Source organism: Balaenoptera musculus, chromosome 10 (genome assembly GCF_009873245.2).
Source record: "Balaenoptera musculus isolate JJ_BM4_2016_0621 chromosome 10, mBalMus1.pri.v3, whole genome shotgun sequence".
In the NCBI taxonomy this organism is placed as follows: domain Eukaryota; kingdom Metazoa; phylum Chordata; class Mammalia; order Artiodactyla; family Balaenopteridae; genus Balaenoptera; species Balaenoptera musculus.
The window spans coordinates 3,146,734-3,692,046 of record NC_045794.1 but is presented as its reverse complement, the minus strand read 5'-3'; the positions used below and the strand labels follow the sequence as shown (position 1 = coordinate 3,692,046).

Genomic DNA, 545,313 nt, shown 5'->3' with positions numbered 1-545,313 from the left:
GTACAACTGTAATTCTCTTGTAATTTTATTTACTATGTATAATTTATTTGTTTTCTTGGTGGTTGCCCTGGGGGTCACCATTAATATCTCAATTTACAACAGTTTGGATTAATAATGACTTAATTCCAATAGTATAAAAAATTTGTTCCTGTATAGTTTCCATTCCCCCCTCCCTGTTATTATTATAAATTACATCTTTATACATTTTATGCCCATCAACATAGATTTGAATTTATTGCTTTATGCAGTTGTCTTTTAAGTCAGTAGAAAGGAGTTACAAACAAAAATACATTTATATCATCTTAATTTATTTATGTAATTACTTTTACCAGTGCTCTTTATTTTTTTCATGTTGATTGAAGTTGCTATTTAGTGTCCTTTTATTTCAGTAGTATTTCTTGTAGGGCAGGTCTGCTAGAGACAAACTGTCTCAATTTTGTTTATCTGGAAATGTCTTAATTTATCCTTTAGTTTTGAAAGATAGTTTTGCCAGATATAGAAGTTTTGATTGACAGGGTTTCTTCCCTTGGTCAGTACTTTGACTTTACCATCCCACTGTTTCTGGCCTCCATGGTTTCTAATGAGAAATCAGCTGTTCATCTTATTGAGGAGCCTTTGTATGTGATGAGTTGCTTCTTTCTTGCTGCTTTCAAAGTTCTTTGTCTTGGTCTTTCAGTGGTTTGATTTTGATGTGTCTAACAATAGATCCCTTTGAGTTTATCCTACTTGCAGTTCACTGAGCTTCTTGGGTGTATAAATTAATGGCTTTCATCAAATTTGGGGGGTTTTTGGTTATTATTTCTTTAAATATTATTTTTGTTCCGCTCTCCCTTTCCCTTCCTTATAGAACCTGCTTGTGCATACGTTGGCATGCTTGATGGTGTCCCACAGGTTTCTGAGGCTCTGTTCATTTTTCTTTCTTTCTTTCTTTTTTATTTGTGTTCCTCAGACTGGATAATCTCAATTGCCTTATTGTCAAGCTCACTAATTCTTTCTTCTGCCTGCTCAGATATGCTGTTGGGATCCTCTAGTGAATTTTTCATTGTACTTCTAGTGAATTTTATTATTGTACTTATCAACTCCACAATTTCTGTTTGATTCTTTTTGATAATTTCTGTCTCTTTATTGACATTCTCTACGGTGAGACATTGTTCTCACACTTTCCTTTAGTTATTTAGTCATGGTTTCCTTTAGGTCTTTGAACATATTTTAAATAGCTGGATTTAAAGTTTCAAAGACCTCACACTGGCAGCCATCTGCCCTGTGCACAAATCAAGCTCTGCTTGCCATCCCTGCTTTCTTTCTCCCACTTCACACAGTGTAGCCAGGACTCTGGTCTCATTCCTTAGCCCCATCCCAAACCTCCTCCCCAAAGTCTTTCTTCTCTTCTAGACTGGAGGAGGGACCTTAAAATCAGAAGTTGTTTAGGTCTGAGAAACCCTCCCCTCCACCTTGAGCTTTTGGCTGCCCTGCTGGAGATGAGCTCTCAAGGAGGTGTCCAGTTCCCTGGGGAAGTGAAGGGAGGCCAGCAATCCTCAGGCAGTGTTCCCCCTCCTGCCAGGAATCCAGACATTCCACAAAGCTTCACTCACAAGGGATAGGTGTGGGAAGACTGCAAATCAGAAGCTTACTTAAAAAGCAGTTTAATTACTTCAAAATAATGAAATCACAGCATATAAGCATACAAAAACCAAGACTTAGCTGTCCTGTTGCTGACTGGCCTTAGGTTTCCTGCTATTTCTCCTCCTATCATTCTGGGGAACAGAAAGTGGTTCTACAAATTCCAACCAATTCAGTCAAAATCCGTAGTCATTAGTTATTCCCTCCCTCCTTATCCTGGGGTGTGTGTTGGTGGGGTGAGGATGGAGATGGTTGGCAGGATACAGGAGCTTTCTAAACCTCCCCACTTCCTAACTATTAACGTTTCTATTAATAGACACGCTAATTATCAGCAGCAGCAGTAACAAAGAACATCATAACTCTACCCTTCACACAAATAGGGCACATAATCGAAGTGCCCTGTTTAGGAAGGACCCTGCTAGAAGTGATGGGGGTTGGGAAGCCGAATGGTGCTTGGCAGAGGACCTGAGATCAATGTGGAAACTGAGGAGTGCTCGTGAGGCTGGGCCATTTATCATCCTTGGGCAGGACTGGGTCAGGTCCAGGGACTGATCCCCTCCAAGGGCTGGGGCTTTATCAGGGCTTGGGCTCTGATCCAGAAGTGGTAATTGCAGGCCCTTGTCACAGCACCAGGAGATTCCACTCCCCAAAAATAAGGACTCCTAGGTCCAGTGAGGCCTGTGCTATCATAATGATTATGACTGCACCCATCTGACCTATAAAAATAAATACTACACATAAAAACACTGCGCTACTAAGCAAAAATGCCCAAAGAACATGGAGAGAGAGGATGGAATCTTTTTTGACTCAAAAAGAAGAATTAAAACATGTGGTGCTCAAGGGGCATAAGAATGAGTTTGGGTCATGTGACTATGGAAGTGGGGTTCAATGAGCAGGTGTAGAACTAGGTCATGGGCAGAGGGTTGGGGTGATCCAACATCCAGTCCATGGGTTGCCGGGCCGTCCTGTAAAGTTTGGGTGTGGAGCTTATTTATACACAGTGTCCACGGACCGATCCCCTGAGGGCACGAACATTCACCTCTGTCACCTCATTTTGGGCACAGTGTCTGGCCAGCAGTGTTTGCCTAAAGATCCAGTTAAGAGCAGAGCATCGTGTCTCGAGAGCAAGGCCCACCACTTGGTGGGTCACTCCGCTGGACACCTGGACCCCTGTGGCCTAGTAGACCCATGGGGTTTGCCCGCTGGCTCCAGTGTGGAGCTGCTTCCGGCTTTAACACGAAGTGCTGAGGACCGTTCCAGCTGCTGCGGTTTGATTGCCTTTCAGACAGTGTGAGGCCCATCAAAGTCTCTGTCTCATCACCCTGCAGCCGCCCCGGCTCCCGCCGGCAGCTCGACAGCTCAATCTGACTTGGGCTCCATGCCTCTGAGCATTAAAAGATACTTCCCTGCCCGGCCCTCTTCTTTCCTGGTGTGGAACCAGCCACCTTCACCCAGGCGGTGCCTCTCCCAAAGGCTTTCTCTAGCCCCTAAAGACCTGTGCAGAGGGAGAACCTACACACAAGTTTGCGGCATTGGGCAGAACCTGGACCTGCCTGATGCTCTGAGCCCCAGCTTCCCAGGCTGTAAAAGAGTTCTCTCTGCCCGACTACCCTCACCAGGCATGTGTAGGTCAAATGAGAACCCTGGGGACAGGGCTTAGTCAACTGAAAAGCTCTAGGCAAACTAGTTATCACATCTGTCTCCCGTGAAGAGACCAGAGCCAAAACACAATAGGCAAGAGAGAAAATCCCTCAAGTCTTGGTACTGGGAAAAGCTGGGGTCTCAGGCAAGAGCATTTCCCATTTCCCTAGGCTAATAAAACAAGGAAAACCTGCATTCCTCCAAGCTAGACACTTGGTCTAAGAATGCTCTGTGTCTTCCCCCTCTGCGTTGAAGGTGGACGGGGGCCCAGCATCCAGACTGCAGGCTCCCCCTGGCAGGGTTCAGGTCTCATTCACTTTTGTATTTACTAGGGCCTGGCACGTAACAGACACCGGACGGGTGGATGGGCGGATTTAAGACTTTAGCTACCAGACTCCTAATCGGACCATCTTTACCCGCGTGGTTTATGAAACACTTTCACTTTGTGATGAGGCACAAGTTCTGGCCTTGGAGGGCAGTGAGTGATGGCTGCACACACTGTTGTGAATGTACTTAATGCCTCTGAATTGTACATTTTAAAATGGTTAAAACTGTAAATGTATGCTATGTCTATTTTCCCACAATACATTTTTTGAACAACCTCTTTCACAAGCGTTTATGTTCCATGAATGAGTGAAGGATGGATCCTCTTCAATGCCACCACTGAGGCTCTAAAACACCCGCTGTTTGTCTTGGGCTGTGTCAGGAGATGAGGGAGCAGGAAAGGAAGACCAGCTTGCTGACAGCCCTTGAGCTTCAGGGCACTGAGGGGAGGAAACACCTAGAAACCCACAACTATACACTGACGCATCATAAAAACACCGTCACAACGACCCCAGGCTCCCCCCCCCGCAGGGCCCCGAGCCAGCTCCCCCAGCCCACTCTGCCGGCCTTGCTGCCCCTGCCCACCTGTGCACACCTGTCTCTTTAGGAGCTTGGCGCCTCTCCCGGGAGACAAGCTCCTGGGGATGAGGGGACCTCCATACACCGAAGGCCAACGGTAAGCGTAGCCTGGTCCCAGAGCAGGGGCCAGAGTGGGTTGAATGACAACAAAATTGAATGACAGAGTCTTTTGTCGTTCCTGGAATTTTGTTGCATTGGAAAACATGCATTCCTACAACAGGAAATATGTTAGTTTAGCACCCAGAAATGTTTTGGTTTTGCAGAGATTTATGGGGTAAGTTTATGGGAAGGAGACTAGGCACTGGTACAGAAGCACCGGGCTGGGGGAGGGAGCTGAGTAGCGTCTTCAGGGGTAAGGGGCTGACTTTGGCATCATGCCAGGAGGACAAGAGAAGAACTAGTCAACGCAGAGGATGGGGCTTTCGCGTCCTCCCAGGGAAGTTTACCCAGTGACTGCTCTCCAGCAATGGTGCAGGCTGCCACGTGAGGTACTGAGCTCTCCGACACGAGAGGCATTCAAGCAGGTGTTGAGGTTCTGCTTTAAGGAATGCAGGTGAGAAACTAGATACCATGAGTTGCCAGGCCCTCACCTCCAGCCCATGAACCCCAAGAGTCTAGGATTCTTCTGAGCTGAGATCGAAGTGAGAGTATGTAGTATAAGTGTGTGACAGGGAGTCAGGATGGGTTAAACCAGGAGGTTCCCCTGGACCAGGAGAATGTTGGGCCAGTTCACATCTCGAGTTCAGTTTCCCACTACCCCTCTCCCCTCCCCCCGAGCCTGTGTCGCCCTCCCCCAGTCAGCGGGGAAAGCACCTGCCTGAAAGCGCCCCAGAGAGCCGTGCTCCTACAGCTTCCCTGGCGCGGGGAGAGGCGCTGGATCCTCGCCAGTGTCCTGCCAGCTCCTCCACCGTGGCAAGTGAAATTACCAGCTTCATGCTGCAGATCTATTTAAATCAGCCTTTCACGTCTGATGGATTTAAAAATATGCTAGAACTCAGCATCTTGAATACAAGAAACACAAACAAGCAGATGAGGCTGCGTTTTCCTTCCTCTGTGCCAGCCCCGCCCTCCTTCCTCCCTCCCCCTCTCCTGCGCCCTCCCAGAGCAGTTTTCATTCATGAGGCCCATTTCCCCCCTCCCCACCCCTCCCCTTCTCTCAATGGCATGGAAGTCTGCAGCCTGAGCGGTGTCTGGGCGCCCCTGGGGTCTGGGTTCCCTCCTCAGCTCATAGGAGACAAGGGAGACCACCCCACGGGCATGCGGGGCGCCCTCACTCCCAGCTCAATCCCTGCCTGGCCAGGGGGTCATCTGCATTGGCCGTTGTGTGCAAATGCAGTGCCAGGCTGACCCCAGAGCTGGGTTCACCAAGCCCCCTCCTGTCCCAGATGAGGAGACTGCAGCCCACTTCCCTGGCGGTCACGGCCAGCCTTCCCAAATGTCCGCATTCTGTTTTCCAGGAAGGCTGTTTGCTCTCTCCAGAGCCCCACAGCTCCCGATAAGCCACCTGTGAACACCTCACAGGCTGCTGTCACAGCAGGGGTCACAGTCTGTGCCCAGATATTCCGGAGCCTCGGCCCACTTTGGTTGATCTAACCCAATTTTCTCCTGCTGTAATTTAAGCCATATTCCCTCTAATCTCTGAGCGTCATCGCTTTGAGGCTCGATGAGCAGACCCCGCAGCACGTCCTCCATCTACAGGTAGGCGGCCAGGATTGCAGGGATTACAGTGGTAGCATCTGGAGAGCTGCTTTCCCGGAAACGACCCACCTACCGCTCCGCCCCAGTTGCACAAGGAAGGTGAGGCTTCCAACTTGAGGTTCTCAGCTTTGGATGCCCATTGAATCACCTGGGGAGTTTTTCTTTATTTTTACTATTTATTTATTTTTGTTTATTCTCCTTTTACTTGTTTTATTTATTTTGTTATTTTAAAAAGTAATTTTAAAATAATAATTTTTTTAAAAGATAATAATATTGTGTTTCTTTTTGGGGGGTTATTGTTTGGTGTCTGTTTAGTGTTTGAAAGTGTTCCTTTAATTTTGTTATTTTACCGATAATACACTGGTGGATTATTTCTTTCAACACACTTGGTTGGTAAGTACTAAGAAAAAAAATAATACCAATCCTTGTATTATTGGACTCCCCCCACAAGAAATTCTTATTTAATTAGAAGTTAAAAGACCTTTTAAAAAATTGTTTACTATTACCAATATTAACAAGGGCATGGAGTAATAGAAAGTGAACAACCCACCTGTGTGTGAACTTGTCCTCAGATCTGCTCTCTCGTGCCTCTGTGTCTCCACCCACAATCTTCCCTCTGTCTGGATTCCTTAAGAGCATTTCAAAGGTTTGCCTCCGTCCACAGAGCTGGTCATGAGCGAAGCAGATGGCCTAACAGGGTTCTGAGACCTCCTCAGTACTGCAGACCCTCTAATTACCAGGCCTGGACAGCAGTCAGTGTAGGTGATCCCTGCACTCAGGGGGAGCGTTGGGGCTCAGGTGCTGCACCCCAGCATCCTATGTCTGTTGGTCCACAGCACGTACCCGAGCGCGCGTGCACACACACACTAACACACGAATCCACGCGCTCCACCTATTCCAGTTTCATCCCTGACTCCCTTCCCAATCGTCCTACTATTACCGACCAGGGTTCTTGGCCTCCTTAATCAATCGAAATTGACCAGAGGCCAGACAGGAAGTTCAGGCAAGGCTCTCTTGGGGCCCCTGCTGCAGCAGGGAGAGTGAGAACAAACAACAGGTTCCCTTGCTGACTCTCTCCCCAAGGTGGGGGGCAAGCTTGTTTCTTATATGGGATGCGGGTAGGGGTGTGTCCAGGGGTCAGGCCGGAGGGGCGGCTTAGGTGTTTTGCCCAGCCCTTAGGTGGTGTTGTGTGCAGGGGGCATGCCCAGTACCCTGCTTTTGCTCCAGGCTCTTCAAAAGTGGCAGTTGGGTTTTTTGGTCTCTTTGTATCTTTTGGTCCAGAATTTGCCCCAACTGAGCATGCACTGGTTATTTTTAGTCCCGTACAGTTTCTTTGTATTTTGTTGCTTGAGGAGAGATATGTCCAGGTGCAAGCGTTGCAGCAAAGGGTACAAGGTCCCAGCAAAGGGTCCCAGGTCCCAGCCTGTCTCACTACCATGATGGTGTGTACAAAGAATGTCAGCTGCCACCTCAGTGAACAAAGGATGTTGCGGCCGTAAAGCTATCAGCCACTGCAGCCCAACGGAGGGGATCTCAGGATGGAGGAAAACAGGACACTGGCCTTAGATAGTTAACTAACATATCAAAGGAATGACTTCAATGAGCCCAGACTCTTGCATCTTCCCATACATAGAAAAGCACTAAGTTCATTAACTTGAGATGTCTGGTTTTGTTTTGTCTGCTTTTTTTTTAGTTAGCAGTAATCTTTTGATGTTCCAGTACCTGTTTTGGGGGTTTGTTTTATAAAAATTCTTATATATCCTAGCTTCTCCCTTACCTCTTTGGAGTGGTCCCTCAGAGCCATCTGAGAGGCTGTCTCCTGGGCTTCAGTCCTTAGTAAGTCTGCCGAATAAAACATAATTCTCAACTTTTAGGTTGTGCTTTTTTTTTTTTTTTTTTTCAGTTGACAATGTCTTGAACTACTTTCCATGAAGCTTTGCATACGTGCCATCCTGCCAAGCAATACGCTACCCAGGGGCTCAGAGCCAGTGAAGGAGCTACTAGCAAAGAGAGGGCTGGAAGTGAGAGAGTCTGTGCAGACGCTGGCGGAGGGGAGAGGTGAGCAGGGTGAAGCTGCCCGTGGGTTTGCAGGGGGAGGATGGGTAGAGGCAGCCGGGTTTTAACACAGGATTTAATCAGGGTCTGAGAACCGAAGGATAAGGGGAAGCCCTGAGGCAAAGGTGGGAGGGGAGGAGCCCCAACTGTCAGGAAGAGGAAGCCGTTTGGGGTCCAGCAGGGCTGCTGCGAGGCTCATGGGCTGGAGCAGAGCGAGGGAGGAGGACTCTGGGGTGGGGGACGTAAGCAGGAGAGGCCGGAACTTAAGAGCCTCCCTGGACCAGAGGCTTTTACATATCACCCGCCGGTGACAAGGAGCCATTGGAGGGTTTCAGCGGGGGAGTGGCGCTCAGATTTGCCATTGTGCTCGAAGAGGGGGCAGTGGAAGGATGAGGGCAAGACTGGAGGCCGGAAGACACGTTAGCATCTGTCACCCTGGTCCCGGAACACGGCAGTGAGAGAGGCCAGGTGTGGTGAGGAGAGGGGCGGAAGGAAAACCTCAGAACCAACCAAGCTCAGCTCTCGCCGTGGTCCGCACGTGTCCACTAGCCGCCGTGCCGTCAGCCTTGGCCTTCCCAAGGTCCGTGTGCATCCGCGCTCCCCAGTACCTCCCCGCCCCGTACTTTAAGTCATTAAATCTCCAACTTAGTTGAATTTTTACTTGACGTTTTTCCAACTAAATCCAGAGAGCCTTAGCAAAGGGGATTTCTCAGAATGAAGTTGGGGCTTGGGGATTATACACTGCAGACCTCAAGCCAGAAAAATTAAATTTTGTATCATCCACTGCTTGGAATTGCCCAGGCCACAGTTCCCTCCACGATCAGGAGTAATCAGACCTAGCTGTGGTCTGTGGGTTGGAAGAGAGTAACAGAAAACCCCCGAGTACCTGGCACTTCGGAGTTGACTAGTCTCTTCTGTGACACCCTCCGTGGACCATTTTCTCTCTGTGGAAGCATGAAGAGCTCCTCCAGAGCACAGCTGGGACTCATCCAACCCAGGACCTCAAGTCCGGGGCCAGATCGCTGCTTAGATGTGATCGCATCTACTGGTCATCTCTCCCAGGCCTCCCCTGATCCCCGACGCCTGCCCAGCACTACTTGCCCCTCTGGTCCCCTCACCTTCTGCAGAAGCCCACCTCTCCAAAGGCGCACTCGTTAGGAACACACTGTAGGAGTGATGCTTGAAGGGAATCTAATCAGAGATAATCAATAGGCAATATTAGCAGAGCTGAATTAACACCCCGCTGGATGAGCGTCACCCAGCCCTGGCCAGCTGGCAGCCGTATCCTTAATTCCATCTCCGCTCAGTTATTAAAATGATTTTCCAAGAGACAGTCCCAGCTCAGCAGAGTCACAGACTAATAATGGAGCCGAGAGCCTGGAGGGACCTGGCAGCCTGGTCCCCACCGCCCACTCTGCTGCACGTTGGCAAAGTCGCCGTGATGTCATGCTGCAGTCCTGGCGGGAACTTGTTTCCCCCTCGAGCCTTTATGTCTCGCCCTGACCCCTGATGGCCCAGCAGCCATTCTACTTTTCCCACTAAAATGTCTGGGGCAGGATCTCCTTGGAAAACTCTGAGTCCAGGGTCACAAAATAAGCGGCATAGAGTCGCAGAAGCAGGAAATCACAGCTTCTTCAGCTGGGTGGCTCTAGGCTAGCACCTTCCTTTCATAGGTGAGAACAAACACGGAGGCCTAGCAGGGATTGTGCTGACCATAAGCCGTCATCGGCTCATTTGGTAAATATTCCCCAACACCTAGAAGACCTATGATGGGCGGGGTCTGTACTCGACACAATGCAAACACAAGTGAGATACAAACCTGCCCTCCAGGAGATCACCATCGAGGGAGGCACAAAAACAGACGCTGACAATACAGCAGGGTACCACGCCTGGGCACACATCCGCCCAGAGACGCAGGGAGCCAGGCGGGGCTCCACGGGGTTGTGTGTCCCAGGCCTGGAGGGGCTCAAGTGGACCCAGGTCAGAGCCACAGCTGCAACCACAGTCATGACAGCAAACCCATGCCAGCTCCCCTCGTCCCGGGCACGGGTCCCACTTAGCTCCACCACCGTCCTCTGAGGAAAGCGACAGGTTACCGCCAGTGTGCAGGTAGAGAAAACTGGGGTGGAGAGGCTGCAGGTCACGCAGCCGGGAGGTTATGGGAGAATCGGGGTTTGAATGCGGGCCTCCAGCCCGGAGCGTGCACTCCACTGTGCCTCAGGCTCCTCCCACGTGAGGGGACCGCGGGTCCTCCGTGACGACACCACGGGAGCCTACCACCACGGGCAGGTGTGCGCTCTGGCTCCAACTGCACCACGTGGCGGGTGGCGTGAGTCCCATTTAACAGCCTGAGGTCCCCCAAGCCCTGGCCCTGCTCTGACTTGCCAACCCGTCTCTAATCCGGGCATCCTCAAGCTTCCTTCAGAATCTTTTCCAGGCAACGGCGGATCGTGTGCCCTTGGCCCCAGGAAGCAAGCACTCTGACCCACTGTGGGCAGAGGCTTTGCCTGGAGGGGCTTCTCCCTCCCAGGGGCGCCTGCACATTCCTGCCTGGGACCCTCAGCTCTGAGAGCAGGGAGCTACCGTCTCACCGCGCAGGATGCGTTCCCGGCCGTCGAGTACTATCTCATCTAACCCTCGCAACAGCCTGGGACAGAGGCGTGGTCATGATGCCATCTAACAGGGAAGGTTCCACACGGGAACGAGCAGTTCCAGCACCTCGCTGCGGGTCTCAGCCACTGGCTGCAGGAGCCGGCTACAGCCCCAGGTCTGTTCAGGCTGGCTGGAGTTCAAGGTGTCATCCATGACTGTGAAGCTGAGTGGGAGCCTGAGAAGCCTGTGTCTTTGGCTTCAAGCTCCGTCCAACCGAGCTAACCAACCGTGGCCAGAAAGCAATTGTCATAACATCAGAAACCCATTACGACCCATGGAGACTCTGAAAGATGCTTCAGGAATACGCTCTGTGAGTGGAAAGTGATGCCACGCATCACGGTCCCCTGGAAACAGCCGCCTGGGGCTTGAAGGCAGCTGAACTATCCCGGCCCACACGTCGGCCTGGTGTGGACCCTACGCGCCCTCCTGCCTCCCAGACAATTACATCCCCCGAGCCGTCCTTGTGGGAAGAACAGTACGACCCGACACCAGAAAGGAAGATGCAAACCATCTCAGAGCCGCACAGACTACCCCTTTGCGCCTCCCTGTTGGGGAGAGGCAGTCCTACAAGGCAGCCGTCTGAACTCCGGCCATTTTCCGCACCAGCATCCGGAGACGCCTCCTCTCCATCCTCCACCCGGGGCTCCTAGGGGTTCTGCCGGGTGTACTTTGCATGTACATCTTCTGTGGCTGATTTTCTGAAATAGGCAATAAGTTAAGTCTATTGCCATTTTCCAGGGGAAGCGACTGCCAAATTGAGTTCACTAGCTTGAGAGCACGTGTGGCCTGCAAACCTCGTCCTGTCACTTTCCTGATTAAAGCTCCAGTGTCTTCTCAGTGACCGAGGAAAAAGTCTCCTTGACATGGCCACAGGCTCTCGACCGCGGACCCCGGCTGCCTCCCAGGCCTCCCTTCTCCCCATTCCCCCAGCCCCGGCCTTTTCCTTTGCTCTGCTCTTCTTTTCACACGTGCCTCCCTGTGTGGACTCCTTTGGGCGGGGCCTTCACACCTGCCGTTTCTGCCTACGCATCCCCTACCTCTCTCTCCCTTACTCTCCCCTCCTCTTCTGCTTTTTCAAGTTTCCGTTTAAAGTCGTATCTTCAGAGAGGCTCTCTTGATCTCCTAACAGTCCCTCGTAATATGTATCACTCTTGTGGAGCGTCTGTTCCTGGCGTCTGCTTTGTTCTCTGCTCTATTCCCAGGGCCTGGCATAGTGTCTGCTACCCAGCAGGTACCGAGACAAGTTTATGGAATGAGGAAACTGGAAGAGGCTCCTCACGTAGCTCTCCTGGGTCCAACTGGGACCAGAACCGGAGCCACTGTGTTGAGGATGGCTTGGCACCCACGCCTAAGCTGGGAGCCACCTCCAGGTAACAGGTGGGAGTGTGTCTCCTTCCCCTGCCAGGTGGGTCTTCCACGTTTGGTGATCACACAGGATTCCTAGACCACACCTTCCTTCCCGCATAGCTCTTCTCCTGGGAGACGCACTCCTGGCCCTGAGCACAGAGAAGGACCCTCTTGTTCTGTTCTTCTCCCGACTCACCACGCCGTAGTGGCACATGCCTCTGTCACAGTAATGACGATTTGTGACAGTGGAGTGTTGGCCGGTTATTTCCTGTTCAGTGTAGCCAGACAGCTCTGGAGCATTTCTGTGGCTGTTACTGCAGTCAAGATGGGTTTGACTGGTCTTACTGGTCCCCGCCTCCTCTCTCTTGCTGGTTCCCAGAATGTACTTCTGAGTCTCTCACTCTAGCCATCAAAGAGAATAGGTGTCCCCATTATAGGAACTGAATATGTTATTGACCCAAACCAAATATGACTTTTCCTGGGAAAAGCAGCGTGAGTTGAATTCCAAGGTGAAGTGAATGCTGCAGATTCCTACTGTGCTTCTCCAGGATGCAGCTGAGGCCCTAGGCCAGCTGGGTCTCAAGGTCACCAGGAGGTTCTTAGAAATGCAGGTAGAGACAGCCACAAGGGAAGGCCCTGTCCGGAGCACCCCAGGTGGGGCTGTGGCATCTCAGTAATTGAGGAGCTTTTAGTTCTAATGGAAGGCCACATGTGTCTTGGTGCCAGGCGGTCGCTGCCTGCCAAAGGGCTGGGTGACAAACATCAAGACCACAGCAAGCCACGTGGGAAGCCTTTAACGAGCTAATGAGCAGAGCCACAAAGCAGGCCGCTCCTGCCCAAGGCTTTTGGCAAAACACTACACGTGTGTCGCCTGCAGTGCTGTCCCCGAACCCTGGGCCTCAGCCTGCAGCCCCAGGGCCTAGCCAGCTGCTGAGCGTGGGTGGCGGTGCCTGCTGCTTCCCCAGGACCTTCAGAGGCCCACGGGCCTCAGGCACTGGCACCCAGCCGTGCTTCTCAATGACAGGGTTGGAATGCAGGCAGAAACGTTATTACTATAGTAACCATAACTGGAATTTCCATTGTACTTTCCATTTCCAAACGTGTTTTCTAGTTCTTTCATTTCATCCGTGTTACCTCCTTTCAGTCTTACCTGGCCCAGACTCACGTGGTTAGTTAAGCGCCAGTGCTGGGGTTCGACCGGGTCCTTTGGCTCCAAACCTCCGTCATCTGTCAGAGTCATCCAGGGATGGACGCTTGCCTTAGGAGGTGGGGACCGCAGGGGCCTGGGTCCTTGACCCAGCACCCTAGGGGTTTCCTCTGCCCCGTGTGCCCTGGCTTCTCTTGAGGCCGAGTCATTGGCTACAGCCTAGAGGTTGGTAAAGACCCTTTTCACTTCTGCGGTGAGAGATGACCTATCGCTAGGGTACAGGAAAGGCTCCGGGCCTTCTCTGAAAGCGACAGGCAGGGCCGCCGTGGGCACTTTGCGGAGAGCAGGGAAATTCAGCAGGGTCGCTCTCTAGAGCAGATCAGGCCCCCCACCACCACCTGGACACAGCTTGTGTCCCCTGCTGAGGGGGCCAAGACTGCAGGGGACGGGGGAGAGGTGGGGTGGTCAGGGAGGACGGCTGAGGGACCCCGCTTCTCAGTTCTGGGGCAAGCGCAGGCCCCGCCCACCCAGAGACTGACCAGCCCGCAGTGCGTACCTGGAGCCCCAAGGGCAGGCACGGTGCCGCAGACTCTGCTCTGTTACCAGTGCCTGGAGCCCATGCCGTTTCCAATACACGTTTGTTGGCTCAATTTCTGCTCACTGAGCAGGCTGTGTCTGAGGCTCAGCTGAACATGGGCTGTTTCCAACAGGACCGGGGCAGAGCGGCCTCGGAGGCTCTGGACGTGAGCCGGGCACATCCAGTGTGGTCAGACAGGTGTGAGGTGATCTCCCATCCCCAGGAAGCCAGACTCCTCCCAGCGGTCACAGGACCACAGGCCAAGGGTCTGGGCCCCACACGCCCAAGCGTGTAAGGTAGGATGCGTCACAGGTGGGGGTGCGCTCAGAAACCAGGCCTGCAGGGAGGCGCCGTTCAAGATGCCAGGCAGGGGGCGGGGATCCAGAAGAAACTGTCTTTAGGAAGAGGACTCCAGAAACCAGGCTGGGGACCCTCCAGGTAGTCGAGAGGGGGGTTTGTGAAAACAAGACGGGGCTCCTGTCCTATGTGGGACCTGGGACTTCAAGACGGGAGACGAGGCGGGGCAGAAGCCCAAGGATCTGAGCTGGCCAGTAGGCCAGGGACAGGCGCTTGACCAGGTGACCGCCCGAGGCATGGGGATGGGCTGAGAGGTCTGGCTTAATTTCGTTCCGTTACTGAGGTCTGGAACCAGGCTGGGCCTATCGGTGCAGTACCAGGTGTGGTGCCCAGAGGAGAGGAAGGCTGCCAAGAGGGGACCAGGTGGGGCCTGGCAAAGGGGAGACGGGCATCCCCCGAGGGGCACAGATCGCAGGGACAGGAGCCTAGGGGTCCTTGAGTAGTTCCAGGGCACATTCCACCGGAGTCAAGCTGGTCCACTGTTGCCTTGTTCCTCCCACCTGCACCCCCATTCTGTCCAGGGGAAACTCCGGCAGAAAGAGGCAGATCTCTGCCCTTGGAGCTTGTGGTCCAGCGGGGAAGTCCACGCCTGCAGGGGACCTCAGAGCAAGCGCAGAGGGGCCCATGAACAATCCAGGCCAAATAAGACCACGAAAGGGGCACCGCGGCTGCAGGCCTGGGGAGAAGTGGGGTGGGACGGAAGGGAGAAATTCCCCAGAGAGGGAAGAGAGGGACACGGAGAAAGTCACTACTGAGTCGGGTACAGTCAAGGAAGGAAGGAAGGAAAAAAGAAAGAGGCAGAGTCAGGGAAAAACAGTCTTCACGAGTGAAGTGGTCTCCGCAGCACCCTGTTGTTGAGCTGAGCCCTCATGCCGTCCCGAACGTGCTCAGAGCAGACACTGCTTATTTCCCACGGAATCAGGGGAGATGACAGTCCCACTGCGGCGCTCCCACGGGCAGGAGGGAGGGGGCCGTGGTGCTCTTCCACACCCTCCGGACGTCACTCCTGCAGCCCAGGAGGAGAGCAAGGCGCCAGGGTGGCAGGTGCTGAAGACCCGGGGCCCGGGAGAGGCCGCGGGGGTGCCCGCTCCTCGTCTGGTGACTGGAGGGGCCCGAAATACTGCTGGGCCTTTGCCCAGCCTGGGCCTCCCCGCCCGGCCCCCAGGGGTGTCAGGAACGCCTGCAGCTCCCAAATGCCCAGAGCTCCCGGAAGGTCATCAACCTTGCTGGCTCTTGGTGGCCATGTGGATTTGGCCCTGTGGACCATGGATGGAATTCTCCAAAGCTGGATGGGCTCCCTGCCCAGGGATGGGCAGAATCCAGGGGCTCCCCGACTCCCACTAAAGGGTTCCCCTCGCGTGCCCTCTGGGGGACCCCCCGTTCTTCCTCAACCCCTTCCTTCTTTAAATGCACTCACTGTTCTCCCCGATGAAGTTTCTCTATTTTTCTTGTCCAAAACATGTGGACAAAAGCCTTCCACGGTTTGCACTGTGTTTGTCTCTAGCGACAAAGAGAGGCCTCCCCAGCCGGGGACGCAGAGGGCTAAGCAGGGCAGCACAGGACGTGTGAGCAGGTGTGGAGACGGGGCCCAGCTCCCCCAGGACCCCACTCCTCCTCCCCCCGGGCCCAGAGGCTCAGCTACCACTGTGGGCAGGGCCTCCGTGCCCAACTCCCAGGGCTTCGGGGAAGCCAACACGTATGCAGATGCCAGAGGGCAATGAAAGGGCAGGGGCCACTGCCACTGGAGTCGGTTGTCATTTTCCCGGGCACTGCCATTCCCAGGACACCCACCTACAGGCCAGCCGAGGCCTCCTCTGCATCTCCCTGTTGTGGGCTCTGTCAGCTACATCCACCGCCTCTAAATGGGCCCCCTGTCTTCCCAGCACCTGAGCGTCTCTCCCAGGGAACATGACACAGGTGAGACTGCCTGTCTTGGAAGCTAAAGAATAACCAGAAAGCAAACCAAACCAAACACTTCGCATTTCCATCCTACAGAGATTCTGTTACCACGCTTGGACCAAGCCTAGGAGTTTCCCCCCGACAGGTCTCTAAAGGAAAAGCATGATTGGCTCAGAACTGAAACTCAGGACAGCCTTACACCAGCTGGAGGGAAACAAACAAGGGCTCTGCGGGCTCCCCACAGCTCCTCCCAGGGCCTCTGTGCACCGTTATGCAGTTTGTACACTGCACAGGAGCACGGGGCCATGGGGCCGGTGGGGACTGAAACCCACTTTGCCTGCCAAGCGGGGCGTCCTCAGAGCTAGGAGCTGCCTTGTAAAATCCAGACCAAGCCTCCATGGCTTCCCACAGAGCCTGTCCCCTTTCTGAGTGATGACAGGTCCAGGGAGAATATTCGGAGCTGATGGGGCAGGAGATAAAGATGCAAGCAAGGGGAAATATTGTTCTGGGGCAAGAGGTGCGCATCCAGCCGAGACCCAAAGGCTGCTTTGGGGCCGAAGAAAGCCCTTTGGGTGAAACTGCACAGGGCTGGTGGGTAGGGGAGAAGAGCAGAGAGAGACCCCAGGGGATGGCTGACCTCAGGGCGTCAGGGCCAGCTGGACTGAGGGTCGCCTGCGTGAGCCATTTTCTAAGGTCCTTGGTTTGGTCTCGGTTCCTTTTCATTTCTTTATTTTATCTTTATTTTTAGTAATATATAAAAACAGAGAAGGGAAGAATTGTTCTTTTGGTGAATCTGGGGAGGGGGACCAGAGCCCTGCCCACCGACCCTGGTACGGCCCACAGGCCCCAGGGCTCCGGGGACACAGTGTGGAGAGCACTCACTGGGGCCACAGAGCACGGGAGGCAGAGCCGGGCCTGGACGCCCACGGCCTGGGCCGGCCTGGCTCGCTCCTTCCCACACCAAAGACGCAGCCCTCAGGCCCCTCGGCAACTGAATCCTCAAGGCAGCTTGGTCTGGTCCCTGCGCATGGGTGAGGCCCCATCTTTTCATCGCGTGATCATCCCAACCACAGAGGTCTCATTCCTGCCGCGGCTGAGCCCTGGAGCAGCAAGGGGGGAACGGGGACGGGTGAAGAACTCCAGAGGCCCTGCCTGGTCCAGGGCACACCTGCCCCTCGGAGCCGGATGGCAAATGCAATCACAGTGTGTGACCTGCAGACAATGGGATGAGGCACCCCTGCTGGAGGACCAGCTCTGCCTGCCCAGGGCTCTCTCCAGCCCGGGACGGCATCAGGGGTCACCAGGCACCTCCCTGAGGCCCCTGCAGTAGCTCAAAGCTTCTGCTCCTTCTCAAGGAGGGAACATTCTGGGCCTTCGAAGAATCCCAGGCCTCTGCTGACCCGGCAGGCCCCCATCTGGCTCTGCCCTCTCCACGATGGGACCAGAGTCTAAAGGGGTAGAGGTGGCAGGGCAGAAATTGTTTTGGGAACTGGAGATTTAGCAACCACTCTGGGGAAGGGAGCTTCCGTAGAACCTAGGAGGATGTCACCTCCAGGACCCAAGTTCTTTCACTTGGGCTCCGTGGGTGCTCTATTCAAGACGTGGGGGGGCGTCCCATTGATGGGGAGGGTGCAGGCCAGGGCAGACACCCACCTAGGCAGCCAGTAATGGGGAGAGGGAGCAGGAACGAGACTGTCCACCACCACGCCCTGGACCGTCCCTCCACCGGCCTTGCCCTCAGACCCTGCCCTAGTCTCACACTAGCAGCCCAGGACCGTGAGCTCAGCTACCATCTCCTGCTTCCTCTGGACCCTCCCAGCCTTTCCCGCCCCGACCTTGGCCTCTCTCCAGGCTACACGTTGCCTCCCATTCTGGAGCACTCGAGGTTCACTCATGTCCCCCCACCCCAGCTGCAGGACTCTCCTCCCACCCCTGAGGGTCACAAGGGAGAAGCCCTTGGACTGGTCCTAGCTTCAAGGCTCCCTTCACCAAGGAGCTACCTTCCTTTTGGGAGCAGCACGATTGGATCTTCTGTTCCACGATGGCCTCTGACCTCCTCCCGCCCCCCTGCCCAGAGCGCCGAGAACACAGCCGCCCCATCGCTTCGCTCTCATGTGCATTTATTGAGCGCCCACGGAGTGCATGGTCCTATGTCCAGGGTTCGGAGCCACAGTCTAGTCAAAAGGAGACCGGAGCTAGTACAGAGGACATTTCATAGCTGGGAAGGGGTGGGGAAGGGGGAGAACTAATCACAAAACAGATTCCTATTCGAAAGCAACAGAATCTCCTCTGAGAGTAATATATATTCTACACACACACGCGCACGCACACACGCACACAGCCCTGGATGAACACAGACGTTGCCGCTTGGCTGTATCTGCAAGCGCATACCAGCGTGCCGGGTAAAGGAACTAATAGGTATGCTGTCCGCGCACGCGCACCGCCGCGCGCACAGAGTCTGCCTTATACTATCAAAGACGCTAGTCTCCAGGGTCTAGTGAAGCGATCTGTCCTAGATGCCTGCAGCATGCAAAACTTGAAGGTCCGAGAGTCACGGTTAAGGAGGACGATGGGGACACGCGTGGACTCCTCCATCGGGGCCCGGCTGCCGCGCTGGCCGTGGCTCTCTGTCGGGACGACAGAGCCTCTGAGAAGGGCCCCCAGAGCAGAGCCGAGGAGCTGGAGGCCCTCTGTCCAGTGGCAGGGCCCTCAGGAGGCCGGCTGAGTGCACCAATCTCAAGGGCAGAGTGTCAGACTCCGGTTTGGAGCGTGTAGTCCTGCAAACAGGGTCCCTTGTGGCGGCGCCTCAGATGGAGGTGAGTTTCCGTGCTCGCTCGCTCTCTGCAGCCTCCCACGTGTGCTAACGCATTTTGTAGTAATTAGATACAGATGTTTCGCACAGCTGTCCCTTAAAATCCAAGTCTACTGTGAAATCGAGGTCTCGCTGCAAGGAAGGAGGAGCCAGGGCATCAGCGCGGAAGGAGGCGGGGACCGCCCCCCTCCCCGCAGGCAGAGGGCCGGGCGCCTCTAAGCCGCTAGGGTTTTCCAGCTCAGGACGCCCCTCCCCACCACCAGTCCTCGGGAGCCTCTTCCGGTGCCTCGTTACCCTCACGGGAAGGCCTTTGATTTCTAACCTAAGTCCTTCCTGTTAGAATACACAGATGTTCCCTCTGGTTTCATCCCGGGAGAAGTGGGGCGGTTGAGTCTCCCTCGGCGGAAGCCACGGAGCACCCTCGGCGCCTGCCCGGCACGTGCCCGCACCCCAGGGGGCTCAGAAAGACTCACACGGCCTCCAGCCCCCCAGGCCAGCCTGAGGAATGCGAACCTGGTCTTCCAAGCCACCACACACTGTTCTTTCCTGGCTCAGCTGGTCCTAAATGAGGCAAAGTCCATGGCCACAGCCTCTGTTCTCAAAACACCTCCCACCAAGGGCGGGAAGCTGTCCTCACGGCTGGGAGGGTCCCCAGGGTGTCCTACAGAAAGGCTCCAGTTCCCCAGTCTTAAGGGGTCCAGGTGGGAATCCTTGAAGGAGGCCATCCCATCCAAACCCGCCTTCCTACCGCTCCCCCTGTCACTTTTCTGGTTGTGCCCAAGGCAGCCAGGCACCCGGGCGAGTGAGTGGGTCCTGGCAGCTCCCTGGAAGCCGGCCCCCGGGGTCCCTCCTCCTCTCTGACCCCGGCCTCACAGAGGCTGCCTCAGCACTCACCACGTTTTTGGCATTTGGCTTCATGGATATGGTCCCGTAGATCTCCTCCCCCCTCCGGACAGTGAGGTAGTCTTCCAAGTAGAAGACAGTCTGCTTCCAGTGGGTGTAGGGGGCGTCAGGGGCTGAAGGATGACAAGGAGGAGGAGTTAGAGGAGACGTCTCCAGAGGGGCCGGGACCCCGCCCAGACGCTGCTGAACACCCCAGCTAGCACTCTCGCTGGGTCGGGCACCCAGCCCCTCGCCTGCTCCTAGCCCGCAGGACGCCCCGCTCAGCCCAGGGACTCCTCCCGGGGTCAAGCCCCCCCCCGCCTCGGGACTGCGGGTCTTCGCTGGGGACCAGAAGAGAAGCAAGCTGATATTACAGAGTCATACAAGGGGCGGCATTAACACACGCATCTCACAGTGCCGCTGCTTTTTATTAGTTCAACAGAGTGAAGACTTTCAGACATTGTAGGGGAGAGATTTGGAGGGTGGTGCATCCTGTCTCCCCTTAAATGACACCGTTCATGCCAACTCCACGGCTAAGCCAGTTTCGCCAATTCCACTGATACCCCAATCCTACAAATAGCTTTCCCTGCCTGCCTCTCTGTCCTAAAACCAATCCTAGTTCCCTTGGCCCAGGCCTGCCCTGGGATTTCAGCCGTGCCTTCCTACCTGGATGAATAGAAATTGGGGATGATTCTCATTCCACGGACCCACATCTCATGCATGATCCAAAGCCACACTGAGGCTTGCACCTCCCCTCCCCTGTATTTGCCATGAAATCCCATCCATCCCTCTGGGCACACTACAAATTCTACAACTAGATGAGGGGTCCTGTCTTATGGGCCCCCTTCCTCAGCAGCAGCAGCCGTCCTTGGGACACTCTTCCCTCCCTCATCACCAGCCCTTCCTCATTCTTCAAGGTCACATCCTTGGGCAAGCCTTGCCTGACCCAGCTGGATTAAGGGCACCCTGGGCTTATGTTACCACGGCGGCTGTCATGCCCCTGCATAACCGTCTCTGTCTCTTTTTACGTGTTTGTGTCCTCCACAAGACTGCAATCTCCGTGAGGGCCGGGGTCTGCTTACTGCTCTATCCTCAGAGCCCGTCACCACCCTTGCTAGGTCTGTGAGTACCGAATAAATGAACGACGGTAAAAAGCCCCAGAGGGGGCGTGTTGTGACGCTTCAAGTTACCCAGAGGTGTTCGGTGACATTGCGGCTTTGGAGCCTAAGGGTTGTACAAGAACCCGTCTTACAGTCAGTTCCTCTTGCCCTTCAGGCTCTTACCGCCCTCCACCAGGATGCAGGACTCCTTAACACTGATTCCCTCTTTGCTTAGGACCAGAGCTAAAGGTGGGAAGACTTAGGGAGGATGTAATAAGTGCCTTTCAAATACTTCAAAGGCTGTCACATGGAAAGACTTATATGTGGCCTTAGAGATGGCTCTGGAACAAAGGCTAGGCCCTGAGAATCACTAGAAGGCAGAGTTTGAATCACAGGAAGGATTGGGGCTGTCCCACGACCGTATGCACACCTGCAGTCCAGCCCGGAGGAGTTCACACAAAACCTGACTGGGGATTTATCCTATACCCAGTCAGACCAAGATCGTTCAAACCCCAAGATCTATTTTAATGGTGATGAAGAGTCTGTCTGTCTGTGTCCTTTGCAATGAACTAGCTTGATCAAATGTCAGTGGTTTGGATACTCGAGTAGCCTTCGATGTGTGCATTTAGGAAATCGATGCAAACTCAAGGTCTAGTGGAGGGGAGGATCTGGAAGGGCTTGAAGGAGGGTCATGAACATAGAGCCTGTGCCACCCGGATCCTGGATCCCCAAACACACCCGGCCTTCCTGGCCTCCAAGGCGTACTGTGGTTCACAGGCGAAGCCCACCTGCTCCCAGCACCTTCCCTTCCAACGACATCTAAACGAATCGTCAAAAGATCATCTCCGGGGTGCATGGAGAATGGCAGCATGTGACTGACAGCACTCTCACCCCCGCTGCCACCCACGCCAAGCCAGACAGGTGTCTCTCCTGTTCTTAAAGACCTTCAGGCAAGGAGATTCCAGCAGCTTCCTTCTGCCTCCTAATCAGATGCCTGTGAGACTCCCAGAGACTTCCCTGGCTCAGCTCTGCCAGACAGCGAGCCCAGAAGTCCACCTCTGATGTTGGTTCCCCAAAAGACACCAGCCTTGGGTTGGAGGAGAGTGATATTTCCCCTTGACATCAACATCAAAAGGTTAAGAACTTCCCCAAACATCTCATTTCCATGATGGGTCCACGGACTCATTGCTAAAGCAGTTTTCTCAATGCAGGTTCTCCATCAAGGTGTCCAGGAGAAGTTGATGACAATTCAGATGTTCTGACTCTAGTCTAGAGATTTGAATTCAGTAATTCTGGGGTGTGAGGTGGGGGCAGGCTTGCCGAGACGTAAAAGTCTCCCCCCAGGTCTTGCAGATACACAGCCAGTTGCTGTGCAGACTCAATCATTTACATCTAATACATCTCTTGGGTGGGTTATCAGTGGAAGGGACATTTAATTAGGCAACAGTAGGCCCAGTGTCCAGTTTCCACTTTGCCATGCATTTGCACTGTGACCCTGGGGCTCATTTTCTGCCTCTGCAGAAAGTTTATCCCCCAAGGGACTGTGAGGATAGGTGATGGGAAGGGGAAAGGATACACTAAGCGTGACCAGCCTCCTGCTGTGCCCAGGACCGTTTTCCTCTCCCTTTCACTCTCAAAGTGTCCTCATTTGAAAGATGAATTATATGGTCCCCTTATCTGTAACATAGCAGGCCCAGGTTAGGGTATTGCTAAGCCATTGCATTAGGTGGTTATTTAATCACTGTGGAAAGTGGTATATCATTTCATTTATCCATCAACTATGGCTCTGGCCTGTAAAGCGGTGCTGCCTCATTGCCGTGGTCTGGAATGTTCTAGGGATTCTCCAGAAAGTTGCTGTGCACAAGGGTGAGCGTTCAGTATCACTGTGGACCACGACATCCAGAGTTCTGGTTAGTGGACAAGACTTTCCCTCCCTCTCTGCCCCAACTACAACCTTCAAGATAGTGTAAGTGGCTTTCAGGCTTCCTTGTTATGACCGTACTGTCATTCACACACTCATTCAGGCATTCATTCATTCACTCATTCATACATTCACTCACGCATGCATTCACTCATTCAGGCATTCATTCATTCACTCATTCATACATTCACTCATGCATGCACTCATTCAATCATTCATTCACTCAGCAGACATCCACTCAGGATGCCTGCCATGTGCCTGATGTGGTCCTAAATGTGGGGAAAAACAGCCAATACAGCCCTGCCCCCTGAGATCCTGCAGCCTAAGTGAGAAGACACTCAGGTAGCTGGCCATAAAGTCCGGTGGGAGTTGTGACCGAGGATGGGGGTGGGGTGCACAGGGGGCTGTGGAACAAATGGCTGGGACCTCTCACAGGAAGCGTTTTCCTGGTGCTTCTGGAGAGCGAGTGGAATCCTGCTTCCTCTTTCTCTTCCCAGTGGCTAAGTGGCTGGTAGTTCTTTCTGGAATTTAATACTTTTTCTAGCTGTAAATTTGTAATTCTGTTCCCCGGGGGTTCACAGGCTTTTTGGAGAATTAAAGACTATGCATGAGGAAGCTTCTCTGACCTGAGAAAATGGCTCAGTGTCACAGGGTGGCAAAGCTGGGAAGGCGCTGCCAGGCAGTCGAGGTCCAACCACGTCATTTCACTCATAATGAGCCCCAGGCCCGGAAAGGAGCTCACTTAAGACCACCTCCACGGCCTGATCGCCCTGCCTTGCGGCTTCCTGGAAAAACTAGGACTTAGCGCAGGCCTGCTTCTACTCTGGGTACTGCCCTTCCAGCCGCTACACGGTAGCCCCAGGGGGCCCAGTTCCCATTTCCTACCCCGCCCTCCGAGGCTGTGTCCAAGGGGCGGGGCAGCTGTGCTGGCACCGCCTGGAACCCTGGGTGCTTGTGCCCGTTTGCAGCGGCTTGTGCCCGGAGCCGCAGCAGGCAGACAACAGCGCCATTCACGGGGACCGTTTTCAAGCTGCACAATCCGTGACGTGCTTTCGCGTGGGTCTCTCGGAGCAGCTGCAAACCTTGGGGGCCGATGGGGAGGGGCCGCTTACAGCCGGCTGCACTTCGCCTGAAGTTCAAAGCCAGCTGAGACCAAACGATACCTTGTTTAGGCCTACACATACGCGTGATAAAACTTTTTTACAATAGCAGGGGATAAGGAACTGAACATTCAGGATAATGTTCATTTAGAGGCGATGTGGCGGGAGGGGATAAGATGGGACCATCCAGGTAGCCGCAAAGCTATTGGTAGTATTTAAGTCCTTGAGTTAGATGGTGAGCTCACAGGGATTTATTATGTGACTCTGAATTACTTTACTTGCATTTATTAATTATAAGCATAATCATATTATATTTATTCATAATGTATTTCTGGTTAATATTTACATTCTAATTAACAATAGTTTATCTCTTGATATTAACTAATGTATTTACATTCTAATTATAATTAGAATTATTACCTTCTAGTTAATAATGCATTCTAGTTACTATTACATTCTAATTAATAACACTTTATTTACAATCTAGTTACTGAGTTAGGTGGCAAGTTCACAGGTGTCCCTTGTATTAATTAAAAAATAAGCCAAAAGTGAACTGTGCATGATCCCACGATGGTAGTATGTCATGAACCACGAATTAGGATTAATCTAATTCTGCGCACCTGAGGTCCTTAAAAACAAAGCAGAAATATTCTTTCCTTGCTGGTCAGAGTGCAGAGGGTCTGCGTAAAGCCCACTGCCAAAGCCATGCCAGCTGGTAAAGATGGCCAAGATGGTAAAGACGTCTGCTACATGCTGGACCAAAACCACACTGTCATCCACCGGAAACAGATCATCTCAGGGAAAGAAAAACGCAGCCTGGAGCTACGGGGCTGGAGCCCAGGCTTTAGAGACACAGAACTCTTTCCAGAGTACCCTTGCCGCCTGACTTTCCCATCACCTGCAGCCGGGCGGGCCCTGGGGGAGGCATCACCCAGGGATGGAGGAAGCAGAGCCAGCCACCGCGGCTCCATCCCTGGCCTCCAGTCACAGGCACCGTCCTCAAGCGGGCTCTTCCTCAGCCCTCACTGCCCCGATCCTCCCCATTGCAAAGCTGAGTCTCACCCATCCTTCAAGGTCCAGGTAAAATACCCCTTCCCCCTGCTGGCTGTTCCTGCGCACCCACCGAGAAGATAAGCTCGTCTGCTGCTCCCGTAGGGAGGGTAGCAGCTGACAGTGACCCGGATCGGGGCCCTCTGGTCTTCCCCAGGATGAGGAGGCACCAGCGCTGGCCTGGCTGATGGAGACCAGAAGACCCTGGTCTTGATGGTCAGGAGACACCAACTCTGGAAAAAGCCCTTCTGTGAGGGATTAGGTGAAGTCTCTTGTCCGTTCTTTCCCACAAGAAAATTCCAGGCTCAGGTGCCTTCACTAAGGAATTCCAGCAAGCATTTAAAAAAGAAATATCACTGATCCTTCAAAAACTCTTCCAGCAGATAAAGGAGGAGGAAACACTCCCCAACTTATTCTATGAGTTCAGAATTACTCTGCTGGCAAAGTCAGAGAGAGAGAGATCACAAGAAAACAAATCTACAGACCCAGTATCATTCATCTGTATAGATGTAAAATACATCAACAAGGTTATCAAAAAACTGGGCAACATAGACGAAGGATTAAACAACATGATCAAGTGGGATCACTGTCACCACATGAAAGAGGACCACTGGCACTATGGCTTCAGGAAGTGAATCATCATATCTTCAAATTCTGGTAGAACTCACCTATCCCCGCCACGTGCACGCTCACTCAGCCCCGGCAACAAGCTCCCAATTCCCAGGAAGACCTCCCATGAGTGGTCAGGATGAACACATGCCCAGGGCAGGAATCCTAGCTTCATAAATGCATTGAACAGAGACTTGTTTAGAAATCTCTGAGCCACACCCCGCTGGGAGGAGCTAGGAAGGCAGAGATTAATGAGATGTGAGCCCAGCGGTGGGGAGACCCAGGTCTGCAGAAAACGATGGAAATGTTCAGTGAATAATGGCACAGCCTACATTGGAATCCCGGGTAGTTGTTTAAAAAAAGAGATTGGATATATCTCCGTGTGGCTATGGCGGCATCTCCAAGACACATGGTTAAATAAAGACAGGGAGCAGAGGGCAGTGTGTATGGTGCGAGCCGACCTGTGTTTCCAAGAAAAGTGTAGCTGGATGTCGTACTCCTGTCATGGAAGATGCCACCAGCGGAGGCAGCTGGGTCTACGGTTCACAGAAATCTACGTACTATTTTTGCAACTTCTTGTGAGTCTATAATTATTTCAAATAAAAAGAAAAAAAAGTGTATATAGGTATGTCGTTGCTTGTGCACCACTGAAATTTTTTGGAAGGCTACGAAATAAATCGTTAACAAATATGCCTCTCAGGCATGGGATCGGGATGGATGGGGGAGAGGTCTTTTTCCTTAACTCTTTATGCCCCTTTTTATACCCTTTTGTTATCTTTTTGTTAGACTGCACCCGTATCACTTTAAGCGTGGCCATGACAGACGTAAGCACAGGATGTTAGGGAGCCCCGAGAAGGAGGCCTAACCTTGACCCTAGAGGGAAGGAGAGGATCATAATACCTGAGCTGAGAGGTGCAGCCTGAGCCGGAGGTGGCGAGGTGAGGAGAGGGATGGGGGAGTTGCCATAGGCTGAATCGTCTCCCCCCAGAATTCATGTGCTGGAGCCCTGACCCCCAGGACCTCAGAATATGAACGTATTTGGAGAGAATGTCTTTAGTTAAAACGAGGCCCTTAGTGTGGGCCCTCATCCAGTCTGGCTGGCGCCCTCGTAGAGCAAGGAGATTAGGACACTCACAGAGACACCAGGGATGAGGACAGAGGAAGGACCATTGAAGACACGGCGAGAAGGCGGCCGTTGGCAAGCCAAGGAGAGAGGCCTCAGGAGAAGACTCCAGAGGCCTCCAGAACCACGAGGAACACTTGGTTACAGTGGCCCCAGCAGACAAATACAGGCGGGAAGGAGACAAATCTGACAGAAGACCCTCCTGCCCCCTGGATGGACGAGGGGTTGGGGCACGCAGAGGCCACGGCCGAGGGACTGAAGACGCCTGGGTGCAGAGAGCTGCAGGGCCAGCGCGTGCTGGGCTGCGTGAGCAGCAGCGAAGGGGTGGGGTGCTGAGAGATGAGGCTGGGGAAGTGGGATGGGGCCGGGCAGGGCACCAACCCCCTGCCATTTACCAGGCGGAGCAAGCTGGGCTTATCTGCTACAGGCAATGAGGCACCTCTGAAGGGGTTTGGAGCACGTCAGGGACTTAATGAAGATGGGCAGAAGCTGGGAAGACAGGAGGGAGACGTAGAGACAGGTTGCAGCCTAGGGGAGCAGACGCTGAACCTGTCATGAGGCGTGGCAGCGGACAGAGAGAGATCTTGTTCCCCTCCGTATCCTCCACCCACACAGAAGGTGCTCGGGAAACACTAAGTGAACAAACGTGCATTTGAAAGGTGGCCTCCACGCCTGCCTCTCCCCACCCGACACTTGCTCTCAGCTCTGCTCACTCCAGCCACAAGTGTTGTACCTTCTCCTCGGGCAGCCAAAACCCTGGGGACGTGCGATTCCTCCACGGCTGGAGAGGCTTAGGAGGTGCCGAGTGAGGGCCCCTGGCTGATGCCCCCGGCCCTTGCCCCACATCCAGGCCGGGGAGGTCACGTCCCACAGAGCCTTGGCACGAGGCCAGGAGGGTCTGGAAGGCCAGCGGAAGGCTCACCTGTGGAAAACCCCATTTTTTTGTGGCACTTGGTAAATTCGATATTGAAATAGGTGACCAGGGCGTGGACGTAGTCATTGCGCTGTATCTGCAGGCAGAAGGCGGATGTGAAGGACAGCTCCTCCGTCTTCACCGTGTAGATGTCCACCTCCTGCGGCCCAGAGAAGAGAGAGCGCGGACCCTTAGTGCCTCCACCGGGTCTGGGCCGTCCTCAGCTTCATTCCCCGGGGAGACTATGGATGGCAGGCTCCCCAGGGCGTCATGGCTCTTGGGGGGACTTCCCAGGCCCACCCACCCCCCCCTCCCCATGACCTCCTCCATCCTTTCTAGGGTGGGGTCCGCTAAGGCAATGCTGCAAACAGATTTGAGTCAGAGCCTGAGGACAGCAGAATTAGGAAGGTAAATCTGCCGGGGATGAGTGCTGATGTGGGGGAGGGGAGGGGAGAGGAGGGCGAATGAGAGCAGCCGTAAACCCAACCCAGATATCCTCAGAGCCGTCCACCTCGGCATCACTGGTGCGTCTAGCTGTTCTCACGGTGTGGTCCCTGGAGGACAGCATCAGCATCGCGGGGGTGGGGCAAGTTCCAAGGGGTGGGGAGGGGAGGGCATCCCAGACCCACTGAATCAAAGCAGCAGCGTGTGCTCTGTCAAGCCCTCCCAGATTCCGGCAGACCTGACTACTCCTTTCCCAGCAATACGAGGTACGGAGTATTATCTCAGGGGTGAGGACCGAGCCCGTACAGTCACGGACTGAGCCTGGGGAAGTCGGCTGACCATTTATCACAAGCCCGGACAGTTAAAAAATATAAAAGGGGGAAATAAGAGGTGAGAATTTTTCAGTTCTAGCTAGGAATGGACAACACAAGGAACTAATAATTCTAACAGTTTCAGCTGGGAAGTGGCTGAAAATCAATCTTGCGTGGGAGCAGGAGTAATGAACAATGGTTTGCAACGTGCTGTTCTTTCTGCGTGAAGGATGCTGGCCTGTCATTGGCCGCCTCCAGAGAGACCGAGCAAACCTTCCAAGGCCCGGGAGGCATCCAGACCGCCTTCAGTGAGCTCTAAGGAAGAACCTCCCACTGCCAGGCTGTATGGCAGAGACCTCTGTCCTGAAAGCTCTGTACGGGCCAGACAGACACCTGTGTGCCTGGAACGGTTCCCGGGGGCGCCCCTGAGACCCGGATGATGCAAGATGTTGGGAATGACCAGGAGAGAGGGGTCTCCGGGTGGGGAAGCAAGAGCAGCGAAGAGACAGAGACTTTTATCTCCACACGTTTCTAGGATGAATAAAGGAAAACCTGATGCAAAGCATCCTGGGGGCTTCAAAGCCAAGTCCTGTCCCCACAGGAGGGCAGTGAGCAGAGGCGCAGGCGAGGTGAAGGCAGCCAGCCAGCCCAGAGCCTTGTCACGGTGCGGGCTGGCAGCTGTGACAGCCTCTGACCTGTCGGTTGGGAAGAGGGTGGGGCTGCAGGTGCAGGGGACTGTGGGAGCCCTCGAAGTCGGTGACATCACTTCAGATGCAAGCCCAAGGACGGGGAACAGGACTAAAGGTCCCTGTGAGCCCAAGGACGGGGAACAGGACTAAAGGTCCCTGTGAGCCCAAGGACGGGGAACAGGACTAAAGGTCCCTGTGAGCCCGGTTCAGGCGTGCAGAATTCGATGGGGTTAGAAAGCCAGTCCCCTTTTGCCCCGAGAATGCAAGAACCCTGGGGAGCGTGCCCAGGTAGTGGCCACTGTGGGCTCCTGCACTCCGCCTGGGAGGACGCACTCACCGCCTTCCAGGCGGCCAATCCTTCCCCATGTCTCCAGTCAGTAGGTCCTGCTTCAGAACTAGCGAGCAGGGCCCACACCAGCCTCTGTAACTTCCACCCACGGAACAAGCCAACGCCCGTTCCTGCTCACGTGGGTCCCCTAAACCTTTTCTTCTCCAGCATAAACTGCCTCTCCTGAGTCATGACGTCTGACGCCTTCACCCTCCTGGTTTGGGACCCACTTCTAGCAGCCTCTGACCTCAAAGCGCACTCTGCCGGCTCCCCCTGGCCAAGCCCCTCCCCACAACATCCCTCGCATAATCCTTTTTTCTGGGACCCGAGTGCAGGGGGGAGGGTCCTTCATTACACGTCACCCTGTTAGTTTGGGCCATTGCCCCCGTTGGGGAAATCTTTTTAGCCCCAGTACCTGTCAGCTTATGACGTTTGCCATCCCTCTCAGCCACGTGTCTGCAGGTCCCTCCAGCCCCAAAACTCTTAGAGCAGCTGTGCTTAACTGTGATTTTGTTAAGGGCTTCGGCAGGGTCCACTGGGCTGGGCTCACGCTGTCTACACTCACTGACGTTTCCTCTCCTTCTCCACTGGGGCCAGCCCGCCAGGCTCCAGGCTCCTTCCAAGGTCCCTGTCCCTTTCTCTCAGGCGCCCTCTGCCACGGGCCTTGCCAGGTCTTTCCACCCTGCTTCTGGCTCATTTCAGGGGTCTCACCACCTCTGCCCCTGTCCCCACCATTAGACTGGAACCCTTTAGACGCGGGGTCTGGACATTATGGTCTGTGCGCCCTCAGTGAGCGATGTAACCCCTGACACTCATCACTCTTCTCCTAAAACTGTCTCCCTGCCTGAGGACTCTCCTTTCCATCCCCTCCCCAGGCCTCTCCTTCAGACCAACCAACTAATCTCTCTGAGACGCATTCACACTATGCCACTCCCTGGATCTAAAGCCTTCCAAGACTTTCTATGGTTTACCTAAAAATATTCAAGCCTCTTGGCCTGGACTCAGAGAGAGACCTGGGAAGTAGACCCCGTGACTCCTCTGGACCTGGTTCCTTTCTCCTCTGTCCTCTGCTCGCTTCTTCACCACTCTCAGCGTGCACAAGAGCAATGGTACGCCTGCACACGCGCACACACACACAGAAACACCCCCTCTATCAGGGACTCCATCTCTATAGGGTCTCAGATACCAATGTCAGCCCCCAATGCCCTGACAGCGTTCTCTAGGTCCTACGGACATTTGCATCTTAATAGGGGCCTCTGAAGGAACAAAAACCGTCCAGGCTGGAAGTATGATCTGCATTAGAATGGGCGCGAGGGAGGAGACTGCTGGTCTCTGGGGTGGGGACAGGCAGCCTGTGCGGGTGAGTCAGCTGTGGCTGGGCCTCAGAGACACAGAGGCCTCTGGTCAGGGCCCTCCCTCCTCTCAGGCCCAAAGTGTCCAGAGGCAGACGCATTATCCTGACCCCCAGAGCCCTGATCCCTTTGCCAGAAAGCTTTCTCTTTCAGCAGCCGCCGCAGCCTCTCTGAGACCCCAGCGAGACCCCTGGCTCGGCCTCAGGCCGCCCCACCAGGCGCAGGGCTCCGCAGGCATCGGTGACTCAGAGGAGCCCCGGCCGATGCTGTCCCCATCACTGCATCATGTTACAAACGGATGTCTCAGAGCAGAAGTCTGGTCAAAACAGAGTCTTAATTATAATAAAGTGTCACAAGCCGCAACGTTAATAGCGATGAAAATAGCAATTAAGTGTGTAAAGAAGGGCAAGTCTTTTCCCCAGGAAGATGGTGCTGAGCACATTAGCGAGAGCTGACGGACGGCTCTCCTGGTGGCAGAAGCAAACACAGCCGTCCTTGCCCTTCTCAGAGCTCAGGAAGAAAGGTGACAGGCATGAAGGGCCCAGAGCTCCAGCACCCCCCATACCCGCAGTCCCAGGCTGCACTCAGGTGTAACCAAGGAGAGACCCTTGCCTGTTCCTGGCTGGAGGGGGAGAGGAAGGAGGGGGGGACAGAGCAGGCCAGTCTGGGACCAGCCATGGACGTGCACAAGTGCCGTGGCCACACCTGCAGGGCAGGGGCAGAGAGCGTCCCAGGGCCCAAGCACATTGAAGGAATCTTATCCCCACGCCACCATGGGCAGACGCCTATCGGTTCCATACAGCTGCCATGCGTCATTTTGGCAGTCAGTTGCACCAGGAGATTTCTACTCATACTACAATATTGGCAGCAATGTTTTGCACTATGGGTGAGTTATTTGGGGTGTACTTTACTGGATCTTGTTTGGGAAGCCAGAGAGAGAGGCTTCGGGGACAGAGGGGCTGGTGGGAAGAAATAAAAGGACGTTTGCTCCTCATCAACCCTGCCTGGACTCAGAAAGGGCCGAGTTAAGAAGCAGCAAAACCCTTCGGTGCGAGGCCAAGGCTTAGACTTGGAGCCAGAATCCTCAGGCAGGATGTTCCAAAAGGGAGGCGGTGTCTATCTGATGGGACCTGTACGAGGTACATCTAGTTTTATCTGTCCTCTGAGGTCCCTTTTAAATGCCATGGTGACAAGGCTTGCGTTTCTTCTCAGGAAGACTGTGACCAGGGACGAGGGACCGTTCTCACCTGGACAAAGCAGCCGTTTGCATCAGTCCTGCAGAAACCTCCCCTCACCCCTGGGCTCTTCCCCGTCGCGTCCCCCCAGCGTTCCCGAAAAAGCAGTGATGTGCACAGGACCAGGGCAGGCAGGTGTGCCTCAGCAAGATGAGAGCTGGGAGGGCTGACGACAGCTGACACAGTGAACCCAGATTCTTCGATTAAAACATTAACTTGAAGCCTATGAGACTCATGTCTTTCTAGACTTTAGAAAAAGCAGTGAAATATCAAGAGTGTTCCATCGTTGGACAGGATAGATTAGCATATGTAAATGAAGATAAATTAGCATATGTAAATGCAGATACTTAGAAAAAGGGTTGGAAAGATCAGCTCCTCCTGTGGACAGCGGTTGCCTCTAGGAGTGTGGGGCTGGAAGGGAGGGGAGGTCTCCGGGGGCTTTGATCTGTACCCTGGCAAGTTCGGCACGTCTGGATAGTTAGCGATAAGAACGCACTGGGTAAGGACTGGTCTGCGGAGGATGCCGGGAAACTGTTCTCCGTCTGCGCTGAAGAAAGCCTCGGAGGACAAGCCGTGAGGGCCCGTACCAGCAAGGGCACTCAGGAGGAGGGGAGCCTCGCGCGGCCGGGTCAGCGGTGTGCTTAGAGGGGCGGGCGTGAGGCTGCTTACACAGCGGGTTGAGGTGTGGGACTTCGTGCCTGAGAGGCCGGCCCCCTCGGAATGGAGGGGCTTCCCCCGACCTGAGCCTCCAGGATGTCCTCCCTCTGATGCTCCTCCAAGCCCACCCGACACCCCTCCCCCCCTCACAGCACCAAGCGACATGCACCGACCACCCCCCACCTGTGCCACGTGGAGTCCAGTGGCTCTCTCGCCCCAGCTCTGCTCAGTGACAGTGCCGGCTTTGACGGGTCACCATGGGCTGCCAGAGGCTCTGGCCAAGGTGACCTTGCCTCACAGCTTGGGGCCCTGCAGGAGCTGGCGTGGCCTTTACTCTAGGCCCAAGCATCCAGGTGGCACAGCAAGGTCCCCGCACACCCAGGCCCGAGCAAGAAGCGTCTGCAGACCTTTATTAAACAGGCATTGGTCACCACTTGCTTTGGGTCCACGATGTCCACCAGGGGCTCCTTCATGGCAACGTCCCGGATGCAGGTCATGTCAAAGCCATAGACATTCTCCCACCCTGTGGGAACAGAGCGAGGAGTGAGGGCTGGCAGCGGGACCCCCAGAAGTCTCCCGACCCTCCTGAGTCCTAGAGGGTGGGGGGCAGCTTGTGTTCCCCTGCCTGAGGACAGGAGAGTTGCTTGCCTGGTGGAGACCTTTGCAATGTGCCAGACGCTCATTCACACCATCTCGTTTGTACAGGTCCCGCTTTAGGGTTAGGAAAAGTAAAGCTCAGAGAGGCTGAGAAACTTCTCCAAGGTCACACAGCCAGACTCCCACAGGGTCAGGACTAGAACCCAAATTCCTGATTCTCCTGTACCTGCTCTCCTGCCCCCTCTCTGAGCCTCAGAGTCCCCTACGAACTCTCTCCTCTGCCGTCCACATTTCTACCCCGGAGCCTTTGTTCCATTCGTTCTCCACACCTACAAGGCCCATCTCTTTCCCTCCTCCCATCCCCGCCAGCTGAACCTCTCAAGCGGCAGAAAGAAACATGGGCTTTCAGTGAAACAGGCTGCAGTTTGAATGCCAGCACCACCACCGACTGGCCAGGCCCTTGTGCAAATTTCCTAACCTCTCTGAACCTCCATTTTCTCAGCTGAAAAAATGAGGGGCAGGGGCAGTGGCAGGGCTGGTCCAGGAGAGGCCTTGACTTTCTCACTCGCCATGATGTTCTCACTAAGGATCCATCTCATAAGACATATCCCCCCGTTGGGGCACAAAGCACCCCCACAGTGCTCCTTGGCCCCTTGGGGCTGTTCATAAGATGCTTTAAGCAGGGGACGTATTCAGGATGCAGGGTTGGAGAGTAAATGAATGCTGGTCTGGTGGTCCAAGATCACCCTTAAATGATGGTAATCATTGATTGATCACCTAGCCCTGGCCAGACCCTTCACTGAATCTCCCCAGCAACCCCGTGAGGATACCTCCATACGACAGGTGAGAAAACAGGGGCTTCCAGAAGCTGGCATCCGGCTCACAGGCAGTATCTGGCCCAATATCCCACAGCAGGGAAACCGTGGAGCTGGGGCTCAAACCCGGCTTGGGTCCTAATCCTTCAGCTGCACTGACTCAGTCGTGAGAGCAACCAGGAAAGCCATTTGCTCTCCCCACAGCTCAGAGCGTGCCTGAGCGGAGTCTTTAGTTACTGGCCAGCTGAAATCTCACTTGTCCGTTTATTCAGAGGGGTTTAGAAATACACTGCAGTAGAGACGCTTTTCTCTAAAATCTTACAGGATTAAATTTTTTTAAATGTTCACCAAACAAATGGTACCTTAGGGAACACATGAGCCTGCATGTATTTAGGAGAGGGGGGTGGGAGGAGGGAGGTGTGAATGATCAGGGAAAGCTGTGCTCCTTTTACTCAGATTCTTTTCAAGGGCACACAAAGACCTTCCTCGGGGAGAAGAGGCCGAGAAAATAACCATCTCCCAGAGGGTGAGCACTTGTGAAATTCTGGCTTGAGGATAAGATGCCAGTCAGATCCCATTATATACACGAGGCTGGTGCCAAAGTCCCAGCTGAACCTACCTATGTTTGGGGAAGTGTGTCAACAGCACATGCTTCAGAGAAGACCTCCTTCTAGAATCTGGAAATAGCTGTCCATGCTCACCCAGATAGAACATGCACACCAAAACACACCGCCTTTGTTTAAAACCCCTTCTCAAGAGACCTGCAGCCATGTACCTCCTCCTTCCCTCTCCCGGCCCTGCTTTAAGTTAAGGTTCAGTGAAAAAGTTAGGCAGATAGCTAACAGTCTATGTGGGTAAATGGTTAAAGTCCTGGGCTTTGGGCTTCAAATCTGGGCTCTGCTGGGCTCTGCCTGTGCAACTCTAGGCAGGAATTTAACCTCCCAAAGAGTTGGTTTCTTCTTTAAAATGGAGATGACGATCATGATAGTTACTCTATAGAGTTGTTAAGAGGAATAAATGTGATAATTTATGTAAAGTACATAAGACAGTGCCTGGCCCATAGAAAGCCCTTGATACACAATTGTTGCTGTCGTTATGTGGTTTGCGCTCTGGCTTTGCCACCATCCAAGCTGTGTGACCGTGGCAGATCAGTCCCCTTATCTCTGGCTTGTTTTGTAAAGTGAGGAGTTTGGTTCAGTGGTTCTGTGTTCCAGAATCATCTGGGACACTCTTTAAAATACAGATTCCTGGACCACAACCAGACCTGCTGAATCAGAATCTCCAGATTTGCGCCCCAGTGAGCTGGAATTTTCACGTCTACATAGGCAATTCCAACCAGTTAGAAATCCTTGGGCTAAATGATTTTCGAAGTCCCTTCCAGTCCAATTTTCAAATGGACTTGAAGTCTCAAATGGCCATTGTGACACCTTCCCCAACGACTCGCAACCATGGGCCCTCTCCTCCTGTATCCTCAGCACCTACAGCAGAGCATCTGGCACAGTAGAGGTCCACGGATAACGCTTTTTTAATTGGAATGTATTCCCAAACTTTTAAGCCTGCCCTGCTTCACAATGCCTCGTGTTTTAGTTATCTTCTTAGGGGTTAATTCGTGTCTTATCTCCCCAGCCAGACTGCCCCACTTGCAGTTATTCAATGACCGATCAGCCAGGACATTAGATTTTTTTCTCTCCTTTCTGCTGACTATTCATTTCCCATTAGCTTCTTTACCATATGCGAGGCAGGGATGGGAGAGGATAGACATCAAGCACATTAATCTTTTGTTGTAATTCTGTCTTGTCTATTGAATGAGTGAATGGCGGGGTGAGGGTCATCAACCACCAGGAAATATTGTAATTAATTTTCTGGGGATTAAAAAAAATAACATCAGAAGGACCTGTGAAATTTAGTTTATGTATTAAAACAAACTTGAAAAGGACCATGCTATGGTGCAATGAATGTAACTAAAGCAGCAACAAAGCCCAGACCTACCATAACTACAGACCAGATAGACTAAAATTCCCACTTTAATGGCCTGGAAGAGGAAAAGGCATGCTCTTCTCTGGGCATAAATTATGCATCTGTCTCTACTGTCCAGCATTACTCACAAGGTCCAGCATTAATAAAAATTACAAGACACATGGAAAAGAAAGAAAAATATGACCTATCACCAAAAGAAAAAATAGTCAATAGAAACAGACTCAGAGATCAGGTGTTGGGATTATCTAACAGAGACGTTCAAGTACCTGTAATAAATATTTTAAAGAATCTAATGGAGGGACTTCCCTGGTGGCGCAGTGGTTAAGAATCAGCCTGCCAGTGCAGGGGACACGGGTTTGATCCCAGGTCCGGGAAGATCCCACATGCCACGGAGCGACTAAGCCCATGCACCACAACTACTGAGCCTGTGCTCTAGAGCCCGCGAGCCACAACTACTGAGCCCATGCACTGCAACTACTGAGTCCGAGTGCTGCAACTACTGAAGCCCATGCACCTAGAGCCTGTGCTCCACAACAAGAGAAGCCACCTCAATGAGAAGCCCGCGCACCGCAACGAAGAGTAGCCCCCGCTCGCCGCAACTAGAGAAAGCCCGCGCACAGCAACGAAGACCCAATGCAGCCAAAAAATAAATAATAAATTTTTTTAAAAAAAGAATGTAACCTGTAGAGAGAGACTGCCTATTTTTTTTTTTTTTAAAGAATCTAATGGAAAAAACATGCATGAACAGATGAAGAATTTCATCCGTGAGATGGGAACTATAAAAAAGAGCCAATGGAAATGCTGGAAGTGAAAATCACAGTATCAGAGATGAAGAATTCTTCCAATGGGCTTATGAGCGGAATGGATATATCAGAGGACATAATAAGCCTGAAAACAAAGACAGGAATATGAAAGACCAGAAAACAAATTTCACTCTTCATTGGAGAGACCTGTAGCTACATAATCCCTACCTTCCCTGGCCCAAGTAATTTGAGCTTCCCTGCTAGGGCAAATGGGACTGCCTCAGAGAAAATCAGAGCAAGTGCCACCAGGTGCCACTTACAGCTTCTCCTCTAGACAGAAAGGAAGGTGGGTATAATAGTTTAATACACTTTAGGCTCTTAGATCAAAGTCAGCTCCTTGCGTAAAATAGGCTAGAAATAGAACTCTGGATGTCGGGGTGGTGGTGGAAGGGAAACCCATGGAGAGCATCTGAGCCCTCCAAGAGGTTCTGCCCTTCAACCCTTCAGCTACAGGCACCACCGAATCTACACGAGGGGTTCCTTGTCATCTTCTCGTCGGTGGGGAAGCTGGTGCCCATCCTCTGACCCTCAGCAGGTTCTAGATTCATGTACTGGGCAAAAAAATCAAATAGAATATCTACCAAATTTCCTTCCAATTCTGAGATTCTAGAAATCCCCAGAGTAAAAAAAAATTTTAATGATTGCTCCTCTCTCAGGGTTAAACCGTCCACCTTGCACATCTGTCTGCTGGTTTACTTCTATTCCTTCATTTACTTTCTCATTCATTCGCTCAACAAAATATGTGCTGTGAGCCTCGTACATGACAATCATGTCTCTCTTTCTGTGTGTTCTCTAGTAGTCGGTGAGCAAATTGAGGGCAGGTTCTGTATTTCACTCATGCTTGTGTTCCCGCGTTGCACGTGGTTGAGAAAGGAGGGGAGGGGAGGAGAAGGGGGGAGGGAAGGGGAGAAACTGTTTTCTTAATTTCCTTTCTGCAAGGGACTGGGCGTGTCTCCCTCTCCTGCCCCACTTGAAGATTTTTCCTTTTTAGCTGGTTCTTGAGCCAACTGGAATTTGCTTACAATTGTTCCCTTGGCAATCATTAACCTTTATGCTTTCACTCTTGATTAAGAGCTCAGGGCAATCAAAATCCCTGTTTATTTAAAACAGATTTCTAAATGGGCTTGCTTCCTTCACTAAAAACAGAAACAGGGCATTAAAAAAGAAAACGTTTAAATAGAAAACTTGAGAATATGTTAAATAAAATTTAAAGGTGTGTTTGATTTTTCGTTTTGGGGGGAGTGGTGTTGACAGACTACAGAGATTCCACAAGAAAAAATGGGGCTGACTTTTAATTTTCTTTTCTTTTTCAGAAGGTATGAACATTGCAATGGGCAGGACAAGACTCCACCCCATGGTCTCCAGTCCTGGGCTGGTACCTGAGTAGCGGCCAGTGCCCCAGCGCCTGCCGGGACTGGTCCAGTCCTCACTGAAAGATGCGTGAGCCCAAGGTCCATGATCCAGGCGAGGAGGAGGGTGAGGTATGTTTGCTTTTAAACCATGAGGAAGTTCCTTAAAGAGCTGTGTCGAGGGTCGGAGCTCAATCAGTATTTAGTGCACGTGAGAACAAAGAATGCACCTGAATGTTCTCCCCCAAACGCGATTTATACAGTTACGGCAAGAACTCCAAAAACAGCATTACCACGCAGCTCCAGGGCAAAATATGTCCTATTTATATATGCATTTGATCAACATTCACTGTTGAGCTCTTTCTGAAACTTATCAGGAGGGCACATCTGTCCTAGATGCTGAGCCACTGGAGGCCAACAAGCTTGGCAGTGAGGCCCGGGGGCCAGAGCCATGAGCAGGAAGGGGTCTAGTGATACACTCGGAGACCAGGCTGGTGCATGCAGCACCAAGAACCCTCACGTCCCTTAATGTATATCACCTCACTTAATCCTCATGGCAAGTCTACAGGATTGGGGATTTCATCTCGACCGAGTCTCGGAGATGTTAGGTAATTTGCTCACGGTCACCCATAGGATGTGAAGCCAGGGCTGGCCAACTTCACAGCAGGATGATCTAACCTCAGCCCCCCTACCTCTCATTGTTTATCGAATGTTGGAAATGATGCCAGAAGGGCTGTAGGCATAGGGCACAGAGCCTCAGACAATCGTCCCATTTCTGTCTTCTCCTGAACCCGTCTCTGAACTTCATGCTCTGAGTTTATATTTCCAGAAGGGTGTGAACACACACGCAGATGCACTCATGCTGTAGCACAGCCCAGCTGTGGTATCGCCAGCAGCACAAACAATGATTAGATGGCACAAGACTTTGTTGAACTCTGGAGGCCTAGCCTCTGGGGGCAGGAGGCCCATCTGTTCCGTCTGGGAACCCCTCCACTGTAGGTAGTCTTGCCAAGGGGGTTTAGCACTGCAGGGGCCGGAGCCCAGATCTGCAGAGCCCATTAGACCGTTTGGAATTTCTGCTCGTGCTTTGGTTGCATCGCACGCATGCCCGCTTGTGTGTGGGGGGTCTTTGCCCCTTGGTCGTTTTAGTTCTGGCTGAGGACACACAGCTGTCTCTAAACCTTATGAAAACATAATCCGTTTAATCTCGCGGAGGTTTGGGTCACGGAGAATGGTTACCCTTTAAATGAAATAGAACACAACAACCCTTTGGGGACCAGATAAAACGTTGGAGGGTCTGGGGCGCTTTTTTCTAAGAGAACACGTTTTCAGCTGATGAGACATAATGAACACAGGTGCGGATAAGTCCCCTGCCTGCCCCCGACACCTACATGCCCAGCCCCCATCTCTCCCCATATTTTACTTAATGTGAAGCAGAATCAATATTATGCTGAAAAGTTTGAAGGGTACAAAAGCAGGGTTCAAAAATGACTGGCCTGGCTGGAGACCCCGCAGTCCCTGCCCCTGCGTGGACGCTGGGGATAAATGACCCTTAAGAGCTTCCAGACCCCCGGAAAGCTCTGCAAAACCTCGGCTTCTGCTCCTTGGTTCATTTTCCATTCGCACTGTGTTCATTCTCTCCCCGCTTTATCTCCCACCAGCCACGCTGCTTGTTTCCTCTCTGTAGAACCCCACTCTTGGGACCAGGGGAAAACATCCAGAGAGAAGAATCCAGAAAGCGTCACAGGTAAACTCCAGAGGCACAGCAGGTGTGTCCGCGAGAGCAGCCGCACATCCTCGGCCCTCTGAAGCGCTTTCCACCCCAAACGCGCAAAAATAAGTAAATAAAAAAGCCCAACAGCCAATCAGAAGGTGACTTACAGTGGATTTTGAAGTCCTTGTATTGTCTGTCCTCAATTGCTACCACGTACAATGCTGCCCGGTCTGGAAACATAAGCCCTCCAGGTTTCTGTTGATGAATTGTGGAGAAATGGGTCTCGTAATCTATTCACCTGACAAAGACATCACATTTTTGAACTGCACATCGAGTCACCAGACAGGCACCCCCTTGCCAGGATTTCTCACTCAGCAGACTGTCTGTCACCTTGGCCGGGACTAGGGTTGGGCAGGGAAGCTCACTTTTGACTTTGGTACATGGGAAAACTCAAGGGGCCGAGGTGGAGTCAATGGGACACATGGGGAGGGGCAAAGGTATGTCCAGTGAGGGACGGTGGAAGATGTTTTAACTTTTGAGCCTGGAGAAGCCAAGGTCAAAAGCACACTGGGCTCTCCGGCAGCCATGCAAGTCCCTAGCACTTGTTGACCGGCACAGACTTTGAACAGCAAAGAATGGGTGTCAATTATACCAAAAGAGGCCAAGGTTAGACCTAAGAAAGCTCATTCTGGCCCCAGAAGCAAATCTAGCTTAAAGAGAGGGGCCTGGAAGCGGTGGCTGTGTTCTTCCTAGGCTGCAGGCGGTAGGGCAGAGCAGCACGGCGGCCGGCAGAGCAGCGGAGGGGCGGCACGCGGCAGGCTCACCAGCCACTTGTCCCTGGCGAAGATGACGGTGTTGAGCATCGATTCATAGAACAGACAGTAGCCCATCCACTCGCTGATGATGATGTCCACCTTCTCCACGGGCAGCTCCACCTCCTCCACCTTCCCCTTGAATATGGTGATGACTGGAAAATAAGAACCCCACGGCCACGCTTTTCGGGCACCCTGACCGGGAGCCGTGAACACCCCACATCAGGACCCCATCCATCTACAGGTGTCAGCGCTGTTCTGACTCTCCTTCTAGGAGGTGGCATATCTCCCCCTTCACCAAGCTAGTTTACCCTAAGAGGACTGAAAACTCTTTGCATGTTCCCCCTAAAACGTATTGCGCAGTTGCTATGTGCCTGGCACTGTGCTAAGCCCAAGACAGGCACCTGTCCTGTCATCGTCCAATGAGTCTTTGAAGTAAACACTCTATTCTTATTCTCCTCTATAAGGAAACTGAGGCTTAGAGGGGTTAAATGATGACCGTGCAAACAGAGCTCGGGTCCGATAAACAGCGACTCTCACACTCATCGGCGTCCCCACCCCATGTCAGGCTACCGCGATGATTCAAACCCATAGCAGGAAGAGAGGCTGCCTCTCCTACCCTTGTATGTGTTCACAGCCCGGGCTCAGCCCCAGGGGGTGCCCATCTAGAGCTGGAGAGGAAGGAAGTTTGGTGTTTTGACAAGAGCATGGGCTTCGCACTCAGGAAACCTGGGTTTAAGTGCTGGATCTTCTCATTACTAGCTGTATGACTTTCCGCAAGTTACTTGACCCAACCGAACTCCAGTTCCCCAGAGAACAACCAGGGGAAGTGATATCTACATAGTGGGAGGTTGTACTGATGTAATGAAATGTCACAGGTGAAGTGAAGGCTCGCAGTTGGGGCTCTAGAGAAGGCAAGCATTATCTGGCACCGTCTCCTTGGTGACCGGCTGATGGAGAGGTAAAGGGGGTAAGATCAGGACAAAGGCCCTTCTCTAAACGGCCTCTGCTCCTGAGTCCCTTCCAAGACCCATCCCTCTGTGGCAGGAGAAACTTCTCAGTTGAGTTTTTGATCATTTGACGTAGACATACACAGAGTTTTGGAATCTCGTTTTGCATTCAGAGCAAAAGCTATCTTAGATGCCATGGGCTGTGCAATTGACACAGGGTGATGTATTGGTTGGCTGGTCCCATCAGAACCTTTCCTCTGGAAGGAAACTGTCTGCACCATCCTCTGAAAAAACCACCCCATGCCTGAGCTTTTCTGGGAAAACTAAACAATGGCCTGTACTCAGGAGTAAAAAACAAAGGAAAACACCACCTCTGTCCTGAATCTGAGTTTCCTGAAAATTAATGTGGATGACAGACTCCTAGACGGCAAAGGGCACTTAGGTCACCGGCTTTACTCCCCGCCCTCACAGTGGATGGTGCTGGGGTGCCCATCAGTAGTGTCTAATGATGATTTGCTCTCCAGGGCGTGGTGTTTAATCAAAGCTTAATCAGATAAGGCCCCTCTGGAAGGAGTAGTAGTCAGGCACTTTGGGCACAAAGTGGGGTTCTCTTTTTTTTTCTTTTTGCTGCAGATAACTTTAATAAGGCACGGGCTGACGGTTGGTTTGTGGAACTAAAGGTCGAAGAGGGAGGGCATCACATCTGGCTGGCTCGTGCACTGTTGGATACTTTCCAGCCGAGTGGCGGCCAAGGCGCGGGCCTCCTCTGCAAAGCGGCGGTGCACCTCGTCGGTCAACTTCCAGAGGCAGGATCGGGGCCGTGTGCTGGTCCCACCCTGCATGCCGGCCGGCACTTTCTCAAAGCTGTCTCGGAAGCAGAGATCGTGACGCCCAGTATTCTTCCAGCCTTCAGGAGCCATCCAGAAAAAGGGGAAATGTTGTCGAGTGAAACTGTAGATCTGTTGCACGTTGAGGCCACAGGGGGAACCGTTTCTTAATGCCAGTGCAATTAGGTGGAAGTAATTGAGAGGGGGCCGGGACCAGGGCCTCCCCTCCTGGCTGTTGGCTTGCCGAAGCCTCCGACTCTGGAGCGGGGCCCTTTTGTGAGGGGACGGGAGAGCCACCGCGGAGCTGTCATCCTGTTCCTCAGCCTCCTCCTCCTCTGTGAGCTCCCAGTTGCTGGGGGAAGAGGCAAACCGCTTCCGAGGGGGATACTGGTCTCCAGAAAGTGATGGCGACTCCACCACTGTGGCCTCTGGGCATTTGGCAGAGTCTTCTTCTTTTGGGGGTGGCTGAGGGCACACTGGCCCTGATCACCCCCCGGCTTGCGTGGTCCTCCTGCTTCCTGCGCACAAGCCCTGCCCCTGGGAAGCAAGAGTAGGAAGGGCTAGTCTTCACCAAAAGGCTCGGAAGGGGAGGGGGCTGTCAAAGCTCTGCTCCTCGGGGGCTGGAGACCCAAGGGCAGGAACGCAAGCTAGAGCAGGACCCAGGATGCAGAAGGATCATCCACAAGGGGACAAAGCACGGGATTTTTGAAAATGCAAATAGAGTACCTAACTTAGTTCTTATTCCGAAAAAGCACTGGCAGATATATGCCGGATCCACCTGCCTAATCATTTGCACGCAAAGCCTGGTTTGTCTTATTTTTGTAAACATTTGAAAGTGTTTTCTTTCTCTTTGCACATCTCTTGAAGGCTCTTCCGTAATGTCTGCACGTGACTGTGGGGCTATGGGTCGGTCCCTCCTCCTGCATTAATCACGACCTCCCTGAGGCCCAGGAAGATGTTTTCTCCTGCCTCTGGTGCCCCATGGCCTCCACTCTGGGTGCCTAGGACAAGGCTCGCCCGTGATTCCATAGACAGGACTCCATAGACCGTGGGAAGCAGAGGTGGACAAGAACTTCTAACCCAGCCCAACAGACAGGAATGTACAGAATATTCCTCGGGTGCCCCCCAGCGAGGGTGCAGGCTGTTCCTGCACTAGCCCTGCTACCCATTAGCTGCTTACCCTGATCAATATGGATACAACAGATGACAGGTAGATGGTAGGTAGATAGATAGATATAGATGATAGATAGATAGATGTAGATGATAGATAGATGTAGATGATAGATAGATAGATATAGATGATAGATGTAGATGATAGATATAGATGATAGATGTAGATGATAGATATAGATGATAGATAGATGTAGATGATAGATATAGATGATAGATGTAGATAATAGATAGATAGATATAGATGATAGATAGATGTAGATGATAGATGATAGATATAGATGATAGATACAGATGATAGATGTAGATGATAGATAGATAGATATAGATGATAGATAGATAGATAGATAGATAGATAGATAGATAGATAGATAGATAGATAGATAGAAGATAGATCATAGGTGCAGTGGATCACAGAACAGCAAAAATCACAGTTTCTGCCTATCAAAGGCAGAAGGAATCAATTAACTCCCTACAATGCTGAACAGCCTGGACCTCTGTCCACTTATCACCCTTCTGCATCCAAATATTTCTGGGAGCAGGCATGACCCCCGCCCCCAACTTGGCTTGTTGAGTAGATGGGCCCTTTGTGAAAGGAAAAATGCACACCTCCCTTCAGTCCAGCTGTGGCCTGGATTCCAGACCCATTTCATCCCCTTGTCCAGGTGCTTTTGTGCAGTGCCCAACCTTCACAACTTTACGCTTGGGTCCTGGAGGCAGAAGACTTATATTCTCGTTCCATCTGACAAGTAACCTCCATCAAATAGTTCCTCCCCTCTTTTCCTCAATTTCCTTATCAGGGTAAAAAGGGAGAGAGATTGAACCTAGAAATCCCTAAGATACTTTGCAGCTCCAACATGCTCTGAGTCTTCAAATATGTATTGAGCATGTGTAAGGCATTCTGCGAAGTTTGCCAGTGGAGACGGCTGACGTCAATGAAGAAGCAGTGCCTTCATGTCCAGTCTGACTCTAAATTGCAGCAGTTCCTCAATCCTGATTTTTGAAAAAGAGGCTACATTGTCCCTATGGACCCAAATACAATCGCCCCCCTGAATCATCAGGGATATTCTTCCTGTTTTCCATAGTCGCCACTAGCAACCACTGAAACTCCCCAATGTAAGTTTCCAATCTGCAGAATGCTGCGTTTGTGGTGGGGCTGATGGCAACCAAGTGAGGGCATTGGGTTGTCTCTGAGGCCTGTGTGGGCACATGCAGCCCCGGGCATCTCGTCTCCATGGCAAACCTTTTCAAGGGGGATCTTAGCCACTGATATTTAGGCTCTGATTAGCTACCGGCTGCAGAACCCCACTCCCAATCTGGATCCCACATCATTAAGACTGTGTCACTTCTCGGGATGGCACTGAGGTCACCCTCTGGAGCCTTGTTTCTGTTCCATAAGGATGATGAAATTTTGTTCAACCAGCTGTGACAGGACCCTGGCTGGTAAGTTTTAGAAGGATGTGTCATACGTACGTGTACAACGGGGACCCATGAACTCTAACCTGGGAGATTTTCCCCTGTAACTTCAAGTTCTCAAATTAGACACCCAGATATTTTGGGGGGTTGTTTTCAGTGGGATCTTTTTTCTTTTTGTCTTGAGTGATTATTACAGAAATGTAGTCACTCTGATTCCTGGTCACTCGTTTGACTTTAAAAAAAAAAAATCAGGGCTTCCCTGGTGGCGCAGTGGTTGAGAATCTGCCTGCCAATGCAGGGGACGCGGGTTCGAGCCCTGATCTGGGAGGATCCCACATGCCGCGGAGCAACTGGGCCCGTGAGCCACAACTACTGAGCCTACGCGTCTGGAGCCTGTGCTCCGCAACAAGAGAGGCCGCGATAGTGAGAGGCCCGCGCACCGCGATGAAGAGTGGCCCCCGCTTGCCGCAACTAGAGAAAGCCCTCGCACAGAAACGAAGACCCAACACAGCCAAGAATAAATAAATAAATAAATAAGTTTAAAAAAAAAAAATCAGCCCAGACCCATCTCCTTTGGGCCCCTACTGTGTTCATCAGAGTCAGCTGACCCCACAGAGCCCGAAGTTCATGGTGTCCCCGTTGCAGGCCCCTCCCTGGCTCGCAGAGCAGACCCTGTGCCACAGAAGAGTGGGCATGAGGGTCATGAGCGTGAGGGCAGGGAGCGAGTTACTGGGCCGTGGCGCCGCCCCGATGCCGCCACCCCCCGCCCCCGTGGCACCAAAGCCACGTGACCCACACGCCTATCTGGGCGACACAGAGCCGGCTGCACACCCCTCCTGAGGGCCTGACCCACCTCCAGCCTCTGATCCCCTCCTCTCCGTTGTCTACTTCAGCTTCCTAGTTCCAGGACGGAGCAGAGCCCTTGACTCCTCACTGAAATCCTTACCGAGTGGATGGATGGATGAATAAGCAATTTTCAAAACAGGGTACTGGCTTCAGAGGCAAAAGATCTTCAAACTAGTCCTAATTCTGAGAGTAAAACACCAGTAGCGTTTGACTAGCAGCTGGCAGAGTGATTTCACATATGTTACCTGGATCATCTTCACGGGAACGTGTGTGGTTGGTTTTATTGTTCCATTTGTCTGATGAGAGGAGCAGAGTTTGGGACGTCAAAAGGGGAGCCAAAACCTAGGCCTGTCGTGCAGTCTGGTACACGTCACCAAGCTCCCTGAGACCCCTGTCCTGCATCTGCGAGCGGATAGAATCACGACCCGGTTACCCACCGCAGTCAGCAGTGTAAACGCTCCCACCGCACCCAATTCCGGCTCACCCGTGACGTCACCGGCAGCAGGGCTGGGAGAGAACCTCTCGCCGGGCGGTGTGAGTCCGGTCCGGCATGCCTGGGCGAGCACCCCACCCAAAGCAGAACCCCCAGTTTTCTCCACTCCTCCATCCTGTCCTTCCAAAGCGCCATCACTGTTTGTAATTCTATCGTGATGTTGTGTGTCCACTTGCTTTTGTGCCTGTCCCCTCCCTGAGACAGAAAGCATCACGAGAGCAAAGACCTGGTCTGTGTCGTCCTCTGCCAACTCCGCAGCACCTGGAGCAGGGCCCGGAGGGCGGCTGACGACTCCCCCCGTCCCCCGGAGTGGTGCACAAAACCCACTCCTCAGATTACTCACGGGCTGCTTCTGATCAGTTAGGAAAGAAGCCATTGCCAGGAGCCACTAGTACAGGTTCATTAAAAACAATTATATCTGATTAATCTCATGCCTTCTTTGGACAGGGCTATTAGTCAAGTTAATGAATGAAATAATCATAACAATAGCTAACATTTATTAGCTGCTAACTGCACGTCGTACACTGTTGTGTTTTACGAAGGGCTGTGCTGAGAGACACTTAACCATTGGGCTCTCTAGGAAAGAAGCCCTGATTTGTAGCATCTGCTGATTTCTCTGTGTAAATACTCCCACTGTGACCAATTTCAAGCCACCAAAATGCCTGCATCCGTTCTGCAAATTCACTGAAAATTTAACTACGGGCCCCAGCGCACCGTGATTTTACATACGGTAACTATGTACGGCTCACGATGACCCTCTGTGGTCCGTACTGCTATTATTCCCATTTCACAGAGCCGGAAACGGAGGCTCAGGTCAGGTATCCAAGATCACAAGCTGATCTGCCGGAGCTGAGTGTGAACCGGCCAGAGCTCTTAACCACCGTGCCAGCCTTCCACAGGGGTCTGACAAGGCACCCCCTCCACGGCCTCAGGGCGGGGAAGCTGACCAATGATTGTGTGGATTCACAGCTGCTCCCCGACTGTATTCAAAGGTGCTGATTCAGAGCTGAACCGGACCAGCCCATGGGAGCTGCCCCACTCCCCCAGGGCTCCTCTCAGTGTGTAGACGACACCACGCAGAGAACAGTGACCCCCAAAGAGTAAGGCTCTGGGGAGTCCAAGTAGTTTGTAAGGAAGGACCAAATCTAACAACACGAGGTTTGATGTGAATATAAAGTGTGATTCTCAGTTTGGATGCAAAGCGTCCACAGACCGGACACAGGTTAGGAGCTGCTGCTCGCAGCCACGTGAGGGTAGATTGCAGATCGTGGCTGATGCCAGCTCAGCGCCAGTGTGGCACGGTGTTCCCCACAGCTGCTAAGCAAGCCGGAGATGTTAGCAGGGCCCCTCCAGCCGCCTGGCTGGGTCCTTGGGCGGGGTGAGAGGGACACTAAAGCATGGCCAGAGGAGAAGGGGGCTGAAACCAAAGCAAAGTGTGAGGGAACTGGGGGTGTGTCTCCTGGATCTGTGGGAGAAGGGCTGCCAGGTGAAGGGGTGCCCCCCCCATTCTCTGTGGTCCCCAAGCGACGACACAGAGCATCGGTCAGGCTGCAGGAAGGCAGGTTCCACCTCAGTGGAAGGAAGTGCTTCGAACGGTCACAGCTGCAGGCGGCTGGTAGTGGGGTCCCCATCAGGGGAATCATCCCAGGACTGGACGGCTGCAAGCATGGAGGGATGTCACAGGAACGGAGAATTCAAGCATCGTCTGTAAGAGGCTTGGGGCGAGTGGCCAGGAATGAGCAAAGTGCAGAACTGTAGGTCTTTCCTACATAAAGGTCCTTCCTTTATGTAAGAAGGACCTACAGTTAATGCCTGTGGTACGAGGCACCTCACATGCATTATATCTAATCCCCCAGGAGCCCTGCAAGCTGGGCATGGAGGTGTCTCCTCCACGGGGAGCCACCTGACGAAGCCCTTCCTCCTACCGCCTCTCTGTGCATCGTGTTCTTCTCAGGCCTCTCCATCTATGGCACTGATGCCCCAGGGCAGAAGAAGAGAAAGGAGGCATCAACTATTCCCTTTACTTTTCTGAAGAGTAAATGGATTATAATGTTTTCTCTAGAACTAAAAAATTGTCTCAATCCCTGAGCTCCTCTGTCACCTTTCACAAATGAACCCGCCTTCCTAAGCATCCCGGCAGCCCACTGGTCTCCTGGGCAGGGAAAGAGAGGAAATGGGAGCTGTCGGTGCTGAAGTGCAAGAGGGTAGTCTGAGCACATGTGCGGGCCTCTCGGCGGCAGGAGCCACGTGAAGGCGGCACGTCTGCAGGTGGCTGCGTGGAGGTGTGCGTCTGCCTGGGAACAAACCCATCCCGGGAGCCGTACGGAGGTGGAGAGGGAGGGAGATTGATTGATTCTGGGTAGCAGGTATTTTATGTCCTGGGTTGTTATTTATGTCTCTACACCTACGCTCCCGAGACCCACACAACTGGCTGTTGCAGCGTTTCAAAAGCATTTCCATGGAAGCCAAGCTGTCCTCTTTCTAGTACACGTGCCAAGGCAGAGCGAGCTAGGGCCGAGGACAGGGCCCCGGGGGCCTCGCCAGCTCCACCCATCTGTTGATCCCCCCGGGGAAGAAGAAATAGAGGCGGCTTTGCCTTGAAAAGGCCCCCAGGACGGTGTGAGGAGTAGGACCCGCACGGGGCACGGGGGTGGCTATTCGCCTGGGACAACACTTTGTCCCTCCTGGGCCGTCACCTCCTTAGCACAGAATCAAGTGTGAGCCATCAAAATACAGAGCAGGGAATGATTCCCTCCAGAGTCATGAGGCGGGTTGAGCAAACCAGATGCCACTAGCACACGACAGGCCAGCGGGGATCTGAGGCCCCTTGGAGGACCCGGCTGGGGGGGCCTGTGTGCCGAGGCAGCCTGACTCCACCCACCGGAGCCTGAGCCCAGAGACGAGGTGGTCATGCGGGGGGCTGCCCGGCATGGGGGTCGGAGCCCAGCACAGGGTGGCAGGTGCGTGGGCAGGAGGTGGTGACAGTGGGCGACTGTTTACATACGGGGACTGACCCAGTACGTAAACATATTAAGAAGGATGAGAGCCAGGGTTTCACTGTCAGAGGACAGAATCACATGGAAAAGGGGGAAAGATGAGAGGAAACCCCGAGGTGCTGAATTAGAAGCAGGGGTATCACATGAAGGCGTCCTGGACAATGTGCATAGATGCGGAAACATGCATTACGTCAACGCGTGTCCACATACGTGACACCACGGACGTGAGCGTATGTGAGCACACACACAAATTTTTCCCACGGAGACAGTCTGGGAGCCTCGACACCCTAAAATCAATGGGCACACCTAGCCCCATGTCCTCATTTCTAAAAGCCATTGTCCACTAAAAGGATTCAAGACTCCGCAGGGAAATGGCTGATTCTAGAACAGAGACGTGGAAAGTGCGAGATGAGCCTGGGACATTTGTGCCAGAAGATAAGAAAGCTCACGCAAAGTGAAGGGGGTACATGGGCAGGACATAGCGGCAGCTCGAAGGTGCTCCCAGGGACCAAGTCAGGGAGAATTTGAGCATCAGAGTTAAGTACTGACACTAACAGTTATAACCGATCGAATAAGAGAGGAAATTAACGGGGAGGAAGGAAATATTTCCAAGGTTCAAAGTACCTCTCCCAGAAAACCTTACTAATCACTAATGAAGGGGGAGAAGGCTGGCGGACATAACCCAGGCCAGGGATCAAGGCAAACGCCGTCGCAACAGGACACACCTACACTGTGAGGACGCCACCCAGCATGCCATGAGGATGCAGCATCATGTCCGAGGCATCCCTGCAGGACGGGTGACCTGAATCCAGCCGTGAGGCGGTGTCCCACGTCCCCAGACTGAGTGACATCCCACAGAACACTGGCCTGTGGTTGTCAAGCATCAAGGCCACGAAGGTTAAGGGGCGTCTGACGGTTCCGGCTTGAAGGAAACCAGGACAGGACAACAAAGTGCAGTGGGCGGGTCAGAACCAAGTCCTCTTGCCGAGAAGGCCATGCTATTGCATCGAAAGCCCGCCTCAGCTGCAGCCTGAGCACGAGACCTCGGCGGCGGTGCAAGCTGGCCTCCCGATTTGGGTGGTTGCGTGTGGCTACGTAGGAAGTGCCCTTGTTTGTAGGAAACACGCACTAACATGTTTAGGGATGACAGGGCACCGTGTCAACAGCCTGCTCCCAGACTCAGAGGAAAAAACAGCTGTATTTGCCCCTTTCCTGTAAACTGGGATATTCCAAAGGTTAAAAGAAAGAAGAGGAAAAGGAGGAAAGAGAAAAAGGAAGGGGAATAAAAAAATTACAAGAGTTGGAGGCAGGGGAGGGGAGGAGGGATCTCGAGCTGTGAGCCAGAGGGGCCTCTGAGGGTGCTGCCCCCTCCCCTCCCGGAGGTCAGGGATTCCTCCCGTTTGGGCGCCCGTCCCCACTCGGCTGTGGCTGCAGGGCCATCACCCTCTGCAGAGGACCGAGATGAGCCAGGGAGGCTGGCCCACCAGACCCCAATCCTGGAAGCGAGAGAGACAGATACAGGGTAAGGGGGCTGGACAGACCCCCGGGGGAAGGAATCACTGGGCAGTGAAACCAGGGCAGAGGCAGGGGAGGATCCAAATATTCTCTGGAGGCTCCTGAGGGCCCCCAGGGTAGAGACTCAGTAATTCTGAGAGGAATCTGATCCCACAGGTATTTGCACACACCCTCCCCTCCTAAGAGGTTTGAACTTTCACTTTCAGGATTGGCAGGCACTCCCGGTGCATCCTTGTCAAACTAAACACACTTTGGGAAAGAGCACAGGAACGGCAGCCGAGAGCAGAGGCTCTGCCCCACGTCTCCTAACCTCAGTCTCCACATCTCTCAAGTGGGCAGAAGCACCTGCCGTATTTCTCAGAGTTGGGGGAGGGAGGTCAGATGAAAACACGAGGACGCCAGGCTCCGTCTCCCTTGTAGAGAAAGAATTGGCCGGTTTTCTTTCTCCATCTTTAGTAGGCAAGTCGAGAGGTACCCTCTCTGTCCCTTCTGCCCGGGTCAAGGACTTTCCCAACGAGTGTGCAGAGACATCTTGCTCCCCCAAACCAAGGGAGATGGGACGCCAAGCCGGAGGTCGGGGCGGGGGGATGTGAGCCACGTTTCCCCTACCCAGGCTGGAAGGATGCCTGGACTCTGCCCACGGCCCCCTCCACGCTGCCCCTTCCCCGCTATCACTTGCCCACCACCGCCCCTCACTCCCTCATTCTCTCCTCCCCCAGCTTAGACTCCATGGTCCATTACTGAGATCAACCACTGGCTCCTCCCTCCCTCCCTCCACTGTGGCCCCAGCGGCGCCCAGATCCAGCTGGCCCTCCCCTCCGCTCCGACCGGAGCCGCTGAACGTGGTCGGGAGCAACCACACACCAGGGAGGACGGGGCCCCTGCAGGTCTGTGTCCAGCCATCTCCAGTGGGCGCTGACCCTCCCCCGCACCAGCCCTCCCTCCCTCCCTCTGCAAGGCCATCCCATCACTTCTCATCTCCCTCCAAAACCCTCACACCCTCCCCTCCCTGTCTCCCGCGCCAACGACGATGGCCTCTTTCTTCCTTGAGAAAATGGAAGCAACAAATCGGGGCTTCCCTCCAGCAGCCCACCTCCATCGGACCCCCACTCCCCACGTCCCCTCTGTTACCGTGGCTAAGCTGTCCCTTCTCCAAGAAGAAGACCCACTCCTCCACTGTGCTCTGGATCCCACCCCCTCTTACCTTCTCAAAGTCCTCGCTTCTGAATTTACTTTTTCCCAAATCTGCAATTTTTTCTGTCTATCTACAGGACAGTGGAATCGTACACATGTTTTCATATCTGCTATCTTTAAAAACCAACTCCCTTCCTTGGCCTCACCTCTCCCTGTCGCTACAGTTCCGTTTTCCTGTTTCCCCATCACAGCAAAAGGAGTTATTTAATAGCCCTTCCTTCACAGTCTCTCCTTAACCAACTTTACCTGGACTTCCATCCCCACCCTCCATCCAGTCTGTGCCTGTTAAGAACCCCAGTATCCTCCATGGTCACAATCATTCAACGGTCAGGTCTCTGTTCTTATCTTACTGGATCCCTTGGCATCCTCGTCCTTTACTCCTCTTTCCGGAAGGTCCATTGACCTCACTGACTGTATCTTCTCTGCCTCTTGCTGGTCTCTCCTCTGCTTGACCTTCAAATGTTGAAATGCGCTGGAGCTCCATCTTTGGCCCATTTCTCTCCTGTAGCTCTACATTATCCTTGAGGGAACTTGTTCTGGGGCTTTAAATAACATCTATACGCTGAAGACCCCCAACCACAGAGCCTGACCCTCCCTGGAACTCCAGGTTCACTCTACACGTCCACCTGCATCTCCCCAGGGATCGCAAACCTGACCCACGCCAAGGAGAACCCTTGATTTCTTCCTCCTCCTGTCACTCAACATTCCACCATCCACTCTTACTCAAGGCAAAAAGCCAGCCCTGCTCCTGTCTTGTTTCTCTTGCCCCAGGCAGTCCGTCAGCGGGTCCTCTGGCCTCTATTTCCCAGCATCGCCCAAGAGGTCACTTCTTCCCACCTCCACGGCTGCCACCCTGGCCACACCACAGGCCTAACCTCCCCCCAGGGCTATGAAATAGTCTCTACCTGCACTCTGATGCCTACAGCCTATCCCAACCCATTCACCATAGAGAATGCTCCTCCCTTGCTTACAATCCTTCAAAAAGTCTTCATCATCCTTAGGAAAAAAGTCCAACCTTGTTTTCCTAGTTTATAAACGCTGCGTGATCTGGCCCCGCTCAGCACAGGGCCTGGGGACTAAATCTCATCCCGCTGACTGATGGGAGATACAGAAATTCTTCTGATCGGGGACCCTCGCGGGGGTGCGTGTGTTCAAGACGGGTCCCAGAGGGAGGGGCCAGGGATGTCACGAACACGTGGGAAAGGAGTGAGGAGAAGAAAGGAAGGGAACGCACACATCTTTATACTCAGACTCCAGCTGCAAGAAGGTCCCGCTCCCAAGGGCAACCTACTTGCCAAGACAGCCCCATCAGCAGCAGGGCCTGTGGCGTGAGAGGACCGCAGTTCTCCAAAGGAAGAGCCTGGGGTCTGGGGGGGATGCCACGGGGTGGGTGTCAAGAGAAGTAGGGCTAGGGTTCGTGGAGAGGGAAGAGGTGGAGGAATGGCTGCCATTTTGCAAAACTCAACAGATGCCTACAGCTGGGGCCAGGCAGAGGGCTTGGAAATGAAGGATTTAGCCTCAGGCTGGGCTCACTGGAGGCTGAGCTGGGACAGACGTGCCCTTGGCTGACCTGGCAGGGATTGGGACCCTCAGAGCCCCGTGGGCACAGTCCTGCTAACAGGGCCTCGGCTGGCCTCCACGTTTCCAAGGCCAAGCGCTCTTATGTCAGTCTCTGCCACCCAGACAACAAAGTACAAGCCCCCTCACCCCCTTCCATCCACGGGAAAGCACGCAGAGGTAAGTCTTACTGTTGTCCAAGTGGTTGGCCTTAATGATCTTCTCTGAGTAGTCAGAAATACTGGAGCATTCAATCTGGAAAGGACACAGAGCAAAGGAGCAAGAATCACCGTATGTCCAGGGCCAGTTTAACAGATGGAGGGGCAGCGGTCTGGAGGGGTGCGGTGACCTGCCCACAGCTGCACGGCTACTTCGTGGCAGATGAAAACCTAACCCGCAGCCCTCCCGACGCACGGGCCAGTGGCTCTTCCGCTGGTCCGCCTTTGCCCCACCATGGAGGGCCCAGTCTCTGAGCTGGGAGATCTGGGAGGGGCTGGCAGGCCTCACTCTCCTGGCACAGTCACTGCCCTCCCGGGAGAGGAGGTGGGAGGCAGAGACCCCCAGAGTGGCTGTGAGCCTCCCTGAGGTCATCCACCCACCCCCAGCCCTCCCTGGTTAAACGGCACGGTCCACAAGAAGGACCATCTGAAAATGGCAAGTCAGGGCCTCAGGGCATCTTAAGATCCTTCCCCACCCCATGGGCAGACGCCTGTTAACTCTCATTCCTTCCGCAGTCTCCACCTTTGAAAGAATTGTTTCTTTTGAATCTAATAAGTCTTTCTAGAAGCCTTTCCAGTCTTTCCCAAATCTCCTAAGCAAAGGGCCAAGGTATTTGAGAGATTCGCTGACCATCCGCTGAGAGCAGGACCTTGTGGGAACAGCAGACCAAGCCCCAGCCTGGGGGTAGGAGGTCTGGGCCAGGCGGGGAGGCCAGGTTGCTGGCAACAGAGGGACAGCTGCCAAGACCTACGGCTGGAGCCCCACACCTGGAAGAGAAGGACGGGCAGCCCTGCCTTGCCCGGCTCAGCCCTGGGCTCCTGTCCGATCCCGGAGCTGAGCTGGGGCCTCAGAGACACCCTGGGAGGGAGGGTGGGGCGTTACAGGGGGTGCACGTCCTGCCCTGAGGCTCTGTGAGCGCCTTGGAAGGGGAGTCGGTCCCTTGGCCAGAAGTCCCCATCCTGGAGGGGAGGCCCTGTGAAGGAAGGAAGGCTGGCCGGTGGGAAGGGGCAGTACCGTGAAGAGTGCAGGACTTGACCTTGGGCGTCCAGGCTGGCCCCGTACCCTCAACACGCACGTCAGGTGAGTACATCATAGCTTTCCCAGTCAAGGCTACAACAGAGGTGTCTTGAGACAGCTCAGGTGTCCCAGAGACCCCCTCCAGCCAAGGCCCCGGTACCTTCGGGTCAGGCATGGAGGGGGATGTCGTTCCTGCCAGGGGCTTAGGGACAGGCACTGATGGGGGACACGGGGACTTGCAGGGCTCTAGTCAACCGGGAGCCAGGGGGTCTCAGGGCAGGCTGCAGGATGACCGAGCTAATGAAGCCCCACTGAAAGCTCCCCGCCGCCTCTGCGCTGGGCTGTCCTGTGCACGTGCTGTGTGTTTGACTGACTGCAGTGTGCCTTCAATTTTGATCAAGATGAATTCCCATTTTCCAGCCCTAGACCCACTGCATTTTTCAAATGTCAGTCGGAACCTCAGAGCTCTTCTTTTTCAGTTTCTTCCCAGCTCCAGACCCTCCCAGCCCCCCGTCCTCAGGCTGTGTGCAGCTGCATTGTGGGAGCATTCCCAGAAGGTCCACCACCACCACCTCTAGCTGGAGAGGCGGCAGTAGCGAGAACAGCAGAATTAAATCTACCAACTTGCCTTTAAAGAACAGAGAAAGAAGACCGTCTTGTTATCACCTAGGGCCCCAACTATACTAGTAAATACTGAGCATTTGACTTACGCCAGGAGCCATTCTAAGCACTTGACTTACGTATTAAAATCACTCACTCCTCATAGTCACCCCGTGGGCAAGGTACTGTAATTATGCCCATTTTATAGATGGGGAAACCGAGGTACAGAAGAGAAGTGAATTGTCCAGATCACACTTCTCGGGAGTGGAAGAGTGGAGATTCCAACCAGAGCTCTCAGGCGTAGCCACCCTGCCCCGCCACCACAGCCCACAGTAGGGCTAAGGACTCTAAGGTAATGATGACACCAAAATGGTTTCAGAAAAGTCAAAAGTCCTCCACAAATGTCAGCTATTCCAGGACAAGGCCAGGAGCGATGCCCAGGTGACAGGGAGCCAGGGAGCTTGCCCACCTCCTGAGAGCTATGTCTGACTTCCTCCTGGAGGGTGTGACCCCAGCAAGGAGGGGGACCTGGAAGGGCCAGCGCCCCCGCAGGGGCCAGTGGAGGGAGTGGCATGCTCACCCCGAACACCTTCTTGGCCCCTGCTTTGGCAGCAAACATGGAGAGGATCCCAGTGCCGCTCCCCACGTCCAGCACGACCTTGTCCTTGAACACGTGCTTGTTGTGATACATGGAATTCCGGTAAGTGAGCGTCCGCACCTCGTCCTTCAGCATCTCCTGTATGGAAGGAAAGGTAGAGCTGACGTATTCAGGGCACCTGGGCCCACACCTGCCAGGTCATGGGCCCAGGGCTGTCCCGACAAATTCCTCAGGGACCTCAGTTCTGTCATGAGGCAGAGCCACGGAAGAGTACAGCTGCGCCAGGGGCTCCCTGCATCAGTACACACAACGCCCTAAAACTCTGCCCCTTACAAGGCGAAAGATCGCCTTGTACCATTAAAGGAGAAACTCACATCCAGACCTGGAAAAGCTCCAACTTATCAAAAACCCAAAGAAAGGAGCGATACAAACACAGCATGAGAGATTTAAGTTAGACCTGAAGCAGAACTTTCTGCCATCATGAGAGAATTGTCGTGAAACAGGTTATTAAAAGAGGCTGTGTGTGTGTGTGTACTTTTTCTATTTGCTTGTTTTTAAGAATAGAAAACATGTTTTTTTATCCACTATTATTTAAGTGCTTTGTAATAAGAGAGGAACTAGATTACCCTTTACTACTGTCTCCAACCCAAGGAGAACATGATTTATCTGTGTATGGTGGTGAGGCAGGGATCTTCGTCCATTAAAGATATCAGCCAAGGGCTTCCCTGGTGGCGCAGTGGTTGAGAATCTGCCTGCTAATGCAGGGGACACGGGTTCGAGCCCTGGTCTGGGAAGATCCCACATGCCGCGGAGCAACTAGGCCCGTGAGCCACAACTACTGAGCCTGCGCGTCTGGAGCCTGTGCTCCGCAACGGGAGAGGCCGTGACAGTGAGAGGCCCGCGCACCGCGATGAAGAGTGGCCCCCACTTGCCGCAACTAGAGAAAGCCCTCGCACAGAAATGAAGACCTAACACAGCCAAAAATAAATATAAAAATAAATAAATAAATAGAACTTATTTAAAAAAAAAAAGATATCAGCCAACACTCTGACTAATCAATAATAATCAATAGTATTGGGATTTTTAGTACAATTTTTAATGTAACTTGCATACAATAAAAAGCACAGATTTTAAATATATGGCTAACCGTACACCTGTGTAACCACCACCATAATCAAGACATAGAACATTTCCATCATTCCAGACCTTTCATGCCCATGTGCAGGTAATCCTCTCCCCCATTCCAGACAACCAAAGATCTAATTTCTGTCTCAAAGATTCCTTCTGCCAGTTCCAGAATTTCATATAAACAGAATCATACAGTATGTACACTTTTGTGTCCAACTTTCTCTACTCAAAATTTCTGAGATTTCATTCATTTTATTGCATGTATCCAAGGTTGCTGTTGTTGTTGACTAGTATTCCACTGTATGGACATATCGCATGTTCACATCCATTCACGTGATGATGGATATTTGGATTGCTGTGAATAAAGCTGTTACGAACATTCTTGTTTAAGTAGTTTTGAGAATACAGACATCCCCGACTTACAGTGGTTTTTCATGAGATATTCAATACTTCATTATAAAGTAGGCTTTGTGTTAGATGATTTTGCCCAAGTGTAGGCTGATGTAAGTGTTCTGAGCACACTTAAGGTAGGCGAGGCTTAGCTGTGATGCTCAGTAAGTCAGGTGTATTTAATGCATTTTCAACTTAACATATTTTCAACTTACGATGGGTTTATGAGGGCGTAACCCCACTGTAAGTTGAGGAAGATTTGTATATCTTTTCATTTCTCTTGGGTAAACACCTAGAAGTGGGTTTGCTGGGTCTTAGGGGAGGTGTTTAATTTCATCAGAAATTGCCAAACAGTTTTACAAAATAGTTGTCTTTTTATGATCCAGAGTTCAAGTTTCTTCATATGCTGGCCACTTAGTCTTATTAATTTTTTAACATTTCAGTCATTCTAATGGATATGCACTGCTACTGCACTGCAACTTTAATTTCATTTCCCTGATGGCTATTGATGCAGATAATTTTTTCATGATTTTATTGACTATTCATATATATCTTTTGTAAATTATCTGTTTTGTCCTTTTTTTTTCTTTTGAGCTGTTTATCTTTTCCTTACTGAATTGTAGGAGTTTCTATATTCTGGAAGCAAATCCTTTGTTAGATATACATGTTATGAATATCTTCTCCCAATCCGTGATTTGCCTTTTCATTTTCTCAATCTTGTCTTTTGAAATGTAGTTTTTAATTTTGATAAAGACCAGTATTTTGGTTTTTTTCTTTTATGATTAGAATTTTGTCTGTCCTGCCTAATCTTTGCCTACCCCAAGGTCACAAAGATATCCTCCTATGTTTTCTTCTAGAAGTTTTATAGTTGTACCTTTTAGTTTTAGGTCTTTGATTCACATCAAATTAATTTTTATATATGGTATAAGTATATATGTATATACATATGTATATGGTATAAGGTGTGTGAGTTCATTTTTTTCATACAAATAGATGGTTCAAGCACCATTTGCTGAATAGACTATCATTTTCCCCACTGAATTAACTTGCCACCTTTGTCAGAAAACCAATTCACTATATATGGGTGGCCTTTTTGATCTGTTCCATTAATATATCAATTTAACTGTCACTTAACTACAGTAGCTTTGTATTAACTTTGAAACAAAGTACTGTATGTAAATCCTCCAACTTAGTTCTCTTTTTACAAGATGATTTTGGCTTTTCTGCATCCTTTGCATTTCCATACACATTTTAGAACCAACTTGTTAATTCATACAGAACAGCCTCCTGGAGTTGATTGGAATTGCGTTGAATCTATAGATCTATTTGGGGAGAATTAACCCCTTAGCAATACTGAGTCTTACAACCCAAAACACTAAAATAGCTCTCCCTTTAGTTAGGTTTTGTTTAATTTCTCTCTGCAATGTTTTATAGATTTCAGTATAGAGGCCTTGTATTTCTTTCATTAGATTTATTCTTAACTATTTTACTTTATGATACCTTATAGTATTGTAAAAGATATGTTTAAAATTTCATTTTCCAATTGTTTTATGTTAGTATATACCTTGACCTTATATGTTGCAGCCTTACTCACTTCGCATATTAATTCTAGTAGGATTTATCTGTAGATTCCTGTTTTTCTCCTTTCTTTCTTTTCTGGCCACACTTCATGGCTTGAGGCATCTTAGTTCCCCAACCTGGGATTGAACCCGGGGCCTCGGCAGTGAAAGTGCCGGGTCCCAACCACTGGACCACCAGGGAATGCCCTAGATTCCTTTATTTTTCTTTGTTAAAAATATTATCACTTGTGAATGAAGACAACTTTATTTCTTTTTTTCCTACTTTATATGTTTCTTACTTCTTGTTCTTTCTTCTTGCTTTATTGCACTTGCAAAGGTTACCATGCAGTAAAACGCTGAACAGAACACACACCCCCTTCTTTTGTTCCAATGATATATAAATATCACCATTGAGTATGATTTTGGCTGTGAGCTTTCCATAAATGTCTTTTATCAGATTGGAAAAGTTTTCTTGTATTTCTAATCTGCTGAGAACTTTTTATCATGAATTGGTGTTGAATTCTGTCACATGATTTTTATACATTTCTTGAAATTGTATATGACTTTTCTCCTTTGTTCTTTAATATGTTGAACTCCATAGATTGGTTTCATATGTTGAACCAACATTTTGTCATGACGTATTATCCTTTATAATATTGCTTGATTTTATTTATACATATTTTGTTGCAGATTTTTGTATCTATATTTGTGAGGGACATTGACCTGTAATTTTCTGTTACCTTCTCTGGCAAAGTTCTGCTGGGTTCATCACACAAATTAGGAAGTGTTCTCTCCTCATTTATTTTCTGAGAAAGTTAGCATGAGATTGATATTTTTCTTCAATGTCTAATAAAATTCACCAGTAAAACCATCTGGGTCTGGAGTTCTTTTTGTGGGAAAATTTTAAAGTATGAATTTCATCTATTTAATAGAGTGCTATTTTTGTTTTCTATGCATACTTACATCAGGTTTAACAAGGTATATTTCCAAGGAATTTATCCATTTCGGTTGAGTTGTCAAATTTATGGGTATAACGTTGTCATAATATTCTCTAGTCACCTGTTAAATGTCTATATGATCTGTAATGATGTCCTTGCCTTCATTTATGATATTATAATTTTTGTTTTTTCTTTCTTGATCAGTCTAGCTAAATGTTATCAAATTAATTAGTCTTTTCAAAGCCAACTTTTGGCTTTGTTGGTTTTCTCTAATGTTTGATTTCTACTTCATTGATTTCTGCTCTCATCTTTATTATTTCCTTCCTTCAACTTAGGCTTTATTTGCTCTTCTTTCTCTACCTTTGTAAGGTGGAAGCTCTGATCATTAGTTTTGTACATTTCTTTTTGTCTAATGGAAGCACTTAAAGCTATAAATTTCCGGGGCTTCCCTGATGGCGCAGTGGTTAAGAATCCGCCTGCCAATGCAGGGGACACGGGTTCGAGCCCTGGTCCGGGAAGATCCGACATGCCGCGAAGCAACTAGGCCCGTGCACCACAACTACTGAGCCTATGCTCTAGAGCCCGCAAGCCACAACTACTGAGCCCACTCGCCACAACTACTGAAGCCTGCACGCCTAGAGCCCGTGCTCTGCAACAAGAAAAGCCACTGCAATGAGAAGCCCGCACACCGCAATGAAGAGTAGCCCCCACTCGCCGCAACTAGAGAAAGCCCGCACGTAGCAACGAAGATCCAATGCAGCCAAAAATAAATAAATAAATAAGTAAATAAAAATTTTTTTAAAAGCTATAAATTTCCCTCTAAAGATTGCTTTAACTGCATTCCACAAATTCTCATATGTTGTATGTCTTAGTTACTTCAGTTGCTATAACAAATTACCATAGAGTGGGTGACTTAAACATTTATGCATCACAGTTCTGGAGAATGGGAAGTCCAAGATCAAGGTGCCAGCAGATCCAGTGTCTGGTGAGGACTTACTTCCTGGTTTGCCTTCTCCTTGTATCCTCACATGATGGAGAGCAGACCGAGGAAGCAAGGCCTCTTTTAAGGGCATTAATGCCATTCACGAAGGCTCCACCCTCATGACCTCATTACCTCCCCAAAGCCTCACCTTCTAACACCATCACATGGGGAGTTAGGGTTTCAACACATGAGTTTTGGGGCGGGAGGGACACACAAACATCAGATCCATAGCACTGTGCTTTCACTATCATTCAGTTGAGAATATTTTCTAATTTCTCTTGTGATTTCTTCTCTGACCCTGTTCTCAGTTGCTGCCTAATTTCCAAATATTTGGAGATTTTCTAGATAATTTACTGTTTACTGGTTTCTAAATGAATTCCATTATGACCAAAAAAGCATACTCTACATGATTTCAGTCTTTTGAAACTTAATTGAGATGTGTTTATGGGCCAGCATATGATCTATATTAGTGAATGTTTCAATGTGCACTTAAAAAGAATGTATATTCTGTACTCTGGGGATGCAATGTTGTATAAATGCCTACTACGTTGGGTTGTTTGATGGTGTTGTTCAGATTTTCTACATCCTTACTGTTTTTTTTGTGTGTATCTGTTCTATCAATTACCAAGAAAGAAGTGTTCAAAAATCTTCAACAGTGGGATGTATTTTTCTCCCTCTAGCTCTGGACATGTTGCTTCATGTTTTTGAAGCTCTGTGCACACATGTGTGATGGCTTTGTAATCAGTCACCTTACCAGGTGGAGCTATATTTCCCAGAATTGTCTTTCTATTATGTCTCCAGTCAAGGTGGTTCATGAGGGAGATTCCCACGAGATTCAGAAGATACAAAGGAAGCAGGAAGCATTTTGTAGTTCACATTTGTCACTGCTGATGGGTTGATCCACCTTGTTGGCATGAAGCAGCAGCTGGGCTTACAATTGCTCTACCTTTGCCTTCAGCTTCTCTGACTCCTGAGCCAGGTGTGTGTGTGTTTAGTTCCAAGGTGAAACACTCCAGGCTCTATAGGATATGGTCCCCACCAAGGTCAAAGGCAATAGAATGGATGTGTGTTTCAGCCTGTCCTCATAGTGTTCAAGTTTGTGCTTATGAGTTGTAGCTACTCCTGATCTCCCCTTATTTTGCATTCATAGTCCTTTCCTGGTTACCTACCCTGTACTTCAAGCTTCAGCATCAGACATGGAGACAACAACCTTACACAATTGCATGAGCCAATTCCCTGCAATCCTGAACTGAATTTATACATATGCTTCCATGTTTGAGCCCTGACCGATACAAAATTTCGTACCAAGAATAGCTCCTAAGGAGCAGAATCTAAGAATGGGTTCTCTGAATTGGTTCTGAGTTTTCTGGAATTGGTTTTCTGATCTGATTAGATTTAAAGGCACTAAGAAATCTATTGCCATTGGTGAAGAGGGCACTGGTGAAATGGCAAAAGAGTTACTCAAATTTTAGCCTTAGACACCAGTGACAAAGTTCCTACAGAAGACAAGACTCCGGATGACCAAGTATTTGCTACCTTAGAACATTTTAGTCAAAGTAAGGAATGTAATGGGGTGGATTTGTTGGTTGGTTACTGCTAATTGTGCTAGAAAACTTAGAAAAAGAAAATGATGAGCTCAGGGATTTAAATTCCCAGTTCAAGGTCTTCATATAGCACCTGAAAACTTCTATGACTTCGGGGGAAAAAAAGAAAAGAAAAGGAAGAAAATAAAAGAAAGGAACAAAAACCTTATTTTCTTGCAGGGTCAAGATTTCTGAAAACCAAAGCCAAAGTCTAATCCTGCCTGAATTACAAGACAAATTGAATTCCCATCCTTTCAAGGCCTCTTTTGTTAAAGTTGAGTCATCTGTTGGGAAAGAATGGGGTCCTGAAAATTGGAACGGGAACGTACAGGCAGATTCTGATGAAGCTGGGACCTCAAGTCCCTAAACTACCGTCTTCTCTGCCAGTAGAAACACCTTCTACCCCTGCCCAAGAAAGTTTGTTTTCCTTTTCCTGAAGAGTCGTACTGGTGTCCTTTGAGGTAGTTGCTTGTCAGGTAATGTTAATACTCCTCAGGACCCATCCCCACCAACCCTATAACTGGATTTGACTCCACGCAGACCCCGAAGAACGAGGCACAAAGAGTGACCCATGAGGAGGTGTGATACACATCAAAAGAACTGCATGATACTTCTAACATATAGATTAAAATATAGAGAATAGATGTGGGGATGTATAGTAAGGGTGAGGGATCAAGACGGAGGGAACATAAAGTTGGATTGAGCCAAGTCTATTGACATAGGTCCACTAAGCAAAGACTGTGGATTCACTGTTTTACCTCCAGTGGCTTGGAATGCCTCTAACAATTGGTATGGTTGATTGACTGAAACATGGACCAAAAGTTAGTCTACACTAAATGAAGTGGAAATGCCAGAACTTCCTTGATCTGCTGAAGAGGAAGGTATCCAAAGACTTCAGGAGACTGGAATGTTAAAATGCATCTGTCACATGAGACTCGCTCACCAACGCCAGAGAACAGACCTCTAACCACAGCTGTGAGGAAGATGTTTATGAGGGAAGTCCAGTAGCCTTGAAGAGCTCTGTGTGCCCTTCTCTACAGATCAGAGATTACACTGGGAACTGAGATTCCTAATTGCCATGGGAACAATATCCAACTAGGATCCTGGGCTATCGGGGGCCAAACTGTAGTGTGTAATCGCCAAAGATGAGGTGGGCACGGTTACTGTAAAGGACAGGAGAGCCAAAGCAGTATTCAGGAGAGTCTGGCTCATCAAGACCTATGGCCAGTTCATTAAAGTACCTCTAGAAAATAAACAGTGGAAAACACACTAAATTCTTACTTGATCTGCTTAAGCAGAAAAGTTATAGGTCTCGTGAATGGAAGTCACGCTTGAATCACCAAAAGAGGGAGTCATGGCCCCTCAGTGGATTCCCAGACTTGAGCCAATTTACAGACGGAGGAGCCCTTAAATGAAGGGGAGGCCATGTCACATGAGGAGTTCACATTATGTTGAGTTCTGTTATGTTGACAGAAATGTGTACTGTTAATCTTTCTCCAAGTCTTCCCCAAGATGACCTGCAGGCATTTACCAGCATGTGTGCATTGGAGAAAGGAAAATAAACAGATTTTTGAGGCTTACTGGACACTGGCTCTGAACTATTGGAACACTAGCTCCATGAGATCCATTAATCCAGGAGACTAATTCCAGGAAACCCACATCTGCATCCAATTTGCCGATTTGGCCTGTGCAGAAGAGAGATGGAGCTTGGAGAATGGCTACGGGTCATCATAAATGTAATCAGGTGGTGACTACAGTTGCAGAGGTTGTTTCAGATGTGGATTCATTGTTTGAGCAAATCAATCCAGAGAGTTGCTGGGGGTTTTGTTTTTGGGTTGTTTTTTTTTTTTTTTAATCAATTTTAGACATTTATCCATCTATATTTCTTCAAACATTTTTTTCTGTCCCATTCTTTCTCTTCTCCTCTGGAATTCCAATTACTCACATGTTTTACCACTTAATTCTGTCCCAAAAGTCACTGAGGCTCTGTTCACTTGCCAATTTTTTTCTCTCTATTCTTCAGTTTCAATGATTTCTCTTTCCCTGTCCTCGTGGTCATAGATATTTTCTTTTATGTATCCTATCTGTTATTAATCCCATCCAGCGAATATTTGGTTTAGCTATTGTATTTTTTGGTTGTAGGATTTCAATTTCACCTAATGTATCCATCTCCTCCTGGAAATTTTTTAAAATCGTATTTATTATAGTTATTTACAAATTTTTATTTAATCATTCCAACACCTGGGCTGTCTATAGATCTGTTTCTATTGATGATTTTTCTCTTGACTATGAACCAAATTCTCTTGTTTCTTCACAGGTCTAATCATTTTTATTTTATGCCATAGATGGTGTCTAAGGATCAATAGTAGCTGAAGTTAGTTTGTTGTTGTTGTTTTTCCAGGAGGGAATAGCCTTTCTTTTGTTAGGCAGCTAGAATGATGGGCTGGTCAGTTCAATCCAATCGGGGGTTGAGCAGGTTTAGGAGTTGAGTAGGATTGGGATGCGGGACTTTAATTCCTGTAACAGGGCCTGGGGCCCCACAGGGGCTAAAAACATTTGTGTTTGCTTTTCAGCCCAGCACTACCTCCTGTGTTGCCCCAAGGCTTATATCTTTGGTTATATTAGAAACTGAATAAGGTGAGGGTTTGGTTAAATTGGGTTCATGTCTGATTCTTAACTACTTCGAAAGTGAGCTCAAGCCTCTCTCTCCAGAAGCTCTCTGGAACGAAACACTGCAAGACCTCTCAACATCAAAAGGACAAGGCCTCAGAACTGTGAGACCACAAGACTGTAAGTTAAGACGGTATCCCTAGAACCAGGCACGGGGCACGGTGTGAAATTGGTGCTCTATAAGGACGGAGCCCAACTCCTGCACACGAATCATAGCTCCGAAGTTTCTGAGCTCTCCGGCCAGCCCAGAACATCATTCAGCATTCCATGTCTCAATCTCCTCACCTGGAGAATGGGGTAAAAATAGCCGCTATTGCGTAGGGCTGTTGTCATGACTAAATAGGCAGAGTTAATGTTGCCAAAGTGCTAGCTCTTGCTCTTTGTGAAAACTGTGACCTTTTCATCTCTGTGAAGGAATTGTTGAGGGTGAGTAAGGAACGGAGGCAGAATAATGACAAAGGTTCAGAAATCTCTCAATCATACTCGTAGTTCAAAGTTCTCACTGCCTTTCCTGATGGAATTAGGTTGGCCCAGTATCTCTGCAGGTCCTGTTGTTGCTAAAAGGGATCCCCCCAAGGGCCCCCCTTTAATTCATTGTCTTTCATCACTTCTTCGGCCCCCCCTTTCCCTTCCTTAAGGCTCCAGACCACAGGAGTTCATTCCGAAGGCACAAGTTCTGGGGGCGGGGGAGAAGTTGTAAGTTCCCCTACTCACCCTGTTCAAAGAAACAGCTGTCTCTCCCCACCCTTCCCGTACCCCTGCTTTAATCACCCCTGAAGGAGAACAGCCCAAAGACGTCTCCAGACATTCAGCCAGGAGCATGCCACTCTTCAGTGAAAACAATTCCCACCCCCAGCTGTGGGTGACTTTATCTCCTTCCCACTGAACACATGGCAGCACATTGACTAATTGCTGGGAAATGAGGCCCTGAAGAATCTATTTCAAAAAACCCTGCAGTAAGATTGTGAAAAGAAGAGAGCTGGCCAGGAGTGGGCTCAGCGCCCAGGGCTGGGGGGCTGGGAACAGGGCCCCACTGGGGTTGATTCTTCTGGCAGCTGAGGCCCCATAAAGATGCTGAGAATTCAGAGCTAGGATCTCAGAGGTCATGGGGCTGGGCCCCTCCCCTCTGTGCACAAGGACACATCTGTCGCATCTGCTCCTGTTCAGGACTCCTTTCTTTTCACGGAGGCCCTGGTTCGGAATGTACAGGCCTGCTCTCCCTGGCCCCGACCTCCGGAGGCTGAGCATGGGGTCATCTCAGGAGAGGCCATGGGATGCAAGAAGAAAAGTGTCCAGAAGCACCTCCTGCTGTGCTCTCCAGCTCCCAGTAGCGTCCCCCTGCCACTCGGCGCTTCTTGTTTGTATTTATAGACTAAACCACCCCTATCCAGCCTGCACCATGTTTCCCAAACACTCACTGATCACTATTAATCAGCGAGCTGGCAGTGCCTCTGCCCGCCCGTGTGAGCATCTTGTTAATGACGGGAAAAGGCTGCCAAATGGCCAGCTCGGCTCCGGATGGGATGGCGAGACGTGGGTCTTGTCCAGACCGAGGAGGCAAAGGCATCGCCATGAGCCGTCTGGCACGGAAAGGAGATCCCTTGTGTTTGACAACGAGAAATGCACAGGCCCTGTCTGCAGACAGCAACGGTAGGAGGCCATCTACTTGCCCTCACTTCCTTTTACAGCAGATGATCATGGAGACCAAACAGGCCGGAGGGGAAGCTCAGGGCTGAAGGGAGGCCAGCTAAGCTGCCCCAGCGTGAAAGACCTATGCATTTCCCCAGGAGCCAGGATCTAGGCCTGGCCCCCAGCAGCAGCAAGAAGGATTTAAGCTGGGTGATCGGAAGCACTTCCCACTGCGAAGGGCTGCTAAAACTATTCTAGGACAGGTTACTAAGGAGAGAAATGAGATGGTGACCTGCAGATCCTTTACTCCAAGTTCATTAGCTCAGTCTGCACTGTGTTTGTATATGTGCAGGAACAGGTCTGATTTTTCTAGCCATACATGAAATGGAGGGAGCCTGGTACATACTATATGTACCTGGTGACCCTGGGTGTCTTCTCCCAGTGGAGATCAGACCCTCCGGATGCCCGGCCTTCGTGGGGACCAGGCAGCGCCTGAGTGATGAGATTAGCTGCTGTTTCATCAAACCTAGACAAATCAGACAATGTGCGGAGTGCCGGCGAACCCCGCCCTGAAGGAATCACAGAGATACACCGGCACCGGAGGGCACATCCCGGGTGCCTACGTGTGTTGCAGGGAGGGGTGGGGGGAATCAATTGGAGGAGGCTCTGCGGGGCTGGGGCCTGAGGACGGGAGGGCGGATGGGAGGGGCACGCCGCCTTCGGCTGGTCCCTAATGGGGGTCCAGGCAGGCCCAAGGGGGGCATTTTAGGATCCCTGGGACTGCTGTCTCTTCCCAGCAATCTGCTCTGAGACAGGTGCCCAAGGACACAGGACTGTCCTTTAATTAGAGGCAGGGTCTTGAGGAGGGAAGCTCTTGAAAGCATCCTTCCTGCCCCCCAGACCTTCTCACCTCTCAGGCCTAGGACCGGGCTCCGTGCACCGTCGCGACCCCACCCCAGTGGGGGCCACCAAAAGCTGCAGGCTCAGCTGCCCAGGCCCCCCTGGGCCAGGCCCCCAGAACTAAACCCAGGGCCCAGCCCCACCCCTGCAGGCCCCAGGCCTAATTAATGCTCTGATGGGGAGAGCAGTCCTCAGGGGCCAAACCCCTCCACCCTCTACCTCCATGGGAAATTGCAAAAGGACCAGCAGGAACAAAGCCAAAGTTTCCAGAAAGAAAGAAAGGCTGTATGGCCTGGAAATCAGGAAATGAAGCCCCGGGCTCCCCAAACGTGAAGGTTTCATTTCTAGCTCTGCGTGTTATCAGCTCGTGACCTTGCACGGAAAGGAACCAGCAAAGATGAAGGAAGGTTGATAAGATTCTTAAGGTCTTATATCCTCATCTGTGAAATGGGGACAAATAATAATACCAACCTCACAGGGCTGACCTCAGGAATAAATGAGCCAGTAACATAAAATGCTGGGAGCAATACCCAGTGTGGGGCAGGCACTCAAAAACATGTCGCCTATTACTTGTTAAACACGCTTCTGGCAACGCAGCATCATTGTTTGGATACAGGAAGGGTTTACAGAAGCATCTAATTGAAAGGGGAGCTTTGAGACTTATTTTCAAAAAGCATTTGCATAGCAAGCAAGCCTTTGTTCCTTTCTCGATATGTCTTCACACTGTAAGGGGATAATAGAAATACCTTCTTCATAGAGTTCTTGGGAATTCAATGAAATGACACGTATAACGTACTCAGAAGAGTGGCCAGCCGTGAGCAAGCACTCGGCTCATGTCAGTTGTTTATTTGGGGTGAGAAAGTGCTGGAGATGGTGGGGAGGGGTGTTAAAATACTGTTGTGGCCCCCGCTGCAGCCAGGAAGCCTCTAGTTGGGAAACTCTGTTCTGTTCTACAGCTAACATCAATCTACCCTGCTACGGAAGAAGACAGCATTTAGACATAAGAATTTCCTGAGAATCAATCAGGGTGTCAGACAGAGCCAGGTTTCCAAGGAAGCTTGCTGATTCTTCCCTGAAAGTGCTCATTGGTCCAGGATGAACCTGAGGGCTCGTGCCTGACTGAGGACTGGACATCATGAAGCCAAAAGGTCCTTGTGGCCTTGGGACGCTAGCTGCAAAGCACTCGAGCTCCTGTAGCAAGGACCAAGGACGTCCAGTCCTCCTGGACCTCCCAGGCTCAGGGTCAGGAAGAGACGAGGGTGCTGGACCGTAAAACAAGGACCACGGAAGCACCCCTTGCTCTCGGCTGAGGAACAGCCAAACATATGTTTTCACTTGCTCACCTGCTCCAGGCCTGGCCCTGACCCCCTGCCTGTGGGTCCCCCGGGATGGAGACAGGGCCAGGGCTCTCGAGCGACGGGGAGAACTCCCTTAATGACAGCAGAGAGCTGCACACATGATGCTGTCCAAGGAAACAGCGCAGCCACAGCAGAACCGAGGTTGCCCCGCTCGGCCACCAACTCAGGATGCTTTACCTCGTGGATCCCAAAGTGGGCATAGGAGTCGAAGTAATAGTCCCGCGAGGTCATCTCCTCTGGGTTCAGCAGCTTGGACATCTTGCCCCGTCCCGGGCAGCTGGGCTGAGTGGACACATGGTGGACACACTGCACAGGCTTGGCTGGGACGACGGGCTGCGGGGGCTGAGAGGGTGGGCTGCTCACCTGCGGGGAAGAGAAGGGGCAGGTGTGAACAGCACCCATGAGGTCCTGCCCTCTGAGACTCCGCCCTCCCTCCTTCCCCCTCCCGCCCCGCCCCAAGCCGGCTCCAATCAGCCACAGCAGTCACAGCGAAGGGGCGATGGTGTCCCCAAGCTGTTGGCTGTGCTGTGTGGGATGGTGGTGTGCTACCCAGGAGCCCAACCAACCTGAATTTAACCCAGTTCCATCTCCTACTAGTGGGTGACCTGAGCCGATCTGGGCCTCAGTTTGCCTATCTGTTAAATGGGGACAATAATACCATCCCTTAGAGGCGAATAAAGGGAAAGATGTAATGGCATCACATAGCATCCCAGAGCAGAGTGGCTGGAGTATGGATTCCAGAGCCAGCCCCCCGAAACGTGAATCCCAGCCCTGCCACTCGCAGCTACACAACCTTGGACAGAGTTATTCATCTCTTGGTGCCTCAGTTTCCCCAACTCTAAAATGGGAATAAAATGGTCCGCATGTCCTAGAGTCATCCTGAGGATTAGACAAGTTGGTATCTGGAAAGTGCTTAGAAAAGGGCCCAGCGCATCGTGAGTTTGAGTTCTTAAAATGAGTCCCACCTGCGTCCTTAGGCAGATCAAGCCCCTGGACTTCTCTCCACCCCGCAAGCAGCACCTGGCCCCCAAAATGCAGGTTTCTTAGGTTCTGGTTTCTCACACCTGTTGTCTTGCCGCTCCACCCACCCCCAGTTTCTGACTCACAGTTTTACTCTGAACTTCAGCGGAAGTTTCCTCTGAAATGCAAGCGCCCACACCGACAGCCAGCCTCCTGCCAGCGCACTGCCCTTTCCTGGGTTCCCCGACCCTGACAGCCAGCTCAGCTCCACACCCCACAGCTGCTGCCCGGCACTGACCAGCCCTTCGTCCTCCATGGGCTAACGGGAGGACAGAGGAGGAGATGGAAGCCCAGAGGTTCAGAGTTCACTGCAGAAGCATCGTTCTGCCAGGAGAAGAAACACCTTTCCCTGAAGTGTAGGAAATCCAGATGTGCACGGCACAGCAAAGGCCTCAAAAGGGGCAGAATTCTGAAAAATCTATTTTCAGTGATGAGTTAATATTTGTAAAGAGTTTAGAACAGTTTCTGGCATATAGTAAGTGCTCTATTACTGTTATTCTCATTACTAGTAGCAGCAGTACTCAGAGTACATTAACATCTCCCTATTCTATGCCTCAGTTTTCTCATCTGTAAGCTGGGTCAATGCAGACTTACTATCTCCTTTCTAACAAGGGAAACAGGGAGGTCCTAGAGCAAGATCAAGAAATCCGAGTCCATCCCCTCCATCGTGCTTCGGGGCACAGCCCCAAGACTGCCCAGAGTCCCAGGCTGGAGGGGAGCGAGCTGGGGAGGGTGGGGTGATGGTCCTGTTTTCCTGGTGTATCTAGGCTACAGCCTCTGGGAAATAGGCAGACTTCCCAGTTTAGCAACATCAGGTTTCAGGTCGGCACGATCCCGGGCTGTCTGGCAGCAGAGGCAACGGGCTGTCTCATTAGAATGCAGCAGGTGTGCCCACCCTCCACTTGGGATGTTGGTCACGGTCTCCAGGAGGCTAAAAATAGACTGTCAATTGCACACTCCCGTGCTGGCTGCAGTCACCTCTAAAGCTGGAGGAGGCTCTGTGCATGAAGCTCACCCCAATCATGACTCCATTTAAATATATTAAGGAGACAGAAGGTCCCAGTTGGACAAGGCTCTTGCATGGTCAAGGTCACAGGGGCCTCCTGCACCCCTGAGCTCCATTCAACTCTGAGTTCAAGGTCCCTTTCACGGGGTCCCCTGAGATTCTTTCGCCGGTGCCAACTTACAAAGTGCCCACCACGCACCACACACCACGCATCACGCATCACGCATTGCATCACGAGGCAAAGGATGGATGGATTCAGGGTCTGTTCACCTCAATAACCACCGGTCATGGGGACAAAGAGGTGACTGTGACCCAGGCCCTGGGGCCGGAGGCTGTCAGCCCAGTTCGGTCTCCTGCAGAGGGGACTTGCGCTCTGCCCATCGGCTAACGGGGTGCCCTGTCCCAGGAGGCCGGGCCTGGGGTGGGGAACAGCAGTGGAGCCTGATCTCCAGGCATCACCACCCGGGCTGGTGCTTTTTATTCCACAAACACCCACTGAACGTCGGCGGCTGTGAATGCTGTATGGTCCCGTGGAAGAAACAGACGTGCGGGAACCGTGCCCTCAAAGGACGCTGTCTAGTGGAAGCGGAAGACCCCTGGGGCTCCACTGGATGATGGAGAAAGATTTGTTTTACAAGAGAAGGTCCAGCAGATCGCTCTGGGGGTTCAAAGGAGAGAGAAGTCCCTTCAGTGAGAGAGTCAGAGAGGCCCGGGATCACTGGGAGCTTTCTCCGCAGATTTTGGTGGGGGGGCGACAGTGGGGGGGAGTTCTTGGAGGGTGTGGCTTCAGCAACCAGGAAAAGCGTGGAACAGCAGTGAGTGTGTCTGGGGAACTTGGCCCGGATAGTGGGAGATTCGGCTCGCAGAGATTACAGCCAGGCTAAGAGGTTGTATTTTAATACGAGATGACGGGGAGCTGTTGGCAGTTTGTAACCAGGGATTTCTAGGTTTGAGCTCTAGTTGGGGAAAACTGATGCGCTGGCAGCCTGCAGGAGGGGCAAGGGGGAAGGAAGAGGTGGGCACTCGGGCTGGGGAGGCAAGGTATGACCTCTGAGGCTGGTTCCAAAGTCCAGTCAAGAGATAACGAGCCGCTGTGGTGTCAGAAGGGCTGCCTGCGAGAGAAATAGCAGAAATAGAACCCACAGGAGTTGGCAACTGGCGGAACGGAGGGGAGAAGAGAGAAGCTGGAATCAGAGATGACTTCAACATTTCAAGCCTGGGTGACTAGGAAAGTGGTGGTGACATTAACAGAAATGAGTGAGTCAGCAGGAAGAGCCGTGTGGGGCGGGGGGAAATAATGAACTTCGATTTGGCTCTGGGAAGTTGGACGTGTCATTGCATCATATAAGGAAAGACGTCTGGCAGGCAGGCAGTGATGCCGTCCCAGGCGGTAAAAACCATAAACACAGCCGAAAGGTCAATGGTAAACTGAGAAGCACGTCTCTAACATACATGGCAGACAAAGGTTAATAACCTTAATATGGAGAGAGCCCTGACAAGCCAGCCAGAACGAGAGGAACATCTCCAATTTAACACTGGACAGAGGATCTTACAGTCGATTCACATGAGGCTAAACACAAACGGCAAATTGACGTGCTGCAAAAATATTAACCTCTCTAGAAATCGGGTAACTTCAAGTGAACACAAAAAGTTATAACTTTTAAATACCAAATAAGCTCAAACCTCCCCCTTCCAAAAAGACTAAAACTGCATTTGTAATGGTTGCAGAAAAATAGGTGCTTACATATACCTTTAGTGAGGCTTTTGGGAAACTAGTTTGACAAAATGCCCTGAAAAGCACAAATCCTTTAACCCAGCCATTCCATTTTTGGGAATTTATCCTAAAGAAAGGATCGTGGATAATCGAGCACGTAGCTGTAAGAATTTTGTGACAACACTGTTTGTCATGGCAGAAAATAAAGAGTCAACCTGGGGGTTCCATGAAACAGAACCGATTGTACAAACTATGGTGCGTCCACACTGGAGGCTACACAGCCACTTCAAATGTCGCAGAAGAGTGTTTAATGACAGAAACGCGATCGTGACAAACTGTGGGTTGAGGAGAACCAGTGGGAGATGAGTAGACAGGGTGATCGCATTTTTAGAATTAAAACGTTTACATGCCTGTGACTGAGGAGGGAAAGGCACTGGGATCGGCCACAATTGTCACGGTGCTTGTTCACAGGCTGTGAACAGTGCATGCTTTCCTTCCTTGTGCTTGTTATATATATTTTTTAAATGTATGCCACTAACAAGTACTACATTTGTAAACAGCCAAAAGTAGAAATTTGGAAATGTGATCCCAGACCTCAGATGGGAAACTGAGGCTGGCTCTCTGGATTTGGAAAGCAACTGCAGAGCGGAGCTGAGGGGTTCACTTGGGAGAGACCGCCAGGGAGGGGGTAGAGGGAGTGAGGATGGGGCAGGGAGAGAAGCAGGAAGCATCCTTCTCGGAGGACCTTGGAGGCACCAGGGGAGCCGGGGGAGGGAGGCTTGGGAGGACGTGTCCTCATGCCTCCAGTTCTGTGACTGCCCCTCCTCTAAAGATGTGTGACCCAGAGACCAGACAAGGGCACTAAAACAAAGCCAACCTCTGTCTAGCCTCACGTGTCCAGAGGATGCTGTGTTCAGGAAGTTGTGCAGTCGCCTCTAAAGCTGGAGGAGGCTCTGTGCATGAAGCTCACCCCAGTCTCGACTCCATTTAAATACATGAAAGAGAGAAAAAGTCCCAGCTGGACCAGGCTGTTGCACGGTCAAGGTCACAGGGGCCTCCTGCACCCCTGAGCTCCATTCAACTCTGAGTCCAAGGTCCCTTCCACGGGGTCCCCTGAGACTCTTTGTCTGGTTCTGGTAACGTATCCACATGGTGGCCTCCAGCCTTGGCCCGCCCTGCCCTGCTCTCCCCCTCCCTCCCCAGGGCCCAGGGCTCAGGGCGCCGCTCGGGTGGAAAACCTCCCGCTGCTGCCTGCTCCCAGTCTGCTCAGGGTCACCTTCCACTGAGAGGATTTGTGACTTTGTCTTCTATTCTTAGCACCAACTGCTGATCGGGACTCTTCAGATGCTGTGTCCTGCCCCCAGGCCTGGCCTTTCCCAGGGCATCTTCAGCACAGTGTTTCTCCCCAGTACTTCACCTGCGATCTCCCTGGTCCACCCCATCCCACTGCAGCGAACAGGCCCAGGCTCCTAAATGCTGAGATAGGATAAAAGGCTATGGAAACACCAAAGCTGGAGACTGGAGGATGGCTCCCTGCCGAAGAGGTGTCCAGCTGGTCCTCAAAGGGTGGGGGGGATTTCCATGGGCAGGGCTGGGGATTCAGGGACAGAATTTTTTTACCTAACCCCACTTGCACCTAAAAATGAGGGTAGATGATAACGATGATGATGATGATATTAATGGTGATGATGATGGTGGTGATGATGGTGATGATGGTGATGGTGATGATGGTGGTGGTGGTGGTGGTGGTGATAGTGATGACGATAAAGATGATGGTGATGATGGTGATGCTGATAGTGATGATGATAAAGATGATGGTGATGATGATGGTGGTGATGATGGTGATGGTGATGATGATGGTGGTGATGATGGTGATGATGGTGGTGGTGGTGGTGGTGATGATGGTGATGATGGTGGTGGTGGTGGTGGTGATGGTGACGATGGTGGTGGTGATGGTGGTGGTGATGATGGTGGTGGCGATGGTGATGATCCCTAACAGTGACTGAGGGCCCCCTGAGTGCCAGGCACTGTGCTAAACACTTCACAAATATTATCTCATAAAAGCCTAATAATAAGTGAGGTACTGAAATTTACAGGCGGAGAAACTGAAGCTCAAAAATTCAGTCAATTGCTAAGCCCAGAGCTAGCAAGTAACAGAGCCAAGATGTGAACCATTTATTATCTGTCTGACAGCAAAGCTGTGCTCTTGACCCTGATACCGTGGTTGGGCCAGTTCAGTCCCACCAAGCTTGACAGCTCCTGCTGGGAGCCAGGCCCTGTGCTCAGAAGTGGGTGGCAAAGCAAGCCCAGGCAGGAAGCCCGGCCCTGGGAGGGGAGAATGAAGGTCAAAGGCAATGTGGAAACAGAGGACAATGCCTCGGTGGAGGGTGGCACAGGTAGGCACCTCGCCAAGGTGACTGAGTTCCAAAGGGAGCGGACAGTGGGCTCCAGTTTGTAGGAGAAGCTGAGGTCCACGTGAGGAAGGGAAGGTGTCTGGGGTCACATGCGCAAATCTAGAACTGGGACCTCTAAGAAAATAGGGGAGGGGACGGGGCGAGGAAGGAGAGGCTTTAAGGAGGGAGAGGAGTGGGGGAGACCCGAGGCGAAGGCAGACGGCGGGGGGCGGAGAGCAGCCAGTGCTCTCTGCACCGGGCAGCCGAAGCCCCCCCAAGCCCATTGGGCTACAAACGGCAGTCACTGGCACTGGCCCAAGCTGTACAAGTGATTTTCCCGAGAACAAAAGGCGCCCCTGGAGGAGCCAAATCCTGCTCTGTCTCCAAATGTCAAGACAGCTTTTTCTAACCTTAGTCTGTCCTCAGCATCGGCCTGCCATGCTGAGGTCCCGCGGAGGGACAGAAAGGGGTCCGCAGGGGGTAGGGGGGGTGGTGCAGGGGGAGCAGAGAAGGGCGTGGGAGCAGGGGGGCTCCTGGCCCCGGTCTCACTGCATGTTCCTTCCCAGCTGCTTTCATCGTCTCCCCACCCAGCCTGGGATCACCCTTTTCTCCCCCCGTGTTTACTCACAAGACTGCCATCTTGACCGTGGTCCATGCGGTCGGTAGTGACCCGGAGCTAGATCTTCTAGCACCATCTGTCTGCCTCTAGGTAGGGGCCAGAGCTCAGCTGAAGGGGGAACATTTTAAGGGTGGGTGTCGGGCAGCAGAGAGGCAGGCATGGCTGTGTCGGGCACCTGGGGCTCCCCGGTCCCCCACGACCACACCACAGATACAAAGCTTTCATGCCTGCCTTTGGCCAGAGATGGGCCTGGTTCCACCCTCCCGTCCACTCCCCTGCACCCGTGTTTCCTATCACCTGGGCTGAGAGAGGGGGTTTCAGCAAAGCAATCCTGCAGCCAGCCTCCCCAGGAGGAAGCACGGTGCTGGAGCAGATGCCAGGACCTGGCTCACCGCTCCTCCCCCTGGGGCTCAGAAGCCTGCACGACTCGGGGATGGGGAGAAGGGTCTAGACACCGCTGGGCCTACAAGCTGGAGTTGTCTCCCTGTGCATCGCTCCCAGGCTTGCTCATTTGTCAACTGTCACCCTCATGCGCCCCTCTAGCGTTGGCTTTTTAAAGGCACAGACTCTCTCTAGAGCCCCCTGCGGTGAGGCCAGACACTGATGCCTGTCACAGAGCGTCAGCTGCTGTCACCAGCTGGCATCTCTCTATTATACTGTGTCCCTGACGCTAACTCTGGCGTCTCAGCAGAGCCCACCCTCACGTGCTTTTTCATCACTTCAGACTCAAGCCCCTTCCAAGGCTGTGCTCCCTGGAATCCTCTTCCCCCCGGGGTCCTGCCACGCACCCTCTGGTCTCACCCTCCCTCCCCTCTCCCTAGGGCTCACAGAGGGGCCTCGTGCCGTGGCTCGTGGTCCCCGCACCGCTGGCGTCAGCGTGACCTGGGGGCTTGTAAGAAATGCACGTTCCCGGGCCTTGCTGGCAACACTAAATCAGACTCTCTGGGGTGGAGCCCAGCAATCTATTCCAACACAGGCCCGCACACGTGATTCCGCTGCATCCCAGAGACTGAGAACGGCTTGTCTGGAGTTGCATTTTTCCACACTGTTTCCCACAGAACAGACACTCCTGGAACAAGGGGTTCTGTGGTCAAGTGAGTTTGGGCCAAAAAAAAAAAAAGCTAAAGAGATTTCTTTTCCTTTCCAGCTTCCTTGAGATAAAATTGACATATATCATTGTGTAAGTTGAAGGCACACAGTGTAATGATTTGATATATGTGTATGCTACAAAATATAAAGAGATTTCTTAATTGCAATCCTTTTAAGGCTTTAATTTGCTAAAATGAATCGTGAATCTCCCAGAGGGAATGAGGGTGTCTAGTGCTACCAATGTAATAGCGGCGGCATTCTTTTTCCCTGAGAGAGCTATGAACATCTCTAGAAATTAATGTTCTGCGGGAAGCCGTCTGAGGCCTCTGACTAGGGCAGCGTTTCTCTCTTACAGTCTGTGTCAGTCACCTTGGGTGGGTGTCAGGCCCCACCCCAGACCAGCAGAATCCGTTCCTGTGAGGGTGAGGCCTGCCAGCCTGCACTTTAACAAGCCCTCCCGGGGCTCCCTGTGAAGCCCTGGTCCAGGCAAGGTTGGGGACAGCTTCTTGCCTTCTGCATTCCTCTGTGACCCCTGGCGCAGCCCTCAGAGGCCAGCCTGCCTCTGCCTCGGTGCTACTGAGGTTCCCGGACAATGTCAGAGCTGGGCCAAGGTCACCTGAAGGAGAGGCGGCCACGGGCTACGGAAAGCACCTTGGCTCTCACAGCAAAAGGACCGGGATTGGGTGAGGGCTCTGCCACCTGCAGGCTGGGTGGCCTGGGCCGGTCCCTATCCTGCTGTCACGGCCAGGGTCACGGTGTGGCTCACCTCCAAGGGCAGCCCTTGGCAGCCGTGGACGGTGTCCCGGTGCTTCCCGGCGCTTCCCGGCAGCCCCTCTGGCAGTCTGCTTGTGGCACAACGGCCATGCCTGCTTCACATCAGGACGGCGTTGCAGCCGCACGGCACCTGCTCTGTCTCCCAGATCTGGAACTGCTGGGAAGGAATCTACTGGAGTTGTTGCGCCTGACCTGTTTTTTTAAATAAACTGGGGCTGTTTTCCAGCTATTAGTCACTTTTCCCCCAAGCCTCCACATATTGAATTCTCTTCTTATATCCTCAGATATTTTGGCTGCAAGAGATGTCAGGTTAATTGGATGCTTGGCTGCTGGCTCTTCCTCCTTAATGGGCTTACAAAGCAGACTTGCCATGCGTCCCCTCCCCTCCCTCCCTCTCCCCTCCCCAAGCCAACACGGGCCTCTCTCTCCTTTGACTTGAAGGACGTCACCAAGCACCCTCTCTGCTTCCTTTATGGACAGATGTGCAGAAAGATACAGCCAATCTCTTTCCCCACCCTCATCTTGCCTGGAGTTGGACGAAGCCTTCGTCCCAGATATGGGTCACATCATCCCTGTGGGACCTGAGCTGCGCAGGTGACTCTACGCTCGGCCGGGGTCACCGTGGAGGCAGAGGGTGTCAGACGGAGGTCACACATTTGGGGCACCTGTGGATTCTGGTCTTGGTTCTCTCCCTATTCAGGTTATGATGCAAAATCCATTTAACCTTTCCGACCTTCAGTTTCTTCCTCTGTCAAATGGCAATAATTATGTGTCCTGCCTCTTCCATGGGCTTCTGTGATGACTAAAGTTGCTGTGTGTGTAAATATTCAGAGGCAATTCCGAAGTGTGATAGAGGAGAACAAGACTGGCATCTCTGGCCAACTGACTCTCTGCCCTGGTGTTATTTGGGAATGCTGCCTGGGCCCTCCTCTGGCACTGGACACAGTGGCTTTGGCTGCCCTTAGCGCTCTGTTCCTCTGGCTGCCTGATCCCTTGTCCTCACCCTCCACACCGTCTACTGCCTGGGCTCTGCTCTACCCCTCTTCCCCAGAGCTGCCTGAGAATTATGCAGTTGCTGTCTTCAAGAACATGACCCTCATGGAAACTCAGTCATTTTCTCCAGACGCTGACACCTGGTCTCTCCGGCTCCTATTCTGGGTTCCTGTGGCATCTGTTGGTCCAAAGCTACTGGTTACGTTCTGTCCTTTTTTATTGGCAAACAGTCTCATGCAAATTGTCTCACAATTGTAGGTGTGGCTTCTACAGCCAAGAAGGAAATTCCCTCAGACTGGTACCCAGATCTTTGTGTCACTGTTTCCCCCTTAATGCTTGGCACAGAGCTGGGGCTCAATAAAGATGTGATGATTAAAGTATCCTTACACCTCTACCAGGTCAATGTTGCCCTTCATAAATATATTATGCAAGGTTCCTTCCCACCATGCAACCAGAGACCTTTCTTTCCCCTTGCGAGGGCAGGGAGGTGGTAGCAAGGAAGACAAAACTGAGAAGAATAATCATAAGAATCCGAATAATACTCAGCACTCTTTGGAGGGTTCAGTGGTGCTCCAAATGTCTTTACCGAGAACTGTCTTATCTCCCAGGATTTCTAGGAGACGGAAATATCTTGCAAATACAGAATGTATTTACTAACCCCCATATTTCCATCCCTGTAGACTACAAGTGGCTTCAAGTACAGATTCAAGTGTGTTTGTAGACGCTTTTCCAACAATCTCTTCACAGCGAAGTGTTGCAAGACCAGAATTGCAGGGAATGGTGCTGAGTTTCAGAGAAACTGACTGGACGATTTAGTCCCCACAGTGGGGCTGTTCAGGACCCAAGAACTGGCCCTTCACAGAGTCTCTGGCCCCATCATCTGTCCAATAAGCCAATGGCTGGAGAAAAACGAGCTACAGAGCCACAAATCAGAAAGAAAATCACAAGTTGTAGGCCAAGACCAAAGCCACATCAGCTTAATCCAGATTCCCATCTGGTTTCCAAGGACTCCTCCGGACACTTTCCATCCAGTTCTAGGAAACCCATTTGCTCGAAATAAATATCTTTCCACCCAGATTCTTAGCAGAAGTGACTAACTCCTTTAATCAGAGGTTCCAGTGTATTTACTGAAAATACTGATGTTCCAGCTAGAAAAGGAACAATGTCAGCCACCCAGTAATATCCAGATCTACTCCAAAGGTGGCCTCAAATTAGCCAACGACAGATCCCAGGAATCTGGATTTTTCAAAGCACTCCCAGGCAATTCTGACGGTCAGTTTAAAAGCTGAACAAAACATGTGAAATAACAGTTTTCAAGACACTGAACATCAGGCAATGAAAAACTGTACCTTTGAAAGATGACAAACAAACAAGGCAAACCCTATGATGGCTCAGCTTATTGCCTGGTATATCTGAGCTGGGTTGTAGGAAGTGGAAACCCAGGCAGAGTGAGGCATCTTCCTTGGTGGAAGAGACAGTGGTGGGAATCAGGAAAGCAAGACAGCTAGAGTTTGAAAGGCAGAGTGCTGAAGGGTAGAAGACTCTACAGAGAGGGGGCTTTGGAGATCTGGAGTGAGTGCCCCTCAAGTCTTCAGCTGAGACTGACCAAATTATGCACGTGAAGAAACTACCTGAGACCAGGAAAATAACAACAAAGAAGATAAAGGGACGACTTTACGGTACTCACACAGGGCCAGAAAGGGTCCTTGTCTCCCCAAGCCAGAGTGGAAAAACCTCATAATTCATGAATACTCAGAAGAGTTTTTCCCCCCTCAGTGGTGGAAAATTAGCCCTAGGTTAAAGATTGCTCTGATTCCACCTAACAAAGCTTAAAGCAAGACCTGAAAGGGTTAAACTCTCCAAGTGATTTAACTGCATCCCAGAACTAAGCTTAGAAATACAAAATATCCAAAAAGTATCCAGCTCCCAACAAGGTGTGGATTCCACAATGTCTAGCATTCAGTCAAAAATTATCAGGCTTGCCAAAGACGTGGGAAAATACTACCTATAATGAGGAGAAAAATCAATCTCTCCAGATCAACCTAGAAAGGACAAAGATGATGAATTTAGTAGACAAAGTCTTTAAAATTATTATTGTAACTGTATTTCACATGTCCAAGAAACTAGAGGAAAGATTAAGTGTGTCATGTGGTGACATAGAAGGTAGAAAATGAACTTCTAGAGATAAAAACTATATGTGATTTAAAAACATACACCGGATTAGATTAATAGCAGATTACATGTCACAGAAGAAAAGATTGACACAGGCAATAAAAACTACCCAAAATAAAACACAGAGAGAAAAAGATTGAAAAAAAAAGCTAAACAGAGCATCAGTGAGGTGCGGAAGAACTTCAAGTGACTTAGTACACATGTGACTGTGGCAACCAAAGGAAGGGGAAACAGAAAAATACTTAATGAAACATTGAAATGGTGGCTGAAATTTTCCAAATTGACCAAAACCATAAACTTATAGATCCAAAAAGCTCAGCAAACCCTGAGGAAAAGAAATTAGAGGGAAAAAACCACACCAAACTATATCACAATCAAATTGCTTAAACCATTGATAAATAGAAAATCTTAAAAGCATCCAGGGGCGGGGGATAAAGATATGTTACATACAGAGGAACTAATATAGGAATGACAGCCAACTTCTTATAAGAAACAACACAGGAAGACAGGACAGCACCACCTTTAAAATACAGAAAGGAAAAAAAAACCTCTCAACTTGGAATTTTATACCCAGTGAAAATATCTTTCAAAAATAAAGGCAAAGGGCTTCCCTGGTGGCGCAGTGGTTGAGAATCTGCCTGCTAATGCAGGGGACACGGGTTCGAGCCCTGGTCTGGGAGGATCCCACATGCCGCGGAGCAACTGGGTCCGTGAGCCACAACTACTGAGCCTGCGCGTCTGGAGCCCGTGCTCCATACCAAGAGAGGCCGCGATAGAGAAGAGGCCCACGCACCGTGATGAAGAGTGGCCCCCGCTTGCCGCAACTAGAGGAAGCCCTCGCACAGAAACGAAGACCCAACACAGCCAAAAATAAATATTAAATAAATAAATAAATAAAGATTACTATTAAAAAAATAATAAATAAAAAAATAAAGGGAAAGTACAGATTTGTATAGACATACAGAGGTGAAAGATTTCATTATCCACAGGTCTACATTATAAGAAATGTTAAAGGGCATCCTTTGGGCAGAAGGAAAATGATACCAGATGGAAATCTGGATCCACACCAAGAATGAAGTGCTCTGGAAAAGTAACTTTTATGGATAACCATAAAAGACCTTTTCCTTATTATTTAAATCTCTTTAAATGATTATTAAAAAATTAAAAAATAATAACAATGTCTTCTAGGATTTATAACATAGGTAGGAATAAAATGTATGATAGCAATAGCACAAAGGCCAGAAGGGAAGGAATGGAAGTATACTGTTGTATGATTCTTATAGTACATGTGAGGTGCTGTAATATTACTTGAAGAGAGACTATGATAAGTTCAATATACTTACTACAAACTCTAGGCAGCCACTTTACAAAAGCACAAAAAGTTATACATAATAAGCCAGCAAAGAAGATTAAATGGAATCTTAAGAAATACCCAAGTATCGTCCCCCAAAAAAGGCTTAAAAAAGAGCGCAAGTGTAACAAAGAACAGATAAGTAATATAGAAACAAATAGCAAGATGGTAGGTTTAAACCCTACAGGATCAATATAATATTTATAATTACATTAACTATAAACAGTCTGAACACCTCAATTAAAAAACAGAGGTTATCATATTAGATTTTCAAAACAACCATATGCCTCCCTGTTTGAAACTTACTTCTAACACAAAAACAGTTTTTAAAAAAGGATGAAAAACGGTATATCATGTTAACTCGAATAAAAGGAAAGCTGGAGTAGCTATAAGACTATCAGAGAACGTAGATTTCACAGCAAATAATATCAGGAAAACGAGGATCTCTTCATAATGATAAAGTGGTCAATTCATCGAGTAGACACAGCAATTTCAAATGTTTATTCATCTAATAAAAGAGATGCAAAATATATGAAGCAAAAACTGATAGAACCAATCATTAGGGAAATGCAAATTGAAACCACAAGGAGACACCACCTCACACCCATTAGGATGGCTAATAATTAAAGAAAACAAAAAAACGGGAAAATAAGTGTTGGCAAGGATGTGGAGAAATTGGAAACCTTTTGCACCGAGAATGTAAAATGCTGCAGCCACCATGGAAAACAGTTTGGCACTTCTTCAAAAAATTAAAACTAGAATTACCATATGATCCAGTAATTCCATTTCTTGGTATATGCCCGAAGTAAGTGAAAGCAGGGTCTTGAAGAGATATTTGTGCACCCATGTTCATAGAAGCATTATTCATAATAGCTAAAATGTGGAAGCAACCCAAGTGTCTATTAATGGAAGAATGGACAAGCAAAATGTGGTCTATACATACAATGGACTGTCATTCAGCCTGAAAAAGGAGGGAAATTCTGACACAGGCTACAACATGGATGAACTCTGAGGACATTATGCTAAGTGAAATGAGCCAGACACAAAAAGACAAATACTGTATGCTTCCCCCTACATGAGGCACTTAGATTAGTCATATCCATAGAGACAAGTAGAATGGTGGTGGCCAGAGGGTGGAGGGGAGAACGGGAGTTATTGTTTAATGGGCACAGAAGTTCAAATTTGCAAGACGAAAAGAGTTCTGGAGATGGATGGTGGTGATGGTTGCACAACAATGTGAATGTACTTCATACCATTGAGCTGTACCCTTAAAAATGATTAGGACAGTTAAGTTTTATATTATGCGTATTTGACCACAATGAAAAAAATGGATAGAAGCAGAAGGAAAAATAGACAAAACCTGATTATTCTGGTGCCTTGAAAACCATTAAAATAAGCAATCCTTGGATTTAAAGCCTATGAAATCTGGATGCAGCATTTCCCATTTTATCTTTTCTATCCCTTTCAAAATTCCTGAATCAAGAGACTTGGCTGGGAGTGGTGGTGAATACAACACATTAAACGTTTACTTGTCAAATGAGCACTTCAGTGCAAATTCACTCACAAGGTCCCTTCACTCCTGAGAGGAGGAAGAAAGTATATTGTTATAATGATGGGAAAGAGGATGCAGACAAGCCCAAGAGGCCATTTTCCCAGGGCATACCTGTGGCTCAGAGACAACAAGTCACTGGTTCAAGGTCATAGAGTCAGAAACTGGTGGAACGTGGAGTCAGACTCAGGAGGGGCAGAGCTCCGAGGCCGAGACTCTGAGGGGCAGGAAACCAGTAATGGCAGCCCTGCCTCCACAAAAACACTTTCCCGGCAAAGTCATCCCACTCAGGTCCCACCCTGCAGCGCTCTGGACCCTCTTAAGCACCTGGTCATTTTCCCCATTGGACACAAACATCTGTCCCTCTCGTGAATCACCCCACCCTGGACCCCATCTCCAACAAACTGGCGAGGGCCCGCCTTTATGTAGGTTCGTAAAAGATCTTGAAGAGGCAAGTGTCTGACTGGGCAGACGGTGAAGGTTCAGCGACCCTCAGCCCCAGAGCAAGGACCATGTGATGAGCGAAGGCCACGCTGGGACCTGGGAGCTCTTTCTCCAGCCCCGGCTTTGCCCCTGCCTCGCTGGGCATCCTTGACCAACCTTTACCCTCTCTGGCCTTGGATTCCCATCTGCGGAAAGTGGCGGCACCGGTTTCGAGACTGTGGATCAAGCAGGCATGTATGCGGAGACCGCGTGGGCCGCGTGGAGAAGCGGGGCGGGGGTGGATGCGGACACCCCTGTGGGAGCAGGAACCGGGAGGCCAAATGAAACATCTGTGCAGGGAGGTCTGGCCCATGTCCCCCTGTTACTTCTCAGCATTGTGCTCACACCTGGGGCACTGAAGCCCAGAGAAAGGAGAAGATCCGTGGAAGACGAGCCCAGAAAAATAGGAGCACAGCCCTGAGAAGCCAGCTGGGAGGAGAGCCTGGGCTGGTCACAGTCACCAAACACAGAAAACAGAAACCACCGGAGCCCAGGGCAGTGCCCGGCGCTGACGGAGCCTGTTCCCCAGAGCAGGCCGGAGGAGGACCCAGCCACGCCAGTCCAGCCACGCCAGTCCAGCCACGCAAGGCTAGGGGAAAGGGACGGCGGCTGAGGTAGCCGGGGTCAGTGAGAGCAGTGGTCCTCAAACCCCGGGGGACATCCCACTCCTGGAGAGGGGACTGCGGGCCCCACCCCCCAGCCTCGGAGCCGGTCAGTCTGGGGCGGGGCTGAGAATCTGCATTTCTCTCAAGTTCCCAGATGAGGCGGGCGTGGCTGGTCCAGGGATCCCACCAGTAACCAGCAGGCGCTTGGGTCCTGGGACATGGCTGCTCGTGTTTGGAACCAGCATCCGCCACTTCCTTGCTCTGTGACTCGGGGACATTCACTGCATCTTTCTGAGTCGCAGTTCTCTCTCTCGCAAGCCAGGGACATTATTAGCATCTACTCTCAGGATTATTTAAGAATGAAATTAGATTATCTATGGAAAGAGATTGGGAAGATGCTTGGGGCAGAGTAAGTGCTGGGTGAACACCATCAAGTATTTCTGTTCGTACGAGCAGCTTCGCGGAAGCCCCCGGTGCTGGTAAGATGACCCCACGGTGACCTCTATGTGTCAGGGGTCAAGAAGAGAGAAGTTACTGGAGCCCAGAGGTGGTGAGGGCTGCGTGAGAGGCTACGTGGAAGCCTCGGTTTAGGGGAAGAGTGGACGGTGGACCCTACGGGGAAGGAGCTGGAGGAATAGCTGTTCTGAGCTCACGCCCCTCCCTGCTCTGATCTGCGGATGCTCCCGTTGGCGGCCCCCCAGCTCACAGCAGCCCACCGTGGAACCCTGCCCGCCAGCAGCCTGGGGGAGCTGGGGTGGGACGGGAGCCTGTTGATCCAGTCCACGCCGTTCAGCTTTCTGGGGCTGAGAGCAGGCTGGAGAAGGATGGAGAGCACATGAGGGGAGCAGAGGTAAGACCCCAGCACGCTTGCACATCGTTTCATGCATACCCCTCCCCCTGGGGCAGGGTGACCCCCGAATCCAGCCATGTTGGGCATCCCCAGTGAAAGAGCTGGGGGAATCGGAAAGGCTCCAAGGCTCTGGGTGAGCAACTCCTCTCCAAACCACATCCTGCGGCCAGAAATACCAGCCATACCCCAGCACGGATCTGGTCCCCGGCACGGGATCCCAGCAAGGTGAGCGGGAGGGTCCTGGTTCCAGCCCCGGCCAGGGCTCTGGCACGGAGCCATCCAGGCACCTACCTCGAAGGAAACTGAGCTCTTTGGCTTTCTGTGGGGGGACAAGAGACCACCTTGCAGGAAGCAGAGGAGAGAGGATGGATTTAGCCGAGACTGGGAAATAGACACAGCAACCTGCCACATGGGACAGTCAGGGCTCAGAGCCCAGCTTTGGCCCTGAAGTCAACTCTCTGACCTTGACAGCGGACCTCTCCTCGGAGCCCCCCTCTCCAAAGGACAGTCGCTATCACTCCTGCCTGCTTCTCTGCCCAGCCCCTCCTTGTCCTTCAGGATTTGGGGCCTAGAAAAGGATTCCCAGATGTGTTAAGTCACACTAGGCTCCTTGGATGAAATCACTAGAGCCGTATCTAGCCACAGTCATGGATATGACTGTGACTATTCATTATCTAAAATTGGACGGGATAAAGTACTGCAAAATAATACGCTGTAGGGAATGGTTCTGCCGAGGCAACGGACTGAATTAAAACCGTCGCTATTAAACATTTCCCACTGGTGACTTGTGGTGTTCTCTTTACTCATATGCTGGGTACCACACACTTCCCTGATACTGACGGGAAAGTGACGCGCAAGAGGCAAGTGGCCGGCTTTCCAAAAAGGTCCAGGCACAGTGAGGTGTAGACAGACACTGTGACAGGGAGATTACCTTGGAGAGAGAAGAGGGTATGCACCCTGTCACGGGCACAATTCATGCGCTGAACACTGCGACGGGAAGAGCAGAGTCCGCGCCGGAAACCTGAAGGGTATCTCAGTGACTCACTGGTCCTGTCCCCTGGCTTCAGGTAAGATGTGATCAACCAGCCCAAAGGGTCCAAGGGACTCCCTGGGGGTCACTCAGCCAGCCCCTCAACCTGAATACAATATCCCCACTCACCCCAAAACATAAGGAAACTTAAATAAGAATTATCTGCTCAATAGGCACTTGCCCTATTTGGGTTAGTAAATCAGAGCTCTGCAGAGAGGCTTCTGGAACCCCCAAGACCCAGCCCATTTTGTCACGACGGCAAGGGGAAGAAGGACAGCCTGGAAGCCCCCCATTAGCACTTTCTGGGAGTGTGGGGTGATGCCGGGTGGATTGAACGACGTTTCACATAAGGAACGACCAGAGCACCTCTCCTTACGGATTCAGCCACCTCTCCAGGTTCACGCCCTGTCATAATCTTTGTCCTTCTTCCTCCTAAAGGATAAGGCTCCTTGGTAAAAACGCACAGCAGCCGAGAACCTCAAGCTCCCTGATTTTGATTTTTGCTGTGCTCTCAGGGTCAAAGACAGCTCAGAAAAGACATGTCCCCTAGTAAGCAAGCTGCAGAGTTTGGACTGTCACCCAGGTCTCCTGAACCCCATGAGCTCAAACGTAAAGCTCTTTAATACCCAAGCATCTCCACCAGGGCCAGAAGAGAAGGAGAACGGTGACCCTGACGTTAACTCACAACGTCCAGCAGCTGCAGAACAAACACCCGCCTTTGCTCCTCTGAGCAAAGCGTCTCTACCCATAACTCATGCACTCGCTCAGCCGGCATCCACTGAGGCCACCTGGAGTGCAGGCATCACGCTGTCACGAAGAGGACGACCTGGCAAGGGCAGGGACAGAAGCGGGGCAGCGGCTGCCGTGATCCAGACAAAGGATAATGATGGTCTGATTGGAGGCAGCGGGATAAGGAGAAAGAGATGCAAGTAAAGGATGCGAAGAAGGTAGATTTGGCAGGATTCTCTTGCAAATTCTCTGGGGTTGGGGGCGGGAAAGTGAGTGTAGGGAGGCCCCTGGTATGACTGCTGACTAGTGCCCTTCAAGGAGGCAGGAGCCCGGGGCAGGAACAGATGCACAAGCTCGGAGGAAAGGTAGGGAGCTCGGTTTGGGTCGGGGTGGACTTGAAGTGCCTGCCGCACACTGAGGAAGAGAAACCCAGCCAGGAGTGCAGGTCTGGACGTCACAAGACGTGCAGGAGGATGAGGTCATCCAGGGACGGGAAGCCGGGGTCAGCGTCACTACGGGGGGGAAGGGAGAAGGGTCCACGGGAGGGCTGGAGAGAGAACAGTCACAGGTGCGGGAGAGATGGGAGGAAGGAGGACGCAGGACCCCAAAGAGGAGAGGGAATCGGGAAAAACAAAACACAAACAGCGTCTGATGCCGTCGATTGACCAGGTGAGATTAGAGGCCGTTGCAGTCAGTAACAAGGGGGCTCCAAGGCCTGGGGCGAGAAGATGTCAGAGGACGGTGATTGCAGGGGTGGCCGTGGCATCACCCCTCCTCTGGGTCCCTGGCATGGCGCTCGGCTGCTGGCACCAGCCATGGTACCAAAGGAATACAACATCCTGGCTCGGCCTGGATCCTGGGAGACATGCCAGGTCCCAGTACTTTAGAAATAATAGTCCAGCAGCGCACACTGGGGAAGACAAGGAAGTATGGCGCTAACAGGTTTGAAACTCAAACCTTCCTTTTCATTCCCTCTACCCCGTACACGTTCGGAACAGGCGAGACCCATGGCACATCAAGTGTCTGGTCATGCGGGGGTTAAAGGAACCACTGCCCAAGACGGGAGCCTCTCCCAGATGCAGGGCCCTAGAGCCCGGAGCCAAGAAGCTGAGGCTGCCTGCCCCGCCAGCTGAACGGCGAGCCCTGCACGGCTCTCCTGCCTGAAAAGGAAAGAGCCATCACTCTCAGCAGCACAGAGGGCCCAGCCTGGGGAAGGGAGAGCCCGAGCCAGCAGGCAGGCGGAGAGCAGAAGCGCAGGCAGAGGTTTCTGGAGGGAGGTTCGTTCTCCCGGACAAACACCTGCCTGCCAGCTTCCTCCCCTTCCGCCCTTGTTCAAGTCAGGACCCTAGAAGAGGTCAGCTCCCCGCCAAACCCAGACTGACGGCACCTCTTTGCTTTTCCCCAAACCTCCACTTTCTACACCATTTGCCACCTCGAGGGGAAAGCATCTCGCGTGCTCAACAGCACAAGTTTAGCACACGTGGGCAAGGCTGGAAGGGGAAGCCATGGGGAGGATGGTGATAGCTGTCTCCATCCCCGCTGGCAGCTCGATAAGGGGAAACAGGCACAAGGTTGGCCTGGAAGGCACCTGCAGCAAGCAGCAGGGGAGTCACAGCAAAGCTTAAGACTTGCACAAAGCCTCCCCGCTTTCCAAAGGTCCTCATGCCCTGGCCTCCGTCTAGTTCAGGGCCGCCCTATCAGGTGGGATAGACAAGGACCGACTCAGGCGTTTCTCACACGGGTGACTGAGAGGCAGGGGGCAGACGGCAACAGAGTCCGGGCCGCGGGTTCTGCCTCAAGCTTCTCGGCTCTTCCCAGGCTACCTGGCATCCGCCGAGGGCCCGAGGAACCAGAGTGAATAATCCAGGGAGGCCGAGGCCGAGCCGCCTTGGTGCTCAGGATGGAACCCGGCTGCCTTGACTAGGGCGTGTGCAGTACCCTCCGGGGCGGGGGCGGGGCTGAGATCTCTGGTCTCTGATGCTGACGCAGAGCTGGAAGAAGAAGGGGAGGTGGGCACAGGCTTGGCCGAGCTTCAGTGACGCCTCCAGGAAAAGCCACCAGAGCTGGCCGTGTGGACAGAATCCCAGGGCCCTGCTGTACCGGCAGCCCAAGCCGCTGGTTTGCTTTTCTCTCCCTCCTGGAATATGGAGCATCTTATTTTTAACTTTATAAATAGAAGAGTGAATGACAGTGCCGGCCTAAGACAGCCGTGAATAAAGAACGCTCAGGAGCAGCTGGGCCCGAAGTCGCATCCTCCTGCAGAGCGCGGGCCCCGGCGCAGGAGCCTGGGGCCCCCGAGAGCCTGCAGCTAGGAGCCGGAGCCTCAGGGCTGTTCAGACCCCTTGTCTGGACATATCTGCCTCCCCCACCCCACCATGGCCCCTGCTCACATCAGCCGATGATGAAGCATCAGGCCTAGTGGGAAGAAAATACATTGTCTGATACAAACCCCGAGACTGCCCTGCTTCGAGTGAGGTTTTGCAGGGCTATCTCCACGGTCTCTCTGCCCCCTCTTCCCACCGCAGAAGTGCAGGGAATTCCCCCCACGGCCCAGGCATAGCCCTGACCGCCCCCTTCCGCCCTTTCTGAGACTTAAGGCTTGCCTGTTCAGGAGGGTACGAAACGTATGTCCTTGTTTGTCTGAAAATCTCCTCTTACCCCGTTTGCACTGAGTGTCACCATTCTCTCTGCAGTCCTGCCCTTGTCACGCAGCGGTGAACATCTGTCTGGGGCAGCTTACCTGCAGCCTTGCTTTGGGTTGGCAGATGATGGCTGTGACCTCAGAGACTTCCTCTTTAGGGGACGCTGGGTGACTGACAGTCCCAACCAGCGTAGAAGGAAGGGAGCCATAGATAAAGATTTACACGCCAGCATCCACAGAACACTTTCAGTGCAGGAAAGGTATATGTCACAATGGTCACTCGTAGAACAAAAGGTTTTTAACCTCTAACAGGTACCAGGCGCTGTGCTAGGTGCTGGGATCCGATGGTGAACAGCACGGACGGAGCCCCTTCCCTCACAGAGTTTACAGTGGACTTGTAGACAAGGAAGTCAGCCAGTGGGTACAAAGCGACGCGCACCATGACAGAGGATGCACAGGTACTGTAGGACCACATGGCGGGAGAGCTAAGCCTGACTTAGATGAGGGGGGTGGAGCCAGGGAAGGCTTCCTGGAAGAGGTGACATCTAAGCTGAGACCTGAAGGAAGAGTAGGAGGTGATGAGGGGAGGGAAGGAGGTGAGTGTAGCTGGAGCGGAAGGGAAGGACTTCAGAGAACAGCATTCAGGGGCATGAGCTTGCAGAGCCAGCTAAGCCACGGCAAGGAGGTGGGTCCTTCTCCGATGATAACGGAAAAGCCACTGAACGCGTCTGAGGAGGGGAGAAGCACAGTCAGGTCGCCACTTCAGAAGGCATGTTCGTGCTGCTGTGAGGACAGACCAGAGCCAGGCGCGGCTGTGTGGGGGGCATCCAGGAGGTGATGCAGAGATCCAGGCAAGGGATGGGGGGGCGTGTCCAGGACGGCCAAAGTGGGACCCGAAAGAGGAGGACAAACTCAGGGCAAAGGACAAGCCGATGAGATGCAGAATCACCAGAACAGCCATGGAGACGGGGCAGAGGAGCCGGGGCCTGTGCCTTAGGTAACTTCACACTCAGCAAGATGAGGACCAGCAGGAGGGGGCAGAGGTGGGGGAAAGCAGTGACACCAGGAGGGGCCTTGAGGAGTCTGAGGTCCCTGTGTGGCCCCTGAGCGGAGGTGTCCTGCGGGCAGCCAGACATACAGTCCAAGCTCGGGGGCCGGGTCTGGGCTTCGGCTGGGAATCATCAGCACATCAGAGAGGAGGCGTGAGATGGCCTGGGGAGAGCGTGTAACGCCAGAGAGGGTGGCCACCCAGCCCCCACCCGAGGAAAACAGCACCCGAGCTACGTAACAAAGGTTGTACATCAGCTGCAAAGCCAGGGCTGCTACCCTTCCTGACCCTGACCCTCAGATCCGCTCTACAAAATTCCCACCCAGGGCCTCACTCCCTGCCCCCCCGCCCCCAGGTGCCCCCCCATACAACACACCCCACCACACTGAGTCATCAGTCCCTGGGTCAACCCCAGAGGTCCAGGCTAGTGGTTAAATGTGCACCTCATTGTGTGTTACCTGCTGTGAACTGCAAACCACGCGTGACAAGTACATAAGCGCGTGAGCACGTGCTTCTGCGTGACGGCCCCGCAGACTCACGTGCGTGTCCACACCTCCACGCATAAACACACCTGCCGCCCCGCAGCCTGCATGAGGTCGTCTACATCCACCCGCGCTGAAATCCGAAAGGACTCTTCCCACTTTGCACTGCAAATTTTCCCCCAAAAGCAAAACAAAAGCTAAGCAAATAAACGCAAAGTTACAACAGGAGGAAAAAGGTGAAAACATGTGTCGAGTTTCTTTTTTTCTGTCTTCTCCTGTGATTGTATTTAATCTTCATGGATTATAAAAATGGGTGTTAATCCCAGAGGGATGAGGATGAGACTCAAACTCAGGTCTGCCTCCAAATCCCTCCCCGACTGTACACTGGGAACCGCAGCTTTCACTCTGGAGAGCTGGGAGTAGACAGACTCTGTAACAAAAGGAAGTTGGCTGGTGTACGTGTGATGTGCAAGTTTGTTTCCTTTATCCATTCAATAAATATTCATCACTCCCCTGCTAGGTACCTGAAGGCAAGAATTGCACTGATGCACGTTAATAGAGAACATCCCACTGATGCACGTTAATAGAGAACATCCCTTAATTAGGATCCCATTTACCCTTGTGATGGGCTGCAATCATTTTTGTGGGATTCTCTGATTGCGTCTCCTTAGAGAAGTGCTGTCATAACTGCCTGTCAGGGCGAGACGAAGCCCTTGGATGTAATGCGTCTGGGGGAATTGCAGCCTCTCATTTTCTGGCAGCCCCAGCTGTTAAAGGCCACCCCTTTCCTTCCCTTCAGCTAACAACAGATGATCCTTCACAATAGAGCTACAGATGGGGACCTGAAGGAGGGATTTGCTAATCGCCGTTCCCTTTATAGTGGTTTGGTCTCAGCTGTACCACCCTCTGGTTGGGCCTCACCCCCGGTGAATGTCCTTTACTGGATTCATGGCCAAGAGGACAGGGTGTTTAACTCGGTAATTAACACCCGATTTGCGGCGCCTGCCTGGGCGACACTTCTGCCCTCCTCCCCTCCCGCCAGGACTTGTTCTCCCGCCGTGGGAACGTGGGGAACATCAATCCAGTTATCGAGCAGTAGGAGTGGCTCTTGTCCCAGCAGCAGGGCTTGGGGGCGCCCGGAGAAGGCCAAGAGGTCTGAAGCGGTGGGTGCCCATCTGCCACTTCTCTCCATCCCTAGGGGCTCTGTGAGGTTTTGTTTTCCTGCTGTGGACACTGTGAACACCGGAGCCCTGGAGCCCAACACTGAGTGTGCGTGTGGAGTGGGGCAGGCCAGCCCGCGGGGCGTGGAAAACCCTGTCCCTCCTGAGAACGTGTGGATCAGTGAGTCCATCACGTCACCAGTGGAGGCCCTTTATCCATCTGTGCGCCCCCGCGCCCCTTTGAGACACCACCGGCTAAGCCCGGATGATAAATCATAGCTCATCTTGAGCATCTGCCATGTACCTATGTGAGCTTCACACGAAGTCGCTCATTTAACCCTCATAATAGCTCCGCGGGATAAGGTGCTACCACCACGACACAGATGATGAAACCGGGCACAGATGATGGTGTAACGCGTGCACGCCAGGACCCAGCCCGGCTGAGGTCTGCACCCAGGCACGAGCCCCAGGGCCTGCGCCCCGAACCTCTGCACAAAACTGCCTCAGGCCCAGAAGCCAGTGACCCACGTGGCTTAACTGGAAGGTGCCGAGAAAGTCCTTACCGCTCCCGTCCTCCAGAATAGCCCTCCACGGAAGCTAGGAATGGGCTCCCAATGCTACCACTACAATAATTCTCTGGCAACGATGGAAAGCAAATCCCCCGGGAGGACAAGGGGATTGAACACACGGAGCCGGGTACAGGCTGGCAGGCTCCTGGCAGGCTCCAGACAGCTCCACCCTCTCCCACACGGAGACGTTTACCAGTTCCTTCCAGCCCCCAAGAGGCTCTCAGTGGGCGGGACCTGGCGTGGGCAAAAGCGAGGACGAGCTTCCCGCTGGGGATGTGAATAAAAGAGGGGGAAGAGGCCCCGGTCGGCAGCAGGACTGTAGTATGGGACTACGTACTGGTCCTATAATCTTCATCAAGACAACCAACCACTGTGAGTTTCCACTTCTTCAACTACAAAATGGGAATAAGAAGAGTTGCTTTGTAATGTTGCGTAAATTAAATAAGGCAATGCCTACGAAGCACTGAACAGCGGGCCCAACACAAAACAGGGACATGAAAATGGCAGCTCTTGTTATAATTTTGCTGCAACTCAAGGAAAGGGGGCCTGACCAAGGTTCTGCGGAAACAGTGGGCAAGGTGGACACTGGGCGAGCTGCAGGAGAGAGACTTAAAGGAGAGAGACAGGGCTTCCCTGGTGGCGCAGTGGTTGAGAATCTGCCTGCCAGTGCAGGGGACACGGGTTCGAGCCCTGGTCTGGGAAGATCCCACATGCCGCGGAGCAGCTGGGCCCGTGAGCCACAACTACTGAGCCTGCGCGTCTGGAGCCCGTGCTCCGCAACAAGAGAGGCCGCGATAGTGAGAGGCCCGCGCACCGCGAGGAAGAGTGGCCCCCACTCGCCGCAACTAGAGAAAGCCCTCGCACAGAAACGAAGACCCAACACAGCCATAAATAAATAAATAAATAAATAAAAATTTAAAAAATAAAAAAAGGAGAGAGACAACCTTCACTGACTCTGCAACTATTCTGAGCCCTCTTTACAGATTTGTTGCCATCTGCCAGCCACTCTCTACTCTCTACTACGTGTGGGCACCATGTTGGGTGACGTTATGAGTTGAATCAAGTCCCCCCAAAAGATGTATTGAAGCCCTAACCCCTGTTACCTGTGAATTTGACCTCATTTGTAAACAAGGGCCTCGCTGATGTAATCAGATTAAGATGAGGCCATACTGGACAGAGTGGGCACTGATTCAATACGACTAGTGTCCTTAGAAGAAGAAGAGATACAGACACACGTAGGAGAAAAGGCCACGTGAAGACGGAGGCAGAGAGGCAGTGCTGTCTCTACCAGCCAGAGCATAGCTGACAAGCACCAGAAGCAGGGAAAGAGTCAGGGAACAGATTTCCCCCTAAGAACCTCCAGCAGGAGCCCACCCTGCTGACGTCTGGATTCAGACATCTGGCCTTCAGAACTGTGAGAGAATAAATGTCAGTTATTTAAGCCCCCAGTTTGTGGTACTTTGTTGCACGAGCCCTAGACAATGAAATAAAACTACAAAGATAAATTTAAAAAACCAAGTTCCTGTCCTGAAGTCTCTGCTATTCATTTCATCCCACGCAAGAAGCTGGATGAGAGTTCATGGTGGCCTCGGTCCAGCTTCCAAAAAGGTACAATTTGTTAGTCAAGAGTTTTGCCTGGCCCACCAGCTAGGACTCCCGGACCCAGGGACATCCGGGAGGAACGAAGACTGTCCTGGCCACAAGTTATACTGGGTCCCCGCCACCCACGGGGCATAGCAGTGAGAACTGAAAGCAGGAGAGGAAAGCCGGGGCTGGTGTCTTTTCCTCGGTTTCTTCCCAATCCACCATTCTTTGTTTCTCCTGTTAATTTCTCCATTCTTTCTCTTTGTATTTTAAGTGTCTACTCTGTTCCTTCTGCTGTCTTCACAGCCTGGCGGACTGGGAAAAGCAGAGGTCTCAGTGGCTAGAAAACCAGACTTTGAGTTCCATCATTTACTAGCTGTGGGATCTTGGGCAAGTAACACTAACTTTCCGTGCTTTGGTTTCTTCATCTGTACGATGGCAATAGTATGTAACTTGCCATGTTATGTATGGTGTACAGGATGTAACATATGTGTGTATGTATGAAATGTATGATGGCACCCATTAAACAAGACGATATATGCCGAAGCATTTTATGTGTTGTACGAAAAGGAGAGAGATCTTGCTATGCACAATTCCTAGATCTTACGTAGGGAAACACTGGTTTTCGATATTACATATCAGGATATACCAGAAAATTAGCACCAAATGTAAAAACAGTCAAGCCAGTGCTAAAGGAGGTAGAAATGGCATTGACCTAAGAGGAAACATGGACCCGACACCAACACCGAAGCACTCTGATATTGGGAATGTTTTCCCGTCTCTTAATTTGAATGATCTGAAGTTCCCATCCGGCTCTAAGATTCTATGACTTTATGAAAATGTATACATCGAGCTGTTTGCTCTTATAAAATTATACTTTAAAAAGAGATCTTTGCTTATGGGTCACCCACTACAAATCTGGAGAAAGCCGTGATGCCTGAGGGACTTCTAATAACAAGTGAAGGAGAAAAGCCATTTGATGTGTGAAATATCCAGCGGGCCGGGGACCACCGGAGGGGCATGTCTTCCCAAACACGCCTCTCCTGGCTAATCCAGAATTTCAGAGGAAGGGGTTGGAATCACTCCGAACAGAGGCTGGTAAAGAGGGTGAGACATCCCTCCTGCAGCCCAAAATGCAAAGGCAGCCAGACGATTTTTAATCTCCTTTTAGAATAACATAAACCAAGGTGACTCCAATTGCAATGGAAGAGATGGAGCTCAGACCTAAGGCAGAACTAACTTCCTGACTCTTGAGATGCACAAGGGGTTTGGGGAAGTTGCCTCCTGTGAAGCTCTGTAACAAGCAACCAAGGGGCCAATTGCATCGTGCGTGCAGGAAGTGGGCTCAGGGCTGGAAGCGCGGACAGAGTGACCTTCCGGAGGGCCCTTCCCGCCGGCGCTTCCCCTCCTCTCGCCAAGTCGGTGCGCGATGGGACAACACGCCTGTCACATAACAACACGATCCCACTTCCAGTTACCTTGGCAGCTCACATCTCGCCACATTGCCCATTTTCTCGTGCTGGCACCGTAGACTCCAAGGTGTAAATGCTGTTTTTACAGATTTTTGCATGTTCCACGCTGGAATGTGATCATCACTTCACATCGCAGTTTGCGCCGAGGAGGAAATGAAACCCACTCCCGAGTCAGAGACGGGAGTGTGGTTTCACCCTCTTTGACAGCCAAAAGCCAACGGAGGGCTCTCTGAAGAGCCAAGTCTCTCGGGGGCGGGGGGGGGGGAGGGCGCGCAAAAGACACGTGGGCATCTTCTTAATTCTCCTGAGCTCAGCTCAGGGCTGAAATCCGTGTTTGCTGAGGGATGTAGACTGTGGTTTGGCGATCGCTTCAGCTGGAGAAATAAGGAAGTAGGAGAGTTCATCCAGCTGGCACTTTTCTGGCGTGACTCCTAAAAGCTGACAGGTTGACGATCCTGCAGGCCTTGGGAGCTCACCATGCTCTAAACCCTTTGCACGAATTAATTCATTCAATCATCGCAACAGCCGTACAAGGCCCAGAGGGGTTCGGGGACTTGTTCATCATAACAACACGTCCACTGAGTTCAGTGTAAAGCCAGGCAGTCTGGCTCCAGAGCCCCACGCACGTCGGAAAGAGACACGATGCAGACCCCAGAGAAGTGGGCCTGGGTCCAGCCTCCTCTTGCCCTCTTTCCTCTCCTCCCCTCACCTTTGTGCTATAGGACCACACGCTTGAGCCGAAAACCCTGAGAAGAGGGAACCATGAGCCAAAACCACCAATGTACACCACGTCGGAATTCAGCCCAGCTCTCCCCATAACTCACAAGGCAGCACCCATTGGTACCCTAACCCCACTGTCCTATTGCAGGAATTTTCCCAGCCCATAATTATTCTCTCTCCCCAGGCCAGTAAGTCAATAGCACATTCAAAAACCAGTCTCCAAAATGACTCCTTTGCTAAAACTGTTTTCTCACCCCTGGGGGTTCTCCTTTGAGGTGCGAAAACCCCAATCAGGGAGTCGCACCGTACATAATGCATCAGGCTTTCACCAAGAACCAGTAAAGCAAGCAGAAGCTCAGAAGGGTCCATCATCCCCCAGGGTTCATAATTGGACATTGTGATTAATCCATTTATCTGCTATTCAGACAAACACCCCACGGGAAGAGTCAGTAATAACAGACTATTAAGCACGTACACAGGTAACCAAAGTGTACCCATGCTTTGAGCTTTGCAGCACCTCGATTCCCAGAAACTCTACTCATTTTTTGAGTTTTCAGGGTCCACAGTAACCTAAGCACAGGAGTGGGAGATGGGAAGCCCAATTTTCAGAAAGCCGTGAGTGATTAACACCCAGAAGGCTCACAAGCTTGTTCATAATCCCCTGAATCAGTCAACACTTGTTAGCATTTTTCATTTACTCTGTGTCAGGCACAGTGTTAAGACCAGGGTAGACACCCTCCCCCAAAAAAGTTCATTATCCAACTGAAGAAATAGACATATAAAAAGCCAATGGGAGATCAGCTCGGTGCTTTGTGACCACTTAGAGGGGTGGGATAGGGAGGGTGGGAAGGAGATGCAAGAGGGAGGGGATATGGGGATATATGTATACGTATAGCTGATTCACTTTGTTATAAAGCAGAAACTAACACACCACTGTAAAGCAATTATACTTCAATAAAGATGTTTAAAAAAAAAGCCAATTATCGTGTAATAGGAAAAGTGAGAGACAGGTGTTAGGAGCACAGAAGAAGGAGAAGGAAAACTCACTCACCATGGGATGGAGGATAAATGGCCGATCTGGGAAGGGTGCTCAGAGGAAGAGACCTTTGAACTGGGTCTTGCTGGTTGAGGAAGATCTTTTGTTTCCAGAGAGGCGGGGTGGGGTGGGGGGTCGGTGTAGAGTAGCCCAGGTAGAGGAACCAGGAAGCACAAAGGCATTCAGACATGAAGTCAGTGTTTGCAGAGAACTGCACGGGGCAGGTACTGAAGGGCTAAGGAAATGGGCTTTATCCTGTGTCTTAAAGGCAACAGGGCGACATGGTAAGTTTTGAAAGCAATGTCTGATCATGAGCAGGTTTGTGCTTCTGAAAGCCCATCGAGGGCTGGATTAGAGAAGAGGACGACAGGAGAGAGGCTGTTGCCTTAGTGAGGGCAGAGTGAGGGCGGTGGCCTCTGCAGACAGCGGGCTGGGAAGGAGACCAGACAGTAGAAGGTTTCTAATGACACATGCGGAGCAGGGGATGATGCCCTCGGCTGAGGAGGAGAAGCGCATCTGAGGGACAGAGCCAGAAAAAGCGGACACGGAACTCACCATGCCCACCCAGCCTGCACTCTGGATGCTCCCTGCCTCAGCTCCAAACTTCACTGGTCAAGGGAGGCTCTGCTCACAAGCAGGTAGTTTTGTTCCCCACTTTCTCCTTCCTGCCTAAGGATTAGAACATCTCTCCCTAAAAACCTCGTGAGAAGTCACCTTCTCCCTGTCACCCTTGCCTGTCCCAACACCGCATCTCTCCCTTCCCAAACATCCTCTCTCCCTATCCCTCTGTCCTGCTGCCATCCAAACGTGGCATCTTTTTAGAAGTCACGTAGGGACCTCCCTGGCGGTCCAGTGGGTAAGAATCATTGCGTCCACTGCAGGGGGAATGGGTTCGATCCCTGGTCGGGGAACTAAGATACCACATGCTGCACAGTGTGGCCAAAATAATAATAATAATAATAATAGAATAGAAGTAGCAATGTAGGGCAAAGGGCAGTGAATCAGAAGTGGGGGCAGTCTGTGCTCCAAGGCTGTCTGTCCTAGCTGACCAGCTAACTTTCAGAACTTGCCGGACCTCTCAGCCTCGGCATCCTCACCTGTAAAATGGGGCTAAGAAATGAAAACTAATCTTTGCTTATCTCACAGGATTATGGTGAGGATGAAATGAGATAAAGTGCTTGTAAACCACACCAAGGAAAGGCAGGAAAAGGTGCTACCGAACTACCTGGATCATCCGGCACTACAGTCCACCAGACTGTGAGTTCCTTGAGGGCAGGGGCCTGGTGTCTTCATCTTTGGATCTCGAGAGCCTAATCATTCCTGGCACAGAGTCAGTGTTCGATAAAGATGTGTTGAATTAAAAAACAAGGAGCGCTACCACCATAGACACAACACACACACACACACACACACACACACACACACACACACACATACACACACACACACATACACACACACACCCCACAGAGGCATCCTTGCCTCCCTCTCTCTCACCATAAATGCAGGCAGACCCACAACACCTCACTTTTGGAAGTACTGCTCTAGTCCTGGCTCATTCCAAAAACAGCCAGTTCCTGGAAGAAAACCAAGTGATTGTCACGCTGCCTGGATGCCTCCAGTGGGCACGTTTGACCAAGTCTGAATTCTTCCCCTTCTCAGGGGAAGCTGTGAAGAACTGAACCCCAGACTCACTCCCCTTCCCGGAGCCCCAGCTGGATCTGCCCCTCCCCCTTTGTGCCAGGCGTTCGACGTGGGGTTTTTTTTGTGTTTTCCTCTTTTTTTCTTTTTTTGCTCTCAGGAGCTCGGCCGCCTATACTGCTGTTTTCATTGATGCCTTGAGCAGAGCTGGCATGTGCAACTGCCGAGAAGGGGGAGCGCGGAGCTGCGGGGGCTGCATGTAAAAATAGCCTGGCGCGCGTCGTTCTGCCTGCTCCGGACTCCTTGAACCCGGGCCGAGGTGGGGAAGCTCACATCGCCGTGCACACTGCGGAACCTGGCCGGGGTCTGCACCCAGACTCGGCGCAACAACCGGAGTACCGGGGGGCTAGAGACCTGGGAAAACTTTTTTTTTTTTTAGAAGCCGAGCGGTAGGGGGATGGGCAGAGAGAAGCTGTTTCTTGCTTCTAGCGCTCCAGCCACACGGCTGCAGGGACTGCTACGTGCCCGCTGGTCCAACAGATTACAGAAGTGCAGCCTGGACTCTGGGCTAGTTTTAGAAACCCATTCTGCAGGTGGGCGATGGGAGGGAGGAGGGCGAGGGGATTGGTAAGTCTAGCTCTCTGCCTTGCACTACACATCATTCTGAGTGTCTGCTCGCCTGGGCGGGGGGGCGGGGGGGGGGGAAGAGGAAGTGGCGAGGGGACAGCAGGCGCGCATGCTTTGCCCTAACTCAAGGCGACAGCATTAGCTCCCGAACACCCCACTGTTCTCCCCCAGAGAGTGTTTGTTTCGAAATCGACAGTTGCCAGATGCATGCTGCTTCTAGTTTCTCAGAGAACTGGGATTTTAAAAGCTTTGCTGCCTACGCGGTGGGGTTAGGGGGTAGCTGCAGTTCAGAACTCGAGGGAAGAAGATCGGGAAGGGTCTCTGCCCCTTTCTGCAACCCAGCAAGACAGAGGGACAATCCCCGTGCCACACCTCCATCCCGCCCCACGCTGCATATGGGTAACCATATGTGAAGTGCACGGCAGCCCCACCAGACACCCGGCTATTAATAGAGCCCGGGAATTTGCTCTCTGCCTTTTTCCTGCCACCGAGTAAGGGATGATCTTCACACACATACCCCACTCCGCCCCCCCCCTCGGCGCACCGTTCCTCCACGAAGGTAAGGGGGCTGCCCACGCGGATCCCCTTCGTGACTACAGGTGCCCAGAGCCTACGGGCTAACCCAGTTGTAATGACAGCAGGGTCAGAGCGAGGCCAAGGAACGCAGCCTCCAGTCGCCGGACGCAAATCCCAGCAGGGCTCTTTGCGGCTCCGAGCCAACTCCAGAGTACAGAAAGGGCAGCCGCTGGGCTGCCGGAGGCGGGGGACGAGAGCGCAATTTGCGGAGCTAGAGCGACCTCCTGGGAACTGCTGCGGGACGAGCGGCTGCGGACCCATTTCCCGCTGCAGCGCGGCGCGCAGGCCCCACGGCCCGCGTGGGCTCGGCTGCGGCAGGCGCGGGCGCTGTCCCTGGTCCTTAAGGTGGACGCGGCCCGAGCTCCCTCCCCGGGGTTAGCGTCCCAGAGGCGGCTCGTAGGTGCTGGAGGGCAGACCTCTCCCCGGCCCGTGTCTGGGCGCGAGGGTCTGGTGGTGGTGCCCAAGTGCCATCCCGGCGCGGCGCGGCGGGGCCCCCTTCCCCGACCCCCATCCCCGCGGCCAGGAGCTCTCCGCGGTGCTGCGGGGACCGAGAGCTCGAGCTTGAAGGCTAACGCCAAGGCAGCGGCCGGCCGGAGACGGTCAAGGCGCCGCAGGGAGCAGACCTGGCCCCCGGATCACCCATCCCGATCCGGCAGAAACCGGCACTCTGGAGCCCTAACGGAGCCCAGAGGGGAGGGCAGGGGAGCGCGGCCGCCCAGGGTTTGGGACTTGGTTGGGGTGGTGGTGGTGGAAAGCGAGCAGCGGGGGGCAGGAGAGGGAGCTGGGGTGAGAGCGACTCTTTTGCATTTTCAAGAGGGAGGGGGCCTGAGACAGGCACTGTCTTTCCCGCACCCAGCGCGCACACACACAGACACACACACACACACGCACACACGCGCACACGGCCGGCAGAAGCAAGCGGGATGGAGCTGGGAAAGTTTGGCACCAGGTGCGGAGCGGCGGCGGCGGCGGCGGCGGCGGCGGCGCGCGGCGCGGGGGTCCCGGCGGGCTGCGGGGTCTCCGAGCCCGGCCTCTCGCCTCCTTACCTCGGTGTTCTCGGCCGCGTTCTCCGCCATTTTCCTCCTTAGGAGCAGGCAGCGGGAGGAGTGTTTCATGCCCATAAGAGCCAGCAAGGGTTTGGTGATACAGAGATAGTGCAGAAAGAGAGAGCTGGTGTAGCTTTAAAAGAGAGAGAGAAAGAGAAAATGGGAGGAAAAATAAAATAAAATAAAAGCCCAACCCAGCCCCTCTGCTGGAGCATCAGCCGGTACCATCAACCACGGTGGAGTCTTTCCTGCAGTCTCCACTTTGTTTTATTTTCCTCCCTTCTCATCGGCTTCGGATTCCTTCACACAGTTTCGAGTTCCTGTCGCGCCCGCGACCCCCTCCCCGCCTCTCTCCACCCGCGCTGCGGGCCAGGCAGGAGGGAGGGAGCCCCGAAGGCTCCGCGGAGGCGGCGGCGGCGGCGGCGGCGGCTCCTCGCCGGCTGCTCGCAAAGTCCGGCCGGCCGAGGCAGCCGACAACTCCTCTCAACTTCTGCCGATCAGCGGGCGAAGCAACACGCTTCCTGCGCGTCCCTCCCGGGGGCTGAGCCGGTGAGTGGGGGCGGGGAGGAGGTTGGGCCGGGCGGGAGGCTGCTGCTGGGCGCAGACCGAGGGCCCCCGCGCCCCGGGCCGCCCCCTCGCCCGGGCTCCGGGGGTCTCTGGGCCGCCTCCACTCCCGGGCGCCGTGGACAACTTGCTGGGGGGGGGGGTGGTGGTGGCGGGGAGGCGGGGGGCGAGGGCTGCGCGGACGCAGCCGGGCCACGCGTGAGGCTCAGAGAAGGCAGGCGCCGGGGCTGGGCTCCGGCAGGTCCTCGGACCCGGTGTGCGTCCTCCCACCGAGGACGGGCCCTGAGCAAGGCTGGGCCACGGTCACCTCGCCCCCATCCCAGCCCTCCCCCCCACCCAGCTCTCCCGCTCCGCTGCCAATTCCTGCATCCTCCCTCCGCGTTTGGGGTTTGGGGAGCCAAGGGGTGGATGCCTGGATGAGGGAGGGTCCTCAACTCCTTCAACTCTAGGGCTACGTGTGGCATCATGACCCCTTTTTTCTCCCACTCTCCCTCTCCGACGGCCTGGGGCTCCAAGCCTCGCCCAGGCCGAGAGGGTGGGACCAAGGTTCAGCCAGAGGTAGCCTGGGAAAGAGGGTGGGAGAAAGTCAGATGCGTGAGCCTTCCGCCGCGCTCCCCCTGCCCCGGTCTTCCCTGGCAGCCCCCTGCCCACACATCTCTCTTCTCCCTCCTCACCCCTCCCCCAGCATCACCAGATTTTGAAGTCCCTTTTATGGGAGAGAAGGAGGATGTCACGTACCCATTAGGATTCTCTTGATCCTTTTTTAAGGGAGTTTGGGCGGCAGCAGGGGGTGTGAATTTTTATACAATGCATTCCTGTCTTCACTTTGAGAGCTTCTTTTTCTCAGTCTTACTGGCCATCTGTCAGGCGGGTGGGGAATAAAACGGGGGGGGCGCTCTGTGTCCTCCATTACAACAGGCCTCTGGGGCTGACTCCTTCGAAGACAGCTGCACTTTCAAGCTTTCAGTTCACAAGTCAAGGGCAGGGACCTAAAAGGGGCTCCTTGGGCATCCTGGCTCTCTTCACTTCACCCCTGTGCTTACCTAGGCAGAGCAGTCCTGCATGCATGCCCTATTTGTTATTTAACGTCACCTTTGACAGCCAGGAGGTGTGAGCCTGATTGTCCTCAACTAACCCCAGAGTCCATTGACGAAATGGGCCAGGATCTAAAGACATTTCCATCACCTGGTCCTCGGGAAAGAGAGGATACGTTGCAATAAGTGGAGGAGGGAGAGGAGAGGAGGGGATGGAGAGTGGGCAAGAGGCTTGAGTTAATGTGTGAGTGTGTATGTGAGTGTGTGTGTGAGTGTGTGAGTGTGTGTGTGTGTGTGTGAGTGTGTGTGTTGAGGAAGGAGTACATTTAAATGAAAGAATGACCTTAACCTCCTTAACCTTTTCCTCTCTCAGACCACAAACCTGGATGCGTGTTCAGGGTGAGCGAGCAGAGTCTGGCAACACTTGGTCATTCTCCTTCCCTTTCACATCCTGCCAACGCGCAGAAGGTGGTGGGGGGCAAATGAGCTGAATCTAAGGAGTGACCTTTACCCTCTTGAACCCCATTTTCTCTAAGCATCCTTCTCAGAGACAAAAGATCTTGAGACATCTGATCTCCTACCAAGAGAGGCTCAGTACTTGTACAATCAACGGAAACCAGAAAGGATCTTCCCAGTTCTTCAGTCCTATCCTCTCATTTGACGGAGAAGGACCCCGAGATCAGAGAGAGGACACGTGTCTGTGATCCATCAGCTAGCTGACGGAGCATCTCAGAGCAGCTCCCCAGCCCCCTGGCTTCCAGCCCAGCGCTCTCCCCCCACCCTACCCCACCTCACACTGCTGCAGCCTGTGCGGTGCATCCATTCTGTGACTAACCGGGGCGGGGAGGGAAGCTCAGACAAGCTCCCACCGAAATAGGCTGCTGCCTGTGCGTGATTATGTTGCTATGAGAACCTCAGTGGGTGTGTTTCCTCCATTCTCTGTTGAAATCTTTTGCTTGGCTTGGCTTCTCCCCAAGCACGGCTCCCCTTGGAATGGGGAGTGGAGAGGCTGAGATGGAGAGCTGTATTCTCATAGCAAAGAGTTTTGTAGTCCAACCCATCCAAACCCGAGCCAGCCCGGGGCTGTGCCTGAGGAGGCTGGGCCACCAGGGTGGCTCCAGGGTGGCTGGAGGACAAGCCTGAGCAGTCCTGAAAGGGGACACTCCTGTCCTCTGCAGAGCTACCTTGGAGCAGGGAGGAGTTGCCCCTTCTACGCTCCCACCTCTTTATAAATTCCCAAGCAAAATAACTGTTACTTTTAAGAGACTAAGTTTGGGGGTAATTTGCTACACAGCAAAAGATTACCTGGATACCCATCTCCTGGAGTTGTGAAAATTCATGATGCATAAAAAGTGCCTAGCACATAGTGGGCATTTTGCGGTAGCATTTTCTCACCATCCCCACTGTTCACAAGAATTCGGTCTTTCTCCTTCTCTTTTGCATAGGTATGTCACATAGTCTTTTGCAAGATTTAGTCATTCCACGAAGAACTTACTGGGCATCACTTATATATCTAGCTCATGAATAGGCCCTGGGCTTAGCAATAGGCAACAAAAGATACTGGAATGACCATTGAACAGGTCTTAATTTAATCACCCTGGAGGCTTTGACATAGAGAGAACTTTTGTAGAAGAGCTTTGGAAAGGACTCTGCTGGGAGGCAAAAGGACGTATGACAAGGAGTACAGGAAGTTCTCCAGGATGTTAGTTAAATGAGTCGTTTGGACAGTAGGTCCTACTGGGTAAAGAGGTCCCGAAGACACATTTTGCTTATGTCATTTTTCTTACGCTAGATCTTCAGTGCAACAAAATGTATTGAATAGTACATGTAAAATGCTTAAAACAATGCCTGGCTTATGGTCAGACCACACGGACATTGTGCTAACATTTGCTAGGCACTGTGCTAGGCTCTGAGTTAAACTTGATAGGGCCCTTATGTGCTGGAGACTTTCCCAGATGTGTCCTCATGAAGTTCTTTCGACAACTCTTTGAGGTGGAGAGATGCTGTCACTGTCCTCATGTCATAACAGATGACACAAAAACACAGAGAACTGCCCCAGTGGTAGAGTCGACAGGCGAATCCAGGATGCCGGCATGATCTTCAAGAGGTTACCCAGGTTCCAGGAACAAGGGAGTGGCTCTCAACCTTGTTGAGAATCATCTGGGGACTTTTAGAAATGCCAGTGCTCTGGTTCCACCCCCAGAGACTACGATCTAGTGAGGGCTAGGCATCCGGATTTTTTTTTTTAAGTCCCTGGGTGATGCTAACAGGTAGTCATGGTTGAGGATAGTTGGATAAGGATATTTGGAGGAGATAAAAAGACCCGCAGAGAAAGATCCCCAAGTCAGAGGCAAGTCCCCCCAAAACTACAACAACCCCCACGTTATCCAGCCCTCACACGGAGGTTCTTGAGGAGCAGGAGGTGCTTGAGAGCGTGAAGCTGTGCGGTGGTTGGTTGAGCATGCAGAGGTTGTTACGAAACCTTGGCGGAGGGCTATAACTGGACAAGTTATCCCGCTGTATGAGATGCCGCAGAGAAATTTAGTCTCCTGTCACTAGAAGGTTTCAGTTGGACTAATGATTTGGTGTAGCTGTTGTAGCAGAGCTGCAAACCCTGGAAGGTTGAGCAAGGCCTCTGAAGTTCCATCCACCCCAAGCTGCAACACCATAATCATCTCCTCCCAGGCCTCCGGAAGGTGAAGACTGTGTGTAGTAGCTCTACTCCAGAAGCCAACCAACCGTTCCTCTGCTGCCTCCCAGAATCCAGTGCCTGGGGGCCAGGATGCCGTTTCTCCGACCTGCAGACCATACTGCCTGGGAAAGCCCAGATTCTAGCTTGTTCAAGTGTGGTTGCTTCAATAAAAGGGGCTGTGTAAGAAATATCGTGTGTCTTCCCCCTCTTCCTCCTCAGGGAACCTCACACGTGGCCAGGGCTCACATATGGCCGAGACACGCTGCAGTGAATCCATGGCTCCTCAAGAATCAGGCCACAGCCGTTATCCATCACCACCTCCCAGCAGCGAACCCAGCGGTGTGCTTCGTGTCTTCTGGGAGATGGGAGACAAGCCAAGGCTGCAGCAGCCGACTACCTGGCTGAGGCTCCAGACAGCCCCACACCTGGGAAGTTCTCCTGCACAAGAGCCTCTGCAGTCCTAATCCTCCCCAGCCCAAGGCTGAATTATTTCTTAAATTGTGTTCTGAAAAACAACTTGTAAGAGTGCCACCAACGCCTGCAAAGTAATTTGGGTTTCTTCCCTTTTTTTTTTTTTTTTCTTGCCATTAAAACCAGAATGTTATTTCTTCCTTGCTCGGATAATGTCTGACTGAATCAACTCATTGTGGTTTTGTGCTGGATGTGATACTGTTTGGTTTGACTATTTATTCTCACTATATTTGGGAGGCATTTTCTTAGTAGTTCTGCATTCAGAGCTTAATCCTTGGTGTTTTAGGCCCCGGAAAAGCTAGACTATTTTTACCTGCCTTTCTCTCAGGGTGAAAAGGACTCAAAAGACATCCAGACATTTTCTCAGTGGCCTACGATGGAACCCAAACTTCTCTGGAGAAAGCAGAAGAGGGACACAGTAGCAGAGCCCTTAAAGATACTAAAATATTCTTTCTAAAATGCTATCACAACAAAAATCAGCTTTTTCTTCTTGGTGGAAGTTGTACACCGCCACTCCTTTCCTCTTTTTCAAGTCTTTCATAAAGGCTTGCCTTTTTCTGGAAAATCTCTCCTGAGTCCCCCCAAAGCCAGCTAGAAATCAACTCAGTCTATCTGGTGCAGTAACTTAACACACATTTTCTTCCATTAGCCCTTATACAACAACTACTACAGTAGCCAAGCACTGTGCCAGGCATTCTGGACTAAAAGATGAAAAGACAGCCCTACCCTGATGACCTATCTTCCAGGAGGAGTTGGTTATGGATTCAGGTACTATCAGAGGTCATATGGATTGGTTCTTATAGGTTAAATACAGCTATAATAAATGGCTTATAATCAGGATGGCCCTGCAAGAGCTATCTATTGATACGGACAGGGAGACCCTGGAGGCTTTAAGGCCTGGACCAGAAGCATAGTAGCCTCCATTCAGGTAAGGCTGGGGACACCTTCTTTATCAAGATACCAAAGTTCTTGTGTGCTTCCAAAACTTGTATGGATGGGAAGTTTCGCAGCCTTGGCCCCCCAAAAGCATTAAGTACTGGTGCCTCTTGGGGCATATAACACACTGTGACCTGCCCTAGTGCAGGGCTGATCTCTGGAGTTTCAGGGGTGGCCCTACCTGAAGGTGCACAGAGAATGGAGGCGGCAAAGAAAGCTGTGCTTGATTCCACCTGTTTCCTTTCTGGACCACTTAACCACCCTGATCTATTTCTTCCATTCCCAAAGGGTTTTTTCTTTAATATAAACCTCTGCTAGATTTTTTTAAAATGTAAAATATTACCCCTCTACGGTGATACTAACATTTTGCTGTGTATCCTCCATTCGTTTCTCATGCAAACGTATGAATAGATCTTCCCTGACTGACAATGGGGTTACCTCCTGATAAAACCCTCCCAGATGGAAAATATCGTAAGTCGAAAATGTGCTTAATACACTTAACCCTCCCAAACATCACAGCTTAGCTCGGCCTACCTTGAACATGCTCAGAACACTTACATTAGCCTACGGTTGGGCAAAATCATCTCACCCAAGGCCTATTTTATAATAAAGTGTCAAATACACCATGTAATGTATTGCATACTGAACTGAAAGTGAAACACAGAACGGCTGTCTGAGTACAGAACGGTTATAAGTATGTCGGTTGTTTACTGTGATCTCGGGGCTGACGGGGAGACCTGGTCGCTGCCACTGCCCAGCATCATGAGGGAGGGTTTCCCTGCCTATCGCTAGCCCGGGAAAGGATCAAAACTCAACATTCAAAGTATGGTTCCTACTGAATGCGCATCACTTTCATACCACGGTGAAGTCGTAAAATCATAAATTGAAAGTCTGTATATGTGTTGTATAGACGTGGAGTAATAGGCGTGGCTCAGCAACTTGGTTTCTTTGTTACACAGTGTATGATAGACTCCTTTCCATGTTGTTACATGTAAATCCAAGTTATTATTGTTAAAAGCTGTAAAATGTCTCACCGTGTGGATAAGCCATGCTGTCGTAAACCAGCACCCTACTGATGGATTTTCAAGTCATTCTAAGTATCTTGAATGTCACTCTAAGCAATTTTGCAATAAATGTTCTTTTACATACACCCTTATGAACAGGAGATTTGCTTCCATACGATAGTTTCCCAAAAGTGATATCATTTTAATATATATTGCCAGATCCTTTCCAAAATTTGATTCCTCAGAGTGTAGCCTGAACCCTTGGAAGGTGCACATCCAGCCTTCCTTCCCCTCTGCTATTCCAATGTCAAGTACAAAAATATTTACTGCATTCAAAGCCCTGGATTAAGCACTTGAGGGGGAAGATCCATGAGATAAAAGACACGATCCTTGTTTAAAAGGCATTTCTACACCAAGAGCTCTACAGCCTGGCAAAGTGTTCACGAGATGGGCTGAGACATGGGGTATTTTTCCCTAGAGGGAAACCAGATTCCAAGTCTAGGCAGCCGGGCATGAATTGGATGTTACCAAGAGGCTCTATAGTCTGAAAAATAATAAAGACAAAAAAAAAAAAAGTAGGCATCAATTACCTGCCACGTGGGTGCAATGGCCACAGAAGATACTCAGGCCTTCGGGGCCACCTTCATTTCCTGTTCCTTCCAGAAGGCTGTGCCAGAAGGAGAGCCTGGCTTGGAGGCAGGATGCCACTGCCACTTTTCAGGGGGCCTGACAGAAACCCGCCACCTGGAAAACCACAACCTCCACTTCCCAGAGGAGTCCTGTTTGGTCCCTTTTGAGATAACATTTGTCGTGTTCAGACTTGCCCATAAGATGTGACCCACCCGTGACCCCTTAACCCAAGGAAACCTTACACCACTTAAAACCTCCCATTTCAGGCTATCAGAGGATGCCTGAAAGTGTGAGAGAGGCCAAGGGAAGAAGAAGCAAAAGGAAGAAGAGACCTTTGGCCAGAGCCTGGGAGAAAGGGCCTGGGCTTTGTGGTCTTACAGACCAGTAGGTAGCCTCTCCCTCGGTGTAAAAGTGGCTTCCTGGTGATGGCTCTCTGGCAGATGCATTGGGAGAATAAAATGAACCAATGTAGATAAAGCATTAAGCACATTTCCTAGGAAATAGCGTTCTAAGAAAAGTGAGTTTCCTTCCCAGCATCTCTGCAGAGAAGACCATGTCTGTCCACGTGGGACAGTAACGGCGTGATGCGGAGGAAAAGCATCACTGCCGGGGGCCATCGGATCTGTGCTCTCGTCCCAGCTCTGTCGTTTCAATAGCTGGGTGGCTTTGAGGAAGTCACTTTCCCTCTCTGAGCCCCCTGCCTCTTCTTTAAAAGAAGGGATTTGCATGAGACAAGCCCCACATCCCCTTTCTGCTTTGTCCTTTTCATGTCTGGCATGAATTATGCTTCTAACCACACCCACATAACAACGAAGGCCGGTCACATGCATCTCAAACCAAAACTCAACTCTGATGACCAAAACAAAGGCTGAGGAGTGGGACACCCTCTCCCCCGACGTGTCAGAGTGATCAAATGGAAGGTCTATTCCTGTCCAGTCGGAGATTTACAAAGGGGGCCTGCAGCTAATGTTCATTACAATGGTCACTCCAGCACTGGGCCAGGATTAGGGCTTTCCAGAGATCAAAGGGCAGATTCCACTTTTTTAAACCGTCCTGTTTGACTTTAGCGGTCTCAAAGTCATCACCAAGCAGTCATTATAATCAGTCATCACTTGATTTCCCAGACGCTTACCAAGGAGCAGAGCTCAATGGGAAAACCAGTGAATTTCTTGACAGCCCAGGCTGCGGCGCTCTGGTCAATTACAACCCTGTCAGGTCTCAGTGATCCGTATCAATGCATGAATCGTGCAAATTGGCAGATTACCCAAAAATCGCTTGTCTGCCTCATTTTATGTTTCCAGGTACGTGCAAATAGAATTTATACCTGTCTCATGAGTCTTGGCTTCAAAATTTATTCAGATTAATGTGTTGTCCCCAGCACACAACGTTGGCCATGGGCGATGGTCCAGACAGCGGCCAGCTGGGCTGCTGGCGAGGCCGGCCAGAGTTCTCATCCTATCAGGGGCGGTCCACTCTGGGGCTGATTCGCCTGTGGGGAAAACAAAAATCAGTTATCATTCTCACATATCTCTCAGGGTTATTCCATGGGAAAAACTGCATAAAGGTTGGGTGACATTTAAAAATCACACAGCAAGGAAAGAGTGGCTTCGGTTCCATGGACCGTCCAGGTATCCGTTTAATTCAAATGCAGCTGTGGCTTCCGGAGGGAAGGGCTTCCCTCTCCTGCGATGGAAATATGCTGGAAAAGCTAAGGGCCTCTCCCGTGGACATGCCGCTTCTCTCCTAGGGCCTCACGGGAGGAGGGGGAGCCTGGGGACCTCAGAGCAGTGACTGCAGGCCAAGCAGTGCCAGGCCAGGCACTGAGTCCACACCAAGCCCAGAGGCGAGCACGCTCCTAGTGGGGGGACTGAACACAGCCTAGAGCCCATGCCTCCCCACAACTCCACCAGGAGGAAGAGCACAGACCTGGTTTTACATCCAGATTCTGATACTTTCCTCTGTGACTTTGGGCACATCGCTCCACTTCTCTGAGCCCCGAAATCCCCACCTGCAAAAAGAGGTGGGCCGAATCGGCACATGAAAAGATGCTCAGCGCCACTAATTATTAGAGAAACGTAAATCAAAACTACAGTGAGGTAGCACCTCATGCCGGTCAGAATGGCCATCGTTTAAAAGTCTGCAAATAACAAATGCTGGAGAGGGTGTGGAGGAAAGGGAACGCTCCTACACTGGTGGTGGGAATGTAAGTTGGTGCAGCCTCTATGGAGAACATCATGGAGGTTCCTCCGAAAACTAAAAATAGAATTAGCATATGACCCAGCAATCCCACTACTGGGCATATACCCTGAGAAAACCATAATTCAAAAAGACACATGCACCCCAATATTCATTGCGGCACTATTTACAATAGCTAAGACACGGAAGCAACCTAAATGTCCATCAACAGATGAACGGATAAAGAAGATGTGGTACATATATACAATGGAATACTACTCAGCCATAAAAAAAGAATGAAATAATGCCATTTGCAGCAACATGGACGGATTTAGAGATGATCATACTAAGTGAAGAAAGTCAGACAGAAAGACAAATACCATATGATATCACTTATATGTAGAATCTAAAATATGACCCAAATGAACCTACCTAAAAAACAGAAATAGACTCACAGACATAGAGAACAGACCTGTTGTTGCCAAGGGGGAGGGGGAGGAGGGCAGGACGGAGTGGGAAGTTGGGATTAGCAGATGAAAACCATTACATATAAAGTAGATAAACAACAAGGTCTTACTGTAGAGCACAGGGAACTATATTTAATATCCTGTGATAAACCATAATGAAAAGAATTTTAAAAAGAAAAAATATATACACAACTGAATCACTTTGCTATAGAGCAGAAATTAACACAACATTGTAAATCAACTCTACTTCAATTAAAAAAAAACTAACGTGGGTCAGGTTGGTGCAGCGGGCCTGACCCAGAGCCAGGCTCGTCGCACACCTCAGTAAACGGGTGCGACGGTGTGCTGGGTGTGGATGTGACCAACTTCACTCTGTAAAACTGCATCCGCTGTTCTGTTCGACTCTCCGAACAGAACACCCCCAGAGGCCCAGTATCTGTCAACCGGGCAATGGCTCGAGACAGGGCCACTCCATCTAAATGGCGCCTATCAAACCGTATTCTTGCTGCAGCTCTTTCTGTCACATCTGCTTAGTAACTGCTCTGAGTGGTGTCACCCTGGGTCACATACCATACTGGCAGGTATGGAGGACATTGCCCTTTTCCCTTAACTTCTGGAAAACTCAGCTTATGCAAGTGGCCAAATCTGCCACTCAACAGCTTCAGGACTCAGTGAATGCATCCTGAACAAACCAGGATTAATCACAGGCAGGAAGGAAGGAGTCGGCACTTTGGCAGGTGGATGGCGGAGGAAGAGGGGGAGAATGACATCAGAACAACTTTGCTTATACACCCTGACTCTTCTGCAGCCTGCGAAGATGGCCTTTTCTTTTTGAAACAAATCTCCACCTGTATCTTTCCCCGCTGTCCCATAAACCAGCCCTGGAAGGTTCAGGTCACGGTTTCCGGCTGGGAGGCTCTGAGCAAATCTCATCCCCCTCCTTCCGCCTCATTTTACCCTCAAGTTCATAAGACAAGGATAGGCTTCCCCCTTTCTTCTCCTGATTGGATAATGCAGTCCCTGAAAACTCTGCCCTTTCCCAAGCCGAGTTTGGGACAAAGTTTCCAGTCCTGTAGAATCATGGCCTTGACTTGGGTGGGGAAGAAGGAGATTGCACCCATGAACTACTGGACTTTGTCTAAGCAAGACCAAGGGCTCCTTTCCTGTCCTGGGATCAGAGGCATTTTTGTCTATCAGCATCTCAGGCAGGGTTCGGCTGGTGTAAGAGGAACTCCAGTATAACCAGGCCACTCCACCCTGTGTCACAACTAAGCAACAATGGTCCAAAGTTCCTCTTCTTGAAACTTCATGTGACAGAGAATCCCTTATAGTGCCCTAACCCCCCGAAGACCCTACTAGGAGTCTCTAGGAGACCCTGCAGGACCACACTGCACGCACTCACACTGAGTCTTCTTCGTCTCTGCTCCCCTTGGTCAACGTCCAGTAACCTTGAACTTGCTTCCCGGAGCCTTGCCGTGGCCCACGTTGTCAATGTCCCTCAGGAGGATGCTGATGGCCGTGGAGGCTGCTGTCTCCCTGTGCACCTGGCAATTCCCGATGTCGTGCAGAAGCTGGGGCAGATCTGCCGAGCCCCCAAGCTCACGTCTCGTGCTCTGAGTCTCACTGAGCCTTCTGGGGAAACGGCCCTTTCCATTTCTGACCCTAACCCTTCCATTCATCTGCCAGGACACAAGGCCCCGTGCCAGGGTGGAACACAGATCACACACACCATCCCCTCTGCTGCCTCGGTCTCTTCGCCTGTCTTCCAATCACAAAATAACAGCACAAGCACCTCTGTTCTTCAGCCATGGATGAAAGCGCCCATGCTGGTCAATCCATGCAAACGATAGCCTGGGGGAGCAGAGGGGACCTGCCCCAGTGTCGATCGCTCGGGCTGGGCGTACTCAGAGGGCAGGTGGGTGGGCAGCCCTGTCTTTCCCTTTCAGTTTCCAAACATTTGCTCATGCCTCGGTGACAAGAATTTCCCACCAGTGTATCTGGTCATGTTCTGTCCTACATGTAGTGGGCAGGTGGGTGGTAGCATGTATGGAAAGTCCACAACAGGGAGGACCCGTTCTCACACCAGCCCCAGCTCTGTCCTCCTGCTTCAGCGAGTTTCATATCTTTCTGCCCCGCCTTCGCCTCCACCCCTACCACCATCAGCTATCACCTCTCCTGGAGAAACAGCCCAAGAGGGTTGCTAGCTGTCAGCCATGGGTGGCCTTCCCAGGGGTACGTAAATTTCAGGAGGAGACTCTGGAAGCCGGCCTCACCTCCAAGTGACAAAGGAATGAATCTCTAATGGTGGAAGGTCAAGCATCAGTTCCATGCTGACGGGAGCATTGTTCTGGGGTGGAAGTTCACCCCGCACTCTTCCCAGCCAGCTTACACCGGGGTTTCATTCTCCTGCCTGATGGTATAAGCTGTGCCCTGGCCGGCAGGCTGCAGACAAAGCATGGAGCTCTGGGGAGGGGGGTTGGGAAAAAGCACTGAACTGAAATCAGGAGTCTCAAACTGTAATCCCAGCTCTGCCACAAGTTGCTGAAGACCCTGGGGAGGGAGTTATCAAGAGAGAAGTGGGAGGGGGTTATCAAGAGAGAAGTGGGAGGGGGTGACTAAGGTCTGTCCCAGCCCTTCGAGTCCCTGGTGCTCCTGGTCACCCTTCTTCCTCTGTAGAGTTTCGACGAGCTGAATCCGTGGGTCACGCTCAACTCTCCATTCTGTTGTTGGGAACCCGTGGTGGCATCCAGAGGAGAGATGCTTCCCCAGCTCCAAACAAATGAGGAAGGGAAAGAAAAAGTACCGGGAAAGCTTGTGCTCCAAGGGCTCCAGCACGTGGGCCACAAGAACACCCAACCCTACCTATCTGCAAAGTGGTTTTTCTGTTTAAAAAAAAAAGAAAGCTTAAATGCCACCTCTTCCCCCTGAGGATCTCAAATGCTCATGGTCTCCTGGTAGGAATCATCTGTTCTAAAATACTGCATCCAAGTGAGGCTTGCAGAGAGGGTCTCTCTAGCTGGGAATTTATGGAGAAATATGCCAGCCAGGGTTCCGCATTCTCCGTGCCCACGCAAAGCATCCGCGGACTGGGACCGCCGGGCGTCTATTTGCAAGGCAGCCACAAACGACTTCCTGTTCCTCTCCCATCTTCTCCACCACCACTGCCTCTTCCTCTCTGCCCTCACTTCCACAGTGTCCTCCACTTCCCTTGAGATGCTTTTAAATGAGTGGATAGTGCCTGAAGCATGAATAAAGAAACTGGAGGGCCGAACCCGACACTAACAGGTAACATGTAAAAACATGTAATATGTAGCATACACAGCAGGTTCAAGAACCAAGATGCCTCCTCATTCCGGGGCAAAGATGGCACGAGGCCATGTGTGTCCAGCGTTCCTCGGGGGTGGGGAGAGCCCTCAGGCTGGTCCTTCCCCTGAGCCCAGTGGGCTTGCACAGGAGTGATTTAACCTTTCTTGGCCATCAGCAAGTGAAAAGCAGGAAAGCCTTTTCAAGAGATGTCAGGTAGCTGTGTCTTTGGAGGTTTTTTTTTTTTTTTAAACAATGAAGACAGTTATCTAAGGAAAACGGTTTAAATCTAGTGATGCCTGGAGCCAGGGGGCAGGACATAGGGCTTCAAGGGCCCCCCACTAGATTGCACAGTCTAGGACTATAATAAAAACACTAGCCGAGTTCCTGGGGCCCTTCTGAAGACAGCCGATTGGGCACGGCTGGTTCCCAGCCTCCCCCAACCTGGAGAGCCAAGGAGAACCCGGGCCAAGGCCCATGTGGGTGAAGGAGGCTTGGGACCAGCTCTGGCCCACAGGGAACCAGGCCCAGCCACGAACAGCGGCCACCAGGGAAGCACAAACTCACGCCTGGAACATTAACCCCGCTTGGTTTTCTCAGACACAATTATGCAGAGGAGAGAAATTGGAGGGAGAAGTTTACTTTAATAGCATGAATTTTTAAAGAGCTTCCGAGCCTTTCTCTGTGGAGAGGCCTGCCAGGGGATCCAGACCACTTACCAGCCAGGACCGGCTCTGCCAGCTCAGACTCCGGGGACCTTGGGGCAGCCCCTCACGCCTCCTCTCCCACCCGCCAGGTGTCCTAAAGCAGCACCCTGTGACTTCGCCTGGACCTCTAGTACCTGTAACCTCCTACAACAGTTTTTATTTCCTTCCTTTGTTCCTCCCCAAAGACATCAGGGCCACTTCCTGATGGATCTTCACCCTCCATCCAGCACAGTTGTCAGTCTCTCAAACTGGCCAGGCCACTGGGCAGACCTCCCAGTCAGGCATATGCCTGATGTTCTTAGCAACCTAAGTCTGTCATCGCACTGCTTCCAATGGGTAAAGGTCACACAGGTGTGTCTACTGCCACCCAGAGCATCAGGCTGGGAGAGAGAGACTCTCCCAGCCTCATCCCCTCTGAACACTCATGGGATGGATTTGAGAATTAAGAGACAGCAAACACTTCATGGGATGCTGGCAGCCCCAGCCAGGTAGCCATGCCTCTTTAGGCTCCAGAGACAAAAGCAAGGGCTCTGATGGGGGTTGAGAGGAGATCGCCAGCATTAGGTCCACTGCACACTTTACCAGGGTGACCGCGCAAAGGCAGCCAAAGACCTTCTATAGTGGCAGTTGCTTCTGTTCAGCCAGCTGTCCTGGGGAGATGATGGGTGAGTCCACTCATCCCCAGCCAGGAGCAAACTGACTGTCTCTTTCTGAGACAGAAGTGTGTGCAGTTGGCCAAAAGGAGGTTCTTCACTCCCACTTTTATCCTGCCTTTTGTGATCAGTTTTAATTTTTTTAGAGGGAGACAGTGGATGGTAAACTCTTTGAATCCCTAATGTCCAAAACGACTCTTTTCCCCTACACACTTGAAGGAGAGTTTTACTGGGGACAGATTCCTGGCTCACTGTCTTCCCCACCCCTGAGGGTTCATGCCCGTGGTTCCACTGCCTTTTTGCCTCTAGTGTAGCCAGTGAGAGGTCTGTTGTCCTCTTCATCTTTCTTCTGTTTAGATCATCTTTTTTTCCCCCCCTCTTTCTCTCTGGAAGTTGTTAAGTTTTTGTTTCTGTTTTTTCTAGTAGTCTTCCTCTGACTTTGTGGTTGTGCTGTAACTAGTTATAGGTGTTTGTCATTCTCCCTACTTGGCACTTGGTCATCCTATTTAATCTTGGGCTTTTGTCTTAAATGGTTTCTTTTCTATCTCCTGGTAGATTTTCTAGCAGTGTTTCTTTTCTATTTTATTCTTTCCATTCCAGCCTTTCCTTCCTTTGGAAACTTCTTGTGGACAGAATGTGCCCTCCGCATCTCAGTGTTTCTTTCCGTAGCTCCATCTCGTGGTCCTTTAGACCACATGCTGCAGAGAACTCCTTCAGTGCACGAATTTCTCTTCAGTTACATCCACTCTGCTGGTCCAGCCCATTTGTTGATTTTTACATGTGTCGTTGTGAACACTTTTAGTTTCCAAGGTCTCTGGCTGACTTTTTACAGATCCGATAGCTGTACTTATTCCAAAGGCTCTGGAAAAGTCCTATTCTGCTTACACGGTCAGCATTTCCTTGAGTGTGAACTTTTGTTTGCTGCAATCCGTACCTTTTGCACATCTTTTTGGCGAATCCTGGAGGCACGCTCATTTTTTTGTATCAGAAAGTCCATGTGGGCCTGGTCAGCAGAGGGAAGGACCTGGATATATGGTGGGGCAGGTTTTACCCCAGCCTTTCCAACATAAGCAAGGGAAAGTGCCTGTTCCTGGGAGAGTGAGTGAGCAGGGAGTGTAGAAGTGGACATCTTCTTCCTGGGTTGTGTCAGCCACCCAGAACACTGCTCTGCCTCTCTAACCCAAGCATCCAAGCAAGCTCTATTGCCCACAGCCTGCCCCATGGGGATCAGATATGGAGGTGTGGAGGGATTCACCTGCCCGCCTGATCCTCCTGGTAACCCCAGCTGCTCACCCTCTCACGTACGCTTGCCTTCCCTCTGCCCTACGTCTGCCACTTCCAGCCCCAGAGCCCATTTCTTAGTAATCCTTCTGTAGGGACATTTGGAGCCGTGAGTTCCTTCATCAATCTGATCTTGACTACTTTCCATCCTTCAGGAATTCGTCCATTTCTGATGTACCAGGGACATCCTTTTATGATTTCTGGTACTGCTTATATTTTTTTAAAGTATATATTCTGTCATTTCAGGGAGTTTGGGATGGAAGGGTGAGGTTGCCAATTTCGCTGAAACCTCATCTTTTTTTTTTTTTTTTAAGTTCTTTTTAAATTTCTTTATTTATTTTTGGCTGTGTTGGGTCTTCGTTTCTGTGCGAGGGCTTTCTCTAGTTGCGGCGAGCGGGGGTCACTCTTCATCGCGGTGCGCGGGCCTCTCACTATTGCAGCCTCTCTTGTTGCGGAGCACAGGCTCCAGACGTGCAGGCTCAGTAGTTGTGGCTCACGGGCCCAGTTGCTCTGCGGCACGTGGGATCTTCCCAGACCAGGGCTCGAACCCGTGTCCCCTGCATTGGCAGGCAGATTCTCAACCACTGCGCCACCAGGGAAGCCCTGAAACCCTCATCTTGAACCAAAGAAGTGATATGCTCTCAATAAAGGGTGGTTAGATGAATGAATGGATTCTAATGCCTCACTCTACATTTTATTTTAAATTTTCCTGCGTTTGAAAAATAGTTGTTGATTCATTGACAGTGACTGATTTCAACAAGCTCCCCCTCCCATTTTAAGTGGATGGACAACCGGCCATCTGTTGGAAGGGTCTTAGGCCCAGTTGAATGGTTGTTGTTTTTTTGTTTTGTTTTTTTTGCTTTTGCCTATTATTCTGGATTTCCCAAGGATTTATACATTGAAAAAAGACCCTCACGTTTTTCGTTAATAACAGGTGCGCACATGAGCTAATACCCACTGGTGGCTCCTGATTTCAAGTGCAACTTTGTCATCCTTCTGAAACATTAGGGAAAGTTGGATTCTAGAGAAGGGGATGGGCCTTTGACAGCACAAGGAGATGAAACCAGCCCTCTTCCTCCTCTGCCTTTGAAGCACACATGGAAGCTCAGTGATGCTGTCCCATTTTTTGTCATTGGAGTCAAAGCCGGGGGAACAAGTTTCCGTCCTGTGATTCACACTCACAATCCAGGCAGCACCCATGGCCAGCAAATGTGCCACTGGTTCCTGTGGAACGCGGAGGGGCCCAGGTTCTATAGGATAAATTCCTGCGTGGGCTGCGGGGTGGAGGATGTGGCATCACACAGAGCCTCATGAAGAGTTATGTGTACATATCATGAAGATGTCCTGGTTCCATTGGAGAGTTCAGTCTACCCCTTCTCAATAATGTGGCCGCCTCCCCTCGACTCACAAAGGCCCCGTTCCATTCCCAAGGTCTAGCTAACTTTCCGTTCCATAAAACGTTTCCTGTGGCCTCCCAGCCCCAGGGGAATCTTTTTTTTTTTCTTTAAACTCTCAGAGTATTATACACCATGTCACTCACCTGGACACAGCATCTTACAGAGTTTTGTCCTACTTTAGTCAAAAGTTACATCCAGTCACTGTGAGTCTGCAGAACACAGCTTAAGGCAAGGAAAACGCTCTCAGAAGAGTACAAGAACAGTCATCGCACTGTCCCTGCAACACCCCAATCACCAAGCCAAAGCTGATTACCCTCAGGTTGAATACGAGGCTCAGCTTGCTCATTAAACAAAATCGATTCTGTCCTTCCTCCAGTCGGTCCTCGATTGGTAAGGGTTACGGCCGATTAGGGTACCGCAGCGGCAAAGCAAGAACAGGCTGGGGGACAGTCAAGGGAAGGGAAGGTTAGGACCAAACCATTAAAAAGAGATGAAGTTGTGTTCCATGGGTTCTGTTTCCTAAGGCAGAGGGTGGTGTCCTTTTAAAGATCTCCATCAAAAGTGCTCAGATGGGCTTCCCTGGTGGCACAGTGGTTGAGAATCTGCCTGCCAATGCAGGGGACACGGGTTCGAGCCCTGGTCTGGGGAGATCCCACGTGCCACGGAGCAACTAGGCCCGTGAACCACAACTACTGAGCCTGCGCGTCTGGAGCCTGTGCTCCGCAACAAGAGAGGCCGCGACAGTGAGAGGCCCGCGCACCACGATGAAGAGTGACCCCCGCTCGCCACAACTAAAGAAAGCCCTCGCACAGAAACAAAGACCCAACACAGCCAAAAATAAATAAATAAATTAATTAAAAAAAAAAAAAAGCCTGAGGTTTAAAAAAAAAGTGCTCAGATGAAATGTTTCCAAACTCAAAGGCCATAGGAATATCCACCACAGGGAAATCCAGGTACCCGGGGCACCCCACGTCCCCCCTCTCCAGTCCAAGATGAACAAAGTGCAGCCACCTCCCAGTCTCGTGCTGCACGGGGGCTCCGCCGCGTCCTGGCCATGCCTCTTGTTTTCCCCATTGTGAGCCCCAAGGGCACGGAGCCAGACCTGCTGTGTGTCTCCCTCTCCGTGCCTGGCCCCGCTCTCTGCTGAGCACACAGAAGGTGCTTATGCACACTAGCTGAATGAATGAATGAGTGAGTGAGTGAATGAATCAATGGACACATCCCGGTTCTCAGCCTTTCCCCGTAACCCTTATTTTCAGGCTCACTGCCTTTCATTTTTCTGGAGCAAGATTAGGAAGCAGATTTTTAAAAATAATTTTTGTACAACCAGGTAGCCTTGTAAATAGACCCCTGCAGCCCCACAGCCCTCGCGACCCCCTTTCCCCATCCTCCTCACATCCAGCACCACCGGAGGAAAATTGGTTCCCACCGACAGCCAATCACACTCCAGGCGGACCCTACAAATGCAAGTTCCTGCAAATATACATACACATACAGGATGCTGATTCGCTCAAGATGCTGCCTGTTTTCTCCAAGACACGGGCCTGGCCAGCCCAGTTCCTGAGGGCCCCTCCTCCCTCCACCGTCCACAAATGACCAGATTCCAAGCCCTGGCCCTATTCGGCTCACAGCCCTGCTGCATGCTTGGATGCTCACGTCCAGAACCTGCAAACAGCTGCAGACCTTCTGTCAGGCAGAAAAGAGAAAGAGGGTAAGAGGTGGCCTTCAGAGCTCTAGGGCGACCGTCCTGACGAACCCAGCCGGGAGGGCTCCACCGGAGAAGGCTGTTTTGCAGGGACTCATCCAATCTGCTTCTTCTCCTGACCTGTCTGCACAGCCCTGAGCAAGAAGCCTGCCCCAAGAGAGAGAGGGGAGAGGGAGGGAGAACACATGTCTGCGGCCGAACCAGGGCTGGGGCTCGACGGGAGTCCTCCAGGGCCTGTAAATGCAGACGCGCTCGCCGGCGCTCGCCTGTTCACTGTTTATATACCTGCCAATAGCAGAACCTCTTTCATGCGGAGAATCAGACTTGAAAGAAGACGTCTGCCTGAGACCAGCTGCCTTAATTTCCCCCCCCCCCCCCACCTCACCTGACAGGCTCACGTTTCTGTCACTGCACGTGGAGGAGGGCTTGTCCCCTTCCAAAGACTTCTGGAGGCGAGGCCACAGGCTCCCTCATTCCTAGACACCCAGCTCCTAGCAAGAAGGGCTGCTGTGTGCCTGGCCTGACCCACCCCCACTGCCGGCTGAAGCTCCCCTCAAAGTTGCTTGGCTCCCAACGGGGCCAGAAAACATTTGGGCCTCTGCTCTGGAAACTCCAGTCTTGGGAGGGCAGATAAAGGAATTTTTATTAAAATCGGTCTTAGAACCAGTGACCCAGATGAGGTCTTCCCGCTACCAACATGCCTAGATTTTTAGTAGACAAAGCGCATGACTCCTGAAGCTCGGCTGAGTACCCAGCCCAGCCCCATTTTTGGCAAATTATCAGAAAACCACCTTTAAAAGCTCTGACGTGGGAAAATATGTCTAAAACACAGAACTAGAGGCACGAAGTTCATCACCCTTCAGAGCCCCGTCCTCCACGCACACCGCACACCCACAGGACAGGGAAGAGGGCGATCGTAACAAACAAGAGTGTTCCGGGGCACGGGGCTCTCCCAGGACTTGCGCACAGCAGCTGCCTGTGCCTCCCCACCCCAGGATCAGCCTCCTGGGACCCCAGCGCTGGGACCCCTGGCCAGGGGGAAGAGGCAAGCTCATCTTCCCAGGGAGGCCGGGGGGGACAGCTGCTGCTCGCTGTGGCAGGACCACACTTAGGGAGGTCTGTGCAGAGTGCCTGCCCGCATTCCACCTCCACCTCTGCTAGAGACCAGAGCACTGCGTACCCCAGGAGTGTAACAACTCGGGAGGCGGTGGCAGGTTGCAGAGCCAAGGAGGACCTGGCGGGCAGGGGGCTGGCAGCTCAGCCCAGGTCATCAGGCGGAAGAAACCCCCAGGGATCCCTCGCAACACAAACAGGCAAGTCACTCGTTCAGCTGGTGGCAAGTGACATTCAGAGATGCTCTGACCGGCCTGAAGCTGATTTTAAAACAAAAGCTGAAACCGTTTGGGTGGGAAAGGTCAGTCCTTGGCTGACGGTCCCCGGGTCCAATGTCCGGCGCCCTCCCAGGCAACCAGGCCTTGGCTCTGCACACCCCCCAAATGTGCTCGGTCCCATACCACCACTGCCACCTCTCATGAGCCGGTGCCTCGGGGACAGCCCTGGACCCTCCACGCCACTGCGTTTGCGCTGCACAAAGTGGGAGAAGGACCCAGTCTCCCCACGTGACATTTCCCACCTCTCCGAGGCCGGCAGTCGGCAGTACTGATGAGGGTCACCTGTGTGCTGACTGCACCACTCAGACAGCGACCCTGCCCTTAGGGAGCTTACAATCTGATGGACTGACAGCCCCCACTCCCCGGAGGAGCAGAAACAAACAAGAAGGGGAGCATTATAAACAGATAAATAATGAAAGTGAGGATTCCAATACCGCCCGGAGACAATTCCAAGTTTAAGCTGTCCATGCAACAAAGGTTTACGGACAGCCCGAGGTGCCAGGCTGGGCACTAGGGATATAAAGATAAGTAAGACATGATTCCTACCCTCCGGGGCTGCCTCGCTGAGCCAAGAGCCCTCGAGAGAGACGGGAGGTGAGGGCCTCGACGGGACGATGGAAAGACTCTGTGGAAACATTTGGGAGCAGCAACTAGTCTAGGTGTGTGCAGGAGAAATTTCGAGCCGGTGCTTCCCGAGAAGAACCCTAAACAGTGGTGAGGAGTTAAGCAAATAGAAGTGGAAGGCGCCGGGCCCCGGCGGGGGCTGCAGACAGTGGCAGTGGCGTGGAAACAAGGACAGGATTGGATAGGGGCAGCTTCTGGGGAGGACACAGCTCAGGAGCCAGCGCTGGGGCACCGGGCGACTGTCGGGGGGATAAGCTGATGGGCCAGAGACAGAGCAGGCGCTGGTCCAGGGCAGGAAACAGTGGGCCCCACTGGCTGCACACTTGCCCTAAGACAGAAGTCAGTAGACAGGTACAGAAACAGACTCAGCCCCCAAAGAGCAGGTGTCGCCTGCCCCGCCGCCAACAGCTGGACACAGAAGAACACAGAGGCTCATAGAGGTTAAGTAACTTACTCAAAGTCACACAGCAAAAGTGCTGCCGGGACTTGAGCACCAGTCTCCGGGTCCCACTCGCCACGCTCATCAAGACCACGGGACGTGGGGGGCCTTGGACACCCTGCTAAGGAGTTTGGACTTTATCCCGAAGGCACTGGGGAAGCCGTGAAGAATTTTAAGTGGGAGGACGCAGTGTCGCATTTGTAGACGCTCATCCTGGCAGCTGCGTGGAGAATGAATGGGAGGGGGCACGGGCGGGGGACGGAGGCTGCAGAAACCCCAGCAAGAGATGTCAGGGGTCTGGAGGACACCGTGGCAGCCGAGATGAAGGATGAACTCCACCGACAGGGTGAGGGCTGGGTTTGGGTGCAGAGCGGAAGGAACCACCGCGCAGAGCAGGCACCCGGGTGGGCTGAGCCACAGCTGGGTCTCGTGCAGTGGTTGATCTGGCCAGCGGGTGGCTGGAGACAACATTTACCCAGATAGGGAACCAAGGAGGAGCAGGCTGGGCCTAAGGGAGGGAATTCAGTTTGGGGGTAGCTAGGAGGAGGTCCCGTTGACAGGAGGTCCTCAGGAAAGACCTCTGGCCGGGCACCCACGCCAGGTGGCAGTCATCAGCGCTACGATAACATCCGAACTGAAGCAGAACGTGATAGTTGGGAACGGCAGAAGGGCAGACACGGAATTCTGGAAGACCCCGATCTTTAAGTGGGGTGAGCGGAGGAAGAGGATCTCAGCAAGGAGACTGAGAAAGACGGGCTCGAGAGACAGAAGGAAGACCAGGAGACAGCACAGTCAGGGAAGTCAGGGCAGGAGGGCATCTCGGGGGAGGCGAGGTCAACGGCAACCCTCGGAGGAGCCTTGGAGGTATGGGGGACCTGGGAGGGGTGTCCACTGGGCTTTATAATCGGAGGTCAGCAGTGATTTCAGCTGAGTGGTCGCACAGCATCTTCGAGAGTGGAGGTGGGCAGTCTATGACAGCCGGATGGTGAGGGTTGGCAGGTGAACAGGAGGGGATGCCGGTAGAGACAGTAAACGCAGACGGTACTTTCAAGCACGTTGAACTGTCAAGAGAAGCGGCGGCAGGGCCCTAGTTTCAGAGGGACCTGGGGTTGAAAGAGGGTTTTGTCGTAAATTGTATTGAAAGAGCCAGGAGCGAGTTCAAACACCAAGGGAAAGGAGCTGGCGGTGAGGAAAAGATTCAGGCAGGGAGAGAACCACCAGACACGGAATAAGCCCCCCAGGCAACAGGGAGGGGATGGGACTCAGAGCCGAGGCGCGGGGAGCAAGCGCCCTCCACCAGTGCAGTGGGACGAGGGGCTGCCAGGAGGAGTGGGCAGAAGGGTCCTCCCACGTACTGAACTTCACTTTCACCTTGAAGTACGAGGTGAGGTTGCCGGGAGCTGGGGCTGGGGAGGGGAAGTTAGCAGGAAACAGAGCTCAGGGAGACAGCTGAGGGTTTGGGATGGCACTTGCGGGGACCAGGGATGAGGGTGTGCGGGACCTTGGGGCCTCAGCAGGGACTGAGCACAGCTGGGAAGCCCCGTGCTGGCCTGAAGCCGGGAGCGCGTGTGACCTTCAGCCGCTCGCAGCCAGCCCGAGCAGGAGCAGAGCAGCCACCCAGCAAGACTGAGCCCAGGTGGCCCCCACAGCGGTGGCTCAACTGGGCAGAGGAGGAGGCCGAGGAGGTGACATACTTATCGCGGGAGTGGTTGACACGGTGGGTCATGGAGAAGCACTTGACGACGCGGGGGACTTACTAGGGGTCTTGGGAGGAAGACTCCCAGGCCCTTGATGCTGGGGGACCGAGGGATGAGAAGTCGGGTTGCAAGAGGCGCGGGCAGGTGGGCCCGTGACGGAGGAGACCCGCTGGGTCGGGGGCGGGGAACGGTGACGGGGAGACAGCTTGCCTCCACCAATGCACGAGCGCACCGCGGCACCGGCAGCGAGGGGTCCCCGCTGGGGCTTCGCTGGGCACCTAGTGCCTTTCCCCGCCCAGACCCTCCCCTCCCCTCTCTCCGGTCCGCACTGCATCACAGACTCAGACTGTAAGAGCCTGCTTGGCATCAGGCTGGCGCTCGGCGGACTGAAGGGGCAGACAAAAAGGAGGCGCTCCCGGCCTCTGATCAGAGGTCACCCTCCCGGCAGCCGGTGTCTCCCCCCAGCCCCCAGCCCCGGGGCTTCCTGTTCTCTGATCCTGCTGGCTCTCGGCTTTTCGATTTGCCCACCCCCCCCCCCACATTGACCCATGGCAATGGGTCTCTGGCCTCTAAGCCTTCATGGACCCCATGGCACCAGTGGTGGTGTCACCCCTACGTTGGATCCTGCTCTTGCCTGGCTGGGACACGGCCCGCCTGCCACACTGCTAGCCTAGCCCTGGTTGGAAGTGGACCGCAGTCCTGGCAGCCTTACTAACTCCCTGGGGGTGAGGAGGGTTCAAGCGGCTTGGGACTGGGCCTGGCCTTCCCTCCCCGTCCACAGACACGGTCGGGCGGCTGATTTCCTGGTGGGCTCGCGCCCCTGCCCGCCAGCCCCCTGGAGCCAGCCTGGTCATTGCACTTCTCAGAACACGAGCACCTCGCCTCGGGCCCTGTGCTGGGAACTCTATGGTCACGGCGGTGCCCCAAGCGCTTAGCCGTGGGCATAATCCTCACCTTACAGGTGAGGAAAGGCAGGCTCAGAGAACTTAAGTAATCTGTCCCGACGTCACATAGCCGGCAAGGGGCAGAGCCAGGATTCAAAGCGAGGCCTTTCTTCAACCAAAGTCGGACGCCTCAACTCCCTCCCAGCCAGCCCTCTTCGAGGGGCTGATGGCTTTCATTCATTCGTCCATTCATTCATTTACCAAACATTTAAGGACTCACTAGGCTCCAAATACTACTTTGGAATTCAGAAACGTTCAGTTTGGCGTAAAAAGGAACAGGTTCGGATGGGCTGAGGTGTCAGGTAAGCAGGGGCAGAGTGAAGCCCGTTCCTTAGGGCAATCAGAATTATCTCCTGTAGCCAGAAAGAGCTCTGCAAACCTTCCAGTCGCCTCTTCTTGTTCTCACTTACAGGACCCAAAAAAGGGAGAGAGAGAGAGTTGGGAACGAGACGGCACTTCCCAGCCTCGCTCGGGGAGACCTGACTCTGGGAGAAAGAGCTCTGCGGGCAGGGCTGTCTCCCGTGTGCACTAGCTTCGTATTTTTTATTGCTGGAACAAAGTTCAGACAGGCCAAGTCTTAGGAGACCCGCTACTCCCTCATTCGACACGCCCCGCACACACACCCATCCCACCACCAACACAAACAGTCTGCATCCACCTAGGACACCCGGCTGTCAGCTGCGACTCTGTCATCCAAGCTACAGCCGACGGGACCGGTGGACATCTCACTTCACGATGGCCTGTGTATCATTCCCGGAGGTGGCCTCCCGTGGAAGTGGCGACTGACAGGGGCCACGGTGACAATGGTCTAATCGAACTCTTTCCAGAGATTTGAGTTCGAGAGAAAAGGCAGCTGGTAGTGTGACTAGAGCTAAAAGGCCCAGAGAGAGAAGCGCAAGTGAGCTTCTCGGGGCCGAGAATAAGCAGAAGCACAGCTGGCTGACAGCAGCAGGGTCGGGGCCGGGGGCCCGAGCACCAGGGGGCGTGGTCCTGGGGTTCCATCTTGCCGGAAAGCCCGGATAAGCAAGATCCCTGGAGCTGCTCGAGATCCAGAATCCTGTTCCAAACTCCTGGAAGCCAATCCGCCCTCAGTGTTTATGGAATCTTTCCAATTTCCAGAAATATCCTTACAATAAATCCCCATTACTGAAGGTCACCCCAGAGGGCCTCTGTGCCCCTGAGAGAGTCTGACTGACCCCCGAGCTCCTTAAACCTGGGGGGGGGGTCACGGGGAGAGGACGGAAGAGGGCTGGGGGCTTGGGTGAGTCTCCACACTCAGACTCCTGCTGCCTTTCACCCCATCCTGCCCTCCCGACTCCTGCCCAAAGCCCAGCAAGCGGCAGGAGCCCAGGTGAAGCCCCGGGCCTCCACGCAATCTCCGACGGTCAGTCACTGAAACCCTCCCCAGGCACCTCCACGGCCACTACTTCCTTCTCTGTGAAGAAACCACCTTTCCTTCTGCCCCCCAGCTCAGCTTGGTTCTAGTCCCCCAAGACATGGGTCCCCAGCTCGTGGTTTTTCAGCCCCTGGACTCCATCAAGTGTGGAAAGCCTCGACGTCAAAGCCAGGGCGGGGTCGGCCGGGGGGAGTCTTCCCTTTAAACGTATCGTTTCCAGGGGCAGGTTTGAGCTCAAGGCTTTGAAAACTCCTAAATGTTTATTTGGAAAAGCAAGCCCTGTGTCCCAAAGCCTGTGGCAAAGTCAGAAGCTAGGGTCCCTGGCAGTGGCCTGAGTACCGAAATGACGATTTCGAGCAAAGGACCCCCATGTCCCAGGCTGATGTTTTGCCGAAAGAGGCCTCCACTCCCCTCTCCCTCTGCCTCCACGGTCCCCTCTTAAGCCACCCTGGCCGCAGCTGTCCGCCTGAGGCAGTGATTTACAGCAGTGCGTGGTCCTTCCTTCTGAGAGATACCAGTCCCAGGTGGGCCCTCACGTTGCACCTCCCCCTGGAAAACCCTGGAGGTAAAGGCACACACGGATCTCCACTCGCTGAGCAAAACTGATGACGTAGAGCCTGGAGAACGGGGTGGGGGGGAGTTTAATCAGGCCTCCCCTGAGCGGCCCCCCAAACACAGCCCCCCATTTCCTGGGTCCCCTTTCCCTCCACTACAGCTTTCTGTGTTCTTGGCCCTCTGAGTGAGAGGCACACAGAGACTTTTGGCAAAATAACGAAAGTTAGTACAACAGGGGCAGCCGTTGTGAGATCCCAGACGCAGGAGGCTGGCGGATTCGCAATACACGGGAATCACCCGCTGTCCGGGGTTACAGAGGTCTGTGGGGACGTCTGCCTTTCCGCAGACACAGCGAGCATCCCGCTTCTCTGGGAAACGAGCCATTCCTCATGCCTTATCTTTCTAGCTCACTGACGTTGGACGCCAGAAGTTTTCATATTTCTTGAAAAGGCTGCTGGTTTTGAAAGAAATTATTTTTTTACAAATTTATTACCGATGACCTGCTCCTCTGCCTTCTTAAACTAAACATTTTGGAAATAAGGCAACTTTCTCTTGAGGGGGTCATCAGTATGGATGCCCACTGCTGTGTGTGAGGTGTCACCCCTCCAGAGCACAGGGACCATGTCTTAGTCATCTTTCTATCCCCTGGCGCCCAGGTCCACACGTGACCAACAGGGACATGGTGTCCATTTGTGGGGTGGCCTTGGTGAAGCCGGCAGAGGCTGCAGGCAGAGCTTGGGGCTCTAGGTGGCTCTGCCTTCTGAGTAAAGATCTCCTTCGTGTCTGAATCCTCTCTTGCTATCACGTTACCAGGCTGCCAGATCTTCTTCATTATAACATTTTTTTTTAATTGAAATATAGATTACCTATCACAAAATGCACCCTTTTAAGGCGGTTTTTAGTATATTCACAAAGTTGCGCAACCATCATCACTATCTAATTCCAAATATTTTCTTTCCCCCATGCCAAAGAAATCCCATACCCATTTAATTGTCATTCCCCATTTCCCTCCCCTCAGCCCTGGAAACCGTTACTCTCCCTTCTGTCCTTCTGGATTTGCCTCTTCTGGACATTTCTGTAGAAATGCAGTCCTGAGTATCTGGCTTCTTTCATCAGCATTATGTCTTCAGGGCCTACCCACGTCTGACCGTTCCCGTCCCTACCCCCTTGCATTTCTAACCTACTGTGAGCATGATAACGAAACTAGTTAGAATGTGTGCCAGACAGAACAGATCGATTTTGCGTAAAACCCTGTGCTCCTGTAAAAATGCGGGGCGTTGGGGGACTTATTTCAGGTGCTCAGAAGCATGGCCGGCTTGCTTCCAATCTCTTGGCTATTTTCTCAGTGGCCAAGGCTTCTGCGTAAGCGACTCCCAGATAAGGAAAGTATCAACGTAAGAATTGTTCATTTCCCTCATGCTGTTTATTTTTACACATCCTTCCGCAGTCCTCTGTTTTGAGTCTCCCAGCCATACTGAAGAATTGGTCTCTGTGACAAAGAGAAACGCAGCCCCAGACCTTCAGGAACTGCCCTGTTGCCCACAGCTCGGCCTCGGTTTGTCAGGAGTAGGGGCGGGCGCTGGACCAGGGTGTTCTGTTGGACATAATCTCCCAGGACACCAACGTCAGACACAGTCACCGACCACAAGGAAGACAAAAAACAAGACTACTTCATGATCTGGTCTAAGCAGACGCACAAAGGTCAGGCGGTCAGGCGTCTCCCCATCCTAGGTATATGTCCAAGCGTCTCAACTTCTAGGTGACAATTATTAAGATCCACAGTCAGAACCTCCCACCTGCTTCCTGATTAATATTCAACCCAGAGAGAGACTCCGCCATCCTGAACTACACCCTCCCCAGAATCACCCAACACAAGCCCAAACCCCAAAGTTTCTTCTGACACCCCCTCCACAGGTGAGCGTTCTTCCTTCTTGTAACAAGTCAAAAAAACCCATTTTTGTTCAACTGCAGGCATGTTCTGGGTGGGTTTTGACTGGAGGCAATTGGCAGAAACGGAGGGTCCCCTGCCGCGTGAGCTTAGTCACAGCCTAGAAGCCTCGTTTCCTGGAACCCAGAGACTCTGTTCTCTGCTGTGGACCTCACATCCGACGCCTCCAGGCCTCCCACCAGCTGGCCCATGGCTGGAGGGGAGCTCAGCCCAAACTGAGTTCCAGGATCACCTTGAGGCCCTTTGGCTCTGAGCTCATTCTGTTCTCCTAGGAATGAGATGCTGTGCGAATTCTTGGTTGTCTGGTCAGACTTGGGTTGCTCCCTGGGGAAACTGTTGTCTAGCATTCTAACTGCTGCTCCTATGTCTGTCTGTCTGTCTAATGTCTTAAGTGCTGTTTGTGGAAAAGCCGACAGGAAGAGCACAGACACGGTATCAAGTAGTCTGTCCTGGCACTGGTCTCTGGGATGCAGGAGTTCAGGAGATCTCCTCAGACTGGCATCCTTTGGGACCAACTTTACCCCAGGTCACCGTTTCGAAAGCTTACAAAGGCCCCTTCCCCAATCTTGTCTTTGTGTTGTTCTGGGGAGCTGCCTTCTTTAAAGTTCCATCTGCCTGGAACCTGGAGGATTTGGGTCAGCCCCTGACCGCTGACGACCAGCCGTTGGCCTCTGACCATGGTCCCAAGACACACAGCCTTGTTCCTGAGTCTTCTGGTTTTCTCGGGGTCTTTCTTCTCAACCTAAAATGACACTCTTCTTGGCCTCACACCTGCTGCTTTCACGTTCTCTGTTGTCTTAACCCATTTCTCAGTTCTCTAACACAACGTGAGAGACAATTTGGAATTGCAATGGCCACTTGGGGGAATTTTGGCAAGAACAAGATGGTTCATTTGAGAGGAAACTGCATGAAGATCTGTCTTGTCTAAGACAGAGATTATTTCATTTAATACAGGAGACACAACCCCCCACCTTGGTTTCCATACTTTGGGGATAAATAAGTGCTGGCTTTTTACCATACAGCTCGATACAACTGTCAAGGGCCCATGCTATTGTCTAAAACAGTGTGAAGCCACTCTTTCGAGTGCATATGTCAAATTCTGCTTTTCTATATCTAACCTTCCTTAGCTCTCCATGCAGAATAGACTTTGTTAGCCTTATAATGATAATTTCATATTATTGGAAAACAGTTTCCTCTAATTTTTTGGTCTCCTTCCCACTATTTTTCCCTCTCTTGGAAAACTAAAGATAACTGATCAAAAATATCCATCAGTAGTTGTGTGTACATTCCAGGAATATCTAGAGCCCAGATGAACAGTCAAAAATGTCTGAAAGGGAAGTTATTCAATTGTGTTTCTTTGCGTGGACACTGAAAAGTATACTTACATAATAGTCTTTTTATTTTTACTACATTGTTGAGATACTTAGAAAAGGCTTTAGCTCCGAGGTAGTCTTGGGCTTGATTCAGGTTCCTCAAAAATAAGTTGCCCTATACAAATAATGTCAGCACAATATTTTGCTTTCAAATTCTCATGATTCAACCTTCCTAAGTTTTCTATACTGGTTTCATGATGTAAGTAAGTTCTGCCATTTCCATAACTTGTTTAAAAAGAAAAATTGTATATATGCACATATTATATTCAACTAAATAGAATAGTGATAATGGCTCATGTAGGGGGTGTGCAAAGCCCTTGAGATGCTCTTTCATGTGCGTGTCATCTACTGCTTATCCCTGTGCTTTGCTCTCTTTTCTCAGCACGAGCTCCCTTACCTTCCTCCTCCTGCTATTTGACTCCCTATGTTCTTCTGCCACTTGGGAAAAACCAAAACTCTTGTGTTTTTCTTCAAACTTAGCTCTTGCTCTGAATTTAACTGATTTTTGACAAACTCCAATAACACTTCTTTAAACACTTAAGAAGGTGGATTTCCTTCTGTGGGCCCTTCTGGCTCTTAAGTTTCTCTCACATTATTAATTCCAAACTTGAGTCTTTAAAAATTGAAATTTGCCTGCACTTCAACAAGATGTTTCTGCTGAGGTTATTACAACCCTATTGGCAAAACCTAGCCCACCAGGAAGGGGAACTAATACTGCGGCTCTTCCAGCTACAAGAGTCCATCTGTTCTTGCTTTGCAGGAACTATTTGAATCCACTCAAGGAATCTGTCCACCTTGAGGGACAAAGAGTTGACTCACCCCTATGGTGCTAAACAATATTCTCCTAGTACAGTATGTGCCCCACAAGGGGATTACTTCTCCTGTGGACATCATGCTTACACCCACCTGCCAACACACTAACGTACTCTATCTCTTCAGGATAGCTAGTGGAGACTTTCAGGTGCTTCAAATTACCAGCCCTCCAAGTTTCCCTGAAGAGTATACTCAGAGACCTCCAAAAGAGGCAAGCACAGAGCACATCACGGGCTCTGAGAGCCACAGTTCCCACGGGAGGGATTAACACGACTGAGAAAGGTGGTCCAAACTTGTCTCTGACCCTAACAGACATCATAAAAAACAGCGCCCTCTGCCCTAGAAATCCAGCAGGTCAGTTCAAACGTCATTAGCCAGAGTTAGCTCATGCTGGATAATCACAGACCTCTCAGTTTCTTCTTAGGTAGTCAAAGAGAAACCGATGTTACAGCAAACAGGTCTTGCTATCCCTATATGTCAATACGTCAGGACAAGCAGGATGGTATCTGACCAGGTACAAGAAAAAGCCACCTGGCTCTCTAAAGCAGACCCAGATGGATTCTGGGACATGTTTTCATTGTCTGAGTTTTATCTAGGCCCCCTGGCTTTGAGACCGGTCACAAGAGCTAAACATCCTTTTGTTTCCAATGGTCGCCTGTGTTGCAGTTGGTTGATATATTCTGTCCAGGATCTTTGATGCTATTCTGCAGCCATTAGCAAGTCACAGGAGCCAACAACTCACCTTGCAGCAAAGGAACCAGAAGAAGATTGACCCCCTAGGCCAACTATACACACTTTGGTCTCTGGACCCCCTCCTGATCTTGACCAGCAAAAATTCAGCAATGGGCAAGATCTGGATGTCAGAGATGAATGTCATACAGCTTGGCTCTATCTCCTTTGGCCAAAAGGAAGAGTCTTTGGCTGGAGGACATGGATACATGAATTTACCCATTTTTTTAGAAAAGGAAACAGAGATCAAGTGACTTGCCCAAGTTCACACTGCTGACAGATAGCAAGGCCAGAACTTGAACTCAGGTTGTAAGACCTGGCCGGGGATCTGGGGGAAAGCACACCCTGCTGAGTTGTCTTCCTCAGCACCAAAGAGGGGGAAGAGACACTTGGGGACCACATGCCATGCCAGAGGGACCGCAGCCTCGCTCAGTTCCATGACCCACAGAATGTCAGAGCTCAAAGGAACTTTAGAGACCATCCAGTCTAACCTCTCAGTTTACAGATGAGGAGACTCAGGCCCAGAGAAGAAAAGCAACTTGTTCAAGGTCACACAGCAGATTAGTGGCAACGCTCAGACTTGAGCCGAGATCACCAGAGCTTGGCGCCCCCAGCATCCCTCCCCTCCCTCATCAACATGCATTCATCCTGGTCACCAGAGCCTGTTATCATGTCTGGCTTCTGTGCCCCCCCTCTTAGGAAGAGACATCTCCCGCCTGGGGTAACCAGTTCCTCCCATTCAGCATTTCAGACACGTCCTCTAGGTTTCTCAATTGTCTATCTCGGCCACAGAGTGAATTACAAAAGAATCCAGCTCTCCTTGGTACACGTGCCTAGTTCTCCATGCCAAATAAACAGAAGCAGCAAGTATGACATTAGTGGGCGGGCAACCCCAAACTGCTGTTCCCTTTCAAACATTCTCAAGTCACCTTAAATCCACCCGTGCAATTATCTTCTAGGTTCATTCTCAAAATTGAGATTCCAAATTTCAGGTTCTATTTATAGCCAGACCATCCTGCTACTCCCCTACTCAAAAAATTTGTTACACCCTGTGCCTTAAACATTAAGTCACAAAGCCTTAACCCATCATCCAAGGCCACCTGTGATCTGGTTTAAGCCTACCTCTAGTGCTAATGCCCACTATCTCCCCATCAGGCACTCAATCTACCCCTAGAAGCTCAGATATACTAGAAATAACTGCTCCTCTTTCTGACCCCCAAACCTCTTACCTCTCTCTTGACAAATCAAAGAGAGATGTTAGGGTGTATGTCTTTTCTTCCCGAAGGGCAGGGTTTAGTTTATTTTTGTTAATCCCCACCTAGGAGAGAGCTCGGGAGGTGACAGGTCTTAATAGTGAGTAAATGAATGAGTGTGTTCTTAGAAAAATTACATTTATCCTCCCCCTCCACGCCTGGGAAAAATCAACTGCTACTTTAGAGAAAACATATAATGTCTTGAGATTTTCTCAACAGAATATAAACAGAAAGCTCAAATGAGATAGCAAGTTGGAGAAAGTGTGACGCTGCTTTATTTTCAGGGTATTTTTTTCTTTCTTAAAGAAGTACACGGAAGAAACACATTGCATTAGGAGTTGAGGAGACGGTATCGGCTATCTTTGTGGTTTGTGTGCACTTTTTAACCAGAATTCATGGCTGGGGAAACAAAAGAGCCTCTTTGCCTGTGTAATTGCGCTCCCTTCCTTTATTGCTTTAAATAGGCAAGATGTGGTTTGCATTCTTTCACCGCTAATGTTTGCTTTGTGTTCCTGAACAAAAATAACTTGCCTGTTCAGATGGCTCTCAAAGGCTGTTAACTATCCCCTCCCCCTTGTACATGCCACTCATTTGTAACCAAGGTCTTGAGTATTGCTAATGGAGGCTTTCCCAGCCCCACGTCTTCTGGGATAAAGCAGTAGGTGGTAGGGCCCGGTGTGTTAAACCCCAGGTAACAGCAGCATACTTTAACCTGACTATGAGAATCGTCAAGCTGGAAGGATCATCTTGCACGTACAACTGCTCTAGGCGAGAACGTGCGCCAACATCCCAGGGGTATAAAGATCATCACCATCACCACTGTAAGGTGATGACAGCTCTTTACAGTTTACATATCTTTTTCCTGGTTGTACTCCCTCTTGATCGTTAACAGCATCCTGCAAGATAGCTGTTACTCTCTAGAACACTGCCAAAAATGGTAAATGGCTTGTCCTAGAGCACACAGCTTGGCAGGGGCAAGATTCAAATTTAAATCCAGTGCTTTTCCCTCTATGCAGCTGCAAACCTCCACTAGAGTTTATGAAAGTCCAACTTCTTGGAGACAAGGAGAAAAAGCAACTATAACCTTCCTTGATATTCTAACCTAGCTAACAATCTTCAGCCAGAGAAAACCTTCCAAAAGTCCAAGACAGATAGGTACACGTGTATACCTGTAGGTGTATACATTCACCCACCAGCCATAATCTTACATCTGAAACCAGAAACTAGAAATTCTCAGGATAACATTGTTTCAGTCATAAATCTCACATTCAAGGCCAGTTATGATTCGGGTTTCTAGCTCCATCCTTCCAGATGTCTCTGATTTTACCATAAGCAAACCCTGAATCCTAGGGCCTTTCTTCTGCTAATTTCACTCCTTCTACACACACTCCTGTGACCTCCACCACTCACCACTCTCCAATAGGTACTGACCCCTACACTCATGCAGTGATGCATGCTTTGCATGTCTTTTCCATCTGCCTGTATCTATGCTACAAGATCTCAGGGGAAAGGACCAGTCAGATCTTTCTAACAGATACATTTCTGTGACCTCACTGGCTTCGACCAGTTCAGCCCAAAGTGACCATGCTTTTTGATGTTGATTGCAGTCAAGGGACCGCTGACCCTCCTCAAGCACTTTAATTCCCTGGCACACCTTCTCCTTGGCTTGTCTTTGGCCCTGCCAGCAGTTCTCCCTAGGACCAGTCCTGACACTCATATGTGAGCACAAAATGGGCTTCGTCGTGAGGATAAATAAGAGGCCCAATTCCCTTCTCTGTCGGCAACGTGGACTGCACGTGAGAGCACTTCCTGCTCCAAGACAGGAGGGAGGCTGTCTCAGAAGAAAGAGAAACTCATGTCCGCTGAGGACGTGATTCTGTCCAGTGAGGTCAGGGCAGGGCTGCTGGCAGCTTCCGTTAATTCCGTTGGGGCAGGTGAGTGGCAGCCGGCAGTTAGTTCTGAGGTTGCGCTGAGGATGCTGGGATGGATTTTTAAGTGAACAGTTGGCCCTTATAATCAGGAGCCTAGCTTAAGCGCCCAAGGAAGTGGAATAGCAGGGAGAAGGGATATTCACAAATAATGCCAAAGCCTCTTGTTAGCCTTTGGCTTCCATATCTTTCCCAAAACCTTGAGCTCAGGCGCTAAGCAGGTCAACATCTCCATCTCTTCCCCCTTCCTTCACCGTAGAGGGTCCTGCTGGTGAAGCACTGGCTGAGAAGTGGGAAGTATAAAAGGGTTATAAAAAATTGCCCTGGAGAATCTACAGAAAGCTTTGCTGGAATTAGCTTATGAATTTCTGAATCTGAGCTAGGTTTGTCGGTCAGTGACTTTGCTAATTTATTGGCTCAAGAATTGACAGGAGGTGTTTAACGAATGCTTGTTGGATGGATAAATAAACAGCTAAATGAATTTTTATCTGAGCCTGAAAAGTGCTTTTACCAGTGCAAACGTAAAGCCCCAGCATCCTCAGGCCATACTTGCTGGAAAAATTGCGGTCTATCAGCCCCAGGAAAAAGTGGGCAAGAAGAAGCAAGTCCTGAGCATGGCGAATCCAGGGAATTTCTGTCCTCCTTTTCCTGCCCTCACTTCCACTGTGGTCCTAAAAATCCCACCAAGACCAGTCATCAAAACAGCAAGAGCAGGATATAAAAGAAACATTCTTTGCTCTGGCCGTTGAGAAGTTTCCTGGAAAGCTGGTTTTCTCCCTCCACCATGGCCCCATAAACATGGTGGGGACAAGCTTGAGCTCTGAAATCAGGAAGCCCCAAATCTGAGTCATGGCTCCTCTTACTTACTAGATGTGAGACTTTGGGCAACTTACTTAACCTCTCTAAACCTCTATTTCCTCCATCTGTAAAATGGGGATAATATTGGGTAAAGCACTAAGCATAACGTCAGGAATATAGTTAGTGCTCAATAAATGTTTATTTTCATTACTCCTGCACCCCATTCTGCCATTTCCTTCTTTATCTTCCTCTCCATAACTTCTAACTACATCATTGCCTAGAAGCAGCCAGAAAGTAGAGTGATCAGGAAAAGTAGGTCGCTTTGGAAAGCCCAGAAATTATTGGCAAGTCTAAGAAAAACCATGGCAGCCCGACCTACTGCTTGGTCTTTGGAAAAGCACAATTAGAAGCTGGTGATGTCCACAGCCCATGAAGACTCCAAAGAGTGACAGAGGTGTGTCTTCATTCGTAAAGTTAACTGTTGACCCTTTAAAAGAAGTCAAGTATTTTTTGTCCCCAGGATATCTCAAATGGTCCCTGGATTGCCAAGAGCCTGCTGTTCAATCATTAATGTCACCCAGAGAGGTGTATGAGTGGCAGATTAAGAGTCTAGGTCTGTGAACAGAGGTAAAGCCCTTTACTTGTGTCTTAGTCCTCTCGTGTGTCAAACAAAGGGGCCGCACCAGATATTCACTGAAGTGCCTGCAAGTTTTAAGACTTACAGTTTAAATGGTTTTCTGGTAGTCAGTAGGGGTCCTGGAAAAGTAAAATACCCAAAGCTTAACCTCCCAGAGGGGCAACAGAAATGTTTTCATTGGAAGTTAACTATAAAGCAGTAGAGATGAATGTAAATGTAATGGCATGGGGAGGTCGGAGGGCTCCGGCCCTCTCTAACGCTTTCTCAGCACCAGATGTGGCACCTGGAACTGTCCCAGGAGAGGCCTACAGATTCTGTCCCCATCCGGCTCTGAAGACACCACCATTAGTGAGAAAGAGACAGGGAGCCCCCAGCTCTGTCCACCCCTTCACTGGCCAACCCCCCCCCCCCGAGTTGCAAGGCAGTTGAGGAGGAGACCCCAAGGTCTCCCATTGCTCCTGTGCCCCCAGCCGCCAACAGTGCCACGCTAGGTGTTAGGTGCCAGCTGCACTCCACGTGCAAAAGGTTTTCCTTTGGCAGTGTTTGTCACAAACTTCTGCATGTTGTTTGCATACATTTGCAGGTAGGGTTCAAGAGGTCCCGGTTCCAGTTATGCAAGAGAAAACACAATGACTGCGTCTGCAGTCAAACAAGGCTTTCAGGAGAGCACAGCTGGTTTGCCACGGGGGAAGGGAGAGGCGACCGCCACTGTGTTAGACTGGGATGCCCATATAGTAGCTCCCACGTCCGCCCTCCCCATACACTGGGTCCACAGAATGCGAACTCTTTCAACGTTGGCTTGAAGTCATGCCTAAGAGGGGGAAAAAAAAAACAAAAAAAAAAACTTTGCCCAGACATGTGGGAAGAATGGGGAGGGGGAGAGGTGGGCGGGCCCATCTATTCCATCAAAGAGGAAGTACTGAAGGGCCCCCGAGAACCCCAGTCCAGAGCTGGTCGCCAAAGAGTGAATATTCGGTAACTGCACCCAGAAGTTCTTGTATTTCTAGTCAATCAAATCAGGCTCTGATTTCCAAAACAAGTGTCCCCAGAAGAGTTGAGGAACTAAAAGGTATCTGACCGAAAGGTGAAAGTTGGAATAGTGGCCCCTGCCGTCAGGTCCTCGGGCCACCTTGACACACATAAACTATCACGCCCCTACATCCTCTACACACACATAACTGAAGAAAAGAAAACTTCCCACCTAGAAAAGCAAGTGGGTGAGGAGCAACCCAATGGGGCCAATCATTTTCGAGCGGAGGCCCTCTGAGCAAGTTGGCAAATAAACCAGGCCTTGACCTTCTCCCCGGAGACTCGGCAAAACCTCCCCCGCCCCGTGATGAGCGCACACAAAGAGGGATGCAGGTGACAACCTCGAGAGGGAGTAGCTAGCCACTGACTGCAGACGTGAGTGGCGTGAGACCCAGAGAACGGGAAAACTCCACAAAGGCCACCCAAGCCGTGGAAAGCAGACACGGAGTTTATTACTTGACAAACAAGGGGAGGGTCCCATCGCGTTAAGAAAGGTCAGGAAGGCCCTACAAATGGAAGGGGCATGGGACAGAGAGAGTGTGCACCAGAGGAAGTGTTGTCCAAATTTCTGATTGGCTCAAAAAGCAAATTGTAAACTCTGTCTTGGGGATTGACTGCTGTTCCGACTTTGTGTCACGGAGGCCAGGGCACGGGTCCGGACGGATCCCAGATGGATCTGTGGTGCCTGGTCCTAGCAGGCTGGTGTGGATGTACCTGCTCTCAAGTCAGGGAACACGTACTTTCGTGAAGAGTTAGGAGCCCCAAGCTTCCCTCACTCGGCTGCTGCGCGGCTTTAAAAGAGGCCGTTACTCCAACTGTCTTTATCTTCGCTGCCCGTAATGATGGGCACGCCTCTCGCCTGGCCAAACAGATGTGATCACAACGGCAAAGCAGTTGGCTAATTTTGTTAGCAGGTAGCTATATTTTCTAGACAGGAAATCTGAGACACAGGGCCCCAGCCCCAGCAAGCTGGCGACTCTGTGATTTAAATTCTGCTGAATTGGGGTGGGGTGGGGTGAGGCCGACGGGAAAGATCTAATCAAAGGTCAACAAGTGCTCAGATCTGGGTGGTGGGATTGCAGGTGATTTTTCTTTTCTTCTTTTCTGTATTGGTTTTCTATATTATTCTTGCCTGTATTGGTGCTCTATATTCTCCAAATTTTCTACTATGTATGGTTTTCAGATCATGTTTTTTGGAAAAAAAAACACGTTGATGCAGTAAGGATGAACTCAAGGTCAAGGTGGCTGTGGAGTCAATGGTGTGCGTGCTCAGCATGGCGGGGAGGCTCCCCCCGACCCCCACCACCCCGCACAGGAGTTGAGAATACAGAACCTGCGGCTGACTCTGGCGCCCCAATGCCGGCCAGAGCCTGGGGCCTCAGGGAAGCCAGAGAGGGCTGTCTGCGCTTCCCCACAGACAGGGTGGCTGCGTGAGTCTGGGCTCCAGCCCTTGCGGACCTCACTCGGATCCTGGTGGAGCAGAAACTCCAAAGAGCATCTCGTCCTTATGAGACGCCTTCTCTGCAAAAGATGGACAGAGCCTCCGGCAGGGGGCCCCTTGGTGCTCTCTGAACCACCGTGGCACCGTCCCCCCGGGGCGCTATTTCTCTGGCCTTAGTGTCTCCACGGCTGGGATAGTCAGCGCGCCAGGCCCCCCAGTCCTGGCCGCACCAAGAATCCTTTGAGTTAAGAGAGCTCACAGCTTCTGTTCTGTTGTTCACCTACTTTCCCTGCTAGAGGGTTTCAATTCTTTCTGTCTGGTAACATTCCCCTCCCCTCCCTGGCCTTTTTTTTTTTTCCTCTCTTGTTCAATCCTTAGTCAAGAGGGAAGAGATGGTGGCCACCACCAGTGTTTCAGCCCCTTGTCCTTTGGTCCTCACTGCTATGTGTCCTCCAGGCACAAACGACTCAATCCTGGACGGCTCCCCCTCCAGGGTCACCTTCCTGATCACCCACGCTCACTCCTTGACTTCTTATTCCTACCCCATTGGGTAGATTCGGAAGGATGGTCCTGGCCACTTCACAAGGAAAAGACTGCGAACTGGGGGACAGTTGGGCCACACAGCAAGTCACTCACAATGCTCAATTTATGCTCATGTGTCTTGGCTTTCCATCTGGCAAAAGAGTTTTGCAGGTGGCTACGGAGATTCTGGGAGTCCCCTGAAATTCTATAGAAAATGGTGTGGGTGGATGTGTGGGTATTGGGGTTTTTCCCCCACCCCCTTGGGAGGGGAATCCATAGCTTTCATTAGATTCTCAAAGAGGTCTGTGATCCAGAAAAATGTCGAGAACATTTCATCTAATGGCCCTGTCCCCCAGGTTGGACAGAGAGTCATCGTCCCAGCAAATACTGTCGCTTGGGCCGCAGCGGATGGTGAATCAGCAAGGAGGTGGCCATCTTCTGGGGGTGGCGTGGTGTGGCTGCCCTAGGATACTTTGATGTGGCTGCCAGGACTTGTGGTTCCGAGAAGGAAGGGAGGCGACCTTTATGGAGCACGTGGTCATGGCCGGGAGCTGGGCTAAACAGTTCATGGACGCGTCCTTGCTTGATCCCCACATTTCCTCAGCGAGGTGGGACGTATTATCCTCATTTCACAGATGAGGAACTAGGCTCAGAGAAGTTAAGGAACCTCCCCTGTGTCACACAGCTAGCAAGAGGCAGAACTGGATGTAAAGCCGGGACTGCATGCTCATGGTCAGCGCTCTTTTCACTGCATTCTGCAGCCCTGTCCCCTCTCTGTGTCCCTGATGGGGTGGGGGGAGGACAGAGACATGTCACCTGACCTCCTGGGCATTCAGGCTCTCATTTCTGCAAAATGGCCTTCCGCTCCCCACCTGTCTGGCCGTCTGTGGAAGGGAGGTGGGAGGACTTAGCCAGCCATCTTTAGTTTAACAGGTTCAACTCCACCGTCCCTCCCCCGGCCTCCGCCACCAGCGGCGGGGTTGGAGGTCAAGGCCATTGGCCGGATGTGCCCTCAGCCAGGGCAGAGCCCAGAGAGCGGGCTCTGTCTCTGCGTCCTGTCTGTCGCCTGGGGTGGCAGTTCAGACACGATTGAGGAGAGAACCCCTGGTGGCCAGGTGGGGCTGCTGCCCGAAACCCCCCACCGAGCAGCTCCCACCTGGCGCGCATGGAAGCACCCACACCTCAGTGAATGGCCCTGTCTTTGTTGGGGGTGCGGGAGGATTTGGTCCAATTTCGGGAGGGGGCACAGAAGCAGAAGTAAGGGCGGCGCCCCACCCCTCCTCCAGCTCCCCCACTCCCCCGTCCCGTCTCAGGGTCCTGGTCCTCCCGCTCTACGCCTCCACCCCCAGGCTCGGAGACCCCTGCCCACCCCCACCCCGGCTCTCCCCTGCCAACCTGCCGGCGGCAAAGGCAAAGGCGAGTGGGTGAATCATGGTCGGGTTTGGGTGAGGGACTGGGACCCAGCTTTCCCTGGCCCTGGCCTACGCCTCCTCGGATGCTAAGCCGTGAACGACTTCCTTTGCAGTGGCTTCCCTTCCTTTCCAGCCCCCATCACCCCTCCTCTAAAGAGCTTTCGCATAATGTGGTCTTTCATCAAGATTGGTGATTCACTTCCCATCAAACTGTAAATACTCCCCTCGAAAATGAGTAATCCTGGCTCTGAAAGGAGCAGCCTGGTCCCTATCTGGTTCCTGCTGCCGCCTGCCTTTCCCATATAAGGCCCGGGGGGGCAGGTGGGAGACGCCTTGGTGCCCGGGGAGGGGAGGGGCCTGAGGCAGGCGGGGGTCCAGGAGACTCAGCACCTGAGCTGGAGGCGAGGCGGCTGCTGCACTGGGGCCCCCGACAGTCCTTTCCCATCCCACCTCTTAGGGGTCTATGAAGGGCCTTTGGTGGGCACGTATGAGGACCTCTAATAACGTGGGGAAGTGTCCCTGAGGCTCTACCCGCGCTGCCCGGGGTCTTTGACCCCAGCTCGCAGCTCTCTCCTCACCCCAGGCCCCGCCACGGGCTCCCCTCAAGCATGTGCCCAGATCTCAAGAGGGCATCCATAAGCCACACCTTGCATGTGGGTCACCATGCTTTGTACCCTGTGACACCACCACCCCGGCCGCAAATGTTGGACGTGGGATTAGTGCCGGAGCCAACAGCGGCCACCTTGAGGCCAACCAGCGGCCCAGGACGTGGGCTTGCTGGACCTTGAGGCCAACCAGCGGCCCAGGACGTGGGCTTGCTGGGGCCCCAGCCCCGAGAGCCCAGCCATGTCCTCCCTCTTAAGGACGTAGAGGAAACTTAAGGAGAAACTGACAGAAGGACAGAGAAGCCAGAGCCTCCGGGGGGCAGGCGGTGGCCGCAGGAGCTGAGAGAGATGCAAATGAAATGCCGGAAGCAGGAAGCCGTCTCCAGGCGAGATCGGGTGCTGGGCCCCCGTCACCGTCCAGGGCTCCACGCGGCTGAGAGCCAGAGGTCGCCCGCCTTGGCCATGTCCTCATGTAGCCTTACAATAAGCCCCCATTACCTGAAGTGACCTGAGCCTATCACTGCTTCTTGAAACCTGAAAGAGCCCGTCGTAAACTTTCCGCGAGAGTCACGGGCGACCCCGTCGTCCCAGCCCTGAAGACCGTCGTGCTCCACCAGAGGCCGGAGGCCCCTCCCCACCAGGAGCCAGGCTTGGGGGCTGGGCCTGAGAAGGGGGTTTCAATGAACGAGAGCACCAGGGTACCACCCGAGCTGAGCCACATCAGGACCTGGTCACGGGGGGCCTGATGTGAGCCAGCCGGGGGCTGGAGGCCTGACCTCAGGACTGGGTGCAGCGCCCTCGGGGTGGGCTGCTTTAGGCCGGTCCTCTCCAGCTGTGCAGGGAGCTCGCTTCTAAGGATGCCCCCTGACTTTGTGCCCCCCGCCCCCAGTCGTTGAGCCAGACACATCACCCCCAGGCCCACCTCGAGGTCACCTCGGCGTGGAGAGTGTAGCCTCTGGCCTTTCGCAACAGAAAGCAAGGTTTCTGAAGTCAGGGGCCACGTCCTGCGCCGCACCTGTTGATCGTCACCCAAGAACACGTGCCGACCACCACCCTCAGGACGCAGCACCAGGCCTGTGGTCCCGCCCGCTGAGGCCTGAGGCCCCAGGAGTCCTGGAGGGGCTCTCTGATCACAGGAAAACATGACCCCATCCAGTTCTTACTTGTCTCCCCGATCAGGTTGTAAGCTCTGGACAGGCTGGAATGTCTTTTGTTTGATTTTTTTCTCTTGAAATGCCAACCAAGCTGCGCTCTGCCCACTGATACATAGGGCTTGCCGAGCAGTCCTCTGATTGGCCCCTCTTGTACCCTCCTCGTGCCCCACCACGTCTTAGAGATTCTTACCTCTCGGGTCTTCAGATGTTTCTACGTCAGCCTTTGGCCGGGGGGCCAGCCTTCCCACAGTAACCGGGGCTGTGGCTTGAAAGTTCCTCGGCCCTCAGGGGCCCCAAGACGAACCAGTCTTGCAATCCAGGGCTCCTCCACCTTGGGAGGCCTGACCCCAGAATCCCACCCTAGGGAGGCAGATGTCCTGGGAAGAGGCCCAACAGACAGCAAGCCCCGTTCCTAAGCCTGGGGGTGCGGGCAGGCTGCAACTGGCTTGTCTGCGAAACAAGGGGCTTCCGGGCCACACAGCTGCCCTTCTGGTACATCCTTGGATGTGGGCCCTCAGTTACAAGTAAGGAACTGCAGGAAGGAACCAGAAGAGGCCGCCTAGCCCAGCCTCCAGCCCTGGACAGGGGGACCCCAGCCCAGGGCAGCTTCTGAGGAGACCACTCAGGACATTAGCTCTTAGAGCTATCTGGTGGGGAAAAAACAAGAAACGCATGGCTGGAAATAATTTTCAAGTTCCATTTCAGATTATTCTGCTAAAGTTTCCTGTGCTCTGGCATTTGGCCAGAGGGAATGTATGCATCCTCTCTCCGTGGTGTTTGAATGAAGCCAAGAGGAAGGGGGGCCCCCATTTTCTCAGCTCAGCCGCCTGAAGGCCAAGCAGGCCTGGCACTTTCTTCCTAAAGAAAATTGCAGGTCACCGGGACGATGTTCTCATCTTCACCGTCATCAATAATTTTGACTCAGCGTCCTGCAGCTTACTTATGGGGAGAAGCCACATCTACCTTCCCTACTCCCCACCCGCTGGACAGAGAAAAATGGCTGCAGTTTTGTCGTGAAATGCCCCGAGGCACAGTAGATCAAAGTGATGGCTGGGATCAAGGAAATGAGCAAGGTCAAGGCGAAGGAGTTAGGGCAGCTCCCCCTGGAAAATGTTCCAGAGGCTTCTTTTAAGTGAGTCAAGGTGCAAGGTGGAGTCCTTAAGTAATCATATCGTGATGTGACCTAATGGAGCAGAAAAAATCCACAGGGTTCTCTTGGCTAATCAGCTCTGAAGGGGGCCTGACTGTCAGAGCACGGAGGCGTCACTAAGCCCCCTGTCCACCTGGTAGCCAGGTGGAGTCATGGTAGTCCAAGCAACTGCAGATAACTTGCAGCCTCCCAAATGCTGCTGGGCAAAAGCAAACTTACAAAGGGACAGTCCGTATGCAAGTATCAGGAAGTACGGTCACCCCACATTTCGCAAGCATCCTTTTGCTGGTGGACGTGTGTCAGAGGCCCCACGAGTGCTTGAGAACCAAGGCGTGTGGTAGAAAGAGCACTGGACTGGGACTCAGAAGACCTGGGTTCTAGGCCTGGTTCTGCCACAAGTAGCTGTGAGATTCCGGGTCAGTTACTTCCCCTCTCTGGGCCTCAGTATGCTCATGTGTAACCCGAAGGGGCTGGATCAGATCACCTCCACGGGCCCTTCTTTGGCACTTCCCCAGCACGTCACATGAACAGCTCCTGTTCGCTCAAGACGGACTCCTGCAGTGGTTTCACTTCACCATCAAAGCAGAACAAGGCTGGTGCAGACCAGAAGGCATCCACTGGTCACCCCTGGCATCCCCCAAACCCCTTCAGGGCTCAGCGGGATCAAAACTATTTTCACGGGGCTTCCCTGCTGGCGCAGTGGTTGAGAATCCGCCTGCCAATGCAGGGGACACGGGTTCGAGCCCTGGTATGGGAGGATCCCACATGCCGTGGAGCAACTGGGCCCGTGAGCCACGACTACTGAGCCTGCGCGTCTGGAGCCTGTGCTCCGCAACAAGAGAGGCCGCGACGGTGAAAGGTCCGCGCACCGCGATGAAGAGTGGCCCCCGCTCGCTGCAACTAGAGAAAGCCCTCGCACAGAGACGAAGACCCAACACAGCCAAAAATAAATAAATAAATTTTTTTAAAAAAACTATTTTCATGGTAAATCTAAGCTGTTGTTTACCTTTGCCAATGTGTTGATACTTGCACTGATGGTGCAGAGTGTACGGTGGGTGCATTGCTGGGCCCCAGGGCCAGTCAAGGCAGGGCTGGTCATTGTGGTCGTCACGGGGGGCTGAAGGTGGGGGAATGGCAGAAGAAAAAAAGCTAGTTTCCCTTAGGAATGCCCTTGATGAAGCAGTAAACGTGAATTTTATTGCATCTCGACTCCTGATACACTTTGTACAATATTCTCTGGGATGCTGAAGGAGGTACCCAGAAAGCACTTGGGCTGCACATCAGGACGAGGTGGGGTGTCAGGAGGAAAAGCCCACATGCCGGTGAGTCGTGGGCTGAAGCAGCCGTTTTCTACATGGAACAGTATTTTCACTCAGAAGAACAATTTATACTACAATTATGTAGACTCTGGTACTTGACAGCCATTTTTTTCAAAAATCAGTGAGCCGGTCACTTCAAGGAGAACAGTTCACAGTATTTTTTTGGCCAGTGACAAAATTGGATCTTTCCAGAGGAAACTAGAATTTTGGAAAATTCGGATCTGTCGCTGTGACCTTGACAGCTGCCCAGTACTTAAAAACTTTTCTAATAAGATTAATATGAACACATACAATTTCTTTTATAATGAGATGTGTCAACCTGGAAAAGACCTGCACAAACATTTTCCAAAGTGTAATGTGTGATGTTCCAAAAATCTCACATGGGTAAAAAAGCCAAAGGTTAAGATAAACGGACATATTTGAATATAACAGAGTAGGAAAAGTTCATTAACTGGTTTCAGATTCCACATTACGACTAAGCTTTAAGAAACCACCACTCGTTGAGTTTTGGGGTAGCACCAAAGAAGACTATGCACAATTATTTTGAAAGCTATTAAAATATTACTCCCTTTTCCAACTATGTGTCTGTGGAAGGCTGTAATTTCATTACATACTTCAACCAAAACAACATATCACAACAGAGTGATCGCAGAAGCAGGTATAAGAATCCAGCTGTCTTCCGTAAATCAAGACATCAAAAAGATTTGCAAATGTAGCACAGTGGTTCTCAACCAGGGAGAGGTTGTCCCCCCTGCTCCCCGGGGACATTCGGTTGTCATAACTGAGAGGAGAGGTGCCCCTAAAATCTAGTGGGCAGAGGCCAGGGATGCTGTACAATGCACAGGCCAGCCCCCCAATACCAAGAATTATCTGGTCCAAGATTTCAAGAGGCCATGGTTGAGAAACCCTGATATAAAAATAACACTACCCCCTCACTCAAGTTTTTTGTTTCACAAATATTTATGTGAGCATGTAATGCGCATATTATTGTTATGTTTAAGTTAATAGCTTTTTTTTAATTTCACAGTTTTAATTTGTAATACAGGCGCCATCAATAGATGTAACCCATCTAAACAAAAGCTCTTTGGTGTCCGTAGTGACTTTCAAGATTATAAAGGGAGGCTTCCCTGGTGGCACAGTGGTTGAGAATCTGCCTGCTAATGCAGGGGACATGCGTTCGCGCCCTGGTCTGGGAAGATCCCACATGCCACGGAGCAACTGGGCCCGTGAGCCACAACTACTGAGCTTGCGCGTCTGGAGCCTGTGCTCCGCAACAGGAGAGGCCGCGACAGTGACAGGCCCGCGCACCGCGATGAAGAGTGGTCCCCGCTTGCCGCAACTAGAGAAAGCCCTCGCACAGAAACGAAGACCCAACATAGCAATCAATCAATCAATCAATCAATCAATCTAAAAAAAAAAAGAAAGAAAATGGAGCCAACTGAAAGGTCATATTAAAAAAAAAAAAGATTATAAAGGAGTTCTGAGGCCAAAACGTTTGAGAACTCTCGAGACAGGCAGGAGAGGGTACAGATTACAAAACGAAATTTGCTGAGCAGGTCTACACGTTGGCCACCATAAAAATAAGAACCCTTCATGGCAGGTGTGGCCACAGGCATGTCGTTTCTTCTCGAGAAAGGACGGTGTCTAGAGCGAGGCCAGGTGAAGAGGCGAGTGCAGGGGGAAGGGTACCAACATCAGGGTACCCTGTGATGTGTCAGGGTTTGGAATCACTGCGAGGGAAGCAGCAAGGACTGAAATGCATTCACTGTTCCCAAAAAGCTTACTGTCTAGAAGGGAAGAGAGACACGTGAACTGCAATTGTAATTAACATATGGGTAGGAAGAAGGGAAATATATGCATGGGGTTAGTGAGATCAGCGGGCAGGAGCCTATGGTTAGGGGTTGGCGTCGGAGCGGGGGCGGTGGGGAGATAAAGGAGACAGGGACGGCTCCCCCTGAGAAAGTGATGTCTGAGTTGAGTCTTGAAGGATGAGGAGGAATCTGGTCACGGGGCGTGGGAGGGGGCAGTGGAGCAGGAGAAGGTGGCGTTCCAGGCACTGGGAACAAGCAAAGGCACACAGGTATGAAACGGCACAGGAGATCTGGAGAAGGTACGAAAGGATGAGGAGAAAACGAAAACTGGACTAGATGTGCCCCCCAAACAAAACAAATGCAATGCCACCAATAAAACTAACATTTGTAAATCAAGAAAGAACAGCTCTGATAATATCAAATATCTATTTTTAGAAGAGAATCAGTGGGTTCATCATTTAGGTATTCTGATACAAAGTACCTATCTGGGAAAACAAAAATGAGACCTTGCTCTCTTGTCTAGACACAGCATAAAATGCTCCGGGTGCCCTTCACCCCCTCACACACACCCTTCTCTGTCTTTACACTCTTTCTATCTCGGGTCCACCAGGGCTCTCCAGAACATTCACTGTGGGTGAGCAGATTCTGCTGAGAAAGGGCAGCCCTCACCCTCCCAGCTCATTAGCACGGACGCCCCAGAGTTCACTCCCCATTTTTCAGAAAGGGTCCTCGTGCTTAGTTCATTCAAAGACACGCACAATTGTTTTTCTTACCAAAGGAATCAGTTGAGGTGGTTGCACGTTTATTTTTGAAGCAGTAGATCAACACCATTCTGGAAAACGGGGCCAGCCCACTGCACTAAAGCACACTGAGGTGGGAGGAGGCCCTGCTAGTTGCTTAAAATAAAAGAGGAACGGGAAGAGAAAAGCACCATTTTCTAACAGCGTCACTGCCCAGCTATTCCCACCAACAGCCTCCATCAGAGGCCGAGCTGATGGGAAGCGTGTAGTGGCATTTCCCAGGCGTCGGGGGAGAGCCAGCCCCTTCCAACAGGCATTGCTGGCTGCACAAGAAGCCTCTGTGACACGCATCTGGGACGCTGCTTCCAGTACAAGTCTGATTGGTCCCCCTTGAAGTAAAGAGGTCAAGCCGGTCCCCAGCCCGGAGCCTCGGCTCCCAGAACCCGCTCAGAGGGCCTAGGCAGGCTGGCACGGGGCGACCCACATGGGTCAAACCAGGATGGGCGTCTTCCCAGAACAGCAGGCAGCCTAGGCAGCAGGGCCAGAGTGAGGCTGTGCAGGGGGTCAGGATGGCGGAGTGAGGCGTTGGGAAGGAGGGCCGGTGATTCTACGAACAGGAGACGGAAGCTATCAGGAGGCGCAGAGGCCCAGCAGCAGCTGAGATGGGACATTCAGGGCAGACTGGGGGCGAACAGCAAAGGCGTGAGGATGCCAGCAGTGGGTGACGAGCGAGTCCGTACTTATGGACAGACAACCTGACTGCAAGGGTCGCACCCTTAGAGGCCTCGCTTACGCCCCTCTGGTCAGTAACCCAAGAGTGGAGAATCACTCCTGGACTCCGTGAACATCTACGGGCCCAGGCCCGGGAGGCCTGCGGGCAGTGCGCGTGCCTGAGGAGGTGAGCTCGGCAAGGAGGAGGGTGCCGCGCATCCCCAGGAGGGCCGCGGCCCCTCCCACCATCCCGGGCCAGGATGCAGGCCTAGAGTGAAGGCTTATCAATCGAGCCTCTAAATCCAGGTGGAATCATACAGGAGCCCCTGCTGGTGGGACCAGGAGGTGCACGGCTCAGAGATGGTTCTCCTGAGGGGACCAACGGACCTCACACCCGACCCCAGGAAACACCCACCATCACACGTCCCACGGATGGACGGGCAGGTTGCACGTGCGCGTGGGCTGGGGCCATCGCTAAGGGGGGATTCCAGGCTGGCGAGCATTTCATCCACAGGAGGAGCCAATGTCAGGTGTTAAGTCAGAACAAAGAGCTGTGTGTGCCGGCTACTATGGCCACCTTCCCCCTCCCAGCCCGTTAAAGCCATCAGACCAGCAAACGGAACCCATCGGCGCTGCCCCAATGACCCTCCAGTAACCCCGAGATGCGCTTGTTTACCCAGTTTATCAGAAGCTAGTGGCTGAAACACCATAGCTGCTATAACAATAACAGTGAAGGCTCAAATAATAGCTAACAGTGCCAGGTTACCACGTCGGTCCCCCCGCTCTCAGCCCTGGAAGCAGGCCAGCCCATCGCTGCATCGCCTGGGTTTCTCCCTGTTTTGCTCTCTCGCCCCAGGAGTTGCAGCGGCACCCACACTCTGCCCTGAACGTACCAGCCTAGCTCCTGTCATCGAAACGGTGCTATTGGCACGACCTGGATGCAAAGCCCTTCCCGCCGAGGCAGATTTGACCTCTACATTTCCCCTCTGACCAAGACGTTCACTCAACACACCCTGATCACAAGAAATATCTAGAGGGAACTGAGAATGTGGCCAGAAAATCAGATTTTGCAAAAAGACTAAAAGGGGGTGACTTTGGGGGAAATGTGCTGGTCTCCCTGGGACTTTGCCCTGGGAAGGTGAGCTCCAGGGCTGCCAGAGACCGTGGTCCCAAGGCTGTTGTCTGGACCAGGCATCCTTCCCCTTGTCCCCACCCCCTTAGACATCAACAGGCCAAAATAGTACAAGAAGCAAGGTGCCAGAACGGAGAAATGCCCGGGAGGGTGATCGCCAGGAGGTCCAGGAAGGCATCGCATGCAGGAGAAGAGTCTTCCCAGCATCTGGGAATTGCACTCTCCTTGACCCAAAATGGCCAGGAAACAAAGCTCCATAGCACATCTGATAAGAAAGGAAATTAACCCAAATCCTTGCCTGGGTTCCAGGCTAAGCAGGAATAGGACAACAGCCTTCTCATTCCTGGCCACTTCCATAGATGTAGGGAAAAGCACGAAGACTTTGAGATCACTCTGTACATAATATATTGAAAATATCACAGGGAGATGTGAGAGTGAATGGGTGGGGCGGGGGGAGGGTACTTTGAACTGGGTTCAAAAAGGTGATGTTTAAGCTGCAAGCAGGTTATTAAAATAGATTCAGTTATAAGAAGATTTGGGGGAGTGTATCACGGGAAGGGAAGCCAGTGCAAGTCTCTAAGGTAGGAACAAACTTGGGGAACAGAAACAAAGGCCGCTGTGGCTGGGGAGTACCAGGTGTCGGGGAGAAAGGCAAGGCTGACACTGACTAGGTTGGAGGGGCCGGGTTGTGTGTATAAGTCAGGAGCCCCCAGGCCAGGGAAATGGGTCTGGATTTTATCACAAGTCGGATGGACAGCGCTTGCAAAGTTTTCACCAGGAAGGGTGATGTGGTCACTTTATGGTTAAAGATAACTCTTCATGGTCCATGGAGAAATCCAAAGAGGGAAAGTGCAGCAGGGTGAATACCATGTAAGAAGCTGCTGGCTGCAGCGGTCCTGGCGGGAAACCATGAGGGCTTCGACCAGGGTGGGAGACAAAGTTGTACCGGTTTGGGAAATGTCTTAGAGGCAGTCTTGACAAGACTTTATGGTAGATTGGACGTGAGTGGGGGGAGAAGGGAACCGAGGACGACCCCTAGGGTTTTCCTTGAGCAACCCTAGGTGGATGGTGGGCCACTTAGATGGAGGAGAAGGGGAAGCAGGTTTGGGAGCCGTCATTAAGAACGCTGGTTTTGGACATGTCGAATTTGAGAATTAATAGCTTATAAAATGTAATGCTATCGTAGGACCCATAAGGCTTCCCTGGAGCTGCGGCTTTTTCCCTGGGGTTTTAAGGTCTACAGGGAGGAACACCTGCAGGGCCCACAGGGTTATATATCATCCTCAAGGTCATCAAACAATGGCTTTGTCCTTGGACCACTCATTCATTCATTCATTTACCCCACAAACACACACGTATGTCCCAGAGAGAAGCTCTACGCTTTCCTCAAGCTTCATAATAATCCAACCCATAAAAGACTTTGGATCTAGAATCTGTCAATTTACTTTTTAAGAATTATCTTTGGTAGCAGATGTAGGCACGGAACAATACAGATGAGGCCAAAGTATGGCCTCATATCCCCCAGTAGAGGGTGCATCCGAGGGGATTCACAACAGCTCCAGGACCCACCCTGGGATCCCAGCCACACTGTAGGTCCAAATGGGAATTTCCTATTTCCCATCCCCCCAGGAGGGACTGGGCAGTTCACGTGCCGGGGGAGGGGAACAGGTCAGGGGTAGGTTGCTGCTTAGGAGCCTCGGACAGGGCTGCCACCGGTTCCCGTCTCTCCCCCACTGCACAGCGTTCTGGAAGGTACGCTCTGAAAAGTCATTTTCCTCTCTGTCTTTGGTTTTTTATTCTTTCTCATTTTCACTTTTGTATTTCTGCCTTCTTGGTTTAAAAGAAGAAATAATAGCCACCCTACAATTTGCTCTTCAATTATTTTATCAAGTCTTCAGATTTTCCGAGCTCCAAAACAGTTTGTTTCAGTATTATTTCCATTGCTCTGCTTTCCTTGTGTTTCTTTTTTCCATTTCTAACTTTTTTAGCTAGATGCTCAAGTGTCCAATTCATTACCACACTTTCATTTTTAGTTTAGTATTAAATGCTATGAATTTTCCTCTTTGTATAACATTGGCTCTATTCCACAGATCTTGATATAAAGTGTTTTCACTGTCAGTATTTTAAATAATTGTGCAGTTTGGGTTTTTGTGATTTTTTTTTTCTGATTCAAAGTTTATTTAGAAGAGTTTTGAGATTTCCAGAGTTGTTTTTAGATTTTTGTGACTTGTTTTCTAAATTTACTGAAATGTGACTATAGAAAATTTTATTTTTCAAACAACGTTGAGGTCTTCTTTGTAATTCAAAGGGTAAATTCTGAGGAATGGTTTATGGTCACCCAATGTTGAACATTTGTTAAATATTTTTAATTACGTTACACAAATGTTTTATACCCAGTGGAATTTTCAACTCTTTGAACAGAATCATCTGCTGAGCCAGCAGAGCTTTGTGTGTGAGTCCTCAGGGACAGCCAACAATAGATTTTCCCCTTCTTTGTGCATTTATTCCACAAACATGGAGAGCGCTGAGCACCCACTTTGTGCTAGGACTTCCACAGGGCCCTGGGGACACAGGAGTGAGGCCTGATGGTTATGGATGGACACATGCTCACCACATGGTCATGAGTTCAAAGGCTTTCCTGGTAGAGGGGACAGTGAGAGTGTCACCCTGTGATGGAGAAAGACCAAAGCCCAGGGGTCCCTAGAAGCCTAGACATGCCAACCTTGAGATTCGGTCCATCACCCAGCTTCTGAGACTATTCAAAGCAGATGATGACTTGGAGCAAAAGGGGGAACTGTTCCAAAGCAAGTGGCAAGGTGAGCCATGCAGATGAAGCGTTGGAGACCTACAGAGGGTGACTACAAGACCTTGAAGAAAAGCGGAGAAGAAGCATTTCTTCTTCTCAAAAGCCCAATTCTGTCCAGTGAGCTGAAAGCTCTTGATGGTCCGCTGGGAGCTCGGGAGGCTGACAGACACCTCCTCGTCCCTACACAGGGGGTTGCTGATCTGAGAAAATGAGTAAGTGAAGCAGTGATTAAAGTCAAGCTCCTGAAAGTGGGTCCTCATGCATTTGGTAATCCAGGTGGAGCATCTGACAGAGAACACTGCTCCCCAATCCCTGGGCACAGGGTAGAAGGCCTGGCTCCCACCCTACAGAAGCCCTTCTTAGCTGCCATGACTTCCTCCCCCTCCCCCCTCCTGCTCCTCCTTCCCTCTATTTATCCCCCAATCCTACGTTTCCATGGATACAAACTCAAGGAAGCTGGGTGGACCACTGCCTCCCCACAGCGGGCTCCTGCCCAGGCCCAGTACGCGGCAAGCCTGTGCAAATTGATGGAGGGCCCCAAACCGCATGGACACCCAGGGGTTGCCGGGCTGTCAAGGAGGCCACCAGGGTGCATGTGTCTGATGGCCCTGGAGCCTCCAGAGAGAAACAGTGGAAATACTCAGGAACGACCCCAGTGGCCCCAGGACCCTAGAATGAAGAGGGTCTACAAAAAACCACGTCAACCTCTTGGTTGGGGGGCAGCGGGGGGGCAGCCCATGAACGCAGGTGTGGTCAGGAGAATGTTCTGCCTTGAGACCTGTTTGTTGGACACAAGGGGCTGACATCCAGACCCTGTGCGTTCTCAGTTTTTCATCACATGAGACTGACGGTTCAAGACCAGCTTTATGGCACTTGTCAGCTGTAGCCACTGAGAATTGAGATAAATCTAGATAAACGACAACAGCCCTTGAGGAGAAGTACCAGTGACATTCACACAGGTGGTGGCAGCCACTACTGTAGTTGAAGGAGCTCACCTGCCACGTGGGTGCCCGGCACCGGGGCTGAAGCAGGGGAGGGACCTTGCATGAGACCCCCTCTACTTCTCTGGACACAACATACCCACCTGGGGTGATGGGGAGCCTCAAAGGTGTTCAGCTCACAGAGCAGAGGCAGGAGGCCCAGCTCCTCCCTGGGGTGTCCCCAGGCTCCGCCCCCCAGAGGATGCTGTGTCTTTATCTGCAGGTGTTAAAGGGTTGGCATAGCTAGCTCTGCATTCCCCAGACCCTGGAGAGTCCTAGCCTTCGATTACAGCAGTAAGAAATCAGGCAAGACAGACGAAGACTTCCAAACCCACAGGTACCCCTGACTTACTTTGAGCACCCACACGTGTCAGGCCCTTCATATAAGCACTTGATCTGGAGCATGCCCTGCGAACCTCACCGAATCACCTCAGGCTGTTCACTGGCCCCATTTTGCAGCTGATGACACTGAGGTTAGAAGAGCTCAGAGACAGTTCGAAAGCTCACACAGTAAATGGCAAAGCTGAGATTCACACCCAGGTCTGTCTACTCCCAAAACCCCTGTTTTAGGCACAAACACTCCCAGAAAGAGTTTCTGGGAGTAAAAGCTAAAAATAACCTGAAAGTAGATTAGAAGGAGAATGATTAAAGAAACCATGCAGTCCCCATAGTGGACATAGGACATAGGGGGTGGGTGTACCCGCTATGTCCTCCACCTGCCTCTTGTCTGTAGAAAACCTTTAGCCTCCTAGGCCTTCCCCAAGTTCCAAAGAGTAAATCTAATCAGAGAAATGAGAAAATGTAGAAAGAAAGAAAAACAGTCAAACAAGACAAAATAGTAATAGTTTAGCCATTAAACAAAGTCAAGGACCTTTAGTTCCTCCTCAAGGGCTATAGATAACATTCTGAGTCAAGTCCTTCGAGCTGTTTTGCAGATACTGAAGCCCCCACTGGGCGCGAGAAGTTAACCGTATGCTGCCCACAAGCACGTAGACCCCAGACCGGTTGGAACCAGAAGGTTGAAGATGTTGACTCCCGATTACCTCACCACCAACCAATCAGAAGAATGTCCACGAGCCGATGACACATCCCACAGCCCCCCTCCCTCACCCTGTCTTTAAAAACCTTTCCCTGAAAGCCTTTGGGGATTTCCGGTCTTTTAAACACTAACTACCTGGACTCCTTGCTTGGCGCCTACAATAAACATTGCACTTTCCTTCACCAAAACCTGGTGTCAGTAGATTGGCTTTACTGCTCCCTCGGGGGAGTGGACCCAAGTTTGGTTCAGTAAAAATAGGAATGTGACTGTATGCAGCCACTGACCGGAAGTGAGCCAGATTTATATGTATTAACCTAGACGCTTTGTTATATATAAGAGGGGAAAAAGGAAGTTACAGAAAATACATATTGTATTACGCCATTTTTGTTGTGATAACATTCCTACGCATGTGACTATGTTTGCAGAGGCATAGAAACCCTATGGAAGTATACAGTGCAAAGGAACCTTGGATACCTCAGGGAGGTGGTTGAAGGAGAAGAGGATGATCATCTAGTTTATCATTTGAATTGTTAGAACACGAATATTTAAGGTCCATAATTTAAAAGCAAAAAGGAGACCCTTGTTTTTGTGTACTTTGGACACACAGTAGGAGCTGAGTAAACGTTTGCTGAATTGAATCAAGTTGAGCCGATTGAACCCTCCAGTCTGCTGGACCCCCCCACCAGCGAGGCAGGCTTCCCAGATCAGGAACAAAGAAGCTGTACTCCCAGAGACAGAGGCTAGGGCACCGGTGGAGAGCACGGGCAGCCCCACCTGCTGAATCCTTCTCTCCATCACCCGGGCCTCAACGCTGCAACTGATCAGCTGGAAATAACTTCAGCTTGATGTTTAACTGACTCATGGCTTTTGCATTTCCAGGCCGCATGATCACATGAGCAGCCTCATAACCCAATTACGGCCGTGCACCCAGCCAGAAGTTTGTGCAAAATGGGGCAGCCGAGCCTGGCCGGCTGCAACATTACCTCCTCTTAGAAAAACCACCGGCAGCATGAAATCTTTAGTCTATTAATAGAGATCTCCTGCACTCTGACAGTAGCAGCTCATAAAAAGAGAAAGCCGATACCTGGGTTCCGATGGATGAAACCGGAATTTTGTCACAGTGGCTCAGCGCCCGGCTTACCTGGGGCCGCCGGCATTGAAAAGATGGAGAGCTTTTGCCTTTCAAAGGCATGAACTTGAAAGTTACCCAGCGTTCCTGTGGAAACCGTATTAAGGTGTTTTAAAAGCAAGTGAGTGTCAATGACAAATGTGACAGAGCCATGAGGCAAGAAAAGCCTAGTATATCTCAGGGCTGTAGGTGAACTCACTGCATAGCTGGATCACGCCTATCCTCACCAAGTCGTGACTTTTTATAGGTGGGTAAAGGGGACCCAAGGAGCCCAACAACCTTCACTCAAAGTCATAGGGCAGCGACGGCCTCGCCTTAGACCAGCCTCAGCACGGTGTGGACTCTGATCCTGGACCCATCCCGTCCCCGCCCCTCCTTGCAACCACCATCACTCCTCCTAAGAAGGAATCCGTCAGATCTGGGCCTCTGTTGCCTTTCTGACACTGAGTGGTATCTGAGACCAACCACTGGGTTCCCTACAGGTGACATGTAGCAAGTTGAATCCCTCTGCTAGGACACGGAAAGAACCCACGGGTCTGTGAGGTTCGAGAAGGTGCAGATGAAAACATGTGATGTTATCACAGGAAGGAAAAAATCATCCTCTACAGCCATACAGCGTTGTGCAGTTTTGAAAGCATTCTGCAGGTGGAACCTCATGAACCTTGTATGACAAGCCCCTCCCCTGCTGGGTGGCAGGACTGGCTTAATTATCCCCATTTAATACAGGAGGACATTGGCACAGCGGGGTCAGGCAGAGCCGAGACCAGGGACTCTGCTACCCCCTGGCCCGCTTCTCTTTCTGCACCGTTTACAGAGCAAAGTAAAGAAAACCTCTCCAGACATGCCTCTCCCTGGGACACCTTGGCCCTGCCGGAGAGCAAGGAATCCCACCCGCCACAGCTGAGCTGGGGCGCTTCCCCAGGGCCCCCCAGTTGGTCCTGCCCTTTCATCACGGATCACGTAAACCTCCAGACCCTGCGGAAATTGCAGCTGCAAAGTGAGTTATTAAACAAAAAAAAAGACGGAGATTCATCCATGTTCACCGTCCCCCCCACACACACACACACACACACACACACACACACACACACACACACACCCCATGTCACACCTGAACACCTGCTTCTATGCTTCAGTGTCTGGAAATTCCTTCAGCTAAATTTTCTTGGAAGCTCCTCTGTGACCTGTCCCATTGTGAGAGGGGGAAACACGGATGAAACCGCAGAGAATCTGGACCCAGTGCTACTTTATGGTGTATGTGTGTGCGTGAGTGGGTGTGGGTGTGTGTGCTGGGAGGGGGAGCTTTCGCTCAGGTTATGTTAAAATTAGTACATCCGGGAAATAGCAAGAAGAACGCGGGTCTGCTTTTCATTTTGTGCACGTGATAAACTGCAAAGTGAATGGTACTTGACAAAAATCTTCATTTCCCTACGATCTTTTCTTGCAGGTGCCGAGTAGCCCTCGGTGAGTGGGGTCAACGTAGGGGTCTCTCTGGGGCACGTCGGCGTCAGCCTTCTCCTCCCTAAGCTACACTGTCCTTGGTTTCTCAACTGTCCCGAATGGGTTTTAACGGTGGTGGTTTCCTTTTTTACTATCTGGACCTCTGGGTCATAGAGTTTGTCGTGCTCCAGGTCAAGACAGACAATGGTCATTGTCGTGTGTAAGGTCCCTCATTTTTCCTTTCATGCCCCGTCCTCATTCACCCCACAGACTGTGAAGGAAGCGTCCGTGTTCTTTAACCTCTACAGCTCGTTGCAAACTCCTCTGCCCTTATGGGAAAATCCCTGCTCCTTTAGTGCCCCCAAGAGCATCCTGTATCCCTCCTGGGTGCTGCCGGCCAGCACCTGCTGCTCACCCCCATTTCTCCCAGTCGTCCCCCAGGTGTATCAGCGTGCTCAAGCCCCCCCCCGCCCCCCGGCCACCTAGCCAGCTCCCCTGACTGTGACCCTGTGCCTCTCTCTCCCTTGAGCTTCTGGAAAGAGCAGACTACAAAGTCTCCACTTGCTCATCCCCCATCACTCCCTATCCCATGGTTCAGACTCTCAAGGGAAACCGTTCCTGCCAATATCACTAGTGACCTTGACTTCGCTCATTTAATTAACATCTTTCAGCCCTAATCTTGCTTGATTGCAGCCTCTGGTTCTATGCACCCCTCCTTCTTGAGACCTGATCTTTCCTTGATCGCTGGGACTCCATTCCCTCGTGGTTTTAATCCTCTGGGGTCCCCTCCCCTCTGCCAACCTTTACACTGGAGTGTTCCCCAAGTCCCAAACTTACCCCTGCCCCCTCTGATTCTCTGAACCTGACCTCCCCGGCTTCCCCTTTCCCTCCCCCGCCACCATCATCCCCACCCCCCCTCCACCCCCCGCGGGGAATGACATCACCTGCCACCCTGCCTCAGAGGCCTCTGCCTCCTGGAAGTCTGTCTGGGTCTTTGCTCCTCCTTAAGCCCCACATTCAGAGGGTCACCAGAGCTGGTGGATTCCACCACCACGCCCTCTCTGAGGTTGGCCCCGGCCCCCTGCCCACCAGCGGGTGCTGCTTTGACCAGGCCCCCATGCTTTTCAAGCTGAGCCTCCCAACTGGCCTTGCTTCTGGTCTGACTTTCACCCAACTCGTTCTCTGAAATGCAGGCAGAGGGATGTTTCTAGAATAGAAATCTAAGTCACTCCCACGGACTTCAAAACCAAGTCTAAATTCCTCGGCCTGGCGCCCAGGGCCCTGCAGGATCTGGACAGGCCTGGTCTCTAAGGCCCGGAGTCTCTCTAACTCCCCTCATGCCTCAGGATTCAGCAACCCACCCGCGGGCACCTTCCCTGCACCCACCCCCCTGCTCCCGGCCGGGCGCTCTCTCCTCGAGCTCCCACCGCTCCTGGTACCCTTGATGCTGTGTGGGGTCATCCCCCCCCCCTCCACTAGGCTATAAACCCCTCGCCTTTCGCTTCTGTGTTTTCCAGTGCCTATCACAGTGCCTGGGCCCCAGCGGTTGCTCCGGAAACGTTGGGCGGATGGACGGGGGGCTGGATGCACAAATGTTCTACTCTCTGTGGGTCAAACCCTGCCTCAAGTATATTACATTATGGTTGGTTCTTGGTGCCAAGCTGGACAGGTTCAGATAAAGTCAACCAGTGCAATGAAGTGACCTGAAGCTATGTCACTTGAAGATTTTAAACGGGGTGGGAGTGGGGTAAGGGAAAGGGACCTAATATTTATTGAGTAGCTACTTATGGCTTCTTAGTGGACACTTTTTAAAATGTGATCTCATTTAATCGCCATAAGAATAACCTGAAATCAATCTCATGTTCCTTTTCCAGATCCGGAATTAAGGCACAGAAACATCAACGTGACCGAGGCTACACGTCTAAGTGGGAAAACCCGAACTGATACGCAGGTCTCTGTTTCATTCCAAATCCTGTGTTCTCTCCACCAAGATCTGCCCAGACAACAGTGAAGGTTGGAATGAGGGGGGAGGAGGTGGGGACCAATGACAAGACTGCGGTGAGGGTCCTGGTGAAAGACGCCAACCACCTGAACCAGGGCAGCGACCGTGGGAGTTGGGAGACGGATGTGGATTTAAAGGCTCCTTCGAAGGAACGTCACACGGCATGATGTTCAGTTAGACACGTGGACGAGAGAGCGAAGAGTGGGCGTGATTTCTGGGGCAACTGGATGGACGAAGGTGTCCCTGCAGAGAGAGATCTGTTTTCTGTGACCTTCAGAGGGACGTGACAGGAGTCAGATTCCTGCTCTCTACAAGGACGGACCCTCTGGCCGGGACGAAAGGGGACAGAAGTGGAGGGCGACGGACACGGGCTCGGTGCCCCTTGGCAGGGACAAGGGGGGCAGTGGGCACAAGCGTCAATAAGGTGGGGACTGAAGGGAACGCCCTTCAAGCCGTGGCTCTGATCCACTCCAACAAGTGCTGAAGGGGTTGGGAAAACAGCACAGCTTCTTCAGCTTTCCCTCAACGTGCACAGGGGTACGAGGACGGGGCTTACTGCAGGTCGAGAGGAAGGACCTACAAGTGGAACTTCCAGCTCACAGGCACATATGGCCATGACTTCCTCCCCCTTCACCACGCGGCTCCAACAGCCTGCTTTATATTGTCTGGTTTTTTGCTTGGAAGGAAACATGCAAACTATCGTATTAACTTCCTTTAAATTCAATGGTACTCTGTGTGTAATCAAATAAACTTACTTGGTTAAAACGGAACATGTTTGGAACAGCTTCTAGGGTTTTCGCTTCTGCTCTTATTGACGAATTTTTTTAAGCCATCCAGCTGTGCTCATTGGTTGCCTCGCCCTTGGATGGTCTGATGTCTGGGATGCACAGACAGTGTGACTTGGCCCAGCTCCTCTGACCCATTTGATCTTAGCTCACAGCGGGTGGCCAGTTCAGTTCCAGGTAGGACACAAGGACCTGCTTCCCCATCTTCCCCTGTTTATCACCGAGATAAACCCAGGCAATTCCAGGGAGGAGGCCTCTGCCCAGTGGCGGGGCGGGGAGCAGCTTTTGTTCTTTCCAATGGTTGATAACGGAGAGACTGGCTCTGGCCCAAACGCCAGAACCGCAGCGTGGCAGTCTGACCCCTCAGAGGCTTGTGGGAAATACAGACCACAAGCCATCTTTGCATCTTATCCCCTCGTTTTACAGATGAGGAAACTGAGGCCCACAAAGCTAAAGGGAGAGCCGGTTCCGAGCTGCTTGTAACTCCAGGCAGCCACGTGCCCCTTCCAGCGCCCCAGCTCAGAACCCATGTCCCCATAGCCCCACCAACCCTCTGCCCGCAAAGGGCCCGAAGGCTCCACGCGGACTTTAGGGAAGCACTGAGGACGCAGCCAGGACGCCCTGGGCAAGCACCACCACGGCGGAGGCCGGCAGAGGCCACGTCTCCCACAGAGGCAGAGAGATGGGCCGGCCCCCCAGCAGCAGCCTTGGCCTGGGTCCCTGGGCTATTCCCTTCCTTCTCTGTGACGTTAATGTCTCCGCTTTCACATCCGTCTGCCTGACAACTTGCTCTTTCAAAATGTAAAAAATCTGGAAATACTGTAATCAAGTACTGTGCCTTCAAAGTGCCTCTTTCCTCGAGGTGAGTTAAGGGGAATGGGTCCCAGGGGGAGGGCTCAATGGCGGGTCCTTTCTGTCCCCCGGGGCAGGTTTCGGGCTCTTGGGCCCAAACTTGTCCAAAGGGGAGGAAACAGTAGCCCTGCTTTCTGAGGACCAAGGAGCTGAACTGAGGGAGCTCAGGACCCTCCCTGGGCGTGGGGAGGGCTGAGATCAAGTGCACAGGGGGCTGCCCCCCAGGTGAAGCCCAAGCCTTGGTGGGCAGCTTCTAAGGCTCCAGCGCTGGGGGAAGCCCGGCCCCGCTGCTTGCAGGGCCATCTTTCCGGCCTGCACTCTGCTACAGAAAAGTGACACAGAGACGGCCACACTGGACCCAAGCCTGTGAGACACGGTGCAGAAATAAATCCCAGCTCCTGGGTGCTAATGGTCTACTGAGAGGGACCCATACCACTCTCCATTTTTTTTTTTTTTGAACAATTATGTTTTTAAGCTAAACTGAAGGCACAGAGGAGTGGGAGGGCCCTCACTTGGTAAGATAAGGAAAATAACGTCTTATTTTCCTTGGCCTTACAGAGCATTTTCACAATATCTCCACCTCCCAAACGATGCCTGATATTTGATATGATTTTGACCATTACGATTTCAGCTTTCTTTAAAGCGCGCGCGCTGCAATCCCAGGCCCCCACCCCTTCCCACTGAGCTGCACTCCGATGTCCCTGAAGCAGCTCCACTGAAACGTCCTGCTTGATCCCACCCATCTCTGAAGGAGGTGGGGTTTTGAGCCAAGACTCTTGGTTCCATCTCCAGAAACAGGCTGGCCAACTGAAGAGCATGAATGGAGTTTACTGGGAGGGGACGGCGCCGCTCCCACACAGTTATAGAAGGCAGGGAAGAAAAGAACTAAGTTCCCGTTGCAGGGAGAGTCTGGGCTGGACACCCCAGTGACAGCCTCCGCTGTCATTGTCACTGCTACTCCACTGCCTCAGCTGGAACGATTCTCAACTGTACCTGCATCTTTGCATTATCCTCGAGATCCAAAGACCAAGGCAGGAGCATCTCGCTCCCTTGCTGCCGGGGGTCGGTCACAGTAAACGGCCTTTTCAGCTTCCCAGTGAGAGGCAGAGGCTCACACAGAGGAGGATTCCCCCAAATAGAAAGGAGAAAAAGACATCCACACAACAGGACAGCTATCAGTCCCATTTCCCAGATGAGGAAACTGAGGCTCACGGCCTCATCACATTAAGTGACTAGCTCGGTGTCACACGGCCGGGGAGAAATGTCCAGACTCTTAAGGGTCCCTGTGGTCTGCTCACCGAATCAGGACATGCTGCCTGGAGGGGTTGGGCTTTGAGTCTGCAGCCTCCCTTTGGTAGATCCTACCCACCTCCGGGCCCGACGGCAGCGCTCTATAGGTTGAGAATACCCCACGCGAAGGGGGTGGTTTCATGCTGTCCAGTGGTTCAGCACAGCCTGGACCCAGGGTCCACGCCATCCTCTCTCTGTCTCCCTCCAGGTTCCTGTGACCTTTCTCTGTCCCCTTTCCGGCCCCCTCGCCAGAGTGCTCACAGCACGATGAGCTCAGGGGACAGAAGTGCATTCTGGCTGGCGGGCAGCATGCGAGGCAGAGCAGGGCCAAGTCTGGAGAGACCGGCAGGGCCTGCAATAAGCTCTTCAGGAACCTCAGAGGGGTTTCCAGCAGGAGAGAGACATGGTGACCTTCCAGGCAGCAGGGGAATCAGAGGGAATAAAGGGCGGGTGCAAGGAGGCCAGGCTGATGTGGCCACGGGTGTTGGGAGTGGGATGGAGAGAAATGGAGGGATTTGGGGATTTTTAAACACCTGGAATTGAAAGGTTTCAGTGATGGATTAAACACAGGGTGGGTGGGGAGGGGAGAAAAGGGAAAAGCCAGTTGCTCAGACAAGTGGGTGGTCCATGGTGGCCCTCTCCAGGACAAGCAGGTGAAAGTGTGCTGTGAGGCTCGGAGCTGAGAATCCAGGCAGGCAGCTGGAAGCTGGAAGGTCAAATACAGCCTCTTGGTCAGTATGGGTTGCTCCCCTGCCTGCCTCTCGGGTCTGGTGTCTGAAGGCAGTGGTGGCTTCAGCGCCCTGCACGGGGCATCAACAGGCAAGTTGACGGAGCCAAGTGACAGTCCCTGCAGATAGCCACGCGGTGCAGGGGGACCTGGGATCGCCCATCAGCTCTGCCACAAACTCGACTTGTGACCTTGAGCAAATTGTTTGTCCTCTTGGGTCTTGATCTCCTGGCCATCACTAACACTCCAGGGTTTCATGGATGAATATTCCAGGAGGTGAAGTGCCACGTAAATGTTTTCTGCTAATGACACACCGTCCACAAAACGTCTACGTATCGCCTGGGCAACCCAGCGGCTTTAAAAATCTTAAGTGGCTCTTGTTCTTCCAATGCATCACGTCCTATGCATTTAACTTGTAGAACAAATCTAGCCCTCAAAATATCTTGGTACATTTTATACCCACCCCTTAGCATTTAATTCCTCCGTCTTCCGTACCACGGCACCATCTCTGTATCACCTCTTCCCCCAGCACGTCCTCATCCTTTTCCTCTTCAAGCAAGGAGCCCAGCCCCACCCATCCTCCCTCCAGAGGAGACAAAAGCCACCAGACGCACTGCCTCACTGGGTCTGCCCAGCCACCGCCCAAAAGAGAAACCAGCAGAACATCCAAAAGAAAAAGACCATGGGCAGGGGAGGCAAGGAGAAGTTAGGACCTAATGAAGGGAGGGGGTGGGGTAGTTAGACTCACACTTGACCAAGTGAACACACACACACACACACACACACACAGAGTCCCCTTGAAGCTGCAGGATCAGGGAAGGTCTCGGTTTCAGCATCCATCTCGAGCCCTTCTGGTCACTGGCTAGATCACTGACATCATCAGCAGTGGGGCTGGACCAGCCTGGAGTCCCAGCCCATCCTGTTGTTCATTTGGACCAGAAGCTCATCAGGAAATGACCAGAACCAAGGTTTGCACCGCTCTGTCAGAAGCATTGGCCCTAGCCTCCCTCAATCTGCACCACTTGGTTTTTTTTTTTTTTAAGCAGAAACTGCCTCTAAAACGTCCAGCAATGCCATGGCATTGCAGGGTGAGCCGTGAAGGGGGCCAGAGAGCAGAGGTTCAACAACCCCTCCTAACGGATGACCGAATCCAATGTGTAAGATTTTGTTCCAACGAGGTTTCTCTTAAAAACACTCAGCCCGGGTTTCCCTTCCCCTGTGACCTGTTTGTGGATTTGATTTTCCTTCCCCCCTTCTGACTACTTTCCCCAAGTCCCCATTTCGTTTTCCCAATCACAAGGGCCACAGAGCATTTCAAGTGTCTGCAGTTGAGAAGCAGAGAGAACCTGCAGCCTCGCCCAGGCTCTGTCCCTCAGGACAGCAGCTCCCAGCATCCAGGAAGCTAAGAAGAATAATGACAGAAATGGGGACTGAGCCCTTACTAGGTGTCAGCAGCTGTTCTGAGTGTTCTACATGCATTGCAAGAACCCTATGAAGTAAATACTCTTATCACCTTCATTTTACAGATGGGAAATCAAAGCACAGAGAGGTTGAATCACCAGCCCCAAATCCCCGAGGTAGAAGCAGCAGAGCCCAGATTTGAAACCGGGCAGGCGGCTTCCACCAGGGCCTCTCTGAAGACAAACACACCTGGGGGTCTACGTCCAGGGCCAAAGAAGTCACGTGGGTGGGATTTCTGTCTCCTCGTCCCACCTCTCCCCCGCGGGTGCTGTTCGAAGCCCCTACACTGATGGGAAGAGGATCCCGTGAGCCTCTCTCGAGTAGAGAAGGGATGAGAAGGTGGAATGAACGCCTGGTGGTAAAGCTTCCAAGCTCGTGGCTTCTGAGCACAGGTGTATTTTAAGCTGGGGTCAGATCATCAACCCCTTTAAGGTCTATGACGCTACTTCAGTGGCACATACAGTTCATCCTGCCCTAGCGCCTCTTCCCCCACCCTCCCCAAACATTTATATCCAAAATGAGACATTTAAAGTGCCCCTTTGAAAACTACTTCCAAAACCCACAGGGTCCTTATTTGTAAATTACGTGAGCGCTGGGTGGTCTGCGTTCCCTATTTCCTGGAATTAGCTGATGTTGTGTTAACGATGAGCTTCCTGAAAGTTTACTCCTTTGAGCCTCGCCTCTGAGAATCTGTCAACCCCCCACCCCCCCGGCCAAGGCAAAAACGAGAGTCCCTCTCTCGCCCCATCCCTGCACTACCGTCTGGCTTTTGACTGTTCCATCAGCTAATCCTAATGTGATGGACTTCAAACCCTTTCCCCCAAAGAAACCTCAGTGCTGCAAAGAAGAGACCCCAAGATGCATGCACTCCAAATCTCTCCTTCCAACATCCTAGGCCTTGCAAGTCTCCTGGTCTCCCTGTTCAGTTACACACCTCTGCTCAGGCACCCAATAGGAGCCGTCAAAGATGTGAAAGACTCTGGCTTCAGATCAGTACGACAGTTCACTTGGTAAGGCCCCCTCTAGAAAGAACTAGAAGTAAGTAGCCCCTCTCCGCAGACCCCAAACACATGAGCTTATCATCACCGTTTGCCACCCAAATTCTCACCCAAACCCATATTCCAGGTCTTAGGTGGTGAGGCCGGCCCACCCCATGCCTGGGAAAGGGTGCCAACGCAGGGGGCCCACCTCATCAGGCAGTTCCCATCCCTCCAGACCCGAATCCCCATTCCACTGCTTCCCATTTCAATTAGCTTTACCTCAAACAGCACGAATCGGTCTTCCGCTTTCAATATCTGTTCCCTCCCGTCTCGGGGTCCTCGTACGTCTTTCTGAAACCGACATCAGCATCAAGGGAAAAGAGAGCAGCCGACAGAGAGCCTTTGACGGGCTCCGCTGACGAGCTCCGTGCTGCCTCCCCTATCCCGGCCGCTCATCCGAATTTCTAGTCCATTCCTTCCAGATCTGCCCCAGCCTCTCACAAGCACGCTCTTTCCAACAGCTCACTACCTGCTCCACGATCGTTTACAGCGCTCACGCAAGACACTGACTCATGTGCCAGGGAGGATGCCAGGATACAGACAAATCCATCCCTGCCTCCCAGGCCTTAGAGTCTCAGTAAGGAGACTTGACAGTTAGCACAAAGGATAACGCAAAGCCCAGAGGATCCTCCCCAGAGGAGAGGCACAGGCTCTACCCCCTGAGGAAGGTGCGGATGGGAGTCAAGGCTGGACGGGCAGGTGGAGGGTCAGGCGGAGGGAACAGGAGGGAGGGTCCTGATAAGGGATCAGGGGAGCAAAGCCACCAGCGCCCCTGGGGACACTGAGTCCACTGTTGGGCGTGGCATGTCCAGAAGAGGGTGGTGGGAGTTGAGAGGGCTGCACACGAGGCCAGAGCAGCGGGGGAGCCTGAGGCCTGGGCAGACCGGAGGCTTCTGAACGCGAGGAAAAGAACTGTGCCTTGTGGACAATGCCATCCTCTCACAACAAAATCAAATAAAGCCAGAGGAAAGGTGACAGGGCTACCCACCAACTGCCACGGGCCTGGGGACCCAGCTCCTGACCAGCGCTATCACTAACGAGAGGGCAAACCACGCTGCTTTGCTTCCTCAACTGTACCTCCAGGGGGTTAAGCAAGATGAGCTCGGTCCCCCCCGGAGTTGATGCTGTTCCAGCCTCTCTGCCGCCCGCCTTCCTCCCTCCATTATTCTGTGGGTCTCAGTCTCCAGTTCCTGGAGTGTCATCTTTTTCTCTAGCTTTCTTCCTTCCTCTGCCTGCTACACTCTGGCTATTATCTTTCTCAAAAAAAAATAGCATTTTTTTTTAAATGAAAGAACTCATTGATTATAGAAAATTTGGAAAATAAAAGTACAGAGACAACATGAAAATCATCTATAATCCAATCATCCAGAGAGAACCAACACTGACCTACAGCCCACTGGTCTTTCTACACAAATCCATGCATATTAACATGCTTTTGTTTTTAACCAAGTGAGCACCATTTTGAAACCTGCTTTTTTTTTTCACTTAAAAAATACATAGTGCTTCCCTGGTGGTGCAGTGGTTGAGAATCTGCCTGCCAATGCAGGGGACACGAGTTCGAGCCCTGGTCTGGGAAGATCCCACATGCCGCGGAGCAGCTGGGCCCGTGAGCCACAACTACTGAGCCTGCGCGTCTGGAGCCTGTGCTCCGCAACAAGAGAGGCCGCGACAGTGAGAGGCCCGCGCACCGCGATGAAGAGTGGCCCCCGCTCGCCGCAACTAGAGAAAGCCCTCGCACAGAAACGAAGACCCAACACAGCCAAAAATAAATAAATAAACAAATACTTTAAAAAAAAAACACATATTGTTGGGAATTCCTTGGCAGTCCAGTGGTTAGGACTTCTCGCTTCCACTTCAGGGGGCACGGGTTCCAACCCTGGTCGGGAGCTAAGATCCCACAAGCCACAAGGCTCTGCCAAAAAAAAAAAAAAAAAATACATATTATTGAGAGTTCCACTTCCATTGTTGATTGACTAGGTAGCTCTCCCACTGGGAACTAGGAAAGCTGGACAACATATAACAAAACCTGTTTGAAGGCATCTGAAAGATAACCAAGGCAGTGAAATTTTGTGCTGCCATGATCTAAAAGAGGAAGGAAACCAAGAGAAATTAACCCAGAGTTGGGTGCCTCTCTACCCCTCAAAGCAGTAGCTGGATTCCATAAACCAGGCATTTACGAAGAGGCTGACCGACCCGTGAGCTTTCTGCAGTCTCATGGGGCCGGTATAGCCAGAATGCAGCTCCAGGTCCGCCAGGGAGGAGAGGGTCCAGTAAATACCACAGGAATTCAGCTGGGACCCCAAAGGGATAGGCTCTGGTCACAAGAGTTAACCAGACTAAAGACTAAAGCCCAGTTTTAAACGATGTCAGTTCCTGATGGAATCAACATGACCTACCCCGAGACTAGCTAACTGCCAGCAGCAAGCCTCCGTCCTCTCTGGAGGAAGATAACGTCTCCCAGAACCTCAAATTATCTCTATAATTTTTTCAAAGCACAACGTCGGACAGCGAGGCCTAGAGGACTTTTAGTAGCGAGTGGGATGGAGTAACCATGGCAGACCAAGGCACCGAAGAGTGCAATTAGCAAAGCAGATAAAATGCAAACACCTTGCATAAAGGCATCAGAGAGCCTGTGGGCTAGCCAGGACCCTACAGGATGTGATTCCAGGGAGGGGAGAAATGCAGAGGAAGCCGAGGACCCGCAGCTACCGCTCCCTGGGGGCCTCTGTCAATCCTGCCAGCGGGAAAAAGGCTGAGGATGCTTTGCCCAGGCGGTGGGTCACTGCCAGGGGACTGAGAAACCTCACAGAGCTTCAGAAGTCTCATGGGATTTAAGTGACAAAAACTGGAGACCTGAGAAGTCTTAAAAATACGCCTGGCTTTTGCCTCAGTACCTTTGCCAGATTCTGTAACTGCACAGGGCAGGAGGCCAAAATTCCAAGCAGGCAATTTCTGGTAGTTTTGTGGTGCACAGGAGACAGAGATTAGCGTTTGGGGCCTGCCAGGGAAAAGGGGCCCAGTGAACGTTCCAGAGACTCAACAGAAAACCTTGGAGGTCTGTGCCCCAGGGTCTGGAGGGAACCAGAGGTAGACGTAGCCTTCCAGAGCTGCACACAGCCCTGACTCAGCCGAGTCCCTGAAGAGACCAGGGTGATCAGCTCCCACCCTATCCATCTAAGAGACGAAAGGGTGAACCCCCTCTAATGTTGATAACAACTTCTGGTGTCTCTAAAAAAATGTTACGCATAATAGTCCAGAATTCAATAAAAAATTATAAGACATGCCAAAAAATAGGACCAGAGGGTCAAAAACTATGAATTAAAACAAATGAAAGAAACAGACCTACAGCTACCCAGATATTGAAGTTAACCGACAAGGACCATAAAATAAGAATAATTACTGTCTTTTAGGAAAACAGAGGCGAAAATGGTGAAAATAAATGAAAGGATAAAGAACTTCAACTGAGAAACAGAATCTATTTTTTAAAAGAATCAAATAGAAACTCTAGAACATTATATAGAAAAAATATAATATCTGAAATTATGGACTCAATATCTGACATGAAGAACTCACCAAACTTTTTCACAGCAACATAGACACAGGAGAAAATTGAGGTAATGAACTTAAAAACACAGCAATAGGGACTTCCCTGGTGGCGCAGTGGTTAAGAATCCGCCTACCAATGCAGGGGACACAGGTTCGAGCCCTGGTCTGGGAAGATTCCACATGCCGCGGAGCAACTAAGCCCGTGTGCCACAACTACTGAGCCTGCCCTCTAGAGCCCGCGTGCCACAACTACTGAGCCCGAGTGCCACAACTACTGATGCCTGCGTGCCTAGAGCCCGCGCTCCATAACAAGAGAAGCCACCGCAATGAGAAGCCCGCGCACTACAACGAAGAGTAGCCCCCACTCGCCGCAGCTAGAGAAAGCCCACACGCAGCAACAAAGACCCAACGCAGCCAAAAATAAATAAACAAATACATACATAAATAAATTTTTAAAAAACACAGCAATTAAAAAATATGCCAAATAAGCTAATTTTTAAATGGGAAAACATACAAAAGAGCACAAAACAACTGGGAGTTACAGTTAGAAGATTTAACATACATGAAAGTAAGTCCCATGAAGAAAAAAAGAAGAAACAATTCTTGAAAAGATAATGGCCAAGAACTATTAAAGGATGTCAACTCACAGAGTCCAGAAGATATGTGAATCCCAAGAAGTATTAATATAAGTCCAGGCAGATCTCAGAGCCATTGCAGGTTCAGTATCAGACTACTGCAATAAAACAAATATCACATAAAGCAAGTCACACACAGTTTTTGGTTTCCCAGTACATGTGAAAGTTATGCTCACACTACCCTGTAGTCTATTAAGTATACATTATGTCTAGATAGCATTATGTCTATAAAATGTCCATACATTAATTTAAAAATACTTTATTGCTAAAACATGCTAACCATCATCTGAGCCTTCAGCAAGTCATAATCTTTTTGTAATAGTAACATTACTAATCACAGATCATCATAACAAATATAATAATAATGAAAATTTTTAAATATTGCAGGAATTACCAAAATGTGACACAGAGACATGAAGTGAGCAAATGCTGCTAGTAAAATGGTGTCAGCAGATTTGCCCGATGCCAGTTTGCCACAAACTTTCCATTTGTAAAAGCACAGTATCTGCAAGTTGCAATAAAGCAAAGCACAATGAAACAAGGTGTGCCTGTATAAATAGAATCTCATCTAGGTGCAACACAGGAAAGCTACTGGAAACAAAAGCAAAAAAAATCTCAGATAATTCAGAGAAATTCAGAGAAATTCAGATATTCAGAGAAATTCAGATATTCAGAGAAAAGCAGGCACATTACCTTCAAAGGAGCAATGATAAGATTTACATATGACTTCCCACAGAGATGATGGAAGCCACAGAGCATGGAAAGCTGGCTTTAAAGTGTTACAGTGAAATAACTGCCAACCTACAATCCATACACACCAAAACTTGTCCTCAGAAACAAAGGCAATATAAAGACATTTCAGACAAAAACAGAGAATTTGTTACCATCAGACCTACCTTAAAAGAAATATGAAAGGAATTTATTTAGGCAAAAGAAAGAGGAACCCAGATGGAAATACAGAAATGTAAGAAGAAGAGAAGAATAAAAGAAAAGGTAAAAACGTGGGAAAATATAAATGAATATTGACTTTACAAAAAATAATAATATGAACATAATATGGGGTTTAAAGTATATGTAGAGAGGAGGAGGGGCAAGATGGCGGAAGAGTAAGACGCGGAGATCACCTTCCTTCCCACAGATACAGTGGAAATACATCTACACGTGGAACTGCTCCTACAGAACACCCACTGAACGCTGGCAGAAGACGTCAGACCTCCCAAAAGGCAAGAAAATCCCCACGTACTTGGGTAGGGCAAAAGAAAAAAGAAATAACAGAGACAAAAGAATAGGGACGGGACCTGCACCAGTGCGAGGGAGCCGTGAAGGAGGAAAGGTGTCCACACAATAGGAGCCCCTTCGTGGGCGGAGACTGCGGGTGGCAGAGGGGGTAAGCTTCAGAGCCACGGAGGACAGCGCAGCCACAGGGGTGCGGAGGGCAAAGCGGAGAGATTCCCGCACGGAGGCTCGGCGCCGAGCAGCACTCACCAGCCCGAGAGGCTTGTCTGCTCAGCCGCCGGGGCGGGCAGGGCTGGGAGCTGAGGCTCGGGCTTCGGTCGATCCCAGGGAGAGGACTGGGGTTGGCGGCGTGAACACAGCCTGAAGGGGTTAGTGCACCACAGCTAGCCGGGAGGGAGTCCGGGAAAAAGTCTGCAGCTGCCGAAGAGGCAAGAGACTTTTTCTTGCCTCTTTGTTTCGCGGCGTGCAAGGAGAGGAGATTCAGAGCGCCACCTAAATGAGCTCCAGAGACGGGCGCGAGCCGTGGCTAACAGCGCGGACCCCAGAGACGGGCAGGAGACGCTAAGGCTGCTGCTGTCGCCACCAAGAAGCCTGTGAGCGAGCACAGGTCACTCTCCACACCGCCCCTCCCGGGAGCCGGTACAGCTCGCCACTGCCAGGCTCCCGTGATCCGGGAACAACTTACCCGGGAGAACGCGCGGCGCGCCTGAGGCTGGTGCAACGTCACGACGCCTCTGCCGCCGCAGGCTCGCCCCGCCTCCTCCGTACCGCGCCCTCCCCCCGCCTGAGTGAGCCAGAGCCCCCGAAGCAGCTGCTCCTTTAACCCCGTCCTGTCTGGGCGGGGAACAGACGCCCTCAGGCGACCTACATGCAGAGGCGGGTCCAAATCCAAAGCTGAACCCCAGGAGCTGTACAAACAAAGAAGAGAAAGGGAAATTTCTCCTAGCAGCCTCAGAAGCAGCGGATTAAAGCTCCACAAACAACTTGATGTGCCTGCATCTGTTGAATACCTGAATAGACAACGAATCATCCCAAATTCAAGAGGTGGACTTTGGGAGCAGGATATATTAATTTTTCCCCCTTTCCTTTTTTTCTGAGTGTATATGTGTATGCTTCTGGGTGAGATTTTGTCTGTATAGCTTTGCTATCACCATTAGTCCTAGGGTTAGGTCTGTCCGTGTTTGTTTGTTTGTTTTTTTTTTTTACTTAAAAAAAATTTTTTTTCCTAATAAATGTTTTCTTAATAATTTTTTCCTTATTTTCTATTTTTAGAAATTAAAAAGATTTTTAATAAGTTTTTTCATATTTTTTCTTTTAAAAAATTAAAAAAATTTTTTTCTTAGTAAATTTTTTTCTTATTTTTTACTATAAAAAATTAATAAATCTATTTTTAAAAATTAAAAAAAATTTTTTTTCTGAATACATTTATTCTTATTTTTTTTCTTATTTTTTTATTATAATAGCTTTATTTTATTTTATTTTATCCTCTTTCTTTCTTTCTTTCAATTTTTTTCTCCCTTTTATTCTGAGCGATGTGGATGAAAGGCTCTTGGTGCTCCAGCCAGGCATCAGGGCTGTGCCTCTGAGGTGGGAGAGCCAACTTCAGAACACTGGTCCACAAGAGACCTCCCAGCTCCACATAATACCAAACAGCGAAAATCTCTCAGAGATCTCCATCTCAACATCAAGACCCAGCTTCACTCAACGACCAGCAAGCTACAGTGCTAGACACCCTATGCCAAACAACTAGCAAGACAGGAACACAGCCCCATCCATTAGCAGAGAGGCTGCCTAAAATCATAATAAGGCCACAGACACCCCAAAACACACCACCAGACGTGGACGTGCCCACCAGAAAGACAAGATCCAACCTCATCCACCAGAACACAGGCACTAGTCCCCTCCACCAGGAAGCCTACACAACCCACTGAACCAACCTTAGCCACTGGGGACAGATACCAAAAACAACGGGAACTACGAACCTGCAGCCTGTGAAAAGGAGACCCCAAACACAGTAAGATAAGCAAAATGAGAAGACAAAAAACCACACAGCAGGTGAAGGAGCAGGGTCAAAACACACCAGACCTAACAAATGAAGAGGAAATAGGCAGTCTACCTGAAAAAGAATTCAGAATAATGATAGTAAAGATGATCCAAAATCTTGGAAATAGAATAGACAAAATGCAAGAAACATTTAACAAGGATGTAGAAGAACTAAAGAGGAACCAAGAAATGATGAAAAACACAATAAATGAAATTAAAAATACTCTAGACGGGATCAATAGCAGAATAACTGAGGCAGAAGAACGGATAAGTGACCTGGAAGATAAAATAGTGGAAATAACTACTGCAGAGCAGAATAAAGAAAAAAGAATGAAAAGAACTGAGGACAGTCTCAGAGACCTCTGGGACAACATTAAAGCACCAACATTCGAATTATAGGGGTCCCAGAAGAAGAAGAGAAAAAGAAAGGGACTGAGAAAATATTTGAAGAGATTATAGTTGAAAACTTCCCTAATATGGGAAAGGAAATAGTTAATCAAGTCCTGGAAGCACAGAGAGTCCCATACAGGATAAATCCAAGGAGAAACACGCCAAGACACATATTAATCAAACTATCAAAAATTAAATATAAAGAAAACATATTAAAAGCAGCAAAGGAAAAACAACAAATAACACACAAGGGAATCCCCATAAGGTTAACAGCTGATCTTTCAGCAGAAACTCTGCAAGCCAGAAGGGAGTGGCAGGATATACTTAAAGTCATGAAGGAGAAAAACCTACAACCAAGGTTACTCTACCCAGCAAGGATCTCATTCAGATTTGATGGAGAAATTAAAACCTTTACAGACAAGCAAAAGCTCAGAGAGTTCAGCACCACCAAACCAGCTTTATAACAAATGCTAAAGGAACTTCTCTAGGCAAGAAACACAACAGAAGGAAAACACCTACAATACCAAACCCAAAACATTTAAGAAAATGGTAATAGGAACATACATATCGATAATTACCTTAAATGTAAATGGATTAAATGCTCCCACCAAAAGACACAGACTGGCTGAATGGATTCAAAAGCAAGACCCATATATATGCTGTCTACAAGAGACCCACTTCAGACCTAGAGACACATACAGACTGAAAGTGAGGGGATGGAAAAAGATATTCCATGCAAATGGAAATCAAAAGAAAGCTGGAGTAGCAATTCTCATATCAGACAAAATAGACTTTAAAATAAAGACTATTACAAGAGACAAAGAAGGACACTATATAATGATCAAGGGATCGATCCAAGAGGAAGGTATAACAATTGTAAATATTTATGCACCCAACATAGGAGCACCTCAATACATAAGGCAAATACTAACAGCCATAAAAGGGGAAATCGACAGCAACACAATCATAGTAGGGGACTTTAACACCCCACTTTCACCAATGGACAGATCATCCAAATGAAAATAAATAAGGAAACACAAGCTTTAAATGATACATTAAACAAGATGGACTTAATTGATATTTATAGGACATTCCACCCCAAAACAACAGAATACACATTTTTCTCAAGTGCTCATGGAACATTCTCCAGGATAGATCATATCTTGGGTCACAAATCAAGCCTTGGTAAATTTAAGAAAATTGAAATCGTATCAAGTATCTTTTCCGACCACAACGCTATGAGACTAGATATCAATTACAGGAAAAGATCTGTAAAAAATACAAACACATGGAGGCTACACAATACACTACTTAATAACGAAGTGATCACTGAAGAAATCAAAGGGGAAATCAAAAAATACCTAGAAACAAATGACAATGGAGACACGACGACCCAAAACCTATGGGATGCAGCAAAAGCAGTGCTAGGGAAGTTTATAGCAATACAAGCCTACATCAAGAAACAGGAAACATCTCGAATAAACAACCTAACCTTGCACCTAAAGCAATTAGAGAAAGAAGAGCAAAAAAACCCCAAAGCTAGCAGAAGGAAAGAAATCATAAAGATCAGATCAGAAATAAATGAAAAAGAAATGAAGGAAACAATAGCAAAAATCAATGAAACTAAAAGCTGGTTCTTCGAGAAGATAAACAAAATTGATAAACCATTAGCCAGACTCATCAAGAGAAAAAGGGAGAAGACTCAAATCAATAGAATTAGAAATGAAAAAGGAGAAGTAACCACTGACACTGCAGAAATACAAACGATCATGAGAGATTACTACAAGCAACTCTATGCCAATAAAATGGACAACCTGGAAGAAATGGACAGATTCTTAGAAATGCACAACCTGCCGAGACTGAACCAGGAAGATATAGAAAATATGAACAGACCAATCACAAGCACTGAAATTGAAACTGAGATTAAAAATCTTCCAACAAACAAAAGCCCAGAACCAGATGGCATCACAGGCGAATTCTATCAAACATTTAGAGAAGAGCTAACACCTATCCTTCTCAAACTCTTCCAAAATATTGCAGAGGGAGGAACACTCCCCAACTCATTCTACGAGGCCACCATCATCCTGATACCAAAATCAGACAAAGATGTCACAAAGAAAGAAAACTACAGGCCAATATCACTGATGAACATAGATGCAAAAATCCTCAACAAAATACTAGCAAACAGAATCCAACAGCACATTAAAAGGATTATACACCATGATCAAGTGGGGTTTATTCCAGGAATGCAAGGATTCTTCAATATATGCAAATCAATCAACGTGATACATCATATTAACAAATTGAAGGAGAAAAACCATATGATCATCTAAATAGATGCAGAGAAAGCTTTCGACAAAATTCAACACCCATTTATGGTAAAAGCCCTGCAGAAAGTAGGCATAGAGGGAACTTTCCTCAACATAATAAAGGCCATATATGACAAACCCACAGCCAACATTGTCCTCAATGGTGAAAAACTGAAACCATTTCCACTAAGATCAGGAACAAGACAAGGTTGCCCACTCTCTCCACTATTATTCAACATAGTTTTGGAAGTGTTAGCCACAGCAATCAGAGAAGAAAAAGAAATAAAAGGAATCCAAATCGGAAAAGAAGAAGTAAAGCTGTCACTGTTTGCAGATGACATGATACTATACATAGAGAATCCTAAAACTGCCACCAGAAAACTACTAGAGCTAATCAATGAATTTGGTAAAGTAGCAGGATACAAAATTAATGCACAGAAATCTCTTGCATTCCTATATACTAATGATGAAAAATCTGAAAGTGAAATTAAGAAAACACTCCCGTTTACCATTGCAACAAAAAGAATAAAATATCTAGGAATAAACCTACCTAAGGAGACAAAAGACCTGTATGCAGAAAATTATAGGACACTGATGAAAGAAATTAAAGATGATACAAATAGATGGAGAGATATACCATGTTCTTGGATGGGAAGAATCAACATTGTGAAAATGACTCTACTACCCAAAGCAATCTACAGATTCAATGCAATCCCTATCAAACTACCACTGGCATTTTTCACAGAACTAGAACAAAAAATTTCACAATTTGTATGGAGACACAAAAGACCCCGAATAGCCAAAGCAATCTTGAGAACGAAAAATGGAGCTGGAGGAATCAGGCTCCCTGATTTCAGACTATATTACAAAGCTACAGTAATCAAGACAGTTTAGTACTGGCACAAAAACAGAAATATAGATCAATGGAACAGGATAGAAAGCCCAGAGATAAACCCACACACATATGGTCACCTTATCTTTGATAAAGGAGGCAAGCATATACAGTGGAGAAAAGACAGCCTCTTCAATAAGTGGTGCTGGGAAAACTGGACAGGTACATGTAAAAGTAAGAAATTAGAACACTCCCTGACACCATACACAAAAATAAACTCAAAATGGATTAAAGACCTAAGTGTAAAGCCAGACACTATCAAACTCTTAGAGGAAAACATAGGCAGAACACTCTATGACATAAATCACAGCAAGATCCTTTTTGACCCAGCTCCTAGAGAAATGGAAATAAAAACACAAATAAACAAATGGGACCTAATGAAACTTAAAAGCTTTTGCACAGCAAAGGAAACCATAAACAAGACCAAAAGACAACCCTCAGAATGGGAGAAAATATTTGCAAATGAAGCAACTGACAAAGGATTAATCTCCAAGATTTACAAGCAGCTCATGCAGCTCAATAACAAAAAAACAAACAACCCAATCCAAAAATGGGCAGAAGACCTAAATAGACATTTCTCCAAAGAAGATATACAGATGGGCAACAGACACATGAAAGAATGCTCAACATCATTAATCATTAGAGAAATGCAAATCAAAACTACAATGAGGTATCATCTCACACCGGTCAGAATGGCCATCATCAAAAAATCTAGAAACAATAAATGCTGGAGAGGGTGTGGAGAAAAGGGAACACTCTTGCACTGTTGGTGGAATGTAAATTGATACAACCACTATGGAGAACAGTATGGAGGTTCCTTAGAAAACTAAAAATAGAACTACCATATGACCCAGCAATCCCACTACTGGGCATATACCCTGAGAAAACCATAATTCAAAAAGAGTCATGTACCAAAATGTTCATTGCAGCTCTATTTACAATAGCCAGGACATGGAAGCAACCTAAGTGTCCATCATCGGATGAATGGATCAAGAAGATGTGGCACATATATACAATGGAATATTACTCAGCCATAAAAAGAAATGAAATGGAGGTATTTGTAATGAGGTGGATGGAGTTAGAGCCTGTCATACAGAGTGAAGTAAGTCAGAAAGAGAAAAACAAATACAGTATGCTAACACATATATATGGAATCTAAGGAAAAAAAAAAAAAAGGCCATGAAGAACCTAGTGGCAAGATGGGAATAAAGACACAGACCTACTAAAGAATGGACTTGAGGATATGGGGAGGGGGAGGGGTGAGATGTGACAGGGTGAGAGAGTGTCATGGACATATATACACTACCAAATGTAAAATAGATAGCTAGTGGGAAGCAGCCGCATAGCACAGGGAGATCAGCTCGGTGCTTTGTGACCGCCTGGGGGGGTGGGATGGGGAGGGTGGGAGGGAGGGAGACGGGGGAGGGAGGAGATATGGGAACGTGTGTATATGTGTAGCTGATTCACTTTGTTATAAAGCAGAAACTAACACACCATTGTGAAGCAATTATACTTCAATAAAGATGTTTAAAAAAATAAAAAAAAATAAAATAAAGTATATGTAGAATTAAAATACATGAAGACAATGACACAAAAGGTAGGAAAGAGTAAATGAAGATAAAATATTATAAAGTTTAGCATTATTAGGAGAGTGGTGAAAATAATAGTTTGTGTTAGACTGTAAGTCAAGGATGCACATTTTAGAGTAACCACTAAAAGGACATAAAAGAATGTATAACTATCAAGTTAAAGCAGAGGAAAAAAATGAAATAATCAAATTATTTACGTACTCAAAAAAGATGGCATAAAAAGAAAGAAAAAGGAACAGAAAACAGGTAGTTCACATAGAACACAAATATAGCATATGGTACACATGAACCCAAATATGTTAGCAATTGCATTACATACAAATAGGCAGAATACTGAATATAAATAGATTAAATGTAAATATAAAGGTACTAAGGTTGTAAAACTGGATTTTTAAAATCCAACTAAGTGCTGCTTACAAGAAACACTCTTTAACTATAAGTACACAGATAGGATGAAAAGGAAAGTGTGGAAAATACATGCAGACATTACCAAATGAAAGCTATTCTAATATCAGAGAAAGTAGACTTTAAGGCAAAACATTGCTTGATAAAGATTTCATCATAGGGGCTTCCCTGGTGGCGCAGTGGTTGAGAATCTGCCTGCCGATGCAGGGGACACGGGTTCGAGCCCTGGTCTGGGAAGATCCCACATGCCGCGGAGCAACTAGGCCCGTGAGCCACAATTACTGAGCCTGCGCGTCTGGAGCCTGTGCTCCGCAACAAGAGAGGCCGCGATAGTGAGAGGCCCGCACACTGCAATGAAGAGTGGCCCCCACTCACCGCAACTAGAGAAAGCCCTTGCACAGAAACGAAGACCCAGCACAGCCTAAATAAATAAATAAATAAATAAATAAATAAATAAAAAGATTTCATCATAAAGGGGTCAATTCACCAGAAAGCTACTAGATCTATATGCATGCAATAACATAACTGTAAAATATTTAAAGCAAAAATTGACAGAATTAAAGGAGAGACAACAAATCCACATTCATAGTGAGAGAGTTTAATACATCTCTCTCAGTAGCTGACAAAAGGACCCCAAAAATCAGTAAGAAAAGAGAAGATCTGAACAACATAATTAACAAATGAACTAACTGGCAAATGTAGAACACCATGTTTCCTTTTACATAATTTTTAAAAACAAGCAAAATGATGCTATTAGAAACCATGACAGTGGCTATTTTGGGAGTGAACCAGATGGCCAGTTCCCTGCCCTCGTGGAGTTTATCACCCAACGAACAATAACAAAGTAAATGAACAGCATAATTATCTGTCGTAACAAGCTCTAGAACTCCTGCCCAAGTCACATCCTCCTGAGACTAAGAGGCAGTGTGGCCTAGTGGATACCAGTGTGGGCTCAGAAATCACACTGCCTGATTTAGTCCTGGTTGCACTATTAGCTGTGTGACCTTGGGCAACTTACTTACCCTCTCTGAGCTTCAGTCTCTTCCTATGCAAAATAGGAATCTTAGTGATATCTAATTATCTGGGTTACTGTGAGGATGAACTAGGTCATCCATGTAAATACCGTAAAATAGCCTGGCATCATAAAATGTCATGTATTTTCAGGTTGTTGCTGACTTGTTAAGGAGAGAGGAGCCCACGGCCATGCTGTATGAAGTCATTACGTCAGCTCACTGAGACGCAAGCAGCTGTCTCCTAGTTGGCCTGAATCATTGGTCAGCGGCAGGAACAGAAAAAAGCAGCCCAAACTTTTCACTGCCTATTTACATTTTGGTCTAATCAGCACCAAATTCCTTCCTTCCGGCTTGTGATGTGATTATTCCCTGTGCAGAATCAGATTCAGGCTTAGTCTGGAGCCCACAACTAAGTGTCCATGATGCACTGAGCGGGCGGATCACAGGGCCTCCCGCAGCTGGACAGCAATTAGTGACCTCAGGGCAATTGTGTCCCTGGTTCTCAGCATCCTCACCACTCCCTCCCCCAGCTCTCTCCCCAGTGCCTGCAGGCACAAACAGCTCTGGAGGACCGGGAGCTCTTGTCTAAACCTTTGAACCCAGCAGAGCGGATAACCTGCTCCAGGCTGTTAATGGCCTGCGGTACTTGCAGCCACACCAATGACTCCTGAGTCCCTGATAGGATGTGTTTCTGGGTCCCTTCCAGAATCCTCTCATCGCGCATCTACCAAGCTCTGCCCTGCCCTGCTTTTCCTTCCCATACTTTCTTCCCCTTCCTTGGGAGGTCACACCTTTCTCAGCAAACTCCCACACACCCACAGAATGTCAAGGCATCTGTCCCTTTGCTGTGTCCCAGGAGCACTAGATGAGCAGTGTTACTGCAGAGCTTAATACTTAATATCACGGTTGTCAGATTGCATCCCCTCCCCCAACCTAAACCATGACCTGCTTCAAGGCTGACACTGTTTCTTTTTGCTCTGTGCCCCCTGTGCCTGGCACACAGCAGGAGGATAATAAATGTTGGTGAGGATGGAATGAGCCAATGAAGGAAGGGAGGAACGCATGAGCAAACGCCTTCCAAAAAACAAATCTGAGAAGGGAAAGGATGGGAAAGGGCAGCAGAAAGACCAAGGGCCGGGCAGGCTGGCTGGCGTGGCTGACCTTGGGCAAGGGTGCGACAGAGCATAACCTTCGTGAATCTGTAGCAGAATACGCATGGAATCCCTAGTTCCGGCCCCAGATCTGTGGGTGGCCAGCTATGACCTTGGACAGTCCACTTACCGTTCTAGGGCTCAGATTCCTCATCGACAAAAGAAAGGAGTTGGCCTGGGTGATCTCTTGTAGTTTTAATACGTTACCATTTTTTAATCTAATTCTTGACTGGCAAGTTTGACACTAATAGAAAAATATATCCCCCCCCCCATCCCCAGGACCCCTCAAGCCCCCCTTTCTGTAACCCAAGAGAACCCCAGATGAGCAGTGTTACTCTGGTGCTTAGCACGTAACATCGTGGGTGTTGGACTGCATTCCTCCCACCCACGCTGACCCAGAGAGAAGCCCCCTGAAACAATCTTTGTGGATTTAGGCAGTGGTCTTCCTCTCGCTCGGATGGACCATTACCGTGTGTGATAGCATCAGCCACAGTATGGTGCTGGCCAGCGGTCACTCTTGGACACCACAACAGCAAATCAAAGTAGCATGCCATAGTGCAGGGGCCACTGGACAAAAGCATTATTTAGTCACCACGTTTCAGGTAATAGTCAGTGAAAGGTGAACTAAGAGGCACGAGGCTTCAGCAGAAAAAAAAAAAAAAAGCGCTTCGGGAATAAGAAGAAAGAGATGCCGGAGTTGAAATGAACTGTGTCTTACATGATCTTAACTATCACTTTTTCTTGTCTTGCCTGGAGCAAAAGGGTTTCGATATCCACCTCCGGACAGATGACTGTAGTGAGGAATAGACAAAGCATTCAAGGCTGCCAGACCTGGCTTGAAAGCCCAGCTCTGTCCCTTACCAGCTCTGGGGCCCTGAGCAAGCCTCTTTACCCCTCCAAGACTCAGCCTCCTTATTGTAAAAATAGTGGAAACAGTATCTGCCTCACAGGGTTATTATGGAAGTTTAAAAAGATCATGTACAATTATGACCTATGATTGTTAAAACCACCAGAGTGAAAGAACTGAGGGGGGGAGAGGTGGGGAAACATGCCACAACCTTCCAGAAGCACCCTGCAGCTTATGTATTAATTACAAAGGAAAATAGCATCTCCAGTCTCCGCGATGTACAAACCAGGCTAACGCCGCCCCAGCTGGCCGAGTGATCGTAACATCACCAATGACAGGACAAACTGACATTTTACAACCCCTGATGGGATGAACTGAGAAGCACACAGCATCATTTGTGCAATTATTCTTGCCAACAATATTTACCCCGAATCTTTCCCTGAGGGAATATCAAACAAATCTAAAATTGAGGGACATTTTGCAAAATAACTAGCTTGGACTCCTGACAATGAAAGAAGAAAAGGGGCTGAGAAGCTGTTCTACATTAAAGGAAACTAACAAAGTATGAAAGATAAATGCAATGGGCCATCCTTGGTTCAATGCTGGAAGGAAGGAAGGAAGAAAAGAAGGAAGGAAGGGAGGGAGGGAGGGAGGAAGGAAGGATTGTTATTAGGAAAATTGGGAACATTTGAATAATGACTACATAATAGATAATGGAATTGTTTTAGTGTTAAATTTCCTCGGTGTGAAGGTTATATTTTTATTTATTTATTTATTTATTTTTGGCTGTGTTGGGTCTTCGTTGCTGCGCGCGGGCTTTCTCTAGTTGCGGCAAGTGGGGGCTACTCTTTGTTGCAGTGTGCAGGCTTCTCATTACGGTGGCTTCTCTTTGTTGCGGAGCATAGGCTCTAGGCACGCAGGCTTCAGTAGTTGTGGCTTGCGGGCTCAATAGTTGTGGCTCATGGGCTCAATAGTTGTGGCTCATGGGCTTAGTTGCTCCACGGCATGTGGGATCTTCCCAGACCAGGGCTCAAACCTGTGTCCCCTGCATTGGCAGGTGGATTCTTAACCACTGCGCCACCAGGGAAGTCCCATGAAGGTTATATTTTAGTTATGTAGAAGAATGCCCTTGTTCTGAGGAAATATATGCTGGTATATTTAGGATGGAAGAGTCATGATGTCTGCATGTAACTCTGAAATGGTTCAAATATATATATATAGAGAGAGAGAGAGAGAAATAAAGCAAAAATGTGAAACAAGGTATAAGAAACTAGGTGTAAGAAATAAAGCAATTAGTGAAACTCAGTGTTTCATTATATATTCTTACTACTTTTTGTAGGTTTGAAATTTTTTCAAAATAAAGATTTTGGAGAAAGAATAACACACATATAGTCCTCGGCACTTAATAAGAGCTCCATTAATAGTAAATCCGAGGGGCTTCCCTGGTGGCGCAGTGGTTGGGAGTCTGCCTGCCGGTGCGGGGGACGCGGGTTCGGGCCCTGGTCCGGGAAGATCCCACATGCTGCGGAGCGGCTGAGCCCGTGAGCCACAGCTGCTGAGCCTGCGCTCTGGAGCCCGCGGGCCACAACTACTGAGCCCAAGTGCCATGGCTGCTGGGCCTGTGCTCTGGAGCTCGCGTGTCACGACTGCCGGGCCTGTGTGCCGCAGCTGCTGAGGCCCGCGCGCCTGGAGCCCGTGCTCTGCAGCAGGGGAGGCCACCGCAATGAGAAGCCCGTGCAAGACCCAACGCAACCAAAAATTAAAATTAAAAATAAATAAATTTAAAAAAAAAATAGTAAATCCGATATGCTGGTGATGATTATATCTTGATTTGATGGAAACTATTAAAATCTAACAATGCCTATTTTATGCCCACATCTCAGTTCCTGACTTGCCCCGTGAGATGGCTCAGCCCCTAGGCCATCGGGAGCTTCAGTTTTTCCATCCATAAAGCAGGAGAGACATCAGATCCATATGTGGAATACCAACAAGAAATGGGATGCTGAGAGAGAGGACGGTAAAGATTAGACATATAATGAAGCAATCAAATTCCTCTCAGGGGCTGGGATAAATCCGTCCACGTTACTGCAGTCATGAGGATGACACTCTCTGATTGTTCATATGAACTCTGTCTTGGTATATTTTTCTCTTCACACTCTGATGAAATTATTGTCTCTCTGTGCTTTTTGAATGTCCTAGGAAACTAAAAAGGGGAAAAGGAATGCCCGTTTTAGAAGGTTGAGGAGGTGGCAGGCCCTGTCGGGTGGATAACGCAATTCTGCAAACGTTGACTGAATACCTTCCTCTGTGTCAGGCACTTGGTGCAGAGAGAGCAACAAGACCCTTTCTTGTCCTTGCTTGAAGGGTTCACACCCTATCAAAGGAAAACACATGTAATCAAGAAACCAGACAAGCCACATGAACTCTTTATTAAACGTTATGACATGTAAAACGTAGTAGGGCTATTATAAGTAGGTGTTTAATAAATCATTGTTGAATGAAAGAATAGCTGAGCGGATGGATGGATGGATGGGTGGGTGGGTGGGTGTGTGGGTGGGCGGATGGATGGGTGGATGGATGGATGGATGGATAAATGGATGGATGGGCAAGCAGACAAAGGAATGGAGAAGTGAGTCATGAATAACTCTCAACATAGGCAAAGTAGAAATGCCCCAGGTATAGCTTCTTTAAGGAAGTGTCTACACCAAAGCTGCCAGTGGCTGGTTTTGGTTCCTGGAAGCCTGGCACAAGCGAAATAGCTTTCCAACGCCTGGAATCGTTGAGAAAATACAAACACGTAAAGAAAGCCAAAGCTTAGATATGGAGCAATTGAAAATGATACTTGAGGAAGACAACTTATACTCACTGCCATATTTTAATTTTGTCCTAATCGTATCTTTTCTTAAGAACTGTAAACCCTAGATTATAATTAAGGCATACCGTAATAGTTAAACTCTTGTTTTAATGAGGAGTTTTCCTTTTAGAAAAAGCAAAATAGGGCTTCCCTGGTGGTGCAGTGGTTAAGAATCTGCCTGCTAATGCAGGGGACACGGTTTCGAGCCCTGGTCCGGGAAGATCCCACGTGCCGCGGAGCAACTAAGCCCGTGCGCCACAAATACTGAGCCTGCGCTTTAGAACCCGTGTGCCACAACTACTGAGCCCGCGTGCTACAAGTACTGAAGCCCACATGCCTAGAGCCCGTGCTCCACAACAAGAGAAGCCACCACAATGAGAAGCCCAAGCACCACAATGAAGAGTAGCCTCCACTCACCGCAACTAGAGAAAAGCCCGCATGCAGCAACGAAGACCCAGCACAGCCAAAAATAAATAAAATAAATAAATTAAAAAAAAAAAAAAGGAAAAACAAAATAATACGGCTGAATCGTGCTCTTCATCTCTTACCCCTTCTCCGTAATACAAAACTAGAGTAAATTTATTCATCTTCTCTCTACATTCCCTCCAACTGGTAGGGACACACTGCAATTGTGGGCACAATCTAAGAAGAATTGCCAGGCTTCTGGAGAATGTCTTGCTAATCCACCCAGAATAAATGACAGCAAAAGACAACAAAGGCTTATTTTACTGGGGAAGCTGTACAGTGGACCAGCGAATCATGGTGATTCTGGAATCAGACCTCAGGCAACTTCTTTAATCCTTCTAAGCCTCAATTTCCTAATCTCTAAAATGGGGACAATAGGAGTATCTATCTCATAAAGTTGTTTAGAGATTAAAATGAAAAATGATATAAACCCATCAGTACACTGTGTCTCATAGTAAGCCCCCAGTGAATATTAGGTATCAACAAGAGATGAAATAAAAGAAAAACCAATAATTGGGAAATACAGAGTGTTCATCTGAACCGGTCCTGGCTTGGTCATTCACTGGCTGACCTTGAGCAAATCAACACTACTCTGGGTCTCAGTGTCTTCACCTATAAAATAATTTTCATGAGCTCCAAGGTCCCTTCCATTCTAAGATTTGTTACTGTTAGAACAAGAGCCCAGAGAGAAAAAGAAGCGAGCATGGTTCTCTCTCCCATTGCAGTCTGTCTCCACGTGGCCAAGTCGGTGGGAAGGCTTGGAGGTACCTGATGGCAGAAAAGGTAAGTCCCACTAGATTTGGAGGCCCTGAGAGAAACCATGGGGCCTCTCTGGATCCACCTGGATCCAGCTACGTTTCTGGTTCCACTTAAAAGATACTTCTTCACCTCCAATGGCTGACACAGTTGGCTACCTACTCAACAGCCATCTTCTCCTTCTTCCTTGACCTCTGACAAGGTGAAAATTGGCCTGGGAGTGAATCATGATGGGTTTAAACCAACAGCTCTCAGGGGGAAGTGGTGATGGCTGCATAACACTGTGAATGTATTTATACCACAGAACTGTACACTTAAAAATGGTTAAGATGGTAAATTTTACGTTGTGTGTATTTTAACACAGTTTTTAAATGGGGGGAAGGCATAAGTTTGGAAAGAAGAAAATAAAACTTGCCCTATTACATATGACATGATTTTCTATGTAGAAAATTCCAATAAAATCTACAAAACACTCCTAGAACTAGTATGTTGGGCAATGTTGCAAGATACACAATAAACACACAAAAATCAATTATGTCAATACTAGCAACCAAAATTAAAAATACATTACCATTTATAATCACTCGAGAAGAGGGAAACACAACATGTATAGGACTTGTATGCTGAAAGCTACAAAACACTGTTGAAAGAAATCAAAGATCTAAATAAAGGAAGAGACATACTGTGTGCATAGTTTGGAAGACTCAACATAGGAAAGATGTCAATTTTCCCTCCAATTTATATATAGGGTTAACACAGGTCTTACCAAAATTCCAACAATTTTTTATAGCTATAGACAAGATAATTTTTAAATTTATATGGAAAGGCAAAGGATATAGAATAGTTAAAACAATGTGTGAAATGGAAGAATAAAGTGGGAAGAATCAGTCCACTCAATTTCAACACATTGTATCATAATACATCCCTTTGGTAAACAACACTGGATGGTCTTGGTAGAGGGAGAGACACAGAGAACACTGGAACAGAATAGAGAAGCCAGAAACAGACGTGTGCAAATATGCCCAAGTGATTTTTGACAGATGTACAAAAGCAGTTCAACGGAGGAAAGACAGACATTTTAAGAAACGGTGCTGGAGCAATTGGATATTTACAGGCCAAGAAAAAAAAAAAGGTCCTTGTCCTAAGTCCTACACACAGCGTACAAAAATTAACTCAAAATGTATTACATACTTAAATGTAAAACTATAAACCTTTAGGAAAATAGCACAGAGAAAATCTTTGTGATCTAGAATTAGGCAAAGAGTTCTTAGACTTGACACCAAAAGCACAATCCATGAAAGAAAACTTGATAAACTAGACTTCCTCAAAATTTAAAACTTTTGCTCTGTAGAAGACCCTGTTAAGAGAATGGAAAAACAACCCACAAACAGGGAGAAAATATTTGCAAACCACATATCTGACAAAGGACTAGTATCTAAAATACATAAGAACTCTTAAAACTCAACATCAGGGCTTCCCTGGTGGCGCAGTGGTTGAGAATCCGCCTGCCAATGCAGGGGACACGGGTTCGAGCCCTGGTCTGGGAAGATCCCACATGCCACGGAGCAACTGGGCCCGTGAGCCACAATTACTGAGCCTGCGCGTCTGGAGCCTGTGCTCCGCAACAAGAGAGGCCGCGATGGTGAGAGGCCCGCGCACCGCGATGAGGAGTGGTCCCCACTTGCCGCAACTAGAGAAAGTCCTCACACAGAAACGAAGACTCAACACAGTCATAAATAAATAAATAAAAGAACGTGAATTTCTTTAAAAAAAAAAAAAAAACAACTCAACATCAAAAAACAATCCTATTAGAAAATAGGCAAAAGATACAAATAAACATTTCAACAGAGAGGCTATACAGATGGCAAATAAGCAAATGAAAAGACATTGAACATCACTGGCGATTAGGGAAATGCAAATTTAAATCACATTATGATGTCATACACACTGACCAGAGTGACCCCAATAAGAAATAGTGGCAACATTAAACGCAGATGAGGATGTAGAGAAACGATGACTCACACGTGGCTGGTGGCCATATAAAACGGTACAGCCACTCAGGAAAACAGTTTGGCAGTTTTTCAGAAGAACTAAATATGCAACTATCATATGACCCAGCAATTGCACTCTTGGTATTTATCCCAGAGAAATGAAAACTTGTATTCACACAAGAAACCTATAGACAACTCTTCCTAGCAGCTTTCATCCCAACAGCCCCAAACTGGAAGCAACACAGGTGTCGTTCAGTGAATGAATGCTGACAAATTCATACCAGGAATACTACTCAGCAATAAAGAACTACTGATACTTGCAACAATTTGGATGCATGTCCAGAGAATTATGCTGAAAGCCTAGAAGTCTACGTACGTGTGAGTCCATTTACACAGCTTTCTTGAAATGACAAAATTACAGAAATGAAGAATGAATTAGCGGTTGCCGAGGGGAGAGGCGGGGGTGTAGTGGACAGAGGGGTGCAGGCATGGCCATAAAAGGGCAACAGCAGAGATCCCTTGTGATGAGATGCTCCACATCTTGAATGTATCACTGTCCGTATCCTCCGTGTCCTTGTGATACTGACTATAGTTTTGCAAGATGTTACCATGGGGGAAACTGGGTAAAGGGGGCATGGAATCTCTTCTGCGTTTTTCTTACAACTGCATGTGAATCGACAATGAGCTCAAAATAAAAAGTTTAATTTTTAAAAATGGCGCCAGGGTGCGATCAACAGATCTGTGGAGCCAGGAAGCCCAGAGCTATGTGGTGGGTGTTGGAAACAGAGACTAGAGCAGGCCCTGCAGATGCATAAGAGGGAAAAAGCCAACAGCCAGCCCCATGGGGGGTCAAGACAAACGCACACTGATATTCCACTTGCAGGAACAAGAAAGGAAAAGAACTGCCATACAGGCGGACTCAGAAAAGAAACCGCTTTCAGCCTGAATCCCTATGAAGCCAGAGGCACGTTCAAACAGCAAGTCCCCACCCCGGCCGACACACGTGGGCCCCTCTGACACAGACTCGGAGATCTGCTCCATTCACGCCGAGTCAGCACTCTGGGACATGTGTTTGCAATCTGAGCCTTCCTGCGAGGTTCGCAGGCCCTGCATCACATGTCTTCCGGGATCTCCGTGGTTTGGGAGGCCAGGCCGGCCTGCAGTTGGACTGAAGTTCTGGCTGAGCATAAACAAGGGGTCTAAAGGTCAGTTCTCCAGCCAGCAGGCTGGACTGTGGGCCTTGGGGTGCAGAGGGGAGCTGCTCTCAATGGATCTCCTCAGAGGAAGATCATTTATCTGTGTTCCCCTCGTGTCAGAGAAGAAAAGCTCCACGGTACTGTCCCACTGCTCCCCTCCTGCCTCTGCTGGGGAGCCAGAGGGTGTGGCACAGAGCCCCCTGCCCCGTTCCCCGCCCCCGTCCTCCTCTCCAGCCTGGAGGGAAACGCTGGCAGGCAGTCCACACACCCGATGCCTCCCCCTCCCCACGGCTGCCACCTCCGCTCACCCTGGCTTTTGCACGGGGCATTTTTGCACAAGTCACACCCGGAGGAGCAATTCTCTTCCTAATGTGCTTCTTAGGCATGTCAAGGGATTCCATGAGCCATCCTCTCAAAAATCATGTTCTAAGGTATTAGGGTGACCGATATCCCATTTAATCTGCCCTTACTGCCCTCAGCCTATTTTACAGATGGCATAACGGAGACCTGGAGAAGCTCATTCTTTCTTACTTAACCCTAACATCCTTTCAACAATTTCTCCTACCCCCGTCTGCATCAGGAAACAAAAATCAGAGCTAAGTGAGAACACTTCCAGGAATTCCCTGGTGGTCCAGTGCTTAGGACTCCAAGCTCTCACTGCTGAGGGCCCAGGGTTCGATCCCTGGTCGGGGAACTCAAATTCCACACGCCGTGTGGCGTGGCCAAAAAATAAATAAATAAATAGGTGAGAACACTTCCTTAAGCTGTAAGCACACGCTCGGCCTCCGTCCGGCTTTGGGGCAGAATCCTGAGCCCCTTTCCCCCATCCAGGGTCTCCAAGAGGCTGTCCCCAAAGGCAAAGGAAAGTGGCCAATGAATTTGCCAGCCGCTCTTCCGCAAATGTCCTTTGTCATGTGTGGCCTCTGGAAACAAATCGTCAGCCAGCCAGGGACAGCATGAGTGTCCTCGACGCGCACATGGAAATTTCTCAAGGCCTGTGCTTTTGTTCAATAGGGGGTGAGGTGGGCACAGAGGAGAAAAGTGAGAAAAAGGACAAGGAAAGCTGCCCAAATGACTAAGAAACTTGGTGCCAGAACGGTTTTCAGACGCTTTGAGGTCCTGGCTCTCAGTTCCCAGGATCAAACATCGTGTCCTGGTGGGTTACAGGGCAGGGTCCCCCGAAGCAGGGGGACGGGGGCCAGGGTGTAGCTGCAGAACTGCTGACTCTCCCTGCCGGCTAAGCCACGAAGGCCACGTACACGGCAGAAAAAGCAGTGGAGCAGGTCAGGTACGGGGCAGAGTGCGGTCAACTAGGAGGCCCCCGAGTGGGCTTCCAGTGTGTGGATTACACGCTCTGCAGTTCTTTGTCCTCGTTAGTAAGATACAGATATTAACACCCGCCTCAGGAGGTGAATGTGAGGAGTGAACTTTAGGAATGTGTTTGCCATAAATAACAGCACGACAACCACACCTATCGCCTAAAAGAATTAGGAGTTTGTTGTTCTCACATAAATCTAGAGGTAGATATTCCAGGGCTCAGACACCTGTTCAATTCTCATTGATTCTAAGACCCACTTTCCTTTTTTTTCTTTTTTTCACATTTTAACGTCTTGGGAATCTGGATGTGCTTTACAAACTAGTTGGGTTTTCATTAGCACCACTTATCTTTCCTAATGGCACTTAAATAAATGGCACTTAAAGCTGTGTCTTACAATATTGATTGTGTTTCAGTGAAAGACAATGTGTTCTCAGGAGCGAAACTCTTACCCTGGGGCATTCATCCTCTTGCCTTGCCTCATGGTTGCGAGATGGCTGCCACACCTTCGACCATCACATCCAGATTACAGGCAGGAGGAAAAGAGACGTGGGAAGGAAATTAAAGGTTTTCTCTTCTGGAAACTTTGTCTTTTTAGTTAGGAAGTGATGCTCTCCCCAGCAAATGTCCACTTTTATATTGTTGGCCAGAACTATGTCGCTCAGAAGGTGAGTTTTAGGTTCCCAGGCTCTATAAAGGGGGCAGGCACAGGAGGAAGAAGGTGGTTGGTGGCTGAGTGAGCCAACCTATGATGTCTACCCCAGGAGGTAAAACAACAAGCCCAGTCTCTAGCATGTAGAAGAAGCTCCCCAAACAGCAGCTCTTTACCTCCACACACAAACAAAAATGCAAAAGTTCTGTGTTGGGGATGAGGGAGGCCAGCCCACCAAACAACCTCACTTTTTGGAACACGACCAACACTCTCTAGGAACGCAGATGAGCTTTGCCCAGAAAAGAGTGATACACAAGCGGTTCTGCCGAACCATCTCCGCAGGCTTACACACCACTAGTTTCTGGTACAAACTAAATAAACAAGCTGTTTTGCTTTTCTCACGGATGATTTTTTTGGGTTTCCTTCACTGAGTGAAGCCCTTTTCCCGCCCCTCTTCTTGGGCAGTCTGAGCCCTGCAGCCCCTCCCAGCCTCAGCGGCAACAAGCTGGGCTGGCCTGTATCCCAAGCATCCGGGCCATCTCGTGGACGCGATCGGCCTTCTCAGATAACCGGAAAAGAGCCGATCTCCCTTCAGTTTCTCCCAGACCAACTCACGTAATCCTCTCGCAAATCTGCCAGAGGGGTATAAGCATTCCTAGTTGCCAAAACTACAGCTCAGAGAAGTTAGGAAAATGTTCGGGGTCATCAGCTGGGAAGCAAGGAGCTGAGACGCAAACCTGGTCTGTCTGGTGCCCCTCCCCTCCCCCTCCCTCCTCGGTGCTGCCTGCTGTTTACCTCTCAGTTTTAGGCCAGAAAAAGCAACATCAGGAGCCCGTGGAAAGGGGAGGTGTTGCAGCTGCAGGGACCCCCAGGACCCCGAGACCTCCGCTCCTCTGCCTGTGCTGGGCAGGTGGCAGGCTAGAGTCACAGAGACGGCCGGACGTCGGACGATCCAGTTCCGTCCCGGGACAGGTGAGGACACGGAGGCCCTGAGGACTTCAGAAGAAACGGGGCCGGGACTCAGGCCACAGCTTCTGGCCACTTGTTTCTTCCAGCACTGTCTTCCAGCTCTCAGACGGCCTCTCCCCCTCAGGCACAGGCCAGGCTGAGGAGCCGCCCCCAGCAAGTCTCCCAGGTGGATTTCCATTCGTTCATTTCACAAATATTTCTAGAGCGAGGACCACGGGCCTGGCAGTATTCTGACCTCTGGAAACGCAACAAACAAGAGTTAATGAAGCCCATTCTCCCGGAGCTTCTGTTCTCTTGGGGCAGACAGAGATGTTATGCAGAGTGACCAGGGCTGCACTTTAGAACCGGGGTCCGGGAAGAGATCTCCTAGGGGGTGACACTCAAGCCGAGACCGGAATGGTGAGCAGGAAGCAGTGGGCGAAGGTCTGGAGGAAGAACGGCCCCCGCAGAGGACGCAACGGGCGCAAGGCCTTGAGTGGGGAGAGGGTTTGGCTGTGCCAGGGAAGAAAGGAGGTCGCTGGGGCCTGATTCAGAGAGAGAGGAAAGCGACCAGGTGGGAGAGGAGGTCAAGGGCAGGTCCCGTAGGGCCCCGGGGGCCAGGGAGGGGAACTTTGCTTTTGTTCTCAATACAATGAGAGGTCACTGGAGGGTTCACATGCGAGTGCCACGAGTGCCATGCTCTCACTTAAGCTTTGAAAAGATCGTTCTGGATGCCGGGGAAAGAGCAGAGAAGGGGCGAGAATAAAAAGAGGCAGCTGAGTCGTCAAGCAGTGCCAGCAGCCCTCAGGGCATATCCTCATTAAGCCGTGAACCTGGGGTTTTCACAAGGTACCCCAACTCCAGGGGTACCCGTGACCTAATCGAGATATGGACAGCATCTGGTTGCTTTAGTCCCTTGCGATTCTGAAAGACTCTTACGACCCTGACATAGTCACGTCAAAGGAGCAAAATAAAAACCCCTTTAGCACCATTTATCTGCAGGAAAGTAAGACAAACCACAAATCACTGTCTCTAGGACTGGATCATTAATTATGCAATGAAGTAAATGGGAGGAACCGTAAAATCTAAACGAATATTGTGCCTTTAATTAACTCATGTCCATTGGAAAATATATTAATCCCTTGGTTATCCGCCCCAGCACTTAGGAGAAGAATCATGGATGATCCAACAAATTATTTCCGTAATTGTGATTGGTTTAAACGTGCACCTGATGATGAGTACGCACAGAGACGTGCTGCAGCTGCTCCACGGGCAATGGCGTTTCGGTTCCTATCATTGTCCAAACTGAATCGTGAATGTTCAAAAAAACACAAACGTTTGTTCATTCTCTCATCAGATGTATGTGGAGAGCCTGCTGTACGTACCCCAGGCACTGCCGGGCCCTGGAGCAAACAAACAACCGGTTATGTCCCCTGCCTTCATGGACAGACATTAAACAAGAAAAATACACAAATAAATAGTTAAGATTTGTAATCAGGCCTATAAGGGAAAAGAACAGAGAAGATAATGGGGGGGGTGCCTCCTTTAGATTGTAAGGGTCAGGGAATGCATCCCTGATGGACCTTTAAGATGGCCAAGGGCCACCAGGGCTGTTACACCCTTCCATTGCGCCCCCACCTCATTCCTCATTCTCCTCTCTCTCTCTCTCTCTCTTGCTCCCTCTCTCTCTTCAAGCAAATATCTGCCCAGGAATTCACTCTCTTACCCCGTTATTCCTCCCTGCCAACCCCACGCCCCCCAAGCTCTGTGACCGCCGTGCAAGCAGATAACACTTGGAGCCAGCATGTCACATCGAGGTGCTCTCGGAGGGACAGCAGTGAGCGGTCTTGAAGGGAGACGGTAGTTCCCTGCCCGGGAATTGAACCTGGGCAGCCTGGATGGAAACCAGGAGTCCTAGCCGCTGGCCCACCAGGAGCTCGAGGCTAGAAGCAAAGTTCCCCTGGCTCTTGCCCCTAGTGAAAAATGCATTTCTCAAGGAGGCAGAAGCTGTAAAACCAGGTACAAAGTTTATTATTAGAGACATAGCACAACAAGTGGGAGAACACACAGGGAATCAGTTGGTTTATTTAAGACAGAAGCAAGGCAGAGATACACACCCGGAGAAAAAGGGCATGGGCATCCCCCCTAGCGAGGAAGAGCACAGTAAAAAGGTGGTTAAATCATTGATACAGGGCAGTTCTTCCAGGCCTTTGTTTACCTTTGGTCAAGTATCTCATTTCTTTCCCACACCTGACCTGCCCTAGGGCCCTCCCCTAGATGCGTGCACAACTTTTTGCCATGATGGATTCCAGCCCAGAGGCCTGTAGGAGGTTTGACAACACTTATTATGGGGTGGCGCCCCTCCCTGTTTGACCCCTGAGGAGCCTTCCTGTGTATGTGCAGTCGGGGAGGTCTCCTTGACCTCAGGAGTGGTCACCTTATCTCTTTATTCCAGCAGAGCTCAGCTCCTGCCATTAACTTCGTCCTTGGACTGTCTGGGTGAGAACAAAGCTTCAGTTTACCCTCTCAACAAACTCCAGCTGCTCTGCCCAGGGGCTCATCTAGCTCCTACCTCAGAGGAAGCCCGGAGCCCCTCGGTCTGGTTCTCGCAGGGTCTCACTCTGTTCATGACCTCTGGGTGTTGCTGCCTCTTTCCAGAAGTCTCAGGACCCCCATCTGTCAAGCGGAAGGAAACACACAGCCCCCGGAGTCCCCGGCTGAGCCCCCAGGATTGACTCTGCTGCCCAGACGGCCTTGGAGGCCCACTGTAGGCTGGCAGACAGGTTCCCACACCAGCCTGGGAGCTGAGCGGCAGACAGCTTCACAGAAAAGCCCTAACTCCTGCCAGGTCCTCCAGAGGCCCCCAGCCTCGGGCAGGGCCAGACCCCATGCACAGGCTCCCAAAAGACATCTTTGCAAAGCCTGCCTGCTAGCCCCACGGTGCTCCCTGCAAGGCTTCAGAAACAAACACTTAAGACGAGGTGAGGAAAGTGGAGAACTTCCATGAGTGAAGAAAGGGCACAGATTTTCTTTCTAGATGCTGGGTCTGACGTGAAGCCAGATGTCAGGAAGTCGCTCACCACACCTGGCTGCTCATTGGCCGACCTCCCCGTCATCTCCAGCCTCTTCATTAGCACAAACCCAGCATCTGGGTGAGGTCTCCAGACCCGGGCCAGCTCCTGGCACAGCTAGAAGGGGAGGAGGTCACCTCCTTGCTGTACCCTGTTCCCGGTCTCTGGGCCGGCTCTGCCACCTCTTAGAGCAGGACTAGGGCATGGCCACGGACGGTGGCCCGCGGAGGGGCGGTGGGGCAGGGGAAGTCTCTGGACCTAGACAGCGGGAAGGAGTAGGAGACCCATACGTGACCTCCAGGAGGGAGGGCTTCCTGACCTGGGTTCCCGCTGCTGTTCTACCAACAACGGACTGTGTGACATCTTGTCCCCTCCAGGTCTTGGGCCCCTGATGGTGGGTGAGTGGGGTTGAACTAGGTGACCTCGAACCATCTTCCAGCTCTAGGATTTGTAAATTCTTGGTGAGTGCTAATTCCTAAAGGCGTGCTCATCATATATGTGCTACGTAGGAAACAGGGCCGGGAGGGAGACTGGGGGATTCCTGTCTGATGGGGGGATGGGGCACTTGGTGAGTGATGACTGAGAGCTGGACACACCCCCGGCGGGGGGTGGGGGCGGCTCCTGTGGACTTCGGCACAGCCGTGAAGGCTCCAGGGCTATGCATTGCTGCTTGGGGCTGCGGCGGGGGCAGCTGGAACTCACCGCATCACATGAGTGAATCCAGCATACTTAAGAGCCACTGCCCCCAGCAGCCCGGATTTGGGAAATGTACGTTAACCACGTTTTAGACGAGGCCCAAGTCATGATGCATGCTATCAGCAGAGCCTCTTGATTGTTTCATAATTTATCCCACAGGTGTTAAGGTCTGTTACTGTCCGGCACTGTGCTAAGAGCTAGAGAAATAAAGATGAATGGAGCCCAGTCCTCACCCTGGGGTGTCCTAAGCTAGAGCACCCATTAGTCCAAATGGTACCTTTTACACAAATTAGGAAAAGGGACCCCCCCCTCACCCCACCCAACCAGGCCGATGCAACCCGTGGGCACACAGTCTGACTAGTGGGCCGAGTAGAGCCGGCCACTGGTCTCCGTTGGTGTTTATTGGAAGATAAGAAAACGTAACATGTGAAATAACGTGTGAAATACACAAGAGCTCACGTTCAGAGCAGCAAACCAGTATTAAAGGCGACCGAGTGATAGATAGAGTGGGAGCTATTATAGTCGCTGCGGGACCCAGTTATACCGCGGCAGTGACAGCATTGTAATTATTCTCGACGTGTTTAATGTGTTTTTAGTATTTTAATGCCTTGCCGTGTGCCACACACACACAAAGGTTGGAAACCACCAGTCTAGTGGAAAACAGGTGTAAAGAAAAGAATGCCAGCTCCCTGGCTCAGTTCTTACTGGAGACCTCAGATCAAGAGGACACGACACGTAGTTCTACCCAGAGAGGCCGAGGAGGGCTTCGTAAAGGAGGTGAGCACACAGACAACCTTGAAGACCGAGATGGAGCTTCCCAAGCAGACCAGGTGGGGAGCGCCTTGTGCAAAGGTGTGAAGAAAGAACAAGTTTGGGGAACGTCCTGCCTGCACGCTGTGACACGGCTGGAGGGGTAAGTATGAGTAATCGGGGGCAAGAGGGGAGGAGAAGCAGCTCACAAAAGAAAACTAACGATGTTAGCTCTCCCCCCCAGTTCACCCTCCCCACCCCGCAGGAAAGGTAAGATTAGTGTGAAGACACAGGTGATGGCGCTTTCTTTGGGGTCCAGGCGATGCCACAGTCCTGCATCTTTAACTCGAGTGGAAAATGCATAACACCCGCTGAGTAATTTGCAGAAATATCAAGGGCCAGACCCTGCCAAATAGAAGCCTATCTTCAGAATCAGTGACACAAAATGAAAATGCAGGGAGTGGGGAGCTTTTGTTCGAAATATTAAGAATTTCAAGACAGCATCAGCAGAGCATTAAATGAGGGGCGAGCCCTTTCTAAGCGGGGGGCCGTGTGTGACTACCCAGGATGCGTACCCAGAAAGCCAGCCCTGTAGCCGAGGGAGGCCAAGAGGCCTTATTAGAGCACTTTCATCTTTATTGGAATTGGATTTATTTCTCTGGGTAAGAGAGGAAGATGAGGTGGAGGGGAGAGAGGGGGAGAGAGAGTGTGGAGAGACACTGGGAGGCCAAATCAAGGCAGTCAAAATCCTTTTTTGACTTGGAAGCAACTTAAATGTCCATCGGCAGATGAATGGATAAAGAAGATGTGGTACATATATACAATGGAATACTACTCAGCCATGAAAAAGAATGAAATAATGCCTTTTGCAGCAACATGGATGGACCTAGAGATTATCATACTAAGTGAAGTATGTCAGGCAGAGAAAGACAAATACCATATGATATCGCTTATCTGTGAAATCTAAAATATGACACAAATGAACTTATCTACGAAACAGAAACAGACTCACTGACATAGAGAACAGACTTGTGATTGCCAAGGGGGACGGGGGTGGGGGAGGGATGGACTGGGAGTTTGGTATTAGCAGATGCAAACTATCAATATTATTTAGAGAATGGACAAACAGTAAGGTCCTACTGTATAGCACAGGGAACTATATATTCAATATCCTGTGATAAACCATAATGGAATAGAATATGAAAAAGTATACATATATATGTATAACTGAATGACTTTGCTGTACTGCAGAAATTAACACAACATGGTAAATCAAACTATACTTCAATAAAATAAATTTTTTTAAATAGTCCTTTTTTTAGCTGAACTTACAAAATTTTGTCCTCAAAGTATCCCTAGAAGCAAGATGGAGCTGGGGTAGAATAACCCTCACAACCATAAAGTCTGTTCGACAGTTCCTGTGTCAGTGAAAAATGCATGCCTATTTTGCATTCTTCTTAATGATATATCAGTGTTTATTTTACTATGAAAAATCTTATTCGTAAGATAACTGGTTATGAGCCCAATACACCCCAAAAATGACATCTGGCGATGGAATCAAGATGTCAGATAGACTAGTTACCAGCTTCTACATCACTTACGCAAAGTCTCATGACATAACAGAAATAATATTTTTAAAAAGAAATAGACCTATAATGTGGCTGGGAATCAAGGAAGGCTGCTAACTGTAGACTAGAAATATTGAGGATGTTTAAAAAAAAATGATAGAGTTGGACTGATCAAGAATCAAGAAGAAAAGCAAACTGAAAAAAAACCAGAGTAGGATAACCTACTCAAGGTGAGAATAGTTCCCAAGCTCAGAGGAATCAAATCCAGCGGGGGGAGGAGCCTGGGACCCTCCATCAGGCCTGTCCCCTCCCGGTCCTGGCCACACAGGGAGCAGATGCGATACTCCCCCCAGGGTAAAGCTGTTGGGCACTGCTCTCTAAAGGGGAGTTCTGACTCAATGAATCCTGTGAGCAGGGCCAACAGGCAGAGTAGGACCTCAGGTAACCTGGGCTCCCGAGAGGGAGAGAGATTCCCTCTCATCAGGGCTGCTCCCCACAGAGCCCCCCCTGCATAGGCCCCTCCCCACAGTCACTGGGGAGGGCAGAGAATTTGGAATCCCAGAACTGGGATTTCTGTCGGGTTGTAAAAAAGCACTGTGATTAGATATCATTTCCTGCGTAACAGCTAGTTTTTAGACCTTGTTGTAATCTTTCCGTGGCTAGGTTAACTGATCAATTTAGAAACGTTGCATGAATATTTGAAAAGAATGTAAAATCTTATGTATATACAATGGAATACTACTCAGCCATAAGAAAAAGAATGAAATTTTGCCATTGGCAGCAACGTGGATGGACTTGCAGGGCATTATGCTAAGAGAAATAAGTCAGACAGAGAAAGACAAATACTATATGATATCACTTATATGTGGAATCTAAAAAATACAACAAACTAGTGAATACAACACACAAAAAAGGCAGACTCACAGATGTAGAGAACAAACTAGTGGTTACCAGTGGAGAGAGGGAAGGGAGGAGGGGCAACATAGGGGTGGGGGATTAAGAGGGAAAAACTATTAGGTACAGAATAAGCTACAGGGAGATATTGCACAACACTGGGAACATAGCCAATATTTTATAATAACTATAAATGGAGTATAACCTTTAAAAATTGTGAATCACTATATTGTACACCTATAACTTATATAATATTATACATCAACTATACTTTAATTTTAAAAATTTTTAATTAAAAAAAGAATGTAAAATTTCTGTCAGAATGCCACCTTTATATGTTTATTAGTAATCTATCTATTAATTACTTATTAATTATATTATTCAAATCCTCTTCAGTGCTGTCCAGTAGAAATGCAATGTGAGTCACACATGTTATTTAAATGTTTCCAGTATTCATGTTAAAATAAATAAAGAGAACTGGTGAGATTACTTTTAATAGATTTTATTTAACCTGATAGATCTAAAATATGATCTTTTCAACATGTAATCAATATTTGAAAATATTCCCAAGACATCTTACAAGATTTTTTGTACCAAGCCTTAGAAATCCGACATGTGCTTTATACTTACAGCACATCTCAGTTTAAGGGCTCAACAGCTTAGTGGTTATTGACTATACTATGTGGCTAGGGGCAACTGAATTGGAAAATGCAAGTAACTAAATCCTTGGTTATTTTTTGTCTACTTAAGTTGTCATTTTTGCTTTATACATTTTGAAACCGTGCACAAAGATTTATGAGTGGACAAGAACAAAACAAAACAAAAACCCTCTTCTCGGACCATTAATTCTTTTGGCTTTGAATTCCATTCTATCTGATGTTGATACTGGCACACCTGTTTCCTGGGGTTAGTGTTTCCTTGGTTAATAATCTTTTCCATTCCTTCACTTTGCAACTTTCTGTGTCTTATATTTTTGTATCCCTTTTAAACAACATATAACTGAACTTTGTTTTGTTACCCAATATGAGAGTTGTGACACTTTAATGGAGACTTTGACCAAATCGCATAAATTGTGAGCACTGATATATGTGGACTTATTTTGTCCATATACTTGTACTTTCTATTTACTGTGCTTTCTTGTTTCTTTTCTTTTTTTCATTTCTTACTTTTATTGGATTAATCAGGTTTTAGGTGTTATGTTTCCTTTTTTTTCCTTTTAACAGTTTACAATTTATATATCCTATTTCTATTCTTTTTTTTTAACCTCTAATTTTTTTTTAGTAGAAGAAAACGGACAGTTTTATTTCCAATGCTGTGTGATTGTCAGCTAACTACTTTATCTTACCCTTTTTTGTTGTTGTTATCTTTATTTTAACTAATGTTAAGTTACATAGATATTTTCTCCTTGTGAAAAACAAAAACGTTATAGATTTGGTCAAATTCCTCATTGATTACATCCCCAATCCCAGTCCCCTCTCAGGAAGTAATGACTAGGACTTCCCTGATGGTGCAGTGGTTAAGAATCCGCCTGACAATGCAGGGACACGGGTTCGAGCCCTGGTCTGAGAAGATCCCACATGCCGTAGAGCAACTCAACCCGTGCACCACAACTACTGATCCTGTGCTCTAGAGCCCGTGAGCCACAACTACTGAGCCCGCGTGCCTAGAGCCCATGCTCCACAACAAGAGAAACCACCACAAGGAGAAGCCCACACACCACAGTGAAGAGTAGTCCCCGTTCACCGCAACTAGAGAAACCCCGCGTGCAGCAATGAAGACCCAATGCGGCCATAAATAAATAAATTTAATTTAAAAAAAGAAATAATTACTATACTTATACTAAGTTTAAAAGATATTCTTCCAACTTTTTCCATGCATTATATTATATATACATATATATATCCACAAAAATTGGTGTTTTCTGCGATTCCATTTCTAGAAATTTATCATGGAGAAATAACTGAACAAGTAGGCCAAACTATATGTGAAAAAATGCTTCATAACCACACTGTGAATTTTTTAAATTAAAAACATTCTAAATATCCACCAATAGAAGATTGGTGAATAATATAACATATATAGATGTTAAATTTGGGAAATATTAAAAACCTTTTGCCAAAAGATAAATCTTAAATAACATAAATGCTCCAGGAATATTTGCCATATTTATGCAAAGGCTCCCCCTCCTCCCTGGCATATGACCTTTGACCCTGGGAGAGCCTAGGCCCCAGTTATAAAAGCAAGCTCCAGAGCACTTCCAAAATAAGAGGAGAGAGGATTAGCATCGTGTGCCATGCACACTAAAAACTTCCAGCTGTAAAGACTCAGTGTCATTTTGCATGTCGCTGGTACATTTGCTCAGCTGTCTGTCCTTATGTTTTCTGGACCCTAGGTGTGTTTTTCTATGTTTTGCCTTAAATAATATTCTTCTGGGAAAGAAGCAGGCTGTAAAGCCCTTCATGAAGAATGCCAAGAGCGTGGCAAGCAGTCTAAGCAATGCTTTTGACACTGTTAATGAAGATCAATAATTATTTCAAGCACTAATTAGCACAACCAATGTTCGTGGTGTCATTGGAAGTGTGCCTCGCAACAGCTGAAAAACTCCTACTCCTGCTGGGACGTCTCTGTCGTGGGAATACTCCCTGAGATTGAGAGGTTTGGTGCCACAATCATTTCATTACCACCTCCTAATAAGCACCAGGAATTGCTGCAAAAAGGAGTAGCTTGGTCATCAAGCTCCCAGTGAAACGCAGGCTGAAGTCAAGCTGATCCAAACTGATCAATATTGAACATCTTGCCATTCCCCAGTCCTTCTGGAAGAGGGAAAGGTGCTGACCAGAGGCTCCTTTTCTCTATTTGTCATAGGAAGAAACCGAGACCAGTCCCCACGCTCAGAGGGTAGCAAGAGTCTTAAGATGAGTTTCTCCTCACTTTAAAGATGGGGAGACCGGCTGAGTCACACAAGCCATAGGATGTACACGTGGAGGGCAGTGCCTTCTACCTGGGTGGGTCCACCTGCAGGCATGTGGCTGTTTTTCCTGAGACGGGAACTCACGGAGTCTATACAAAGCGTTCCCATCGGGGCCGCATCAGGACGACGGCTTAACAAGCAGGAATGTCGGGGAGCAGGGGCAGAGGTTGTCAGCGAAGCTTCATTTCCTTGCAACCCTCCTGGGTACTGACTGCAAATTGTTTTGGAAGACAGGCTTGTACTCAGAGGATGGAGAAATCCAAGTTTTACATTTCCTGACCTGTGATGGTTCATGGTCCAACCTGAACGCTAAGCTGATGCGCTGAACGTCCTGGGGATCGGGATGCCGACTGTGTGTGTGTGAGTGTGTGTGTGTGTGTGTGTGTGAGTGTGTGTGTGTGGAGTGTGTGTGTGTGAGTGTGTGTGTGGAGTGTGTGTGTGAGTGTGAGTGTGTGTGTGTGGAGTGTGTGTGAGTGTGAGTGTGTGTGAGAGTGTGTGGGGGTGAGTGTGTGTGAGAGTGTGTGGGGGTGAGTGTGTGTGAGTGTGTGTGTGTGTGTGGAGTGTGTGTGTAACCATCCACCCAAAAAAAAGGTGTTTTCTGCGACTCCATCTCTAGGAGTGGACATAGATACCGTCGCCAGGAATCCAGGATATCAGCCCCCGTGCTGGCATGAAGGGCACCCCATGAGATCTACCCTGTACCTCCAAGCAATGGGTGATGGTCAGTTGAGATGTAAGGGAAGAAGTCTAAATGTTATTATTGTTTTTTACATCTCTAGCGGAGTCTCTGTGAGTCCCACCCCTCCAGCATCCGTGATGCATCTCTCTCCGGCGTAAGGCAGCGAACGGTGCCAGAATACAGGCCGGAAGCAGGAGCAGCCGGTCCCCAGCCAGGGGCAGCAGATGTGCCGCAGGCCTGGATGAGGACCACAGTCTCCCAGTCCGGGACTGAAACTCCTCCTTCACTGTAGCTTCCTGTTGGGGATTTCACCGGCCCCTCCGTTTTTTGTTTGTTTGTTGTTTTCCCCAAATGAAGGACTACTCTCCCCATTTTGCAGATGAGGAACTGAGGCCGAGACCCAGAAGCCAAGCCCAAGCGTTTGTGACTCAGTCAGTGCTCGGAGCTGGGGCGGGGGTGGGGAAACTGTGACAGTGCGGGTCCTGACAACGAGATCTGTCCCCTGAATTATCAGCTCAGCCTCTGGAGGAGCCAGCGTGACCAGGAAACCACGGCCTTCCTCACGAGAGCACGGGAGGAGGATGGGAATGGAATATGTCCAACTCACAGCTCACTTCCCTCTCCTCCCCCAGGGGATCCAAGCCAACCCCCAGTTCCTTTCCCACAGATGCTGGATCCTCACCCGCCATCTTCTCCAAGTGTGAAATAAAATGGAACAGGTCAGGATCTTGTTAGTGGAGAAGCACTTGGGGCGGAGAGGGGGCAGAAGGTCCACTCTTTCATAGAAGGCGAGGACAACACAAAGACCAAACTCTCGAGGTCTGGGGTTTCACACCCGTGAGGTCTGACATGGGAACACTGGCCATGCGTGGCTGCTGAACCCTTGCAACGTGGAAGTGCAACAGAAGGACCAAATTTTTTATTTCAATTAAGTTAATTAACCTAAACTTAAATTTTAAAACTGATCACTCGGTGTGGTTACTGGAAAGCATAAGTGTGTATAGAGCAGCTTAGGTTTATAAGTCTACTTCTTCAATCATAAATGTTATGAAATCCAAAAGCAGAGCAGGCACTTCCAACGGAGAGGCAACATCTGAATTCAGATATGCTGTGAGTGTAAAATACGCACCAGAGTCTGAAGACTTAGTAGGAAGAAAATGTAAAACATCTCTTTAATAACTTTTTATATTGATGCATGTTGAAACGATCACATGTTTAGATATATTGTGTTAAATAAGATGTATCATTAGAAGTCATTTCACCTGTTTCTATTTTTACATTTTTTTTTTAATGCGGCTACTGGGAAATTTAAAATTGCATATCACATTTCCATGGGTTCGCTACTCTCGATGTTAATGTCGCCAGGGATAGTGCTGGAGAGCGGGGACATCCTGGCTCAGAGGTTCATTTGTCACTGGCCCTCTCGTATTGCTAAAGGTCCCTCTGGAGTGTTTTGCCCTCTCCTTCCTAACTACGGTTTCAACAACACTAACTTTCGTGAACACGCACTTCCCTTCATCCTCACCCCACCGACGGCCTCTTCTCCCACTCAGGCCTCCTCCACCCTTCTCTCCTCTACCCCTTAGAAAACCATCTTCTACATCTTCTACCACCCATTTCTCAGGCTTTTCCTTTAACACCACCTTCTCCGGCACATCTGTGACTTGAAACTGCTTCATCAGAGGTTGAGGTCCTTCCCAGAGGTCAAGATCATCCCGAGAGGTCCAGGTCCTCCCCAGAGGTCTCATGGAGAGGCCCTCACATTCTGTGCTGCTCTGGCCTCTCTCCCACCACAGGCTCGGCCTTCACCCTGAATGCGGTGCCAGGGATTCATGCCTCTTCTCTACCCCCAACCCACCTTTCCTTTGTTCAGCCCCCTTTCTCACTGACCCTCTGTCTCAGGTTGGATTTCTGGGAAACAGACCACGCACGGAGACGGAGAGCCGGGCGTCTATGGGAGGGACTCTTAGGGACAAAGCCTGTAAGAAAGCAAGAGATGAGGGCTTCCCTGGTGGTGCGGCGGTTAAGAATCCGCCTGCCAGTGCAGGGGACACGGGTTCGAGCCCTGGTCCGGGAAGATCCCACATGCTGCAGAACAACTAAGCCCGTGGGCCACAACTACTGAGCCTGCACTCTACAGCCTGTGAGCCACAACTACTGAGCCCGTGTGCCACAACTACTGAAGCCCACACGCTTAGAGCCTGTGCTCTGCAACAAGAGAAGCTACTGCAATGAGAAGCCTGCGCACTGCAACAAAGAGTAGCCCCTGATCGCCGCAACTAGAGAAAGCCCGTACACAGCAACGAAGACCCAATGCAGCCAAAAATAAATAAATAAAATAAATAAATTTTAAAAATTCTATTAAAAAAAAAACAAACCAGAGATGGGACTTCCCTGGTGGTCCAGTGGTAAAGAGTCCACCACTGGACTTACAGTGCGGGGGACGCGGGTTCGATCCCTGGTCTGGGAACTAAGATCCCACATGCCGTGGGGCAGCTGGGCCCTGGAGTCTGCGCGCCACAACTACAGAGAGAAAACCCACACATCACAACTAGAGAGAAGCCCACACGTCACAAGGAAAGGTCCTACATGCCTCAACGAAGATCCCGCATGCCGCAACTAAGACCCAACGCAGCCAAAAATAAATTAAATAAATAAATAAATAATCTTAAAAAAAAAAAAAGAAAGTGAGAGAAATGGGACAGCAGAGAGTGAACTTGAGCTGGAGGCAGTTTCCCCAGAAGCTGATCCCTCAGGAAGCTCCGGAGCTGGGATGGCCCTTCAGAGGCCTCTGGAGCAGAAGTAAATCACCCGATCGGGTCCGGATGCCCCCAAGGAGGGGGGACCTGGCTCATCCTGCCCCCACTGAAGGGACCCTCTCAGAAACCCCTGAGGAGCTCCTCATCGCCGAGTCTAGCCCCGTTTCCCTGGGTGCCCTCCTCTTCGGCGCCCCTGGAGCTGGGCCCCTGCAGGACCTGCCCTCTCCTCCGTGATGTGGCACCCGGCACTGCACAGACCCCAGCCAACCGGGGCAGTTTCTTTCACCCACTCTTTCCCCGCTTAGATCGGGTTCTGCCCTCAGCCCCGCCCACCCTGCCTGGTCTACACTCGTTCTTCATCTCAGCTTCTCGGCGCTCCTGTTGGCTCCCTCACCCCCAAGGCCTCCTTCCTGAGACCCTCACCCCAGGCAGCTCTGTAGACCCGCCCCTGCTGCATCTTCCCCAGTCACCCCCCATCTCAGTGCTTCCTCCCCAGGGACTATTGCCGTCACCTCCCTCAGAGGCCCCCATCCCACCTCCCCTCTACCCCCCTTTCACAGCCCGGGGTGCGGGGAGGATGGCTGTCAGCTCCCCGCCCCCATTGGCTTCCCTGGCCCAGCAGCCTGGTAAATGGGTAACGGCGCTCTCTGTGCTCAAATTTGAAAAGACCACGGTCGGGTAAGCTCAGGCCTTTGCTGCTTTGGGAAGTAACAGTAACCATCAGGCCCCACCGGTTGGATCCAGTTCAGGCAGCTTTGCCCCTGGTCTGGGCCAGGGCGGGACAGATGGGCTGTGTCGACTCTTGCTTTTTTCTCCAGTCCGGGAGGAGACCTTAACTCCCAGAGCCCAGGAAATGAAAAGCTGACGGACGGCCCACAGGACTCTCAGAGGGGCAGGGCTGCGATGGGGTCTTCCTTGTGTACGTGGGTCTGGGGGGAAGCGGGGAGGAAGGGGAGGCTCTTTGTGATCACACGGGCTGGTCCTTAGAACCCCCACACACTCCCACGGCCAGCTTCCCCCAGTACCCTGCGGGGTTTCACGCCCCACTAGGGGCCGACTTGGGGGACAGGGAGACCTCCGGGAGGCCCGGGTAGGGTGTCTGCAAGCCGCTCGACTTCCATCCATCCATGCATCCATCCACCCATCCACCCATCCACCCATCCATCCCCCCTCCTCGCAGGGACCCCGGGCCACCGCACAGCTGCCCTGACTCGGACTGGATTCGCTTCGTGCGCTCCGAACGGGAGAAAGGCCAACCCCAAACAAAGACGGGCGGCCGGCGGGGCGGCTGGAGAAGGAGCCCGGGCATTGGAGGGGCCGGGGGTGGGCGCTCAGGAGGCGGGGCGCGGCCGCAGGAAGTGCAGAGCGAGCGCGGGGCTGAGCGCGGTTGCGGTCCTCGCCCGCTGGCCCTGCAGCCCCGCCTTGGCGCCGGCGGCCCTCGCTGCGGAGCCCGCGACCGGTGAGTGCGGGCGGGGGCGCGGGAGGGGGCCCGGCGGCCGCTCGGGACTCCCGCGGGAGGGGCTGGGAGCTGCGTGGCCGAGCGCGGCCCGGCGGGCCCAGGCAGCCGACTCCCGGGAGGATGGGGGCAGGATGGGGCGAGCACGCACCGCTGGCTGCCGTGTTCCCACCCGTCCTCCCGAGGCTGCCCGTCTGCACTTAGTGTCTCGGGAGGGAGCTCGGGACCTCAGTGCGCGTCTGTCCCTCCTCCACACGTCATTCTCTTTGTCCACCCGGACTTCTGGTGGCTCTTATGCACGGGCCCGAGGTGACAGGCCCAGAGCCATCCTAACTAGAATGAGTACAGTCCTTGGTTCCGTACCCCCGGCAAGGGCTTGCCCAGTGTTGGCAGCTGGCGTGTCTCCTGTGCGGGCACAGGATCGTTCTCGGTGGGTCCGTCTGCCTGGCAGGGTGGTCCACAAGTTTCGTGGGCGTATCTGTGCATTTGGGGGAACCCGGCTCTGCAGGCCCTGTCACCTGTGTTTCCTGCCTGTTCCTGTGCCTGCGGCTGGCTGGCTTGGTATGGAAGGACAGGAGGTGTGGAAGGTTCTAGGTGTATTGTTTTCACCAGCTGTACGTTCACACACATGACTTGGCTGGAAATATGAAAGGGGCTCAGGAGGGCATCTCGAGCTGGGTCTCAGTTGCCGAGGGTGCGGGGGTGAGTGCTGGCCGTCTCAGCACGTGGGCACCCACTGTGGGGCAGGGTGGCGTGGAGAGAAAAGGGAGCTCCTGGAAAAACCCCAAGTGCACTGTAGGGCCTAGGGTAGGTGGACGTGTGGGGAGAGACCTGGGTGGTATTCGGCCGGAGCGGGTGGTCTGTGGTTAGCTGTGGGCAGCTGGATTAAAGGTGGAGTTGGAGACCTGGGTTTGAACCAGAACTTGGTGGAGGGTCACCACGGCAGTAGCATGTTCCCTGCGCCTGTCCGCCTGGGACTCAGTTGCTTCGTGTGCAAAATGGGATTAATGACTGCTGTCCTGCCCACCTCGGGAGGTGTCTGGAGGCTCAAGTTAGCTAAGCAAAGTGCTTTGATAGCAGGGAGGCTCCAGGGACAAAGGGTGAAGGCCAGGCCCACGGGCGTGCCAATCGGGCTTTGGGGAATGCCTCGGGGGCCAGGTTTGTGGGCTGCAGCAGGAGCTGTCTTCACGCCGCTCCATAGAATATTCCAGAGGTGGGAGTGTCTGCCCGGCGCCGGGCCTCGATCCCTTGGAGTGTGAGGTATTCGCAGGCCTGCCTGGTGCTGTCCCTTTGGTGTGGATGCTTCCAGAGCACAAGAGGACAGCCGGCTTGGCAGGTCTTCAAATCATAGCCCTGGAGCAGCTCAGCTGTGCAGAGACCCTCCTCCGGGTGGGCTGGGACCTTCACACCCACCGGCTGGCTTTTCTCTGCTTGTCACCACCAGAAGCAGTCAGGGCACCTTCCACAGTTCTGGCCAGGGAGATGGCAGAGGAGGGAGCTCTCCGTCCCTCGTCACCAGCCTCAGGGTTCCATCTTCTGGTCACAGGGCATCCTCTAGGACCAACGCTGTACCTGCCGAGGAGGGCAGGGAGGGTGTCAAGAGTCCTCACAGCCCCAGACACTGGCATGTGGTTGTGGTTTGTCACCCCTGGATGTCACCTGTCACCAAGGCTTCTTGGCCCATAGTAGCTGCTTAGTAAAGAGCCCTGGAAACCCAGGTTCAGTGCAGCTCGGCTTCCTACCCGCTGTGTGACCTGGGGAAAGTCCCTTCACCTCTCTGTGTCTGTTACCTTGTTGGTCAAAATCAGCATCTTTCCAGATTATAGTTCTGGTCTCAGCTCACATTTCATGTCCTCAGAGAGGAAGTGACCCTCTATCCAAAGTGGCCACCTCCAGGCCTCAGTCACATTGCGCTGATCTGTTTCCTTCCTAGCACTTGCCGTGCCATCTGAACCTCCCTCAGCTGCATCCAGCCACACTGAGAGCTTTGCCAAGGAGGGGCCTCCTGTATCCTGTTACCTGCTGGCTCACTGCACCTGGAACCTAGTAGGTGCTCCGGAGAAGCTGTGTCAGAGTGAGTGAGTAAATCCATAAGAGAGATGGATGCGTGTCTTTCACATTGTAGTCCTGGGAGCTTGTGAGGGGGGAGCGGGCCCATAGGCAGGGCCCTGGGCTCTGCACACCCCAGCTCGGGACTGATCTGAGTTACAGGCTGGCTTCCAGGTAGGACTTCCCTTGAAGAAAGGGCCCTCCCATTAAAATAAAACTAGAAAACCATTGCATCCGAAGACAATGGGGCCTTTTCAGCTCCAAGTTGAAATAACGGTACTGGGATGGGGAGTAACGCACACTCAGCCCTCGGGGAGGACCAAAGGCTGTGGTTCAGACACGCAGAGCTGTCATCCCATCAGGCATCACTGCTTGGCCGTGGAATTCATGATATGGTTGCTCTTTTGCAACTGGTTTAACTTCCTGAGCTTTGGGTCAAGATTAATGTGAAGAGGACTCTGCATCAAGGGGTATGCAGGGTTCTGGACCAGGAGGAAACAGTGGACATCACAGAGTGGATAGGACACACACTGATACTGGAGAGCTGCCTGTGTGGGGTTCCCGTCTGCCATCATTCTCCTTTGGGTGTGTCCCAGGCAGACTGCCCAGATGGACGTGTCTCTCCCCAGTAGTTTGCTCAGCCTGGTTTTTCTCAAGTAGTTGGTAGTGGAAGAGGCCCTTCTCTCTGAGTGATTCCTGAGCCCGGAGAGCGAGGTGGATGGCGTGTCACGCCCTGTATTTAAGTAGCCACGGAAAACATCCCTCCTTTGTCGCTTCTTGTAAATTCATTTGTGAATGGCGGGGTGACTCCCCTGTCCGGTGCTGTGCCCAGCTTTGGGGCACAGAATACAGTTCATCACCACCTTTGCTAAACCCCAAGGGCTGGGCATCAGTAGTTCACCCAAGGATGGGGAAGGAGGTTGGGTTGTGTGTGGGGTTGTTGTAGGTGGCTGGTTGAGGAGAGGGACGGGAGAAGTGGACAGAAGGGACTGAGTGCAAGACAGAGCCCTCTGCTAAGACCGTTGACCTTGCTTCTTGTACGCGTCCCTGCTGGGCTGACTCTTGTGCGTTCCTGGGTCCAGAAGGTTTAACCTTCCAAGAGGGCACAGGCAGAGGGCAGAGCCAATAGTGGTGGTAGAGGGGGAAGAGGGGTTCGGGGGGGGCGGGGGTCAATATTCTCACATTCCCTGTGTGCCTGCCAGAGCCTTGGTCCTCCAGGCCTGAGAATAATAAAGACCCAGCCCTGACCTCCGAGCATCCAGTTGTGAAGGAGATGAAACTTACTCCGCAGAGGAGAGGCGAGAACAGCTGAGTGCAGACTGCAGCGGGGGCGGGGAGGGGGGTCTCACCCAGGCCACAGCTGGAGCTCAGAGAAGCATCGGGAAAGTGCCGGGGGCAGAGAGCCCGGGGCGGTCAGCTGTCCAGCCTGGAATCTGTACTCTGCCTTCTCCTGAGCACCTTCCGTGACCTTTCCTGCTCTGTAAGCGGAGGAGATGGTCTCTAGGTCATAGCCTGGCTTCAGGTCCCCGAGGTTCCCGCCCCCCAAGGCCAGCCCCACCCCTTATCTCCCCTGGGTGCCCTTCCAACTGGGCCACTCCCCTCCCCACCTGGCTTCAAGAGGAACTGGCTGTATTCCAGAACTTCTCCCATCCAAGCTCACTGCCCCCCTCCTCGGGGGCTACACACATGGCCCTTCTTAAAGGCTTAAGAAGCTTTGCTGTCAAATACCAAGAATTCAAGACTTGAGGATGTTACAGAGGTTCAGGAAATGTTATGGGAAGTTGCTCCACTGGGTCCCTGATCTGCTGAGATCAGGAGTAGGGTACTCAAACCCTCTCCAATGGTAATGTGTGTTGGCAGCTGGGGGGGAAGTAGCCCAAAGTGGTTCTCACCCTTGTCCTGACCTATGGATTCTTCCTCTTGTTTTTAAACACGGACCCCAGGTTTTGAAAGTTTTTTATCAGCCAAATTCCAACATAAATGAAAATTTGTTTCTCCATCTGAAAAAATTATTCAAAGCCACAAAACTGATAGGGATTCACTCTCAGTGAATCAGCTTGTGTCAGTTTGCCTGAGATCTGGAACCGATTGCAAAATTTTAATAAAAAAGCATTACCTATCCTGGTTGCCCATGTAGAGTGGTAGCTGAACTCTGAAGCATTTTTGACAGGTAAAAGCCCAAGTTCCTTGAAATATCGTAAAGAGATTTCCCTCTCAGAAGCCCCTTTACTAGACACGTACGAGGGTTCTGACATTTGGAAAACAATGTCCCATACCCGGGTTTCAGAATGATATTCCTCACCGCTACTGGAGGATGGAAATTGACTTTCTTTTCCTGGCAACCAGCACAAAGCTGGGCGAACAGTAGGAGTTCAGTAAATGTCCACTGGGCGGATATTTCAGAAGCACTCCTCAGCCATGCCTAAGACTGTGCCTCAAGGAGAAATCCCTACCCCCGCGCCCTTAACTCAAAAAGCAGGAAAAAGTGCCTATAGGTACTAAAATACAAAGCTTTTTCCTTTCTTCCATGGCCTCTTTATTGACTTGTCATGACGTGTTTTTTTCACTTGCTTTTTAATGACATTTTAAGTAAAGAAAAATTAAAATTTTGAATGATTTGCATGAATTTTACATTCGCCTTTATATTGTGCAACGCCTGTTTTAGATGTAAATAGATGAGCATTTAACTCATATGTTGAATCACCAAAATGGCACGATTCCTGTTTCACAGCTCGTATGTGCACATGTATTTTGTTCCTACCAGGACAGTAGAAATGGGGCACGAAACTAACTCAGGTGTTTTTGTTTCACTTCTTGATACACACACGTTCCATCAACACACACCACCTTTGGCCTAGTGGTAAAGGAGGGACAGAAAGGAAAAGGAAAAGGCTGTCCTTCCTTTCCTCCTGTGTCACCATTTTCAGTGTAAGTGGGTGAGTAATGCAGGAGGTAGCAGAAATCGGGAAAGACAGGCTATCACAGGATGGCCCTTGGTTGTTGGTGTTTCTCAGAATGCACAGCTTTCTGTCGGCTTTGAATCAAGCTCTGGTTCCAGCAGGGGGCCTGGCCTCCCGGGCAGCCCTATCGTGGGCGTGACTCCTTACCTGTACTCTCTCTGAGGCTTTCTGAACCCTGTGCATCGAGGATGCCCTGGGATTCTGTGCTCCTGGGGCATCAGGAACACCAGGTCAAATGCAGCATCAGAGAAGTGGGTCCATATACTGTGTGTATCTCCCCAGCTCACATTCATGCCCACCGTCCCGTGAGACTTCACTTACGAAACACAAGTTCAAAGATAAATTGTTAAGAATTCTGAGATGAAACAGCCGAGCATTAAAGCAGGCACGGGGCCCTGTGAGGCTATACTTGTTTCTGGCCCAGGAAGCCAGCGAGGACCCTCCTGTGGGTCACAGTTCTGGATGGTGGCCCAGTGAGGGCAGAACTAATCCTTTAAACAAGTGGGCTGGTTAAGTGCTCTCGGATCCCTGTTTGTGATTTATATCTTTGGAAAATGCTGGAGGCTGCTGTTTCCTTTCCAGGCCTCCACCCTTCTGCTTTAAATCATTTACATTTTTTAAAAGTCAGCTTAGGTCATTCACTAACAGGTTCTAGGGGTTTTTAAAGGCTCAGAAGAAAAGAACAAAGGAAAGGAGTAGAGGTGGGTGTTGTCCATTTCGTCTGAGGTCTGGAACAGATTGGAAAGCACAAAGCCTCTAGGAGTTCTGAGGCCCGTTTAGAGAAGCTCACCAGCTGCTCCGGGTACGATTCTTTTTATGCCAAAACTGAGCAGATAGGTTGGGACAGAGGAGGGAGTGGCCTGGTGACCAGGGACCCAGTGCTCTCAGGGTTGGAGAGGGGGGGGAGGGGGAGAAGGGGCCACGTGCAGGTGCCACGTGACTCCACAGTTTGGAGTGTGTTTTGCACACACAGAGGCTTAGGGAAGCCAGGAATTTTATTCCAGAAGAAAGAAACTCCTCTGTCTGTGGGCAGAGAGGGTGAGACAGGAAGTTAGGACTAGGAGCCCCGGGAGAGAATGAAATACGCAGAAGGCAGTTAGCACTTTCTGACAGCTCTGAGCACGTCGCTGAGGGCTTTTAAGTTGCTGGAAACCGAAAGTTCCAAGCAAGTTCTAGGAAGCAGGTACTGGTACCGTGAGCTGGAGGAGGGTGGAAGGAAGCCCACCCGCCTGCCCCCCCCTTTTCTAACATCTTTTTTGGAGTATCATTGCTTTACAATGGTGTGTTAGTTGCTGCTGTATAACAAAGTGAATCAGCTATACATATACATATATCCCCATATCTCCTCCCTCTTGCGTCTCCCTCCCACCCTCCCTATCCCACCCTCCCTATCCCACCCCTCTAGGTGGTCACAAAGCACCGAGCTGATCTCCCTGTGCTATGCGGCTGCTTCCCACTAGCTATCTATTTTACATTTGGTAGTGTATATATGTCCATGCCACTCTCTCACTTCATCCCAGCTTACCCTTCCCCCTCCCCGTGTCCTCAAGTCCATCCTCTACGTCTGCGTCTTTATTCCTGTCCTGCCTCTACCACCCCCCCGCCCTTTTTAATGTAGAAAGGAAAACTGGGTTAGAAAAAAACAGTGATGGTAACAAGTAAAAGATTAGTGGGAGAAACCATGTTTATATCATACCTTTGGTTCCTTTGAATCGGTCTGCCTTCTACCTTGCTTTTAATTTACTGTATGATTAATGCTGATTGTGAGTCGCTGTTTGCATCATTAGATTTAATAGTTGCATAACGGGCTGTTCTCCAGGGCTCTGCAAACTGTTTTTGGATGACCTGCAAGCTGAGGATGATTTTTACCTTTTTAAAGGGCCGAAACAGACAAAAAACAAAGAAGAACATACAGCAGAGGCCAGAGGCCCGCAAAGCCTGAAACATTTGAGCTGGTCCCGTGCAAAAACGGTTTGCTGGGCCGTAGCCATCAGCCCCAGGCTGTGGTCATGGACAGCTCAGTGCACCCAGGGCTCTGGATGTGGGCACCGCAGCTGGAGGGAAGCTTAGCCTCTGAACCAGGGTCTCTGGGCTGCTCCCCTCTGAGATCCCGACCGAGTTCACCTGGGGTGCAGCCTGGGAATGGGGATTTTTTACGTTCCTTGGCGGGAGAGGTGGGGAGGGTGTCCTAGTGCAGCTAAGGTTGAAAAGCACTGCCCTAAGGCAGTAATTCTCAAAGCGAGGCCTGCGACCTGCAGTGTCAACATCCCCCAGCTGGTTAGAAATGCAAAAGTCTGGACCCCACCTGACCTGCCAACTCAGGAACTCTTGGGGGGGTGGCGGGGAGCAAACTGTGTTTTAACCAGCCCTCCAGGGGATTCTGATGCACCTCAAGTTTGAGACCACTGCTCTTAGGCTTGGCCTTTCAAACCTAAACCTTCCTGTTTGCAGGCGAACGTCAGAGATGGTTAGGCAGAGAAGGCAAGACAAGAGGAAGGCAGCAGGAGGGGATAGCGAGGCCTCGAAGGTTCTTTCAAGGCTGGACATAACTGTAGTTGTTATTTTATGCACAACCAAGGCCCTGGGGGGTGAAATGGTTGCAGGAAGCAGAACTTGGGACTAGGATAACACTACCACCTACAACAATCATGTTATCCTTAACAAATATCATGACTAGCAATTTTAGCTTTGGGCTCTATTTTTCATTACTACATATGTGTCTGTCTTTTAGTACATTAACTTATAGAAGGTAGCCATTTGGTAAATGCAGGGATTTAAGCACACTTCTGGGCTATCTTGAAATCATTTAAATAAACATTATACGTGCCTGGGAAGTCGGAAGGCTGTATTGCTGACCATCACCTCATAACTGAGGGTGAATTCTGGTCTCCCAACCACTCCCTCAAGGGAAGACAGATCCCCCCAGGGTACTTCGCCGCAACTGCTGGCCCTCCAACAACATAGCACGTGGGGCATTTATAGAAATGTCATAGGGATTAGAACCTACTGATGTCCTGCTATGTGCCAGGCACTGTGTGAGGTTTTAACGTACATTAACTCCTACAATCATCACAGTGCTGTTATCCCCATTTTATAGTTGTGAATGTTGAGGCACAGAGAGGTTAAAGACTTTCCCCAAATCCCGCAGCTAACAAACCTGGGGATGTCTGGCCTCAGGATCGGTGGAAGTGGAGGGGAAGCTTGCCCGCAATCAGGCATTATGTGGCATTTCAATAAATCTAAGCTGGTGAGCCTATGAACATGTAAAGCAGTTATTCCCAGTTCTCCCAAGCCTTGCCCAGTGTCCTGGGTGTCCTTGGAAGGGTGTGAGCCCACCCAAAGGCTGGATTGCTGATGTGCCATCTTAGAAAGAATTCAAGGACCGGAGGCACATAAGCATCCAGAGATAAAGATTCCATCTGGGTTGTCAAAAATGCAGTTGCTCCCCACAGAGCTGGCTGGGTTCTTAAATTCTTCCTTCCTCATTTGGAAAATTAGCAGCTAAATTGATAGACAGATTTTACATATTGCATACTATCATCGCTATCAGTAGTAACAAGGCATCCTTTTAGAGTTTTCGCGTCTCCAGAGCACTATACGCGCCTTAGCTCCTGATGTCCTGGTATTGGTGGGCTTGGTTATGACCAGAGGCAGCAAGAGCTCAGAGGTCATGACTGTGGGGCAGCGCTGTGAGTCTGCAGCTCCCCCCCAACCCCCAAACTAGGACTGAGGACCAGAGATATGGGTTTGAGTCCCAGCTCTTCCCAGTCTTACCAGGTGAGAGTGGAGAAATGGCCTCCACCCTCTGGGCCTCCCTGGCCAACACGTGAGGGTGAGCTGATGTCTAAGTCTCTTCTCCACCTTCTAGACCTGGGACATGCAGGCAGCTTTCCAAACCTTGGGAACAATGGGTAGTGATGCGCCTGGTGATGATGTAATTGGTACCCGATTAGGGAGCCAATGTGGGCAATAGCTAGGGTGTTCTGATGCCAAGTCCGTTTCTATAACATCCTCCCTCTGGAACTCATGGAACTACAGTTCTTTTTTGGAAAGAATTAGGGTAACAGTGCGGGGGTTGCTGGTTAGTTGCCATGTGAGTACATTATTTCCTTGCCCAGAAAGGTCAAGTATCTCTAAAAAGACAAGTTTCTCTATGCTTGGCTCTCCTGCAGGGAGAAGATTCTAATACTTTCCAAGATGGGGGGAGGTTTCTAAGTCCATAGAAAATATGTTTTCACAGACCCGGGATGAAGAAACATGGTTTATTTATCAGGGAGCTTAGCAGCTTCCAAACTCTCTTTGATAAATTACATCATCTCCTGGACTTAAGACCTAGCAGATTTACATCCAAGACCCAAAGTGAAAATTGGAGTTTAGAATTGGATGCATGAGCATCCTTTCCCGCAGCCTTGCACACACACGCACATAGATCCACCGTCCGTGTGCTCTGGCAGAAAGCAAGCTGCAGCGGGGTCTGGGTACCCGGGACGCCTGGCTTCCTCCCCAGCTTGGCCTCTGCTGCATCCCTGGGGCCCACGGGGTCTCTGAGCCTGTGTCTAAGACACAGCCCTTCCCGTAGGAGTTTGTAGTCCGGGTCTTATCTGTACCTACCCAAGAAAGGACGCTTAACCTTTTTGTGGAGCAAAGTCATAAACCCCCTTGGGGATGTGCTAAAACCTATGGGACCCCAGCACGTAAATGGCAACATTCTTCCATACAGTTTCAGGGGCCTCCACGCTACAGCTCCTTGGAAGGAATGGTCTTTCAGGCTTACTTCTCAGCCACGGTGTCCTGCTCCAGAGACAAGACAGGCACTGTTTTGAAAGCAAATGAGAAATTGTACCAATCCTCATCTCTGGGAACAGAGATGAGTTTTTGTGTCATTTGGGCTTTTTTTTTTTTTTTTAATTTCCCGATGCCTGGAAAGGAGTGTCTGTGCCTTTCTGACTCCCAGGAGCAGGTTGTGAACGTCCGCAAGCCCAAGTCACGTGCACTGTGGTATAGGCTTCTACAGGGCCCCTCCTGCCCGCCAGAGCATCCCCCCTGCAGCCTGGCTAGTCCCTTAGAGCCACAAAGCCTTCCAGCTGCCACCGATCGTCCCCTCCATGGAGGCACTGCTGCTGCCGGTGTGATGGGGGGGAGGGGCAAGCTGCGCTTCACCCACACTTCCTGGCCTTCACGGTCACTCTGTCGGGGGTCCGCACCCTCTTACCCCTGGAGGGCGGAGGGGGAGACTGGCTCAGGTACTTGGGTGACCTACCCAAGGGTCACACAGCTGGTAAGGGTGACGTTAATTTTCCCTCCGTGTATGTGACAGCCCAAACCAAACATCAGAGAACCGTGCTGGGGGCGGGGGGAGCAGTGTCGTCAGGGCGTCCGTGTCCGGGGACTTGGGTCCCCGAGTCAAGCCTGGCAGCGAATCCTTGTTGAGTCAGAACTGGGACCATTGTTAATGGGCCCCGATTGTTTCCTGCACCATCTAGCCCGGTGGTCCCCAACCTTTTTGGCCCCAGGGACCGGTTTCATGGAAGGCACTTTTTCCGCGGCCGGGGTGGGGGTCGGGGGGGCTGGTGGATGGCTCAGGCGGGGATGCGAGCGGTGGGGAGCGGCAGGTGACACTTCGCTCGCTCGCCCGCCCGCCGCTCACCTCCCGCTGCGCGGCCCGGTTCCTAACAGACCGCGGCCCCGGGGGGTTGAGGACCCCTGCTCTAGACTATGAGGGGCGTGTCTTACCCCCTGCCCTGCTCAGCACCCACAACGGAGGAAGCACACCCTGGTCTCTAAGAACAGCATCGCCCCCAGTTCCTCCAGCTCCAGTGTGAGCCCCGAATCCAAGCTTGGGAGGCCCACGGGCCCAGAGTGTCCCCCGCTTCTGCCAGGCTCACTGGGGGGCTGTGGATGTGGGGGGTTTCCCTCCACTCTCAGGGTCACGTTCACCCAGCCCTTCTGACCTTCTATGATTTCTACAAGGCACTAGCGCCCGGGTGTCGGCTGGACCACCGATGGGTGGATGGCGGAGTGATGGGAAGACCTGCTTCCGATGCTTCCAGCCTAACCCTGCGCCCGAGGGGCTGGAGCAGAACCGCCTGGCTGGCATCTCTGGTCACTGCCTCCTCTGGGCCTGTGTCTGGTTGGCAGCCTTTTTGCCCGGCCCTGGTCACATGGGCTCAGCCCCCAAGGTCCCGGTGCAGCTTCCAAAGACCCAGCCCAGGTTCAGGCTCCCTGGCTGCGTCCAGGGCCTGGACAGCGTGAGTCAGATGCACTGGGAACCACCTTGGGGGGAGAGAAGGGGCCAGTCCTCCTGACCCGGGGTCCCCAGGCCCACGCCGCGGGCACAGAGCAGAGCAGAGCAGAGCAGAAGCCTCCTGGCAGAGATGCTCTCACCATCAGCTGGGAGCCGGGCACGAGTCAGCGAAGCCTGACGCCACGGCCAAAACTGGAGAGCAGCCCACCTAGTGAACCCAAACTAGGCCGTGCTCCTGGGGGGCCGGCACAGGAGCCTGGGCAGGACGACCTGCCACGCTGTCTGGGAGACGGGGGAGCGGCACGGGGAGTGGGTGAGGGGGTGGACTTGTATCTCAGGCTGGCTCGCGTGCCCTCGAGTGAGTTTCCTTGTCTGTGGGCTGGGGATGGTAAGAGCACCGACCTCTCCGTCCTGCCGAGAACCACTCACCCACTGGCCTTATTATATATCTGTGCAAGTGACCTAGGATGGTGACAGTGGTCAGGTTTATGTTATGTGTATTTTGCCACAATAAAAAGAGAAAGAGAAAAAGTAGGGTGGGGTTGAGGCCAACGGGGACCATCACACGCCGAACCATCTATCAAGTGAAAGACCTCTCAGATGATCTTGGAGGTCACTTTCAGTTCTAAAAATATCTTCTGGGTCTATGATATAGATTCCTGGGATTTAGAACCACCACCACCACCACCCCCAGCTCTCCCCTGGCTCATCTGACCATGGACAGTGCAGGATGGCTATGGAGTTAAAGAATAAAGAAGCTCACGCCTGCATCTTCTCAGAGAGCACTAGAGCGGGTTTCTTTGTGGTTCGGGCTTTAGGGGGAGGGGAGACAATGATCAAGTGAGCTTGAATGGGGGAAGGGGGCTTAACACACCCCTTCTGCCAGAGAAGCTGCAGTTTATCTGTTTTATATGTTGAGGTTCTACCAGAAAATTTACTTAAAAGAATGTCCTGCTAGAACACCAGCGCCCTCATTGTGCAGATAAAGACACTGAGGCACACAGAGGGTCAGTGACCTGCCCAAAGTGCTGGTGCATAGCAAGGGACACCCTGAATTAGATCCCCTGGGCCCTGCCCTCCCCCATCTGCTGATGCCTCTGTAAACACCACACCGTGTCCATTAGCGGACATTCCTAGCATCACTCTCTTTGCGAATCACGGAAAGGGAGGACAGCCCTCGGCGCCTGTCCCTCGCCTGGGGTCCAGGACACATGCTTTCCCCAACCAAATCCCCCTCGTGCTGAGCGCCAGCCTTCCCTGGGGGTCACGGCCAAGCAGCCCCCCGCCCCTGCACAGGGCCTCACGCATGTGTCTCCAGGTGGGTGATGAAAAGAGCAGCTCTTTCTCGATGGAAAGCGTAATCCATTCATTCAAGAAGATCGGGGAAATTATAATATAGATCCATCTCTGAGTGTGGGAAAAATTATAGACTGTGTTCTTCACTATAATTAAGCTGGTTTTAGTGGGAGCAGTAAGTACATCTGACAGCAGTGCATTGTTCTCTTTAGAGGTACTTTTGAGACCCAGTGTATCAGAATTAAAACCCTGCGGTCTCCGTTCAGAGCGGCGGTGATTTTCCTTGGTGGGTTTAGGGTCTCACGTCTCACCGTCAGCCTCTGCTGCTCCCCTAGCCCGGTCCACCCGTGCAGACCGTGGTGGCTGCCGAAGGACTGGATGAGGACGTGAGGCTTCAGACCTTGGTGGTGAAGAGAAGGGGATCTGGCGATCATTTGATTCAGGGGAACGTGGGAGACCTGGGAGAGAGTATGCGTGGTGATTTGGTCTAGTTTGGGAATCGTACACCTGAGATTGCACCCTGGCTCTGTGTGTGTCCGATCAAGGAAGAATATGCTGCTTCTAGAGGTGGACTTGGAGCGGAATTTTTTTCTTCTTTCTCAGTGGGATGTCATACAGAGAAGACTGTGACCCCTAGAGATACAATTCAGTTAGAGGCAAGGCTGAATGGCTGTGTCAGACACCTGACAGGACAGTGGCTTAAAGAACAAAATGTCTTTTTCTGTCTTGGAACGGTCCAGGGTAGGCAGGCTGTCCTGCTCCACGCGGTCCTGCAGGGATCTAGGGTCCTGCCGTCTTCTTTCTCGACCGTCCCCAGGTGCAGTGTGTGGTCCCCAGACCAGCAGAATCAGCATCCTCTGGAAGCTTGTTGGAAAAGCAAATGACCAGGGTGGGGCCCCGGGGGTGGGCCCAGAAACCTGTGTGTGTCAAAGCCTTCCAGGGGATTCTAATAGACTCTACAGTTAAAGAACCATTGCTCTGAGGGGCTGTCCTTGTCTGCCTGGTTGGAACTGGGTTTCAGGCACATCTGTGGCCCAGCTCTTGGGAGGGGGGAAGATTGTGGAGATGGGCAGGGGCAACATTTTAAGGCTCAGGCTTGGAAGTAGCATTTCTACTCACGTTCCTTTGTCAAAAACTACCACACAGCCAGATACAGCCACTTAGACGGCTGGGAAATGTAGCCCCTGGTTAGATGGCCATGTACCCAGCTCCGACTCCATTATAATGGAAGGAGGGGAGGACAGCTTTTGGTCAAACACTAGCCGTCTTGACTACCTCGTGAATCAAACTAAAGTAAGTTTCAATGCACCTCTCCTCCTCTAGAAAAAGGGGAGGTTATCTACCTACAGGTCACAATTTAGTTTGTATGTTTAAAAGGATCCATGGGGTGGGGAGTTGTCAGGTGTACCAGCCCCCATATGTCTTCCCACCCTCACTGCCCACCCTCACAGGGCTTGGGCAGCCCAACCCTGAGATACCCACCCCACCTGCCCGCCCACCCACTGTATATTGTGCTGCCCGGTCCCTGCTTGGCAACTTCCAGTAAAAGTCAGGATTTCACCCAGCTGGTCCCTTGAGAAGGAGGGCATCCAGGCTTGGCAGGGAAGGCTGGGTGGTAAGGATCCTGGCTTACTGGAAGGGAGAGAGAGAGAAGGCAGGTAAGCAGCTTGTTTAGTGAGCAGCCGTGCACACCTGCACAGACCGTGCACACCTGCTCAGTCCCAGGGCAGCCGTTCATGGGGACTCTGATGTGTGTGGCTCCCCTGGAAGCTGGGTGAGGCCCTGTCTATGTCTCACCCCCACACCCCACCCTCTGCTGAGTCCCAACAGCCTGGGCTCTGTGGACTTCCTGCTGCCACTTCTCCTTGCCTTACAGATCCTGAGCTCGCCCTGAATGGGCCACCTCTGAACCTCCATCCTTGCTATGCAAGGCTTCTCGGGAGGTGTGTCCATGCTCCAAGGACCAAACTTGGACAGGGAAGTCAACTCTGGATGGAGGTGACTTCTCTCCTCCCCTCAGAGCCTACGGAAAGCTCAGACCTGAGGGGCCTTGACCTTGACTTCCCTGACACCAGGACCTGATTTTTCGTTGTGCCAGGGGAGCCTCAGCCTCCTTGTTTATAAAATAGCGGTGATAGCGCCAGCTTCGCTGAGCTGTTGAGACAGTTAAAGACCTGGCCCCAATGAGGGGCCCACCGCTATTCACTGGCCGAAGTGACAGGGGGCTGGGGTGTTTGGACTGCCGGCCAGAATCTGGGCGAGGCGCTGGGGCTGGAGATGGCGTCTCTGTGCTCTCAAACATCTTGTCTCCATGAGTAGGAAAGCATACGTTTCTGGTGCAGAGCAGAGTGACCTGCCTCCCTCGGATCTGGCATTTGTTTATTTAATGAGCTGCTTTCAGACCCAGCGCGTGCACACGCCACCGCGATGCGATGCTGAGCGTTCTGCAGGAGGAGGGGGAGGAAGCCAGTGTGTTTTTCTGCCCTGAGATCCCACTGGGGCGGCCCTTAGGGGGCTGTGGGCTTTCCCAGCCTCAGCTGGAGAGCCATCCCTAAGGGCTGGAGCCAGCACAGGGAAAAGAGGGCACATGGGGGTCGGAGAAGGGGCTGATGCTCGTTCATTTTTCAAAGCCTGTGGTTTCTTCTGAGGTCGGACTTCTCTAGGGAGCACCTGTACGTCCAGGTGTTTCCCCCTAGTGGAACCGTCCTGGTCCCATTTGTGCCTCATTTGTATTATTTTCAGAAGGGTTTTCTACTTTGATGTACCATGTACATAGGTCTGTGTTTCTCACCTGGGGCTGGCCTTGAAAGATGAGGGGAAGAAGAGGGTGGCGTGGAGAGGACAGAGAAGGTCCGTGGGTGGCTTGGGCAGGACGTCCCAGGAGGCCTGTTGGGAGGTGCTGAGCCTGTGCTGAGCTATCCACGCGAAACGTCCTCCACACTTGCGTGCGTCGGGCCGTAGAAAGGATGGTGTAAGTTTTGCCTCTCTCCTTTTCATCACCTTTGACCCAGGTGTCCTGGGGAACTTGTGAGAAATATTTCTATAACTCTTAGAGCGTGCAGGGGCTTTCACGTGGCTCTTTGGTGCATATGTTCATCCATTCATTCATTCCTTCCCTCTCCCGTGACACCCTCGGGTCAGGTGCCGAGGGGCACGCTCAGGATACGGGCTGAGCTCAGATCTTAGCAAATGCTGTGGTTAAGGGAAGCACCTTACGCTTCTCAGTAGGGTTGGTGACCCTGGGTGTCAGAGCGTGTGGGTTGGAGAAACCTATAGTGTGTGGAGGGGATGGGGGCAGAAAGAGTCAGGTGCTCGAGAAATAATTGAATATTGTTGACACCCGATTTAAGGTAGTGGTGAAGAGCCAGGACTGAATGAACATCCAAACCGGGATATTTTTTTAAGTGAAAAGGGCACTGCAAATAATCATGCCAAGACAATAGGTGTGAACCGGGACTGTCCAGAGAAACTGGCATTGGGTGGGCAAAGTGGAGCATGTGGTCCCCCCCGAGAAGAGTCCACTTTGAAGCCAGTCTCCATGACTCTGAATCCCACCCCCTCCTTACTGACAGCCTGGCCCGGGCAGGCTCTATAACCTTTGTCTCCCTTTCCTCATCTGTCACGTGGGGTGATGCTCATGTCTGCTCATGGGGTTACTAGGAGAATTAAAAGAGGGGACCCTTCCAAAGGGCTTAGGACCATACCTGACACGTGGTACGTGATCAATAAGTATTGGCCCTTGTTATTTGTAGGCACACGATCATACACATAGAGCCTCAGGTGATGCAGAAATTATGTGCCAGCAGTAAGTCCTGCGATGGAGTTGCAACTTTGTCCATCTCAGTAAGGGAGATAGAGTCATTGCAGTTTTATAGATGAGAAAAACTGAGGCCCAAAGTCACAGAGCAACTTAGAAAACAGAAATGGGACAAGAACCCAGGTCTCTGGATGCCAAGCCCGGTCCTCCTTAAATCCTGCATAGGGGCTGAGGGGTTATGAGAAGGGAGGGAATGGGTAGGGCGACATCCTTCACTCTCTGGGCTTAATGACCTCATTAGCCCCGCTTTGATGGCAGAGACCTAGCCATGCTGTCCCATGGAGCCCCACCCACAGGCCCCCCAGGCAGCAGCCCTCCCCTGGAGCCCCTCCCCCCCCCCCACAGAAGATGCTTCTTTCACAGCATCTTGCCGTGTTGAGAACTGAGATGAGGTGCTTAATGTTCACCAAAACCCTTGCCTTTTTTCCCCTTCTTTTTTTTTCAGTAGGAATATATGTTTTAATGACATAATTAACAAAACTGGAGAGTATACACTCTTTGCAATGCACATGGAACATTCACTGAAAGAAACGGTTTTCTGGGCCATAAAGCAAGTCTCAACAAATTTCAAAGGACTGAAATTATACAGAGCATATTCTCCAGCCACAGTAGAATAAGCCAGAAAGCAACAAGAAAAACACAACTAAAACATCCTCCAAATGTTTGAAAAATCAAGCAACATACATATAATCTGGGATCAAAAAAGAAACTGCAGTGAGGATTAGAAAATACTTTGAAATGAATAGTGAAAATATGACAAATTAAAATGTGCAGAAAGCAGCCAAAGCAGTACTCAGGGGGAATACATAGCCTTAAATGCATGTATTCACTTTGAAAAAGATCATCAAGCTATACACTTAAGATCTCTGCACTTTACTATATATTTATTAAACTTCAATATTAAAAATTTAGAAAAATAGGAAATCATCCGATTTAAAAATTCACACTAAAATACAACAAATGAGTGATAACATTCAACTATATCTACCTTTTAAGAAAAAGGTATAGAAAAAAATGATTTTTGCCACACTTTCAAGTGAAATGCCAGTACAAACTGGAAAATTTCAGATGACCGATGTAGGAGAGTTTAGAAGACTTTCAAATGAAACTTAGACCAACCCATCTAGCAGAAGGTTATACAAAAAGTGCATTTTAGAGACACATTTGGGTGAAACAGAACTTAGAAAGGGAGGTATTGATGAATGATAAAAAGAAAGAAGACTAGGAAAAATAATGTCCAAATATATATTTTACAGTTTTATACTTAAACATGGTAAATAGACACCTACATGGTGTCAACTGCACTATTTCTAGGATAAGCCTTGGTAGAGGTCCCCTTCAGCTCTCAGTTGCCTTCTGATGTATAACCTCTAATTGATTTCCCTGTAATTCTATAGAGAGCATAATTCTTTATCATTCTTACCTTGCCTTCTTCCACGACTGGTTAGTTGATAGGTTCTCATGATTTTGAGGCTTATCTCAAGATTAGCCTTAGTTAAATATTATTAATATTTGTATCCACCCTTCTTTTAAAATGACTGTCCTGTCTGAACCAATCTACTTTGTTAAAGTAAGGTCTTGATCTTCTGCAGTTGAATTCTTCCTGGTCACCTGGGGACAAGGTCTCCTGTCATGGCCATCTAAGTGGAGACCACTAGTAGGCAAGTGGGCTTAGATACAGAGGCCTTGAGACTGTATCCCCAACGATCGGATACATGGCCTCTGGCTGATGTATTCTATAGAGTTACCCACACCTTGTTCTTCATTCAAGGACCTCTTGGGGGTTGGTTGTAATAAAGCCTTTACCCTGGCATGGCACTGAGGCTGTAAAAACCAATACACACAGTTCTTGCAAATTCTTCAGCCCATTGATCCTCACAACCAACCTGCAAGGGAGGCAAAGTTGGACCCGCATCAGCTCCATTTCACAAAGGAGGAAGCTGAGGCCCAGAGGTCCTGTGACTTGCCCAGGGTCACGCTGCTGTAGGTGACAGCTGGTATTCACACCAGGATCTTCTGACCCACTGACTAGAACTGTTTTTGTTTGTTCGCTCATTCTTGCCATAAGCACTGGGGAAGCCCTCATTTCATGGGTCAGACTGAGATTTTTTTAAAAAGGACCCAGGAAAAACAGCAGAGGGTGATACTCGCCTACAGGCAGAACCTCCAAAGACTCTGTGTATGTATAAATGTAGAGAGTCAGAAGGCAGCGAAACCACCTGCCTCAGGTTCTGAGCACAGCCCTGACTAATTCACTGAATGCACGTTGGCACCTGCAAATGAAGCAAAAAATGGTCCCGTACTTAGGAAAACATGTGTCTCTGGGGATAAAGACTAAGTTCTTGGTGCTGGGGTTTTAATTCAAGTTTCACCTCCAGCACCATCCACATGACACTATAGTCAGCAGTTGAACCTAAGCTTGGTCCAAAAGAGTTACCTGCATCCCTTACCTGCACACAGTAAATACGATGATGTAACAGAGCAAGCCAGTGGTCACCCAGAGCCCCCAGACCAGCCCCTGTCTCACTGTAGCGCTAGCAGCTGACCTTGGCCTCGAGGTCAAGGAGATGGAGGACCAGGGAGAAAGGCATGGTCCCCCCAGAGGGTCCCCAAGCATTTGGTATCTTGGTAGTGACGGCCGCCATGGCACTTCTGACCCAGGATCCTGCCAGGGTCAGAGAACACTGGCCCCGCCGCCTCCTGCAGCCCCTGGCTGGGGTCTCTGCCCAGGGAAAGACCCCCTCATTCAGCTTCAACCAGAGGCCACCAAGCTGGAAGCAGTTACAAGAGGCCAAAACTAGAACTGCCCAGAGACAAGTGAACATGTGCTCCCACTCTCACATCTCTCTCCACTTTCTAGTTCTGTGCCTCGGTTTCCTCTCCTGTAAAAGGGGTAATAATCTTCCCGTGGGGTCGTTTTCAGTATTAAATCAATTGATGCACATACAGCACTTAGTTCAGTGCCTACCACCTAGTTAGCGTTTAGCAAATGTTGATATGATGATGATGACGTCAGCCAATCAAAATCCTGTTGGTGGCCATGGAGACAGGAGGCCAGCTCCCTGTCCTGCCTCTAATCTACAGTGTGACTTTGGCCCCAGTGTGTCACCCCGACCCCGCCCCCAGAGCCCGGCTTCCTCGGTTCTCAAAGGGGCCGAGCCAGGCATGCTTCCCCTTCAGCTGTCCCATTCAGAGGCCCGAGGAAGCCTCACTTCTCTGACCCCTGCAGAGGGGCTCTCCACCCACCAGGAATAGGGTCTCAGGCACGTGGAAATTAAACAGAGGGGCAAGAGGGCAAAGAAGGGCCACACATGCGGGGATTGCAACCAGGGTTCATTTGAAGCCTAAATTCAGTTACACGTTAAACCACTTAGGCTGTTTTTTCCTTTCCACCTCTTCGACCATCACACAGGCCTGGCCTCTTGTTGACCAAGAACCCAGAGGAGGAAAGTGGCACTTATTTAACTGAGGGGGAGGGTGGAGCTGGTTTTTCCACAGCAAATATACTGGCTTTGTTTTTATTTTAGAAACACCAAGCTCCCCGCTCCACCCCCGAGTATGGGGCAGTCCTCCCTTAGGGAACGAAGAGGCAGGGCACCCTCAACCTGAGCTTGTGCTAACGGGAGCAGGCAGAGAATAAGAGGTTGGTGAGAGCCCAGGAGTAGAGAGCGTGTGGGGAGGGAAAAGTCACACCGAGTGCGGCCAGCAGGATTGACCCCTGACCCCTGACCTGACTTTCTAGACTTTTCTGCAGCCGCAGCGTCCAGCCTCTGCTCGTGCTGTCCCCTCTGGCTGAGCAGCCTCCCCACGCACAAACCCTGCCTGTCCTCAGGACCAGGTTTAATGCCCCCGCTCCGCCCCCGTCGCAATCTGGCAGGATCCATGTGCCACTTCCTCTGGGCCACTGGCGGGGTCCGGAGGTAATGTGTGTGCCTGCCCACCGCCCCCACGGCTGCTGTCAGCTCCTTAAGGGCGCACTCCAGGGGTTCTAAGTACAGCTCCTGGCACACCGTGGGGACTCGACGCGTGTCTGTTGAGTGAGCGAAGGATGCAGCTGGCCCAGGGGCCGGCAGAGCCTCACATCTATACGCTCAGGTCCCAGGCACCCGCCTTCCCTCTGCTGCCCTCACCCAGCGCCCAGCGTGGTCCACTCTGCTCTGGTCTCTCCCTCTGGCTGAGCCCTGCCCTGCCCACCGGGACTTCGGCACATCCGGCCAGCCAACGGGCTTCTGCCTACGTGTCCCTCATCTTCTCTGCACTTTGAGAGTCATTCTCTCTGGGGCGGAGTGGGGCGGCGACAAGCCGTAGAAGAGACGGTGACCCCCAGGTCTCAGGGCCCATAATTTTACATATCCGGCCCGACGCGGTCCCCAGATCCATCGCTTCACCGTCAAGGCTTTTGAGGCAGCCTTTCTGAGATGTCCTACAGCACAGGCCCCCAGGCCTGCTGGCTCTCCCTGAATCCCAGCTTTGTTCTGCAGTCAGAGCCTTGGCCTGGAGACCCGGCGCCCTGAGGCTGTCCGGGAAATCTGCGTCCTAAATGTGGACTTTGTGTGAGAGGATGCACCCACCCTGGGGCTCCGCCCCACCCGCTCAGTTACGTCTGTTCAGATGCAAAGGGTAATTACACTGTGCGGGCCATGGACTTGGAGAACTGAAAGGGGCTTCGGAGAACGCTGGCTCGGAGTGTGGTCCCCAGACCAGTGGCAGCATCTGGGAGTCGGGTGACCACCCCCCTACTTCACCCAGGGTGGTCCCGGTTCAGCCCTGAAAGTCCAGCATTCCGAGAAATCCCTCAGTCCTGGGCAAATCAGATAGCTGGTTGTCCTGCCCGGGAGTCTGTTCTCCAGGGTCCCACCCCAGTCCTAATGAATCGGACACCCTGGGCTGAGCTACCCGTGCCAACCAGCCCTCCAGATTCTGATGCTCCTGCGAACCGCTGCCCCGCCCCACGGATGGGAAAGCAGACACCCAGGGGAGGGGAGCTGCTTGCCCGAGCCCGGGAGACAGTGAAGGGACGGAGCCAGGAAGTGTCCAAAGTCAATCAGTCAGCCTGTTCACAGCAAAAAAAGGTACTAATAAGGACCAAACAAACTGCTACGGTCAGTGGGCAGTGGGGTCCGGCACGGAAGGTGGGATGGCCGCCTCCAGGTAGGGTGGGATCCTGCTGAGCCCAGAGCACCTGGGGAAGCAACAAGGGGCTGAGGTTCCAGATTCAGGGGCGGGCCCGGGGAGGGGCGGGGGGGGGCAGCAGGCCAGTTACAAGGCCAAAGAAGAGACGTCCTTGGCTGAAATGGGGCTCATGACACTCCTCAGAGCTCGGGGAAAATGGTCCTGGAGGATGATCCGAAGCCCTGGTTCCTCCGGTCCCTTGGTGCGGGAGATGTGGGTGGGGGGGAGATAAGGCCAGTCAGGCAGCTTGGGTTTGCTTTCCCCTCTCCAGGGGCTGCTGTGGCCATTCCCTCCCTCCTACCGCCACCCCCTCCGCCCCTCCCCTGATGAGATGCTCGTAATCACAGGGAAGGGCTGAGGAAAACTGGGGTGAAAGAAGGGCCAGGGGAGGAGAATACATTAGGACAGCTGCCTGCCAGGCCCCAGCTGGAACCACTTGGGAGAAACGGGCTCTTCTCCGCCCCCCTTCAGCCCGTCCACCCATCCCCAGTCACTAGGCAGGAGGGTTTAGTGGTGGCTGAGAATCTTTCCCAGTGAAATGAGCATGCAAATCTCCCTTCTTTACAATGCAAAGACACTTCTCAACCTCAGCTAGGCCTTCTAGCTGCTTCCCTCGCCTTCTCGTTTGAAAATATCTACCTTGGGTCTCCAGCCACCGCCCCCCACCCCGACTCCTGGATTCCTGACCCGAGTCCACCTCCGCTGTTGCTGCTCTGGGAAAGGTGAGCCCTGCTGCGTTCTGTGATTGGCTGTCTCGGCAGCACGTGGTGCTGTGGCCGACCCCGCACTCGCCTGTTCTCCTCCGGCCCGCTCCCATGCACGTCAGTCTCCCCAAGGCTGATGAGGTCTTTCCCGCTCCTCCTCCTAGCTGTACACGTGGCCTGCCTGTCCGTGTCTGTCCCCTGCTCTCCATCCCGCTGCCCGGGCCTGGTTCAGACCCCACTGTCTCTTTCTTGGACATCCGCACCAACTGTACCAACTGCTTAACTGGTCCCCAAGCACCCAGTTGGCCCCAGCCCCGTTCTGCCCCTGCCAGGGAACTCTTTCTGAAATGCAGGTCTCATCAAGGGACTGCCTCGCTGCGTGCTCTCCTGTGGTCCTCATCACTTTAGGACATGAGTCCAAGTTCTGGGGCTTAGCTGCTCGTGATCTGACCCCTCCCTACCTGTACACTTCTCACCCCTCCATTTTAAAACCTGCATCAGTTGGCCCCAAAGTGGAGACAGACTATCTACTTAGAATTCCTCTTCCTAATTATTTTCATCTTAAAAAAAAAAGCAAAATTAAGCTTTGATGATGTTTGCCATATAGATCTATAATAGTACATGAATAAAATTTATAAATAAACATACATATTTATGGAGTGTGCTCAAAACATTTTAGTGATGGAGTGTACAGTTAAAAGAGCTTGGTGGCCACTGCCCAACATCACCACCTGTCTTACTGCCCCATCCTCAGTGCCCCTGTTCGCATGCTCTGGCAGATCTTTGTACCCACCACTCCATCTACCACATCAGGGTGAAGTTAGCTATGGGTAATAGAATATTCAACCATGTACCTTAAAGAAGCTACAAGTTTTTTTGTTCTCTCATATAAACTAAGCCTGCAGGTGAGCAACCCATGGATGGTGCGGCAACTCCAAAATCATCTGAGATCCAGGCTCTTTGAACTCATTGCTCTATACTTTTCAAATCATGCTTTCCAGCTCATGCCTCAAAATGGCTGCTCGAGCTCCAGCCATTACATCAGCATTCCAACCAACTAGAAGAAGAAAGGGGTGCAGAGAGACATGCCTCTCCTCACTTTAAGGATATTTCTGATTATTAGAGATAAAGAATGACATTTACTAATGATAAAGAGATCCACCAGGATGATATCACAACTCCAAATCTATATGTACTACCTAAAATAGCTGCAAAATACATGCAGCAAAAATGAACAGAGTTAACCAACAGTATAGCACAGGGAACTATACTCCATATCTTGTAATAGCCTGTAATGGAAAAGAATCTGAAAAAGAATATATAACTGAATCACTTAGCTATACACCTGAAACTAACGCAACATTGTAAATCAACTGTATTTCAATAAAAATTTTTTTAAAAGAAAAAAATGAACAGAGTTAAAGGATGGATATACAAATTCATGGTCCCAGTGGGAGTCTGATATACTTTTTTTTCAATATAGGCAGTAGAACAAGCAGACATGAAATCAGCGAGGATGTCACTGTGAAAAGTGCAGTTACCAAATTTAACCTGATTGACGCCCATAGAACTCTGCCCCCTACAGTGACAGGATTCACCTTCTCAAACGCACACGAAACATACACCCAAAGATGATACCTTAAGTTGCATACACTGCTTCTGCTTCCATGCCTTTTGCGAGCAGTTAATCCTGGCTGTACCCAGTAGGAAGAGAGGCTGGGAAGTGTCGTCTGCTCCAGGGGGCCAAGTACCCAACTAAAATGGGGGATTCCTGTCCTAATCTAGAGGGGAGAACAGGTATTAAGGAAGTCAGCAACCTCGGTCCTCCTTGCTCCCTTCCCTGGCAGCTCTGGTCCTGAGAGCACTGCATGGTGGGTAAGAGCTTGGGCTGAGTCAGAAGCTCCTCGTTCTGTTCGGGCTTTGCCACTTACTTGCTCTGTGACTTGGGCAGCTTATTTAACCTGTCGGAGCTTCAGTTTCCTTATCTTGCAAAAGGAATGGGAATAACCCTACTTCATAGGGCTGTTGGGAAGCTGGAACAAGATCACCCATGTAAAGCACTTAATCCTGGGCTTGGCACGTAATAAGTGCTCAGTAAGTGTTAGCTGCACAGAGAAATTAAGTAACTTGCCCAAGGTCACACAGCTGGGAAATGACAAGGCTAGGTTTCACATCCAGGCATCTGGCTCCAAGCTGGTTCTGACACTTCTTTGGGGGCCTCTGCCAACCCAAGCGTAGGGCCCCACGTATGGTAGGGTCCTATGTAAGGAGCACAGAACAGGGGGTTAGGAAACCATTAGCCATGTGACTTGAGAGAGGTCATTTGAAAATGAGTCTTAACTCAGGCATGTATTAATTTTCTCATTCCTTCTGCAGAAGGTTGGATTAAGTGAGTCCAGAGGCTTTTGCTGACCCTGACATTCCACAGCACCGGGGGCTTCTGTCTTCTCTACCCCTCAGGGCTGAAACTTTACCATTAGAAATATGTTTCTTTTGTTTAATCCTGTCATCTGCCTGAACTCTTTTAAAAATACAGTTTCCTTTAGAGGGTCCTGACCCCTTGGTTTGCAGGTCTAGAGAAGGTTCTGGTGCATGAGTCCAGTGGGCCCCGGCTGGGAGGGGAGGGCCAGGCAAAGGGAGAAGAGAATGCAGACAGGAGGCGCTGGGCCCCAAACAAACGGTCAGTTTACCAATGGCCCCGGTGGCCCAGAGGGTCCCTCGTCAGGACCTTGTGCACAATGACCGTGTAATAGCTCCCGGTCCAGTCACCTGGCCGACCCCATCTAGCACCGCTTTTTACACTTTTTTTATAGGGCTTTCTTTTTTCTCCTTCTGTATTTTTTCCACCACCCTACCTCTCAGACTAAATCGGAGAAAAATGGGTTTTGTCTTTTTTTACCAAGAAGACAAAGTCTTAAATTACCTTCTTCAAGGTCTGCAAATAGAAATCCCAAATAAGACAGCCACCTCTTCTTTTCTGTCTTCCTCCCGCCCTGTCTCAGGAGCCCATGAGCTTGAAATAAAACTCAGCACGGTGGCTCCAGGGGAAGTAATCTGGGCCCGGCCGGCACCAGCCGCGGAGAGGGGGCAGGGCAGTGGCGGGAGGGCCCGAGCAGACACTGGTGGGAATGGAGGAGAGGGAGATGGAGGTGGGCAGAACCAAGGCCTGCTTGCTCTGGGTCTGGAATAAAAGAGGGCCCCCTAAAGGGGACGGTTCCTCAAGGAGCAGCTACGCTCTGAGCGTCAGAGCGTGTGTGGGGGGGAGCCCAGGGAATGAGAAGCCCGAGGAGAGACCTCGGAGGCTGCTTTGGGATTTAGATGCAAACAGGATCACCGGGCACGTGAACCCCCATCTTCTCATCCCACTGACGCCACGGTTCCCAGAGAGCCCACCAGCAGGCATCGGGACAAGGAGAAGGAGCATTGTTCTGGGGCAAAGACTAGGAATTCTAGGGCTGGCGCTCTGGGTTCTAACCCCTGCCCCATGTAATAATAATAGCCAACCGTATAGAGCACTTACTCCGTGCCAGGGACCGTGGTCAACACCTCACGTAGATCATCGCATTTCATCTGCAAGACAACCCTGCCACGTGGGCATCATTATTCTCTCCAGTACAGATGAGGACACGGAGGACGAGAGGTTACGTAACTACCCACATTCTCACATACCTTGTGACAGATCAGGGTTTAAACCCAGGGAGCCAGACTCCAGATCTTGTCATCCTACTGCCAAACCACTCGGTCTACCGACCTGCTTCCTCCTTTGGAAAGTCAAGGTGCTGGGGACAGGCGGGGTGGCCTGGGGATCGTCGAGGTCCTTTCCAGCACAGATGCTCTGATTTGGGGCTCATGCCTCACCTACACATGCAGAGGTCCTGTTCAAATGATACAGGATTCCACCGCAAGGCAGGCACGCCGAGTGTGTGTGTGTGTGTGTGTGTGTGTGTGCAGGACAGGTGAACTTGTGTCCTGCCACCCTGCTAAGACAGGGGAGAGAATAAGAACACAATAGCACAGTGCAAAGTCTGTAGGAAGACTTGCAGGTTAGTCCTGCATCAGAAGGGCCAAACCAAGATCCACAGGGCTAGAAAATTCTGTGTGGTTCACCTCCATTGTGTGTCCAATGACCTTGGTGTTTCCCTGCTCTTTGCTTGGGGCTGCACACCCCCAGTCTGAGAGTCCCTGGCCAGACAGGCTAGGACAGCCTTTGAAGGGAACCTCGCCTGGCTCTGGGTGGGCGAGGCCGTCTCCATGGACCCCTGGCCACACGTGTGTCTTCTTTGCAGGCCCAGCAACCATGGCCCATTACAAGGTCGAGCAGGACGACTGGCTGACCGTCTACTTGAAGTATTTACTCGCCGTCTTTAACTTCTTCTTCTGGGTAAGTGAACCCGGCACGCGCCACCTGCTTCTCCAGCACCGCGTGAGTCAAGCCGTCTTTGCTTTTTGTGAGTCATCGCTCTGGAGCTGATTTTTTCCAAATCAAAGACCCCCCGTGGGCAAAGTCTGCCTACTTGAAAGCAAATGTGTACATTTGCTACTGAGGGGGAACAGAAGACCCGGCTTGCAGGCTGGCGTGGAGTCCGTACCGCCCAGCATCCGGGCATCGCAATGAGCTTGCGTCCTGGCCTCGGTTCCGCGAGGTCTGGCTCTTCCTCCCCCGCTAACTGGCGGCTCCAGTGCCTGGTGGGAAATGTGACGGCCTCAAATAACTGCTTGTTTTCCTCCGAAGCCCATTTGCCTTTCATGATTCACATTCTCCAGGCCCGAGGCAGAGAAGCATAAGTCCTGGGGGGCCCAGGGCTGCCTCTGTGCATCGGGAATGGTCTCTGTAGCGACTCCCCCCCGGGGAAACCACCCGGGCTAGGTCATCCAGGAAGAAAGGAGTCTGTCCACGTGAGGCAATTATCCAGATAATTGGTAGCAGAATACCATCAGGTCCCGAAAGAGCCAGACACTGGAATGAGTCTGGAGAGGCAGAAGAGGGCTAACGGTGCAGGCGCTGCCGTCAGCAGACAGGCTCTGCTGTAGGCAACTCACCTACGCTGGCTGAGCCTGTGTCCCCAGTTAAACGAAAGCTATTTGGCAATGACCAACCCGCTTTTTTGCCTAATATAACTTCCTTGTTCCCATCCCTTCTGCCTAGAAAAGTCTTTCGTTTTGTATGGCTCTCGGAGCTCCCTCGCATCTGCTAGATGGGATGCTGCCTGATTCAAATCGAGTTTTGTTCAGATCAACTTAACATTTTTAATGTGCCTCAGTTTATCTTTTATTTTTAAACTTTATTTATTTATTTATTTATTTATTTATTTATTTATTTATTTATTTATTTATTTATTTATTTATGGCTGCGTTGGGTCTTCGTTGCTGCGCGCGGGCTTTCTCTAGTTGCGGCGAGTGGGGGCTGCTCTTTGTTGCGGTGCGCGGGCTTCTCATCCTGGTGGCTTCTCTTGTTGTGGAGCATGGGCTGTTGGTGCGCGGGCTCAGTAGTTGTGGCTCGCGGGCTCTAGAGCGCAGGCCCAGTAGTTGTGGCGCACGGGCTTAGTCGCTCCGCGGCATGTGGGATCTTCCCGGACCAGGGCTCGAACCCGTGTCCCCTGAACTGGCAGGTGGATTCTTAACCACTGCGACACCAGGGAGGTCCCTCAGTTTATCTGTTAATAGTGTATTTCACAGATGCCCTGAAATGGTGTATGTGAAGTGCTTAATTCCGTCTCTGCACACAGAAGGCATTCAATAAATGCAGTATTTTGGATATATTAGATGTAGAAGGCCCGAAAATGCCACCAGATCAACCTGCTGGTAAGGCAGGGCTGAGTTTCCTTGTTGCCATGGCAAAGGATGCACTCCCAGAAGCCTCTCAGAAAGGCGGAGGCAAAGATGGGCTATGTTTGCCTTTTCAGAGTCTTCCTGTAAGATTAATGAAATTGCTTAATACTGGGAAGGATCATGGTGTAGTAGTTAAGGATTGGCACACACAGCAAGGCAAGGGTTTAGAAGAGTCTTGGAGAGGAGACATATAATGCTATCTATTCAGAAGTTAAACAATCTGATGTTTGCTTAAGTGCTTTTTGCAAAGTTCCTGAAACGAACAATGAACTTGTTTTATTTGCAACTTTTCTCTTCCTGGGCAAGTGTTTCCTGGAATAGGAAAGTTGTGTAGATGAAGACAGTGGAATAATAAAACCACAGTGATATGATCAGGTCATTGTGTGGGCGTAGATAGTTTCGATTCTCAGAGAGAAATCCAGCGGGGTGTTCAAGATTCTCGCTGAGCGAGGATTTTTTAAAAATACAGTAAGTCCCCTACATACGAACGAGTTCCGTTCCGAGAGCGCATTCATAAGTCCAGTTTGTTTGTAAGTCCAACAGAGTTAGCCTAGGTACCCAACACAATCGGCTATATAGTGCTGTACTGTGATAGGTTTATAGTACTTTTCACACAACTAATACATAAAAACAAATAAACCCAAAAATTAAAACATTTTTAATCTTACAGTACATTCCCTTGAAAGATACAGTAGTCCAGCACAACAGCTGGCACACGGGGGCTGGCATCGAGTGAACAGGCAGGAAGAGTTACTGACTGGAGGAGGGGGAGGAGGTGGAAGATGGTAGAGCTGAAGGATCGTCAGCAATAAGAGACGGAGGGCAAGCTGCAATTTCACTCACGCATGACGTTGATGGTCCTTGCTGGAACCAGATGCACGTTTGCATCTTTGAAAGCTTGCACCTTGAAGGTTTGTACGTAGGGGACTTACTGTAATAAGTGTGCTTTTCCCACTCATAAAGTTTTATGTATCCACTAATAATCGATAAAATACTAAAAAATATAAGTAAGAAAAAAAATGGCCCATATCTCAGGGTATTAGGCTCCTAGGGTGCTGTAACAAAGGAGCATAAATTGAGTTGCTTAAGACAACAGAAATGTATTGTCTCACAGCTCTGGAGGCCAAAATCAAGTCCGAAACAAGTGTCAGCAGGGCCGTGCTCCCTCTGAGACTCTAGGTAGGACCTTCCTTGCCTCTTGCAAGTGCCTGGTGGTGGCAGGCATCGTGGAGTCCTTGGCTTTCGACTGCGCCTTTCCAGTCTCTGCCTCTGTCATCACATGCTGTCCTTCCTGTGTGTCTCCATCCTTACACAGCATTTTCTTCTTCTTGTAAGGACCCACTCATATATAGGATTAGGGCCCATCCTAATGACTTTACCCTAATTAATTACATCTGCAAAGATCTTATTTCCAAATAAGGTCACATTCACAGGTACTGGGTTTAGGACTTTAACAAATCTTCTTGGGGACACAATTCAACCCGTAATACTGTCTACCCAGAAATGACCACTGTGGACATTCCTTCCAGACTTTGCCCTGATCAGGACAACAGATGGTGGTGACCTGCATTGCGGGGGTGACAGCGAGCATTGAAATACCTGGGGAGAGTCAAGGGATTTAGGAAGCAAAATTGACAAGATTTGGTCATTAATCAGATGCGGTCGAGAGGGCAGAGGTGTCTGGAATATGTCAGTCCATCCCCGCAGCGGGAGCCCAGGAAGGCAAGCAGCGTGGGGTCAGATGGCGAGGTCAGACGTCGGCGTGGTGCGTTTGAGTTGCCAGGAGACCATCTGAGCAGAGATGCCCGGTGAGAGAAGTCAGCTCAGGGGTCTGGGTCTCAGATGGGCATCGTCTCCACCCCCATGGTGGCTGCAGCCACGGGATTGGGTGAGAACCCCAGGGAGAGCATGGGGGCTGAGAAGTCAGGCAAGAGAGAGACGTGGGAGTCCCAGATATCAGGGGTGCGTCCAGGGTCCACAGTGTCCCCGTTTGCCCTGTCTAAACCAGGAGAGACCGGCGCGCTGGACCGAGTGGTCACCCCGGGGGTGGGGTGGGGAGAGCAGGCAGAGCCAAGGGGGGAACCAGGAAGACAGTGTCCCAGAAGCAGGAGATGGGGGAGTCGAGCGTGTTAAAGGGAGAGGACACACCACGCATCTTAAGGCCCGGCGGTGGCCGCACAGAGGTCAGTGGAGGCCATGGTGGGAGCGCTCTCAGGAGAGTAGTGGGCAGGGGGGTCGAGGGAGAGGGCGCTCAGTGTAGACAACACCCGCCGGGCACCCGGAGCAGAGGAGGCTTATCGTGAGTTGCTCAGCCCAAGGCCCTGACCGTGCACGGGGGCCTGGGAGGGGGAGCGGGCGGCAGGCGTGGTGACCACCCGTGGGGTCCCTTCCACCTGAGCGGACCTGGGGTCTGTCAGGCAGATGGGCAGCAAGTGTGTCAGCCCAGCAACTCCCCATACAGACCTCCCTGCTTTGAGTTGAAAATACCCCTGCCGGGAGGCCTGGCTGGATGCGGCCCAGCTTCCAGGGACCTACTCACCCAAGCCTCCTCCCCACATGGGGCATGGTTGGTTTCGATGGTCCAAGCCTCGGGGTCTCGGCATCCATCCCCTGGGCCCCCTGTGACCTCCTCAGTAGACATGGGGCAGACCCCCGGCCCATCTCCTCCCGCGGCAGAGCACAGCCTTGCACATTTGTCAGCGCACAACCCCTGGGAATTTTCAAGACTTCCCCAGGGAGGGGGCCTTGTCCACGAGGATCCCTCCCGCACACCCTGGAGTCCAGCTGCTGGTCCTCCCCGCTGAGCCTCTCTTATAAGACTCGCGGCAGAGCCAGTGTCTGCGCTGTGGATGGTCCCCACCTCTTCCCCCTTCCCTGTAGAATCTATGCAGAGCAACAGGGAGGGTCCCCAAAGAGCCCCCATCTGCTGCCCACTGAGGCCCCTCCCAGTGCCCCCCCCCACGCAGACACGGAAGGTGACCTGGACGGCAGAGGCAGGTTGATTGGGTGAACACTCACGCTTCCTTTCTCCCCGGAACAGCGGTCCTTCCCCGTACATCACCTTGCTACGCCATCCAAATCCAGCACAGAGAGGATAGGGAAGCCCAGGTCCTCCCTGCGGGGTCGCGATGCCTGGCATCTGAGAGGTACTGCTGGATAAAGACCTTCCGTGGATTATCGCCTGCGATTCCGCAGGTCAACCCCGGTGGCTGTATCACCGATATCCTCATGTTACAGACAGGGAGCAGACACGCCCAGCTCGGAATCCTGCCCTAGGTCTTGTCGTGGTGATGAGGAAAGCTGGTGCTAACATCCAGGTAGTCTGGTCAGCGATAATTGAAAATCTATTCCATGGCATTTATTAAGCATGTGCTAAGTGCCAAGCCCTGTGGGATACGTCCGTGGACAAAGCTCCCAGCATCCATGGAGCTTTCTGTTGGAGGCCTTCCCTGGGCTGTGCTTCCACCCACATCCTCCCAGCGCCCCGAGGCTGTGAACGGCTCTACGAGAGCCCCGTGTTACCAAGGTGGAAGCAATCTGCCCGAAGCCCCAGAGCTGGAGGCCCCCGCTCTCTGACCCCTAAGCCGGTGTGCCTGGCCATCAGCTCTGACGTTACCCGCTGCCTCCAGCTCTGAGTCCTGCACTTTCCCAGTGTCCCGGGTGCCGGGAAAACTTGGGCTCAAGTTCAGGCTCAAATTGAGACCCCATTGTCTATTTGCCATGGAAGATTAGGTGCTGTGGACTGAATTGTGACCCATAGGGATTCATATGTCGAAGCCCTAACCCTCAATGTGATTGTATTTGGAGACAGGGTGTTTAGGAGGTAATTAAGGTTAAATGAAGTCACAAGGGTGAGGTCCTAATCCGATGGGATTGGCCTTACAAGTAGAGGAAGAGAGCTCTCTCTCTAAGCCTGCCCAGAGGAAAGGCCATGAGGACACAGTGAGGAGACAGCCGTCGTCTGTAAGCAAAGAAGGTCCTCACCAAAACTGAATCAGCCAGCACCTTATTTGGAGGACTTCCAGCCTCCAGAACCATGAGAAATAGAAATAAATTTCTGTTGTTTAAGCTGCTCTGCTATGGCGTTTTATTAGGGCAACCTTGAGCAGACTAAAACATTAGGCAAATCACTTAATCTCACTGAGCTTCACGTTTTTCATACGTTAAACGGGAATGTCAGTACCTGTAAGAATTAAAGATGAGTATTTAGAAAAACATTTCGCACAGTGTCTGGCACACACCTACCTGGTGCTTAGCTGTTATGCACAGCTATTATGATTAGACTAAGGGGCACGCCTCATCTCTCACAGCTTTCTATGTCCATAGCTCTGGCTTGGAGGCTTTGGGGATCATGACCCATATAAGAAATTCATGGAAGCATAAGAATTGCTCACATGAAGCGTTATTCACGAAGCTAAGCTTTACCCTTACCATGTGCAGTGCACTCTGACGCTTTCTCCTCTATAGCGTGGTGGTTTGGTTTGGTTTGGTTTTTTAGCGCAGGTTACAACCCACCAAGTTTAGCTCACAGCCCTAAATGGTTACATCCCAAAGTTTGAAACACCCAGAGCAGTGGGATGGGGGGAGCAGCACCCCCTCCACCCCCAGGTGGGCAGGATTCAGGTGCCAGTCGTGCAGTGCAAGGTCTCGATGAGACTTTAAACCCAATCTCCACCAGCTGCCACCATAGCACAATTTGAGGGTTATAAATCATCTCACACTCCAAAATGATTCTACAAGCACTCTGTAATTATCTTCATTCCCATTCTGTAGATGATAAAACTTCAGCTGAGATGACTGGCAAGTCTGGGTTTTCTGACTCTGCGTCTGGTGCCCTTCCCATCTCCATAGACCACTGACTCGTAGCCACAGCCTTAGACCCACCACTCTGATGCCTACTTGGACTCCAGAATGTCCCCAGGAGTCAGGGTTGAACCTGGATTAGGACGTTTTGATGGTGTGGACAGTTCAGACACGCAGAGCATGAAGAATATCAGCAGAGCTGAAGTATAGCATCACAATACACACCCGCATCCTGTATCTAAGCTCTGCCCCCACCTCTGGACCCCTACCCCCTACTCAACCCATGCCTGCCCCCCATCCTTCACCATCACCCTGCCCCTGACTCCCACCTCATCCCCACCATGCAGTTCGACTAATGCAGAGTTGAACATGACCATCTCACTGGGCAGGGGCGGCTCCCTTGGATACAGCTCTGGGTCAGGAACCAAAAATGCCAAAGCTTTCATGACCCTAAAAAAAGAAAATGTGACCCAAGCTTCCTATGCAGCCGCCTAGGAAATGCTTTACCTCCCCCTCCCATTTGCTACACGGATCCCTACAGCTCCCATCACCCCTGCAATGTTGTTCTCTAATGGATTATTTTAATTAGCTCCTTGGCAGTGTTAATAATCAAAACTTTTCCAACCTGCCAGGAGCTACGCAGGTGGAGGACAGGGCTGGTTCTAACTGGGTGAACACTCGTCCAGCCCCCAGTCCTTCCCAGTCCAGGTGGTGCTTGGCACCTGGAGGCCCCCGGCAAACGCTTAGGGGAGTGGACTGCACCACCACCTGTGCGATCTCCGCCCCCTCCCCCTGCCACGGGCACCCCGGCACTGCGAGCAGAGAGCACTCCTGCCCCGGGGTCCTCCCGTATTGGGAGCCCCAGCGTCCTGGGCCTGCTCCACTGGCCGGTCCCCTCCCCGATCCCAGCCCAGAAACCATTCAGCAGCCTGACGAGGAGAGGAAAACCCTGCAATGACTTTTACACTCTGCCTGCTTTCCTCTGGGTCTGCAGCCTTAGGTCTCTCAAGACTCAGTGTGCGCGGCCGCTCAGGCTAATCCTTCTCCCCATGATGACAAGCAACTTTTTGGCCATGCTTCTTCTCTGTAAATGGGCCGTTCCTAAAATTACACGGCCTGGGTGACCTGCCCGCCCCTCCCGGCCTACCTGTGTCCTGGTTGGTAAGAAGGCCAGCCTCACCCTCTGCAGGGTTTTCTGGTTGATTGGCTACAGGCTATGGCTTTGAAAAATGTACTCAATATTCCAAAGAAATCCAACCCAGTTTCTGTAAAGAGCCAAATACTGTTGAATCAACTCTATGCAAATAGCCGTTGCACAGCTCAGCAGGGTCATTTGGCTCCGGCCCCAATAGGTCTTCCGCAGGGCCTCTTCCACGGCTCTTTCTGCTGACACGGCATCTCCGAACCGCTTGACGAAAGCCATGAGCATCTTGCTGGAGGTGTATTGGCAGATGGTCGTGGGGCATGTCACCCATGGGGAAGACCTCAGAGCTTCTCATCTGGCCATTTTTTTTTTATTATTATTTATTTATTTATTTATTCTTGGCTGCGTTGGGTCTTCGTTTCTGTGCGAGGGCTTTCTCTAGTTGCGGCGAGCAGGGGCCACTCTTCATCGCGGTGCGCGGGCCTCTCACTGTCGCGGCCTCTCCCGTTGCGGAGCACAGGCTCCAGACGCACAGGCTCAGTAGTTGTGGCTCACGGGCCCAGCTGCTCCGCGGCACGTGGGATCTTCCCAGACCGGGGCTCGAACCCGTGTCCCCTGCATTGGCAGGCAGATTCTCAACCACTGCGCCACCAGGGAAGCCCATCATCTGGCCATTTTACAAATGAAGAAACTGAGGCTTCCAGAGGCGAAATGTCTGCACAGTCACACACTTAGTCAGGGGCACGGCCAGGGCTGGGACCCAAGCCCACTGACACCTTCCCTCCCAAGACTCCCTCTGGGGATCTGTCCCGACGTTGGGCAGCTTTGACTTCTCCTGTCCAAAGGAAAGATCGTTTTCTAAAGAGCCAGCCGGGTCCCAAGCAGGACACCCCCTGAAGGACTTGAAACGCTCTTGCTCCCGATGGCAAACCCCACTGGGTGTCCCCAGCAGACGCTATGTGACACCCCAGGGGAGGTTTGGGGGCCCCATTGACTCGGACTCGCCTCCTGATTTCTTCTGCACATCAGAACCAGTGTGAATTTGTTGCTTTCCAGACCTTAATCAGGACGGTGTGTCCGCCCAGACCCTCCCCTGTGGGCGAGGGCCCTGCTGCCGCCCTGGCTGAGCCGCCGCCCTGGCTGAGCCGCAGCCCTGCCTGCTTTGCGAGATCCCAGCCGTTTCTGTGACCGGGATACGCTCCCCTTTTAGGGGGTCAGTGTGCTTATCCGCGGCTGCATTTCTCACAGCACCCCCTTCCTCCCCTGGGACCACATAGTTTTTTCCTTTCTTGCATAATTTAACTTTCCTCCGTTTGGGCTGAAAATCCTGCCCCTCGTTACCCCACCTTCTACCCCAAAGCTCCTATCAAAGCAAACACCCTGATGCAGACAGGGAAGCGGCGGGAGGGGCAATCCTGAGCTGGGCCAAGGGCCTCCAGGCCGCGGCCCCAGGGGAGGGTGTTCTTGGGATCCTGCTGGGGGAGGGGACAGGACTGACGCCTGTCGACTAGGAAACTACACGGTGGTTCTCAACTGGAACCACCTGGGAGCTTAGTAAAGGATCCGGGCCTGATGCCACCCCCAGAAATCCAGTCACCTTGCTGATGCTCAGAGGTGTCTGGGTGGTGGTGCGGCCCAGCTGAGAAGCGCAGCCTGAGAGGGTGCAAGGTGGAGGGGGCCCCAGAGGCGTCTACACCGGGGTCGTTGTGAGATGCAAGATGAGGCCTCAGCCCCCGAAGCTGAGCGCGTTATTTTATGTGGATGACGTTTCTCTGGGCAAAGCGTCCAGAGCTTTTTATCTGATTCTCAGTGGGTTCCATGTCCCCCAGCAGATTAGGTGTCCCCAGTGCTGTTCACACGTACCCCTTTTGGTGGTTCCGGATCCGACGCTAAGCCTGTGGGGTTGACAAGCCTAATGGATGATGTGCCTATTTCTATAAAGACACTACACGCGTCAAAAGTTAGATCCACTCAGTGTGGTCACATTGACTATTGCATGCTGCTCAGAATCTCTTCTTGGTACTACCACGTGCCTTTGATGAATAAAAAATGAGAAATGAACTATTACTTAATGCACTGTGTTTGATAGGCAGAAACCCTTCAAAACATAAGACCCGTGGGGAAAAGTAATCAAAGGGGCCCTTGGTAGTTATAGGTTGGGAACCACTGGTCTAATACATCCACCTTGTTTGAGAGATGAAGAAACTGAGGCCCAGAGAGGTTAAGGGACCATCTTTAGGTCACATAACCAGTTATGCACAGTTGAGACCCTCTCTCAAGCCTCCCGGGCATGCTGTAGGGGCAGAAAGAATATGTGCAGAATATTTTGCTGGAAACCCTCACTTGACACAATCCTGTTGACCCAGATGGAGGAAATTCCTCACTGGTCATGGAGGTTATGTGACCAGAGGTAGCCCACGCTCCAGAGAATTAGAAAGCCTATTGTAGTCCAGGATTTCATCCAGCCTAAGATACCATCACTTGTAAGCTACACCATTGTTTTCTGTACCGCAAGGCAAGAGTGCGGCCAAGCGTGGTTGTAAGATGCCATCAACCATAACATGTGTCTGGTTTTGGAGATGTTAAAATGTGAGAAAAAATATGTGCCGTGGAATCAAAGGAGGTGGATTCCATTTGGAGCTGTGCGACGTCCTTCCACCTGGTTCTCTTAGCCGCTAGAGGTGCTAAGGGGGATGAAACGCCCCTTAAAGGAAAACAGATGTATCTAAAAAGCAGGAGTGAGTAGGGGAGAACGCCCAGCCCAGTGTGTGCGATCCCAGGACAGAGTCCCACATTGGCCCTCAGCAGACCTGGGTTTGCATCTCAATCTCGAAACTCTGGGCGGGTTTCTGTGGGGGGAGGGGGGCGTGTGCAGGAGGGTGTCCTCTTGAGCACGCTCTATTCTCTCCAGCCTCCATTTCTTCATATGCAAAAGAGAAAATGCCCGCTCCTGCCTGCCTGCCCTAAGCCTCCTGAACTATTGTGGAGCTCGGAAGAGAATGTGGAAAGTTGAGCCATGGAGGCGCCTGGTGCAGACCCCGCTGAGGTCTGCGAACGGCAGGCGGGTTATACAGAGTCATCGGGGCAGTGGGACCGAGCCCACTGGGGCTGCCCACCTTCAGCCACACTCAGGACCCCCTGAGGGAGCACCATCCCCCATCTGAGAAGAACTCATCCTCAGATGAGGCAGGGAGGCTGGGGGCCAGACGGACCTCTGCCTTCCCAGGAGCAGGTGGCAGATCTGGTCACAGGTTCCGGGGTCCTGCCCCCCCCAAACCCTGGGCAGACACCCCTGCTGCTCACCATCTGGCACCTCAGGGACACACACACACATACTTTGCCCAGGATCACAGCCACAGAAAGGGTCATTCAGCCTCACTGCAGAAGGAACAGGGCAGCTGTATTTCCCAGGGTCCCTTCCTGGGATCAGGGCCGAAAGGGATCAGACGGTCAGCAAAGAGGACACCTCCCCCTCCTGCTCGGTGTCCTGCCATCCCAGAGCGACTCCAGCCTGTGCAGCGTGTGTCCCTTCCTTTGGGGGGCAGCTTGGCCGAGCCGCAGGCCCGGCCTCCGAGCTGGGGCTGGCCCTGCCCTGCGTCGCCCCGCAGAGGCGGCCCTCGGGCAGCTCCCCTTCCTCTGTTGGCCTCGTCCTCTGTCTGTAGAGCAGAGATGAGAAGCCCAGTCGCGCTTCCCCCACAGGCGATGAGAAGGGGGCTTGTGAAAGTGGCCCGCCAGTGATGCAAGCCGGGGAGGAGCGCTCGGGGTTGGGGGCGGGGATGGCGGGAGGGGGTCCCCACAACTGGAGTGTCCCTGCCTCATGACGGGGACGCACAGGCATCGTGGTGGGAAGCACGGGACCGGGAGTCAGACCTATATCCAAACTCTGTCCCTGCCTCTCCCCTCAACCATGGGTAAGCCTCTGTTTCCCCATCTACAAAATGGGCAGCCAGACGCTTCCCACAGGCTCCTCAAAGGACCAAATGAGATGATGCACGAGAAGGGCCTCGTAGGGGGTGGGTGCTCAGACCCGGTGTCCCGCAGATGGGGGGTGCCGCGGTCATGGCCGTGGGCGTCTGGACCCTGGTGGAGAAGAGCGGCTACCTCGGCGTCCTGGCCTCCAGCACCTTCGCCGCGTCCGCCTACATCCTCATCTTCGCGGGCACGCTCGTCATGGTGACTGGCTTCCTGGGCTTCGGTGCCGTCATCCGCGAGGACAGGAGCTGCCTCTCTGCGGTGAGTGCCTGCCCGGCCCTGCCCAGCGCAGTGGGCAGAGGGAGGGCCACCTGCCCAGGGCTTCTGAGAGCCTGCCCCCCTGACCAGGCTCTGCACTGAGAGCCCACCCGGTGACACTGGCCCTGGTCTTGGAGGCCTCGGGAAGGCTGCTATGGTCTCCAGGTGCTTGGGACCTAAGCCAGGAGGGCACCCCGGAGGTGGTGGCAGCACTGCTCCTCCCCTTTCTCCTCCTCCTCCCCCCTCCTCCTCTTCCTCTGTCCAGATTTTATCATGGTGATTTTCAAAAATAGGCAAAAATGAAAAGAACGTTACAATGAAGCTCCAGGTCATCACCCAGACTCACTGCCACCATCTCAGAGCCAATCCTGTCCATCTGCACCCTCCCCCGCTCCCCGCCCCCCGCCCCACCCAAGACCCCAGACATCAAGTCACCTGTAAAAATTTCAGGGTGTACCTCAAAAACGTAAGGATCCTTTTTTTAGAAGAGGTAATGACAAGACCATTATCACACCTAAAAACAATTAACAGTCATTCCTTGATATCATGAAATAACCAGGCAATTCCAAATTTCCCCAATTGACCCATAAGCTGTTCTTTTTTTTTTTTTTTTTTTTTTTGCAGTTTATTTGAATCAGAATCTAAATTTGTAAGGTCTATGTATTAGAGTTGGTCGATTTGTCTCCCAAGTCACTTTTAGTCTCTAAGCTCCCCATCAATCTCTGTTTTTTTCCTTGCAATTTACCTGTTGAGGGAACCAGGTCATTTGTGCTTTACTCTCTCCCCGTCTGGGCTTTCTGATGCCTTCCTGGTGACGTTCTAGCAGTTGGGTGTAGACGCTTGATCAGACTCAGGTGGGATTGTTTGGGCAGGTGTTTCATGGGTGAGGTGGGCGGCACAGGCTCCGCCTTGGACGCCCCCCTGGAAAGCTGAGAGGACACCCGCACCCCACCTCTGGCTCCAAGTGTCAGGAAAGGAAGGGCTTCACTAGAGAGGGCAGAAGCCGGAGTCCCGCTCAGGACTCCCAGACCCTCCCTCCCTCCTGGGCACCTGTTGCCAGGGCAGGCTCCCTGGGGCCCGGGTGGCATCTCCCCCTTCATCTCCCCGGCGACAAGCCCAGTGCGGGCAGGGAGGCTACAAAACGTCCGGACTCAGAAAGGAAGGGCCGGGGCTGGATTCAATCAGGTTGAGCCTGAAAAGGCTGCGGGAAGAAGCCTTGAGGGCTGTGCCCTCCCTGCCCCGCTTCCCGTGCCCATCGCTGACGTGGCAGCCTCGGCCCCCCGCGTCTGAGCAGAGAGAGGAGGGGCCGGAGGGGCCGAGCCCCGCCGCCTCTTTCGCCAGCCGTGACCTAGTTTTTAGCTCTGGAGGCAGCAGCACCTGTGCCCAGGCTCAGCGGGACAGCCCTCCCCGGCCTAGAAAAAGTCCCTAGCTCTTCTCTGAGGGTCACCCCGAGCAGGGTGCGGGCCGCGTGGATGGTGGGGGGGTGAAGGCCCACGGGGACCAGACGCCAGAGCGTGGCTTTGACTGGAGCTGTCCTTCCAGCCGTGGGACGGGCGCCCTGAGCCAGGCTGTCCCTGCCAACCGTCCCCAGCTCCCGAGTCCTGGTGAGCCTGCTGACACCCGTGATGGGACCCGTGTGAGCTGGATGAGGACACGAGACATGACTGAGGGACCGGGCCTGTGGTGTAGCTGGTGGTGAGGGGCAGGGAGGTCCAGCCCTCTGGGACTGAGGCTTACAGGGACCGGGGCTGCTGGGCCCAGAGAGAGCCCGTCCCCTGCATCATCCGTGACCCCCTTTGCCCTGCTCAGCCCTGGTCCTGCGGGAAGCAGGGCCTTCGCCCTGGCCTCTGGCCTCGGGCTGAGCCCTCTGGCCTGGGAGGCAAGCTGCCGGCCATCCTTCCCACCCAGAGCCCTCCCTCTTGGTTCTAAAGGAGTCCTGTGGCCCGTGGTCCCCTGCAGCCTGGGAAACAGCCCCCTGCTTTCTGCCGGGGCGCGATTATAACACAATGGGCTTGGATCACGGAGCACCCCCTTCCTCTAAAAGCAGCCCCGCAGAATCACAGGAGTCGTGACCTCTGTGTGCCAAGCCGTTCTACACACTCAGGCGTGTTAGTTCCTTTGATCCTCACGCCAGCCCCACGTTTTGGAGGAGAGCAAGGTGGGGTTAGAAAGGTTAAGCCATCAGGTCTGCGTCACACTGCTGGCGGGTGGCCGTCCCCGGGCCCCTGCTCCCACCCGCCGCTCAGCACAGCCCCTAGAAGGTGCCGTTCACCCCCAGGTGAGAAAGCCGGCCTGGGAGACCTGGGGGCAGCGAGGGCCGGGGCTGCCTTGTGGACGCTGCTCTGGTAGAATCCCCTCCGCGTCACCTGGGGAGGCCAAGCGTGATGGAGGGACGCCGAGCGGGACGGCGAGGGCAGAGACACCGTCTCCCGAGTCTGTGGACGCCTGCGCAGAGCGGCTGCCCTCAGAAGTCTGGGGGTGCAAGAGTGACTCCCGCGGGGCCCAGCTAGGCCCCAGGGCAGGAGACGGGGTGGGGTGGAACCCTAGAAGCCCTTGCCCTCATTATAGTGCAGAAATAACTGTGCACGGTCAGAACTCATCCAGGCTAGAAGTGAACCCAAGGGCCATGGAGTCCAACACTCCATCCAAGGGGCTGCAGGACCCCGGGGAGAGTGGGGGTCACCCAGGTGTTAAAGGGGGTACTCAGCGTTAGTGGCCTTTTTGGAGGCTGTCAAACCGTAAGATCTTTTCCCCTTGGCGTCTCGGAGACCAGAGGAGAGCCGAGGGGACTGTAATTGGCCGCTGTTTGCCCGCCCAGCACTGACCTCAGCCTCCCCTTCCTACACGATCCATCCGCGAGACATGTCCCACCATCTAGGCCGAGCCACTATGAAAACACGTCTCCAGCCTCCCCAGTCGCAGCCTGACCGTCACTTGGCCTGGGGACCACCCCTGTGCCTGGGGCCAGGCAGAGACCGTGCGAAGACTTAGGAAGGCCAGGGGCTCGGGCTGGCCTGTGGGCCGGGAGCACACCTCTTGCCCCACCCTTCTGAACTTCAGAGGGTCAACAAACAGATGGGCCTTCTCGTCTCCCTGGGCCTGGAGGCAGGCCTGGGGGGCGCAGGGGCTGCTGGACAGGCAGGTGTGAGATGCCGTCCTTCTTCTCAGCCCCACTTGACCCTCCTGCCTGCGGTCACTTCTAACCCGCCCAGAACCGATGAGCTCTCTGGCCCGACATCGCTAACCAGACACATCAGAGAGGCACCAGGTTGAAAGTGAGGTCAGGAAAAAGCGCGTGTGTGGACACACACACACACAGCCACCCCGCCGCCAGGAGCCTGGGGATGAGGGCTGACAGACAGCAAACCTGGAAGCCTAGCGTCTTCTTCCTTTGCTTTTCCCCCGCCCGACCCGTGAAAGAACCAAAGACAGACCAGGTCCAAGGACAGAGCACAGGTGAGGGGGCGGATCCTGAGGAATCCACATCCTGGCCCATTGGCCTCTGAATTACTGAGCATTTGAATGTTTAAGCCAAGAAGACGGCTGGAAGACTTTTCTTAGGTTAACACAAAGTAGGAATTTTAAAACCCATGCTCCCATTTAGAGGCAAGAGGGATACTTAAGTCAGTTTAAAAGTGTTCTGTGGTTCCTGGAGCTTCTTCCTTCCTGGTCTCGTTTCTTTCTTCCCCCTCCGTGTCTAACTTCCTTTTGAAATCTTTAATCAGCTAAATGGAGAAACGCAGTGAGGGTAGCTCTATACAAAGCGCTCCCTAAAGAGGAAAGGGGAAGATGAAAGACCAGGCATCTGAATGATGTGTGTCCAGCTTGGATCAGGAGGAGGGAAGGGCTTGACATCAAAAGTTCCCCGAGAGCTGCCTGGCGAGGGCGGTCCAGCTCCCTCGGGCCCAGCATCCATCCTGGCCCGAGCCCTTCCCCCAGCACATCTGCAGCCCCTCAGAGTCACTTTCTCAAGAAGGAAATGTTCATCGGGGACAGGAATAGCACATCTTCGCCGGTGCTGAAATGATGATCAGCGCGGAGCCAGAAATCTGCAAGGGGGAAAGGGAACAGGGTTTAAATTATTCACACCAGATCTTCTTTTTTAGCGCAGGCTGCTTGAGAGAGCCAGATAATTCAGGCCATCTCAGCCCAAGGCCGATGACCAGCACAGATGCCACCCTGATCCAAAGAAAGGGATATTTGTAGAGTTTGGAATATGGGCGCTGAACACTTTTATATCTTCAGCCAGATGAAGATTAGGATAGATGGTTCAGGCTCGACTGGTCTTTGTCAGGGGTTCTTTTCTATTTAGGGGATGGACTCAAAGAAGGAAGTTGTAGAAAGAGTTTCTGAAAATGAGGGGACCCCAAGTTGCAACACTTCCATCAGATACATCCAGACGTGGTTAACCGAAGGAGGAAGGACTGCGGCTGTAAAGCAGTTCGTAGCGCATCCCGCCTGGCCTGCCTCGGGACCTCTGGGAAGTCACCCGGCCACTCCCGGCCACCTTGGTATCCCCATCCCCGTTCAGGGGTGAGGAGTGAGGAGGAGAACGAGACAGTATTTTAGCTCTTAGGAAACGAGTCACCACATTATATAAAGATCATAAAGTGTGGCTATAATTATCATTTGCATCACCATCACCAGCTCCTTTGAGAAGGAGCCTGAATAAACGGAGTTATTCTTAGGCCCGTGACTCCCAGGGTCCCCACAGCTCGCTGGGCCACTGTCTCTGTAGAAGCAGGGGATGGAGGCGGCGTGGAGGGTGCCCGGGTCCCCTCGCCCAGGCCTTGGACCGTGTCCTCCCCGGGCTGGTTCCTCACCCACACGTTACTTTGCCAGGGCCCTACCAGCCACCCAGCCGGGTGGTCACAGCCTCGTCTGTTGGTGGTACTCTGACCTTCGAGTCACTGTCCACGTGCGTCAAAGGAATGGGTCCTGCAGCCGAGGCTTGGGGAACCCCAGCTCCGCCCCATCGGAAGGAGAGGGCCGCTCCTCATCCGCTTGGCGTGGGCAGGAGGACCCTCGCCAGGCTCCTGGGGAAGCAGGCACAAATAACCTCAAGAGCCATCCTGGAGATGCTGCACGAGAGCCCCCGCGGTCACCCCAGCCCGCTCTCCCAGCAGGGGCCTGTCGCACCTACGCGGGAGAGGCCCTGGGCTGCACGTGGCAGCCTGATGGATGTGACCCCTTCCTCTCAAGGCCCCGCAGATCCTTCCCCTCAGCCTCCTTCTTGCTGGCCTTACTTGGTTCAGGGGCTGCGCAGAAAGGGCTGCCAGGCGGCTGAGGAGTGAACTCCCCACCCTCTCCTCAGCCGCAGAGAAACAGACTTGCCTGAGGTCCCGTGGCCCTCACCCCGGCTTGGTCCAGGCCCTTCCGCTGTCCCAGCCGGCACGGTCCCCTTTTCCTGGACACCTCCAACACAGGGAGTGGACACGCACCCTCTCGTGACTCGGGGCCCGTCGTTGGCGTCCCAGGTGAAAAGAGAAGCAGGGAGGTGAGAACTGGGGACAAGTTACCCAGCTGCCTGCCACCTGGTGCACTGGGAAGTGGAGGGCGGGCTGCAGGGCGTTGCGGGGTGCAGGGGTCGGCTGTGCACCGAAGAAGTGCTTCGGCTGGGTTGGAGATGAGTCTACCTCAGCTACGTGTGGGTGGGTGATCACCCCGCAGTGGGGGCTGAGCAGGTCTCAGAGCAGACTGACCTCGGAGAGGCAGAGTGTGTGTGGGTGTCTGTGTCCCTTTGCATCTGTGTGCCTGTGTCTGTACTGTGCGTTGCAGAAGGGCAGGGATGGTTGGTAAACGGCATCTATTTGCGTCCCAAACCCCGGAGTTGATTGGGGGAGTATCCTCTGCCTTTCCATCATTCGGCTTCCTGCTTCCTTTCCTCAACAGAGTCTGGGTTTAACCACGTCACCGGGAGGGGACGTGCTCTGGTCCCTGTCACCTAGCTGGGCACAGTCAGTGCCCTGATCACTGAGCCCTTCAACGGAGGAGATCCTCAGAGCAGGTGATCTGGACAGCAGATAGTCCTTCAACAAATATTTGGAGGCCCCGGGTGTATGCAGACGCTTTTCCTTCCCAGTATCATTTCACTCCTTACGTTAACGTTAAGACAAACCCTATGCCACAAGCACGCGCCCAGCAAGGAAGGCCTGGCGAGGGCTGGCGAGAGCTGATCTGAGAGGAGAAGCTCCCCCCCCACCAGCGCCCATGTAGGCAGCTGGCAAGGTTGTTGAGAGCAGCGTTCCTGCTGTACTCTGACGGGACTCCTGGAAGGACGTGGCTGGCGGGGGCAGCTGGGCACTGCCCCCGCTTTGCTTTGGCCCTGCAGAGCTGGTCTCAGCTCCTGTCCGGCCAGCATGAGCCACGGGTGCAGGCAGGGGGCGGGACCCACCTTCCTTCCTATCAGTGAGGTGAGTGCACCGGCTGATCCGAACCCCTTGGCAGTGGTAGCAGCGCGTCACAGACTTGGGGCTGCAGGCCCCTCCGCCACTGGCACCAGGACGGGAGTGGTGGCTGGACAGCCGTCTGGACACGCTGCCCTCGTGTCGGGTCCGGGCACTGGCCTTGGGACACGGGGTGCCCTCTTCCATCTCACCGTACATCACACGGAGGCTTTAGGGGTGCTTAGAATCAATGGAGCATAAGAGCAGGAAACAGAGAGATGGCAGTCAGGTGTCACCTTTATTCCTAGTGAAGCTGAGGAGAGTGTGTGGCTTTACACCCGTGTCCAGAAGCCTCAGCAACTCCAGCTCTGGGGAGACACGCGTACACGCCTAAGAAGGGTACCACTCAACCCACCGTGCGGTGGCGAGCAGAGAATGTGGCATCCGGAGGACAGGCTGGCCCCAAGGGGAGGGAGGGAGGCCCGCTGGCCAAGCAGATTGGAGTAGCCGTGAGTAAGGATGGGGGGAGAATCCGGGTGTCCTTCTAGAGGTCCCTGCAGGGAGGCAGGAGGCCAGGACAGAGGAGGCTTGGTCCTGACTGCACAGACGGATGCAGCTGTGGCACCAAGACATTCTTCCCATCTTAGCCCCACATTTCATGCAGACGGCCCAGAGAGGGTGAGGGATTCCCCCAGGGTCACACAGCATTTTGTCCCAGAGGCCAGACTCCCAGGCCAGGGCGCCTTGTGTGACATCACTCTCTTCTCTGACCAGCACCCTTCAGGGCTCAAGACCCACCTTTCCTGGGCTGCAGCAGATATAACTGATTCCCGCCTGCTTGTAGGCGCAAATCATCTACAAGGGGCAGTTTTTACAGCCAGCTACCTTCCGCCGCCTTCTCCTCTCCAATTTTCCGCAACTCATGCTCCAAGTTACACTGATGGGGCCGCCTAATTCATCCGCCTCAACAAGCATTTCCAGCACATTCCAGACTTCCTGCCCTTCTGGGCACAAGGCAGGGCGGGCAGGGGAGAGGACGTGGAAGGGACTAAGACCCCGTCTTGGCTTGGAGGCTAGTGGGGAATACGAGACACCTGTATGAAAGGACAGAGGACCATGTGGGTGGCTGACATTCCCGTTTGGCTTGATCAGAGCCCCTGACCTCTCTGAGTCCCCGGACTTTTCCTAGCCTCCAGGCTTGGCAGGAGCTCTGCTCAGCCTCCCTTTCCCCCAGTAGCCAACTCTGTCCTAGAACGACCACTGCTGGGCACCCCGGCACCCATCCCATCCTGGGGTCCCTGCCACCTGCTTCGTGCTACTCCAGCCCTTTGCACAATCTCATCTGTGCCGGCGTGAGCACAGGTGCCCGCAGGCTGTATGACGTCTCTCCAGGGCCCGTGAGAAGTCAGCCCCAAGGGACATCCAGGCCCTTCCAGGGGACTCGTAGGAGGCAGCAGTGGGTGACCTCCCCCCCCCCGAGCCCAAGTCCATCAGGCAGTGGCATCCCCCAAGTCCTTGGGCCCCTTACCTCCAGGGGAGCCTGGTCCTCATCCCCCCAGCCAGGCCCTGCCATCCCCTCTGGACCCTGCTCTCTCCGCCCACACAGCTGAACTCTTAGCAGTCCTAGCCTGAAATCCAGTGGATGCCTGGCTTTGGCTTGTGGTTCTGGAAATGTGTTCTCCTCCTGTGACCCCACAGTATGATCTTTGGACCCCCAACATTTTGGCTCGGGCATTGGACGGCCTCAGCTGCATCCTCTAGCTGTGTCCCTTGAAAGCCTCCTGCCTCCCCACGGCCAATCTGCTCCCTCCTCTGCCCTCTTCCAACTGCCCCTCCCTCTGTGGACTGGCTCTCCTCTCCCCAGCCCCGGTTGTCTTCTCTGCTCCCAGCCCCTTGGGCCAGCACACAATACTGTATTAGCATCAGACATGGGCCAGAGCACACTCTGGCATCCTTTAGAGCAGCCCAGAGCTGAAGTCGCCGTGGCTGAACGGCCTGGGCTGGGAGCCCTGGGCTGGGCCAGGAGGGTAGAGGTCACCTTCATCCTTCCAGCAGTGACATCTTGTTACTGGAATGGCTCAAGGCTCCAAAATCTACATCCTCTCTTTTCTGCACGAACAGGCGGGCAGCTGCGCCCTGAGCCCTGACAGCCTCCAGCCGGCAGTTAATTACCAGAAAATCACGCGCCCTGAGGTCACTGCCGTTTAAGCATCTGGCTCCGCCTTTTCCGGTCCGTGCTCCGAGCTCCCTGACCCTCCCACGGCTGTGATCAGCTCACACAGCCAAGCTGGGGGCTGCAGGCCAGCTCTTCTCCCCGTGACTTAATCTCGGCTGCACCCTGACTCTGCTCTCTCACTATCTCCCAGAGTAGGCCGGCTCCTCTACCCCCAGCCCCGCCTGCCTGGACACTGGGCCCGGTTTCCAGCTGTGGCTTGGTTTCCATCGCTAATCATGCAGAATGCAGAGGGGACAGAGGAGGAAAGCTTCGGCCAAGCTCCCTTCTTTGTGATAGAATCAATCCCGTGGAGAAATTCCGCAAGTCCAATGGTATAAAGTTCTTAAAATTTACCTCAAGGATGGCACCAGCTGGGCCGAGCTGCCCGCTCTTGTGGGCACCAGTGAATCTGCCCCAGAAACCGTATCTCGGCTTGGCCCCGTGCAGAGTAAATCCATCTGAAGACTCACCTTCTAATTAATCACCTAAATGTCACAATGAGGAATATTTCTGCATGGGTCCTGCAGAGCCTCTTATTAAAGAAAGTATCGGTTTGGTTCAGAGAGTCCTGTGCCGTTTCAGCTTCGTTTGGGATCTGTAGCTTTAGAAAATATCCAACTTTGCCTTCCAGTTCAAACTGTTCCATTAGAGAATTAAAGGGGAAAAAAAAAAAACTTTGGTAGATGGTACAGGGGTGGAGGGGAATGTTTGGGTCCCGTTCTATGCTTACCAGGCTGGTCCCTTCTGTGTCTGGGGTCCAGTCTGGTGTATTTGGAAGTGGCGTGTCCTTATGGAGGGCTCTGGGGGCAGAGGCTACAAGAGCTTTCTTTGGAATTCTCACTACTGGTTTCTATCAGACCAGGATTCTGGTGGTCGATTCTGGAAGGACTGGGGGTGGGGCTGAGTGTGAGGCCGGCTGCTCACAAAGCTCAGAGGGGGCTTGAGGGTCAAGGGGGAGTTGGCGTGGGGTGGGTTCCTTTCGCCCCGCGGTACACAGGGGCAGGGCAGAGCAGGAGGGCACACGGGGCTCAAAGCCTATACACTCCTGGGAGCGGGACAGGTGTGAGGCCAGTGAGTCAGGCGGGGGTCAGAAGGAAGGGTGAGGGCCGCAGGGTCGCAGTCAGGACCTTTTGGCTCCAGGAGGGCTTTGTGGAGGCCTTGACCAAGCTCACACTTGACGGCTGTCAGCTGCACAGCACAGACGTGGTCGGAGCAGCGAACACCGGCAGGGCCCGCAGAGACCAAGGTGCAGCCCTGTGTTCACTCTCGGGGTGTAGCCCAGCTGTGCGGCCCCCAGACTCTCAGACGGTCAGGCCGGGCTGAGTAAAGCGAAGGGGACAGACGTGGGCGTTAGAGCTGCGGCTATGACCCCAGCACAGGCGTGAAGGCACAGGGCCCTTTGCTGGGGGCCGGGGGAACCTGCCCAGGAGGGGCCGCACCTAGCCTGCCTGGCTGGCTCTGAGGGCTGGAGGCTGCATGGGGGCCGGAGAGAGACCCTCCTGTGCCTGGGTTTCCCCTCTGTCTCTTGTCACCACCTGACACCCGGCATCCACCTAACCCTGCCCCCCACCCATGCTGTGAGCTCAGCCAGCCCATAAGCCCACCATCAGCCGTCAGGGTGACCCAGCGCGTGAGCACAAAGCTCTGCAGCCAGAATCCCCGGGTTCAGTTCCAGACTCAACCATGCGCCGGCCACGTGGCTTCGGCCAGGCTGTAGGCTCTCCACACACACGTGTGATGCTGGCGCCCACAGAGCACTGTGATGAGCGGGGCCGTGCAGGGAGCACCCAGCGTGTGCGCTTGGGGACCCCCCAGGTGGGTAAGGCACTGATTCTGCCCGGCAGGGCTAATTTGGGGCTTTCAGGGGTGTTTCGGTGGAAGGGATGCTCTCCACTGCTCCCACTGTAGAAGACCTGCCTTTCCTCTGTTCCGGAGAAGGCAGCACCCCCTGAGTTGGGTCATCACCTGCTAAGCCACAGGCCAGGAATTCTGGTGGTCTCTTGGGAATGGTGGGCTCAGGGTCCGGTACGTCCTGACTTATACTGAAACATGACCTCTCCAAATTACTCACAGGGGATCTGAGAGCTTTTCATTGACTTTTGTTCAATAATTCCAAACCCACACCAGACCAAGTTTAAAGCGGGTAGCCTGTAGCTCCAGAACCTACCTCTTCAGGCTTCCCAGAATCAACCATTATCTACAGACTTCAAGAGCCCACCTCTCCCCAGGGACCCACCCGGGGGCCCCAGGGCACAGCCAGGCCAGCAGCTTTCTCTCTGCGCCCCAGGTCCTAGCGTGCCCTCAGCTGAAGCCTTGCAGGCGTCCCTGATCCTCCCTTGAGTCGGGGTGAGCAACTTCCTGCCCCAAAGTTGCCCTCCAAGGCAGGTACAGGGTAAAACCCCTCACCTGCTTCTGTCCGTGTTGTTTCAGGCTTCTCAGGAACCAGAGAACCTTCCTCAGATCTTTTTTGTCATGTCTCCAGTAGTGCATACGGGCACATATGCAAATCAAGCCCCAGCATCAGCCTTAGAACCTGAAGGTAAATGTGTAAATCAGAGTTTCTCGGCGGCCTTGGCACTGGCCTTGACATCTAGGCCAGATCATCTTTGCCGTGGGGCCTGCCCTGTGACGGTGGGAGGCTTGGCCGTGTCCCCATGGCCTTCACCCACTAGGTGCCAGTAGCACTCCTTCCCCGACTTATGACAACAAAAAATGGCTCCAGACATTGCCAGACGTCCCCTGGGGGCAAAATCGTGCCAGGTGAAGAACCACTGGTATAAATGAAATGAAAGTAACAACTCCACGCCACCCACGGATCAGAAAAGGGTTAAGCTGCTGCCCCCACGTGTGGGCTGCGTGCTCTGGCCAGTTCCCCGTCTCACAGGCACGCTTAGTAAGAAGCGCACTTGCAGATCTTAATCCAGGGCTGCTTTCCAAGCATCTAGACCCAGCTCGGCACCAGGCCCTGCGGAAGAGCCGGAGGAACCTGAGACAGGGTGCCTGTTCCCCAAAAGCTCACGGTCATCCTAGAGAGACAGCACAGTAGCACCAGAAGCAGGCTCCTGGGAGCAGTGGGTGAAGTGACGTCCCTCCCCCCCACCCCGCGGAGGCCACGCCCACACCCGGGGCTGCGGCGTGAGGCACAGAAGGCAGGCAGGGGGGGACCCGGGTCTGGGGGAGAAGGAGCAGAGCGGGAGTTCTTGTCGGGACGCGAGGCAGGTGAAGCGCTGCAGGCATGTGGCTGGGGCCCAAGGGCGGGCTCGTGGAGGCCGTGGCGGAGCTGCGTGTGGAAAGCCAGGCAGGCCTGGAACTCCAGGCAGGAGAACAGGGCAGAGGCGTGGAGGCTGGGAGGCTGGGCCTGCATTCAGGACTGTGCGCGCAGACAGCCCCCCTGCACTGTGGGGGGAGATGATTTGGCTGGACCCGGGGCGTCAGGGGAGGCTTGGTGGAAGGCAAGGCGGAGGGCAGAGGCGAGGCGTGTTAGAGCTCAGGGCGCCACGTGGCAGAGCCCTCCAGCCCGGCCCCACTGCCCAGGCTCCAGCCGGCCAGCTCCAGAAGCCAGGCTGCCAGGATCCCGGGGCGGCAGGATCCCAGTGAGTGGGGACTGTCACCCCGAGCTCTGTATGATTCAGGGCCTCCCCCGCGCAGGTGAGTCACACACCTGCAGCCCTCCTGCCGCTGGAGCTACTGCCCAGAACCAGTGGCCGTGCCCACCGACCACCCAGCCGCCCTCCGTCCCGCGGAGCCCAGCCCGGCCCTGACCCCCCTCACAAAGGCATCTTTACGGCCGGCCGGAGCTCCTGGGTGGGAGGGAGCGTCACAGCCTCTCGGGACCACCCTTCCCCTCCTGACGACTCCGGCAGGTTGGGTAGTCTGTTTGATGCCTGCTGATGCGTCAGAACAGCTTTGAGGGCCTGGCAGGTATTCATTTAGCCTGCCATCGTGTCAGGATGTGGCTGGGTTCCCCTCCCTTCCCATCAACCCTCCTCCCCAGCCTGGCTTCAACAGCACCTGTGGCAGCAACGTCCCCGGAGCAGCACGACACTGCCACGTCTCCAGGACCACCCTCCCACGTGACCCGCAGCTGGAGGGGTGACGGAGAGGAGCCTCGGCCCCCGCTGCAGAAGGAAGGTGGCCAGCGCTGCCCTCCCCCGGCACGGCCAGCGTGGGCACGCGGCGCGCACCCAGGAAGCCAGGGGAGCAACTGGCGGTCACTGCGCGTAGGGAGGAGAGCGGCCTCGGTGCCGGGCGGGCAGGGGAAGTGGAGGGGCCGCCGTGTCAGAGGAGCTGCGGGCCGGGCATGTGCCCCTGGTGGGGGACGGACAGATCCTGGTGCAGCGCTGAGCCTGGGCTAGGGGGGAAGGGGACCAGGGACCTCCACTGTGCTCTTGCCTCAGGCCCGACAGATGATTAGGCCCGGCGGTCTCCACTCCTGCAGAGACTGGGAACGCTTCCCCACATCCCCGCTTCCCCACCACTGGCAGCTCTGATGCTGGGAGGGATGGGGCCCAGTAAGATGGGGGGCTGCTGGATTCACTTAACTTGAAAGGAAGCCTGGCTCTTGGGTGGAAAGTTCTTTCTCTGTGCAGCTCCCCTGTGGGCTGGGAGGTGTCCGGGCCAGGCCTGCAGGCCCATGGACAGGCATCACCTCGGAACTGGCCCCGCAGTCCCCGCCCTGCAACTGTCTCCTTGCCATCTGTATCCCCTCCTGCCCTCCTTCCTTTCCCTACCTGATAAGCCCTGGAGTTTCAGAGCTCGCCCCCAGGCGGAGCCTTCCCTGGAACCCAGTGATCCAGTGATCCAGTGACCAGGGGCTGCGGCCCTGGCGTGGCCAGGCGGGTGGGCGGCCCTGGGGGGAAGGAGGCGGCACCAGCCAGTGCTCAGGGGGAGGGGCTGAGCTGCCCCAGAGGGGCCGCTTGCAGACAACAGTACCGCCCTCCTCTTCCTCCCCTTCCTCCTCTCCCTCTCCCTGTCCCCTCCCAGCCACGTGGGCCTGGAATGCATTTCCGTCCCCTTGGCTCCTGTAAGAGCACCCCAGGACCAAGCAGTGACACCAGGTGGGAGTGGGAGAGGGATGCAGGCCCCTCCTCCTGCCGGTCACAGCCGAGTGCACAGCCTGGAAGCCAGCCAGCAGGGCTGTGACACATGTGCGGAGCGGTGGTGAGGGGAATTTAGAGCCCCCTGCAGGGCCTTGAAGGGCGGTGCCTTTCCCAGGATCTCTGCTTTGCTGTTCCGCAGCCTTGGCTGCTGCTGCCCAGCCAGCATCAACACGCTCAGCCTCACCGGCTCTCCCCACTCCCTGAACTGCAGCCCCCTCCACCCCCCGGAGCTCTCTGCACCCTCCAGGCTTCCCACGCTCTCCCCTCCACCTGGCATGTGCTTCCCACTTCCTTCACCTGGCATCTCATCCTTAGAGATGCCACTCAGGTGTCACCTCCTCCAGGAAGCCCTCTCTGACTGCCCTCCCCGACCTGGGGCCTCCTATAGTTTCTAGGGCCTCACCCATAGTAGCATTTATAACACAACGTTGTAGTCACTTACTTATCTGTCCCTTCCACCAACAATTGAGGCCAATAATTGCCTTACTTAACGATACCTGGCATACAGTAGGTGTTTAATAAACATTGGGTGGGTGGACGGATTAATGAACTGACAGCAGACCGGTGCATGAAGGGTGGAGTGGGGAACTCCAGGCCAGCAGCCAGGAGAGGCGGGTGTGTCCAGGGCTGCTGGGAAGAGGAGGAAGAAGCTGTGAGTGATGGGAGTCCCCCTCAGCTTTGGGGAAGCATTTGTCAGAGGTCCTGAAGGGTCGGCTGCCTGCCCAGGCTTGACCCGGCCGTGACCACCTTATCTCTTCGCTCCTAGTATTTCTGCCTGTTGCTGGCCATCTTCCTTGTTGAGCTGGTGGCGGGGGTCCTGGCCCACGTGTACTACCAGAGGGTGAGTGAAGCGTCCTCCTTGTACTCTCCCCATCGGCTCCCCCAGGAGGGACAGCATGGGGAGGGGTGCATGGGCGTGGGGAGGCAGCGACATGAAGGTGGTCCTGGGCCTCGCCCGTCTGCATTGGACAAGGATGCCATGGTCAGGTCCCCTCCCACTGGGTGCTCAGTGACTCAAGGGTGATATTCGGCTGGTAGAGACAGATGACTGCACTGTCCTTTCACGCCAGCGCCCATACGACTGATGGATGTCCTCAGGATAACGATTGTAAATATTTTGAATATCACCTCGTAATCAAAATAAAAATCAACAGATACAGACAGCCCTCCATATTCATGGGTTCCGGGTCCACAGATTCAACCAATCGTAGATCAAAAATATTTGGAAAAAAAAATTCCAGAAAGTTCTAAAAGGCAAAACTTGAATCTGCCATGCACAACTTTTTTGGGGGTGGGGTGGGGTGGTGGGAGGGGGACCGTGCTGCGTGGCTTGCGGGATCTTAGTTCCCTGACCAGTCATCTAACCTGGGCCCACGGTAGTGAAAGCGCCGTGCACAATTATTTACGTAGCATTTACATTGTGTTTACAACTATTTACGCAGCATTTACATTGCATTAGGTATTATCAGTAATCTAGAGATGACTCAAAGTGTACGGAAGGATGTGCGTAGGTTATATGCAGATACTGCGCCATCTCATTATGTACAAGGGCCTTGAGCATCCGCAGAAGAGCCGTGCTAGTCCTGGCACCACCCCCCAGGTACCGAGGGACGACTGGACTTAAAGGCACCCAGTGCCTAGCCTCACCCGCGCCCCCACCAGCCTTGAGCTCTGGGGCCCCACCTGTCTCCCAGCTCTGCCCATCACACTCCCCCTAACGCAGGTCCCCAGCCTTTGCAACACCATCTCTAGGGACCCCGCCTCCCGCCCGGGGTCCCAGGTCACTGTGTGGGAGGCCTCGGCCATAGCAACGTTCAAGTTCAAGGAGCTCTAGAGTAGTGGGCGCGGCCTTGGAGCGGGCCTGGCAGCGGGCCCGTGGGTGGTTCTGCTGATGCACCTTCCCTCTCCACCCTCCTTAGCTGAGCGAAGAGCTGAAGCAGCACTTGACCCGGACCCTGGCCGAGAACTACAGGCAGCCCGGCGCTGCGGAGATCACAGCCTCCGTAGACCGTCTACAGCAGGATGTAAGCACCTGCACGGTTCCTATGTGGGAGGCCTGCCAAGCGCAGGGAGGTCCCGCGGGGCAGCAGAGGAGCCCGAGGAATCAGGCAGGAGGGAACAGCACGGACAGCAGGGAACAGCATGGCGGGTGCTGGGAATCCCGTGGGACTGTCCTCCTGTGCCACCTGCACAGGTCGCTTAGCCCCTCTGGCTTCAGTTTTGCCCCCCGTAACGTGGGGATAACCAGGTACCTCCACGAGGGCTGCTGTGAGGCCTGAAAGCGGCGGGTCACGTAAAGCACTCGGCCACGAGCCCAGTACAGAGGAGGCGGTTAGCGAGGGGCCCCCCGTGGTCACCGTACGTGCGTGAACACAGGCCCGTGGCGTACGTCGTCCACGTGAGCATCTCCGTCCCTCCTACTACGCGATAGTCAGTGACAAGCTTGGGAAAGCCAGGAGCTTCTGACTCAAGTTCAGGCCCAGGGCCTAGCTTCACTCTTGGCACACAGCAGGCGCCTAATAAATGCTTGTTAACTGGACTAAATGTACCTCCACCCCACACACCAGAGAGCCTCATAACAGCCGTGTTCTGTGGCCCCTACAGGGACTTGAGTCTCAGTCCCCCAACTCGGGGTGCAGGAAGTAAACCGTGTCCAGCTGTCCGGCTCCCCTGAGGCCCGGGCTGGCGCTCCCCACACCCCTTAGCCGTGCGGAAGACCCTGGTCTTGTTCAGCACTCACACCGGCCCCTCTGCTCAGCGCTGAGCTGGCTGTGTGGTGGCCTCTGGGACACCTCTGTGTCCGGCAGGTCTAGGGGATCTGAGGCTTCGAGGCCTGGATGGGGGGCATCTGAGCCTCTGGGAAGGCTGGGACCCTGTGCCGGTGGGGGGGTGTCCTACCTCCCTGGATGACCAGGAAAGCACCCCCTGGTGTTTTGGTGCTGCCCTGGGCCTGCACGCAGTGGTACACAGCCCCACTCCCTGGGGGACCCGCTGGCGCCCATCTCCCCACATCTTCTCCCAGACCCTCCCTGCCCCAGGGACACCCAGCGCAGTCTCCTTAAAGGACGTGGCTGAACAAAAAGGTGGTGATGGGCGTTCCTGCCACCGGCTCTCCACCCGCCTGAAGAGAAGGGCCCCGCAGAGCCAGGCTCCTGCTCAAAAGAGGGGAAGGGAGGAAATCTCGGAAGCAGAGAGGGACTGGATTGAGATCTGAAGGCTGTCCTGCGGCCCCGGAAGCGAGGGGCTGGGGGGTCCCGCCCCACCCCGGGCGTCTCCTCGCCTCCAGCCCCGTCTCTTGCTCCAGTTCAGATGCTGCGGAAGCAACAGCTCGGCCGACTGGCAGCACAGCACGTACATCCTGTCTCCAGAGGCCGAGGGCCGCCGGGTGCCCGACAGCTGCTGCAAGACCGTGGTGGCACGCTGCGGTCAGCGGGCACACCCCTCCAACATCTACAAGGTGGAGGTAAGTGCCCGTCCTGCCGGGGCGGGCAGGGGGCCCGGAAAGGGTCGAGGTGGGCGGGGTGGAGACCATACTCACTCACTGGCCACGAGACGGCGGTGGGCCTTCCAAGGTCCCCACGGAGCCCGGGGGCGGCAGCCGCTCCTGGGAGATTCGGGGACATCGTGGCACGCCCCTGGGCCACCTGAGAAGCCCACGGGCACTTGAAAGGCTCTTTAAGTATCTGGCCTCGCTGAGCTGGGTGGAGGTAGCGCCCCAGCCAGCCCTCCCTCCCCATCCTCACGCACTTCTGGGCCAAGGGGTGTGTGACCTGCCTTCCGTACCTTACAGGGAGGCTGCATCACCAAGCTGGAGCAGTTCCTGGCCGACCACCTGCTGCTCATGGGGGCGGTGGGCATCGGGGTGGCCTGCCTGCAGGTGAGTTGCAGCAGGGATTTGGGTGCGGGGGGCAGTGTCTGGAACTCTGAGGCCCTCTCTCGCTAGCTGAGCTCTCAGATCCTGGCCCTCTGCCCACCCTTGCCCCGCCTGCCCCCTCCTCCCCCATCCCCTCCTCTTCCCTCTGCAGCCAGGTTCACTCTCTTCCCCAGAAAACACGAAGGAAAATACCTGGGCCTTGGGGCCACCTTGAGCTTGTCAGGAACAGAGACCTGGGAGGAGTGGGAGTGTGGGCTCAGGTATGTGCATGCACTCTGTGTGTGCACGCGGGGGTGTGTGTGCACAGCCTGCTGGGGTCCGAGTGGGTCCATGGGTGTGTCTGCATGTACCTGGGTGTACGTGGTCGGGGCCGGATGCACATATGTGTTTAGGCGTGCTGTGCATATGTGTATATTCTCAAGCATGGACACGCGCTCATTCCTATGTGTGTGTGCGCACGTGTGTGTGATGCACGTGTGCGTGCCCCTGGGGGTATGTACACCCAGCTCTGTGCTCTGGGGATAAGCGATGCCTTTTGCTCCGTTTCACCGCTCCACACCCCTCCCCCGGCCACCACCCAGGAGTCTAGCTGCGGGCGCAGCCTCAGTTCCTCATCTGTAAAAAGGAGCTGATCGTACCCAGCTGGGTGACTAGAGGGGACGGGCGTCGTGCACATAGATCACTCGGCTCACCGCTGAGCAGACAGCAGACGCTCAGAAAATGGTACCCACCACCGTTTTATCGTTTCTACGTGGGCACAGCGTCTCTCAACAGAGCCGAGTTGTCTCCTGGCCAGACCAGCCTGCCCCCCTCACCCACACTCAGGTGCAGGCGCAGCGAGCCGGGGGCGGCAGGTGGGGGGCACTCACACGGCCCTTTCGCGCCCGCCCAGGCAGGCCTTCTGCCCGGTGCACTGACCCCCGGGGAGCCGCAAGCCGGAACCGGGGGTGGGGGGACGCTCTGCACTGCAGCTCCTGCTCCCCCGAGCTTCCCGGACACCTGTCGCCGACCTCAGGTGCTGGGGGCCTGCTCTGCGGACACTGGCCGGACCTGGGCCGCACTCTCCGTCTGTTTCCTCCTGACCTCTGATCTCAAAAGCGTGAAGCTGAAGATGAAGCAGTGAGGCCAAGGGCAGGGAGCGGGATGACCGCTGAGCCTGAGGTCAGGGTGGGACAAGTCCAGCTGTAGGAGTAACGCTGAGGAGGCCGGGTCACCAGGTCGAGGGCAGGTGCCCGCAGCCCCCCGTTGACCCCCACCAAGGGCGGCTCATCCTCCACAGCGCCCTGCGGGACTGTGCTCACGCCCCAGAGAGTGTCACCGGGCCACCGCCGGGTCCCCATCCCTGGCTCATTTTCTCCATCCATTCCGCTGCGGCGGCCGAGCCCCGGGCTCCAGCGCCCCCTGCCGGCTGGCTCTGGAGCTACCACCCAGCCTCGAGGAGGGGCTCAAACCAGGCCAGCCCCCCGGCTGCCATCCTCCGCCAGGCACCCAGCACCTTCCCCCGACCCGCCCAGCCTGGCGCTTCGGAGACCCCAGGCCCAGGAGATACAAGGCCAAGAGGTCATGCCCCCCTGTCCTCAGGAACAGGGGGAAGTCTTGCCTGGAGTCAGAGGGCCCCCGTGGTAGACGGAGCCCCCTCTTCTGTGTGATCTGGGGGAGCCGCCCGGTGCACTGACCCCCGGGGAGCCGCAAGCCGGAACCGGGGGTGGGGGGGACGCTCTGCACTGCAGCTGATTGTAGCTGCACTGCAGCTCCCTCCTGAGCCCCAGTTTCTTTACCTGGAAAATGGAGGAGTCTGATGTCTGCAAGCCTTTTTTAAGCAGCAGCGATCTCGTCCTGGAAATCTTGCACAGGAGCCCAGTTATTCAACATGAAGTCAGAGCTGATCCGATGGAAGGAAGCAGGAGTCGGGAGCTGAGCCTGGCGTGAGAGCCCTCAGGAAGCATTTGGCCTCCCGCGATTTTCCTACTTCCTGGGAAGGATCCCGCCTCAGTGAGACGGAGGTGCTGCCGCTTCTTGGGACGTTAGGTAGATGTCCCATGAATACTCTGAAGACCAAGCAGGAAACACGAGGAACGTAGCAAACCTGATTCCAGCCAGACATCGCGTGTGCCTCCAGGGCGTGTGGACCAGACACTGGTCTGCCTGCAGAGATGCTGGCGGGCTGGGTGGCCAGGATGCAAGAGGGGGACGGGCCTCCTGGAGCCTCTGAGGGCTGCATGTTGAGGTCACCTGGCAAGCTTTAAAACGCCCCAGGCCTGGGCTGCACCCCAGAACAATTAAATAACGCCATCTGGGGCTGGCAGCCAGGCGGCAGTGTGCTTGTAAAGCTCCCTGGTGGGTCCAGCGTGCAGCCAGGAGGAGAAACGTGAGAAAGAGCCCTGGGGGCCTGGAAGTCAGCAGTGGGAGAGGTCAGGAGCTGGGGACAGGACTGCACCCTCCCGGTCCTTAACCCCCCAAGACAGTCCTGCGGGGGAGGGAGGGGCCGGAGGACAGACAGAAACAGGAAGGGGAATTTACAGGGAGCCCGATTGGACAACTTTTAAAGAACTGGAACCAGCCAGCAGTGTCCCTGAAGAGTGCAGAGCTCTGGCTGTAGGTTGGGACAGCAGTTGGGGGCTGGTGGGGACACTGAAGGACGGAGGTCCCGCACCTGCCAGGCTGTGCATTCTGGGGGTGCACCTGTCGCTTTCAGCAAGAGCTGGCAGGGCCCCTCCACCCTCCCGTCTTGGGTGACTCCGTACACTGGATTTCCAGACCTGCAAGTGCCCCAAATCATAGGCTTGTAGTCCTGGAAAAACTCGAAGATTCTCTAGGCGGGTGTGTCAACCCTGGACACACAGTAGAATCAGGTTTAAAAACTACCACTGCTCAGGCCCCATCCCCACACATCCTGGCTGTTGGTCTGGGGTGAGACCTGTGCACGGGTGTTTTTTAAATCCCTCCAGGTGATTCACGTGTGTGCTTGGGGCTGAGAACATGGCCCCACCTATTCACCTACAGCTGGGGCACCCGGCCGGGACCCAGCTCCACCCTCGTGTCCCCTTCTGTGGGTGCACTTTGGAGGCTGTCCACGCTGAGGTCACTTTGGAAGCTAATTGCCAGCGTATTCTGGCCAGGAAGCTTCTATCTAAAAAGGACATAGTGGCTCAGCGCCTTTTCCGACTGTCCTCCTCACACACAGAATCCGGGAGCCTCCCTCTCAGGGGCAGGGTGGGCAGAGGAGGGGTAGGGCGAGCACTCTTTGTCAGCTTTGTAACGGGAGCTGCTGTGTGCCAGGCGCCCTGCCCAGTGCCACGCCACACCAGCCGGCAGGACGTGGTCCCCTCTCCTAGGGGCTCTCACTCAAGGGGAGGAGACACACAGAACACAGGAGCCACACACAGTCACAGTGTGAGCCCTGGGGTTTGGGGAGCACATAGGAGGCCCGAACCATCATGGGCAGTCAGGGAAGGCTTCCTGGAGGAAGTGATATATAATTAAGCCTTGAAGGAGTTTGACAGAAAGAAGCAGAAGGGGGAAGCATGCCAGGGTGAGGGGACTGCACGTGCAAAGCCCTGGCTGGCTGGGGGGTGGGGGAGGTTTATCCTGAGGGCCCTGGGGAGCCTCTCACAGGCTCAGGGTGCAGAAGGGGCTGGGTGCTGTGGTGTTGGTCTTGTCATACTGGGTTTCAAAGAATCTCACTGGGAAGGCTCTGGACCTGTGAACGGTCTGGAGGTTTTCCTATTGATAGAGGGGAACTTGGGGCTCAGAGGTTATGACTGAATCCAAGTCACAGAACCCCAGATAGAAGCTAACCCACTCCCACTCCCACCCTGACATTCCCATAGCGTAGGATGGAAACATGAGCCCGGAAACCCACAGGACAGCGAGATTGGGATCTGCAGGTCATTTAAAGGGGAACTGAAAGATCTTATTGGAACGGCTTCTTGGACCTCCCTGGCCCATCCTTGATGCTTGTAATTACAGCCGGGTGCCGTCCCAGAAACCTCACAAGAGGCTAAAAGCATGCCGGCCTCCCTGTTAAAAAGCCCGCGTGTGGTAAACACCGCCTCCAGGCAGGCTGCCAGGAGAGGGCACCGCTCACCCGTGCCCCACGCAGGCTGAGCCCAGCAGCCTGTCCAGCCCACCCTCTGCCACCTCCTGCTCCTGCAGCCCCCTCGGCCTGTGTGTTCTCTGCTCACAGCCGTCTGTGCTGAGTTCTACTTGTCCTCTATCAGGAACGGGACACTGGTGGTCCCTCGGGGACTGGATAGTTTGGGCCCATTCCCCATCTGCATGCATCAGGGTGGTGTGTGTGTGCATGCGTGTGCGTGTGTGAATGTGTGTGCACATCCTCGGCCCCTCTGCATGCATCAAAGTATGTGTGTATGTGTGCGTGTGCACGTGTGTGTGTACACGTGTGTGTACATGTGCCCACGTGTTGATGAGCACATTGTCTGCCCCTCTGCATGCATCAGGGTGGTGTGTGTGTATGTATGCGTGTGCACATGTGTGTGTACACGTGTGTGTACATGTGCCCACGTGTTGATGAGCACATCGTCTGCCCCTCTGCATGCATCAGGGTGGTGTGTGTGTGCGTGTTTGGACACGCGCTGACGTCCAGCTCGCCGTGCCTTCCCTGGGGGCACCCTGGGGACACATGTCATGTACAGAGTGCGCGTGCTGGACGCTCGGCCCTGCGGGTCCTCCGCGGCGTGAGAGCTGTGCCGTAGGGGACGCAGCCACGAGTCTGTGCCGGTCCAGCTGCTCCCATCTGGCCTCCCCTTGACAAGATGACCCCCCAGGACAAGTCATCAAACCATGAGGTGGGGACAGGGCAGAGGCCTGCACGCGCGCTGGGTGGAATGACTGTGACAGCCACCCGCTTAAAGCCAGCGGGAGATGAGATAACCTCCTAAGCCGCCTTTGAGCCCATGGCTCTGAATCCCAGAGGTGGATTAGCTGCTCTTCGCACCAAGGCTGAAAGCTGAAAGCTGGGTTCCCAGGGGATGAAACTCCCGTGTGGGGACAGAGGGGAGGGAGGAAGGGGGCACAGAAGGGCTCGACCTCTGCTCTCTCCTTGAGCCTCTCAAAGAAAAACTAGGGTCTGCCAGCCCCAGGCCGTCCTCATCAGCCTGCCCTCCTCCGTGTGCATCCAGAGGTACCCTGGAAAGATCAGGTCAGCAGCAGCCGCTGGGAGAGATGGGGTGCCGTTTCCTATATTTGGGAAACCCACCTGGACCCTGTCCACGGCACAGTCATGGGCTGCCCTCCCAGGGTCCCCTCCCGCGGGCCAGGAGCCGGAAGCCAGCGGCGCCATCTTTATCAGGGCCACCGTCCCAGTCCTGGGCCTCCTTGGCCTGACACGGCCTCACCTCCTCGTCCTCAGTGCATCGTCGCGCGCGAGGGAGGAGAGGGAGAGGACGAAGGAGGAGGCAAGCAGAACAAGGTGGGGAACAGAGGTCCTCACCCTCTGCGTTTAGAGATGGGCGAGTGAGACGTGGGAGGCGACTGCCCAGCACTGCCCGACTCCGGGCCGCTAGGAGACGGGACAGAGGGGCTGGCAGGCAGGCTGCCCGGGCCTGGGGTTGGTGCCGCGTCCCCAGCTGATTTACAAGATGAGCTGGTGACGGTTCTGGGCCCTCCACTCAGAGCTTCAGCTTCCCCTCCTGCACGTCAGCCAGAGAATCGACTCCGGGGCCTTGTTTTTCTCTGGTATCTGAGAGCAGCAAGACAGACAGACTTTCCTCCAGAAAGGCTGCTTCAGCCAGCAACGAGGGAGTGGCGGTGTCACCGTTCGGAATCTAATAAAATCAGGCCATCTCCACAGAAGATCTGGGACCACAGAGCCGCCGTGTGGGCGGGAAGCTTGTTAGACGTGCAGGCCCTCACCCAGGCCACAGAACTGTAATCTGCAGCATAACAAGGTCCCCGGGCGATCTGTGACCATCCAAGTGTGAGAAGTACCGCTCTTGGCTAGTGGTTCTCAAAGCGGTCCCCACCTCCACCCCCAGCACCACCTGGGAGCTTGTTAGAAATGCAGAGTCCCAGGCCCCACCCCAGACCTCCTGAGTCGGAACCTGCCCCTGATCAGGTCCCCAGGGGGCACTTGGGGGTGCGAAGCCCGGCTCCGGGGCGCCCTTGGCCGGCACACTAGCGGGCTCTGATTTCTCTGCCCCTCTGCTCTCTCCACCCGGCAGATCTGCGGGATGATTCTCACCTGCTGTTTGCACCGGAGGGTCCAGCTGCATTTTTACTAACGGCCGACCTTGTCCCCGTCGCACTGCCCCTCGCAAGTTCAGGGGCCCAAGTCCCATCGGCCAGGCCTGCGACGTCAGCATCAGCTGGCCTAGAAGCTCCCGGAAACAACCCCTACTCTGTGCCCAGCCCCTTGGGACCCGCAAGTGCCTGAGACCATGGCCCCTGCAGCCCCCCACCCGGGCCGGGGACCCTCAGCCCCCTCCCTGCACTTCTGTGGGCTCACCGCCGGAACCCCCAGGCCGGGGGCGGAGCCTGCTGGGAGACCACAGCCAGAGCCTCGCCGGGCATGGGCTCCCGTGGACCGCAGGGGGCTGGGCTCAGGCTGGGCTCCCTCCCTGCTCCTGAACCCTGAACCAGGGCTAGGAACCTTGACCCCTCTGGGAGGCTTACACTGGGCCCGTGAGCTTCCCACCCACGCTCAGCATCCTGCCTCGTGCCTCTGCTGGGTGCGCTTTTCTCCCCCCGGCCCGGGAAATGCATCGGGTGGGCAGGGAGGGTTGGCTCTGCCCCCCAGAAGACCCAGCCTTCTGCCCACCACCACGCCTTCTCACCTGGAAGGGAGTGTCCGGTGGCCCAGTTCCTTCCTGCAGGGCCGGGGTTGGGCGGCACAGGGGGGGTGGAGCCGCCAGGGCCGGAAGCAGGGGCCTGCCTTGGGCCCCTCCCCGGGAGAGGTCCCCCTGGGGGACCTTGGCCCCAAGCCCCGTCTCTAGCCCTATGCCCGTCGGGGGTCTCCTGTCCATGGCTTGAATCTCGGGAAGCCCAGGTTTTTAAAACCATCTTCAGCTCTTAATGTTGGTGGGAGTAAAATCCTTCCTGATTAAACCAAATCACAGACCCTGCAAAGCTGGAGCCGCTGAGAAGGTGCAGCTCTGAGCAGAGGGGATGCTCTGCCTGGAAACTACTTCTCCTGGGCCCACACTCCCAGACCACCAGGCCGTCACCACGTGGCCTGCAGGAGCCCCACTGCTTCCCAGAGAGAATATAGCCCCTTCCTTAGCTTGTCATACTGGGGGTGAATCAGGGAATTTTCAGGAAGAACTTTCCCAGGTATGGGGGGAGAACTAAAAGAAAATCCTAGGAAATACAGAGCACAGGTGCTGGCAGTTTTCCAAAGAACACGTATCAATTCATGAGACCCCCATAGCCCGTCCCCCTCCACGTGGCCATTACAAGCGGGCAGAGATCCCCCCGCCGGCCCTCGTGTCCCGGGCCCTGGAGTCCCCTCCTCCTCCTTCCCACCGCCGTGATGCTGAGGCCAAGGCCAGGAAAGGTCACACCTCGCCTCCCCAGTCTCTTGCGGGCCCAGCTCGGTCCCTGGTGAAGGGTGTTTTCTTTCCCATTTGGGGGTCACCGCTGTCCCCAGCACAGCCCCAACTGTACCAAAACCGCACACTCCCCGAACAGGGGTTACCCACACGAGCAGGGGGCACAGCAGCCTCCCCGGGGCGGACTGCCCCTCCTGCCCTGGGATCCTCCGGGCGCTGTTAGACAGGGCCCTGGGGTCACCGATGCCAGTTCATTAAAAGGGAGGCCAGCTTTCCAGCAACCCCAGACTGCACCAAAGCCAAGAAACATGGTGCTGCGATTATCTTTGCTGCCCTCCAACTTCCTGGGGTGCGTGCCTATCATCGAAAAATCACCGTAAGTCCCAAGTTCTCTGCAGGGCTAGATACAGGCTGACGTCACACTCTCCCGCCGGTACCGGGACCCCGGGCCACCCCGCTCCAGAGTGGCAGCGTTTCTCCACGGGGACCAGTTCATTTGTCCCCGTCCCCAGATGCGGGGGGGGGGGCACTTTTTCACCCCAAAGCAAAGCGGCTTCCATCGTAATTCAGAGAAGCTGGGGGCCCCAGGTTGCCCAGCGTGAAGCCAGAAGGAAGTAAATGCTTCGTCTTTTGTGACAGAAAGCGTTCATTCTGTTTCATTCACTCTTCTGTCTAGAAAACTTGCTTGAGGTGGGCGGGGCTGGGGTCCGTGGGAGCACCTGGGCCAGCTGGGCTCGGGGGGGCCCCAAGACGGGGGCACGGTGGGGGGGGGGTCTGCAGGCTGGGCGCGAGCCCCTCGCCTGGTGCGAACCCGACGGTCCCGTTCACTGTGTGAGCCCTCCATCTACCAGGGATGTCCCCGAGGGGAACCCACCTTGCAGGGGAGTCCACAGCCCTGCCCTCCTCCTGTGTCACGCCAGCATCTTGGTCGAGATTATTCTCTGAACGACCACGGGGCTGCCCTCCGATGGCCTGGGTATCAGTCAGGGGCTGGACCCGGTCTAGGCACGTCTGAGCACATCTGTCTTGTTGGGCTGGCATGTCTGCTCACCTGCACCATCACCGTGAGCGTGAGTATGCACGCGTGTCCGCACAAACGCTCAAGTGTGCCCGGGGGGCCGGCACCCCTGCAGGCCCCTCCCCACTGCACACAAGCAGCGCTGGGGGTGGTGGGCACTGCTGTCTACACAGGCTGGCAGTCAGCGGGGCCCTGGTCAGGTGGGTGAGCAGCAAGAAACCTTTGCGAAGCTGTCGCCCTCAGTGCCTGCCGGCGGGCCCGTCACCTGCCACTCCTTCCCAGCTCCGAGGGCCAGGCTGTCAGGCTGCAGTGGTTGGGCTGCCGCGAGCTGGACCCTGGTTCCCTCCCTCCCCCAGCTGAGAATGGACAGGCTGTCAGTGGGGACACAGGAAGCCCCGCTCGCCTCTCCCCCTGCATCCGTCACTGGCTGAAGATGACAACGCAGTGGCTGAAGATGGTGACACAGTGACTGACGGCCAGCAGGGGGGCCTGGGGGACCCTCTGGGTCAGGTCGGGGGGTGAAGAGGGCGGTCAGTAAAGCACGAATCCAGCCCTGTCCGTCAGCAAGGTCCAGACTCTGTCCTTGCACTTTGTCGTCAGCCAGGCCAGCCAGAGCCAAGAGGGCTAATATTCCCATTGGCACCGTTTCACGAGGTGGGAACGGTTTCCACCAGACTTTTCAAAAGCTGTAAGTATCCCTGAAAGTCCCTAACTGGGGTTTAGGGAACCCCAGGTTGGGGACCAGAGATCAAATTTCACATGCTTTCCCTGAGTTGCCAACCAGTAAGTAGGAAGGCTGAGTCCTTTTGGGAACTGGGTCTGTTGACAGAAGATATCTATTGAGACTATATTGGCCCTGCAGGAATTCAGTGCGGGGAGAGGGGGGCAAACGACAAGGAGCTTCCTGATGCCGTTGACCAGTGAGACGGCCTCGCCTGTCCACACGTTGGATCAGCCTGGCTGCAGACATTGGGCGAGGCTGCTTCCCTGAGCTCTGCAGCCACCCGAAGAAAACTCTCTGGGTGGCAGCAGGCTCTACCCACCAGACCCACAGAGCACACTGGGGCCTGGCTACACCAGTCCCCCCCCTCTGCTCAGCATCGAGGGGCACTGAGGGCAGCTGGGCAGTGCTCGGGGGTGCCCCAGCTGCCATGTAAGCGCCTCGACAGGGAGAGCCCAGCAGCAGCTTCAGCCGGAGAGCCTGGCCCGGGCATGCCCTGTGGAGTGTTGTTATCCTTTTTGTTAGTTTAAGGAGACACACTAGTCCATCCCCATGACTGCGTTACACAGCAAAAACAAGATGGCTAAATCAATAGCCTCCAAGTCTTTGCCGAACACTTTAAGAAGGAACCATTGCAATGCCAATATTTTTGTGTTCAAAGTGACATTCACTTAATCTGACTTCCCTCTGACTTCTGTGGATTATTGAATGCTGCTACTGGACCAGCAGAGCAGAACAAGCCCCCCGGGGGGTGAGGGGGGGAAGCTTGCCCACCGAGCCCGCACATCTCCCGAGCTCTATCCCCCCTCCACACTCCATCCAACTCCGCCCCCCAGATCACTCTCTAGCAACTCCAGTTTTCAGCCAGGGGGATGTTCTTCCTTGGGGTCCCACCTCTTGTTTGGGGACTCCTGAGGCCCCAGATTTGACCAGTTTCTTGCCAAGCACCTACTCTGGTTCAGAACAAGCTGGATGTCTTCTTTTTTTTTTAATTTATTTATTTTAATTTATTTATTTTTGGCTGTGTTGGGTCTTCATGGCTGCGCGTGGGCTTTCTCTAGTTCCAGCGAGCGGGGGCTACTCTTTGTTGCGGTGCGCGGGCTTCTCATTGCGGTGGCGTCTCTTGCGGAGCACGGGCTCTAGGCACGCGGGCTTCAGTAGTTGTAGCACGCGGGCTCAGTAGTTGTGGCTTGTGGGCTCTAGAGCGCAGGCTCAGTAGTTGTGGCGCACGGGCTTAGTTGCTCCACGGCATGTGGGATCTTCCCGGACCAGGGCTCGAACCCGTGTCCCCTGTATTGGCAGGCGGATTCTTTTTTTTTTTTTTTTTTAAAGTCTTTTTTTTTTAAATTATTATTTATTTATTTATTTATTTTTTGGCTGTGTTGGGTCTTCGTTTCTGTGCGAGGGCTTCCCCTAGCTGCGGCAAGCGGGGGCCACTCTTCATCGCGGTGCGCGGGCCTCTCACCGTCGCGGCCTCTCTTGTTGTGGAGCACAGGCTCCAGACGCGCAGGCTCAGCAATTGTGGCTCACGGGCCCAGCCGCTCCGCGGCATGTGGGATCCTCCCAGACCAGGGCTCGAACCCGTGTCTCCTGCATTGGCAGGCAGATTCTCAACCACTGCGCCACCAGGGAAGGCCTGGCAGGCGGATTCTTAACCACTGCGCCACCAGGGAAGCCCTGGATGTCTTTACATACATGATTTTATTTAGTCCTCGCAGCAAATCTGTAAAATACGTATTGTCCGCATTTTGCAGATGATGAAACCAAGACAAGTTCAGCCGAGAACGCAGGTGCTCACACGGACGCCAACCACGTGCAGGGTGGGAGCCGAGCCGGTCCTCCCGACCAGTGCTCTCTCCACCAGGCGTGGTACCTCTCTATGGGTGAAAGCTCAGGCGCGACCGACAGCCGATAAAAACAGTTGTGGTCAGGAGGGATCTATAGTGCACACAAAGGCATTTTCACGAGCTGTGACCCAACACCAACAAAAGGAGAGAGATTTAGTTACAGCCTGCAGCTCTGCCCATCCACCCCCTGCCACGCAAGCTCGCAGCCCGCGAGACCCACGCGGCCGCCCGTCCTGGTTCCAGGAGTCCTCTCCTGTGGGGGAGGGGCTCGCGCTGGGGGGATGACAGGAAGGTTCCTTCTCTCCCCAGCAAATCTGGTCCATCACCAAGGCTTGTCGGTCCTCCCGCGGGTCCCTGTCATGTTTCCCCCATCCCGCTGGTAACTCCCTTCGTTCTCACGTTGTAGCCAGAGGGATGGCGCTCAAGGGCAGAGCTGAGCTGGTCCCACGGGCTTCAAACCTCTCAGCGGGCACCCACTGCTCTTAGCTTAAAGTTCAAACTCACCCACCGGCTCACAAGCTGCGACCCCTGCCCAGCCCCACTGGGGGCCTCTGATAACTTGTTCCCGGCCCCTCCCTCACACACTTACAGGACCCCAGGACTGGCCATCTGTGGCGGGTGGCAGACGCCGAGGTGGGAGCTGGCCTCTCGTGCGGCCAGCTCAGGCCGCCGGGACAGGCCCCCAACCCCAGAGACCCCTCCCCGCCCAGCAGATCTGTAGCCTGGGCCCGAGGAGGGGAGGAGAGGTCCTCGCCGTGCGCTGTGCGTGGACAAGGCAGGCTGGTCCCTCACACCAACCACCTCGTGAAAAAGTCACAGTCGTGGCTCAGTGGACACAAACACCACAAAGAGACAGGCTGCTTGTGCTTTTGACACGTTATCAGTTTTTATTTAAAAACATGCTAAAAACATGGCGTTCCGTAAGCCAGGACCAGGATGAAGGTAGCGCACAGATATGGCATCGCAAGCAGAAAAGTGCTTTGAAACCAGCACGCGTGCCCCCCGCTCGGCCACGCTGCCCCAGCGGGCAGGGTGTGGGCACAAGCCCCAGGCCTGGCCCTCGAGGGGCCCGGTCAGCGTGGCGAGGCGAGGACACGCCCTGGACTTGGCCTCACGGCGGCGGAGGGGGGATGGGAGAACGGGAACACAGGAGGCCGGCCCTGAAGGGCCGAGGGGCAGGGTGGGCCTCAGGTACCGGCTCCCGCTCCGTCCTGGCCGGGTCCCTGCTGTTAGCACCTCCACCAGCGGTGGGCAGGGGCCGGAGAGGCGCGGACATCGTTTCCATCCACCTGGACCACTCTTCGGCCACCAAAGCAAGGAGGGACGGCCATCTGGTCCAAGTCAAACCAGAACACCTGCATGAGGGTCTGGGGTGGGTCAGCGACCTTTCCAGCGTGAGAGGCCACGACGCAGGCCCACGCTGGAGGGGAGAGAGGAGAGGGTCTCCAGCAGGGGAACAGGGGTCGGCACCTGCTGGGGTCCCCAAGGGCCGTGCTCAGCCCTGCTGGCTCACCTCCCTTGCGAGACGGCTGCAGAGAGAGGCCGAGTGGAGACAGGCACTCCCCTGACGTCTGCAGGACCTTGGCCTTGGGAGTCAACTCTGTATACTACCTGCATCAGACCCCACTGAGCTAACTGTGACCTTGGCAGGGGAGTCGCCAGGGAGCGGTTTCACTCAGGTAGTGCTGCCCACGAGAGCAGGGTCGGGAGAAACTGAGAAGGTGCTGGGCCCCATCACGGACATCACACGGCACGCCTTCTGTGCGGGGTGGGGACCGCTCTGCACGATGGGCGAGGGGCTGGGAGGAGCCCCCCCGCCGCCGTGCGCGGAGCCTGCCGCCTGGTGTGGACTCGCCAAATGACGGAACAGCCGAGCACAGGGTCAGGCGAGAAGGCAGTTTTGGGGACTGTGGACAAGGCTCTGTGGACAGACGGACGGGGCAGGGGCTGGCGGGAGGAGGGAGCCGGAGGCAAGGGCCCCAGGGCCGGAGGACGCCCCTTAAGCTCCAGAAACAAGATGCTAGCGAGGCCATACACCCCCAAGGTGCTAGGCTTTTGCTGTTGATTTTAACAAAAATTTTACATTGCATTGATAGGCATAAACAACCCCCCAAGACAAACCCATTATGCAGCAGTCCCACTGTGCCACTCGAATGCTTGTTTGTGGAGGGTCCCTCGCAGTGGAATGGTGGTGCATCCGCTCTGGGCTCTGCAGACCTGGGCTCCCGGGAGGTGGCCGAAGCTCCTTCCCAGGAAGGCAGGGCCAGAGGGTGGGGAGGGCCGGTCCCTTGTGGCCTCCACCCACAGCCCTGCCCACAGGCTTTCCCATGATCACGCCCACTCCCGTCTCAGGAGGTGTTCTCTACTCTGCCCAACTCGCTGAGACCACCCTACTCTCCGCTCCCCCGCACCCAAAAGCTCGACTCCTGAACACACCAAAAGTTCTGTACTCCTGGTCCCAACCGTCTTGTACTTAAGGGGAGAAGGGGGCTGCTGGCTGGGTGGCCAGGTCTCAGCTCTCGGAACAGACAGGTGGAGGCTGGGGAGGAGACAGGGCCCCCCGGGAGGTCAGGGCACCCATCCAAACAGTGCAGAACAAAGGCAGCGCCCAGGCGAGGCCCACCTGGGGAAGTACCAGCTGGTGGGGAACCTTTCCAAGCTCAGCCCCATGGATTCTTGACTTATTTTTTTAACTGCACAACTTGCTTAGACCAGCATGAACCCTAGTGGGGGCACCTCGCTGTGGGCGGATGCCCCCCAACTGTCCATCTCCAGGCCCTGACTCAGGCTGCTTTGTCCTGGGGCTACTGTAACAGGATCCCGTCTGACCTCTCTTGGGTCTTCGGTACTCTTCCTTGGGGTCACAGAGGACGTGATCACCAGTCACCCCAGCATCCATGAACCCCAAGGAAGGAGGTGAGGGTCCTGGGACCCGGGTGGACATCCCTCCCTCCCTCCCAGCAGGGAGTCAGCAGCCGAGTGACTCTGGCTGGACCGATCACGGCTCCGCCCTCCCTCTGGTGGTCGTGGGTCCTCTGCTGCTGTCTGAGCAGCTCCACGGAAGGACCGCTTCCCCTTCCAGAAGCAATGTGAGAGAGTGAGCAGCATCTGAACTAGAGAGGTATTTGTCCACGAGTTTCTAGCAGGAATGTCTGTGAAATAACGGGTTTGCAGAACCTGTCGCGGGAATGCCCGCAGGGGTGGAAGGGAGCCTCCCGGGCCCACAGAGGGCAGGAGGGAGGAAGAATGGAAAAAGAGCTGCTCAGCAGTGACGCATAAGGACCCACGACCGCTCGGCCTCGTTCCCAGCAAAGCACCCGCGCCCCCAGAGGACCCCCGGCCCTGGCCTCTAACGCGGCCTGGGCCCCGGCAAACGCTGCACCCTGCAGGCCTCGGCCCCGTGCGGCCTCCTGTGCCCCCCTCTCCCCTGCCTCTCCCAGGCTCCCTGCTCCCCCTCCCTCAGTGCATCCTGGCGAGAGCCTCCTGAGTGTGCACAGCGGTCTGTCCTGACAGAAACCGGGCGGACACGCCCTGTCCCCGCCTGTCCCCACCCTCGGAAAGAAAATCAAACCATTACAGAAATCAACACAGTAAAAAGTTATAAATCAGAAAGCTAACCCTAAACTTATCCAAGAGATAGTATTCCTGAATAATCGTAATCAGAGTAAAATAAAATAGAAAAGCTACACTGTAAGGTATAAAAAGCCTGGGCGAGATGTTTCCAGGGGCCCGGCCGGGAGACGGTCCGCCCCGCCCGCGCCCGCGCACCCGCTCTCCGGGGGGCCGGGGGCGCGGGGGCCTCCGCCGGGCAGTCTCCACCGGGAGGGAGCCCTGCGCCTCCCGCCCCACGCCACGCAGGGACAAAGTGTCAGCGGAGGAAGGACAGGGCAGAAGCGCACCGGTGCCGGGGGGCTCCCAGAGCACACCCCCCGCCCACCCTGTCTTCTTTGGCAAATGCACAGGAATCCGGGCGCCCCGGCACCCCAAGGTCTCTGTGCCTTCTCCTCCCTGGCCTCCGCCCGCCGAGAAGGTTGCAGCGGGTGGCGGGGAAGGCGGGCCGGGGCGGCGGGCGCAGGGGTCAGCGGTCTGGAGGGTGCGGGCAGGCAACACAAGCTGAAGGCCTCTCCCCTGGCACAGTGTCCGCGGGGCCGGGGCGTTCGGCCGGCCCGCTCAGGCATCGTATTTTTTCCCAGTCCGGTGGATGTGCTGGAAGAGGGTCATGGAGAAGGCCATGCCCAGAATCTGAAAGACACGGGGAAGGGGCCTCAGATGGGGGCCACGGGCACCCAGAGCGCGCGAGGCAGCCCCCTGCAGGATGCAGATGCTGGCGGAGTGAGGACAATGCAGAAAAGAGGAGGCTGCACGCGGGGACCTCAGCCGCTCGAACTGTCCGTGCGGGACGTCACCGAGCTCCAAGGCCCAGAAACCTGCTGTTTCAGAGCGCTGCGGTGAGGACAGGACCTGACCCTAAGTGGCAGCCGACGGGGAGCTGGGGGCGTGGGGGGGAGCGGCAGGACACTGACAGCCCCCACCTCACTTCCACGGGGTCCTGGGGTACACGGCGTGGCGTCTGACCGCTGCTGCGTTGGGAGGACGTTACCACTCATCTGGGTCCCCTCAGCCCCCTGATCCCGAGCAGAGCAGAAGTTGCAGGAAGCCAGCCTGCGGCCTCCTGGGCACCGGCACTCGCCGCGCACCGCGCGGCCAGAGACCCCGTACTTCCCGCGGCACTCACACTCAAGGTCTGCCCGTGACCTTGGAAACCGAGTGGCCCAGCCTGGCCCCGGCGTCCTGGTCCAGGCCTGGCTGCAGGCAGCCCTGAGCCGAGCCCCACTCTTGGCACCGGAGAGACCCTTGCTCCCGCGAGCCCGTCTTCCGTCAGAGCCCTGAGCAGGGACAGTGGCTTGTCCGCTAAGCTCGGAGGCTCGCAGATAAGCAGACACGGTCAGGCCCGCGGGGTCTAGGGAAGAAAGGGGACTTCGTGCAGGATGCTCATCTTCCCGTGGACGGACCAGTTAGGGTCAGGTGGTCACCAGGGATAGGAGTTACACACAAGTGGGCAAGGAGGGAGCCCATAATGCTCCCCGAGAAAGGCCGGGGGCTCTCCTGCTCTCACCACGTCAGCCTTCTCTTCAAGGAGGGAGCCGGGGGCCCCTCCGAGTCCCCCTCCGTCACCCACGCTGGGCCTTGCACAGCACGGCTGCCCGCGAAACACTGGCTAAGGGCAGCGAGCCCTTCCCGAGCACCTCCCCTGTGCGACGTTTCGGGTATTAAACTCATGTAACGCTAAGAAGTGGCCCACGATCACGCCCACTACACGGATGTGTAAACGACGGCACAGCAGCTAAGCCACTTGCCAGATCACACGTATCCCACGGGATGGGACAGACCCCGCGGAGGCCGCCTGTAGGCCTTGCTCACGACTGATGCCTGAGGACTCACCGCCGTTCAGTCCAGTCACAGGGTAAACGTCCCCGTGCTGTGGGGACAGGCATGTCACAAGCAAACCCATGGGGGCTTCCTGCGATGCCAGCACAGGCCCAAGGCTCAGAGGGATGTGACAGTGACACAGCAGCGCCCTGCAGGCTCGCGCAGGCCCCGGGGGAGCAGGCCGGGCGGGGAGGGGCAGGGCTGCCCACCGGTTGTCTCTCCCTCGGGCTTTCGGGCTGGGCTGCGTGAGGCTGGGCGGCCCCCTTACCTGCATGGTCAGGATGCACATCCCCACCGTGCCCAGCACGTGCTTATTGTCATCAAACCACGTCTTCACCTTTTCGTAGCAGCCCTGCGGAGCGAGGACCAGAGCTTCAGGCGCTGGCGTGACCGTGGGGCCCTCGCCCGGCCCCTACCTCGCTGCGCCTCTGCCCCTGCCCCCAGCCCCGGTCCTCTTGCCTTCGGGCATCTCCCCCAGGGGTTCCGCCTACAACGCCCCGCCGCACAGCCCCAGACCCCATTCCCCCTGACCTCCGACGCCCCCAGATGTGGGCCCAGATCCCCCACTTCCCACCTGCCTTCTGGCTTCAGGCCTGTGCGCCCCCGCCCGTTCCACATTGGTGGCCCGGGCCACCGTCCCCAGGCTGTCCACCGCACGGACCCCTGGGGTGGGGTGGGGTGCAGCCTCACCGTCCTCCACACGGGGGCGCTGCTGTTGCGCCCACAGCCCTGGGAGTTCTCCATGCAGCAGCGGTCGGGAACCGTGTTCTCCCCCAGCACCGGGTACCAGTCTGTGTAGTCGGTGACACCACAGCACCGCATCTGTGGGGGGAGGGGCACGGGGTCAGACGGGCCACACCCGGCGTCCCCCTTGGGCTTCCCCTGCCACCCAGCCCCCACGGGAGCTGCCGCCTGGAGTTCAGCCTTCTCATCCCTTCTTAGGGCCTCAGCTGGGCCCAGAGGAGAAAGTGATCGCTCCTTCCTGGAGGCTGGATGGGGAGAAGGCAATGCCGCCTGCCCTCTGAGCTGGGCGCTGGGCGCTGGGCGCTGGGCAGGGCGCTCAGCCCTCCGCTCGCCCACCAGCCCCCTGGCTCTTGGCTTTGTGGATAGTCCCAAGCTGGCTGTAGCACTCAGCCCGCTGGGACTGTGCTGACTCGTTTCCTCTTAGAACAGAGCCTCCTGAGTCATGACAAGGGAGGCAACCCCGCTGCTAAAATAAGTTGTCGTTCGTGCCAAAGCTTCAGAAAGGAAGGGCTTGGACGAGGTGCCCTCCCGATCATCCGTCCTTCCCAGCTCCCTGGGCCCCGCAGCTGCAGGCCACGTCCAGGCCCTGCTTGCCGTCCTCCCCGACCCCCCCACCCCTCTGCGGCTGCCGCACGGTGTCTGACCCAGAGAGCCGGGGTGCCCAGCCGGGTCCCAGAGTCTGAGGCCCAGGCCCCGCCCCCCTGCCCAGCACGACCCCGCACCTCGGCCTGGATGATGTTCCAGGCGTTCTTAAGCCCCACGTTGTTCTCCGAGTTGTACAGCAGCAGGCCTTCCTTCAGGTCCTTCCTGGCGTTCTCGTTCACCTGACAGGTGAGGGCAGACTCAGGTCGGGGGAGAGCAGGAGGCCGCCCTGCTCCCCAGCTCTCCCAGGTCGGCCAGGACAGCTGGCCACAGCTCTCCCGGGCTGGGGAGGCCCGCTGGGGACGGGGCGGTGACCCTGGAGAGCCGAGCTCTTCGGGCCAGAGCTGTGACACGGAGGCGGGGACAGCCCAAGCCCCTCAGCTGCCCTGGTCCCAGGACCAGCCCCGCACAGGCCACCCTGCCCCCAGGCCACGACACCCCCCAACGCTGCCCCTGTCGGGACACAGCCTGGGAACCGCAGGGTGCAGATCAACCATCCCGAGCGTGGGTCCACCTCTGCTTTGTCTGTGAAGTTGGAAAATAACATCTACCTCTGGGATTGTTGTCAGAGTTAAAGGAAAGGACTCCTATAAAGAACTGAGAACAAGGCTGGCCCGCAGGGATCTCTCAGCATTATTCGTGCCTCCTTTTCAGAGATGCAAAGGAACTACTGTTACAAATGCTAAGAGTGCCTCTCCCTCTCAGTGAGGCCCGGGCACCTCTTTCAGGACCAAGGAGAAGATGGTAACACGGTTCCGGGTACAACACACCCAAAGGGCCCACCGAGCCCGAAGCCTGCGCTTGGCCAATCGTTCCTGGTGGTCCCAGAAGAAGTTCCCCAACTTTGCAGGGAACTGTCCAGCCTGGCGGCGTCACCAGGGGTCCCCGCTCCACCCTCCTGAACCCCCGGTGCAGCCTGGGAGCAGCTGTCTGTCCCCAAAGGTCTCTGGACGTAGAAGCAGAGCTGCCTCCACTGTGAGCCCGACGCACTGTCACCTGGAAGCCTCCCCTGTGCTACCAGTAGGTTACCCTCCTATCACCCAGCCCAGACACCTAGTGAGCTCTGCATCCCTTCCCCACAACTGTGTTTGAATACTCCCAGTGACGGGGAGCTCTCTGTGCCAGAGGCCGTCCGTGGCATCCCTGGGTCATTAGAGGACTCCACTTCCTAAGACTACACAGGGTAATAAGCCCCCCACCAAAACCTCTCCTCTGGGCCCTTCTTAGCGCTCCTCTCCTCACAAGTACGAACTGTCACTGCTTTTCCTCCGGCTTCCCAGACCCACCCCCAGGGGCGATGAAATTCCATACGTCCCCTCCCTTCCTGGAAGGCTTACCTTGTCCATGTAGACAAAGAAGAGGGTAATTAATATCAGCTCCGCCAGGAGGATGACCAACAGGACGATGAAAAACTGCAAAGAGAAGGTCCAGGCGTGGGCACGCGGCAGTGCTCACGGCCGGGGACGGGGTGCAAACGGGACGTCAGGGGACAGGTAACACCTAGACCGGATTTCCCAGGTATGGGAGAGGCCACGGCTCCCGAGGACTCCCAGATGGGGAGGGGAGGGACATAAGGCAGACACCAGTTAAGGAGTGGGAGGGGCACCTAGGGCAGGGGTAGCCCATCATGAGGAAGAGGGGTGGGGTCAGGCAAAGACCATTCTAGGAGCTACTTCTCCGGGCTCAGGCTGGGCACCCAGTGGGCTCAGTGGCTCAAATGCAGGGCGATCCAGCGTTCAGAGGGCTGGGGGGCTGGGGTCCAACTTACACTCAGGAGGAGGCACCTGTTCTCCTTGATGGCCCCCAGGCAGCCGAGGAAGCCCGTCACCATGACGATGGTGCCTATGGCGATGACGAGGTTGGCTGCAGACAGTGATGGGAAGCTGGGGGAGAAGGTGGCAAAATTGCCTTGGGACACGGAGAGCCAAATGCCCACTCCAAGCAGTCCACAGCCACAGAGCTGGAGAGAAAGGGAAGCCTGTTAGCCCGGCACTGCTCTGGTATCCGTCTCCACAGGACTCAAAGGACTGCATTTCCCTCCACTGCCCCCATTGCCCCCGGCCCCAACCATGAGACACGGACAGGGTACAGCTGGGTGGTGTGACCTGCACAAAGCCCCCAGCCTCTCCGCGTCAAACGGGATGGCACCAGCTTCTCGAAGCTCGGAGGGTCACGTCAATGAGGACAAATTAAACAAGGCACAGGGAAAGCATGTAACAAGTACGGAAGGTCCTAGCTGCACGTGCATGGCCATGGGGGTCCCACTCAGCAGAGGAGGGCCTGGCGCTCAGGAAGGAGGCAGGGAGGGGCCACGTGGTCATGGAAGCAAGTGAGGGGTTTGGGAGGGAACCGCTGAGCCAGTTTCTCAGAGCCAGACCCTGCGGTGACTGGGTCCCGCTGCCCTGACCGGAAGGGCCACTTGCCCATGGTCCTCAGGAGCTGGAAGAACAAATTTCACACAGATGGAAATAGGAAGGGGCTCCCTGGCCTGGCTGAGGGGCTGGCCGACGTGCAGGGCATGGGTCCCCCGTGGCCTCACCATCCATCCCAGGGAGCGGCCGCCACCCCCGGCTGGAACCCACTCCGCCCCACGGCACCCCCGGGGCTGCGATGCCCGGGGCTGCAGTTTCCCATCCCCTGGGCTGCAGCTCTCCACGGCAGCCTTGTTTTACACTCCGTAAGCTGACTCTCCCCCCACTCCCTCCAGGGGCTCAAGGATGTCTGCGGGGTCTGAGGAGCTAGTCAATCGGTCGACAGGTATTTACCGAGTACCTACAGCACAGAGGAGCCACAGCCGCCACGTTAGGGACCTGCCTTCCCAGGGCCTCCGCTCGGACCAGATGGGAGCCAGGGAAGGGCAGCACCCACCCCAGGCCGTGTGCATGGGGGCCAAGTAAGTGGCACAGAGTTCAGGTGCCAGGTGGAGGGGGCAGCCCCTCAGGCACGTGGACGGGGCAGGTGGGGAATGAGACACTACCACCCCCCTTCTGGACCGTTGTGAGACTTGAAAAGAAAGAAGGCCTGTGAAGAGGGTGACCAGGGCCAGGCGCCGGCCTCCGGGAGACAGGTCCCGAGCCGGGCGCCGTGCTGCGCCCCCCAGGATGCAAGCCCATCTCTGCTCTCGAGCTGCCCCTCGCTCCGGGGAGCGGACACGTGGCAGTGAGGGCCAGGCGGCCACAAGCAGGTGGAGAGCGGGAAGACCAGGCACCGGCAGAGGCTGCCCAAGGAGACGACTTCCTCTCTCATCTGCTCCACAAACCGGAATGGAGCGCCTGCTCGTTAAAGCCGGGCCCTGCCCTGAGCACGGGGCGACGGTGGCAACGGCGCCGGCAGAGACCCGCCCTGGGGAAGAGGGGACACACAAGCAAGCACACGACAGACTTCCAGGTGCTGTGAAGAAAAACAGTCAGGATGAGAAGGAGTGCGGGGGCAGGGGGCAGGGAAGGCCCCTCGGGAAGGTGGCGCTTGAGGAGGAACCCACAAGAGGGGAAGTAAATAAGCACGCGAATAAGCGGGGGAAGAATGTTCTAGAGGAAACAGCAGTGCAAAGCCCTGGGTGGGGGGAGCCTGGCCCGCCGGGGGCCGGAGGTGACAGGGGGACAGTGGTGGGGGACCGGCGGGTGGGACGTCGCGGGCACCGGGAAAGAAAATGGTGGTGTTCTTGATGGGATGGGAAGTCCGGGAGCAGGACAGGGACGCGATCTGTGATTTCAGTCGGTCACTCCGGCTGCTGTGTGGAGAATAGGGCATCGGCGGGCAAAGTGCGGCGGGCGAGCCATCAAGAGGCCACTGCCGTGACCAGGGGACCCGGCGGGGCTGGGGGACCTCCAGCGGGAGGCCGTGCCGGAGTGCCGAGAGACGGTCCAATTCGAGATGTATTTGGAAGGGCTTGCTCGGCTTCCACGCCTGAGTAGGATTTCGATAAATGAGGAGACGGAAAGGTGGTCCAGACGGGGCATGTCGAAAGAAGCGGGGCTATTCCGGCGCGGCACTAAACCGGAGACAGCTCCCAGGGCTGCAGATGGAGCCGGCCGAGCGGAGCAGCTGCTGGGGCCCCACGCCGTGGACAGCCGCCCTCGCCCCGTGCCCTGCGGCAGCCCCGCTGGAACCGGGCCGAGTCCGCGGTGTGGGCACACCAGCCCCAGAGCGGCCCCCCACCCAACGGGGCATCCACCCAGCTCAGCCAGGGACTGGGTGCCACCCACACTCGCAACCACCAGGTGGCGCCCCAGGCCGGGTCAGAGCTCTGGGTTTGCAGGGAGGCTCAGAGACTTAGCCAACCTGTCACTGACTCTCAATCAGGTCACTTTCTGTGCTGCCGGCTCAATTGTTCTTTCATTAATCACACCATGGAAATTCATGCTCTCCATGCTGAAGATTTATGGCTCTAAAAGCCAGACCCTGGAATGAAAAAGAGGAGACCCCGCTGCTGCTGGGTCACTTGCTACAGGCCAGGTCGCTCGCTACAGGTAAGGAGCCTGGCCTTGGGACCCTGGAGCCGCAGGACGTCCTCCCACCCTGCGCTGGAGACACCGGGCCCCTCGGGACCGTCCCCGGGCCCGGAAAAGTCTTCAGGGTACTCGCACCACTTTATGTAAGGGACCTCAGCATCCACGGATACCAAGGGATGACTGTCCAGCTCCCTCCCAGCAGCCGGTTCCCACCGGGAGTGGGCCCGGGAGAGTCCCCTTGTGCCTCCCCTCCCCGTATCCCTCGTGGACAGGGGCCCCCATGTGGGAAATCTCAACAGCTCAGAACCTCCAGGAGCCAGTCACCTCTGTGACTGCACACTCCCCAACCTCTGACCTGCTGTGCCAGCTCCCCAGAGCCCGCGGAGCTGCTCCCCAACCGCCACACCTGCTTCCCCCTCACCTCCTGTCTGAGGTCACCTTGCCCCGGGTAAGTCTCAGGTGAGGCCTGCTGCGGACAGCAGGGCAGCCTGGACCCAAGCCCCGCACCTTCCTCTCAAAGCCACACACCCGTCCCCCCCCCCAGAAGGCCACCGCTGAATGAATGAGGCCCTGCAGGCAACAAGAGGCCCTGCTTACCCCATATCCTCGGCCTCCTGCTGAGATGGAGGGACCCTCTGCTCCCGTCTCTGACCCAAAACCAGCAGAGCCCCCAGACCCTAAGTTTCCAGACTAGGACATCACACTGCCAGGCCCAGCCCGGGACCTGGCTTCCCGGCATTTGATGCAGAGCCCCGGCGACACCCCCGCTGAGCCCCCGACGGGTGAGAGGCGCCAGGCCACCGCCTCAGCCCCAAGCCCAGGTCCCGGCCGTGCGCCCCTGCCTGCCTCTGGCCTCTGTGTTTCAGCCCAGCCTGCAGAGACCTGCCTGAATCCTTTCCCTGAAATGCCTCCTTCATTATGCTGCTCCCCTGTGTGACCCTAAGATTCTTTTCCTCTCTGAGGCCCAATGCCCTTTAAAATGTGGCATCTGGACTAGAGAATTTCCCGGCTCAGCCAAGCCTGAGACACGCTGTTCTCACCCCAGGCTGGTGGTCCCACCAGAGCAACTTTATTCCCAGGGGACATCCGGCAATGTCGAGTCTTTTTTGTTGTCACAACTTGGGGCGAGGGTGCTACTGGCACCTGAGTGGGTAGAGGCCAGGGACGCTGCTAAGTGTCCTACAGGGCACAGGGCAGCCCTCACACAACAAAGAGCCATCTGGCCCCAAATGCCGAGAGAGATTGAGAACCCCTGCCCTAGCCCCCTGCCCGAGCCAGGTGTCCACCCCCCAGCTACCGACTCCCTGAGAAGACAGACACCCGAGAAAGAACTGGTGTGTCCCTCCAGGGTGGGGTGCGTCCTAGCTCCGAGAGGGACACACACGGGAGGACGACAGAGCTGGTGAGGGCTGGAGAGGGGCAGCTTGGAGGCTGAGGTCCAGGGGGTGGCAATGGCAGCAGAAAGGGTTTGCTGGGCGGGAGGGCAAGAGGACAGGAGGCCATCTCTGAAGCCACAGCAGGGGCAGGGACGGCGAGGGACGGATGGGAGGAACGGGGGAGCCGCCCCCCACGGAGGGTGCCCGGCACAGGAAGGAGGCGGGGCCTGCAGGGGCACAGCCAGAGCTCGGTGCTGGAGAGCTCAGCTGGTGGCATTCGGGGAAACTGGTTTCCCAAAGCAGAGGGTTGTCTCAGAGACAACCAGCTAGATTCAAGCCCCCCGGCAGGAAGAAACTCCGGGGCGAGGCGGGGTGACTCAAGCACCAGGACCCAGCCAACCGACCGACCCAAAGGCACCCGCCACCCTGCTGCGGTCCGGGCCGGGCTGGCACTCCTCTCTAAGCAGAGGCAGGCCCAGGGGCCACCCTGACCACCGAGCCTCCCTGCCCCTTGCCCCTCCCCCAACCAAGGGCACTTCCAAGTATTTTCCACTCGGGCTCCAAATGAACCCGCATCCAAATGTGAGCAAACCCTTGCATTTGTCCGTTCCCTGCTCTCTACAGGGGCCACGACCTGGGTCTGTATTGTCCGTTACTAAAGCCCCAGGGCCTAGACCAGCGCCTCCCCTTGGCAATGCCCACGGATCTCCCTCCTCCAGGCTCTCTCTTCAGAAGGGAGAAGGTGCAGGACCCTTCAGAGTCTCAGCATCTTCCTCATCACCCTGGGCCCATCCAACAGATGCACAGCAGGCAGACTGAGGCCCGCAGGCTATGGCCTCATTTATCAAGTCTGCTGTAATTAGCCAATACCCCCATGGCATTTTCCCCATCTTCAGTTGCAACCACATTGATCTGTGGTTTTAATACATGTTTCTGCCGTGTGTCCTTATGTATTTTTCACACAGCATCCCAGTTCTCCGGGAGTGAAACCACAACCTCCCCTGAACCACCCTCCCCCCTGAGCTTCCTCCCTCACTTGCTTAGAGCCAAAGGGCAGCCACTGCCTGTGTCTCCCACAGCTGCCACCATCTCCCCAACGTGCAGGGAGGCCCTCCCTGGGGTGACCTCCTGTGCCAGGGCTGGACATCCCTGCCTAGCCCTCTGTGTAGACGCGCTGCCCATCTCCACAAAAACACCAGTGCTCCCAGGCCAGGTTCACGCCTCAGCCCTTTCTCTCCCACTGTGGGGCCCAGAACATGCCTGGATACTGCAGAAATATTTGTTCCATGGATGGATGGATGGAGGGATGGGTGGAGGGATGGACGGAAGGAGGGAGGGATGGATGGAAGGAGGGAGGGATGGATGGAGGGATGGACAGAAGGAGGGAGGGATGGATGGATGGAGGGAGGGATGGATGAATGGATGGATGGGTGGAGGGAGGGAGGGAAGGAGGGAGGGATGGATGGGTGGAGGGAGGGATGGAGGGAGGGAGGGAGGGATGGAGGGAGGGAGGGAGGGATGGAGGGAGGGAGGGAGGGATGGATGGAGGGACGGATGGGAGGGGTTGGGAACAGGATACCCAGACACACAAACCCACCTGAAAAAGAAGGCCCCCTTTGCACCCTCTTCACCACCCCCGTGCCAAGTTCCCCCCCAACGCCCCCGTAGCCCCTGTTCGCCTGTGTAAGTCGCCTTCTCTACCTGCCCCATCCCCTCAGAGCTCAGCACACCCTCTGGCTACTTTCATCCCCGCGGCCTCTGTGTCTCTGCAGTGCCTCTGTCCCCCACACTCTCTTTGCTTTGCAGGAGCCCCTCAAACCCTTGGCCTCAGCATGCCCCCCTGTTCTCTATGAGCCAGGGCCAAGTGCAACGTTTAACAGCATTTAATAAATTAGTGGATGTGGAGAATAAAAAAGCAAACAAACGACTGTAACTTCACAGCCAATGCGCTGGCTGGTAGCATCCTGCCCGGCCCTGGGAGAAGCCGGCTGCGAGGAACTTCATCTCGCGGAGGAGGGGGAAAGGTGTCAGCGCGAGGACAGGACGGAGGGGGCGGCTACATCATGTTTCAGCCCCCCTTGCCTCTTGGCGGGGGGTGAGGGTGGGCTGCAGCTCATTCAATGTCACGGCCATAAAGGGAGATGGGGGATGACGGGCAGTGCTTCCAAGTCCACACGGAAGGGACAAAGTCACAGGGACACCTTTGCCAAAGCCACCCGGGAGACAGAAGGATCAGGGCACGGAGGGGGGTGGGCCCCCGGGAGAGGGCTCCTCTGTGCCTGGCCCCAGGGGTCCAGCCTCCGCTTGAGCACCCCGGGGTCCCGGTGCTCACCAGCCAATAACACACTCTGTTCCTTTTTTGCACAGCTCTAATTGGTCAAGAATTCTTCCTTATTGACTCAGCAATCCGCTTCCCCAGGGCTAACGTGCATCAGTCCTAGTTTTGCCCAGGAAGCCCACCGAGATCAAGTGTGGCAGGACTTGAGGTTCTTGAAGGACTGTATCTAACAAAATCCTTTCCCAACCTTCTCCTGGCCCATAAAAGGGCTTTTAGGGCTCTCACCCCCGAGTCACCCTCCACTACCGAAAGTTAGGTTCCAGCTCCGGAGGGACCAGCGCAGAGTGCAAGACGCCGCTCTCCCCTCCCGCGCTCTGAGCTCTACACCTCTAGTAATGCAGCCTGTGCCGCCCCTGGCTTGGCTGGGAGCCACAGCACAGGTGTGGTTCACATTGAGCTCGCGCATGATTCAAACCAAAGAGCGTGATTCCTCGGCCATTCTATTTTTAACCCCACACTTTCTCTCTCAAAGCCTCCAATTTCTTCACAACTTCACAGCCTCCAATATCACCAGCTTGCAGAGGTGACAGGGAGATCACACCCGTATTTCTGAGCCGCATTTTCCTCCAAATAAACACGACATAAAGCATTTGCATATCTAAAACCCAGTTACATTTTGATTATTGCAGAATGAGGTTATTTTTCTATCTAAGATGGTTCTAGAGGAGAGCATTTAAATGCGGCCAAACTTCGGGGATGTTGTATTTGGGAGCTGCTGAGTCTCTGACGTTAATAAAGCTCTTAAGTTACATGCTTGCCAAGCCCCCTTCCCTCCAGCGAACTCTGCAGGGACATTGGGAACGTGGGAACCGCGCCCCCCAATTCACTGGCATACCCTATCGGTTGAGACGGGCTCCTGCTACAATACCTCTTGCTATCTAAGACTCTTAAAAGTGCTGGGGGTGAAAGAGCTGAGAGGGGGGAGACCCCTCTTGAGACTCTGAGGCCAGCCCTTCCTCCCTCCAGTCGGTTAGGGTCCTGGGTAGGGGTAAATGCAGGTACCGCAGCCTTGGCCCCAAGCTGGCTGCACAAAGGGCCTGGTATCCTCTGACCCCAGTGGAGGCAAGGGAGGAGACTGGCTTTGCTGAAGCACTGTCCACCTGTTTGGGCTTCCTGGCCTGGCCTCAGTATGGAGGGCATCTGCCCTGCCTAGGGGCTCACACCAACCAAGGCATCTGTGGGACTGCAGGTGGCAAGCCCTGTGTCTGTCCCTGGGCCTCAAAGGCCAGGGCAGGGGTGCCAACAGCAGGCCCAGTCTCCATGACAGCTGATGCCCAGGGAGCAAAGGGCAAGGAGTAGAACTGGGGAAGGGGTCTACCTTGGGCTCTCCCAACACGGCCCCTTTAAAGCTCTGGACTTCCACACCATTCCTGTCTGGGAGAAAGGCTTGCAGGGCAACAGGGCTCACCTCCCCTACCTGCACCTGCACCCCAGTTCCCAGGCCATCTGGGCTCCTCAAATCTGACAGCAGGGCCCAAACCAACCTTCTCAGGTGCCAGCCACGGCACCTCAGTCTCGGACTGACCACAGGCCTGCTCACACAGTGGGGAGATGAAAAGAAAAGGAGATGGAAACCAGCTCAGAGCCCCCAAGGGGGCCCGAGGAACAGGCCCAGATGGACCACAGAATGATGTGTGGTCAGGATGCCAAGAAGGAACGGGTGCTACAAAGCCCCTGCCAGCCTTGTAAAGGGGGCGTGATCATTCATCGTTCTGTCCACACTGACCCAGACTAACAGTGGCGGCCCTTCCAGGGCGGGCCCCCCAGGCTGGCAGAGCTGCACGTGCTTCCTGTTCAAGCTGGGGTGGGGCGGGGTGGGTGCAGGGGAGAAGGGACACAAGGGGAGCATTGTAACCCAGGGTTCCCAAGCTCGCTCCACGAGGATGGAGCCCCTGGACGGCGGGGCTCTGCTCCCCTCAGGAGAGCACACAGCTGTTTTCCACCCCTGCTCTATACAGGAGAGGAGATGGGCTAAAACAGCAGGGGGCAGGCTCGGGGAAGAGCTTCTCAGATGGAGGAGACAGTCGACTATCCTGGCTCCACTGGAGGTTTCTGTTCCCTGAGCTGGTGGGAGGACTGCCCTTCGCTGGGAACGTCGGGGGAAGGTGACCCCAAACTCCAGAACTTGTCAGCACTCAACAGGACACAGCTTGGAGCCTCGGGCCACCCAAGACCAGCAACTCTTGGGCAGGTGCTAGTGCAAGAATGGGTGCTCTGTGCTGGGGCAGGGGTGTGCACGGAGCTCTCATCACCTGCGCCCCAAGCGCCACGGCTCTGGAGCCGGGAAGGAGCCACAGGGAGCCAGCCTGGACCACAGCGAGAGGCACTGCCTGAGCTCCCAAGGTCACGGTAAGCTGGGAGGGAAAAGCGCCAAGGACTCAGAATACTCATCAGAGGAGTCTGGAGAAAGGATTTTCCCACCACAGGCATATTTTTTCCCTTCCTGCGTTTGTTTTATTTTGTGTATCTGGGGAGAAAGGCACTCTTGACAGCATCAAAGCACAGAATAATACATGAAGCTGGGGCTGCCTTGGGAGTCAGGGATGGGTTTCAGAAACCTATCTTCAAGGTTCACGTTGAAACTGGGGCCACCTGGGCTTCCCTGAGAAAGCAGAACCGTCCACAGCCTGCATCTCTGGACATGGAGCCCCAGGGGACGGCAATGGTCCAGCCGCCTTTCTGGGATGTCTTTCCGCTGAAAGACTGAGGGAGAAAAAAACACCTCCCCAGCACTCGGGGACACAGCGAAGATGAATGGGATTGTGCCTGCCGAGCCCTTTGTGTTCCTCGGAATATAAATATCGTACAAGGTACTGTGCTATTATTCAGAATCCTCGGAAAATGCAGGAGATACCTTGAATTCACATTACATCTTTCTGGCAAAGAGCTCAAATGATCTGGGAGACTATAACTCACCCTACAGAATGGGGAGGGCGTGGAGATCATTCTCCCTGTTTGAGGAAAGGCGCCCCCAGCCCCCCTAGAGAGGAAGAAGAGTCACGCCATGAAAATAGGTCCACTTCGGGGTGCCTCTCATTCGGCAGGGCTGCCTCCATTCGGCCTGCCACAGAACGGAGGCCCTTTAATAATGTAAAGAGCACGGTCTCCCCTGGCTTGAGCTCAGCAAATAACACTCCCTGATTACATGTGTAGGTATCGGGAAGGATCGTGGTGGACACCCAGCTCCATCTCTGGCCCCAGGACAGCCGCCCACACACACTTCAGCTAGAAGCCTCGGACGTGGCCAACATGATTGGTCCTCTCTCCAGGGATGCTCTGCCCACAGCCCGATTATTTACACTGCCAGCCGGGAGCCGTGTCCACCCAGGTCGGGATTTGACATTTCTGACATGTTTTGTGGGGGACACAGGCTGGCTAAGTTCGGGTTCCTCTGCCAGAGGTGGTCTCTGCACCAACTTTACGCGTCAGCCTGAGACCCCCTCCTCGCCCCGGCCCTGGGCCGACTCTGTCATCTGGTAGAACGGGAGACCCTGGCCCGCCTTCTACCCTTTGATGTGCCCACTGCCATTCAGGCCACTCGCTGAAAGCAGCCGGGCCACAGCCTGGCAGGCGAGCGCGCCCAAGGTCACAGAGGTCATTCGGGGAGGAGCTTCACGCCTTGCCCTCACCCACCCGGCGCCTTCCCTGTCTTCACTACCCCCCCGAAGCTGTGTTGCCAGGGACACCAACCATGGTCCCGTGGTTCTGAGTGCTTTGCCCCATCTACCTCACTTAATCCTCCCAACCCAATGGTGGGGACAGGGGGAGGGCATTTTCGTCCTCCCCGTTCTACACCTGGATGGGTGAAGGCACAGAGAGGTTAGGTGGTGAAGGAACCCAGGAAATCTGCCTCTGGAAACCATGTTCTGACCCACCGGGCCCCACTGCTTAGACCTGGGGCGTCCCAAATACATCAGGAAGGGGTCCCTGGACGTGTCCATGCTTGGAGAGGGGAGGGCCAGCCACTGCGTACGGCGTTCCTGGGACCCACCTGTGGACTGAGAGGGTGGGGAAAGCAGGGATGGTGACAGCGATGGTGGTGACGAGGGTGGCGACAATGACAACGACGCTAAGAACACGGACGAGGAAGCTAGCCTCCATTGGCCCCGAACCCACGCCAGGAACCGCACCAGCCGCTTTCCGCAAAAGCCAGACAAGGGGTCTACAAACAGCAAAAGCTGGAGAGGCTGTGGAGAAAAGGGAACCCTCCTACACTGCTGGTGGGAACGTAAATCAGTACAGCCACTACGGAGAACAGTATGGAGGTTCCTTAAACAAACTAAAAATAGAATTACCATATGACCCAGCATCCCACTACTGGGCATATACCCAGAGAAAACCATAATTCCAAAAGACACACGCACCCCAGTGTTCACTGCAGCACTATTTGCAAGAGCCAGGACACGGAAGCAACCTAAATGTCCATCAACAGATGAATGGATAAAGAAGATGTGGTACATATATACAATGGAATATTCCTCAGACATAAAAAGGAATGAAATAGTGCCATTTGCAGAGACGTGGATAGACCCAGAGACTGTCATACAGAGTGAAGTAAGTCAGAAAGAGAAAAACAAATATCGTATAATATTGCTTATATGTGGAATCTAGAAAAATGATACAGATGAACTTATTTGCAAAGCAGAAATAGAGACACAGATGTAGAGAACAAACTTATGGATACTAAGGTGGGATAAACTGGGAGATTGGGATTGACATATACACACTATTGATACTATGTATAAAATAGATAACTAATGAGAACCTACTGTAGAGCACAGGGAACTCTACTCAGTGCTCTGTGGTGACCTAAATGGGAAGGAAATCTAAAAAAGAGGGGATCTACATATATATACTCGTATAGCTGATTCACTTTGCTGTACAGTAGAAACTAACACAACATTGTAAAGCAACTATACTCCAATAAAAATTTTTAAAATAATTTTAAAAAACCAGACAAGGTAGTTCCTACTGTTTCCCCCCACTTTGCAAATGAGAAAACCAAGGCTCAGAGGTTAAGTATCTCACCTGAGCTGGATTTTAATCCAGTCTGATGCGACTCCAACCCTTTGACTGAAGCCTCTCTATGCCTCAGACAAACAAACACACAAAGAAACCAAAAAAACCCCAAACTTCATTTTATTAACATTCTCCACGGTAGCCCAGTCTGAGTCAAGGGAGGCGGGGAGGAGCGCAGGGGCCCGGGACACACCCCGGCAGAGGGTGGCGAGCGAGAGCAGGCACAGCTGGAAGGTGGTCTGTCCTGCGTGCCGGCCGGGCGGGTAGAGGCGAGGACCAATCGTTAGGGGTGCCCCCCGCAGGGAGGGGTGCACGGAGTGCACATGTGTTGGGGGCAGACGTCCAGCCAACCTGCACTGCCCACTTTGCTGATTTCGCCAGAGTTGCGAAAATTGTTGGCTGTACCTCTGCACAAAGAAGCAAGAAGGAACAAAATAAAATACTTTGGGGCTCGGTGGACCTTCTTATTGTGCCTCTACTTCCACGACCAGAGGAGCTTGTGGAAACGATTCCCCGCCCCCCCGCGCCGTGTTTTTCTGGAGGGGGCTTTCACACGCGCCACCCCACACGCTCCCCACAGACCCCTGGGCTCGCTACCCCACGTTACAGATGAGGCCGCTGCAGCTCGCGGGGGCCCCGGCCCCATCTTTCGAAGGCCCGTCCCCGCCCGGCGTGGTCAGCAGCCTCATGGGGACATCCACTTCTGACCCACCAGGAAACGGAGCTTCAGAGGGAACACTCAGAAGCGACTCGGAGAATTTCCTGTCTTTCGAAAGGAGCGACAGGGACACCCCTCAGCCCAGCCCCTCCGCAGGGGCCTCAGTACCTGCCCTGAGCCGGGCACCATGCTGACCACGGCCACCCAGGAGCAGGACACCCAGCTGGACCAGCAAGACCAGCCGGACAGGCAGCCACGACGCAGAAGAGCACAGGGCCAGTGTGAGGTCTGGGTCGGGGCTACGGACGGCTCTGGCCTTGGTTCAAGTTCACGGAGCCCTCATGTACCAGCCGGGGGGCAGGAATCTCAGAAAACGACTTTCCAGGGCTTGTTTTTTAAATGGGGAATTCATGGTTCCTACCACATAGAGTTGTAGTTGGGACTGAATGAGATGCACGAAAATAAACTTCCCAGCGTGGTGCTTTTACAAAGCTATAAATGAGGGTCGTTATTAGTACTTATGGCCCGCGTTCCTCAATCATCCTGACTGCTAAGACCGGGCAGAGCGGCTGTTAGCCAGGGGTCCCGCCCAGGCGGCAGCCCCGCGCCCCCAGCTCCCAGCTCCCAGCCCCGTGGGGCCCCCCTACCCATCCAGGCCGCCGCACAGTCAGATGCGCGTCCCTCACTCTGCCGCCCCACCCTCCATTCCCCAGCCACCCATCTCCGGGAGGCAGCTCGCTTTCCCGACTGGCGAGCATGCTTTCTTTTGGCAGGGAGCTGCTGCCGTCTGTGCTCTGGACCGTAAAACAAGTTTTCATCAATAAATTAAGATAAGCGGAAAGCCAGCTCGAGGGGAGGTCGGCCGAGGCAGGCAGGCGGCAGTGGGCGGGAAGTGGCTCTGGGACTCAGAAGGGGTCGGAGTGAATCCAAAGCAGGATGCGCTCCCCGCCTCCTCTCCTTGGACCCCAAGGGCCCCCTTCCACCGGGCTCCTCGCGACGGGAGGCTCGGGAAGTTCCCCGCCTCCCTCCACTCCCTTCCATCCTCCAGCAGGTGAGCAAGCGGCAGTGACAGGTAGAGTCAGGTTCTCAGCAATGCTCTGAGCCAGTAATGATCGCGATCGCTGCGTCAGACGAGCTAAATCTAATCAGACACGTGCCGCCCAATCACTGACACTGAGACCCACCCCCGAAAATAAAACGTGTTTGGCCAGAGCCTCCCCACTCCTCGGCGGGAGCCCTCGGGTCCCTCACTGCACCTTCTACACCACTGTCTCCATGTCTGTCTCACAGCACCCCACCCACCCAAGAAACCTTCCTCTTCCCCCTTTGCACCGTTCTCAGTCCCACCCAGGGCCTTCGGGTCCCCGCGGACGCCCACCTCCTCCTCCAGGCTGGCCAGCCCCGCCCTGACCCCACCTAACACTCTGCAGTGGCTCTGACCGTCTGACCACTCACCAGCCTTGGACCCTTCTCCCAGCCGCCAGTGCTGACCTGGCCGGTGATGTTCCAGCACGATGGCTGCCCGGGGCAGGGTGTGGCGCCTCCCCTCACACCTCTCTGTGTGCATCCCTGGCATCAAGCTGAGCTTTGGGCCAGGTATGGACGGAGCGAGCACAGGGAGGGAGGAGTGCGGGGACGTGGAAGCGAGGCGAGTGCCCAGCTCCGCAACAGGGGCGCCTCCCTAGCCCTGGCGCTAGGACACACAGCCCACTTCCGGCCATGACACTGAAACAGGCCAGAGCATATGGCAGGAGAAGGGCCATCTGTCCATCCAGCACCACACGCGGGGACGCGCGGCACCACATATGTTCAGGACCTAACGGACAGGTGAGCCCTCGGGCAGAGCGGCAGGGTGAACCCCAAACGGCACAGCGCACCGGCCACGCGCTGCCAGCGGCTGGAACCACGGGCAAGCCCCTCCCTCCTCTGAGCCTCGGCCCCCACCTTCCAGAGAAAAGGCTGAACCTCACAATATCCCAACCCCTCCAGCCCTGAGGTCCCGGGCTCTCACCTCTGCTCCCCCCTCAGCCTGGCTGAGCAACAAGGAAGGTGGCTACATCCGCTTTTCAGGTGAGGAGGCAAGGTCTCTGAGGTTGAGTGATCTGCCCCGGAGCTGGGAGGCTGGAACCCACGCCCTGCCTCCCCAGGGTGACCCCATGTCCCTCGGGGAAGGCAGCAGGAAGGAAAAGTGGCAGCACTGCACCGGGCCTGAGAAGTGCTGTGCGACTTACCGCCCCCGTGACCCAAATCCCCCAGGTAAGGAAATGGATGCTTGGAGTTGAGACTTGCTCAGGGCCCCATGGTCAAGGGCCCAGGCTGACGCCAAGACAGAAACGGACCACTTAGACACACACAAACAGAAGGAGGAGCTGGCAGGGCTTCAGGCCATAATGGCATGAAATCAAGACTGCTAACTATACCCCAACCTGGATATACATCAGAATCGATCACTTCTGAGTTCAGGCGCTTCCCAAAAGCGGAAGGAGCAGAGGAGTGTGAGTTCTTCGACCAAGTGCAGGCAGGGGGTAGGCCTCCCTCCAAGCAGATCCCAGATGGCTCTCCCTCTCTCCTCCCAGCCCCCTCTTCCGCAGCGCGCATGCACACACACACACACACACGCGCGTGCGTGCACACGAGCGGGCGGACAAACGCTCCCCGCATCAAGACCTGGAGGGGAAAGGATGCACTTCATAAACGGCAAACAGAAAAATAACCTAGATGTGACGTGTGAGATGGTAGGAGCCGAGCACAAAGTTCAATGAACGGAACAGAAACATATCGACAATAGCAAAAGGAAACAATTACCACGCATTTTCACATGAGATCCCATCCCCAGGAATAAATGCTCTGGCGTGTGCTTATTCGACAGAAAAAAGCGAGCAGTAGCCGGGGAGGGATGAGGACCCAGCATAATGCAGACGCTTGCACTTTGTGGCTCCACGTTTCCCCGAAGCTCTCAAAAGAGTGTTTTCTGAGATGCAGGCTGACCCGGGAGACAGAAGAAATAGAAGAAATAACATTGTAAGTGGAGAGATTTTAGGGTGCTGCCTCCAGGGCACCCACTAAACAGACACCGTCAAATTACCAGAGAGAGGGGCCACTCCCGTCCACTTGGCAGGTGTGCATCTCCGGAAGTAGACGTTACCAAAAAGAAAAAAAAAAAGATTTTCCTTGGAGACAGAAGCTTTCAGGTTCATGGCACCAGCTGCTCAGGGGAGCCAGAGTCTGGCTTCATCTCAGGAAAACTCTGACTTCTTTTGCACAAGCAAACCTAAGGCAGTCCTACAGAAAGCGGGTCCCCAAGGCCCAGAAAGGCGGGGACCAGTGCTGGGGGAGGGGCACGACAGTCCTGCAGAGCGGTGTGTCATCCGCCTGTGGGCCTGATGCTATGGACCCTGGACGCACAGGACTTGGGGGAGGACCCTGCCGCCTGCGCCAGGATGGGGGTCACACTGACCGTGCAGGTACCACACTGCCTCTCGGGTCGCAAAGGGCCCTGGGGCCCTTTGCTTGCCCTGACCGTCAGTATTTCTTCTCCGTGGTGTCGTACGCTCTCTGAATGACATCTTCTGAATCAGGGTGTCTGTCCCAGTCTCTGGAAAACATGCCTCTCCACCTGTCTCCCCATCTATTCCTCTATCCAGGAATCAAAACTTGGATCTGGGGCCAGCGGTTAAGAGCACAGGCTCTGGAGTGAACGCCTGGGTTCTGAATCCCAGCTCTGCCCCTTCCCCAATGTAGCCTCATGCCAGTTGAGCTCTGTGACTCTGATTCCTCATCTGTAAAATGTGGATAATAATGCTAACTCCCCCAAACTACGTGTAGTACCTACAAGGTTTGTTGTGGAGATTAAAAAGGAGAAAACTTCTAAAGCCCTGAGAACAAGAACACGGCCTAACGTCATAAATGACGCTCATCAGCGCTGTTACCCTTCTGCATCTCGCCCACTCCAAATCCTCCAGCCATACCCCTGCACCCCTCCTGCACCCACCTGGTCCTCTCCACTCCCACGGCCCGGGTCCTGGTCTCATCCCTGTGGCCAGAACACTGAGAAGCACCCCTGTCAGTCACCCCACCTCCCCCAACCCCGTCACCACCGCCATCTGAACGCTCCACCTGCGGTACATCACGCCTCATCTTCCAGGCCCTGGAGGGCTCCTGCAGCCTGCGGGGTGCGGCTGAAGCTTCTCAGCACGGCGTCCATCTGAGACCTCCTGCAGGCTCATCTCTTCATTACTAGCCTGCCAGTATCCCCACAGTCCAGGGCACTGGCCCCTCTGTGATGCACCCCAAGCCTTTGCCTGCGTGCCTGCCTGCTGGCTCTTCCCCGCCAGCCGTGCCCCTCCTGCACCCCAACCAGCCAGCAGTGCCATCCTTCCCGTGAAGCGCCCATGAGCTCCACCCTCCCCATGCCCCCTCTGTGCGCTAGAAGCACCTGCCACCTCCCTCACAGCACCCAACACCCTGCGCCCTACAGGGTTCATTCCTTGTTGGTTTTGCCTAAGTCGACTCTTATTTGGCGTCTCCTACAGTGCCTCGCATATAGTAGGCTCCCAAGAGGTATTTTTCAAGTTTTCACAAAGGCAAGCTCCCGGCAGCATGGGACTAAGACGGTACAACTGTGCAGCCCCCAGCTGGTCCCCTGGGGGAAAGGGTACCTCCCCTTACACTGTCAAAGACCGCAAGGGTCAAGCCTTTCCATGAATACCAAGTATACGCAAACCCCTCGGTGGCACAGAAATGCTGTTGTATCTAATGCAGCTGCATCCCCATGCCCGACCCAAGGCTTGTGACCACAGGGATGACCAACACGCTTCCGCTGTGTGACTCAGTCATGTCGTCATCTTGCTTCGTTTCCAAAGGCCATTATTAAACACAAACTACGCCAGGAACCACATCCAGCAGAGCTGGGCCCCTCACAGGCTCTCAAAGTGTTCTGAGGGGCTGCTCCACCTGACTACTGCCAGGCAGAAGTGCGCGGCCCCTCCCTGGGCTCAGACTTGGGCACCCACTTGCCGACCGTGACCTCCCCTCGGACGCCTTACAGGCAACTCAAGCTTAACAGGGTCACACGGGAAGCTTGATGCGCAAGCTACGGGGAACCCCAGTCACCAGCAACTCTCTGTCCCCCCCATCACCCACCAGCAAGTCCTGCCGGTTCTACCTCCGATTTTTGACTCCAGCCCACCCATCTCTCCCCGACTCCACTGCTACCCCAGCCTCCTCCTTGAACTTCTGCGATCATTTTCTGTTTTCCCAGCTGCCACCCCTGCCCCTCCACTACTCACTCTCCACCGAGCAGCAAATTTCCAGAGGTTCCCCTCGTATGTAGAACAAATCCCAAATCCCTTCCCGTGTTCTCCGGGACCCTACATGATCCAGCCTCTGCCTTGCCCGCCTCCTCCGTGCCCTGGTCCCATTCACCGGCCTCTGCGAGCTCCCAGGCACACCATGTTATTCCGCACTCGGGTGTCCCTTGTCCAGAATGTTCTTCCTAAGAGTCATGGTTTCATTCTTTTCCTTTAAGCTTCCTTTGCTCCCCATCTTGTATGAAAACCTACTATGACTTTAAGTGTTTATTTACTCTTGTCCATCTTCCCTGCTAGAACGTGAGCTCCAGGAGGTCAGAGCTCCCTGACTTGTCCCTTGTGTGTTCCTCGGGTGCCAGGTTCATGGTAAAGGCTCAATGAATCTTTGTGGAGGGAGGAACAGAGAGAGGGAGGAGACCAGGACTCGGGAACCTCCTGTCCTGGGGAACATATGCCTTCAGCATACGTGGAGTAAACTTCTCGGGTGTCACCGAGAGCCTGGGAGTGGCAGAAGGGTGGCTGAGCTCAGCACAGAGAAAATGCTGCAGGATGTGAAAAGCTCTGGTGAAAAAGAACAAGAAGGAGCACGGGCTATGAAGTTGATGGACTCGAGGGAGTTCAATTCCCTGCCCCTGCTATGCAACGTTAGAAAAGCAAGTTGACCTCTCTGGGCCTTAATTCCTCATTTACAAGACAGAGACAACACCACCAAACTCACAAGGTTGCATAAGCACGGTGCCTGGTACAGAGTGATGCTCACAGAAAAGTCTCTTTCTCCAAGGATGCTGGGGGCTCAGGCCCACACACTCTAATTAAATGAGGTCGTCCTCCTGCTCCCGGACGCCGGGCTGCCTGGTGTCACCATCACTCATGCATCAGCCACCTCATCTCAGGGTCTCACCTAAGGGACAAGGGGCAGTGACGGGGGACGTGGTGAAGCTGGGCATACACCATGCTGTCTGCTAAGATCACAGACACGCTGGCACGTGCATTCAATTCCAGTGAATCTCTGTTGGGCGTCCGCAAGGAACGTCTGCTCCCAACCAAGCCATCATTTTTGACCGTGGCTTGGGGACAAGACCCTGGGAGCGGGTACAGTGGCAGGGTTGGACGGTGGTGGTGGGGGGGGACATGGCACGGTGCCGTTCAATACCGCTTGGTTCTAGGGTCACCCCCAGCTCCTTGCAGCCTTGATGGGAGGGGGAGACGAGGAAAAGAACCAGCTCACCTGACATCTTGGTATCAAATGCCAAAGAGCAGCTCCAAACCCAGGGAAAGGGGGAAGGCTTAGCCGCTCCCTGAAGGAGACAAGCCACACGGCCCAGGCCACAGATGCTCACAGCGGAGTCCCTCCTCCAGAAGTCGAGGGCCTGTGCTCTCCTTCCCCATCCCAGCGGACAGGACACCAGGGAGGTTTCGAGCCCCAGAATATACCCATGGGTGGGAGGACACGTCCCAGGCCCATAGCACTCAGACCCAAAATGAATCTTGCCAAGGCTCTCGTTTCCTGAACCCCCAAAGCCCGTGGGCTGGACCACCAGGGTGCAGATTCAGCCCGGGACAGCCAAGCCTGCCTGCAGGGGGCTCAACCCTCAGCTAGCCAACACCACCCCAGCACCCCTCTCCTCCCTGCCCCCTCAATTATTCTTCCTAAAACTGCTCTTGCCGTGCAGAGCTTCACTGGCTCCCCCCTGCCCTGCGAGGAGCTCACACCCTCTGGCCTGGCAGTCAAGTTCCTCAAGAGCCGGCCACGGCTCCCCGCCCAGCGTGCCTGCTGGGAACCATCTTACTCCGGCAAAACGGAGAGGCCAGCTTCGTCGTCATCCGAATATCCCCCTGTTCGTGAAAGGAGGACCCTCCTTCTCCTAGCTCACCCCGCAAGGCCAGCTAAGGGCTCCTCCCGCAGGGCGTTGTTCTCTGGCGAAGAGCATGAAGAATCCGAAGGATAAAGGCCAGTCCCCTCCACGTCTGCGCCCCTGCGGCATCAGCACTCTGCGCGAAGTTCCCGACTTGGCACACACAGCGGCCAGTTAGAGAGAAGATGCTGCCCCAGGTGAAAGGGACGTGGGGAGGAAGACAGAGGCGGGAGGTTCCAGAGTCCCCGCTGCGATGCTGGCGAGAGGGGGGCCGGGGCCACAGCAGAGGGGCCTGGAGAGCTTGTTGGGGATGATCTATTCCCGCGGCGCCTCTGCAGGCTTCGGCTGGTTGAGCTGAGATGGAACAAGCGGCAAGCGCCGTTGTTCTTGGACGCCTCGGCTGTGACGGGAGTGAGCGCAGAGCGACAGTGGCCGTAAAGCAGAGGACGGCCCGTGGGGGGTGCGACACTCCACGGGGACCAGGTTCATGGTCCTGGAAAGAGGAGGTTACGAGAAGCTCAGGAGCACGGCCCACCCACAGCAGCAGGAGATGGAGCGGGACCCCCGGCCCCGGGAGGAAGGGGTCAGGCTGGCGGAGAAATCCAGGCTGGAAGAGGCACTTGCTGGGGAAGCAGTGCACACCTCCCACGAGGCTGGCGGCCGAGAACTGCCCACCCACTGCCCCCAGAGAGGAGGGGCAGGCAGGCAGGCTACAAACCTACCCTCCCTCTGGGAAAGGGTGAGTGTTAACGCCTGCAGCAGACGGGGCGGGAGCAGGAAACCCCCAAAGCCTAGAACTGTAGTGGGAGAGCTTCCTGCTCTTATGTGACGCATTGGAAAGTGGGTCCCAACTCATCAGGCCGTGTTGGGAGGTGACAGGACCAGGAGGGGGAATCCCTGACCTTCAGCGGTGCTACCCACTCACCCCAATACTCAGCAAGGCAGGTCCCTGGGCCTGAGCTACTTCCCAGGGGGAAGTGCACCGTCTCTGTGCCACAGGGCTGACCACAGGGCTGCCCCAGGACATCCTCCCACGGGACGGCCTCGTCAGAAAGACAGTCACACAGCAGAGTCCGCTTTGCACTTCAGGCACCGGCCCTCCCCTGGATGGACCCACTTGAAGTCCAGCTCCACGACGGCTCCGGCTCTGTTTTGGACAATGTGGAGTCGTCACAACTTTGGGGGTCTTCTGCAGTCCCCCCGAAAGAGTTAACCTGGCCTCAAACCTAGCGCCTTAACCTGGCGCCGCTGTGGAGCTTATCTGACCTCCTGAAGGGATTAGCACCCGGCTCAAGAAATGCCAATCAGCCAACAGGGCCAAATTTAACTTCAGCCATCCTCCCACCCTCGCCAGGGCACTCTCAAAATCGGCGATTACGCTAGAGGCAGCTCTCACCACAGCCCGTCATCTGCTATTTATAACCCGCTCACCTTCTGGGAGGAACCAGACACCTCCCGTCACAGCAAGGCACCGAGGGACCCGGCCACCAGGCCGACGCCACTCAGGACCCTGCAGGAGGCACTCCTCCCAGGTTCCGAGCGGCCCTGCCCTGTCTCCTCCGCTGCACGGACCGAGTGCACCTCTGCCAGGGCCCTGCACTTCCTTGTGCAGGCTCCAGGCTGAGCACCAGACGTGGCTCTCACCAGCTCACCGCCCAGGCCCCTCCAGCTGCTGCCTCCCCCAGGGGCCCCTCCCTCTTCCTCATCCCTTCATCATTCTGTGGTCCATCCAGACGGCGGAACAGTATTCTGCGCTGAACAGAAATGAGCCGTCACGCCATGAAAAGACATGGACGGACCTTAAACGCATATTACCAAGTGAAAGAAACCCACCTGAAAAGGCGACACACTGTAGGATTCCAACGATATAGCATTCCAAAAAAGGCAAAACGATGGAGACAGAACATTAATCACTGGGTGCCCGGGTTTGTGGAGGTAAAAAGGTAGAGCCCGGAGGATTTTTAGGGCAGTGAAAATACCCTGTATGATACTATACTGGTGGGAACAGATCCTTATACATTTGTCAAATCCATAGGATGTACAACACCAAGAGTGAAGCCTCACGTAAACTACAGACTTTGGGTGACCATGACTTGTCGATGTAGGTTCATCCTTGGTAACAAGTGTTGCATCTGGTGGGGATGTTGATAATGGGGGAGGCTGTCCATGTGTGGGGTGTATGGGACATCTCCTGTACCTTCCTCTCAATTTTGCTGTAAACCTAAAAGTGCTCTTAAGGAAAAAAAAAAAAAAAAAACTCTTTTAAAGAAAAAAAAAAAATGGGAGGTGACAGCAAACAGCCCTACAAGGATGTAACTGGCAAAATAAAGGCTCTTCCACTCAAGGACACTAACAAAAGCAGGTGCCTGTCCCTCAGAGACACGAAGGGGGTCCGGCTTTGTTCCCACAAAGGAGAGGCCTGAACCTCTCCTGAACCACAGGCTCAACTCCGGACCTGAGAGATGCCAGCCCTTCCCAGCACTGCCATACGGTCGAGAGTCCGTTTACTTGTTGCACAAGGACTTCATCTAAAAGATGTTGCTTCATGCTAAGGGTCACCCAAAGAGAAAGGCTCTCTGGCTTCTGGGCTACAGGTGAGATGTCCCAAGAAGTCCTTTCTGAAAGCCAGGCATTCTTCTACCACTGAAGGTGGTAGGAATCCCGCTGGCAGCACCACGCCACTAAAACAGGCCCCAGTGCCATCCTCCCTATACGGGTCACAGCGGCCACATCCCTTTGGGGTGGCACAGGGACAATCTCTCAAGTATGGTGGCAAAGGGCTGAGTGGGGAGAAAGTGCTAGAGAAAAGTTTAATAATAGCTGGGTTGGGCACGGCCCGTTTCCTTTTTCAGCTCCCTGGCGGGCTGCTCCCATTACGCGATGCGGCTGCGGGCAGAGCCCGTCAGCTGCTGCTGAGACTCAAACCCAGGTCAGCCCGGGGGCCACGTCTCCTCAGGCCACCCCGGTGAAGGGTCCACATGCCGCAGTCAGATGAGGGCCACGCACAAACTTGCAGGGCTCACCTAGCGCAGCTTCGCTATATAAAGCCTGGAGCTGGCGGGACAGACGGGGCCAGGCCGCGAGCCTCAAGGTTGACCATCCTGCACCCACCAGCCCTGCAGCCCAGCCAGGCGCCCTGCTCCTCATTGTCCCTCTTGGCCACAGACTGCTATTCTGGGCTCCGGGGGGCAAAGGGGAGCTGGTGACCGCAGCAGGAAGCCCACATGGCGGGCAGGCTGGCGTCAGAGCAGCTCTCCCGGCGATGGCACATCTGCTGCCCTCTGTCCAGCCTCTCCCGTCCCCTGGAAACCAACAAATAAATACACCTGACAGTCAACACACGTGTGCACGGAGCATCCACCCTGCGCGGCAGCTACAGACCAGAGAGGGAAGTGTCCACGGGAAAATGTGCGCTACGTGCTTGTCGCCATTGATGAGCTATTCATGGAAACCAACACGGAATCAATATTAAAAGGACAGGATTAGGGGACGGCATGCCTGAAAACACAGCGCTTAGCAACACGCGGTCCATCTGTGACTCATCTTCCGTATCTGTGAAATGGGTTTACGAATAGTACCTCCTTCGGAGCTGTCATGAAGCTAAAATAAGTTCAAGTACGAAAAGCACTTGAAACAGTGGCTGGTACTGAGTAAGTGTTCTACAGGCGCTGGATCCTGCCACCATCATCATCAGGATGGACAAGACAGACCCAAGTCCTTCACCTTAGTCCTCTTTCTGGTGGAGAAATGCACTGAGCACTGGTCTGGGGCCTGGAACTCGGGCCCAGGCTGGGTTAGGAGGCGCCTGCGAAACTTGGGCTGACCCAGAAGCAGCCCAAGCCAAGCACCAATGTCCAATTCTCCATGGACCTGCAGACGGTTCTCCCCCCAGCCTCTAAAACGGGAAACACCACCCCTACATTTAGGCCTCCAATCTGGGGATGTGGGGAGGGGAGGGGTGAGGGCAAGGAAGAGGGCCCTCAAGCCCAGAAAAGGTCTGGAGAAGAAGCTTGAGCCCCTGAAGGCAGCCAGCACCTGGCCCAACAGAGGAGGGGCCCCCACCCAGCCGGTGTTTCCAAGTTCACCGTCACTACCACCATGCAGGGAGCGGGGCCTATGTGCTAGGTTCTGGGCCGGGTGTCCCAGACCCACTGTTCCATGTAACCTCATACCAGTCCAAGGAGGTGGGCACTGTTGTCCAAGACTAAGCAGCAGGGCCAGGCTGAGTCCCCAGCTCTGTCTGCCTCCATAGCCCTTACCCCACTCCCCTGCTGGGTGTCAGAATCACCAGGAAGGATTTTGGCATTGCAGCTGCCCAGGCCCCCACCCTGGACCTGCTGAGCGTCAGAATCTCCAGAGCTGTAACCAGCCAGCTTCCCACCCAGGAGTGGGCTCCACTGGGCTGAGGCCCAGCGGACAAAAATATCCCCAGGGAGGGACTTCCCTGGTGGCACAGTGGTTAAGAATCCTCCTGCCAATGCAGGGGACACGGGTTCGAGCCCTGGTCCGGGAAGATCCCACATGCCGCGGAGCAACAGTGCCCGTGGGCCACAACTACTGAGCCTGCACTCTAGAGCCCACGAGCCACAACTACTGAAGCCCGCGTGCCTAGAGCCTGTGCTCCGCAACAAGAGAAGCCACCGCAATGAGAAGCCCGCGCACTGCAACGAAGAGTAGCCCCCGCTCGCCGCAACTAGAGAAAGCCCGTGCGCAGCAACGAAGACCCAACGCAGCCAAAAATAAATAATGCATTTATTTAAAAAAAAAAAAAAAGAAAGCAATATCCCCAGGGACACGCTGCCCCTTGAGGCCAGACGTGCTGTGACCCCTCCCCACACTCCCTGGAGAATGAACACCCTGTCACCACCACCCCGGGCATCCCACCCCCTGAGGCAGGGCTCCTTGGGGCAGTAACCAGACTCCATCCAATCCCTGCCTGGCGCTCTGCGGACCCTGATGGGGAGGGCCTAGTTTTCCACCAAAGCTGGTCCTGGGCCGATCGGCATCACGGCAGGTACCCTCTGTCTGTGACGGGGTTCTGGGAAGGTCACAGCAGCGGCCACTGCAGTGGCCGAGTCGTTCAGCACTGGCTTGCAGCACGCACCCGCCCTACAGACCACCATCTCGGGGCATGTCCGCTACACCCACGAGGTGGGCATCGTCATCACCCCTTTACCCATGAGAACCGAGGCTCAGAGAGGTTGAGGAACTTGCCCGGTGAGAGGCTCGGCCAGCCAGACCCAGCATCCAGGGTCCGGAGCACAGGCCACGTTGGGTCCTTCACGAGGTGCTGGTTATTATTTCATTCACTGGGCCGCCAGCAGCCTTCTAAGGAGCTGAACAGCCTTTGCTGCCTGTTTCCATCATCTCTTTATTTGGTTTTCTTGGAAACGTGTGTCTACTTAGAGAGGCTTTGCCTGGTGGGGAGACTGACTTTGGCAAATGAAGCAGGACGACAGGGGTCGGTAGATGCCAGACGAGCTCATAACAATTCTCTGAGGTCACGGGAACGCTTTGAGAGGCAGGGCAGAGCCACGTGGGTCCCCATTTTCCAGGTGGCAAGGAAAACAGGGTGGCCAAGCCGCCTGCTCAAACACGGCGCCAGCACCACCGCGGGAGGGAGGACGGACAAAGCAGCCTCCCGCTGCCGGCCCGGGGCTCACCGACCGTGTAATCGTGCAAACCCTCTTCCAGATGGCCCTGAAACAGCCCCGCCTCCCACCCCCGTGTCCTCCCCCCAGGACACGTGTCCATGGGCCCAAAGAGGGAAAAGTGACCAGCCTCCAGCAGCCCCGCGAGGGAAGGGAAGGGTCCCAGGCTCAGCCCAAGAGGCACTTCTCACTGCTCCCTCCAGTTTAAAATAGGCCATGAGGACGCCTGCCAAGACCCAGTGCTCCTGGCAAACAGGAGGGTTATATTTCTGGCTGTGCACCGTGAAACACCAGGGAAGGCTTCCCAAACCAACAGCTGACTCGGGCTGTGATGACAAGACGATCCTGAGAGTTGGCCGGGGCCCAGCCAGCGGCAGGCTCCCCGAGTGTGTCCAGCGGGGGGGGCCATCCCCACCCGAGCTCTGGGAGCAGGGCGGCGGCTATATAAGGGAGCCCAGGGGGCGGGGAGTCCTCTGGCCCCGGCAGCAGCTCACACTCACGCGGGCCTGTGCGCACACCTGCCGCGGATGAACATTCCTGCGTGCCATTCCCTGGCCTGGAATGGGCTTCCCCATCCCGCTGCCATCACCATCCCCTCTCACCTGCTCCCGGAAGCCTCGCCAGAGGCTCTGCCTCCGTCCACGCTGCCCACGAGGAACGGGTGGGAACTAGAGGGGGCTGGGGGCGGGGGAGGGGGGAGCGGTGAGGAGCACGGCTGCAGGTTTGAAGTACGGGCAGCACTTCAGCCGTGGCCCACGGTGTCTGGACTTATCTCACGAGGCTCTGGAGGGCAGAGCGGGGACCAGGGTCGGAACCTACAGGTGAAAAACGATCCGACAGCCTCACTCACCCAGAGACCCGAAGCTCACCAACACGGCAGCTGCCACTAGAAGTCTGGGACCAGACCCCACGGCCACCTGCCAGGAGCCTCTGCTTTGGCGCAGGGGCTGTCCCACGAGCTACTGGGGTCCCAGCCACTCTGCAGGAAGTCCCAGGAGCAGGGCCCTCCTTCCAGGGGGCACTCAAGCCTGGGCAGAGTGGCTGCCCGGTTCCCAGGGTCACCCAGCTAGGGCTGACGGTCAAAGTGGGAGGCCCCAGGCAGCCCAGGGTAGGAGGGCTGGGAGCCCACTGTCCTGTGTCCTTCTCTTCCTTTAAACTCAAGGCATCCTTGGCAACAAAAGTCTCTCCTCCCACATACACCCCTGGAAACTCATCAAAGGTGAGCAGAGGTTAGCTCGGCATGGCGGCATGATGAAGCTAAAACTTTCATTTATGCTACTTTTCTACCTCTCTATTCTTTCCAATGCTCTCCAGTGACCACATACAAATTTTATCATCAGAAATAAACTTTTTTTAAAGAAGAACCCACTTCCTTCTCCCCTCAGATACCCCCATCAGTAGCGAAGATGGACCACCTGGAGACCTCCACCCTCCTCTTTCCCGTACCCTCTGGCACATTCACACACACCAGGGGAGAGTGTCACATGCAAGTGGATCTCATTTCTAGGGCAACTCATTGCCGGGAAGGTCACAGCACTCGACTTCCCTGCTTTTCAGGTGCTAGACGCCTGTGTGACAGCAGGTGTACCCAGCAGGTGCACGCAGAGTGCGATTTGCCTTCCTGTCGCAGAAGTGGTCTCTGTTGTTCCCAAGGCTCCCTCACCACCTCCAAAGACAGCCTTGGATCTTTAACATGCCTGCGACCTCTTTAAGAAACCCAGGCTGGCATGAAGCCCCAAAGCAGGAGATCTTCAGAGCTCTAATCTCGGGCTGGGATGGTACCACCCACTCCCATCCTCGTGGTGACTCCCAAAACATAGGGGGGAAGGAAAATGAGGAAGAAAGGGAGCTGACAAAGAAGGGGAGGCCACAGGGAGATGAGAGAGTGCCTGGGCCAGAGCACGGTGCCCCCACGTCCACCTCGGTCCACCTGTGACCCCTCCCGGCCCCGAGCCCCCTCCTCCCAGCAGGTCGTGCCCATCATTGCCATTAACCTGGCCGTCCCCAGGCCTGGCACCCGTGATTAGCACAGGAGGCCAGGAGCCCAGCTCTGCATGCCTCCGGCACTCCGTCACAGCACCAGGAAAGGCTCTCCTGTCACAGACACGATGCAGTGAGCCAGCAGGCCTGGGACGGGCCGTATCTGCGGCCGCTGCTCAGCTGACCTCAGCGCAGGCGGCTGGGCCTGGAGTGGGAGCAGAGACGGGGCTTCTCGTGGTGTGTCCGTGCAGCGGGCAGGCGTGCTGTGCGTGCCAGCTGTAGGAGGATCTGGGGGGGGGGGCCCGACTCCAAGGGGGAGACTCGTCCCCACAGAAACACACCAGACAGACAGGAAGCAAGTGAGAACTTGAGACGTGAGGGGAGATTCCTAAAAGGCTGAGACTTCCTCATTCTGGAAAAACAAAGTCGAGGGGCATTAGGCCAAAGTTTGCAAAATCACGAAGGACAACGAGAGAGCAGCACAGACCAGTCCAACAGATTCCGAGACAGAACAGCTCAGAGAACCTCACGATGACAGAACCACAGGGGGCCGCTCAGGAAGCAGGGGTGCTGGGGGGCGTGGCCCTCACCGACGGCCAGCCCTGTGGCCCACACAGGTGGTGGTCACGTGCCTCATCAACAGGTGTGGGTGAGCAGAAAGCACGCAACGTCTCCTGTCAGATCGCAGCTCCATCACTCACTCGGAGGCTTTGAGTAAATAACACACCTCACTGGGCCATTCCCTCATTTGTAAAACACAGATTAGGACATCTCCCGTGCAGGAACGACATGAGGACTAAAGCAGGTAACACGTGAACCCCGAGGACAGGGCCTGGTGTGAGGGAGGTGCACCAGGGGCCCCTCACGAGGGTCCGCATTCACCGCGGGGGTAACTCAGACGTGGTTTGCCCACAGGAATGTCGGACGTGCATTTGGGGAGTGAGATGTACCCCAGCTGTGGCTCAGTCCTTCTGTGCCTGACCTTTATCATCCAAAAAGTGGACGAACTCTTCCACTTCGCAGGCCGATTGCTTGTAAAGACGCACTGCAAACTACAAAGGCACCTGATACACCTGAGATGCTATGATCAGAGCTCGTAGCTGAAACCAAGAGGCTGGACAGGTTTGCCGAGGGAGAGAGAGGAGAAGAAGAGAGGGGGAAGGACCAGAGGTGTCACTTTCAAGGACATCAGCTCAAGGCGAGAAGCAGCCGTGGAGAAAGCAGAGAAGCAGAAGGACGGACCAGGAGAGCACGCCACCTCCGAAGTCAAAGGCAGAGAGTGGTGCCTTCAAAGAGGAGCCGCGTGGAGTCCTCCCGTGCAGTGCACACTCTCGCCACAGGCTGCCCGCCCGGCCAACACGGCCCGGCGTCCCACAGGGATGACTCCTCTCCCTCTCCCCGAAGAGGAGGACAGTTTCAAAGGTGAGGAAGTAACTACTGCAGAAGTAACCAGGGGCTGTGAGCATCCCTGTGCTGGGGACTCATCAAAGTCCCAGGGGGCAGACACGGCCAGGAAGGAGGCATTCAGGAGCCATCTGCGCCCTGATGAAGACGAACAGCCTGTGAGGGACTCCCCTGGTCCAGCGGTTAGGACTCGGCGCTCTCACTGCCGAGGGTGCAGGTTCGATCCCCGGTCGGGGAACTAAGGTCCCGCACGCCGCACGGCGCAGGCTAAATAAATAAATACATAAAAATTGTTCAAAACCTAAGAGCCTGTTGCTGTGACATGCAGAGGTTGGGCAGATCCAGGGGAGAGGGGCAGGAAGACAGGCCGAGCATCGTGAGACCAAGAGGCAGTCTTCTAACCCGTCCCCCTCCGGGCCCACCACGCTCGCCCACTGGCACGTGTGTGCTGCAGCGCGTGCCGCCCTGTTCTGGCAGCAGAGGCCGAGGGCGGGGGTCGGAGGGTGGGGGGGGAGCCCATCAGTAGGAAGAGCCCAGAGGGAGAGCAGTGGAGGGGGCCGGGGCAGACACCAGCACAGTGGGGACGAGGCTGAAGCTGGCCACGGCCGCTCAGCGGGTGCCCCCGGGGTGTCTCTCTGTGGGCGGAACGCCCAGCCCCCTCAAGGGCTCTTCCCCAGCCTGCCTGCCCCGGGGAGGCTCCCAGACCTCGCTGTCATTGTGGCCTGACACCTCTCAGGCCTTCCCGTGCTTTCTCCTGCTCTGCAGACAGAGACCCCGAAGCAGGAAGGCCTGCGGAGGGCTTCTATGCCGCTCCCCGGCTCCACACGGGCCACACTCCGGCATCACAGACGCCTGGCGACCACAACTCTTTTTTTTCCAGGCCAGCAAATTCCATCAGCCGTAGCCAGAGTCAGCAAACCTCCTCTCCCGCTCTGCCTTGAGTACGTTTCACGGGTCTCTGTCAAGCCACTTCTGCTGTAACTTTGATTGCTCCTGCCAGGCCTCGGAGAGGCTCACGGGCATCCCAAGACACCTTCCCTACGACCTCACGGCTTCAACACGGTACGTTTACAATCAACTTCCATGAGTCCAGCACGCAAGACACTCCTCCTCTCTGCCCTGGACAAACCCACAGCCTGTCCACCCACCCCTTCCTTCCATCCACCTGGGACCGCCCTCTACCCTCAGTCCAGGAGCTATGAACGCACCACAGACTGGAGACTGCCCGCACTTCGCCCAGGCCTCCACTGCCCACTGACCGGGCTCGGCCTCCCTGTGCCCCTAGGAGCAGAGCCCCACTCACCGCCAGCCCAGCGCCACCTCTGTGAGCCTCCCTGAGGGCTGGGCTGCCAGGATGGCCGGGTGGCACACGGAGGGGGAGCTGGGAGAGTCGCCAGGGCTGCTCTGAACAGCCACCAACAGGGCTTTGCTCAACCCTGCCCAGAACAAGGCCATTATTAGGCCCAGGAATTGGAGGGTCGTGGTCCAGAAGGATGCGGGTGCCGTGATCAAGATAACACGGGTCTGGAACAATTGGGCTACTGTTCCCTGGCGCCAAGAAAGGCACGGGCTTGGAATCCTAAACTTCTCAGGTGGGAAATTCTGCCAGATGTCCAGCTGCCTTTCCTCTCCCCTGCAGGGCACATCCTCAGAGTAAACGGGGTTCAAGCCCTTCTGCCAGAAGCAGCTGCAGTCCCCCTGCCCCAGGGGCCCTAGGGAGGGAGGCACTGGAGCTGGGAGAAGGAGGGGACGCCAGGGCAGGGTGAGCAGCCCCGGTCCTCCCCGGACTTTGAGGAGACTGCCCAGGTCTGCCCAGCAGGGACTGCAGCCCACGACCTGGGTGACCTCCCCCCACCACAGAAGTGCACCAACAGACACAGAACTGGCCCCGCGCCGGCGGCACGCCACGGTCCCATCCCCTGCACCATGAGCAAAGGATGTTTGGGGGTTGGGAGAAGCAGCCTAGGCCCCCATCACCCCTTACGACTGTTCCAGGGGCGCAGGTTCCACCAACACAGCGCAAGGAAGCAACGTGGAGAGGACAGGGGACAGGCAGCCCTTCCTTCCCGGTTACAGGTGGTCCACGGTCACCGGGCCCACCTTACTCCCTTCCCCTCCCACACATCTAGGCTCCCACTCAACGTGCTTCCCTCCTTAGGGACATTCAAAAGAGGTTTGAGAGAAAGAAAACTGGAAAGCGTTTCTCTCTCTTGGCAAGAGTCCACCTTGCCTTCCCATTTTCAGGGTGAAGCAGCTTTGAGGACATCCGTCTGTCTTTCCTGCACCTCTGGGCGCCTCCCTCTGGCAGTGGCCCGAGAACCAGAAACGGGCCTGGCACCTTCCGGGGCTGTCCCCCTGGCTGGCGGGTGCGAGAAACGTGCCTCGGTCCAGGCACCTGCTCGCTGGCATGGCCGCCCCGGGACGGTCCGGTCAGAGCGGCGCCGAGTCCCAGAACCAGGCGCTGCCAGCGGCTGGGGGCGGGGCTCGGGGAGGCCTGTTCTCCCTCCACGCCAGGAACTCACACCCAGGTGAGCCGGGCCGCTGCGCACAGACCTGTCTTCCCCAGAAGCCAGGAAAGACTGGATGCCCGTGCAGCTGGGAAGCTAAGGCCCAGGGAGGGGGAGGCCTGGCAGAAGTGGGTCCGCAGAGCCCCAGGAGCGTGGCCGGGTGCCGAGAGACAGAGCTGGGTCGGCTGACCTCAGGAGGGGGAAGGGAGGAAGAGCCCAGACACACACACAGGGAGAAGGTTCCAGAGCCTTCTCTGCTGTCCAACAGCAAGATTTGGCTCCCGCTACCCCTTTCCCCTCCACTACCCGAGCTCTCACACCCATGACTAAAGAGACCATCGGCCAGATGGTCCCCTTTAGGGAGCAGCTGGGGGCTCACCATCTGGCGGGACCGATGCTGTGTGCCTGCCGCACCGGGGCCAGCAGGGCTGGCGCGGCACGAGAGCAGGGTCTCCCAAAGTGGACGTCGCCAGGTGCTTACGACCGACCAGCCAGGCCTGGCCAGCGAAGCTTCGGTTCCCAGGAGGGCAGAACCAGAGGGCACGCGGGGACAGCGGGGCCCCAGCACAGCCGACGAGGGTAGCTCAATCACAGAAGGCTTCCCAGAGGCAGCAGCCTTGAGCTCAGTCACCTCCCGCCGCCCTGCCGCCCATCAGAGGCCACGGGGCCTGAGAGCCTGTATCAGAGGAGACAGGAAATCAGTGGGGCCTTCGTGTCCCTCCTCAGCCAGGCCTGGACAAGGTGGCCAAGGGTAGGGAGTAGAGGAGGGTGGCAGAGGCAGGGCCTCAAGCTTGCTGCTCCCCTCACTGCCGTGTCCCCCCACCCCACCCCAGCTGGCTGTGACCCAGCGCGGCGCTGAGTGGCTTAGCCAAGGGCCCTATCTCCTCAGCTCAGGACTGGCGCCTAAGGATGCGGGAGCAGGGTGGCCTCAGCCAAACAGAGCCGGAGCGACCCTCAGTGAGGCCAAGCTGGCCCCTCAGCTCCTCTGAGCCTCCTAAAGAAGGATGAGGGCAGCCCTGCCTCCTGGCTGTGACGGGGATTCGGTGGGGTCATAGGAGCGAGGCCAGCTCCGCGCCTGGCCCACAGGAGACCTCCACGCAGGGGCCCGTGACAGCGGCGTGGAAGCACCACGGGTTAGACCAGCAGAAAGCGAGGTGCAGAGCTCAGCCACTATGCAGTAACCAAGGCAGGAAAAAGGTGGGAAAACTCATGGAAAGCTAGAGCATCCCTAGGACAGGCTAGAGGGATGACTCTGTATTGGGTGATCTTTTCTACTTTGGGTCTTAAGGCCCATCCTGAGCCCTCACCCCCCGGCACACCGGTCCACCCACAGCCCAGCGCCCTCTGGCTGACTCGGAGGTGGGGCCCGGAGCCCAGGGACTCTCTGCCCCCTGCACTGTTCCCGCCATGGTCCCGCCTCTAAGGACACCCTCCCACTGCCCCAGGAACGCAGGCAGGGTTCAGGGAGCAGCACCGCGGAGGGACACGGGATGCCCAGCTGTCAGTGTTGCTGGATATTCCGGGAGGGAAGGACCAGCGCAAAGGACCAGCACAGAAGATCACACGTGCACTCAACGAGGGCCCCGTGCCCTTGTGGCACCTTCAGGGTGACCAGGGCTCCCCCGCCGCAGCCTGCCCCTCAACCCTGCTGACCACTAGAGCCCCTTGCTTGTCCTGTGCCGTCAGCTGAGCACAGAGAAGGGCAGGGACAGCCCCGTCCTTGGGACCTGGTGGCAAAGGAGGAGAGGACACCTGGCCGCCCGGGCTCTGCCCAGAGCTGACCGTGGGAGCTGAGCAGCCACGCCCCCGTCCTGGGAGCTGCCCACTGGGAGCTGGGAATGCACGGTGCAGCGGGTGGGCAGGGAGCTCAGCGCAGAGGGGCAGGTGGGCGGCAACCTCGGAGTGCCAGGCCGCCAGGCAGAAGGCACACCCCGGCCTCGGGCCTCGGCCACACCCGCCCCAACCAGGGCAGGGGGAAGAGCCCTGCCCAGGCTGCCCCCCACCCTGGCTCAGGGCTGGGTAAGAGGAGCTCCTGACGGGGCTCCTCCCTGCCTGCTCCCAAGCTGCCCCATCCCCAGGGGACCAAGGAGGCCTGAGAGGGAGACCCCTGAAGCTGGCCTGGGGACACCAGAGGGGCAGGGAGGCAAGAGGGCAGGACAGCAAAACGCTCTCTCCCTGGATCAGGGCTACTCCCTGCCCAGAGGAAGAGGGAGGTGTCCGGGTCTAGAATGGAGAGCCCCTCCTGCCCCAGGCACAGCCCCCAGCCTGCCAGGGCCCCAACTCTGAGCAGCTGCGTGGTGGTCACGGTGAGGAGGGGGCAGGGGACGGGACTCTGCCCTCCACTGCCCGGCCAGCAGCATTCCATTCTATCCTGAGTGAGTGACACAGCACAGCCCCAGGCTGGCAGTGCCAACTGCCTCCCAGCCCTGCAGTGCCAACTGCCTCCCAGCCCCTCCACGCAGGCCAGGACCGGGTGAGATCACTGGTGTAAGGTCAGGGCCCCAGCGCCCGGCCTCCCACCTACAAGGAAGAAACCCAGGCCCTGATGGCGCAGTGGTTAAGAATCCGCCTGCCAATGCAGGGGACACGGGTTCGAGCCCTGGTCCGGGAAGATCCCACACGCCGCGGAGCAGCTAAGCCCGTGAGCCACAACTACTGAGCCTGTGCTCTAGAGCCCGCGAGCCACAACTACTGAGCCCACGTGCCGCAACTACTGAAGCCCACACGCCTAGAGCCCATGTTCCGCAACAAGAGCAGCCACCGCAATGAGAAGCCCGCGCACTGCAACGAAGACCCAACACAGCCAAAAATTTAAAAAAAAAAATTGTTCAAAACTCACGCAGCCCGTTTCTCCTGAGCCACTTCCTTGGGTCGCCTTTTCAGGATGTCCTTCCTGTCATAACGCAGTCATACACGTATGCATACATATGTTTTAAATTTAGGAACTTACTGTGCACACACCGCGGTAAACTATTTTTTCTCTCTTAAAATTATACAGTGGTGGTAGTTACGTGACTGCCTGTATTTGTCAAAACTCAGAACTGCACACCAAAAAGAGTAAATTTTACTCTTGTATGTAAAGTAGACTCTATTGCCAACATTTTCCCCCATGTCATGTAATAATTTCCCAAACTCACTCACCCACAGACATATCGCACGTTATTTAACGCTTCCCCTCCTGGAGGACATGCAAGTTGTTCTTAATTCTCTGTTACAAACTGCTCTTTGGTGAGCACCCTGACAGATAACAGCCGGGGCTGGCTCCAGCCACAGCTGCTGAGAGAGGAAAATCATCAAAGAAACCCCAAGACACGGCCTCTCCCTTCCCTTCTCGAAGGGCTGGCAGGGCGCTCCTAAGATCCAGGGGCGAATCGCGAGCCCCCGTCTGAGTCCAGCCCAGCCCTGCCCTACCCTGCAGGGACTGTGGAGAAACCGCCACCCCTCTCAGGGCGCAGCAGCGGCTACCTGACCCTCTCTGGGGAAACCAGGAGAAAACGCAGCAGGAAACTCCTGGGGATGGAAGTGCCCCTGGCACAGGCAGCCCGCACGCCCAGGGCCAGTGGCCGCCAGTGGCCCAAGTTGGCCAGCAGCTGAGCACTAACAGGTCCACCCACTGCTCCACTAGGGACGGGGGTTTGAAGCGGTAGCAACCTTCGCCCCGTCTCCTGAGCGGGCAAATGAGGGCATTCGACTTGGCCCAGAGCAGGGGGAAGGGACAGCTGTCTTTGGGGTCTAAACCCAGGAGTCCCCCTCCCAGCCAGGGCTCTCCCACGAGACATGGCAGTGTCGACAGTTTTCTGGGGAAGAGGACTGTGGGGAGTTGGGCTTCGCTGCCAGCTCAGAAGAGGAGCCAGCCCCGTCGTAATTCAATGACGTTCACGAAGGGCACCGTGGGAACATACAAAAGCCACAAACCACATTCAGCACAAGGCGGGCTGGCCCCTGGCAGCTTCAGACTCTGCTCAACCCAACATCCCCAGTGGGGCCGGTGGGGACTCTGCTCGGGGCCCAGGGAAGGCATGTGTCACGCCGGCCAGATCGAGGGAGCAAAGCCGGTTGAGAACAGCAAAGGACACAGAGTCAGGACCAGGGACCAGGGCTCAGCTCAGTGGCCTGGAACCATCAACCTCCGGCCTGGGTCTCTCTGACCCTCCATTCCTCACGTGTAAAGTGCGAATAACGCATCTTCTCTACAGGAGAGGTAAAAGTGCTGTGTGACCTGCAAGCAGCATGCAGAAACGAGGGAATATTCTAGTCTTCCTCTGGAGAACGAGAGGGAAAAGGAGGGGATGTGAGGTGGGAAGGCAGAGGAGGTAGGAGGAAGCATCCCCCAAAGAGGCTGAGATTCTGAAATGCAACCTGCTGGCTTTCCAGGCAAGCCCTCCATCATCACAGGAACGCTGACCTGCAGCCAACGTACGCCGAGTTCAGAAACATGATGAAGAAGGCTGTTTGCAAAATTCACACAGTGGGACGAGCTACAGATGCTGGCGGTGGTGCCCTCCGCAGCAGGAACAGCTGGCCGTGTGGACGCAGGGCCGCTGCAGGGGAGCCCGAGGGGCGTGCCGACCTGCCCTCTCTGCGACTGGGGACAGGGAGACCCCGAGCCATAAAACAGCCATTCGTTCCAGAGACATCGATCGATCAGGTTTTCGATTTCAGCCCCACCAGGAGGGCAGGCCAGACCCAGAGAGAGAGGAGCGGGCTGAGCCCGCCTTGTGGGGGACCCAGCCCTGGAGCGTCCTTGGCGAGGGAGGAGGAAAGAGTCAGCAGATCTGAGGTCTCTCCCTGGTATGAGGAGACGAGGTGGGAAACGCAGGGACCGGAGCCTTCGCTGCTGCTCACGGCCCGCACAGCCTGGAGGTCACGCGCACCCAAGTGGCATCGGCCCCCCTGCCTCTGCCAGCGAGCCGCCAGGAGACAGGTCCAGGGCCGGGCGTGCCGTCAGCCCCCAGCAGGGCAGCCCACAGAGGATGCTCCAAAAACGCGACGAAGGGGACAGCACCGATGAGGGTACTACAAGGCGCTCTTGGCCGCAGGTCAAGACGCCCTTCCCCCTCCTGGCCACACTCTGCCCCCCTTCAGCAGCCCCTCCGCTCCAGGAAGCCCCCCTGCCGAGTCACCCCCCTCACATCACCTCCCAGGGAGCAGCCCCTCCGCAGTGCAGCTCACGTGCCTCGGCTGCTGTTCCCGTTACACCCACACCCCCTGCGTGCCCCGAGGCTGTGGGATGGCCAGGTGCTCCCTCTGGGCAGGCCCATCTGCATGACAGTTCTCAGGTGTCCCCCGCAGTCCCAGGGACGCACAGGGCACCCCAAGACGACGTCCACGACTGGGCCTGGGCCCGCAGAACTTCCACAAACCCGCGGAACGAGCTGAGTCCCGTGCATCATTACCCGCCCTCTGCCTCCTGCTGAGCTCGGAGGAGAGTCATCAGGCTGCCACCAAAAATACGACAACGCCTGCGCTCTCAGAGGGCTCGCGACGAAGGTGGGGAGCACAGACCCAGCTTACCAGTCTCTGCCCCCACCCCCATTCTTTCCGGTCCCCAGAAAGCCCCAGCTAATCTCTCAGGAATACCACAGGCCGGGTCAGACTCGGGTCCAGCCAACCGCGTGCCAGATGCTCTTCACGTGTCACCTCATTTACCGAGAGGAGCAGCACGGCGGTGGTGGAGAGCACAGGCGCCCACCGGGTGCCAACCGGCCCTGCCACCACGAGCTGTGCGACCTGGGCAAGTTACCTAACCTCTCTGATCTGCAGCTGCCCCTCCATAAAACAGAGGTCCACACCACCTCTTTCTCAGGGGTGTTGCTGAAATGATATCTGTAATGTGTTGACACTCTTGGAAAGCACTCAGTAAACGGTCATTAGTGTCACATGACTGCATCAAGCCCTCAAGGTAAGTATCACTGTCTTCTCGCTACCACGGAGGAGGTGAAGCTCAGAGACGTCAGGCAACTGGTTCAGAGTCACACAGCTGCTGCGAAGGAGACAGAGATGGGGGTTGGAGCCCAGGTCTTCTGACCTTAGGGGCACTGTTCTTGCGACTGCAGGGGCTTGCAGAGGACATAAGAGGATAGAGGCAGCAGGGTGTGCCCTCAACCCTGGGGAAGCCTCAAGTCACGAGGACCAAGGAGCTGTGGGACCCTGGGTCAGATGACCTGCCCCCCTCCTCGACTTCAGCAGCTCCATGGGAATCTGGAAGATGAGGCATGGCCTTAGCAAGTCTCTGTTTGAGAGGACTGGCTGGTGTCCCCAAATTAAATGCTGTTGCAGCAGCGAGGCCAACCCCCGCCCCCAAAGCTAATCAGACTGGCACCTGCTCTCCCCACGCAGGCAAACCGGGAAGGTGCCACCGGCTGGAAGCAGCCGGCAGGCCTCACACGTTCTAGCGCGATGGGAGAGCAACCATTTGCGACGCTCTGGCTGCAGTGCAAACCCAGTTTGCAGGGGAACCACCTTCTCCATCGGCAGACAGCCAGCAGTCACCAAGGCTGGCAGAGAGGATCCGTGGGCACTTTTCAAATCATAACCCACTCGATGGGGAAACACACACGTGCCCATCACAGCCAGTCTTCCATCCACTGAGATCCGGGTTACATCAGACGTGACCTTGAGGGGAGCAGGCACCTTCCCAAGTGTCATCTCCTTTGGTCTCCTTGGCCACCCTGGGGAAGGACATGCTTCTGCCCCATTTTACAGATGAGGGAACTAAGAAAACATTAGGCAATTTTTCCAACATCATACAAATAGGAAAATGCTCGCTGCAAACCCCACGCCGTGGGGCTCCCGGCCAGGGTTCTCTCTGGTGCAGCCACTGGCTGTGTGCCCTCTCATTCATCCATTCATTCATTCACCCTCCACTCATCCCTTCATTCACTCACTACATTTTTTTCCTAAACAGCTATAGTTCACCGCCCTCTGGGTCGCTTGTCTCCTGCTGCCCGAGAAAGCCTGGGAGACCAGGACGGCATTTTTCTTTCCTGCAGAACCGCCGGGAGAGCACCTCTCCAGGCGCCCCCAGCAGAGTGGACACGGTGACCCGCAGCAGATCTCAGAGCACAGCCCATGCCATGCTCCTGCCCGGAATGCAGCCCTGGCCTAGAATCGCCCCTCCACTGCACAACGAAGCTAAAAGCCTCGTAGAAAACGTCTGAACCGCCCAGGAATACGGCTCTGGGGATGTTCTTTTTGGAGGGGACATGCGGTTAGGAATGGGAAGGACAAAGTAGCCTGTCCCCCAGCTCACATGCAGGGGCACGTGGCTGGCGTGGACCCAGACAATTAAGTAGTCAGTTAACGACAGTACTGACTGAGTGGCCTCTACCAGGCCTGGGGCCGCAGGGGGCACCATGGAGAACGAACACAGGCCCTGCCCTCAAGGGGCTGACGGTCTGGTTGAGGGGAAGAGACACGTCTGGAAAGAGAACCGTCTGGGCAGGCAGGAAGCACCGCGTCTCGGCTACCGCACACACCCTAAATGCTGCCGAGAAATTCAGAGGAAGGAAAGGTACCTGCTCCGGGGAGGAGAGATCTCATCCCGACTGTGGGATGTGGGGCAGATGTGGCCAGACTTAAATCCAGGACAGGTACCACAGCTGACACAAAAGCCTGCCTTGCTCCTTTCTTCCCCGATCTTAGCTAAGTATTTCATCTTTTTTATAGGCACACGGCAGAGGCTGCAGGACGGGAAAGCAGGGCAGTAAATTAGATCTGTGAGCGCATCTCAGCCCCAGATGCGTGCTCACACCCTCCACTCATCCCTCCTCTGCCGTGAGGTAGCCCCGCCGCTCTCCACAGCCCACGTGGGCGCAGGCCTGGGGCTGTCGCTCAGCTTGGGCATCTCCCCCTGCAGAGACCCGGCTGCTCCCCGGGCCGGTCAGAGGAAACCACACGCCGGCCCCGGCCGGGCCAGGAGCACGGCTCTTCTCGCTCTGAGATCTGATGTATTTCTCAAAAGATGAAACCGCCCTCGCCCCACGGCCCAGCAATTCCACCCTGGGAAATGCCCTGGAGGGACGAGATGGTCCAGACGCCCACAGAGGCTTTGTCCAGGACAGGCAAAAATGGGCAACAAAGGACAGATGCGTGTACTGTACTCACACAATGAAAGATTATGAAGTAGGGAAAATGAGTGAACCACAGCTACAAACATGACATGGATGAACGTTAGAAACATAACACTAAGTAAAAGAAACGCAAACTATGGAAAGCTGCACAGAGCACACGCCACTGCATGTGGCTCAAAGCAAGCACAGCTCCAGAGTGCGTAGGTGAGGGCCATGTATGAGCGGCAACAGCAAGACCAAGGGGAAAGAGGGATAGAACACAACAAGGAGGAGGTCCCCTCTGCCGGAAGAGGCCGGGGTGCACGGGGATGACCACAGGCAACGTGCTGGGGAGGGTCCAGCCTCAGGGTGGGTGGTGGGTTCAGTGGGGTCCCTTCTCTCATCCTTTATAACTTGCATGTATCTTCCGTACCTATCAACTACTACTTAATGAACAATCTAAGGTGCTTGCTAAATTGATTATTAATAATCAGTAATTAGGCATGGCTGAGGGGGCTGGAGCACCCCATGAAGACGACCTGCTGAGGGTTATTGGAAGAGGCTGAAAGGGATGAGGCGGTGGTGCCGTCGGGGGAAGAGCTCGCCCCCGGCCCAGCCAGCGAGCTTGGGGTGCCCCCCCACTCCTGGCCCCTCCCCTCTGCCCCCCTCACGCTCTGCAGCAAGGGGAAGGCAGCTAACAAGCCTGAGAAGGGGCAGGGGTGCGTAGACTGGGGAGGACAGGACGGGCGGGACGGGGCGGCTCTCCTTACACGAGAAACCCGGCCCCGGAGAAGGGGAAACACAAGCCTTCTGTGCAGCTCCGGGGGACAGAAAACGGCCCACGAGAAGGAACTTCCCACAGTTAAGCACCCCCAGACGGAGCGGGCAGGCCAGGAGGCGTGAGTAGCCACCTCAGACGGCCACCTGGAGAAGCAGGAGCTCGGTGGCCTCAGCTGAGGGGGGAGAGGGCCAGCGCCGCACTAGGGCACGTGGACCAAACACCAGCCACAGGACCGGGGGCGCAGGGGCTGGACGTGTCGGCATCACCCGGGCGCTTATTAACCAAACCGAACCCCAATCCCCACTCCTGTCCCAGGGTGGGAACTACAAGCTTCCCAGGGACTTTGATGCACAGCCAGGCTCAAACCGCCAGACTTAATGTCCTCTGAGTGTTCTCTGAGTTCAAGATTCCGGGCACCAATGGCAGGGAGAGGAGGTGGGAGAGGGAACACCTCAGGGCAGGGGACGGGCTTCCGGTTCCCAGGGCTCCGAAGACCCAGCCTAGATCCTGTTAGCCAAGTTCTCACCCCACTTCCTCTCCCTCATCTCTTATTGAAAAAAACTTAAACTGGCTTCACATCCTCTGCTTATCGGAAGGATTTAAAAGTAAATAAATAAGTAAAGCTCACAGTAAAAAGAGAAACGAGCTGGTCAAGGAAGCTGGAGCTCGGGAGAGAAAACGTTCTGGGAGGAGACTGCACGCATTTCCCAGGATTTGATTTGCTGTCACGTGTGCCGGGAGGGGGTACCTGTTGACACAGGGAACCCTGGTAGCTGGGAAGCCTGTGTCCACCTCACTTCCAAGGCTCACCTTCCATTGTCCCATAAGAATTGTACCAAAAAGAAGATCCAGGGGTGCACCCCACGACAGGACAGAAGTGACTTCGGGAGAAGCAGGGGCTGAGGTCCTGCAGGCTCCCGGTACCCTGCAGGGGCGCATGCAACTGGGCAGCTGCGCCCGAGACGTGCATGATGCTCCCAGGGAAAGGGGAGAAGCTACCCCGGCCGACCCAGCCGTCGGAGAGCCAGCCCGGGGCTCAGGGAGCACAGCACCGGGTGGAGGGGCCGACGCTGGCTGGGCCCGCCTGCGACAGCGGGTGAAAAGGTGGGAGGAAAGTGAAAGGCCCTGCCCAGAGCCAACGGGAAACCCGACCCGGGAGCTCATCTGAAGGTGCCGCCCGCCCACGGCCTGGAGCGAACCCCATCCAGGCTCCAAAGCCAACATCTGTTGCCCTGGCACCGAGGCCGGCCAATTCCACGTGAATTTCCACCCGCCCCGCCCCTGCCAGCTCCACTCTTTGCTGACCTCCTTAGGGTGGGCCTAGCACAGGCACAGGCGGGGCAGGTCGTCATGCGTGGATCTAGAGAGCTCCCCCCAAGCCCTTGCCCACAGCACCTCTCCCTGGGGAAGTGGGGCGAGGCCAGGGTCCTAGTCCCGGCCGAGGCCAGCACGAGGCCCAGCCTGGGAGCACCATCCTCACTGACTGCCCATCTCAGAGCCCGCTGGTGTCCGCAGTCAGGGCAGCAGAACTGGCATCTTCCACCTGAAGGGACCCGGAGGGTCAGTGCACCGACAGGAATCCTAAGGTCCAGACGGGGAAGGTGCCCGGCCCTGGTCAAGGAGCAGGGGGACCTGGGACATTCCTGCCCCTCTACCCCCGCCTGCCTCTCTCATGGCTGCACCTGCTATCCCCCTGCCTCCTGCAGGGATAAGAGGCCCGCAGGGCAGAGAGAGAAAGAATGTGTGGCATTCTTGGCAAGAAGTTAAAACTACTTTTAAAAGCCCACAATCCTTACACACCCAGGCGCACACTCTCTTGACCAAGCACTGTCCCCAGTTTGTGGCGTCCTTCCCTCCCGGGCAGCAGGCTGATGGAGGTCATGCTGGGCCCTGATAGCAGCCAGTCCCCCCACCCACCCACCCCGTCACTCCAGGCAGGGAGGGCTGCACAGAGATCCTACTGGCTTGGGCTCCAGACAAGAGGATCCCCGTGGCATCCTTAAGGGGTCTCCAGGGTGACTGAGGACTGGACAAGCCTCCAATGAATCGGCACTTTCTCAGGGAGCAGAGGACCAGGAGCAGCGGGTGACCGGGTAGGAGAATGGGGAGCTCGGGACACGGGGCGGGGGGGGAGAGTCGGGAACAGCCAGGAGGACACGCCCCTACTGGTCCCCAAGGTAGCCGGGAAAACACCTGGGTTTTCTCCAGGGGCTGAGTCTCCAGGGGCTGAGAAACCTCTGTTCCATCCTTATTTTAGAAGGCTATGCCCCAAAGTGTTGAAGAACATTCAGTAGGCACCACCTGTTTGCAGAGGTGGGTGCAAAGTGAGTGCTTTACTGATCTCTGGAAACGCTCAGTCCCAGGGCAGGGAGGGCAAGTTCCCGGTGGGCACTGCTCTGCAACAGAGAAGACCACCTGGTCGGTGGAGGGACAAGGGCTCGGGTTGGGGATGGGGGGAGATAGTGAGACAAGGACAGGGAGAGAAAAGCTGGGGCCCAGGACCAGGCACCAGGGAAGACATCTGCTTTCCCAGCTGAACCCCTGGAGGAGCTGGAACCGACCCTGCCTCCTGACCTTCACGACCCTTCATCCCCTCGGATAATCCATGATGCCCACCACCTCTGCCCAGGTCCCAGGCAGCTCCCAGCACAGCCCAGGGAGGCTCGGGCAATCTGGGGGGCAGGTGGGGTGGCTTCTGTAAGGGGATGCAGGGCCCCGAGAGCAGTGCTGGGATGTGTGGGAGGGGTGGGAAATGTGGGGAATGAGCTGAAAGGACAGGAGACCCTTGTCTCCTGCTCAGGGACCACGAGAGGCAAGCTCTTGCGGCCCACACAGCAGCAGGTTCCTGAAATGTCTTTGCAATAGAGGCTGCTGCAGCACTGCCCGCCTGCCCGCCAGGGAGGAGGCTGCTGGCCGGACCTGTGAGGCCGCAAGGGGCTCCATCTGCATTCAGCCCAGGTGGTACCTGGCAGGAGAGCGATGCCGGCACAGGACCACTTCCCCTCTCTCGAGTTCAGCAAAACCCAGCAGGGAGACAGCCCACAGCTCCACCTCTGGGCAATCCCCCGAAGTGCCCACCCCCATCCAGCACAGCGCACCGGGCTTTCGGCCTGGCAGCAGTCCTCCCTGCGTAGACAGGTCCTGGTGAAAGGCCCTTGCCAGCAAGCTCCAGGCAGGAACGCTGCAGAGGGCAGTGTGGTCAGAAGTCAGGAGAGAGTGTATGATCAGCAGAGAGAAAGCAGGGGGCACCCGGGGGATCTGTCGGGAGAAGGTGAGGCAGGAGGCCAAGAGAAGAGCAAAACAACTCGAGGTGCCTCCCCATCCCGAGGCTCGGCGTTTACAGACAGAGGAGAGGGGAGAAAGGCCCAAGGCGGGGCGTCACCATGCTGGTTCTGCCGGCTGCCCCTTGCTGGGAGGGCTGGCACACATCCCTGGCCCCCACCGCCCCCTGGGTCTGAACTGGGACCGACTCCTGCCGCCTGAAGAGGACGCCCTGCGTCGTGGGCTGACGTGTCCATCCACACCCTAATCCCTGGAACCTGTGAGTGTGACCTTATTTGCATGTGTGATTAAGTAAGGGTCTCGAGATGAGGAATCATCCTGGATTACCCCTAAATGCCATGACGAGTGTCCTTATACGAGAGAGGCAGACACACAGAGCAGAGTGTGACGTGACGGTGGATGCAGAGATGTGAAGAGAAGGGGCCAGAAGCCGAGGAGAACTGGCAGCCATCCGGACCTGGAGGAGGCAGGAAGGCTCCTCCCCCAGAGCCTCCGGGGGGAGCACGGCCCTGCCGACACCTTGGGGTTGGACTTCTGACCGCCACAACTATGGAGAATACGTTCCTGTTATTTAAGCCACCAAATTCGTGGCGATTTGTTAGAGCAGCCACTGGAAACGCAACAGCCTGGAAGTGAGCTGCAGTGAATCTCCACCGAGAAACCTGCTTGGGCAACAGCTCGTGCCCCGGGCTGGGGACAGGGCGTTGCTCTGCGGACAGCCAGAGCTAGTGCTGGGACAGAACCGCTCCCTTCCAGGCCTGCTGCCGATGGGGGGCCCGGAGGGTTGGGGTGAGAGCTTGGCCTCCGGAACCCATCTGCTTGGGCAGTACCTTTGCGACCTTGCTAGCCAACCTCTCCGAGCTTCAGTCTCATCATGGGTAAAATGAGATCACGTTGGTACTGTGTCCCAAGGTGATTGTGAGGAGAGAATTCTTTTTTTAACTTTTATCTTATCCTGGAGTCTAGTTGATTTACAATGTTGTGTTAGCTTCAGGTGTACAGCAAAGTGATTCAGTTATACGTATACATGTATCTATTCTTTTTCAGACTCTTTTCCCATATAGGCTATTTCAGAATACTGAGTATTGCCTGTGCTATAGAGCAGGTCCTTGTTGGTTATCTATTTTATATATAGTAGTGTGTATATGTTAATCCCAACCTCCTAATTTATCCCTCCCCCGCACCTTTCCCCTTTGGTAACCATAAGTTTGATTTCTAAGTCTGGGAGTCTGTTTCTGTTTTTCATTTTTTTATGGCTCAGTAACATTCCATCGTATAGATGCACCACATCTTCTTTATCCATTTGTCTGCTGATGGACACTTAGGTTGTTTCCATGTCTTGGCTATCGTAAATAGAGCTGCAATGAACATTGGGGTGCGTGTATCTTTTCAAAGTACGGTTTTCTCCAGATATATGTCCAGGAGTGGGATTGCTGGGTGATACGGTAATTCTATTTTTTGTTTTTTTAAGGAACCTCCATACTGTTCTCCATAGTGGCTGCACCAATCTACATTCCCACCAACAGTGCAGGAGGGTTCCCTTTAGGAGAAAATTTTTTTAAACGCACATAAAGCATTTAGTGCAGTGCCTGGCACATAGTAATTGCTCAACAAATATTAGCTGCTGTTGTTACGTCCTTGAAAGGGGCCATGAGGAGCAGATGAGAAATGTTTATGAAGGCGCTGGCTAAACAGCGCGGCATCACACAGATGTCAGTGGTCCTTAGTCATTATAACTCACAGAAGTCAAGCTTTTCGTCACCCCAGCCCACGTGGGGGGAACCGATCACCCCTGTTTATGAAGCATCCCCCCACCTCCCGTTGCCTACAAGGCCCCCAAGGGCACCAGGCCCCCCCGCCTCACACAGGTCTGGGCAGGGAGGGCCCTGCCCGGCGGAGCAAAGGGGCAATCAGAGCAGCCGTGCGAGGGGGCGAGAGGAGGGGACCTGGGGCAGTTGCACAGTCTCTCACCACACCCTTCCTCCACTGCCCACCAGAAACAGCTCTGTCCCTCCGGGCATCTGACCTTGGTGGCTGACGGAGCCCAGGGGTGTACAGGCCACGGAAGCACGCACAAGACGGGCTGCCCAGAACCCCCCCCCAGAGGCCGGCCCTCGCCAGGAGGCCGCGGCAGCTCTCTGAAGCCTGTGCCAGCAGAGCCAACAAGCCAGACTGCACAACCCTGGGGGACACACGCAGGCCCCAAGAAAAACGGGCACGTGGGGCAGACGGCTCCTACGGCTGCTCTGGGGCTCTCAGTCTCCCCGTGCTGGTTGAAATTACTGCTGGCTTCAGCTCTTGCGTTTAATTCTTCACCACTAAACACTTGTTTGGATTTGCCCACGGAGGTGCTTGTCGCTGGTGCACGAACAGAAGATGCTACAGGACTCGGTGCGTCCACAGGCAGAGGCATGGGGACAAGGGCTCCATTCTGGCCTCCACACCCCTCTCCAGACATGCCTGGTAAGCGCTTGGGTCTCTCGTCTGCACCTCAGTATCTCACTAAGCAATGGGCTCGGGCCCTCTCTGCCATCAAGGCTACTGTGTAGAAAGGACTCGGGTCACGTGTGAGGAGGGAGCCCTGAAATCTGAACACCCCTGGGGAGGCCTGGACTCTCCATCCCTAGGAGAAGAGTCACCGTTCCACCCAGACGGAGGGAAAGAGACCAGACGGCCCCTAGGACCCTCACGGCCAGAGGATTTGGGGATGGGCCCTCCTAAGGCTGCTGAGATGTCATCTGGCCCTTCCGGAGCTGAACATCCCCTAGGAAATATCCGAGCCAGTCTTCTTGAACTTGTGGGGCAATTAGGAATGTTTCTCCTTTCAAAGCCCCAAAACCAAGCATGGGAGGTTATCTTCTCTGGTCTTGAAAGAAGCTTCTCCCACTATGTGCAATTCTGAGAATAAGAAATAACCTTCCTTTCCAGCCCTGCCCTCCCCCTCCCCTGCTCCCCTCATCACACACGCACTCCCCCAGCTCCAGCACTCAGCCAGGGCAACCTCCCGGGCCTCCATCCCCCCAGTCTCCACTCTGTCCCCTCCACAATACTGACCGGTGGGAGAGACGGCAGAACGGTGGCCCTGACCCCTCTCCCACCTCGTGTCAGGCCTGGGAAGTTGATGGGCCCTGTGACCTTGACTGTGGTCAGAAGAAAGGCAAAACGGTCTCCAAGTGGCTCCCAGCTTGGCCCAGCAGGCAGAGTGAGCACAAAAGAACGGTCCCTCTGGGTCCTCCTGGCACAAGCCCGTTCTTCCAGCTAAGAAAGACCCTGCCCAGCTTTCCTGGGAATCAGCCTGGAGGCTCGGGGCTACGGGGTGGCCATGGTCACGCCCCTCTGATGAGCATGATCTATTTGGAAAGAATCCCTTCTGCTCCCCAGACTAAGCCAATGACTCTGCCCCTTCTTCCTGTTATTGTGGCGGGGAGGGCTGCTTTCCCACCTTTTTAGGCTCCGGAAGCAAGCATGAGTCAGGCAGTGAGCAGGGATGCATTGCTCATCTTCCCGTGAGGATGCGACAACGGGCCAGCATCCCACGGGGACCGGCCTGCTTGCAGCTGCGAACTGCCCCCGAGCAGCGTCAGCGTGCACGTGACTCCTGCTGTGCTCGGACCCCTGCTGTGCTCGGACCCCCCCCCCCACCCTAGAACCCCGTGCCTCCCACCCGGCCCTGGGCATGAAGCCTCCCCACCACCGTGCCCCCTTCCGTGGGAGGTGCAGAAACTGTTACCGGCCTCGCTGCTGGGCTCCTGGCGGACAGGCCTGCAGGCTGGGGGCAGGCGGAGGGACACCAGGAGGCAAAGCCCGGCCTGGCCTGAAGTCCCTCGCCTCCGCTCACTGTGGGTGCAGAAGAAAGCCTTCCCCAGGCCCTGGCTTCAGGCATGCGCACAGCTTCTGTGTTCACCCCATCACGGCTTAGCGTGCCGGGGTGACATGGAGCCCATCTCCTCACCGGAACGGCGCTCTCCGAGCAGGGGGCTGTGCCCCGCCCAGAGCCAGGTCAGAGGTAACGCTCCCGGTGCAGTGGCCGAGGGATGGCCTGACCACCGCATGGGGACGGGCACCGGCCCCCATGGCCGCCTGGTCACCCCGACCCTGGCTCTGCTCCCCCTCCCCGGGGGGCTGGTCCGTCTGAGGCAGACCTGCCTTCCCCCAGCAAGAAGCACGCAGCTGCGGCAGCCGAGCTGACAGAACTGGGGGATCTGTCAGGGGCCTGCACTGGCGTCAAAGCAGACCCGACAGCTGTCATTCCCGCAGCCCGTCAGGCGGCCAGCCTGGCGCGATGCGCGCGTCTGGGAGCCTCGCCGAGACGCGGGCTGCTCAGAGCCCTCGCTCGCGGGGACCCTGCCTCCGGGCTCAGCCTCCCCAGAGACGGGGTCCAGGGTCCGCTTCTCCCAGCTGGGGCTGCCACGTGTGGGAAACGGCCCTGATGGGAGCAGGCCTGGCCTTCCAGCCTGACCTCTGCCACCAAATCACTGTGATTTGCTGGCGGAGTCCTCTCCTACCTGGGGTCCCTCCCGTATAAAAAGAGAGGGCCGGACCCCTTGTGCCCCTCCCCCCAACAACCTGCAGATCCCCGAGGGCCCTCAACTCCACTGCAGCGGCCGGGGAAGGTGCTGGCAGGCCGTGCAGCACATAGCACAATCCCCGGGGGGCCGCGCTGCTCTCCAGCGAAAGCCTTACTGTCCTGTTTAGGAGTCGGCAAGGTCCCCGTGCTCCCAGCGATGACACGCTGCCTGATACCTTCCATACAGAGAGACGGGGCCAGCCACTCGAAGCAGCAGGGATTCTGGTTAGATGGAGGCCTATCAGGTCCCGCCTTTTTTTTTTTTTTGGAGATCTTTAACATCAGTTAGTATGGGTCCCACCTAGAGAAGCACAGATCCATCTGAAGTCAGAGAAATGGACCAGATGGCAGTTCTTAGCCCTGGTAACACGTGTATGTGAATCCTTGGCCCGGGGGGGCGGGCAGGGGGCTTTTAACCTCCAGATGTCCAGGACGCACCCCAGACCAATTAAAGCAGGATTTCTGAGGATGGAGCCCAGCATCAGGATTTTGTCTTAAATCTACTTGCGGCCCCACCGTGCAGAGAAGAGTGACAGCTGTCCTGCTGCCTGGCCGCCTGTCGGCCCCGGGCTGACCACTCTCCTGACAATCTCCTGCTTCTGTCTCCAGTTCACGCTCCAGCGTCCAGACACCTGGACTCCCGTGCTCTGCCCAGCACTTACACCAGAGGGCGAGCGGCGAGGAAACGGGGGAGCTGATGACAGGAACTGCTGGGGAAGGCCAGGATGCACGAGCATGGCCTGGCCTCAGGGGTACTGCTTTTACTCTAAGGCAAGATGGACACACACACGCGGGTGTGCACACAGACACGCACACACTGGCACTCACACAGAGCACCACGCTCTGAGGCTCTCAGGGCCGTCACACCAGGCCCAAAGCGTCACGACAGCAAACCACACTTCAAAAGTCAGGGGTCTGGAACAGGCAGTGAAACAAACTCGGTCCAGCCCGACACCTCCAAGGGATGTCAACGTGATGGTTCCCAGCCCGACTCCTGACAAATCCATTCGAGACACATCTCTGTCCAGGGCTGGCCGTGCCGGGGAGGCCTTGGTGGAGAGCTCTGTTCCAATTAGCCGGGGAAAGGGCGCGGAATTTCACTGTAATTGGTCGTGTTTGTTCCAAGGATGACGACTACGGCACATTTCTCATGTTAATGTCATCCAGCTACCCGTGTACTGCAATTACTCCACATCGATTTTAAAGCCGACTTAGCACAATAGCGGCTTCTAATTTGTAAGCAAAACCGCAGTGGCATAAATCAAACTATTAGAGATAAACGCCACGGTGCACGCTAATGGAGAGTTAATAGACAGGGCCGGGCAGGGCCAGCCCCGCCCGGGGCTGGGCCTCCCTGCCCACGCTCCACCCATCTGTCCACGTTGGCCTCCACATGCATTTTCGGTGGCGGTTCTCCGAATCTGGATGGCCAGAGCTGTGATGAAACCCACAGTGTAGGACAAAACCCACAGTGAGGAGGAGAGGTCCTGCATGAGGCCTGGGGGATGATTTAAGAAGAGAGCTATAGGGCTTCTTTGGTGGCACAGTGGTTAAGAATCCGCCTGCCTGGGCTTCCCTGGTGGCGCAGTGGTTGAGAATCTGCCTGCCAATGCAGGGGACAAGGGTTCAAGCCCTGGTCTGGGAGGATCCCACATGCTGCGGAACAACTAGGCCCGTGAGCCACAATTACTGAGCCTGCACGTCTGGAGCCTGTGCTCCGCAACAAGAGAGGCCGCGATAATGAGAGGCCTGCGCACCGCGATGAAGAGTGGCCCCCACTTGCTGCAACTAGAGAAAGCCCTTGCACAGAAACGAAGACCCAACACAGCCATAAATAAATAAATAAAACCCAAAGTTTAAAAAGACAAACAAACAAAAAAGAATCCGCCAGCCGATGCAGGGGACACAGGTTCGAGCCCTGGTCCGGGAAGATCCCACATGATGCAGAGCAACTAAGCCCGTGCGCCACAACTACTGAGCCTGTGCTCTAGAGCCCGCGAGCCACAACTACTGAGCCCACGAGCCACAACTACTGAGCCCATGAGCCACAACTACTGAAGCCCGCGCGCCTAGAGCCCGTGCTCCGCAGCAAGAGAAGCCACTGCAATGAGAAGCTCGCACACCGCAATGAAGAGTAGCCCCAGCTCACCGCAACTAGAGGAAGCTCATGTGCAGCAACGAAGACCCAACGCAGCCAAAAATAAATAAATAAAATAAATACAATAAAAAAAAAAAAAAAAGAAGAGAGCTATAAATCGTGGGAGAACAAGGACCCGGAGGCCAGCACCGGTGAACCAGAGTGTCTGGTCCTCGATTGCCAATTAATATTTCCTGAGGGCCCACCGGAGAAAGGGCCCTGGACTTGGCATGCTCTCGGCAGGAACATGGGTGACAGAGCCAGAACACAAAGTGAGCCATAAATCACACGGGGCTCCACACACAAGCTGATCAGCATCACCTCCGGGCGGCATCAGGCTCGGGAAAGGCAGCCAAGAGCCAAGACCCCTGTGACTCATCCAGACGTGGCTCCACGGTGCTGGGAGGGCCTGTTAACCTGGCAAGGGGAAGGCCCAGGCCGGTAGGCGCGTGCTGGACCGGGCTCCCTTCCCTCTGCCGCCATCACAGGCCAACCCAGCAGGGCCCCCGAGCCCGCCAGCTGCGGCCGTTCCTGACTCTGGAAGTACCAGTTCCGCCCAAGGCCAAGCAAGCTTCACCTGGGCCGCAGCCAGCACCCTGTGTGCAGGAAGTGGGGATCCCGTCCGCACCTCCTCTTCCCAGGGTTGTGCCCCGCCCCCTGCATCCCAGCGAGGCCAAGCCCAGAGCTGTGTCTGGGGCAGCCTAGAAGTTCGATAGCCGTTTATTGGAAGGACTGTCAGGAGAAGATGGCAAAGGGCCCTGGGCAGCTCTAAGCAAACAGAGCACCGGAGACGCTGCTGCTTTCTTTCCAACACACTCTCATTCGGTGCGTGATGTCCTTAAACAACGCATTTTACCACGTCCGAAGGAAAGCTTCGTGTGTATAGGTAGAACACACGGGAGTTTTAGGGCAGTGAAGCTATTCTGTATCATACTGTAATGGTGGATACCTTTCATGGTACAGCTGTCAGACCTACAGAATGTACAACAACAAGGGTGAACTCCAATGTAAATGATGGACTTTGGGTGATAAAGGTGTGTCAAAATAAGTTCACTGCTTGTAATAAGTGTACTGCTCTGGTACATTGATGGTGGGGGAGACTTCATAGGGTTGGGGTCAGAAGGTACATGAGAACTCTCTTTAACCTTCTACTCAGTTTTGCTGCGAACCTAAAACTGCTCTAAACAATGACTAAATGTCCATCGACAGAGGAATGAATGGATAAAGAAGATGTGGTACATATGTACAATGCAATATTACTCAACCATAAAAAGGAATGCAATTGGGTCATTTGTAGAGACATGGGTGGACCTGGAGACTGTCATACAGAGTGAAGTAAGTCAGAAAGAAAAAAACAAATATCGTATAATATCGCTTATATGTGGAATGTTGAAAAATGGTACAGATGAAACTGTTTGCAAAGCAGAAATAGAGACACAGCTCTATATTTGTAGAGAACAAATATATGGACACCAAGGGGGGAAAGTGGGGGAGTGGGAGGAATTGGGAGATTGGGATCGACATATATATACTATTGATTCTATGTATAAAATAGATAACTAGTGAGAACTGACTGTATAGCACAGGGAACTCTACTCAATGTTCTGTGGTGACCTAAATGGGAAGGAGATCCAAAAAGAGGGGATATACGTATACATATAGCTGATTCATTTGCTGTACAACAGAAACTAACACAACATTGTAAAGCAACTATACTCCAATAAAAATTTTAAAGGAAATGTAATAATAAGTGCATTGAATGGCCTAGCGATAATGCTATTAAACTAAATTTTATCAAAACTAAAAAAAAAAAGGGACTTCCCTGGTGGCGCAGTGGTTAAGACTCCACACTCCCAATGCAGGGGACCCAGGTTCGATCCCTGGTCAGGGAACTAGATCCCACATGCATGCCACAACTAAGGAGCCCGCCTGCTGTAACTAAGGCCCAGCGCAACCAAATAAATAAGTATTAAAAAAAAAACTCAAAAAAAAGGGAAAGCTTCGATCAGTTGCTCAGCCTTCTTTAATAGTCCCCTTTAATACAAAACAAGGTCTCCGGGTGTCAAGGCAGTCTGGTCATGACGAGACAAGGTCTGTGTCTCATCCCTGCATGAGTAGGTGTCTGAATGAATGCATGAATGAACGAACGCAGGAGGGAAGGAGGAGTAATGGATGGGGTGAGAGACCTAGCGAGCGGTCCTGATGAGAGGCCTTCCCCACACCCCGAGGCCTGCCACCAGCGAGCCCTGGGAAGCCCCGCCTGTGCTCGCGGTGAAGCAGCCCCATGACCCATGCTGTCTCCCCTCCTCCCACCGACAGCCAGCAAACCTGCAAAAGGTCAGCCCGCTGACCAGTCCCAGGGCTCTCCTGTCCCAGAGCCATAACAGGCAACTTGGAATACCTCTCTGCAACTTTGGAAAAAGGCAACAGGTGAAGGATGGCTCCAGAGTCGGGAGCCACGGGCAAAGGCCAGCATGTTCCTTATCCAACATCTATGACAAGCAGGGCCTGTCCTCTGAAGGACAAAACCCTTCCCACCTGGGCCCCTCCGCCAGCAGCCTGCTGTGCTCGTCCCCAGGGGGCAGGGAGTGGTCCCACATCACAGGGAGGCAGTGACCCCACAGGTCAGGACAGCAGGGCTATGTCAGTCCCAGGAAAACACCAGCATCAGATTCCTCCACAGACTGCCCCCCACACACTCCCCACTCCCAGAAAACGGCCAGGTTCAGCCTGACCACCTCTGCCTGCTCCAAAGAGGCACCTCTGCCCACACCTGCTGAGCTGCTCTGGGCCGTGCACGGACCGCCAGGCCCAGCCCCTGAGCGCCCACCAGGAGGGTGCATGGCGGTGGGACTTGCCGCCTGCCGGCCAGGGGCCGCCCGCCCACCCAGACCCCTGGAGGGGATCCGGGAAGAGGCCCAGGGTCTTGCCAGCCCTGAGAGCTTCACGCTAAGTCACATGCCCTGGTCTGTCACCAGCCTGGGACAGTAAAGGGCAACACAGTGGTCAGGAGCATGGAAGGCTCTGGAATCAGCCAGACGAGGTTCAACACAGGTGGGTGCTCAGACCAGGGTCCAGCGTGGTGGGAGCTCCCAGAAGTGACAGCTGCTGTGGGTACCTCGAATTCGTCCCTGCCACCCCTCCCTTCTGGGCCGTCATCCCAGATCCCAGAGCGAGATGCACAAACCAGCCTCTATAGCCTTAAGAGGGGTCTCCGTTTAAGAGGCTGCCGGCCTGGCTGCTCCTTTGCTCCCGCCGGCAGAAGTCAGGACGTCTCTCCCGCCGCCCTCCTCCGGGAGCTCAGTCCTGGTCAGGCGCTCAGCCCAGCTCAGGGCCTGAGGCTGAGCAAACAGAGAGGCTCCTCATCAGAGACGACAAAAGACCGACAACCACCCAGGCAGCAGCTCCGTTCCTCGTGCGAGACACCCCCTGCAGACCCGGCCGACAGCCCCCGGGTCGGCCGAGCGGCACTGCCGTCGTCCACAGAGGAACAGCGTCAGCCAGGGAGGCCGGGCCGCCTCGCTGGATCACAACCTCTGACCCTGAGCCCACGCTCGCGGCCGCCACCGCGGCCGCCAATGGGAGGGGCAACCCCTCATCTCCAGCACGCGTCCCTCTCGGTTTGGGCCCTTCGCTTCACAACCACAAAACTCGGACAGTCAGCACAGCGGCTGCCAGGCTAGCTGAGAGGCCCTGACAGCCAACACGCCCACCGTGGCGCCCGGTGCCTCCGGCCCCTCCTTGGGGTCCCAGCTCCACTCCAGTGCACGGGCTGCCCGAGGTAAAGGAAGACAAGAAACGCCAGGTTGTTTTCTTTTGATGACCCAGATCCAGCCACCCGCGTTTGTTACTGGCAGCGGAGAGCGAGCGCCCAGCGCTGCTTAGCACAGGCAGCTGGTGACGAAGACGTGTTCACCACCGCGGAGGAAGGGGCAGCAGGCGCGGCCCCCGGCGATGCTACCTGCGGGCTTGGCCCCCGCCCACCGGCTGTCCCCGCCCCCCGCCCCACCCTGGCTGGCCCGGGCCTTCTCCGTCCTGCCCCTCTTCCCTTTCCTCTCCTCCTCCTCCCTTCCCAGGCCTGCTCTCCTCTTTCGCTTGGTCTCTGCTGAGACCCTCGGTGGGGTGCCCAGTCTCCCCACAGACAGGCTTCAGCCCCGCCGTCCAGGCAAGCCGCTGCCCATCCCAGACCCTCCCCTGCCCACCCAGGTCCCGGCTGCTCCGGCTGATGCAGGCCCCAGGGCCTCCTCCCGGCCCCCCTCTCGAGAGCTCAGAGAGGTTTCAACTCCAGTTTAAACACTGAGTCCCTGGAAAGCATCCTAAAAGCACAGAACCCCACCTTGGATTTCCTCTGCCTCTCAGAGCCCTGGGCGGCTGCACTCACTCCTCATCTGGCCTCCTTCTCCGGCCCTGAAGGGGCGGGGGCGGGGGCGGGGGCGGGGGGTGGGAGGAACGGAGTGACGCCCCTCATCCAGCTGGAGAGAGCGCCAAAGCAAAGCCTAGAGGAAAGGAGGGCCCAGCTGGGGAAGGTGGCCAAGAACAGCGAGTGGGCCCCCCAGCCCAGTTCTGAACATACGCTCCCCACGTCGGCCAGCTGCCCACACACACCCCACCTGGACCCAACACGCCCATCGTGTGCGGGACAATGGGCTGAACACTCTTCAGTGTTTCGGTTACTCCCTAGCCATTTGACCAATGAGGAGGTCCGGTTCGTATAAACAGGAGGCGGTGATGCCAGGAATCAAACCCACCTGTGTGTCTCTGAAGCCGGTGCCCTTCCCACCACGGTACCTTTCACCTCCACCTGGGCAGCTAGGGAGGCCTGGAAGGAGGCGAGGGGGATAAGTGGGTGTCGGCGGCAGGCGAGAAGGGTGGGCACAGGGATACGGGCAGGAGACAGCTGAGGCCAGAGCAAGTCCCCCTCTGTTTGTTCTGACTTTCTTCTCCCCACCTCCAATTCCCTGGGGCAGGGGAAAGGGAGAGAAAGGTGTCTGCAAAGGCGCGTAGGGCTGGAGCGGCGGTCACCCTTCACCCCTCCCAAAGACCAGGCCACCCACCCAAATGGGGCCCCTCGCCGCTGCCTCGGTGATGCGGGAGACACCAGAGAAATGGGCGCTGGGTGTGGTGGGGTCACTGCCTTCTCCGTCACCGGGAATGCAAGACCTAAGTCGTCCCCAAGCTGGGCAGTGGGCATCTCCATCAGGGGACCCAAGATGCCTTCCCAGAAGGGCTCCAGGTCTGCCTTCACCTCGGTCCCGGAATTCCAGCTCAGGGGTGGCACCAGGGGAGCGTGGAAGCTCACCTCCCAATACCTCCTAATATCCAGGTGACAAGAACCCAGAGGGAGAGAGGCATGAATAGAAGTTTGGGAACACCAGACAGAGAAAGACACAGAAAAATAACTCCAGCAAGTTAAGCGGCAAGGCAAGAGGATGCCCTCTGCCCCTTCCCCCTCCTCCCCAGCCCTTCCTCCAACCCCGGTTCAGAGGCCCATTCTGGCAGCCTAGCCACCCCCCCAGGACAGTGGGCCCTTGGGGTAGCGGTCTGGCCTGGAATTTCACAAGGATCCAGAAGGATCCTCAGAGCCCCCTGAAGCAAGCAGCCATGGGTGTCTGTCTAAAGGCTGGAGGTCAGGGCCTTGGCAAAGGAGGTCCACGTTCCCCCAGGATGCCGGCAGCTCCCTGGAGAGACCGGCCCACAGTGGACTTCAGTGGAAGCAGACCAGAGGCAGCAGCTGACCCCTCAGGGACCCACCCACCCTGGAAGCCAGGCCACCTCCCGACCCACCTAATACACTCGGGTTCCGTGCCTACTCAGGTATGGTGCCAGTGGCTCCAGCGCAGCCAGGAGGGCTTCATTTATTCCCGGTGTGGCCTGGATCCCTGACATAACACCTCCCCTACGACTCAGCCTCCCTAAAAGCAAAATAAGGCCTTTGACGCTCTAAGGGGAAGATGTGCTTCGGGTGCCTCCAAGACACTACAAAACAGGGAGGATGAGCTTGGAGAAGCTGCCCCCCGCCCTGCCCCGCCCCCAGACCCACCTGCCCTGGTGTGAGTGCCTGGGGTGGGAGGGGAAGGGCCCTGGTTCCCTCGTGTGGGTCCACAGCGATGCGGGCGAGCATCCTGCCCCCGAAACCTACCTCCACTATCCACGGTTGAAGCACAGGCCAGTGGCTCTGTCCAGCAGAGGACGGAAGCCCGGGTTGCACATCCCCAAGGGGCAGTTAAAGCCAAGAAGCAAATGCACCCAAACTCCTGCCAGTCCCAGCGCAGACTCAGGGCCACCAGAAAAGGGCCTGCCCGGGAGGCTCCTCCAGCACAGAGCCGGGCGGGGCCCGAACAGCAGCCCTGGGTCACGGGGTCCATGCTCTGCGATCCTGGGACACACAGGGTATCCCACCGTGCTCTTAGGACCCCTGACAGCAGCCAGGAGCCTGAACCAGCGTGACAGACAGCTCTCCCTGGCGCTTGCAGCTGCTCCCGGTCCGGCCCACCTTCTCCCCTCTGACCCAGCACAGAGCCTCGGGGATGTCGGAGGGGGCTCCCGCCCGCCACCCCACTTCGCGGGCAGCCTCGAGCGGGCTCTGCTGAGGTGTCAGCCTCCGTGGGCGCCTGGGCAGGCGGCCTGCGGGAACCAGGACCACACATCGAGGCTGCCTGGAGGGTGAAATGCCTCAGGGAACACCCACTGTGGGCCTTCGGGCCCACCCGGAAATGGAAACACGGACACAGCACCACGGGAAGCTACAGAAAGAACACGACAGACATCCCAGTTTACATCAGCATCACCCTTTACAGACTTCAGAGACCTTCCCAAACGCCTCAGTGTGTCCTCCGGACAATTCTCCCTGGCTGGCCAGACAAGAGTTAAGGTTTATCCCCATCTTGCAGATGAGAAGCTGAAGTCCCCACAGGGAAGCCAAGGCAGGGCTGCGAGGGGAACCCGCACTCCCGTCAAGCCTCTTTCCACGCGAGCCCGCGGCCCTCACGACAAAGTCAGAAGGACAGAGGAGGGGCTGAGAGGAAGGGGAGACGCAGCCAGCGGTGGTGGACGGCGGGAAGTGAAACTGCATGTGTCCTTTCCAGTGGGGGAGCGGGACAGTCCCTGTGTTCACAAGGAAGGGACAGCATCACAGCCTGGAGCCGTGAGTTGGGAGGGGGGATGTTTGTTTGTTTGTTTGTTTTCTCAAAGGCAGCGGCTGCAAGTACAGCTGGACGGGGAGGTGCCGGGGCTGGCCGCCCGGATGCAAGCGGGCAGAGGGAGAGACAGAGGCTGGAGGCGGAGGAGGAGCAGGGGCTGGGGAAGCAGGAGGGAAAAGAAAGCCCTTCCTAGTGCTGGAGGGTGCAGCTGAACAATCGTCATTAAGGCGTCTTTCTAACAAAAGGAAGGGAGCCACGCAGCGCGCAGCGCGCTGGGTGTCAAACGCGCGGCACTGGGGGCGCTGAATAAAGCAGCCCGCCCCTCGTTACCTGCTTGGTGGTGACAGCCCTCCCAGGCAGGGAGGCGGGGGCTGCTGTGGCTGAATGCCTAACCAGACTCCCATCTCTTCCTGCCCTTGGGTGGGCCATGGAACCCAGAGCCCCTGTGCCTGGGCCCAGCTCCCAGCAGGGAGCCCCGAGGCAGAGCAGAACCTGCGGCAGTTTGATGAGGCTCAGAGAGCAAGTTCCAGCGCACGGAGGACACACCCAGTCCTGCCTGATGGGTCCTCCCTCACTCTGGCCTCAGTTTCCCCACTTGTGAGACGTAAAGAACTCCATCCCTGGTCCCTCACTCCACCCAAGAGGAAGAGGAAGATAAAGCATCTCAAGAATCACCAGCTCTTTGAAAACACAAAGGGAGCAAAAGAAATGCATAAAAATCACAGGATGTCAGAGCCCGAAGGGGTCTTCGAGGCGAGCTGGTCCAAGTCTACCATTGTGCAGATGTGGAAACTTAGGCCCAGAGAGGGGAGGTAACTTGTCCAGGGTCACACAGCCAGTTAGCAACTGCTGGGGCTAGAACCCAGGGCTCTGTGACCATGCACTGCTCTTTCCCACTCTCCCACCTGGATCCCAGGTGCAACTGAAGAGTTAACTGGTGCATGTCTTACATGAAAAGCGGGACTCGGCACTTCTATTGTAGAACCGGGGAGGAAACGTAGGCTTGGTGGCTGGGCCCACCGGGATCTCGCAGGCTGCTGGAGGGGCGTCTGCCCCGCCCTGCCCACCCAACCGCAACAAGATGTGAGGAGCCTCCATCCACGAGGGAGGAGAGGAAACAAATCGGCAATGGTGAGAATCCTGTCAGTCCTCCCACAGCGTTCAGCTCAACATGCGCTTGCCACACAGACGCCCCTCCTCCCATCAGGCAGGCTGAGAAAGGGGCAGGCAGAGGGGGACTCGAGGCGGAGGGGAGGGGACGGGCCTGCACCGCTCTCTTTGGCTGCCATAAATGGTAACGAATCAAGCACCTTGTGCACTCAGCTCTTCTGACTGCATCCACGTTTCTTCCCCCTGCCCGCCTGAGGGTCCCCAGGCCTCAGGGCCCAGTCAGGGCTCGTGTCCTAAATGACTCAGACATCAAAGAGCTCTTGCCCAGGGCCCAGGCTCATCGGCCTGACACGCCGTCGCTGGCTCTTGCCCACAGGCGGGGAGCACAGTTGGGCCTGGGAACATGCATGACCGCCCCCAGAGAGAACCCCGGGGCCGCCGCTCCAGCACAGAAGGCTCGGGAAGGTCCCGCCAGCAGCCGCCCTTTCCTTGGAGCCCCCTGCAAAGGGGCGTTGGGGTCTGTGGGCCAGGCCACATTCGCCTGTTCTCCAAACCTGCCACCTGCAGTCTGTAGCGTCCACTGGCTACCACGGACTGCGCCACGGAGCAAGTCCTTGCCCACCACACTCTGCTTCAAGCCCTATGCGTTAGTCCCTTCTCCGTCTTCCATACCACCTTCTTCTTCCTGCCCCCTTGTCCTCCAGGCTACCCCCGCCCCCTCTCATCCAGAACCTTCTCCCCAGCGGTACACCTCCCATCCCCCGGGTCCTGGAGCCCTGTCCTTTCTGGCCCTCAGCTACTCCCTGAGACCTGCTTTCTCCGTCAAGCCTGCTGTGCTCAGAAGACAGACGGCAGGGGCTGGACACGGACATGCTGACACCGCCCGCCAGGGTCAGGAGAGCACCCAGCTCCGTCCCCAGACACGGCAGGCACTCAACGCAGGGTCCGCTCCACCCCCGAGGGGTGCCCACAGGCAGGCACCCTGTGGAGGACCTCCTCCTCCTCCATGCTCACCTCCTTCCCAGGGTCCTGCTCCAGGTTTGCACCCTGCTGGCCTCGGGCCCCCCTTCTCACGTGCCTCCCCCTCGTCCAGGCCAGCCTGGGGGTTAGCAAACCAGGGCTCATCACTGAGGACACATTCTGGGGAACCCAGGGACTCAGCACCGAGGAAGGTCAGGACAACCCAGGGCAGGGCTGAAAGAACAGCACGGCCCGGCAGGCACACGCCAGAGCATCGGCTGGCTGGGCCTCTGCCCAGTGGTGGTCACCAGGGAGGGGTGTGGAAAGGGGCTGGCTGGCTAGGATCCAGGAATGTGCTTTGCTGGGAGATGCCCTGAAGAGTGTCCTGCCTCTGGCGGACCCAGAACACCTGCCCCTGAGCGACTCACACACACCTGGACGGCACAGCCAGGCGCTGGGCACACAGAGGAGCGCCCAGGCTGCCCATCTCGCCAGCAGAGGCAGCTGGCGTGGCCACGTGAACAGAACCAGGGCCGCTGGACGGGGCAGCAGCTGCTCCACCGCCCTGGGTCTCGCTTCCCCACCTGCTCCTGCCCTCCCTCTCCAGGAAGTGGGGCAGGTACGTCTCAGGGGATGAGCAGATCCCAGCGGCAGCAGCATCTGGCACTGGGGGGCAAACACTTCATCTGCCACTTTGCCCTCCCCTTCTTTCGGTATCAGCACCCGTTTTTCTTCAGGATATTCTCCTCCTCCCCAGTGCAGATGGCCCTGTCCCGTCAAGCTGGGTGCTCTGCTCACCCCTGCCCAAGGGTGGGCTCGTGACCAGCCAGACTCTCTCCCAGGGAAGCCAACTCTTAAACGGTGAGATCCAAGGGCCAAAGCAGCAGGAGCTGACGCATCCTGACAGAGTCCACGGGGCCAAGCTCACCATCAGCCCCTGGTACCGGCCCCCGGAGCACCCTGGTCCCTGGCCCATGTGTGGCCTGCTGCTCAGCCTTCCCTCCTAGCCTGTGAGCTCACCTGGTATCCTTCACAGATACTGAAAGACCCACAGAGAGAAAAACAGGGGTGCGGGTACTCAGAGAAGGGAAAAGAAAGCCGGGCCGGCAAAAATAAGAGACGTCTGCTCAACTGATTTGCCCCCAGATGCCAACTGACACTGCTGGGAACTGCTCACAGACAGAGAGATAAATGGGGAGATACGTTCTGTGCTCCTGAGTTAGCCCTGCCTAGTGTGCGGTGCTTGCAATCTGGGAGCCTCAGCTTGTACAGAATGCATCTAGAACGTGAGATGCTTAGATGAAGATGCCAGCTTATCCCCAAAGTCACACACACTTGGAGGGAATCTCTCTAAATATACATGTTCATATATGTATAAATATATACGCACATACGTACACTACAAATGTGTTTTAACTGTTTATATAGTCACACGGCATGCACACCTGTTTGTACATAAATACCGCATTAGGTTTGTATACACATGTGCACACATATACGCATACATATCTGTGTATGTGTGTGTATGGGGGGAAGCTCTGAGAACGTACAATTTGGGTACCTTGGGGAAGATGCAAGCGCAGAACCAGACCGGTGGAACACGAGGACATTTTAAAAACCCTCAGGGGGACCTCCCTGGCGGTCCAGTGGTTAAGACTCCACGCTTCCACTGCTGGGGGCGTGGGTTCCATCCCTGGTTGGGGAACCGCATGCCATGCAGTGGGGCCATTGTAAAAACCCTCAGGAACTTGCCCCGCCCTCTGTGCTATCACAGCATCTTCACACAGAGACAGACACACACCGGCTCCCCCTGACCCCACCCCTTCTGCTTCTACTCTGGACCGCAGGGTCCTGTGCTCTGAGACTTCTGAAAGGGCCTTCCCTGCCCAGGGCGGGGGGGAAAGCAGCTGGAGGGAGACACGCACACCCCCGCCTGACTCAAGCACGGGCCGCGTGGAGCCCCTGGACAGGCACCAGGGACCGAGTGGTGTTTGGTTTCGGGGTTCCCTCGGCTCCTCTTCTCCCAGAGGAGAATCTAACCCTACTTTCCCTCTTTCACTGCTCCTTTCATAGCCTTCTCCCCATCATCCCTCACAGCAGAACCACCCCTGGCAAAGGATGGAGGATCAAAAGTCTGCACTTAGCGGAAAATGTGTAAGACCCTCACGGAGAACATCAGAGGCCTAATACGTGGAGTAAACCACGTCCGTGAACAGAAATGCACGATGAGAATACAATTTATATTCTTGAATGCAAACACAAAGATGGCGATTCTCCCCAAGTTGATCAAGAGATTCAATGAAAGGACAATCAAAATACCACCAGGGCTGGGGAGTGGGGCTGATGGACTGATTTTTGGTGAAACTAGACAAACTGATTCCAAAACTTACACAAAAGAACAAAGGGCCGAGGACAGCCCAAGCATTCTTGAAAAGCATAAGATGAGCGGACTTGCCCTACCACTTACGGAGACTTGTTATAAAGTGGCCGTAATTCAGGCAGTGTAGCACAGGGAAAGGTGCAAGGTACCCATCAGTGGGGGAGAAGGGGCCTGGCCAGCTGGGGGTGGGGGGGCTCAGGCAGCTGATGTTACAAGGGGAGAGAGGAGTCGGAGCCCTGCTCACATCGCACGCAGATATACATTCCAGAGCTACGAAGCACTTAAATATGAAAAGTAAAGCCTTCAGAAATAAATACAGGGACTCGTCTTTGATCATGCATTCATTCATTCAGACCCTCATGAATATGAGCGTCTGTTATGTTGTGACAAAAGCACTGTCCTATTACCAGGGACATAAAGATGTCCCTGAGATGTTATGTTAAATAATACATAAAAAGTACCATCTCACAAAGAAAAGAGACTGATAAGTTTGACTACATTAATTTAAAGAATTTGTTTATCAAAAGACCTCTAAAGAAAGTGAAAAGACAAGCTACAAACTGGAAGTTGTCAACTGTGTTTGTGGTACACTTAGCAGACAACGGATGAGTATCCAGAACATAAATAAAACTCCTAAAAATTAGGAAGAAAAAGCAAACAACTCTATAGGAAAATGGACGAAAACATCAAGAGGCATTCACAGAAGAGAAAAGAATGGCTGATAAACCTATGAAAAGATGTTGACTAGTAATCAGAGAAATGCAAATTTAAAACATAACACAGCATTTTACACCCACCTATCGGAGAATGCCCCAAACTTTCCATTTTAAATTGCCATTCCACTGGGGGAAATGTCAATCGATGTTTCCAGTTTGGAAAACAATCTGTCATTCTCCAATAAAGCGGAAATGCAAGTATTCTAAAACTCATCAATGCCAATCCTTGCTATGTTTCCTAAAGCAGCTCTCCACATGTGGTCCATGGACTGGCTCAACGCTGAGGAACTTTATAGCAATTTGACATGGCCAGAACATTCAAGTGCGTGATCAACAGCTCGGGGATGCAGTGGGGTCACCTCTGGCTGGAGCTGGGTACCAGTCACGCACAGCAGAGCCCTGTCCAAAGACTGGAAGGAAGGAACTGCTCCTCCAGAGACACTTACAGAAGCGAGGCCCTAGAGACGCTCTGGCATATGTGCACCAGGAGGCTTATTCGAGAACGTCTCCAGAAGCATGTTTGCAAAGAAGGAAATAACCCAAATGTCATCACCAGAAGAATACACTGCGGCACACACACATAACGGAATCCCGTGGAGCAGCAAAAATAAACGCACTATCATCACACATATCAACACAGATGAATCAATAAACGTAACACTGAATTTTAAAAATTCAGAATGCTTCCAACTACCAAAAGTTTAAAAACAAGCCAAGCCAAATGATGTGGTGTTCAAGGATGCATACACATGCTGGAAAACCGTAAAGAAATATACTTAACACAAAATGTAAGGAGAATGGTTCTCTCTAGGCAGGATGCTGGGGCGAGACCAGGCAGGACCACACAGAGGCTTCGCAGGTGTAGATGATGTTTCATTCCTTAAACTCCATGGTGGGCACATGTTCGTTATATACATCTTTATATGAATTTAGATATGATATATTCTGCTATTTGAAAAAAGTTTTAAGCAACCATTTTTCAGGTTAGTAAAGTGACCTGGAGGCCCTAGTTGCCTGTCTTTTGTCAGCTCAGGTCACAGCCAAGCTGCCCAGCAGAGCCCAACCCTGAGTCTGTGCCGTGACCTGCCCTTGGAGCACCCAGGGCAGAGGACCATGGGACCCTGCCATGTGACCACAGGCCCAGCTGGCCCGATTCAGGCACCGGGAACAAAGGGAGGCAGGGGAGGGCGTGGCCAAACTGGGAAGAGTGCAGTGTGGCAGGGCAGCTGCAGGCCCCGGCGTCCGAGACCCCGGCCCTCCCTCACTGCCTTCCACCCCATCCTCTGTTCCCCCAGAGCCGCCTCCCCATTTCTACCATGTATCCCTGAGACCAGAGGGCATCTGGAACTCTCCCAGCCTAACAAGACATCTGGAGCTCCGTCCAGGCTCCAAAGCCCCGCCCAGCACTGTCACGCCAGCCCTGGGCACCTGACTCACTGTGGGGGGCTCCCTGGGGGTCCATGCTGTCACTGCAGGAGGGCGGTGACAACACCTGCAACCACTGGTCACTGAGTCCGGCATGCCAGCATCCCGCTAAGAAGCGGATCTCTGTCATGCACACACCGCCTCACCTGGGCCCCTGGCAACAGCCCTGCAGGACAGGTGATACTGTCACACGTGAAGAAGCCCAGGCACCAGGAGGGGTAGGAACGCTTCACAACGCAGGCCTCATTCCTGCGTGCTCCGAGTCAGTAGGTCGTAGGTCAAGGGGCACGGCGGCCTCTGTCCGTGGGCACAGCTGCCTGAGTGATTCGAACCTACACCCTAGGGAAGAGCCCCGGAACGGACGGGAAGCTCCCTGAAGGCAGTCACCCCCGCACCAGCCACCTAACCCGGCCTCCTGCGTGGTACTGAGCTGCCCACGCGACAAAGAGGATTTGAAACCCTGTGGCCTTCCCTTCCAGGGCTTTCCTGCAGGCTCTCAGGAGGCCTGCCGGGGCCCGAGGGAGGAGACGGCAGAACCCATCCGAATGGAAGCAGGGACCGACCACGTTAAAAGAGATTTCAGGCCCCCTGAGGTCCTGGGGCTGGGGGAGGAAGAGCGGGGGGTGTGGGGTGAGAGCCCCATCTCCACCCCGAGCTGCTCACCCTTCCCTCCACGTGCCACTTGTAATGTCCCTGCCCCAATGCCCCCCTCCACCACCCCCCCGCCCCGACTCCTGCTGGCAGATTAGCTTTCAAACGTGAGCAGGGACAAAGCTGGCTCAGAAGACTTAACTCTGCCCGACGGGTTTGCCTCAGCCTCAGAGCTTGCTAACTGGAACCACGGAAGCAGGTACATGGCAGCCGAAGGGGAGCGGTCGGGCGTCTCCGTAAGCTGCATCGGCGACAGCGACAGCTTGCAGCCCGAGCGGCACCACAAGACCCGTCTCGGGGGTCACCGCCCGAAAAGCAAAGCATCCCGTTCCGCAGAGCCCTGGTGATAAACCTAACGGCATCCCCAGCACCTCGCCCTCGGAACACAGGCCGAACTCACCTGGAAGCCGCCCTCGGCTGGCACCACCAGGCTGATACCGCCCTTTGTTTCCCTACGTTCGGCCCATTGCACACGTGCGGGAGGCTCAGTCTGGATCACCCTTCTCCCCAGCCCGGAACCCCATCCTCATCTATCCAGCAAACTCCTATCCGTCCTTCCAAGTCCAGCTGTCACTGTCATCTCTGTATCTCGTCTCTATTAAGCAGTATTAATTACTCTACTTAGAAGCTCGACTGAGCACTCAGTGCCCAGAAGTGTAATCATCTGTTTATGCACCTGACTGCTCCCAGGGACCTGGCTCACAGCAGGTGCTCGATAAATGCACACAGGGCACACTAGCCACAGGGCGCCCACTCAGCCCTTTCCATAAGAAGAAACAGAAAAGACACAACTCACTAATTCTTTTTTCCAAACTCACATGCTCCTAAAAGAAACGAGCTGTTTTTCCTTCCCTTTATTTCTGATGGACGCAAACATTTTAGAGGGAGCGAGACAGCCATCACACGGCGTGGGGGAAGGGAAGGACAGGCCAAGTCAGGCCCCCAGGACGGATGCTGAGTCCAGGCCTGCCGCTGCCCCGGCCCAGGATGCTGGGGAGGGGGAGGGGGGCTCCGGGTTCTGGTGCCTGGGGGAGGACGGGCCAGGTGACCTCTCCATCCACGACTTCCTGGCCCGGGAAAGCTGATCTGCCCTGTGCAAGCCCAGTCAGCCGGTCCTCAGCGCTGCAGGCTCCTGCGCACACAGCGGGCATTCAGGAAATAGTTGTGGCATGAGTGAACCGGCTCGATTGGGACCCTACAGCCCAGTAAGCCCCACAGCCCGCCGCCAAGTTCAGCCAAGGGCAGCCAGGCACGCGGAGGCAGGGGAGGGCGAGGCCCCATCCTCTGCAGAGGCCTGGGGAGGAGGCCTGTGGCTTTTTCGGTGCTCCTCAGGGCAGCGGGATGGGGGACAGGCCTGCGGCCCTTTCCCCACCAGGGTGACAGCACTCCCCCCGTTTCAGCGGAACTCTCTCTTCCCTACCCTCCTCCTCCCCACCCCCTCTTGACTGACACCAATGCTGCTCTGACATGATTTAAAAATAGATATCAAGACAAGGAAGTTTAATTTTTAATGCTTTGGAAAGGAAGCGAACACAGACCTGGCATTCCCTCACGGCCACATTCCCGGGTCTCGGGGCATCAGCCCCCATCTCCGAGCAGAGCCAGGCCTGACCCACCCTGAGGATCAGGACCCACGTGTAGCCGCCCTCTGGGGAGCCGGCCGGAGCCTTTGGGAAGCCTCTACATACTTGCCTCTTGCTGCCCAGCTTGGCCTGTATCTCCTGTTGGGACTCTGTTCTGACCCCTCAGCCCACTCACGACTTCCGTTCCCAGACAGAAGGCAGCCCACGGACTCAGGACACCCCAGGCCGCCCAGCCCGGATTGTACCCAGACCCTATCCTGGGCTTCACGGACACAGGGCAGCTACGGCATCCACTGGCGGCCAAGCCAGTACCGAACGCGTGCCTCCGAGGTGGCTGGAGAGCCGTGACCAAGCTGCCTGCACCCAGAGGGAGAGTAAGCAGCCCGAGAGGGGCCAGGCCGCGAAGGCCTGCCTCCATGTAGGGGAGGTTAATCAGGGTGCCCGCCCGACACCCGGCGCAGGCAGCCCCGCGCCAGCCCTTCTCCTGCCCCAGCAGGCACCCTGAACGCTGCCTCCTTGGCTAATTGGCCTTTCTTAAGGGACCAATCCACAAGGAATAGACTTTCCAGTAAGGCCAGAATGTCACTGCTCTGCCAGCCGTGATTTAAGGTGATGGGACAGCTCTGCTGGACAGCATGCAAAGTGACCATTATCCCGAGTGGCAATTACGCTAGCAACGCCAGCCCTACCCCCAACCACCGCCCCCATCAGATAGGAGCCCAATTTGGGTTGGGAGGAGGTGGGATGGGATCACGATTTGCTGTCCCGAGAAAGGGACAAAGGCCCCCAGCACTCAGAGCTCACCCCGATACTCAGAGTTCAAAGCTCTGAGCCTCTTGTGCCCTCCTGGAGGGGCTTAGCTTCGCTTAATCTCTGCCTGGAGTATTCCACCAGATGGTCCCGGGAGGACTGAGAGATGGGGCTGAGACGAGGAGAGATACCTGGGGTGGCTGGATTACTGGCGGACGGGCCCCTCAGTATGGGGAAACTTCTGTACCAGCTCATTCCCCATCCACCTAGAAGCCAGCATTCTCTTTGAGGATCCGGGTGGGGCGTGCACGGGCACAGAGGAGGTGGGACTCATTCAGGCAGGCTGACCTCTACCCCACCGTCTATATCAGGCCCTCAGAAATGCTGCCCTGGGCGCCAACCTGGCTAGCACCGGCCGGCTCTAGGCGGCGGTGCCAGGGGCAGACCTGGACACCATCCCCTCCTCCCCACAGGCAGGCACCCAGCAGCCTGCAAGGCACCTGCCCTTTCCTTCCTCGGAAGGAGGAGGAGGAGGAGGCCAGCGCACAGCTCCGCCTCCATCCTGCCCCCGGTGATGTCACTCGGGCCCTCGCCAATACCAATACCCTAGAAGTTCCACCCAGTGGCGAGGAACCAGGCCCGCTCAGGCCTGCGAGGGGCTGCAGTGTGAGGCAGCTGCACCTCTCCTGGCAGTGGGACTTCTCCCAGTGGGCTCCCGGGAGGCGGGCGGTGTGGCCACAGCGGTGGGTTTGGAGAACGACCAGGTAGGCTTCAGGATCTATGGGAAGATCTCGATCCATTGATTGCAGGCCTCAGGTTCAACTCTAATGCCTCCGAAAAGCCTCCTTTTGGGCTCTGAGCCATGAGACTAGAAAGTCATGGCTACGTAATTCCTAACAATTGCTCTGGGTCCCAGAGGGCGTGGCGCCGACCAGCCCCGCACGTCTCCTCGCACCCACCCTCTCACTCACGTCTGTCCTTGTCCCCCTGGTGCCCTGGGAAGCAGCAGGGGTCTCCAGAGGTCCTGCCTCACCCACAACACCACCCGCCTTCGCTCCTTCTCTTCCGAGTTGGCTCTTCCCTCCACTGCTCTATTTCAGGCCCAAGCACCTCCCGCAGGAAGCCTTTGCTGGACTGGGGCACAGGGACACACAAGACCAAGTCCTGGCTACACCTGCTCCTCCAGCTCCCAAGAAACGCAGCGGCCAACACTCTCAGACACACAAGCATCCGTTTCTCTTCTGCTGAATTTTCCATCTCTCCTAAGGTCTAGGCCTTATTTTATCATCCCATACGCTACAAGCATGAAAGAACTGGGTCTCTGAGACTCAAAATTTTTCCCAGCTCATAGCATGTTGTGGGAATTCTGAAAATATTAAGTAGCCAGAAAAGTCAGAGACTAGGAGAAATCGAGTCCTTGCCTGGTAAGAGAGAGGGGGTAGGCACTTTCTTATTAGAAAGAGTAAGTTCTCTCACTATAACCAAAAAGGAAGGCCATTCCACTGACCGCCCTATTAACCACAGGAAAACAGAAAGTCACTTGTCACCCCACAGCTAAGGCGCCAGGACAGCCTTCATCACTGGCAAGTTTGAGAACTAACTTCTCTTTCCTATCAGGTGGGATTGGGAATCCCTACCACATGTGTGGATTTACTGCGCTGACCCTCCCTTCATTCACTCACAAACACACAACCAGTGCCTTCCGTGTGCAGGGCACAGACCATAGCACTAGCTAGCACGTGGGGAGGTCCCTAAACGCCCGGAGAAAAAAAGAGGCGGCACACGCAGTTATACCTACTCTGGCCAGCAGGTGGCGGGGTGGGGGCGGGGAGGAGCGCGTCTGAGTGGGAGGTACTGGCCAGGGCACCGAGCATCCCAGGAGGGTCTTTCTAGTAAGAGTGGGGCAAGGCAGAAAGGCAGAAAGGTAGGCGGAGACTGAACAAGGACAGAGAGGGAAGCCGTGCACAATGAATGGGCAGCATTCATGGAAATCCGCAGGCCCCAGAGAAACACACACCAGTGCTTGGCTGACACGGATGCTGGCAAACGAGCCAGAGGACCAGGAGTACTTGCCCAGAGGCAGCCACAAGATCATTCTTGACATTCCAGTGGATCTGCCCCAGTTTCCACAAAACCCTCACCACAGGACAGGTAACGTCTTACCAGCAGTGGCCCAGACCCAGACCTGGGGAAATCCTACTCAAGAGATCTCAGACCAGGCTCCTCGGAAGAGAAGGGAAGGGGACTCCCTCCCCAGAGAGAAGGTAAGGAGGCAGGACGTCCCATAACTAAGGAGGCGAGTCTGTGAGGGGGACCATCACGACCGCCCCCCCATTGGACTGGAAAGGAAACCCAGTCCTTAAGGATAAAGTGATTTGCCCAAGGTCACACAAAGAGCTAATGCAGAACCAAGGCCAGGGCCCAGTCTTCCTCCCGCCCAGGCCTGAGCTCTTCCCTTCCCAGGGAAAAGCCACCCCACCCATACACACCCATGAAAGTTTTTCAGTTAAAGTGGGTCAGTTCACACAAGCACTGAACACCAAAGCACACCGCACCCAGCCCCTGGCACTGGGTGACTCTCCTGCCCCCATGCTCCTCCTGGACCATGGGCAGCGGACAGCCTCCACAAGGGAGGAGGACAGCCCTGGGGCAGAGCCAAACATCTGTGCTGACTACGTCTGGGCTCCAGAGAAGAAAGGCGGAGGCAGAAGTTGGGATGAAGGAAGAGTTAGATACGCATTTAAGAAGTTTTCAAATTCGCCTAGTATTTCTCGTGCACAGGGGCACACAGGGGCAGGAGAACAACAGGGGACTGAGCACAATTCCGAGCTGCCCCACCCACTGGCACCTGCTCTACAACCTCCTCTCTCACCAAGGATGGGGCACTCCCTTTGTCCCTTCCAGGCTCTGGGTCCCATGGCGGGAGCACATGGCCGGCCCGCTCCCTGCCCAGTCCACTGCAATCCCTCAAAAGCAGCTGCCGCCACCCGATGGCAGCGTCCCTCCCACACCCTCCCCCTCCACACAAGCCCTGACTCGGGGGCAGAGCTGCAGGCCAGCGAGCGGGTCCCTCGGCCTGGGATAGGGGCTCCTTCTCCTTTTCCTGGGATTCACTGAAAGGAGCAGGAGGGCGTGACCTCCACCACTCCCCCCATCTCACGCCCATAAAGTGCCGCAGACTGTGCTCGTGCGTGTTCAGGAGGAACACAAGAAGAAACTCAGAAAACCATCCGCACTTCTGCTTGAATTCAACTCAAGGTCACAGCTGTTAAAAATTCCGACACCACACCTCTTTCTGCACGTTACCCAGTCGGGGGCACGGGTTTCTTACAGGGGGAGAAGGTGGCGGCAAACTTCAGCAGCCTCCCGGGAGTAGAACAAGTCTCTCCTGGAAGACAGGCAACTTGCAGCCTCCATTCAGCCGCCAAGGAGAGAGAAGGGAAGAGAAAGATGAACGGAAGTGGGGGTGGGGGGCGGGGGCCGGGGGAGCGGCTTTTTAAAACCCACTTGCCGCTGTGCAGAGAGCAGAGCAATGCAGCTCCGAAGGGGAAGAGGGTACCGTGCTTAAGCAAAGAAGAGAGGAGACCAAGGAGAGATACTGGCAAGGACTTACCCAGAATATCAGATTGAAGAGGAACATCGTGTACTTCAAGCAGCAGAGGCAGCCTCTGGCCATGTTGCACTTCTTAAATTCTAGGAGGAGAACAAAGGACAGGTCCAGGTAAAACACCACGTACTTGCTGCCTTTGGGCGCATTGTACTTGTCGGTCTTCACGCCAGCCTCGGCGCGGCTCTGGCTGCGGGAGCCCGCGGTGCCGTAGAAGGCGCCGGCCGTGAAGCCGCGGCCGAACGGGCGGCCCGAGGTGGACGGTTTGGCAAAGTCCGAGTCCTTGCTGTCCAAAGATGGACTCCGGTGGATCGAAGAATCCTCGCTACTCGACTTCTCCATGCTCGCGTCGCTCCCGGGGGGCGCGGGGGGCGGGGGGCATCGCTCCCGGAGTGGCACGGAGGAGGCGCCCGAGTAGGGCGCGGGCTGCGGGCGGGTCGGAGGAGCCTCGCACGCCGCCGCTCAGTCCCGGGGCGCACTGCCGGCCGGACCCCGCGCTGGGGGTGCCGGCGCCCCGCTCCTCGCCGGCCGGCCCGGGAGGGCTCTGCGGCGCGGCGCGGCGCGGCTCCACGCGCGCTCCCCGGGAACCGGCTGGCCTGCGTAACTTAGCGTCTTTGGGGAAGCAGCGATTTGCCTGCTCGTTCCCGAGCGTCGGCTCGCCTCCCGGGCGCACCGCCGCTCCACGCGAGGCACCCGGGCGCCCGGCTCCGGGCTCCCCGGCACCCCTCTCCCCGTCCCAGCCCGGCCCGGCCCGGCCACTTTGCGGGCGCCCGCCTCCTCTCGCCCCGCGACTCTGCGGAGCTGCCCCCGGCCCTGGGCTGCCCGGCCGCGCGGCGGGCAGTGCCGAGGGATCCGCCGCAGCTGCAACCGCTGGGCTACCCCTGCGAAATCCCGGCCCGACTCCCGACTCTGAAATCTCCGGAGCCCCCTCCCCGGCCCTCGGCCCCGCCCCCTGGTTTGCATTCGGCCAATGAGCGCGAGGACTGCGGGGGGCAGCCTCCCTCCCGATGACACCACAGCTTTAATGGGATTAGCGTTCTGCCTGGTGCCTACACCAGTGCGCCGCGAGCCTCGCTAAATGTCAAGGGCTCCGGAGCCGGGGTGAACCAGAACCTTCATCGCAAGGCGCTGGCCTCTTTCCGGGGAGAGAAGGGGGCGGGAGGGGAGGGGAATGGCTGGAGGTACCACGACCCAAGGAAACCTCCCCAGAGGAAAGTGCTGGGGAGGACTGGAGGGGAAAGAAACGCGGCCGCTGTCCAGCTGGCCGCCGCCCCCTGTGCCCACGGGACCTGTTCGACCCGGGCACAAGGTCTGCCGGCTACACACACACAGGCGCGCGTGTCTGCACACGTGGGTCTGGCTAGGGCGCGCGGGGAGCTGGGACCGCAGGGGAGGCGCGAGGTGTGGGAAAGGCCCCCGCGACCCGCGCCGCCCGCCCCGCCCCCTCCGCGCACGCGCGCACGCGGTTCCGGAGGCTCCTGCAGCTGCTCGAGTCCCCCACCCCACTCTTGACCTGCGTTCCGGGCGGGACTCCCCACCCGGCTGAGAAGAGTAGGTGGCCCAGGTAGGGTCCTGCCTTGCCAAGGGTGATGTCGGAGTGCGCTGGGATACCGGCGCTCCGGGAGGGCTGGTCAGGGCCCAGTACCAAGAATGCCCTCGCTAGGAGCTTGGAGGCATCCAGAAGGAGCCCTTCATCCTACCATGAAACACCACCTGCGTCCCGGGCTTGTGCAGAGGTCTGCGCTGCCCAGTTGGCAAATAAAGAAGACCAGAACACAGGTGGGGGGCGGCACCTCTGCCACCAGCGAGAGGGTGCTGAGAGACCCAGAGCAGCGCCACGTCTCCCCTGGCCCTGCATCCCACACCTAACAGCTCGCTCGGCCGCCGGGAGGCGCTGGGCAGGGCGGCTGGATGGGGTGTGAGTGTGACAATGTCCTCCTGGGATCCCATCAGACGTTTACTCCACGCCTGCTCCGTGCTGAGCGCACGAGGCCCGGGGGAACAGGCATGAGGTGTGCTGCTCCCTGCCCTTCAGGTTCAGATACACAAGGTCTAGCCAGGAAGACAGGACATCAATCACCAAGGCCATGGGCAGGAACAGAGCTACCACATCCGCTCTGGCCGAGGGGGACATTCATTCCGACCAGACCCTTGTCACAGATGTTCTGCGGGGCCCTAAGCTGCTGAGTCTGCACCTCAGGGCCGGAGGCAGGCCTGCGTCCCAGAGGTGCGGGCACTCATTCTGAGGGCAGCCCAGCTTCTTTAAAGGGACCAACAGCGGAGCTACTATTCTGAGCCCCTGCCCCACTCAGATGGCAGCCCAGCAACGAAAGCCAGTGTGTGTCACAGACACGGCACCTTGCTGTCTCCTGGTTGGGCACAGCGGTCCCGTGGGTGCCGTGCACACATGAGGGGCAGATGTCCGGCTGGCTCCTGGCAGATCCCACGGCCAACCGACTGGAATGCCTCTTGTCCTCTTCAGCCTGGACCGGCTCCTGAGGGCTCGCGGCTGCCACATCACTTCTCTGATGCGGGAGAGATCACACCAGCTGGACTGAGAGTCAGGAGACCTGTTTTTCACTCTGAGCTCGATTCTGAGGTCTGTGATCAGGGCGAGGTGGCTCGCCTTTGTGAGGTGCTATCTCCTCCTCTTTAAAATGGGGTTCACAGAGCCCACCCCCAGAGGAGTCGGCCTGTGTGCGAACCGTCTGAGGCCCCTAAGAGCTGAGCCAGTACCAGGGGCCGTCATTACTAGTCTCAGATGTGGACGTGGAGTCAGCCAGCACCTCCCAGGCGGGCCCCCACTCCCCACCCCCGCCTTCTCGTTTCTTCTCATCTCTCTCTTCTCCCCAGCTTCACACCTTGTTCCGTGAGAACAGCCTCCGCACTGTCCTGGATCGTTCCACCCTCATTTCTGATTATACGTGGATTTGTGCCAATAGCTATCTCCTCAGCAGCTGAGGCCCTGGGGGGCCGGGGGTGCAGGACAACAGGCAGGTAGGAGAGGAAGAGGGGCCGCCCAGTGTAACCGCTCTGCTCTGCCCTCCTGGCCACGCTCATCAAAAGGCCACTGAAGTCCCACTCCTCAGCTCATCAACAAAGCCTCGGTGAGGTCCCGTGAGGGCTCTCTCCCAGCTTAGTCGTGGTCAGAAGCATAAGAGCAACTCCTAGTTGCAAGTCCCCAGTGTATCCCAGGCACCAAGCATCTCCCGCAGTAACTCACAGAATCCTCAGGGCAGCCCCACAAGATACGTATGGCCATTATCCCCATTTTACAGATAAGGAAACTGTGATTTCAAAGCCCATGTTCTTTACTCTCTTGGGCTCTAAACCTAGTTCCTGCCCTTGGGAATCTGCCAGTCTAACAGACAGAATCTAAAAGCATAACAGGGAGCCTGATGAGAGGTCATTAGCAGAAGGAGCTGAGTAAGGGGCAAAGGGGAGAGGGGTGGTCAGGGCAGTGCCGCTGGACCGGTCGTCAGCAAAGGGGAGTCCCCCAGGAGATGGCCCTACATTATCGTACAGCGGGCTGGAAGAAGGAAGGGTGAGGGGAGAAGGTAGTTTGCAAGACAGGAACTGAGTCCCCGATAGGAGGCAGCTCGGACAAAGCCGGGAGACCAGCCACGGGCAGGCGGTTTCAGCCAGAGTGTCGTCCTCCGCTGCCACCATGAAGAGACCACTCATGCGTCACAGACCGCCCATCGCGGGCGGGACACTGAGCAGGGGCACCGGCAGAGACAAAGGTGAGTGAGCCATGGCCGTGGCCCCAAGGAGCTCGAGATGCAGTGAACAGACCAGCTCTCCACCCCACTCCAGACCATCCCTGGGGAAGCCCACAGCAGAATGACAGAGCGCACATGTGCCGTGATAGGACGGCATGGAGCTGGAGTTTGGCCTGCCCTTGGAGAAGGGCTGGCTGGAGCAGGCGTGGCAGGGACAGAGGAGGGGGGAGAGCACGGCTGGGGGAACTTCGGGGGCAGTGAGGAGACGGGGCCTGGGGGGGTCACAGTGAGCTACCTGTGAGGCCTCGAGTGACACTAGGAGTCTAAGCTTCATCCCGGGGCTTCCCAAGCAGTGGGGCACGTGACAGAATCGGGGCCCTAGGAAGCCAGGCCTGGCAGCAGGGTGGAGAGGCAAGGTCAGCTGCTGTGCTGCCTCAATTTCTTAGACTTTGGGTGCAGAAGGAACCATCAGAGAGAGAGAAGGTGACGTGAGACACCATCTCTCCCCGGTGCTGGTCCTCATCTACTCGCCGGGCTCAGGAGAGCCGGAAGGTACAGACTGCCCTTGAGGATCTCAGAGCATGTGAACGAGGCAGAGCTGCCTTTTTCTTTCCTTTTTTTTTTTTTTAGACAACAAAAAAAGTAAGCGGGTACAGAATTCCCAGAGGGGAGGAAGAGATGCGAATATGTGAAATCAACATGCAACATCTCTGCTGCCTGGCAGCTGGGGAGACGTTGCATGTTGCAGCTTCAGAGTAATGCCAAGCTCCTGGTCTCTCCCTGCGTCTCTCAGGCCTTTGGGCTCTCGCTAACCTGCACACAGGTGATGGGCCACACAGATCCCCTTCTGGTCCCACACTGCGTATCTCTGTATCTGACACCATGTGTAGCTCGTGAGGCATCCTGGACCTCCGAGGCTCAGGCAGGGCGGCCCCACCAGAGTTCAGGTGAGACAGAGGGGCACTCGCTACCCAGAGGGGCCGCCATTACAGAAGGGAGCCGTATTCACCTCAGCTTAATTTTTAAACTCCCACCTTGGGATCCTCTTCAGCAATGTAGAAAATGCTTTGATTGCTAAGCAAACCATTTACCGATGGTGCCAAAAGGGAACAAGGATGGACGATGGATGAATAGAGATAAAGAAGTCGTGGTGTATATACGATGGAACGCGACTCAGCCACGAAATAGACAAAACCCTGCCATTGGTGACAACGTGGATGGACCTCACGGGTTAAGTGAAGTAAGTCAGACAGAGAGAGACAAATACCGTATGATTTCACTCATATGTGAGATATTAAATACATAAACAAACAAACCAAACCAAATGGATACAGAGAACAGAGCCGTGGTTATCAGAGGGGGAGGGAGGCAGCTGTAGGGTGATGGCTGGAAGCCACACCCTTGGTGGTGAGCATGCTGTAGAGTATACAAAAGTCAAGATACGATGTTGTACACGTGAAACTTATATGATGTTATAGACCAACGTCACCTCAATAAATTTTAAAAAGAAAGAGGGCAGGGGGAGAAGGATGGAGCGGTGCCTAAAAGGGGCCACACCCCAGGATGCTGGCATGAAGGTTCACTCTGCAGGGGGAGGTGAGGAGGGTCTGGGGCCGGGGGCAGGGGTGGGCCTCCAATTTGCCGTGGAAATTAAACAGCTCCAGGGCCACGAGTCACCAGACTTGGCCAGGATTCACGAAGGATGGTGATGATGGTAAAAGGGCTGGGGTAGAAAAGAACTAGAGGTCATTGTGTTTGTTATTTGTTTAGTTTCTGAGACCAGTAAGGAAAACAAACAAAGAACTGGGTTTGGCTGCAGTGGGAGGGTTGCCCTTAGAAGGAGGGATGTATTGCTCAGGACCTTCTACCAAGGGCGGCACCTCCTTCCCTGGGGAGAGGTTTGCCCCTCCTCCTTCGGGCCCCCAGATCTTCGTCCAGACAAATTAGTTTGTCCATCTGCCTCTGCTCTAGTCACTGGGCTTCTCAAAGGAGGCAGGGGCTGTGTCTTAACCATTTCCTCAGCCCCGGTGCCTGTCCCTGTGACCACCTCAGTCAGGGCAGGTGGAGGGCCAGGAAGCCCACCAGGCCTAGGCCCTGAGTTCTCCCCACGGACCACCCGGGAGCCCAAGTTCACTAACCAGAGGGAGGGACCCAAGCCAGACATGTATGGGGCCACTCCTGGGAAGCAGGCTGTCGAGGGCATCGGGACCTGGTGTGAAGACTATGGGGTCAGCTGCCGCTCACAGCCACGTCCCCAGCATGTGGCCCCGCCTGAGGTGGATGGACAAACGGACAGACGGGGAAACACACAAACTCACTGAGCAGAGAGGAAGAGTCGGAAAAGGTAGGAGGTGGGAAAAGGAGAAGACAGAGAACAGAACCCCTCCGGGCCCTCCCCGCTCTGGGCAGCCAGCCTGGTGGAGACACCCACGTCCAGCCCCGAGTCCCTGGTGGGCCCATGCAGAAGGGCCAACCTCCCTGCAACGATGGAACCTCCCTCGTTCCATCACACCTCCAGGCCCAAGAGGTGGTGGCCACTCCTGCCTACGGAGGGAGCACGCCCGTGAAGGGACCTCAGCTGTGTGTCCACACCCCTGAGGAACAGGTGGGCACGCACGTCAGAGCACGAGCTGCTGATACTGCGGACACTTAGCTCCAAGGAATCGCCGTCACAGCTCCAGACCAGCCGTACCACTCCTGACCCGCTCTCAGGGAGGCTTCTGGATCGAGGAACCAGGTGAGGTGAGGAGGGGTCGTCCCAAAGCCAACCCACTCGGCACCCCCCGCCTGCCCGTAACTGTGGGCCAGCGGGGCCCAGGTCTGGGAGAAAGGACAGCATACGCTCAGACGCCTGCAGTGACTGCCGTCCGTACCCACGACCCGCCCCGACCACAGAGAACAATGTCCTGCCAACTCCGGGCTTTGGGACTGGACGGATCTGTGTCCAGATCCCACCTGCAGTGAGCTACCCACGTGCCGGGTAACCTGGAATGACCACCTGCCTGCTCCATATCTCAGTTTCCCCAACCGTGAGATGGAGATGATAATACACACCTCCCGAGCAGTGTGCAAAAAAACAGAGACTGAAGGTTAGGAATGTGACGCACAAAGCACAATGTCGGACACAGAGAGTGTTCAGTGAATTGAGGCACGGCTATCACTACCAACAAGCATTATTTTAGTAAATATGGTCCCAGTCCCCATCTAATCATAAGGTGATTGAACAGAGAAAGATACAAGACAACACGTAATTGATGCAAAATGTTCTGTGGCTCAAATTCTGAGGGCAAGTGCTGGCAGGTCCTCCTCCGGGGGCTCTCCTCCCCTCTGCCAACACTCCTGCATCCGCCACCCCATCTGTTCCAGGGCCGTCCACATGCTGATGACACCTAAAGGTTTACCTGGGCCTGACCTGTCTTCTGAGCCCCAAGCACGCATACCCAACCCCTGCTTGGCATCCCCACGCGGCTGTCTCGCAGCAGCTCCCATTTCCCGTGCCCCAGAGGGGCACTGACCTTGCCCGTGCCCTGCTCCCCTGGCAGCGACCCCCTTCTCAATAAACGGCCTAAACACCCATCCCATTGCTCATGCCAGAGGCCCAAGATTCATCCTGACTCCCCGTGGTCACTGGCCCCCGCCTCCTCTCAAACACAAGTCCCACCCAATGAGCCTCCTTCTCCTTCTCACCGGCTCCAGGGGCACGGCCCTGGTCCAGCTCCTGCAGCATCTTGGCCAGGGCACTCCTTCCCGCCCCTGCCTGAGGCCCCTTCTCCAGGAGCAGCCACCCCACCTTCTCACTCACACTGCTCTCTTACCGCCCTCAGTGGCTTCCATTCTGCTGAGATTATGGTCATGTGTATGTGTGTGTCTGTGTGCGTGCGTGCGTGCATGCGTGTGTGTGTGTGTGGTATTTGCTGTTCTACTTTTCTATTACAATCCAAATTCCTTAAGCCACCTTGGAGGTCTGGAAGGACTGGCCCCTGCCCACCTCTCCAGCCCACTGTGCTCCAACCAGTGAACCGGCGGAGCTCGCCCTCCTCAGAGCCTTTGCCCATGCTGTTCCCTCTGCCTGGAATGCTCCTCCTCAACCCACCACCTGACGTACTTCTTCTCACCCCTGAGCTCTTGTGAGTTCTGCACAACAGTCTCTTCTGGTTTTGTGGCTCCCCTCCCACCCCATCTAAATTAAAGCTTAAATTCTCAGAGCTCCATTTCTCTTGCAGCACTTGTCAGTTTGGAAGCACATGCTTACTTGAGTGACAGTTTGCTGTCTGGTTCTCCTACCAGACCATAAACCCCAGGGCAGCAGGGGCTGTACCCAGGACAATGCCCGACCAGCAGCGGGACCAATGAATGCTGGGTGAACAAGAGAGGAGGAGCTCAAAGGAGGGGGAGCACGGGGACTGGGATGGCAGCATCACCAAGAAGGGCTTCCTGGGTCACCTGAGGAACAGAGCTTCAGGACGCCAATTACCTCCACCTCCTCAACTACAGAACAGGAAGTCTCTGCTGGTTGCTTCTCTAAGGCCCCTTCCAGCCCTGAAATTCCCACCCAGTGAAATGGGACCTACCTTGTTTCTTGGGAGATGGGCAGGACTGGTCAGGGCAGGAGGAGGCAGAGCATCCTGGTGGGAAAAGGCTGGGCGAAGCCAGAGGGAGAAGAGTGCCCAGGATATCCGGGGAGGACACGTCCACACACCCAGCCAAAACGAGGTTTCGCGGCAAGTGGACTGGGAAGGGAGGCGGGGGTGAAGCAGAAATGACCCCGGACGCCAGGTGCTCTCCCACCCCCACCCTTACCTGGCTAACCTCCCACCAGAACAGACCTCCCACGTCTGCCTCGCCCCCATCCGTGGCACTTGCTGCCTCCTCTGCCTGGACCTGCCTCCCCGCACCCTGACTGCCAGCGTCCACAGCGGGGCTCAGGCCTCTGCTTGGAGCACCAACGCACCTGAGTCCGTCCCACCTTGGAGCTACCCGCTCGCCAACATCCTGGCCCCAGACCGTGAGCCCCTTCAGGGCAAGGGCTGCGTCTATCATCTTTGTATCCCAGCCCTCGGCTCAGAGCCAGTGCCCAGCGCACAGGAGCTGTGAGATCACCACCGAACACACGCGTGCAGACAGCGGGCCTCGTGGGAGCCTCGAGCAACGTGACAGCCACTCTTCAGAAGAATGGGCCTTGCCTTTGAGAGGGGAGTGAGGGCTGCCACGCCTCCTCTTTGAGCAAGTTTACAGGATGCCAGCGCAGGCTGGGGGACCACCCGGGGAGCGGCACCCCCTGGGCTCGCAGGCCCTTTTTTCCAGGCAAGTCCCAAACGAGCCCCACCTTTCACCCCAAGCCCAATCAGCTTCCCTGTCAGATGCCCCAGAAGGGCCTGCTGTGTGCGGTGGGCACACCCCGCGCCATCCCCTCCCCGGACGCCGAGGAGCAATGAAGCACCATGATTAGCGCTTATCAAGGAGGGCAGGCGGCTTTCGGAGAATGAGATAAGGCCCGGCAGTGGGCCCAGGGAAGTGTGATGAAGCCCGAAGGTTACTGTCATGCACCAGTGGAATTTCCTGACCCAGCAAATCTAATATTTCTAAGCCACTCCATGGAGGGCACTGACGGCCGGCTGGGACAGCGCTCTCTGACACAGTGGCCAGCCTGTGCGAGCAGCCCACGCGGCTGGGACCCTCCCGCCGATTCAGGAGCTGCTGCCTCTTCCTGCCTCTTCGCTGAGGCTGGAGCCACTGCAGGGAGAGCAGCAGGCACACAGCATTTGTAGACGCTCCAAAGAAGACGGAGAAGCAACAGTGGCCGGGACCCCGTCTGCTCTGAAGCCATGGGGGAGGGGAGGCTGCACACGGCCACCCGCCCCCAGCGGAAGGGAATGAGAGGCGTGGGGATGAGTGGTGGGCGCATCTCTGTTGGGTAGAACTGGGCTGTCTGAGGACTCGGCGGTCTCCGTGCATGAAGCCACGTGGTCGCTGAAGCACTGGCCACTCTGCAAAGTGAGGCTCCCTCCCTGTGCCCGCCCAGGCTGCCCCGCGTCCAGGCGGCTGCCATTCAGGCTGCCTCCTACTGAGGGGCCTCGGAGGAGCGTCTGGGCCACCCCAGACCTGAAGGTAGTCTGCTCTTGGTACCGAAACTCTCAGGAAAGTTCTTTCCACAGTCTCTCTCCGGTTGCTCTAGCAGTGGGTGGTTGCTGGTGGAACCCGCTCACACACGATGGGGACCCAGCCTTGCTCAGAACCTCCCAGGATGCAGACGGCACACACAAGCCTGAAAGCAGAGGCTCCTGCTGGCCCAGTTCTCCCTCCCCTCCAGTCCCCTCCACAATTAACCTTGCCACCGGCTGCCACATAACTGTTCTGAGACACAGCCCTGGGGGTGCCACGCTGCCCCTCTCGCCAGCTCAAAACCTTCTCTGGCTCCCCAGGGATTTGACACAAGTACTCAAGCATGGGGCTGTGACCTCTGGCGCTGTGCTCTGTCAGTCCTGACCTGTGCCCTAGCTCCCAGCACGCGGAGCTCCCCACCTCCCCACCGCTCCCCACTTCTCTGCCTCCATTTGGGGGTCCGTGGTGCCCTCCACCACCGCCACCCAGCCACCTCTGCCTTCAGTGGATGCTTTGAGGCTCGTCTCAGATGCCACGTCCTCCACGAAGGACCCCCCGAACTGAGAGGCCCTCTTCTTGTCCCTAACCTACCTCTCTTCGGGGCGCTGATTTCACTCTCCCTTGTATCAAGGTTGTTTGCATACATGTCTTCCTACAGGAAGCCCCTGAGGGGATGAACCCACCGAGTTTCCTCTCGCAGGATCCGTGGTGGACACGTAAGAAATCTGAAGGGCCATTAACTGAACCCCTCACGCAATGCACACAGCCCCCAAGGCTCCCTGCCTTCCTTGTGTGTACTCACCTCGGCCCATGCGCTGGACGCCCCCCAACACCGCCCTCAGCCTTGCCGATGGGCGCGCATCTTGCCAGATCACCACGATTTGTCCTCGCCCTGGAGGCCCTCTCTAGGGTCACCGGCCAGCTTCGGTCCCCTCCTGAACCCTGGGGAGCTCAGAGAATGTGGCTGGGCTCCGCAAGGCCCGACGCATCTGGGTGACTGCGTGTCGCTCATCCCCCGAGCTCCGGCCCCAGGGGGCGCTTCCATATCCCATTCGGGCTGGGCGCCAGGGCACACCTGCTCTTCCCCTCCCCCACACCGTTGCCGGAGGAAATGCCAGCCTCGGCCAGGCAGGACGACACAGCAGGATCAGGCCCTGACCACCGGCGCCGCCCCTCCTCGCCTCACCCCGCATCCCTCCGCGGGTGCCCGCTTGTCCTAACGGCAGCACAGGGCACACGCTCAGACAGCAGGGAATCGGGCCCAGGCCCAGCTCTGACACTTGCCACCTGTGTGACCCGGACCAGAGACGCACAGCTCTCGGAGCGGCGTGCAGGTTTTTTGAATGAATGAACGAATGAACGAAGGAGTGAGGCTGTTTCCATTTCCTCGTCTGCAGAGTGGGGTTAGGGAGGACTCCGGGGGGCAGAGAGGCACTGCTGGGAGAGGGCTTTACCAGGTGGGCCGTTTACACCCCAGAACCTTCCGTCTACACACACACAACCAGCCAGCACATTCAAGGGCTCCATACGAAGACCAAGGACACAGACAATCATTACCAGTCACTAAGACTCCCCAAGTACCCATTGTGGGCCGCCCTGGGCTCGCCGCTGTGGCTGTGACCGAGGAGCTCGCGTCCACCCAGGGGAAGAGCCGAAAACTGAAAAGGCAGCTCGAGCACGAGCCAGAGTGGGTGGCGTGAACCGAGGGCAGGGAGGCCTGGCCTATCCAGGAAGGCTTCTTGGAGGAAGTGGGAGCGTGTTGGGCTGTCACCCCCACTGGAGGCGGGTGGAGGAGGGGCCCCAGGTGCTGCACACCGAGTGCAAAGGCGTGATCGCGGGGACTCAGCTGGTCCTAGGTGCGGTCCTCACCGCACGCGTGTGTGATACACAAGCAGGGCGGTCATCCCAGTCATACACGAGGAGACTAGGCCGGAAGAGCAGAGGGCTCTTCTAAGCTAGTTAGTGGCAGAGCTGGGGCTCCTCACTCCGGACAGAGACCTCTCCTTACGCCTAGTGGTTCTGCCCGGGCCTGGCGCTGGACCCTGGTCTTATGCACAGAGGTACAAAGCCGTCCCACACGCACAGAGGGAGCAAAGGGAAGGAAAGAAGTGGAGTGCGAGGGCCCTCAGGACCACGCATCCAGGAACAACAGAGAAGCCCCCCGTCACCGGCCCATGGACGTGCTTTGGAAATCCCAGGGAACACGCCAGCACCACCCCACGTCACCCCCCAGCCAACACGTCCCCCGCGCTCCGACCTCGTAGAGCCTGAACGCTGGTGCGGGTGCCAATGAAAGCAGGCAGAGGCCCCGCCCCCCGAAACCCCGGCCCAGGGAGAGTGGGGATGACAACCAGGGGTGGGCTGTCCACGCTTATCAGCCAGCTCTCCAGGGAAAAGCCGTGATCCGTCGTGCTCGCCACTTTCCACGGTGCAAATATTCCCACCGCGGCCAGTTTCTAGCTCCTGATGGCAAATTTCCTGATTCTTTACTAACAGGCTCTTGACCGCCAGCATGAGCAGCCTCCGGCCAACCACTGCAACGGCCCAGCTCCCTCGGTCCAGGAGAAACTCCAAGGCAAGGAGAAGAACCCAGCACCCTGCTCGTCCCCCCCAGGAGAAGTCGCACGTTGGGGGTGGGGACAGGAATGGAGGCTGGACACGTCATGGCGAGGGTCTCCCGGCGTCCCCCACAGGTGGCCTAATAACCAGAGAAAGACCGCTGACATTAGCTGCCGTACACTGTAAGTCAGGCCAGGTCCCTGCTCTTCTCAAAACCCTGGAACGGAGGACTTCCTGGCGGTCCCGTGGTTAGGACTCCACGCTTCCATTGCAGGGGGCACGGGTTTGATCCCTGGTCGGGGAAATAAGATCCCCCATGCTGCGCGGCCATAAAATAAAAAACAAAACCCTCTTAACGGCTCCCATCTCTCCCAGAATAAGAGACAAAGCTCCCGCAGCATTTTCACCGTTGACACACACACGTCCATCCCACTCATCCCTCCACTCCGGCCACTCGGTCCTTCCTGCCGTTTCTCACGGGGGAGCCTTTATGCCGGCTTCTCCCTCCTCTGGGTCACCCCTGCCCCAGGTGTCTGCTCTGCCAGCTCTCACTCCTTCACAGCTCCACCCAAAGCCACCTCCTCAAGGGCTGCCCCACTGAACTCTGTACCTCCCCCAGTGCACCCAGTATCAGCCAGCTCCGCTCTTTCCACAGCACTTAACCCCAGCGTACGGTGTAATTTGCTTTTTTATTCATTGACTGTTTAGGATCTCTCTTCTTCACCAGAACTAAGCTTCATGAGGGCAGGGTTTTGGCTGTGTTTCCGCAGCCAAGAACGGCTCTACACATGGTCAGTAGTCAGGAAATAGTTGTTGAGTGAAGGAAAGCCCAGAGAAGGCTTCTGCCCAACCCAACAGGAGGCAGCTGGGGAGCAAGGGGCCCAGTGATCAGTGCCCGCCCGGCTGGGACTCCAGGTGCCCGTGACCTGGCACCCCACCTCTGCGTCTCATTTTCTCTTCTCATTTAGGCTGTACGGGACCCTACATGGCTAAAGGATGCCGGGTCTGAAGCCCTCTGACTCTACAGCAGGAGGCCCCAAGGTCAGGTTCGAGGCCTTCCCTTAAAAGGTCTTGGGAAAGACAAGCTCTTCGCGTCCCCTCTGCACCAGCCACACCTGAGCCCCCGGCCACACCGCCCCCTGTCCCCCAGCCCTGAGATCGGGAGAAGCTCCCAAAGAGCACTGTCCACCCCTGGGTCAGGGCCACTGGCGCCCCAACTCCAGGCAGCTGCCCATCACGCCCCGCGGGCGCCCCACATGCAAAGCGGCCAGCTCACCCAGCTATTTTAAGCTCTGCGGGCCCAGCTGCAGCTCGTCACCACAGCGGGCTGGTGGCCCAGGGTGCAGGCAGGAGCAGGCAGCTCACAGAGGCGCACTGACCTGGGGAGCTCCGAAGGGGGCCGGTCATCCTTTGTGACCGCAGCCCTCCTAGGAGGGACCGGAAACTCCCGTCCACGCCCTCAGATCCACCAGCCGTGGGAAAGTGAGTCAAGGGCTGCCCTGGGCACGCCCAGATTCCACTGCTGAATGTGACCCCTGAGTTTCCACATCAGAATGAGCCCTGGTCCCGCCCTGCCTACCCCCAGACATTCCAACCACGCTGGAGCTCCCACTGCACCCACCCTCCGGGGCCTGACAACTCGAGACAGACCACGATGTGGACAGAAGACCTGGGAACGGCTCACTCACTGGGCCCCCAGCCTTTTCCCCTCTCGGTCTCCCCAGCGACTGTGCACAGTGCTGGCTCACAGCTACGCTCAACAAGCCCTTGTTGACCAAATGGTTGTTTCTAAATGTGTTCTGAACCACATGTGACGGAAGCGGTAGAGGGACAACTCAGTCTCAGGGGCTGTTATCAGTATCAACACTACTGCGTACATTTCTGCCGACCCCACTGGGCACCAGACCTGAGGACAGAGACCATAGAACCAAGGAATCAAGAGAGTTCAGTGACAACACAGGGGCGCCCCAAGCTGCAGCCCTTTCCGGGAGGGCTGCCACCCCCAACTCCGGGGGGACGGTTACACTGTGTTCTCTGGGAAGAGGGTTCCCTGAAGTCGTGCGACGCGGACGCCCTGCTCCAGCCCACCCTCCTCCGTAGGACCTCCAGCAACCAGGAGCTGCCTGGAGAAGCAACGCACAGAACAGAAACCCTGGGTGTGAGCTACTCCCACCGCCAGCCTCCCGCCGCAGGACATCAGCGAGCCCAGGGCAGACAGGTCACACATGCCTGAGGCTCCCAGCCACATCCTCTGGCTCTAATTGCTCCGTTTAAGCAACATCAGCACCCAGGGGAAGAGGGAAGGAGATCCAGAAGGTGCTGTAATTAGGGAGCTCCGCGACCTATCCCCTTGCTCTACCTCGAGAGGGAACCTGCCACCCACACCTGAAAGAAACAGACCCACCACCTGCATTAGGGGGAGGAAGCGGGAAATTCCTTGAATTTCCTTGTTGGAGGAAGATCCCAGAAGCTGAGGGTCTTCAGAGACCATTCAGTCCAGTCTCCTCCCTTCCCCTCCCCTGGCTTCCATCATTCCAGACTCTGCTGAACATTTCTATTATAACTGTAAAAGCAATGACAGCAGCCTGCGTTTACAGAAAAAAAAAAAAGAAAAGAAAAGTACATTGTTGAAAGAGATTTCACACAAGCGACTCTCCCCAAAGTAGGTGCAGAGAGCATCGTACGGAAAACGAGATGACCTGCACCAGGGCCTTCACACTGCCATCCAGTCCCATGCTCCCTCAGCGAGCTGCCCAGGCCCCCACTTCGGAGTCCTGGGGCGTCTGGTACCAAAGTCAGAATTTCTGGAGCCAGGACTACGATGACCTCCTCTGTTACTGACCTCCCTCCCCGCCTTGAGAAGGTGGTTCACTACCCAAGCAGCAACTCAAGTCCCACCACCTCTAGGAAATCTTCCAAAACCAGAGGATCTGGGGGGGGGTGAGACCCTCCCCCCCGCCCTGTTTGGTGCGTCTCCTGAAGAGACATCTGCACACGATCACCAAAGTGGCGCTGAGACATTTCAGTCCGTAATGTGAAGTCACACCAGCTGGGGAGGCATCCTGGCCAAAATCTCCCCCTCCAGCAGGGACAGATCTGCCAAAACCACTCAGTCAGCCGGAGCCCATCCTCACAGACGTGCCTGATGCAGGGGGATGGGGGGAGAGGACAGAACGATAGGATGAAGTCACCACAGGGCTGCCCCTCCCCCTCGTGCTGTGTCATCAATGCTGCGGGTTCTGCCTTTGTTCACCCTCAGGCAGGCCCTCACCCCGACACAGCTGCACAGCACAGACACCTCGGGTTCTGTGCACCCCCCTAGAGATGGCTTTCGATCCGTCCTCCACCCGCCCTGACCCTGAACCCACCACCCTTCCCAGCCTCGGGGAGGCCTGCGCGCCTGGCTCAGCTCTCTCCAGCTGCCCCAGTTCCAGGCTTCCGTTAGCCTCCCCCCTCCAGCCTGGGGGCTCCTCGGGCCTGTGGCCCAGTTACAATCCCCCTCCGCACGGCCCCCCGCCTCGCCGCCCCCATCACGTGGTCTCGCTGACTCAGCCCGAGCAGCCGCATGGTCAGGTCACGTCTTGGCCAGCGGACTGTTGGCCTCAGGAGAGCAGAGCACAGTCGGATTCTCGCCACGTCCCCTCAGCTTCCACCACGTCCCAGTCCCGAGCCAGGGACCCCACGAGCACTTGTCGAATGAATGAACGATGTCTGGAAATCTGGCCCAGCCGGCTCTCCTGGCATCTCCGGCATCTCGTGTCAACAGAAAAATGGGGAAGGAGAGGGAAGAAAAGCCCAGGGAGAGAGAGAAAAGGAAAGGAAAGAGGAGAGCTCGCCTACAGGCCAAGACCAAGGCCATCGGCTTGGGGGCCATAGGCCCACGGAGCTTAGCGGGTGCTCGGACACTCCCTATCCCCCCAGGGCCCCGTCAGGGACCAGAACTGGCCAATTAGCAGCTTCCTCCTTCCATCGGCAGGGGATCTCCCAAGCAGAGAGCCTGTCTGATCTGGGTGAATTAACTGAGCAATTAACTTCCTTAATCTGCTGCCCCGGGGCCCACCTTTCAGAAAGGACGGCAGCGCCAGGCCTGCAGGGGGCAGGGCAGAGCACCTGCCCTTCAAGATCCCACCGCCTTGTCCACCAGCCCCGCAGTGCCAGGAACTCCAGCCTGCCTACGCCACGTCACACACAGCCCCAAGACTTCACCACCCGCAGGGCCTCCACGACACGCACACGCGTGCACACGCGCGCACACACTGGCTGTGGTAACACCTCTCCACCAGCCAGGGTGCTGGCCGTGGCCTCCGTCTGGAGCCTGGGAGTCTGTGGGGTCCAGAAAGGAGCAGGGAAGAACAGGCGCAAGGAAGCCCAGAAGGCGGGACTGCGGGGCGGGTTTGGGGGGGCAGAGCAGGGGGCAGGAAGGGCACACAGGGTGGGGGGAAGCAGAAGACCCAGGCTTGAGTCCTGTCTCTCAGGGCCTGTGCGACTCTGGGCGAGCCACTTAACCCCTTGAGGTGCCTGCAGTCTGCCTGTCTGCAAAATGGACACAGAGCCTACCTCCCCCGAGGGCTTCCTGAGGATCAGGGAGCCCAGGAAGAGTTACTCGCTTACGTCCAATCTCCTCCCCTCTGCAGAAACCCCCTGGGGAGACCCCGTACAGACAGCCTTCACCTGCTGCTGGAACACTGTCACCAGGCAGCTGTTCCCTAAGTGAGCCCTACCTGCCCACCTCTGACTTCTACCTGGGCGGCTCGGCCATGGAATCAGCCTGGTGACAGGAGCTCTGCCCCTTCACATGTCACTCGCTGCTCCATGAATCATGAGTACAGTACGTGCACGGAGCCCATGCGTGACGTACACACCGGGCCTGATTCAGTGCCCGGCATGCGCTGCACTTAATAAAGAGTAGATGATATTTCTTTTCATTAGCATCATCATCGTTACCCTGGCTAAAAGAATTAGTTCTTCCCTCTGGAGCGGTAAAGCGGAGGCCGAATTCCTCTCCCAGGTGCCAGCCTGTCACACGTAGGGAGACAGTGTCAAGTCGCTCGAGCCTCTCTCTCCAAGCAACACACCCCCTTCTCAGCAGCCTGCAGGGCTTTGCCACCCCACCCAACTCGCCTTCCTGCCCTCCCTGAAACGCAGTGCCCTGAACTGCTACGTCTGAGCCCCTGGCACGTAGTAGGGGCACAGAATCGTTTGGTGCCCTAGCACTTGATGAATGAGCTGGACACTCTGCTCCATGGAATCTGAACATTGCAAGTGGCAACAGGCTGGCTGGCTGTGGACGCTCCATCCCCACCGGTGCAGCCTGGCACCACCTCCCTTCACACTGTGACCACTGGAGACAGAGCCCTGAGCGGCACCGGGGCCTGCCCGCTGTCTCACCTCAAGTGCTTCAAGCTAGAGCTCCCCGATCAAAATTCCTGCCACTTCTACATCTAAGTAACCCAAGTAAGGACTTGGGCTACAGGGGCAACTGTAAACATCTGCCCACTGTCTTTCATCTTGTTAGTTTTTCTCCATCCTTACCGACACTAGTGATTTAAAGCCTCAGTTCTAACATCCAGCGTATTGGTAAATTCTCTCAACGTTCAGAAGATCACAGAATTTTTGCCCTAGAATGCACATAAGAGATGGTCAAATTCAATGCCTTCCATATCCACATGAGGAAACTGAGGCCCAGAAAAGTGATGTAACTTGTCCGAGGACACCTTGTAATTTTGTGGCAAAACTGAGATGTGAGCCCTGGATCCTTCCTCTCAGCCCACATCACTAAGAGTGATGCTATAGCACTTTGGAGTGCTTGCCTTGTGCCAGGATGTTAATATCTGTTTTCTCCAATCCTCATTACAAACCTGCAAGATAAACACTGCTTCCCTATTTGACGGATGAGAGAACTCAGGTAACTGGTCCTGGACCACACAGACCAGGAGCGTGTGGCCAAAGAAGGAAGAGAGGCTGCTCCATCTTACCCCAGATGCGCCCCCCCGCCCCCGCCTCCCAAGGTCACTGAGCGTCGGAGCATCTCCAGCCAGACGCCCGACAGAAACGCGAACCCACAGATCTAAATCTAAATTCGTTATCTTCTCTCTCCAACACCTACCTGTTCCTCCCTTGGTATTTTCTACTGTTAATAGCATCACCACCAATGTGGTCACTTAAACTAGAAACCGAGAGAGAGATCCCTCAGACTCTGTTACTTTACCTCTTCACCCCACAGATGCAAGCCAGCTCCCAGGAACTCGAACCCATCCGTCTTCCTCTCCTTCATCCCCCTGGCAAGGCTCCTCAACCTAATCCTCCTTCCGAAACCTACACGAGACTATTACCAACACCTCTGCCTGGTTTCTCTCTCCCCATCTCCATCTCCTGAGCACTTTTCACGTTTGTCCTCACAATCATCTTTCTAACATAAGCTGATCTTACGTTGCCCCAACTTAAGAACTTGGTTGGTTCTATTCCAGATTTCCTTGAAGAGCAGACCAGCTCCTTCAGCACAACCTGGCAGACCTTCCACTTGAACTCCTGTGCATCCTGCAAGACCCAACTCAGACTCCACCTGCTCCTCGTCTGGCCCCTGCCCTCCCGACCTCCCTAAGTCACTTGTTCTGACTCAGCCTCCGCGAGTGCCTCTGCCCCTCACTGTGTTTGCTCATCAGGTCTCTCCCTTCTCTTTTGGAGGTGAGCTCCTTGAGGGCAGGAAGGTGGCATTTCTGAATCCCCAGCTCCAACTCACGGATATGCTCATCTATTCATTTGCTGATTTACTCCACCTTGAAAATGCTCAGTGAAAACGGTTGAGCAAACTAGCAAGTTCATAAAGCAGGGCTCTGTTTATAATTTTATTATAAAAAATAATCTTCTGTTAAATAAAAACCTGTGTCTTGAGTTAAGATCAAATATATTTTAGAAACATGATGTTAAAATACTGACTGACAAGGGTCCTTGTAAAAATGCACGAAATTCAAGCTTCCTGGTTGTCAGGCACTCACTTTGGAGGCATCAGTGACAATAAAGAGTAGAAAAATCCAATTTTGAGAAATAAAGAATCTGAGCTGTAACAGATATAATAGATGTGTGACTATGACCCAAATGAATTAATTTGCTAATTGTTTCCATTTGCTGTCATCTGTAGGAACTCCCAGATTAGTGCTTTTCATACTGCGGGTGGGTCATTTCTCATTAGTGGGTTATAAAATCAGTTTAGTGGGTCAGGAAGAGTATTTTTTAAAAATTAAAACAAAACAGAAAATACCAGAATGTATCTCACACAGCAGTTTTGCGAAACATTTTTTTCAGGGGTAGCACGCACATATACACACACACACACATGCACATACTAAGTCACAAAGTTTGAGAAACACAGCCCTGGGTCTTTCAAGGTGACATGTGTGGCCCACAAGAGTCTCAGAACATGGGCCAGCTGCCCATGAGAATATGTACTTTCTAGGCACGAAATTCAGAGCCAGTTACTTTCTGCAGGGGGCCACCCCAACTGCAGGAAGTACACTTGGATTCACCCTCCAAGATGGAAATGTGCTTAAAGGATGCCAACAAGTTACATGTACCGTGAGAAGACAGAGCAGGTCTTATCCTAGGGAAAATGCGTCCCTGTGTCATGGGATCCAGCAACATCATCTGCTGGACAGAACCTTGGCTGGGAAAGTGGACGCAGGGTGCTGGCCTGCAAAACGGGAGATCAGTGCCCACGTCACAGTGAAGCAAAACCTCAAACGGACCATGGATAATATGGACTCTTTATTCATGTATTCCTCTTTTGATTGCTGAAACAAATCAAAGTTGGTTTAAAAAATGCATGAAGTTAGCTCAGCGCAGAACTATACCTTCCGAACCCATTAAACTAGAGAAAACCAATTCTGAACTGAGCCAATATTTTATCCGCCACAAAGTCTACTCAGCTGTCTGCCTCATGTGGCTGAAGGAAACACCACCTCCCGCTGGTTCCCCAAAACAGAGGGAAAACATCGGCCCTCGTGCATCCGAAGGCTCTTTGCTGAGGACAGTGGGCTAGGGTCTTGTTTCACTTCAGGCAGGACGAGAGGAATGGCCTTGAAACACAAGGGGAAGCCTCCAGAGGAGAGCTGTTAAGGACAGGGACAGGTGACAGAGCAGGTGCCCGCCGCCACCCCGGCAGGCTGAACCCCACCCCACCTGGAGCCCGGCTGGGCCGCGTCGTGTCGGGCATGTAATGCAATGCAGCCGGCATGGGAGCAGCCCGGTCCCTTCCTTCCTAGATGACTTTGGGAGGTGCCTTCCTGTCTGCGGCATCCCTGGTTCCAGGATGAGGAGCGATGGTGACCATGGCGTTGCCACCAACAATGGGCCCTCCCCCTGGGCCCCACGGCCTATTTCCAGCCCCCGATGGTTCCTGTCTAATGCCAACGTCGACTGAGGAATCCAGGGCATCCCGGGCCCAGCATTGTTCAAATCACACATTCCTCTGCTTAAAAAGCTACTGAATAACTCTCATTCCTCCACCTCCCAGGAGAAACCACATCAGAGGACAAGCAACCAGATCCCTGGTGTGTGATGGGAACAAAGGGGGACGGCCACAGGGTGTCCCCTGCCCGTCAGCTCCCCGGCAGCGGGTGCAGACCTGCCCAGGAAGCTCACCGGCCCCTTCCAACAGAGCCCCTGCCACGGAGCCCCTGCCCATGGAGCCCCTGCCTCGGAGCCCCTGACCACGGAGCCCCTGCCTCGGAGCCCCTGACCACGGAGCCCCTGCCACGGAGCCCCTGCCTGCGGGCCTAACCCACCTCCAGTCACAGCAGCCAAGAGCAGCTGTGAGCAGCCTGGGCCCCACCTGTCCCCTCGGTCCGGACATGCTCGACATGCTGCCTTTGAAGTGTCCGTGTCTCTACACCACCTATCTCCCTGGCTCTTTGTGAAAACTGCAACGAAACCCTCGGGGAAGGGAAGAAGATTGCTGATTTTTACCTCAGGCACTGGGTTTAGCACTCGGGTGAGAAACCTCCCGATCCCTATGGGTCACCAGATGGAGACGGAAATGCAAATGGAGGGAAAAGACCACAAGAAATATTATGCTGAGCACTGCAGGGAGGGATGAGGAAAGGAGGGGAGGAAGGGAAACGGGCAGAAACAAAGAACAATGGAGTCTGCCGTGGGGAGAGGATGGCACTGCCCTGTGACCTGGGGCACGAGGTGAAGACCCCGCTGTCTTAACCCGCTCACAGAGGTCAAGCACGACGCGGGACTTGCGTGCGGCCCACGAGGAGCCCGCCATCTGACGGGAGGCCAGTCAGCGGGCCAGACCCCTCCCCGGGGCAGAGCTCGCAGAACCCCACACCCCAGGCAGCACCCGCCCCATCCTTCCCACCAACCACGTCACCAACCGGTGAGGTGGGCTCTGTGTGAATAACTTCTGCCATGAGGAATTCCACTACTTTGTTTCTTGGCTGTAAAAAACACTTGGGAACACGAAAAGTCAGGGAAATACAAATTAAAACAGCCAAGCTATCGCTGTTCACCCCCCAGGTTAGCAAAACGTATGCATCCGGTTAAGCAAGGCCGTCCAGCGCTGGCCGGGGTGGGGTGCACCTCCTGGGTCCCTCCCAGCCTCGCCTGCCCCTCCTCCCCAGGGCACCCTCCTAAGGCTCAGACCCGCTCCTTTCACTCACCTGCTGGCTCCGATTTTAAGGAGTGTTTGAAGAACAGCGCTGGTGGGTACCTTGGGGCAGACTGGACAGGACTCAGCAGGGCCTAAAACACACACAATTCATGGCCAAGTGGGGGAGGGTGGGCCGGGCTGTGATGAAAAGATGGGGCCTGGGGTACATTTTCCTTGGGATTTTCCCTGACAGTGACCTGACACCCTCTCGCCTGTGACCAGGCCCCAGAAAGGGGTCCAAGTCACTAGATGAAAAGGAAGGAAGCCCTAGTGGTGGTGAAGCTGTTTAGTCAACGGCTTAGTCTCCTTTTAACTAACTTTTCAATTGTGACCAGGCCAAGGGACCAATACTGTAGTCAATCAGCAGACACTGGCAGAGCATCCTCTGACCCGTGGGAGGCCAGCAGGGAGGAGCGGAGCGCTACCTGGGTGGGGCTGTCCACTGGCCACGCTTCCACGCACGCCCTCCCTTGGCCGCGCGCGGCTTGCTCCGTGAAGCCCGCCTCCCCGATCCCAGGCAAAACCAGACCTTCTCTTCTGCACTCGGAGCCCTGGACTAAAGCTTGCTCTGCCTGCCCCTCTGCAAGTCTCAGTGCTCAGACGGGGAGGAGGGGCAGCGGGGAGGGCTCCTGTCCATCCTGGGATCCCAGAACCCAGCACAGCGCCTGGCCCCTAGCAGGGGAAAATGAGCGAACGAATGCATGAATGACCCATCGAACAGACGCACGCCCGGCAGAGAACGTCCACAGAGGTGGGGTAGACAGATCCAAAGCCCTGGGAGGGCTGGGCTGGGCTAGGCAGCGGGTGTTCCAAGCAGGCAAGGAGCAGGCATGGGGCCAAGCAGAGTGCTGGGCGTCAGCGTGGGTCTGGTTAAGATGCAGTGTGCAGAGTCCCAGAAATCAATGCTCATTTTTAAAACACTGCTGCCTGGAGCCACCCTCCCTGCCTGATTCCAGGCTCGGTGTTAAGTATCTTTCTATTTATAAAGCGACTCCCGGCAGCGGTGCAATGCCAGTCCCACACCGGCCACAGGGTGGGGCAACCTGGGCCAAAGGAGAAACTGAGGCCTAAGAACAAGACGCCGGGAACGCCCGGCGGGTTCCAGCCCGAGAGAGGCTCCCCCGACCCCGAGCCCCTCACCAGCTGGAAGGCGCTGCCCTTCCCTGGGGCCTCCATGACCACTGCCAGGTAGGCCGGGCCTTCCAGAGTAAGTTCTCTGAGCGCTGGAGACAGAGCCCAAGGGGACATGAGCACGGGAGCCTGGCTTCCTGGGTCCAGGCTGCTGAACTCCCTGCACCCCATCACACACGTTCCCCGGGGCGGTCATGCTGCAGCTCAAGGGACAGCCTCCTGGTTCCCTGTCCATCTCTCCGGCCCCCGACACCTCCAGGGGCCTGGACACCCTGACGCCTTCATGCTCGAGGCCGAGGAGGAGCGCCTACGCCTCCCACGCCGCCCTCGGGGCATCTCCCGCCCACTCCGGCTTCAGGCTGAGGACTGTCCTGCTCCCCGGGTCCCAGCGCCTGGCTCCTAAGTCCCTCAGGACCAGCACATCACAGAGGACACCCTCCACTCGGCAGGGTGCACCCACAGAGCCCTCGAGAAGTCAGAGGCTGGTCCCACACCGCACATCACACGGGGCACAAAGCTGCGAGCAGGGCCTTGTGAGTACTCCTGGCCGCCTGCTCAGCAAATAAGGAAGGAAAGGTGAGGGGCCTGGCAGGGGGACGCTTGAGGCCCGGCAGCGTGTGCACCCCCAAATCAGGAGGCTCCTGAGGTCCCGCTCAGGTTAACAACACGGCCGAACAGCACTGTGCGCTGGGCCCGTCACCAGGCACCTGGGGAAGGCCCTTGTCCAGGCACGCAGGACACACGCTCTGCGTCTCTAACACAAAACCAGGGAGGTTAGAACTGGAAGGCGACCTAGAAATCACTCAGGTGTGTGCCCTCTTTACACCGGAAAAAAAAACGAGCTTCCAGAGGGAAGAATGAATGAATCCAGAGTCATCCAGCAAGGCAGTAACAGAAGCAACACAAACCCCAAGGCTCTTGACTCCATGGTCAGGCCTCTCCACCAGGGGCACCCGGGCCGACCCAGCGGTGAGTCGCACCTGCCGGCCTAGCAGAGGGGGAGGAAGGGCATCCCTGCCCCAGGGGGAGCTGACGGCACAGGCGAGACCCAGAGGCTGGACAAACGTGACGGGATCCCGTCGGGACAAGAGCAGGAGGGCAGGTGCGTGCAGCCTGTGAGAGCCTCGAGGGCAGGGCTGCAGCCCCACTCAGGGCCCGGAAGGCCACACAGAGCCTGGGTCTGCCCCCAGGATGACCAGCGACCCCTGCAGTGACTCCACCCAGGCTCGGTGCACATTCCCCCGGCGGCAGGCACAGGCACCCAGGCCCGCGGGCACGGCCGCTCCGGAGCTCGGCGAAGACGGCTTGAGGGGGCCTGGATAGGAAGCTACTCTAAGGTTCAGGCAGGAGACCCTGAGCATCTGCACTGGGACAGGGGGATGGAGAGACAGAGTGAGGAAGGAGACCACAGAATGTGGAGGCAGGGGTCGGGAGAAAAACCGAGAAAGACTCCCAAACGTCTAGCAGGGGAGGCGGGGTGGGCAGGGCCGCCCTGCAGGAGGCTACCCTCTCCGTTGAATAGATTCCCCTGCCTTTGGTTAGTCACCTCTGGTGCCTACACGCCTACGGCAGCTCTGTGCTCCCCATGGCCTCAATCAATACCTGCAGGCAGACGCTGATTACAAGGCAAGCGCGACTCCAAAGATGATGAAATCCAGGCTAAGTGACAGTGCTGATGGATCTAGTGCCGGAGAGGGTCACACAAAGCGGCCCATCCCACCACCTAACCCATCACCCATCTCACTCTTCATGTGTCCCGTCGATGGCTCCTGACCAGGAGCGGGCACCAGGAGCACCCCAGCAGGGGCCCAGGAAGGTAAGAGGAAACACCTAAGGCCAACCCCCTGCAATGCTGACTGTGCGCTAGGGCGGGACTCACGAGCTGCTTTTAAATTCCCAGGTGACTCAGCTGCTCGCTCCAGACTAAAAACCACCAATTATTAACCCCCTCGTTTTAGAGATAAGCAGGCCTGCAGAGCTAAGCAGTGGTGCACGGCTTTGAATAGAGAACAGACATGGTCCCATCTGTGCTGGCTCCCCAGGGCCACCCGCAGAGCCGGGCAGGAAGGCAGAGCTGCGGCACCTGCATCCCAGGACCAGTCCGCATCCCTCCCTCCACAGCAGTGCGCTGAGAGCAGGTGGGGATGGGGGAGCTGTGATGGATGGGTCCTGCTTTGCCGGCTGCTGCCAGAGGGCCAGGGAGGAAGAGGAGAAATGAAAAGCAGCCTGGAGATATTTTCCCTGTGATTTGTGCCGGCCAAGATGTGCTGTAGCAATATTTATCCTGAGGCTCTGTCCCACTTTCATTTATTATCCAGCTTAGCCTGAGTTATCACAACCAGGACGGACCTGTAAACTAGCTACTTGACACCATCGGGACCGTGAAGCGTATTTTAAAATCTCAAGGAGCAGCTTCCACTCTCCATGGAAGTTTAAAGGAATAGGTGCACTCCTCACCCTCTGGGGACTGTGGCCATTCTCGAAGCAGACACAGGAGCCCCGTCCCTCGGCCACCGCTCCAAGCGCTGCACCATCCACGCCCCTCCACATCCCACCAACCAGTGCAGACCACCCTCTGCCACTGTCCCTTGTCCAGCCCGTAAGGCACACCTTCAAAAAGCCCAGATCATTTCCAGGGTTGAATTTTAATCATCTGTCAACAGCAATTCATTAAAACATTTGCCAGTAAAGGAATGAAAACCGAATTTTTTGAGCATCTTCTATTACACACTAGGGCTGTGTTGGGCAAAGGGGCTGGGGTATAAGACCAGGTCCTCAATCATCTTACCTACCAGATCTACCCATACAGAACACAGGGCCGGATAACTAACCATTCATGAAAGACAGGCGTCTGCCAGGGGGAGCGGACAGGACAGCAGGGTGGCCAGAATGTCCAGGGCAAGGGACCCTCGGGGGTTGGCGCTGGCATCAAGGAAAACATGACAAGAGGGTGGACAGTAATTTCCAAACTGACAGCAGTTTCTAAAGATCACAGATTAGTCATGCAATCTAGTTACTAGGTTTATGGCATAGCACAAAACCAGAAGGAAAAAAAGACCAAAAAACCCCTGCCCTCATATGGCTTATATTCTGATTTGAGGGCAAGTGGGTGACAAAGAAAGACAATTAAGAAAGAACTAAAAAAATACATGTCTGATAAGCTAAGTAGAAAATAAAGAGGGATGGGGGAGACCATGAATATACGGGGTGCGGAGTGGGCAGCTATTTTAAATAATGATCAGGGAAGGTCTCCGTGGTACCTCTGAGCAAGGGCAGTGGTAGGGAGACACCTTGGGAAGTTGTATCAAAATCCAAGCAAGAGATGATGGACATTGGCTCAGATCAGGGCCGTAGCAGTGGAGGGAGTAAGGAAAGCTGGATCCTGGAGCTGTAAGGAGGAAATAGGGTAGGGAAGCCAAGGAGGCTGTCAACACATTAAGATGTCTATCAGTCATCTAAGCAGAGAGGCGAACCCACAACTTTACGAGCCGGAGAACTTTAGAAACAGGAGACACTTCACAGAGGACAATCTGAGAGTCCTCGCCCGACAGGTAGGTAGTGACGTGCTGGTGGCCCAGGAAGCCTCCCCTGCAGCCCTCCCAGCAGGGGCCGTGGCCATGCTGGTCTTTCTGCTCTACTCTGGGGTCCATGTCAGAATCCCCAGCATTGCTGCTTGGCTCACTGGAGAGGCCTGGTCTCTGCACCCGTCTCATTCTGCAGGTGAGCTACTCTGAGGCTGGCAGAGCCAAGTGACGGGGCCGAGGCCACCCCCGCCGGCAGCAGAGGCCGCCTGGGTGAGCCCTTCTCTATGCCGCCCAGATCCACAAACTAGATTTTGTCTCCAGGTATGTGATTTTGATGACAAGGGAAAGATCTCTGCTTCTAGAAGTTTTCTCATAAAGTTGCTTTTGAATTCTGATTTCTTTCCTACGAACATACATTACATGCAAAATCCACGCTCCCTGATATCTGGAGGCGAACTGGACACAGACAGGCAGGTCTGACACAAGAATATAGGTTATTGGTATGAAATTGGCACAACTGCAAAGTCTGTCTCCACAGAAAGGAAGGAAAATACTGAGCCCTGGCCTGGACCGATGTGCATGTGTCAAAAGGCTCTGGAATATTCCCAGCAAATGCCATAAACGAGATGGATGGGAGAGAAATTCAGATTTAAGTGGCATTTATTGAGCACCTTCTATTTCCAGGCTGTTCTATGGCTTCACTCAATCCTCACAGCGACCCTATAAGACAGGTATTATGATTCCCAGATGAAGGAAGCGGAACGTAGACAGGTAAGGGACACGCTCAAGGTCACAGCAGCCAGAAAATGACAGACGGGGGATTCGGGACGCCTCGCCCGCCCAAGACACTCTCCTAAATCAGAGCCCTCCCACTGCTACACAGCTTCCCAAAAGGAGGGCAGAAGGGCCCCCCCACGCAGGTCCAAGGGGATGGCTCAGTCTGACTCGGGGAACCGGAGTCCGGGCTCCCTGCATTCTTCACCTCCTCCACCCCCAGGTGGCATCTTCCAGGACCATTACTTCTGCCACCGTGATGCTTGACATAGTCTTCTTCCCTCCTCCAAATACTGTTCAAAGCTGCCCCTTTGTCAAGGGCTCCAGGCTCACCGCCGTGCTCCAGCCCCTCCAATGAGCTCGGGGACTTGGGAGGACCTCACAAACACCCAGCTCTGAACTGCGTGACCTCGGCCTGAGGATCCATAACCCTTCCAGATGCAACTGCTCACGACCCCCACCGATACCTAGATACCTACGGCCTGAGTGTAACGACAACAGCACTTGTTACCAACAGCGATGTCACAGGACTTCTGCACTGCACTTCTCCCAGGCTGTCACGTGGCTAACACACAGGGTCCTTCTCACGACCCTGGGTGGCAGGAGGGCAGCATGCATATCATCATTTGACGTGTGCAGAAACTAAAATGTAGGGGCCAGGGGACCTTTCCAAGGACACCAAACTAATTAATATCTGAACCAGATCTAGAAATCAGAGCTGCTCATTTCGAGGCCGAGGTCTTTCGGCCAGACCCTACGCACTCCCTCTCTCTGCCCCGACGCCCTGGAGCTGAGTCCTCCCCGTGCCTCCACCATGTCCTCAGAGAGCCCCAGGGCCAGTAAGCCTTCCCGACAGCCCATCCCAAACCCCCGGAACAGAGGGAGCGCCTCCTGCTCCCTACGGGGAGGGCAGAGTGCTTCACAGAGAGAAGGCAGCGCGGGTGAAGGGCCTGCGCCCCATCCGATGCTCCAACGGGCAGGAGACCCATGAGTGGGTGACAGGGCAGCCAGGGTCCGCCGACTAGCCTCCGTGGAGAGTACTGTCAGGGGGTCTGGGAAGAGGAGGGAATGACGGAAGACGCAGGTACCCACCCCTCGTGTTCCCGGCTCCATTTAATGCCACATGAGATCACTCCCTTGAATTTCTCCTACCTTCCTCCTGAGTCAGGTCCAAACCTGAGCTCATACATCCGCACGCCAGTCCGGTGCCAGCCAGAGAGGGAGCGGGCAGGTGGCCACGCACCACCTCCCATCCAGTCATTTGCTCCTCGGGTGCTTTGCTGATGGCGGGGGCGGTGGGGGGAGGCTGCCTTGGCTTCCCGAGGGACGGGGGGCCTGGGAGGGGAGCTGAGATTCACCAAATCCTCCCCACCCACACCCTGTTCTTCCTCGATCCCTCCAACCTCTCTGGAGACATCTGTCCGTAGAGAGACGGGATGCACGCGTCATGAGTGAGTAATAATGCTTCCCAGACGGAAAGAGACCGGGAGGCAGGGGGATGGGCGGGGGTGGGGAAGAGGCAGGAAGTGAGTACGCGCCTCTGCCGGGACCCCCCCTCAGTCCTCGTTACTCTCACACCTGGTCCCGCACGCGTTACTAGTGTCCACGCACCCTGCTCTTCATGCTACACTCTGGGCAGCTTCGGGGCGGGGGGGTCGGGGGTTTGCCCACCCAGCGCCGCCGAGCACTTGGCGCCCCCAGAGCACCTGGGGCGCAAGCACTGGGGACGCACACGTGCTGCCCCCACTCTTGGTTTCGAAGTGAAGGAGGCATAAAGAAGAGGGGCCAGAGAGGCAAGTTCACAAAGGCCTTATCAACCAGAAGGTTTGAAGCATGTGGAAGGAGGTGGTGTAGCAGAGAGAGACGAGATTTTTCTGATGATAAAGAAGAGAGGAAGTGGATTTTGCAGAGGACAGTTGCAGGGCCCCTGGCAGGGAGCTGAGCTAAAAGGTGTGTGCTGTCTGAGCTTCTACAGTAAGTTTTGGTGCATTACTTCTGACAGATGGCTGCCCCGGGGCTGCTCTTCCCCTGTAGCCTGGGGGCTGCCCAGGGCCCTACATGGGGAATCACCCCGGGCTGCGCCTTCATCAACAAAGACCTGCAGCCGGTGCCGACTTTACTCCCTCCCAGGGCATCTGCCCACAACCTGACCCTGCAGAATCAGGCTAGAGCTCCCAAAGGAGCCAGAGGATGGGCCCAGCAAGCACACTGCCCCAGACAGGGACTCTGCAGGTCCAGCGTAAGGTACTCCCAGACCCTGTGCCGGCCAAGGACCCTGGAGGAGACCCACCACCTTGGCCCCTGCATTCCAGGTGAAGGTCCACATCTGTCCCCCACAGCTCCCAGCTCCTGCCATCCCAAGCTTGCAGAGGGACCACGGGAGGCCGTGCTCACAGCGCCTAGCCAGCAGCTGGCAGAGCAAGAGCCGCATCTGAGAGGCCTGAACACACCTTGAATCCACCCCATCCTGGGCTCCGTAACCCACACCCCCGCAGCCCCCCCCATCATGCCTCTCCAGCTGAACCTTGAGTCCATGCCGTCCCCTGTCTTCACTGAGCATTATCCTCACCACCAAAGGGGAGGCAGGTGCAAAAGGACACAAGCCACAGCCCTAGCCTCAAGGCACTTGCAGCTGTTTCTATGCTAAGCTTGGAGCTCTATGTTTACTTATCATCCCTCAAATATGTCTTCTCTCTGGGTCCTCCTTGGCTGGCAGAGAGTAACTTCCTTGATTCTGGAAGAGCTAAAAACCCCAGTTTGTGCTCAAAATCCCATTTCTAGGGCTCAATGTCACTGGTCATCAGAGAAATCAAATAAAGGCCGCAATGAGATACCACTACACAGCCACCAGAAGGCTAAAACAAAAACAACAGAAAACACCACATGCTGGCACAAACACGGGGCATCCAGAACCCTCACACACCGCTCCTGGGAGCAAAGGTTGAAACAACCACTTTGGAAAAGTGGTCACGTCTACAGAATTGGAATTTACCCATATTCCACGTCCCAGCAATTCCGGTCTTTGCTATAAACCAATAGAAATGGGTTTCGATGAAAAGAAGATGCATAGAAGTACGACTTAAAAATAACCAAAATCCGGAGGGAAAATGTTGAGGAAAAGGAGTCAGACACAAAAGAGCACATACTGTACGATCCCAGCGATGTCAAGTTCAAAACTATTCTGTGCTATCAGATGTCAGGAGAGCGGTTACACTGAGCAGGGTAGTGGCTGGAGGGGCAGGAGGGGGCTCGGGAGGGCTAGTAATGTTCAGTTTCTTGTTTGGGCTGTGGTCACTTTATAAAGGTCCTCTGAATGCTACCTCTTTGTGTATGCAAGTTATACTTCAATAAGAAGTTAGGAATTTTCCCATTTCTCTCCACTTATGCAGCCCTGCAGCCCTTTCATATTGGAAGGACAAAGCTGCTCATGTAAAAAGAATCGCTGATCGCGTGCGAGCACGTGTAATAACCTAGTGTTTTTTCATCTCCAAAATGAAGGCTGTGAGATGATCTCTAAGGAACCCTCCAGCTCTAGACAGTACGATGCTTTGATCCTATTCTTAGTAAAAAAACCTCATTAATCAGTAATAAGAAATCATTCTCAAATTAATGAAAAGTAAAAAATATGCAACATTTGTTTAAAGATGACAGAGTGACTGCTTTCAAGAACTAAGCATATTACAAATTAAAATGTAAATGTCTACTAAATTGAAGTTAATGAAAAAAATGGCAATATACATTAGACTTAATACTACTTGAATATTATTAAAATTCTATGTCTTGCTCATGTGAGATCCTTATTTCAACCATTTTAATCGAGAGGAGGCATGAATGCCAAATGACTACATCTGCTGTGTGACAAGTGACCAAATCAGAGCGTCCTGAGGGTAACACAGGTACAGACACCCCTGACTCCCAAGCCCGGCCCTTCGCTTCCTGGCGTGAGACCCTCCCACACCTGGGAGAAGCCGAGCCCGGTCTGAGCCCCGAGCTGACCCCCTCCTTGAGGACCGCCCTCTGCATCAGGCTGCCTTCAAACACAGATTACTTGGGAGACTTAAGACGCCCCTGGGAGCTGGACAGCACCAGCGATGGTCACAGATTCACGCAGGCAGCAGGACGGGGATTCGAAGCGTCCTCATAAATAAAACCTCTGCACGGCGGCTAATCTCCCGGGCGCCTCGCAAGCACACGAACAGATCCACGAAGGCCCGCAGCCTCAAGAGCTTCCGCCCGAGGCTCCTCCCCACCGCCGCCGCCTGCACAACCACAGCATTGCAGGTCCCTCCCCCCAGGGCCTCGGTGTCTCCCTCTGTACGATGGGGACACCCGCTCTGCGCCCCTCGCCCTGCTTCGCAGACACAGGAACTGATGCACTTGGAATGTTTCTGGGCTCCCTCAACACCCAAGGGAGCAGGGGGAACACAGCACAAAGGAAGTCACTTCCTGGGGCCACGATGCGACTCAGAAGGGCAGGTCTGCCCAGGGAATTGCACCTGGAGGAAGTCCCCTGACCAGAGGGCGGGTGGACCTGGACCCGCAGCCAACGCACCACGGTCTGCTCTCCTTCCCCACCAGCCGAGGCTGAACCACGGGATGGGGGCCAAGTACTTAACTCACGGGGTTCAGCTCCTCTGCCAAGATCTAACCGCACTGAGGACCCGGCCTGAAGACCTTCAGTCCATCAGAAGGAAGGGCAGCTGGGCTGGGCCTCCCTTCCCCCGGCCCTGGAGCGACCGGCGAACTCCCCCTCCTCTGGGCTCCACCACCTGTCTCTGGACCAAATTCGGATCACAGAGAGGCATTTCCTGAGCTCTGCAAGCCTGCTGACCCCGGAGGTTAATCCGACCCCTCCATGGCCAGGCCACGTGGTGACGAGGCCCCCCTCCCCAAGCAAGGGAACCGCGGAATCCTAGCGTTTCAGGGACCTGAGGCATTGCTGTGTTCCAAATCCAGAAAACTCTGCTTGTGTGTCAAATCGACTCTTCATTACTGAGTGCCCGCTATTTGTTTATGGGACAAACGTGCATGAAACACCCACTGTGTGCAAGGAAAAGTGTGGCTTCCTACCCAACCTACATCCCAGGCATGGGAGCCCACCTGACCCTGCCACTACCCCTTCTCTCTGCAGACCTGGGCCTGAAGACAGAGCTAAAAACAGCTCCCAGGATTGTTGTGAGACTCAAACCTGGAAATCCACGTGAAAGGACGTTCCTTAGGAAACAGAAAGCCCGTCAGCACCGATGGTCAGATTGCTCCCTCCCTCCCTTTTCTCTCTTAGGGACAAGGCGCCCATCCAGCCCAGCGTCCCTAAGGCCCTCCTCAGCTCAGCGCCCCAAGGGGCTTCTCCATCCCTGCTGCGGCCTCTTGCCCCACTCACCCCACCTTCCAGGTCAGGACTGTGGGGGGAGCCGGGGTTCCCACAAAGAGGAGAGAACAAAGAGGGCAGCCCCACCGACGGGAGGAAGGAGGCCTGCAGCAGCAGGTGAGTTCCTAACATCCAAGGCAGCAGCTCACTCCAGAGGTTTTCTGTATCCTCCAGGGCAGAGCACGGATTATCACTGATGTGTTATCTGCGCCAATTCTTCCTGCCAGGAGTCAAGTATAACGCCTCAGTAATGCGGCCGCCTGATGGTCTCCACACAGAGATATGTAAATTACACACAACAGCAGCGCGACGCACGCGTGCCGCCATCTGTCTCCCGCAAATAATTCCTCCTCCAGGATGTGAGACCACGGAAAATCCTCGGGGCAGCATGAATCTGCAGGCGGGACAGGAGCCTGGGGGGCAAGGCCCAGCCCCAGTAACCCGAGGCCCAGGCACTGTGACTTGAGCAGACTGTTGAGTGGCAAAGTCCGCAAAACCCCGCGCTGGGTGTGGCGGAGAGGGAGTGAGCGGACACGCGGGAAAATACAGAACGAGAAAGCACGGCCCCCACGCCACGCCCTGTGTTCCACTTCTGGGGTGAAGACGTACGCGCAGATATTTTACCACAGGACAGAGCGTGGCAAGTGGCAAAACAGAGGTAGAAGCATAAAGAAGGGAAGGCTCGGAAGTGAAGAGATCATCATATTCAACAAGGGGGCAAGACGGGGTGGCAGGGCTTTATGGACAAGATCTTTAAGCCGGACCCTGAACAGAGACGCCAAAGGGCAATGGGGAAGGAGGGAGAGGATAGCTTGCGATCCAGGTGGAAAAGCACGCGTTCACCCATCTGCTCATCTGACAACTGCCTGTAGCACCAGGCAGCTCGCCGTGCCACAGACGCAGAGGTGAGCAGGACAAACGAGCCCGGGAGGGGTCTGCGTGACCCCAGCAGGGACCATGGAAGAGGATGGGAAGAGCCTGGGAAAGACAGTTGGGGGTCTGCTGGAGAGATTCGCCTCCCCATCCCAGTCTGTCAACAGTGGCAGGAAGGAGAAGCCCTGAGCCCTCTGAGGGCCCCACTGCCCTCCACCCAGCAGGCTGCCCTGGCCCAGCTCTCGTGGTGGGGGAGATGGAGCTTTGAGCCTTGGCCCAGGAGGCCTGGGGAGAAAAGGGGGACACATAGCCTAGAGTCTGGTATAACCAAAACTTGTCTCACTAACTCCCCTTTAATCCACCCAGAGGACTTATTAGCGCTGCTGAAAAAAATGTTGAGGGGGAAGAAAATGGTCCTTGCCTGGCCTGAATGCAGAGTTGGATTAAAGGAGCCAAAGAGCTGAAAATGCCCTCTTTCTTTTTTTCCCCAAACATCCATCACCTCTGGTCTCAGTTGTCACTGTCATCTCCTCCCCAGCTTGAGGACGGGCCTGCCAGGGTCCCATCACCTGGACTCTGGTAGAAGCAAGCTGATGACTTCCCTGCTGTTGGTTCCAGTGGGTCTCGTGAGGCAAGGACAACCTTGTTATGATGGCAGCCCCCAGCCTCCACCATCACAGAATCAATGATTTGGCACCCAGCTGCACACAACACTATTCTGGAAGTTGTTAAGAGCAAGTTAAACACACATAGAATGATAAAATCTCAACACAAAAGACTGTCCAGGACTTCCCCGGCGGTCCAGTGGTTAAGACTCTGTGCTTCCAATGCAGGGGGTGCGGTTCAATCCCTGGTCAGGGAACTAGGATCCTGCATGCCATGCAGCAGAGCCAAAAGAAAAAAAAAGATTGTCCAGCAGGGCTGGAGGCTGCATGTGGGTGCTGGTGCCCAGAGCATTTTCCCTGGGCCGGGCTCCACACTCCTCAGATGGCAGCCTGCTCCAAATGAACCTTAAGATCCCATCCATTTCAACAAACTGTGCTGGACATCCACAAACCCACACACACACAAAATGAAGCTGGACCCCTACCTCACACCATATACAAAAGCTAACTCAAAAGGCATCATGGCTATACATGTAAGAGCTAAAACCATAAAACTCTTACAAGAAAACATAGGAGTAAATCTTGGGTTAGGCAATGGTTTCTTAGATATGACACCAAAAGCAAAAGTAACACAAGAAAAATTAGATAACTTGGGCTTCATCAAAGTTAAAAACTTTTATGCTGCAGATGATACCACCAAGAAAATGAAAATGAAAAGACAACCCTTAGAATATGAGAAAATATTTGCAGATCATATATCTGATAAGGGGATATATATAAAGGACTCCTACAACTCAGTAATTAAAAGACAACTCATTTTAAAAATAGACAGAGTATATTAATAAATATTTCTATACAAATGGCAAATAAGTACATGAACAGATGCTCAACATTATTAGTCGTCAGAGAAATGCAAACCAAAACCACAATGAGATACCATTTCACACCCACTAGGATGGCTACAAAAAGACAATAACAAGTGTTGACAATGGTGTGGAGAAACTAGAATCCTCTATGCACTGCTGGTGGGAATGTAAAATGGTGCAGCCACTGTGGGTAACAGTATGGTGGTTCCGCAAAAAAGTTAGACCTAGAGTTACCATATGACCCAGCAATTCCTCTCCAAGGTATATAACCACGAGAAATGATAACATGTCCACACAGGAGCTTGCACACGAATGTTCACTGTGGCATTATTCATAATAGCCAAAAAATGGAATGACCCAAATATCCATCAAGTGATGAATGGATAAACAAAATGTGGCATACCCGTACAATGAAATTTTGTTGAGCAATAAAAAGGAATGGAGTACTGGTACACGCTACAACATGGACGAACCCTGAACCATCATGCTAAGCAAAAGAAGCCAGTCACAAAAGACCCCACTTATAAGAAATGTCCAGAATAGACAAGTCCATAGAGATAGAACATCGATTAGTGGTCACCCAGGGCTGGAGGTGGAGTAAGGGCTGGGGAGAAATGAGGAGTGACCACTGATGGGTATGGGGGCTCTTTAGGGGGTGATAAAATGCTCAAAAATAGATAGTGGTGATGGTTAAACAGCTGTGAACATACTGAACCACTGAGCTGTACATGAAACGGTTGGATTACTTTGTTCCTGCAGCAATAACCAAGTACTACAGGCTGGGTGGCTTAAACAACAGAAGTTTATTTTCTTCTGATTCTGGAGCCTAGAAATCCAAGACCAAGGTGGTGGCACGTTCGGTTTCATTCTGAGGCCCCTCTCCTTGGCTTGTATATGGCCGTCTTCTCCCTGTCTTCACATGGTCCTTCTTCTGTGTGTGTCTGTGTCCCGATCGCCTTTCAAAGGATGCCAGCTGTACTGGCTTAGGGCCCACCCTCATGACCTCCTTAACCTTAGTTACCTCTTTAAAGATCCTATTTCCAAATACGGTCACATTTTGAGGTCCAAGAGGTTAGGACTTTGACATATGAACTTGGAAGGGCCACAGCGCAGTCCGTACCAACGGGAGAATTTTACGGTACGTGAATTGTATCTCAATACAAGTATCTTTAAAAATCCCACCACAAAGCCTAGAGACCGGCTAATCCAACCCCTCGTTTTACAAATGGGGAACTGGGTCCCAGAGAAGGGGAGCTACTTGCCCTGAACTCCAGCTGGTCAGAGGCCGAGCGGGCAGCAGAACACACGGCTCCTGCTCCAAGTCTAGGGCTCCTTCCACCAAACCCTCCTGCCGTCCTAGCCTCTGGGACTCGTAAATTGAACAACGATGGGGAAAGTACGAAAACTTTAAACTTAAAAAGAAAAATGCCCAAGAAGTTAGATCATGTGCAGTTAAGGAGTAAACACGCTCCATGGCTTGTGGGAAAAGGGGACAGACAGCAAAGCTCCAAAGAGGCCCTGGAAGAGACCCGCGGAGTCCATGAGTGAGTTGGACATTCATTCCATGTCTGTTGTGTGCCAGGCGAAATAGGGGCATGTTCCTGAGAAAGATGTCGTTTCCAGAAGAGTTGGCACTTCAGCTAATCCTTGAAACATGGCCCTGATTCCACGGGGCTGAGGGCTTTCCAAGCCAAAGGAACTGCGTGACCAAAGGCAGGTAATTTCCAGACCTGCTCAGGAAACAGCGAACTGGCCAGAGCAGTGGAAGCGTGTGCTTTGTACCAGGAGCAGCGGGGACACCCAGCAAAGGTATGCTGAGGTCAGCTTCCGGACAGCCCTGCACGCTATGCTCAGAAGCACAGGCCTGAGCTGGTGACAGAGCTGCAGAAGGTTCTGGGGCAGGGGTGGGACATCACCTGAGCCGGGCTAGGGGAAGGGGACCCACGGCCAGCGGACGGCTGGGGGCCGCCTCACTAGCCCTTGCATGAGGCAGTCACAGGATGGGGGAGGAGGGGACGAAGAGAGCCGAAAGAAAGACCCAAGGGGAGCCAGAACTGGGACGCTCCTGCTTCTAGGGGCGCTCTCAGATTTATCTTAATTAAACTCAGGAAAGCAAGAAGTTGAGGGGACTCTCTGCAGGCACTGAAAAGCCGCCAACTCCTGGAGCCTGTGTTGTGATCCGGTGCTGACAGCCCTTCATCTTTTCCATTTCTTTTATTTTTTTAGGAGGTAAAGGGAGGGGAGGGGAAGGGGAGAGAGATACAGTGGAGTTGCTTGGTGAACAAAAGCCCCGGTACGTTTCTGTTCATCGTTTTCATCTGGGTGCGCTGCTCTGTCAGCACCCTATAATCAGAGCTAAGCAGGGACACAGCCCGTAACTTACAATTCAGGCATCAAGGCATCCTGGACGGCGCGGGGCCTGCCTGCCGACGTCTACCAAGCCTCCGTCTCATCAGGGATGGGGAAGGAAGGGCCGGGGACTCAGAGAACCGGAGGACACGGCGTAAGAGGTCGAAAGACCTTGGTTCAAGTCCTGGCTGCTCCTTCACCAGCTCTGTAACCTTGAGAAGACAAGACGTCTCCAGGACTCCACTTCTTGGTCTACACCGACGACATCTGCAACTACTATTAGTCATTCAGAGTCTACTCTGTGCCAGGGACTAGTTTAGGTGTTTAGCCTCTACAAAACACCCTGTGAGGGAAGTATTAGTCTCCTCATTTTACAGATGGAGAAACTGGGGTCCAGAGGTTAAATAGGTTAATCAAGGTCAGAAAACTATTCGACTAGCTTCAAAACCCACATTCTTAAACTATACCACACTAATGTGAGTTGAGTGGAAATAACCCTGCTCTCCCCTCCCTCACCTGCTTGCTGTGAGGCTCAGTGGGGAGAACTCGCACCAATACTGCAGGGTATAGCCTTTATCAATACCATCGGCCTTCAGTATCTGCAGGATTCAATCAACTGCGGACCAAAAATATTCAAGAAAGAATTCCAGAAAGTTCCAAAAAGCAAAACTTGAATTTGCCGTATGCTGGCAATGATTTACATAACATTTACATTGTATCAAGCATTATAAGTAATCTAGAGATGATTTAAAGTATGTGGGGAAAAAAAGTATATGGGAAGATGTGCATAGGTTATATGCAAAAATGGTTATATGCCATTTTATATAAGGGACTCGAGCATCTGCAGATTTTGGTATCTCTGGGGGTCCTGGAACCCATCCCCTCCTTGGATACCAAGGGGTGACTGTACTGCAGTTACTCCAGCTCAGAATGTGGTGGCCCTCAATCAGCTACACCCCCCCTCCACTGGGGCTCTTCTCCTCCAGAAAGTTCTCCCAGCTGGTCCAGCCCTTGCTCCACTGCTGCCCCACGGTCACGTCCTCGTGATGCTCTTGGTCCCTGGATTCCACTGGACTCTTAGGAGCAAAGCCCGTCTCACCCCGATTCCAAATGCCGGGAGTGTGTCCTCTCCGGAGACAGTGGGCGTCTCTATCAGCACCCGCTCCTGACCGCCGTCCCCGAGCCCATCCTGGAGGGCGTCACGTGAGAGGGTGCAGAGTCCCGGCACAGTGCCCAGCGCTGGCTCCACAGCAGGCTCTGGGCCCAGCCGCCAACCCCACAGCCCGGCTCTCGTCCTCCTGGCGGTCACCCCTGACAGAGGCGCACCCAGACACGTCGAGAGCTCCCGACACAGCGGGAAGGACACCGACCTGTTATTCATACGGGAAAACTGGACCTGACACTGTCAGTGAGCTGAAACCTCCCAGCTGAGGGGAGCTTTGTTTTTTCAATAAATGATAAATAACACAGGGTGTTTATTTCCCCAGCAAGTCGTATTTCTTAAGTATCACTAGGCTCGTACGTCAGGGCTGTCATCTGGGGAAAGCAGGGACGATGCGACGTCTTCCAGCCCTTCTCCTTCCCGAGGAGTTCAAAGCACCTCACGCAGAACCCCCTCTGTGGTCCCTGCGGCTCTCAGCGGGGCTGGGGCCAGCAATCTGCCTGCAGAGAACGCCCGCTGACAAGTCCTCCCTGCCCAGCTGGGAAATGCAGGGGCGGGGGGTCACCCAGAGTCCACCTGGTCCGATCTCCAGTGCCCACTCTGCGGCCGACCAGGGGCCTGGAAGTGAAGATGTGGTCTCTTGCTCGAGACAGACAGACAGACATCCCCGTCTCATCACACATCAGACAGTGTACAGAGAATACGCCCTTCAAGACAGCTCGGTTAGTCCTAACCCCAGGAGCGGCCTCCTCGGGACGACCGCCGACCCGCTCAGGACAGGACTGTCGTCCCCGCCGGGCACTTTCAGAACGGCGTGTCTCTGTCTCACGCGTGTCACCGATCACAAGATGCTTCCTGTATTGTGTTCTGTGTGCAAGTCGCTGCCCTCCCCATGATTTGTGGTCATTTTATAGCTTTATGCTCCTGGTACCCCTGCAAGGTGCCCAGTGTAACAAATGGCCCAGACACAACACAGAAAGCAGGGGCCACAAACCAGCACCCTAACCGTAGATACATTTCGTTCCATCTGCATGTTTTAAATATTTTAAACTAGTTGCCAACAGATAAAAATCAGGAGATTTTACCCCCAAATCAGGGGTTCAAGCTTCCCTTGGAGAATGGAGGCTCTAGCGATACCAGGCTATTTCTGGTGGGGCAGCAGTCGGCAGGCCATGAACAGCAGGTGCATCCTCAAACGGGGCGTGGCCTGTCTCACGCACCTGAGTCTGCAGCGCTGCGTCCAGTTCGGTTGACGTAATGGAAGGTGCACTGTGCTCGCTTCAGACCATGAGCTCCCTGAGGGTGAGCCCTGGATCTACTTCTCTTGCTGCGAATGGGGTCAGGCGGGGGAGTGCCCTTACAGATCACTCAAAGAGTTAAACATACACAGTGGAAACCTATGCACCCTGGCCAGTGGCTCCAACAACAAGCCTTTAAAAACAGGGACTCTGGGCTTCCCTGGTGGCGCAGTGGTTGAGAGTCTGCCTGCCAATGCAGGGGACACGGGTTCGAGCCCTGGTCTGGGAAGATCCCACATGCCGCGGAGCAACTCGGCCCGTGAGCCACAACTACTGAGCCTGCGCGTCTGGAGCCTGTGCTCCGCAACAGGAGAGGCCGCGATAGTGAGAGGCCCGCGCACCGCGATGAAGAGTGGCCCCCGCTCGCCGCAACTAGAGGAAGCCCTCGCACAGAAACGAAGACCCAACACAGCCAAAAATAAATTAATTAATTAATTAATTTTTTTTAAAAAAGCATTTGTTGTTGTGACTGTTTAAAAAATAAATAAATAAAAAATTTAAAAAAAAACAGGGACTCTGCCTCCTAACTCACTGCCCAAGGCTACACTTAGACAAAGATCTGAGTCCTGTGGCTGCCCTCGGCCACCTGACTTTGGGTTGGCACTTCACAACCCAGAACGAGCTCTCCCATTACTCTAGGAAAGAGTGCCGGGCTGCGCGACTCGTCCTGAGAAAATAATACAAAAGGGGGAGAAAGAAAGGGAGAAGGAAAGAAGGAGAGAAAGGCAGAGAGAAAGGAAGGAAGGACACACACAGACACACACACACATAGACACACATATAATATTAATATACCTATTAATGCAGTTTTATTTAGAAGTAGTGTTAATGCATTATTATTTAGATCTGTTAAAACCCGAACAAACTAAATGTCCAACAATGGGAAAATTGATAAAATCTCAATGACTACTATGTAGCCATTTAAAAGTCTAATTGTGATGATTATGTAGCTTGTGGGAGAATATTAAAGCAAATAGAATGCAAAAGTCTACCTGCATTGTGACTATAACCACGTAAAAATTATGTTTGCAAGGAAGTACAGACTGAAGGCATCGTGGAAAATGGAAAGTTGATTTGTCGTGGTGGCAGGTCTGTGAGGCCCTTTTTTTCGCTATTCCTTTGATTCGTACTCTTTCTTCCTGCACAGCATTATTTCTGTAAGTATTTTTTTTAATACCCAGCCCAGTCCTGTCCCCAGATTAAGTGCATGCAACTCAACCAGACAGCGATGAGGTCAGGCAGGCACGGCGCCTTTACCCGCGAGTCCCTCGGTGGGGGGTCAGGTACCAGGTCCAGGTGCGCATAGTTGGGGGCTTCAAAGGAGGCTCCCCCCGACGCCCCCTACACACTGTAAAGGGGAGTTCAGCTCTCCTGGCCCAGCAGACACCTCGGGGCCCGCCCTTTGTATGGCTGGCCCTCTGCTGCTCTGTCATCTGGTCAGTGGCTTCAGGGCCTGTCTCTGATGCCACATGAGGAAAGGAGAAGCCCTGGGGCCTCCAGGCAGGACGTGGCCACGCCAGCGACCTGTCCGTCAGTCGCTCTTTTCTTTCCAGTACACATTTCATCGTGTCCCTCTCTGGAGACTCAGGAACCAGGTCTAGGGAGGGGGCTGCTTGTCAGAGGACGGGAGACACCCAAGCACCTTCTAGAAGGTGGGGCTAACATGGCATCAGGCCAGACCCCCTGGGGAGCCGCCAGGCGAGGGCAGGGCTGAGGGCCCAGCCGTGTGGACACCAGAAGAGCTGACCCCGCAGTGGCCCAGGGGGCGGGTGCTGCGGGCTGAAGTGGCAGCTGCCTCATTGTTTGTTAACTGTGACAGAGAGCTGGGGCCTCGGAAAACAGAGACACTTCCTTACATGCACGGTCCAAATGATCAGACTCCCCAGGGAGAGATTTCCTGCTCTGAATTCCCCGTGGGACTGAGAGCTGGAGAAGAAAAAAGCCTCCTCCGCTGAGCCCGGCCCCAAATCACACCCCACATCCAGCAGGGTGTCCCATGTGCAGGGAAATTCACTGAAACTCGATTGTCGGGCTTTTACTTCTCAATTCCTGAGACTGGCTTCATTTAAATTAAAAAAAAGAAAAAAAAAAAAAGGAAAGGAAAGAAGGAAGGAAGGGAGGAGGGAGGGGAGGAGGGAGGGGAGGAGGGACGGGTGGAGGGAGATTTCCCTCACTGACGCCCTATTCTGTCCAGCACCTGGGGTTGGCAGGGCAAGTCCCCAAGGATGGGGCCACAGTCCCGACAAGCGAGGGTGGGAAAAGGGCAGCCAGCTGGTCAGGTCATTGAGCCCACGGAGGGGCACTGGCAACCCCGGTGCCTGCCCAGCTGGTGGCATCTGCCCGGAGGGGAGGTGGTGAGGATGAACTGGAGAGGCCCGGAGGACCAAATGCGAGGCTGGTGGCAGGCGGCCGGCCCCTTCTGTAAGCAATCCCCCACGGGGTTATTTCCAGGCACTTTTTCCTGTGAGAAAAGAATGGGAAGAATGCAGCCCAGCCGTTACCCAAATCCACCCTCCTTGGCTCTGTGCCCATGACGTACAGAGGGGGCCCCCAGCGCCTGTAATCAGCAAATCCGTTTCAGAAACTCCAACTGGCAGCAGAGACCAGGGACGTAGGCAACGCCAGCTGAGGGCGTCCCGGAGGGAAGCGCGGGCCACACCGAGAGGGGCCAGAAACACTCCTGGACGTTTATAGCTCCTCGGGGACCTGAGCTCCAGGAAATGCTAGCAATTGCAATCCAACTGTGTCCCTGGCCAGAGAAGCCGACTGGAGACTGAGACTCTGCACGGGCAGGAAGAACTTCATTGGGAAAAAATGTTGACAGAGTTTAATGTGAGCGGAAGGACAAAGGCTTGGATGGAGGAGCCTTCCTGAGAAACGAGGCAACAAGCGCTCCAGCGATTTGCACGGGGCTGTGCGGGGAGTATTGGGTTCAAAGGCCCGGGCCGGGGGCTGGACTCCCCTGGGCAGGGCCAGGCCCAGGGCGAGGAAGGGGTGGCAGGTGCTCCCCTGCAGTGCCTGAACTTGGCACCCTGAACCCCGCCCTGCAGTGGGAATTTGCTCCAGGCCACCCTCCGCTGGAAGGAGGGCTCAGAAAACTGAGGCCAAAAAAACACGCTGTCCTCACTCAAGAGACCAAATAAAACGGTGGAGAAGAAACACCAGCCTCTCCTGAGCCCCTGGCGTGGACCAAGCACACAGTCCCTCTAGGTCTAGGAACCTGCAGTCGGTGGGTACGTCATTCTCATACTACAGGCAAGAACCTGGCAGTCCTGCAGATGGGCCCTCGGCACGTGGCTGGAACCAAGCCCGACGCCTCGTCTGCGTGCATCTCCAGGGTCCAGATAGACCACAGTCCGCCTGGGGCTGCACGATGCAGTTTCTCCTGAAGGAAACCTGGCCCACTCCAGACGCCACCTTCAACAACCAGCATGTAAGCCAGCTCACTGGGCGGCCTCAGTCAAACCCCTTGGTCTCTGGGGGCCTCAGAACAGGGGTGACCAAGGTCCCTTCCTGTTCAATAGGTGCAGGAAGGGTGGGTAAGCCCCTAACTCTGGCCAAGAACCCAACCAGACTAAGGGAGCTCCATCTGATTCTGCCTGCATCCCTCTGCCCAGAGCCGCCTCTGGCACACCGCAGACACTGGGGCAGTGTCAGTGGGCCGAGTGGATGGCTCTGTGAATGGACGCATGAAGAAGTGTCCTGAAAGTCAGGCCCACTTCGGAAGGAAGCCCTGGGAATATCTGTTCACCAGACTTCTCCCCAAAGGCGGAAGAGTTGGACCTTCCCAAACCTCACTTTGCATTGAGATCATCTGGAAAGCTTGTCAAAATACAGATTCCTGCCCCACTGACGGAATGTCAGACTCAGAAGCTCTGTGCTGGGGGCCCAGGAGTCTGAATTATTTAAAAGGTCCCCAGATGTCCCTAACTCAAGGCCAGGTCTGGAATCACTGACGTATATTACTTGGCTAACACCCGTTCGGTCCTGTGCTGGGACCGGATGAAGCTAAGAAATCAAAACAAAATAAGTGACTCTCTCCTAGAGCCTTTTTACCAAAGAGCTCAAATCAACGTTTTATGCCAAGATGCTGTTACCTGTTGGAATGAAACAGGGTGGCAATTCTTCTCCCCATTCCGTAGGTTGGCAAACTGAGGTCTGCCCAAGAAAGAGTACTAATTCTGCTTTTCACTGCTGCCTTTAGCTCCTGAAGAAGGCAGGGTATTAGACCTATATTAGGGTAGTAGGGACTCAGCTAAATTTCATAAAAAACAGCGACCAAGGCCAGGCACATGTTTGGCCGCAGGAGATGCTGATGTCAGGAATGACACCTCTCCTCCTCCTGCCCACACTTGGAGGACAAAGCACACTTGTTTCTTGACGGCTCACACCCCCCAAACACAGAGTCCCACCCATGTCAAACCGTCAGGCCAGAAGGAAGGAGACCTGCCCCCTTCATCTCAGGCCTGCGCCCATCTCCCCATCCTGGAGGTGATGGGGGTCATTCACTGATTCATTCATGAAAATGACAGTAAAGTAAGAAGTGCTGAGTACAGCAGGAGAGTTAGGAAGGCTCGAGTCCCCGTGGGGGTGAAGCAAGAATTAACTTTTCCTATTCTTTTCAATTAAAGAGCGGCCCTGCTGGAGGGATGAAAGCTGAGCCACCCACAGCCCACAGTATACCCAGGAGTGGAGTGGTGGGGGGAGAGATACCCTCCCAGCCCCCTCCCTCCCTCCCTCAGCAGCTGGAGACACCGCTCAGAGGCAGGGGCCAGAGTCGCCTTGGCCGGACACGCCCGAGAGGCCCCCTCTTCCCCCAGCCCCCTCCTTCCTCCCAGCCCTGGATGAGATTGATGGAGCTGACGCAGCTGCAGCAGTGCAGGGGGGAAGGGGGGAACAACAGCTGGACAGAGGGAAGGCCCTCCCCCCGCCTGGGCAGAGTCCAGCCGAAGCTGGAGAGAAAGGAGAGAGACGGGCCTCCTCCAGGAGCAGAACGAGGGCCTTCGGCCCCCTCCCACCGTGAACCCTCCCCCACCATCCAGGTGGGTAGCTGTCCCCAGGTCCCCCAGGAGCAGAGCTGCTCAGCGGTGGGGTCACACACCCGGGGTCCTGGGTCAGGCGGCCCACGCTGCCCCAGCCGTGCTCCCTATAAACCTACCGCACGTCCCACCCGCGTGGGACATGAGGCCCCACCTCCACTGGCTACCCCACAGGCCACCGTGCCGCAGGAAGACGCCTGGGTCCAGCACGTGGGAGGGCGACACAATGACCCAGGGCGTGGAGGGCTGGTCTGACGATCAGTGAACGGGGGGTCTGTCATAAACGAAGCATGTGACTCTTGACAGACTTGGGGTCCATCTCAGTTCCACCAAAAACCTTCGTGACTTTGATTTCTGGTCGCCTTGTCTGCAAAATGAGGATGATACTATCTAGTCTATAGGGTAGTAGATGGAGAGGAACCATATCGTGGTCCATGACAGGCACCTGATATATGCCGGGCCTCACTTTCCACGTGGGCGAGAGGAGCAAGCTAGACCTGATGGTCTATGGGTCTCCTCCAGCTCCTATGAAACCCACTCAGCCCTTTGCCCAATAACCCTGGGATGTATCTCCTTCATCCCTTTCCTCTAAAGAGAACGGCTGCTCAGAATACCTTCCCTAGCCCTGCTGTGTCTCCCAGATAAATGGGGCCTTTGAGATGCTTCCCCTCCAAGCCCCCCTTCAGACCCTATAACTCAATCTCCACACGTGTCCACATCAGACTCCCAAGGGCCACCCTTCATCTGCCAAGCTGTGCCCCCCACACATATGTAAACCATCCACACAGCTCAGGAACTTCTTACCAAGAGCACATCACCCGCTCACAGCACATCTCACACACCAAAGGTGACCCCCAGGGGGTGGCAACATTGCAAGTGGAAACTGTTGGTGTAGAACAGTCCCGTCCAATATGGCGGCCACAAGCAACATGTGGCCACTTGAATTTAAATTTCAACTACTTAAAACTAAATAAATGTAAAAATTCAGTTCCTCAGGTGCACCAGCCACATTTCAAATGCTCAACAGCCACGTGTAACCGGTGAGAATGCCCTGGGCAAAGCACTGGTCTAGAAGATGTTCTCCCCTCCCGGGCAGAACAGGCCCCAGGTGGCTCAGACTGAATCTGAAGGAAACAGGGAGCGAGAGGGAGGTCAAGCCTAGAGGGGAAGGGGCCGTTTCCCACTGCTTCGGTGGAGACACCGCCAGGATGGGGCTGCAGCAGACCCACCAACTCGGCAAGGGTCTCCCTGGCCCCGGCACCCAGCAGCAGGCAGCTGTTACCCACGCTTCATCTGGGAGATGCACGGGACGCCTGTCATTCTCTCCAGGCCCTGGCGGACTCCTGGCCTTCCTAGCTCAAGATCTGCACCTTGTCCCAGGGCAGAGGCACCCTCCTGCCATCGTCCTGCGGCCCAGCTTCAGCTGAAGAATGGCCTGCAGAGGGCCGGGGCTCCTCTGCTTCCACCCCAGACTCAAAAATATCTGGCTGCAAACCCAAACGGAGGAGAAGGAAGGGGCAAAAGCTAGTTTTAATCAAGCACCTACTATATCCAAGGTACCACCGAGGTACTTTCACTTGCATTTTCCCATTTGATCCCCCAAAACTGCTGCAAGGTAATCATCGGTAAACCCGTTTTCCAGATGAGGAAGCTCAGGCTCAGAGAAGGTAAGCAACTCACGTGAGTTTGTAAGGGTCACAGTCTGAACACAAACCCAGAATGTCTGACTCCAAAGCCTATGAGCTATTACCCTTCAGAGGTTATGGGGACCATGACAACAGATGCAGGAGGAGGGGGCCCCCCCACTCTCCTCCCCCAGGGAAGTCCCCAAACACATAAGCATGAAGGTCAAGACCTAGGGTTTCTTGAGTTTCTGGCCTGAGAGAGCCCAGAATCTCTGGAAGGTCTTGGCTTTGGAGAGATGAAGAAAGCCATAGAGCAGGACAAGGAAAGGGAAGGAGGAGACAGTGGAGGGAACAGAAAAGTAAAGTCAGGAAGAGAGGCAGGGCACGTAGAGGCATCTGAAATTATTCCCAGTGTCACTATTTCTGTGACTGTTTGTCTAATGACTATCTTCCTCAGTTAGACCTCAGGTCCTGAAAGCAATGGCCTCACCTTGTTCACAGCTGTATTCCCAGCACTAGCACAGAGCCTGGCACACAGTAGGTGCTCAATAAGTACCTGTAGGAAAGACAGATGGGTGGATGGAATGATAAACAGAATGTCCAGGGACTACAGAGAGAGAAAAGTCCTCTTTTCTGCCTTTTCAGAGGCCACTTCCTCCAAGAAGTCCTCCTGACTGCCGGGCCAGCTCAGCTCTGAGGGCTGAGACTTCGGGTGGGGAGGAGCTATCCTCCTCTATCCTGGGCCGTGTCTGCCCCTCTGCATCAGCCCCAACCCCGTCACCACTCTCTGGGCACAGAGACCTCAAAGATCATCTGGTCCACTGTCCCCACGTTACGGATGAGGAGACTGAGACCCAGCAGGGGAACTGTCCTGCCCAGGGGCACAGCTTCTAAGTAGAGAAAGTTCCTCATGCCAGTGCCAGCAGGAGCTTGATAACAGAAGCTCACGCCAAGCCCCGAGGGCCTGCAGCTTGCCCGCGGGGCCAGGCCCGATGCCTGCGGCCCATCTGTCTCTACAGCCTGCCAAGAGGCCTTCCTTCCCCTGTGCCAGTGTGGATGAAACCTACCGCAGGTGACTTCAGAACATTGCACCATGGGGAGGTGTTGCTGGCCGTAGCACCAGGCCTTTAATTTCCGATTGCCCAGCCTGACACCCCTAATGTCCGAGCCCTCTCTGCTCTGAGCCCCATGTGGTCATACATCACTTTGGCTGGTGCCAGCCATGCCTCCCCCCAGCCATCTGGACACAAAAATGAGGAAAGAGCAGGACAGGATGATCTTGGCAGAGAGGACGGATGGGAAGCTAAAGACACCTGGTCCCTACCCTTCCTAACCTCGCTATACACGTGCCCTGGGGCTGCGGGGTGGTGGGCGTGCTTCTCTTTTCCCGGGACTCAGTTTCCCCATAAGCAGTGGGGAATCTTCAGCCCCAACCTCAGCAAGATGTGTTGAGATGGGGGTTCCCCCACCCCCGGATGTAAAGAAGGAGAAAATCCAAAACAAACCCGAGCCGGGCACCTTCCGGCTGCGTTCGCTCTCAATCAAGTCAGTGAGTCAAAACAAGTTCACATAAAAAGGTAAGTTCCCAAATGAGACACTGCCAGGTGAAGGCCCCAGGGCAAGGGCACGGCTAGGGGAGACACGGCAGGACTAAAAGATGGGTGTGACCTCAAGCAAGAGACAGGGGCTGCTGAGCCCAGCGCGAGCGGGGTCCGTCCTGCAGGTCCTTGCTGTCCGCGCCGTGAACACACACGCCATCCGCCCCCGCAGCCCAGGGCCACTGCCCTGCACTGCGCCCACGTTGGGGCGGGGGGGAGCAAAGGAGCCTTCGGGATGAACTTGACGTGAGGAAACAAGAAGGAACATTTTCCGGGAGGTGACCCGGAGCTACACGAGGAAGCAAAGGAAGACAGGACAGACTTTAGGTCAAATTAAACGCTAAGAAACACAATTTGACAGTCAGATTCTCCTTGTAACACAGACGCTCTGGGGAACAGGGGGAAAGGACAAGTACCATCACCAGATACTGTTCAAAATCCAAACGCTTTGGGTCTTAATTTAGCCAAAACACAAACTTCACTGAAGAGGGGGCCCTGACTGTGGCTGACGTGCTAATGAAACCTCCGCTTTTTACCTGGGTGACAGGGGCCACCCAGGGGTGGGAGAGGAGGACCAAGCAAGGAGCCGTCCACATCTCAGCAGAGGCTGGAAAGCAACACCCACTGGAAATGCCGCTGCATGAGTGTCCGAGGCTGGCACAACCAAGCACCACGAACTGGTGGCTTCAAACGACAGATGTGTATCGACTCACGTCCTGGAGGCTGGAAGTCTGAGTCAAGGCATGAGCAGGGCTGTGATCCCTCTGAGGGCTCTGGGGAACATCCTTCCGCGCCCCTTCATGGTTCCGGGCGGCTGCGGGCAACCCTCAGTTCCTGAGCATGCAGCAGCCTCACTCCTACCCCGTTGTCACGTGGTGCTCTCCCTATATTTCTATATCCAAATTTCCCTCTTCTTAGCCTTCTTCCTTATCCTTCTTATAAGGATATCATCATCAGATTGGGGCTCACCCTAATCCAATATGACCTCATCTTAACACGATTACACGTGCAAAGACCCTATCTCAGAACAAGGTCACGTTCACAGGTTAGGGTAGACACGCATCTGGGGGGAGATGCTAATCAACAGAGATGCTTGTCGCAGTGGGGAGACATTACCTGGAGACATCACTTAGAGTCTTGAGTTCTAACCCCAAATCCACCTCTGACTAGGCAGGTCATCTCAGCGGGAATGCCAACCCTCTCAAAGACTCTGTCCTCGAGGGGAGAATTTGGATGTGATTTCCCAGGTTCCTTCCAGCCCCCAAACTGCCAAGTTAAAAGCAAATGAAAATCCATACAAACTCATGATTTTTAAAATCAGACACAAATAAACCTAGCTATGTATGGACATAGATTTCCCAGCTATGCTCTCTCTAAGGACTCAGAAGCAGTGATACTCCACTAGCAACAAACACACTCAGTGCCTAGATCTTGGTCTCTAAACACCATTCTCCAGCAAGGGATCCAGAGCTCCTGAGACAAGTGATTGATTCCAGGGCTGAGACAGGAAAAATATAACATGAGTCTGGAGTACCTTGTGGTGCCGGAAAGTAAGAAAGTGCTAAAAAAAAAAGAGGTGAGGGCCTCTCAAAAGGGCACAGGAGCCAACCTGCAAGAGCTTCCAGAGGAGCACTTTCAGCAACACAACAATGGTGTCAGATTATAACTCTAACCCGTAGGACAGAATACGTATCCGTGACCTCTATTATATAACACATACCCATGCATTTATTATATATATTTTATAAAATAAAATTTGTGACTCTAATGATAAAAATTACTAAGTAAGTAAGCAAATAAAGGAAGGAAGGAAGGAGAAGGGCCAGCTCTTCCTTCCAAGAGAATTCCAATTAACAAATGTAGAGGAAATGAGGGAAACAGAAAATGACCATTAGGCAAACACCACAATAATAACTACTGCAGGAAAGAACCACTGATGGATGCTAAAATTAGTGAGTAAAAGTTTGAGGGGGACTTCCCTGGTGGCGCAGTGGTTAAGAATCCGCCTGCCAATGCAGGGCACACGGGTTCGAGCCCTGGTCCGGGAAGATCCCACATGCCGCGGAGCCACTAAGCCTGTGCGCCACAACTACTGAGCCTTCGCTCTAGAGCCCACGAGCCACAACTACTGCAGCCTGCACGCCTAGAGCCTGTGCTTTGCAACAAAGAGCAGCCCCCACTCACCGCAACTAGAGAAAGCCCGCGCACAGCAACGAAGACCCAACGCAGCCAAATAAATAAATAAATAAATTTATTTTAAAAAAAAAAAGTTTGAGGGAAAACAGGATATTTGTGCAGTCTCAGAGTCTCAGAGTACCTCCCCACAAGACATCTGTTCATTACCAAGAGAAAAAGAGTAACTTCATAGAGGAGATACCCGGCCGGCATCACCTTCTCCAAGCACTGAAGCTGACATACCGATGTCATTTACCCCGTGACAAAAGCGCCGAGGACGCAGCACCATATCTGTGGCATCCTTGCCAAAAATGCATAACTTCACCCCAATCACAAGGAAATGCTGGCATTCTACAAAGTGACTGATTTCTCCTCCTCAGCACTGTCAAGGCCACAAAAGGCAAAGAAAAACCAGGGAATCGTCACAGGTTGGAGGAACCTAAAGAGACATGACAACTAAATGCAAGGTGGGGTCTTGGAACAGAAAAAGGACGCTAGTGGGAAAATCCAAAGGAAGCCTACAGCTGAGTTAATAACACCACACCAATCTGAATTTCTCGGTTTCCACAGTACACTATGGTTATGTAAGATGTTTACAACAACACAAAAAACCAAAAGAAAAAGGGTGTTGGTGTGTGCGTAGGCCACACGCGTACGCGCGCTCCAGGGCACACGGGTGCAGGAGTGCCAGCAAGTGTGCAGGAGAGCGGGGGGGGGGGGGGGGGGGGCCGGGGGGGGGGGGGGGGGGGGGGGGGAAAACAGGCTCCTGCTGTTTGAGGCACCGTGCTGAGCGTCGGTCGGTCCGATTCACACAAAAGGATGACTAGATTACATTCTTTACTGCAGGCAGCTGTCCCTGTCAAACAAATAATCATCGCCTTACACGTATATATCACCTTTCATCCTGCAGCCCTCTCCTACGGCGAGGACCAGCCTGGGAACCCACTCAGCCCTGCCCAGGGAAGGGGGGAAGGGAGAAGCAGGGGAGCGGGCCAGCCCACCCCGAGGAGCCCAACCTGAACCCCAGCTGGCTTCCAAGAAACGGGGGGTCGGGACCCCGGTCAGAGGAGAAGGGAAACTCCGCTGTTAAGAGGAGAGGACGGTGTGGCGGGAGGGTGGGTGGCATGCTCCAGGAAAGGGCGGGCAAGGCACAGAGCAGCAGGCGGCAGGCTCCCGAGAAGGGCGCGCGGCCGAGCAGTGTCAACCCAGGGGCAGGGGGCGGAGCGGTCACCAGCCCTCAGCCTCCAGCGCGGTGTGCCGTCGGGCACGTCCTCACCCGCGAAGCACGTCTATCACGGGATCCTGGAAGCAGCCACCCGCGTTAAGCGCTTCGCGTGACCTCCGACACCGCATCTTGCTATTCACCTGCCAGCCACGTGCCCAGGGCCACAGCGAGGGCCAGATGGAGGAAGTGGGCGTCAGGCGTGGTGGGAAATACGGGGGGAACCGCTGGTCCCAAGGAGAGAGGCCATGAGTCCCCCAAGTGGCTGACTGTCACAAGCCCCTGCGGAGCAGCAGGGGCGGGGCCCCTGGGTCCGAGCTGCTGGGCAGGTGACTTGTTCGCGTGCGGGGCTGTTAATCCGAGAGCTGCCCTGTAAGGTCCGCAGAGCAGGCCTGGGCCAGGCTGGAGAGGAAGAGGGGAGTGTGAAAGGTGGGCCCCCAACTCAGAGAGATGCCTTCAGACCAGGGGCCTGTGTCTCCCAAGCACCTAAGACACGTACACACGGGAAAGTCAGGTCAGAACATCTGCCGGGCAGGCCAAGGGCAGGAGAGGGGACCGGAGGAAACGCCACGGGCACCTGGGGAGGGCGAGGTCACAAAGGCTTCCTCGAAGAAGCAGGGCTCCCGCTGGACCCTGAAAGATGTGCGGGACCCCAAGGAGTCGAGACGGGGCAGGAGAAGGGGAGACTGGCGCAGACACCAGAACCGGCACAGCACACTCCCCGGGCAGGCAGGGCATCCGTCACCGCCATGGTGGAGGGCCGGGTGGGCTGGGAAAGCCATTTGGAGTGAAGCTGAAAAGGGCCAGGACGGGGGCTCTGAGCTAAGACCCCCTGTGAGCCCCCTCAGCATGGGCACGGCTGCCTTTGCGTTGAGAGAGCTGGAGAAGCTGGGCCAGGGAAGGTTTTGGCACCAAGGAGCAAGTTTTCAGGGGACAAGTCGAGAGAGTTTAAAAACTTTCTCATGACACAGGATACTTGTGAGCTGCCGGAGTCTGGGGAAGCCTGGGCCATCCTGTGTAACACAAAACCCAGATGTCGCCTTTGGCAAGGAACCCAGGACCCCTTGGTCCCCATCAACTGAATCGCATGGCCCCCCTCGGTCTCCCGCACAGCATCCCAGACCCCCCGGCCTCTCCTATGAACCCCGACACCCCCAGGGCCCTCTCCCCACTGCTTCTCTTTGGCCTTCTCCAGCCTGAAACTCCCTTAGTCCTTACCAACACACATCCAAATTTCCTTCTTGTCTCCTGAATAAAACCCCAAATTTCTCTTCGGCTCCCCCGCGAAGCACCTCCAAACTTCCACGGGACCACACGACTAAACCCATTGTTCCCTCTGTCCTTTCCAGGAACCCAGTATTTCCTTGTGTCGCCACCCATGAAACCTCAAGGCGGTCATCCTCCCTCCCACCCACCCCTGACCCCAAACTATCCCCACATCCTCCCAGTGCAAACCCCACACTACCCGCTAACTTCCCGTGCCTACAACCTTCCTCATTCAAATTCCCCCCAGAAATCCTGTACTTTCCTTGAGTCTTCATCATCAAACCCCAAACTTTTCTCAACTTCCCATACCAAGTCTAAATCTGCAGCTTCTCCCAAGAAACCCCCGAAGTTTCCTTCTCGGGACTCTTTGGTGGGTTGGGATGCCAAGGGCGGCGCTTCTCAGCCAATTGGTGGCAAATGCCAGGCCTTTTATTTCCAGTCCATCCTGGGCCCACGGGTGGTCCTGCTCTTGGGGACAATTCCGCCTTTAACCCTGGGTGAACTGCCTGGAGACTCGAGCAGCATCCCAACTGGCCGATACCCCGTTCAAAGAGACAAGTCCTTCAGCTTCAACTAAAAGTCCCAAAGAGTTTGCATGGTTCCAGCCATGAGAATCCAAGACTCACCTCGCGCTTCCCTAGGAAACACCACACTACCCTGAGGAGTCACGGCCAGTCAATCACTGCAAACATTGCTAAATGCTGACTTCCCATTTCTGTACCTGCCTCGTCATCGTGAGCGCTGGCCCACGGGCCGCACTTTAAGTAGCACTAGCCTAAACCCTCTTAGACTGTCCAGTGATTGCCCTGAGATGCCCTTCCATGGCCCAACAAGCCACTTCCCCAGGTACGGATAACCAAGAGGCAGGTGGTGCAGATGCCCACGGGACCAGCTAGAATCTACTGTCCCCTTGCTTCTGGGGGACGTGGGCAGAACGATCTGAGCCCGCGTGGGTCGGCTGCGAGGCTGGAGATCACCCCCTGCAGATGGAGAGCAAATCCACCTGGGGCTGTGCCAGGGCCCCTGAGGCTGCAGACCCCGTCGAGGATGTCAAGGGGGGCAGGCCAGAGAGAGTCCCACTGGACCCAGGTTGTCCCACTACCAAAGCCAGGCCCCTGGGGAGGAAGCCCCTCCTGCTGCAGGACGGCTGAGCAGGGGAGGGAAGGTGTGAACAGAGAAGGGAAATCTAATTACAACTGGTTTCTGCCAAGCCACCTGCTAGAAACCAAGACTTGGATGGAAGGATCCCGGACAACATCACGGCTGAAGAGTCTCTCCACCGCCAGCGGAGGGAGGGAAGGACCCAGCTGAGCCTCCTCTGCCCTCAGCCCCCAGGAAAGAGACTCGTGGAGCTGAAACCCGAGCAGATGCCAAGGCGCAGCGGGAGGGGATGGGCCCCGGGGAGGGCGGGGCCCAAATGCACGCGTGCATGGGGGAGGGGCGCAGAGGCCCAGGGCGATGCTGGGCTCCAGCAGAGAGCAGGGAGGGCTGAGGGCCCGCAGGGCTGGTGGATCCAGGGCCAGCAGCCGAGGGCGGGGTGGTGAGAGATATGGAGCAACACGAAGCAAAGGGAAGGAGGCAGACGGAGCAAAGCCGAAGAAGAAGCCAGGAGGGGTGAGCCCAGGGAGGGGCCCACAGGAGCGCAGCGCAGGCTACAAGCCGCGGGCTTTGCCTTCCGGCCCATCCACCCCTAGACTGTCTCCTGCCTCTAAGCCCTGAGACTGCAGGAGGCGCTGAGTGGGAACCAGCCACGGATCAAAGCTGCCTTCCCTTCTCGGCCCTGCACCTCCGCCCCCAGGCAGGGCCTGGTCTTCCTCGACCTTGACAGGGGTGCCAGCCTCCCAGGCTCCTGCCGCACCAGCCCACCCGCCCCAGGTGGAAGGGGCGGCCCGGGGTGGCAGCAGGACGGGAAATTCACTCTATCAAGCCCGCGCGCTCAGGACAGAGTCTGCACTCCAGAGGGGAACGGCGGGGCACGGCCCCTCGCACCGCTGCAGATGGCAGGTGTACCCAGAGAGGGGGAGGGCCGAACCCAGGGCAGGTGTACCCAGAGAGGTGGAGGGCCGAACCCAGGTCACACAGCAGTGGGGGAAGCCAGGCCCCAGACACCTGACGCCCAGCTCCACGCTCTACCCACTCCCAGCACTGCCTTCCTCTGGGCCCCAGTTCAAGGAAACCAATCGGCCCCGTCTCTAGAGCATCAGGGGGGTAGGGTGGGAAGCAAGGAGCAAGTCAAGCCCCCTAAAGAACTGAATGCAGAAATCCGTGTGACAAGGGGTGGAATTACTTCCCCTGGAAAAAATTCATAAAAGGCCCTCCCTTAGCAGACCCCAGGGGTATTTGGCTGGAAGCTGACATAATGTGGAGAGGCTAGCGCCACCCACCCCAGCAAGCCGCTGCCAGGAGCACAGCAGGGAGGCTGCAGCTGGAGCCGGGGGCCCGGAGAGGTCATGCCGAGCAGGATGCTGGAGCCTAAGACACGGTCCTCGGTGGGCGTCTGGCTGGGAAGCAGAAGCCTCTGGTCTGGCAATCCAGGGGGCAGTGCTCCCTCGGAGCCCAAATCCAGGCATCAAGGGAGCTGTGTCTCCTGGCAGAACCCGCTGGGTGTGAAGCCAGGGGGGAGGGGGGAGGCAGAGCTCTGGAGAGGGGGGAGTCGGGACAGCGACACGGGTCCTCCCAGGAGGAGCGGTGGGAGCCTCCGTGGCCCGGGACAGGGGCCCATCTCCCCATCCGCGCCCGTCACTCACCTGCTGCCGTTCTGACAAAGCCGACCTGGCCATAACGGGCCCTGCACCCGCACCCGCACCCGGAGAGGCTGAGGACCAGGACGGCGAGAAGACCCAACCTGGAGACGGGAAAAGACGAGGAGCCCAGGAGCAGCCCCCACTGCGGCCCCGAGCTCGGCAGGTGCTGCACCAGGGAGGGTCCAACTGGAAAGGGGTTCCCAGCAAGGCCCCCGGCTTCAGATGAGCTCAGATCAACGCCGATAGCTCGCAAGGCCAATAAGAAGCTGATTCCAGCGCAAGAACACCCCCACCTGGCCCAGGCCTTCCCGGCACGACGGCCAGTAGAGGTTCCGGCAGCTCCACAGTGCAATGTGGGAGCTGTGACAGGGTCCCAGACCAGCCTGCCCTCCAGCCTGCCTCCTGTTCGGGGTACACGGTGGGGGGACGCTGGGAGGAGGGGGCAGGGCGCAGCGGCCCATCTCATCTGCCCTCTCCCTCCTCCGGTCCCCGCTCCTTTACAGGCTGGGCTCCCAAGGCACCTGCACACCCTTCCCTCTCAGAGAGGTGCTGGCTGGTACTGTAAAGTTACAGCACAGGTGTTCTAACAGTCACCCTGATCCCGGACGGAGCAAGTGTTTTTCCCAATCCCACCAACCCCCCCGCCCCCATCCCCCGCCACCAGCATACAAATTGCTTCACTCCCAAGAGAGAGGCAACACGGTGTGGGCAAAAACAGAAAAAGCCCCCGGGCTTGGAAGCTACCTCGCGGGGCCAGCATCCTGTCCCTGAAGTGTGGGACACACTTTTCCTTTCTCTGGGCCTCAGCCTCTCGCCTGTGAAAGGGGACAGCCCCGTCCCCAACACAGGGCCGCTGGGAAGACCAAGGGCGGCCATGGGAGAGAAGAAGGACCCGTAAACTGCAGGACGCACTGTTGAGCGATGCATAAGGTGGACGGCCACCATCAGTGGCGTGTGACTCACGCCAGAGCCAGCCTCGGAGTCACAGTCTGGCCCAAACGCCCGCAAACCGCCAGCCGCGTGTGAGGAAAGGGTTCTGGCCGGGACGAGGGGCGCAATCCCCGCTCCAGGAGTGCTTTGTGTGGACCACTGTTCGTGTGGCACATGTCCTGGCCTGTGCTGTGTCCCCACCATCACCACCACCGCATCCATCCATGTGAGCACAGGGGCCACGCCAGGGACTCCGCCAGGAGCAGGTGGACTTCCTCAGGGACACTGGGTCTCAGCTTCCGGTCCCTCTAAGGCACTAACCCTCAGCCTGGGACACAGGGTAAGACCTTCTCAGTAGTGGGAGCAGTGCTGAAAGAGTCTGGGTCACGCTGAGGGCTCCTGAAAAGCCGCCTCCAAGCACAGGACCGCCTGAGCTGATACAGTCACTTCTCAAGGACGTTTGCGGGAGAGTCGGACGCTGGGCTTCATCCCAGCCTTTCCTCGCACCCATCCCGGAACCAGTGAGACCCGAAATCTGAGAGTCCCTGTACCATCCAAGAAGCAATGCTGATCCCCCCCAGAGCAAAGGGCTTCACCTAAAATCCGCGCGGAAGAGAAATTGACAAGTTTCCTGCTGCCATCTAGTGGCCGACACAGATAAGAGCAGTCAACGAGCCAGAAGTCCACCAGCAGGCCTCAGTGACCGGTGGTCAGCCTTGCCTGCCTGGACCAGAGGGAGTGACCAGCTATGTGAGGCAGAACCTAGCAGAAAGGACTGGGGAAGGAGTAGGGTTCACTCATCCAGCTACTGGTCGCATCCACAGAGCTGCATGGCCAAACCGCATCTCAGAGCCCCAAATGCTTCTCGCCTTCCCTCTTGGAAGACGCAGGGCCCCAAACCTGCCAGGCCAAGCCCCAGGGCCACTATCCCTAGATCTCCCTCCATCCCTCCAAAAGGCCCATCTGTCTGCTGGCCTGTCTATGAGGCTCCTGCCACAGGGGACCCTCCACCACGAAGCAGCAACCCTGAACAGAGGCGGGCAGGCCCTCCCAGACACTGGGCTGGGTGTTCCCGTCGGATGGGCAGAGCACCAGACAGAATCAGGAGACCTGGGCTCCAGCCTCGACTGGCCCCTAACTGGCTGCATGACGCTCCTGGCAAGCTTCTTCCTTCTCCATCTGTATCATGAAGGATCAATTCTTGGGTCCCTTTCAGGTCAAAACACTCTATGACACTAATTCACACTAATGTGTCAATGACCAGTAACAGCTAATTGTGTGACTGTTCCCACGAGACCCTCACCCTGAGGGGGGGAAGCCTCAGCCCGTCACCCGTTCATTCATACGGTAAAAACACATTGAACGCCCAAGCACTGGTTCTGGGATCACTATTTTTAGCTCTGCGACCTGCTTAGCTCTGCTCTGGCCACAGGCAGAAAGGCCGAGGAGGGAGGTCAAGGGCCGATGCTGAGCTGACACAGGCAAAGCGGAGGAAGGAAAGTGGTCCCCGAGCCTGACACACAGCAGGGACCGAGAGCCGAACCCTCACACCGCACCTTCCGCAGGCCCCGTTTCAGGACTCACCCCTCACTACAAGCTAGTTGACTGTTTTATAATTGGTGAAACTGGGGCTCAAGGAGGTTCAGTAACCTACACTCGCCCAAAGGGACACAGACAGTAAGTGTGGAGCCAGGACTGGCCCCAGGCAGCTGTCTGGCTCTGACTCTGTGCGACAGTGGCCGACATATGTGGCAGGTCCCTATCCTGCCCTCGGTCCATCAGTTTTCAGGGTGTCTGCCTCCCAAGATCCTCCACCTCCTCACTCAAGGTTTTCCTTCCCTCTTATCCTCATTCAAATCCCACCTGGGGAGGAAAAATCCAACTGCTGTTCACCTCTTAAGAAGCATCATTCTAGAGAACATCCGAACCCATTTTGTTTGATACACTCAGCCTAATGGTGTTATTTACTTTGGAGTTGCCCTTAGATGAGAAAAATGAATGCACCGGGATGAAAGGCCTGGAAGGATCCAGAACCCACGCCAAGTTTTACCTGCAGTTTCCCCCGGGAAGGGCACTGGGGTAGGGGAGGGGTATGGAGATGGGGTCTCTCACATTTTACTCTATTACTTTGATGTTATTTTATTTTTTGCAGCAACCTAATTTTCATATAATAATCGAGTCATCATTTTAAAGTAAACACCGTATGCGGACAGATCAATTGCAGATGACCACACCCTGCACTTGCGAGAAAAGTGCCCGGCGAGGCAGGCCGGGTCTCACCAGCCGGGGCCCTGGAGCAGGAAATGAGCCCAGTCTTTTTCCAGGATGGGTGGGGTCTCTCACTAGGAGGCAGATGCTGGAGTGGTTTCTGGAGCACAGAGACAAACCCTCTGCCCCCCAAAATACCCCATCCATCTGCTCATTCATGCCTGAAATTCCATCCCTGAGGAGCAGTCTTTGATTCCTCGGTCAGAAATAGGCCTGAAACCGTAAACCCACCCCGTAAACCCACCCCGGAGACGCAAAACGGCGCCTTCAAGGCACACTTGGAGGGAGCGAGGTTACTGGACTTGAGGAAGCAAGGCTCTTACGAGGCTCTCAGAATAATCCTGCGGACGAGACGGGGACACTGAGGCTGGAGGTGATTAGTCACTGCCCGCAGGTGAGGAGGAGGAGTTCTGGGCCAGCCTGACCTCACCCTGACCAGGCGGGAAGAGAGAGCCAGCGGACCAGGAGTGGGAAGGACAAGGCTGAAACAGCTGTGACCACCTGGGAGGAAAGAGTCGGAATCTGAGGAGCCCCAGGAGCCCGAGCAAAGGATGGCGCCGTCCAGAGGACACCGGGGAGGAAAAGCAGCGAATCTGGAAAGAGTGAAGTGGGGTCTCCACACCAGGTGGGTCCCAGCCCAGCTGGAGGTCCGCCCTGGGATCTACGCATTTTGAACAGGGTCTAGACAAATGAGGCTATGTTTCGAAAACCATGAATAGAATGGTGGAAGACCTGAGAACTGGGTCAAGAGAAAGTGGGACTGTTAAAACCAAAGGAGAAAGTTCGATGTCACTTGTCATCAGGGAAATGCAAATCGAAACCGCAACGAACTACCGCCTCACACCCACTAGGACGGTCAGAATTTTTTTTTTTTAATGGAAAATAACAGGTGTTGGCAAGGATGTGGAGAAATTGGAGCCCTCATACATTGCTGGTGGGGATATAAAATGGTGCAGCCTCTATGGAATAGAGTTTGGCAGTTCCTCAAAATGTTAAACATAGAATTACCATATGATCCAGCAATTCCACTCCTAGGTATATACCCAAAGGAATTGAAAGCAGGTGTCCAAACAAAAACTGTGCATGTATGTTCATAGCAGCTCTATTCACAAGAGTCAAAAGGTGGAAACAACCCAAATGTCCATCAACAGATGAACGGATAAACAAAATATGGTATATACATACCACGGAATATTATTTAAGCCATTAAAAGGAATGAAATACTGATACATGCTACCACGTGGATGAACCTTGAAAATATTATGCTAAGTACTGAAATAAGCCAGACACAAAAGGCCATATACTATATGATTTTATTTATACAAAATGTCCAGAATGGGCAAATCCATAGACAGAAATCAGATTAGTGGTTGCCAGGGGCTGGGTTTTGGGGGAACAGGGGGTGATGTCTAAGGGGTACAGGGTGTCTATTGTGGGGCAATGAAAAAGTCGAGGGACTAGGTAGGGGTGATGGCTGCACGATGATGTGAATGTCCTTAATGCCAATGAACCGTACACTTCAAAATGGTTAAAATGGCGAATTTTATGTTATGTGTATTTTACTGCAATTTTTTAAAAAAGGTTTAAAAAATGGAGAGGACTTTGGGAGGGACAGGGTACCTGATATCAAATACCCAAGGGACTGTGCAGAAGTGGTCAGAAGGCTTGCTCTGTGGGTTCCCAGAGTCAGGCCCCTCAGGACGTCCACCTCCAACAGGGGCTCACATTCCCTGCACATTCACCACACACCAGGCCCACGGCTTCACCAGCATCTGACGCTACTGTCATCCCCGTTTCCAGGTGGACAAACTGAGGCCCCCGGCCACACAGCGAGTGGAGAGCGGGGCATCTGTGCTGTTGGCCACCGACGCAGAGAGCGTGCTGCAGCTTCACAAAGTCCAGCCTTGATCAAGCACCGCTGTCCCCTTCTTGTGTGTGACCTTTGGCCATTTACTCAGCCTTGCTGTGCCTCAGTTTCCTGCCCTGTGAAAACTGGCATAACACCATCACCAGGCTCCAAGCCTGTTGGGTCGAGGAAGTGAGACCAGGAATGTGCCTGGTGGCTCCTGGCACAGGGGACTCCATACAATTCGACTCCTTTTTTCCCCCAAAGAGGAAAAAATTACAAAGATAGAGGGACCTATGTCAGCAGGGAGAGAGCTCCGGGTCAGAGGAGGTGAGGAAAAGCAAAGGCACCACTCAGCCAGGACACGCATCAGATGGGGACGGGCCCAGATGCCCTTGAAGCTTCCACCCCTGAACCCTGGCAGGGCTACAGTGTGAGACCCTCCCCAGAGTGGGCTCCGCCAGAGGAGAGAAGGGGACAATTCAAGGACGCAGGGATGTTGGGGGGATCGGGGCTGCCCCAAAAAGAAAAGGTGGAGAGAAACGAATGGCTGGGAACGGCAAAAATAAAGTTTGCCAATAAAAATAGAAGTAACTTACTCTTTTAGAGCATCCGCACGTGTGCCAGACGCTACGCTGAGCGTTTCACGCAGATTATCTCACTGAGGCCCCACATCTCTGCAGGCAGACGCTCTTATTATCTCGTCTCACTGATGAGGAAGCTGAAGCTGGGGTCAAGAAGTGTGCTCAAGGTCACACAGATGCCACCGAGCCACGGGCCAGTCCTGAGAGCCGGGCCAGAGAGGCCCATCACCTGACCAGAGGGGTGACCACCTTTGGACACCACGTGCCGGCTCCTGCCCTCTGCTTTCAAGCAGAAGTCCTCCAGAGTCGAAAATCAGCAAGGAGCCCAGAACCTTCTCCCCGCCTCCCCACAGCCAGAAAGCTGAAGCCAGAAGCTGATGTAAGAAGAAATTGTGAGAGGAGGCTGTAAATATTTAAGACATTTTTGTTAAGTAGAGGAAAAATAAAAAGAGGAACTTCTGTTTGCACCAGCTCCATCAGCTTTAGGAGAACACAGGCTGAATCAAGCGGCTGCGGAGCGCTCAGCATCCCCCGCGGGTGCCCAGCAGGACTCAGGCTTCCCAGGCGGGCCACAGGCCCACAGCTGATGTGCTCCTCGGCGGCCTGGGGAAGCGAGCCTCCGGCCATCCCAGCAGCACATCCTGCAGGAGCCCAAGAGTTGGTGTGATGCCCGAGGCCTCCCCTCATGTCTGAGTCCACCCCGAGGACCAGCAGCCCCGCAGGAAAGAGGCTGAGGGGAAGGTATCCAAGACGACCAGGGACCACCTGAGTGGAGGAGGAGGGGGGTGTGGGGAGACAGTTAGGGACCAGCAGAAAGTGGGCTCCCACTCTGCCTGGTTCTGCACGGTGCCCCCCTCCGACCTTTGGGATGCCAGTCTACAGCGGGGGACCCATCCATCTCAGCCTAAAGCCACCTCTCGAGGAAACTGAAGACGAAAGAGGCAAATTCTGAAAGGGGTGTTGAGATCATACTGTTTTCTTAAGCTAACATTTAAGGGCTTAGAATGCATCAGAGATGGTGCTAAGCCCTCGACATGGATTATCTCATTTAATTTCCATAACGGCCCTACGAGGCAGATACCCCATTGTCACCACTTCAACGTGGACAAGTTGCATGCCGAAGGGTAAAGTGACAGGTCAGTGAGGCTGGAATCAGGATGCAGCCACGCTGTCTGACCTCAGAGCCCACATTCTAAACCACGATCCTCTACCACTTCCTAAATCAGACTCCCAGGCCCAAGGAAAGCGATTATTCAAACTAGTTCCCGGCCTCAGAGCGTGTCCAGGTTGACGAGGGAAAAGGATAAACGGATCCAATGCACGGGAAAATGACCTGTGACTGTATGTGCACCCATCATTTCAACGGTACCGTGTGTGCATGTGTGAGCATGTGTGTGTGAGAGCATGTGAGTGTGTGAGCATGTGTGAGTGTGTGTGAGCATGTGTGTGCATGTGTGAGCATGTGTGTGTGTGAGCATGCGAGTGTGTGTCTGAGCTTGTGAGTGTGTGTGTGAGCATGTGAGTGTGTGTGTGAGCATGTGTGAGCCTGTATGCACGTGCACCGGAGAACCGCTGGCATGACTGGGAAGGCGGATGGTGGGAATTTAACGTTAAATATGATGATGCACGGTAACCAAAAGGTGGAAACAACCCAAATGTCCGTCAACAGATTAACTGGATACACAAAACGTGGTCTATCCGGACAACAGAACACATTACTCAGCCACGAAAACGAAGGAAGTTCTGACACACGCTAAGACAAGGATGAACCCTGAGGACATGATGCTAAGTGACAAAGCCAGTCACAAAAGGACAAGTACAATGATCCCACTTATGTGAGGTTCCTAGAGGAGTCATAGCCATAGAAACAGAAAGTGGAAAGGTGCTACCAGGGGCTGGGGGGAGGGATGCAGGGAAGGCATCCAAGAAGACCAGGGACCTCCTGAATGCAGGGGACAGTTAGGGACCAGCAGTAAGCGGGCTCCCACTCTGCCCTGTTCTGCACGGCTTCCCCCTCTGACCCTTGGGACTCCAATCCACAGCGGGACTGGAGGGGGAGTTCGTGTTTAAGGGGTACCGAGCTCCAGTTTCGAATGATGAGAAAGTTCTAGAAATGGCTAGTGGTGAAGGTTGCACACGAATGTGGAGGTACTTAATGCCACCTGTGAAGGTAAATTTTATGGGTCAACTTGACTGGCCGTGAGGTGCCCTGATTAAACCCTATTTCTGCATGAGGGTGTTCTGAATGAGATTATCAGGTGAATTGGTGGACTCGGTAAAGCAGACGGTCCTCCCCAACGTGGATGGGCATCATCCAACCCACTGAGGGTCTGAATAGGACAAAACACGGAGGAAGGAGGGATGCGCCCCTCTTTTTTTGCCTCAATATTTGAGCTGGGCCACCCCATCTCATCTTCTCCTGTCCTTGGAGTAGGATTTACACCATCGGCTCCCTTGGTTCTCAGGCCTTTGGACTCGGACCGAATTTCACCACCTGGGTCTCCAGCTTGCAGATGGCAGATGGTGGGACCTCTCAGCCCCCATAATCATGCAAACCAATTACTTGTAATAAATAAATATATATGTCATATATAGACATAAGTCACCATGCTAGGGCCAGGATCTGAATCTCTCTGATCCAAAATCTACTTTCTTAACTGCTACAGGAGACCATCCTCTTTGTACACCTGAATACAACAAGTTCACAGGAAGTCTCATTGTTGAGAGCAAATGTTGCCGCGAAGGCCAGTATTTATCCAAACAACATGGGTGGGGCCTTAAATGCCACGTGATATGCCACGTCCCGATCAATATCCACAAAACACAAACACAAAGGCTGCTCTGAGTCAGGATCACAGGTGTCACAGGTGTTCTCTGGGCTCGCGTGGGGGTCAATTTCAATCATGTCATCCACCACAAAACGTTGTCAGAACTGCAACCTTCGCCCTCTCAACTCCTGTGTGCAACGGGGCTGGACCTCTATTACCTAACAGGCTGTGGCAATGCAGCATCATTTTAAATTGGGCTTTCACAGGCCATTTAAGGCAGGAGCACAAAATTCTTCTATCTGACAAAGCCCATCTAAACTACAGAGAAGAAAAATCAATTCGGATCGCATGAGCGGAAAGGAACTTCAATTAGGTTTTTCTTTTAGAGGGAGAAGTAGAAAATGCCTCCTTGTCAGGGTGCTCAGGAAATGCGACTGATAAAAATAATACATATTTTTAAAATCATTCTTCAGTTATAAATTTATGGCCAATTAAGGGAGAAAACTGGAGGGGCAGAGTGTGACCGAGAAGGAAGGAAGAGGGACCCAGGGTAGAGGCCCCGCCCCCGGAGCCCATCGCTGTACTCGGGAAAGTGCTGGAGATCTTGGGTCACAGGGCAGGCGGAGTCCTATCCATGCAATACGCACCCCACAGTCCCCAGACACCCAAGACTTTTTTATTGTTGTTACTGCTGGTCACTAAAGAAATTTTAGAAATCACAGAAGAACATAAAACAGAAAATAAAAAGCACTAATAATCACTACCATTATTAGCATTTGGGGTATATTTCCTCTAGTCTTTTTTATTCACACTGCAAAAAAATTGGAATTTAGAGTATATACAGTTTTACATCTTACAGTATTTGCTTGATATTTTTCCATAAACATGATCTAGAATCATTATATGTAATTTTTGAAGACATGATTTTTTTAAAGGCTATACAGTTTGCTGTCCTATAACTGTATCAAAATTTACATAACTAATCATCTACTGTTGGGCATTTGGTATGTTTCCAATTTTTAACTATTGTAAGTAATGTTACAGTGAAGATATATACGTATATACACATATGTATCTATGTCTGTACATATATACATATATATGATTAGTTCCTTAGTATAAATTCTAAGGAACAGGGACTTCCCTGGTGGCGCAGTGGTTAAGAATCCGCCTGCCAATGCAGGGGACATGGGTTCGAGCCCTGGTCCGGGAAGATCCCACACGCCGCGGAGCAGCTAAGCCCGTGCGCCACAAGTACTGAGCCTGCGCTCTAGAGCCCACGCTCCGCAACAAGAGAAGTCACCGCAATGAAAAGCCTGTGCACTGCAACGAAGAGTAGTCCCCGCTCGCCGCAACTGGAGAAAGTCTGCTCGCAGCAGTGAAGACCCAACACAGCCAAAAATAAATAAATAGATAGATAGATAGATAGATTAATTAATTTATTTATTTATATTTTAAAAAATTCTAAGGAACAGAAAGAACTACTGAGTCAGGGAGAATGAATATTTCTCAGGCTACTGATACCAATTTACAAATGACTACTAAAAATAATTCTAAGCAACACTGCCTTTTTGCAGCTCTAGACATAAATGGCACTTATATCTCAGTGTTTTCTACGTGGACCAGTTTCAATCGTGCTGACAGCTGAATCAGCCCTATGGGCCAGGAAGGTCCCACTTCTGTTTTGAAGTGTCTCGTCTGCTACTTGCTCATATGTCAGCTGAAACGTGGTTCCAGATCACTCTGGCAGCCCCACCATTAGCACCAATCACACTGTGTCTCGCATCCGAATTGGGTGCTAACATGTCTGCTCCTCCACTCTGCTGTAAACTCCAGGAACGGGGCCCTGCTCACCTCTGAAATTTTTTTTTTGCCCGCGCCTCGCGGCTTGCAGGATCTTAGTTCCCCGACCAGGGGTTGAACCCACTCCCTTGGCAGTGAAAGTGCCGAGTCCTAACCACTGGACCACCAGGGAAGTGTTATTACCCCCCAACCACCTTTGCATCCTCCCTGCACAGCTCCCTTCAAATGTTCTATCACTGTTCTCAAGCTGTTCTTTCACGTCCCTCCCTAGGAAGTCATACGTCACAGCACTTTCATGTGAGGAGGACCTGAGGTCTCGGGCAAGCCCCTTACCCTCTGGTGCCTCGGATGCCTCATTTGTAAAACGGGGGGAATGATACCTCCCTCAGAGAGTCACTGGAAGGATTAAGTTGGATAAGTCATGAAAGTGCTACTAAACAAGCATGACAGGAGCCTAAAAAACACTCAAAAAAACGATAGCTTTTGTTTTAAAAAAAATCATAATACACAATAACAAACCCACCAAAAAATTGCTTAATCCTCTACCCACTGGAGGAGATTAAAGAATCCTACAGCTGTCTTTCTCATCTGAAGCTCATCCAGGTCCTGGATGCCTGGGTAGAGACTCAGGACCCCAGGGACTGCACCAAACCCACAGAACCTCAAACCAAGGGTGAAGGAGGTCTGGCAAAGCTGGACTTGGAAAGGCAGGCGGGCAGCTGGTCAGCACGGAGCCACAGAAGCTCTGCATCAGCTGTGCACAAAGAAGAAGGGAGGACAAGCTACTGGGAAACCAAAAAGCAACAGCCTAAGGCCACCCCAACCCGGACAGGACCCTGGGACACCAAGAGCCAGCAGGGCAACGGTTCCCTCCCAAGTCGGAGCCTGGAAGCCGGTGACCGGCACAGTGCCGCTCCCTAGCTGACCCTGACGAATCTGCTATTGTCCATCGAGGGCGGTGGGAGTTGAGTCACCGCAGCATTGTCCGACCACTCTATCAGGAGGAAACAGCTGGACAGACCGACACCAAGTGCAGGAAACCTCCACCTCCACCAGGGCTCCCCTCGGGGCCCCCGCCCTGTTTGGGAGGCCCAGCATCGGCATCCTGCCTGCCTGTCCCCCCCCAGGGACCCCTGGCCAATCCTGATGCACCCCCAGCCTGAGCAGACATCTCTATTTCCTGACCCCCCTTGCCTGGGGCAAAATACAAGCTCTTTGTGTGGCATTTTGGCAACATTCGTCAGGGGAGAGCAGGGAGGTGGGTCTCCCAGGTCCAACCTGCCAGTAAACAGAAACCAAGGTGCAGGAAAACAGGCAGTAGACAAACAACAATCACATTAATTTGAAAAGGACACACCTTGTGGCAGGGAGATGGCTTTTCTCTGGACTGAAATGTGAGCAAGCGGACACCAGCTCACTGCCACAGCCCAGGACAGGGCTGGGGACAAACGTCCCAGGAAAGGGGAATTCTTGCCAACTTCCTCATCTACAGGCCTGACCGGGGGGCTTCTATGCTCCAGCAGAGGAGCCCAGAATCCCTGCCGGGTTTGGAAATAGCTGGGAAAAGCAGCTGGGTGGTTCACGGTTGACAGAGAGACAAGCCTACATCCTGCCCCTCACACTGCGTAGCTGTTGACGTAAGGTGTGAGTTACAGCACGTCCTTAAAGCAAGGTTTGCAAACTCAAACCTGCAGAGGCAGGTAGGACGTGTAAATGAGCAGCTCTGGCGAACACACAGGCATGTCCCCCGCTGTGTCAAGACGGAGGGTGGGGGGGGGGGGCTCGGGAATGCACAGGTCCCCAGGTCCCACCCAAAGGTGATGCCTGACACTCAGGCAGCCAGGGGTTGCCCCCTGGCTGGTGTGGGCTCCTGGCAACTAGTCCTCCTCTAATCTCTAAAAAGCCAGAAATCTCTAAGATTGTGAAATCCCTTCACTGTTTAAACGTTGGCTCTAACAAACAACAACATCAACGGGGCAAACAAAATACATCTGCGGCCCGGATGTGACCTAGATGCTAGACTGTAACCTTGGCTCCAACGTTAGCATCTGTAAAGTGGAGGCAAGAGCCCGGCGTGGGGAGGACCAGATGGGGTTAGGCCTGACCCCTGACCCCCAGAAAGCACCTGACAAATAGCGGTTGTCAAGCAGACAGAGCTGGAAGGGTCTTCAGGAAGAACCACCCCAATCTCCTCAGCCTCCTAAAGAGGAAACCTCCAGAGGCCCTGGGGCCGAGCCAAGATCCACAAACACACTGGTGGCAAGAGCCGGGCTGGCCCCCGACGCTCGGGCTCTCGCCTACGTCCCACAGACCCCAGCAGCCTCTCCCGGCTCCACTCGGTTTGTCCCAGGTGGCTCCGTAACTGTCCCTCACGGGTGTGGCCTCACCAACTGTGATGGGCAGCTCCCCCCAGGTAAGCACGCTGGGCACTCAGCCTCACGCGGGTCAGGGGCTTCGTCACCGTGACCCGACCAGGTGCCCGGTGGCCACGCTGCCCCCGCTCCCCTGCACTCCCGCTCACACGGAGTGGGCTCCGCGGGCTGGCCCCGTGCCAGGCGCTGCCCCTGACCCACCCCAGCCCGAGCTGGGGGGCAAGGGAGGAGGGCACCAAAGGAGGCAGTGCCGTCAGCAGGTAGAAAGGCTGAGGCTCAGGCGAGGCCTAAGCACAGAGGAAGGCAGGCCAGAGGCCAGGAGCATGCCTGGGGCCAGAGCTGGGGCTGGGGCCATGGGAGGAGAGAGGACAGGTGGATGGCGTGGGTGGGGGAGGAAGGCCAGAGTCCCCAGGCTGAGGCGGCTCTGGACCAGCTGGGTTTGTGCCACACCAGGGCACTAACTGGGCAGCTCGTAACCAGCCGGGTTTAACTAGCCGGGTCCCAAAGCACTCGCTGTGCTCGCTGAGGTGAACCAGGGTTGCATCCTGTCCCCGGGCCCTGGGGGTATCCTGTCTGAACTTGGAAACTTCCCGGCCCTGATGTCCAGGGGAATGGTCCTGGACCGTCTCCACGGCACACACGGGAGCTTTCCAACCACCAGCAGCGGAGAAGCACACCTTAGCCTTAAAGAGGCAGTGGGGAAGGAGAGCGGAGGGGCCTGGGCTCCGGGCTTCCTAACAGAGGTTCCAAAGAGGGGAACTGGGAGGGCTGAGGGGAGCTGAGGGGCCACCCGGGACAGACCCCTCACGTGACAGCCAGCACCAGGCCGTGCCCTTTGGAGGCTCCCTGACTCCCTGCATCTTCCCAGCTGGGAACCCCACATTCACCTCCCCAAGGGTCCCGGAAAATCATAACAAAGCCCAAGGTCATCTGCACCTTGAAGCTCAGTCTCTCTCACCTGCTGCGGCTCCCTGTCCTCTCCAAGTCTCAGGGGGCAGGGAGAGAGGGCAGGGAGGCAGGGGACTTGTGGTTAAACACCAGCCAGCGAGGTGAGGGGTGGGAGGGGCGGCAGAAAAGAGAGCACACAAACATCACGTGTTGAGAGGTTTCACAACGACGGTCCAGAAAGTCAGAGAGATTTGGGAACTCCACCTCTGGCTTTCCCCACCTGGAAAGAACACAGACTTTGGAATCCCCCAGATGCGCGTTTAAATCCCTTCTCTGGCATATTCCACTGTGTGACCTCGGGGTGGGGGAAGTTCATGAACCCCTCGGAGCCTTGTTTTCCTCATTTCACAAAGCAGCTGCCTGGTGCACAAAGGGAAAGCAGCGACCCTCCTCCTGACAGTAAACCATCCTCCGCCCCTTTGTAAGCATCCTGAGGGCGAAAAGCATAGTCCAGTCTGGGGTCAGAGAATGCACACCTTTGTGCTCACTGAGAACATTCGTCTGTGACCAGCTTTCTCAACAGCATCCCACCTGCTCCAGTGTGGACGAGACCACCGAGTCTGCTCACAGCACCGCACAGAGGGCACTCAGCTCCACTTGCAGACCACGCGGACCCCCGAGGCTCGGCCCTGGGCCCTGGGCCCGCAGCCCTCCCACACCGTCAACCAAGATTCTGTCCTCCTAACCGCTTGCCTCGCTTACTAAATGCCACCTGATACCGTTCACACCGTGGAGGCGCTGGCACAAGGAGAGAGAGGGGTACACGTCTTCCCACAGGTTACAGATGAGGAAACGAGGGCAAGGAAACCAGACTGTCTGCAGCCCAAGGCTGGCTCTCACTGCGATGGCAGGAGGGGGGAGTGAGTGGGCACTAAGGAAGCTGAGGGCAAACGCGGTGGGGTTGAGCTGAGGCCACAGTTTTCCCATCTTTGTCAATAAATACAGATGAGGGGCCCTGTTCTATCAAAAAACAAAGGAGGGATCAGGTAATACCATAGGAAAGGTCGGCGAGCATCCTCATTGCCGCCACTAACAGCTGCAGTGCTTTCCATCCGCCCGGCAGGTTCTAGACGCTTGACCTGTGTTAACTCACTTAATATTTATAATAACCTTGTGAAGCAGGTCCTTTATTATCCCATTTTACGGAAGAGAAAAGGTCTTAAAGAGCCTGCCCAAGGTCGCACGACTGGGGAGGGGCGGCCAGGGTGTGAACCAGGATGCACACAGCCTTAACCATCTCCTGTGGTACCTCTCAGCACACAGGCCCACCCCCCTCACCGCCCAAGCCCTGAGCTGCCCCACTGGCAGCCGGCCCGCAGGCCCCGGGGTTCCTGTACCTGCAGCAGCTGCCCCCAGGGTGCTCCCTCCAGCGGCAGGAGCCGGGACTCTTATCTGCAGCATGGGCTCCCCTGCTGCCTCTGCTTCCAGGCAGGGATAAGACCCAGGAGAAGCCAGGGGCCATGATGCTACCCTGATATTCTGTTCCCACTGACTCAGAATCCCAGGAGAACAGATAGACGGGGGAATTTCTGAATGAGTCACTAACCACAGAAGAATACAGTTATGTCCGTCAGCCAGGAACACAGTTAGGGATGGGCTTTCAAACAACCAGGCCCGGGGAGTGGGAAATGCTGCTTCATTGCTGCCGCCCAGGGCAGAGCTGGGCCACTCGTGGGTTTCCAGACGCTCCTGATTACAGAACGGCAAGGTCTGTACCCCATGGGCAGCAGCAGAGGGGTTGCTGAACACATTTGGATTCCTCCCACCAAGAGGAGAGAGACGCCTTAGGATACAAAAATCAGACGGACAAATGATGGAGCGCTGATTCCTCTCCCTCCCCGTGTTGTTTTTGCTAAATTGCTTTTATCAATGGGCTTTGATCACCATCTCCCTCCAGCAGCTTACAAAACCAAGCCCAAGAAGTGTATCAACAGCTCTGCCCCGTTAGGACAGACGTGGTGACAGGAGAGGCGACAGTGGGGAAAACTCAAACTCCCCAATCACAAACCCTTTGGCCAGAGCGAGCTGCCCTGTGACACCCATCAGGGAGTCAGATGCTGTAGGTGGCCAGGGCTGCCTTCCTGGATGGAGCTTGGAAAGCGGGAGGGGGAGACCGGGCAGGCTTTGGCTGGAAGTTTATTTTTTCCATAATTTAGAATGAAGTTATCTTTCCTGCTCGAGCACTTCCTCCCATAAAACCGTCCTCCCGGGAAAGGTGAAGATTTGTCACCCTCTAGGCTTACAATTCATTCTGGCACTGAGTGTGTGGATCTCCAACTGGGAAGGCTCGGGCCAGGCCAGGAAACAACAAATGGGCTGGGATGCGGCCAAAGGCGGCCACGGGGCGGTGGGGTCTAGGGATGGAGTTATCGGCGTGACAGCTGGTAGAACTGGGGCGGGGACGGAGGGTAGCTGTCGTCCGACGGTCCCGCGTTGCCATGAGGACGAGGCGGCAGGCTCGTCCTCGGCTCTGCCGGCAGAGGCATGGCCACAGCACGGCTCCAGAAAGGCAGGGGTGAAGACCAGACTGCCCAGCTGTGGGCTGGGGTGAGGGGCGCTCTTCCCCGTCCCAGCAGAGGCTGGAATCCACCAGACCAGAGCCCAGTGCGAGGCGTGAGTGGGGAGGATGACATGTGAGGACCCCCCCTTCTCTGAGAGTCCCCGTGGTTACCTGACAACAACCATGGGCCCTGAGGAGCTGCGTGGCCTCAGGAAGGGCAGGTTCTGTTTCCCGGTTTTTATTATTACCATTTATTAAGTGCCTGGGATTATGCTCTGCACTGCACGTGCATCGCCCTGTTTAATCTCCACCATAACCCTGAAGACAGATGCTATGCCTGCCACACAGTAGGTGCCCAGTAAATATCTACGGAATGAATGATGAATGAGTGAATCCTCTTCACCAACGAGAAAACTGGAGCCTAAAGAGGATAAGCATCTTGTCAAAGGTCCAGCAGCCAGGCAGCAGCAGAGCTGTCAGTGAAGCCTGGCCAACCCCCAGGGTCTGCATCCTGAGCCACTGCACTGCTCCCTGTGGCCACTGCCTCGGTCTTCAGAGACCCTTAAAGAGTCGGCAGCTGTGACCAAACGTGACAAGTGCATCACTAAGAGGCATCAGGTTTTGTCTTCCAAATACGCTCTAATAAGCATGCATTGCTTTTACAAAAGAAAATAACAAAACTTATCAAAATGTTCCTGTTCAGCCCACAATCTCACAACCAAAGGTGGTGTGTCCATTTAAGAACTAGTTGGCCAATCAAAAAGACAGAAAGTTTAAAAAATGTTCAAAAAATGAAAATAAAGAGTTGTCTGCGAGGACGGGGGAAACGGGAACGCCCGTACACGGCTGGTGGGAGTGCAAATTGGTGCAGCTGCTTTGGAAAACAGTCTTGTGGTTCCTTAAGACGTTCAGCATTCAGTCACCATATGATCCAGCAATTCTACTCCTAGGTGTTTTCCCAAGAGAAATGAAAACACATGTCCACACACACACAAAATTGTATATGCATGTTCATAGCAGCATTATTCATAACTATCAAAAGTGGAAACAACCCAAATGTCTGTCAACTGATGAACAGATAAGGACAAACAAAATGTGGTATGTCCGTGCAGCAGAATATGATTCAGCCTTAAAAAGGAATGAAATTCTGATACATGCCATCACATGCATGAACCTTGAAAATACCACGTTAAGTGAAAGAAGCTAGTTACAAAAGACCACATAGAGTACGATTCCATTTATATGAAATGTCCAGAATAGGTAACTCTATAGAGACAAAAAGTACATTAATGATTGTCTGGGGCTGGGGAGGGGGTAGAAACTGGGGGGAAGAGGAGAGATGCTAATGGGTACAGAGTTTATTCTGGGGGTGTTAAAATGTTCTAAGATTGATAGTGATGATGGTCACACGATTGAGAAGCTGCTGAAAACCACTGAACTGTACACTTTAAATGGGTGAATTTTATGGTAGTGAATTATATCTCAATAAAGCTGGGGGTTTTAAATATTTATTTATTTATTTCACTGCACTGGGTCTTAGTTGTGGCACGCAGGATCTCTAGTTCTGGCACGTGGGATCTTTTAGTTGCGGCATGAGGGATCTAGTTCCCTGACCAGAGATCAGACCCGAGCCTCCTACATTGGGAGCGTGGAGTCTTACCCACTGGACCACCAGGGAAGTCCCTAAAGCTGTTCTTCTAAAAAAAGGACCAGTTTCCTATCTTCCTTAATTTTAACAGATTACAAGGAATCTGATAAGGGGTAGAGATCATGACGTTAACTGACGGAAGGCAACAGCTCGCAATCTCACTACCTCTTGCCCACGGCCAAGATTTCATTCAGTCATTCAACAAACATCTATCATTCAGTCATTCAACAAACATCTATCGAGAACCTACTATAAGCCATGCATCAGGCTACATCTGAGGTCAATAAACTGCAGCCCACAGGCCGAATCCAGCCTTCGCCTGTTTTTGTACAGCCTGCAAACCAAGAACAACTATAGCGTTTTTATGAGGTTGGAAAAAAATCAAAAGCCAGATAATATTTCCCAACATGTAGAAATTTTATGAAATTCAAATTTCAGTGTCCATAAATCGATTTTACTGGAACGCAGCCACACTCATTGGTGTCCGTGTAGTCTCTGGCCCCTTCAGAGCTAAAGGGCAGAGGTGAGCAGCTGCAGCAAAGACCAGATGGTCTGCAGAGCCTAAAATATTTACAATCAGGTCCTTTACAGACAATATTTACCAGCCCCTGCACTAGTTGCTGGAGATTTAGGGGAGAGAAGAGAGGAGCAGTCACGGTCAGGGCCTCTGTTCTTGTCTGTCCATGGCCCCGACAGCCGGACAGCCAGGCTCTGAGGACCACACACTGAGTGTGTGCGGTGAGCACAGAACATGGGGGCCGACCGGGCCAGGCTGCGGGCAGGCTTCCCTGGGAAGCACTGGCCTCTGAGACCAAGGGGAGCAGGAGAAGTGGCATGTGCAAGGCCCTGGGGCAGGGGCACGCAGCCCGCTGAGGGTCCAGAAGAAGGTCACTAAGGCTGGGCGCCGAGTGGAGGGCAGGGCCTGCAGGCGGCACCAGAGTCTGTGCTCCACAAGGTCCATCTCCTCCCGCCCCTTCTCCCCCTCCCCCCTCCTCCTCTTCCCTCTCTCCCTTTCCAGCCTCCTCCTTCCTTCCCCTCCTTGCCCCCTCATGCCCCAGGCATTCCCTAAACCCTTACCTGGCTTAGCTTTCTCCATGGCACTTAACTCTACCTGCTACACATGCATTTGCTTGTTCACCGACCAGCTCTTATACTAGAATCCGAGCTTTATGAGGACAGGAACTTTGTTGGTTTTTTTTCACTGCTGTATTTCCAGCACCATGACCTGACCTAGAGTCGGCTCTCATATAAATATTTGTAGAATAAATGCCAACACAAAACACTTAAAGAAAATTTAAGGGCTAAACGTCCTTGATTTGCAACCTTGGGCAAGCTATTTCTTTATGGCTCGGTCTCCTGATCTGTAAGATAAAAATAATAAAGGTATCTACTTCACGGTAAATAAGGTAATGCACATAAATGGTGATTATTACTGTTATTATCGTCCTCTTGTGTTGCGTGTCTATTTTGTGTCACACGTTAAAGGGGGAGTTTTTAAAACCTATCTCATTTAATTCTCATATAAGCGCCATGAGATAACTTTTATTACAAATTCCCTCTGGACAGATGAGGAAACTAAAGCTCAGAGACACTAGGTCAGCAGTCCAAGGCCACACAGTAAGCCACAGAATTAATATTCAAACTAGCACCATCGGGCTTCCAGGGCTATGCCCCTTCCTCTATACCCAGCTGCAAAGTGGAAATGCCCTAGGAGGCTGGGGAAAGGGAGCCGGCATGTCCTGGAGCAGTTGGGGAGCCCTCATGAAGGAAGGACCCTGTTCTGAAGGACTAAAAGGATGCACATGAGCAGAAGAGTGGGTGAAAGTCATTCTAGGTCAAAAAACAGAAAAGGCGGTGGGGGCAGTCCTTTTCTACAAGAAGCGTACACTGTTCACTGTCGTAATACAAACAGGAGGGGACAATGGTGGACTCACAGGGCTGGCACTTGGGTGAAACCTTAGATGCATCTGGTCGGATTCTTGTTTCACAGAATGAGAAACAAAGGCGCGGTGAGCTGGGGACGCTGTGAAAGCTGTGCCCACACTGACGCTTCATCCGTATTCCTACTCGTCTCCTTCCCTTCAAAAATCACAGGAGTACACGCTCACTACAGCCGGAGAAACACTCCAAACGAGGAAAGTGTTCCCTGCGTCCCCACCACCAGCCACAGCTGTGTCAGTTCCACATCCAACAGGCTCAGGGTCACAGTGATCAGCTCGCATCTCAGCACAGAAGGGAACCTGCGTGAACTGTGCTTCTGTTTCCATTGCTGTTACCAAGTCTGCCTGCAGTTCGTCCATTTGCTCACTCATTCACTCAGCCGGCGATTACTGAGGGTCTCACACAGACCCGGCCCAGTTCCAGTTACTGGGATTCTGCAATGGACACACGTGATAAAATGATCTTTCATTCCTTCCCCACAAAGGCTGGAGACACTGGTTGGTTAAAAAGAAGTTGGGGCGAGACTTCCCTGGTGGCGCAGTGGTTAAGAATCCGCCTGCCAATGTAGGGGACACAGGTTCAAGCCCTGGTCTGGGAAGATCCCACATGCTGTGGAGCAGCTAAGCCCGTGCGCCACAACTACTGAGCCTGTGCTCTAGAGCCCACGAGCCACGACTATAGAACCCACGTGCCACAACTACTGGGCCCGCGAGCCACAACTACTGAAGCCCACGCGCCTAGAGCCCATGCTCTGCAACAAGAGAAGCCACCGCAGTGAGAAGCCCACGCACCGCAAGGAACAGTAGCTCCCGCTCGCCGCAACTAGAGAAAGCCCACACACAGCAACGAAGACCCAATGCAACAAAAAATAAATAAATAAACAAACAAACAAACCAGGAGGCCTGATTAAAAGTCTGCTTTAGGAGACCTCCCTGGCGGTCCAGTGGTTAGGACTTCGCGCTTCCACTGCAGGGGGCACGGGTTCGATCCCTGGTCAGGGAACTAAGATCCCACAGGCCGTGCAACATGGCCAAAAAAAAGGCTGCTTTATAAAGAGCTCCCCCCGCCCAGATCTCCTCTCCCACACCCTCTGGCAGGTGACGGTGACCATGCCGCCCCACCCCGGGGGGGTATTCTTTGCAGGAGCAAAGGCAGAAGGTCTGTGGGCTGGGGACACCCAGCACAGGGCATCACATTGAAAACAGGGGATTCAGCTGAAGCACAGAAGGCCGAGATCCCTGCCCTCTTTCCATTAGTTCCCAGGTAGGTTAGAAGATTCTTCTCTAGGGAATCTAACAGCTCAGGAGAAAATACCAAAGATGTTAACTTATTGGGTTCCTAAATGAAACAGGCCAACCAGGTCACCCTACGTGAGGCCCAGAGTCCACAGGATGCTCCTGCCACAGACACACACACACACACACACAAACACATACACATACACACGCATACATACACATGCGCGCACACACATGCACATACACATGCATACATACACACATGCACGCACACACATGCACATACACACATACACACATACATGCACGCATCCATACACACGCACACACATACATACACACATATACACACATGCACACACGTGCACGCACACACATACACATACACACGCACACACACACAATACACACATACACCCGTGCACACATAGACATACATACACACACATACACATGCACGCACACATGCATACACATACACACACGCACACACACACATACATACACACTCATACATACACAACTTCATGCCCCATTAAGGTATGGGTACACACATACATACACACACACATACACACACACATACACACACACACACACACCTTAATGCCCCACACACATGTAACCAGACTACAAGGATCACCAGACTTTAGGCGAAAGCCTGTCACAGGAAAGACAGAGAAAAAGCACACACACACTTTATAAGAAATGGTGAGGAAGAACCCTCCCATTTAGTTTTAATGAATAAAAGTATCATTAATAGCCTCAGAGAAGTAAGAGGCGATGCTGCATCCATGAAAACAAAACAAGATGCTATAAAAACAAAAAATGTATATTTAGAAAGTATAAGAACTCTTAGACATTAAAAATATACTATTAACATGAAACCCTCAACAGAAGGCTAGAAGATAAAGCTGAAGAAATCTCCCAGACTTCCCTGGTGGTGCAGTGGTTAAGAATCCACCTGCCAAGGCAGGGGACACGGGTTCGACCCCTGGTCCGGGAAGATCCCACATGCCATGGAGCAACAATGCCCGTGGGCCACAACTACTGAGCCCACGCGCCACAGCTACTGAAGCCCGCACGCCTAGAGCCCATGCTCCGCAGCAAAAGAAGCCACCACAATGAGAAGCCCACACACCACAACGAAGATTAGCCCCCGCTCGCCGCAACTAGAGAAAGCCCGTGTGCAGCAACAAAGACACAACGCAGCCAAAAAACAAAAAAAGCAATCTCCCAGATTTTGCAGGGGTTGGGGGGAGTGCAGGTAAGGAGAACGAGAAAGACAATAAAATTATAAGATTAATCCAGGAGATTCAATATCCAAATTCTAGGAGCTCCAGAGGAAAGAAGAGAGAAAACGAAAGGAGCAAATCAATGAAGTCATTCAAGAAAATTTCTCAGCACTAAATAATGGGTGTTTCAAGACTGACAGGTTCCAGGGAGCCCTGGATGGAAACATATCCACACTGAGGCATGTTACTTCTGAAGTTTCAGAACAGCAGCCAAAGAGGAGACTTTTACACGCAGAACACTAGAGATTCCAGAGAGAAAAACTGTGTTACCTGCCAAGGATTAAAACTGGAACATTAGACAGTAACCTTGGAACTTAAGCAATGCTTTGCACACAAAAAAGATCCCTAGCCTAGAACCCTACAGCAAGCCACAGTATCAGTAACACGTGAGCATGGAAGGAATATTTTTTCAGATCCGTGAGGCCAACGAAGGTTCACAGAGCACCTCCTGGGCAGCGCGTGCATTTACCACGCAGTGCGTGTACTGGATTACCACCGGCCCACGCCCTAGACTACAGCCCAGAGGCTGTGTCTTATTCCTCTCCGTAGCCTCGGCACAAGATGTTATGGGGTTACCCAAGAAAGGGGGAGGTAGGGGGCACTTAGTGAAGGGAAGTGACGCTAAACAGAATCCTCGGGGATAAGGATCCACAGCACCATGCCGTCCAGGCAGCGAGAACACCAGCCAGGGCTGGGGACCCGTCACAACCCATCAACTTGCTGACCACAGACAAGGGTTCTAGCCGGCAGGTGAAACTCAAGGCAGGAATGAACAAATCCATGCGCAAGTAGCACTGGTGATGTTACCAGGTATCTGGGTTTGTTTTAATCCTCTTTTCTGGAACGAGGTGATATGTAAGTCGATGAGATACAACCATCTGAGCATGAAGAATGGGGACAGTGAGGCAGAAGGCTGGCTCCGGGTGTGACCTAAGCGTCCCTGGAGCAGTCTGGCAGCCCCACAGGGCACAGGCCACCAGGACGCCAGTGTCTGAAACACAAAGGGGAAGCTGGACCTTACAGCAAGCACACGGAAGCCCCGGAGGGAGGGCACCTGGGCCTGGGGGCTGCCCTGGGCCAGGGAGGCCCTCTCTCCTCACCCCTGCCCGTGAAAGCCAGAGCTCCGAGGCTCAGGAAGATCCAGGCCCAGAGACTGGGAATGGAGGCCCAGTCACCTGGCTGGTCAGCCAAGCCAGCTGGGAATCCAAGCCCCGTCTCCAGGCCCCCTCCCACCCCTTCAGGCCCGCCTGGCCAAGCGCAGGTTCTCACGAGGATGTTCCCTTGCTGGATTTCCAGGTGGGAAGAGGCCGCCATGGAGGAGCCACAGCCCGGCACCTGCTCCAGGCGGCTTCCGGGAGAGGCCCCCTCCCCCATGCCCGCCCCGAAGGAGGCGCCGGAGCCTCAGTGGATTCCCACGGCCCCTTGACGATTTCCTGCTCTGCAGCAGTGGCGGTTCTGCAATAGAAACAAAGTCAGGGGCCTGCCTGCTTGGCTTCTGAGGCTGGTAACCCGCTGGGATCTGAGCAGCCAACAAGGAGCCTTTCCTTCCTGAAACAGCCCCGGCCCCGAAAGGGCGCTAAACAGGGCGCCCTCCTCCCAGCCCCACCAAGGTCTGGCTCTGCCAAAGGCGTACGTTCAAGGTGGGGGGCTGGGGGGTGCACGCAGGGGGCCCGGAGGAGGGGCCGTTTCCTCCCCTTGCAGAGTCTCCCCTCTTCCCACGGCCAGTCCCCTCCTGGCTGGTTCTACAGGACCTGTTACTCATCACAGACACAGCACCTCCCAGCTGAGGTGTCCCCTCTCTCTCCAAGGTGAACTCGAGGCACGAGTGGAGAAGGCGAAGGGCTGGGGCTGTGAGGACCCACTGCTGTCACAAACTCTCCTGCCAGGTCACCTGCAGCCGGGGTCCTGCCGCTGACGTGTGCTGTGGGCAAGCATGTGAGCAAGCATGGAGGCGCGTACAGAGCCTGAGTGTGAGCCAGCACGTGAGTAAGCCGTGTGCAAGCGTGCACGTGCATGCTCCGTGTGAGCGTGCATGCGGGGGAGGGTGCAGAGAGTGAGTGTGTGAGAACAGGAGACGTGCATGCACGGGGACCTGTGCAGAGAGCGGGCCCTGAGTCCCCGAGGCGCCGCTAGGGAAGGTCAGGGCGTCCCACCCCAGCCCCCCTCCCCCAGGTTCAGACACCGAAGTGCAGGGTAAACGCAAAATGAGCGGCCTTCCCCCAGTCCAGAAGCCCCCGTTTCCCACCAGCTCACCTCTGCCCTCGCCCTTCCTCGAGGCCAGCTGCACCCGGCCTGGGCCTCTGGGTTCCCTCTTCTGCTCCCACACCAGCCTCACTCTCTGACCCCGATTTTCCACCCTGCAGCATATTTTTTTAAAAACAAGGAAAAATCCCCCTCACTTCCTTCAGGAGCAATAAATAGGAGGATTACAGAAGTGACATTCTGAAAGTGATCTGAACTCCTCAGAAGACAAGAGATGGATAAAATACAGGGCATTTTGGCCCAGACTCACTCAGAAAGAGAGGGAGGGTCTGCCTCCAGGGAGGGGGGACCATCTGCAGTGGCCGCCCGCCAGCCTCGGGCTGAGCCCTGATCGGTAGCAGAAAGCCCAGGCCTCTAAGTCACAGGGCTTGTCTAACATGCCAAACACAAGACACGGGGTCCTTGCGGGCCCAGAGAGGCTGCTGTCTAGAGTCGGGGCACAGACTCCACTCCCCAAGCTGCCTTCCCTCATCTGGAAGCAATCTGCCCCACCCTCCAGCAAACAGCGAGGTAAAGGAGAGAGCCTGCCCCACTCCCCTCCTGGCTGGCCAGCTGAACACCTGAGAGCGGCCAGAGAACAGGCACAGGGCAGCCTGACCCTGACCCCAGACGTCTGTGCCGTCATCCTAAGCAATCTGTCCCTTCGCCCCTGAAAACTGGACAACAGTCAAGAGTACAAGCTTTGGAATCAGGCTGTCCCCAGCTGGCAGCCGCTCCAGCAGCCGACTCTTGGTTTCCCCCTAAGGAAGATGCAGGTAACGTCGGTCGTCGGAAGGATCCAACGGGACGTGCACGCCCGGGGTCTGCACAACACGCACTTCACAGACCACAGTTACTGCTGTTCCTGCCGCTGCACACTCAGCTGACTACACAACAGCCACCGCAGTCCTTCCGAAATGAAACGCACGTCTGTCTCCTTGATCTAATTCCTCCAAAGGCGCCCACCTTGCCCACCATAAAAGCGACAGCCCTCAGAATGGCCCTCAAGCCCCTGTAGGGTCTGAGTCCCGTGACCTTTCCCTTGCTCCCTTCACTCAGCTGTACTGGGCTCCAACAAGCCTCACATGCTCCTGCCGCAGGGCCTTTGCACCTCCTGTTCCCTCGGCCCTGGGATGCACCTCCCCCAGATATCTCCAGGACTCACCCACCTCTTCTTCCCTCTCTGCTGAAATGTCACCTCCTCAGGAACGCCTTTCCTAAGGACCCTGTTTAACCCATAATACCTGCCCCCCGCCCCTTCCTCCCACCCCCTTCCCTATCTCACTCTGGCCCATAATATTTGTCACTATAGATTTTAGTTGTTTGTTTGTTTGTCTCCCCCTCCAAAATACAAGCTCTTGTGGCCATGGATTTTTCTTCACTCCTGCATCCCCAGAGCCTGAACAGTGCTGGCCCCCAAACATTTGTGGGATGAATGAGTCTCAGGACATTTAGGACAGCCCCACTCAGGGGTTGCCAGTCCTTTAAGGCTTAGTGGCCTCCTCTAGAAAAAAACATGCTCATTCTAGCCACGTCTCAAGGTCATTGTCAGGAGGAAACGGACAGGTAAGATGATTTCTGGGAATATTCTTTGGTGCTTTCACAGTGGGGCGCCCTATAGAAATGGAAGACCCCAAAATTATTTATCCAGCACCAACTGAATAATTACTTATTCAGTCCTGGGGTGGGGACCCTGAGTGCTAACAGGACACCACAGAGAGGGGTTTACACAGACAGTCCTTGCCTCCAAGGACCAGTCTGAGGCCCTCGGACCTGCGGGCACGCCTGGTGCTGTTCGCCACAGAATCCCTTGCACACGGCAGGTGCCCAGTAAATGCCTGTCAGAGTATAAATGAGAAAGTCCCACACGGATAACCACACAGAGAATAGAAAGATCACCCATACAAAAATCCTCAGTAAAATACGTGTTGATCTAAAGCAGCGTGTAGACAACAGCTACCACAGATAAGACTGACAAAAATACTGAATATATTTTTATTATCTTCACAGCAGAAGCAAATGTGTTCCAAGGCAGAAGTCAGGAGTAGGTGCAAAAAGCCACGGGGAATGGAGAACAAGTTCAGGAAACTTCTTTCCAGTGAGTGCATTTCAAGAATTAGGCCAAAATCCTGCAGATCATGACAGAATGCGCTCCGGCGATATTAGCTGTGATTATACCATTGCTTTTATTATGGTCTTGGCACCCTCCAACTGAACAAGCAGGAAACGAGACACAACACTCAGGTTTCCCATCGAACAGTGAGAGGCCCAGGTGCACTGCTTCCCGCTGAAGCACCTCTGGACTGGAGCGCGGCCCAGCCATGGGGATGCAGGGATGACTTCATTCGGTCATCAAGGGCTCCTGAGTGCCTGCTTTGTGCCAGACGCCATCTGGGCACTGGACAGACAGAACGCACACAGAGCGATGCACCTCCTCTCCCCGGGACCCCTTTCCAGGGGGCGCGGGCTTTGTGAGCCCGAATGCAGGCAGGTGCCAGCCCTCCAGGTACACCAGTCTCCAAAGAACATTCCCTCTCCGTTAAGGGAGAAAGGATGCTCATTCACAAAGGCTTCTGAGCACTGGCTGAGGAAGAGGCCAAGCCCACACTGCTCGGGCTGGTGAAAGCTGCTCTGGGGACCCGGCAGCCTCGGACACGAAAGAAGGTCCTGCAAACGGGCCATCCTCCAGCTCCCCGGAGAGCCACTGTTCCTCCCATCTCGCAAAGGAAGAAACGGAGGCTCCTGCAGGTCAAACTGGTCTGGAGGCCAAGGCTAAGAGGGCCAGAGAGTCCGCAGTTCAAGAGCGCTCCTTATGCCCATGGCGGTGCCTGGCTTGCCCTGTTGGGGAAGGGAGCGGTGCACCAGGAGAGAGGTTCCCGGAGCTCAGGTCTCTCACTCGGGGCGCAGCCCAGCACTCGGCTGCCAGGAAGATCTCTCTTTCTTTCTTTTAAGATTTCTCTTTCTGCAAAGCCCTTGCCCCAGAGCCTGCCCAGCTGTGACCGCTTACAAGCGACCTGACCGGGCTCCTTCCATATAGAGGTGGGACAACAGCTTCGGGGAAGCAGGAGACAGGCCCTTGGCTCAGGACCCCTTCTGAGCTGTCCCCCTCCCCTCCCCCAAAGCCAGCGAGCCGCAGCCCCGCCCGTCCTTCCTGGGCTGCATCCTTAGAAAGGGGAAGAGGCAGGTGCTTGAGGACTCCCTTGAGAATCTGCCAGGACCACCGTTAAACAGGCCTCCCCAGCATCTTCAACCTGGGGCTGAAACCTCCCGGGCGCGTCCAGTCCGGGGAGGAGGGGCCCCACGGGGGAAGAGACCCAGGAGCCAGAGCAACAAGCCAACGAGCAGTCAAGAGCGGAGGTGCCTGTGCAGAGCCACGCTCACCAGCACGGGAAGCGCTGCAGCAAGGCCGCCAGGCTTCGCTGTGCAGGAGGCTCACAGTCATCCTGCCTCAAAGGCACTGTGTGTCCAGACACAGGAGACAATGGGACGAGGCGCTGACACAGGGCCAGCCCGGATCAATGCGGTGCCAGGCAGGCTGAAGGGGGATGACGGGGCCCAGCACCGGCAGCGGGAGGCCAGTCTGCAGGGGCCCCAGGCGAGGCCCGGCGATGGAGGCTGCAAGGAGTTTCACAAGAGTAGTAAGGAGCATGTTTCAGGTGTGTTTTCTGAACACGCTTGCACAGGTGCGCACATGCGTGCGTGCGTGTGTGCGTAGGATGCGGAGTTGCGAGGGCGGGTGAATCATGGGCTCAAAAGGAGGAGTAACATTTAACATCATTGAGTAGAAAAGTATCTTAGAGAGTATCTCGTGTAACATTGTATCTACTCTTCATCCCAAACAAAATCCCCAATCACTATCAGTCTTTGCTTAAACCCCAGCAGCGATGGGGAGCTCACTACTTCCCAAGGTAGCCCATTCCTCCTCTGCTGGATGGCTCCAGCTGTTAGAAAGTTCTTCCTGGAACTGGGCCCATGTCTGACCTCCTTGAATCCCCTCACCGATGGGTCCTAGGCACCTGGCTATTTAAGCTTTGAAGCCATAGGACATGTTTAGACCCTCCTATTCCACATCAATCCTGCACATGTCAGGAGACCATTATTGTGCATCCCCTCCCTTCCCATAACACTCTATAAAAATAATTTCCAGACAAAAGGAACGTTCCCAAATCCTTCACCCAGTCCCCACGTGGTGTAGCTTCCACCATCTTAGTCACCCTCCTCTGGATGAGTTCAGATTTGCCAGTGTCCCAACCAGAATTAACAAAACCCAGATGCAGATGTGCTATAAGCTCCACAGAGCACAAAGAGGGTCTAAACCTCATACCCAGGGCAGCATTGTTTTTCTTAGCAACCACACGGCACAAATTAGCTTATAGTTTCTTCCATTTCTTCTCATTTATTCATTTGGTCCACAAACATGAGCTGTCTCCTATGTGCCGGGCACTGGGCTAGGTACAAAGGATGCTAAGGGAAATACCGTATCACCTTTGTGCTCGGGGAGACAGCCTGTGTGGAGAGATAAAAAAAACAAACCAGATGAAACACGGGGGAAAGAACACACGGCTAATGGGGTCCTTCCCGTAGGAAAGCTGACTAGAGACACCTGCCCCAGAGGGTAACGATGCCCAAGGTGAGTGTTCCAATAATGCCAGACTCAGATTACAGCCACGGTGAAGTGACAGGGACTGGCTTCACCCTTGCCCCCTAAACAACTAGAAAGCTGGACAGAAGGCACGAAACAACTGCTTCAGACACCGACGGCAGGCAGCACTGGACTGTAATCCCTGAGAGAAGGAAACAAGAGAGGGAGTCCTGTGATGGCCAAGCTTACTGCCTGGAGGCGGCGCCCACACAGCAGCTGCGGACGAGGAATCCTCACGGGGTCCAGTGGTCCCACCGAGTTGAGGAGACAGAAATTGGAGTTCATAGAGATAGAATTTTTAGGGCAGAACATTGGAGAGAAGGGGACTGCACAGAGAGGGGGCTCTGGAGAAGAGTCCCCTGGCATCTCCGGCTGACCCACACAAGTGTAGGGTAAAACACCACAAGCCTGGGAACAGAACCAACAGAAAGCAATGGGCCAGCCAATCTGCGGAGCTCACTCAGGGCCACATTCCCACCAACGAGAGCAGAAGAGCTCGCGACACACAAGGCACTGGGTAGAGTCCTCAGAGGGTGGTGCCTCAGTAGTGAAGCTAAATTAGCCCTAGTCTGAAGGCTGAATGCACCCCAACAAAGCTTACAAGCAAGCCTCAGACATATTAAACCAATCCCAAGCAGTTAAAATGCATGCCAGAATAAAGTCCAATACTATTTGAAGGAATGTAACAAAATCCAGCAACGCTCAATTGACAATGTCTGGCATCCAATCAAAAATTAGCAGGCATTCAAAGAAGCAGAAAAATATGAGCCATAACCAGGAGGAAAAGCAGTCAATAGTACAGACGCAAAAATGACAGAGATGATGAAACCAGTAAACAAGGGTGAAAAGAATACAGCTATTGTATGTTCCATAAGCGCAAGAATGTAGAGGAAAACATAAGCTTGATGTGAAGAGAAATAAAAGATACAAAAAAAAGACTCAAATGGAACTTCTAGAGATGAAAAACCCAATATCTGAAATGAAAAATACACTGGATGGGACTTATTAACATTGGATTAGACACTGCAGAAGAAAAGATAATTGTACTTGAAGATATTAACACTAGAAACTATCCAAGATGAAGCACAGAAAGAAAAAAGATGGAAAAAAATTAATGGAGAATCAGCAACCTACAGGACAATATCAAACAGTCTAATATACACGTAGTTGAAGTTCTAGAAAGAGAGGAGAGAGAAGGGGGAACAGAAAAATACTTGAAGAGGGGGGCTTCCCTGGTAGCGCAGTGGTTGAGAATCTGCCTGCCAATGCAGGGGACACGGGTTCGAGCCCTGGTCTGGGAAGATCCCACATGCCACGGAGCAACTAGGCCCGTGAGCCACAATTACTGAGCCTGCGCTCTAGAGCCTGTGCTCCGCAACAACAGAGGCCACGATAGTGAGAGGCCTGTGCACCGCAATGAAGAGTGGCCCCCACTTGCCGCAACTAGAGAAGGCCCTCGCACAGAAACGAAGACCCAACACAGCCATAAATAAATTTAAAAAAAAAAAAAAACTTGAAGAGGGAATTCCCTGGCAGCCCAGTGGTTAGAACTCTGGGCTTCCACCCAGGGGCCCAGGTTAGATCCCTGGTTGGGGAACTAAGATCCCGCAAGCCGTGCAGCACGGCAAAAAAAAAAAAAAAAAAAAATTCTTGAAGAAGTAATGGCTGACTGAGTTTTCAGATTTGGTAAAACAATGCTCATAAGAGAAAAAACCATGCAGGATGGGAGGGGAGTTCCAAGCCAGGCAGACAATGACAAGAACAATGGGCAATGAGAACCCGTGTGGAGGGCGTTACAGAGACAAACGGGACACAGTGGCCGCAAGTGGGGAGCAGGGAGGCTGGACCCTGCTCCAGGTCACTGCAGACTCTGCAAGCCTCGCTCAGCCCCTCGGACCTCATCTTGTAGGCCAAGGGGCAACCACCTCATCCTGGACAAGGGCAACTATTTTCTTGAACCTAAAGTCAGACTTTGCTGGCTTCCCTGGTGGCGCAGTGGTTGAGAGTCTGCCTGCCAATGCAGGGGACACGGGTTCGAGCCCTGGTCCAGGAAGATCCCACATGCCGCCAAGCAACTAAGCCCGTGCGCCACAACGACTGAGCCTGTGCTCCAGAGCCCGCGAGCCACAACTACTGAGCCCGTGTGCCACAACTACTGAAGCCTGTGTGCCTAGAGCCTGTGCTCTGCAACAAGAGGAGCCACCACAGTGAGAACCCCGCACACTGCAACCAAGAGTAGTTGCTCACAGTAACTAGAGAAAGTCCACGCAAAGCAATGAAGACCCAACGCAGCCAAAAATAAAATAAATTTATAAAAAAAAAAAAAAAAATTTAAAGTCAGACTTTGCATAAGCAGGAGGGTCCAGAGAACAGAAGAGAGGTTTGAGGCCCAGCTGTGACATCTGAGCCCTCAGCCTGTCCCCATGGGGATGAGCCAGCTGAGACGTCCACCCTTGGACCCCCCCCTTTGGAACAAAGAGTGGAGGCAACAAAAACACCCTACCCGTCTAAGAAGGGTCTTCCTCCCCGCAGCTCCTGGGACCAGGTAACTCTCAAGCCAGAAGGGGCTTGGGGATCATAGACTCCTCACTTTACACACGAAAAACCCAGAGAAGTGACGTGACTGACCCAGGGCCAGCCAGGTGTCCTGACTCCCCCGGGCTGCTCTTTCTGCTGACCACTCACCTGCTATGATCCCCACCGCCCTTCCAGCACCACGGACGGCTCCGGATGGCATCATGGGTCAGTGCACATCTACACGGGTCTCTACACACCCATGCCGGCTCCTCCAGGGCAGAGGCAGATGCCTGGCATCACCGGGCTCCTGACCTGCTACAGGATGGGTGCTCACTACGCGCCCCCTTCACGCGCACTGAGCAAAAGGGTCTCTGGGCCTGACTCTGGGGAAGGGAGGGAGAGATGAGGCTCCCCAAGATGCAAGGCCAGAGCTGCCCCGAGCCTGCCTAGGTCCGAGAGGGACAGAGAAACAGAGCAGAGAGATCAGAGAGAGGGCTGCACTGACCTGGCCAGTGGGTGTTACCAGGCGACCCCCGAGAGGCAGGGACGAGCTGGTGCGGGGAGGGACGCTCCTCTGGCTCCTTATCAGACTGGCCCCGAACCAGCCCTGAGCTCCCACCCGCTCCTGCCCGGATGAAGAGGAAATTGTCTGAAACCTTCCTCCTCTTCCCCTCCCCTTTCCAGCACCTCCTTCAGCCCCAGCCTTGCTGTGGGCTCTGGGCTGAGCGGCACCTCTTTACAGGGGTCACGAATGAGCAAATTCTTGAGCTATTCCTGGGGCCTTGATTTTTATCATCCTTCCATTCTGGTCAATTCTGAGAGGCCAGCGGCCAGGAATGCCAGAGAGATCCGAGCCCGGCCCACCAAACCCAAAATAACCCCACATGTGCCTCTCTCAAGTCCTCAGGGATTTGGCCATTTTGGGTGCATGTTTTCCTACAAAGCTGCCCCCCTGGCCCCGTGAGGTTACCTCTGAGGCACCCCTGGGGGAGCTGAGGAAGGTGGGAGCAGGGGAGGGGAGGGCGGGGGATAAGAGAGGCAGAATCCAGGGTCGGGATCTGGAAGGGCTGGCTCCAGCCTCCTCCACTCAACTGCCTGGAGCTCCTGGGGAAGCCAGCCTCAGTTTCCTCGCCGTGAAACCTCCAAGCAGCGGCCTCCTCTTGCCCACGACTTCCTGTCGGCCGCTTCGGGAAAGGCAGCGATAAGGCCCCCTCCCTGAGCTGCAGACGCCTTGATAAGAAGCTCCTGGTTTGAGAGTCCTGCGCCCTCCCCAGAGACATCTCCCACCCCTGCAACTGTGAAGATGGGACGGTTTTACATCAGGCAAGTGCTCCAAGTGTCCGGGGAAATGGGTCGGATGGGGGACACGTTTCTTTTCATGTCGCAAATGCAGTATTCACGCATTCAAAAACGATCGGCGTGCCCACCAAGTGTTGGACAATGAGAAAACAGGCAGAGCATCAGTGGAGGGGAAAATCCAGGCCTCTGCTCTTCAGCAGAGATAGAGACAGAGATTGAGGCGAGTGGTCAGAATGCCCCTGCCTGGCAGAGAACCAATGCCTGGAGGCTGCACGAGTCCTGAGTCGCCGGAGTCCTCTGGCTGCACGAACACTGCACTGCTCAGAGGGCAGGGCTGGCGGATGGGGAGGCTGCAGGGTCTCAGAAACACCAGGGTCGGTGGAGACCGGCCCCCGATCCCCTGCATCGCCGGCTTTAGGATGTGGCAGCACGGAATGCTTTAGTTCCTGACATGAATCAGGAATGTTAAAGAGACTTGGTTTAAAACAACCACCATCATAAGATAGATATACCCTCTTAGGTATTTCTTTAAAGCTGCACCATCCCTCTGGTGAATGCCCTTGAGGATTTTTTGGCAATGAAAATTACTTCTTGGCAAATTGAAGATTTAGCACTCTCTGGTGGGGGTCCCAAGGAGAAAGGGCCCACAGTCTAAGGAATCACCTCCCCTTTGCCCCAGAGTCAGGGTGGGGCTCACCTCCCCAGCCTAGCATCCTCCCTCACCCTGGCCCACGGAGAGAGCGTCAGGTCCCCCCACCTCGCTCACAGGCACGGCACCATCAACCATTTGGATAAGCAGTGATGAAAGTGGATGATGAAACAGAGGTAACATCGTTTTTCTTCCAAATTAGGTGTGACCGTCAGGCATGAGGCTTCAGCTGGTCAGCCTGGCTTCTCCTCCAAGCCCTCCATTGAGGGCTCTGGCTACAGCAATCCCATCCCTTCCTACTCGGCCTTCAGAGCCCATGCCTGGGTGCCATGGACGCTGCAGGGCCGAACCTCGGGGGGAAATGGGAGAACCCGATGAAATCGAGAAGGCCTTTGGTAGCCTAGAACAGAAAAGGTGTGGGACTTACCTAAGCCAACGTCGGCTGAAGCTCTTACCACACAGAGCACCGGGGCTCAAAGACGCCTCGGAACCTCGCAGAGTCAGGGTGGCCAGCAGTGGAACTTCCCTGGTGGCGCAGTGGTTGAGAATCTGCCTGCCAATGCAGGGGACGCGAGTTCGAGCCCTGGTCCGGGAAGATCCCACATGCCGCGGAGCAACTAAGCCCGTGCACCACAACTACTGAGCCTGCACTCTACAGCCCACGAGCCACAACTACTGAGCCTGCGTGCCACAACTACTGAAGCCCGCACCCCTAGAGCCCGTGCTCCACAACAAAGAGAAGCCACTGCAATGAGAAGCCCGCGCACCGCAACGAAGAGTAGCCCCCTCTCACCACAACTAGAGACAGCCCGCGCACAGCAATGAAGACCCAACACAGCCAAAAATACATAAATAAAATAAATAAATTTATACAAAAAAAAAAAAAAAGACTCCGCGCTTCCACTGCAGGGGGCATGGGTTCGATTCCTGGTCGAGAAACTAAGATCCTGCATGCCAAAAAAAAAAAAAAAATCTCCTCTTTCTTTCCTAGACCGTGTTTCTCCCCCAAGGAGTTAGACATAAAACAAAGTGGTCATTCACTTGCTGATGAAGTGATATTATAACTCTTGATGATACGGAAGTATATGAATCATCCTCGCAGCCACAGGGAACCAGAACTGGGGGGTGGAGGCATGGGCAGGGAAGTTAGGAGTCAGAGACAGGCCTCTTGGGTCTCCGCTGATGGACAGTTTACCTACCATCCGCCTCAAAGCAGCAAACGCTCAGTTGGCACAGGCTGAGGACCTCCATTTAGTCTTCCCAATTCCTTGGCCAAAAGGAGCGGCTGAGGTTTCTTGCCTTGCTTGTGATGCCAGATTTCTCCGAGGTCTGCAGCGTCAGCTCTGCACGTTCTCCTCAACACTAAGCACCGGGATACATTAAGCCCGTGAGCTGATCAGATATCATGCACCCTGCAACGGTAGCACGATGCCGGCGCCCCCGGCACCCAGGGAAGCATCAGGGCAGCTGCAGCTGCTGGCTGCCTCCCATCCCCCAGTCCCCACCAAGCCCTGTCGCTGAGCTGCGTCCATTCTCCCACAGCACAGCCGAGGAGGAGGAGAATGGCCAAGAGGCTGAGCTGTGCAGCGTGCGCTGTTTCACAGTGAACCTTTCGGCCACAAAACATTTCTTTTCCGAGAGATGCTGAGCGGGGGCAGAGAAAAAATAAAACACCAAGGGGTTTTCAAATGCGAAAGCCCTCTCAGCCTTTGTTCTCGTTTGATGAATGCACAAACCACCAGGCCGTTGACAGGCAAAAGAACACGGGGCGGGCGCGCGAGGAAAGTGCAGTTCATCAAGGCCAGCCTGGGGGCTCCAGGGAGAGGGGAGTTGGATGGGTGTGAGCCCCGGGGAGGACCTCTCCTCCAGCGGCTCTATGGCAGCATCGTCCTTGCAACTGGAAGTGGCACTCCCTAATGACCCGGAGCTGGCTCTCCCAGCCCCAATGTTTCCTCCTGTCTCTGCCATTTGAGGCATTTCCCAGGAAAGAAGAGCTACCACGCATGGCGGGTGATGAGAAAACTATACAAACGAGTATGTCAAGGGGAGTCAGAATGTTAAGTCCATTGTGAGCTGTCTGGGAAGTGAAGTCTGATCCTGCAGGCTGGGTCTTCTTACTCCACCTCTGAGGGTAGGAGGGGATGGGGAGAAAGGCTGGAGCACAGGAGGTGCCCTGTTTGCTGGGCAAATGAATGAATGAGTCCCCAGCAGAGGCCTGAGTCTAGAGTGGCTGGCTGGCTTTCATCGGGACCCTTCACTCACTGACGCACATTCTTCGGAGATGCCATGAAAACTAGCAGCAGGTACCGAGCAGCCGAGCTGCCAGCAGCTTCCAGAGGGCAGGCAGGCTTCCGCTCTGCCCCCACAGCCCTCGGGCAGGAGAAGCTGTCCGTTACGAAGCCCGTGCTCTAGCTCACTCTCACCTCCGGCCAGACAAGCGCCTCACACACATCCACACAGAATCCACCTGGAACGACACCTCTAAGCCAGCAGGAGGACGAAGCATCCCGCCTTGCCAGTTTCCCTGGGTGACCCATCCGGTCAGAGGGGGCTGAGGAGGGACCGAGCCTGGGCTGTCTTCCAAAGGTCTGTGGCGTCTAGCCCCCAGCATTCTAGCCCTCCGCCTTCCGGGCCCGTGCAGGGGCTGCACACCCCTGCCCTCCCACCGCTGAACACACTTGCCCTTGACGAGACTTTGCCAGTCCTCCCATCAAGAGGGGGCATCTTTGCCCCAGCCCTGGAGTTCCAGTGGGTCCGGTGACTTGCTCTGACCAAGCGGCAGGTGGATGCTACATTGTGAGACCTCGGAGCCTGCATCTCAACGGGTCTTGGAGATTCTGTTTTCACTTAAAAGGCCAGTTCCCTTGAGAATGAGAAATCATGAGGGGAAGAGAGGCCCAGCCAAGAGCCAACGCCAGCCCAACGCGTGCCAGAGGGGCTCCTGGACCATCCAGGCCCTGCAGAGCCACCAGGTGACTGCCACCGCGTTCACAAGCTCAGGTGATGGGACCAGCTGAGTCCCGCCCAGTGCTATGGGCACCGCTGCGGGAAGACGGCTAAAGAAGTTTCCAGTTAGTGTAACACAATGCTATTTATGGAAATTGATAAGATAATAGGTAGACAGCTGGATGCTAGTCTATCATTAAAACACCTAGAAGGAATATAAGCCAAAGTACTAACAGTGATTGCCCCCAAAGGGCAGGATTACAGGAGGCTCTCCTTTTCTACCAGTTCTGGAACGCTTGAAGGTTATAAGGCGTTTGTATTATTTTTGCAACAACAACAACAACAAAAAGTACTTTAAAAAAATTCACCTTGGATTCTGTGACAAGCTTATTTCTCCGAAAAATCCGTTTTCATCCTGTCATTCCCCTGTCCGGGGACCAACACCAGCTCCCCACTGCTAGTCTGCTGAGATCAGTCTCCTCTGGGGGACATTTCAGGTACCCCAGAGTGAAGAGGCCCCGCCTTGACAGCTTGCTCCTCCCCCTTCCAGCCCAATCACCGGGCCACGCCCAGCTTGCCATCCACCCCTGCATCCCCGTCCCTCAAGGCCCAGCCCCGTCTCCCCTGCATTCCTCCGCCGCTCCTCAGAGAACGGTCCACGCAACCCTGTCCTTGATGGACCAGTGCCCTGTATCAGTCCCAGTCCTTGATGGGCCAGTGCCCTGTATCAGTCTCCCTGCACTGTGGGGAATGACTGCCCTTCATAGGAGACATTCACGGACACAGGCCGGCCAGCCACCTCCATCTCCAGCTCCTCGGTCTGCAGCAGGCGAGGGGCAGAGCCCAGACGGTGGTTCCACCCCGATTCCCTCTCTGCTGTCCACAGCCTACACGGTGGGGGGTGGCCCTGGACCGGCGCTTCCTCCCCACCCAGCCCATCTCAGCGGCAAGCAAGTGGCAGCCCCTGTGCCATGGCTGCTAATGCAGAGTGACTCATGGCCTGGGGGTGCTCCGAGAGATTCCCCTCCCCACCCTCGGGTCCCACGTGCTGCATCCAGAGCCAAACTCTGGCTTCAAACCTAATTGCCTTCCTGGGGGACCCAACGGCTCTTCCTCACTCAGGACTCTGCAATCTGCATGTCCAGATTTTAAACAAAGCTGTTTAGAATCTTCCAGGATGGGACGAGTGGAAAATTGCAAACCCAGACCTCTACCTCACTTTCTCTAAAACAAGATGTATCATTCTACATGTGCACATCCCCCCATTCCTGCCCAGCCCGGCACGCTGCCCCTCTGAGCCCTTCTGCAGGGTGGGGACTCGCTGCGGCAGGATCTACCAGCTCTGCCCCCCACGCCCCCGGGGCTTGTTGGAGAGCATCGGGCCGAAGCCTCAGCCTCCACACTGGGGCAGGCGGCCAGGTACTGTGTCTGTTTCACACTCCCCTCCAAGGAGGGGGCATTCACGTCACAGGTACATACTGACCCGTTGAAAGGGCTCAGGTGGGCCTCTCAGCTGAGGGAACAATGTGGGAGAACTCCCCCCTACACAAATTTGCTAGGACAAGCACACACATACTCACCGACACATGCACGCACTAGTGCGTGGCCACACCCTGTTCCAACCTTGCTCTGAGCATCCCCCTGAGACCACTCCCCTCATCTGTCGGTCCACTGTTCTCAGAGGCCAGCTCCTACCCCTGGCCCTCTCCCTGACTCTGAACCTGACACCCTTTCCTCCCTGGGGGTGAGAGGAGTACAGGACGTGCTGGGATGCAGCACAGGTACGGGGCCGCCAGCCACCAGGGCTCCAGAAGGCCGGCCCAGGCAGAGTGGGACGTTGTTCAGGTTTTACAATAATTTGCTCGCTCTAATTTTTCTTGTTCACCTGAGGAAGGGCATTTTTCGACTCTGCACAAAGGTGCTGTGAGGGCTGGCAGCGGCCCTGAGCTGCCAAGGCCAAGGCCAGGAACACGCCAAGATCCTACACGGGAGGCTGCGGGACCCTCGGCCTTCCTGCAGTGACGGCCAAGCCTCCCCAACGAGGGGGAGGTTCCAGGGGACCGGCTGAGCTGCCTGACTCTTCAGGCCCCCTGGATGGTCCTCCACCCCCATCCTTTCCTGTTTCCAGCACAAGGTCAGATATTTTAACAAATGCTGACGCTGGGTGTAGAAATGATCACGAGGCTCTTGGAAAGTAAGCAAGTATTCAAAGTGCAATAAATTTCCAGGCACTGGAAGGGGAGTGGGAGGAAGGCAGAGTGGGGGGCGGGTGGTAAACTCAAAAGCACAGATAGCATTAAACGACAGACACTCAAAACCCATCCACACGTGGCTGCCGAGTGGGGCCCAAAGCGCCGCGCGGACCGGTGAGCCCCCAGACACGCTCCTTCCGGCCGCCCCTTCCGGGAGACCGGCCACTGCGGGCTGAGTTTGGGTTGTGTTTTTTGGTTCGAGGGGAGGGCGGGTGGAAGCCGGCCTCCACCAGGCAGATATTCTCATTTCACCAGGCTGGGGCTCGGACGGAAGCTGAAATTATGAATTCGTTGGGCTCGGGTCCAGCGATGGGGCCTCTCGCTCCCAAGTGCGTGGGGCTAGGGCAGCAGGCAGGTAAAATGAAAGGGGCGGCAGAGGCGCTGGTGCAGGACGAAGTCCGGCAGAGACCCTGCCGCTAACCAGACCGGCGCGCGTCTCTGTGGACAATCTCCGCCCCCCGCCCGGCTCACTCATGAACCGCAGCCCTCCCTCCTCCGTGCACCCCGAGGCCAGGGGCAGAGCAGGTTCTTGTGAGAGGACGGCGGTGGGGAGGCCCCCAGACCGGAAGCGGAGACCCAGGCAGGCCCTCGTCCACTCAGAAACCACTGTCACCAGCGCGAGAAGGCATCTGAGCGACGGCGGGGAGGAGACCGGCCTAAAGAACCAACCAGCCTGCCACAGGGGACCTAACCAGGCGGAGGTGGGACGAGAAGCTCGACCGGGAGCTGGTCACCATCCCAGAGGCTCAAGCGCAGGACAAGAAACGGCCAAACCAAAGGCTGTGAAGGCCAAAGCCTTCGGAGAGGATAAACTTCCTGTCTGGAAAGGCCTTCACGCAGGTCTCCCTCACTGTGCCTTCAAACAGACGCACAGGAGGACAGTCGTCTGGCTAGAAAGGGCCGGTGATGCAGGCCCATCTGTCTCCTCCCTTGAGGCCCCCCAGGGCGGGCCCCGTGGATCTCTGTGACGGGGTGGGACGTGCCATGAGCCGCGAGGACCCTCACCCACTTGTCCTCAAGTCCCTCCTCCCTGCCACCTGATTTTCAGCAGACTGGTTTCCCTCGTCCTGGCCTCGTGCCTGGCTGCACAGCCAGTCCTCCCGTAGGCGGTGCCCCAAATCCCAGGGCAGCAAGATTGAAAGCAGACACCCCCCAAGCCCCAGGGGGAGGGGGGAAGACTTAAAATGGGAGCCCTGCATCCCAGCTGCAGCAGACTCCAGACTCCAGGAGGGATGGGGAGCGGATTCCTTGCCGCAGGTCTGCTGCGAAGGGCAGGGGCAGTGGGAATCAGATGGCCTGGGTGTGAGCCGCTGCTCTCATGGCACTAAAGACGTGGTCTTAGGCAAGTCTCTGACCTGCACTCCACCTTAGGTGCTGCCACTGTGAAACGGGGGGAAATGACAGCTACCTCACAGGACTCTCATGAAAGCTAAAGGAGATTTAAATTAAGATTTAATACGATTTAAATTAAATTAGTTGTGGACATATGTAAAGAGTCTGAAACTGTGGCCGATGATGACAATGACAAATATGAATCCTGGCATTTGAGTATCATGTGCAAAGCACAGCAGGCCAGTCAAAGGTCCGCGGCCACTCCCGGGACTCCAGATCATCTCTGCTGGGACTCACAGAGCCAGCACCCTCCTTCTCACCACACCACCCCACCACCACACAGCTGGGTTCTTGGAAGGTAAGAGATTTACAGATCACCCCGCAGGAGGAAGCCACAGGATAAAACACACATCAATTAAAACATTAAAAGACCCAGGTCTGTACGCAGCACCCCCGGAACCTGAATCAGCACCATCCACACCAGCGACCTGGGTAGCTCCTGCCCAGCTCCAGCTCCAGCTCCGCAGGGGCCTCGATGCGCAGGTGCTAGGAACAATGAAGCTACCAGCAAGGCCCCTGGAGCCTGCAGGAGCAGAGATGAGGACCCCCAGCGAGCATCCTGGCAGAGGGTGCCCACCACCGGAGGGCCAGGGGCATTCCTGCAGCAGCCAGGATAGAGGAACGGACACAGGTGGGATTGGTCTGATTCCCACAGATTCCTTTCTGGCCGGCTGGAGGGAGGAGACAGGAAGCAGGAAGTTACAGGCCTCTCCTGCTTCCCTAGGCTCCCTCCCTACAATAAGGGTGGTCAAGAAAGAAATTAAGAATACTGCCGGCCACCATTCAGAAACAGTGGGGAGGAGGGAAATCTCTCCCGGCTCCCAAAGCCCCATTTAAGGAGCTTATCGATTCAAAGTCGAGAGCTGGGGCAGAGAGACAGCTAGGAAATGTCAACATCCCACTCTATCCTCCCTCCCCAAGCCACAGTGAAAGGGCAAGAGAGACTGTGGCTTTAGACAGTTTATAACACGCAGACTTTCAGAGGTCCCAGCACACAGTGGACCCAGACCAGCACTGACCTGTTTTCCTTGAATTTCCTGCAAACACCTTGGCTGCTGACAGATCAGAGAAGATCCCAGGATATTCCTGCAGGAAAATAAATGAAACATTAGGTCATCACTGCGCTGTGAAGCCACTCCAGGGTGAATTCTGTCCAGCCATGGCCACTCTTTGGGCTGCAGTCTCCCATGGAGAACCCATTCATGCAACAGCTGGAGAAGCCCAGAAAGGGCAAACGGATTTCAGCTGCCGTGCCAGTCCACTCAGCTGCTGCTGGTGGGTGCTAAAGCATGATGACAGAGACCAAGCCCTGGCTCGATGGGAAAGACAGCCATGATCGACTAGTGATGTCTGCTATGGGTCGTTCTAACAGTAAGAGTATCCGTGCCAGGTATTTGCCATCCCTGGGGTAGACCCTTGGCATCCAGGGATTTAACATTTGTAATTTTGACCACTCACAAGTGAGAGAAAGTTTCAAGATATTTAAAAGTGTGTAACTTTACTGAGATGTGAGTTTGATTCACACAAATCAAAGGAATAGACAACTGAGGCTGAGGTAAAGGAATAGACAAGTTTCTTGTTTCCATCTCTGCCACATCTAAAGTTACTGTTGAGGAGCAATAAACACTTGGTGGGAAATGCCCATCAAGTGAGAGATAAAGTTGTAGCTGAAGTTGAAAGGGTAGTTAATTCGGGGTGTGAAGATATATACAGGAAACATTTGGCTTTCTGCGGAAACATGACTCCAGAGACAGCCAGGCCTGTGTACAAATACTGCCGTGGATGCAAACTTGGGATTCTAGAAGGTGCAAGATTCAGTTCTTTTTTTTTTTTGGGGGGGGGGTGGGACAAATGGGCACTTTTTTTAATTGTGATATAATTGGCATATCACATATTAGTTTCAATATAAGGATTGGATATTTGTACATTTTGCAAAATGATCACCACAACAAGTCTAGTTAACATCCATCACCACACAGTTACAAAATGTCTTTCCTGTGATGAGAACTTTTACCATCTGACTCTCTCAGCAACTTTTTTTTTAAAATATATTTATTTATTTATTTTTGGCCGCGTTGGGTCTTCGTTGCTGCGCACGGGCTTTCTCTAGTTGCGGCAAGCGGGGGGCTTCTCTTGTTGTGGAGCACGGGCTCTAGGCGCGTGGGCTTCAGTAGTTGTGACACTCGGGCTCAGTAGTTGTGGCTCGCGGGCTCTAGAGCACAGGCTCAGTAGGTGTGGCGCACGGGCTTAGTTGCTCCGCGGCATGTGGGATCTTCCCAGACCAGGGCTCGAACCCGTGTCCCCTGCGTTGGCAGGCGGATTCCTAACCACTGCACCACCAGGGAAGGCCTCAGCAACTTTCAATTTATAACACAGTCTGATTGTTAACTCCAGTCACCACGCTGTACGTTACGTCCCCATGACAAGATGTGTTTCTTGCGGGCTTCCCTGGTGGCGCAGTGGTTGAGAATCCACCTGCCAATGCAGGGGACACGGGTTCGAGCCCTGTCGGGAAGATCCCACATGCCGCGGAGCAACTAAGCCCGTGCGCCACACCTACTGAGCCTGCGCTCTAGAGCCCACGAGCCACAACTACTGAAGCCCGCGCGCCTAGAGCCCGTGCTCCACAACAAGAGAAGCCCCCCGCTCGCCGCAACTAGAGAAAGCCCGTGCAGCAACAAAGACCCAACACAGCCAAAAATAAATAAATAAAATAAATAAATTTAAAAAATTAAATTAAATTAAATTAAATTGTCAATTAAAAAAAAAAGATGCGTTTCTTGAGAACGTCCGGGTCCACGCTGAGCCTACTCTGTGCCCCTCGGCGATGAGTGAGGGGCTGAGGAGAACACAGGGGCAGAGAGAATCCATGCCCTGAGGGGCTTCCAATCTAGTTGGAGAAGCGATGATGCCCCCCCCCGAAAAGAGCAAAGGGCCCTGCACCCTCACCATCACCCAGCCCAGAATCCCCTCCAGTCCCCCTGCGTCGTTTCCTCACCAGCCCATCCCGTCAATCCATTGATGGTCTCAATCCTACTTCCAGAATGTCTCAGGTTTGTTCCTCACAGCTGCCCAGCCACTCTCCCCACCATGATTTCCTCTCTTCACAGACCCCATACTCGCCCTCCGCAGGCCTAGCCCTGCTTCTGCGACCCCTACTCAAAAACCGGCAAGGTTCCCAGGCCCCCCAAGGTTAACTGCAGTCCCCCCAGCACCAGCAGGCAGCGCATGGGAGACACTTAATTTCAATGCATGGATGGAGGAAATTCCTTGGCTGGACATTTGAAGCCACCCATAATATGGTCACTGTCTACCTGTCCAGCCTTTTGTCTCTCTGGTTCCTCCCACACAACCCACTCACTGGCCCGACTGAGCTATTCCAAACCCCAGCACTTTCTCAATGCCATTCCTCAGGCTGACCTTTCTTCCCTTCCGTAGAAATGCAAGCCACACTTCAAAGTTCGCATCAAACACCACTTGCTGCACGAGGTGGTCCTCTAGCATCAGAGTGATTTATGCCCCTGTTTGAAACCACATTCTACTCTCATAAGCTATTCACCTTATATTTTGAATTGTCTTTTTTTTTTTTTTTTTTTTGCCACACCACATGGCATGCGGGATCTTATTTCCCTGACCAGGAATCAAACCCGTGCGCCTTGCAGTGGAAGCGCAGATTCTTAACCAGTGGACCACCAGGGAAGTTCCTGAATTGTCATTTTTTGAAGCCCTTTCTTAACCCTTTACTGTGTTTTATGCCCCATGAAGACAAGGACATTTACCATTTTCATTTTTGCATCACCAGAACTCAGCACAGACTCTTGTACTAAGATATACATACGAAAGGATCACCCCAGGCAGTGTAGGAAAGCCAGGAGAGATGAAGACATAAAATGCCAAAGGGGTTCCAAGGAAAAGGAGGTTCTTTGGGGATGGGTGGCCAGGGAAGGCTCCATGAAGGAGCTCAGACATGAGTACGATCTTCAAAAGAGGGGAAGGAGGGAGTGCGGAGGAGCATTCCAGGAAGGTGGAACAGTATGAACTAAGGGACAAAGAAGGAATGAGCGAAGCATGCTCGGAGATGAGTCTGGCTGGCACCGGGGGTCCCTGGGGGAAGGGGAGTGGGAGGCAAGGCTAGACAGGACGGCCGGGATGGGTAGGGAGGATGTGGAGTGCCAGGCTAAGGCACCTGGATGAGATCCATTCCCTCAGTCCGTGGGATGCCCACCACAGCAGGCCTGGGCCTTAATGGTAGAAGAAGTCCTATCCTCTCTTGTTAGACTAGCCTCCTCAGCTAGGTTATAAATAACAGGCACCGTTTACTGAACACCTGCTGTGTCTGAGGCCCTAAGCTACGTGCTTCACATACATTATCTCACTGCTCCTTCCAACAGCCTTGAGAGCTCAGTATTGTTATCCTTGTTTTGCAAGCAGGAAGCGAAAGCTCAAAGAGGTGAAGGCCCTTGCCCAGGCCTCAGCTGCTCACTCTTTTTTTTTTTTTCCTTAAGTAATAAAAACTTTAATTAGCATTTATTATCTTCTAAAATCCATGGTTAGTTTCTTACATATACTAACCAATTTAATCCTTATCTCTCTATAAAGTATGTACCACAATATGTACATTTTACAGTTTGGGAAACTGAGATGTAGAGAAGTTAAGTAACTTAACCAAAGCCATCGTCTAATAAATGGTGAGATCAGAATCTAAAGGAAAGCATCCTGCTGTTTGCAACTCATGACCACTGCCTAGTCTCACCTGCTCACTCTTTTACTGAACAATACGGCCGGTGCTAGAGGGCCGGTGCTGGAGTTACATTCACAGGGATGAAGACTGGCGCTCTGGTCAGCTACCCAGACTCGCCTTATTCACTCCTCAAGGGCAACATTAATTAAGGACATAGTAGGAGCTTAATAAAGCACACTAAGTAGAATGGAGGTTGCCAGGGGCTGGGGGGAGGGGGAAATGGGGAGTTGTTTAATGGGTATACAGTTTCAGTTTTGCAGATGAAAATATTCTGGAGATCTGTTGCAGAACAATGTGAATATACTTCATGCAACTGGACTGTACATTTACAAATGGTTACGATGGTCATTTGTGTCATGTGTTTCTTTGCCACAATTAAAAATGACAAATAGGAATTCCCTGGTGGCACAGTGGTTAAGAATCCACCTGCCAATGCAGGGGACACGGGTTCGAGCCCTGGTCCGAGAAGATCCCATATGCCGCAGAGCAACTAAGCCCGTGTGCCACACCTACTGAGCCTGCGCTCTAGAGCCCACGAGCCACAACTACTGAGCCCGCGTGCCCCAACTACTGAAACCTGTGCGCCTAGAGCCCACGCTCCGCAACAAGAGAAGCCACCGCAGTGAGAAGCCCGCGCACCACAACGAATAGTAGCCCCCACTCGCCGCAACTAAAGAAAGCCCGCGCACAGCAACAGAGACCTAATGCAGCCAAAAATAAATAAATAGATAAATTTATTTTTAAAAAATAACAAATAAATAAAGCACACTTACTAACTGACTGATTGGCTGCTGATAGCATTGTACACTGTTAAGATATCCAATGCTGGAAGAGATTCTAGAAATATTTTAACCCAATAACCCTCCAAAACAGAGAGCTGGTGAGGGGAGGTAACTTGCCGAGGGTTAGGTGATGTTAGGACTAAGGTCGGAGCCTAGGTCTCCCAGGCTCAACAGTAAAGAATGGCAGAAGCAGCTGGGAGTAGTAGAAAACACAGCATAAGAGGTCAGAAGCCATGGGTTCAAGTTCTGCTTCTTCCACTTATGAGTTCTGTGACCTCAGAGAAGTCGTTTAGTCTCTCTTAGCCTCATTCTCCTAAACTACACGAAGAGAATTAAAAATAACATATGCTTTACAACATTATGTGCGAATCAAAGAAAATTATATACAGCTAATGTACAGAGAAAGCACTTGGCCAACTACAAATTACTTTATTTATTTATTCTTTTTGGCCGCACAGCACAGCTTGTGGGACCTTAGTTTCCCCCTCCAGGGATCCAACCCGCGCCCTCAGCAATGAAAGCGTGGAGTCATAACCACTGGGCCACCAGGGAATCCCCTACAAATTACTTTATAAACACTAGTTACTGTTATTCATATTAACTATCTGTTTATAGATTTAAAGATTAAAATCTGATTAAGTCAGACCAAAAAAACTCCCTCTCCATTCTGGTCCACTCTCAGCTGTTCCCGGCCTTGCACACAGCAAGTCTTCAATGAGTGAGTGTAGAACTGAATTACCCTTCAAGTTTTATCCACCTCAACCCTCTTCCCTCCTTCACCCCACAACCCACAGCTCAGCTGCAACAGCCCTGCCAGGACCAGGCGGAGGGTAGGAAGCCAGTGTGAACCTCTGCCTCCCTGGCTGCATTCCTTAGCTAAATACAAATGATTTGTCCAGTCCATCGTTTGAAATTGTCCGTAATACCTCTCCTCCCCTTCCCATTACTTAGGGTGACAAGCTGACTGCACATCTTTATAGCAGAACATACATACAAAACATTCTCTATGGCTATTTTCAGTAAAGAGGGACTTCGCTGGTGGTGCAGTGGTTAAGAATCTGCCTGCCAATGCAGGGGACACAGGTTCGAGCCCTGGTCCAGGAAGATCCCACATGCTGCAGAGCAACTAAGCCCGTGTGCCACAACTACTGAGCCTGCACTCTGGAGCCCGTGAGCCACAACTACTGAGCCCACGTGCCACAACTACTGAAGCCTGCACACCTAGAGCCTGTGCGCCACCACAAGAGAAGCCACCGCAATGAGAAGCCCGCGCACTGCAACAAAGAGTAGCCTCCACTGGCCGCAACTAGAGAAAGCCCACGCACAGTAACAAAGATCCAACACAGCCAGAACCAAATAAAGATTAAAAAAAATTAAAAAAAAAAAAAAAAAAAAAAGAGAGGGAAGCTGGCTGGTATACAGGGATCAGAGCATGAGTCTTCAGTTTTCTCCACTAGTCCAGGAAAGCTTCCTGGAGGAGGACACCTGAGTCACCCCAGGGAAGGGGACAGCTGCCTGTCAGAAGGGCATCCTCACATAATGAGTCTGGTTCTCTGAACCAAAGAAAGATGAACTGCTGCGGTCTTATCCTTATTTGGGGGATGGGGAGGAAAGTTCTACCCAGCCCAGGGGATCCCATACTACCCCAGTGCTTCAAACCTCCCCAGACACTACAGGTATTTGGGAAAGAGGTTGAGAAGGGACCAGTATCTTTTTCAAAAACAGGCCATCCAAGACTCCAGTTCTGAAATACACGAGTACAAATACTGCTCTCAGTAAGGAGCCAGTTTCTTGTTTGGACTTTTTTTTTTTTTTTTAACCACAACAAAGTTTTTTAAAGTCCCAAACTTGGATGCACAGATGGACTACATCTCGGACCTCGGGGCGTGCCAAAGCCCTGTCACTCCGAGTACCGATCTGCCAGTGGTGGCGCAAGGAGTGGTCGGGGTGCCGGGGGGCTGCAGTTAGTATCCCAGCCCTGACCGAGCCCCCGGCCCTCCCTGGGGGCGCTGTATGGACCTCCCCCAGCCGGTCCACTAGGTCACAAAGTGAGAAACCCTTGACAGCTCCGGGGCTCCCCCTTTCTGCTGCATCCTACAGACCCCCATCCCTTCGCCTGGGATTCCGCCGTCCACTCCCGCAGCCGCATTTCCAAAAGGTCTTCCTCGGAACCTCTCCCCTTGCAGACCCCTCTCCGCCCCGCTACCGGGCGCCGGGCACACCGTCCCCTTCGGGCCTCCCGCCCCCTGACAGGGCGCTGACCCCACCCCTCCCTCAGCTCGCCCACTGCCGCCCCTCGACACCCCTCCCAGGGGCGCCCCGGGCCGCTCGCCCCTCCGGGAACCGGGTCGGGGGCTTGCGGGCCCGCCCCCAGCCGGCCGGGGCCCGTAACCCCGTACGCTCCCGAGCCTCCGGCTCGCGGCCCGCCGCCCCACCCGCCCAAGCCGCCCGGGCCGCACTCACCGAGCTCCCAGGAATGCGGGGTCCGGCTCTCTCGCGCTCGCGCGCCGCCGCCGCCACAGCAGCAGCCAGCGGAAACTGGGGGCGGGGCCTGCCCTGGACCGCGAGGCCGCGGGGCGGGGCGAGGCCGCGGGGCGGGGCGAGGCCGCGGGGCGGGGCCGGCCGAGGGGGCGGGGCCGGCCCGGGAACTGGGAGGCCGTGGGGGCCCGGTCCGCCGCGCGAGAGGTGGGGGCGGGGACTAAAGCCGGGAGCTGGCGTGGGCACTGCGGGCGGGACAGCGGGTGGGGAAGGGGTGTGCGAAGCTGAGGGCGGGGACTGGGGCCGGGGGCCTCCAGCACCCCCTGGCCGGATCCCCGGCGTTGGAGCTGGAGGGACCCACGGGCAGGCCAGGGCCGTGCTGGGCGCGGGCGTCCTGGGCCAGATGTGGCTGCCCTCCGGGAGCCTTCCTCCCTCCCCGCCGCCTGGATTCTCGGATCGGCCGCTCCTCCGGGGCGCTGGTACGACCCCTGCCCCTGCCCCAGGGGCTAGAGCCGCAGCAGGACCAGAGTGTCTGGGGAGGATCAGGGCCTGGGAGTTCGCGCTCCTGCGCTTGGCGACAAGACACCGGCCCAAAGCCGTCCGGTCCCGGCCAGGGTCGCAGCCTTGCCTCTGTGGCCTCCCGCCTGCCCGCACACCTAGGCAGTCCTTCCCTGGCTGTGTATTAGGGACCGCCTGCCCGGAGAGGCTGTTGGAGGACCCGCTGTCCACCTCCCCAGGAGTAACGGCCTCCAAGTGCTGGTAAAGGGCACCGTGCGTCCGGAGGACGTGAACTACAGTGGGACAAACTCAGGTTACGCGTCTCCCGCCCAGGGCTTCCTGTAGGCCTTCCTCTCTGGGCCTGGACTCTCTTCCGAAGTGACCAGCGAGCAGTCACCTCTCCTGCTTCATTACTGTCGTGGAAATGTGTTCTGTGCTTCCCACCTGCACCATCCTGCACTAAGTATGATTTGAGACAAAGTTTTTTAACCTGACTAATCACCAGCGTCCCCTTGGCCTTTCCTAGTTGGATGGCAGTTTCTGCTCATCTCTTGGGCCCCCTCTTCTCATACACGCACAATCTTGTTTTGTCTATTAGACTTAACCCAATAATCCACCCCCTCTGACTCCCCTTTCTTTCCTTCCAACCCTTGTTCAATGCCCCCCATAAAGTCTTCCCAGGCTGACCCCCTCCACCCCCAAGCCCCAATCTCTCCAGTCACTGTGGCAGCCCTTACCACATGCAACTAACCCTGCCCAGCTTCCAGAAGAGGAAAGTGAGACCCAGAGAGGGAAAGGGATTTGCCTGTGATGTCCGCTGTGGGGGTCATCTTACTGTAAAAACACTGGGAGGCAGCCTCATGTGGTAGGACAGGGCTTTGGAGCCAGCCAGACCTGGGATTGAACCCTGACTCTGCCTCTTATGGGCTGTGACCTCTCTAGGCCTCAGTTTCCTCACCTGTGAAATGGGGTTTCATATTACCAATCCCACAGTGTTGATGGGATGGCCAAGATGACTGAGGCAAAAGCACAACATTTGATGCATGGTGGGTGCAAACATTAGCCTCTCCCTGCCCTTTAATGGGAGATAAGCAAACCTGAAATAATAAGACAATGGAGCCTTAGGGTTGGAAGAAACCTTAGAAGAATCCCCTCAATAGAGTCACAGGTGTAGAAAACAAACTTATGGTTACCAGGGGAAAAGGTGGGGGGAGAGGGATAAATTGGGAGATTGGGATTGACATATACACACTACTATATACAAAATAGATAATCAACAAGGACCTACCGTATAGCACAGGGAACTCTACTCAATACTCTGTAATGACCTATATGGGAATAGAATCTTAAAAAGAGTGGATATATGTAAATGTATAACTGAATCACTTTGCTGTACACCTGAAACTAACACAACACTGTAAATCAACTATATTTCAAGAAAATTTTTTAAAAAAGAAGAATCCTCTCAGCAATAACCCAGAAAGTGACCACACAGCTCACCCTCCTTCGACCTCTTCGACCCCTCTTCGTGCCTCTGAAGGGGTTTACAGCTGGGAGAAAAGCCATAGAGGATAAGGAAGTATTCAACATAGAGGAGGGCAAGGTGCCTCGAGGTCTGTGGGGCAGACACACTCCCACCATGTCCACCGAGGACAAACTCAAACAAATGACCTGACAAGGAGGCAGGACACTCTTAGGGCAGAAAGACACCTGTGGGAGTTAAGACACCCCCCTAAGCACAATGTCACAGTTTACTGTACTGGGCTCCTTAGGAGTTTCTGTCCTGGGGATTCTGAAAATGCTGAGGAAAAACCCCCATAGATGGTGTGCCCATGTCCAGGATCTTGGGGTACATCCCATGTACTCCTCTTGTCCTGGCACCGTTATTAATGGCCCCCCTTTCACTCTCAAAATATCGTGGTTTGGACAATAAATTACATGTCACACTAACTCTGGACAAGGGCAGCACTCCAAAGAGCTTCTTCCAGCCCTGGACGTCAGCAATTCTGCTGGAATTTCTGGATCCCCAGAGGCTTCAAGAGATAGTGTGTTAGTTTATATCCCCTTGAAATCGCCAAATCAAATCAAAAATGATAATAAGCAAAAAGTCAAGCTAAGGGACAGGCAGGACCTGCTGAATTGCGACACCTAGTGGGGAGACTTCACACTGCTGGTGGCTGGGTTTGGGGGACACTCCATGTTTGGCCGTTGGTCTCTTCAAGTCAGCTAGTAAAGCAAAGAACAACAGCTAACATTCACCAAGTGCTGTGTGCTAGGCACGGTTCTAAGTCCTTCACGTGTTCTAATTCGTTGAATCCTCATAACAGCTCCATGATGTAGGGGCTGCCGTCATCCTTCCACTTTACAGAGGGGGAAAGTAGGCTCGGAAGGGTTAGGTAATGTCCTCCAGGTCATTTAGCCGGGAAATGGGCACAGGACTGTCTCCTCATCCAGTTTCCATCAGCTAGATGCTACTTCAGAGGTATCTCCCATCTAAGATGACTTCAACCACCCCTCTGACATGGAGATGATACAAAGGGACAGTAAGAGGCAGAGTGTAGGGAATTCCCTGGCGGTCAGTGGTTAAGACTTCGCCTTCCAATGCAGGGGGTGCGGGTTCGATCCCTGGTCAGGGAGCTAAGATCCCACATGCCTCGAGGCCAAAAAACCAAAACAGAAAACAGAAGCAACATTGTAAAAAATTCAATAAAGACTTAAAAAAAAAAAAAAAAGAGGCAGAGTGTACCAGGAGGTCTATTTCCACATCTACCAGGAAAGAGTGGTAGTTTCTGCATCTACCAGGGATTAAAATCAGGGCATTAAACCAGACAACAAGAAAACGTATAAACCATCCGTTAAATGCACAGTGGAGCTGCTCATTTAAAGAAACACTTTCCAGCATGAAAAATGAAACAGCTCCTTCCCTCCCCATCCCCTTCAACATTTGCTCATGAAATGTGAAGAGTGGTTACTGGTCACTGCAGCCTGCCAGCTGCCCCCAGGGGACCCAAACCCAAACCTCTCAAAGCTCTTACAGTGAAGAAGGCAGAAGTGACCAACGACTTTCTTCTGCTTCCTTTTCACGCTCTCTTGTAAAGAATGCAGATCATCCCCAGGGCACTTCCTTCCTTCAACTTCTTTCTCTTCCAAAGCTAAAGTGAGGCAGGGGTGGCAGGACTGAGGGAGCCTTAGACCACAGGCGTCTTGTACAAGCCTTTGTTAGAAGGTTGCCAGGTGATATTTGGGACATGCTAGTTGTTTATCTGAGTGTCCTGTATTTTTAACTGCTGAATCTGGCAACTCTACTTTGTTATTGATCGTCACTGAAGCAGTTAGAAAACATAGACAGTCAGAGGTCTGCGAACTTCTTCTGTAAAGGGCCAGATACTAAATATTTTAGGCTTTGCAGGCCATACGGTCTCTGCTGCAAGTACCCAACTCTTCCACTGTAGTACGAAACTCAGCCGTAGACAACACGGAGTGAGCGAGCATGACTGTGTCCCACTAAAGCTTTATTTACAAAAACAGGCATCAGGCCATAGTTTGCCAACCCTTGGACCAAAGTAGGGCCTTCAGACTCCGGGCTATCTTCAGATGTGTTGTAGGGGCGAGAGTGGCTTGGATCCGAGTTCTCAAGCATGAAAAACTGAAAGAGACTGACCAAAATCACTAGCATAAAATATACACATAATTCGGGTGGGTATGCACACAGGCATGTGTGACCCAAGGTGGGCCGGTGCCTGCAGAAAGCATGCACTTCTAGAGCAGGGTTGGTCTGGAGCTGCCTAGGTTCTACAAAGTCTCGGTCAGCCCCTGTGTGAAGAAGTGCAGCTTCTCTGCTGGAATTCCTGGTGGTCAGCATGTACTCTGTAAAGACAGAAAGGCACAGGCAACACTGTGAAATCAGACAGAAGGTACAGAGGCCAAGAAAAGCAGATCACCCCTGCAGAAGGCCTTCAGGTGAGCTAAAGGTGTTGGCATTTGTCCACCTGATGTGGCGTACTGAGAAGCACATGGTAACTGTCCGCCGGTGTGTGTGTGTGTGTGTGTGTGTGTGTGTGTGCGAGCGCACGCCACATGGACACCAGCTATCTGAACAGTGTGCAGAGCGCCTGAGGAATTTGCTGGTTTGTTGGAATCAATAAATGTAACACTAATAACCATACATTTGTATGGCCACATTTGTTTCAACTTTCTTAATGATCTTCCAATAGTTTTGTATGCTTTCCAAGGACAATTCCACGATTTAAAACCACACTTAAAATTCTGCCCTGCAGACCACAGTCACATGAGAAAGGACTGTCCAGTTAAAAGCATCAAACCCAAACGTGAATTGGCCACAGCACAGGAAATGTAATGTGTCTGGGACAAGGGAGTTGTGCAGGGTTAGGGCAAAGCATCACATAGGCAGCAGACTATGCTGGGTCACGCGAAGGATTTTGACGTGCACGTATGTCCGAAGATAAGTAAGTCGTCAGTGAAGGCTTTCAGACAGGATCAGATTTGCATTTTGAGACTTCCCCTCTGGCTGGAGGGGAGCAGGAGGCTTTAGCAGTGGTCTAGGCACGAGGTGAAATTAGCTTGGTCCAGTCGGTGGTGGTAACAAAGGAGGGATGTGGATAGACTTGAGAGAGACCTTGAGAGAGGCAGATAGTGACATACACAGAGTGGATCTGAAGGACTGGGTGCAGGGAGGGGGAAGCTGTCGAGAATGACGGTCAGGTTTCTGGCCAGCCTCACAGGACGGTTGGTGGAGCCATCATGGACATAGGCAAGAAGGGAAGAGGACTAGACTGAGGGGGTAGACGGTGAGTTCAAGGAAGATGAGGGTTAATAAGTACCCATCAGGGATTTCCTTGGCAGTCCAGTGGTTAGTACTTGGCACTTTCACTGCCACGGCCCAGGTTCGATCCCTAGTCGGGGAACTAAGATCTCACACACTGTGTGATGCAGCCAAAAAAAACCAAAAAATACCCATCAGCTATAGTGAGTTTAAGGTCCCTGGGGGTCTTGGCAAGAGCCATTTCTTTGCAATGACGAGGCAGAAGCTGTGCTGGAGAGAGTTGAGAGTGGGATGGAGGCTGAGAGAGGGAGATAGACAATTCTTCCCAAAATAGGCTTCTTCCCACAGGGAAGAGACACAGGGCAGGTGGCTGAAGGAGGTTGTAGAGCATGGGAGGGTTTGCGGAATTTAATGGGAGAATTGAGCCTTTGTAAAACCTTGCGGGAAGAGTCCTACTTCTGGTGTAAAAGAATCAGGTCCTAATAGAGCAAACCTCCCACAAGTAATATCTATATATTCTGGACAACATACAAAAAAACAAAGCCAAAAAAAAAAAAAACCCAACAAACAAAACCCAAACAACGCCCACCGCCCCCAAACCCAACTACCTGAGAGCTCTGGAAAGAGAACCCAAGCAGGGAGATTTTGGAGGGGATTCAAAACGTGGATGAAGCAACTGGCATGAGGTGATTTCTCAGTAAAAAAAATTTTTTCCCCTGTGTTGGCCACAGTCACTCTGCAGCATAAGACGGATAAAGTTGCAACAGAAAACCCACTGTCTTTCTGGCAGGAGGAACCAGAGGATGGAGCCCAGAGCAATTAAGGTTGCTGAAGAGTGAGGCGTGAGTCCTGGGAAGGAGAGAGCCAGAGAAGAGGAACCAGAATTCTCTGTATAACAAACTTTGCCCAAGTCTCCGACTCATGCCTGAACCACATCTGAGCAGGAAAAACGAAAGGAATCCCGGCAAAGATAAGAGAACCAAACTAAGACTTGAGCAGTTGCCTGCTACAAGGAAGACAATGTTTGTAGTTTGACTATACCCAAGTTAATTACCTGTCAAAGGAAAATATCAATGCTTTTCTAAGGGATAAAATAGAATCCAGGGCCTCCTCAAAATAACCTTCAAAATATTCAGGATATAACACAAAATTCTCGGCGTACAAAGAACCAGGGAAATGTGACCCATTCTCAAGGGAAAAGCAAACAGAGGCCAATCCCAAGATAACTCAGATGCTGGAATTATTAGACAAGGATTTTAAAGTAGCTATTATAACTGTGTTCAAGGGTATAAAGAAAAATGCATTTATAATAAAAGAACAGATAGGAAACCACAGCAGAAAACCAAAGTAGAAAATATAAAAGGGAACCAAATGGAAATTTTAGAACTAAATACCTGGAATAAAAATAATTCACTGCGTGAGCTTAATAGATAAATGAAGATCCAGGGGAAAGAGAACATGAACTTGAAGATAGATCAATAGAAAGTAATGAATCTGAAAGAAAGGAAAAAAAATCAGAAAGGAAAAAGATGGTAGAGTGACAGGAATCTGGGATAATATCAAAATGTCTAATATATGGGTAATTGGAGTCCCAGAAGGAGAAGAAAGGGAAAATGGGACAGAATATACGTATACATATATATCTAAAAGCTTACGGGGGGGATCCAGTTGAGACAAAGAGGTTGAATATATGGGAAAGATAAGAGACCACAACTAGTAGACGTTTCCATAGAAGGAGGGAAGGAATTATAGAAGTGAAGTATAGAAACTTGGTCTCTTCATTAGAAGCAAGTCACAGGTGCGTGCGCTCAAGGGGAGGCGTGAACACCAGGAGTCAAGGATTGGGGGACACCTTGGGGTCTGTCCTCCCAGCAGGGAAGGGGATTCGGGGCGTTGGCTGGGCACTGCGGTGCAGTGTGCTGGACGGAGGTGGCAGCTGGGTGAAGGCAAAGTGGCGAGCACTGGAGGGCAAGGGTCTGGCTGGGGATGGATGGGGTATTGGGGAGAGGGGCTTAGACTTTGATGGAAACTGGGTTCTCTGCCTTCTTCCATCATACGGACTATGAAGAAGAAATCTGCTTACCTACAAAAATATGTTGTGTCAAATAGGTTAACTTTGTTAAGTATGTACTGATTTTATTTCCTCCCAAAGGCTGACCTCCTTAAAAAGCAGATGGCTGAGGCGCACACACTGAGACAACCTGAGAGAGGAGTCTTGAAGATAACAGGGAGAAAGAAAATGACAGCCCATCTCCAGCATAAAAGGCCGAGGAGAGCCAGAAGGCAAAGGAGAAAGGAGAGCATCCAAGCTGATGCTTTGAAATTGGAACCCAGCCTAGTGAATTCCATAAGGTAGCAAGAGATGAAATTGTGTGACTGTCAATAAAATGCCCAGAGGATGGCGGTTGGTAAGACAGGAGGATCGTAAAAGTGAAGGGGGGCGCACCTGCAGCCCTAGCCAGGATGTCCAGGATCCAAGCTGATGTACATCCACGTGTGACATTAAAAAATTCATTATATTATAATTAAAATATATATAGCATGACATTAAAGAAGCAGCAGCAGCTGGTCGCTAAAAGCTGGTAATTTAAAGGGGGGAAATCAAATGAGAAGCTCTTACATCTAAAGTATATTTTCTAAAGGACAGAGCAAGGTTGGAGGTTACTGGACACATCCATGTGAACTCACTTTCCGGCTCTCTCACTGGAGCAGACTAGGAGTGGAGAATCCTCCCTCTGTTCTCACGTGGATAACGTGATCTGCGCCACGAGTGCCCAGATACTGGTCACTTATAACATTCACCACTTAAAGAAACCAGGGCTCCCCGGAGAGTAGCAGGTTCCACGCCTCGGGGCAGAAAAGTCAAAGCAGGCCTAAGTCTGCTAGATGAGGCCAGAGCACAGCATTTCAAAGGACACGTGAGGTGGTGTGAAAAGGAAAAGGGACACAGCAAAACAAGGCAAAGCTGGCGATCTGAGTATCAGAAAGGAATCAAAACTTACAAAAAGCCCGAGTCCCTAATGATACTGAATACGGATTGCACTAAAAAAAGGTGTACGTGAGTTCCCAAAAATGTCAACTATTCCAGCAATGTGCACGCCATAGCCAAGTGCTGGTTAATAATTAAGCTGTGAATTTCTTGTGCTTTTCTCCAGGCAGTGAGACACTCAGGGGTGAAGGAGGCACTGGGGTGTCTTTTTTTTTTTTTTAAGATGAGGGTTTTAGGAATTTTGTTATTGTGGCAGGCAAAATTTGACTGCAAGAAGCCACTCCCACAGATAATTGCCAGGCTGGGTGACGTCCAGACCCCTCTCCCAGCCTCACCCAGTCTCCAGGTGGGCGAGTCTCCATATCTGTAACTGTAAGGCAGCTCCAAATACGGAGCTTATAACCCCAAAGTGTAAAGTGTATCCAAGTCCTAAACCTTCACTGTAGTCATCTCAGCACACCTGTGAGGCTGATTCTGCTTGTTTTGTTTAGATAGAGGCTTGAAAATAAATATAAATATGACACAAATATGTATTAAAACTTTTGTGATAGGTTTAAGGATGTAACAGTTAATTATTGTAACCATTAGGGTAATTTATATTTTATCTGGGTTTGGAGAGTAAGTTTAAAAATATAATTTATTTTTTGTTGCTGTTGGTTGGCTGCACCGTGCAGCTTGCGGGATCTTAGTTCCCCAGCCAGGGGCTGAACCCACGGCCTCGGCAGTGAAAGCATGGAGTCTTAACCACTGGAGCACTAGGGAATTCCCTAAAAATATAATTGAAAATTTAAATTCTTTTAAAAAATTCACATAACATGAAATTAACCATTAACCATTTTAAAGTGAACAATTTTTACCTGCTGTTTACAGTGTTGGAAAAGTATAAAAGTATGTGATATATTCGACTTGTGATGCTAGTTTAATACTAAGGTGGATTAAGTGTGAAGGTTAAACACCTAAATAAATCCGATTAGATCTGTAAGTTGAGACTTATTACGTTTCGTGAATAGTGTTTAAGTTCTTAGTGTTAAATGCTTAGTGTCTAAGATTTTGTTAGATTTATAAGTCTGCCTTGTTAGATATTTGAAGCGCTTAATTATAGTTTAAATAGTCTAAGCTAATTTAATTAATCCAGTTTGTGAGAGTAAATGTTTAGAGAATTTGTAAGGTAACTGAACATTAATGAAAGAAAAAGAGATTTAACAAAAAAATTACTAGCTTTCTGAACCAAATAGCAAGATTTACAAGTTGAACTTAACAAAATCAGGCTTTAAATTTTACAACTTTAATCAATTAAAAAAACTTAAAATACACAAATAACATGAAGTATTCTTTTCCATGCATAAAAGTTCCCCTCAGACATTAAAAACTCAACTGATAGTGACTTAGTAGTTTATAAACTAATACAAAGGTATAGAATGATATTTATTTGTTGAAATTTTGACAGTTGAAAATATTACGTCAAATGAAAAGGAAGCACCTTTTTTGAAGTTAATGTTTATGTTCTATTTTTATTGATATTATTTTATTTATAGTAACTAAATCAAACAATGATGAGTTTGTTGCTCAAATGCATCCCTTTGCCAGGGGAGGAAGCCCATCACCTGCTCCACCTCCAAGCAGGAGGGATGATCACAGATTGGTACCAGGCTGGGGGCGCAGCTTTTCTCCGCACCTGGTCAAAAAGCCTAGCCTGTTGCTTCTCACACTTTGCTGTGCATAGGAATCACCTGCAGGTTTTGATTCCAGTAGGACGGGTGAGTGGGGTGAGAGTCTGTGGGTTCCGGGGATGCACAGGAACCACACTTTGAGCCAGAAGGACATGCTTTCTCCATGTGAGCACACGTGGATATGGCTCTTTTCCGGGGTCCCAGTTACCAAAGGCCAACGCTGCTCCCGCAGCCGGATCGGCCACGTCTATCTCTCTGTGGATGGGACAAGCGGTCTTGCTGTCATACGGTAGCGGGAGCGGGGAGCCACTGTCTCCTCTAAGGAGACATGGAGGCAAATGCCCTCCGTTGCCCTTGACTCTTGCACTCCCCGATTCACAGAGATCATACCCTAGACTGTCTGGGTACGGCTGTGGTGGGAGAGGGGATAAACAGAACAGGAGGCCTGGCGCAGTTTTGTTTATTTGTCGTGTGATTCCCCCACTAGCGTGTAAGCTCTCCCAGGACCTGGACTTTGATTCTATTCACTGCTGCATCCCCAGGAGCCAGAACCGTGCCAGACGCATCCTAGGTGCTCAGAAATTATTTATGGGATAAACGAGGCCTGTTTGGGTAGTAGGCGTTCAGACCAACCCTTCTAGAATTCGACATTGGGGTCCAAGTCTCACCTGATAAAGACAGTGGTACGTGCCTGGCTGAGCCTCTTGCAGGCATCTCTCTCCCTCGAGGGGGAAGAACTGTGACCCAGAGCAGGATGTGGGTCTTCTTAGGCCCCTGGCCACAATGCTATCCGAACGCCGCTTCCATCTCCGGCCCAGGCCAGGGGCAGGGCGCTCCTCACTCAAGACTGAGAGAGGACACGGACCAGGGGCAGGAACAGAGCACGGGGTGAACGAGAAAACCCGAGGCCCAAAAAGCTACAAGGGGAATGTGATGAGTTGCCAAGTCCGAGGCAGCAGCAGCAAATATCAAAGCCAGGGACCATGGCCAGGAATCCAAGATTCAGTGAGACGAAGGGGAAGGGCAAGTGGGCCTGTGGTACATGGGGAGGGGCTGGGCCGTTCCCCGGAGCAGGCATGTGAGGCTCGCTTTAATGTGCCTCCAGCAGCAGGGCTGGGGAGGGTCAGGGACTTCCCTGGTGGCGCAGTGGTTAAGAATCCGCCTGCCAATGCAGGGGACACAGGTTCGAGCCCTGGTCCGGGGAGATCCCACATGCCGCGGAGCAGCTAAGCCCATGCGCCACAACTACTGAGCCTGCGCTCTAGAGCCCGCAAGCCACAACTACTGAGCCCACGTGCCACAACTACTGAAGCCCGCGCGCCTAGAGCCTGTGCTCCGCAACAAGAGAAGCCACTGCAATGAGAAGCCCGCGCACCGCAACAAAGAGTAGCCCCCACTCGCCGCAACTAGAGAAAGCCCATGCGTAGCAACCAAGACCCAACGCAGCCAAAATAATCAATAAGTAAAATAAATAAATTTTAAAAAAAAAGATTAAAGGGGGCCCTGTGTGTGATGGACAGAACGGCATTTCCCAGGGGCTCTTGGTTTTCTAGGAGGCAGCGTGTGGTCTTACAAGTCCCAAGGCTGGCTTCAAGTTCCAGCTTGCACTTCCCTACATAACCTCGAGCAAGTCACTTGAAAGTCATCTCATCTTCACAAACCCTTTGGAAAGTGCAAACCCATAATCAGCTTAAAGTCTGTATCTCCCCAACAATCTCCAAGCGATCAGAGGCATACACCCGCCACAAAGGGTCTACATCAGGATCAGTGGGGATTTAGAGAGAGAAATTGGAAAGAAGTCAGCAAAGTAATGACCAAAGAGGAAAAGCAGAAGGAGAGAATCGTGCCCAACTTCAAAAGTGCTGGGTTCGGCCTCTGGAAGCGAGGCTACAAAGAGAAGCAGATCCCCTTTGATACCGAGAAAACATTTCCACAGTCAGAGGACGCTCGGCAGACTCTTGTTCTGAACGTCTGACTGCTACCCAAGTACTTCCAAAATGGGCTTGCTCGCCCGCCAGCTGGCAAACACATTTCGCTCCAGTGTTGGTGGCTGTCTGATCTTTACTTCTCTAATTATCCGGCACAGTCTCTACCCCTGTGGAAATAGACACATTTTCCCCGAGAAGTGAGAAAGCTTTCATTGCTGCCCTTGAAGGCCAGTGTCTCCCGGGGCCTTCGGGGCCAGCTCCCAGCTCTCTGCCCAGCACCAGGCAAACTCTGGGGCAGAACCTCCTACACATTCACAACCAACTGTCCACCTACGGTCACCAGCACCGATGAGGGGCCACAGAACCCAGGTCGAAGTACACGATCTGTGATGTAGTAACCAGGTGACATGAGTGATTCCTCTGAGCCTCAGTTCCTTCATCTAGGAAGAAAATGTCTACAGCATCACAGAGCAGCTGCAAACATCAAGCAAGACAGTGGGTTTGAAAGTGCTCTGGAAACTGAAAAGTGCTATAAAGAGTCAGGGGTGGGATTATTACTGTTGTTGTTGTTACAGCTGTCTGTCCATGCTTCAGACACTCTGCCTCTGTGTTTATCGCCAGATCCCATGATGTATCAGTGAGAAATAAGTCTGGCTGCAAATTACAAAAAAAAACACAAAATACAAGTGACTTAAAGAAGATAGTTTATTTCTCTCTCGTATAAAATCTGTCCAGAGCTGTAATGGTGGTCCATGGAATCAAAGACCCAAGAGCCTTTGATCTCGTTGCCTTACCACGCGTAACTTCCATTCCTAAGGTCATCTCAGAGTCCAAAATGGCTGCAGGAAATCCAGCCATTACATCACACCCCAGTCAACTGAAAAGAAGGAGAGGTGAAGAAGAGCGTGCCCTCTCCCTATTAGGACACTTCTGGTAACTGCAGCTCTGGTTACCTCCATTGGTCAAACTTAGTCACAAAGCCACAACTAGCTGCAAGGGAGACTAGGAAATATGGCTTTATTCTGAGTGACCATGTGCCCAGCTAAAAATGGGGGAATCCTATTACTCAGGAAGAAGGGGAAACCAGGGCGTCTCTGTCACAAATGGTAATTTCTCTGTCTTCACCTTAATCTACGCGCCAGTAGCATTTCACCGCTGCCCTGGAAATGCTTTCTCCTCTACTACTGAGAAGAAAACCACTCTCCCCTCTCCTCTCCTCTCCTCTCCCCTTCAACGTTGGAAGGACTCAGGGCAGTCCTGGGGACACCTCCTCTCCTCCTAAGTGATCTCATCTAGTCTCAAGGACTTAAAATACCAATCCAGGTGCCAGTGAATCCTAGACCAAGCCCTGACCTCTCCCCTTCATTCCAGAATCACACAGGCAGCTGCTATGGAAGCCTCCACTCAGAGGTCTAACAGGGATCTCAACTCAGCTCTGATCTCCACCCACATACTTGCTCCTCCCCAAGCCTCTCCCACCACAGTAAACATGTGACTTGAGCCAGGAAACGAGGAGTTAATCTTGCTTCCTCACTTTCCCGCCCTCCCTGTACCCAAGCCTCAGGAAGTCATAGTGACGATCTTCAAAACACATCTCAAGGTCACTGGCTTCCTTTCCTCTCCATCACTAACCCGTGTCCAGAGCACCATCGTCTCCCTCCTGGACTTTGCAGTGACCTCCTAACTGGGTCTCCCTGCTGCCACTCACCCCTGCCCTCCTCTTTTCCATCTTCACATGACAGCCAGAGCGACATTTCAAATAAGTGAGTCAGGACAAAGGTGGTGGATTCAACACATACATCTATTTTGTTCCCTCTTGAAATCCTTCTAAGATGACCACATAAGGATTTTTTTAAAGCTATAAATCCTAAAGGACAAAGAGAACAGGAGGATAGGAACAAAAATTCAGAAAACAGAAGGATGGGTGCCAGCTGACTTAGCAGACCAAGAGAGCTGAACCTTACCCCAGAGACAGCCAGAAAGAAACATGGTTTCTACCAACGAACTCGCCAAGAGTCAAGAACCGACAGCGCCGGGCGTCTCTGGAAGCAGAGGTGGGGATGGGAGGGCTGCTCCAAGTCAGCTCAGAAAGATGTGGTGCTCCAAATTCTCTCCTGACTCCATATGCAGCTGGGGGGTGCCCCTCCCTACTCAGGCAGAAGCTGAGAGTTCTTTCCTTGGAGAGGATGACACAGAGTGTCCCCAGGGTGGGGGACACCAGGTCCAGTGGAACACAAGAGCCCCGTGCAGAACAGGGGGTTCGTACTGAACCCTGGGGGGGGCCCCAGCACTTTTCTCCCACTTGGTTCCCAGGATGCTGGTGGCCGGATTGTTCTCCACAGCAAGAAACTGGGGGAGCCCTTTCCATGGAATCTGACCCGGCCAGGAAGCCTTGCCCTAAAGAAATCTGCATTCTAACACGAGAGCCCTGCCAGGTGGCCATGGATGCAGCCGGCCTCCCACACCTGCCCACCTGCTCTGAGTCTCCCACGAGCGTCAGTGCCAGTCTTAAGTAGAGACGGACGACCGATGGTGACCTTCTGAGCCAAGGCTCTGGCACAAATGACAAAGGCCAAAACAGACCCAGAGGAAACAGATCAGATTGGGCGGAGAACCACATCCCTGAAACCACTGCTACCCGCAGGTCAAGCAATGAAGATGTGGCCCATGAGATAGGGATGGGACGTTACCCCAGCTGCACCCCGGTCCCTCCTGCCCCTCTTCCCACCTCAGTGCCCTCAAAGTGGAGGCTCGCTTCCCTGGGTCGTCTCGTGGCTACTCTTGCTGTCACCTCGGAGAGGCCTTCAATGGCCACCCGCTCCGAGGAAGCCCCCCCGTCACTCCCTGACTCAGGAGTCCGGTAGCTTTTCCTGGAAAGGGCCACCGTGAGCCAAGCATGGTCTCTGCCGCCACCTCCCAGCCCTGCATCGTAGCTCGAAAGCTGCCACGGACCCCGGGTCGCAGTGACCATGACCTGTTCCAATGACACTCGATTTACCGACACTGGGACTTGAACTGCAGACCACTGTCACAGGTCACAGTGCTAGTCTCCTTTGGATTTTTTTTCAACCATTTAAAAACATAAACACCATCCTTAGCTCCCAGGCTCTACAAAAGCAGGCGGCGGGCCAGATATGGCCAAACCCTGTTCTAAGACATCCTCCTGTTTTCCTTTCGTCAAAGCGCTAACTGCTTCCTGCTATTTTCCTGCTTACTTTTTCTTGTTGCTTGTTGCTTACTATTCATCAGTCTCTCGGACCAGAACGGAAATTCCGTGAGAGCAAAGACCTCTGCACACCCCCGGTCCCACCTGCCATGCTCACACTCAGAGCCATGCCTGGCATACAGTCTGTGCTCAATAAATGCTCGCCGTGGGCCACACCAGCCGCCCCGCACCCGCGGGACAAGCTCTGGGGGACAGCCGGCCACTCCCAGCCCGGCTCGCCCCCCATCCCCTCCTTTCCCCGTCCTTCCCTCTCTCCATCCCACACCCTAAGCCCCTCTGTGATGCCAGGGCTACCCACAAACCTGAGCGCCACGAAGGACCTACGGTCAGCACTGTCCCTACAACTCCCTGACCTGACGGGGAGGGCGTAGTGTCGGGCTGCTGGCAGCCGTCACCTTTGGGATGAGACTGGTAGAACAAGGCCCCCATGGGCACCACTCAGAGCGAGAGAGCTGGGGGGATCTGCTCCAGGCTAAACGGGGATGCACAACGACCCCCTGTGAACCCACAACCAGCAAGGATGAACGGAGGTGCTCGGTGGGTTTGCGGGATCCCACTGACTGAATGTTCACCAGCAACATAGCTTCTCAGCACCACGTGCTGGGACTCGTGGTGACAAAAGAGGAGCCATCTCTCACCCAGGGAAAAGGACTCCTCGATCCTCGGATGGGAGAATTCGGGCCCCCAAGGTGGAGCCGGGGCCTCACACTCTCACCGCTGCCAGCACTCGGTCCTTCAAGGTCACTCACGGCCCCGCTTGAACAGACTCACCAGCCCCCGTCTGCGGGTGACCCGGCTTCCTGGAGAGGAAGGGCCCCCGGGCGGAGGGCAGGTGCTGACACACGTGCCCCGCGTCCCGGGTCCCGGGGGCAGTGCTGCTCAGGTGAACTGGTAAAGTGGGTTTGGGCCCATCAGTCCGCTGCAACTCGCGGTTCTGATTCTGGCTGGCCAGTGCCGTGGGCCCACTCACTCCCGGGTCAAGGGCTAAAATCAAGTTCCTAGGAGGCCAAAGCAGGGACCACATCCTGCCAGGCGCGGCCTGGACCTCCTGCTTTGGTGGCTCTTCAGATCCAGGGGGGGTGAGTCCAGTTGTTGTTTATTAAGCACCTAACACTCTGCGTTTGAAACTGCGGCGCTCACAGAACCCGGAGCCTCGCAGGAGGCGATTGACTGGCTCGGGTGGCAGCCAAGGCACGTCCTCCCGAGGGCTCCGACTGGCTGGAACGTCACCCCGAGTGCGGCCCCTTCTCTTGCTCTCTCGCGAGGGGCCGTCAGCGGGTGGGCGGCCCCTGGCCTGGTCCAGATTGGATGGCTCTGCAGCGGCGGCTGTTTTGTGCTCTATCAACAGCACCCGGGACGCCTTCATTTCCATACAAAGAAATCACTCACACAAAGGCCTTTGTGTGTGGAGCAGACTTTACTGAAGATTTGGAGACAAAGGGGGTTTACATAGCAAAATACAAAAAACTTAAAGTTGAGTATCAGACATCCATGAGCTCAAAGACACGGTTTTCTCCCGCTGGGCTCCAGCCTTCCGCGAAGGTGCGCGCCCACCACACCCGTCCTGTCTCAGAAAGTGACACAAAAACCAAATTCTGGACAGTTTCTTATTCAGAGTGGCTTGGCCCTCCCTTTCGAGAGTTATTTTCTCAATGAAGAACACCTGCTCCCCTGTTTCTGACCCCAAAGTGAGGAGGAAAGTCTGCCCGACCAGGAGCCCCGAGGCCTCCTCTCTGCCCTTTGAGGGGCATCGGAGCAGAGCTTTTGTCTCTCTAATGATGAGTGAGTGTGTGTGTGTACGTCTGTGTGTGTGTCTACGTGGTGAGTGTATGCGTGTGTAGGTGTGTGGTATACGCATGTCCGTGTACGTGATGAGTGTATGAATGTGAGTGTATGTGTAAGCGTGTGTATGTGTATACACTGTGTGTGTAGGTATGTGTGGTGCGTGTGTGTATGTATGAGTGTGTATACAGTGAGTAGGTATGTGTATGTATGTGGTGAGTGTATGAGTGTGTGTAGGTGTATACAGTGCATAGGGGTGTGTGTGTGTGCATGCAGCGTGTGAGTGCTGTGTGAACATGTGAGCGTCTGTGGACGGGGTGGGACGGCCCTCTTCGCCCGAGTCGCTGCCCCGCTGCGCCCTGCGGGCCAGGTGTGGCCCGGCCCCCTCACAGGTGGGGACCTGCCCCCTCACAGGTGTGGGCCGGCCCCCTCACAGGTGTGGCCTGCCCCCTCACAGGTGGGGACCTGCCCCCTCACAGGTGTGGACCTGCCCCCTCACAGGTGCGGTCGCCTTCTTCCTCCCCACAGTCAGCCCACTTTATTCCCATTTCACAAACGAGGTTACAAAGGTTCCCGGAGGGTAAGTCACTCGCCCAAGGTCACACGACCTGTAAGAAGCCAACTCAGCCCTGGAGCAGCCTGGCTCCGGGGCTTCCATTCTCAAGAACAACTTATCCAGAGTTACCGTCTCGTTTCCTGTCTTGACCGACACGGCAGTAATGTCAGCAGGGGTCAAACGCAGTGACCTCTGGGATGAACGGGGAAAATCAAGCCCGCCCCCGCTCCAGCTCGAGTCCCTCCTCCAGGCAGGTGCAGCCCAGGTGTGCACTGGTGGCCCAGTCCCGGTGGGGCTCCCTGCTGTCGCCACCCCTGCTAACAAGGGACACCCGCCCCCTGCTCCACTGCCCACTGCCCCCCGAGCCCCGTGGGGGGGCCAGGGAGCAGGTGCCCCAACCTCGCACCCACAGCCCCACGCTCCTCACGCCCGGCTCCAGTCCCCAAAGGGCAGAGCCGCGTCACACACGCCTCCCAAACTCCTGCTGCATTCAGAAGGTCACCCCACTCTATGGAAGGTCACTGGTGGTCACTGGGGCACTGTCTGCTGGGTCATCGGACCCCACGGCCAGGCACCCATCCTGTTTCCACGTCCCCGCCTGCTGACTCCTGATGGTGTCAGCAGAGTCCTATCCTGCAGGCTCGGGGACACCCACTCATCACCCCCTCCCAGGCCCAAAAGGCACGGGTCACGCACCTTGCACACGGGCACCCTTCAAATGTTCATCAGGCACCTGCTGTGATCCAGACGTGGGCTCAGATTACAGAAAGTGACAGAGCAGGCACCTACAGTCTCCCCACCCAGATGCTGAGTCCAGGGGGCGAGACACACTCGGAAACAATGACGCGCACTGCTCTGTGGTCCACGGCCACCCAGTGCTGTTTCCCAACATTCAGACCCGACAGTCTTACTCCCTTGCTTAAAATACTTCCAGGACCTCCCATCACACGGAGAAAAAGCCAAAGCCCTTCCCGAGTGCGGCAGCAGGGCCTGGGCCGGATCTGGGCCTGCGTCTCTGGGTTCCTGATGCGGCTTTCCTCGCTGTCCCCGGGACACGCGTCACACCCGCCCCCCAGGCCTCGGCCTCGGCGCCCTCTCCTCCTGTCGGCACCCGTCAGTCTGCACGCCCTTCACCCACTCACTTTGTCTTCCCTCCTCAGTAAAACGCAAGCTCCCAGGGACCCCGTCTGTCTCGGCCATCAGTACGTCCCGCGCCTGGCACGAAGCAGAAGTTAAATAAACATGTGCTAAGCGAGTGAATAAATGCATTCAGACTCCAAGCAAGTTAGCCGGCCTCTCCAGACCCCACTTTCCTCATCTTTAAAATGGGGAGAGCACAGCATCCCCGGGTGAGGATGGAAGAGGTGACACAGGCCCTGTGTCCAGGGACGCGTGGCAGGTGCTCTGACGGGTTGCGAATGGAACGCTTCTGCCACGCCAGGACAGGAGCGACCGGCCCTCCTGCGGGAGAAGACGTGGCTCCACGCCGGCTCTTGAAGAATGAGTGACAGTTCTCCAGGGCCTGCTAGCCAGGGGACATGCGGTGCCAGGGCCGAAAGGCGGGGAGGGGCGCAGGGGGGTGTCAGATGAGGCTGCAGGAGAGGCGGGGCCAGGTTGTGGTCTGCACGACACCGCGGGGAGAGGCGCCTGCATCTGTGTCCTCCGTGGCTGACCGGTTTGGACTTTCCAGCTCTAAGTAGGTTACTCTCTTAGGCTACTGAGGTCAGTTCCTAAAGAGAAGGGAAGACTCACAGCCAATACGTGGCCCCGACGGCTGCACTGGCAGCCCTCACCCACAATGCAAAATGAGGGGCCTAGTTTGTGCATCCGTCCCAGGGCCCAGAGGCTGCTCACACACGCTTCTCAAGCCCTTGCTGGAAGGTTCAGTCGTGCTGGGAGGGCAGGCGTCACGAGCTCCCCTTATGCTGACGGCCCCGGAAACAGGGGCTGGGAGGGGGGAGGGCGGGAGAGCCTTACCAGACACTAACCAGAGGAGGATGTGTGAGTGCTTCTCAGGGACCCCAAGGCCCCTTCCACATCACATCATCCGTAAGTGAGAGCCTGGTCCCCGCACGCAGGAGGGTCACACAACTTGGCATGGGGCCTAGCAGCCGTCCACAGGCTGCTTATCTAGACACTGCCCCTCTTTTAAGGGGCAACCCCTCTCAATTTCCCCCTCTTCCCCAAACCTTCCACGCCCTGCCCCCTCCCACCTCTGAACTCCAGTCGCTCTGAGGACCACTCACCCCACTTAAGAGTTTTCCAAGCTGACTTCTCAGACTGAAAGGAGTCAGATGCTATGAATAATAACACATAGGTATCGAACACACTTGTGTGCTCGGCACGGTGCTAGGCACTCTGCATACACGAGGTAGGTACTGTTTTTATACCCATTTTACAGACGGGGAAACTGAGGCACAGTGGAATTAGGTAACTTGCCCCAAGGCCACACAGCTAGTCTGTAGCTGAGCACCAGGATTCCAATCCTAGCAGCCTGACTCCAGAGCCCTTGCTCCTAACCGCTCCGTAACACCTCCTCAACGTCGTCTTACTCGCTTCTTATCCCCATACATCTCCCTGAGTGCTGGGCACACACAACACCTGCAGGTTGAATCTTGTTCCCCTTCGGCTCCAGGCTCCTGGAATTGTGGTTCCCCACTAGAGAAGGTGATACCAAATGGCCACTAGATGGCAGCAAAGAGCCGGGCCCCGAGCGCCCCAAGGGCAGGGATAAGGGGATAATAATGTTTACTGTATTTAGTGCATCTTGCACCAGGCCCTTTAATGACAAGATCTTTCCTCCTCACTAATCCCATCCCCCTTTACAGGGAGGAAGGACACTCACGCTGAGACAGCTCGGGCAGCAGGGCACCCGAGGACTGAGGCCCATTCCCAGGAGAAAATGACCAGGGAAATCCCTCGGCGGGTCTCCTCCAGGCCCAGGGCCGAGGGGGGCACAGAACCTGACCTTTAGGTAGGGAGTGGACTTAGGGAGGGCGTGGACGGCCTGAGCTGCTCCAAGGCGGCACCCGGCAGGCTTCTTGGCTGGGAGGGGTTCACGGTGAGACTCACAGACCATCCAGACTGCGGGGTCTCAGAAACCACTGGTCCATCGCAGACCTCTGACCAGCTGTCTTGGCCTTCACCACCACAGAGGAGGCCACGTGACTCCGGCCTCACCACCCACACTCAAAAGCTGGCTGCACCACTGCACTCCCACCCTCGTTGTCTCGGGCTCCCCTGACCTGGGACCCACCCCCCCCCAGGCAGCCAGTGTGGCCACGGAGCCCATGCCTGGAGTTGGATGAAAACTACCTAAAGAGCTCGGACCGCGTCCACTTCCAACCTCCTGAGAGTTCAGTCACCTCCACACCCGAAACCCACCCCGCGGGACTGGGCCGGGCCTCCCTGTCGGCTGTCCTGGGGCAGCAGCAGCAGAGGTGGCCATGGCCAGGGCGGATGCGTCCATCACTCCCAGGTGGCCGAGGTGCCCACACAGGACGCACAGGCCGAGGACCCACGCCCGCCCTCAGGCCTCCCAGCGCGGCCGGCAGCCGGCAGGCAGCGGCTCGTGCAGCGCAGGGGCTGTCCCATCTTGAGCTTCAGCATCCGGACGTTGCTGGCTGAGTCCACCGGGGCCTTGGCTTCAGGACCGCACCCCGGGGCTGCTTCCGGCCTGTTTCCCAGCCAGCCCCCTGCTCCCTCAGCCCCTCCCGAGGCTCACACAGCCAGATGGGGCCTCTGAAGACGCACAGATCTTGGGTTTATTGGGCTTAGGCACTGCGGGTTCAGGCAGTTTGTTCCTGGGTAGAAGCGTCATGACCGCAACTCTCTTGGCGCTCTGGGGGGGCTGCCCCCGCGGGTCCCCTCCCCACGTCCCTGCACACACGATGTCTTGCCCCCCTCCCTGCTCCCCGGTCTCTTATTCCTTCACCAGCCGGTAGATGTGGTGCTGAGCCCCGTGCTCACTGGCCGACACCTCGAAGACGTACGCGACGCACAGCAGGGTCTCCTGCGTGTCTCTGTTGGTGACCACCTGCAGGGGTGAGGGGAGGTGGGGGTCGGGGCCCAGGAGACAGCATGCCATCTCCTCTGCCCACCGCCCACTCTCACCCCCCACCCCTGCACACACACCCCTGCGCGCACATACCTGCAGGGGTGAGGGGAGGAGGGGGTCGGGGCCCAGGAGACAGCATGCCATCTCCTCTGCCCACCGCCCACTCTCACCCCCCACCCCTGCACACACCTGCGCACACACACCTGCAGGATGGTGAAGTTCTCCAGCACGCTGTTCATCATGTACTTCTCGGGCAGGTGCTTCAGCTTGTGGATGAAGTTGATCATGTACTCGCAGAGCGGCGAGCGGTGGATGCGGTAGGAGTAGTGGCCGTTCTCGTAGCGCGCGTACTCGGTCTGCAGGGCCCGGGGACAGTGGGGCTTAGGAGGCCGCTGCCCACAGCCAGCCTGGCCAGCTCCGTGAGGAAGCTCCACAACCCGCTCGGCCTTAAGTGGGAAGGACGGGCAGAGCCCAGGGAGCCCTCGAGACAGAGCACCCCCCGCCCCCTGTGACCCAGACACCGGGTACCGGAGGAAGGAGCTTAAAGACGTGGAGACAGGGACGGAATGACAGCTCAATCCCGGCCGCACACGGGGGATGGGCCACAGGGACCTTGTGGCCACGGAACCGTCACGTATGTCTAGCTACACATCTAGGCACACACACACAGGCATGCACACAAATGAGTGCGTGTAAACGGACGGAATCTGACTCAGGTTGGTGGGCTACATCGGCGTCAAGAGCCAGGTTGCTAATGGTCCACTCTAGGTATGTAAGGTGCTGCCACCGGGGGAACTGGGGAAGGGATTACCGTTGCACGTGGATCCACAACGATCTCAAAATTAAAATTTCACTGGAAATAACTAACTCGAAGAGCTTCTCAGAGACCGCTGCTGCCCGGACTCCACCCGAGGGGTCGTGGGTTAAGAGCTGTAGGGGAGCTCAGCTCTGGGGTGTTGGAACGGTTCCCCGCGACCTGACGGGCAACAGGTGAGACCCACCAGGATGGGGGGGGCAGGTGCTCTGCTTGTGTTGGACGTGAGGTGGGTTGTCAGTGATGAGGCACGGCGAGGGTCAGACTGCATTCATTCAGACATATCTGGGCACAGAGGTGAGAAGCCCGGGCCGCAGGGGCGCGACGGTCTGGCGCCCAGGCGGGCGAGCGGCGGTGCGTGCTCACCTCCACCTTCTCCACCACCTGCTTGCCAAAGGAGCAGACCTTGGTGGAGCAGGTGATGGTCATGTTCTCGGGACTCTCGTACTGGCTGGACACCCCGTAGAAGGAGCTGCCCTCATCCTCGATGTTGGTGTTGAGGTCTGCCTGGAGGGAGACAAGGGGAGACCAAGGAGGGGCGGTAACTCAGAGGGGCCCTGTTGGGGGCGGCACCGAGGCCGCCTCTGGGGCCACAGCCCAGGCCCCAGGGCCAGGACGTCATCAGGGGGCTCAGAAAAAACGTGGACAGAGGACCTCGGAAAGCTCCCCCATCCATCCACACGCAGGCCTGGTGTAAAGTCAGGTCGTGTGCCCCAAACAATGGCAAGAACCTGGGCCTGCATCAGCTCCCGGCCCTGCTGCCCACCGGGTACCAACAGCCCAGCAGGCGGGGCCCCAAGTCGGTCTTTAGAGCATTAGGGCCCTGCCGGTGTCCCTTCAGCAATGGCTCTGGGGGCTGGCCTCTCGCCATCTCTGGGGCACCGCGAGCCCGGCCACCCTTGACCTTCTGCATCTCTGTTCTGCCTCCGGACCAATCTCCCCAACACCGGCCTCTTTCCGCTGGGCTCCTCTGCAATTGCCCTGAGAGCTCTGTGCACAACAGAAGTCTGGCTAGCACCCTCTCACCGAGCCCCTTTGCCAAAGGGAACCCCCTCCCCAGCCTGGTGTGGGAGCCCCCGGTCCTCTGATCTGCTTTGTGCCTGAAGGCAGGGTCCAGGGCGCCTCCTGCTGCGTGTTGGGGCGATTTGAAGTTGCCCCCCCAGGAAAGTGGGTAATAAGACGCATGACTTCACACCCACTCCCTGCGAGGGGGGACAAGGCAGGACGGGGGCCTCAGTTTGATCTCAGGCTCCCCGACCGCGGGCCTTGCCCAAGGCCAGAGTGGATGAGTCACGGGCCCTGGGTCCTCAGGCTCCAACTCTGGTGCTTCTCCCACCCAGCCGAGAGACGCTGGGTGAGCCCGTTCGGTGCCTCGGCGAAGCCCCCAACCATTGAGGGGTCCCCACCCCGGAACCTGGGCTCCACAGCCAATCACCCCATTTGAGTCAGGGTGCTAACAGAGCAGCTTCAGACTCAGAAGCAGTGTGCAAACGGATCGCAAAAGGCTTACTCTTAGGGGGAAGCCTCTCCTCCCATCCACACAACTCGTGCCAAATCACTGCCCAGCGGGACCCAGAGTGCAGCCCCACAAACGCAGGCGAGCTCCTGACCGCGATAAGGATTCTGACCCCAAGGACTCTTTTGCACAAAGTTACAGGGAGCCCCAGAACCCCGGGAAGTTTCCAGCACGATTCAGAGCCGGGCCCCGGGCTGCTCTGCCCCTGGCCATCAAAGTCGTTACTTTTCTCTCCTTTGGGGAAAGAAGTTTTCCAAGAGCAAGTACACTCTCTAGACTGGCAGGGGGCAACTGTCTGAGGCACAGTAGAAATACTACAGAGCCACACACCGTGTCGAGAGGGACCTGTATTTACTACTGTGAACTGACTACAACATAATGTTGAGCGGAAAGAAAGAACAAAGCAGGTCATAAAGCAGAATAAGGATGTGTTACTTTTATGATGAAAATAAAGGCTGTTTCCATGTTGACCTAGATGGCATACATTTCAGCGTGCCCAGCAAGGGCTTTCATAGGGCCATTAGGAAGAAAAAAAAAATGAATTACAGGGAATTAATTCCCTGGCCGTCCAGTGGTTAGGACTCTGCACTTCCACTGCTGGGGGCCTGGGTTCAATCCCTGGTTGGGGAACAAAGATCCCGCAAGCTGCACGGCGTGGCCAGAAAAAAGAAAAAGAGAAAACTAAACTCCGAAATAAGCAGCAGTCTCCCCCCTCTGTGGTGGGCGTGGAGCAGGGCAGGGGGCGCCCAGGGGCCTGCGGAGGTGGGCCAGGCCTTCGGTGGGCTGGGAATTAACTGCCGCTGTGACGGGCTGTGCAGTGAAACCTGGCCCCTGGGACCAGCACCAGCTCTCTGTCTCCTGTTCTCTCTACTAAGTCACATGCTCCTCCTCGGAGACCCAGTTTGTCGGACTTCCTCAAAAAGGCCTGGGGGACAGACAGTTTGTGTGTGCTTGAGATACAGAAGCGCAGGGCAGGAACGTGGACCGTGCCTGGAAAGGAGCTGGCAGGGAGTCCGGCTCCTGGGGAGGGCAGGCACCCGGACGAGGGGGCGAGGCCAGGACATGAACTGACGTCTCCCAGATGCGGCCACCGCCGTGCTCCTCCTGACTGATGCTATTCACGTACCACTCACCACACGCCCCACTCCACCCCTAACGGTTTCTTTCAAATCAACTCATTCTTATTCTAAGCAGTCACATCCGTGACATCAGGAATTCTGTTTCTCCTAATAGATATGAAAACAATCACCTAACTGTTAATGAAGAAATGTGAGTCCGTGCACTGTGCACCGGGCTCGGGCAGGGCTGGCACGGCCCCTCCAGGCTCTCCCCAGCGCACAAGGTAGCAGCTGCCCAGCACCCCGCGGGGATGGGACGTGCCCATCACCACCCTGTGCTGGCAGGGCCTGGCCTTGCCCCTTCCAGGTGGTAAGCACCCTCGAGGCGGGCACCAAGCTCTCCCAGGGCTCAGGCCCGGCGCGCGGCGTGCCTGCCACAGAGTGGCGTGTGGCTGTTGAACCTCTCGGCGGCTCTGGGCGAGGAACGGTCCTGTGCTCACAAGGGGACCTCCACCTCCTGCACCCCTGGCAGTCCTCGGAGCCCCGCCCCGGCCCAAAGACACTCCAGGGGCTTCTGGCATCGCCTCCCACTCGCCTGGTCCTTCCAATCAACTCTGTTGCCCATTTATCCTGCCTGGCCCAGCATGGCCAGGATAGGGGGGGCCCAAAGAGGCTGCAGTGTTGTCTCTGCTCTCAAGGAGTGTGTGACTTGTTGGGGAGCAGGTAGGACAGGTGAGCTGGTGCTTGAGAGAGAGAGAGAGAGAAGGAGATGGGGTAGAGCTGAAAGTCTCAGACGTCTCATCTCTCTCAGACGTTGGCGGTCCAGTGTCTGCCCCAGAACCTCCCCTATGGCCCCACTGCTTGGTCCCGGGGGACCCCGGCCAGCGAAAAGCGCACACTCCACAGTCCCTCACCATCCTCAGTGCCGTCCTAATTGCGACCCACCACCTCCTGCAGCCCCACTGCGTACCCCCCAGTCTGAGCACCTCCGCGCACACGCTCAGCGTCTCTGCTTTCTCAGCCTGAGAGCAAAGCCGCCCCCCACGTCACCCTGAGAGCGCCCCCGCGGCCCCCTGCCCTCCACCCTATTCATAGCTGCGGTGCAGTGGCAGGTCACAGGCTGGGCCTGGAACAGGTGCAGCGGATCGGGTGGCTGACAGATGAGCCGGGACAGCCGGGCCTGGGGGCCAGGGGGCTCAGATTCATTGTTATGGGCTGGTATGTGCCTGGGAGAAATGTCAGGGCCCTTCGACGGAGGAAGGTCTGGGGTACTGTCCTCCCTGCCCGGCCTCGGCCCAGCTCTGCCCGGCATTTCCAATCTGCAGACTGGAGTTCACGGCCATCTGTGTGTAAGAGTCCCCTCTCCCACTGCCTAAGGACAGAGGTGGCCTCTGCTGGTCTCACATGTCCTGGGGGAGTTGGGAGCTTCTCAGCCCCTGCATCTCACACCCACGGAGCACAGCCTGACACCCAGCCCCTCCTGCCCCCAATGCCACCGCCAGCTGGAACCGATGAGTCCCGGCGGACTGCGCGCCGACCACTTACTAGCTGTCCCCACCAAAGAGAACAGTACCATCGGCAGCAGGGGCACAGGAGGCTGCGCTGGGGCATCAAAGCCCTCCTGCCACTCCAAGCGGGCTCTGGCCCACTCCGCAGCCTGCGTGCCCGGGGCCTGGGGCCGGACGAGAAAACCGCCAGGCTTTGGGGCGGGGCGAGAGGGGTGTGTGCGGTGACACTGTCCTCTCCTGGCAGCGTCCCTTCCTAATCGTGTGGTCAGTCTCACACCAGCTACAGGCCAGGGCACAGGAGAGGAGGGTTCCAGACGGCTAGGGCGCCGGGGCTGCCTGGGAGGACCCCAAGTCCCGTGGTTAGCAAGCAGGAGACCTTCCTCTCCCACATCCCAGGTCTATCCTTCCCTGGCGCCTCTACCTTCCCCACCCAGGAGGAGAGGGACCGGATGACGGCCAAGGTGCCCTGGCCGCCCACGTGCCCACCCTCCCACCCCCAGCTGACCCCACTCATCAGGGTCCTCAGACACAAGCCACTTGCAGGCCCTCCGGGACAAAGTGCTGACTTTTCAGGTGGAGAAACAGGGCCCAGAGGAGCCGAGACTCCCTCGGGACACAGCTCTCCAGCTGGGCCCTCTGCTGCCTGCCTTGCTCTCCTGACACGCTGGGAGGGCTCACTGGTAGCCCACCCCCTCCCACACAGAGCAGGCGAGACCTGCTCTGATTCTCCCACTCGGAACGCAAGCTCCTATCAGGTCCGCACGGCACGGGCTGTGTGCGCAGCCCGTGGACGGAGCACAGAGGCCCGACGTGGAACCTGCCCAATCACGCTGCCCAGCACCACCGTCTCCACCTCCTCTCCTCCCCTCACCCCCACCTCCAGCCTCCCCAGAGTCAGAAGGAAGGAGAGGACCAGGGCCACGAGCCAGGTAGGAGAAGGATCCTCTGGTCCTCCTCCCCACCTGCCAGCTCTGATCTCTAGGCAGGACACCCCGGCCCATCTCCTGGAAGGGAAGCCTGGGCTCTAGAAGACCCAAGAACCCCAAGTGCCCAGCTCGACAATGAATGCACAGCTGAGACTGCTCTCTCCCTGCCCCCACTAGCTGCCCTTCCTCAGGGGCTGGGGGCCCTTTTTTAAGCTATCCAGAGCCTTCTCCACCAGGAGCAGGGGGAGCACGGGGCCGCGCGGGGGACCCCAGCCACCCGGCAAGGCCGGATGGTCTGGGGTGATAGTTCCGAGCACACTCCCAGAGCTAGGCTGGCTGGTTCTGATCCTGGTTCTGCCACTACGAACTGGGCTGCCCGGCACATCCTTTCACCTCTCTGTGCCTCATCTTCCCCTGTACGGAACGAGGCTGTCAGCTGTACCTCCCTTCAGAGGTGTAGCAAGGATGGAACATGCTAGTACAAGTCAGGTTATGAACAGTGCCTGGGGTGACCTTCCGCCAACTGCCTTGACCTACCTCGGCGTGTGCATCACAAGAAGGACTACAGGAGCAAGGCTTGCCCAGGCTGGGGGTCTCAGAGCCAGACCCTTGCTTACTCCATGCCTCAGTCTCCCCATCTGTGAAATGGGGGCCTAGGATGGCTCTCATTTGGACGGTGGCTAGAAGAATACAGAATACTGTCACCAACTGAAAGAAGGCTGGAGCTGGTGAAAAGGGCCCCCAGTATGCTATCTGCCACGACCAGGGTGGTGTTCCCATACTCCTCCTGCCAGCCAGGCCTCCCTGCTCAGGGGTCACCTTAAATTGAACCCTCGGGGTAGCTGAGCCAAGGGCGTTCTTCCGAGTCAAGGCTGAGCCTGGACAGGCTTGGGGGGTGGGGGAAGGAGCAGGCGACAGAGGGCGTAGGCTCTCCTAAGGAAAGGCCAGGAACCTCCCTGGACACACAGCAGGAGGTGGGAGTTGCCACCGCTGGCCGGATGGTACCAGTGCTAGTCGGCTGCTGACAACCAAGCCACTTGGTTCCAACTCCCATGTTCAGGGCTGGAAGGGAGAAGAGGGAGAAGAAAAAGGGAAATGAGATGGTTTAAGCCCTTCCTGAGAAAAGGGAGCCTGGCATCCTGCCTCGTACATCGGACTCTAAAGCCAGCCTCTCCGCTGAGGCCCTAAGGAGGCTGAGGTCTCTTTCTCGGCCTGTAGTGCAGCTGTCAGTCTGGATGGCTAATGCATCTAACCAAGCACAGCTCTGGCCATGCCCCGTTCAACAACCTTCAAGGACTCCTCATTACCTAAACAAAGGGACGGTAAACATGTAGGAAATGCACACTACCCTCCCCTGCTGCACCCATGGCAGACATTACCAGTCAATCCAGGAAGGGCTCCCTCCAGATCTTCCTCAACCCAGCACTCCAAACAAATGCTACCGATCCATTAGCAGTGGCCCTCGTGGGCCTCTGGGTAAAATGCGAGACTGACCGCACAAGTTCACATTTCCCCGTCCAGAGAGCCGACAGGATGAGGGCAAAGACCTTTTTTAATGCACTGCACCACACACACGAAGAAAACGGAGAAAAGGCCAAACGGACGGGAGAATTCAACAAATTCCAGGGGACTGGGAGCTGATCTGAACTAGGATGGCTTCTGCGGGGAAAAGGACGCAAGAAGAGTTACAGCCTGAAAGTGCCCTCAGAGGGGTGACGGGTGAGAAGTCAGCACCATCCTCGGGACGAGAGGGGCCAGGACAGTGATGGCCAGGGAGACACAGGATATGACACAAGGAACCGGCTGAAAGGCTGTACACTGGGTGGTCAGGCCTCCGGGCCCCCCCTCTCCACACATCAGGGGAAGAAATTAAACAGGAGGGCGTCAGGTCTCAGGGACACCAGGCATGTCGGAAGAGGGGGTGGGAGCCAGGGCATGAGGTGAACGCTGCCTAAGAAACGGTCGGCTCCCCTAGCCCTCTCCCTGCCCCACTGCTAGAATGTTCGTATGTCCCTGCCAAGGGGGCGGGGGACAGTAGGGGTCTTCTTTGGAGAAACTGAACCACTTCAGGAAAGGAAAAGGTCCAGTAAATATGCTGACATTTACTAGTGTCCTCAGTAAAGCAGCTGGTTCCCCAACCCTGATCACCTGAAAGAGAAGTCCAGCAGGTAACAAGGCCCACACCTTGTCCAGAGTTCCCAGTCACTGGACATGGACAAATGGCCCGAACAACAAAAGGAAGGATACACTAGACTTCATCAAAATGGAAAAGGTTGTGCTTCAAAGGACACTGTCAAGAATGTAAAAAGAGGGGACTTCCCTGGTGGCTCAGTGGTTAAGAACCTGCCTGCCAATGCAGGGGACACGGGTTCGAGCCCTGGTCCGGGAAGATCCCACACGCCACGGAGCAATTAAGCCCATGCGCCACAGCTACTGAGCCTGCGCTCTAGAGCCCGCGAGCCACAACTACTGAAGCCCGCGTGCTTAGAGCCTGTGCTCCGCAACAAGAGAAGCCACCGCAATGAGAAGCCCACGCACCGCAAAGAGTAGCCCCCGCTCGCCTCAACTAGAGAAAGCCCGCGCAGCAACGAAGACCCAACGCAGCCAAAAATAAATAAATAGTGCATATGATCCAGCAATTCCATGCCTAAGTATCTACCCAAGAGAAATGAAAAGTTATGTCCACACAAAGACTTGTATATTAAGTTCATAGCAGCATTATTCACAATGGCCCAAAGGTGGAAACAACCCAAATGCCCATCACTGACAGATGAATGGATAAACAAAATGTGGTCTATCCAGACAATGGGCTATTACTCAACCATAAAAAGGAATGAAGTCCTGACATGTTCTATAATATGGCTAAACCTTAAAAACTTAACCTTAAGTGAAAGAAGCCAGTCACAAAAGACTATATATTGTAAGGTTCCATTTATGTGAAATATCTAAAAATGCTATAAAGACAGAAAGCAGCTTAGAGGTTGCCTAAGGCTGGGGGGTGGAGGTGATAACTAATGGGTTCGGGAGTGATGAAAATGTTCTAAAATTAACTGGTTGCAACTCTGTGAATGTACTAAAAATGCTGAATTGTACACTTTAAGTAGGTGAATTATACGGTAAGTGAATTATATGGCAATAAAGCTGTCAAAAAAATAAGGACCAAAAAATCTGGCCACGAATTATAGACATTTGAGAAAATCCTCCAACTTGAAAGACAAAGACTCAAACAGACAGAAAAAGGGACTAAAAGGAAACAAAGGGAGCAGAAGAAAACTTAAAAAATAATTCTCACTTCAAGTCCCCAGAAAGATGAGAGGAAACTTGTAGCCATGAAACAAGATTAGGATGCAATCAAAGAAGAAGAAGGAGCTTTTAAAAATTAAAAACGTCATGGTCAAAACTAAATATTCGATACAAGGGGCGGGGTCGGGGTGGGCCGAGCATGCCACCATATCCCATTAATCTATTTCACCACTAAATGTACAATGCACCAAGATTTTACGAACAATTAAGAAAAAAAAGCCATCAATTAAACTATGACACATCAACAATTGAAAGAGTCATTCATTTTCTGTAGTGATAGAACCCTGATTTTACTCAGAATGGCAATTTACTCAGCTAAAAGAGTACATTTCCCTGGCTCCTTTGCAGCTACCTGCAAACAGACAACTAATTAAGAGTTGTGTGGGACTTCCAGGAAGGCTCCTTAAAGGGAACTAAGTTGGCTTTCCCCCTATCCTGATGCCTGAGAAATGGATGTGATGGCTGGAACCCCAGCAGCCTTGACCTTGAGGACAGAAGCCACACACTGAGGATGGCAGATAGAGACAAGTAGGGTCTCTGGTAATTTCACGGAGCTGCTGGACCAGACCTGGACACTCCATCTCCAGACTTACTTTACACGAAAGAAGAACTATTCATTCATGCCAATGTTACTTTGGGTTTTATGTAATATTCACTCAGATTCACTCTTAATTAGAAGATAAAGTTAAGAAAGTCTCTAAGAAAATGAATTGGAAAATAAATAAATGGTAAAAATCAGAGAGGATAGGTCCGGGATATCCAACATCAGACTAACAGGGGTTCCTGGAAAAGAACACAGAGAAAACAAAGAAAAAGAAATAATATAAGTAAATTTACCAAATTGAGAGACTCTCCTCTCACTGCCTACCAAGTACCTGGCTCAAAAATAGGAGGAAAAACAACACAGATCCCAAAGCTCATCAACGTGAAATTTAAGAACGTAAGGAACAGAGAGGAAATGCAAAACTCCTAGAGGCTAAAAAAAACCGAGTTACATAACAAAGAATAGAGAATTAGAATACTACCAGACTACTCTTATAAGACATTGGAGCAACCAAAAAATGATTCTTGAAAATCACTTCTAGGGAAAATCATTTACGATGGAGATTCTGTACCCAAACTATGAATCAGGTACTGAAAATAAATGACATTTCAAACAGGTAGACTTAGAACATTTATCTACCATGCACCTTTTCTTAGGAAGGTACTAGAGAATGTATTCCAGCAAAATGAGGGGGGAACACCAAAAAAGAGAGAAATATGAGATCTAGGAAACTGTAGATTCAAAATAGAGGAGCAGTAAACAGAGGTCTCAGGACAGCTGTTGAGCAGGCCTGGAGGAAAACCGGTTCAAACCGGAGCAGAACAGAGGCATCCCGAAGGAGAAAGGGACAAAGGATAAATTATCTGATAGGCTTGAGCACTGGGTGAAAAACAATTTTTTAAATTTTATATGCTGGTTATGATAGAACAATTTGTAAAATTTTAATAATAGGTTTTTTTAGAAATGTGCAAGCGAAAGAGCCATTTATTTTTAGGAAAACCCAAAAAGTTGCACAAGAAATGAAATGTAATCATTACACACTCTGGTGGTCAATCTACGTTGTCACAAAATCTAAACACTTTATTGTTTTGACTAAATTATATAACTTACTGGGACGATGAGGGGAAAAGTGGTATAATATAGCCAATGTTTTCCTACCATAAATACATAATACATAGATATCAAAGTGTAGCAATATAAGCAGATATTTAGAACTAAGGAGATAAAACCCAGAATAAACAGTGACATTTTACAGTGATTGCCTCTCGGGATTGGGCTTGGGGTTGGGAGGAGGCGGACGAGAACCTGACGGTTTTCATTCATGAGCCTCTTGGTATTAATAACTATGAACATGCACTGATTTAAAAATAAGATAAAGTAAAAGAAACTATTACCTATTTTTCATCCCAGCATAGAATCAAATCCAGACCTTTGTAGGATCAGGACCTTCCAGGATCTGACTCACCTCTCCCGTTTTACTTTCCGCGGTTCCCTCTCTTACACGTTTACCCATGACTAGCCCCCCTGGAGGCCGTTCCCCTTTTCCGCCTAACTCTGCCCATCCCTGAAGGCCCAGGGCCAACCTCCATCGGCTCACAGAGCAAGCTGTCCTGCAGGGGCAAACACTGAGCCTCTTTGGGATCCAGGCCCTGGGTCTCTGTTCCTGCCTTTTCTGTAGACAGCCAGCCCCACAGATTTGGTTGCGGACGAGGGCTAGGCTAAGAGCTCCTAGCCAGGGACCAGTAAGCCACCTGGAACTGCATGTACACTTTCGTGTGAATATGCCCACTTCTAGGAAAAGCACAGCTTTCAGGTTATCAAAGTGGTCCGAGACCAAATAAAGGCCCAGCTTCCGGGCTCCGAGACGATTCGAAGGCTCTGATCACCAGCCAGAAGGATTTCCTGCACTTCCTCCCACTGGCTTCTCCTGCCCTGTCCCTCTTCCCGGCAACCCTTTTCTGTGGGTGCTGGGCCCCCGGAACAGGTCCTATGCCTCCTGGTCTTGGAGGAGTTTTCGAAAGAAGGAGGCTCTACCCACACAGCACCCATGCAGGGGTGAGCTGGGGAGGGTGGCGGAGGCCGAGCTACGGGCTGAGCTCTTGCAGAAGCTCGGTGTTTCTTTGGGGATGACCCAACCTAAGCCTACCGGTCCACTTCTCCAAGCCCCATCCAGCCCAACAGCTGCCCCGCTGCGGGCCCGGAAACCTTGGCATTGAAAGCCTTGGGTGACTACCCCTGAGGCCTCCTGTAGGTCCTCTCTGGTACGACAGACCCCTTGAGGCCGCACTTCTGCCCGGGCGTGACCATCACCCGCCATCAGGAGGGGGCCTTGCTCTGCGGCACCAATGGCCCCACCTGGTCTGAGCTCCCGGCACCAGAGGGCCACTCTGTGCTGGCCCTTCGCTCTTGTCCTGCGCGTCCCAGGTCCCACCGCCGCCAAGGCCCACCCCTCCTCCTTCCTGCGGTCATCGACGTGCTGGGGTGGGAAGGAGGAGGTCATCCAAGGCTTACCCAGAACTTCACGAGGAAAAAGGCGTTGGAGGGTCCCCGTTCAAAGAGCTCCTTGAGACCACCCTTCCTCTCCGGGAACTTGTCGTAAATCTGGCGGATGTCCACAGCTTCGAGGTAGGGGTCGCTGTAGCTGGGGCTCGACTGGCCGATGTGCACGAACAGGTGCTTATTGTACTGTGGACAGAGAAGAGCTGGTCTGAGGGGCCATGGGGGCGGCGGGGCAGACAGACCAGACAGACCGGGGCTCGGAGCCCGGCCAGGGGCCCAGAGCAGGGGTGCCACGGCGGGGGCCTCAGTTTCCCCTCTGGTAAAACGGAGCCAGTAGAAGGGCTGAGTGTAAAGCAGAGTCAACAGGTGTCCAGCACCTGGGGCAGGGTGACCCCCAGCAGATGCTCGGCACTTTCTGGTCGTTATTTGTACTGAGTCTTCACTCTGTCGCTAACATCCTTAGGCGACTCATTTTCTATCTCTGGACCCCCGTGATCTCGTCTGTGATGGAAAACCAGCGGCCCATACGAGGGGTGCTCCCCCCGGAGGCGGCGGCTGCGGTCCCTCGCTGCAACTAAAGAAGAGCCGCTTCTTTCGTGGTCCACGCTGGGTTCCTCACCTAAACCATAAGCTTGAAAATGTCAAAGTGAAATGGTCAGTGAAGTGCCCCCGACTCTGGCATCCTGCCCACCTGGACTTTGCAGGTGACGCCGGTCACCCAGGACGGAGACACCGAAGGGGGCGGGATGCGGGTGGGCTGCTGCTCCTGATGGCGTTCCCGAGGACATGGGACAGACTCAGAGCCACAGGGAAAGGACCGAGCAGCCTGCGGGCAGGGCTGGGACCAGTGCCTTCAGACGGAGAGGTGACCGGACCAGAAGAAGGTGGACATGGTGGGAGCAGGGAAGGGACAGAGCCTCGGGGCACCGGGACGGGGCACAGGAACCGTGGGAGGGCTTAGGGGAGGGAGCAGAAACCGAGCCAGGGACAGAGGGAAGGTCCAGTGAGAAGGAAGCAGGGAGGGAGAGGACGGAAGGATAGGGGGGGATGGAAAGGAACAAGGACCCTAAGTTCGGCCCCAAGGTGGCGCGGGGCAGAGAGCAGGGCAAGAAGGCCAGAGCAGGAGGAAGAGGCGCTGGGGGACGCACGGGAGCAGCCGCCCCAGGCGCGAGGACCGGGCGGGAGAGCGGCCAGACGGAGGCCGGGACCTACCGTATCGGGGTCTTGCTGCCGCTCCAGGAAGGCGGAGAACTCCAACATCCAGAGCTTGGGGCTGGCCACGCTGCGGCCCTGCCACGGGGGTGCTGGGGGCGCGGAGGGCGACGGGGAGGCTCCTGCGGCAGACTCGAACCCTGCACACAGTGGACGGCACATGGGAGCCGGTCCACAGCGCCTCCCTGCCGCACCCTCCGCCAGGCCCCCAGACCCTCCGGCTGGGGGACCTGCTGTCTGCCTTAACGGGGTCTCCCAGCGGGGGGGGGCAGAGCACTGGCCAGCGGTCCAGGGGCAGCCCTGGCAGGGAGCTCAGCCTGGAACAGCTCGGTCCCCTCGGGCCCTGCACGGAACTGCATTCAGGGGAGACTGGATGCTGGCTGGGGTTGGGGGGTGGGATGCCTGCAGGACCCAGGGCTTCCAGGGCAGCCTCCGCTTGGTTCTTGCCCTGGAGGAACTTCTGGTCCAGCCAGGGAGACGACCGGACCAACTATTACAATGACATGAGCGTCTGCTGTCCGGCCCCTGGGACAGCACCCGGCCCAGAACAGGCACTGGCTGCTGGCTGGCGAGTAAGTGAAGCAATGAACGTGAGGAAAACGGACAAGGAAGGCGCTCAGCTCAGCGGGGGAGGGGGGCTCCTAGTGTTCCGTGAAGAGCGTCAGAAAGGCCACCCGAAGGTGGCGCTGAAAGAGGGTACGGGGTAAGAGTGGGAGGCAGCAGGTGCAGACGGGGGAAGGGGGCTCCAGGCAGGGGGCACGGGGCTGAGAGATGCACCGTGAGCTCGGGGTCTCCGTCTGCCAGACGTGACGGGGAGGGCGGGTTTGTGCCGGGGCTGGAGAGACGGGCCCTGGCTGCTAGGTAAGGGGTACGGGTTTCAGCCTGAGCTCAGGAGGGCGATCGGAGGATTTTAGGCGGGGCCGAGGAGCGATCGGCTGTGCATTTCTGAAGACCCTGTTCCGCGTGGGGGAAGGACTGGGCTGGGGCGAGGTGGACCAGAAGCCCAGGCCTTGTGGGTTTTTCCCAAATGGGAAAATGAAGAGGGCAGTGGAGTGAAGAGAAGGGGACACAGGAGGGACATGGAGGGAGCAAGACCCCGGGGCTTGGTGGCGGACGGGACAAGAGGGCAGTGAGGCAGGTACGTCAGAAGCCCGGGGAGGAAACAGACAAGGGACGGCGGGGGACGGACGGAGGACCATGCTGGACACACCAGCTGGTATTTGACGGGTGAGCCGAATCACTCGTTCATTTGTTCAGGCGTGGCGTGCACACCGGATGTGGCCCAACACACAGAAGACAGACACAGACACCAGCCCCAGAGGCTGCCCAGGGCACACAGAGTGACAATTAAGCTTAGATCGTGTCCTGAAGGCACCAGGGAGCCACTAAAGGATTCTAAGCTGGAAGCAGCACGGTGAGATTGATACTTTAAAAAGATGATGGGTGGACTTCCCTGGTGGTCCAGTGGTTAAGAATCCACCTTCCAAGGCAGGGGACACGGGTTCGATTCCTGGTCGGGGAACTAAGATCCCACACGGTGCGGGGCAACTATGTCCGCGCACCACAACTAAGACCCGACGCAGTCAAATAAATAAATATTAACAACAAAAAAAAAGATGGCAGGTGGGTTACAGGGGGTAAGAGCGGGGATGAGACTGCAGACGGGGTGGGGGAGCCGTGAGGGGACAGCACAGACTAGAGGGGGTGGGCGGCCCCTGAGCAGCCGTCAGGAACCTAGGGGGGTGGCAGGGCCCGCTCCCAGAGCAGGAAAAGCCGGGCCACCGTGCAGGTCGGAGCCATTCCCAAGCCAGGAAAGGAGGGTGAGGGCGAGGATCCTATCTCGCCCTGCAGAGCGGAAGGTGGAGGGACCTTCCTGAGAAAGAGGCAGGGACAGAGCGGGTCACATGAGCGGGGAAGGCGGGAGCTCCGTGCTGCCCAGCTGGACCTCCATCTGCCTCATGCCAGGAGCCTTCCCTCTGCTAACCAGGGGCTCCCGGCTGGAAAGCCATGCTCTGCTGGACCCCCACCTTGAAGGAGAGGATTACAGTGTCACAGAGGGAAGCCATCCCAGGAGCCAAGCAGGACGGGGCACACATGCGGGTGGAGTGGCCACCCCGGGGCGCAGGCACTGCCCCTTGAGCTGTGCGCACCCTGCCAGCCTTGAGCCTCGCTGGGGAGGGGCTTGGGGAGGACGGGCAGCCCTGGGGGTGCAGGGGGCTTGGCTCCTGGAAGAGGATCGAGGTGGAGCTGGGAGATGGGGTGCACGGTGTGAGCACGTGCCAGGGCAGCATCTAAGGGGACTGCTAGAGGCGTCTAGCAGTCAGGGCCTGGGACCCGGAGCAGGAGCCACAGGGGTGTGATGCACGAGGGAGGCAGAGCCTGCTGACCCACCTGGCAGAGGCAGTGACGGCTGGACAGCGTAGGTTTGCTGAGAGAAAGGTTTCACACTGTGGGAGACGAGAGAGGATGCATGGGCCTGGGGGCAGGTGGCAGCCCTAGAGCCTCGGTCAGGCTCCAACGCTGTCTTCAGTGAGGCAGGCCCGGGTGGTCAGTGGCTCTGGCCTCCCGCTCCCTCGGGATTCTGGCCGACCCACAGAAGCAGCAGGTCTGTTGGGAAAACCCACCCCTCCTCCCTCCCTCCCAGGCCAGCCAGAGGGCTGGTTCCTAGCCTCCTCCCCTCGGGGTCCCGAGCTCGGGTTCTGCTATGCCCTGGATAGACTGGAGCTTCAGCGAACGCCACCCCAGGGTGCCCGAGAGCAGGAGAGCCTCATCCGTAAGTGCAGGGCCATCCGGAAAGGCTGACCCCAGCCTGCGGCTCTCCCACCCTGCGGCCTGGGTCAGCGGCACGAGTTCACGGGCTCAAGCGCAGCCCAGGGAGCAACAGGGCCGCACGGTGGCCATACTCACTCGTGGGACGTTCCGGCGTGGCCCGGCAAAGCTCCTTGCCAAAACTGAGGAGACAAAGGCACGGAGTCAGCAGAGCCCAGTGTGTGCGGCCGGCGGCGTCCAGACAGAGACGGGGCAGGGGCTCAGCTGGAGGGCGCGGCCGGGGCCGGGGCCTGGGAAGGGTGCCTGCCTAGAGCCCGGCAGCACCGCGTCCCCGCGAGCGCTGCAAGGACCTCCAGCCTCTGGAACGCCCGCCGGGCTTGCAAACACGGCATTCGTCCCCTTCCTCGGGGACAGATGCCTGGCGACAGTGGCACGCAGGACCCTCAAGAGATCTGGAGTCAAGCACCCTATTGAGACTTGAGTGCCCCTGAGTCACGTGTGCACGCGTTCGTCCCGTCGTCCTGTCCATTCAACGCCCTGCCGGCCTAGCGGCCTCTGGACACACTCGGAAAAATGCTGGATGAGAGGCTCCCCGGACACAGGGCCTGCGGCAGTGCGTTAGTCCCAACAGCCTACAAGACCCTGGGAGGACTCAGCCCTGCGGAGGAGGGGCCTCTCTGGACTATTCTTAGAGCGGGACCCACCTGGCCACGGCCAAGAGACCCATTCTCAGTTTAAAATTCGAGAGGACTTTGTTCCTGGACATCAGCCCTTTACCTGGAAGGAGCCCCTGAGGGCGGAGGGGGGACGAGGCTGAGCTGGGGGCGGGGTAGAGGGGCTCCTCAGAACATGCCGGTGCTGCCCCAAAGCTGGGCCTCAGCCTCCTCTTCTGTAAACGGGGCCAACTCTGCAGAGCCCCTGGGTGGCCGGCTGACGGGGCCGCTGCACCCTTGTCACTGCCAAGGCCCCCAGGAGGGCGGTCCCGGCAATTGCATGGCCCTTCGGTCCTTGGTCTCTCCTTCCCCGGCTCTCCTGGCCCGAGAGGACGCAAGTGAGGACTTTGGTGTGGCCAGTGCCTTGGAAGAGGGAGGAGTGAGAAGGACGGGGCGGTCCAGCCTCCGACTCCAGGCAGCCCCACTTACCCCTGAGACCGCCGGGTAGCCTGGGCCCCGGGTGAGGGCCATTTTACTGTGGAAGGCTGTGGCAGAGATGATCTGGGCGGACGACATGGCAGCCATGCTCTGCAGGGCCTTGTCCTTAGCTGCCTGATCCTGGGGAGACATTGAGGGAGGCCTCAGCGTGGGCACCATGGCAGGTCGGGAGAGGCGGGTCCAGCTGGTGACAGGGAAGCCAGACCTGGACTCGGCCCTGGGGACGAGGCTCACGCTCCTGCAGGGCTGTGCACCGGTCCTGTGACTTGAGTAAGTCACTCGGTGGCTCTGATCACTTTCCTCATCTGTCAAAGGGGCACAACACTTGCTCACCTCCACACCAGGGGTGGCTGGGGCCCACCTGGCCCTTGGGAGATGGTGCATGAATATCTGTTGGGCAAGGGTCATCCTCGGTCACATGGATGGTAACAAGGGACGGTCTCCTGTGGCCCCCGTCTTAGCCCTGGCCTGTGGATCTCTACTGTACCACGGGCGACCATGGCTCCCGAACCTTTTACGTGTCAGGATGCAAATACCAACTATCTGCCCTCTATGGGTCCCCTCTATGGTCCAAAGACCCCCCCAAAATGGGTTCACCCTGCAGAGGCTCTGAACAAATCAGCAGTATGACCTGCTTATAATAATAATAGTAATAATACTTGGTTACTACTTGTATTAGCCAGTGGTCCCCATCCTGAGCTCCCCAATCCCAAAGGTCTTCAAAACCAGTAAGACAGCATACTGTATGTCAGAAAGCCTAGTGGGTCCAAAAGAAGACCACACATACAGACTGAACAGCAAGTATTATTCAGTATGGGAAGCATTACTGGAGACAAAACGTTGGTTTATGTCAACTCGGGAGCTCTGATTAGAAATTCTGTATCTTTATGATGAATTATTTTTCAAATGGGAAAAATCAGTGGGCCCTGTATTCAATAATCAGATTGGTGGACCCGAATCTGTCCTGAGTAATAAGCAAGCTAACTGCTGAGGGAGGTCCTCTCAGCCCGCAGCTGGTTTTGCATATGACTTCACTCGCCCGGGGGCGGGGGGAGCATCACCACAGCGTCGGGCCCTAAGGGTCCAGGTGGTGCGCCCGGCATCCTGCGCGATGAGGTCTGGGGCCAGGCCCTTCCACTCGGCTTCTCAGGGACCCTTACGCTCGTGGGGCACGCACGAGACAGGCCCCGGAAGGTAAAGAACGCCGTCTCACTTTGGTTCTGAACATCTCAGCACCCCCGTGAGGCTGGCAGGACTCGTAGGCTCCCCGTTCTAAGATGAAGAAACTGAAGCTCAGAGGATTTAGGGGACTTGGGTGTTGACAGGGGTCACGTGACAGTCGGCCCTTAAGGTCCGTCCGGGATGGCACATCCATGACCTCTGACCTCTGCAGGCCCGGGGGACTGAGCAAACCAAGGAAGGGGCACATCAGGATCTGACGGCACCCATCCTCACCACAGAGGGCCCGGGAGGCCGTGCTGAGTGGTGGGACACCCCAGCCCACTGTCCTTTTGGGGCCAAACTTGGGCCTTGCTCTCAGGCTGTCTCTGATAACCAAAGCGTCAGGCTGCCTCTCCCCAAGGACTCTGCTGATTCTGGGAGGGAGATGCCATACACGCCCAGGCCCACTCCCTCCAGGACACAAATGGGGCGGCAGGTCGCGCCCCAGGAGGCCCACAAACCTCTGTTAACAACTGCACTTGGTGGGACGCCAGAGAGCTCCAACCCTGTGTCGGCAACCTGAGTCCCTTCCCGATGGCCAGTCTAAACGAACGGCCAGGGACCAGCGAGTGGGCCAGGAATCAGGTGGGAGTGGGGGGTGACATCAGTGACCAGGCTACTGAATTTTGCGGCTGGAGGGGACCTCAGATACCACCTTGCTCAACCCTGTCATTTTACAGGCGGGGAAGCTGGATGGAGCTTGAGGCAGGTGGGTGACATGGCCGAGGGCCCACGGCCCAGGGCAGCGCCAGGCCAGACCAGGGCCGTGACCCGAGGATTTCTACCTGACCTTGCCATCCACCAGGGAGCTTAACTACGCTGGGCCCCAGACCCGCTGGAGAATACGACAAAATCCTCAGACCAATCTTCTCCGAAAAATGCATGTACATGAAAATGTGCATATTATTTAAGGCGCCCATGGCTCCCCTTGAAGCCTGTCCAGCGGTCCCAGAGGCTGTTCCCAGTCCCACATTAGAGCCTGTGAACAGGGACAGGCTCAGTTCCTCGAGCACACGTGGGCCGTATAGCCCACGGGAATCCAAAGCTCCCCCCGACGGCTCTGAACAGAACCCTGGACATTCGGCTCTCCATCCGGTCCCCTACCAGGCCCTGGTGAGTCACAGGCTGACCAGAGAGGGGAGTGAGGAGCAAGTGGGCTGCAGGGCCGGGGACGTCCGGGTACACATGTGCCAGCCTGAGAGGGAGGGACCAGCAGCTGCGGCCCAGCCAGCTGTCCCGGGGACAAAGGAGCGAGGGCTGGGCCACAGCTGTGAGGGGCGGGGGACAGCTGGGCTGATGCAGAAGGAATGGGGCCTCCTGGGAGTTCCCACCCACACCGTCAGAGCCTCCAGTGTCAGGGTCACGGACAACGGGGCCAGATGGGGCCTCTGTGGTCCTCTACTCCAGGGGCTTTTAAACTGGGTTCTGGGATGCTTTCGGGTTCGAGAGTCATGGGGGCTGAGAGGTGACTAGCACGAGGGGTCCCTAGCCTGCTTCTCGCCAACCTAGCTTTGACCAGAGTAGCTCCTCTGATAACGGGATCGGGGTGATATTTAATTTGGGAGAAAAACGAAAGGGCTGGGACTTCCCTGGTGGCGCAGTGGTTAAGAATCCGCCTGCCAATGCAGGGGACACAGGTTTGAGCCCTGGTCCAGGAAGATCACACATGCCACAGAGCAACTAAGCCCGTGCGCCACAACTACTGAGCCTGTGCTCTAGAGCCCGCGAGCCACAACTACTGAAGCCCGTGCGCCTAGAGCCCGTACTCCGCAACAAGAGAAGCCACCACAACGAAAAGCCCGTGTGCCACAACAAAGACCCAATGCAGCCAAAAATAAATAAATAAAATTAAAAAAAAAAACAAAAAAAGGGCTTCCATTGCTTTAAAAAAATGTTTGTGGGGAATTCCCTGGCGGTCCAGCAGTTAGGACTCTGCGCTTTGACTGCCGAGGGCCCGGGTTCAATCCCTGGTCGGGGAACTAAGATCCCGCAAGCCGCATAGTGCAGCCAAAAAATAAAAATGAGAATAAAATTAAAATGTCTGTGGATTTACTGGTCTCGGCCCCAAGTGCTGGCTCCTCCTACCAAGCAGCCATAGACTCTTCTGTTACATCCACCGCGATGGGCAGCCTGCTGCCTCCCAGGGTTCAGCCAAGGGCCCCTGGGGCCAGGGGCCAGGAGGCCCGAGTCCCGCGGGGAGGGGACCCCCACCGGCGGCTGGCCCCCCGTGTAGCAGTCAGTCGCCTGTTGGCAGACAGGCCTGCAAGGTGGGGCCGATCCCGGGAGCGCCACCAGCCCTTCCCCCAGCGTGGACCCCACCCCGCAGGCCTGCCACCCACAGGATCTGGGTGACGGCAGTAAGGGGCCATGCGGTCCGCAAGAAATGGGGTCTGGAGGGCAGTCCTGCTGCTCTAACCACGGGACTCCGGGTGTGCCCGGTTCCTCTGAGCTGCAGGGGGCGGGGAGCACAGCAGGAGACCCGCCTCTGTCTCCCAGGATGCCGTGAGCCTGGCCATTCACACACGGACACACAGACACGGCCCCCAGTCAACGTCCTCTGCGCAGGTGGGAGAGAGGTTACAGGCTGAACCCCACTTTCCTCAGCACTGAGAAGCTCACTGGCTCCACACGTAAGCAGCCAGCCCCAAAACCCAGGGGAAGACTTTTCCTCCTGGGAAAAGAGCCCCAACTCCCGGGAGGCTGGCCCACCCGAGCCCTCCCGCTGCTGCCTTTGCCTTACCTTTAGCTTGGCCTGGATCTCGCGGGCTTTTCGCCGAGCCAGCACCTGGATGTGGCTGGACACCTGTGGCAGGAAGAGGGGTTCCTGTCTCCCCGACGGCCGGCTCCCCTGACCCTCAGCCCTCCACAGCCCCCCATCCCATCACAGGCTGAACGGATGAACGAATGAATAAAAGGACCAGTCACTGATGGGACCTCGGCCCCACCTCTCCCAGTTAAATAGAAGTGCAGTCGGATGGGGAGGGCTCTCCTCCCAGGCGATGGCAGAAGGGACCCCAGGGAAACTGACCGTCTGTGGCACACCCAGCAGAGGACCCTTCCCAAGCTGGTCCCCAGAGTCCACACCCAGTCCTGCGGAGGGCCGGGCCCACCCTGGGAGCCGACCAATGCCAGGGTACCTGCCCCAGGGTACCTGCCCCAGGGCCTACCTGCTTCCTGGTGCGGGTCTTCCCTGTCCGGAGCTTGATGTAGCGGGCGATCAGCTCATTCCGACCTGCAGAGACGCCAACATCCACTCAGCGGGAGGACCAGGACAAAAGCAGGCAAGCTCAAGGGCCCCTTACCAGCCCTCCCCAACCTGAGTGGCACTTGGGGTGAGGATTCTGCAGGGCCCCTCCCGTCCTCCTGAGATCCCAGGGATCTCCCAGCAGCAAGAGGAAGCCGAGGCCTCGCTGGGAGACCACTAACTTGAGACCAGGGTGACAGGGCTGTGGATCTCTGGCCGGCGGGCGCACAGCTCAGAAAGCCCCCTCAGAGCCTCCCCCCACCGCAGCCTGGCAGCCTCCTCCTTGGCCCTTCCCCCAGACAGCTCCCACGGTCCCCACCACCTCCGCTAATGAGCAGGACCCGACAGGATGTCTGCCCTGTCTGTGGGCAGCAAGGGGGACGGGGGACGCAAGTGCCAAGACACAGAGTGTCTCCGGAGGGGAACCCGTGGCCCTAACCCGGACACAGGGAACCCAGCCAAGCACAGCTCCACGGCTCCAGCTAGACCGTCAACGGGTCACACGAGTGCTCGCTGCGGGCCCAGCCTCCTAGAGGTGATGCTGCAAGATCCCCCAGGACTACGGGGCCCCACGTCCTCCCTTATCGTAAATGAGATCAGGACAAGGGGTTCCCTGCTTTCCAGAGCTCAGCACCTGGTGGAGGAGAGAAGTGTGCCCACATGACGGCCCTGAGCCCGTGTCTGACGGGACCATGCCACGTGCTCAGAGGAGGAGGGGCCAGCTCAGGCTGGGCGGCCAGGTGAGCCTTGAGCTGCACTGACCACTGGTAGGATTAGACCATAAAGAAGGGCACTGGTGGGGAGAGGCAGAGCGAGAGGGTTTGAGCAGGAGTTATTACCTCCTTTCTCCACCTCCGGGACCTGCCCTGTCCTGCTGGGCCTGGCTGAGCCTGGAGGGCTGCAGCAGCGGGAGTGAGGGAGCTGCTGATGCAGGGAAGAGGCGAGACAAGTGGGCTGTCCGCCACCTGGGCTGTAACCAGAGAGCACGGCCAAGGCCACATGGGGCCCCCAGCTGACCTCTCCCGCCTGCCAAGGCTGAATCAAGAGGCCACCCTCAGAAATCCTGGTTCAAGATGGCAGAGTAGAAGGACGTGCGCTCACTCCCTTTTGCGAGAGCACCGGAATCACAACTAACTGCTGAACAATCATCGACAGGAAGACACTGGAACTCACCAAAAAAGATACCCCACATCCAAGACAAAAGAAAAGCCTCAGTGAGATGGTAGGAGGGGCGCAATTACAATAAAATCAAATCCCACAACCACTGGGTGGGTGACTCACAAACTGGAGAACACTCATACCACAGAAGTCCACCCACTGGAGTGAAGAGTGAAGGTTGTGAACCCACATCAGGCTTCCCAACCTAGGGGTCTGGCAACGGGTGGAGGAATTCCCAGAGAATCAGACTTTGAAGGCTAGCAGGATTTGATTGCAGGACTTCGACAGGACTGGGGGAAGCACAGACTCCACTCTTAGAGGGCACACACAAAGTAGTGTGAGCATCAGGACCCAGGGGAAGGAGCAGTGACCCCAGGGGAGACTGAACCAGACGTGCCTGCTAGTGTTTGAGGGTCTCCTGCAGAGATGGGGGGTGGCTGTGGCTCACCGTGGGGACAAGGACACTGGCAGCAGAAGTTCTGGGAAGTACTGCTTGGCGTGAGCCCTCCCAGAGTCCGCCATTAGCCTCACCAAAGAGCCCAGGTAGGCTCCAGTGTTGGGTCACCTCAGGCCAAACAACCAACAGGGAGGGAACCCAGCCCCACCCATCAACAGACAAGTGGATTAAAGTTTTACTAAGCTCTGCCCACCAGAGCAACACCCAGCTCTACCCACCACCAGTCCCTCCCATCAGGAAGGTTACACAAGCCTCTTAGATAGCCTCATCCACCAGAGGGCAGACAGCAGAAGCAAGAAGAACTACAATCCTGCAGCCTGTGGAAGGAAAACCATACTCACAGAAAGACAGACAAAATGAAAAGGCAGAGGACTTTGTGCCAGATGAAGGAACAAGATAAAACCCCAGAAAAACAACTAAATGAAGTGTAGATAGGCAACCTTCCAGAAAAAGAATTCAGAATAATGATAGTGAAGATGATCCAGGAGCTTGGAAAAAGAATGGAGGCAAAGGTCAAGAAGGTGCAAGAAATGTTTAACAAAGACCTAGAAGAATTAAAGAACAAACAAACAGAGATGAACAATACAATAACTGAAATGAAAAATACACTAGAAGGAATCAATAGCAGAATAACTGAGGCAGAAGAACGGATAAGTGACCAGGAAGACAGAATGGTGGAATTCACTGCTGCGGAACAGACTAAAGAAAAAAGAATGAAAAGAAATGAAGACACGCTAAGAGACCTCCAGGACAACATTAAACGCACCAACATTCGCATTACAGGGGTCCCAGAAGGAGAAGAGAGAGAGAAAGGACCCAAGAAAAAACCTGAAGAGACTATAGTGAAAACTTCCCTAACATGGGAAAGGAAATAGCCACCCAAGTCCAGGAAGCGCAGAGAGTCCCAAGCAGGATAAACCTAAGGAGAAACACGCCGAGACACATAGTAATCAAATTGACAAAAATTAAAGACAAAGAAAAATTATTAAAAGCAGCAAGGGAAAAACGACAAATAACATACAAGGGAACTCCCATAACGTTAACAGCTGATTTCTCAGCAGAAACTCTACAAGCGAGAAGGAAGTGGCATGATATATTTAAAGTGATGAAAGAGAAGCACCTACAACCAAGATTACTCTACCCAGCAAGGATCTCACTCAGATTCAACGGAGAAATCAAAAGCTTTACAGAGAAGCAAAAGCTAAGAGAATTCAGCACCACCAAACCAGCTCTACAACAAATGCTAAAGGAACTTCTCTAAGTGGGAAACACAAGAGAAGAAAAGGACCTACAAAAACAAACCCAAAACAATTAAGAAAATGGTAATAGGAACATACATACCAATAATTATCTTAACTGTGAATGTATTAAATGCTCCAACCAAACGACACAGGCTTGCTGAATGGATACAAAAACAAGACCCATATATATGCTGTCTATAAGAGACCCACTTCAGACCTAGGGACACATACAGACTGAAAGTGAGGGGATGGAAAAAGATATTCCATGCAAATGAAAATCAAAAGAAAGCTGGAGTAGCAATTCTCATATCAGACAAAATAGACTTTAAAATAATGTTGTAAGAGACAAGGAAGGACACTACATAATGATCAAGGGACCAATCCAAGAAGAAGATATAACAATTATAAATATATATGCACCCAACATAGGAGCACCTCAATATGTAAGGCAAATGGTAACAGCTATAAAAGAGGAAATTGAGGGGCTTCGCTGGTGGCACAGTGGTTAAGAATCCACCTGCCAATGCAGGGGACATGGGTTCTTGCCTGGTCCGGGAAGATCCCACATGCCGCGGAGCAACTAAGCCCGTGCGCCACAACTACTGAGCCTGCGAGCCACGACTACTGAGCCCACGTGCCACAACTACTGAAGCCTGCACGCCTAGAGCCTGTGCTCCGCAACAAGAGAAGCCACTGCAATGAGAAGCCGGCGCACCACAACGAAGAGTTGCCCCCGCTCGCTGCAACTAAAGAAAGCCCACACGCAACAATGAAGACCCAACACAGCCAAAAATAAATAAATAAATAAAATTTTTTTCAAAAAAGAGGAAATCGACAGTAACACAATAATAGTGGGGGACTTTAACACCTCACTTACACCAATGGACAGATCATCCAGACAGAAAATTCATATGGAAACACAAGCTTTAAATGACACAACAGACCAGATAGATTTAATTGATATTTATAGGACATTCCATCCGAAAAATAAAAACAAAACTAAACAAATGGGACCTAATGAAACTTCAAAGCTTTTTCACAGCAAAGGAAACTATAAACAAGATGAAAAGACAACCCTCAGAATGGGAGAAAATATTTGCAAACAAATCAACGGACAAAGGATTAATCTCCAAAATATATAAACAGCTCATGCAGCTCAATATTTAAAAAAAAAAAAACCAATCAAAAAATGGGCAGAAGACCTAAATAGACATTTCTCCAAAGAAGACATACAGATGACCAAGAGGCATATGAAAAGCTGCTCAACATCACTAATTATTAGAGAAATGCAAATCAAAACTACAATGAGGTATCACCTCACACCAGTTAGAATGGGCATCATCAGAAAATCTACAAACAACAAATGCTGGAGAGGGTGTGGAGAAAAGGGAACCCTCTTGCACTGTTGGTGGGAATGTAAATTGATACAGCCACTATGGAGAACAGTATGGAGGTTCCTTAAAAAACTAAAAATAGGGCTTCCCTGGTGGCGCAGTGGTTGAGAATCTGCCTGCTAATGCAGGGGACACGGGTTCGCGCCCTGGTCTGGGAAGATCCCACATGCCGCAGAGCAACTAGACCGGTGAGCCACAACTACTGAGCCTGCGCGTCTGGAGCCTGTGCTCCGCAACAAGAGAGGCCGCGATAGTGAGAGGCCCGCGCACCGCGATGAAGAGTGGCCCCCGCTTGCCGCAACTAGAGAAAGCCCTCGCACAGAAACGAAGACCCAACATAGCAATCAAGCAATCAATCAATAAATTAAAACTTAAAAAAAAAACAAAACTAAAAATAGAATTACCATATGACCCAGCAATCCCACTACTGAGTATATACCCAGAGAAAACCATAATTCAGAAAGACACATGCACCCCAATGTTCACTGCAGCACTATTTACAGTAGCCAGGTCATGGAAGCAACCTAAATGCCCATCGACAGACGAATGGATAAAGAAGACATGGTACGTATATACAATGGAATATTACTCAGCCATAAAAAGGAACGAAATTGGGTCATTTGTAGAGACGTGGATGGACCTAGAGACTGTCATACAGAGTGAAGTAAGTCAGAAAGAGAAAAATAAATATCGTATATTAACGCATATATGTGGAATCTAGAAAAATGGTACAGATGAACCGGTTTGCAGGGCAGAAATAGATACACAAATGTAGAGAACAAACCTACGGACACCAAGGGGGGAAAGCGGCGGGGGGGTGGTGGTGGTGGTGGTGGGATGAATTGGGAGATTGGGATTGACATGTCTACACTGATGTGTATAAAATTGATGACCAATAAGAACCTGCTGTATAAAAAAATAAATAAAATTCAAAAAAAAAAAAAGAGGTTACCCTCAGGAGGTCTCATCTGCCAGAAAGACGCGCTGGCCTGTCTGTGTCGGGGAAGGAGGGGTGAGGCCGAGACCCTGGGGACACCGTCTGTGGGCTGGTCTGCCTCTAAGCCCGTGGTCCAGCACCATGTCTCTTCTCAAAGCTTTCCAGGGAAAGGTACTCCACAGGTGGTCCAATGGACGTGCAATAGTCCTACCCTACATCTAACTAGAGGCACTCACGCTGCAGCTGTGAAAGGCGGAGTCTAACCATCACCAGCGACAACTGGAAACGGTCACGGGATTGGGAGTCGAGGAGCCAGGCCGCAGCCCAGCAGCTCCACAGATGAGCTCTGGGGCCTCGGCCGGTCACTTCCCTCCGGACCCTCACACAGCCTTCTCTTCTTAAACATGCGCCCTGACAACCATAGGCTTTTCATTCAAATGTGCCCAAACTGTACAGACTTCGGAAACAGACCTGAACTCTGGCTCAACAACAGCTCTCTGGAGCTCAGTCTCCCTTCCTGTAAAACGAACATGTTCCAGGCCCCCGTGAGGAGTCCAGTTCCAAAAGTCCAGGGGCAAACAAACGGCAGGGCGGGAAGGAGGTCCCCTTGAGCCCCGAGGCTGAGGACAGCGCTGGTGGGCGTGGTGACGGAGAGGCCTGGTGCCGGTGGTGGGAAAGCTGATGGGATGGGGGGACACTTTGGTCTGGAGGCGCCTTAGTCACCAGCTGGGATCCGGTTCTCGTGCTGCTCCAGCCCACACCACGGAGTGGGTAGCAGCCCATCGCTTCTGTGTCTGTCTTCTCCTGCTAGATTCTCAGCATCTCAGGAGGGGACCACACCTCCCTTCAGGTCTGCATCCCCAGGACCCGGCAGCTATTTGCCAAATGAACGAATGACTCTGCCAGCAAAAGCTGATGCCTCCGATTTCAAACTGGGTCAGAATCCAGCCACTTCTCACCACCCCCGTGTCCAAGCGACCTCCCTCCCTGGCCCGACAGCGGAACGGGCTTCTGCCTGGATTCCCTGCTCCCAATCTATTCTCCACGCAGAAGCCACAGCCATCCTGTTAGAACCCAAACCCCTTCCAACGGTGCCCTCCTCCCTCCCTTGAAAGTATCCAAGCCCCTACAATAGCCTGAAGGCCCCCACAGGATGTGTCCACCCGCCCCCAGCTCAGCCCCTCTCCAACCTCCGGCCAGCGGCCTTCGGGTCTCTGGGCTATTGCTGGTCGTGCCAGGCCCCTCCCACCTCAGGGCCTTCACGCATCCTGTTCTCTGCCCCAGAGACCCGCACGGCCCACTCCCTCACCTTCAACCCCGCGGGCATCGTTGCTCAACAGCCGTTATCGGGGGGACGTCTTCCCTAAACACCCCACTGAAAGCTGAGGTCACCCCACACCCCCTTCACTTTCTCCAGCTCATTCTAATCACCATGTGACCCACTTACTTATGTAGCGCACGGTCTATCCCCGACTCCCATCAGGAGGAAAGCTCCTATGAACAGGGGTTCTTGTCTCTTCACACCTAAAGCTAGAAAAGTGCTACACACAGTACACACTCAATAAGTATTTGCTAAACGAATGACAAGATGTTGGTCATGTCTTCTGCGGGAACACTGTGAGATAAAGAAGTACAAATAACCTTCCACTTCCGATTAGTCCAACATCATTCTCAAAGCGCTTTCCTATCCTGGTCTCATTTGAGCTTGTCTCTGCAGAAGCAAATCCAGATTTTGGTGAGGCCTAAAATATCTAAAAACTGGGAGGCCCTCTCTGAGAAAAAGAATTGAAAATACAAACACAAAATTAGGTTAAGGAGGTGATGGGTGGGTTCACTCTCTTGATGGTGGTGATGGCTCCGTAAGTCAAACTTACCGAACTGTCCACTCCAAATACGGACTGTTTATTGTATGTCAATTATATTTCAGTAAAGCTACCTTAAAATATTTAATAAGAAATAAACAGTTTGGGCTTCCCTGGTGGCACAGTGGTTGAGAATCTGCCTGCCAATGCAGGGGACACGGGTTCGAGCCCTGGTCTGGGAAGATCCCACATGCTGCGGAGCAACTAGGCCCGTGAGCCACAACTGCTGAGCCTGCGCGTCTGGAGCCTGTGCTCCGCAACAAGAGAGGCCGCGATAGTGAGAGGCCCGCGCACCGCGATGAAGAGTGGCCCCCACTTGCCGCAACTAGAGAAAGCCCTCGCACAGAAACGAAGACCCAACACAGCCAAAAATAAATTAATTAATTAAAAATAAATAAATAAACAAACAGTTTTGGGAATTCCCTGGCAGTCCAATGGTTAGGACACGGCGCTTTCACTACTAGGGCCTGGGTTCAATCCCTGGTCAGGGAACTAAGATCCCACAAGCCGTGTGGTGCAGCTAAATAAATAAATAGAGTTAAAAAAAAAATAAAATAAAAAGTTTAGGCGCCTGGAAGGGGTCCACGCAGGTGAGGGGCCCCGAAGTGTAAGCCTCACTGACGTCACAGGAAATCCGACCTCCCCCACAGAAGGGCAGGCAGATGGAGAAACTGAGGCCAGAAAATCTCACTCAGATGGGCCACCAGCAGACCTAGGGCTAACACCCGGGTGTGAGTCCTGGCTCAGCCACTTGGAAGTGGCACAGGGCCTGGCGGAGAAGGTCCTCGGTCCGCAGGAGTCCATTCCCAGTCCGGGCAGGCCTCCTGGCTGGACGCAGTGGCGTGTACTCTGGAGCACCCGTTAAACAGCAGCTGGGAGGCCCCTGCCCAGCCCCGGCTGAGACCCTTACTCCATATGTCACAGACGACCCCCATGTCATGAGGACGGAGCCCCCGCCCAGCCCCGGCACCGCCTCTGTCTCTGCCACAGGGTCCAGGAGCTCTGCCTACAGACAGGCCCTAGGCACGGCCCGGGCCCTAGGCACGAGGCCAGCAGTGGGGTCACAGGAGCCAGACCCAGGGTCCCAGGCTGGCTCGGCTGTCTTCGTACGTTTCAAGTTGTGCTTCTCTCCTCCCGGGAGAGGTCTCCTCCTCTCCCTTGCGGCCCCTCGGACCGCGTTCCAGCCAGGCCCGTCCTGCTGCTCAGCAGGGGAGGACCCCTGGGTGGGAGTGGAGCCCTGGGTTTCTCTGGGTGTCTGGAGCCAAGGGGGGCAAACAGCTCCCTTCCTGCCCCTTGAGGTCCTCCCGAGGTCAACCCGGCCATTCAACTGCCTCCAAACCAGCTGGCATCTAATCCAGGCCTTTTACAGACACAGGGAACTGCTGTAGTTTCTTTCACTCTCGTGATAACAGTAACAATAATGAACGTCTGTGGAGCACTTACAGGTACCCGTAAGAACACAGAGTGAACACCGTAAACTTTACGTGTGTTCACACGTTCATCCTCACAACAGCTCCTGCAGCTGGTCTCTCGTCTTCATTCTATCCGCAGTGTGGTTCTAGAGTCTATCTCCTAAGTTCTCTTTAACACAGGATTGAGGGGATGGACCAGGGGGCACCAGGGGTCCTAGCTAGCCTAAGCGAGAAGAAACTAAGGCCCAGAGAGGGAAAGTGATTTATTCAAAGTCACATGGTTTATTACTGTCCCAAGGCCACAGGAACATCCGTTTCTAAGGCCACACCCAGGGCTTCACAATGGCTGCTTTTTCCCACGGATGTCTCCCCTGGCTGGGCTGGGAGTTTCTTCTGCCAGAGACCATTCTGCTCTGCCTCTCTGGACCATCCACCCCCCTCCCACACCCCGACGATTCCCTGGGTCTCTGCGTGAAGTAAGTCCTTAGTGATGTCTCACTGCTCCTGGCCCTGACCCTGGCCCTGGCCCAGGTCCTGCAGGGAGAGCCAACTATTTGGACCAAAAGCCAGCCCACCTGTTTGTTTTTGTTTTAATATTTATTTTATTTATTTAGGCTGAGCCGGGTCTTAGTTGTAGCATACATGCGGGATCTAGTTCCCGGACCAGGGATCGAACCCGGGCCCCCTGCATTGGGAGCGTGGAATCTTACTCACTGGACTGCCAGGGAAGTCCCAATGCCCACCTGTTTTCACTCTCTCCTGGACAGCAGTACTCAGAGCTGTAGGAGCCAAAGTGCCCTGGATGACTGAGACGCCAGGAGGCTCCCAGAGCTGGGGGAGAAGCAGAGAGATGTAAGGAGTGTGCAGAGCCGTGAAGCCACAGTGAAGGCAGCAAAGAAGAGCAATGGCAGGGGAGCTCCCTGGTGGCCCAGTGGTTAGGATTCCGGGCTTTCACTGCCATGGCCCAGGTTCAATCCCTGGTCAGGGAATGGAGATCCCGCAAGCCATACGGCGTGGCCAAAAAAAAAAAAAAAGGGCAACATCAGGAGGAAACTAGTAGAAAATCCAGGTGAGCTGGTGGGAAGGCAAGAGCTGCATCCTCGTCCCAGCTCTGCCACCAGCTGCATAACCCCAGGCCTCCCACCCTCCGGTGGTTGAGATCCCGGACCGGGGCAGGAGGCCAACCTGGACCACGCGGAGGCCAGCCGGGCAGCTGGGCATTGCAGTGTGGCAGGTGGCCTTGGCCAACCCCAGAGAGGGCCTGGGTGGGACTGGAAAGGACACCCCACCAGACTGTGGCCCATCTGTCAGAGGACATGTGTCCAAAGCCCCCACAGCCCCACCCACCATGGGCAAGGACGGCAGTGGACCCTCGGGCTGAAGGCGGGGCACTCCCAATGCAGGGTCCACACAGAGTGACGACCACCTTCTCCAAACCCCACACCCAGGGTCACACATGTCCTGCCAGCCACCCCAGGCTCTTTCTTCCTCAGTCACACAAGAGCATGAAAATCCCATCTGCTAAATCCTGTCTGGGACAGGCCTCTTCTGTGTCTCATTTCCTCCCTGTACCAGCCCTACCCCAGGGTCGTAAACATATTCAGCGTTTATGCCCTTTAAGAAGGGTCATCAAAAACAGTTGTTTTGCTAATATTGTTGATAAGGTCCTATTAGAACTAAAGCTATTAGTTTTCAAAGTTGAAAAGGGCATGAGCTTCCCCGCAGGTAGACAGATCTTTGCTTCAGCAGAGGCCTCACAGGGAGCTCTTTACAGGAGCTGACATTTCACCTCTGCTGGCGGGGGTGGGGAGGAGGCCAGCCCCCACTAATGCCCACGGCCTGGCCTGGGGGCGCCCTGGCTAGGGATCAACTGAAGCTATAAACACCTGCAGCTGGAGGAGGAGGCTATTTGTGGAGAAGAAACTTTTCATGCCTGACATCCGAGCTGTTACCACCATTGTCCCTGGAGGGCTCTGAGGCTTCTGGTGAAATCCTACGCCATCTTCAAGGCCACTCAGCCTCCAGCCCTGGTGCACAAGGTCTGTGCCTCCCTGGGCTCAAGTCATTTGAGCTCCTGAAGGGCAGGAAGAGTTCCCCTCCAGCTCTACAGCCCCACGCTGTTCACTGGCACCTCTCGTCCCAACAGCTACACTAAAGACGGTGTCTTCTTTCAATTAGTACATGAAAAGATGCTTGACATCACTAACCTTAGGGAAATGCAAATCAAACCATGAGATACCACCTCACACCCACTAGAATGGCTATTGAAAAAAACAAAAAACAGAAAACGGAAAATAACAAGCGTTGGTGAGGATGTAAAGAAATTAAAACATTTGTACGTTGCTGGCAGAATGTAAAACGGTGCAGCCACTTGTGGGAGATAGTCTGGTAGTTCCTCAAAAAGTTAAACAGAATCACCATATGATCCAGCAATTCCACCTCTAGGTATATACCCCAAATAACTGAAAGCAGGGTCTCAAAGAGATATTTGTATACCCAGGTTCATAGCAGCATTATTCACAATAGCCAAAAGATGGAAACACCCACATATACATCAATAGATAAATGGATCAACAAAATGTGGTCCATCTACACAATGGAATATTATTCAGTGATTAAAAAGAAGAATGAAGTTCTGACATAGGCTACAACATGGATGAACCTTGAAGACATTGTCCTAAGAGAAATAATCCAGACACAGAATGGCAAGTACTATATGATTCCACTACCGTGATGTACCCAGAACAGGCAAATTCATGATCTACAGAAAGTAGATCAGAGGATACCAGGGCCTAGGGGGAAGGGGGAATGGGGAATGGGGAGTTATTGTTTAATGGGTACAGTTTCTGTTGGGAAGAACGAAAAAGTTCTGGAGATGATGGCGGTGATGGCTGCACAACAGTGTAAGTGTACTTAATGCCACTGAGCTGTGCACTTACAAAGGGTCATATGGTGCATTTTAAGTTCTTCATATTTTCCCACAAAATATATAAGTAGGGCTTCCCTGGTGGCCCAGTGGTTAAGAATCTGCCTGCCAATGCAGGGGGACACGGGTTCGAGCCCTGGTCCAGGAAGATCCCATATGCTGCGGAGCAACTAAGCCAGTGCGCCACAACTACTGAGCCTGCGTTCTAGAGCCCGCGAGCAACAACTACCGAGCCCACGTGCCACAACTGCTGAAGCCCACGCACCTAGAGCCTGTGCTCCACAAGAAGAGAAGCCACTGCAATGAGAAGCCCGCACACCACAACAAAGAGTAGCCCCCACTCGCTGCAACTAGAGAAAGCCTGCGCACAGCAACAAAGACCCAACGCAGCCAAAAATAAAATAAATAAATAAATTTATTTTTTAAAAAAAAATATATATATATAAGTAATAAATAAATAAAACCAAAACCCCACAAAAGGTAGTATTATTATTATCCCCATTTTTCAAATGGGGACACTGAAGCTGAGAGGTAAACAACCTGCCCAACTGGCCACTGGGCAGAGTGGATGTGAACGGAGGCGCCCACCGTCAGGCCTCCAGAAGCGGGACGCCAGGGTTCCAGACCAGAAGAGAGGGACACGAAGCACAGGGCAGCGGAGGGTCCGAGGACCACGGCGAGGAAGCAGCAGCAGAAGCTCGGATGAGGCTCCATGACCTGTCCCATCGCCTCCGTGACCAGAGCCTGACCTGGGTCCAGCCTCTGCTCAGCCTCTCGTTAGCTAGTGACTCACCTCGGATGGTCCTTTATCACAACACTTTGCCCAGATCCCCACGGGGACCCCCAAACCCAGCAGGCAAAGCCCCGCCTCTGGGCCAAGGCTCACTCCCCCCACCTTCCTCCACCTGGCCAAGCTCCACTTCCTCCCAGAAAGCTTCCAAGATAAGCCAGCCCTCAGCTGACTGGCTACCTACAACATAAGTGCCCTCAGTTTACTTTCCAAAGATGTTCCTCCTGCCTCTCCTTCAACCACGCAGCTACAAAGAGCAGAGACCACGGCACCCAGCCCGGCCTGGTCCAGAGCGGTGGGGCCCTTTATGGGAACCGCCCAACAGCTAACAGGCAACGAGGCGCCAGGGAGACAAGGGAGACAGGAGAGGAGGGCAGAGACTTGGGAGATTCAGAGCAACGTCCAGGAGGGCCAGGGCCCTGGCGGGCAGAGGGGAGGAACGCCCAGAGCAAGACAGAGCCGGCCGCAGGCCGCCGGAGGGAGAGCCAGGCCGCCGGGGCCAGACGGGAGCCACGCTCACCTCCCGCCACCTGCCAGGGGGGCAGAGCCAGGCTGGGCGACGAGGTCAGAGAGACCGGCAGTGCCAGGGCGAGGGTCACACCGTGACGGGGCAAAACCGAAGGCTGCCATGAGCCGGGGAAGGCCTTGGCCCGGAGCCGGTCCACGGGCGGGGGAGGCTCAGCGCGGATCTGTCCTGCGCCTGCGTGTCACCTGCATGTCTGCCTGGCCCTGGTCGGTGGCCCTGCTCTGGGTGTGCGGGGGCCGAGCTGGGGGCAGGACTGACCCCTTGTCCTCAGAGACTCCGGGTCTCGAATCCTCCTCTGGGCAGTTTGCTCTTCCTGCCTGAGGCCAGCTGCCCACCTGGAAACCAGCTGAGGCCTCTGGATGTGGGGCACTGGGGAGGGTAAGGACCAGGGCTCTCGGGGCACAGAGGATGGCAAGGGTGGGTCCCCGAGAGAAGGAGGGGTGGCGAGCAGCCTGAGGGAGACCAGGTCTGAGCCAACTCGGCGGCTGGCCCCTCTACCGCCCCACCCCCTCCCACGCCTGGGGCTGAGCTCAGAGCTATATATACCCCCCAGCTGGGCCGCTCCGCTCTGCCGAGAAAGCCCCCGTCCACTCCGGCAAGGCCCTGCCTTGGCTCTGCCCCCGAGCCTGTAAGACGAGATGGGGCTAAGCCAGCGTCTGCACCCCAGCGGGACGTGTACTCACGGAGGACAGGTGCCATGGGGGCTGGGTCGGTCGCCAGACTCCGCGGGGCGGCCCCTGGTCCCCCTGCCCAGAGCCTGACCCACCTGAGCCGGGGCCAAGCAGGAGGCAGGCTGGCTTCGCAGAGCTCACCAGGGCCACTCGGGGTAATGGGGAGCACTGACCACCGCCCCACCCGGCCCCCGCTCCTACTTACTACCTGAGCGACTCTGGGAGAAGCTCTTGGTTTCTCTGAGCTTCTCTCTCTGCATCTGCACAGGCTGTCACCCCTCCCATCGCTAAGAGGCTCCTGGCCTCGGCCCCTCCCTGTCTCTCAGCACAGGGAAGGAGAGCCGCAAAGGACGCCGGCAAGGCCAGGACAGTTCGCCAAACACTGTTTTCATCTTGCTTCCCTCACTCAACGGCTCCCCTCCTGCCAAACACAATTCCACCCCAAGGCCCGCTGGAAGTGCACAGCCTTGCCTTTCCCAAACCCTGCTTCGGTCACAATCGCCAGGGGCCCAAAGATCAAGTCTCTTAAACCCTATACCTTCCTATGTGAATACGGATAGAAATAACCACCCATAACGACTAAAAAAAGTGAAGCCACCCAAATGTCCATCAACTGGGTGAACAGATAAACACCATGGGGTCCATCCATATGATGGAATGTGACTCAGTCTTCAAAAGGAAGGACGTTCTGACACCTGCTACGACACGGAGGAACCTTGAGGACGTGATACTCAGTGAAACAAGCTGGACACAGAAGGACAAATACTGCGTGACTCCACTTACGTGAGGTCCGTAGAGGAATCACAGCCACAGAGACAGAAAGTGGATGGTGGGTGCCAGGGGCTGGGGGAGGAGGGGAGTGAGTGTTTAATGGGGACAGAGTTTCAGTTCGGGAGGATGAGAAAATTCTAGAAACGGACGGTGATAATGGTCACACAACAATGTGAATGTACTTAATGCCACTGAACTGTACACTGAAAAATGGTTACAACGGTATATTTTACCACCACACACAAAGAAACAGCTGGCCCACGGCGTCACTCAAACACTGTCTGCTGGCTCTCCACGGTCAGCACCTCCTGGGGCCTTCCCCACACGGCAGCACCCTCGGCTTTCTCCCTCTGCTGAGTGCCTCTTGCCCACCTGTGTTTGCCAGACCATTTGTCCCTTTAAAGCAGGAAGATGAATCCTGAGAGGTGCCTGGGCACCGATCACTGCCCCACCCAGGGACAGGACAGCTCTCCAGCCACGCCCGGACCCCCCCTACACACCCCTCCCCCTCCTCCCCCTCACACCTCAGCTCAGGACCAGCACGCGCCCCACTCTCCACCAAAGCGGTGGGAAGAGCCCAGGATACCAGAGCCCCCTCCTCCGCAGCTCCACGGGGAGGACCTCCATCTGCAGCCCCACCCCGGACACACAGGTGCTCCATACACGGCGGCCCTCTCCTCCACGGAAGCTTCCACGGGGACCAAAAGTAAGAAGCAAGCATTAGAGCAGGAAGTGGTTTAGCAGGGAGGCCTGGGGGGCCCGACCCGGGGCGTGGAGGCCCACAGAAGTGGGGCCCCAGCAGAGCCACAGCAGAGGGGCTGGTAAGGAGGGATGAGCAGCTTTAACTGCTGACCAAGGAGCAGACCCAGGGTCTAGCTCGAGAGGACCCTGCTTCCCCAACAAGCAGGAGAGAAGGAATCCCTCGGCCCTGCAGGGAAGGTGTAGGTAAAGGATGAAGTAGGCGGGGCTGTGCAGCTCCACGACTCCCTAGACCAGTAACTAAGCAGATTTGAGTTTGGTCCATTGAATTGTGTTGGTGTCCCCCCAACATTCACGTCCACCCAGAACCTCAGAACGTGGCCTTATCTGGAAACAGAGTCTTCACAGATGTAATTAGTTAAGATGAGGTCATACTGGATTAAGGTGGGCCCTAAATCCAATGATTGGTAACCTCTTACAGGTGTCCGGGTAAGAGGAGAACACACAAAGACACAGAGAGGATGGCCATGTGACAACAGGGTCAGAGATGGGAGTGATGCAGCTACGAGCCAAGGACAACAAGGGCTGCCATCCGCCACCAGAAGCCAGGAGGGAGGCACGGAACAGACCCTCCACAAGGAACCAACCCCAGGGACCCCTTGAGTTCAGACTTCTGGCCTCCTGACCCGCAAGGATACATTGCTGTTGTCCAAGGCATCCCTTAAATTTGTGGCAACTCTTACAGCAGCCCTCGGAGCTGAGCTGGGTCAGCCCCCATGGGCCCCCCACACAGCTGACAAAGCATCTGCGCTGGGGGAGGGGCACCCGTGTGCGGGTGGTCGCCTGGCCTGGAGCCATCTCACAGGGGGGGCAGCGCGAGACCCTCTGTTGTCAGGGGCTTCAGCCAGTCAGAGACCCCCTCAGCTGCCCAAGACCCACGTTTCAAGCTGGGGGTCCTGGCGGGCTTTCCAGTGTCAATGGAGGCTGCCCTGAGCCTCTCAACAGCCGTTCAGTGTTTGTTTTGCTCCCCCAGATACCCTCTCTTCCATCCAAAAGTCAACACAGCCCCGGGCAGAACGCTCAGTCCTTCCCACGGGGCTGCTGGACATTGAGTCTCTGTATGTTCCCATCCTCAGCGGCTCAGGAAGACTTAGTCTTACCTGATGGCTCTCGGCTGGAGGGGAACGTCCCTGAGGGAAGGGTCCTCAGCCTCTCCGGGGACACGCCCGTCTGCCTTGTGTACAGTTACATGTGTGCTCACCCCCACCGAGCTGCGAGCAAGGTCTAGATCTGCCCCACCCTGCCTGACACACAGCAGGCTCCTGCATGGGGAAGGGAGGGAGGGAATGAGCCAGGACGGCCTTCCTAACCGCCCTACACAGCCAAGGTGGGAAGCTGGGAGAAGATGAGGCATTTGCCTGGGGGATGGCTGGAGGGATTTTCCTTCAGTACCACCTTCTCACCATCCTCCACATCCACCCAAAGGCGTCTCCTCCGAGGCCCTCCCATCCCTTGGGAGCCCAGGACAGAGTAAAGCAGCGTCCACCTGGGAGGAGCCCCAAGAAGTCACCCCCCTCCGTCACTTGGCAGGAGCGCGGTTGCTGTGCTGAGGCTGTTGCCAGGCCTGGACCGTGAGTTGGGGGGCGCTGCTGGCCAGGCCCGACAGCCTCCTTACCGTACATCTTGCCTTCGTCTGAGAGGATGATCTTGCGCCGACCGCAGGGCGGGTAGATGGCCAGCGCCTCCTGGAAGCTCTGCTCAATGTCGGGGCTCCACACGCCCTCCGCGTCATTGTCGATGGGCTTGTCCAAGGCCTGGCTGCCCCCAGAGACGTTGCTCCCCTCGGGGGAGTTGGGAGAGCTCCACTCGTTGGAGGTAATGGTGCCGGCCGTGCCCTCCAAGGCTCCGCTTGGAGGAGCGCCCGTTGGACCTGTTTGGGCAGAAACCACGGCATTGGTGGATGAATGTGCGGACCAGGGTCGGGGGGGACCCAGGGAGCACCACCCCCAAACCAGGTGCTCCTCCTTTCCTGGCGATCACGGCGCAGGAGCTCAAGGGAAAGGCCGGGGATCCCAGGGAACAAAGGGTGAGGTGGAAGATCTGGGGGGTCAAGGGCAGGTCATCTCCCATCCAGAGACCTCACCTTCCCACCCTGTCAAAGGAGCTCGATGACCAGGCTCCCTCTGATCATGGCTCTAAGAACCCAGATGGGGCTGAGAAGTTGGAGACGAGGACCAAGTGCCAGGGATGTTCTACATTAAATCAAAAAGGGGCAAAAGGATGAAAGATATTGTGCACCGTTGGTGGGAACAGAAAATGGGGCAACCACTAGGGAAAACAGTAGGGAGGTCCCTCAAAAAATCAAAATAAGAACTACCATATGATCCAGCAATTCCACTTCTGGGTATACACCCAGAAGAACCAAAAGCAGGGTCTCAAAGAGATTATTTATACACCCATGTTCACAGCAGCACTATTCACAATAGCCAAGAGACAGAAGCAACCCAAGTGTCCACGGATGAATGAAAGTATAAACAAAATGTAGTATCTATATACAATAGAGTATTATTCAACCTTAAAAAGGAAGGTTGAATAACATGGTTGGACATGTTATTACATGGATGGACTTTGAGGACATTATCCTAAGTGACATAAGCCAGCCAAAAAAGACAAATACTGTGTGATTCCACTTACATGACATCCTTAGGGTACTCAAAGTCATAGAGGCAGAAAGTAGAACGGTGGTTACCCCGGGCTGGGGGAGGAGGAGGTGGGGAGTTGCTGTTTAAGGGGTATAGGGTTTCGGTTTTGCAAGATGAAAAAGTTCCGGAGATGTGTTGCACAACAACGTGAATATACTTTTTTTTTTTTCTGTTTTAAGTTTACTTTTTATGTTTTTTTTTTTTTAATTTTTATGGAAGTATAGTTGATTTACAATGTTGTGTTAGTTTCAGGTGTATAGCAACGTGATTAGTTATACATATACATATATCCACTTGTGAATATACTTTTAACATTACTGAACTATACACTTAAAAATGGTTAAGATGGGGCTTCCCTGGTGGCACAGTGGTTAAGAATCCGCCTGCCAATGCAGGCAACACAGGTTCGAGCCCTGGTCCGGGAAGATCCTACATGCCGCGGAGCAACTAAGCCTGAGTGCCACAACTACTGAGCCTACGCTCTAGAGCCCACAAACCACAACTACTGAGCCCACGCGCCACAACTACTGAAGTCCACGCGCCTAGAGCCCATGCTCTGCAACAAGAGGAACCACCGTAATAAGAAGCCCACGCACCACAACAAAGAGTAGCCCCCGCTCGCTGCAACTAGAGAGAGCCTGCACGCAGCAACAAAGACCCAATGCAGCCAAAAATAAATAAATAAATAAATTTATTTTTTTTTAAAATGGTTAAGATGATAAATTTTGCACCATAAAATTATGGTGTAATTTTAATTAAAATACGAAACATGCAAAGTAAAATGCAGGTCACCATTCTCTTACTCCATCCCAGCTCAGGCTCTTTTCAGAGGAAGATTCTAGCCCTGGCAGATTCTCACATGTTGGGGATATGGCGAGGTTGACTGGCTGGTACCTCCAGAAGGTGACAACACAACCTTATTCTAGTCACTAGCATGAGACAAACCCAGGGACCTCTTGGCTCCAACTGTCCAAGCTGTGAATTTCTGGACACGATTCTCAGGGGTTTGGGAAGAAGCAGTACATACTAGTACTCTTAAGGCAGTTCTTGGATTATGAGTACCAGGTGGGTACCATTTGCCTCCCAAAGCCCTCCCAAGCTCCCAGCATCCCTCCTCTCCCAGCCACCAAGCGCATCTGCAAAGGAGGACCCCCCTCCCCATCACACGTCACCCCCTCCCCCATTAGCCATGAGGAGCAGTGTGGTCCAGCAGCCCAAACCCAGGGCCAAGAATTGAAACACGAGCTCCCACCCACTTCCATCTAGGACCCTCTGAGATAAGACCTCCCCAGAGCACCTCTCACTTTCTCCCCCTTCCCCAGGCCTGTCAGAGGTACACATTGTTCACAGATAGGTGGGTATGAGGGTGAGCATGGTCAAGTTCACAAGGAGGAGCTGAGTGGGGGACAGCACATCCTGGGAGGGGTTGGAGGTTCCAAGAAGCTTGTCCTGGCTGCTGGCACAGACATGCAGTCGGAAGGAGGTTAGAACCACTGACATTCAAAGTAGGAAACCTAACCCAATCCTCTCAGCTTGAGGATGGGGACACTGAGACCAGAAAGGCCTAGGGACGTGCCTGAGGTCATGCAGCAAATCAGTAGTGTAGCTGGGTCTGGATCTCCGCCCTCCAGGGTCCCAGGTCTTTTAGCATAACAAATGTCAACTTCCTCTCTGTGGCCAGTTAAAATAAGTTTTTCCCCCGAAGTGTGTCTGAGGGAGTCACTTGATCTGGAAGAAACTAGCTTATTCTCTACAAGAAATTCTGGTCTTGATCCTATTGTGAATGTTGAAACATTTTTCTGTACCTTCCAAAACAAACTTCTTTAAAGAGTTCCTAACTTTAATTTCTGGCAATATGGTAGATAAGATGGTTTTTAAAACTCACTCTGTAAAAGAAATCTAGAAATGATAAAACATAAGAAATACACTTTTATAAATAGAAAGCTAAAAAAAAAAAAAAAAAGAAATACACTTTTAAATGCATAGCTGACTTCAGAAGAAGGTAAAGAGGCCCCAAATGAGACAACTAAAACCTATAACAATAAGCAAATGAGTTGTTACTACAACCCCAGGAAGCAGAGGATGAAGCTGATCTTAGTAATGAAGACACTGGGTTTTAGTGGCCACCCAGATGAGACCTTACACCTGAGAGATACAGGGAGGTTGGAACTGTGAACAATACCTCAGTCCTCAGAGAAAAGGTAGACTATTCACAAAATAGACAAGGAAGATTGTCTGTCTTGGCCTAAGCCCTAGGTACAAAAAAGAATTTTCTTTCCTAAGAATTTGTAGCCAAGGGCCTGCCCTTAAGTGGATTTGAGATTTGTATTTTATATAACGCAGGAACCCCCAGCCAATTCACAAAAATAAATAGTGATCCCAGGCTCAAAATCTCTGAGAAGACAATCTTAACTCAGACTGCAGAGATCCAAAGACTCGCTCAAGAATCTCAAAATCCAAAATTACAAATTTTAAGAGGAAACAGTTCACCATGATCAAGATTTGATGGGATTGGATCACCCAAGAACTACAGATAATTGAACAATCAGATAAAACTATTATATAATTGTATTTAAAATGATTATCGACTTAAGGAATTGGAAAGATGGCAATTAGACACTATCAAAAAGTACAAAGCAGACTGGGAAAAGAACCAAATAGAATATTTAGAAATAAACATTTTAGCCACTGAAGTTAAAAACTCAACGATTGAGAGTAACAGCAAATTAGACACAGCTAGAGAAAGAATTAACAACCTGGAAGATATATCTGAGGACATTATTCATAAATGCATTAAAAAGAATGAAGATAAAGAGCAAGAAGGACACAATAAGGCAGTTCAACATACCTTCAATTAACATTTGAGAAAAGTATAGAAAATGAAATAGAACAACATTTGAAAAAATAATGGCAAGGAATTTTGCAGGATTAATGAAATACATGAATCCTCCAATTCAGGAACCATACTAAATCCTAACCAGGATAAATTCAAATAAAATAAACAGATATTATAGAGACACGGAAGAATACCAAAAACAAAGAGTAGATCTTAAAAGCATCCAGAGTGAAGGGGCATATTACCTACAAGGGAAAGACTATCATACTGATTGTATATATTGATAGTGAACTTGTCAACTAGAAAACCCACAATAACATCTCCAAATTATGGAGAGAAAAATAACTGTCAACCTAGAATTAGAAACCCAACCTAAATATCATTCAAGAATGAACATTAGGGACTTCCCTGGGGGTGCAGTGGTTAAAAATCCGCCTGCCAATGCAGGGCGACATGGGTTCGGTCCGGGAAGACCCCACATGCTGTGAAGCAACTTAAGCCTGTGCACCACAACTACTGAGCCTGCGCTCTAGAGCCCACGCGCCAAAACTACTGAGCCCGCGTGCCACAACTACTGAAGCCCACGCGCCTAGAGCCTGTGCTCTGCAACAAGAGAAGCCACTGCAATGAGAAGCCCGAGCACCACGACGAAGAGTAGCCCCCGCTCGCCGCAACTAGAGAAAGCCCGCCCACAGCAACGAAGACCCAAAGCAGCCAAAAATAAATTAACTTTAAAAAAGAAAAGGAAAAGAATGAACATTAAATAAAAGCATTTTCAGACAAAGACGGAGAGAATTTAGTAGTAACAGACCCTCACTGGAAAAAAACAAAAAATCAAAATCCAACAGTTTTGTTTCCTTTAAGAGGTATCTTAAAAAAAAAAAAAAGGAACTGGTATGAAAAGATATTACATACATGGAAGAATAGTGAGCAAGGTGACTGGTAAAAACGAGTGAATCTAAACTGTACTAACTACATAAAAATAATAACAACAATGAGGATGACTAAGTTGGCCACACAATACACACACACATGCGAATGCAGAAAAACCATATTTCTGAACCATAAGCTCAGAAGATGCATTTGATACAAGACCCATTCACAGTAAAAACTCTTAGCACACTGTAGAAACAAAAGGAACTTCCTTAAACTAACAACAGATTTCTTCCCAAAGCCTATTGTGATATTTTGATTTATAAGAAGAAGTACACATTTGGTTTTTGTCCTGTTTCTGACACAGAGCCCCCAAAACCCTTGAAATTTCCTAAGTGCTGACAGCCATAAAGGTATCTTTGGTTACGGGGATGAGGTGCACCTGAGGATGGGGGCTGGTGGCCAGGAGAACCATCAAAGTGATTAGAGGGTGGAACTTTCAGCCCCACCCACCCGACCTCTGGGAAGGGGAGAGAGGCAAGAGGTTGAATTAATCGAAAACAGCCAACGATGTAATCAACCATACCTCAACAGTGAAGCCTCCATAAAAACACCAAAGGAGAAGGTTCTGAGAGCTTCTGAGTTGGTGACCATGTGCAGATATGGGGAGTGACTGCCCACAGGAAGGGCATGGAAGTTCCGCGCCCTTTCCCTACGCCATGCCATATGCATCTCTTCCATCAGGCTGTTCCTGAGTTACATCCTTTTACAGTAAACAGGTAGTCTAGTAAGTAAAATGTTTCTCTGAGTTCTGTGAACCACTCTAGCAAGTTAACTGAACCCAAGGGAAGGATTTATTGGAACCTCCAATGTATAGTCGGTGATAACCTGAACTTGCAGGGGTTCAGTCTTGTGGGACTGAGCCCTTAACCTGTGGGATCTCACGCTACCTCCTGGTAGATAATGTTAGAACTGAGTTGAATTGTAGGACACCCAGCTGGTTGGTGAGGGGAAAAAAACCCATTCACAGGTTGAAATTGGTGACCAAAACTTTTAATGATTAAACACTAAAAGCATTACATTTAAAGTCAGGAATAAGATAAAGAATGCTGAGTTTCAACACTGAACACTCACACTGTAATAGAAGTCCTAGCCAACACAGTAGAGCAGAAAAAGAATTGTGAAGATTGGAAAGGAAGTAAAATTGTCATTACGCTAAGGAATGATGAGAGAAGATTGAAAAGATGCTACAAACAAATCATAAAAAAGTTCAGCAAGACCAACATATCAAAACCAATTCCATTCTTTTATGACAGAAATAAGGTATTAGACAACATAATTTTTTGTATTCCAAATACCCCATTTGGAAACCAAAGCCATAATTTATCCAGTAGTGATAAATCTAACAAAGATTTGTCACTTTACAGAGAAAATGGTAATTGCTTTGAAAGACGTACAATCCCTACATAAATGGAGAGGAAACTGTGTGTTTGTGGATGGCAAAAACCATCACCAAGAGGTCGAACCTCTCCAGATAAAGCATAAATTCAATGAAATCAGGAATAAAAATCTCACAAGGTTTTCCACAAAACTTAACACTGATTCTCAAAACACAGGGAAGCCCAAGACGGTTGTCAAGTCATCTAACTGAGCGCCTTCACCTTGGGTCAGACCCTTCCCATACATGTCTCCCCACGGTTCCGACCTGACCTCTCCTCTTTAAACCCTGAACACACCCCTTGTGGGGGGGGGGTCCTCACCCATGGCTTGCCCCTCACTATGATTCCCAAACCTGAATCTTTCCTGGGTTCGGACTGCATAGCGACCAGCCTCCGATCACCAGACGTCTCCAAAGCTCTTCCGACTCAACATGGCCAAAGTCCCATCCTTCCACTTGTGGCTGAACCTTCCTCCTGCTCGGCCGCTCAGGAACAGACACAACCCTCCACCCAGAAGCCAGAAACCGAGGAGTGCCTTTTGACTTTTCCCTCTCATCTCCCATCAGCAATCCACGACCACACCCTGTCTTTCTCTCTTGGAGCCCTAACCCAAAGCTTCCCCAGTGCTCACCTGGATGACCGGGCAAGTCCCATCCAGACTCCATAATCTTTTCACTGCAGCCAGCAATGCTTCTACAGCACATGATTCCTCCACTTAAAGTCTTTCCAGGGCTCTTAGATAATGGGATTTTACAGGGCCCTTTATCCGCTGATTGCGGCTCTCCAGCCATACCTTCCATCCATCTGCACCATTCTCTCTCCTCCCTCTTCTTTGCACCCCGCTCCCAAGCCCCAAACTCAGTTGCCCAAATGATACCCCAAAATGCCAAGCTCTTCCCCCGCACAGGGCAGAGCTGCCGGTGACTTTCCTCCCCATCCCCCTTCCCCCGGCCAACTCCTACCCATCCTTAAGGTCCAGCCAAAATCTTTTCTTTTTCATTTTTTTTTTTAATTGAAGAATAGCTGATTTACAATACTGTGTTAGTTTCAGGAGTACAGCTGTTCCAGCCAAAATCTCCCTTCCCCTGGGAGGATGGCCCCAAGCTCAGTCTGGGTGAGGCGCCCTCCGCGCTCCGGCAGGTCCCCGTGCTTTGGGCACCTCAGTCCCAGCTCCCAGGGTGACTGATCCCCCTTAACACACTGCAGACCCCACGAGGGCAGGGCTGGCCGTCTTTCTCCGCTAAATCCTCCGCACACTGCACACGCTGGGGACAAAAGGATGAACAAATCAATGGCTATTTGGTGCGTGTCTGTGAAGTAATGATTTCTCTGTGGAGAGGATGCACTATTCTGTGTTCAGTGTCAGGAAACAGAAGAAAATCTCAGTAAATGTCTGGACTTGGGCACACCAGAGGGAGAGCTTGAGTTGTATGTAAATCCCTTTGGGGTTTATTCTGGAGGCTTGTAAATGAAAGGGTGACGTCTGGGAATCAAGACGCTGTTTCTGGCTCCAGTTCTACAAGCCACTGTGACCGTGGACGAGTCCCTCCGTTTCTCTGGGCCTCAGCCAGCTCACCTGTGAATTCTGTCCCTGGCAGGTCCCTCCTGCCCTGGCAGTGCCTGCGGCTCGCAGCCCAACCCCCTACTCTCCCAAGCGGCCTCTAAACATACCTTGCGGACTCTCGCCTGTGGCTTTGCTCAGAGGAGGCTGGAAACCGATCCGCCTTGGAGAGGCGTCCATGCGATGGTCGGTAAGACCAGATGTCAACTGCACAGGGCCTGACCCAGAGCCCGTGCTCAGGAAGAGCTATTCACGTCACCCTTACTAAGCTGCACGTAAAGCCTAGAGCCCTAAACAGACCAGTTAGATACATACACCTTAAGCCCTAAAGCCTAATAATAATTAATACTAGCTAGTTAATAATATGAATACCTACGGCGTCGTGTCTCCTGGCTTCACCTAGATTTTCTTCTGGGATCTGACACTAAACACAGAAGGTGCCCCGGAGACCAGAAAGTTAGGAGATGAAAAGGAGGGTGCCCCAACTTCCCTGGCTCCACGTGGGCCCCTCGGAGAGCAGGGCCTGTGGTCCCTGGGCCCTTCCTTCCCCTGAGCTGGGAGCTGGGCTGGGCTGGGAGCTGGGCTGGGAGCTGGGAGCTGGGCTGAGCTGGGAGCTGGGCTGGGCTGGGAGCTGGGAGCTGGGCTGGGCTGGGAGCTGGGCTGGGCTGGGAGCTGGGCTGGGCTGGGAGCTGGGCTGGGCTGGGAGCTGGGCTGGGAGCTGGGAGCTGGGCTGGGCTGGGAGCTGGGCTGGGCTGGGAGCTGGGCTGGGAGCTGGGCTGGGCTGGGAGCTGGGCTGGGCTGGGAGCTGGGCTGGGCTGGGAGCTGGGCTGGGCTGGGCTGGGAGCTGGGAGCTGGGAGCTGGGCTGGGAGCTGGGAGCGGGGCTGGGCTGGGAGCTGGGTTGAGCTGGGAGCTGGGCTGGGCTGGGAGCTGGGCTGGGAGCTGGGAGCTGGGAGCTGGGCTGGGCTGGGAGCTGGGCTGGGCTGGGAGCTGGGCTGGGCTGGGAGCTGGGAGCTGGGAGCTGGGCTGGGAGCTGGGAGCTGGGCTGGGCTGGGAGCTGGGTTGAGCTGGGAGCTGGGCTGGGCTGGGAGCTGGGAGCTGGGAGCTGGGCTGGGAGCTGGGAGCTGGGCTGGGCTGGGAGCTGGGCTGGGAGCTGGGAGCTGGGCTGGGAGCTGGGAGCTGGGCTGGGAGCTGGGAGCTGGGCTGGGCTGGGAGCTGGGCTGGGAGCTGGGCTGAGCTGGGAGCTGGGCTGAGCTGCGAGCTGGGCTTCGTGGGCAGGGGCAAGCCGGGCCCAGACCCTGCCCCAGGAGGCAGGTTTGCTGAGGCTCCCGCACTGGGTCCGCCCCAAGGAGAGCTGGGCAGAGGGTCACCCAAGGCCCTGGGCCACGGGATCCATTACCAAAATGGAGCTGCTCCCAGCTCCGTGTGGCCTGCCATTCCTAGCCCACAACCCTGCCGGCCTGGCCTCTCCACAACCCCCCCGCCACCCCCGCCAGCCCACGGCCGGGCCTGGCAGGTGCTTCCCTCCCCAGGCAAAGCTCCCACGCGGCCTCTGCCCGCGGCTAGAAGGGGTGGGGGGTAGGGTAAGCCAACAGCAGCCCAGTGAAGGGTCCCTCTGCTGCTCCTCCTCCTCCCCCAGCGACCCTCGGGGGCCTGCCAGGAGGGGCTGGAGGGGACAGATGGCATCGCTGAGCCTGGGCCAGGTGCCACGAGCAGAGGAACAAAAATAATCCCTGACTTGGCTCCAGGGCCTGCCCCGGCGGCCTCCCACTCTGCCCCGCCCCCCCTAAAAGCCCACCCAAGGCCACAGAGCACTCAGCTCCATCCTAGGGACCGCCGATGCCGTTACTCAGGACTTTTCCAAAGAATCGGGAACTTACGGGCTTTTATCAAGATCTTTCTAATAATGAGAATAATAAGCTTCTCAAAAACACCTTCAGGACAGGAAGGGAACTGTGATCCTCAGGTTATAAATGGAGAACCCAAGTCTCAAGGAGGACCAATATCTCACCCTGACAGAGTGACCTCAGATCTAGTCCTGTCCCCTGCCTGGTCCACTGTGGTGTCCTCAAGACTTGTCTCCTGCTCTCAAAGCCCACCCCCTTCAGTAGCCCTCCACGGCCATCAGTGATCACTCAGCCCCCCCGACTCCCCCTCACGCCTGGAGCCCCCAACATGCCACTCAGAACGTGGCAACACCTGGTCCTGTAAAAGTGATGGCACCTGTGCCCACCTGTCTCCCCTGCTGGCTGTGAGCTACTTGAGGACATGATTTTCTCCTACGTCCGTGTCCCCCACCACTCCTGGCTCCAAGTTGGGGACTTAGCAGCACACGGCATCCTTAATTAAGGAGTCAATTCTTCCACTGGTCCCCTTTCCTCGGTCAAGGACAAATCTACTACTCGTTTCCTTTTTATCACAATATCTCTGACTCGTTGGGCGTCAACACATGTTATAACCTCCTCCCCATGGCACTGCCCCCAGACTGGAAGTGATGGAGGCTGGAAGGAACTAGGGAAATTTATAGGACTTGCCTGGCGTCATCCAGAAAGTTAGGGAGAGACCGTGAGGACAGGGCCTGAGGCTCCCGCCCAGTTACAAGAACAAGAGCTCTGGGATCCAGGCTAAAGGCTCCAGCCACACAGGACCCTCGGGATGGGGTTCTCACGTCCTGCCCACAGATGCCTCAGCTCTTAACGCTGATGCCCCTCTCCTGGAGGCCTTTGGAAGAACCACCTCCTTCATCCCAACAACCCCTATAACTGAGAAGCTGGAAGGAAAAGAAAAGTTGGGGTTTCCTTCCAGGAACCCGTCCCAATCTTCCAGATACATGAATCCCAGGTATGAAGATGTGGGATATGGGATATGGTTGGGGGGGCGGGGCGTGGAGACTAGGTAATCTGGGAGGAAGGGAGTGGGTCCCCTTCTGCTTCAACCCCAGAACAGGGATCCTTCTTCAGGCTGCAGGACTCGTCTATGAGGTCCGGTTATCAGGGCAGGTGGGGTCTAGTTTCTGAACCCCAGGTGCTTCGCCCAATCTGACTTAGCTGTTACAGAACCCACAGAGCACTGCACTGGACAGAGTGTGGATTTTCCTCATCCAACAGACTTCAGAGCTGGGACAAAAATGGCTCTCCCATCATTACCCTGGCTAGTCGCACCGGACCAGACTCTGGAGATTGGATCCAACTGTACAAGGACCACAAAATACTGCACACACTGAAGCAGATAGAGACCTCTGGGGTGCCAGGGTGGGGAGGGCAGGGCCAGTCATCTCTGAGCCTTCGCTGTCCGGACCTCATTCCTTAAACAAGAACAGGAGGGGAGATCAGGAACAGTGGGCCCCAGCCTCCCTCCAGCCCCGTCCCCCTCTCCCCTCCAGCCTCTGGCCTCCTCACGGCCTCTGAGTTCACGCACATTGTTTTCCGGCTGAGGCCAGGCCTCTGTACTTAATTCCCAACACCAGTCCAACCACAAACATCTACGGAGGGCGGAGGGAAATGGAAGAGGTCCGTAAAAGGGAACAGAAAAGTTCGGCTCTAAGAATAAGGTCTGAGGACTTCCCTGGTGGTGCAGTGGTTGGGAATCCACGCTTCCGCTGCAGGGGGCACCTGTTCGATCCCTGGTCAGGGAACTAAGATCCCACGTGCCACGCTGGGGGAGAGAGAGAGGAAGAAAGAAAGAAAGAGAGAAAGAAAGAAAGAAAGAAAGAAAGAGAGAGAGAGAGAGAGAAAGAAAGAAAGAAAGAAAGAAAGAAAGAAAGAAAGAAAGAAAGAAAGAAAGAAAGAAAGAAAGAAAGAAAGAAAGAAAGAAAGGAGGGAGGGAGGGAGGGAGGGAGGAAGGAAGGAAGGAAGGAAGGAAAGAAAGAGAAAAAGAAAGAAAGAAAAAGAAAGAAGGGTCTGAGGTCTAATGTCTCACATGGTGACTACAGTTGCTGAATGTTCTCACACACACACAAAAGAAAAACATGTGAGATGAGAGATGTGCTAATTAACTAGATGGAGGGGACCCTTTCACAATGTATATGCACGTCAAATCACCAGACCCTTGAAGTATCTTACAGTTCTAGATGTCAGTTATGCCTCAGTAAAGCTGAAATTACCTACTGTACGCCAGGCTCGGGGTATGAGGTCACTAGGACATGGTTCTGCCCTCAACATACTTCATCTATGGGTCCAGGGGTCCCTGCAACGATGCAAGTACAGTCCACCCCTTATTACCCACAGAACCGTCACAGATTCCGTGTTTGCAAATTCGTTCACTCACTAGAATCTGTAACCTAAACTGACACTGGCGGTGCTTCCTGGTCACTCGGACATGTCCCTGCGCTGAGCAGCCGTCACCCGTGGTCCACCTGAGGTCAAGCAAGCCCGCCCTGCCTTCCGGTTTCAGCTCAGACCCCAAACAAGCGTCCGTCCTTTTCCAGGTCTATTTAGTGCCATGCTTTTCCCACTTTTGTCTTTTTGTTGTTGATCTCACTGTTTAAAATGGCCCCCAAGTGCAGTGCTGGGGTGCTGCCTGGTGTCCCCAGGTGCAAGGAGGTCGTGATGTGCCTCATGGAGAAAATACACGCGTTAGATAAGCTTTGTCCAGGCGGGAGTGATGGTGCTGTTGGTCGTGAGTTCAATGTTAATGAATCAACAATCTATATTAAATTAGGTGTCTCTGAACAGAAACACACATAAAGCAAGGTTACGAATTAAATGGATGACAAAAATGTTGCAACCAGAGCCTCACAGGAACCTAACCCGTGTCTGCCCTCAGAACACGGGTTCAGTACCTGCTAATTCATGTTCTCAGTGACTTTATAGGAATCAGGAATGACAAGAATCCAGTGCACCAGGGAGAGTAACACGTTAAACCATTACAGGTAAACATCTTGGGGGGAGGGGGAGGATTTCAATAGACACTGAGCTCAAGACCCTGGGAAAATCACACCTGGTGCAGAAAGACATGCCCCAAGGCAGCCAAAAGGTGGAGACAACCCAAATGTCCTTCAACAGACGAAGGAATAAACAAAAGGTCATCTATCCATACAGTGAACTATTATTCAGCTTTAAAAAGGAATGGGGAAAAAAAGGGAGTTCCCTGGTGGTCCAGTGGTTAGGACTCCCGTGCTTTCACTGCCGTGGGCCGGGTTCAATCCCTGGTTGGGGAACTGAGATCCCAAAAGCCATGCGGCACGGCCAAAAAGATACAAAAATTAAAGATTAAAAAAAATAAAAATAAAAAGCAATGGAATTCTGACACATGCTACAACATGGATGAACTTGGGGACATTATGCTAAGTGAAATAAGCCAGACACATAAAGGATGAATATTCTATGATTCCGCTTCTATGAAACACCTAAAACAGGCAAATCCACAGAGACAGAAAGTAGAAGACAGGTTATGAGGGGTGTGGGGTGAGGCGGAAGTTCTGTAATGGGGACAGAGTTTCTGTTTGGGATGATGAAAAAGTTCTGAAGACCGATGGTGATGGTTAACACAACACTGTACTTAATGTTACTGAACTGTACACTTAACAACGGTTAAAATGGTACATTTTATGTGGTGCATATTCTACCACATTTTTTTAAAAAGGGTCACCAGGAGATAGAAGGGAAAAAGAAATGGATGGAGAGGGGAGAGGGGGTCACTCCAGGAGTCTGGAGCCCAACATACAGGAGAGAAAGGAAGTTGGCCTACGTATAAGCAGAAATGCAGAGAGAGAAGGCGAACCCCCGGGATGGAAGGAAGGCGGGGGAGGACTAGAAACAACCCACAGATAGCGGATGGGCTGGGCAGGGCCAGGCAGCTGGACAAAGCTGGGCCCCGTGTGACTCAGAAGGCCAGCCGGGGCTTGCTGGAGGCCAAATAACGAAACCACCCAGAACCTGAGGTCATGAGGCCCAAACGCCCCACCGTCCTTCGCGCCAGGCAGCGCCCCTTCCTCTCCAAAGGCACGCAGCTCTGGGAAAGCTGGGCGTCAGGCTGTCTGGTCTATCGTGAAGAAGTTCAGGGTCACAGGACCTGGGTTTTGTTGTTTGTTTGTTTGTTTAAATATTTATTTATCTGGCTGCCCCGGGTCTTCGTTGCAGCACATGGGCTCAGTAGTTGCGGCACGTGGGATCTTTAGTTGCGGCATTCGGGATCTACTTCCCTGACCAGGGATCGAACTCAGGCCCCCTGCATCGGGAGCACGGAGTCTTAACCACTGGACCACCAGGGAAGTCCCAGAACCTGGGTTAACGTCTGCCTCTGAGCAGCTACACATTCACCTCCCGAAGCTCCTGTTTCCTCATCCCTCAAACTGGGAGCAGACGCCCCTTGCGGAGCGATGATGGAGGACCAGTGGGATGAAACAGGCAAAGCCCTGGAGGGCAGCAGCGTGTCCCTCCCTCCCCTTTCAGTGGGGACGTTGATCATACCTCGCTTCTCGACAGGACAGGATGGGGAGGGGGTGAAAGGGAAGAAGGCAAAAGGAGGGGGTCCCACAGTCCTTCCCCGTGTGAGCGCCTGTTGGAACCAAAGCCACGGAGAGCCAGGGCAGCCAGGGGCGTGGCGCTGTGGAGCCCGGCGCCAGAGGCCTGGCTGGGCCTCACACTGGCACTCACACCGGGCGGGCCACTCGACTCTCTGGGGCTGTGTCCTTGAAGATACGCTGCAGAGGGGACAACATCTCTCCTCCTCACAGGCCTATCTTGAGGATCAGGATCAATCCTGGCTGGCACAGAGGTCAGCTCCCGGCGGGGTAATGATGGAGGGGTGACAGAGGGGTGACGGCGGGGTGACGGCGGGGTGACGGCGGGGTGACGGCGAGGTGATGGAGTGGTGACGGCGGGGTGACGGCGGGGTGACGGCGGGGTGACGGAGGGGTGATGGCGGGGTGACGGAGGGGTGATGGCGGGGTGACGGAGGGGTGATGGCAGGGTGATGGAGGGGTGATGGAGGGGTGACGGAGAGGTGATGGCGGGATGGGGGGGATGAGGGGGGGAGAAGGACGATGAGGGGCATTCTCCCCTGGACAGCGGGGAGCTGAGGAGCAGGACGAGTGAGGGGCACAGAAAGCAGGAAATAGGTGGAGAGGGAAGCAGGCCAGAGGGACGGGTCAGCAGGGAGGGGCAGAGTGCCTCAGAGAGGAAGAGAAATAGAGGGAGATAAGATTCCTGAGCAGATCCGGCCCCCTAGCCCATCCCTCAGACACCCACCCCAGAGGGGCGGTGGGGGTTAATGAGGGCGGGGCTCCAGCACCCCATCCCCCTCAGCTCTGCCGCCAGCCATCCTCCCAGGGCCAGGGCTGTGGGTGTCTGCGGGCCTAGCCCTAAGGCATCCAGGAAGGGCTTGTCCAAGGCCCTCCACCTCTGCCCCACCCACTGGGGCCAAGAAAGGGGCCCTGATGGAGCAGCACAGAAGCCCCTCTGATCTCACAAGGAGGAGAAATCAGGTCCCACATTCAGCCTTGCCATGATTCGTGGGAACACTTTCCCTCTCCGGACCTCGGTATCCCCACTTACAAAGAGAAAAGGTGGGGAAAGTGGAAGATCATTCACGATGAAAAAGAAATGAGCTATCAAGTCAGGGGAAAACTTGGAGGAAACTTAGAGGCATATCCCTAAGTGAGGCCCATCTGAAGCCACACCTGGAAAGGCTGCAGACTAGGACAAAGACCACACAGCATTCGGAGAAGGTGACACCATGGGGACAACAGAAGATCAGTGGAGGGATGAGCAGGTGGGACACAGGAGCTCCAGGGCAGTGAAGCCACTCCGTCTGGGGCTGTAATGCCACCATTACATGCGACGAGACGTGTGTCCAAACCCACAGAACACACCACACACGCAGCGGACCCTAATATAAACTGCGGACTTTAGTTAATAACATATCAATCCTGGCCCATCAAGGTAACAAATATGCCACACAGGGCAAGGTGTTAATAAGCAGAAAGCAGGGAGGAGGGAGGGTATTCTGTGTAATTTCTGCTCAACTTTTATGTAAACCCAAAACCGCTCAAAGTAATAATAACAACAAAGGCTACTGACTTTAAAAAAAGGTGGAGAAGACTGTATATATGTATAACTGAACCACTTTGCTGTACAGCAGAAATTAACACAACATTGTAAATCAACTACACTCCAATAAAATACATTTAAAAAATAATAATAGGGCTTCCCTGGTGGTGCAGTGGTTGAGAGTCCGCCTGCCAATACAGGGGACACGGGTTCGAGTCCTGGTCTGGGAAGATCCCACATGCCGCAGAGCAACTGGGTCCATGAGCCACAACTACTGAGTCTGCGCGTCTGGAGCCTGTGCTCCGCAACAAGAGAGGCCGCAATAGTGAGAGGCCTGTGCACGGCGATGAAGAGTGGCCCCCACTTGCCGCAACTAGAGAAAGCCCTCGCACAGAAACGAAGACCCAACACAGCCAAAGATAAATAAATAAATAAATAAATTTTAAAAAGAAAAGATGACTACTATCTTTAAAAAAAATAATAATAATAGTAATAATAATAATAATAAAGTAGGGAGTTCCCTGGCAGTCCAGTGGTTAGGACTTGGCGCTCTCACTGCCAAGGGCCCGGGTTCGATTCCTAGTCGGGGAACTAAGATCTCACAAGCCGCACAGGGCAGCCAAAAATAAATAAATAAAGATAAATATACATTTGGGGAAGCTGGGAAAAAAAAAAAAAAAAAAAAGATGGGCGGAGTAAGCCTTGCATTTATTTCTCCTCTGGGCCCTTCCCAGGATTCTAAAATAAAGCAAAAGTCACAAAAGTACTGGAGGCCAAGGGACTGCACCAACCCGCTGGGCTCCCTCTGGGCGGGCCTGTCCTGTGGAATCCAGATCTCACAAGAGATCAAGGACCCGGAGTCCTGGAAACTCCTCACACGGCGAATCCCCAGGCAGGGCCTGAGCAAGCTGGGCCTCCCCTACACCGCTGCGCCCACAGAGTGCAGGACCATGCCCATGTGCCAGGACTGGGGCTGTGCCCGCACCGGTGCCCCTGCAGCTCAAGCCCCGCCCCCCCGCCAGGGAGAAGGAGCCCTCCGGGGCCCAGGGCATCAGGGAGCCACGGCGGGGCGAGGGCTCAGGGGGAGCCCCAGAGAGCAGTTCGCGAGCCCCATCCTCAGCTCTGCCCGCTCTCTAATCATCTCTGGGAAAGGCCTGCCCAGGAGGGAATGAAGACCCCTGCATCTGGCAGCGCCACGGGCCCCAGGACACAGGCGAGGGACAGGCTGGACGGAGGTTAACCGAGAGGCAGCACCCACCCCACCCTGGGTCCTTTTCATAGGAATGTCCTTCGGTCTCAGAGCCACCCTGCCTGCACCGGGGTAGAAATTCCAATGGCCCAGGGCCCTCAGACCCTAGGCTGAGGTCACACCAGCGAAGACCCACCCTGACCCAGAAACCCACCCCACTGATTCCCCTCTGCACCAGCCAAAAACCCGCCCAGCCCTCACTCCGGCCGCCTCCAATTCCAGAATGCACGGTCACCCAGTTTGGAAACAAGGCCACATAAGCGGCTGATACCCAGGCTGTGCACAAGCATTCGTTGCTCTCGATGGGCCTGGCCAGCAAGACACCACCGGGGCCTCCTGTTCTGAAGCAGCTGCTGCGCCAGGAGTGGGACCTCACGGAAGACCGGTCCCCTCCTCTTTTCCGTAGGTCTTTCTCTAGGGGACCCCCATCTCCCACCTCAACCCGGTCCCACCTTTGCCCTGAAGAAAGGCCAAGGCTTAGGACACCAAACTCTTACCCCACACCCAGCATCTTCTTTTGGAGATTTTCTCCTTAAGTGAATTTCCCCAAAATTTGTAAATCACACGTCTGACAGGGGACTTGTATCCAGAATATTAAAGAACTCTCATAACAAAACAATCAAATGAAAAAAATAGGCAAAGGATTTGGACATACATCTCACCAAAGAAGTTGTATGAATGGCAAATAAGCACCCGAAAGGATGTTCCACATGGTAGCCATCAAGGAAATGCAAATTAAAACCTCAGGGAGATTCTACTACACACCTACGCGGACGGCACAAACAAAACAGAAAGAGACCTGACAACACCAGGTGCTGCTGAAGATACCAAGTGATGGAACTCTGACGCTCTGCTGGGAGAAATGCCAAACGGTACACGTGGGAAAACAGTCTGGCAGTTTCTTAAAGCTTTAAACATACACGTACCGCGTGACCCAGCAATCCCACTCCTAGGTATTTATCCAAGAGAAATGGAGACCTGTGTTTGCACAAAAACCTGCACACCAGTGACGACAGCAGCTTTACAAAATCATCAAGGTCTGGAAACCACCCCAAAGTCCTTCAACCAGCAAACGGCCAAGCACACTGTGGGACGCCATATAACGGGGTCCTTACTTTATTTTGTATTTTTTATTTTGGGGCCACATCACATGGCATGCAGGATCTCAGTTCCCCGACCAGGAATCAAACCTGTGCCCCCTGAAGTGGAAGCTTGGAGTCCTAACCACTGGACCGCCAGAAAATTCCCTATAACGGGGTCCTTATGACTCAGCAATGAAAGGGAACTAACTTCTGACCCACACACCACCTGGTCGAAGGGGGCATTCTGCTGAGTGAAGTCAGCAGAGCCCAAAGCTACACACTGTATGCTTTCACCTGACGTTCTAGAAAAGGCAAGACCACAGCAGTGAGAACAGATCGCGGAGGGCAGGGTGGGCATGGGGCGAAGGGACTGCAGCGTTGAGGAGCCGTCTGGGGAGATGGTCGGTTGTGGACCCTGACCATGGTGGCGACCACCCAACTCCGTGCATCTGTCAAAGCTCATAGGACTACACATCACAAGGAGTAAACTCGGCTGCATGTAAATTTAAAACGAAACTTTTAACAAGTCCTCCTTATTCTACCCAGAGTGCCCGGAAAATTGACCGTGTTCATAAAGTCCCTCCTCTAGTCATTTCATGCCCACAGCCCTGAAATCACTACTTTTTCTCTCTTCTCACAGATATTTCTCCTGTCCTCTTCCTTCCTCCCTCTCTCCTTCTCTCTGCCCCTCTTACACATGTACACACTCAGCTGTCAGAAACCTAACATCCTTCAAGTGCCTCTTCTTCCATGAAGCCTTCCCTGACTGCTCCCAGCCCCTTCAGGATGAATCCTCTTTACCAGGCATCCCCTCCGCACTTGCCTGTGCTGCTGCTGCTGCTTCTTCTTTCCTTCTTTCTTTCTTTCTTTCGTGGCCGCACCGTGCAGCACGGGGATCTCAGTTCCCCAACCAGGGATGGATCCCGTGCCCCCCGCAGTGGAAGCACGGAGCCCTAACCCCTGGACCGCCAGGGAAGTCCTTTGTCTGTGCTTCTCATTAGCCCTTCTTGCACCCCGCAGGCTCTCAGCGTTCGCTACTCAGTCCGTCTCCCCTGCTAGATCGCACGCTCCTTGAGCACTTGCCACGTGACCGCCGCTGCACCTGGCACACACCGGGCACACCGTGGGTGCTCTGTGACCACTGAGGGCAGGTGCAAGCAGAGGGGGCTGATGCCAAGGAGAGCTGGCGCTGCTGCGGCTGACGGAGCTCCGCGGGGGGTGTCGGAAGCACTCAAACCTCCAAGTCAACACGAGGTCACGCGATCTTCCAGGACGCTTTTCTTCCTCCTTGCCACGAAGCACAGCTCCGAGCCCCGAGGAGACAGAGGCTCAGGACACACCTGTTGAGGGACAGGACCCTGTCCCATCATCGGGGGCTGGCATTTCTCTCCCAGGAGGTGGCCCTCTGTGCAGCAACAACCAATCAGCCCATCTGATCTGAATCCATTTCACTCTGTAGAACTACGGGCGCCGGCAGGGACCCCCAGGGGCCACGGGGCCCCTCTATGGCTGGGCTTTCCCAAGCACAGCACTGCCTCTCCAGGGGTTAAGGACCAGTTATAGGTCATTTACCTGATAAACACTTATACAGTGTTTAATATGTGCCAGGCAAAGAAACCAAGCACTTTACAGATATTGCCTAATTTAATCTTCACATCAACCGTATGGGGTTGGCACTGTTATTAGTATTGCCCCCATTAATAAGAGGGGAAAATAAGCGACTTCCCTGGCGGTCCAGTGGTTAGGACTCCACGCTTCCACTTCAGGGGGCGTGGGTTGGATCCCTGGTCAGGAACTAAGATCCCGCAAACCGCGTGGCTCGGCCAAATAAAAAATAAAGGGGAAAATAAGACACACTGCAGCCTGGAAACTTGCCCAAGGCCACATAGCTGAAGAGCAGCAGGTAGGGGCTTCAAACCCAGGCAGGCAGGCTGGCTGTGAACCTCTACTGTCCAAACACTGGCCACGGCTAGTGGGCACTTGAAGCGTGGCCGGTGCAACAGAGACGTGTCGTTGAGTTAAAACACGGGCTGGATCCCAACCCTTTTTATGAAAAACAATGTAAACTATCTCATTAATATTGTTTTACTATTGATTACACGTTAAGCGATAATATTTTAGACACTGTAGTTTAATAGAAAATATTATTAAAATTCATTTCACTAGGGAAGGGTAGGGGGAAGGGACAGTTAGGGAGTTTGGGATTGACACGTACACACGGCTATATTTAAAATGGATAACCAACAAGGACCTACTGTATAGCACAGGGAACTCTGCTCAATATTATGTAACAACCTAAATGGGAAAATGCATAACTGAATCACTGTGCTGTACACCTGAAACTATCACAACATTGTTAAGCAACTATACTCCAATGTAAAATAAAAAGTTAAAAAAAAAATTCATTTTGCAAGAGGGAAGAGATATGGGGACATATGTATATGTATAACTGATTCACTTTGTTATAAAGCAGAAACTAACACACCATTGTAAAGCAATTATACTCCAATAAAGATGTTAAAAAAAAAAAACTAAAAAAAAAAAAAAATTCATTTGACTAGTTTCTTTTCGCCTCTTAAACGTGGCTCCCAGCTCACGTTCAATTTCACATTCCCAGCGGACAGCACCGGCTCCGGAGTCTGTACTCGCAGCCGCTACCCGACGCCAGGGCATCTTCCCCTGACCCTGACGCCCGTCCACTCAGCTTGCACAAGGGTGACGCGGGCCAGGCAATGCCGCCCACACCTCCCCGTGCTGCATCTTCCACCTGCTGGGACACTGCTCCTTCCCCCACATCTCTCAGCCTCACCTCCGGCAGGATGGATCTCCCCGAGGGTCAAAGTGGGAAAACACCTCCCTCCTCGCCTAGTGGGGTCCCCACCTGCCACATGTGGAGAAACTGAGGCCAGGACCATAAGGGGGAGGCAGAGGCCCCAGAGGTCATCTGATCCCACCTCCCATCCAGCACAGAGACGTCCAGCGAAGCATCCCTAACCAGTTCTGCACAGAAACAGAAATTCTGTGTAGTTCCACCTGGTCCTGCCTCCTGAAATGACGGATGGATCTGCTTTTCCTGCAAGGAAGGCCGCCTCCTGGGAGAGAAATGCCAGCACCCACCCCCGCTCCAAACTCGGCTGAGATGCTCGAAGCTCAGTACTTCCTAGGTCCGGTGTGTCCACCCTCCAAAACCAGAGGAGGCTCCCAGTGTGACTGGAGCACTGCACTGGACTCAAGCCTTTCTGACGCAGGCTCCGCACACCACAGGGCCCACAGGGAAGCGCGTGGCGGACCCGGGTACAAACTCCAACCCACCATTCATCTCCATGTAGCTTCTTCCTCCTCTGTAAAGGAGAGGTTAAAAAAATAATAACAAACCCCATCTCACAGGGCTGCTGTGAAGATTAAAAGAGATGTCGAGAGAGATGTTTAGAATAACGCCTGGCATCCAGTGGGCACTTAATAAATGCTCATTTCCCTTCCCCTTCCTTCATCAACCAAAAACCCCAAGTTTTTTTTTTCCCCCCAAGAATGGACAGCAAGTTCCTATTCTATATAATTGATATTCTGAACTTAAATGCAGGATTTTACACGTAAACTTTTTAGGTTTCATCTTGAGATAAGAAGACATGTTTAATATTGCTAGATGTCAAGTTATTTTGAATGGCTAAAAATTGAGAACAATTTTTTTTAAAAGTCCAGTACAGCACAGTTAAATAAGGTATTGTCATATGATGTAATATTATTCAGATCCTTAAAATTACGGTTTTCAATAATTTATATACTCACTCTATAGTATAGAGTAGTTAAAAAAAACAGAATAGAGTATAATTGCAATTATGTTAAAATATATAGACTTGCATGAGCACAAGTTTGGAGGGACATATACCAAACTATTAACGGTACTCATCCCTGAGTTGTGGCACTATGTACCATTTTATTTTCTCCTTTATAGATTTCTTTATTTTCCTGGTGTTCTATAATGAGCATGTATTAATCTTAACTGAAAATTTATTTTAATTTCAGGGTTCTGCTTAATCTCAGCATTCTAGTCAATTGAAATGATTTTGAATCCTGGTTCTGTCATCCAATAGGCTTGTTATCCTAAACATGTACAGAACTGATAGAGGACAAAGCCAAAAAAGATGTGACATATATCACTAGAGACCTCACCCCAGGGTGACGTGAGCTCAGTACCCAGGGTGGTCTTTCCACCGGCTACAAATCCATCTTACTGCTGCCATCAGCCAGAACACACTCAATTCTCTTGAACCCAAATTAGGTGATTTTCCCACGACTTGGTAGAGTGAACCCATGTCGGCTACTAGTTACCTCAACTTCATTTCTGATGTCCCCACAGACTGTATGTTCAAATATCTGACCTGGAATTTGGCCAGGGATGGATAAGAAGCTTCCCAGCCGGCCACTTCAGGACCCCGGTCTTGCCCCCTTGAAGAGATGAACCAGGACAGCATTTGTTACCCTGCCGTCCTCACCTCTTCCCAGACCCCAGAAGCTTCTCTCAGGTCCCCAAAACACGATCTGTGAGAATCTGGCCGCCTGAGCTCAGGAAAAGCGACTTAAGTGTGGTCCAAGGCACCTCGTCCAAGGCTGGCCTTAGCCCTCTCACAAGTCTGCTCTTCCCTGACAAAGATGAGGGCGTGGTAAGGGCGCTTCACCTTGGAGACGCCAGCTGCCCCCCAGCCTGTCCCTGTCATCCTCCTGCTCTGACTGTAGCTCAGAAATATCCCTTTCTGTTGTCCAGCTGACCCAGGCCGGCTGCTTCCCCACCTGGAGCTCTGCCCACGGCCCAGTCAACTATTATTACTCAAGGCTCAACGCCAAGATGGCCGTCAGCCGGAGAGGACCAAGACCGGTCTTTTATCCTGGCCGGGACGATTCACGCAAACATCTCGGGGGCTTGAGGGAACGGAGCGCAGTACTGGCAGGGGTGGGCCAGACCAGCAGACACTGGGACACCTCAGCTGAGAAGACAAAGCAGAGGGTTCAGCCAGAGGATGGGCTTCAGCAGCTCAGGCTTCTCTGAGTCAACAGGGCCCCTGCAGAGGAGAGGCCCACCCTGTGTGTCACCGGCCCCTCCCCAGTGCCCTTTGCACTGCCCCCAACACCCTGCCTTTCCTTCAGGCCGGATATGCATCCCCTCCCCCACGAGGGTCACCCAGCCTCAGCACAGCTCCCATTTCCTGCCCCTGGTGACTCCTCTGAAGTCTATTGTTCGTGTGAAGTTTGGGTCAAAGGAAGCTGAGTCCCCACCCATGGGGGCCCGCCCACCCTCAGCAGTCCACACTGCAGGGAGCCGGGCCCATCTTCCTGATGTACTGAAGGCCGGAGGATGTTGGGCAAGGTCCTTGGGGGCTGGGATTCTGGTGGAAATGCTCCCAAAGGGCCAGTCGCTCCAGCTGAGGGCTCCAAGCCCATATCCCTAGTATCTACATGGAAAAACCAAAAGCGTGCGAAGAACTGTCATTTCAGAAGCGGTCAAGGCAAAGCTGGAATGAGAGCCTAGGAGCTGGAGACTGTGCCTAGCTACACAGCCCTGCCCCACCTCCACCTGGGCCCCTGAACTGGTCACACCCTAGGGGAAGGGGGGCCCCCCCCCCCGACAGCAGCTGTTCAGCTACAGTTTCAGAGCCTTAAAGGGAGCTGTGGTCCCAACTCCTGCCAGCAAAGGGTCACAGGGGGCAAAGGAAGGCAGGCAACCCGGGTCTGACATCGGCTGCAGGAAGGCACGGGGCGACCACGTCCTCCACTGCCACTGGGAAGAGGGACAGGAGCCTCAGATAGGGATGGCTCTGTGACAGTCACCAGTGCAAGACCGGGCTGGAAGCACATGGAGGCTGTGGCACTGCATCCCAGGGGACCTGGAAACACAGAGGGACCCTTCTCCACCAGCAGACCCTCGAGGAGAAAGGAGGGTGCATTTTAAAGACCCCTTGAGGGCCCCGCCCCTTCCAGAGGTCATTCTCAGATTCCAGGGTTCTGCACTTTCTGCTGGAAGGAGTGGAGTATTTCTGCCCCAACGACTTTGAGCCACAAGATGGGAGACATCCCCAGGCACAGTGCGCCAGCCTCCACGCCTGTTAGACGAAGGTGGCCGGGAGTCTGGGCATTGGGACCCACAGAGCAGGAGACGGCGCAGGAGACAGAATGGACCAGAATGGACCAGGGTGGACTCCAGCCCCAGCTGCGCCACTCACCAGCTGTGCGACCTTAAGCAAGCTACTGTCCCACCAGGGCTTCAGTTTCCCATCTTTATTTTTATTATTTTTAAAATTTTTATTGAACTATAGTTGACATTTACAACGTTGTATTAGTTTCAGGTGTACAGCAAAGTGATTCAGTTATTTTGTGTGTGTGTGTATATATATTCTTTTTTAGATTCTCTTCCATTATAGGTTACTACAAGATACTGAATATAGTTCCCTGTGCTATACAGTAGGTCCTGCTGTTTATCTATTTTATATATAGCAGTGTATATCTGCTAATCCCAAACTCCTAATTTATCCCTCCCCCACCCCCTTCCCCTTTGGTAAGCGTAAGTTTGTTTTCTATGTCTGTGAGTCTATTCCTGTTTTGTAAATAAGTTCTTTTGTACCATTTTTTAGATTCCACATATAAGTGATATCATATGGTATTTGTCTTTCTCTGCCTGACTTAACTTCACTTAGCATGATAATCTCCAGGTCCATCCATGTTGCTGCAAATGGCATTATTTCATTCTTTTTTATGGCTGAGTAGTATTCCACTGTATATATATATATATATATATATATATATACCACATCTTCTTTATCCATTCATCTGTCAATGGACATGTAAGTTGCTTCCATGTCTTGGCTATTGTAAATAGTGCTGCTATGAGCACTGGGGTACATGTATCATTTCGAATTACAGTTTTCTCTGGATATGTGCCAGGAATGGGATTGCTGGACCATATATTTTTATTTTTTTAAGGAAGCTCCATACTGTTCTCTGTAGTGGCTGCTCCTCATCTTTAAAATGAGCGAGTTAGGTGCTGACATTAGAGTTCACTAATGTTCAGCAAGTTCACCCTGGGGTCAAGGCAAAACGGTAATTAGAACATAGGAGTGGGAGACCCTGTGCTCTGCGGTGACAAAGCCGGGCTCCCACCTCCACCTGGGCCACTAGCGACCCTGGTTCCTAAGTCTGAGGGAAGAAGCCTGTAGGGCCCAAAGCGCTCAAGCCATCTGGCTAAATAAACATGAATGGCAGGGCAGGGTTTAGCAAAGGGTGTTCAGAGAAGTTCCCAGGAAAAAAGGGGTTCTATGCTGAAACAGGCTTAGGAAACACTGGCTGCTGCGCCTCTGGCTGTGCCAGGCACGGTGCGAGGTGCTCTGCAAACACTTAATTTTCACCACCAACTTTTCCGATAGATACTAATGAACTCCTCCCATATTACTCATCAGGAAACCGAGCCCGAAGACTTAAAGGTAGCGAGTAAGTGTCAGGATTTATACCCTGGTACGTGTGACCCCAAACCTGAACCCGCTCTACTCCATCTTTAGACCAGACGCCCTCGAAGCCCCACCCACACCCGGCCTGAGCCAGTGAGGGGGGAGGTGGCCCCCAGCAGCACACCTGTGTCCTCAGGGTGCGTGGAGGAGGGGCGGCGAGTCCCCACCCCCTGGCAGTGTCTGGTCCCTTCCTTTCAAGAAGCCCTAAACATTATGCCCACAGCATCTGGCTGTGAGAATGAAGAAAGAACTCGATAAGGGGTCGGCCTGCGTTCCCCCCACCCATCCCCACCACGTGCTGTCAATCTCACACTGCGGCCAATCTCCTGGGCATTGTGGCTCTCGCCCTACCCAGCTCCCTCCTCTAAAATGTTTCACATGGTGAAACCCCAATGGAGAGAAAACAGAAAGCAAAGCAGAAAGGAAGAGATGGGGAAACAGAGATACCCACAAGGTTCTCCTCACAGGTCAACCGGCAAATCAGAGGCGGCCTTCCCTCCCAGGCTGGCACCAAAGCATCTTTGCAATGCTCAGGACAGTGCCTCCTGGTCTAGCAAGTCTTCAAGGAGGAGGATTCTTCCATTTGACTGCCCCGGCAGCTCTAAGGAGAGCTGGACCAGGAGAAAGTAGTTCGATTCCTCCTTGTTCTTGGGGCCAAATTTAAAAGCACTGTCTAGACAAATACTGTGTGATATCACTTACATGTGGAATTTAAACAACAAAACTAGTGAATATAACAAAAAAGAAGAGGACTCACAGATATAGATATGAGCAAACTGGTGGTTACCAGTGGGGAGGGGGCAGCGCAATTTAGGGGCGGGGGAGGGGAGGTACAAACTATTGAGTGTACCATAGGCTACAAGGATGTGTTGTACAACACAGGGAATATAGCCCATATTTTGTTGTAACTGGAAATGGAAAGTTGCCTCTAAAAATTGCATAAAATTTTTTAAAAGTTAAAAATAAATAAGTAAAATAAAAGCACTGTTTACACAAATCTCAAGATTCAAAACGGTCTCTTTCTCGGGGGTCCAACCCCACAAACATCCCCAAATCTCACTACTGTCACGGAAAGACAAGAATCTCAACTTCCCTTAACTTTCTGCCCAGGCAAAACAAAACCGACCTCCCTAGAAAGACAGCTGCCTGGAAGAGGCAGGTGTGGACAGCTTCCTTCCAGCTCCGCGGGTCCAGGGCGAGTGGAGCCTGGGGGCCGCACACTCCCACAGCCAACTACTCCCGTACACACACCACCAGGGACACTGTCTCCTGCCCCCGCTTCGGCAGGGAGCAAGGACAGTCCTGCCCAAGAACAACATCCTCGCGGGGAAAACGCACACTGAGAGAGGCGGCATCTCGCAAGTCCTCAGAGACACTCAGCTCTCAGAAAAACGGCACTCTTAGCGAGTGGAAACGCGCTCCCGTTCGACACAAACAAATCCGCCTCCTGGAAGCCAGGTGAGTCATCTGTGAGCCGGTGTCACCCTCACATACACTCGAAGCTAAGGAGACAGGACAGCCAGACGCCACGTGAACTCATCACTTACCCTCCGGGTCTGGCCCGAACCCCCTGACACACGAGTGCACGGAGGCGCGAGTCCCGGGTCGGCCCACCCGCCGGGGAAATATCCGCTTCGGGGTCTGGGAGCTCTGCTCCCCAGACTCGCTGGTCCCCAGCGTAGAACGCACCAAGCTTCTCAAGCCCTGGGGAGCGGGGACCTTTTGCGGAGGTCCCCTCCGCTCTCGCAAAGCCTCGGCACTGCAAACCGCCAGGGCACCCACCTCCAGGGCTCTCCTTCCGAGCCCGAGAAGCGCCCAGCAGAAAAGAGGCGCGGGTGCCGGGTCTCTCCTGCCGCCGGCGTCCTCGGCTCCGCCTCCGGTCCTTTCGGCTCCGCGCGCTCCCCTTCCCCCCCCCCCACCCCGGCCCTCTCGCCCACCACGGCCCTGCGGTCCGCGCGCCTCCACGTGCCCGACTCGCCACCCAGTCCGGTCCTGGGTGAGAGCTCCTCCCGCGCCGCCGCCTTACCGGTCCCAGGGTGCGGGGAGGTGGGCGGGCGCGCCGGGCCAGTCCCGCGGAGTCCGCCCCGGCGCCGCTCTTCCAGCCGCGGCTCCGCTGAGGTCCCGGGAGGCCGGCGAGGGCGCTGCAGGGACGACGCGGGGTCAGCGAGCGGAGACCCGGGCTCCGGACCCGGGGCAGATCCGCTGGGCGGGGAGGAAGGCGGGTCGCGGGACGGGGCCGACCCCGCGCCGTCCCGAGCCCAGCTCGCCGCGCCCAGCGCGCGGTACTCGGTGCGCGGTAGTCGGTGCGCGGGGTCCGGCGCGCTGTAGCCGGTGCGCGGAGCGGGGCGGAGCGGGGCTCGCGGAGGGAGGAGTTTTCCCAGAAGGGGACTGACGGGAAAGCACGGGCGATCCCTATTCCTGGCGGGGTGAGTCAACGGGAGAGGAAGGGAGCCGGGGGAACCGAGCGCGCGCAGGAGGGCGGAAGGGAGGGAAGTGGGAGAGGGGAGACGGGAGAGGGGGGGACGGCGGGCCCGGAGCGCAGGTCCAAGGCCGGAAGAAGAGAGCGCCCGGGGAGCGGCAGAGGGGCGCGGCGGCGGGGCCACTCACCTGGGGGACGCGGCCGCACGGCGGAGCCGGGAGCTGCGGGCCCTCCCCGCCCCCGGCCTGGGGTTTGAAAGGAGGAAGCCTGGAATGTGAGGAATGAGGGCTGGAATGAGATGCGCGCGGCCGAGGGCGGGAGCTGGAGGGAGTGGCGGCCCGGCCCCGAGCCCTCGGGGAGGAGACTGGGACGCGGGGAGGGGCCGCGGGCGCGGGGCGGGCGGTGCTGGCGGGGGGCGGCCGCGGGGACTGTAGGCTGCGACCTCGGCGTCCTGCTCCGGCTTCGGCCGCCGCTCCGCACACGTGCTTCCCCTTTGATCTCGGCCCAGACTCTCTTCCTCCTCCCCTGGCCCGGCTTCCCGCCGGTCCTGGCCAGCCCCCCGCTCTCGGCCGAGGCCGGAACCCTTCCCCCTGACCCGCGGGCCGGCCTCTGGCCTCGCGCCCGGCCGCCAGCACGCCTCTCCCTCCGCGCCGGCCCCGAAAGGACGGGCGAGGGCGGACGTCCGGCGCGCGGGCAGCTGCTCCCTTCCCTGCGGTGCCCACCGGGGACCCCGCTCCCGGGCCCAGGACGCAGGAGCTCCGCGCGCACACGCGTGCCCTCCCCGCACGTTCTTTTCAGGCGTTCCCTTCCGCCCAGCGCTGACCTGCGACGCTGTCACCGCGGAGAGCGGCGCACGTGGGGAGAGGATGCCCGAAGTGACGGCCGTGTGGCGCGGCAGGAGACGCGTCTAACGCTAATCCCGCATCTGTTATGCGCCCACCGGACTCTGTGAAAATAGTGAAGGATAAGGCCTCAGCACCTGCCCTCTCAGAGCTTGCCATTTAGCTGGGAAGACTCGGTCTGTGGAGGAGCATCGCCAGAAAGTGGGGAGTCTGGGTCTTAAACACGCCAGGTGGGTTTAGTCTCGTGATGGATTACAACAGCGGTGCCAGTTGTGGAGGTCACTGTATCGCATTTGGGCTGTATCACTGGGCTTCTGTTTGGAAGTCTTCAGAACACACTGGCTTAATGCAGGGTGTAATCACATACCTCTGTCA

General features: G+C 53.9%; 5 protein-coding genes and 2 long non-coding RNA genes across 15 annotated transcripts; 1 reads left to right on the top strand and 6 right to left on the bottom strand.

The window, feature by feature from the left end:
- Positions 1 to 17,999: 17,999 nt before the first annotated feature.
- PRMT8 (protein arginine methyltransferase 8) lies at positions 18,000 to 102,539 on the bottom strand. The gene is made up of 11 exons (XM_036864725.1): positions 102,229 to 102,539; positions 102,004 to 102,136; positions 69,202 to 69,387; positions 55,870 to 56,025; positions 53,645 to 53,708; positions 40,502 to 40,644; positions 39,845 to 39,932; positions 32,830 to 32,945; positions 27,416 to 27,566; positions 19,603 to 19,724; positions 18,000 to 18,840 (listed from the first exon to the last, which is right to left on the bottom strand). Exons 2-11 carry the CDS (start codon positions 102,076 to 102,078, stop codon positions 18,757 to 18,759), a joined length of 1,185 nt encoding a protein of 394 aa, XP_036720620.1. The 5' UTR covers positions 102,079 to 102,136; positions 102,229 to 102,539; the 3' UTR covers positions 18,000 to 18,756.
- LOC118901945 (forkhead box protein R1-like) lies at positions 42,114 to 45,952 on the bottom strand. The gene is made up of 2 exons (XM_036865794.1): positions 45,944 to 45,952; positions 42,114 to 42,731 (listed from the first exon to the last, which is right to left on the bottom strand). The coding sequence occupies exons 1-2, from the start codon at positions 45,950 to 45,952 to the stop codon at positions 42,114 to 42,116; spliced, it is 627 nt and encodes a 208-aa protein (XP_036721689.1).
- A 104,042-nt stretch (positions 102,540 to 206,581) lies between the features above and the next one.
- Positions 206,582 to 271,158, top strand: TSPAN11 (tetraspanin 11). 6 transcript variants are annotated; one of them, XM_036866948.1, is made up of 9 exons: positions 206,582 to 206,664; positions 209,135 to 209,275; positions 233,730 to 233,824; positions 245,261 to 245,452; positions 259,916 to 259,990; positions 261,069 to 261,173; positions 262,454 to 262,612; positions 262,940 to 263,026; positions 269,206 to 271,158. In XM_036866948.1, the coding sequence occupies exons 1-9, from the start codon at positions 206,649 to 206,651 to the stop codon at positions 269,263 to 269,265; spliced, it is 930 nt and encodes a 309-aa protein (XP_036722843.1). In that variant the 5' UTR covers positions 206,582 to 206,648; the 3' UTR covers positions 269,266 to 271,158. The 6 variants fall into 6 exon arrangements, with proteins under 6 accessions (XP_036722843.1, XP_036722846.1, XP_036722844.1 ...); XM_036866951.1 differs by lacking the exon at positions 206,582 to 206,664 and adding an exon at positions 207,105 to 207,204 and having other exon boundaries at positions 209,135 to 209,247; XM_036866949.1 differs by lacking the exon at positions 206,582 to 206,664 and adding an exon at positions 207,105 to 207,204 and having other exon boundaries at positions 209,135 to 209,279.
- LOC118902519 lies at positions 254,751 to 258,897 on the bottom strand. Its single transcript, XR_005021573.1, has 3 exons — positions 258,781 to 258,897; positions 256,457 to 256,583; positions 254,751 to 255,369 (listed from the first exon to the last, which is right to left on the bottom strand). It is a non-coding gene; the product is annotated as an uncharacterized LOC118902519 (long non-coding RNA).
- Positions 271,159 to 274,978: 3,820 nt separating the features above from the next.
- On the bottom strand, positions 274,979 to 456,410 carry TSPAN9 (tetraspanin 9). 3 transcript variants are annotated; one of them, XM_036865742.1, is made up of 9 exons: positions 456,341 to 456,410; positions 449,374 to 449,440; positions 352,628 to 352,707; positions 282,702 to 282,893; positions 282,271 to 282,345; positions 281,014 to 281,115; positions 280,238 to 280,369; positions 279,816 to 279,899; positions 274,979 to 278,359 (listed from the first exon to the last, which is right to left on the bottom strand). In XM_036865742.1, the coding sequence occupies exons 3-9, from the start codon at positions 352,688 to 352,690 to the stop codon at positions 278,288 to 278,290; spliced, it is 720 nt and encodes a 239-aa protein (XP_036721637.1). In that variant the 5' UTR covers positions 352,691 to 352,707; positions 449,374 to 449,440; positions 456,341 to 456,410; the 3' UTR covers positions 274,979 to 278,287. The 3 variants fall into 3 exon arrangements, with proteins under 3 accessions (XP_036721637.1, XP_036721638.1, XP_036721636.1); XM_036865743.1 differs by lacking the exons at positions 449,374 to 449,440; positions 456,341 to 456,410 and adding an exon at positions 421,805 to 421,818; XM_036865741.1 differs by lacking the exons at positions 449,374 to 449,440; positions 456,341 to 456,410 and having other exon boundaries at positions 352,628 to 353,520.
- Positions 294,220 to 296,319, bottom strand: LOC118901923. The gene is made up of 2 exons (XR_005021496.1): positions 296,231 to 296,319; positions 294,220 to 294,524 (listed from the first exon to the last, which is right to left on the bottom strand). It is a non-coding gene; the product is annotated as an uncharacterized LOC118901923 (long non-coding RNA).
- Positions 456,411 to 477,529: 21,119 nt separating the features above from the next.
- On the bottom strand, positions 477,530 to 544,728 carry TEAD4 (TEA domain transcription factor 4). 2 transcript variants are annotated; one of them, XM_036865497.1, is made up of 13 exons: positions 544,285 to 544,728; positions 543,704 to 543,818; positions 516,129 to 516,383; positions 499,533 to 499,597; positions 499,106 to 499,168; positions 495,136 to 495,264; positions 494,132 to 494,175; positions 493,616 to 493,671; positions 491,225 to 491,364; positions 490,025 to 490,198; positions 479,025 to 479,165; positions 478,048 to 478,200; positions 477,530 to 477,823 (listed from the first exon to the last, which is right to left on the bottom strand). In XM_036865497.1, exons 3-13 carry the CDS (start codon positions 516,133 to 516,135, stop codon positions 477,710 to 477,712), a joined length of 1,086 nt encoding a protein of 361 aa, XP_036721392.1. In that variant the 5' UTR covers positions 516,136 to 516,383; positions 543,704 to 543,818; positions 544,285 to 544,728; the 3' UTR covers positions 477,530 to 477,709. The 2 variants fall into 2 exon arrangements, with proteins under 2 accessions (XP_036721392.1, XP_036721393.1); XM_036865498.1 differs by lacking the exon at positions 543,704 to 543,818 and having other exon boundaries at positions 477,573 to 477,823.
- Between the last annotated feature and the right edge of the window lie 585 nt (positions 544,729 to 545,313).

Coding starts and splice junctions, on each gene's coding strand:
- PRMT8 (XM_036864725.1), bottom strand. CDS start 102,078: ATGGGCATGAAACACTCCTCCCGCTGCCTGCTCCTAAGGAGGAAAATG. Junction 69,388..102,003: donor ACGCGGCCGAGAACACCGAG/GTAAGGAGGCGA, acceptor TCTTCCCCGCAG/GTGAGCAGCCCACCCTCTCA. Junction 40,645..53,644: donor GGCCAACCACTTGGACAACA/GTAAGACTTACC, acceptor CTTATTTTCCAG/TCATCACCATATTCAAGGGG.
- TSPAN11 (XM_036866948.1), top strand. Junction 209,276..233,729: donor TCCGGAGAAGCTGTGTCAGA/GTGAGTGAGTAA, acceptor TCTTCTTTGCAG/GCCCAGCAACCATGGCCCAT. Junction 261,174..262,453: donor TAGACCGTCTACAGCAGGAT/GTAAGCACCTGC, acceptor CTCTTGCTCCAG/TTCAGATGCTGCGGAAGCAA.
- TSPAN9 (XM_036865741.1), bottom strand. CDS start 352,963: ATGGAGAAGTCGAGTAGCGAGGATTCTTCGATCCACCGGAGTCCATCT. Junction 282,346..282,701: donor ACAGGTGCCTCCTCCTGAGT/GTAAGTTGGACC, acceptor TTCTCTTTGCAG/TTTTTCATCGTCCTGTTGGT. Junction 279,900..280,237: donor GCGCCCCCGTGTGGAGGACG/GTGAGGCTGCAC, acceptor CTCGCTCCGCAG/GGCTGCTACGAAAAGGTGAA.
- TEAD4 (XM_036865497.1), bottom strand. Junction 494,176..495,135: donor GCTACCCGGCGGTCTCAGGG/GTAAGTGGGGCT, acceptor TTGTCTCCTCAG/TTTTGGCAAGGAGCTTTGCC. Junction 477,824..478,047: donor AGAACTTCACCATCCTGCAG/GTGTGTGTGCGC, acceptor TCACCCCTGCAG/GTGGTCACCAACAGAGACAC.